This window comes from Tachyglossus aculeatus, chromosome 11, assembly GCF_015852505.1.
Source record: "Tachyglossus aculeatus isolate mTacAcu1 chromosome 11, mTacAcu1.pri, whole genome shotgun sequence".
Classification (NCBI taxonomy): domain Eukaryota; kingdom Metazoa; phylum Chordata; class Mammalia; order Monotremata; family Tachyglossidae; genus Tachyglossus; species Tachyglossus aculeatus.
The window spans coordinates 22,641,478-23,215,305 of NC_052076.1; the positions used below are offsets into that span (position 1 = coordinate 22,641,478).

Genomic DNA, 573,828 nt, shown 5'->3' on the forward strand with positions numbered 1-573,828 from the left:
AATGGAAGGGGAAGATAATCAGCCAGTTTTGTCACTTGCTAATGGTTCTTGTAAAGATTGATTTGGGAAGAGTAGGGCAAAAGAGGAGTTTGGACCTCTTATGCAAAATAGAATTTTTGAGTATCTGTGGATTTCACAGATAGTAGTCCCCCATCCCTGATAAGATAATGGCTTTAAGTGTAAATGTAGTCACACTTCTCTGTTTGGTGTTCAATTTATAAGAAAGTTATAGAAATATGAAGTTATTCAGGCATATCACTGGGCTTTTATAGATTGTTTGGGAATTTTCCTCGACATGTCTTTAAGATCTCATATTCTGAATGTGCTATGAGAGTTTCATATTACAGCTATAGGCTTTGATCAAATAATCAGCTTAATTATAAATAGCTCTCACTGGCTAAAGTTTATGGAATTAATATTGGAGAGCTCACATTGCGCTGGCTGCTTAGTAAAGCCCCCTAGGGTTCAACACATTTCAAAATGAGAGTCTTGCCCACAGAAATCAATGCATGTTTTTCAGACTACCCGGTTAGGTAGGCACAGCTTGAAATTTATCCCAAGACAAAAGACTTTGTGGTCGCATGTATAAATGATCAATCGAACAATCAATGGCATTTATTGAGCACTTCCTGTGTGCAGAGCCCTGTACGAAGCAATTGGGAAAGTACAATACAAAATAGTTGGGGATCCCTGCCCTCAAGGAGCTTACAGACCACTGGGAGAGGCAGACATTAAAGTACGTTACAGCTTGTTTCTTGAGCAGCCACAGTGTGTAAAGTGCTGTAATAAGCACTTGGATGTAGACAGCAGAGCAAGACCAAATGATCACTGTTTTCCAGGAATGTACAATGTATTGGGTTTATCAGACTGAAATTCTTTACAACAGGGCCAGACCAGGAAGGACAACAAGACTACACCAGGAAGTAGTAGTAATTATCAGGATGAAGCAGCTGAATCAATGATTGCATAGGTACATGAGTGCTGGGGATAGAAATGAAATGTGTACATGCAAAGGATGGAATTGGGGTCTTGTCTTCCCTTTGTCCTGTAACTTCCCCCTACCCCCCATCATATCTGACATACCACCACTCTTCCCATATTCAGAGCCCTCCTAAAATCACATCTCCTCCAAGAGGTCTTCCCTGACTAACCCCTCATTCCCCCATTCTGTTCTCCCTCTCTTCTGCATCACATCTATACTTAGGTCTGTACCCCTTAAGCTTTTGAATTCTCTCCCCTGTAGTGCCACCCCCCTCCAACTTTTATGTCATATCATTATTCTCTGCCTCTTCCCCTATCTGTAATTTATATCAATGTCTGTCTCCTCCACTAGATTTTGAGCTCTTGAGGTCAGGCATTTTGCATACAAACTCTGTTGTACTCTCCCCAGTATTTAGTACAGAGCTCTGCTCACGGTAAGCACTCAAAAATACCATTGATTGATACAACTGGAGTTTTACGTATTATGCAGGGAGGCTTTCCAGGAGAGGTTGGAATTTTGGATGGCTTTGGAGATGGGGCGAGGTGTAGTCTGGAAGAATTTCGTCTGGGAGGGAGTTTCAGGCCGAGGACAACAGCAGTGGGTAGCATGGACTGAATCAATTAGTCGATGCTATCCACTGAGCACTTACAGAATGCAGAACAGTGTACTAAGCATTTGGGAAAGTACAACATAACAGGAGTTGGAAGCCATGTTCCCAGCCCCCATCGAGACTGAACGGCGGAGAGGCTAGAGACAGGAACACAATGTGGAATCTGATACAAAAGTTTAATTGTGATAGACAAGATCCTGGTCCAAGGACATAATTGTGTGGGTAGAGAGGAAGGGGTGGAGCTGGAAACGTTGTGGAAGAAGAACCAGGAGAATTGAGCATTGAATGAATACGAAAGTTGAAAGACACTGACAAGAAGGTTGCCAGCTTTTAGGATAGGGAGGATGGTGGTACATTTTGACAGATATGATGAAGATTTGGTGGTAGAATGGGTTTAGGGTGGAGAAGATGAGAAGTTGAGCTTTATGTTTATTGCGTTTGTCATTCTGATAGGGTATACAAGTGGAGATGTCCTGGAGGTAAGAGGAAATGCAATATTGTAGATTCAGTGAGAAGTTGGAGATGGAGAGGTCGATTGGAGAGTGATCTGCCTACAGGTGGAAGTTAAATCTATGTGAGCAAATGAATTCCCCAAGATGGTGAGTGTTGCTCAAGATGAACAGAGGACCCAAAACAGAGCATGGCAGGACACCCACCGATAGGGCGTCAGATGTGGAAGTAGAGGCAGCAAATCAGCCTTAGAGCACAGAGGGGAAAGAAGAACGAGGAGGGTACTGCAGTGGTGAAACCCAGATGTGAAAATGAAGAGGAGAGACTGGTCCACACTGGTCAAGGAGGATTAGGACAGAAGATCCCCTTGGAGTCAACAAAAAGCAGCATTGCCTAGTGAATAGAGCATGGGCTTGGGAGTCAGAAGGACCTGGGTTCTAATCTCAGCTGTGCCACTCGTCTGCTGCGTGACCACTGGCAAGTCATTTTACTTCTTCGGGCCTCAGTTCCCCTCATCTGTAAAGTGGGGATTAAAACTGTGAGCCCCATGTGGGACAGGGACTGGTACCCACCTCAGAGCTCAGTACAGTGCCCGGCAAATAGTAAGATAGTAAGCACTTAATACCGTTTTAAAAAACAAACCACCAAAAAAACCCAGAAGGAGTTCATTGCTGACTTGGGAGAGCATGTGGTTTCAGTAGGGTGATTGGGCTGAAAACGTGATTGTAGTGGGTCAGGGAGAGAGTTGGCGGACAGGAAGTGAAAGTGGTTGTTTGGCCAACAGATAGGCTAGGCAATAGATGGAGAGGTCAGCAGGATCCAGAAAAGCCTTTTTTAGTAGAGGAATCTCTGTGGCACGATTCAAGGCAGAGAAGAAGCCATTCTAGAGTGAGTGGTGAGACAAGGGAGGAAGATGAGAGCAAGGATTTTTAAGAAGAGGAAGGAAATAGGGTCAGAGGCACAGGCTGGATTGAGAGAGCAAGTGGGAGACCTTGAGAAACATGGGGAAGGAGTAGAAAGCAGAAAGAGGAGTCATTGTGAGGAGGTGGTGGTGAGACTTGGGTAAGTTCAGGCCTGATGGTTTCTGTTTTCCTACAAGGTGGTTGAGCTCTGTAGAGGTTAGGAAGGGAGTGATGGAGGCATACTCCCTGTTTGGAAGCAGCATGGCTCAGTGGAAAGAGCCTGGGCTTGGGAGTCAGAGGTCATGGGTTCTAATCCTGGCCCTGTCACTTGTCTGCTGTGTGACCGTGGGCAAGTCACTCCGTGCCTTAGTTACCTCATCTATAAAATGGGGATTAAGACTGTGAGCCCCACATGGGACAACCTGATCACCTTGTATCCCCACAGCGCTTAGAACAGTGCTTTGCACATAGTAAGTGTTTAACAAATACCAACAACATTATTATTATTATTAGGGAGTTAAAAGAATGCAGTCATCGGTGTGGTTATGGACCTTCTCACGGGCGTGGACCTGTGAGGGAAGGATTGAAGAAATGGCAGGTAGAAGACTTTAAGCTTGTGTGGGCAGGGAATGGGACTGTTTATTGCTGTACTGTACTCTCCCAATTGCTTAGTGCAGTGCTCTGCACATAGTAAGTGCTTAGTAAATACGATTGGATGAATGAATGAATTCATGAATGAATGAATGAAGCAACTCAAGATGTGGCAGAGGAGATGACTTGAAATGGTAGGTTGGTCTGGTTCATCCAGGAGTGGAGGGAGCTGGCTGCCGGGGGTGATCCAGGGGATTCATTCATTCAATCGTATTTTTTGAGCGCTTATTGTGTGCAGAGTCCTGTACTAAGCGCTTGGGAAGTACAAGTCGGTAACATATAGAGATGGTCCCTACCCAACAACGGGCTCACAGTCTAGAAGGGGGAGACAGACAACAAAACAAAACATGGAGACAGGGATGGGGGTTGGAGGTATGAGAGTGATGGAGGGATAGGCGAAAAGGTAGATATTTCTAACTGAACTACATGATACAGCATAGCCTATTATTAATTAGTATTATTTAGAAATTAGAGTTCCCAACAACTGTGTAGAATAAATCAATTGCTGGTATTTATTGGGCACTTACCATGTTCAGAACATTGAACTAAGTGCTTGGGGGAGGGTACAGTACAGTCAGTTGGTAGACACAGTCCCTATCTGGGGCCTTCAGTCTAATGCAGGAGGGGAAAACTGGTGTTTTATCCCTGTTTTACAGATGAGGAAACTGAGGCCCCAAAAAATTATGTGACTTTCACGTGGTCACACAAGCAGGTATGTGGCAGAGCTGGGATTAGAACCTGATCTTCTGACTCCCAGTGCCAGCCTCTTTCCACTAAGCCCCTGAACAATATATTTTCTACATCTAAAATCAGTAAATCTAGACTGTGAGCCCATTGTTGGGTAGGGACTGTCTCTATATGTCTCTAAATGTTGCCGATTTATACTTCCCAAGCGCTTAGTACAGTGCTCTGCACACAGTAAGCGCTCAATAAATACAATTGAATGAATGAATAAATCTTAATATTTTGAAGTTCAAATTATAGGGTACAGTGGATTTTGAATTACCTACTTTTTTCGTTAGTTAAATGACACCTAGACATGTGGGGAACAATAATTGCCGTGAATTATATACTTTTATATAATCCAAAATTAGATTAATGATTTCATGAATTATATGTCAAATGCCGGTAATGAATTTTTAAATGAATACTATTCATTTTAAGTGTTTTACAAAGACTTCCTATGGATGCATCCAGCAATTTGTTTTGAAATTTTAAAAATCAATTATCTGGATTTCGGAATTCTGGATTCTTAATTCATATTTTGTTGGAAAGGCAAACCATGAGCCCATTTTCTCACGTCGCATTTTTATTTTTACAGTTTTGGAGGTGCACAGGCCCCAATACTGCCACCATGTTTCGAAATAGCCTCAAGATGTTGCTTACTGGTGGGAAATCGAATCGAAAAAACAGGTCCAGTGGTAAGTGATTGAACAGTGCTCATTCTACTTTTTTTTAAGAGTGTCGAATGAAATGATATTAACAATTCTAAGGTTTAATTTCAGTACTAAACTAATATTTTTTGTTGAGTCAGTTGAAGGGCGATACTTCTGAAAAGAAGAGATGACTGCTTACAGTATACCACTTTAATTTTGACTTGTAGTTGTTTTTCCATTAGGGATAAAATGATTACTATTAAGATCAAAAGCCCATTCTTAAATTGGAAAATGTAAAGTTAAGTGGAAAAATTAGATTAAAGAGGGGAAAAAACCTATGGTCAGGCCACATTAAATCTTGTTGCTCTGTTTTATCATGATATAGCAGGCGTCTTGATTTTAATTCCCAATTCCTATCTTATAGTACTGGGCCTGTCTCCTGTAATCTTTTAGAGAAGCAGTGTGGCTCAGTGGAAAGAGCACGGGCTTTGGAGTCAGAGGTCATGGGTTCAAATCATAGCTCCACCAATTGTCAGCTGTGTGACTTTGGGCAAGTCATTTAATTTCTCTGTGCCTCAGTTACCTCATCTGTAAAATGGGGATTAAGACTGTGAGACCCCCATGGGACAACCTGATCACCTTGTAACCTCCCCAGCGCTTAGCACAGTGCTTTGCACATAGTAAGTGCTTAATAAATGCCATCATTATTCTTATTATTAATCATTCAGTTGTATTTATTGAGCACTTACTGTTTGAAGCACACTGTACAAAGGCTTGGGAGAGTACAGTATAGCAATATAACTGACACATTCCCTGCCCACAGCGAGCTTAGAGTCTAGAGGGGAAGACAGAAATTAATATAAATAAAATGACAGATATAGTAATAATAATGATGGCATTTGTTAAGCACTTACTATGTGCAAAGCACTGTTCTAAGTGCTGGGGAGGATACAAGATATGAATATAAGTGCTGTAGGGCAGGGAATGGGGATGAATAAAAGGAGCAATTTAGGGTGATGTAGAAGTGAGTTGAAGAAAAGGAATAGACAGGGAAGGCCTCTTGGAGATGTGCCTTCATTAAAGCTTTGAATGGGGGGAGAATTATTGTCTATCTGATATAAAGAGGGAAGGCGGTCCAGGCCAGAGGCAGGATGTGGGTGAGAGGTTTGTGGTGAGATAGAGGTACATTGAGTAGGTTGGCATTAGAGGAGCGAAGCATGCAGGTTGGGTTGTTGTAGGAGAGCATCAGGGTGAGGTAGGAGGGGGCGAGGTGATTGTGTGCTTTCAAGCCTATGTTAAGGAGTTTCTGTTTGATGCAGAAGTGGATGGGCAAGCACTGGAGTTCCTTGAGTAATGGGGAAACATAGCCCGAACACTTCTGTAGAAAAATGATCTGGGCAGCAGAGTGGAGGTCAGCAAGGAGGCTGATACAGTAATCAAGATGGGTTAGGATAATAATAATAATGATGGCATTTGTTAATCGCTTACTATGTGCAGAGCAGTGTTCTAAGCGCAGGGGTGGATACAAGGTGATCAGTTTGTCCTACGGGGGGCTCACAGTCTTCATCCCCATTTGACAGATGAGGGAACTGAGGCACAGAGAAGTGAAGTGACTTGCCCAAAGTCACACAGCTGATGGTTGGCGAAGCAGGGATTTGAACCCGTGACCTGTGACTCCCAAGCCTGGGCTCTTTCTACTAAGCCACGCTGCTGCTTGGATTAACATGGTTATAGAAAAGGTGCAGGTCCTTTGTGTTTCTTAAGTCTAATTTTTCTCCTCTTTGCACTGCTGTTATATGCAGTGCTCTGCACGCAGTAAGCGCTCAATAAATATGATTGATTGATATATATATATATATATATATATATATATGTTTAGGGTATTTGTTAAGCCCTTACTATGTGCCAGGCACTGTACTAAGTGCTACGGTAGATACTAGCCAATCAGGTAGGCCCCCTGTCTCAAATGGGGCTCACAATCTTAATAGTTATTTAACAGATAATATACCTGAGGCCCAGAGAAGTGAAGTGATGCCTAAAGTCACACAGCAGACAAGTGGCGGAGCCAGCCATGTCCATTGGCTGTGCAAGACTGTAGACTATAAGCTTGTTGTCTGTTTACTGCTATATTGTATGTACTCCCCCAAGCGCATAGTACAGTGCTCTGCACACAGTAAGCCCTCATTAAATACAATTGATTGATTGATTTCTAACTCCCAGATCCATGCTTTATCCGCTAGGCCACACTGTTTCCCCAAGTTGTATATGTAGACATCTGAGGTGAATATTCTCTAAGTGTGCTTTGCTTAGGAGTGGTCAGTTGTGTTAGCTTTGTATTTGGGCAACAAGCAAGGAGTACTGCTGCTGCTGTTGCTGAAATGCTTCTTGCAGGGCTCCCTGAGAAGACAAGATCCCCAGAGAGCCCAGCAAGAAGAGAAACAGGAGTTGCTGCAGAAGGAGAGAAGAGAAACCGCTCTTGCTGGTGTTCCTGCAACTGTTGCTCCTTCCCCAGTGTCTCCCGACTAGATTATGAGCCCCTAGAGGACTTGTGTTTTCTCTTCTTGTGCTTAGTACAGTGCTCTGCACACAGTAAGCCCTCAATGGTGCGTTGCCATTGCACTTGGATTTGCATCCTTTATTCACCCCTCCCTCAGCCCCACAGCGTTTCTGTCTTATGCTGTCAAGGCATCTCTGACCCATAGCAACTCCATAGACACATCTCTCTCAGATCGCCCCACTCTCCATCTGCAGTCATTCTGGCAGTGTATCCACAGAGTTTTCTTGGTAAAAATACGAAAGCGGTTTACCGTTGCCTTCTTCCGAGCAGTAAATTTGAGTCTCCGCCTTTGATTTGCTCCCATGCCGCTGCTGCCCAGCACAGATGAGTTTTGATTTGTAGCAGATCGCCTTCCATTCAGTAGCCACTGCCCAAGCTAGGAATGGAATGAGTATGCCTCTCCTTGACTCTCCCTCCCGTAGCCTAGACTGGTAGAGTACGGAATCTCTCCAGGTGCCATCCTGAGAGGGGGGACAGCACTTCTGTACCTATCTGTAAATTCTTCATGTATATTATCGCCTGTCTCCCCTTCTAGTCTCTAAGCTCATGGTAGGCAGCAAATGAGTCTACCAACCCTGTTATATTGTGTTCTCCCAAGCACTTAATACAGTGCTCTGCACACAGTAAGCACTCAATCAATACAATTTATTAAGTACCATCGATTGATGTCTCCACTGGGAGCACTGAAAATATCAGCACAAATCAGCAGGTGCAGCAAAAGCAATTTCTCTTCTCACTGGCTACGTTTGATGCTGCTCCACTCCTCTAGTTCTTACTCAGACAAGAATTCCTTATGGGACGGGGGACTTGGGGTGAAACGTGGAGAGCCCAGGGTACTGTTTTTTATATATTAAAAAGAAAAGATGAAATTCCCTATTGTAAAGCATGGAGTGGATGGTATTTGACTTGTCTCTGAGGCTGGCATTGATTATATGATTCTGCTAGAAAACATAAAGCATCTTGTCTTCTTGCAAAATAATAGATTTTCATTCTGCACTCCCAAGCTGTTGAGATTTGTTATGAGCTTGCTTAATTACAAATCGGTTTGGGGAGCCATTGGGAGCTTTCTATGCCCCTTGCTCACGGAATTCTTCCCTTCTGGAAGAATTTGCTTGTTAGGGCAGGTTTTGGCAACCCCAAATGACTGCCAGGCTGAACTGAAGAGACTTCATGGGAGTTGGGCATCACACACACTGGGCTACTAGAGGGCATTTAGCTCTAGCCCTCCCTGTCTAGCTGTAATAATAATAATAATAATAATAATAATAATAATAATAATAATAATAATGGTATTTGTTAAGAGCTTACTATGTGCCAAGCACTGTTCTAAGCGCTGGGATAGATGCAAGGTAATCTTGTTGCCTCATGTGGGGCTCACAGTCTTAATCCCCATTTTACAGATCAGGTAATTGGGGCACAGTTAAGTGGCTTGCCCAAGGTCACACAGTAGACAAGTGGCAGAGCCAGGATTAGAATCCATGTCCTCTGACTCCCAAGCCTGTGCCCTTTCCACTAAGCCACACTGCTTCTCTGAGCTGCTGCTGAGGCCAGGGACTTCCATGAGCACCTGCCACCGCAAAGGAAGCTGTGTGTAAGGGAGTCATTGGGGCAGAGGCTTGGGTCAACTTTGTATAATCAGTCAGTCATATTTATTGAACGTTTACTGTGTGCAGAGCATTGTACTAAACACTTGGGAGGGTACAATATAACAGAGTTGGTAGACAGTTCCCTACCCACACAGAGCTTACAGTTGAGAGTCCTTTATTCATCCCCCCTCCCAACTCAGTGGGACTTATGCACATAGTAAGTGCTTAACAAATGCCATCATTATTATTATGTCCATATGTAATTTATTTATATTAATGTCTGTCTCTCCCTCTAGACTGTAAGCTTGTTGTGGGCAGGGAATATGTCTGTTTATTGTTTTATTCTCCCAAGCACTTAATTCAGTGCACACAGTAAGCACTCCATAAATACGAGTGGTTGACTGTCTGGCTGCCTGAGAGGGCAAGATGGACATTAATAATAAATACATTTCATGGGAGGAGGGCCACTACTACCCCCTCAGATTGGAACACCAGTGCTTGCTCAGAGTCAAAGCCAGGTCGGGCAGGGCAGCCACCACTGCTTCACCAGATACTCTTTGGTGCAAGCCTGAGGCTTAGGCCTTTTGAGTTCTTAGGAGAAACAGCATGGCATAGCAGGTAGAGCACAGGCTTGGGAGACAGAAGGTTATGGGTTCTAATCCCAGCTCTGCCACTTGTCACCTGTGTGACCTGGAACAAGTCACTTTGCTTCTCTGGGCCTCAGTACCCTCATCTTCCCCCTTCTAGACTGTGAGCTTGTTGTTGGGTAGGGACTGTCTCTATATGTTGCTAACTTGTACTTCCCAAGTGCTTAGTACAGTGCTCTGCACACAGTAAGCACTCAATAAATATGATTGAATGAGTGAATGAATCTCTAAAATGAGGATTGAGATTGTGAGCCCCATATGGGACAGGGACTGTGTCCAACCCAATTAGCTTGTATCTACCCTAATGCTTAGAACAGTGCCTGGCACATAGTAAGCACTTAACAAATGCCATAATTAAATTATTATTATTATTATAAAGTAGTGTTTATCAAAATGACTCTTCCTTCATCTATGAAGAAGCTTTCCCTCTGGGCTCTAATCCTGCCAACATTGTCTGGTGGTTGGTCTTTTTTTGCATTCATGCCCCACTGGAGTCAGAACTTGGAATATGTCTAGTTTAGTCTTCAAACTAGTGGGTTGTTGGTTTTTTTTTAGTTTAGTTTTGTTTTTTAGTTTTGTTTTTTTCGTTATAGCTTCTGCTAGGCACTCCATTATCACTAGCTGTGTGATTTTTAACTCATGATTCAGGTGCCACAATCATGTGTTAGAAATGTTCTGGAAATAATTGTACTGTACTGATACAGTGTACACCTCAACGGCTGCAGCACTTAAGTGGGAGTGTTGCTTGCCTTCTGGCACAAACAGGGATGGCAGGACAATGTTAGAAGAGAACATTGCACAATTTAAAATTATCCATTGATCGGCGCCTTAATGATAAACAACAGAAACTAGGATGACCATAAGGGAAGAGTACCTCTACTTGATAATGCAAAATTTCCAGAGAAATCAGGAAGCAGCATGGCTTGGGGGAAAAAACACATACCTGAGAGTCAGAGGACCTGGGTTCTAATCCCGGCTCTGCCACTTGTCTGCTCTGTGACCTTCAGCAAGTCACTTAACTTCTTTGTGCCTCAGTTTCCTTATCTATAAAATCACAGTAAGCATTCAATCAATATGATGGAATGAATGAATGAAGAAAGTGGGGATTAAGACTGGGAGCCCGATATGCGACATGGACTGTATCTAACCGGCTTATCTTGCAAATACCCCAGCTCTTTGTACTATGCCTGGCACAGAGTAAGTGCTTAATAAATACCATTAAAAAAGTGGATTAGACATTCTAGCAATCAGAGGGAGAAAACAAGCGTCTAGAACAATTTAAAGCCTCAGTTTTAAAGGAGGGGCTTTCAACAGATACAGTTTTTTAAATCAAATTTTCACAGTTCTGAATTTTTCTCTGTTTCATCTATTGGTGGTGGCTTATCCATGATCACACAGCAGACAAGTGGTGGAGCAGGATTAGAACCCAGGTCCTCTTGACTCCCAGGCTTATACTCTATCCCTAGGCCATGCTGCTTCTCAACTTGCTTGTGAATTCCTAAGATTCCTCCCCCTGTGCGCCCCCCACCCCCAACCTCAGTTTGAACTGCTCAAAATCCTGATGGAAATGCTCCTGGATTTTCTGCCGCTGGTCCTTACTCTGGCAGAGAGTGGGATTCAGAACCCCTGCTCCGCAGGTGACAACTTAACATGTTTACTCAGAAACCTGTGGGCACCAAGTACACAAACACGTGTGATGGAGATCCGTGTTTCTCGAATTATGTATTCCTCTCTGTTCTTTGAATTTTCAAATCTAATCCTTTAGTGGAAAAAATATATTTAATGTGGAAGTGTCACCCTACATTTTGAATAAATTATGGATGTAATTGAAACACTTTCTGAATTTTTTTTAATTTCTAAATTCTGCTTCCCCCACGGAAGATAGAATTTCTGAATTCAAAGTAGTTCGTGGCTTAGCTAGTCACCCCAAATTCAAATTGGATATATTAACTTGCCTTTTATTTGTATTCATCCTCTCATATCTTAAACTGTGAAAAAGAAAGGCATTTCACAAGTTAATATGCACCTGTTTTCCAACAGTGAAACTTATTCTGTTAAAATTTTGGCCTTAATTTTGAGGGTATCTGTGGTTTAATTAGTTTCAGTAAGTCAAATTAGAAATCATCTGAATGTATTTTGGAATTATGTTTTTCCATTTTTCCTTTTGAGGAGATAACTGCCTCAAAATATACAGTATTTAAATCAGTGGTATTTGAGTGCTTACTGTGTGCACTAAGCGCTTGGGAAGATCATATAATAGAGTTGGTAGACACGATCCCCAGTGTCACTGAATGTATGTATTTTGCTCTAATTTGACATTGTCCTGGACACTTGTACACATCTTCAGAAGAATCAATAAAGTTAACTTTGATTCTCATTGGAATTTACACCCTAATTGTTCCCAGGTTTAATTTATCCTGATCTCATCATTCCAGACAACAGACTGATATTTATTAGACATGTGATATCATTAAGGTCTATAGCATGGAATGCCTTAGCCAAAAAAACAGAAACTACTGCTGGTTTAGTAAACAGTGATTAATGAACTGGAACTAGGGTCTATCAGTGATCAAGATAAAATACCTTTAGGATATTTTATGGGAAGTACAGAAGTTCTGAGAGTGATTTCATTCAGGATTTTATCTCACTGTTGGGAAACAAGGATTTTTGTATGGTCTTTGTTAAGCGATTATGTGCAAGGCACTGTACTAAGTGCTGGGGTTGATACAAGCTAATCAAGTTGGACACAGTCCATGTCCCAGTCTTAATGCCCATTTTACAGATGAGGATATCCCATAGAAGCTTGCCAGTTCTGCCTTCTGGGTCAGGCTTACATCAGATAAAGTGGTCCAGTACTGATATGTTGAGGCTCTTTTGAGGTTAGGGCCATCCACTGGTAGCCCTCTTTTTGGTGGTCCTGGAAGAGTCTGTTGATGATGAGGATGGTATTTGTCAAGCACATACTATGTACCAGACACTGTTCTAAATGCTGGAGTAGTTACAAGATAATCAGGTTGGAAACAGTCCCTGTCCCATGTCGGGCTCACAGTCTTAATCCCCATTTTACAGATGAGGGAACTAAGGCACAGAGAAGTGCAGTGATTTGCCCAAGGTCACACAGCAGACAAATGGCAGAACTGGGATTAGAACCCAGCAGGGCTTAGTGGGAAGAGAAACAGCGTAGCTCAGTGGAAAAGATCACGGGCTTTGGAGTCAGAGGTCATGGGTTCAAATCCCGGCTCCGCCAATTGTCAGCTGTGTGACTTTGGTCAAGTCACTTAACTTTTCTGGGCCTCAGTTACCTCATCTGTAAAATGGGGATTAAGACTGTGAGCCCCCCGTTGGACAACCTGATCACCTTGTAACCTCCCCAGTGCTTAGAACAGTGCTTTGCACATAGTAAGCGCTTAATAAATGCCATTAAAAAAAAGAGCACTGGCTTGGGAGTCGGAGGACGTGGGCTCTAATTCCCACTCTGCCACCTGTCTGTTGTGTCACCCTGGGCAAGCCACTTATTGATTTGAACTGTCCCACTAGTTTATGTTTGATCAAGGTTATTTAATTTTCATATTCTGTACATTTTGGTCCCACAAGGGCAGAATGTCATCTTGGGTCTTTGAAATTAGGGCTGAGAATGAAAGACTTGGTGGTATATCAGGCTTAGAATTTGATTGTGGGTCATTGTTTTCATCAGCAATAGGTTCTCCCTTTGGGAGTGGCATAGTAATACTGGTAATATTAGTGGTATTTGTTTAGCATGTACTGTGTACCAAGTACTGGAGTAAATACAATGCAGTCGGATCAGATTCAGTTTTTGTCCCACAAAGTGATCACAGTGGATTGAGACCAGCTATTTAGTCCCCATTTTGCAGCTGAGGAAACTGAGGCACAGAGAAGCCAAGTGACTTCCCAAGGTCACACAGGAGGCAAGGGGCAGAATTGGGATTAGAAGCCATTTTCCTGACTCCCTGTTCTCTGTTCCTTCCATTAGGCCCTTAATTTAAGAACATCAGAAGCGTGGCCTAGTGGATAGTGCACGGGCCCGGGAGTCAGAAAGGCCTGGGTTTTAATGCTGACCCCACCACTTGTCTGCTCTGTGACCCTGAGCAAGTCACTTAACTTTTCTGTGCCTCACTTCCCTCACCTGCAGAACGGGGATTAAGACGGTGAACCCCATGTGGGAGATGGCCTGTGTCCAATCCAATTAGCTGGTATCTTCCCTTGTGCTTAGTAAAGTGGTTGACACATAGTAAGCACTTAACAAATACCATTTTAAAAAAAGAATAAAATGATGGTCCATCCATTTTGCTTCTTTGGCTTTTACCCTGATACCAAATAGTAATAATAATGATGGTATTTGTTAAGCACTTACTGTGTGCAAAGCACTGTTCTAAGCTCTGGGGAGGTTACAAGGTGATCAGGTTGTCCCATGGGGGCCTCACAGTTTTAATCCCCATTTTACAGATGAGGTAACTGAGGCACGGAGAAGGTAAGTGACTCGCCCAAAGTCACACAGCTGACAGTTGCCGGAGCCGGGATTTGAACCCATGATCTCTGACTCCAAAGCCCGTGCTCTTTCTACTGAGCCATGCTGCTTCTCCGTGTGGTAGCTGACATCCCACCTCCTGGTTAGAGATGTACCTTCCAACATCCTCACCTTTCCCTTAATTGTCAGTGAACTTATCTAAAGCCTTCTAACCTCCCTCAAAATAACCCACTTCCTGAATTTGCTCAATTCTCCCTGAACGTATTGATGTTTTCTTTCCGACTTTCACTCACAACACATTCCATAAACTTCAGTATCTTCCCTGTCGAGATGTTTCTATTTGTCTAAATCTACCTAAGTCTTGAAACAAACAGGTTTTCCTAAGTAGATCACAGACACACACATACCTATTGTTTTCTACTGGCCCCTGCATCAAAGACAGCTTTGGGAGGCTCTAGGATTTCAAGATAAAGCATCTCTCCTCCCCCAAAGTGGAGGGGCTGGCCAAAAACTATTCCTCTTCAAAACAAAGTTGGCTTGAGCTCTTCCTTCTAACTCACTGCCAAACCCATTTCACTTTCCAAACAAAAGACTCCATTACACAGTCCTGAGGTAAGTGTCTTAGAGAGCAAATGCTAAAAGAATGACTCTCTCCCTGCACCCTCCCCCCACCTCCCTCGGATTGGCATTTTTCCAGGAAGCATCAAACAAGGAGGGGATTTACAATTTAGCCATTTGAACAGGCTTGTCCCTAAAACATTAAGCACTGAGGAGAGACTACAGGACTTCAAAGGTGCCACCTTAGTAATCACCCTCTTCAAGAGGAAAGGAGAGGGGAAGGTATTGCAGAAATCACTGTGCTATCATTGCCTTCCACTGTCTATTTCCTGGATCCATTTTAGTTTAGCTGCTGAAGAGTCTAGTCGACCGTGCACTCTCCAAGTTGTATTATGCCTTTAGACCGAAGTGGGGACCTGCACACTTGACCTTTGCAGTGTGACTCAGTCAGTCAATATCTGTCTAGACTGTAAGCTCCTCCTGGGTAGGGAATGTGTCTACTAATTGTGCTGTATTGTACTCTCCTAAGCACTTAGTACTGAGCTCTGCACATAGTAAATGCTTAATTGGCCAATCAGTGGTATAAATTGAGTGCTTACTCTGTGCAGAGCACTGTACTAAGTGCTTGGGAGAGTACAACGGAATTAGCAGTCATGTCCCCTGCCCATAATGGACCTACAGTCTAGAGAGGGGGGAGACATGGCTATTCCATGGCAGTGTGGCTCATCATTTCAAAGTTGGGGATTTCCTGTTTGAGGTTTTCCCCATCACCAGTGGAGTCTAACAGGGCTGTGTAATAGCTCTAGTTTAAGACATCCTAGTGTGTTGTACTTGAAGAGTTAATAATAATAATAATAATAATAATGGCATTTGTTAAGCGCTTACTATGTGCAGAGCACTGTTCTAAGTGCTGAGAGGATACAAGGTGATCAGGTTGTCCCACGTGGGGCTCACAGTCGTAATCCCCATTTTACAGATGAAGGAACTGAGGCTCAGAGAAGTGAAGTGACTTGCCCAAGGTCACACGGTAGACAGGTGGCGGAGACAGGATTCGAACCCATGACCTCTGACCCCAAAGCCCGTTTTCTTTCCACTGAGCCACGGAAAGAACCTGGGAATTAGTTTTAGAATTTGCTTCCAGTCCATCCGAAAGGTTATGAAAGTCTTTGTAAGTCACTGAGGCCCTCAGCCCATCGCTAATGGAGCTCGGGAAAAATATCTTCCCGAAGGACAGGGGAATGATTTTGAACTACTTTGTCCAGGGCTGTGGGGTTAGTGAAATCCTGAAGATTTTGTTCCAGTAAGCACCATTCAGTATAATCCAGGTTTTTCAGTAGCAGCACAGAATGCTGTCACTAAATTTTGCTACCCAGACAGCACAATGGCCCAAAATGCATAGTTAGGCAAAAGAAAAAAACAAAAACAACCACCCCCCCAGACCCCAGGAAACCAAAAACATGGAACATCAAATCAAGAAGGTTGATATATCTTTCTGTGGTCATTGTGGGCAGGTCACTTGTCTTCCAACTCTATTGTAGTGTACTCTCCCAAGCACTTAGTGTGTGTGCTCTGCACACAGTAAGTGCTCAATAAATACCACTTGCTGATTGTGGTAAAAATCAACATATTAATAAGATTCATAACATTCAAGTCCTGTAAAAAGTTGGTAGCATTCTGTAATAGATAGTAGGACCAGGATTTAATACATCAAATGGCAGCAAAAGGATGGACATGCAAGAAGAAAGGACAGTAACAGGCTACCCAAGTAATTGCTCAATGGCGCTTTCAGTTGCAGGGTCCTCAGTGTTTCAACAAATGTTTTAATGGTGAGGAAGCACAGTTCCAAGCATCGCAGTTGAGGAACTGACCATTGAACAGTGAGAGCCGCAGACAGACCAGCACTAGGTAGAGTCAGAAGGGTCCCCTCTCTTTGAGCAGTTTTCAGGAAGATTGGGATTGTAAGGGAAGGCAGTGACAGGTGCTGCGAGTGGCAAAAGCAGCTATTTTATTGTTTATCTACCCCTCTAGAATATAAGCTTCTTTCAGACAGGAATTGTTTCTATCAACTCTATTGTACTGTCTTCTCCCAAGTGCTTAACATAGGGGAGAACACAAAGTTAGAGCTCAATAAATCCCAGTTAAAAAGTGGCTATTTTTCACACTCACAACATGGAATGGATGATGGTCTTACATTGATCTTTTCAGTGTTACCTGTAGCAAGGAAAAGAATTCGCTGATAGTATCATCTTACAAGAGCGCTCCACCTGTGACCATTCGGTCACATCCATTTGTTTTTGCACACATCCTTAGTCATTGGAGGATCTTTTTCCTCATTGTCAGCTCCGTTCTTCAGAAGATGATGTATGCATTATTAAACATATAGAAGAGAAACAGATTTAAGACACTCTTCTTAAAATTATTTTAATACATTAACATTATTTGATATCCTTTTTTAATCGCAGTCAGCATGTCACGTTTTGGGCTTATTTTTAGTTCAACATATGGAGGACTACATTGAATATAAAACGTTGGATCAAATCGACAAATTGACTTGTCTCACTAGTCTCTCCATAATTTCCCTCCTCCTCCCACCTACTCCAGTTTCTGAGAGATTCTTGAGATTTTAGGTAGGGAACTATCTTAACTCAGATCATACATAATTTGTAAGATAACTTTTGAGAGAAATGTAGTTTCATATGAGATGAAATAGATATTATATCTCACAAACTGGATTAAACCAGTCTGGATGGTTATGTAGAAGTTTTTCCCTGTCGTCTGGTGAAGTACGATTTAAACTTTGGCATTTGCAGATGCAAGTGGCTTAGATATATTTTAGTCCCAGTATGTTGCTGAAAAAAAAAAAACAAGGCAACATGGGTAGTGTTTCAAGATGTAAGATATTCTTGAGAAAGCACAGATCTTTGTATAATCGGAAGAGAAAGCGTTGACTCCCAAGAACATTAATGTGATGCACAGGAGTTCAGTCAAAGCACCGTAGCATCCAGCCATACCATCTTGAAGTAGCCTTATAGACTTGGCAAATTTCTCAGAACAGACAAATCAAATAAGTTAATCAATCAATCAGTGGGATTTATTGAGGTCTTACTGTGTGTAGAGCACTGAGCTAAGTACTTGGGAGAGGACAGTACAATAGAGTTGGTAGACACGATTCCTGCCCACAGGGAGCTTAGAGTCTAGAGGGGTAGGTAATAAAATGAATTACAGATGGGGAAATGGAAGAGTATAGGGGTAATGTATCTAAGTGTTTTGGGGCTGGGGGCGGGGTAATAATAATAATAATAGTGGCATTTGTTAAGCGCTTACTATGTGCAAAGCACATTCTAAGTGCTGGGGTAATTATCAAGTGCTTAAGAGGAGCAGATCCAAGAGCATAGGAGGGCTTTGAAGCTGGGAAGGGAGGTGGTCTTTCAGACATGTAACGGGGGAGTTCCAGGCCAGCCAAATCTGTTTAGTGTCTGACCTCTTAAACTCTTTGATTCTCATTCCACCCCCAGCCTACAACACTTTTGAGCATATCTTTGAACACTGCTGCTTCCCCTATTAGTGACTTATTTTTCATGTCCATCTCCCCTGCTAGACAGCTCCTTGAGGGCAGGGGTCATGTCTACCTACTTTGTTATACTGCACTCCCCAAAAAGCTTAGTACAGTACTCTGTATATAGTCAACGTTCAATTAGTATCATTTATCGAATGACAGAATCCTGAACTAGCAACAATATCAGATTCTTTGGTGAGGTCAGCACATACAGTGCAGAGTGGTGGTGTGTCTTGCACTCAGCCTTTTTCTGGTGTTTTTTATGGTATTAATCAATCAGTGGTATTTATTGAGTGTTTAATTTGTGCAGAGCACTGAACTAAGCACTTGTAGAGTGCAGTACAACAGAATAGTGGACATGTTTCCCAGTCCATACTAAGCTTACAAGCGCTTACTATGTGTCAGGCACTGGACTAAATGCTGGGGTAGATTCAAGATAATCAGGTTGGACACAGTCCATGCCTCACATGGGGATCACAGCCCTAATTAGATAAACAGTGTGGCTCAGTGGAAAGAGCACGGGCTTTGGAGTCAGAGGTCATGGGTCCAAATCCTGTCTCCGCCAGCTGTCAGCTGTGTGACTTTGGGCAAGTTACTTTACTTCTCTGTGCCTCAGTGACCTCATCTGTAAAATGGGAATTAAGACTGTGAGCCCCCCGTGGGACAACCTGATCACTTTGTAACCTCCCCAGTGCTTAGAACAGTGCTTTGCACACTTAATAAAGGCCATCATTATTTTTGTTATTATTAAGCCTCATTTTGCAGATGAGGTAACTAGGGCCCAGAGAAGTTAAGTGACTTGCCCAAGGTCACACAGCAGAAAGAAATGTGTATCAGAGGTCTTGTCCAGTGGTCCTAACCAAAACCTCCATCTGTCAAAGTGAGGTGGGGGGGAAAGGGTTGTTGAGAAGGTGGCAGATTTGCACAGCCCTTCCTGACATGCCCCCCCCCCCCCCCAATGGAGAGAAGAGATTGGAGATAAGAGATAGGGAAACAGCATGGCCAAGTGGGTAGAGCATGGGCCTGGAGTCAGAAGGACCTGCGTTCTAATCCTGGCTTCATTACTTGTCTGCTTTGTGACTTTGAGCAAGTCACGTAAATTCCCTGGGCCTCAGTTATCTTATCTGCCAAAGACTATAAGCTCCATTTGGGAAAGGGGCTTTGCCCAATCTGATTAGCTTGTACCTATTCTAGGGTTTAGAACAGTGCTTCACACATTGTAAGCGCTTTTTATTCTATTTTATTAATGATGAGTATATATCTATAATTCCATTTATTTATGTTGATGCTATTGATACCTGTTTACTTGTTGTGATGTCTGTCTCCCCCACCTTCTAGACTGAGAGCCCATTTTTGGCCAGGGATTGTCTCTGTTGCTGAATTGTACTTTCCAAGTGCTTAGTACAGTGCTGTGCACACAGTAAGTGGTCAATAAATACGAATGAATGAATGAATGAATGAATGAATGAATGAATGAATGAAAGAGAGAAGCCCGAGTGGGTGGCTCTCCTCTCCACTCCTCCCTGCCCAGGGTGGTGAGGGACAAACAGCCCTTCTTCAAGTGAAGGAAAAGGTGAACTGTCATGGCAGGTGCTCCATTCTCCTCCTTCCTAGTGAGCAGTGGTGCTAATCTGGAATGGGGAATGGGTGAGGGCACCGTGCTGGGAGGGGTGCATCTTCCTGGGTTTTATTCATTCATAAATTCAATCGTATTGAGCGCTTACTGTGTGCAGAGCACTGTACTAAGCACTGGGGAAGTACAAGCCAGCAACATATTGAGACGGTCCATACCCAACAACGGGCTCACAGTCTAGAAGGGGGAGACAGACAACAAAACAAAACATGTAGACAGGTGTCAGAATCGTTAGAACAAATAGAATTAAAGCTGTATGCACATCATTAACAAAATAAATAAAGTAGTAAATATATACAAGTAAAATAAAGAGTAATAAATCTGTCCAAATATATACAAATGCTGTGGGGAGGGGAAGGAGGTAGGGCGGGAGGATGAGGAGGAGGAGAGGAAAAAGGGGGCTCAGTCTGGGAAGGCCTCCTGGAGGAGGTGAGCTCTCAATAGGGCTTTAAAGGAAGGAAGAGAGCTAGCTTGGTAGTTGTCGATGGTGGGACAGGCGAGAACGAGGCACAGTGAGGAGGTTAGTGGCAGAGGAGTGGAGGGTGTGGGCTGGGCTGTAGAAGGAGAGAAGGGAGGTGTGATGGGTGAGGCGAGGTGATGGAGAGCCTTGAAGCTGAGAGTGAGGAGTTTTTGCTTGATTCGTAGGTTGACAGGCAGCCACTGGAGATTTTTGAGGAGGGGAGTAACATGCCCGGAGCGTTTCTGTACAAATATAATCTTAGCCTAGTTGGCTAGAAAAGACAGTGGTCATAATTTTGGTATTTAAGTGCTTACTATGGGCCAAGCATGGTGCTAAGCGCTGGGTTAGATACAGTATAATCAAATCAGACACAGTTCCCTAATTCACCCAGGGCTCACAGTCCAAGAAGGAGGGAGAACAGTTGTTTAACTCCCATTTTATAAAGGGGGAAATTGGGACACAGAGAAGTTAAGCAACTTGCCCAGGGTCACACAGCAGACAATGGAGCAGAACCCAGGTCCCCTGAATTCAGGGCCCTTGCTTTTTCCACTAAGCCGTGGCACCTCTCAGCATCGACAGGAAGGCATCATCAGGAAAGCAGTTGTTTAATATTCCTATTTGTCCTGGAGGTGCAGAACCCCCAAAGAGCACTTGTTTGTACGCTGACTAAATTTGATTATTTTTCCCTATTTCCCAAGTAAAGAGAATTAGGGAGACTCTGTTCATTCTCTGCTTTCATTTTGTTCTTTGGAATCCCTGCTCTTGATTGTTGCCTTAAAATCGTGGTTACTAAAATGTCTAATTTAAATTTATAATTGAAGTTTAAATGGATGGAAAAGGAGATGTGCAGCACTCTTGAAAATGGGCAAGGGAAAGGTAAATACAAGGAATTGTTTTAACATTTACCCCTAATCGTATTTAGATTTGTAGCTAGGCAACTGTTGGCTTTTAACAAGGAGAGAGCCTTTAAAATTATAATTTGGATTAGATCATTTTTCATTGTGCCATGCAGTGAAGTACACCGTCAGCGATGATTCATTTTTGTCTGCGAGGTATTGTTTAAAAGTATAATGCTTTCAGTGTGAGAATATATAGTACATTCCTAACCTACCTAGTCACCTGTGTGGTCTATTACTCAGAAGCTGCACCTTTTTTCTTCTCTCTGGCAATGACTCTGCCATCTAATATTGAAATCTGAAAGCCAAGAGCATTTTCAAAATTTCTGGTTTTAATAGGAAATCTTTGATACTGGGCAGTTAAATGCATCTGATTAGGTAATGTCACAGCACTTACGTACATATTTATGATTTATTTGCTTATATTAAAGTCTATCTCCCCCTTTAGACTCTTAGCTCCTTTGGGCAGGGAATGTATCTCCCAACTCTGTTACATTGTATTCTCTCAAGTGCTTTGTACAGTACTCTGTATACAGTAGGCGCTCAGTAAGTACGATTGATTGATTGATATCAGCGATCAAACTTATACCTTTCCCCTTGCCTGGAACTTTCTTCCACTTCAAGCCCAACAGAACCCAGCTCTCCCTATCTTCAGAGTCCTTTTGAAATGATATTTCCTCCAAGAGGTCTTCCCTGATTAATTTCTAAATGTAGACCGTAAATTGGTAGAAGACAGGGATTGTCTTACTAACTGTCTTATATTGTACTCTTCCAAGCACTTAGTACAGTCATCTGTACACAAGACGTGCTCAATAAATACCACTGATAGATATCTTCCCAACCGCTTCTTCAGAACTTCTGTGCCTAAGCCCTGGGGTATTCCCTATCATCTGTAGTGTGACCATACACATCATTGTGGGCAGGTAATGTGTCCACCAACTCCGCTGTATTGTACTCTCCCAAATGCTTAGCACAGTACTCTGCACCCAATAAAGCTCAATAAATACCATTAATGATGATATCTCGTACCCTATTGCATAAGTATTGATGCGTGCATATTTTTTCTTCCATCCTTCTGTTTGTTTATGCATTTAGGTGTCTCTTTCCACCCACTATACTGTAAGCAACTTGAGGCAGTGATCATGTGTACTACTCCTAGGAGTAGTGTTCTGGCAACAGTCATTGCTCAATAAATGCTGTTGATTGATTGAATGATTGATTAATCGTGTCATCTATTTCAACGTTCAATTTGCCTAATTTATTATTAATGATAATAATAATAGTATTTAAACCAAGCACTGTATTAAATCCTGCTTTAGATTCAAGATAATCAGGTCAGACAGTTTCTGTCCCACATAAGGGTTGCAGTGAAAGGGGAGGGCAGAATGGATATTGAATCCTAATTTTATTGATTAGGAAATTGAGTCACAGTGAAGTGACGTGCCCAAAGTCGCACAGGAGGCAGGTGGAGGAGCTGGGATTAGAACCCAGATCCCCCGATTGTCAGGCCCCGTGCTCTTTCCATTAGGCCACACTGTTTCCCACTGGAGAGTGTTCTCTGCCAATGAAATAAGGTTAAATCTAGCAAAAGCATCTTTGGACAAAAGCATCATTGAGGCCAGTAACCACTGTTAATACATCTGCTTTGTACTCCTCAAAAATCCAATGGCTCCTCTGATGGGAGCAGAGTGTTGATACCAATTACAAGAGAGTCCTTGAAACCGTGTAGTGTTCTCATTACCACACTCTTAGAATCATAAAATTGGAAAAAAATAGCTTAATTGAGAATCCTACCACCAAGAATAAGAGGCACGATGAGGTTAGCTGAGAGGAATGAAGAGTACGAGCTGGGGTTCAGCAGGAGAATAAATTGGGTAAGTAGGGGGAGGAGAGCTTTTTGAAGCGTGGAGGAAAGCCAGTGCTTGGGAATTTCTCCTTGATGCGGAGAGAAATGTGCCACCTTGAAGATTTTTGATACTTAGCTTACTGCCCTTTTGCCTAACAGCTATTTTCATGGAACCAATTAAGAACCCTGGGATATAGCAGTATATTCCCCAGCATTTTATTACAGTGATTTGTACAAACTAAGCGATCAATAAATTCCTTAATAATAATATATTCTTTCAGGGATTGAGCCCACTATGTTTTCTAGTTCCTTTCATTTTGAAAGTGGCAGTCCTTTCAGGGAGGGCTGTATTCAGTGAACTCTTGTTGAAAGAATAGCTCATGTGCTTCAGGATACACAACTTCCTGGATGCATGGATTCAGTCAGTCAGTGGTATTTATTTATTTTACCTGTACATATCTATTCTGTTTATTTTATTTTGTTAGTATGTTTGGTTTTATTCTCTGTCTCCCCCTTTTAGACTGTGAGCCCACTGTTGGGTAGGGACTGTCTCTGTATGTTGCCAACTTGTACTTCCCAAAGCGCTTAGTACAGTGCTCTGCACACAGTAAGCGCTCAATAAATACGATTGATTGAGCACTTACTTTGGGCTTATTTACTAACTGTATTAAGTGCTTGGGAGAGTACAATACAAAAGAATTAGCAAAAATGTTCCCCAATCATAACAAACTTACAGTCCAGAAGGGGAGACAGCCATTAACGTAAATATGTAATTTATAATACGCAATTTAAAAATACGTATTCTTAGATAATATTGTCATGCTGGTTCTTTGAAAATCTGCACTGGTTTCTTGAAATCATCCATGTACTAAGTGCTTAATAATAATTGAAAATAATAAAAGTATACATCCTCTAACATTTTTCCATTTAGAAACTAATCAAAATTAAATATAAATTCAATTTTCTTATTCATTTTGCTCTGATTTATCATTCATTTTTCATATGCTTCATTTTTCTCTTTTTTCTATCACTTCTTTTTTGACCATAGGAGTGGAGAATTGATTGCCAGATTTTTACCAGACTTGTTAAATCAAAGATTCAGATTTGAAAGAATAGAATAGTTCTCCAAAGGTAGTTAAGGAACACATCAGATGATCACTTTAGTCACCACTCCTGGACACCCCAGTGCTCATCTTCACAGCCTGTTGGTATTTGTACCCATCCTCAGCATCGTGTTCCCTGCCCACATTGAGCTTATAGTCTACAGGGGGAGACAGACATTAATTTATTAATAATTTATTAATGTCTTTCTCCCCCTCTGGACTGCAAACTTGTTGTGGGCAGGGAACTTGTCTACCAACTCTGTATCCAGGGGAAGGAGGTGGTCAGCAGTGTCGAAGGCAGCTGAGAGGTCAAGGAGGATTAGGGTGGAATAGAGGCCGTTGGATATGGCAAGAAGGAGATCAATGATCTCCTTTGAGAGGACAGTTTCTGAGGAGTGAAAAGGGTGGAAAGAAGCCAGATTGGAGGGGGTCGAGGTCAAGCAAAAACTCCTCACTCTCGGCTTCAGGGCTCTCCATCACCTCACCCCCTCCTACCCCCCGTCCCTTCTCTCCTTCTACAGCCCAGCCCACACCCTCCGCTCCTCTGCCGCTAATCTCCTCACTGTACCTCATTCTCGCCTGTCCCGTCATCGTCCCCCGGCCCACGTCCTCCCCCTGGCCTGGATTGCCCTCCTTCCACACATCTGCCAAGCTAGCTCTCTTCCTCCCTTCAAAGCCTTATTGAGAGCTCACCTCCTCCAGGAGGCCTTCCCAGACTGAGCCCCCTTTTTCCTCTCCTCCTCCCCATCCCCCCCGCCCTACCTCCTTCCCCTCCCCACAGCACTTGTATATATTTGTACAGATTTATCATTTATTTTACTTGTACATATTTACTGTTCTATTCATTTTGTTAGTGATGTGCATATAGCTTTAATTCCATTTGTTCTGACGATTTTGACACCTGTCTACATGTTTTGTTTTGTTGTCTGTCTCCCCCTTCTAGGCTGTGAGCCCGTTGTTAGGTATGGACCATCTCTATATGTGGCCAACTTGTACTTCCCAAGCTCTTAGTACGGTGCTTTGCACACAGTAAGCTCTCAACAAATACAATTGAATGAATGAATGCGTGAGGAGAGAATTGGAGGAGTGGAGGTGGAGGCAACAGGTGTAGTCAACTGACTCTAGGGGTTTGGAGAGGAATGGTAGGAAGGAGATGGGGTGGTAACTGGAAGGAGCCCTGGGTCAAGGGAGGTTTGCCAACTTGTACTTCCCAAGCGCTTAGTACAGTGCTCTGCACACAGTAAGCGCTCAATAAATATGATTGATTGATTGGTTTTTTTTTGAGAGAGGAGACATGAGCATGTTTGAAAGCAGTAGGGAAGAGGCCATTGGAGAGTGAACAGTTGCATATGTGGTCAGGGAGGCAAGGAGGGAGGGGGCAAGCATTTTCAATAAGGGGCAAAGGGATGGGGTTGGAGGTGCAGGTTGCGGGGGTGGAATTTGAGAAGAGGTGGGAGATCTCTTGAGATACTTCTGGGAAAGATGGCAGAGTTGAAGAACGGGCAAGAGGAGGGAATCACTGGAGAGGAGCAGGGGAGATTTTAGGGAGATCATTGTAACAGTAAGTTTTTTAAGGACACAGCTCACAACAGAATGACTGAATTAGGAACCATGAGGGTAACTGGCAAGCTAACCATGTTGTCTGAAAACTGAATATGAAATATACATAGCTACTCCTTTTTACTTCAAATATTTTCAGCCTTAGCTTTGTGAAAAAATACTATGGCATTCATCTACTGTTCATTTTTTCAGCTTTTGTCTGACTCATAGAACTGCATGACTCAGGTATGCAGAAGACTCAGAACTCCTTTGCAAAAGTTGCTTCTAGTGAAATATTTCATTTTTAAAGCTGGTTTTTCCTTTTATGCATCTGAAGGCTGCAAAAGTGCATTGGAATATATTGTTATTCCATGTGCAGTATCTTGGAAAAAAGAGCATCTGTTGTCGAGGGGTTTATCTCCTCAAATTATTTACCTATATATGGTGTCACGGTGGGCAGGAACATAGGGAATTTAGAATCAAAACTACTCTGAAACGCCTAGTAGTGGAGCAGTTGTGAAGAAGATGAAATGTAGGTGGGGACACAGTGTATAAGGAAGACTTTTTCCAACAAACGAGCAGTTTTGTGAAATTGTGTCTTTTGAAATGAATTCATGATGCATGGGGAAGAAAACAAAGTGATGTTTTGTAGAAGAAGTAGCTGCAGCTCTTTAAAACGACTCTCCTGAAATGAAGATTTTAAAGAAATAATACATGGTTTAAGAGCCTAGGGCAGAAATACAACTGAAGGTAGGAAGTGATAATAAGCAGACAATGGCTGAAGTTGTGGAAAACCTTGCTGCTCATCTAAGAAGGTCAGTGGTGCCAAATCTTCCCACATTTTAATTATTTCCAGATGAATAAAAACACTAGTTTACGTTTGTTGGCAGAATACTGCCACAGGAAATAAACACTACGAAAATGGCTGTGTCATTTTTAAAAGACCATGAATATTGCGTCAGAGCAGGGATAAGAGCAAACAGTTCTGGCCAGATGGCAATCTTTGGTTTGATAAGTTCAGCTACTCGATTAAGCGTGTTAGCATTTATTCATTATTATCTATCGTATTAAGTGCGTACTCTGTGTCAAGCATTGTTTTAAATGCTTGAGTAGATGCAAGTTAATCAGGTTGGACACAGTCCCTGTCCTAAGTAGGAGGGAGAACAATTTTTGAATCCGTATTTTACAATTGAGGAAACGGAGGCATAGAGCAGTGAAGTGATTTGGCCAAGGTCACATAAGAAGCAACTGGCTGAGCTGGGATTAGAACATAGTCCTCTAACTTCCAGGCTAGGCCACACTTCTTAACATGATTTCTGTTCCTATACGCAGAACTATGCCCAGAGTGAATCCTGAGTAGATAAATAAGTCTCTGAGTTTGGCGGAGGAGCTGCAGGCATGCAGAGATGTTGACAGGAGAGAAGATTCCATATCGAGAGGTCTTGAAGAGCACAGGGCTGGTAGCTGGGGGATCTGGATTTTGGTTGTTCTTCTGGCCTGTTATGCTCCTGGACAAATCATTAAACCCTCTCAGCCTCTATTTCTTTTGCCTGGAAATGGAAATAGCTCCCTTCCCATTCATCAAGGGATTCTTAAGCAGCAGTGTGGCCTAAAAGAAAAAGCAGTGATCTGGGAGTCAGGAGACCTAGATTCTAATCCCACTGGACCACTTGCCTGCTGCTGTATCCTTGGGCAAGACATTTAGCTTCTCTGTACCTTGGTTTTCTTATCTGTAAAATGGGGCTGTTGCCCGTTCTCCCTCCCCCCAGACTGTGAGCCCCACAGAGATAGTGTCCTTTCTGATTATCACATATCTACTCAAACGCTTAGTACTGTGCTTGGCACCTAGTAAGCATTTAACAAACACCACAATTATGATAGAATTCACAAGAAGGACCTATATTAAATCAAGGCAGGCAGTAGTCCCTCTCTGTTGCTGTTAGATGCATGCCTAAGGGAGCTAATTATTAACAAAATGAGCATAGGAAAACCATAAGGGGATGCGTTCAAATCTCTTCCACCAAATTCCCTGGAGCCCCCATAGAGTTGTGTGTTCAGTTCAGTGTTCATGAAAATGTATATAAGTAGTAGCCCCTGGAGATGGAAGTGAAGCTGCTTTATCAGCTGTGTGACTTTGGGCAAGTCACTTAACTTCTCTGTGCCACAGTTACCTCATCTGTGAAATGGGGATTAAGACTGTGAGCCCCACGTGGGACAACTGATTACCTTGTATCTACCCCAGAGCTTAGAACAGTGCTTGGCACATAGTAAGCGCTTGTTATTTAGTTCTTAACAGTTTCTGGGCATCAGCTCTCTGGTTGACTCTTCACCTGGTGTGGGTTGGAAGCTGGCAGCATTCAACACCTCCCTATAGGGGACTCAAGGATACAAATTAAATGACTGCATCTCCATTTTGCAAATGAGGCAACTGAGGCATGGCGTTCCTAAGCTCACCCAGCAGGGAAGTGGTGGAGCTGGAATTAGAACCCAGATCCGTTAGTTCCCAGGCCCACGCTCTTTCTACTAGGCCATGCTGCTTCTCTGTCGGTGCCGTACAAGAAGCTTTTGTTAATCTTTCTTTTTCATGACGGTACCAGGACCTGAAGTCCAATTCATCATTCTCACTCTCTGGAACTGTGTTTTGGGAAACTTTCCCGGTCCTCAGCCCTCGCCTCCACTGTCCCCTGGGTAACTTTGGGAATTTTTTTTTTTTACGGTACTTGTTAAGCACTCACTCTGGGTCTAACCTTGTTCTAAGTTAATTAGGTTGGACCCAGTCCTTGTCCCGCATGGGACTCCCAGTCTAAATAAGAGGGAGAACAGGGAATGAAGCAAATGTCAGTGCTCTGAAAATAGGGTAGTTCAGCCAGCTTCTAAGGTTTTAGCCACACAATGACTGTGGCCTGACAGCTTGTTGGAGTCAGATTGGGGTGGCTTGCGCCTGAACTTCGGTCAGGATCTTCCTGAGGGAGTGGCCCATCAGAACAGTTTCCCCTGCCCCTCTCCTGGACCCAGCAACAGAGGAGTCTGCTCAGGGTCAAATCATTTCCCGGGACCAACGGTTCAGTGGGCTGGGCCTGGTGGAACCCAGAATACCTGAGTAGCCCTGAAAACCCATTTTCTAACAGAAGGTGCCAAGTGGAACACATCGTTTTTCTCCTGGCCAGGAGACGTTTGTCTTCTGTTTCAGAATTTTGAGGAGGTAGACAAGAAAATCATCAACTGGATTCGCCTTGATAAGGAAGGGAGAAGTCATTATCATTCCTTTAGAAGATGAAGAAATACATTTTTGTCTATTAAAAAATGAAACTAGTACGAATCCTTAAAAAATCCCTAATGAGCATAGTCTTGTATCCCTATTAAAAAAAACTCCTTAATTTTACAGCATAAAAAGGAATTAGTAAATGTCCGAGAAAAGAACAAGGAGAAGGCCTGTTGGAGATGGATAACAAAGGTGTTGTGTTTGTAGGCTTTAATATGTGCATTTCGGGGACAGTGTTTAAAACCGTCTGTGAAAGGACATAAAGGAGGCTCAGGGAAAGGTTTCAGGCCTTGACTTTATTAGCTATTAGGACTGCTAGCTTTGTAACCACAGTTGGCAGCAGTGATGTATTGCTATTTTATTTCAGTGACTTAGTAGTGGACATCTTGTCTGATAGAAATCTAAATAGCTGGACGCACACCAAGTTCTACAGTAAAGAAAATGAGGTACTTCATAGTTTAGAGAGATCTATTAATCTCCTGTGAATGGAAGTCCTTTTAGAGCACTGACTGGCAGAAGGATGGTTTGAGTCTGTCTGCCTCAGCACCACTGGTCTTGCCTCCAGCAGGCATTACTGCTACCTCCACCGCCAATCAGTCAGTGGTATTTCTTGAGCTCTTTCTGTGTGCAGTCTATCAGTGGTATCCTGATACCGTTCCTTTTCCACAGTGAGCTTACAGTCTAGAGGGGGAGACCGGAGAGCAGCCGCGGGGCTGAAGGCAGCAAGGAAATGGGAGGGCAGGGTCAGCCACTGAAAAGAAAACAGCAGGCCACATTGTCGCATGGCCTAGTGGATAGAGCCTGGGCCTGGAAGTTAGAAGGACCTGAGATCTAGTCCCTGCTCTGCCACCTGTCTGCTGTGTGACCTTGGGCAAATCACTTAACTTCTCTGTGCCTCAGTTTCCTCATCTATAAAGTGGAGATTAAGATTTTGAGCCCAATGAGGCACAGGGACCGTGTTCAACCTGATTAGCTTGTATCTACCCCAGCACTTAGTAGAGTGCCTGGCACATAGTAAGTGCTCAACAGATACTATTAAAAAAATGGGATAAAGCTCCCTGGATTTTCCCACAGTAATATATCCTTGATAGTTCACCCCAACAAAGCTTCCTCGTGTTGTTGTGACTCCTGGGAATTTTGCTCTGTCTGTCACCCAGGGTTCCATTAAAGAGATTCCTTGGCTCAGTTTAGAAGCGATGCTCACATTAAAGAGACTGTGTTTAGAATGCTCCCTTTAAAAATGTGTTGATGTGGAGCAAGCCCTTTCAGATGGGCCCCTTCCATTGTACTTCACATCTTGCAAACCCTTTAGTTCTGTTAAATGCTACTTATGTTGCCAACAAAGTTCTTTAAAACAGCATTAATTGGTTTGAGTAAATTCAGTGGGAATGAGAAATAATTTACTGAGATGTCAAAATGCATTTCTTTTCTGTCAGCAAAGGTACAATTGAGATCTACTCAGGGGTGTACTGTATTTTGGGATGTTGGCCTCAATGTACAAATCACTCCTGTAAGTGTCTTAGTAAATTAAGATAAAACTCTTAAAGTGACCCAAAATGCTCTTTCCCTAATCTCAGCAACTTCAGATTGATATTTTTATGATTTATAGCTTTTAAAAACTGTGCAGTTACTGTCATTTTCAGGGTTAATTGTCTAGCTCGTGGCAAATTTTTGTATCTCACTAAGAATTCCTTCCTGTTCTTTACACCAGCTATGCCACGACAAGTATGGAAATTCCCATGCATGACCAAGCTCATCCTTATACAGGTTTCAGAGAAAACTGCCCTGAAGTTTTTGGGGTTTTCGAGCTAAATCCTATCTCCGGGTAACAAAAAAAAATGTTTCTAAAGTTTGGTTGTCCTTTTGAAGTTTCGGCACTATTGACTGACTGGTGTACTGGGGAAGAACATCAGAATTGTTAAAAGCAATCTAAAACCCAAATAACATGAACAAGATTTGTTCGATACAAATGCTCTGTGGCCTACTGAAAAAAACATGGGCCTGGGTTCTAATTCCAACTCTGTCGCTTATCTGCTGTGTGACCTTGGGCAAGTCACTTAACCTCTCTGTGCCTCAGTTCCCTTACCTGTAAAATTGGATTAAAAATCTCTCTTCTCTCTCTCCCCCTTAGACTGTGACCCCCATGTGGGAAAGGAACTGTGTCCAACCTGATTATCCTGTACCCGCCCCAGAGCTTAGTACATTGCTTACTAAGAGCTTAATGACTACTACAATTATCATTGTTATTGTAATAATAATAATAATGAGGAGGAGGAGGATAAATCACTATTTTCTGAAAAACATCGATTGCACTAGTACCATTTTGGAATACTCAAGAATTGAAAGAGAACAGTTATGGTACTTGTTAAGTGCCTACTATGTGCCAAGCACTGTTCTAAGCGCTGGGGTAGATACAAGTTAGGTTGGACAGAGTCCCTGTCCTGCATAGGGCTCACAGTCTTAATCCCCATTTTACAGATGAGGTAACTGAGGCCCAGAAAAGGGAAGTGACTTGCCCAAGGTCACACAGCAGACATGTGACAGAGCCAGGATAAGAACCCATGACCTTCTGATCCCAGGCCAATGCTCTATCCACTAAGCCATGCTGCTTTCAGAAGTCTCCCTCATAACTTGCAAATCAAGTTAGGGAACATGCACAATGGGAGAGGATATGTCAAGGTGGAAGAGTCCAGGACTACACAGGTCACCACAAAACCAAAACTGAATCTGCATCTTTAATTCACATCAATCCCATGACTCTGTTCAGACCACCACGATACTGCTGTAGAAAGAAGGCAGCACTAATCTCCTCACAGACACGTAGGGAACCCGAAAGAAATGGTCAGAGCATTTCAGTGTCCTGACCTCATCTATTGCTAATGAAGAAGAAGCTCACCATTCTGATAAAGAGGATGAGTTCTTTTAGTATGGCTCCTGTCCCAATTATTGGGGAAGCTGGCAAAGCAATCAGTTCAATCAGTCATCAATTAGTAGTATTTATCAAGGGCTTACTGTGTGTAGAGTACCATTCTAAGCACCTGAGAGAGTAGAATACAAGAGAGTAGGAAGATCCAACCCCTGCCCAAAAGTAACGTTACAGACTAGAGGAGGAGACAGACATTAAAGTAAATTGTAGATGGATATGTGCATAAGGGCTATGGAGATGGGGTACAAGTATCAAAGTGCTTTAGGGGCACAGACCCAAGTGCCTAGTTGAAGTAAAAGAGAGGGTGGATAGGGAAAATAAAGGGCTTAGTCTGAGAAGACCTCTTGGGGGAAAGGTAATTTTGAGAGGGCTTTGAAGGTGGGGAGCGCGGTAGATTGTCTGATATGAAGCGGGAGGGAGTTCCAGGCCTGAGGGAGAACATGAGCAAGGGGGTCAGTAGTTAGACGAGACAGAGGTACAGAGAGTAGGTTGGTGCGAGAGGAGTGGAGTGTGTGGATTGGGTTGTAGTAAGAGATCAGGAAGATTAAGTAATCATCATTATAATGATGACGGTATTAAGCGCTTACTATGTCTCAAGCACTGTTTTAAGGGCTGCAGTATTGTCTTATGCTGTCGAGTAGACTTTGACCCATAGGGACTCCATGGACATATATCTCCCCAAATGCCCCACCTCCATCTGCAGTCATTCTGGTAGTGGATCCTTAGAGTTTTCTTGGTAAAAAATATGGATGTGGTTTACCATCGCCTTCTTCCACGCAGTAAACTTGAGTCTCCTCCCTCGACTCTCTCCTGTGCCTCTGCTGCCCAGCACAGGTGAGTTTTGACTTGTAGCATATTGCCTTCCACTTGCTAGCCACTGCCCAAGCTAGGAATGGAATGCGTATACCTCTGTTGGACTCTCCCTCCCGTAGCTGAGACTGATAGAGTACTGGAAACTCTCCAGGTGCCATCCTGAGAGGGAAGGGCTACAGGAGATACAAGGTAAGCAGGTTGGACACCGTCCCTGTCCCATATGGGACTCACAATCTAAGTAGAAGGGAGAAGAGGTATTCAATCCCCATTTGCAAGATGAGGAAACTGAGGCCCAGAGAAGTTAAGTGACTCCCCAAGGTCATACAGCAGGCAAGTGGTGGAGCCGGGATTAGAACCCATTTCCTCCGACTCCCAAGCCTGTGCTTTTCCACTAGGCCATTCAGCTTCCCATGGCTTAGGAGATAAGAGGGAGAAACCCTACTGAGTGCCTTAAAAGCCGATGGTGAGGAGTTTCCGTTTGTTACAGAGATGGATGGGTAACCCCTGGAGGTTCTCGAGGAGTGGGGAAACGTGGGCTGAATGGTTCTTCAGAAAAGTGATCTGGGTTGGAGAGGGGAGCCACAAGAAGCAAGGAGGTCAGCAAGAAGAATGATGCAGTAGCCAAGCTGTAAATGATGCGTGCTTGGATCAACGTGGCAGCAGTGTGGCTGGAGAGGAAAGGGTGGATTTGAGGGATTTTGTGAAGAGAGAACTGACAGGATTTCGTGACATTGTGTGGGTTGAATGAGAGAGATGAGTCGAGGTTCTTCACAGTTTTCATAGACCACACAAAAAGCATTTGATACCCTCAGATCTGGGCTCTGGAAATTTCTTAGCAAATTGGACTGGCGTGAGTGGCTCTTGAAGGTTGGATGGTGGCGTGGCTAGTGGGCTCAGAACCAAGGGCGCCCTGCCCAATCCATTCTCCGTTGCCAAAGGAGTAATGCAGGGATGTGCGGTAACCCGATTGTGTTCACTTCCTCTGTGCCCTTGCCACAAGATGCGACGAGAGACCCGGATTCAGGTGCACCCCTCCGGGAGGGGAACTTTTCTACTTCAACAGACTTCAAGCATCATCTCAAGTCCTAGAGACAGTCAGTCCAAAATTGTCATTTGCGGATGACTACCTCAGAGGCACACAGCCAGGAAGACATGCAAATGATGGTTAACCGCTTCACCGAGTCAGCCAGACGTCATGGGGCTGACAGTGTCGGAAAGAACTCTGGGGATTCAATCAGCCTGCGTTAGGGCAGCCGTACGGATTGCCAGAAACTCATATTCGCAGCACCGAGCTAATCACCGTCACAGAATTGTCACCTAGGCAGCGCACTGACTAACGATGCAACAATAGTCAGGGAAGTAGAAAACTGAACCAAGAAGGCCAGTACATCCTTGGGGAGAGGGTCAAACAGAGCGGAGCGGAACGCTCCAGACCAAACTACCGACCTATGAGACTGAAATGCTGTCCCACCTTCCGTGGGGCTGTGAGACCCGGCCCCCACTCAGTTGCCACACCCTGCTCCTTGAACAATCCCTCCGGTGACATTTAATAGCAATAATGATAATCATAATGATAATAATGGTATTTGTTAAGCACTTACTATGTGCCAAGCACTGTTGTAATCGCTGAGGTAGATACAGGATAATCAGGTTGTCCCAGTGGAGCTCACACTTTTAATCTCCATTTTACAGATGAGGTAACTGAGGCCCAGAGAAGTTAAGTGACTTGCCCAAGGTCACACAGCAGACAAGTGGCAGAGCCAGGATTAGAACCCACGTCCTCTGACCCCCAAGCCCATGCTCTTTCCATTAAGCCATGCTGCTTCTCATTTATGGGCTGTTTTCAAGGGAGCAGTGTGGCTAGTGGACAGAGCATGGGCCTGGGATCCAGAGGATCTGGGTTCTAATTCTGGCTCCGCCACTGGCCGGCTGGGTGACCTTGGACAAGTCACTTCACTTCTTTGGGCCTCATTTTCCTCAGCTGCAAAATGGGGAATTCAGTGCCTGTTCTGCCTCCTACTTAGACTGCAAGTCTTGGGTAGGACAGGACTATGTCCGACCTGATTAACCTGTAACCGACTCCACTGCTCAGAACAGTGCTGGACATATAATAACAGGCACTTGGCAAATACAATAAAAAAACATATCAAGTGTCAGGGCCAGATCACAGATGCTGAATTTCTGGACCAAAGTCAGTCTCCTAGCATTGAAGTTACGCTGACTTCAACACAGCACTGCAGGATCAATCAATCAATCGTATTGAGTGCTTACTGTGTGCAGAGCACTGTACTAAGTGCTTGGGAAGTACAAGTTGGCATCATATAGAGACAGTCCCTACCCAACAGTGGGCTCACAGTCTAGAATAGGGAGACAGAGAACAAAACCAAACATATTAACAAAATAAAATAGAATAGATATGTACAAGTAAAATAAATAAATAGAGTAATAAATGTGTACAAACATATATACACATAAACATATATACGTATAGGATGGGATACATGAGGAGAACGAGTTGCTGCAGAATATCCAAACAGCTGCTGTATCCAGACATGTAATGGGGTGGGGGGGGCAGTCAGTCATATTTACTGAGCACTTACTGTGTGTAGAGCAACTGAAGCAGGGACAGAGGAAACATTTTAAGGACAAAGTTCAGAAAAGGTCCTCCCATAATACTACTTCCCAGCTGAAAACCACTCCCTGTTATCAGGGAATAAATGGCTCTTTTGATTCAAAGCTTCAGAAGGAGTGAAGCAGGGAGAAGCAGAACAGTCTAGTAGAAAGAGCCCAGACCTCGGAGTGAGAAGGACCTGGGTTCTAATCCCGGCCCTGCCACTTGTCTGCCGTGGGTGACTTTGGACAAGTCACTTCACTCCTCTGCCCCAGTTCCCCCATCTGCGGAATAGGGATTAAGACTGTGAGCCCCATGTGGGACAGCCCCTTCCTTCCTCTCCCCCTCGTCCCCCTCTCCATCCCCCCATCTTACCTCCTTCCCTTCCCCACAGCACCTGTATATATGTATATATGGTTGTACATATTTATTACTCTATTTATTTATTTATTTATTTTACTTGTACATTTCTATCCTATTTATTTTATTTTGTTGGTATGTTTGGTTCTGTTCTCTGTCTCCCCCTTTTAGACTGTGAGCCCACTGTTGGGTAGGGACTGTCTCTATGTGTTGCCAATTTGTACTTCCCAAGCGCTTAGTACAGTGCTCTGCACATAGTAAGCGCTCAATAAATACGATTGATTGATTGATTGATTGATTGATTGATTGACAGGGACTGTGTCCAACCTGTTTAGGTTGTATCTACCCCAGCACTTAATACAGCACCCGGCACATAGTAAGCTCTCGACAAATACTGTTAAAAAAAAAATGATGAGAGGAGGTGAAGGTCAAACACCAAAAACGGCTGCAAACATCAGCCATGACCACACACCAAGGATGAGCCCGGGGTCTGAACGTTTGTCTTTTTTTTCATCCTTAGTGGAGTCTTGTTGAAACGCAGCGGGCCGAGCACAAACAGTGATTTGCTGAGAACTCAGGTGTTGTTGGACTGGGAGGTGTAGTGGGTCTCAGAAGTCAGCTTCAGGGGTAGTGATGTGCAAAGTGCTGCTGTTATTTTGTGTTTTTGTGGTGGACATTTATCTTCCTCAAGGGTTTCATGGCCCTGACACTCTTCTTTAGAAGTCGATAATTGCCTGTTGCAGCAGCAAATTGAAACTTCTAATAAACTGTCCTCATCTCAGAATGGGTCTGCTAACCCTGTTGTACTGTACTCTCCCAAGCTCTTAGCACAGTGCTCTGCACATAGTAGACATCCAATAACGCTCAATAGAAAGATTAAATGAATGAATAAATGCCATTGATGGATTGATTATTCATTCATTCGTATTTATTGAGCGCTTACTGTGTGCAGAGCACTGTACTAAGCACTTGGGATATAGAGACGTTCCCTACCCAACAACGGGCTCACAGTCTAGAAGAGGGAGACAGACAACAAAACAAAACATTACCCCTGTTTACTTCAGCCCAGAAAACCTGCTCCCATCCTGCTCACAAATCTCTCTCCAGTGTAACACGTGCTGTTTTATGTTCGTGGTTTCCATAGGCCATTGGAAAGATGGAGGCCTGACCTTAATTCCAGGGCTCTCAGGAGGTTCGTGATTCAGGCCTTGGAGATGTGAGTCGTCGACATTGAGTGATATTGAGACTCATTGTCTTTGAATGAGGAGTGCGTTTAGAGGGGATTTGGAAGCCCATTCAGGGATTGGGGTTTGCAGATGGCAAGGAGTTGGGTTTGATGTAACTGCCAAGGTAGCTTCGGGTAATTCAGAAAGGTCAGTAGATCTTATTGAGCACTTACTGTGTGCAGAGCGCTGTACTAAGTGCTTGGGGGAGAGTACAGTAGGGTTGGTAGATCTGATCCCTGCCCACAAAGAGCTTAAAGTTTAGGGGGGGAGGATCAATAATAATACTAATAATAATGGCATTTATTAAGCGCTTACTGTGTGCAAAAAACTGTTCTAAGTGCTAGGGAGGATACAAGGTGTTCAGGTTGTCCGACAGGGGGCTCACAATCTTAGCCCCCATTTTACAGATGAGGGAACTGAGGCACAGAGAAGTTGAGTGACTTGCCCAAAGTCACACAGCTGACAGTTGGCGGAGCCGGTATTTGAACCCGTGACCTCTGACTCCAAAGCCCGTGCTCTTTCCACTGAGACACGCTGCTTCTCAAGATCAAGATATCCCCAGTCAAAATGGAGGCAGAGAGATGGGGGTATGTTGTTGGAGTTTTTTATTTGTCTTCAAAGGGAGCATTTGGAGAAATCCTGTACTCTTCATTAATTACACATCATTTTATTTCTTGGCTTTTTCTGTAATTTGGAATCCTTTCTGTTCCAGTAGCATCTTTGTTTTGGTGCTCATAATCTGAGCAGCAACATGGATTTCTTGTGTATGCTACTTCTTCTTTTTAAGTAAGCACTCTGTACTAAACGCTAGGGTATATACAAGCTAATCAGGTTGGACACAGTCCATTTCCCACATGGGGATCACAGTCTTAATCCCCAATTTACAGATGAGGTAATTGAGGCCCGGATAAGTGAAGTGACTTGTCCAGGGTCACACAGCAGACCAGTCGCGGAGCTGAGATTAGAAACCAGGTCCTTACGACTTTCCAAGCCAGGTGTCTAGCCAGTAGTCCACACTGCCTTGCCAGTGATTTTTTTCAGTGGTTTTGTGATTCTGCTGTGCACACAGCTGGGCATGCAGTCAATATTATTAATTGATTCCCAGGGGTTGCTTGGTGGTCTTTGAGCTTACATCCCTGGAAAATTTTAAGGCATGTACTTGTTGATAAAGATTGATCTTAATCAGTGGTAATTCTTGAGCATTTACTATGGGCAGAGTACTAAGCTGAAGTTTGCAAAAGTTGCCAGTTTGGTAGAATTCATTGATCCCAGGTAAGTTCAGCTAGAGGTTTCATGGCCTCTGAAAGGAAGTGGGTAGGCCCCCACAACAGCAGTAATTTCAGAGTTGTGTTTTGCACGTTTAGGATTCAGTGCCGGAACCTTTTGGAATGTGGTGTGTGATGGATATCTCACTTGATTGGGATGGGTGCAGTAAGTAAGCAAGAAGGCCTATTTTAAGACATTTGATTTTAATTACTGAAAATATGACTAATATATTTGAGATGGACGTGATTTGAAAAAACCCAAAACTTCATCAGAAACCTGAAAAAATGGCATTTAACCCTACAAATGCAAAGCTGTTTTAGCTTCATTAGGTTGTGCTAAGCAATCTTCACCAGTTACCCTCTGACAAATCATTTTGCCCCTAAATGCAGTTAAAACGTAGGAGATTTCATAGGTTGCTCAATGGTCACTGGCATAGAACGGATAAAACACTACATTTAGATTGGGATTTAATCAGAGTCTTTCATCTAATTGCCCTGGAATTGTGGTTTGGATGATTAAACGTGTAGATTTAGAAAAGGCAGAAATATGATGATTATGATTTGTTCAGGGTGGAATGTGAAACTAAAGGTCTGCGTTTGGTGACTAGGTTTCAAATCCCTGTAACTCAAAGCTAGGACTGGTAACCGGTTGAGGTGCCGTGAGATTGGGAATGGTTATATTCATTCATTCATTCAGTAGTATTTATTGAGCGCTTATTGTGTGCAGAGCACTGTACTAAGCGATTGGGAAGTACAAGTTGGCAACATATAGAGACGATCCCTGCCCAGCAACAGGCTCACAGTCTAGAAGGGGGAGACAGACAAAACAAAACATGTGGACAGGTGTCAGGTTGTCAGAATAAATAAAAATAAAGCTAGATGCACATTATTAACAAAAATAGAATAGTAAATATGTACAAGTAAAATAAATATAGTAGTAAATCTGTACAAACATATATACAGATGCTGTGGGGAGGGGAAGGAGGGAGGGTGGGGGAGATGGGGAGGAGGAGAGAAAAAAGGGGGCTCAGTCTGAGAAGGCCTCCTGGAGGAGGTGAGCTCTTAGTAGGGATCCCCAGGGCGACAAGCTGGAAATTCCTGTCAGTAATGGACCAAAGTCAGGGGTCTGTCAATCACTGTTTTTTCTTGAGTGTTTACTGTACTAAGTGCTTGGGAGAGTCCAGTAGAATAGAGTCGGGAGACATGTTCCCTGCCCTCGTGGAGTTTCTAGTCTAGAGGGGGAAAGAGACATTAATATAAATAAATACATTACGGATATGTACATGCGTACTGTGGGGCCGAGTGTGGGTTAATAAAGGGTGCAAATCCAAGTGCAGGTCCCCCCTTCCAGCTTTCCGGTTTCTTTAAATTTTCCTCACCTTGACAATTCAGGTAAAGTGGATTTAGCCGACTTCAACCTCAGCCATTACCTCCCAATAGCGGTAGCGACAAGATTGGTGTGGGGAGGAAAGACTGAGGCAGGATGGAAACGACTGTGTGGCCACACTCTAAAGTGCTGGAACAGGTGGCAGCCAGAGTATGCTGAAGGTGAGGGTTATTTTTATTGAACTGATTTTGCTGCAGTATAGCCCAAGAAGCTGTTGTGTGTTTATCCAGAACACAAGGAACATAGAAAATAAATCCAGTGAACATTTCCAGATAGTTTTTAGTTTGGTTGTTTAAAATGAAGACTCTGTTCTTGAAACGTGTCCCCTGGCTCAATGCTGTTGTGTCAGGCTCAGATGACTAGAATCTCCTTGGGTTGGGCCAAAGCAGGATAGGGTCAAGGCAACAAAAGCAGGGTGGTCATAGACTCCCCCCATCCCCTAAGACCCTAAGCAGTGCCCGATCGCATGCTGTCCCCCAGCATGGGTACAGCCCTCAGCATCATCTCCCCCCAGCCAGCTCCCACAGGCCACCCATTATTATTATTAATAATAATAACAACAATAATGGTAATGGAATTTGTTCATCATCATCATCATCATCAATCGTATTTATTGAGTGCTTACTATGTGCAGAGCACTGTACTAAGAGCTTGGGAAGTACAAATTGGCAACATATAGAGACAGTCCCTACCCAACAGTGGGCTCACAGTCTAAAAGGGGGACACAGAGAACAAAACCAAACATACTAACAAAATAAAATAAATAGAATAGATATGTACAAGTAGAATAAATAAATAGAGTAATAAATATGTACAAACATATATACATATATACAGGTGGTGTGGGGAAGGGAAGGAGGTAAGATGGGGGGGATGGAGAGGGGGACGAGGGGGAGAGGAAGGAAGGGGCTCAGTCTGGGAAGGCCTCCTGGAGGAGGTGAGCTCTCAGCAGGGCCTAGAAGGGAGGAAGAGAGCTAGCTTGGCGGATGGGCAGAAGGAGGGCATTCCAGGCCCGGGGGATGACGTGGGCCGGGGATCGATGGTGGAACAGGCGAGAACGAGATACGGTGAGAAGATTAGCGGCAGAGGAGCGGAGGGTGCGGGGTGGGCTGTAGAAGGAGAGAAGGGAGGTGAGGTAGGAGGGGGCGAGGTGATGGAGAGCCTTGAAGCCCAGGGTGAGGAGTTTCTGCCTGATGCGCAGATTGATTGGTAGCCACTGGAGATTTTTGAGGAGGGGAGTAATATGCCCAGAGCATTTCTGGACAAAGATAATCCGGGCAGCAGCATGAAGTATGGATTGAAGTGGGGAGAGACACGAGGATGGGAGATCAGAGAGAAGGCTGATGCAGTAGTCCAGATGGGATAGGATGAGAGCTTGAATGACCAGGGTAGCAGTATGGATGGAGAGGAAATGGCGGATCTTGGCAATGTTGCGGAGCTGAGACCGGCAGGTTTTGGTGACGGCTTGGATGTGAGGGGTGAAAGAGAGAGCGGAGTTGAGGATGACACCAAGGTTGTGGGCTTGTGAGACGGGAAGGATGGTAGTGCCGTCAACAGAGATGGGAAATTCAGGGAGAGGGCAAGGTTTGGGAGGGAAGACAAGGAGTTCAGTCTTCGACATGTTGAGCTTTAGGTGGCGGGGCAGACATCCAGATGGAGATGTGCTGAAGGCAGGAGGAGATGCGAGCCTGGAGAGAGGGGGAGAGAGCAGGGGCAGAGATGTAGATCTGGGTGTCATCAGCATAGAGATGATAGTTGAAGCCGTGGGAGCGAATGAGGTCACCAAGGGAGTGCGTGTAGATGGAGAACAGAAGGGGACCAAGCACTGAACCTTGGGGAACCCCCACAGTAAGAGGATGGGAGGGGGAGGAGGAGCCTGCAAAAGAGACTGAGAAAGAACGACCAGAGAGATGAGGAGAACCAGGAGAGGACGGAGTCTGTGAAGCCAAGGTCAGATAGCATGTTGAGGAGAAGGGGGTGGTCCACAGTGTCAAAGGCAGCTGAGAGGTCGAGGAGGATTAAGACAGAGTATGAGCCGTTGGATTTGGCAAGCAGGAGGTCACTGGTGACCTTTGAGAGGGCAGTTTCCGTGGAATGTAGGGGACGGAAGCCAGACTGGAGGGGGTCGAGGAGAGAGTTGTTGTTGAGGAATTCTAGGCAGCGTGTGTAGACAACTTGTTCAAGTAAGCATTTGTTAAGTGCTTACTACCTGTCAGGCACTGTTCTAAGCTCTGGGGTAGATACAGGCTGATCAGGTTGGACACAGTCCCTGTCCCACATGGGGCTCACAGTCTTCACACCCATTTTACAGGTGAGGTAACAGGCACAGAGAAGTGAAGTCACTTCCCCAACATCACACAGGAGAAAAGTGGCAGAACCAGGATTAAAACCCAGGTCCTTTTGACTCCCAGGCCCATGCTCTATCTACTAGGCCATGCTGCTGCTCCCAGTAGCTCAAGCTGGACCTCTTCCTCTCATCTGGGGCCCCAGGGCCCCAGTCCGTCATCTGACCCTCAAGCACGAGGGACCCAGTGTGCAACCCAGTGTGGGCCCTCAAAAGCCTAGTTACCCTATTCTCATTCATTCATTCATTCATTCATTCACTCATTCATTCATTCAATCGTATTTATTGAGTGCTTACTGTACTAAGCGCTTGGGAAGTACAAGTGGGCAACATATAGAGATGGTCCCTACCCAACAACGGGCTCACAGTCTAGAAGGGGGAGACAGACAACAAAACATGTAGACAGGTGTCAAAGTCGTCAGAACAAATAGAATTAAAGCTATATGCACATCATTAATAAAATAGAGTAGTAAATATGTACGAGTAAAATAATGTTGTTACATTGTACTCTCCCAAGAGCTTAGTACAGTGCTTTGCACACAGTAAGTGCTCAATAAATACCAATGAATGAATCAATGGACTGATCATTTTTGTAGAAAAATGATCTGTACAGTAGAGTGAAGTATGGACTGGAGTTGGGAGAGACAGTCAGGGAGGTCAGCAAGGAGGTAGATGCAGCAGATAAAGCAGGATAGAATAAGTGCGTAGATCAGCGTGTTAACAGTTTGGCTGAGAGAAAAGGGCGGATTTTAGCAACGTTGTGAAGTTTGAATTCACAGGATTTGGTGACAGATTGAATATGTGGGTGGAATGAGAGAGATGAGTCAAGAATGGTGCCGAGGTTACAGCCTCGTGAAATAGGAAGGAGAGTGATATTGTCTACGGTGATGGGAAGGACAGGGTTTCGGTAGGAAGGTATGGCATGTCTGCTGGTTTTTCCAGAGCTCTGAGCATATACTAAAAGACCGAAAGAAAGGGGTGGGCGGTTGGTCTTCTAGCATATGCCCCCAACTCCTGGTGGCCCCACAGTCCTCCTGGGCCGAGGCAGAACAGGGGTGCCAGTAAGCTCGTTGTGGACATGGAACAAGCGCTCAGTAATTACGATTGAGTGAATGAATGAACAGTGGACAACATGGCCTAATGGAAAGAGGCTGGGCCTGGGAGTCACTGGACCTGCGTTCTAATCCGAACTCTGCCAACTGCTTGCTGGGTGACCTTGGGCAAATCACTTCACTTCCTGTATGTTTCAGTTCCCAAGTCTGTTGTATTGTACTCTCCTATCGCTTAGTACTGTGCTCTGCAAACAGTAAGTTCTCAATAAATACCATTGATGGATACACGGAGAGGGCCCTTTTCATTCTGGAGACCTATGAATGGCCGAATGAATGATTTTACAGGAAAAATAATGGAATCAAGAAATTCAGAAAGTTTTTTTTTTTAACAGTACGTGTTAAGCACATACTATGTCTTAGACACCGTTCTAAGCATTTGGGTAGGTACAAGTTAATTTGGTAGGAAACAGTTCATGTACCACAGTCTAAGTAGGAGGGAGAACAAGTATTGAATCCCCATTTTACAGCTGAAGAAACTGAAACATAGAGGAAGTGAAGTGATTTGCCCAAGGTCACCCATCAAGCAGTTGGCAGAGCCCAGATTAGGACACAGTTCCCGTGACTCCCAGGCCCATCCTCTTTTCGTTAGGTCACCTTGTCCATTGTTCATATATTCATTCATTCAGTCAGTCGTATTTATTGAGTGCTTACTGTGTGCAGAGCACTGTGCTAAGCGCTTGGAAAATGCAATTTGGCAACAGAGACCATCCCTACCCAACAGCGGGCTCACCGTCTAGAACGGGGAGGCAGACAACAAAACCAAACAAGTAGACGGGCATCAATAGCATCAAAATAGATAAATAGAATTATAGATATATACACATCATTAATAAAATAAATAGAGTAATAAATATGTACAAATATACACAAGTGCTGTGGGGCAGGGAAGGGGGTAGAGCAGAAGGGGCAATTATGGACAATTGGGAGGGCACACAGGATGTCATAAAGGTGAAAATCTTGCAGGATGAATGCACGGTTATGGCTTGGGGAAGTGGAAGCTTGGGAAGAGAGAGAAGGTGTGCAGGGGGAGAGGGAGGGAGGATAAAGAGCAGATAGCGCCGGCCCTCCTGCAAACAAGAAGTAGCACTCACGGTTATTGCAGTCGTTTCAGAGGTTCACTTCCTCATAACTTTGCAATACCAGGTGAGATGAGAAATATTTAAGGATAGAGCACAAACCTGAGAGTCAGAAGGACCTGGGTTCTAATCCCAGTTCTGCCAGTTGTCTTTTGGATGACCTTGGGCAAGTCACTTCACTTCTCTGTGCCCCAGTTAACTCGTCTGTAAAATGGGGATTAAGCCTGTGAGCCTCATGTTGGATGTGGACTGTGTCAACCCTGGTTAGCTTGTATCATCTGCCCCAGTGCTTAGTACAGTGCCTGGAACATAGTAAGCACTTACCATAGGAAAAAAAAGTTTGCCCAGATCCAGGCCACCAGATCAACAGGTTGTCAGTTTTGGTTTTCCTTCTTATTTCCAGTGAGGAGCCTTTTCTAGAAAGGAGCTAATGAGATAACTTGGCAGCAGGTGGTCTCACTATGATCTGAAGACTAAAATATTCCTTAATTAGAGTATCATTGTTTTTTATTATTATTATTGTTGTAGAACCCTCATCCAGATACCCTAAGTTCTAAGGAAGCTTGAGATACAGGATATGCGAATGTAATAAATGTGCCCAGAGGATATACTTGTACTATGAAAAATAGAAAGTTACAAGTGAGGAGACTGTTTAAAAAACATGCTAGTAAATTGAGACAAGTGACAGGCAAACTTTGAATAGCATTACCACTTCTTAAAATGTTTTAAAAATTGTCAACATTATCATGTCATAAAATTCTGGATATCCCTTCAGAGTGAGGTCACTTTGGAAAAGAGCAGGCTAATTCTGGTTGGAAGAAGATGTTACTCAGAATACATCTAGAAGACTAATGCGTATCTTTTTGCTAGGATAGAACTGATCATAATTGTGTATTTGTTATGCACTTACTATGCACCAAGTACTGTACTCAGCGCGGGTATAAATTCAAGATAATTTAATCCCACAAGGGGATTAAAGTCTAAATAGGAGGGTGAACAGGTACTGACGTCCCATTTTACAGGTGAGGGAACTGATGAACAGAGAAGTGACTTGCCCGAGGTCACACAGCAGGTGCGTGTCAGAGCTGAGATTACTTTATAAAAAACAAAGCATTTTTTTACCATTTCAGGAGCAAACTATTTCCCAGGGCAGTAATGTCATTAATGCAACCTAGTGGAAAGAGCTTGGGCTTGTGAATCAGAGTGCCTGGGTTCTAATTTTGGCTGTGCCACTTTCTGGTTGCGTGACTTTGGGTGAGTCACTTCACTTCTCTGTTCCTCAGTTTCCTCATCGGCAAAATGGGGATTCAGTACCTGTTGTCCTATCTATACTTAGACTGCGAACCCTGTGCGGGACAATGGCTATGTCCGACTTAATTATCTTGAAACTTCCCCTGGGCTTAGTGTAGTGTTTGTCACGTAAGAAGTGCTTAACAAGTCCCCCAATTATTATTTTCAAGTTTGCATGCCATCTGTCCCTGTTGACTAGCATTTTTTGAAATCTCTCAGTAGCCTCATCCAGGCATGGTGGTGAATATGGTGAAGGGTGAGCCTGCATAGCCATTTGGCTACATTCAGTATCCGTCCCACTCCCAACCCCACGGCACTTACGTACATATCTTTAAATTATGCATTAATTAATTTCTGTTATTATTATTAATACAGTATAATATGACACAATATAACCCAATAGTATTATATAATAATAATGTTATATATGATATTATTACAATTATTAATTTCTGTCTTCTAGACCTTAAACTCGATATGGGCAGGGAATGCATCTGCTAAGCGCTGGGGGGAACACGAGATGAGGTTGTCCCAAGTGGGGCTCACAGTCTTAATCCCCATTTTACAGATGAGGGAATTGAGGCACAGAGAAGTGAAGTGACTTGCCCAAGGTCACAGCAGACATGTGGGGGAGGTGGGATTCGAACCCATGACCTCTGACTCCCATGCCCGTGCTCCTTCCACTGAGCCATGCTGCTTCTCTGAGCCCGGGCTTTGGAGTCAGAGGTCATGGGTTTGAATCCTGGCTCTGCCACATGTCTGCTGTGTGACCTTGGGCAAGTCACTTAACTTCTCTGAGCCTCAGTTACCTCATCTGTAAAATGGGGATTAAGACTGAACCCCACATGGGACAACCTGATCACTTTGTATCCCCCCCCCCAGTGCTTAGAACAGTGCTTTGCACATAGTAAGCGCTTAACAAATGCCAACATTATTATTATTATTATCTGCTAATTCTATTGTGTGTACTTGCCCAAGCACTTATTCCAGTGCACTGCACATAGTAGGTGCTCAGTATATTAGATTGACTGATGGATTTGGCATCTGCCCCTTCTACCTTTTGTCATGCCAGTTCATTAGGAGGAATCAGAGTTGCCTGTGGTGGAGTCTGGCCTCACAGTGGGTTAATGAAAAGTGAAAGTAGCAGCCCCAGGCCACCCCCACCACCCCCTGGGGCTGCTGAGGAAACATTAAATTGAAGTCTGCAGCTGGGGGATTTTACGTAGGCACCTGTGGGGTTCAGTGCCTTTTATAGACAGATTGCAGCAGCAGGAGGAGGCTGGCATTGACTCTGCTGACTCCAGGACCCTCCTTCACTGCTGCTCACTGCTGTTCTCCCTGCTCCTCCCCTGTCCAGAAGACAAACAAGATGGTGCAGCATGTCTGGGCATAGAAAAGAGCAGCCTTCAGCATGATCCAGAGGTGGGTTTGCAGCGATCTGGCAAGAAAAGGGGTGGTTTTGACAAGATTAAGGACTTGGCTGTGGTTCAGGATGGTATTTGTCCTTGGCTGTTTAGCACTTGTTTATGGGCATGTGAGAATGAATCTGAAGTGATGCTGTTTCTGCATGCCTTCGTTGCCTGTGTCTCACAGAAACTGCATGTGTGGTGATCAAGAAATACCTGCTCGGGCTTTGTTTTGGGACAGATATTTACGATGAAAAGAAGCGTGTGTTTATCTCCGTGAGGAGTTTTTCTGGGCACAGTGTGCAGATAGAGCCAGCCCTTACGGTTTTGTTTTTCCGACGTCCAGTTCGCCGCAGCTCCTGCCGATGTCTGTCTCCTCGTTCGGGTCCTTTATTAATACTAGAGAACAGTAGCCAGGAATTCTCTCCTGAGATGTGGGATAGAGGGAGAATGAACACTGGAGTCGATGCTTCATCTTTTATCGATGACTGTAGTGCAGTGCCAAGTTCATTGCATTTAGGAGGTTTTATCTGATTACCTTTTTCTTGAAAGTCATGTTTATGGGAGTCGGTATCTGCTTTGGGACTTGGTAATCTTTCTGATTATCCAAGTTTCCGACAAGAGGATTGGTCTCCCAACAGTGGTTTTAAGCAGAAGCTGGTATCCCATAGAAACAAATTGGTTTCCCAGTTGGAGACTTTTGTACCTTAATGATGCGGCTTGTGTGTCATCTGGCTGAGAAGAGCTCAGGCCTGGTGAAGTAGCACCACACCCATTCTGTTTAGCTTTTGATGCCTTGGGGTGTCCGTTCAGTTCAATCCTGGCAGAATCTTAAGCTTTAGGCTTGGGAAGGTGCCAACAGAGAGAGCAGAGGAGCTTAGTGTTCAGTAGCTCCAACTGAGAATGCTGATAAGCAGGGCTTCCAGGTGCTGAAAGAGTTAACAGCATGCAGTTCTGAGAAAGGAAGAAGGGCAACATTTAAGCACTGCAGTAGCAGCATTATCCTTCCTATAGGGAGAGAGGGTTAGAAGGTTTCCATTACAAACGATGGTAATTAGAAATTCAGGCCTACAGTGATTATCAGACAGCAGATCTCTGCCTTTGGAAGGGAATTCATTTGATCAAAAATCACCCAGGCACCAGTGTTCGTTTTACAATTTGGGGGTGGGAGCGGAGTGGGGGGTGCGGGTCTGTGCTTTTAGGATTGAATTACGGAACGGCATGTTCCAACAGTCCTGGGTGAGATCCCTCTTTTAAAATAAGATTTTTTAAGACTGGTTTTCAGCTTACCTAATATGAACAGGGAGCAATTTAAATATTTTACCTCACGCCTGGGGATGTATTTCCAAAATATGTACTCTGGGCCACACACGTGTCCCATTTTTAACTCCTGTAGGCAGAAAACCCCTCCCATTTCTGTCAGAGCATAGAAATCATGAAAAAGCCCCCTCATCGATCGTAGTACTAATCATCACGAGTGCATTTACACCCCTAAATTTTTCTTTATAAAGAGGGGAAGCGGCCTTCTTCCTTTTGCTTCATATACTCCTTAGATTTTACTGCAAAAGTCCAAGCGCTCTTATTCTATGACCGCCGAATGACAAATAGCGTTAGGAATGTCCACCTCACCATAGCCTGAAGTCTGCCATATCACATTTCTAGACTTCTTCGGGTGCCTAGAATGTTATATAACTCTGATAGAATGTTGCAGATGAAACAAAGGAATCCGATTGGCTTCTGGCAAGGCAGAGGGATGGAGGTCATTCTAACCCGGAGGCTTTACCAGAGGTGTGGAGGGAATGGTAGCAGCCCAGCAATGCCATCCAAATGCATCGTGGTAAAGGGAGAGAAAAGAAAGCCATTCCTCACCTCATTCCCAGACCCTTCCCGCAGATCTCGCTAGGCCCGCCATGAGGGTTTTGGTTGCTGTTCCGGATGTCTTTCGACTTTATCAGTACAAGGAAGATGTGTATGACGTTACCACGAGTTGACAGCCGATTCCCTATCTGTCCGTATTTAAGTCCCTGATAGAAGAGTTTCTTGGAGAATAAGCAAGTTTCAGTTTTTCAACTAAGGGTAGGTAACCTAATGAAAGACGTAATATCGGAATATTTCCCAAACCTGGGTACCCGAAGGGGTCGGATAAGTGGTCTGGGAGAACGAAACTGCCGACTAACTCCTTGGGATATACTGAAACGCAGTGTGTTCCTGTCACCGGACATTTCAGCAGCAGTTTCTGACAGCGCGCTGTAATTGGCATTCAAACAGCAGGATAGTGCAGTCGGAACAGGTGGGAAAATGATTTCCTGTCGGCCGGCTATTAGGCACACCCTAGAGAAAGGGTGATAGTGCATGTTAGCCTCTCTCTCCGTGTTTATTATTCATGACTAGCTGAGCTGCAGAAATACTGTTGTAATTACATTATCAGAGATATGACTTCTGCTTTCACTCCAAATATTTCAGGGCGTTGCTTTTTCGGGGGAGCAATATGGCAGTCCTCGAATGGGAACCTGACAGCCTTTTCATCCATGAGTCTCGGAGAGGCTATAGGATAACGTTGCCGGTTAAATAGCAGTAGGCATGGAAGGTGGGATCAAATTTGATTAAAAGGTAATATGCCAGTTGGGGGGAAGATGACAGATTAGAAGACCAGTGACTAACTGGCAGAAAGAGTCAGATAAAAATCAGCCATCTAGAGTCCGCCCTGCTTTGGGGCTGTTTTTAGGGAGTCGGGCCGGAGACAGCTGGCTGCTCGGTCTAGTTGCTGGAAACAAAATGGCTGGTGGAGATTAGGACTGCACATTTGCCGAGGAATCGCTGCCTGTAATTATGGTATTTTTTGCTAAAAGGGAGTTCAACAGAAATATAATGATCGATATAATGATGTGGGAATGGCTGTTGGACAGATGTTTTGGGTCAGGAAGAAAAGAAAAGCTGTCTTTTAATAAAGAAAATTGACAAAACAAAAGTCTGTTGCAGCCTAAAAGCAAAGTGGTTCATTCTCAATTATAGGCTAAAGAAGTTTTTAACTGAGCAATTAAGGGGGCTCTTTCTTATTCCTTTACACTGCCCCTCTTCTCTTATAGCTGTAAGGAACGGGTAATTTTTTTTTTGAAGAGATGTTAATTTTAAAGCCATTATCCCCCTGCTCTCTTTCTCTCATAGCCCATTACCAACAAATACAGGTAGGTATTTGAGAAACAACACATGAGTCCATCAATCAGTCAGTTGTATTTATGGAACCCCAAATCTACATCTCTGCCCCTGCTGTCTCTCCCTCCTTCCAGGCTCGCATCTCCTCCTGCCTTCAGGACATCTCCTTCTGGATGTCTGCCCATCACTTAAAACTCAACATGTCCAAGACTGAACTCCTTGTCTTCCCTCCCAAACCCTGCCCTCTCCCTGACTTTCCCATCACTGTTGATGGCACTACCATTCTTCCCGTCTCACAAGCCCGCAACCTTGGTGTCATCCTCGACTCCGCTCTCTCGTTCACCCCTCACATGCAAGCCGTCACCAAAACCTGCCAGTCTCAGCTCCGCAACATTGCCAAGATCCGCCCTTTCCTCACCATCCAAACCGCTACCCTGCTCGTTCAAGCTCTCATCCTGTCCCGTCTGGACTACTCTATCAGCCTCCTCTCCGGTCTCCCATCCTCCTGTCTCTCCCCACTTCAATCCATACTTCACGCCACTGCCCAGATTGTCTTTATCCAGAAACGCTCTGGGCATGTTACTCCCCTCCTCAAAAATCTCCAGTGGCTACCAATCAATCTGCACATCAGGCAGAAACTCCCCACCCTCGGCTTCAAGGCTCTCCATCACCTCGCCCCCTCCTACCTCACCTCCCTTCTCTCCTTCTACAGCCCAGCCCGTACCCTCCACTCCTCTGCTGCTAATCTCGTCACCGTGCCTCATTCTCGCCTGTCCACCGTCGACCCCCAGCCCACGTCATCCCCCTGGCCTGGAATGCCCTCCCTCCGCATATCCGCCAAGCTAGCTCTCTTCCTTCCTTCAAGGCCCTACTGAGAGCTCACCTCCTCCAGGAGACCTTCCCAGACTGAGCCCCCTCCTTCCTCTCTCCCTCCTACCTCTCTCCATCCCCCCCACCTTACCTCCTTCCCTCCCCCACAGCACCTGTTTATATGTATATATGTTTGTACGTATTCATTACTCTATTTATTTTACTTGTACATATTCTATTTATTTTATTTTGTTAATATGTTTTGTTTTGTTCTCTGTCTCCCCCTTCTAGACTGTGAGCCCGCGGTTGGGTAGGGACTCTCTATATGTTGCCAACTTGTATTTCCCAAGCGCTTAGTACAGTGCTCTGCACACAGTAAGCGCTCAATAAATATGATTGAAAGAATGAATGAATGAATGAACACTTACTCTGAGCGGAGCACTGTACTAAATGATTGGAAGAATAAAATAGATTAAGTAGACCCTCGATATTTCAATGAAAGTGAGACATTGCCATTCAATACAAATACGGTTGCCTAAGTCCCAGGGCAAATATTTGTGTATTCTTTGTGGTGCTTACACTGCTGACTCTTTCTGGGGAAATAGAAGCATTTCCCAGATTCACAATCACAAATCCACAGTCCTCGTTGTTCATTATTTTTACTTTTGAGGGGACCGCCCAAAGTGTTGGGATCCTGTCACCTGCCTTTTTATATATTCTATCACAGAAGCAATCAATCAGTCATATTGAGCGCTTACTGTGTGCAGAACATTATACTAAGTGCTTGGGAGAGTATATTATGACAGAGTTGGTAGATATGTGCCTTGCCCACAACATGCTTACTGTCTAGACGGGGAGATAGACATTAATATAAATATATAAACTACAGATATGTGCATAAGTGTTGTGGGGTTGAAGGAGGGGTGAGTAAAGGGAGCAAATCCAAAGGCCAGGACAATGCAGAAGGGAGTGGGAGAAGAGGAAATGAGAGCTTAGTTGGGGAAGGCCTCTTGAAGGAGATGTGCCTTCACTAAGGCTTCGAAGGTTAAGGAGAGTAATTGTCTTTCCGATAGGAGGAGGAAGGGCACGCCAGGCCAGGGACAGGATGTGGGCAGAGGTCGCTGGTGAGGTAGATGAGATTGAGGTGCAGTGAGTAGGTTGGCGTTAGAGGAACAATGTGTGGGCTGGGATGTAATAGGAGAGAAGCCATGTGAGGTAGGAGGGGGCAAAGTGATTGAGTTCTTTAAAGCTGATGGTAAGGAGATTCTGTTTGAACCCGAGGTGGATGGGCTACCACGGGAGGCTCTTGAGGAGTGGGGCCAAATAGACCGAACGTTTTTGTAGAAAAATGATGCAGGCAGCAGAGTGAAGTAAGGACTGGAATGGGGAGAGGAGGCAGGGAGGTCAACAAGGAGGCTGATATGGTAATCAAGGCAGGATAGGGTAAGTGCTTGGATTAACATGGTAGCAGCTTGGATGGAGAGGAAGGGGTGGATTTTAGCGAAGTCGTGAAGGTTGAACCAACAGGATTTAGTGACAAATTTCCTCACTAGCTTTCCATCATAGATCCAGTCCATGGCAAAACTACATCTCCTCACACAGCATTGTTCAAAACATTAGTTCCACTGAAAATAAACTAGCCCACAGACAAATCCTGCTCAAAACTAGTTTCCTCACATATTGTCACAATAACGTTAGTTCTCCCTCAGATTTGGTCAGCACATCGTATTAGTTCACAGCCTTCCTTGGCTTCTTGATCATCCATCAGTAAATGGCATTAATCAATCAATGGATCCACCAGCCATTCCACTTGGACTGTTAAGCCCTGATCAGATGAATGTCACCTTTTATGTTGTCACCTAATCAGATATGCCGAACATACAACCCCTAAGTTTATCTTCACTTGTCTCTTCTCAAGTGATAATCCCCAAGTATGTCTTTATTTAACTCTTAATGTCATCTATTTTTGAAAAATAAAGCATACCCTTGCCTAATCTATCAGTTCAGCACTTAGCATTCTGTATCTATTTAGTAAATGTTTAATTTTCTGAACATCTTTTCAGGCCTCAAGTTCTTCAATTTGAAGAATTCTTCAGTGTTCTAAGGAGATAATGAGCCCTTAGTTCTTGGATGAGATTTTGAATAGTAGTGCAACTCTTCCTTAGCTCAGTCAGGTTCTTGTGGTCTTTCCAAGAATTTAGAAAGGCTAAGAAGGTTTCAATGCATCTGTTAAAACAGAGAAGCAGTATTAAATCTGCACTTATTTAGAACTGAATAGACTTCTATTTAATATCAAAATTCTCTTAACACTGTTCATAAAAGTGGGCTTGAAACAGCATATTTTTTCACCTCCCAAGCAGACCCTCAGCTGCTGTTCAGGTAGATCTATCCCCTAATCCTACCATCTAGCTGATATCTTTGTACCCTTTCCTCAGGAGATTTTTTTCCCCAACTGTTCAGTATGGGATTAATAATGAAGATTTAAGACCTTATCTCGGTGGGATTCTACTTGATATATTTCCCCCGTTGACAGCAAGCCATTAAACTCTCCCTTTTAACGATATAAACCCCTAGCCAATTGGACACCCACCTATAGTAGTACAACCCAAACCATATTACTGGGCCTGGTTGAAAGATTGCCTTGAAGGACAGTGTCTTAAGTGTTTCTTGGACGCAGTAAGATTGGTATGTTAAGGTTTCTATTGCTTCCTTTTCTTTAAGGTCTGTTGGGCAGTCATGGAAGACCCAGAAGGAAATTAGATTAACAAAAAAAGGTGGTATTTGCCATGCAGTTAGTATGTGCCAGACATTGTACTAAAGGCTGCAGTGGATACAAGATGATTGGGTTAGATACAGTCCATGTCCCACAAAAGCGCTCACGCTCTTAATCCCCATTTTACAGATGAGGTAACCAAGGCACAGAAACCAAGGCTCCTCACCCTGGGCTTCAAGGCTCTCCATCACCTCGCCCCCTCCTACCTCACCTCCCTTCTCTCCCTCTACAGCCCAGCCCGCACCTTCCGCTCCTCCGCCGCTAATCTCCTCACCGTACCTCATTCTCGCCTGTCCCGCCATCGACCCCCGGCCCACGTCATCCCCCGGGCCTGGAATGCCCCCAATCCCTCTGCCCATCCGCCAAGCTAGCTCTCTTCCTCCCTTCAAGGCCCTGCTGAGAGCTCACCTCCTCCAGGAGGCCTTCCCAGACTGAACCCCTTCCTTCCTCTCCCCCCATCCCCCTCTCCATCCCCCCCATCTTACCTCCTTCCCTTCCCCACACCACCTGTATATATGTATATATGTTTGTACATATTTATTACTCTATTTATTTATTTATTTTACTTGTACATAGCTATTCTATTTATTTTATTTTGTTAGTATGTTTGGTTGTGTTCTCTGTCTCCCCCTTTTAGACTGTGGGCCCACTGTTGGGTAGGGATTGTCTCTATATGTTGCCAATTTGTACTTCCCAAGCGCTTAGTACAGTGCTCTGCACATAGTAAGCGCTCAATAAATACGATTGATGATGATGATGATGAGAAAAGTTAAGTGACTTTCCCAAGGTCACACAGCATACAAGTGGCTGAGTTGGAATTAGAACCCAAGTCCTCTGACTCCCAATTCTGTGCTCTTTAATAATAATGATGATGATGGTATTTGTTAAGTGCTTACTATGTGCCAAGCACCATTCTAAGCACTGGGGTAGATACAAGGTAATCAGGTTGTCATTCATCCATTCATTCAATCGTATTTATTGAGCGCTTAGTGTGCAGAGCACTGTACTAAGCGCTTGGGAAGTACAAGTTAGCAACATATAGAGACGGTCCCTACCCAACAGTGGGCTCACAGTCTAGAAGGGGGAGACAGAGAACAAAACAAAACATATTAACAAAATGAAATAAATAGAATAAACATGTACAAATAAGAGTAATAAATATGTACACACATATATACATAAATACAGGTGCTGTGGGGAGGGGAAGGAGGTTAGGTGGGGGGGATTGGGGAGGGGGAGGAGGGGGAAAGGAAGGAGGGGGCTCAGTCTGGGAAGGCCTCCTGGAGGAGGTGAGCTCTCAGTAGGGCCTTGAAGGGAGGAAGAGAGCTAGCTTGGCGGATGTGGGGAGGGAGGGCATTCCAGGCCAGGGGGATGACGGCGGGGCAGGCGAGAACGAGGCACGGTGAGGAGGTAAGCGGCAGAGGAGCGGAGGGTGCGGTCTGGGCTGTAGAAGGAGAGAAGGGAGGTGAGGTAGGAGGGGGCGAGGTGATGGACAGCCTTGAAGCCGAGGGGGAGGAGCTTTTGCCTGATGCATAGGTTGATTGGTAGCCACTGGAGATTTTTGAGGAGGGGACTAACATGCCCAGAGCGTTTCTGGACAAAGACAATCCGGGCAGCGGCGTGAAGTGTGGATTGAAGTGGGGAGAGACAGGAGGATGGGAGATTGGAGAGGAGTCTGATACAGTAATCCAGGTGGGATAGGATGAGAGCTTGAACGAGCAGGGTAGCGGTTTGGATGGAGAGGAAAGGGCAGATCTTGGCAATGTTGCGGAGGTGAGACCGGCAGGTTTTGGTGATGGCTTGGATGTGGGGGGTGAACGAGAGAGCGGAATCAAGGATGACACCAAGGTTGCGGGCTTGTGAGACGGGAAGGATGGTAGTGCCGTTAACAGTGATGGGGAAGTCAGGGAGAGGGCAGGGTTTGGGAGGGAAGACAAGGAGTTCAGTCTTGGACATGTTGAGTTTTAGGTGGCGGGTAGACATCCAGATGGAGATGTCCTGAAGGCAGGAGGAGATGCGAGCCTGGAAGGAGGGAGAGAGATCAGGGGCAGAGATGTAGATTTGTCCTACGAGGGGCTCACAGTCTTATTCCCCATTTTAGATGAGGTAACTAAGGCACAGAGAAGCGAAGTGATTTGCCAAAGGTCACACAGCAAACAAGTGGCAGAGCCGGGATTAGAACTCACGACCTCTGACTCCCAAGCCCGTGCTCTTTCCACTACGCCATGCTAGTTCACTAATCACAAACAAGATGATGAACTAGTTCATTGGTGAAATGTTTGCATAAAAATGTGCTTTATGGAATTGTGCTCGGGAAATATTAAAATTCTTAAGTAACATGAGGTAAGGAAATTACTTTCGATTATTAAACAAAAGCAAATTTGAACAGAAATCTTCTAGGACCCTCATCAAATCCGTATAAGGTGTCCACAGTGCCTGGATTAGGGGCTATAAATTTTTTTAAAAAATTAAACCTGCTCTCAGGGAGCCGGTTCTCTAAGGTAAAGATAATATATCTTAGAGAACTTAGCGATGGAATCATTATTAGAATTAACATTATTATTGTTAGAACAGTTAACAGTACTAAAACCCTGAAGAAAATCTACACACAGGAGAAGCAGCGTGGCTCTTTTGGCTCAGTGGAAAGAGCACGGGCTTTGGAGTCAGAGGTCATGGGTTCAAATGCTGACTCTGCCAATTGTCAGCTGTGTGACTTTGGGCAAGTCACCTCAGTTCTCTGTGCCTCAGTTACCTCATCTGTAAAATGGGGATTAAAACTGTGAGCCCCCTGTGGGGCAACCTGAACCTCCCCAGCACTTAGAACAGCGCTTTGCACATAGTAAGTGCTTAAAAAATACCATTATTATTATTATTACATTTCCATCAGCAATGACATAGTGCCTAAATGTGCAAAGCTCTGAACTAAATATTGAGAACACATAGACATGAATTCTGAGAAATATGATTGAATGAATACCTAGCTAGAATTTGTTTTAATGCCTGTCTCCCTCTGACCTGTAAGCTCCTTGGGAGCAAATATCTTGTCTACCAAATCTATTGTATTTTACTCTCCCAAGCACTTTTGTGCTCTCCACATAGCAAGTGCTCAATAAATATCAGTGATTGATTGATTGTGTCTCTCCACTTCAATCCATACTTCATGCTGCTGCCCGGATTATCTTTGTCCAGAAACGCTCTGGACATATTACTCCCCTCCTCAAAAACCTCCAATGGCTACCGATCAATCTGCGCATCAGGCAGAAACTCCTCACCCTGGGCTTCAAGGCTCTCCATCACCTCGCCCCCTCCTACCTCACCTCCCTTCTCTCCTTCTGCTGCCCAGCCCGCACCCTCCGCTCCTCCACCACTAATCTCCTCACTGTACCTCGCTCTCGCCTGTCCCGCCATCGACCCCCGGCCCACGTCATCCCCCGGGCCTGGAATGCCCTCTCTCTGCCCATCCGCCAAGCTAGCTCTCTTCCTCCCTTCAAGGCCCTGCTGAGAGCTCACCTCCTCCAGGAGGCCTTCCCAGACTGAGCCCCTTCTTTCCTCTCCCCCTCGTCCCCCTCTCCATCCCCCCGTCTTACCTCCTTCCCTTCCCCACAGCACCTGTATATATGTATATACGGTTGCACATATTTATTACTCTATTTATTTATTTATTTATTCATTTATTTTACTTGTACATTTCTATCCTACTTATTTTATTTTGTTGGTATGTTTGGTTCTGTTCTCTGTCTCCCCCTTTTAGACTGTGAGCCCACTGTTGGGTAGGGACTGTCTCTATGTGATGCCAATTTGTACTTCCCAAGCGCTTAGTACAGTGCTCTGCACATAGTAAGTGCTCAATAAATACGATTGATTGATTGATTGATTGATTATTATTGGTCAGTCAGTCAACTGAGTTTATTGAGCTCTTACTGTGTGCAGAGCGCTGTACTAAGTTCTTGGGACAGTACAGTATAGCAGACACATTCCCTGCCCACAACGAGCTTACAGTCTAGCAACTGTAAGATAGAGTCAAACACTGTTCCAAGCTCTGGGATAGATACAGGCTGATCAAGTCAGACACAGTGTCCATCCCGCATGGGGCTCCTGGTTTGAAGACTGATCGATCCAACCTTACCCGGTTGGGGGCTCACATTCTTAAAAAGTGGATGTTATTAACTATTATTATTGTGGTATTTGTCAAGCGCTTACTATGTGCCAAGCACTGTTCTAAGCCCTGGGGTAGTTACAAGGTAATCAGGTTGTCCCATGTGGGGTTCACTTCCTTAATCCCCATTTTCCAGGTAAAGTAACCGAGGCACCGAGAAGTTAAGTGGCTTGCCCAAGGTCACACAGCAGACAAGTGGTGGAGCTGGGATTAGAACTGACCTTCTGACTCTCAAGCCTGTGCTCTTTCCACTAAGCCACACTGCTTTTCCATGTGTGGACACTTAGAAGGATTAAAGAGGCAAGTTGAATGTATTCGGGAGCAGCACAGTAAAACAGTAACAGTTCAGTGCCTCAGTCCTTGGACCTTTTGCTGTGACGCACTGTGAAAACCACCTCAGCCACCCCCGGGCTTGCCCTCCGACCATAGGGTCATGCACTAGACTGGGGGGAGCCAGGTGAATGGGCTCCAGAGCCCCAGAGGAAGGGGAACCCCAGATCACTTTCTTAAAAGGAAGGAGAAAGCAGAGCAGTAGCATGCCTAGTGGTTAGCACAAAGGCCTGGGAGTCAGAGGACCTGGCTTCTAATCCCTCTCTCCACCACTTGTCTGCTGTGTGATATGGGCAAGTCACTTCACTTTTCTGGGCCTCAGTTCCCTCATCTGTAAAATGGGGATTAAGACTGTGTACCTCCTGTGAGATTATGGACTGGGTCCAACCTGATTAGCTCGTATCTACCCCAGCTTTTAGAACAGCGCCTGGCGCATAGTCAGTGCTTTCACAAGCGCCATGGGGAAAAAAGGGTTCTTGGTTCTGAACTCTCAGGACTGTAGTTTGTCCATTATTCACGCCAGGGGATTCCATCCTCATCAGTGTAACCAGAACACAGTTGTTTGGGGTGCATTTTCAGGCAGAGCCTAGTGCCGTTTGCACCTCTTTCCTCTAGACCCTCGCGGCTCCTGCCTGGTCTTTGCTCCCTGTCATCCACCCAATTCGTGATTACACCAGGCTGGCCTGGTCCGACGCTTCGGGCTGCTCTGGGTTTTCCAGAGTGCGCAGCATGTCGTGTCATATGAAGTTATTCTTCAGAGTTTCTTATGGTGATATAATTTCAACGATGAAGCGGTATGGCCTGGTCTGGGAGTCAGGAGGATCTGGTTCTAATTGCAACTCTGCCACGTCCTGCTGTGTAACCTTGGGTGCGACACTTCACTTCTCTGGGCCTCAGTTACTTCATCTGTAGAATGGGGATTAAGACAGTGAGCACCATGTGGGACAGGAACTGTGTCCAATCCGATTTGCTTGTATCCACCCCAGTGCTTAGTACAGTGCCTGGCACATAGTAAGCACTTAACAAATACCACAATTATCATTATTGTGGTTGTTTTCAATGGCTAAGGGTAAAGCAAGCCCAACGGATTTTCAAAATAATTTCTGGGCCCACTCAAGCGACAGGTTTTGTGGCCTTTATTACTGCTTTGGCTTTTCCGTAAGTGGTTGTGCTTATAAAGATGCTTATCAGTCTGAATTGGCAAAGTGTCTCTGCTCTCCTATGAAAATTGTTAATTGGAAGTGTTTCAGGAGCTAGAAATCTCACTTTTTAACTGGGGGTGGAAAGTTGAATAGTGTTTTGGTGGTATCTGTAGGATGCTCTAGTGAATTATTACAGTTCCTGGGTGGCTGTCCCAGTAGGTCTTTGGTGTTCCCAGTTCTTGGGAATTTTGTGATTTCCAGGAACTAGATGTTTGTCTTCATCTGGCTACACTAGGTACTTTGTAGTAATCCCATGAGGCCTTCTGTGACTGGTACGAAATGCCTCAGGATTTGGGGCCTGGTTACTTCCCCTGTGGAATAAATCCCTCTCATGCTGGAGAATTCTGCCTTGGTTACCCCAACCAACCAGGGATCCCCTGCTATATAGTCAGGCTGACCCGATGAGTTGGATCCAGCAAGGTTATTGCTGCCACTGTTTGCCCTCATAAGCACAACCTTGCACAGCATAGAGAGCTGCTTTTAAAGTGCACAAGGCAGCACATTTCGAAATTTGAAACAGGTCCTCGCTTCGGAGTAACAACCACTCGGTCACCTACACTTTCGTTTTTATTGTGAGGCATGTCGTTGACAGCCCAGAGATCTCATCTTTGTGTATTGCCCGTTTACTTGTTTTGATGTGTATGTAGCTATAATTTTATTTATATTGATGCCTGTTTACTTGTTTTGATGTCTGTCCCCCCCCCTTCTAGACTGTAAGCCCGGTGTGGGCAGGGATTGTCTCTATTGCTGAATTGTAATTTACAAGGGTTTAGTACAGTGCTTTGCACACAGTAAGCACTCAATAAATATGATTGAAGGAATGAATGAATGTAACGGAACATCTTGCTCATAAAAAGGCAATGTAATCGATCAGTCAATCAGTAGTATTTAGTGAGCGCTTACTGTTTACAGAGCACTGTACTAAGTGCTTGGGAGAGTATAATGTAACAGAGTAGGTGGTAAAGTTCCCTGTGTACAGTGGGTTTACATCCTAGAGGGGGAGACAGACATCAACAGAAATAAATTGGGTTGTGTAATAATAATGATGGTATTTGTTAAGCACTTAATGTGTTCCAAGCACTGTTCTAAGTGCTGGGGTAGATACAAGGTAATCAGGTTGTCCCACGTGGGGCTCACAGTGTTAATCCCCATTTTACAGATGAGGGAACTGGGGCCCAGAGAAGTGAAGTGACTTGCCCAAGGTCACACAGCAGAGAAGTGGCGGAGCTGGGATTAGAACCCAGTTCCTCTGACACCCAAGCCCTTGCTCTTGCCACTAAACCCCACTGTTCTCTTGTGTATGCTGCTTCTCTTATGCTTGTGAACTGAAGTGCTGTGGGGCTGAGGGAGGGTTGAATAAGGGGTGCCTAATGGGTATAGACACATTTGCCAATCTGAGCAAGAAGTGCTTCTGTATGTGGAGCTCAGATCTTTGGTGGCCTTCCTGTGGGGTCTTGGGTCCCAAGGAGAGCTCCAGCCTGAACAGAGACTCTTAAGAATATAAAAAATGTCAATACTGAGTTGGACCAATGGTTCGATCAATCAATGGTACATATTGAGTGCTTACCGTGTGCAGAACGCTGTACTAAGCACTTGGAATAGCATATTGTAGCCGAGTTGGTAGAGTTGTTTCCCTCTCTACAATGGGCTCACAGTCTAGACGGACCTGGCTACAGTTTGGTCTAGCCTACCCAGAATTCGGCATTTGCCAGGGGGTCTAGGATGTGGGTGGAACCCCGGGTCGGGTGCCCTCGGTGCCGTCCATCCTAGTGATGACCGATGGACAATGTGGAATCCCCCTCTTTCCCTTCGAGGAATCTTGGGTCTGCCTCAGATTAAACCCAGCGTTTGAACCAATTCGGATGAGCCCCATAAGTATAGGCCAGAGGGGAGTTCACAGCCTGTTTTGAGACTACATCCTAGACAAACAGTCTGCTGCTCTAACCATTCCACTTCTGACTTGCTGCATTTCAGGGCTGCCAGTTGGAATTTGGGCCTTCCGAACGTACAGTGATATATTGTGCCTGTGTAACAGGCCCATCAGACCAGGGGACTGTACCTCTGTTTGAGAAACAGGGCAGTTGGTCAGAGTCCAGTCCTTGTCCCACATGAGGCTCAGAGTCTTTACCCCTATTTTAAGAAGCAGCGTGGCTCAGTGGAAAGAGCATGGGCTTTGGAGTCAGAGGTCATGGGTTCAAATCCCGGCTCCGCCACATGTCTGCTGTGTGACTTTGGGCAAGTCACTTAACTTCTCTGTGCCTCAGTTACCTCATCTGTAAAATGGGGATTAAGACTCTGAGCCCCCCATGGGACAACCTGATCAGCTTGTAACCTCCCCAGTGCTTACAACAGTGCTTTGCACATAGTAAGTGCTTAATAAATGCCATTATTATTATTATTATTATTTTACAGATGAGGTTACTCTGTCCCAGGCAATGTTTTGAGCACTGGGGTAGATGCAGGGTAATCTGGTCAGACCCGGTTCCTATCCCACAAAGGGCTCGTTGTCAAAGGGGAGGGAGAACAAGATCTATTGAATCCCCATTTTACAGATGAGGAAACTGAGGCACAGACAAGTGGAGTGACAAGTCCAAGGTCACCCAGCAGGCAAGTGGCAGAGTTGGGATTAGAAGCCAGTGTCCTGTTGGGCAGCACTTGGTTTTTCCTACTAGGCCATGCTGCTTCACATGTGCTGGTGGAGATAGGAATAATAATAATGATAATAATAATAATAATAATGGCATGCCCCACCCACTTCCTGGTCCAGCCTCCCTCTGGCTCCACCCATTTCCAGTTCCCACTTCATTCATTCATTCATTCAGTCATATTTATTGAGCGCTTACTGTGTGCAGAGCACTGGACTAAGCGCTTTGGAAGTCCAAGTGGGCAACATATAGAGACAGTCCCTACCCAACAGCAGGCTCACAGTCTAGAAGGGAGAAACAGGACAACAAAACATGTGGACAGGTGCCAAGTCAGCTTGGCTCAGTGGAAAGAGCCCGGGCTTTGGAGTCAGAGGTCATGAGTTCAAATACTGACTGCACCAACCATCAGCTGGGTGACTTTGGGCAAGTCACTTCACTCTGCCAAATGTCAGTAGTGAGAACCTTTCTTATGGTATTTGTTAAGCACTTACTATGTGCCAGGTATTGCACTTAGTAATAATAATAATGGTATTAAGCACTTAATATGTGCCAGGCACTGTACTAAGTAATAATAATAATGGTCCTTTGTCCAGAAACGCTCTGGGCATGTTACTTCCCTCAGAAATCTCCAGTGGCTACCAATCAATCTGCGCATCAGACAGAAACTCCTCACGCTCGGCTTCAAGGCTCTCCATCACCTCGCCTCCTCCTACCTCACCTCCCTTCTCTCCTTCTACAGCCCAGACCGCACCCTCTGCTCCTCTGCCACTAATCTCCTCGTTCTCGCCCGTCCCGCCATCGACCCCCGGCCCACGTCATCCCCCGGGCCTGGAATGCCCTCCTTCTGCCCATCCGCCAAGCTAGCTCTCTTACTCCCTTCAAGGCCCTACTGAGAGCTCACCTCCTTCAGGAGGCCTTCCCAGACTGAGCCCCTTCCTTCCTCTCCCCCTCGTCCCCCCTCCATCCCCCTCGTCTTACCTCCTTCCCTTCCCCCACTGCACCTGTATATATGTATATATGTTTGTACATATTTATTACTCTATTTATTTTACTTGTACATATCTATTCTATTTATTTTATTTTGTTAGTATGTTTGGTTTTGTTCTCTGTCTCCCCCTTTTAGACTGTGAGCCCACTGTTTGGTAGGGACTGTCTCTATATGTTGCCAATTTGTACTTCCCAAGCGCTTAGTACAGTGCTGTGCACACAGTAAGCACTCAATAAATACTATTGATTGATTGACCTTGGGCAAGTCACTTCACAACAACAACAACAACAACAGTGTTGGCATTTGTTAAGCGCTTACTATGTGCAAAGCACTGTTCTAAGCGCTGGGGGCGGATACAAAGTGATCAGGTTGTCCCATGTGGGGTTCACAGTCTTAATCCCCATTTTACAGATGTGGTAACTAAAGCTCAGAGAAGTTAAGTGACTTGCCCAAGGTCACACAGCAGACATGTGGCAGAGTCGGGATTCGAACCCATGACCTCTGACTCCAAAACCCGTGCTCTTTCCACTGAGCCATGCTGCTTCACTTTTCTGGGCCTCAGTTCCCTCATCTGTCAAATGGGGATGAAGACTGTGAGCCCCCTAGGGGACAACCTGATCACCCTGTAACCTCCCCAGCACTTAGAACAGTGCTTTGCACATAGTAAGCACTTAACAAATGCCATTATTATTATCATTATTATTATTATTATTATTATTTATTAAGCACTTACTATGTGCAAAGCACTGTTTTTAGCACTGAAATGGCCCAGGAGGTGCTTAGGAAGGAGTAAGATGCACGCCCTCCTGACTTGCAGTGCCCTGGCTCTATGGGATCATGGAATTTATCTCCATATTGTTGGGTATCCAGACTGCTTGAAAGAATTTTTTGTTTGGTTTGGTTTGGGTTTTTTTCCTGAATGGTATTTGTTAAACATTTACTATGTGCCAGGCACTGTACTAAGCACTGGGGTAGATACATGGCAGTCAGTCAGTCAGTCGTATTAATAGAGCCCTTACTGTGTGCAGAGCTCTGTACTAAGCATTTGGGAGAGCACAATACAACAATAAGCAGACACATTCACTACCTAGAACACTTTTACAGTCTAGAAGCGGAGATAGACTATGTCTAATGTCTATGCCCCACATGGGGCTCACAGTCTTCATCCCCGTTTTACAGATGAGGGAACCGAGGCCCAGAGAAGTGAAGTGATTTGCCTAAGGTCACCGAGCGGACAAGTGGCGGAGCTGGGATTAGAACTCAGGTCCTTCCGACACTCAGGTCCAGGCTCTCTCCCTTAGGCCACACTGTTTCACAGGCCCTCTAAGGATGTCATCTCCTGCTAAGTGGTAACCATGTCAGACAAAGGTAACCAGCGTCCTCTTCCCAACAACTGCTCAAACTAAATTCACACCCTTAAAAGCAGTAACATAAAGGCAGCTGCTTTAGGGCTTAGTCTGTATCTTTTGCACATCTTGGTTTGTAGTCCTGGGTGAACAATGCATATGAATTCATAGTGATAATTGTTGTCTAGCAAGACTCAGGTTGACCAGCACATTTTCCTCCTCTTCAACTAGTTTGTTCATTATTAAAACGAGAAACAGTATAATAATAATAATGATGGTATTTATTAAGCGCTTACTATGTGTGAAGCACTGTTCTAAGCTCTGGGGAGGCTACAAGGTGATCAGGTTGTCCCACGGGGGGCTCACGGTTTTAATCCCCATTTTACAGATGAGGTAACTGAGGCACAGAGAAGTTAAGTGATTTGCCCAAAGTCACACAGCTGACAGTTGGCGGAGCCGGGATTTGAACCCATGACCTCTGACTCCAAAGCCCCTGCTCTTTCCACTGAGCCACGCTGCAGTATGGCCTAGTGGGTAGAGCATGGGCCTGGGAGTCAGAAGGACCTGGGTTCTAATCCCGGCTCTGCCACTTGTCTGCTGTGTGACCTTGGGCAAGTCACTACACTTCTCTGGGTCTCAGTTTCCTCATCTGTAAAATGGAGATTGACTGTGAGCCCCACGTGGGACATGGACTGTGTCCATCCTGGGTAGCTATTATCTACCATCATGCTTAGTACTGTGTGTTGCACATAGTAAGTGCTTGTTAACAACTAACACACAAAAAAATTGCTGTTTACCGCATCTCCACTACATTAAGAAACCTTTGGCATCCCCCCATCCTGGACAGAGGCCACTAGCTTCTCCTTGGAAATAATGGCGTTTATTCCATCGTACTCCTTAGCTTAAGAGTCTGCAGTACTGTTTGATGAATTGGGGCCAGATACAATGAGCTGAAAACCGAGCAATGACTCAGCTTGCAAACACCATTAATTTGTGTATGTGGTCCTACTGGATTGCTGCAAAACTGAGAAAATCAAAACTGCTTCTAAATTGGAATGTTTGTAGGTTGGAACCATTGCATGAGTTTTAGAGGATATTTGAAAATGCAAAGACAATCCTTTCTCCTTCAACTGTGAGCACTGTGTGGGACAGGGCCTGGGTCCGATCTGCATATGTTGTCTACCCCAACGATTAGTAAGAACCTTTCTTATGGTATTTGTTAAGCACTTACTATGTGCCAGGTATTGTACTTAGTAATAATAATAATGGTATTAAGCACTTAATATGTGCCAGGCACTGTACTAAGTAATAATAATAATGGTATTAAGCACTTACTATGTGTCAAGCACAGTTCTAAGCACTGGAGTAGATACAAGCTAATGTGGTTAGACACAGTCCATGCCCCACATAGACTCACAGTCTTAATCCCTATTTTACAGATGAGGTAATTGAGGCCCAGAGAAATGAAGTGACTTGCCCGAGGTCACACAGCAGACATGTGGCAGATCCAGAATGAGAACTCAGGTCCTTCTGACCCCCAGGCTTGGGCTCTAGGCACTAAGCCACACTGCTTTCATCCATGCTCTATCCATTAATAATAGTAATAATAATAATAATTGTGGTATTTATTAAGTGCTTACTATGTGTCAGGGGTGTTTACAAGCAAATCTAGGTGCTGGGGTGGTTACAAGCAAATCAGGTCACACGGCTTCTCACTGCCTAACAGATACCACAATTATCATTATTATTACAATCATAGAATGTATCTTTGTGAATCTAGATAGTCAAACCTCTGGGTTGCAGTGTTCTAATCTCCATATTTATGGACAAAATTGTACTAAGATTAAAACAGTCAAAAGAAAAGTGATCTATCTTGCCACAGAAATTGGTTCCAACTGGTAACATAATGATGAGCTCATCTATTTTGAAGAATGTGGTCTATTTTTTAATGTGCTGTTGAACATGCATCCATTAAAATGTTTTCATACTCACCTATATCTGAAATATCACAGCACCAATCATAGTAATTAAGGAGCATCTGGTATTTGATTTATTTTTGTTGTTTATGAAGAAAAGATTTTTGCTTTTGGCTGGTCCCAGCTCCCAGCACCATTTTGGGGCTGCTCTACGTAGTCATTCTCGGTACAAAGAGAAATGCTGGCGGGTAAATCTAATTCTGATTCTTTTTTCCATGTTCAAAAATGACACTCCTGATGGTGAGATTGTTTCCAGGCAGGCGGGTGCGGAGAAAGAGGCTCAGGCCTGGTCCCAATTCTACAGGCCACACTGTTTGCATCAAAGACTGTCTGTTGCCACACTGACAGCTTTGGCATTTTCAGCATCTGTTGCTGTTTTTTAAACTGCCTTGGCGTCCCAGTCCTCCGGGAACCTCTGCACATGGAAGACAACCCCAGTTTCGATTGTTGTCAGCCAGTCAGTCATATTTTTAGTGTGTTTATTGTGTACAAAGCACTGTGCTAAGTGCTTGGGAGAGTTCAGAATAACAGTATAACCCAATGAGTTTACAGTTTACAGGAGGAGACAGACAGATGATAATAATAATAATAATGATGGTATTTGTGAAGCGCTTACTATGTGCAAAGCACTGTTCTAAGCACAGGGGGGATACAAGGTGATCAGGTTGTCCCACGTGGGGCTCACAAGTCTCAATCCCCATTTTACAGATGAGGTAACTGAGGCACAGAGAAGTTGTGACTTGCTCAAAGTCACACAGCTGACAATTGGCAGAGCTGGGATTTGAAACCATAACCTGTGACTCCAAAGCCTGGGCTCTTTCCGCTGAGCCACGCTGCTTTTCTGATATTAATATCTGATATTGATATTAATATAAATAAATTACAGATACGGACATAAGTGTTGTGGGTATGGGAGGAGGGTTAATAAAAGGAGGAAATCAGGGTGACACAGAAGGGAGTTGAAGGAAAGGAAAAGAGGATGGTCCATCATCGGCTTTTGCCTCTCTGCTATTTGATGCCCTTGGCAATCAGTTCATTGGTGGTGTTTATTGAGCGCTATTGTGTGCCGAGGCCTTGACTGAATGCTTGGGAAAGTACTAGGCAACAGAATTGATAGATGTTTTCTGTGTCCGCAAGGAATTTGCCTCCTCCTGTAGTCTGTAAGATCCTTAAGCAGGGATTGTGTCCACAAACTCTGTTGTAGTCTCCCTAGCAATTTCATTCAGTCATTCAATCATATTTATTGAGCGCTTACTATGTGCAGAGCACTGTACTGAGTGTTTGGAAAGTACAGTTCGGCAATAAAAGGAGACAATCCCTGCCCTCACTAGCCTTAGTGTTTAGTACCGTGTTCCTCTGCACACAGTAAGCGCTCAATAAATGCCATGGATTAATTGAATAATTGATTAAGGAATTTACAGTCTAGAGGGGGAGACAACTATTCAAAGAAATTACAGATATGTACCTAGGCGTTGTGGAGCTGCACTGGGGTGACTGTCAAGTACTCAGAGGGGACAGATCTGAGTACCAGGGTGATGCAGAAGGAAGAGGGTGTAACGGAAATAAGGACTTAATCAGGGAAGGCCCCTGGGAGGAGATATGTTCTTAATAAGGCTTTGAAGGCAGGGAGCGTGATGGTTTGTTGGATATGAAGGGAAAGGGGAGTTTCAGGCCAGAGGCAGGACATGGGAGAGAGGTCATTGGTGAGATAGGTGAGATGGAGGGACAGTGTGTAGGTTGGCGAGAGAGGAGTGAAGTGTGCGGGCTGGGCCATAGTAGAAGAGCAGCACCCAAAACAGCCTCCCATCCACATACTACGTTTATGTCAAGCTTGATCTTGTTTTCATCATCAGTGGTATTTATTGAGTGCCTACCATATGCAGAGCACTATACTAAGTGCATGGGAGAGTACAGTTGTTTTAAGGCTGCTTTGGCTAATTGGGCGCTGTTGGATCACCACGTTGGAGACGTACCATGCGGCCAAATCCTTTGCTCCTTTACCCTGCCCTGGCCCCAGTCCCACTATACTGGTTTCCTATTTTTTTTAATGCTATTAAGTGCTTACTGTGTGCCAGGCACTGTTCTAAGCACTGGAGTAGATACAAGGTAATTAGATTGGACATAGTCCATGTCCCACATGGGGTTCACAGTTGTAGTCCTCATTTTACAAATGAGGTAACTGAGGCCCAGAGAATAATAATAATAATAATAATGGCATTTGTTAAGCACTTACTATGTGCAAAGCACTGTTCTAAGCTCTTGGGGGGGGGGATACAAGGTGATCAGGTTGTCCCATGTGGGGCTCACAGTCTTAATCCCCATTTTACAGATGAGGTAACTGAGGCTCAGAGAAGTTAAGTGACTTGCCCAAGGTCACACAGCAGACATGTGGCAGAGTTGGGATTCGAACCCATGACCTCTGACTCCCAAGCCCTTGCTGTCTCCACTGAGCCACACTGCTTCTTGCCCAAGGTCACATAGCTGGCAAGTGGTTAAACTGGGACTAGAACCCAGGTCCTTCTGACGCCCAGGCCTGTGCTCTATTCACTGGGCCATACTTTTCTCCTAGCAAGACATAGATAAATCTCCGTGTGGCCCTTTTTTCTTTGCCAAACGTTAAAGATGTTTTTTCTCTTCCCTTTGCATGTGACTTGGGTGGTGGCGATTGTATCTGCTTCCAGAGGCAATCAATCATACTCATTAAGTGCATACTGTGTGCAGAGCACTGTACTAAGTACTTGGAGAGGACAGTATAATGGAGTTGGTAGACAACTTCCCTGCTCATAGCCAGCTTGAGTCTAGTGAGGGAGACAGACATTAGCATAAAAAACTTATGGATAACAATTACTGGTATTTATTTATCAATCAATGGTACTTATTGAGCATTTACCATGGTACTAAGCTCTTGGGAGAGTACAGTATAACAGAGTTGGTAGACACATTCCCTACAACAAGCTTTCAGTTTACAGAGGAATCCTCAAGACCAGGAACCACATCTTTTGACAGATTGTACTTTCTGTTCCAAAATGTGTGGTTGGGGGCGGACTGCCTTCCCCACCTAGTTTAGCTGTAAGCGTGCTGATCCGATCTTGAGCAGGAGATGAGAGTCAATTCCAATCTGTCCTTCACCTTCCCATTGGCAGTTAATCTTATCATTTGGTGGGAGCATGCACAGAAGTCCATAATGGTTTAGTTTTGGGATCATACTGGATTTTCCAGGGCAGGAGTTGGAGACTAACAGCCGGACACTTGACCGACCCTGTCTGGAGACCTGAAAATGGTCCAACCTAATTAATGTGAACAGTGCATGGCACATAGTAAGCACTCAACAAGAACCATAATTATTAGTATTACCTACCCCAGCGCTTAGAACAGGGTTTGGCACATAGTAAGTGCTTAACAAACACCAACAAACAAACTGTAATTTTCTTTTGTGTCTGTCTCCCTAGCTAGATTGTTAGCAGCTTGAGGGTGGGGATCAGGGCTACTGGCTATTATGCTCACCCAGGCACATGGTATGGTGCTCTTTACACAGTAGATGCTCAGTAAATAGTACTGATTGATGGGATTGACTAGGCCTTTTAGGTTTGGACCAGAATTGGTCCTATTTGAATTCCCTGTCAGATCCATATCCATGGGGCATTTGGTTCGTTGGTTATTCACCCCATGAGCAGCCCCATAGCACTTATATACTTGTGGGCAGGGAATGTGTCCCCCAACTTGGTTGTGTCGTACTCTACCAGGTGCTTAGTACAGTACTGTGCAAAAAGTAAGCACTAAATAAATACAATGATTGCTATCCATAGGTTATTTATAGCAGCGTGTCTCAGAGGAAAGAGCATGGGCTTGGGAGTCAGAGGCCATGGGTTCTAATCCCGGCTCTGCCACTTGTCAGCTGTGTGACCAGGGCAAGTCACTTAACTTCTCTGTGCCTTAGTTCCTTCATCTGGAAAATGGGGATAAAGACTGTGAGTCCCATGTGGGACAGCCTGATTACCTTGTATCCCCCCAGCGCTTACAACAGTGCTTGGCACATAGTAAGCGCTTAACAAATACCATCATTATTATTTTTATTAATGTCTGTCTCCCCCTCTAGACTGCAAGCTGGCTATGAGCAAGAAAGTTGTCTACCAACTCCATTATATTGTCCTCTCCCAAGTACTTAGTACAGTGTTCTGCACACAGTAAGCACTTAATAAATATGATTGAATAATTGCCTCTGGAAGTGGAAATCAATATTCCTTGAGGAATCCCAGGCTCCTGAACACCCAGAGCAGGTCAAAGCCAAGCACTAATTTGTTTCAATTCAGTTTCCACTAGACCACTAGAAGTAGCATGGCATAGTGGATCGAGGCAGAGGCTCGGGTGTTAGAGGGAGGACCTAAATTCTAATGCTGACTCTGCCATTTGCCTGCTGTGTGACCTTGGTCAAGTCACCTCACTTCACTGCCCTTCAGTTTCCTCAGTTGTAGAATGGGGAGTCAGGGTAAAAGTGGGAGTCTCCCACTACAACCCAGCCCACACACTTTGTTCTTCTAATTCTAACCTTCTCACTGCACCTCAATCTTGTTTATCTCGTTGCCAACCTCTTGCCCACATCCTACCTCTGGCCTGGAATGCCCTCCCTCCTCATACCAGACAAATAATTGCTCTCCCCCCACTTCAAAGCCTTATTGAAGGCACATCTTCGCCAAGAAGCCTTCCCTGACTAAGCCCTCCTCTCCTCTATTCTCACTTCCTTCTGTGTTGCCCTGAATTGCTCCCTTCATTCATTCTCCCTCCCATCTTCACAGCATATATCTGTTATTATTCATTTACTTATATTAATATCTGTCTCCCTCTCTTGACTGTGAGATCATTGTGGATAGGGAATGCGTCTGTTTATTGTTATGTTGTAATAATAATGATGGTATTTATTCAGTGCTTACTATGTGCCAAGCACTATTCTAAGCACTGGGGTAGATACATGGTAATCAGGTTGTCCCATGTGGGGCTCACAATCTTAATTCCCATTTTACAGACGAGGTCACTGGGGCTCAGAGAAGTTAAGTGACTTGCCAAAAAGTCACACAGCTTACAGGTGGCAGAGCCGGGATTAAATCCCATGACCTCTGACTCCCAAGCCCGTGCTCTTTCCACTAAGCCACGCTGCTTCTCTAAGCCCTGTGTACTCTCCCAAGTGCTTAGTGCTTTGCACACAGTAATAAATATGATTTAATGAATAACTGAATGAGTGCCTGTTCCCCCTCCGATATAGGTTGCAAGCCCCATGTGATACAGGAACTATGTCCAATCTGATAATCTACCCCAACACTTAGTACGGTGTTTGGCAAATGCCACAGTCATTCGGTCTTCTGCCTGGGAATCCAGACTCCAGGGTCCATTGCTATCTGGAGAGAACCCCATAAGAGGCAGTCAGTCAATTGTGTTTATTGAGCGTTTACTGTATGTGGAGGTCTGTAGTAAGCACTTGGGAGAGTACAGTAGACAGTATAACAGACATATTCCCTGCCCACAACGAGCTTATAGTCTAGAAGGGGAGATAGACATTAATATAAATAAGTAAGAGGCAGGTCAGGCCCTCCTCAGAAGGGACAAGAAGAAAACAATTAGCTCATCCATCACTTGTACTTCCCTGGGCTGTGGATTCTTCTGCCTAAAGCCCTTTTATTTGTTTTGTGCTGATCATTCGATTAATCAATCAGTGGTATTTATTGAGCGGTTACTGTGTGCAGAACAGTGTAATAAGCGCTTGGGAGAGTACACTACAACAGACTTAGCAGTCATGTTCCCTGCCGAAAATGAGCTTACTGTCTAGAGGAGACAGCCATTAATATAAACAAAAAAGTAATCGATAATATATCATTTGAATGACGGAACCCAATTTGAGTGACACACTATTACTGCGATACAGTAGAGAGGTCCCAGGTGTGATGATTCAGGAGACAGCCAAGTTGCTTGGCTATTACAGGGTAAGTGTGTTTGGGCACTTACTGCCATTCTCTATCTTGGGGCCACCGGCATATAGGAGGTATGAAAGAAGGCTTAAAATAACCTATTTTGAGAAGGTAAAATTCAGTCCCAGGCTTCTGGGGTTGCTTAATATCAGTCAGTCAGTCAGTCAGTGGTATTTATTGAGCACTCATCATGTGCAGAGCATTGTACTAAGCGCTTGGGAGACTACAACATAGGGTTGTTGGACATATTCCCTGCCCAAAAGGAACTTGCAGGCTAGAGGGAAAGACAGATGTGAATGTAAATAAATGATGTATATGGTCATAAGTGCAGTGGGGCTGAGGGCGGGGTGAAGAAAGGGTGCAAATCCAAGTGCAAGAGTGATGCAGAAGGGAGTGAGAGAAGAGCAGTACCCACGGGTGTTGTTTTTGTGCTTTTTCGTTACTGAGTTTTCTACTTTGCATTTGTCTGCCGGCAAACTGGAAGTGTTGTTCCCTTTTAAAAATATAGGCAGTATTATTCAAACCGAATAATCATTCAGTAGTATTTATTGTGTGCTTCCCGTGTGCAGAGCACTGGACTTAGCATTCGGGAGAGTCCAGTATAACAGAGTTGGTAGAACGTTCCGTGCCCATGATGAGCTTACAGTCTAGACGGGCACCTCAGAGTCCCACTGCTGTTAGCGAGTATACCTGATGGTTATACTGTCATTAGTCATCAGCTGTGACACGCAGCTGCATCACGGGAACCAAAACCTTCTTTGTGCAGTCCAGCTTCTCCTGGCCCGCAGCTCTGTCTGTATGGTTCTCTGGAATGTTTTGGGTTCCTTAGGCTCAGGTTGGGGAGAGGCGTTTTCCTTTTTCTGTAGAGGGTATGAGTCGTTAGATTGGGCTAAGCCTGCACATTTCCAGCTGCTTGATATTGTTATATTTTTGAGAACTGCTCATCAGTTGGGAGGAGACAGATTTGGGGTAGATGCCTAAAAGATTGTGTCATCGTGCCTGCACTGAAGGTCGGTTAACTTCTGCGGCTGCCGCTGGAGGCGGGAAACTTTACCTCGGCTCCAAGAGAAGTCTGGAGATTAATGATAATAATAATTGTGGTCTTTGTTAAGCGTTTCTGTGGCTCAGTGGAAAGAGCCCGGGCTTTGGAGTCAGAGGTCATGGGTTCAAATCCCAGCTCCGCCAATTGTCAGCTGTGTGACTTTGGGCAAGTCACTTAACTTCTCTGAGCCTCAGTTACCTCATCCGTAAAATGGGGATTCAGTGTGTGAGCCCCCCGTGGAACAACCTGATCACCTTGTAACCTCCCCAGCGCTTAGAACAGTGCTTTGCACATAGTAAGCACTTAAATGCCATCATTATTATTATTATTACTATTATTACTATGTGTCAAGCACTGTATGAAGCACTGGGGAAGATACAAGATAATCAGGTCAGGCACAGTTCCCAAACCACCCTGGGCTCAGAGTTCATTCATTCCTTAGGTCATGTTTATTGAGCGCCTGCTGTGTGCAGAGCAGTATACTAAGTGCTTGGGAGAGTACAATACAACAGTGATCAGACACAATCCCTGCCCACAACTAGGCTACATTCTAGAGGTGGGGAGGAAGACATGAATACAAATCAATAAAATTACAGGTGCATACATAAATGCTGTGGGGCTGGCGGGGGAGGGGGAAGAGCAAAGGGAACAAGTCAGGGGGACGCAAGAGGGAGTGGGAGATGAGGAAAGGTGGGACTTAGTCTGGGAATACGTCTTGGGGGAGATGTGCCTTCGATAAGGCTCTGAAGAGAGGGAGAGTAATTGTCAGATTTGAGGAGGGAGGGCATTCCAGGCCGGAGACAGGACATGGTCTAGGGGGTCGGTGGCGAGATAGGCAAGGTGGAGGCACAGTGAGAAGGTTAGCACTACAGGGGCGAAGTGTGCGGGCTGGTTTTTAGAAGGAGAGAAGTGAGGTAGGAGGGAGCAAGTTGGTGGACTGCTTTGAAGCCATTGGTGAGGGGGTTTTGTTTGATGTGGAGGTGGATGGGCAACCATTGGAGTCTTTTGAAGAGCAGGGTGACATGTCCTGAACGTTTCTGTAGAAAAATGATCTGGGCAGCAGAGTGAAGAAGCAGCATGGCTCTGTGGAAAGAGCCTGTGCTTGGGAGTCAGAGGTGGGTTCTAATCCCTTGTCAGCTGCGTGACTTTGGGCAAGTCACTTAACTTCTCTGTGCCTCAGTTCCCTCATCTGTAAAATGGGGATTAAGACTGTGAGCCCCACGTGGGACAACCTTGATTACCTTGCATCCCCCTCAGTGCTTAGAACAGTGCTTGGCACATAGTAAGCACTTAACAAATACCAACATCATTCATTCTTTCAGTCATATTTATTGAGCGCTTACTGTGTGCAGAGCACTGTACTAAGCGCTTGGGAAGTACAAGTTGGCAACATATAGAGACGGTCCCTACCCAACAGCGGGCTCACAGTCTAGAAGGGGGAGACAGACAAAAAAACTCCAAAACATATTAACAATATAAAATAAATAGAATAGTAAATATGTACAAGTAAAATAGAGTAATAAATATGTACAAACATATATACAGGTGCTGTGGGGAGGGGAAGGAGCATTATTATTATGGTATCTAAGTGTTTACTATGTGCCAAGCACTGTTCTAAGCACTAGGGTGGATACAAGGTAATCAGGTTATCCCTTAATCCCCATTTTACAGATGAGGTAACTGAGGCACAGAGAAGTTAGGTGACTTGCTCAAAGTCACGCAGCTGACAAGTGGCAGAGGTGGGATGAGAACCCATGACCTCTGACTTTCCACTAAGCCACGCTGCTTCTTCAGGTGTAGACCGGAGTGGCGAGAGACAGGAGGCTGGGAGTCAGCAAGGAGGCCGATGTATTAATCCAGGTGGGATAGGATGAGTGATTGCATTAACATGGTAGAAGTTTGGATGGAGAGGAAAGGGCGGATTTTAACTATGTCATGAAGGAAGGACCGACAGGATTTAGTGATGGATTGAATATGTGGGTTGAATGGCAGAGGAGTCAAGGATAACACCCAGGTTGTGGGCTAGTAAAACAGGAAGGTTGGTGGGGCCATCTGCAGTGATGGGAAAATCAAGGGAAGGACAGGGTTTAGATGGGAAGATAAGGAGCTCTGTTTTGGACACGTGAGACTGGAGAAAGGAAGAGAGATCGGGACTGGAGATGTAGATTTGGGTATCATCTGCATGGAGGTGGTAATTGAAACCATGGGAAGGAATGAGTTCTCCAAGGGAGTGGGTGCAGATGGAGAATAGAAGGGGATCTAGAACTGAACTTTAAGGGGCCCCCACAGTTAGGGGATGGGAAGCAGAGGAGGAGCCCACGAAGGAGACTGAGAATGAATGGCTCGAGAGGCAAGAGGAGAACCAGGAGAGGATAGAGTCAGTGAAGCCAAGGTTGGATAACGTTTCCAGGAGAAGGAGGTGGTCAGCAGTGTCGTTGGCATCTGAGAGGTCGATGAGGATTAGGATGGAATAGAGGCCATTGGATTTGGCAAGAAAGAGATCATTGGTGACCTTTGAGAGGGCAGTTTCTGTGGAGTGAAGGGGACTGAAGCCAGATTGGAGGGGGTCCAGGAAAGAATTGGAGGAGAGGAATTTGAGACAGTGGGTGTAGACAACTCTCTCAAGGAGATCCTGGCACATCTTTTGATACTATTGATGCCTGTTTACTTATTTTGATGTCTGTCTTCCCCTTTCTAGACCTTGAGCCCGTTGTGTGCGGGTATTGTCTCTCTCTGTTGCTAAATTGTACTTTCCAAGTGCTTAGTACAGTGCTCTGCACACAGTAAGTGCTCAATAAATACGATTGAATGAATGAATGAATGTACCCTTATACCAATCCAAGTAAAAGGGAGAACAGGTATAGAATCCCCATTTTATAAATGAGGTATTGAGGCACAGAGAAGTGAAGTGCTGAGTGTCTAAGGTCCCTCAGGAGACGAGTGGCAGACCTGGGATTAGAACTCAGGTCTTCTGACTCCTAGACCTGGGTTCTTTCCATAATAATAATAATAATAATGATGATATTTGTTAAGCACTTACTGTGTGCCAAGCACTGTTCTAAGCGCTGGGGTAGATACAAGGTAATTAGGTTGTCCCACCTGGGGCTCACAGTCTTAATCCCCATTTTAGAGATGAGGTTACTGTGACGCAGACAAGTTAAGTGGCTTGCCCAAGGTCACACAGCAGACTAGTGGTGGAGTTGAGATTAGAACCCACATCCTCTGACTCCCAAGCCTGTGCTCTTTCCACTAAGCCACATTGCTTCTCCTGTGTAGTCATCTGGGCTATGGGATTGACGTGCTTCATTTTGAGAGGGTTGGCTGGGCCTTTTGTTTTCACCGAAGTAAAGTTATTTTCCTTAGACTCTTGGGGCACCTACAAAAATGTGTGGGCAAACCGCAAATGCAGCACCAGAAAAAATGACCTGTCTCTAGGCTCCTATTTTGCGTTTTGCCCCTCTTGCAGGACCACAGTACCAGCCCAGGCCAAAACCCCATTGCACCTGGAATCGTGGAAAACAACTGCCCATTGGACTTCGCAGGCTAGCACTTTTTCCCAGTACAATCTTCACTCCAGGCATTACAGAGTTGGCTACCTCTATGGTGGTTTTGATCATGTTACTCCCCTCTTGGAGGTTTTCAGTGACTCCTAATCACCTCTCCTATCTTGTTTCAAATTAAAGCACTAACAGTGGCTTCAGTAATAATAATAATAATAATAATAGCATTTATTAAGCGCTTACTATGTGCAAAGCATTGTTCTAAGCACTGGGGAGGTTACACAGTGATCAGATTGTCCCACGGGGGGCTCACAGTCTTAATCCCCATTTTACAGATGAGGTAACTGAGGCACAGAGAAGTTAAGTGAGTTGCCCAAAGTTACACAGCTGGCAATTGGTGGAGTCAGGATTTGAACCCATAATCTCTGACTCCAAAGCCCGTGCTCTTTCCACTGAGCCATGCTGCTTCTCAAGAGCTGCCATCAATAGATCTGCCATTACTTAGCAGCCAAGCAAGCCTGCTTATTTTCCTCTGCACCGGAACCGCACCCCCTCCACCCCCCAGGCCCCCTCCACCACCCACTTTCATTCCGTGGAAAGGGAATAATAATAATTATAATAATGATGGCATTTGTTAAGCGCTTACTATGTGCCAAGCACTGTTCTAAGCCCGGGGTGGGGGGGGGATACAGGGTAATCAGGTTGTCCCACATGGGGCTCATGGTCTTAATCCCCATTTTACAGATGCGGTGACTGAGACCCAAAGAAGAACAGTGCTTGGCACAAAGAACTTAACAAATACCATTACTATTACTGCCCCCTGGTGGGAGGGCGCGGGATCTCGGGCGCTGCACCGCATGGCTGAATCCACTCTATCTTTGTACAGATTTATTACTCTATTTATTTTACTTGTACATATTTACTATTCTATTTACTTTGCTAATGATGTGCATTTAGCTTTAATTCTGTTTGTTCTGATGACTTGACACCTGTCCACATGTTTTGTTTTGTTGTCTGTCTCCCCCTTCTAGACTGTGAGCCAGTTGTTGGGTAGGGACCGTCTCTATATGTTGCCAACTTGTACTTCCCAAGCGCTTAGTACAGTGCTGTGCATACAGTAAGTGCTCAATAAATACGATTGAATGAATGAACATATTTGCCAACTCTGTTGGCAGTGCTTAGTACAGTGCTGTGCACAAGTAAGCACTTGATAAATACCATGGATAGATAGATGGCATGCTCTCAGAAGGGTGCCGTCAGATACCCCAGGGAAATCCAAGTAGTGGCAGAACCAAGTATAAGTGGGTTTCTTTTGATTGGATTTTGCTGTTTTCCCCCACTGTAATGTAAGGTTCTCTTAAGGGCAGAGGCTGTGAGTAATTCCTTTGGAACTCCCTCTTGTAGTATTAAGACTACCCCTGTGCCCATGTGCGTACCTACCCGAATGCACGTATATGTGTGGTGTGCCCAGGATTGCTGTTGATTGGCTGTGTCTGGGGGAGCACCGGGGGAGGCTAGGGAGGAAAGACCACCACCTTTGGTCTTGCCTGACTGTGCCAGCAGCCACAGTACCGAGGTAAAGCCTATTGGTTTTCCCGTGGTTGGCTTTCTCATTTTGGTTGATTTTTTTCCCCTTTCAAAGCCAAGAGGCCCTGGTTATGCTTCCTCCCAGTCCCACTAGACTGTAAGGTTACTGTGGACAAGCACCATTTCTGCTATCTGTATTGTACTGTACTCTCCCAAGCACTTAGGAGTGCTGGGGGGCTGAAAGAGAGGTGAATAAAGGGTGCTAATTCAGGTGCTCATTGGGGATGTGGCCTCTTGGAGGAGATGTGCTTTTTTTTTAACTCTCCCAAGAGCTTAGTGAAGCGCTCAGTAAATACCATCGGTTGTGATGACAATGATCCCCATAGCACAACTTTCTTTGGTTCAACAGTAAATGTGTTGGTTGCTACTGGCCACCCTGATGAGGTCGCACAGTAGCTGGGAAATGAGTCTGTGCCAGCTCTTCCAGACTCTACTGTGACCTTTTTTTAAAAAATGATATTTGTTAAGCACTTACTGTGTGCCAGGCACTGTCCTAAGTACTGGAGTTGATGCAAGCTAATCAGGTTGGACACAGTCCCTGTCCCACATAGGACTCACAGTCTTAATCCCCATTTTACAGATGAGGTAACTGAGGTACAGAGAAGTGAAGTGACTTGCCCAAGGTCACCCAGCAGACAAGTGGCAGGGCCGGGATTAGGCCTGGGCTCTATCCACTAAGACATACTGCTTTCATCTCTGCCACTCCCCTTCTCTTAGCTGGGGAGTTGGGGTGATAGGAGGTGGGAGAATATGATGCCGTAGAGTCAGGTAGAGCTCCAGGGATCACATATGTCCTGAGCGTTTTCTTTCTTCAGACCATGCTAGATCAATTTCATCTCTTCCCATGAAGGAGGGGCAGGCCAAGTAGACAAGGAGCAAAAAATGGATGTGCTGTTTGTAGATTTGAGAAAGGCTTTGGATTTTATTCCCTAGGGTATTTGCATTCACAGGTGAGGCAAATCGGATCTCAGCCATCCATCCTACCCTTAGTTTTGGGTGCCCAACTAGCTTGAAGGCGGCACCGCCAGATGAGTCACCGAACCCTGGACGTCAGGCTGTGTGGGATTTGGGCCCGGAACCAGTTATTATGTTATCATTATTGATGTCCCAAATGAAGGATTCAAGAGCATGGTCATTAAATTTGCAATTGATTCCAAATTGGATGATCCCGCTAGCCCTCTGGAAGAATAGATTAGAATTCAAACTGGAGAAGGGGCCGTGCCCAAACAGGATGGAATTCAGGAGGGAGAAGGGGAAAAGAGGGAATTCAGGGATGAGCAAGAAACAATAAAAAACCAGGAAGGGGGAGGTTATGGCTTGGCGTTAGTCCTGCAGAAGAAACCCGAGAGTCATAATTGACCAGCGGCCGAATGAGTCAGCAGTGTAGCGTTGTGTGGCCCTGCAATATGTCAACCCCAGGGTGACGTCAAGAGGCCCTTTCGTTACACTCCACGCTCTCAGACCCTCATTAGAATACTGGGCCCAGCTTTAATTGCCCTACTTAAGAAAGGATATCGAGAAACTGGAGAGGGGCCGGTACAGAAAGTCCAGAGTGATTTAGAGGATTGGGAAAATGGGTCCGAAGTCAAGGTGACCAGAAGGCAGCAGTCTAAGGGCTGACTGGTGCTGGTGGTGTTTGTTAAGCACTTACTGTGTGCCAGGCACTATACTGAGCTCTGGGGTGGGTACACACAAATCGGGTTGGAGACAGTCCCTGTCCCACATGGGGCTCCCAGTCTTAATCCCCACTTTACAGATGAGGGAATGGGGTCCAGAGAAGTGAAATGACTTGCCCAAGATCACACAGCAGACAAGCAGTGGAGCCGGGGTTAGAACCCGAGTTCTTCTGACTGGTTTGGCCTACCTGGTTTTCGCTAAATGAAGGGGTGCATGCAGGATGGGTGCAGACCAGGTACCTTCCTGCTGAGGACCAAACAGAGATTTAGGGTTAGATTAAAGCAGCAGGTATTTCAGTTGGCTACCAGGAAGAATGCCCTGTTTTTCAGCATGATTAAACACTGGGTTGGATGAGTTTCCCAGAGAACGTGGCAAGTGCCATCCTGAGAGATCTTTAAGGGAGAGAGCCAACTGACACTTTCCCTGTCCACAAGGAACTTACACTCTTCAGTCTATACTTCACGCTACTGCCTGGATCGTTTTTGTGCAGAAACGCTCTGGGCATGTTACTCCCCTCCTCAAAAATCTCCAGTGGCTACCAGTCAACCTATGCATCAAGCAAAAACTCCTCACTCTCGGCTTCAAGGCCCTCCATCACCTTGCCCCCTCCTACCTCACCTCCCTTCTCTCCTACTACAGCCCAGCCCACACCCTCCGCTTCTCTGCCGCTAACCTCTTCACTGTACCTCGTTCTCGCCTGTCCCGCCGTCGACCCCTGGCCCATGTCCTCCCCCTGACCTGGAATGCCCTCCCTCCGCACATCCGCTTAGGTAGCTCTCTTCCTCCCTTCAAAGCCCTACTGAGAGCTCACCTCCTCCAGGAGGCCTTCCCAGACTGAGCCCTCTTTTCCTCTCCTCCTTCCCATCCCTCCCGCCCTACCTTCTTCACTTCCCCACAGCACCTGTATATATGTTTGTACAGATTATATTACTCTATTTTATTTGTACATATTTACTATTCTATTTATTTTGTTAATGATGTGCATCTAGCTTTACTTCTATGTATTCTGATGACTTGACACCTGTCCACATGTTTTGTTTTGTTGTTTGTCTCCCCCTTCTGGACTGTGAGCCTGTTGTTGGGTAAGGACTGTCTCTATATGTTGCCAACTTGTACTTCCCAAGTGCTTAGTACAGTGCTCTGCACACAGTAAGTGCTCAGTAAATACAATTGAATGAATGAATGAATAAAATTTCAGGGGACATCTAGGGCAGCCCTCTGTCCCCAGGCAGATGAAAGTCTGAGCCAGGCAAGATGTATTATGGGACTGTTTTCCAAAACAGGATTTCATGGCCTCCTATTCAGTATTGTTCACCTTGGAAGTTTCTGGAAGTAGCCATATGCAGGGGAGCACAGAATGGGGAGCGCAAACTAGCACAACCACCACCTGTGAAGCGGGATGCGCAAAGCAGGAGCAATGTAGGGGAGGGGAAAGGAAGCGGTGTGGCCTATGTGGGCCTAGGAGTCAAAGAGCTGGGTTTGAATGTTGCCATGTTGCCAACTTGTACTTCCCAAGCACTTAGTACAGTGCTCTGCACACAGTAAGCGCTCAATAAATACAATTGATTGATTGATTGATTGAATGTTGGTTCCGCCACCTGTCTGCTGGATCACCTTGGACATGCCCCGTACATTTCTCTGGGCCTCAGCTCCCTCATCTGTAAATTGAAGATTAAATGCCAGCTCTCCCTTCTGTTTAGATAATGATGTGGGATAGGGGCTAAGGCCAGCCTGGTATCTAGAAGCAGTGTGGCTTAGTGGAAAAGAGCATGGGCCTGGGAGTCCGAGGACATGGGTTCTAATCCTAGCTCCGCCACTTGTCTGCTGTGTGACCTTGGGCAAGCCACTTAACATCTCTGTGCCTTAGTTACCTCATCTGTAAAAGGGGAAATAAGACTGTGAGCCCCACGTGGGACAACCAGATTACCTTGTATCTACCCAAGCACTTAGAACCATGCTTTGCACATAATAAGCACTTAACAAATTCCATAATTATTCTTATTACTCAGTGCTTGGCTCAAAGGAAGCACTTAACAAAGACCATTATCATTGTTACTCTTATTAGAAGATTTCCCATATAGTTTTGTGGGGAATGAGGTCCAGGAATGCACCATAATTGGGATCAAGATTAAGTTTATATTGAGTAGTCTTTTTTAAAAAAAACCTAGACAGGATGATATACCCTCTAGACTGTAAGCTTGTCATGGGCAGGGAACATGTCTACCAACTGTTATACTGTACTTTCTAGTAAGCACTCAATAAATACCATTGATTGATTGACTGGTTGACCTTTTGCCCTGAATTCATTCATGTTGGGAATATAGTGCAGTAATGGTGTTTCATTTTGCAGCTGACACTTTAGCTAAGAAAAGTCACTTTGTACACAGGTAAGAGGTAGAACAGTTCAGACAGAGTGGGAGGGTGCATGGCCTACTGCAAAAACGACAGAAACAGGTAATCTGGAGACTGGGACTCCAGTTCCACTTGGCTGCTGCGGGACCTCAGGCAAGTCACTTAACTTCTCTGAGCCTCCGTTTCTTCATCTGTAAAATGGGTTTAAAATACCTGTTCCTCCTCTCTTTTAAACTGGTAGTCCTGAGTGAGGCAGAGAGTGTGTATCTATCCCAGCCCTTAGCAGAGTGGTTGGCACATGGTAAAATCTTAAATACATTCCATTACTATTACTAGTCCAGTAAGTGAGGAGCAGAAGTTGATAAGTGGGATTTTTTAATTCTAAAGGTAAATCACAAACAACTCATAGTCTAGTTCTTTTAATCTGATGTTTTACCTCTTCTATTCTGGGATTGTTTGATGTAGCACTTCATTTTAGCAAAGGAGAGAAAAGGTGGCTTTGGGCCACTGATTTCAAAATCCCCTAATGAAAGCATTTTCCTTTCAGGTGTAATATTTTTCCCTGGATGTGAGAAGAATGCATTAACTTGTATAAAGCCTCACCTACTTGTTGCTGCTGGATGGATAGGTGGTGAGAGCTTTGGGGGGTGAAAATAAAGTGTTTTTAATCTCAGCTTTCCCCAAGGCAATGAGTCACTTGCTGTTGGTCTCTTTCTTGCCTTTGGAGAAGTTATACAAACCTGCATAATTTGGTCTTACCTGATTTCTCATGGAATCCTCTGGGAGAGTTGTTGGATCCCTGATATGGCATCATCTTTTCATTTGCTGTCCCTTCATAAAACTTCGCCCAAACTGCTACCACACTAGTTGAAGCGCTTGTCCCGACTGCTGCATCTTCCTCCCAGCCTGCACCCTCTCCCCTCTCCAGTCCAAACTTCCCGCTGCTTCCCCAGTTGTCTTTCAAAAAAATGTTCTGCGCAAAAGTGCTCAGTAAATATGATGATGGATTTAGTGCCTTCTGGGCACTAAATCTTGAGGCTTACAGCCTCTAAACAGTCAGCTCGATATGAGCAGGGAATGTGTCTCATGTTATAGTGTTTTCTCCCAAGCACTTAGTACAGTGCTCTGCACACAGTAAGCACTCAATAAATATGATTTTGAATGAATGAATGTCTCCCCTCTCCTCGAGTGTTTCCAATGGCTGCCTGTCCATCTTCGCATCAAGCAGAAACTCATACCATCAGATGCAAGACCCTTCATCAGCTCTCTCCCAGTCAATCAGTCATATTTATTGAGCACCTACTGTGTGTAGAGCACTGTACTAAGTGCTTATCCTCACTCCTCTCATACTACAACCAAGTTCCTACGCTTTACTCCTCCGACACCAACCTATACACAGTTCCTTGCTTTCACCACCCCCCATTGATCCCTAGCTCACACCCTCTGTCCTGCCTGGATGGAGGTGTCTCCTTCTACATTTGAAAGAACAGAGCACAGACTGCGGAGTCAAAGGACCTGGGTTCTGATCCTGGCTCTGCCACTGGCCTGCTGTGCGACCCTGGGGGCCTAAGTTTCATTATTTGTAAAATGGGTATGAAATGTCTGTTCTCCATCCCCCTTCAATCCATCAATCGATCAATTGTATTTACTAAGCACTTGCTGTGTGCAAAGCACCACACTAAGTGCTTGTGAAAGTACAGTATAACAGAGTTGGTAGACATATTCTCTGCCCACAGCAAGTTTACAGTCTAGTGGGGTGAGACCCATGTGGAGTAGGGACTGTCTGACCTGAATAGCCTTTGTCTACCCCCACAGTTAGCACAATGCTTAATTTTACAGAAGCAACGTGGCTTAATGGAAAGAGCACGGGCTTGGGAGTCAGAGGTCATGGGTTCAAATTCCGGCTCTGCCACTTGTCAGCTGTGTGACTTTGTGCAAGTCACTTCACTTCTCTGTGCCTCAGTTATCTGGAAAATGGGGATGAAGACTGTGAGCCCCATGTGGGACAACCTGACTACCTTGTAGCCCCCCAGTGCTTAGAACAGTGCTTGGCACATAGTAAGTGCTTAACAAATGCCATCATTATGAAGCAGCGTGGCTCAGTGGAAAGAGCACAGGCTTTGGAGTCAGAGCTCATGGGTTCAAACCCCGGCTCCACCAATTGTCAGCTGTGTGACTTTGGACAAGTCACTTCACTTCTCTGTGCCTCAGTTACCTCATCTGGAAAATGGGGATTAAGGCTGTGAGCACCCCGTGGGACAACCTGATCACCTTGTAACCTCCCCAGCGCTGAGAACAGTGCTTTGCACATAGTAAGTGCTTAATAAATGCCATCATCATTATTATTATTATTAGCATAGCACTTAACAATTATTATTATTATTATGTCACATCTTCAAAGCCCTACTGAGAAGCAGCATGACCTAGTGGATGGAGCTTGGGCCTGGGAGTCAGAAGGACCTGGTTCAAATCCCGCTCTCGCCTCCACCACCAGTCTGCTCTGTGACTTTGGGCAAGTCACTTCACTTCTCTGTGCCTCAGTTACCTCAGCTATAAAATGGGATTGAGACTGCGAGTCCCAAGTGGGACATAGAAAGTATGCAAACTGACTACTTTATATCTACCTCAGAGCCTAATACAGTGCCTGGCACATAGTAAGCGCTTAACAAATACCATAAAAAAAGTGTCCTCCAGGTAACATTTGCGGACTAAGATCTCCCCCCTTCCCCTCCCCCTCCACACCCTCCCTCTTGTCTCACCCATTTTCTTAGTCCTATTCCTGTCATTGCTTAGATATTCTCCTCCCTCCAACTCAGTGTCCCTTACCCCTAATTTATTTTAATGTCTGTCTCCCTGTTAAACTAGGTTCCTTGAGAGCAGAGACTCTCTAAAATGTAGCATATCCTCCCAAGTGCTTAGTTCAGGGCTCTGCACAGAGTTACAGCTCAGGAAATACCATTGATTGACCTCTAGGGCATAAGGCAAAATTTTTCTAATCATCTCCCGGGCTTTAATTCCACTGAGATAAAACTGCAAATTGCTATCGTTCTTGAGGAAAGAGAGATGGCCTTAGGCTTTATGGCAAAGACTGTGAAGGATATAATTTCTAAAGGGTTCAGAGTATACATGTTCCTTAGAAAGTGATACAGCAATTAATTTTTTTCTGCTAATAGGAATGAATAAAATGGTCAGGTTTGAAATGAAGACTATTAGGGGTTGACTTTTCCTTTTTGGAATGATTTATGACTATGGGGTGTTCAGGTTTTGATGGAAATAATTTCCCCAACATCTGAAAAGTGCATCTGTTTTCTCCTGGTACGTTAGGGCCAAGTCTAGTTCAGCCTGACTATACTTTGAGTATGTTAAAGTCCTGACAGGATAATGGCCCAGATTTCGAAAGCCAGCTTTTAAGATTTAGAAGGTCAAGGTCACCTCTGCCTTTTTGGTTTCCATCCCCGTCATCTTAGAGGTTTTTCACCAACGTTGTCAAAGCAGCCTTGAAAAGCCGATCGGGGGCGGGGAGGAAACAGCTGCACAGCCTCGGCCCAGGTACACCTACCTTCTGCACCCCAGGATGAGGTAATGGGTCTTATGCAAATCTCCCGCCTTGCCTGACAACAGAACGGCTTCTGTTTTGTCCATAAATGTAGATGCAGGGATTAAGAGTGGGAGGTTTTATCGGTCCCGAACGGAATCGGCAGTTGGGCAGAGCGGCGGAATCGCATCGGCGCAGGGCTGCCTTTGGATCACAGGATGGATTGCATAAATATCCCAACCCTGTTCATTAAAGAGGATTGAGGGTTTATTGTTCTGTCCTGCACACTCTCAAAACTGGAGTTGAGTTTATCATTGGGTAGGCCCTTTAACTTTGCCCCTGTTCACCTGAAGTTTAATCTGAGAGTTTGGGATGAGCCTCGGGAAGGGTCATGAAAAGGGTAAGTTTTTGATCTGAGAACAATGAAGTACATTTCAGCCTATTCTCTTTTACCATTGGAAACATTGTTTCGATTATTTATTTTTATATGTAATAGTACTAACAGAATATTTAAATTATTATGCCAGAATTGTTCACTCATTTGTTAATTTAAGTAACTGGTTATTAGTAATCTTAATAGTAATAATAATAATAATATTAATAGTGATATTTGGTAATGCTTACTCTGTGTCAAGCACTGTACTAAGCCCCAGAGTGGACACAAATTGATTAATGACTTTCCCATAAACGCTTTCTCGCATGTATTTCTTTCCTTTGGCAAGACAAGTTTTTTTGGGGTTTGTTTTTTTTAACACTTTTGAGCAATTATGTAGGTTTGTTGTCTAGGTACTTTTGTCAGAGTAGTCTGAGATTCAGGATGATCAATCAGTCAATCAATCAATCGTATTTATTGAGCGCTTACTATGTGCAGAGCACTGTACTAAGCGCTTGGGAAGTACAAATTGGCAACACATAGAGACAGTCCCTACCCAACAGTGGGCTCACAGTCTAAAAGGGGGAGACAGAGAACAGAACCAAACATACCAACAAAATAAAATAAATAGGATAGAAATGTACAAGTAAAATAAATAAATAAATAAATAAATAGAGTAATAAATATGTACAACCATATATACATATATACAGGTGCTGTGGGGAAGGGAAGGAGGTAAGATGGGGGGATGGAGAGGGGGACGAGGGGGAGAGGAAGGAAGGGGCTCATTCTGGGAAGGCCTCCTGGAGGAGGTACCCTGATTGAGAGTTCTCTCCATTTCATTGGGGGGAATGCCTTTTTCTCCTATCTTCTGTTCTCCTTTGATCCAAGAAAATGGAGCATGTCTTTGACCCAGTCATTTTCATTTAAGTGAAATGAATTCATTCATTTAAATGCGCAGGCTACCACTCACCCTACGCATCAGGCAAAAACTCCTCACTCTTGGCTTCAAGGCTCTCCATCACCTAGCCTCCTCCTACCTCACCTCCCTTCTTTCCTTCTACAGCCCAGCCTGGACCCTCCGCTCCTCTGCTGCTAACCTCCTCACTGTGCCTCGTTCTCTCCTGTCCCACCGTCGACCCCTGGCCCACATCCTCCCCTGGCCTGGAATGCCCTCCCTCTGAACATCCACCAAGCTAGCTCTCTTCCTCCCTTCAAAGCCCTACTGAGAGCTCACCTCCTCAAGGAGGCCTTCCCAGACTGAGCCCCCTCCTTCCTCTCCCCCTCATCCCCCTCCCCATCCCCCCAACTTAGCTTCTTCCCCTCCCCACAGCACCTGTATATATGTATATATGTTTATACATATTTATTACTCTCTTTATTCATTCATTCATTCAATTGTATTTATTGAGCGCTTACTGTGTGCAGAGCACTGTACTAAGCGCTTGGGAAGTACAAGCTGGCAACACATAGGGACGGTCCCTACATACTTATTCTATTTATTTTATTTTGTTAATATGTTTTGTTTTGTTGTCTGTCTTCCCCTTCTAGACTGTGAGCCCGCTGTTGGGTAGGGACCGTCTCTATATGTTGCCAACTTGTACTTCCCAAGCGCTTAGTACAGTGCTCTGCACACAGTAAGCGCTCAATAATTACAATTGAATGAATGAATGAATGAATTTAAAATGATACCAAAGAATTTTGCCATGCATATGGGATGATTCTTTGTTCAGTACGTGCATGTACACTGTGAACCCCATGTGGGCCAGGGGTTGTGTCTGACCTGATTAACTTGTGCCTATACCAGCGCTTGGCACGTAGTAAGGACTTAACAAATACCATTATCATCATCATCTTCATCGTAACCCACTCCCAAGCAAAAGAAAATTAAAATGTAAATATCAAGTTTTGAATGTTCAAAAGTTTTCGTTGGTCAACTCTGAGTTTGAGCAATGCATTTCATCATTAAAGTAACACAACTTGGACCTTATCAGCTGTACTCCTATTTTAAAGCCAGCTGGTTTTTCTTGGCCTAAAACATCACCAAATGTGTTTTTGAGCAATGATAATTGATTGAGAAGTTGTAAGGATAGATGTGTGTTATAGGAATGCAACAGGTGCATTCAGTGTTATCTCTAACTTCACACTTAGAAATGTAAATGTTCCTTTTGGAAAAGAAGTACCACTTTCTTAAAGGACTAGTCAATCTGTCAATCATGCAACAGTATTTATTAAGCTTTTACGCCCTACAAAGCACTGTACTATGTGCTTGAAGTTAATATACATGATCCATGATATATGCAGATCATCAATATCACTACATATACATTTCCATATGAGCAAACATTTGTGTATTTAAAATACTAAAATTTAGGATAAATTATAAGTCACCATTACTCCAAACAAATCCTAATTCTTCGGAATTTAAAATTTCAGTAGAGCTCACCTATTCTGTTAAGTGTCGGGAGTTTCTCCTCATAGAGAATTTCAGATCTGAAATGCACCCAGTTCTTGTGTTCTTCCCCTTACTGTTCTCCATCTTACTTGGACTGTGCACCCATATGGGACCTGATGGTCTTGTATCTACCCCAACGCTTAGTACAGTGCATGTCATGTAGTAAGTGCTTAACAAATCTCACAGTTATTAATGCTTTCGGTGGATCTTTGGTCCCATCACCCCTACTCCCTCCCTCTGCTCTATCCTCTTCCCCTCCCCACAGCACTTCTGTATATCAGTACATATTTATTACTCTGTTTTATTAATGATGTGTATATATCTATAATTCTGTTTATTTTGAATGGTATTGACTCCTGTCTACTTGTTTTGTTTTATTGTCTGTCTCCCCCTTCTAGACTGTGAGCCTGTTGTTGGGTAGGGATTGTCTCTGCTGCTGAATTGTATTTTCCAAGCGTTTAGTACAGTGTTCTTCACACAGTAAGAACTCAATAAATATGAATGAATGAACGAATGAAAGGTCAGAAACTTTCACCACCCTTTGGCACAGCCCTTGCAAGGAGAGCCAGGACTCAAACCCAGGTCTCCTGTGGCGAACCCCTCGAAGGACAGGGTCCATGGCCGATTCTCCTGTCTATGTGCTTTCCCAGTGCTCAGTACAGTTCTGTGCACACAGTAAGCCCTTCATAAATAATAATAATGATTGTGGTATTTCTTAAGCATGTATTAAAGGCCAAGCCTTGTACTAGGGAAGAAGCGTGGCTTAGTGGAAAGAGCCTGGGCTTTGGAGTCAGAGGTCATGGGTTCAAATCTCAGCTCCGCCACTTGTCAGCTGTGTGACTTTGGGCAAGCCACTTAACTTCTCTGCACCTCAGTTACCTCATCTGTAAAATGGGGATTGACTGTGAGCCCCCTGTGGGACAACCTGATTACCTTGTATCCTCCCCAGCACTTAGAACAGTGCTTTGTATGTAGTAAGTGCTTAACAAATACCATCATTATTATTATCATTAGTACTAAGCAAGATAATCTGTATCCCATATGGGACTCACAGTTTGAGTAGAGGGAGAACAGGTATTGAATCCTCATTTTGCAGATGAGGGAACTGAGGCATAGAGAAGTGAAATGAGGGGCCCAAGGTCACACAGCAGGAAAGTGGCAGAGCTGCCATTAGAACCCAGGTCCTCCGATGCCCGGGCTCTTTCCACTAGGCCATTCTGGTGATCCCAATAGTATTACTGTTACCTCTTTGTGTATCCATGCATTACTGAATGATGAAATACCTAGGTAGCAGAATTAATTAACAATGGAAGGTCCCAGTTACTAGCCCTAATATTTTTAAACTAAAAATCATTTGATTTTTGGAATTGTGTCAAGAAAGATCAATCTATCAATGGTATTTATTAAGCACTTACTATAGGTTGAGCACTATACTAAGTGCTTTGGAAAGTACAGTACAGTAGAGTTGGAAAGCTCGGTCCCTGCCCACAAGGAACTTCTAATCTATGTGGGAAGACAGTCATTAAAATAGATTAAGGAAAAGGGCAGTAGAAAAGTATAAGTACTGTGGTGGTGGGGTATCAGAGAGCTTAAAGGGTATTCAGCCATGTAAATAGAAGCAGCATGGCTTAGTGGATAGAGCTCAAGCCTGGAAATCAAGCCTGGAAATCAGAAGAACCTGGGTTCTAATCCCAGCTCCGCCACCTGTCTGCTGTACGACCATGGACAAGTCACTTCTTTATGTCTGTTACCTCATATGTAGAATGAGGATTATGGTTGTGAGTCCCATGAGGCTCATACATAGACTGTGTCCAAACTCATTCACTCGTACCTACCCCACCTCTTAGTACAGTGCCTGGCACATAGTAAGCACTTAACAAATACCATTAAAAAAGAACAAACAAAATAGCCAACACAGAGGGAAGGGTGGATAGGTGAAATTAAAGGATAAGTATTCATGGGGTAAACACATGCTCTGAAAAAGGGAAACTTTTTGGACAGGCTGGAAATGCAGTGATGGGCAGAAGAGGGCAATGAATTCAAAAGAATTGCACTCACATACTAGTGCATAGGTTGAATGGCTCTGAATGATCAGATGAGGCCTTTGATGAAGAAATTAAGGGAGCACGATTTATAAGGTATCGCCATAGAGACACAGACTGCGTGAGAAAGAAGCATAAGAATCAGTCAGTCAAAGGGAAGTATTGAGGGCTTACTGTGTGCAGAGCACTGTATTAAGTGCTTGGGAGAGTATAGTATAACAGAGTTGATAGACAGATTCCCTGCCCACAACGAGCTCATAGTCCATTCATTTATATAGAGCGCTGTACTAAGCACTTGGGAAAGTACAATACAACAATAAACAGTGACATTCCCTGCCCACAATGTGCTTACAGTCTAGAGGGGGAAACAGACAATATAAATGTCATATATAACATATAATTTAGAGATGTATAAATAAGTGGTGCTGGGCAAATACCAAAAGTGAAGTAGGGGCTGATGTGAGATGTGTGGCCAGGGATCGTGCCTACCAATTTGGTTGTATTGGACTCTAGACTGTGAGCCCACTGTTGGGTAGGGACCGTCTCTATATGTTGCCAACTTGTACTTCCCAAGCGCTTAGTACAGTGCTCTGCACACAGTAAGCACTCAATAAATACGATTGATTGATTGACTCTCCCTAGCTCTTAGTACAGTGCTCTGCACACAGCAAGCCCTCATTGATTGATTGAGATTGGGCACTAGATTCTGTGTGATTAAGCTTCTTCCTGCTCAGTAGGGGAGCAAATAGGAGAAATACTTCTTACTGGGCAGCTGGTGAGTGCTGCCACATAGGTGACAAACCTGGAAGCAGCATGGCTCAGTGGAAAGAGCACGGGCTTTGAAGTCAGAAGTCATGGGTTCAAATCCCAGCTCCGCCAATTGTCAGCTGTGTGACTTTGGGCAAGTCACTAGCTTCTCTGTTCCTCAGTTACCTCATCTGTAAAATGGGAATTAAGACTTTGAGCCCCCCGTGGAACAACCTGATCACCTTGTAATCTCCTCAGCGCTTAGAACAGTGCTTTGCCCATAGTAAGCGCTTAATAACTGCCATCGTTATTATTATTATTAAAGGTCCTGTGAGTTCATCTTGGGCAGGGAACATGTCTACCAACTCTATAGTATTGTACTCTTCCAAGCTCCTAGTACAGTACACTGCACACAGTAAGTGCTCAATAAATACCATTGAGATGAGTTGAGTGAATTGAGTACTTTCATTATCCTTTTTCATTCGTTCATTCATTCAATCATATTTATTGAGCGCTTACTGTGTACAGAGCAGTGTACTAATCAATCAATCAATCGTATTTATTGAGCACTTACTGTGTGCAGAGCACTGTACTAAGTGCTTGGGAAGTACAAGTTGGCAACATATAGGGACAGTCCCTACCCAACAGTGGGCTCACAGTCTAAAAGGGGGGAGACAGAGAACAAAACCAAACATATTAACAAAATAAAATAAATAGAATAAATATGTACAAGTAAAATAAATAGAGTAATAAATGCATACAAACATATATACATATATACAGGTGCTGTGGGGAGGGGAAGGAGGTAAGGCTGGGGGATGGGGAGGGGGAGGAGGGGGAGAGGAAGGAGGGGACTCAGTCTGGGAAGGCCTCCTGGAGGAGGTGAGTTCTCAGGGCTTTGAAGGGAGGAAGAGAACTAACTTGGCGGATGTGTGGAGGGAGGGCATTCCAGGCCAGGGGAATGATGTGGGTCAGGGGTCGACAGCGGGACAGGTGAGAACGAGGCACAGTGAGGAGATTAGTGGCAGAGGAGTGGAGGGTGCGGCCTGGGCTGTAGAAGGAGAGAAGGGAAGTGCTGTAGGAGGGGCGAGGTGATGGAGAGCCTTGAAGCCGAGGGTGAGGAGTTTTTGCCTGATGCGTAGGTTGATTGGTAGCCACTGGAGATTTTTGAGGAGGGGAGAAACATGCCCAGAGCATTTCTGCACAAAGGTGATCTGGGCAGTGGTGTGAAGTATGGATTGAAGTGGGGAGAGACAGGAGGATGGGAGATCGGAGAGGAGGCTGATGCAGTAATCCAGTCGGGATAGGATGAGAGATTGAACGAGCAGGGTAGCAGTTTGGATGGAGAGGAAAGGACGGATCTTGGCGATGTTGCGGAGGTGAGACCGGCAGGTTTTGGTGACGGATTGGATGTGAGGGGTGAACGAGAGAGCGGAGTCGAGGATGACACTAAGGCTGCGGGCTTGTGAGATGGGAAGGATGGTAGTGCCGTCAACAGTGATGGGAAAATCAGGGAGAGGGCAGGGTTTGGGACGGAAGATGAGGAGTTCAGTCTTGGACATGTTGAGTTTTAGATGGCGGGCAGACATCCAGATGGAGATGTCCTGAAGGCAGGAGGAGATGCGAGCCTGGAGGGAGGGAGAGAGAGCAGGCGCAGAGATGTAGATTTGGGTGTCATCAGCGTAGAGATGATAGTTGAAGCCGTGGGAGCGAATGAGTTCACCAAGGGAGTGAGTGTAGAGTGTAGAGAGTTCATTGTCCTAGATGCCAAAGCTGGTCCGAGTCTAATTCTGGCCACCCTCCCACAAACCCGAGACCTCAGGCAGCATCTTAACTTCTTTGTGTTTCATGTTGGTGTTACCAGCCTACCTTCCCCAACTGCTGGCTATCAACCAATAAATGCTTGAGAGCATTCTCCTTTCCCCACTGTCTCCCCTCCCTCTTTGGCCCTCCTTCCCTCTTTCCTTCTTTAATCTTTTTTTTTCCTTATTGTATTTAAGTGCTCACTACGTGCCAGGCACTGTACATAAGCGCTGGGATAGATACGAGCTAATCAGGTTGGACACAGTCCGCATCCCACATTATGATGTTAATCCCCATTTTACAGGTGAGATGACTGAGGCCAAGTGACGTGACTTGTCCGAGGTCATACACTGCAGACAAGTGATGTAGCTAGGATTAGAACCCAGGTCCTCCTGACTCTCAGACCTTACCTCTAACCATTAGGCCGTGGTGCTTCCCTTCCTCCCATCCTCCCTACCTTCCTTCCCTCCCCAGCCCCTTCTTTGTTCTTCCATTACCCACTCTCCCTGTTACCTTCCATCTCTCCCTCTTGACCCTGATGAGGCTGCAGTTCAGCTGTAGAACAGGCTGTAAAAATTGGTGGAGGTCCAGGGAAAGGAGGGCATTTTGAGAGTGGGACAGTCAGTCCCCCCTCCACCACCCCCAGTTTTAAGTCCTCTCCACTTGCAGCTCCTCCTCACACGAGGCCTTGCCCTCAGTTGGCCCTCGGCAAATGTTTTGGCTGGTAGACTGACCGGATCAGGTCAGACCTGTATTTCTGGTCCGGCTGTCCCTAGCAGAATATTGCTACATTGGGTTTAAATGTCGATTTTACATTTGAATGAGGCCTATGGCAAAGAGGCTCATTTTAAATAAATCAAACAAATCCTGCAGTGCAGACCTTTAAAATCCTCGTCAGCTTCCGTGTTTGGGCATGCACCACGGTTCCTGCTTTTTGAGAAATGTGGTTTGAGACTTGAAAATTGTTCATTGGAGTCAGTTTTCAGTCATGTCTCAGAGCAGGTGAGCACATGCACAACCTTGAAGCATCGCCGTTCAATTCCCTCATTGTGATGGAGCAACTCAGTTTAAATTGGCTTTTTTCCTCCTTCGCCCTTGAGTAAGCTTGGGTCTTTTTTACCAGGAGGCAGAGAGTATGGTTTCCACCGTCCCTTTTGAGGGCAATGAGGTCAGGGCATAGCAGAAGAGTTTGTGTGTAAGGTTGTGGAGTTGAGAGCAAATCCTCCAAGTTCAGGAAGAACTACTTCAAAATGACCCTTCCTGTTTGTGTTTCACATTGTGGCTTAAGCCACAACTCCTAGACTGTAGACTGTAAGCTGCTCGTGGGAGGAGATCACATCTACCAATACTATTGTAGTGTGCTTTCCCAAGCATTTAATGCAGTGCTCTGCACACATTAAGCACTCAGTAAATTCCATTGATTGATACTACTAGTAATAGTAATGATTATGATATTATGCACTTACTATGTGTCAAGCACCACACTTATAATAATAATAATAATAATAATAAGCTGGGGTGGATACAAGCAAATGAGGTGGGGCACAGTCCCTGTCCCACATGAGGCTCACAGTCTGAATCCCCATTTACAGATGAGGTAACTGAGACCCAGAGAAGTTCATTCATTCATTCATTCAATCGTATTTATTGAGCGCTTACTGTGTGCAGAGCACTGTACTAAGCGCTTGGGAAGTACAAGTTGGCAACATATAGAGACGGTCCCTACCCAACAGCGGGCTCACAGTCTAGACGGGGGAGACAGACAACAAAACAAAACATATTAACAGAATAAAATAAATAGAATAGTAAATATGTATAAGTACAATAGAGTAGTAAATCTGTACAAACAGAGTTCTGCTTAAGTCAGCAGGGAGGAGGGAGGGGCTCCAACTTTATGTTTGCTTTCCTCCTCTCCCCGTCCTCACCCATCCCCTACTAGTAGGGCCCTCCCACTGACCAGAAAAAAGGCTTTAATACTAAACTGGAAACCTGCCACAAGGCCACATAGCAGACAACTGGCAGAGCCAGGATAAGAACCCATGACCTTCTAACTCTCGGGACCGTGCTCTGTCCACTACTCCATGCTGCTTCCCATCAGCACTGGGGTGCATACAAGTTAAGCAGATTAGACACAATCCCTTTCCCACATGGACCTCACAGTACTAGAGACCTAAAGCAAACATTGGGTCTGCATGAATTTTAGTCACTTCGGATAACACCAGAGGGGAGACACTTGGGGAAAGTCCCTCTTTAGCCTGAGAGTACTTGAAATTGGGGGAAATATGTGAAATGTGATTTCAGCAGCCTCTGGGAATCCAGCGAGGTAGTTCTGTTGCGGACCCCACCGCTGGTAGCCTCCATCCCTTCCCCAAACTGTCCTGGGACTCAGCAGGCTGGGACCCCGAGGAGGAGGAGGAGGCCCTTGAGGCCTTAGGGCTTCTGGAAAACAGGCAGACCTTCCAGGGAAGGGGGCAGGATGTACTCAATAGAGCCCATATTTACCATTTATTTTGTTAATGATGTGCATATAGCTTTAATTCTGTTTGTTCTGATGATTTTGACACCTGTCTCCCCCTTCTAGACTGTGAGCCCGTTGTTGGGTAGGGACCATTTCTGTATGTTACCGACTTGTACTTCCCAAGCACTTAGTACAGTACTCTGCACACAGTAAGCGCTCAATAAATACGATTGAATGATGAATAAATGAGTTTCCGTGGTTTTTGGGTTGGGGCTGGGGACGGCATCGCATCAGGGCTGTGCCCGAAGCGAAGACCGGGGAACCTGTCGTAGAGCAAATGGTAGAAACCGAACATTCATTCATTCATTCAAACGTATTTATTGAGTGCTTACTGTGTGCAGAGCACTGTACAAAGCGCTTGGGAAGTACAAGTTGGCAACATATAGGGATGGTCCCTACCCAACAATGGGCTCACAGTCTAGAAGGGGGAGACAGACAACAAAATAAAACATGTGGTCAGGTGTCAAGTCATCAGAATAAATAGAAGTAAAGCTAGATGCACATCATTGATAAAATAAGTAGAATAGTAAACACCATAGCTTCCTTACAGTGGATCTCCCTTGGGCCACGCTGGCAATCAGCCCAGTTCCCAAGGTAATCAGGAACCGTGCCCAAGGAGTGGGGCGAGAAAGCGAGCTCTTTTTGTCTGTGCACTTGGATCTGTGACCTCTGAACATTTGGTACTTGCCTCACCCTCAGCCCCACAGCCCTTACATACATGTCTCTAAATTTTATATTATAAGTTACTCATTTGTTCATATTAATGTCTGTCTCCCCCTCTAGATATTACTTACAAATTATTAATATTCATATTAATGTCTTAGCTCGTTTGGGGCAGGGAACGTGTCTGCTAATTCAGTTGTATTCTCCTAAGCACTTAGTACAGTGCTCTGCACGTAGAAAACACTGATACCATTGATTGATTGTTTGATCTACCCCAGTGCTTAGTACAGTGCCTGGCACATAGTAAGCACTTAACAAATACCTTTTTAAAAAAGAGAGAGACACAGCAAGAGATAAGTACAGTAGCCAGTGGCAACTCAGGTATCAGGAGGCTCAGAGGCTAGCCACCCCAAAGAAGCTATGGTGTTGTTTTGAGGAGCCGTGGGTTTCATCAGTGAAGGCCATCACTTCTCGGAAGGGTTTCCCGTTGCCTCACAGGAAATTGCCCCAAGAAGACGTATTGCTTGGGATTATTCTTTGGAAGCGTGTTCATCTCCCATGAAGCCAACCTGATCCTTGTTGGTTCTGTAGAGTTGACAGGAAACCCATGCCCGAGATTTGGAGAATTAAAGGCCGGTTATAAGGTGCCTGTTTGGCTCCCATGAGTGGGTTAGCTAATCAAGCTCTTTTGCTTAAAATGAGTAATATGGTCGGAAAGCAGCAGGGAAACATGTTCCCACTTGATGTTGAAAAGCAGGTACATGGCCTTGAGGGAGATGACCTCTGAGTGGTGCAGAAGATTGTTTATATTACAAGCCTGACATAAAGTGCAGATCTTTTGTTTTGTCTTTACCCACATTGATTAATGCTTTGAACTTTGGTTTGGGCCCCAACCCTGAATTAAGGTCTTGAACTGTTCAGTATGAGATTCAGCATGGAGGCTGGAAACATTTTTTTCTTAAGCTGCTAGGTTTAGTTCAGGCCGAAGACAGTTCTTTAAACCTGAAATGAGATGGAAGCCTTTGTTTGGGACTGCTTGCCTGGGTTTGAGGCTGCAAACCTCTAGTGTGAAGACTGGAAAGTTTTCAGAAAAGTAAATCGTGGATAAAGGCCAAGGATAAATCAAGATTCAACCCTAGGCGGGGTGAGGGACGGGAGTTATTTTGTTTAAGTTTGGGTTTGTTGATTAGTTTGGAGAGTCAGAAATCCACAGACACAGAGGACTGTAAGCGCGTCGTGGGCAGGGACTATACCTCTTCCTCGTGCGTACTCTCCCAAAGGCTCAGCACTTACTTGTTCTGCATGCAGTAGGCACTTATTAACTGTGATTGATCAATCAGAACCAGGAGGCCTGACTCAAGAAAGTATCCACCAGTTCTATCGTACCATACCCACGCTCACAGTAAACACGCAGTCAGTACCGTTGATTGAAGACTCTACCTTATTAGTCTAGTAATGGAACTGCTGGTGACCTGCTTGCCATTCTCACTTCGAGCTATGAATTGGACTAGTTGATTGGGCAGGTGTGCAAGCATTGCCCTGCCCTCCAACAGACAAAAGAGAACCCCAATCCCCTCACCTGCCACAAACATCAGCCCCCAGGGCCACTGCTGACCTGCAGTTAGCGGGGGAGCAGAGCAGAGCCGGTCCAACCAGTCCTGCTGATCCTGGGCAAAGCCCACTGGTGAGGTCATCCCATTTACCTATTAAACATGACAAGCAGTGTGGCCTAGGGGTTAGATCCCGATCTTGGGAGTCAGAAGGACCTGGGTTCTAATTCCGGCTCCACCATTTGTCTGCTATGTAAGACAAATGTGGGCAAGTCACATTAGCAGAAGCAGCGTGGCTAGCAGAAGCAGCATGGCTCAGTGGAAAGAGCACGGGCTTGGGAGTCATGGATTCTAATCCCGGCTCTGCCACATTTCTGCTGTGTGACCTTGGGCAAGTCACTTAACTTCTCTGAGCCTCAGTTACCTCATCTGTAAAATGGGGATGAAGACTGTGAGCCCCGCATGGGACAACCTGATCACCTTATATCCCCCAAGCACTTAGAACAGTTCTTCGCACATAGTAAGCGCTTACCCCCAGCGCTTAGAACAGTGCTTTGCACATAGTAAGCGCTTAAGAAATGCCATCATTAAGTCCTTTCTCTTGCCTGGGCCTCAGTTACCTCATCTATAATATGGGGATTAAGACTGTGAGCCCCACGTGGGACATGGACGGTGTCCAGCCTGATTAGCTTGTATCTACCCCAGAGCTTATAAAGTGCCTGGCACGTACTAAGCACTTAACAAATACTGTAAAGAAGCCCCACTACACAGGGTACCTAGAAAAGTGGACACCTAACTGAGAAGACTGCCAGCTTGAAGCCATGCTCACAGTAGCTCAATTCTGCTGGGTGGGACAGTGGAGAAGAATGAATGACAACAGGATCACAAAGCAGCTGGGAAACAAGGAGGTACAGAGGGGCATGCAAATTGGGAGGGCAGAATGAATGATAAATTGGGAGACCTCTTACTGATGTCCTTTAAAATAGAGGTTCCTTGTGGGCAGGGAATTTGTTGGGTGTGTAATTTCCCAAGCATTCGGTATAGGGTGTTGCACTCAGAAGGTACACATTAAGTGGCTGGTATTAAGAGCACAGAATTTAGAGTCTGTGGACACCCATCTTCTGATCCCAGCTCTGCCACTCACCTGCTTTGTGACCTTGGGCAACTCATTAAACTTCTCTGGACCTCAGTTTCCTCATCTGTAAAAACGGGTTACGCATTCTGTGGCCTCCCCAGCTCTTCGATCACGCTGACTCAGTCAGCAGTTAATCAATTCCATAATTATTACGACTCCAGATAAACTTTTGTGGGACCACATTGGTAAGGAGGTCAGTCTTCTCAAGCAGCGATTCACAAAGATCAGGATACCATGAGGGAGTCTCAGAAATAGAGAAGCATCCTGGGTGGAACAAGCAGCATGATTTAGTGGATAGAGCACGGGCCTGGGGGCAGAAAGTTATAGGTTCTAATCCCAGCTTGGACAACTGTCTGCTGTGTGACCTTGGGCAAGTCATTTAACTTCTCTGGGCCTCAGTTACCTCATTTGTAAAATGGGGATTTAGACTGTGAGCCCCACGTGGGACTGGAACTGTGTTCAACTCTGCTTGTGTCCATCTCAGTGCTTAGTACAGTGCATGGCATAAAGTAAACATTTAGCATAGAGCACATTTATTATTATTATTATTATTATTATTATTATTATTATTATTATTAGTGAAACAGGGTATTGTCCTTCGAAGAGTAAACAATGCAGTAGAGTGTGCCAGTCAGTGAGTCATGCATCAGGCTTTTCTGCCACACTCACCAGTGTGAGCAGTTTTCTACCATCAGTCAGTCTAACAGTCAAGCATATTTATTGAGCACTTATTGTGTGCAGAGTACTGTACTAAGTGCTTGGGAGAGTACAGCAGCATGGCTCAGTGAAAAGAGCCCAGGCTTGGGAGTCAGAGGTCATGGGTTCTAATTCCGGCTCCGCCACTTGTCAGCTGGGTGACTTCGGGCAAGTCACTTTACTTCTCTGTGCCTCAGTTACCTCATCTGTAAAATGGGGATTAAGACTGTGAGCCCCATGTGAGACAACCTGATAACCTTGTATCTATCCCAGTGCTTAGAACAGTGCTTCATACATAGCAGGTGCTTAACAAATACCATAATTATTATTATAACACTGTAATCATCAGTGGCACCCCTTTCAAAGAGATGCTATCTTTTGTTTTAGAGAAAATATAGTTCTTCTTGGGGACAGTACTAGGTGACTTCTAAAAGTCTGCACACAGTAAGTGCTCAATAAATACGATTGAATGAATGAAAGGGTCTTTCCAACCCCAAGTCTCTGAAGTAAATGAAGACATATGAGCCTTTAAAATTCATCCCATTATTTTTATTTTTGAGTCAGTAGTGTAATCGAACAATAAGGTCTAAGCATTTCCGGAAGCACGGTGCTTAAGGGGGGAAAATCCCCGTCATTTTTATGCTCTATATGTATTTATGTGTGCTTATACATATATACACATACATTTATACATATAGAGATATATACATACAGATGAGAAACAGCATGGCATAGTGGAAAGAGCACGGGCATGGGAGTCAGAGGTCATGGGTTCTAATTCTGGCTCCGCCTCTTGTCAGCTGTGTGACTTTGGGCAAGTCACTTAACTTCTCTGTGCCTCAGTTACCTTATCTGTAAAATGGGGATTAAGACTGTGAGCCCCACGTGGAACAACCTGATTACCATCTATCTCCCCCAGCACTGAGAACAGTGTTTGGCACATAGTAAGTCAATCAATCAATCAATCAATCATATTTATTGAGCGCTTACTGTGTGCAGAGCACTGTACTAAGCGCTTGGGAAGTACAAGTCAGCAACATATAGAGACAGTCCCTACCCAACAGCGGGCTCACAGTCTAGAACAATCAATCGTATTTATTGAGCGCTTACTGTGTGCAGAGCACTGTACTAAGCGCTTGGGAAGCACAAGTTGGCAACACATAGAGACAGTCCCTACCCAACAGTGGGCTCACAGTAAGTGCTTAACAAATGCTATTATTATTATTATATATGCACACATTTGATTTCAAGGTCTTCATTAACAGCTTTTGAGATCAATATATCATGGTGATTAAATTTATGAAGATAAAATTCTTTATACTGCCAGGTTATTCTAAACCTCATTTTCTTACTATGGTGTCCATCACAGGCTCATAAGAGCTTGTAAGTGGTAGCCAGAAATAAATACCAAAAGGATTTCCATCACTGTTCAGAACCTCAAAGTGTTTAATCCAGAGAGTGCTTACTCTGTGCAGAGCACTGTACTAAGTGCCTGGATGAGTATGTTGATGCGTTAGGTTTGAAGTAAGATATATGAATTCTTTTATTTCTGGTTTATTTATAAAGAGGAGGCATTTTTAGTCAGTCATCTATAGAAAAATCTTTTCCATGACTAAAAGCAAGTCTTTACCCTACATTTATAATTTATGTGGCTCTAACTGCTAAATATTAGAACAGTTTCAGTAATCTTCATCAACATTCCTTTGAGAAGGAAAATCTTGCCTTCAGAAAACACTTTGGAATAGAAGATGCCTAAATTCTGGCATAGGATAAACTGAGTCTAAAAATTCATTTTTCTCCAATTTCTCTAACCATTGGCCATTTGATTGGTAGACTATGTTATTAAGTGTATCAGGTGCTGAGTAGTCTTCTCAGTCGGGGGCGGGGGGGTGGGTGCGGGGAAGAATACAGTTCAAACCAAGTCCCATCCCAAGAGCAGGGCTGGATTCACACCAGAGCTCATCGGACTGCAGGGAGAGCCGTAGCTCTCCTCATCCTCCCTCTTTCCCTAGACCCCAAAGCCCTTGACCGTGAGGGAACTGCCCCGATCCAGAAGCTGCCCCTAGACTGGAAGCGTGTTGTGGGTGGGGAATGTGTCTGTTATGTCATACTGTGCTTTCCCAAGGGCTTAATGCAGTATTGTGCACACAGTAAGCACTCAATAAGGTTGAATGACTGACTGCCTAATAGCCTCTGTACAATAGCTAACAGCCCCATCAATTCACCCTTGCTGATTAAAGGGGAATTAGAAATCATGAATGGAGTCACCCAGGACAGGCTTATGGGACCAATTGAGCAATTGGGCTGGAGAGTGGGGCCCGAGCTTGGGAGAGGGGAAATGTCCTCACCAGGCTTTAGTTATTTAAGGCCGGGAGTGGCTCTAATGTCATCATGTGCCCTATGATGTAATGATGTCCCGCGTCAGTCAAGCAGTAGCATTTATTGAGCGCTCACTGTGTGCAGAGCATGGTACTAAGCACATGGGAGAGCACATGGTACAATAGAGTTAGTTGGTAGACACGATTCCTACCCTCATTGCAATCGAGTCAGAGAGCCAGGTTTTTTCAATAAATTCCAGATAGGGGAGGCAACGTATACAAACAGAGATTGAACACCAGATCAGAAAGCCCAAAGTGAGGTCTGGTAAACTGCAAAACAGACTGTGGCAGCCACAGGGCATCAAACTCCCTGTCAGAGAGCTGGGCTACTCTGAGCATGACTTGAAGGTGGCAGTCAGTCTTCTCAGTTGGATGTCCACTTTTCTAGGTACCTGTGAGAGCCGAACCTATAGAGGACACATCAGGGAAGGTGTCTGTTGTGTTGTTCTACCCTACTCTCCCAAGCGCTTAGTACAGTTCTCTGCACACGATAAGCGTTCAATAAATACGGTCGGTTTTAATGTCTGTCACCCCCCCACCCCCCAGACCGTAGACTTCTTCTGGGCAGGGAATGTCTCTACCAACTCTGTTGAATTGTGTACTCTCCCAAGTGCTTAGTACAGTGCTCTGCACACAGTAAACGCTCAGTAAATGCCACTGACTGGTTGATAGATTGATAGAGTGAGTGCGTGGCTTTCCTCGGACTGAATTCCCATGCTTCAGAAGTACATTTGGGCCCCGTGCCCAATGAGCCCAGCTATCGCCAATCTCACTTCTGAACATTCCGGGCACAGAGTTCCCTTTCCTTATATGTCTTTTCCGGCCAACTCATGGCTGTCTTGTGCGACTGGCTTTCTGGGAGAAGCAGGAACTCCTGGTCTTTCAGGAACAAGCGTTGTCAGTGTGTGCGCTCCTGCAGCTCTGAGTTGAGAGATTCCACTTCACTCAGAACTTGTCTCCGAGCTGTGCAGGTGCACGGCCCGGGGCCCCAATCTTTCCACCATGCAGCCTCTGCTAGCTCCCAGCTTGGCCACATCCTGGCACATCTTTTGATGCCATTGATGCCTGTTTACTTGTTTTGATGTCTGTCTTCCCCCTTCTAAACCTTGAGCCCGTTGTGTGCAGGGATTGTCTCTGTTGCTAAATTGTGCTTTCCAAATGCTTAGTACAGTGCTCTGCACACAGTAAGCGCCCAAAAACTACAATTGAATGAATGAATGAGTGAACATATTCAAGAGACCTTTATAAAAGCACATCTCCTCCTCCAACAGGCCTTCCCCAACTAAGCCCTCATTTTCTTTTCTCCTGCTCCCTTCTGCATCACCCTGTCACTTTGATTTGCACCGTTTGTTCACCCCACCCTTAGCCCCACAGCACTTATGTCCAGAGCCCTAATTTATTTATTTATATCAGTGTCTGTTTCCCCCTCTAGACTGTAAACTCATTGTGGGCAGGGAACGTACCTACCAACTCTCTTATATTGTACTCTCCCAAGCACTTAGTACAGTGCTTTGCACACAGTAACCGCTCAGTAAATATGACTGTTTGATTGACGAGGAACATTTGTGATTGTGGAACAATAGCCCATCTCTGCAAAGCACAAATTTCTGGCTTAAAAATAAATCTCAACAATAGTAATAATAATAACAACAATAATGATGATGGTGTTTGTTAAGCGCTTACTATGGGTTAAGTACTGTTCTAAGTGCTGGGGTAGTTACAAGTTAATCAGATTTAACACAGTCCCTGTGTCACATGGGGCTCACAGTCTTAATCCCCATTTTACAGGTGAGGTAACGTAGGCACAGAGAAGTAAAATGGCTTGTCCAAGATCACACAGCAGGCAAGTGGTAGAGCCAGAATTAGAACCCAGGCCTTTCCGACTCCCAGTCCTGGGCTCTATCCACTAGGCCATGCTGCTTCCCCATCTTCCCTTTAATTGCTGCATCTTAGCATTTTCCTTTTAAAAGATGCTAAATTTTTTGGTGTCAGTCTCTTTACAAAGAAGAAAAAAATGGATGTATGGTTGAGTGGCTCATTAGTTTTGTGTTTGTTCCCCCTGAGATATATACATGAATTTAAAAATTGAGGAGCAAAGTGGTTGGCAAAGTGTGTACTCCTGCATTAAAGATATTTGCTGAACCTAATGAGCCTAATGAGCTATCCCAATCAGGCTAATTTGAAAAGAACTATATTGAGACAATAAATGAGTCTCTGTAGGCTACTCCTGTGGTATCAGCGACAGAGCGTAAAACCCTGGAAAATCAGGCAAATTTCATTCTTAACCACTCTCCGCATGTCTCTTTACCTGGCAGTTGGGTTAGACTTTAATTTAACTCAAGATGCTTCCTTCAGAGTCAGGAAACCAGCTATTGCCACAAACTGCTTTTGCTTGTCTAGAATAGAAGTGGGTATTTGTTGAAGATAATTAAAGGTCAGGAGCTGAAATCACTTTTTGTCCTGGAAGATGGGGAGAGGTAGTCACCCTAACAGAATATTCTTTTCACTAAAAGGGGAAAGAACCACCTTTCTGGGTTGGAATGCTGAAGAACTCCCTGACAAGCCTCTATAATCAGTCAGTCAGTGGTATTTATTGAGTGCTTATGGTGTGCTGGGCACTGTACTAAGTGCTTGAGGGAGTTCAGTACAACAGAGTTGGTAGAGATGATCCCTGTTCACAAAGAGCTTCCAGTCTATAGGAGAACACCCCCGTTCAATAGGCAGTGATCACAGATGGGTACCAGGAAGTTTTCCACCTAGTGAACCTCACAGTTATGAAGATCTTACTTACCTGGAAGTGTCCCCCCATTAATCAATCAATTGTATTTATTATGTATTGTATTTAGAGAAGCAGCGTGGCTCAATGGAAAGAGCACGGGCTTTGAAGTCAGAGGTCACGGGTTCAAATCCCAGCTCCGCCACTTGTCAGCTGTGTGACTTCGGGCAGGTCACTTAACTTCTCTGTGCCTCAGTTACCTCGTCTGTAAAATGGGGATTAAGACCGTGAGCCCCACGTGGACAACCTGATCACCTTGTAACTTCCCCAGCACTTAGAGCAGTGCTTTGCACATAGTAAGTGCTTAATAAATGCCATTATTATTATTATTGAATGCTTACTGTGTGCAGAGCACTGTACTAAGCACTTGAGAGAGTACAGAGTTGATAGACATGTTCTAGAACTGGGAGCCCCCAGCCCCTCACACACACCCCACAGTGGAGTTGTGGATAGAGCACAGGTCTGGGAGTCAGAAGGTCCTGGGTTCAAATTTGGGCTCCCCCACTTGTCTACTGTGTGGCATTGGGCAAGTCACTTCACTTCTCTGGGCCTCGGTCACCTCTTCTGTAGAACGGGGACTAGGACTGTGAGCCCCATGTGGGACAAGGGACTGTGTCCAACCTGATTTGCTTGTATCCACCCCAGTGCTTAGTACAGTCCCTGGCACATAGTATGCGCTGAACAAATATCGCAGTTGCAGTTACCCTAGAAATATATCCCTGGTCTGCCCTTGATGATGCAAATACCTAGCATTTACACATTATACCTCTGCCCATTGTAAATTATCCTGGTCTCCTCTTCTATTGGTTGGGGTCTGATAAGTCCTTGTCATTCAAACCTTGTTGCTTCTGTGGGGTTTGGGAACCACAAACACCGTCTTGGCTCCATCACATATCAGCTGTGTGACTTTGGGCAAGTCACTTCACTTCTCTGTGCTTCAGTTCCCTCTTCTGCAAAATGGAGATTAAGACTGTGAGCCCCACGTGGGACAACCTGATCACCTTGTATCTCCCCCCCCCCCCCCAATGCTTAGAACAGTGCTTCACACATAGCGCTTAACAAATGCCATCATTATTATTATTATAGTTTTTCACACCCTGATCTCCATTTATGGAAATGGACATTCCTGGGCCTTCCTCCAGGGCCACTGTCCTGAGGGGAGTTTTCTCTCTCGGCCTCCCTGCCGGGTTTTCCAGAGATAATAATACTAATGTTGGTATTTGTTAAGCGTGTACTATGTGCCAAGCACTGTTCTAAGTGCTGGGGGCGATACAAGTTAATCAGGTTGCTCCATGTGGGGCTCACAGTCTTCATCCCCATTTTACAGATGAGGGAACTGAGGTACAGAGAAGTTAAGTGACTTGCCCAAGGTCAAACAGCTGACAAGCGGCAGAGGCGTGATGAGAACTCATGACCTCTGACTCCCAAGTCTGTCCTCTTTCCACTAAACCACACTGCTTCTCTAAGATAGCTGACTTAGCACCTTCCTGTTACCTCCCAGCTATTGACTGAGACCCTTCCAGGAGCCCCATAGGGGCTGGCTTTTAGAAGGTTTTTCCAGGTATTTACAGGGGATTTTTCAGGGTGTTTGTGTCCGGTTTCAATGGGGTCATCCACAGTCCACCTTTTCTTCTGGTGTGTCCAGGGACCACACACACATTCCACTCATATACCCAGCCTCCAAGTGGAGAGCCTGCAAATGCCTTTGCTAATAGGCCGTTCCTCATTTTGTTATCTTTCCCAGGATTGAATGGTCAGGGGTTATTTTCCAACCTACTCATTGGCTTGAAATCCTGATTTCTTTCCACTAAGGAAGTGAGATAGGAAATGAAATGTTTGTGTTCTTTATCTGTTGGGAGAAGCCAGAAAGAGAAAAGCCAGAGGTCACAGCTTCAGGACAGCAGGTTTCCTGGTGTATGAGTTCCTCTCCCTCCTTCACATTGCACTTAAAATAATAATGATAATTGTGGTATTTGTTAAGCGCTATGTGCCAGGCACTGTGCTAAATGCTCTGGATTTCAAGGACAAAAGGCAGTCAGTCTGCCTGTAAGCTCCTCTAGACTGTAAACTCATTGTGGGCAGGGAATGTGTCTGTTATATTATCTTGTAGTCTCCCAAGTGCTTAGTACAGTGCTCTGCACGTAGTAAGTGCTCAATAAATATGATTGACTGATTGACCGACAGTCCTCCCTACAGCCACTCTATGGTGTTTAGCCCAGTAGTGTTCATTTTTGTTTCAGTCTTTCAGACAGAGAAGGAGCATAGCCTAGTCGCTAGAGCATGGGCCTGGGGGAGAAGCACCTGGGTTCTAGTCCTAGCTCTGGCTCAGCCACTTGCCTGCTGTGTGCCCTTAGGCAAGTCACTTCACTTCTCTGGGCCTCAGTCACCTCATCTGGAAAATGGGGATTAAGATTGTGAGCCCCATGTGGTACATGGACTGTGTCCAACCTAATTAGCATGTATCTACCCCAGTGCTTAGTACCATGCCTGGCACAGAGTGAGCACTTAACAAATACCACTAAAAAACAAGAAAAAAGTCTTCGAATGTGGGACTTCAGTGGAACAATGGGATTTCAAAATAACTGGAAGGCCACAATAGATTTGTGTGCAAAAGCTACGAATCGATATTTTTATCTTGTCACCCTTTTTCTGTATTCTTTCACTGTTTTTCAAGATAACCCTCCTGCAACTTTTGCTTTCTGGGTTGTCTGTGAAAAGACCAGTGGTGAATTGCAGTCCTTTTCCCACTAATTAAGGGCAGATTCTGACTTGTAGAATGTCAAGTTGTGTAGACATTTCCTATTCTCCCCATTCTGTTCTACATGCCCCTTATTTCATCTTCACACTGGCTCACCTGGTCTTTTTAGAGAAGCTGCATGGAAAGCGCATGGGCCTGGGAATCAGAAGACCTGGGTTCTAATCCCGGCTCTGCCACATTTCTGCTGTGTGACTTTGACCAATCACTTCACTACTCAGTGCCTCGGCTACGTCATTAGTAAAATGATGATCAATCAATCAATCAGTGGTATTCACTGAGCACTTACTGTGTGCAGAGCATGGTACTAAGTGCTTGGGAGAGTACAGTGTAACAGAGTTGGTAGACATGTTCCCTGGCCACAACGAGTAGTGTAGCCTCATAGAGCACAGGCCTGGGAGTCAGAAAGACCTGGGTTCTAATCCCGGCTCCACCTCGTGTCTGCTGTGTTACCTTGGGCAAGTCATTTCACTTCCTCTGTGCCTCAGTTCCCTCATCTGTCAAATAGGGATTTAATACTGTGAGCCCCATATGGGTCACACACTGTGTCCAATTTGATTCACTCGAATCTACCCCAGGGCTTAGTACAGTGCCTGGAACATAGGAAGCGCTTAACAAATATCAAAGAAAAAATCCAGTCCATTTGAATGGAAAATTACTGTTGATACTGTTTCAAGTTTACCTCACTTGGGCCTGCCCAAGAACAGTGTGGCTCAGTGGAAAGAGCACGGGCTTGAGAGTCATAGGCCATGGGTTCTAATCCTGGCTCTGCCACATGTCTGCTGTATGACCTTGGGCAAGTCACTTCACTTCTCTGAGCCTCGTTACCTCATCTGTAAAATGGGGATTAAGACTGTGAGCCCCACGTGGGACAACCTGATCACCTTGTATTCCCCCCCTAGCGCTTAGAACAGTGCTTTGCACATAGAGCTTAACAAATGCCATTATTATTATTAATTTATTTATTCATTTATTATTAATAATAGTAAACCAAAAACATTCCTGCAAATCCAAGGCCAATACAGTAACTTTATTGGAAGGATAAAAGAGAGGGAAGGTTCAACAAGGAAAGAAAGGAATAGATTTTCATAGCAGAAGAAAAGAGAAGGAGCTATTTTTGTTGGGCAAGGGAATTCTGAAGAAAGCCCAGGACAAAGATGGTTAGGTGTTTAATGAAAGTTTGCAGCGGCTGCAGAATTCAAACAGATCAATCCATCAATGGTATTTATTGAGCACTTACTGTGTACAGAATACTGTACTGAGGACTTTGGAAAGGACAACTCAACAGTTATAGGTGAGATGGGACTTAAAAAGCCCCACAGTATGTTTGGAGTTGGGCCACAGTATTGTGGCAGAAGCAGCAGCCACTGCCATAACTTTCAGGGTCTATTCTGCATCGGTTCCCTTGGGCTTTTGTGATTCTGGCTCTGAGAGATTTTTAGAACATGATTCCAACTGACCAATTTTTTTTATCTGAAATTTCAATCACATTATTCAGGAACTAAAATTGACAGAATTGGGGAAGCATTGGGTTTTTTGTTATTGTTGTTGTTAAATTTGGCAGTGACGTTTAGAGATATAGAAAGTAGGAGAAGACCAAGGTGATCTACCCCTTGTCTGCTGGGTGGCCTTGGGCAAGTCACTTCTTTGTGGCTCAGTTCTCTCATCTGCATAATGGGGATTCACCATCATCAACAGTATTTATTGAGCGCTTACTATGTGCAGAGCATCACTTTAAGCTTTTGGGAGAGTACAATATAATACATGTTCCCAGCCCACAGCGAGCTTACAGTCTAAAGGGAAAGAATTAATTCATTCAGTTGCATCTATTAAGTGCTTACCGTGTGCAGATTACTAAGCGCTTGGGAAAGTGCTGTTCAACAATAAACAGTGACATTCCCTGCCCACAATGAGCTCTCAGTGTAGAGAATAATAATAGTACTTGTTAGCACTTACTATATGCCATGCGCTGTACTGAGTGCTGGGATAGATACTAATCAATAATTGTTTTCCTTTCTACTTTGATTGTGAGCCCCAAGAGGGATCTGATTATCTTGGGTACCTATCCCAGTGCTTATTACCCTGCTTGGCACATACTATGTGTGGAACAAGTACCACAGTTATTATTATTATTTATGTGGATCTCTTCCCTTTGTATTGGTTTAAATTCCACAGTGGAGAGGTTCCAGTCAAGTTGTGGGCTTGTGTGCTCTCCATTGATATTTCTGTAACCTGTGTAAAAGGTAGGATTCCTGCAACTGAATATCTGCATGTTGATTGTCCACACATATGTTTTAATTTCTAGGACATTTGTTAAAAGACCTCCTAAAAGTTAACTGACAGAGGTCCCCTAGAGGCGTTCATAAAAAAAAAGTTCATAAAAGTTGACTGAACTTAATTGTTTCCATTAAACCCCACACAAGTAGTTGTGAAACACTGTGGTCTAGTGGGTAGAGCACGGTCCTGGGAGTCCAAAGGACCAGGGCTCTGTTCCAGCTCTGCCACTTGTCTGCAGTGTGACTTTGGGCAAGTCATCTCTCTTCTCTGTGCCTCAGTTGCCTCATCTGTAAAATGGGGATTAAAGCTGTGATCCCCATGTGGGACATGGACTGTGTCCAACCTGATTAGCTGGGATTTACCCCAGTAACTAATACAGTGTCTGGCACATAGTAAGCACTTACAAAATACTATAAAAACATTAGAGACAAATATGGTCTGTAAGGAGTAGCCTTGGTAATTTCATTGAATGATCTCTGTACTTCCTTCCCCCAAATAAATTGAAACCTATACTCAAAATAATAATTATAAGTTAGAATGCTCATAATGTAGCAAATTAGACCCTTGAAAATTTAGTGACAGTAAACACTGCTTTCAGTTGATTGCTTCCCACACTGTCCCATTAACTTTTATGCAATTACCCCCAAATAAATATTACATTAATTTTGATGCCTAAATACTTGTACTATCCTTTTAGAATTTTTCCCTGACTCCTGTAATGTGCAATTAATGCTGCGCCAGTCTTATTTATTAACCACAATTTGCTTCCAAACAATCTCAGTGCACATAGAGCCCCAGGATACAATTGTGTTCCTTGGAAACATGGTTGTATCATGGGGACATTTGCATTCAATTACTTAGGATCCTTTCCAGGGCCAGCCCTGAAGTGATGCCCAAGCACCATAGGACGGCAAAATCCCACTGCGAATAATAATGATGGTACTTGTTAAGCACTTATTATGTGTCAAACACTGTTCTAAGCGCTGGGGTAGACACAAGCTAATCATGTTGGACACAATCCCTGTCCCACATGGTGGCTCACAGTCTCAATCCCCATTTTACAGATGAGGGACTGAGGCCCAGAGAAGTGAAGTAACTGGCCCATGGTCGCACAGCAGACAAGTGGCAGAGCCAGGATTAGAACCCAGGTCCTTCTGACTCTCAGGCCCAGGCTCTATCCATTAGGCCGTGCTGCTCCTCTCCCTGCCATGCCCTGTTTCCAGCAGCTTTTCTGCTGCCAAACTTGACTTTCCTCCCCTTTCCTCCCCCAACCATTTGGTTCCAGTACTTAACAACAGCAACAACAAAATACAATGACAGATGTGGTGTGGGGGGTGGGAGGGTAAAGGGATGCCCCTCTCCATCCCCCATTCCACCTGCCTTTCTGTTTGAAGCCCCCAACAAAGCCATGGGAACGGGAAAAGGGATGGAGAGGTGCAGAGCAGCAGTGAGGAGGCAGGGTCAGGTCCCTAGGGCTGTGCTGACCCCTTCTCCCCACAATCGCCCCCCAATTCTAGGGGAACAGGAGGGCAGGGGATGGAATGGCAGGAGGCCTTGACTTCTTGGCAATGACTGAATACAATGCCAGGGCAGGGCGTATGTATCAGGGAATAATTCAACAAGAGAGCACAGGACATATCCTCTGGTGTCATGTACCGGGGGGTGGTCAAACTCAAAGTACACTTGAGTTATGAAGATGTTTTTCTAATTAAGTTTGAGAAACCCATATCAACAGCTAAATTCTATTTACTTTTAAGGATGAGTCGATCAGTAAATGGGCTGAAATTGTTAAATAACAAAAAGAAATGGTCTGGTGGGTACTACGTGATTATTTGTCTCAGTGATGGTTCTGATTCTTCAGGAAAGTCCATGTTTTTTCATGCCTGTAAGCGGTGTGAAATCTAGCTGTGGTCACTGGACTCAAATGCCAATAATAATAATAATTATTATTATTATGTCATTAGGTAAGTCGAAAGTAGAACTTTGTGTTTTAAGTGAGGGCCCTGAAAGGAATCTATCTTTGACCACAGTCAAGTTGTCCTGATTGTACTATTTCTGTATTACTGGGAGCAATCCAGTAGTCCGAAAGAGTTTTCTCAAAATCTTTTATAGGAAACTTCAAAGATCTGACCTCCATGCTCCAAATTTTCTGATCTCTGTTCACAGAAAGTCCCTGGTGTTGGATTGCAGCCTGATTCATTAGAACCCTTCTCCAGAAAAGGCTTCCCCTTGACTGGAATGATTGTTTGCTCTTTTCATCTTGTTATCCAAAATTGAGCTGGGAGGCCAGGATGTTTCCGCTGTTGTGCTGATACTCTCTGTCCTTCCTTGTTGTGGGCTTAAATATCCAGTGGATTTTACTTCATCTAAGCTGCAGGGGAGCGTGACTGTGGACTGTCATATTAAAGCATTTATGATTTTTTTGGCTTCTTAGGTCCTTTTGTTAAGATACTACATTAATAGCTGCTGTTTGAAACAGACAGGATATTGTAATGATTGTTGGGTAAGATTGTCAACGGGCCTGTTTTTTTTTCTGACCCGATTGAGTGTATGAGGTCCTGAAAGTCCACTGCTAACATGAGTCAGAAACCAAACTGGAGCAGCCTGGCCCAGTGGAAAGAGCCCAGACCTGGGTTGTGGGCAGGGTAATGTGTCTACCAACTTGGTTATATTGAACTTACCTAAGCATTTAGTTCAATGCCCTGCACATGGTAAGCTCTCGATAAATACCATTGATTGATTGATTGAGTTGGGGACCTGGGTTGTAATGTTTCCCACTACTTGCAAGTCACTTCACTTCTCTCTGCCGTGGTTTCCTTATTGCTGCCCCTCCCCGTAATATTTGAGCTCCATGTGGGGCAGGGACTTTATTCGACCTGATTTTTTTCCATCTACCCTGGTGCTTAGTCAATAAAGTGCTTAGCACATAGTAAGTGCTAAACAAAATTATTATTATTATTATTGTTCTTTGCTGAAATTAAACTGGTGCTTTGTATGAATCAGGTAGAACTAGTTTTGAAGGATATATTGCTGTGAAGCTGTTTTGAAAACCCCACTATTTTGGGGGCTGCACTTAAAATTAAGAAAATGATATCTACAGTTAATTTGAGGTATCTAGGCCAATCGTAACTTAATAGACTGCATGAAAAATGATGGTTTAAATGAGGGCATTAATAACTCAGGTGAATATTTTTTGGTAACCAAAAATGTTTGATTACCTCAAGGGGCTACCAATGTCACACTTGAAAATTACTGCTCTAGGCCTCATGCTAAAGACTGTTCTATCATCATCGTCATCATTATCATCATCCATGGTATTCATTGAAGGCTTACTATGTGCGGAGCACTGTACCAAGGGCTTGGAAGAGCACAATCCGACAGAGTTAGTAGACACGACCCTTGCCCATGGTGAACTTACAGCCTACAGTTCTAGACATCGTTGGCCAGAATCATCTGGACAGTCACGAGGGACTGTCTCTATATGTTGCCAACTTGTACTTCCCAAGCGCTTAGTACAGTGCTCTGCACACAGTAAGCGCTCAATAAATACGATTGATGATGATGATGAGTGTAAGATCCACAGGACATAGAGAGTGAACAAGCCCGTCATTCAGTCTTCTGAGCTGACAAGCAGGGGCTGGAAACAAACCAAAGGCTCAATACAAGTTGAATTTAATGTGGGCGTTTTCTATTTTCTAAATCTGAATCTCACTTGCGAGACAAGTTTTTCAACAAACATGATGTCATTCTCATGTTTCAGAGATCCCTTTGTTTACCGGTTTTATCAAGTAATGGTGCATCTAATGCAGTCTGTCATTGCTGCGGAGACTCTCGTGCTGTCAGAGAAAGGTGAAATAAATCGACAGCCAGCCTCTGTTTTCACTTTAAATAATCGTACCCGTATGAACGTGCCCCTTTCCTTAGCTCACTGCCTGCTTCTTACGGAGCTTCGTCCACACACGGTGCCGTGGGTCTGGAGGGAGGCGGAGACACAATGTGACTGTAGAGACCTTGAATATGATTCCTGAAAGGGGCCTCTTTTTTGGAGTTGGACTCCAAATGATTTCTTATTGTGTCCAGGTTCATTACTGGATTATTTGTGGAGGATTGCTGGGTTCCTTGGGGGATTTTTCTGAGTTCTTCTGCTGTTGTTTTCAAGATTTCTTTTGTGAGTCTTTTTCCAAATGCCTTGATGGGACAAAGAGGAAAATCAGGGTCTGGTTGATGGATAAGGCAGGCTGACACATTTGTCTCCTTAATGAAGTCTAGGCTCTGTTTGGCACCCGCTTGTTAGAGGTTTAATTGCAGGTAACTGGAACCAACGAATGGAAGGAGCCTCTGGGGACCGGTGGCCTCTTGTCTTGACCTTCTAATCCTCTTCTTCTTACTCTTACTCTTCCTGCTCTTCCTTTTCTACCCATCCCCATGCCTTCCCCCCACCCCCACACCTCCCTCACCATTCCATCTCCCCCTCCCCCCACCACACACGCACACACACACACACACCATTAGACACAATTGAGGTTTCTGGAAATTTCGTTGGCCCAGTGATTTTACTTTTCATTGCTCCTATTGTTTCCCATTTGAAATAAAGGCCCAACCCCAGCCTTTTTTTGTGAAATAGTATTTTTAGGTGCTTACTTTGTGTCAGTCACTTTACTAAGCGCTGGGGTAGACGCAAGCTAATCAGATTGGACACAGTTCATGTCCCACATGGAGCTCACGGTCCTAATCCCCATTTTACGGGTGAGGTAGCTGAGGCACAGAGAAGTTAAAAGACTTGCCCAAGGTCACTCAGCAGACTAGTGGCAGAACTGGGAATAGAACTCAGGTCTTCTGATTCCCAGGCCTGTGCTCTTTCCACCAGGCCACTTTGCTTCCCCTGCTTCTCCCATGCTGCTTCTAAAGCAGCCTTCCTCCTTTAGAAAGTGTTATATAGTTGATAGTGACTCTTCTGCTTTGCTCTTTGGTTCTGTAGATGTTTTCTCTTTCATATTCTATCACTCCTTCTATGTGTCATGTTTGCTAACACCTTGAGTAGACAGGTACCCAGGCAGTTTCATGAACATGTACCCTGTGGTTGTCCAATTGACCATCACCTCACTCTCACTTTTTCTCTACCTCACACTGTCCTTTTTGGTCTGCCCCTCTTCTTCCATCCATAGATTCCCTGGTTCCTACCTCCGACTAGGTCATTCTCAAATGTAATCATTTTCTAAGTATCATTCATTCATTCATTCATTCAATCGTATTTATTAAGCACTTACTGTGTGCAGAGCACTGTACTAAGCGCTTGGGAAGTACAAGTTGGCAACATATAGAGACGGTCCCTACCCAACAGCGGGCTCACGGTCTAGAAGGGGGAGACAGACAACAAAACAAGACATATTTGCAAAATAAAATAAATAGAATAAATATGTACAAATAAAATAAATAAATAAGTAGAGTAATAAATACGTACAAACATATATGCATCAATCAATCAATCATATTTATTGAGCGCTTACTGTGTGCAGAGCACTGTACTAAGCGCTTGGGAAGTACAAGTTGGCAACATATAGAGACGGTCCCTACCCAACAGTGGGCTCAGGTGCTGTGGAGAGGGGAAGGAGGTAAGGCAGGGGGAATGGGGAGGGGAGTAGAAAGAGCCCGGGCTTGGGAGCCAGAGGTCATGGGTTCTAATCCCGGCTCTGCCACTTGTCTGCTGTGTGACTTTGGGCAAGTCACTTAACTTCTCTGTGCCTCAGTTCCCTCATCTGTAAAATGGGGATTAAGACTGTGAGCCCCTCATGGGACAACCTAATCACCTTGTATCCACCCCAGCGCTTAGAACAGTGCTTCGCACATAGTAAGCGCTTAACAAATGCCAATTATTATTATTATTATTATTATTATTCACCTAGGCTTTTAGAAGTTTCTTTGTGCACGTCTATTTTGGCTCTACCTGTAGACTGTTGTGTGAGATTTGGCAGCTGGTAATAGATGTAGAGGTTTCTTGTTTTTAGCATGAAGTTTCTCCTTGTGCAACCGCTTTGATTGGAATTTTGACCAGGTTTCACCAGAGAGCTTCACAATGACCCTCTGTACATTAGCACAGATCTCCTCAGAGAACTCTTCACTGAGATATTTTTAAATTCCTACACCTACGGACGCTGAGACGGTCAGATGTGCTCTCACACTTTCTCACACTCTCGGACTCACCTTGACCCAGGCAATCAATGCTATTTGTTGAGCACTTACTATGAGCGGAGCACTGTGCTAAGCATTTGAGAGAGTACAGTGCAACAGAGTTGGCAGTAGTGTTCCCTGCCCACAGTGAACTAACAGTCTAGAAGGGGAGGTAGACAAGTGAATAATTTCTAATGTATAATTTAGAGATACGTACTTAAGTGCTGTGGGGTTGGGGTTGTGGGGGTCTCTGGGGTTGTGCGCAAAGGTCACAGAGACACTCTCATGTGAACACCGAAATAGATATAAACTTGATGTGAATACCAAGACGCAAAAAGGCCTATGCCCACTCTTTCTCTCTCATGTGACACCAATAATACTTGTCCCCAGTAACCAATAATTACCGTACTCATCGCTTGTGAGGGAAAAATCAAGGTCGATTGAGGAATCCTGTGTGGAGTTAGCAAACAGAGCAGCAGGCGGCAGAGAGGGATAGGGAAAAGATATCAAAGTAGATAACCATGGGGGCAAAGACAGAGGCCATTTGACACAGAATGAAGAAGGCAAGGCAGAGAGAGGGGAAGGAGGAATAGAGAATTATTCATTCAATCACATTTACTGAGTTCTGTGTTCGGAGCACTCACTGTACTAAGCGCTTGGGAAGTACAGTTAGGCTACAAATAAAGACAGTCCCCACCCAACAATGGGCACACAGTCTAGAAGGGGGGAGACAGCCAACAAAACAAGTGGACAAGCATCAATAGCATCAATATAAATAGAATTATAGATATATACACATCATTAATAAAATAAATAGAATAATAAATATGTACATATTTACACAAGTGCCGTGGGGTGGGGAGGGAGAGTAGAGCAGAGGGAGGGAATAGGGGCAAAGGGGAGGGGAGGAGGAGCAGAGGAAAAGGGGGCTCAGTCTGGGAAGGCCTCCTGGAGGAGGTGAGCTTTCAGTAGGGCTTTGAAGGGGGGAAGTGTGTTAGTGTGGCAGATGTGAGGAGGGAGGGCATTCCAGGCCAGAGGTGGGACATGGTCAACAGCGGGATAGGTGAAAATGAGGCACAGTGGGGAGGTTAGCGGCAGAGGAGCGGAGTGTGCGGGCTGGGTTGTAGAAGGAGAGAAGGGAGGTGAGGTAAGAGGGGGGCAAGGGTTGGAGAGCTTTGAAGCCAATAGTGAGGAGTTTTTGCTTGATTTGAAGGTTGATAGGTAAGCACTGGAGATTTTTGAGGAGGGGAGTGACATGCCCAGAGTGTTTCTGTAGAAAGATAATCTGGGCAGCAGAGTGAAGTATAGACCAAAGTGGGGAGAGACAGGAGGTTGGGAGATCAGAAAGGATGCTGATGTAATAATCCAGTCTGGGTATGATGAGTGATTGTACTAACAAGGGAGAAAAAGGGAGAGAGAATTGAAGAGGAGGAAAGTAAGTTGGAAGGGGAAAATGGGTAGGTAGGGAAAAAGGAAAGACAGATTAAATTGGGGAAAGGGACAGAGCGTTGGGGATAGGAAGGGGGAAGCTTGTGGGATGGGATGGGGAGCTGTGGGCAGGAGAGAGATAGAAAGACAGGAAAGGGAACCAAAAGGGGAAAAGGTGTGTGGAGAGGGAATGATCAGTCTGAGGAAGAGGGCAGGCAGAGAGGGGGAATGAGAGAGAAAATGAGTGAGTGGGGAGGATGTGAGGGTGGCCGGGGGCTTATGCACGTGTGCGCATGCATACACACACGCACACGCACACATATGCACAAACCTCCCCATGCTGCTGCCACCTCCTCTTCCTCCTGTTGTGCAGCTAGTTGAGTGGAGCCTTCTCTAGTGAATCAATGGTGACTTGTGCCATCTGTTGAAATAAAAATCACAAAACATAGAAGGGGTTCAGAATTGAGCAAAATGGAATAAGGACCAGAATAAGGTCAGTCATGGAAACCAAATTCTATGGTGTGACCAGTTTCTTATACATCCGGGAAATCTATCACAATTGTGTAGTAATACTCAAGCGGATAAAGACTTCTCTCCCTCCTTCTCTCCCCACCCACCATCCCATTCCCTGTTCTCACTCCACCCTTGGGCTTTTACTCTGTTACTGCCTCCCACCATCAAATCCATCCCAGAAGAGGGCTCCGGGGCCTTTCGATTCCAATCCCAGCCCTACCATCAACTCCACTGGTCTAAGTTAGGGCAGGGAATCCCCTGAGAAGTAGGGCAGGGGTTGTTGAGGAATTAAGAGCCAATTGGTCAATCAAATAGTGGCACTTATTGAGCACTTACTGTGTGCAGAGCCCTGCACTAAGCACTTAGGAGAGCTCAGTACAGTAGAGTTGGTAGACCCAAACCCTGCCCACAAAGAGTTTACAGTCTAGAGGGCGAGACAGACATTAAAATGAATTAGAGTGGCAAAGTGTCAAGGGTTGTGGATGTAGGGTGGGGTGATAAGTGTTTCAGAGGTTCAGATTCAAGTGCATGAAGACAGTGCAGGGAGAGAGATCACAGCCCCCATGTTAGTGAACTTAATAAAATACTATTACCACTACTACTCCAGCATCTTCTTCCTCTTATGCACAGAGCCTTCTGTTCTGCCGTTTTCCCCTATCTCTAATGTATTATAATTCCAGTCTCCCCTTGGAGACGATTAGCTCCTAGTGGGCAGGGATCTTATCTGCCGGTCCTATTGTAGTGCATACAAGTCCAAGAGCTTAGTGCAGGGCTTGGGACACAATAAACACGCAGTAAATGATTGATTGATTAATGTTTAGCCCCACACTACTCGGCCAATTTTTTTTCCAGCCTGAGGAAAGTCAGAATAACTGGTTTGGTGGTTTGGGGACTCCTACCCCCATCTCTGCCCTGAGCTTGGACCTTTTCTTTTGGGCCCAAGCGTTGAGACTTCGAGGCTGAGCCTCTGCAGGTGTCGGCTGCCTGCCCCTCTAGACTATATGCTCATTATGGGTAGGGAATGTCACTGTTTATTGTTGTATTGTACTTTCCTAAGATCTCAATACAGTGCAGTAAGTGCTCAATAGATTCGACTGAATGAATGATGACCTAAAGGGTGAATGCAATCAGATTTGACTGTACCTGCTAAAATGACAACTTCACCCAACAGCATTCTTCCTAAATCGTTTTCTTCAGAGGAAAGATGTTGTAACAATAAAATGTTGAGTGAAAGTTAGGATTAATTGGACCTTAGAAAGGACAGCACAATTTAATGGTGTCCGCGTTACTGCCTGAAGTTTGTCGGAGTTGGACGAAGAGAAAACTCCTAGAGGATTCAAAACCCCTCAAAAGCAATTTTAGCAGACCAGAAATGAGTCCTGTAAGGCGATATACATGGTTCTTTTTCATGAGAAAGAGATTATTATGGAGCTCTTGGAATATCTGACACTTAAGAAAGATAATAGACAGTGAACATTTCCGTAATAGAGAAAAGAAAAGATTAGCAAACTTGAATCGGGATTTCAACCAAACCATATTCAGAGATGGTTGTTCCTGGACTAGATATATTTTTGTCCTAATAAGGAATTATAGATTAAGAGGTGAGCTATAGTTACCTAAAATTGCATTTCAAAAAGTTTCCAATTCACCTTCAATTCATTCTCAGTCTCTTTTTCAGGCTCCTCCTACCCCTCCCATCCCCTTACTGTGGGGGTTCCCCAAGGTTCAGTTCTTGGTCCCCTTCTGTTCTCGATCTACACTCACTCCCTTGGTGACCTCATTCGCTCCCACGGCTTCAACTATCATCTCTACGCTGATGACATGCAAATCTACATCTCTGCCCCTGCTCTCTCCCCCTCCCTCCAGGCTCACATCTCCTCCTGCCTTCAGGACATCTCCATCTGGATGTCTGCCCGCCACCTAAAACTCAACATGTCCAAGACTGAACTCCTTGTCTTCCCTCCCAAACCCTGCCCTTTCCCTGACTTTCCCTTCTCTGTTGAAGGCACTACCATCCTTCCCGTCTCACAAGCCCGCAACCTTGGTGTCATCCTCGACTCTGCTCTCTCATTCACCCCTCACATCCAAGCCATTACCAAAACCTGCCGGTCTCAGCTCTGCAACATTGCCGAGATCCGCCCTTTCTTCTCCATCCATACTGCTATCCTACTCGTTCAAGCTCTCATCCTATCCCGTCTGGACTACTGCATCAGCCTTCTCTCTGATCTCCCATCCTCGTATCTCTCCCCACTTCAATCCACACTTCATGCTGCTGCCCGGATTGTCTTTGTCCAGAAACGCTCTGGGCATGTTACTCCCCTCCTCAAAAATATCTAGTGGCTACCAATCAATCTGCACATCAGGCAGAAACTCCTCACCCTCGGCTTCAAGGCTCTCCATCACCTCGCCCACTCCTACCTCACCTCCCTTCTCTCCTTCTACAGCCCAGCCCGCACCCTCTACTCCTCTGCCGCTAAACTCCTCACCGTGCCTCATTCTCGCCTGTCCCGCCGTCGACCCCCTGCCCACGTCATCCCCCTGGCCTGGAATGCCCTCCCTCCGCACATCCGCCAAGCTAGCTCTCTTCCTCCCTTCAAGGCCCTACTGAGAGCTCACCTCCTCCAAGAGGCCTTCCCAGACTGAGCCCCCTCCTTCCTCTCCCCCTCACCTCCCCTTATCCCCCGTCTTACCTCCTTCCCTTCCCCACAGCACCTGTGTATATATATATATATGTTTGTATATATTTATTACTCTATTTATTTATTTATTTATTTTACTTGTACATATCTATTCTAATTATTTTATTTTGTTAATATGTTTTGTTTTGTTCTCTGTCTCCCCCTTCTAGACTGTGAGCCCACTGTTGGGTAGGGACTGTCTCTATATGTTGCCAACTTGTACTTCCCAAGCGCTTAGTACAGTGCTCTGCACACAGTAAGCGCTCAATAAATACGATTGATTGATTGATTGATTGATCAAATTATTGGAGGGAATGACAATAGAATAAAGTAAGTCTGGGAGGCTTAGAAATTCAGCAAGTCATTATGATTGATTTCCTTACCATAGTGGTGAAATAGCTGCTTGATTGATTATATCCTCTGATCAGATCAGCTCATCTCCAGTAGGTTGCTTGACACAGCTAAAGCACAATGATAGATTTGCTTAGTCATTCTTAACCTCCAAGATAGATATATTTTGTGCCTTATTGTTCTGTAAATTAGAACTCCGAAAAGTGGTACTTTTCTTCTGGCTTAGTTGTTTCCTGCAAAATCGTCAAACAGGGAATCTAATGTAGATGTTAGAATGTTTTTCTGTCTGCCTGTCTCTGTGGGAGCCAGTGCAAATGAAGTTCGGTTGGTAACCATATACTGCTTTTCTCTCCAATTCTTTCCAATTTTCTCTGGATCAGATAGGCTCCTTCCGGCAATTGTCATTCTGATTAGCCTGTATCTAGGGGCTGGCCTGAGAACTCTACTTCATTTGCAAGCTGAGGCCTCACAGATTCCAATGTAGGGCAACTCCTGGGGTATGATTTTTGTATGTGATTTCCTTTCTCGATGGCAAACGCTGAGGGTAAGGAGAAGAGGTAGAAACTAAAGCGAAGGTCACTGGGAAAAAGGACCCTACTGCCATGATTTTCATTCCTCCTGGGGCTCTAGCAGCCTAGAAGCTGGTTTTAATATATCCCTCAAGACCCGTCTGAAAGAAGGGACCCCTATGGTATCTTTCTAGAAAGAGGGTGCAGGAAAGGCCTTTCCTAATCTTGAAAGAGCAGGCTCTTGTCACTGTAGCCCCCTTTTCATCTAAAAAAAACAAAACCCCATGGAAAGTTTGGGGAAGTTTTGAAGAGTTTGTCATTGGTGTTGGATGCTGACCCGTTTCTGCCTGTTTTGACCATTCGAAGAGCAAGCTGCCCATTCCCCTTGAAGCTAGGGATCTTCATTATTGGGTTTTAGAGTTTTGACATCAAATGTTCCTTTCCAACATCTGGGTTTAGAAATTTTGAAATTATTGCACATTCTGGGCCTGAAACTGTGTCTGGGTGTAAAACAAAAGATCCAGAAACCCTTTATTCAATGGATGTTTTATTTTCTGCAAAAATAAAAAGAAAAATATGGGTTTTGTACACGATATACTCAGAACACAAATATCTTTAGCGTTTACAGCCAATCTACACAATATTAAAGCCCTGTATGCTGCCATTTTTCCACCAGCGTTTTATATTCAAAAGTATTTATCAAATGTCTGCTATGTGCAGAGCACTTATGTAATAATAATAATTATATTTCTGGTATTTGTTAAGTGCTTACTGTGGGTCAGGTCTTAAGCATGGGGTAGATACAAGATGATCAGGACCCTTGTGAGGCTCACAGTCTAAGTAAGGGGGAGACCAGGTATTGAATTCCCATTTTGCAGATGAGGGAACTGAGGCACAGAGAAGTGAAGTGACTCGCCCAAACGTCACGCAGCAGACAAATGGTGGAGTCAAAATTAGAACCCAGGTCCTCTGACTCCCAGGCCCTAGCCCTTTCCACTTGGCCACGCTGCTTTTCTGCACATATCCGTAATTTATTTATATATATTAATGTCTGTGTCCCCACTAGACTGTAAGCTCTTTGAGGGCATGGAATGTGTCTACCAAATCTGGTATAGTGTACTTTTCTAAGTGCTAAGTACAGTTCCCTTTACAGTTATTGAGTAAACACTCCATAAGTACCACTGATTTATTGCAGGGCACTGAACTTAGTGCTTGGGGAAGTACAGTAGAATTAGTAAACATGATTCCTGCCCTCAAAGAGCTTATAATCGAGTGGATCAGTCAGACACGAAAATGAATGATAGGAGAAAGCAAGGGAATATGAAGATCAGCACGTGATGGTACCCTTCGGGGTGGGTTAGAATATCCAATTGCTTGAGTGACAAGGAATTGACGAGTTGTCAGGGGTATAGAGCAGGCATGAGAGATTAATTCGGGAAGGCCTCCTGAAGGAGATATGATTTCAGAAGGTAATTGAAGATGGGGTGAGTAGTGAGTAGTCTGTCAGATAGAGTGTGTAGAGCACTGTACTGAGCACTTGGGAGTGTACAATATAACAGACATGATCCCTGCCCACAGTGGCAAAGGAAGAATGTGAACAAGGGGTCTGCGGAAGGAGAGATTGATCTAGAGATTATTTTCTTTTAAAATGTGGCACACTTTTCTGGGTTCTGTTTTTGTAACCTAGCTTTTGCAGAAAGGCCTTTAATGCCGCCATAAAAAAGGAGTTGCCTGCTAACCAGGGGCAAGTCCCTTTGAGTGGCATGCAGCCACTCGACCTGCAGGCCCACAGACCATAGGCTACTAATAATAATGGCATTTATTAAGCGCTTACTGTGGGCAAAGCACTGTTCTAAGCACTGAAGGAGGGGGATTAGCTGGACCTGGATCTCGGCTGCCCCGGATTCAGCCGGTCCTCCTTGAGGGGCAGCTGCTGAGACAGAGAGGACTTTAAAACGGAACCTGTTGGAATGTTTTTAAAAGTGCCCGAGTGCCAGCTTTATCATGTATTTTCCACAGGCTTTTTAAGACTGGGCCGATAACCCCTGCTCCCTCAGATGCACGGCTGCCTTTGATTTAACTTTATCACTGCTTTCAGCCTAAGCAGGCTTCACATTTCCAAACCCTTCAGTCAATCTGCCTGTTGACTGATGAATGACATTTAATGTGCCATGTGTCAGCAGACAGTGAGGTTTTATTTGTAACTTGCAGTTTGGTATTGTGGCATTTGTAGAGCCCCAAGCAGAGATAAGTATTTTTTTTTCCAATTTGCTGAGGTGAAGCTTACAGTTCCTGGAGCCTCTTCTTTCTGGGCAGCTATGGAATGGCTTCCCAGATCAGCATTTTCTAATCGGACAAAAGAACTTCTCAAGAAGCAGCATGGCCTAGAGGATAGAGCATGAGCCTGGGAATCAAAAGGACCTGGGTTCTAATTCTGGCTCTGCCTCTGGTCTGTTGTGTGACTTCAGGAAGTCACTTCACTTCTCTGGGCCTTACAGTCTAGAGATGAGCTTACAGTGTAGAACCATTGAGGGATTTTTGGGAAATGATGTCGTTTTTGGGCACATTACATGACTTTAGAAAGATTCCCAAGCTCTCCAGCAATAGAAGGTGGTTTATTGGCATGGGCGTTAGTAGGATGAATTGTGCACTTACTTTGCACAGAGTCCCAGATGTGACATTTTGAAATAAAAGCAAATGGAACGAAAACCAAGCCAATTGTTTCTTTCCTCTATCATTTTGAATGTGGGTGGAGAGTACAATGGAGCAGAGATGGCTGTCCTAACCTGTCTGTCTCTGTGCTGAGAGATAAGAGTTGTGGAAGAGCATGTTGAAAAAGAATTCAGTCCAAACATTTTTTGTGGTATTTGTTAAGTGCTTACTATGAGCTAAGCACCTTACTGAGCCCTTGGGTAGATACAAGCTAATTAGATTGGACACAGTTCTGGTACCACATAGGGCCACAGTCTTAATATCCATTTTTACAGATAAGGGAACCGAGGCATAGAAAAGTGAAATGACTTGCCTCAGGTCACACAGCAGACAAGTAACGGAGCCAGGATTAGAACCCAGGGCCACCTGACTCCCAGGCCCTTGCTCTCCCCACCAGCCAAACTGCTTCTCAACTCGCCTCTCTATTGTCGAATGTACAGCGAGGAAAGCGACCAGTGGCTTCCTCGTGAGCTAGTAGAAAACTATTCCCCATTTCCGCTGAAAGAATATGACCAAACTGTGTAGATGGACACTTGGAAAGAAAAGGCCTGGACTTTGGTCCAAGACTCGAAGGGTTGTTAGAGAGACCGTGCAAGGACACATCGAGGATGGTGTTTTGGATATTTCTCCAGCTGAAAAAACCTCATGATCCACAGCAGAGCTTAGAAACTTCAGAGGCAGTTTCCAGCCCCTGACTCTGCCTGAACATTTGCTCGGGTGGATCAACTTGGGCCTCCTGGCAGGAGGAGGCAGTAGTCACTTGGCATGATGACTGTGATCCTTGGAGCCTCCTGTTCAGTACGAACCTGGTCAGGACTGCCTGCCTAGGTGTCCGTCCTCGACGCTATCGGGCGGAGTGGGAGAAGCCTGCCTCTAGCCCGTCGTTCCACCCTAGGGATATACTTATGCCGTTTTGGTTTTTATACAGATGGAGGGAGCGAGGAACCACCAGACCGGAGACAGTCAAGTGTAGACTCTCGGCAGAGCCGCTCTGGGCAAGGTAAATGTCTGTGAATTTTGCTTCCTGCTGCTTACGCCGGGACCTCGCATCTGCCGTGAGCAGGAAATCCAACCGGCCCTGGTTTAACCATTGGAATCGTGACCAAAAAGTAACTTTAGGGGACTTGGGAGTCGCAGAAAACCAACAGGACTGAAAGTGGGGCATTTTGCCAATTGCAGTGAAGATGAGGGCAAGGGGACATGTCTACTACCAACTCTGTTGTACTCTCCCGAGTGCTTAGTACATTGCTCTGCATATAGTAAGCGCTCAGAAAATACCATTGGTGATGATGAAATCAATCCGGTTTACCACATCACATAGACATCCTGTAAAGTTCTCAAATGTGAGTGATGATGTTTGTTTCCCTGTAGGCTGCGAGTCTGGAGAAAGCCTTGTAATGTGACCAAGGTCCTTAAATTTTCCAGTTGACAGTTGTCCTCCAATATTAACAAGAAATTGGACTTTGGATCTTTAGAACAGTTTCTGAAGCTCCATGACATACATTAACGGGTGTTGTGGTTATTCCAATTTATGATCTTTCTTAATTAGCTTCAATAATCCTTCCAATTTTTTTTCCTCTTTTCTCTTCCCCGAATCTGTTGGCACAGATTTCTAATGGTTTATTGAAGGGACATTGACTCCAGAGCAATTGCTCTGTGGATTTGGTTGCTCTCCTATATTACCAGTAGACTTTCTGCCCGTAAAAGCATTTTGAATGATTGAAGTCTGCAGATCGATTGAAAGGGTTGGGATTTCAGGGCTAAAATTGTGAATGTTGGGGAGTGGCAGTATACAATGGGATTTGGTGTTTAGTAGGCCTTTTTGTATAGAAGGATATGAGAGCTATGCAGAAAGCCAAATCAATTAATAAGGGGAGTTTTTAAGCATCTTCCCTGTGTGGAGTTGCCGTCAATGGGCGTTGTTGAGCACTTATTGTGTACAGAGCACTGTACTAAGCACTTGGGAGAGTACACTTCAACAGCGTTGGCAGACGTGTTCCCTGCCACAAGAAGCTTACAGTCTGGGGTCGGTGGGTGGGTGGGGATGGGGGCCGGAATGACAGACATGATTACAAATAAATAATATATAATATATAGACATTTACATAAGTGCTGTGGTTTGGAGGGTGGGGTAAATATCAAATGCCCAGAGGTCAGAGATCCAAGTGCATAGATGAAGCAGAAGGGAGAGGGAGCCGGGGAAAAGAGGGATTAAGTGGGGAAAGCCTTTTTAGAGGAGACGTGATTTTAACATGGCTTTAAAGGTGAGGAGAGTGATGGTCTGATATATATGGAATGGGAGGCAGTTCCAGGCTAGAGGGAGGATGTGGGAAAGGGGTTGGCGGTGAGATAGATGAGATCAGGGCACAGTGAGTAAGCTGGCACTAGAGGAGCAGAGTGTGCGGGCTGAGCTGAAGTAGGAGAGAAGTGAGGTGAGGTAGGAGGGGGCGAGCTGATTGAATGATTCAGAGCTAAGGGTGAGGAGTGTGGAAGTGGATGGGCAACTGTTAAAGGTCCTTGAGGAGTGGTGAGGCATGGACTGAATGTTTTTGCAGAAAAATGATCTGGGCAGCACAGTGAAGTATAGACTGGACTTGAGAGAGAGAGAGGAAACAGGGAGATCAGTGAGGAGGCAGGCGTGGTGGTCACAGCAGGATAGGATAAATGCTTGGACCTACGTGGTAGTAGTGTAGATAGAGAGGAAAGGGTGGATTTTAGTGATTGAAGCTAGAACCGAAAGGATTTGGTGACTTGTTGAGTATGTGTGTGGAATGAGAGATGAGTCAAAGCCAGCGCCAAGGTTATGGGCTTGTGAGATATGGTGGATTGTGGTGCTGTCTACAGTGATGGGAAAGACAGGAGGACAGGGTTTGGGTGGGAAGATGAGGAGCTCTGTTTTGAACGTGTTAAATTTGAGCTGTCAGCGGGACATCCAGGTAGAATTGTCCTGAAGGAAGGAGGAAATGTGAGACTGCAGAGCTGGAGAGAGAACAGGGCTGGAGATGGAGATTTGGGAATCATCCGCCTAGAGATGATAGTTGAAACTGTGGGAGCAAGTGAGTTCTCCAACGGAGTGGGTGTAGATGGAGAATAGAAGAGAACCCATAACTGAACCTCCAGGGACCCTCACTCTCAGAGGGTGGGAGGCAGAGAAGGAGCCTGCAATAGAGAATGAGAAAGATGGGTTAGGGAGCTAGGAGGAGAACCAAGAAAGGAAAGTGTGGCAGTGAAGCCAAGGTTGAATAAAGATTCGAGAAAATGCCTTGATTGATGCCACCATCCAGATGGACTATAACAACTGTTTGGGCCAGCATAGATAGAATGAATAAGGCTCTGTTCATTAAATCTAACTTTTCTTTTCACAAAGTATCTCTATGTACTTTCTCTGCTGCTTCCCCCACCCCAAAAAGTGCAAACAAACTTACAACGTATGTATTTTATATCCTTCCGCCATACATCTTGTCACTGTGATCTTAGTGGAGCATATGCTCACTGATTTTTGTCTTTCTGGGTCTCTTGGGACCTGGAGAAGCAGCGTGGCTTAGTGGATAGAGCTTGGGCTTGAAAGTCAGAAGGACCTGGCTTCTGATCCCCTTTCTGCCACTTGTCTGCCGTGTGACCTTGGGCAAGTCACTTCACTTCTCTGTGCCCCAGTTACCTCATCTATAAAATGGGGATTGAGACTGCGAGCCCCACGTGGAACGGGGACTGCGTCCGACCCGATTTGCTTGTATCCCACCCCAGTGCTTAGTACAGTGCTTGGCACATAGTAAGCACTTAACAAATGCCACCATTCTCTAGGCCTCAGTTCCTTCATCTGTAAAACGGGGATTAAGAGTGTGAGCCCCATGCGGGACATGGACTGTGTCCAACCTGATTACCTTCTATCTACCCCAGCACTTAGAGCAGTTCTTGGCATGTAGTAAGCACTTAGCAAGTACTATTATTATTATTATTTTTCTCAGACCCGGCTTTGGTACCCAGAAAGGCTGAAGCCTTCCAGCCTGGGGGAGATGGACAGGTGCCACTCGAGCCTACTAATCTGAATATTTCTCCCTGAATCATATCGACTCAGAAAACAAAGCCATTCCTGGAACCTGGAAGGAAAATGAAAGGCACATTTGAACCTGTAACCTCTGACATTGTACAGGGTAAACACAGGATTGTTTGGGGGTAAACTGTAACCACCAGAAAGTTTCCTAGAGGCAACATTCATTCACTCATTCATTCAATCGTATTGAGCGCTTATTGTGTGCAGAGCACTGTACTAAGCACTTGGGAAGTACAAGTTGGCAACATAGTACAAGTTGGCAACATATAGAGACGGTCCCTACCCAACAGTGGGCTCACAGTCTAGAAGGGGGAGACAGAGATCAAAACAAAACATATTAACAAAATAAAATAAATAGAATAAATATGTACAAGTAAAATAAATAAATAGAGTAATAAATACATACAAATATATATACATATATACAGGTGCTGTGGGGGAGGGAAGGAGTAAGGCGGAGGGGGTGGAGAGGGGAAGGAGAGGGAGAGGAAGGAGAGGGCTCAGTGTGGGAAGGCCTCCTGGAGGAGGTGAGCTCTCAGTAGGGCCTTGAAGGGAGGAAGAGAGCTAGCTTGGCGGATTGGCGGATGTGTGGAGAGAGGGCATTCCGGGCCAGGGGGATGACGTGGGCTGGGGGTCGATGGCGGGACAGGCGAGAACGAGGCACGGTGAGGAGATTAGCAGCAGAGGAGCGAAGGGTGCGGGCTAGGCTGTAGAAGGAGAGAAGGGAGGTGAGGTAGGAGGGGGTGAGGTGATGGAGAGCCGTGAAGCCGAGAGTGAGGAGTTTCTGCCTGATGCGTAGTTTGATTAGTAACCACTGGAGATTTTTGAGGAGGGGAGTAACATGCCCAGAGTGTTTCTGGACAAAGACAATCCGGGCAGCGGCGTGAAGTATGGATTGAAGTGGGGAGAGACAGGAGGATGGGAGATCGGAGAGGAGGCTGATACAGTAATCCAGGCAGGATAGGATGAGAGCTTGAATGAGCAGGGTAGCGGTTTTGTTGGAGAGGAAAAGGCGCATTTTGGCAATGTTGAGGAGGTGAGACCGGCAGGTTTTAGTGACGGCTTGGATGTGAGGGGTGAACAAGAGAGCGGAGTCGACACCAAGGTTGCGGGCTTGTGAGACGGGAAGGATGGTAGTGCCATCAACAGTGATGGGAAAGTCAGGGCGAGGGCAGGGTTCGGGAGGGAAGACAAGGAGTTCAGTCTTGGACATTTTGAGTTTTAGGTGGCGGGCAGACATCCAGATGGAGATGCCCTGAAGGCAGGAGGAGATGCGAGCCTGGAGGGAGGGAGAGAGAGCAGGGGGGCAGAGATGTAGATTTGGGTGTCATCAACATAGAGATGATAGTTGAAGCCGTGGGAGCGAATGAGGTCACCAAGGGAGTGAGTGTAGATCGAGAACAGAAGGGGACCAAGAACTGAACCTTGAGGAACCCCTACAGTAAGGGGATGGGAGGGGTAGGAGGAACCTGCAGAAGAGACTGAGAATGAACGACCGGAGAGATAAGAGGAGAACCAGGAGAGGACGGAGTCTGTGAAACCAAGGTTGGAGGATTAGGATAGAGTATGAGGGTTTTTTTAGGATGGGTGAGACATGGGCATGTTTGAAGGCAGAGGGAAAGGAACCAGTGGAGAGTGAGCGGTTGAAGATGGAAGTTAAGGAGGGAAGAAGGGACGGAGCGAGAGATTTCACGAGGTGAGCGGGAATGGGGTCAGAAGAACAGGTGGCCGGAGTAGCACTTGAGAGGATGGAGGAGAGCTCCTCTGAGGATACTGCTGGGAAGGATGGGAGAGTAGCCGAGAGCGTTGAGAGCTTGGGGGTTGGAGAAGTGGGGGGAGTGACTTTGGGGAGGTCAGACCTGATGGATTTAATTTTGTTAATGAAGTAGGAGGCCAGATCGTTGGGGGTGAGGGAAGTAGGAGGGGGAGGAACCGGGGGCCTGAGAAGGGAGTTGAATGTACGGAAGAGCTGATGGGGATGATCCCTGGCTTAAATTGTCCTGTTAGGGAAGGCCTGTAAATTGCAAACCAAATGCATTTCCTAGTTCCTTCAAATAAGTGGAAAATGGGATAAATAATGGATGCTCCTTTTCATTTGGCTACTTTAATCAAGGAACAAGGTTTCCAAATCTCAACGGATACTGTGGTTTTCTGAAATGGATGAACAAAGCTGAACAAAATGTTGGCGTTCACTTATTCTGAGGGAGAGGCAGGGTGGAGTATGAACTACTATTTAGGGATTCTGGAACCCCACCTGAGATAAGCCATTTTACCCTTAGCGGATCAATCCCTAACTCAGGTGGCCAAATGGTTCTGTTAGGGGGAGAAAGTTCTGACTTCCAATGACGACACCAACCAATCAAGTTACTTACTTTGACATGGAGTTGGAGGTGACTCTACTGATGGTGAGTTCTCATGCTCATGTGCTACTGTGGCAAAAAAGCCTGACATGTGATTGAACCTTCCATGAAGGTACTTGTTTTGTTCATGTGGCTTTGCCCCTAGGAAGGACTCTGTATGCATTCACGCCGGCCTCTTGGCAGCCTGCCCTGCGTGAGCCCTTTGGCCAAGGACATCAAGCCCTCTCCCAGTCGCTGCCCAGTAGGCTGCCTTAAAATCATTTTGATACCAGTACTGAACAGTTTCCTATATACAGCATGTACACAAACACACATGTAGATATATACACAGAAAGGGGCATACACATATCAGGGAGTAAGGAGGGGGCAGTAAAGGGTGACACAATTAAAGTGCTTTTGAGCTCCTAAGAAATACAGTTTTGAAAGCCACCCTTATCTGGTGGTGCCCACGCATGGCCCCCTGGTTTTGTGTCTCCCCGAGAAGCAGCGTGGCCTGGTGGAATGACCAAGGTCCTGGGAGACAGAGTAAGTGCTAATCCTGGCTCTGCCACTTGTCTGCTGTGGAACAGTGCTCTGCACGTAGTAAGCGCTCAATAAATACGATTGATGATGAACTTGAACAAGACACTTCACTTCTCGGAGCTTGGGTTCCTTCATATGTAAAATGGAGATTAAGACTGGGAGTCCTATGTGGAACAGGGACTGTGTCCAACCTGATTACCTCATATCTACTCCAGCACTCTAAGTGCTGTTCTAAACACCGCCTGGTAGATAGTAAATGCTTAACGAATACCATTAAACAAAAATTACCACCTTGACTACTCTGGACTTGGAAACTAAGCTGTCATCGCCATTGTTTGAAAATGTGATTGCCGATTGGTTTCTGAAAATTTTTAGCTAGGCTACACCATTTTGGAATAACTTGCAGCTAAGTGGCATGGATATATTATACCATTCAACCGGTACTAGAAGAGTTAAGATATTTTAGATAAATTCATGTCTTAATTGCATGCACAAATGAAGCTATTGAATGCCAACAAAATGGAAGTTATGTTGGAACATTCCTTTCCTGAATTATATGGATTTGAGAAAAAAACTTGGATTTGGTGACTAAAACAACATAGCCCTGGAGAAACAGCATTGCCTTAGTGGAAAGAGCAAGGACCCAGGAGTCAGAGAACCTGGGTTGCAATCCCTGCTCCTCCATTTGTCTGCTGTGTGACCTTGGAAAAGTTACTTATCTGGACCTCAGTTACCTCGTCTGGAAAATGGAGATCAAGACTGTGAGCCCCAAATGGGACAGGGACTGCGTCCAACCTGATTAGCTTGTATCTACCCCAGCATTTGGAATAGTGCTTGATACATAGTAAGCGCTTAACATATACCATTATCATCAATACCATCATCATCATCTGACATTCCTGCTTAGCTCTGGCTCTGCATTCCAGCTCTGTGCCCTGGCTCCATTCCCCAACTGCTTTCCCTCTGTTTCTTGCTCCAACTCCATTCCCCGGCTCTGGTCTATCTAGTTATGAAGAGGACAGCTGGGGTTTTTTTTTGGCGCTGCTGCTGTTCTTCCTTTGTTTAATATTTTCAATTTTGGCTTCCATCCTAAATTTTGAAAAAATCAAATCAAATTTGGAAGTCCCTCCCCTCTGACTGTCCCTAAGCCACTCCAAGGGATCACACTTATGATGGTTCAGCAATGGGCAAGGGCACAGTAGTGTCTGCTGGAGGTGAGATCTTGGGTCTAGTCTGTCCCTGCCAGCTTGCTGCCTACCACTGGGCAAAGAGGGACAGGATCAGACAGAGGGTATGGATGACTAAACACAAACAATCATCAGAAATCAATCAATCAGTGGTATTATTGAACGTTTACTGTGTGCAGAGCACTGTACTAAACACTGGGGAGAGTACAATAGAACAGAGTTGGCTACAGCAAACACAACTCTTGCTCTTATCTTGCTTACAGTACAACATATCTTGCCCCTCCTTGCATTCACCCAGATGGCAGGGGGCCAGAATAGGTGCCCAGCTGTGTCTCCATTGGCAAAGTGTGCACGTGGGCAGGCAATTTTCCAAGGCCATCTCAAAGTCAATGGCATCATCTTTAAACTTAAGGACAAGTCTTTTCCATTGTTTTATCACTGTGATGGGCTGCAGAGCGTTGGCCAAATGAAGTTGCTGTTGCTTTAATTTAAACCCTTTTGCTAAGAATTTAGTCCTCTGGGCAATAACCCCTCATGAAACCTTTGTAGACTTAGAAACAATCATCACTACTTAGCCCTCTCTTCTTCATGTTAAAAAAGTCCAACTCTTTTCATGTTCTCCGGACCCTAGGCTGCCAGGGTCAAGAGAAGTGAGTGTCACTGGGGAAACCACCATCAGTGGTGCCAGTTCCTCCATGCGATGTTCTCGGACCGACCCAAGGCTCATCCATCGTTCCACCATTTGTCAGCCGTGTGACCTTAGGCAAGTCACTTCCCTTCTCTGGGCCTCAGTTCCCTCATCTGTAAAATTTGGATTGAGACTCTGAGCCCCACATGGGACAGGGACTGTGTCCAACCCAATTTGCTTATATCCACCCCAGTGCTTAGTACAGTGCCTGGCACATACTAAGCACTTAAGAAATACCATAATTATTAGTATTATTTTTATCTGGACTCGAAGCTCCTTGTGGGCAGGGAATGTGTTTACCAACTCTGAGGAATTGTACTTTTCTTAGAGCTAACTACAGTGATTTGTACACAGTAGGCGCTGAATAAACACCATTGATTGGATTGATCAGGAAGCAATGTGACTTAGCGGAAAGTGCATGGAACTGAGAATCAGAGGACCTGGATTCTAATTCCAGCTCTGCCATGTAACTGCTGTGAGATCTTGGTCAGGTCACTTAACTTCTCTGGGCCTCAGTCCCCTCATCTGCAAAATGGGAAGTCAATACCTGTTCTCTCTCCTCCTTATTCTGTGAGCCCCATGTGGGACCTGGTTATCTTGGCTCATTCCCAGCGCTTAGTACAGTGCTTGGCACATAGTAAGCATGTAACAAATGCAGTTACAATTGCAGTTGAATGATAGTCATCATAATAATAATTATGGTATTTGTTGAGCGCTTACTATGTGCCAGACACTGTATTAAGCACTGGGGCGGATACAAGCAAATTGGGTTGGACACAGTCCCTGCCCCATGTGGGGCTCACAGTCTCAATCCCCATTTTACAAATGAGGTAACTGAGGCACAGAGAAGTGAAGTGACTTGCCCAGTGTCACACAGCAGACAAGTGGAGGAGCTGAGATTAGAACCAGTAACCTTCTGACTCCCGGGCCCATGCTCTATCCACTGTGAGGTGCCATCATCCTCAGGATCTACTTTCAATTTCTGAAACCAATTTTGCCATTCCCTTTTGGGCCCTCTCCAGTTTCCCCACCTTCTATCTTAAAAGGTGCAGCCCAAACAGTGTGATATTCTAATGAGGGTTTGGCCAAAGCAGGGGGAGAACTATTTACCTTTTGGTAGGTCATAATTCCCTATTACAGTGCAGGACGGTGTAAGCTTTTCACAAAACAGGATCATGTTTATTTCTCCTACCCAGGTTGTAGTTGACCATTCTTTCTGCTATAGTGGTCCAATACTTGGCTAACCTTTCCCCGTTCAGGAGCTGTGATAGTATCTCGTTCCGAACTTTACAGCCTTGCCCTTGTCCCTGTAGTCTTTTGCGCTGCTAGTTGTAGAATAAGTTTTTGAAGTTTTTAAGGCCACTTGGAATGCTTATTCCTGACATTCTGTCAGTGTTGGGATCTCCCCGACTATCTGCACATTTGATGAGTATATTCTTCATTCCTTTCTTGGAGCAGTCATAAAGATGAAGGCTCATAAAGTCATAAAGACTCAGTCCAAGACTGAGCCCTATGGCTTATTGCTCTGCACCTCCCCCTGCCCCACCAAGGTCACTTTGAGCGCTCAGTAACTACCCTGTTACTGAGCTGGATTGCAGAAGGAGAGCAGCGAGGTAAGATAGGGGCTGAGCTGATTGTTTTAAAGCCCTCGGTAAGGAGATCCGGTTTGATACGGATGTGGATGGACAACCAGTAGAGGGTCTTGAGGAGTGTGGAAACATGGGATGAACATTTTTGTGGAAAAATGACCCAGGCAACAGAGTGCAGTATGGACTGGAGTGGGGAACGACAGAAGGCAGAGAGGTCTAATGCTGTTAATGCTAACCTTTTCACTGTACTGCTATCTCACTGCCGACCTCTCACCTGAACACCCCTCACCTCATGTCAGATAGAGAATTGCTGTCCCCCACTGCAAAACCTTTTTGAAGGCCCATCACCTCCAAGAAGTCTTCTCTGACCAAGCCCTCCTCTCCTCTTCTCCCACTCCCTTCTGCGCTGTTCTTACTTCCTCCTTCATTCATCCTCCCTCCCATCCCCGTAGAATGTGTGTATATATCTGTAATTTATTTGTTTATGTATTTATCTTTTTATATTCATGTCTTTCTCCCTCTCTAGACTGAGCTCGCTGTGGGCAGGAATGTGTCTGTTTGTTGTTATATTATACTCTCCCAAGTGCTTAATACAGCACTTTGCACACAGTAAGTGCTTATTAAATGTGATTGAATGAATAAATGAATGAATGAAGGTCAGCGAGGAGGCTGATGTAGTAGTTTAGGCAAGATAGGATAAGTGTTGGTATCAGCACTTGAGAATCACCCACCCCCTTGTATGTGTGCTGTTGCTAGTGGTCAGGGGTCTTTATTGAAGGTTGTTTTTAAGTCTGCCTGGTCTGTTGCCTTAAGAGCTGTTTTAATTGCCCATTCAGAAATCAGTCAATTGTATTTGAGTGCTTACTGTGTGCAGACCACTGTACCAAGTGCTTGGGAGAATGCAACTCTACAGTGTAACGGACACATTCCCTGCCCGCAACGAGATTCCAGTGTAAAGCACCAGTCAGTTTCCCCACCTTCTCCAGAAAGTTCCCAGAGGTTCAGCCTAGGGGCCCTGACCCTTTCTGGCTCCCAGTGTAGGAAAAAACTAAGGGACCAAGTTCCTGGGTTAAGAGATTGAAAAGTTCACGTACAATGGATTAGGGTTCCTTTTTTCTATCATTGTCCATAGATAAAAGATCCAATTTAAGTGAGACAGCCGTGCTCTTGAAACATAAAAAATTCATGTTGCTGTCTGAAAAATCATCAAAAATGCATTAGGTAAGTCTACAGCATTTTATTGTATGGCTTTGGAAACTCATTTGGGTCTTTGTATGTGGAATATTTGTTACTGCCGATTCTCCAGCATTTCACAGATTTTGACAACCTTATGTTGGGGGTTTAGGTTCAACAGTTTATAACTTTGCAGTTGTTTGTTCAGGCCAAAACATGTGGAATTTAAAGAGGAAACAGCCTTTTTTCCTGTGAAAGAGCTGTCCTCATTTGGGCTTTTAGGCAAGCTTCCGCATCAGCCTGACTCCCATGTTGTTGCCTGGCACGGATGGTAACCGTCAAAGAGGAACGAGGGCTGGGAAAGAGGGTTAAGGTCCCAGTCAGAGGCCATGTGCTCTAGGAACTTCCCCACTCCCTGTGCACATGTTCCAAGTTGCTCCATCCCAGTACTCCTGAGAGCACAATGGACAGACCCTTCATCATAGTAAGGAGGTCACCATATGTAGTGTTGGGGGAGCCTGGGCTAGTCACTTTGACAGGAGTGTGGTCATTCATCCACTTTTATATCAGGCAGTCAGGTTTTTGCTGGTTTGGCCAACGCCAGTATTAATACGTCTAGCAAAGACTCCACCGCTTGCCTGCTCTGTGACCTTGGATGAGTCACTTATCTTCTGTGTGCCTCAGGTTCCTCACCTGAAAAATGGGAATTCAGTACCTGGTCTCCCTCCTGTTTAGATTGTGAGCCCTGTGTGGGACGAGGACCGAATCTGACCTCATTAGCTTGTATCTCTGCTAGCACTTAGTACAGTGCTTGGCCTATAGCCGACATTTAACAAATATGACAATTATTATTGTTGTTGATGATGATGATGGTATTTATTAAGTGCTTACTATGTGCCAAGCACTGTTCTAAGCCCTAGGGGAGATACAAGGTAATCAGGTTGTCCCACGTGGGGCTCACAGTATTAATCCCTATTTTACAGATGAGGACACTGAGGCACAGAGAAGAGTGCAGGCCTCTTCTTCTCCCACTCCCCCAGACTCATCAGAAAAGGAGGAGGTGTCGGTTTCCTTCTCGCTCCCCAATATCGCTTTCGCACTATCCCTCCTCCCCCTTCCCTTTCCTTCCCTTCCTTTGAAGCCCACATTATTTGCCTCTACCACCCCCTCCAGATTCTTGTAGCCGTCATCTACCGCCCTCCCGGCCCCACTTCCAACTTCTTTAACGACTTTGACCCCTTCCTCACCTTCCTTCTCTCCTTCTCCATGCCCACTCTGATCCTCGGAGACTTCAATATCCACATGGATATCCCTAACAACTCCTCTGCCGCCCGCCTTCTATCTCTCCTTGACGCTGCCAACCTCTTCCTCCACCCCACCTCACCCACTCACCAACTTGGTCATACCCTTGACCTCATCATCTCCTATCGCTGCACTGTGTCCACCCTCACCAACTCTGAAATCCCTCTCTCTGATCATAATCTTCTCACCTGCCTCCTCACTCACACTCCTTTCCCCTGTAAATCCGTATTACTCCCTCACAGAGATCTCCACTCTCTGGACCCCACCCATCTTTCGGGGCGCCTCACACCCCACCTCGCCGCCCTCTCCTCTCTACCCAGTCTTGATGATCAGATTACTGCTCTCAACTCTACCCTTTCTACTCAGCTAGACTCACTCGCTCCCCTTTCCCTTCACCGCTCTCGTACCACTAACCCACAGCCCTGGATCACTGCCACTGTCCGCCTCCTTGGCTCTTATGCTCGAGCTGCCGAACGCTGCTGGCGAAAGTCTAAACACCATGCCAACCTCGTTCACTACAAGTTTATCCTTTCCTGCCTTAAATCAGCCCTCTCTTCTGCCAGACAAAACTATTTCTCCTTCCTTATTGACACCCATGCCCATCACCCCCGCCAGCTCTTCCGTACATTCAACTCCCTACTCAGGCCCCCGGTTCCTCCCCCTCCTCCTTCCCTCACCCCCAACGATATGGCCTCCTACTTCATTAACGAAATTAAATCCATCAGGTCCTACCTCCCCAAAGTCACTTCCCCCCCTTCTCCAACCCCCCGGCTCTCAACACTCTCTGCTACTCTCCCATCCTTCCCAGCGGTATCCTCAGAGGAGCTCTCCTCCCTCCTCTCAAGCGCTACTCCGGCCACCTGTGCTTCTGACCCCATTCCCTCTCATCTCGTGAAATCTCTCGCTCCATCCCTTCTCCCCTCCTTAACTTCCATCTTCAACCGCTCACTCTCCACTGGTTCCTTCCCCTCTGCCTTCAAATATGCCCATGTCTCTCCCATCCTAAAAAAACCCTCTCTTGACCCCACCTCGCCTTCTAGTTATCGCCCCATATCCCTCCTACCATTCCTTTCCAAATTCCTTGAACAAGTTGTCTACACGTGCTGCCTAGAATTCCTCAACAACAACTCTGTCCTTGACCCCCTCCAGTCAGGCTTCCGTCCCCTACATTCCACGGAAACTGCCGTCTCAAAGGTCACCAATGACCTCCTGCTTGCCAAATCCAACGGCTCATACTCTGTCCTAATCCTCCTCGACCTCTCAGCTGCCTTCGACACTGTAGACCACCCCCTACTCCTCAACACGCTATCTGACCTTGGCTTCACAGACTCTGTCCTCTCCTGGTTCTCCTCTTACCTCTCCGGTCGTTCATTCTCAGTCTCTTTTGCAGGCTCCTCCTCCCCATCCCATCCTCTTACTGTGGGAGTTCCCCAAGGTTCAGTGCTTGTTCCCCTTCTGTTCTCAATCTACACGCACTCCCTTGGTGACCTCATTCGCTCCCACGGCTTCAACTATCATCTCTACGCTGATGACACCCAGATCTCCATCTCTGCCCCTGCTCTCTCCCCCTCTCTCCAGGCTCGCATCTCCTCCTGCCTTCAGGACATCTCCATCTGGATGTCTGCCCGCCACATAAAGCTCAACATGTCGAAGACTGAACTCCTTGTTTTCCCTCCCAAACCTTGCCCTCTCCCTGACTTTCCCATCTCTGTTGACGGCACTACCATTCTTCCCGTCTCGCAATCCCGCAACCTTGGTGTCATCCTCGACTCCGCTCTCTCCTTCACCCCTCACATCCAAGCCATCACCAAAACCTGCCGGTCTCAGCTCCGCAACATTGCCAAGATCTGCCCTTTCCTCTCCATCCAAACTGCTACCCTGCTCATTCAAGCTCTCATCCTATCCCGTCTGGACTACTGCATCAGCCTTCTCTCTGATCTCCCATCCTCGTGTCTCTCTCCACTTCAATCCATACTTCATGCTGCTGCCCGGATTATCTTTGTCCAGAAACGCTCGGGGCATATTACTCCCCTCCTCAATAATCTCCAGTGGCTACCGATCAATCTGCGCATCAGGCAGAAATTCCTCACCCTGGGCTTCAAGGCTCTCCATCAGCTCGCCCCCTCCTACCTCACCTCCCTTCTCTCCTTCTACAGCCCAGCCCACACCCTCCGCTCCTCCGCCGCTAATCTCCTCACCGTACCTCGTTCTCGCCTGTCCCGCCATCGACCCCCAGCCCAGGTCATCCCCCGGGCCTGGAATGCCCTCCCTCTGCCCATCCGCCAAGCTAGCTCTCTTCCTCCCTTCAAGGCCCTACTGAGAGCTCACCTCCTCCAGGAGGCCTTCCCAGACTGAGCCCCTTCCTTCCTCTCCCCCTCGTCCCCCTCTCCATCCCCCCCATTTTACCTCCTTTCCTTCCCCACAGCACCTGTATATATGTATATATGTTTGTACATATTTATTACTCTATTTATTTATTTATTTATTTATTTTACTTGTACATATCTATTCTATTTATTTTATTTTGTTAGTATGTTTGGTTTTGTTCTCTGTGGCCCCCTTTTAGACTGTGAGCCCACTGTTGGGTAGGGACTGTCTCTATATGTTGCCAATTTGTACTTCCCAAGTGCTTAGTACAGTGCTCTGCACACAGTAAGCGCTCAATAAATACGATTGATGATGATGATGAAGTGACTTAATAAACCGTAATTTCTGAAAAATGCTACAGTTTTAATGTGCATCCTTATGATACCCTTCCGTACTGACATAAGCCAAGTTTCCTGGTCATGTTGTAATCTCCCAAATGCTAGTAGAGCATTGTGCACACAGTAAAGTGTGCAATACCACTGATTGCATTACATCTGTGGCTTGAGCCATGAGAAACATGAAAGCAGTTGTCTTCTTGTCCATTTCAAAACCCAAAGTGATGAATGTTACTAGAAATTGACAGAATAACAGATACTAGTCATTGCCATGGGCAAATATGCACAGATTTTTGATTTTTATGTTTTGATAGTTCCTGTTTAATTAATTGATTAATTAAAAGTAGATGAAGGGGTGTCTGGAATTCTAGCATGTCATGAGTGGCCATCCAACTTGATTGCTCACTGATCGTTCCATCCAATCAATCAGTCGATCAATCAGTTATATGGTTTGATATACAGAGCACTGTACTAAATACTTGGGGGAGAACAAAATAATAGAGTTGGTAGGCACAGTCCCTGTCCACAATGAGCTTACAGTCTAGAGGGGGAGAGAGACATTAATAGAAATAAATTACAGATGTGTACATAAATGCTGTCAGGCTGAGGGAGGGGTAAATAATGGGTGAAAATCCAAATGAATCCACCTAATGCTGGCACAGCATTGAAGGTATCAAAAACGAGATGACACGTATTTAGAATCCAACCTTTTTTGGTGCTTCCATTGGAAGATTGGTTGGCATCAGCGGACATGTTTTTCTTAGATAAGTTATATTTTTACATCTTGAATCTGAGCTGGAATACCGTAATCGTTTGAAATCTTATATGCAGTTAGTGCTCTATTCCTTTTCCTGTGCAGACTGTAGATACATTTTTCAAAAACTGGAAACCAGCCCTTTCATTTCAAGGCTCTCACCTTTTCTCAGAGTCCTGGCTTCATCTGTGACTTGATGTTTTGCCCTTGCATTTAGGTAGCCTTTTAATTTTGTTAGTACTCCTTAATTCTCTAGTAGGTAATGATTTCCCCAATTTGGGGACTAGGCAGTCCAGTGTTTATTTCGTGTCACTGTTATTTTGTGAGAAGCAGAGTGGCTTAGTGGAAAGACCCCAGGCTTGGGAGTCAGAGGACGTGGGTCCTAATCCCAGCTCCGCCACTTGTCTGCTGTGTGACTTTAGGCAAGCCGCTTCACTTCTGTACCTCGGTTACCTCATCTGTAAAATGGGCATTAAGACTGTGAGCCCCAAGTGGAACAACCTGATTACCTTGTATCTATCCCAGCACTTAGAATGGTGCTTGGCATATAGTAAGTGCTTAACAAATACCATAATTATTAATTACTACTATTAGAATGGAATTTGGATTAGGTGGCAGTTTGCTGTCAGAAGTAACCCAAACAACCCAACTCAGAGCTATGGTCTGAAAAAGGAAATAGCATATGCCGGTTGGCAGTGGGAAAGATGGTGGAGTCAGGGAGAGAGACTATGATCATATGATGGGAAGAAAGGATAGGAAATATTGGATGTGGCTTGAGAATTGGCAAAGGTTTGAGGACTTCAGGCCCAACACCCTGTCCTGTTGGCTGTAGGAAATACAGTTTGGGTTGGAGCAACTTTGTCATGGGAGGAATAAGGACCCTCTAATACCTTCATTTAAAAAGTAAAGCCCCAAAACCTTGACTGTAGTTCAAACTTGTGTGTGTGTGTGTGTGTGTGTGTGTGTGTGTGTGTGTGTTTATTTGCCCCAAATTTGATAGTTTTCCAAAGAGCTTGACAATTTGGGGAAGTGTCATATTTTCTGATAGAAGGAGAAGGCTTCTACTTCTCCTTGCTCCTTCCCAGCAATCAATCAATCACTAGTATTTATTGAGCACTTACTGTGTGCAAAGAACTGTACCAAGCACTTGGGAAAGTACAACAGAGTTGGTAGGCACGTTCCCTACCCACAAGGAGCTTACAGTCTAGAGGGGGAGACAGACAGTGATATAAATGAATAAATTACAGGTGTACACTTACGTGCAGTGGGGCTGAGGGAGCAGTAGCCAGTGACCCAGCTTTTGGGCTGCAGAGCCTTTAAAAGGGTCAAGAGGGGAGTCAGTGAGCCCATTGGTTCTGGGTTCCTTGTAGCTTGCTTGCTGTTCTCTCTCTCTTTCTCTCTCTCTCTCTCTCTATCTCCCCCCCCCCCCTCCTTCTTTCCCTTTTTCCCTCCTTCCCTCCCTCCCTTCCCCCATGGAATCTTTCCCTCTGCCAAAGGTTCAACCCAGCCACTACTTGTATTCCCACATTGGGTGCAGTCAGAGGCTGCTAAGGCTTGGAGGTTGAAAGTTTGCTTCTTTCCATTCTTGAGGGGAAGAATTCTACAGAATTTTTTTTTCTTAGTCGGGGTGTATGCCACATGACCATTAGAGATAGCTGCTTTTTATATTCGGAGGGCGTTTCTGGTGGTCAGATTCACCGGTGAATGCCCATGTGGCTGAAATTTGAGCTCTATACCCAATTTTGGTATGTCGCAGGGATTATCATCTTGCCTGGTCCCCCGTTACAGAACACTCACACCTCAGTGTTCACCGAGACCAATTCCATGCACTGGTTTCTCTGACCCTGCTTCACACTAGATCCAAACAAGCCTGCGTTGTCAGATGAACATTCCCAAATCCCCCGACAACTCTCTAGCTAAAACTCATAATGAAATCCCACGATGTGACAGAACTGAAGCCAGCTTCAGTGTTCGGTGCAGGAAGATAGGCCCGACTGGACATCTTTGGGTGGGCAGTAGTTCCATGGTCAGCTTCTGTGGAATTGGAGCAGCCCCAGTCCTAAGATGAATCAATGACTTCCACTGCAGTTTCTAATGAACTCTGATTAACTCTGTTTATTAAGCTGAAGAGGGAGAAGCTTGATAAGGAAATTCACGGAGATGGTAATGAGAAATGGTAACGAGTAAAAGTTGTAATTATTCTTTGCATTTTTGCCCAGTGTTTACATCCTAGTGCCTCTTTGGGCTCTGCTGTTTATGTTTGTATTTGAATGACTAATGGCTCCGTAAAGTCCCTCTATAGAATTTGCAGTTTGCCTGAGCTTTCTCTGGATCCAGTCCATCGAGTCATCTCAGAAATGGGTGTCCAGTGAATGGAGTGATGAGGCGGATTTGGGGGAGGAGGTTAACATTGCCAAGCAATGGCAAGGAGCATGGCGTAATGTTTAAGAGCATGGGCCTGGGAATCAGGAGGTCATGAGTTGTAATCCCGGCTCCGCCACTTGTCTGCTCTATGACCTTGGGCAAGTTACTTCACTTGTCTGGGCCTCAGTTACCTCGTCTGTAAAATGGGGATTGAGACTGTGAGCCCCATGTGGGACGGGGACTTGTATCCACCCCAGCGCTTAGTACAGTGCCCTGTACATAGTATGCGCTTAACAAATACCATTAGTATTACTGCCAAGGAAAGTGGGCAGTCATGCATAGAGATGGAATAACTGGGATCACAGGAGATTGTCCGCTTGCATGATGCTTTCATAATGGTGTCTCTGAATCTTTTCACCTGTGTTACTTTACCACAAGGAAATGACTTGAGTTCCTTGAGATGTAACTGAGCAACTATGTGACAGAGAAGAAATGATAGTAATTGTGGTATTTGTTCATCAATCAATCATATTAATTGAGTGCTTACTAGATGCAGAGTACTATACTAAGCATTAGGAGAATACAATTACAGTACAATTAGCAAACATGTTCCCTGCCCATAACGAGCTTACAGTCTAGAGGGGGAGACAGACATTAATATGAAGAAATAAGTAACTTATAAGCACTTTATGCCAAGCACTGTACTAAGCCATGGGGTAGGTACAAAATCATCAGGTCCCAAATGGGGCTCACAGTCTAAGTAGAGGGAGAACAGGTATTGAATCCCCATTGCTCAGATGAGGGAACTGAGGCACAGAGAAGTGAAGTGACTTGCCCAAGGTCACACAGCAGGCAAGTGGCAGAACCAGGATTAGAACTCAGGTCCTCTGACTCCCAGGCCTGGGAGGCCATGATGCTTCTCTAAGAAAAGAAGAAATAGGAAAATAGCTCTTGATCTTAGAAGTGAACGTGGACATGTAAACTGGATCGGGGAAATAGCGATGCCTTAAGGAACTTCATCAAATTTTGACCTTATTCCCCAAGCCTGTCCAGAGCAGAAGTGTTTAACTTCCCCTGGAGCTACTTTCAAGCCTAGGAACAAGACTTCAGGCAGAGTCAATTAGTAGTATATGTTGAGCGTTTACTCTGTGCAGAGCATTGTAGAAAACCTGTGGGAGAATGCCATAGAGTTAAGTGGACATGATCCCCGTCTTCAAGGTGCTTCCAATCTAGCCTCAGGGTGCCCTGGAGGCTCAGGGGTGGTTCTGGTTAGAGGAGTCCCAAAGCTGAGCTCTGCCTGTGAGTTTCAGGAGTTACATTTTCCATTATTAGAGGGTTGCCTGGTGTCACTCCAATCCAAGAAGATTTAAAGCAGAAATGTGCTCGGCCTGGAGGTTCACGTTTGCTTGCTTTCTTTCCCTTAGGTGGCACCTCCACGGAGAGCGACTGTACTTTTGAGCCCGACTATGCTATCCCACCACTCCCAGTGAGCGAAGGTATGCAGCACATTCGGATTATGGAGGGCATGTCCCGCTCTCTCCCATCTTCCCCCTTACTCACCCATCAGTCTATCAGTGTGCGGCTCCAGCCCGTGAGGAAATTAACTGGTAAGGACCTTCGATAAGTTCAGTGGATTTCTCACCCTTGACCCCAAGTCCCGCCGCGTGCCCATGGGTCTTCAGGGTTCCCCTTTCCAGCCGTCCCGAGCCCCGGGCCTCTCAAGCGCAATGTGTCAGGTCGGCACCGTCGGCAGATGACTCTAGGGGAGGACCGGGCCGGGCCTCAGATCGGAGGTGGATGCGTCTCCTTTCTCTCAGGATCCCTCTGTCGGCGGGAGACTCGCCGGTATTTCCGGAGACCTCTAGACTGGGTAGAACATCCTGTGAGGCTGATCTCATTTCCCCAAGCGCCCATGTTACGTTACTGGCTGGAGATGGTTCGATTGTCAGGCGACTATTTGTTTGGCTATGGGCTACTGGGAGCTCGGTAGTTCTACTGAGATGCATTCATTTGAAGTTGACCTAAAAGGGCGACAGGCGTGTTTCTGACAACTCCATTTTTAAACTGTCGGAGATCATTTGGTCCCCGTTGCAAGTTTTGCGCATTTGAAATGATTAGAGCATCGTCTCACAGGATGTACGGTGCGATCAGAGGGTGGCGCGGTCATTGGACATCCGGGGCAGTGGATAACACGTGCTTGGTTGAAAGGGGGAGACCCCGAATGGCCCTTTTAGTAGATATGAAAGAACACTTAGTGTTGTAAAGGAGTTGCACCCGTTTGAATTTAGTTCAGATCTATTAACGAGCCAACGACATTTCCACCAGTGATAGAGAAGCTGAGCTGGGAAAATGTGGCAGGTGAAATCAGGTTTCGCCGTCTAGGATCTCCACGAGAGGAAGGGCCATGTCTCTTCCATGTTGCACACAGGCTCGAGGGGTAAATGGCAGTCATCAGTTTTAAATGGAATCTCACCTCACTCAGCTTTTCCTGAGAGATGAGAAGACTTTTTCAGGTTCGCCTGCATGTGGGAGTTTGCTCACTCTTAGGCGTTTTCCCCTTTGCACACTTCCTTATCTTGAAGAGTTGAAGCATCTGACAACTACTAAGCTCTTAGTACAGTGCTCTGCACACAGTAAGCGATCAATAAGTACAGTTGATTATTGATTGATCGATTAACTGAGGTGTAGGACCTGAGTTGTAGGTCAGCATTGAGGTTTTGGAAATTCTCACTGGCTTACAGCCTCCTCTCCCTTCAGTCCCAACTGCGAATTGAGTTGGGCTTCGAGGTGCCTCACCTCATCTCGGAAACCGGGGGAAAGAAGACAGCCCTGGATCTCTCGCCTGGGGTGGAAATGGCCCGAGGTTGCTTCTCTTTGCCCTGCATCCCCAGATTCTGAGCCCAGTGTGGAGGGTGGGTCCTTAGGCAGTGTCTGGAGCCCATGTCTGAAATCCACCTCACGTGATTCTTATCAGAATCCTGGTTTAGAGAGAATGCAGTTTAAACTAGAAAACTGGCATCATTTTATCAGCTATTTACGAAGAAGCTCAGTGTCCTGCCTCGAGATCAGGGAATGCCGTGTGCAGTCAATCAGTGTGTCATTGAGCATATACTATGTGCAGAGCAGTGTACTGACTGCTTGGTGAACAGTACAGCAGCATTGTAGATGTGGTGGTCCCTGCCCAATGGGAGCTTACATTCTACAGGGGGAGAAAGACATTAAAATTGACTAGCGATAGGGGAAATAGTAGAGTTATGCTAATGTGCAAGCAAGATGTATCCAATCAATCAGTTGTATTAAGCACTTACTGTGTACAGAGCACTGTACTAAGCATTTGAAAGACTATAATACAACAGAATTGGTAATAATCCAGCGTGGCTCAGTGGAAAGAGCACAGGCTTTGGAGCCAAAGGTCATGGGTTCAAATCCCGGCTCCGCCAATTGTCAGCTCTGTGACTTTGGGCAAGTCACTTAACTTCTCTGAACCCCAGTTCCCTCATCTGTAAAATGGGGATTAAGACTGTGAGCCCCACGTGGGACAACCTGATCACCTTGTATCCCCCCTGCGCTTAGAGCAGTGCTTTGCACATAGTAAGAGCTTAACAAATACCATCATTGTTATTATTATTATTAGTGGTATTTTTTAAGCTCTTACTATGTGCCAAGCACTGTAGTAAGGGCTGGGGTTGACAAAAGCTATTCAGGTCCCACCTGGAGCTCACAGTCTTAAGTAGGAGGGTCAGGCATCGAATCCCCACTTTGCAGATGGGGGATCCGGGGGGAATCAGACATTAATATAAATAGGAATCTAGGAGGAAGGTGATGGAAAAGGGCAAAAAGTAGAAAAGAAGTGAGGAAGAGGCCCAGGGATGGATGCTGAAGGAAAGAGTCAAGAAACAGCGGTTCCATTAGAGAAGCAGCATGGCTCAGTGGAAAGAGCATGGGCTCGGGAGTCAGAGGTCATGGGTTCAAATGCCGGCTGCCACTTGTCAGCTGCATGACTTTGGGCAAGTCACAACTTCTCCGTGCCTCAGCTACCTCATCTGTAAAATGGGAATTAAGACTGTGAGCCCCACGTGGGACAACCTGATCACCTCGTTTCCTCCCCAGCTGTTGGAACAGTGCTTTTCACATAGTAAGCGCTTAACAAATGCCATTATTATTTTTATTATTATTATTAGGCACAGAAAGAAAAGATAGAGATGCAGTAAGCTCCCTCAGGGCAGAGTTCACGTCTGCCAACCTTGTTGTCCTTTCCCAAGTGTTTAGTACAGTGCTCTGCCCCTGTAGGGGCTTAACCAATATTATCGATTAATTAATCGATTGATTGATGTAACGAAGCTGGTTAAGGAATCGTTAGTTGTCAGTTTTTGGGTAGGGAGAGCGCTCTTTTGGATTCAGTTTTTAAGGTGAACTAACATTTATTTCTAATTAGTAGTTATTTTAGAAGTAGAGCATATTTTAAATCAGGCATTGAGATTTAAAACTCATTTATTTAACTTCAAGAAATGCTTGAAAAATATTTTTTATTTTTAGCATTTGTAATTTTCCAGTCACGCTATATTTAACACCAAAGCTGGAGGGGTGGGAAGGAATGACATTTCTAGATTCCTCTGCCAGTTTAGAAAGGAACCTTTGAAATATTCCACTTCCAAATTGAGATGAAAATCGTAATAGCATTCCTGTCTCTAGATAGCCTGCGGCGATCGATCCAAGCCAGGTTAGCCCCTCACATTCAGGAGAGGAATTTCCAGAAGGCTCCAGAACAGGAGCTGCTCACTCCAAAGGACTCCTTCCTCCTTAGGGCAGGGCCGGGGAGGAAGGGAGAGCTGTTTTACTTAAGATGTCATTCATTTGGCTGATGACATCTGTGGGAGCGCAGCCAATTCCAAACGAGAATAGGGGCAAGGAGGAAGAGAAGTCCAAGAGCCAAGAGAGGAGAGGAGAGGGCCGGTCCTTCGGTTCTGCTGGAGGGGAAGAACATTTGTAACTGGTATTCATCAGGGGAGCTGAGTTGTAGCAGTGTGAACAATCAATCAGTGGTATTATTGAGCACTTACTGTATGCAGAGCACTGTACTAAGGGCCTAGGAGAGTAAAAAGAATAATAATAATAATTGTGGTATTTGTGAAATTCTTACTTTGGGCCAGGCACTGTACTAAGCACTGGGGTAGGCACAAGGTAATTAATAGTAGTAATAATACTGATGATGGTATTTGTTAAGTGCTTAGTATGTGCAAAGCACTCTTCTAAGCGCTGGGGAGGTTACAAGGTGATCAGGTTGTCCCACGGGGGGCTCACAGTTTTAATCCCCATTTTACAGATGAGGTAACTGAGACACAGAGAAGTGAAGTGACTTGCCCAAAGTCACACAGCTGACAGTTGGCGGAGCCGGGATTTGAACCCATGACCTCTGGCTCCAAAGCCCGGGGTCTTTCCTCTGAGCCATGCTGCTTCTCTAATTGGTAATTGGTTTGTACATTGTCCCTGTCCCACATGGGACTCACAGTCTTCATCCTCATTTTACAGATGAAATAACGGAGGCACAGAGAAGTGAAGTGACTTGCTTGTCACCCAGGAGACAAGTGGAAGAACAGGATTAGAACCCAGGTTCTTCCGACTCACAGCCCGGGCCCTCTGTACTAGGCAGAGCTGTTTCCGTTAGGCCATTTTGCTTCTCTACAGAGTTGATATTTGCACAAGAGTAAATCAGTGTAACAGTAGTAAATAGTAATCAGTAGTATTTATTGAGCACTACTGTGAGCAGAGCACAGGCCTGAACACTTGGGGGAGTTCAGTAGAATTAGGAGATATAATCCCTGCCTTCCTGGAGCTCAAAATCCAGCAGGGAAGATAGACTGTAAAGTAAATTGCAGTTTGAAGGAACTAATAATAATAATAATGATATTTATTAAGCGCTTACTAAGTGCAAAGCACTGTTCTAAGCACTGTTCTAAGCACAGGGGAGGTGACAAGGTGATCAGGTTGTCCCCCGGTGGGCTCACAGTTTTAATCCCCATTTTCCAGATGAGGGAACTGAGGCACAGAGAAGTGAAGTGACTTGCCCAAAGTCACAGCTGACAGTTGGTGGAGCCGGGATTGGAACCCATGACCTCTGACTCCAAAGCCCGTGCTCTTTCCACTGAGCCACGCTGCTTCTCATCTTAAATTAATAGAATTTAAGACGTGTAGAACGTAAGCGCTCTGGGGAGGTGTGACTACTTAAATACTTCTCTGCACAGGTGAGGCCAGAGTGCTCATGTAAGAGTTGAAGAATGTATAATGAGGGGGATTAGAAATTAATGGGAGAAGGCCTCTTGGAAGAAGTACTGTGGCCTAGTGGAAAGAACACGGGCCTGCAGTTAAGAGGGGCCTTCATTCCCCCTCCACCCACCTTGTGACCAGTTTGTCCCACAGCCCCTCAGAGCAAAATAACTCAATGGCTACAGTTTTATTTGAAATCATTTTGCCACTGTTAACTCAGAAACGGTTATGGTTAACTTGAATTCGGTAAACACGATAAAATGTCTTTTTAGCCCTTGAGGATTTGAGGGTCCCTCTTCCTTCTCCCCAAGGGGCAGTTGCCCCAGGGTTGGGACCCTGGGTTAATAATAATTATAATCTTACTTGTTAAGCGTCGACTATTCTTTTATTCATTCATTCAATCGTATTTATTTAGCACTTACTGTGTGCAGAGCACTGTACTAAGCGCTTGGGAAGTACAAGTTGGCAACATATAGAGACGGTCCCTACCCAACAGTGGGCTCACAGTCTAGAAGACCACGTGCCAAGCACTGAGGTAGATACCAGCTAATCAGGTTGGACACAGTCCCTGTCCCACATGGGGCTCATACTTTTAAGTAGGAGAGAGTGGGATGTAAAATGGGGAAACTGAGGGCCAGAGAAGTAAAGTGGCTTGCCTAAGGTCACACAGCGGACATGTGGCAGAGGCGGGATTAGAACCCAAGCCCTCCGACTCCCAGGCCCGGGCTCTTTCCACTAGGCCACGACTGGTTTTGGGGAGGTTCAAAATAAGAAGCCTTGTAGCCTGCTTAGCTAGTGCTGCTAGTAGCAGCAGTGAGGCCAGTCGGCCACAGCACCTGTTTATATGTATATATGTTTGTACATATTTATTACTCTATTTATTTATTTATTTTACTTGTACTTATCTATTTTATTTATTTTATTTTGTTAATATGTTTGGTTTTGTTCTCTGTCTCCCACTTATAGACTGTGAGCCCACTGTTGGGTAGCGACTGTCTCTATATGTTGCCAACTTGTACTTCCCAAGAGCTTAGTACAGTGCTCTGCACACAGTAAGCGCTCAATAAATACGATTGATTGATTGATTAAGGCAGGTATGAGCAGCGAGGCGGCAATTGGAGGTCAGTCTCAGTGCCGGGCTCTGATTATGAGTGTGGACGACTTCCAGTCTTGGGCCACCGGCAGCTCCCAAACCCACCCACGTGATTTTATTTTGCTTTGATCCTGAGCTTGAATGCCACCAAACAATTTCAAGGCTACAGATGCATTTTGACTGCTGAATGAAAGATGATTTCATTATTCACTGCAGTATGCTGTGACCCTTTTTCTGTCATCCGTGTTGTATAATCTTCAATTAGAATAAATTCAGTCATGGCTTGTTTATTTAAACAACAAATAAGTAGTGTATTCATATGATTTAACTGTAAGCCTCTCATAGTCCATTTGGCTGCTGATTCACCTTCTCCTAGCATTTCTGTGTCTCTGAGCCATTCTCAGTCAATCAATCAATTATATTTATTGGGCACTGACTGGGTGCAAAATACTCCACTGTGTGCTTGGGAGAGTACAGTGCAACAGAGTTGGTAGACACGTTCCCTGCCCACAACGAGTTTACAATCTAGTTACAGTCAAGTTTCTGGCGGGGCGCTTATCTTTTAAAGGTACACCATCCTATCAACCTGAAGCAAGTGATAAACGTCTGCTGCTATGAAAGTCACTTAAAAAAAAATTCCTCTTCCAGCATCCTGCCAGTGTCCAAGAACATGGAGTCCCTGGATTAGGAATTCAATAGGCTGGGAGTGGGATGGGGCAGAAGTGGCAGCACTGGCATTTATTTTTGCTGCTCCTAAGACCATCATTTGGAAAGTGGACTTTTATGTTAATGTAATCAGTTGATGACGAGGGTAGACTCAGTAGTTATCATCTGGCTTGGAAAAACATTTCTAGATCAACTTGAATTTTCAGGCATTTAAATGAGATATAAAGGCATTTAAAGCAAGTCCATCCAAATGATAGACATTTTGTTACTCAAGCCATTTAACCCAAGATTGTAATTACTGTTTGAAACTCAAAGTCTCATGAGGAGTGCTATTGTTATTACAGATTTCCTGTATAGGAAACTGGCACTTTATAAATGTTAGAGTTTGTTAGCTCTATATGGATCATTTTTCCATAAAAATCGAAATAATTATCATTTGAACTATTGGCTTCTGCTGTTGAATTTTCATGGTGAAATGACATCTCTTTTCTTTAACTTGAGTCTCCAAACTCATCTCTTTGTTATCCTTTGATGAAATGCACGTTTTTGTATCTTTCCACGCATCACATGACCATGTATGGGGCATCTGGGAATAGTTTGGTTTCAAGGTGAAAACGCCTCAATCAATCAATCAGTGGTTTTTATTGAGCATTTACAGAGCACTGTCAAAAGCACTTCGGAGAGTACAGTAGAATTAGCAGATATGATCCCTTCCCATAACAAGCTTACAGTGTAAAAGAGGAGACAGACATTAATATGAATAATAATAATAATGATAGTATTTGTTAAGCACTTAGAACAGTCTGCTTAGAAAAGTGCGTTGCACGTAGTAAGCGCTTAGTAAATGCCATTATTATTATTATTATTATTATTACTTACTATGTGCCACTGTTCAATAATTATAATGATATTTGTTAAGCGCCTACTATGTGCCAAGCACTGTTCTAAGTACTGGGGTAGATACAAGGTAATCAGGTTGCCCCACATGGGGCTCACAGTCCTAATCCCCATTCTACAGGAGAGGGAACTGAGGCACAGAGAAGTTAACTTTCCAGGGTCACACAGCAGATAAGTGGCAGAGTTGGGATTAGAACCCATGACCTCTGACTCCCAAGCCTGTGCACTTTCCACTGAGCCACGCTGCTTCTCTGTAAGCAGGGTAGATTCAGGGTAATCGGGTTGTCCCACCTGAGGCTCACACTTTTGATGCCCATTTGATAGATGAGGTAACTGAGGTCCAGAGAAATGAAGTGAATTGCCCAAGGTCACACAGCAGACAAGTGGCAGAGCCAGGATTAGAATCCATGTCCTCTGACTCCCAAGCCCATGCTCTTTCCACTAAACCATGCAGTATCTAAGGTAATCAGGTTGCTTCACGTGGGGCTCATGGTCTTAGTCCCCATTTTACAGCTGAGGTAACTGAGGCATAGAGAATTTATGTGACTTGCCTAAAGTCACTCAGCTGATAAGTAGCGGAGCTGGGATTAGGACCCACGACCTCTGACTCCCAAGCCTGTGCTGTTACCACTAAGCCACGCTGCTTTCATAATATATGATTTAAAGATATGCACAATAAGGGCTGTGGGGTGAGGGGTGGGGCAAATATCAAATGTCCAAAGGTCAAATGTCAAGTGCACAGACCATTCAGAAGGGAGAACGAGTTGGGGAAAAGAGGGCTTAATGCGGGGGGGACTCTTGGAAGGAGATTCGACCTTAAGTTACTTTGAAGGGTAACTCATCATTACCCATCTTTCTAATTCTTTCATTCATTCATTCCTTCAATCGTATTTATTGAGTGCTTACTGTGTGCTGAGCACTGTACTAAGTGCTTGGGAAGTACAAGTTGGCAACATATAGAGACAGTCCCTACCCAACAGCGGGCTCACAGTCTAGAAGGGAGAGACAGACAACAAAACAAAACATTTTAACAAAATAAAATAAATAGAATAGTAAATATGTACAAATAAAATAGAGTAATAAATCTTTATATATAATATAATAAATATATTACATTATATTATTATATATAATAAATAGAGTAATAAATATGTATTAGATTTATCGGTAAATAAATCTAATATTGCGGTTTCATCTGATCTGCGGAAATTATTTCTCTCTCCCCCCACACACACCTCAGTCTGTCAATCCATAAATCAAACAATTGCCTTTCCCTCTCAGCTAAGCGATATACTTTCAAATACGGGCTTTGTGTGTCCTTATTCCCTCCCTATTCTTACTTGATCCCGCAGGCGAAGTTCTTAGCCACTCTACCTTATTAGCTCTTATTAGCTTCTGCATTGATAAAGGTGAAACCCCTTCCCAAAAACGTTGGTGAAAATAACTGGAAACAATTTTTGCAAATTCAGTATATATAACAGAAAATAGTGTGGTTTTCCAAAATCTGATTTGAAACTCCTCTGGAATATGTGACCCCAGCATAAGACCAAATAATTTTTCAGAGTGCTATGGTTCTGCCATCTGTCCCCCTGTAGGCCAGTTTTCCTCAAGTCTGTTAATCACTGAATGGTATTTTTTGAGTATTTACTGTATGCAGAACACTGTACTTAATGCTTGGGAGAGTACAGCGCAAATGAGTAGGTAGCCAAGAACCCTGCCAGTGAGGGGCTTAGAGTGCAATGGCTCTTCCTCTGCCTCTCACCCCACTCACTGTGGATGTTTCTTAAGGTTCAGGACTGGATCCCCTCCTCTTCTCCCTCTAAACCTAAGGTCATTGTGGGCAAGAAATGTGTCTGCCAATTCTGTTGTTCTGGATTCTCCCAAGTGCTTAGTACAGTGTTCTGCACACAGTAAGTGGTCAGTAAATACCATTGATTGATTCTCAGTCAGCACTTTATTCTCTTGGGGAGCTCAGCTACTGCCTTGCCTCAACTCCCACTTCTGTGGTGGTGACTCCCAAATCTACCTCGTTCACCCCTGACCTCTCTCCTGCTGTACAATCTGACATCTCCTCCTGTCTCCGGGACATCTCTGTGTGGATGCTGCACGGCCACCTCCAGCTCACCAGCTCCAAAACTGTTCTCACCTTTCCTCGCGAATCCTCTCCTTCACCTAACTCTCCCATCACTGTTAAAACTACCATCCTCCTCTCCTTCTGTGAAGCCAAAAACCTCAGTGTTACCCTCATCTCTTCCCTTTCTTTCAAGCCCTCTATCTAGTCTGTCGCCAAATCCTGTCAATCTTTTCTCCCAAAGGTTTCTGGGATCGGCGTCTTCCTTTCCATCCAGCCAGTCACCAACATAGTCCAGGCGCTTGGGATATTCTTTCTTGAAGGCTGCCACAGGCTTCCTTACTGATCTCCCTACCTTCGGTCTTTCCACTCTCCAGTACATATTTCACTGCGCTGCCTGGGTCACTTTCCTAAAGAATCAATCTTTATCCATCCCCCAGTTTCCCAAATACCTCCACAGACTGCCTGCCCCTCCCTGCCTTAAGCAGAAACTCCTGACCACTGGCTGATGGCAGTCCATCAGCTCTCTCTCTCCATCATACTTATCCACCCTCTTCTACTTCATTCCAGCGTGCATTTTTCATTCCTCTCAAGCGAATCTGCTCACCGTACCCTGTTCTCATCTCTCCCGCTACCCACCTCCTTTTTTTCTTTTTTTTTTTTGTGGTATTTATTATGTGCTTACTATGTACAGCCAGGCACTGTACTAAGCGCTGGGACAGATGCAAGCTAATCAGGTTGGACACAGTTCCGTGTACCACGTAGGGCTCACAGTCTTAATCCCTTTTTTACAGGTGAGGTACCTGAGGCCCAGAGAAGTTAAGTGACATACCCAACATCACACAGGAGACAAGTGGCCAAACCAGGATTAGAATCCATGTCCCAGGCCCATGCTCTATCCACTAGGTCACACTGCTGCTTCTCCTCTGTCCCCCATCACATCCGTCTGACCTGCTTGCCCCATCTTCAAAACCCTCCTGAAAGCCCAACTCCTCCAGCAGATTTCAAATCTTGTAACTGCCACTGTAGCACTTCTATACCACCAAGTACTTGTGAACGCACGACCTCCCCTAGCACTTATGTACATAACTTCCCCTAATACCTAAGCTCCAACTCATATCCCCTTTACCTTCTTCCATCTACCTGGAAATTTTTGTAGTATCCGCCTCCCTGGCTGTCACTTGAGTAAATACTGTCACTTGAGTAAATTATTTTAATGTCTATCTTCCCCTTCTAGACTGTAAGCTGGTTGTGAGCAGGGAACATGTCTACTAACTCTGTTTTATTGACCTGTTCCAAGCGCCTAGTACAGTGCTCTGAACAGTAAGTAGTTCTCAAGTGCTCCATAAACGACTGAATGAGTGAGTGATTGACAGGAATCTCCCTCATGCTGTGGGAATTCTCTCCTGCCATTTGGAAATAACATTTTCACTGGAGTCATCTACTGAGCTTCCATATAATGATAAAAGTGATATTGGTTAAGCGCTTACTACGTGCCAGGCACTCTTCTAAGTGCTGGGGTAGATACAACCAAATGGGGTTGGACCCAATCCGTGTCCCACATGGGGCTCACAGTCTTAATCCCCATTTTACAGATGACGAAACTGAGGTACGGAGGAGTGAAGTGACTTGCCTAAATTCACAGTGCAAACGAGTGGAGGAGTCAGGATTAAAACCCAGGTCCTTCAGACTCCCAGGCCCATGCTCTGTCCAGTAGGCCACATTGTTCCTGCTGTGTGGCCTTGGGCAAGTCACTTCACTTCTCTGTGCCTCAGTTGCCTCATCTGTAAAATGGGGATGAAGACTGTGAGCCCCATGCAGGACGGGGACTGTGTCCAACCTGATTTCCTTGTATCCACCCCAGCACTTAGTACAGTGCCTGGCACACAGTAAGTGCTTAACAAATACCACAATTATTATTATTATTATTATTATTACTATTATTTCATTCTTCTGCCCAGGGTGGGCAAGGATAGTAGTGGCAGCATATATCGAACATCTCAAGTCTAATGGGGCCTGAAAGCACAATTATCTGTAACCCTCACCACTGACTGGTTACGGGAGTAAGTGTGTGGGAGCAAATGGCCTTTCTTTCACACGAATTGATTGATTCTGTTGTATTGTTTTAATCCCCGGGCCCTCCCCGTTGGAGGAAAACCTGTCTCCTCCAGCCCTATCCTGGGGGCAGGTGAGAGAGAGTTGGGAGGGCACCGGTGTGTGTGGAAAGGGAGGAAACCTGCTTCCACAGCCCAGCTTTGAGCTCCGGTGCAGTGAAGTCCTGTGTAAAGATGACTTCGGCACTGCTGGTGAGGTAGATCGGGGTGCGTGAGCGTTGCGGGCTTTGGGGTGACGAACCTCTGCTCGGGTGCTCCCGGCCTCCTCTGCCTGGGACTCAAAAGGCCCTTAAAGCGACCCCAGGGGAGTCTTGGAATAGTGGCCCTGATCTGGGGCCAGGGGTGGGTGGAGAAAATCCACAAGCAGCTGCATATCCTGTGGCGGTGAGCCTAGTGTCTGAAGGTGGAGCTCTTAGCAATTTGCACAATTTTTCTTCTTAAACTGTGGGTAAATGCCCATTTGTTCTAGTTTTAGAGAGACCTTTGAAGTGTTAATATCACATTTGCAGATTGCCATATCAAGGAATCAGCCTCACTTCCCCGAGACTGCAAATCTCCTATTTTTATGCATACTTCGAACAATAAAAAAATGTCAAATGTAAGATGTCGACAAAGTAATCCAGTTCCTGGAGCATTTGTATTTACTAAGCCTTGTGGGCTGTGGGCCTGTTTCTTCTCTTTGAGCCCAGTCGTTTTCGCCAACTTGGGAAAACAGGACTTGTGTCTGGAAAAGGCAGTGAGGGGGTAACTGGTTTGGGGGTCATGGAAGCGATCGAGAAGAGATTCTGGGCAGCAGGCAAGAGCATAAGAGCCACAAAGATTGTTTATTTAAAAAATGATATAGCAAGTTGGTTGGCCAACAGTAATTATCGAGCTCCCACTGTGTCCAAGGCACTGTACTAAGCAGTTGGGAGAGTATGATAGGAGCAAAGGACATTTGTCCCTGTCCTCAAGGAACTTACAACAGAAGCAGCAAGCCCCATATGGGACGTGGACTGTCTCCAACCTGATTAGCTTGTATCTACCCCAGAGCTCAGAACAGTGCATGGCCCATAGTAAGCGCTTAACAAATACCATTAAAAGAAAAAGAAAAAAAGCAGTGGGGCCTTGTGGAAAGAGCAAAGGGGCTGAGAGTCAGATTCATTCATTCAGTCGTATTTATTGAGCGCTTACTGTGTGCAGAGCACTGTACTAAGTGCTTGGGAAGTACAAATTGACAGTATATAGAGACGGTCCCTACCCAGCAACAGGCTCACAGTCTAGAAGGGGGAGACAGACAACAAAACAAAAAGACAGGTGTCAATACCATCAGAAAAGATAAATAGAATTATAGCTATATACACATCAATGAGCTTACAGTCTAGAGGGGAAAATGGGGAGATGGACATTAATTCCAGATTTTCACAATCAATGTTGTGGGATTTTTTTAGTATTTGTTAAGTGTTACTCTGTTCCAGGCACTGTACTAAGTGCTGGGGTGGTTACAAGTTAATCGGTTTGAACACAGTACCTTTCCCACAAGGGGCTCACAATCTCAATCCCCATCTTAAAGATGAGGTAACTGAGGCATAGAAGTGAAGTGACTTGCTCAAGGTCACCCAGCAGACAAGTCCAAGATGGATGTTCTACTTTTTGAATTTGCATGCATGTCATTTCATTTGTAAGATGATCCATCTTTTCTCAGGCTCCTTTAGAGAAAAGTATGTTACGTACCGTGTGGCAAATTAACGTAAAGAAAGAAATCCCAAACAACATTGTTCGTGTCACCTCGTTTTCTTGCCCTTATCCCCAAACTGGCTAACTGGAAATGCTTTTATTAATCTTTTATTCTCCTAGAGTCTGTTAACTTTGACATTTATGTAGCTCCCGCAATGACTTATTTCACTCCAACCCCATTTGACTCATTTCACATTTGACTAGTTTCTCATGGGTTGTAATTGACAAAACCATTTATCAGCCTCCCCAGTATAAAAAAGATGAGCCTGGGAAAATCTAGCTATTTTCACTCAGGCAGAAGGAACCCATTAATGGAAACATTTCTTTAGGTCCGATTTTTTTTTCAGCCCCATAAATTACCAAGACCTAAAGAGGGAAGAAAGGAATGGCAAATGCAAAGCAGTTCTCCGATTAGTGATCTCTGTTTGAAAAATACAGTTTTCTCATTGGTGGGGATTCAACAGGAAGCAGTTGGTCGTCTGAATGATGTGGAGGCAGGGCTGGGACTAACTCTCTAACGATCAGGTGGTCTTAGCCCACCCAAGAGGTCAGGATAGCCCACAGGTATGTGGTGACACTGTTGTCTGTGTGCCCCGTTTCACTATTAAAACACCGCTGAAATCACCGGACTAGTAGAGTCCATAAAAATGGGAAGAGGCATGGCCTAGTGGAAGGAGCCCGGGCGTGGGTTCTAATCCTGGTTGCGCCACTTGTCTGCTGTGGGACCTTGGGCAAGTTACTTGACTTCTCCGGGCCTCGGTTACCTCATCTATAAAGTGGGGATTAAGACTCTGAGCCCCATGTGGGACATGGACTGTGTTCAACCTGATTAGCTTGGTTCAGCGCTTAGTACAGTTCCTGGCACATAGTAGCAGTTAACAAATACCCTTAAAAGAAAATAAAAAGAACTATTCCTATGGGTCCCAACTCTAGAGAATAAGTTTATAGCACAGGACTTGTTGTAGGAAGTGGGTTTGTCTATTATATTGTTGTGTTGTAATAATAATAATAATAACAATAATGATGATGGTATTTGTTAAGCACTTACTATGTGCCAGACACTGTTCTAAGCACTGGTACTCTCCCAAGTGCTTAGTAGTGCCCTGCATACAGAAAGCACTCAATAAATGCAAATGATTTATTGACTGAATGGGAATTATTTTTCTTTATCCCCAGTCCAGGATGGTGCCCAGGTTATTTCACTCAGTTGTTTCTTTGTGTTTGACCTAATGTCGTATTTATCCTGGTCTTGTAGAGTCTTCTAGATAGAAAATAAGCGGAAATTTATGAGCTCTTAGGAAATGTACAAGGAGAAGCGCATGATACATAAGATGAAAGGGGAAATGAATGCAAACTTTGGAGAAAAAAATGGTATCCCAAACCCTGGCTTCCAAGATGGGGGAATGTGAAGCAGTGGATAGAGCTCAGGCTTAGAAGTCAGAAGGATCTGTCTTCTAATCCTGGCTCTACCATGTGTCTGCTCTGTGATCTTGGGCAAGTCACTTCACTTCTCTGTACTTCAGTTACCTCATCTGTAAAACATGGATTACTACTGTGAACCCCATGTGGGACAGGGACTGTGTGTCCAACCGGATAAGCTCATTGTTGGTAGGGGATGTGTCTACCAACTCTGTTATATTGCACTTTCCCAAGTGTTCTGCTCACAGCAAATGCCCAATAAACATGATTGATGAGCTTGTATCTACCCTAGCATTTAGTACAGTGTCTGGCACATAGTGAGCGCTTAACAAATACCACAAAGAAAAAATAAACAAAAAAACCCATTGTGCCCTAGTGTGCCATGTAGAGAGAGAGAGAGAGAGAGAGAATCCTCAGTCTTCTTCTAAGCAACTATGCTGAGAGGGGGGATGGGGGACAAACGGAGGGGAGCACTGATGCGGCTACCCAACTTCACTAGGCCCTTCACGGCCTCGGGATGATTCACCTGGGCACCCGGAGGCTCTGATTTTGGGGTGAAACCAGGTTGGCTCAGCATCCCACCATAATGTGCCCAGCCATTCTGCCTGCCACCAGTTAAGACCTGTCTTCCCCCCCAGCCCCTTCTCCTTCTCCACCCTCTGCCCCGTCCCTGCATCACGTGAGAAGCAGCGTGGCTCAGTGGAAAGAACACGGGCTTGGGAGTCAGAGGTCGTGGGTTCAAATCCCGTCTCCGTTGCTTAGCTGTTTGACTTTGGGCGAGTCCCTTCACTTCTCTGGGCCTCAGTTACCTCATCTGTAAAATGGGGGTGAAGACTGTGAGCCCCCACATGGGACAACCTGATCACTTTGTATCCTCCCCAGCGCTTAGAACAATGCTTTGCACATAGTAAGTGCTTAACAAATACCAAAATTATTATTATTATCACATACCTTCTCCACAGGTCTTGGAAACTTCTCATATCGTATAATATACTGGGGTTTTTCATATATTTGTTTTATTTTGGTCAGTTTGGGTACAGATGAATGCACTTTACATTATTTCTTATGGGAAACTGTGGCTGATTTAGTGCTCTTTTGCCTAGCACATTATTTTCATTGAACCAATTAAGACACTCTAGAAGGGCATATTTTTCTTTCTTGGAAAAATGATGGTGGCCCTCTTGTGGTCAAAATCATATATTGCTACTCTTCCTGTCTTCCCCTTGTGCAAAGAGAAGAATGTCCCCCAAACTCATACTGGGCCCATTACACCCCAAACCAGGTCTGCTGCAGTGCCGAAGGAATGGGCCCATTTGGGAAAAAGGCACGTGAGACTGCGGTCTTAAGGGTTCTACATGTGCGTGTTACATGCGTGTACGCACAACGATAGATATGCAGTGGGTATGTTTCTCTTCCCTCTTCATACTTGGAGTGGGCTCTGACAGCTCTCAAGAATATCCAGCAAGGAGGCAACTATGACATCACATACATATCGTGCCTTTCACTCAGTATAACATGATGATGTTCTATGCTCCTGATTTGTGAAAGTCTGCTGAGCCCGTTGTTGGGTAGGGACCATCTCTATGTGTTGCCAACTTGTACTTCCCAAGCGCTTAGTACAGTGCTCTGCATACAGTAAGCGCTCAATAAATACGATTGAATGAATGAATGGACTTAAAGCATTTCTCCAGGTTTGGGGTGGGGGAGGAAATCCATGGCACCCCATCCCATCTTGTTTCACGGACATTGTGTTTCCCACCCATGTCTGAGTGAAGAAGAGAGTCGCTTCCAAGTTCCATCAATCAGTCAATCAATCATATTTGTTGAGCACTTACTGTGTGCAGAGTGCTGTAATAATAATAATAATAATAATAATAATAATGGTATTTAAGTGCTTCTATGTGCCAAGTACTGTTCTAAGCACTGGGATAGATACAAGGTTATCAGGTTGTCCCACGTAGGGCTCACAGTCTTTAATTCCCGTTTTGCAGATGAGGTAGCTGAGGCACAGAGAAGTGAAGTGACTTGCCCAAAGTCACACAACTGACAAGTAGCAGAGCAGGTATTAGAACTCACGACCTCTGACTCCCAAGCCCGTGTTCTTTTCACTAAGCCATGCTTCTTCTCTGTACTAAGCACTTGGGGGAATACAGTACAGCAGAGTTGGTAGACATGTTACCTGCCCATAATGAGCTTACAGTCTAGAGGCAGAGAAGGACGTTAATATAAATAAATAATTTATAATACACATTTTATAAATATTTACAAAAGTGCTGAGGAGCTGAAGGTGGAATAAATACCGATTGCCCACAGATCACAGATCCAAGTACAGAAGTGACACAGAAGGCAGAGGTAGCCAGAGAAAAGAAGGCTTACCTGGGAAGGCCTCTAGACTGTAAGCTCATCGTGGGCAGGGAATGTGTCTGTTATATTGTACCGTCCCAAGTGCTTAGTACAGTGCCCTGCACACTGTAGGTGTTCAGTAAAAGTGTTTGATTGACTGCCTCTTGGAGGAGATGTGACCTGAAGAACCAAAATGTAGAGCTCATCAGCATCAGGAGCCAAAGCAGGGTGAAACTAGGCTCTTATAAATTTTGTTTTTAAAAAAATGACCATAATGACTTCCAGTGCCATAGCCCCACTTGACAGGCCCGAAGAGCTGAAAATCAGACTGTCTTGAATAACACTGGTCCACTGGCCACCCTTGCAAGACTGGCATGCCATTTCTGGCAATGGGCTAATTTGGAGACACTGAGATGACAGGAAATTTGATCACTGGCTCTAGTAATGAGAAGAGAGTATAGATGGGAGTAGTGGTAGTAATAGTATTTCTGGATCTCTCAGCTTGATTACTGCTCCTCCCATTAATTTTAATGTCTAGTTCCCTGTCTGCAAGCTCCTTGAGGATAGGAATCGTGTCTGCTAATTGTAGTGTATTGTACTCTCCCAGGTGCATAGTACAGTGCTCTGCACACAATAAGCACTCAATATATGCCATTGCTGGATTAATTCTAAGTGTTCAACATATGTATTCAAATGACTCTGCAAATGGACTTCCTCCTAGGGTGACTCAAGTTACTTCTGAAGTGACCAGCTGAACAAGTCACTGTTGGAAACACCTGCTATTTGCCACTCTGGTGATATCATTAAATACTTCACTAGCTCCATGGGTAGCCCATTTTTTTTGTGTGGAATTTTTTTAATTATTTTACAGTGTGGAATTAATTGCATTTTTTAAACATTTTCTAACATCACTTGCTTACATTTGAAAGTGTGGTATAGAAAAAAGTATCCTGGTGTTTTATAATGATTCTAGGCCAAGACTTTTTATATTAGGTGTTGCTAATTTCCCTAACTGGTGCGTAATTTAAAAGTAGATAGTAATTTGGGGGCAGTTACACAGATGTGTGTGGTAGCTAACTGCTCCGGGATTGCAAATTATTTAATTACAGTTGGGTCCTTGCTAAATCCTGAAATGTTCTGGCCCATGCCAGAGCCCCAAAGTTTTCTAAGGGGACAGCTTTGAAGTCACCATGCTGATGTCTTTACCCAGAACTGTGTCATGGCAGCCACGCAGTTGTGTATTTTTTTGCCTGGTAATCACTGCCGGGGCAGATCCCAGTTATTGCTTGAATCATGTGAGCTCATGCAGGGAGTGTGATAAAAAAGAATGAGCCTATACCAGCCTGTGTTTTGCCAGAGTGCATGTCAGAGACAGCAGAGAATCTCTTTTTTATCCCGTTGAAATTCCACAACTGGCTTTGGAAAAGGCGGCTAACTGCCCGGCCGTGGAGGCTGCAGTAAATCGGGAGAGCAGGTACCATTGTTTTCCACCAAGCATTTTCTACCTTTTGTGCAGGCCGTACCCCTGCGGTCTCAAGCTTTTCCCTGAAGAACCATTTCCTGGTTCTTAGTTTGAGGGATATTATTGCTGTTTTACTAAAAGGTATAATGATTTGATTATCATAGTTTCCTGCCAAATTTAATATAGAATTTCCATCTGAGTAGAATTGACATTCTAGTAGATTAGGAGAGAATTTCAAATAGTAGCCTTTGAGCTCTTGATTATAACTTGGGATGCACAAATTTATATCATTACCATTTGAATTATGCGGCATAGCGTGCTGTATTAGTTGGCCTTATAGTCCCTTGTTAGAATGAATTTTAGAATATTTAGTAGCAGTAGTAGTGATAATGGTATTTATAAAGTTTTTACTGCGTTCAGTATGGTTCTAAATAAGTCCAATATCAGAGGGAATCAGGCAACACAAAATCTGCATGTTACAATTTCCATTTCATCTTTGATCTTTCCTTCTCAATTCCAGTAAGCTTACAGCTCTTCCCCTGGCCAATTTTGTCTGTGTAAACAATAGCAGACTTCCCCAATTGCACTTAATGTACTTATCCTCCACACTTATTAAATTGTACATTCAGTTGTTTATTTTTAGGTTTGATCATTCTGTCCTAAGTATTTTTATGTTTGTCCCCCAACTAGAGGGTAATGATGATGGTGGTATTTGTTAAGTGCTTACTATGTGCCAAACACTGTTCTAAGCACTGGGGTAGATACAAGGTAATCAGGTTGTCTCAGGTGGGGCTCACACATGTGGCTCAGTGGAAAGAGCATGGGCTTGGGAGTCAGAGGTCATGGGTTCTAATCCCCACGCTGCCACTTGTCAGCTGTGTGACTTTGGACAAGTCACTTAACTTCTCTGTGCCTTAGTTCCCTCATCTGTAAAATGGGGATTAAGACGGTGAGCCCCATGTGGAACAACCTTGATTACCTTGTATCCCCCCCACCAGCACTTAGAACAGTGCTTGGCACATAGTAAGCACTAACAAATACCAACATTATTATTATTATTATTATTATTAATCCCCATTTTACAGATGAGGCAACTGAGGCACAGAGAAGTTAAGAGACTTGCCCAAAGCCACACAGCTGACAAGTGGTGGAGCCAGGATTAGAACCCATGACCTCTGACTCCAATTCCCAGGATCTGTCCATTAAGCCACGCTCCTTCTCATAAATGATGGCATTTGTTACAGTGCTATGTGCGAAGCACTGTTCTAAGCGCTGGGGTGGATACAAGGTGATCAGGTTGTCCCACGTGGGGCTCACAGTCTTAACCCCCATTTTACAGATGAGGTAACTGAGGCACAGAGAAGTGAAGTGACTTGCCCAAAGTCACACAGCTGACAAGCGGCGGAGCCGGGATTAGAACCTGTGCCCTCTGACTCCCAGTAACTCAACCAGTAACTCAGTGGTATTGAGCGCCTACTGTTTGCACAGCACTCTACTAAGTGGTTGGGGCTTGGAACAGTGCTTTGCACGTAGTAAGTGCTTAATAAATGCCATTATTGTTATTATTATTATTACAATAGAATGGAGTGGATAGACACGTTCCGTGCTCACATGGTTCTCACAGTTTCGAGCTGGGGAGTATCTGCGGGTTTCAGCTGGGGTGCTGCATTTTCTGCAGTCGTTTCACTATGTCCTTAAATTGTTTCCGTTGGATTGCTCTTTAGCAGCCACTTGAGTGTCCTGATGTCCCCTGTTCTTTTCTTAAGCCTCGCCCAGAGTGGCTTCAGTGCTAGGGGACTGACTTTGTTGTAGGACTTACAATGTGGGCTCTTGCCCTGTCATTGATGTTGAGAGCAGCTGGGACTGAGATTATGGACCTGTCTCAAAATTATATATATTATCATTTATTGATTCATATTAATGTCCATCACCCCCTCTGGAATGTAAGCTTGCTGTGGGCTAGGAATGTGTTTGCCAGCTCTGGTGTATTGGACTCGCCCCAGTGCTTCATACAGTGCTGTGCACATAGAGCTCAGTAAATACCAGCAGTGTGGCTCAATGGAAAGAGCACGGGCTTTGGAGTCAGAGGTCAAGGGTTCAAATCCTGGCTCCGCCGCTTGTCAGCTGTGTGACTTTGGGCAAGTCACTTCACTTCTCTGTGCCTCAGTTACCTCATCTGTAAAATGGGGGTTAAGACTGTGAGCCCCACGTGGGACAACCTGATCACCTTGTATCCACCTCAGCGCTTAGAACAGTGCTTCGCACATAGCGCTTTAACAAATGCCATCATTTATGAGAAGCAGCGTGGCTTAATGGATGGATCCTGGGCCCACCGCTTGTCAGCTGTGTGACTTTAGGCAAATCAATTAACTTCTGAAGACTGTGAGCCCCACGTGGGACAACCTGATTACCTTGTAACCTCCCCAGCACTTAGAACAGTGCTTTGCACATAGTAAGCGCTTAATTAATGCCATTATTATTATTACTATTATTATTACCACTGATGATGAGGCAGGCCTATCCTTTCCTAATGGGGCTTCTGATTTGAGGTTCCCATTCCATCTTGGCCGCTGTCCTATTGCTGCAGAACTCCTTGCCGATGTCGTTGTCATACAGAACATTTAAAGGAGGTCTCGAAGGCTACTTTTCGATGCCCAAGCTGCCCAGTCAGTGTGAATTCGGAGTTTATTAAACATCAGTCTACCCAGCACTCTTCTTCACATTTGGCTGCTGTGGGCTGTATGTGCTTGAAATCCCCCTGCCACACTCCAATAAAGTTGAAGAGCTGTCAGTATCATTTATTAGAAATGTTGTTATTTAGAAATGCTATTAGCTAGGCAATTATGTTTCCCTCTCCATTTCCTGGAGGTGGAGAAACATGATGAACTTAAATGGATGAACGTCATTGCCGTGACTATCCCCCAACTTGTGGGGAAAAGGTTTTCCTTTCCTGGGGAGTAATTTGTCATGCCCCTTTATTGATGCAAATTCCTAAAGGAGGTTGCAGTAATGAAGGGTGGAAATGAAATGAACATCTGATGGTGTTCTCTTTTTTTTAATGGTATTTGTTAAGCGCTTACCATGTGTCAAGCACTGTACTAAGCCCTAGGGTACATACAAGGTAATCAGGTTGGAAACCGTCCTTGTCCCACATTCATTCATTCAGTCATATTTATTGAGCGCTTACTGTGTGCAGAGCACTGTACTAAGCACTTGGGAAGTACAAGTTGGCAATGTATAGAGATGGTCCCTATCCAACAACGGGCTCTTTTTAATCCCCATTTTGCAGATGAGGTAACTGAGGCCCAGAGAAGTGAAGTGACTTGCCCAAGGTCACACAGCAGACAAATGCCGGAGCTGGGATTAGAACCCAGGCCTTCCTAGCTGGTGTTGGAAAAAGGGCCTTTCATCCTGCCTTGAGCTCCCACCAATCACCGATTGCAAGTCCTGAAAGATTCAATCAATCAGTGGTATTTATTGAGCACTTAGTTTATGCAGAGCACAATATAACAGACTTGGTAGACACACTCTGTGCCCACAAGGAGCTTACAGTTCCAGAGGGGTGTTGTACCTTCCACACACCTCCTGGCAAAATTGGATTTCAACATGAGCAGCCGTTAAGAGGAATGGGGCAGTGTCCTGCCTCTAAGATGGGACGCCTCCCTCTTCATATGACAGACGATTACTCTCCCTACCTTCAAAGACTTATTAAAAGCACATCTCCAGGAGACCTACCCCAGCTAATCCCTCGTTTCCTCTTCTCCCACACCGTTTTGTGTCACCTTTACACTGGGATTTACACCCCATATTCACCCCTCCCCCAGCCCTGATGCACATATCTATCCGTAATTTATTTCTATTAACATCTGTCTCTCCCTCTAGATGGTAAGCTCATTGGCTTTTGGCTCATTGCGGGCAGAGAGCCTATGTGCCACTCTGTTATATCGTCCTCTCCCAAGCGCTAGTACAATGCTCTGCAAAAGTAAACGTTCAATAAATACAATAGACTGATTTATTGATTGGTCGATGGGGGAGAGGTAGCGACTTTCTGATGGGCCGATTTGGGCTTCAGAGGTAAATCAGCTCTACAGAGGGACTCACAGACTTTTTGGACTCTCATGCCAGAGGCCCAGGACTGGAATTTCAGAAACTCTGGCATAGTTCACACTTGGCCCTCCAACAGAGTGGGTGCCTGTGTATGTACGTACATCATTATTACTGGTTTTTGTGGTGCTATTACTTTACACAAAATGAAGATAGTTATTGCCCACAAGTCTATTACAATCTAGGGAAAATTTTTTTAAAAATCCAATTGAGCAAGGTCTAAAGTAATTCTGGCCTTCGCTTCCCTCCCCTCAGAACAGAAACAGCAGCATCTCCAACATTCTGCATAGTTGACTGGTCCTCCCTATCCCCCAGGCCTCTCAATCCCCAGTTCGCTGATGTGGGAGGGTGAGGCTTGGGTGCCATGATGGCAGGAAGGACTCTGCGTGGCCGGGGCAAGGGGGCCAGACCCAATCGGAGGCCAAGAGTTTCCAGAAAGGGGTAAAGCGGCGCCCTTTGAGTCATCCACCCTCCCACTGGCCGGAAAGGAAGATCTGGAGTGCGGCCAAAGTGGGTGAGATATGTATCCATCCACACACTTCAGCCGGTGCCCATCTTCTCACCTTGAGCGAAACAGGGGGGCCCCGGGGGTGTGTACACGGAATTAGTGAAAAGCAGGGGGAGGCAGAGAAGTATGGTGGGCTCACAGTCTTAATCCCCATTTTACAGATGAGATAAATGAGGGACAGAGAAGTTAACTGACTTGCCCAGTATCACACAGCAGACAAGTGGCAGACCTGGGATTAGAACCCAATCGATTTATTAATTGGGATGGAAACAGCAATCCAGAGTGGCAAGTAAATCATTTATAAGGGGCGCAAAGCACTCCTGTCAAGAAAGCAGTTAGTCAGAATGCTAAAAGACATCAAGTAAGACAAGAGTTGTACATTTTAAGCAGAGTTGTGTTATTCTAGCCTGAAAGTCACTGTTGGCTTTTCAAAACAAGTTGTCTTCAAGGTAAACCTTACAGCAGATGGGCTAAATTCAGATTTCAGGAGCATTTATTTGAATGTGGGACCATAGCTTTTTCTTTTTGTAGACAATTATCCAGTGGTCTTCAGACCTTTCCTTAAGATTAGGTAAAGTGGCATGCCAGGGGATTCACTCTGAGAAAGGATGGAAAACCTCACAGGGCAAATTCTTGATTCAGCCGGGCAAAACTGCCTTTTTTTCTTATTAAATACAACAAGTTCTCTATCATTCCATGCCACATGGCCTTTAATCTTCTGAGTATTCAAACGTAGATAGAGAGTCTCAAAATTGTATATACAGTGTTAACTCTACACACACACACACACACACACACACACATGTATTAGCTTTTTAAATATAAATAATGCCATTTCTTTTACTGGTGGACTCGACTTGAAAATAGTAAATTGTACCTGGTTTAAGAGGTGGTTGATGCCTCTCTCTCTCCCCTTCCGGTTTTCAAATGACCTGCCCCTTGAGGTCTGCTTTAAGACGATATTTCTATCTCCGTTAAGGGGGTCAGACGGGGCAGCCCCCTGGCTCCGACCTGGCCAGCCGTGCTGTCAGGAAGCAGCCTCAGAATATTAATGAACTTTTCAGGACAGCCAGATTTGCTAAGAAGTTTCCAGACCCCAGATCCACTTCTATTATCAAGTGGTTCCATAAGTTCTGTTAAAACTACAGAGACCTTGATGCTGTTCTCTGTCCTTTCCCCTGTTTGCATTTTGATGTGCCTCTCTCACTATATATAAAAAAATCCTCTGAAAGGAGGAGTGTGGAAAGTAATATCCAAGCCTGCAGGTGATACTAATTACATCTGGCTGTTAACCGCAGAGAGACCTCCTACAGCTGAGTGAGTGGGCCAATTAGAGACAAGTGAGCAGTATTGTATGTACTGGGTGACTTAGGGAGAAATTGGGCTAATTGTAAATATCTCCCATTGGATTTGAATCTATCAATCAGTCTTGAGGAAGAAAAGCATTCTTGAATGATTGTTGATTACTTTGAAGTTATTCATTCAATGTGTGGCTTAGGCAAAATGACCACCTCAGTGCTGGACTCTACACAATAAGCTCCTTGTGACCAGGGCACCTGCCTATCAACTCTGCTATAATGTACTCTCCCAAGTGCTTTTACAGTGCTTTGCACACAGTATGAGCTCAATAAATTTGATTGAATTCATTCAATCATATTTATTGAGCACTTACTGTGTGCAGAGCACTGTACTAAGCGCTTGGGAAGTACAAGTTGGCAACATATAGGGAAGAATGAATGTATGAATGAATGCACACAATAAATGCTCAATAAATACAGTTGACTGACTGATTGGACTCCATCAAGAAAATCAAAAGACTTGATTTTCCCATTATTCATTCACCCATTCAATCATATTAAGCGCTTACTGTGTGCAGAGCACTGTACTAAGCACTTGGGAAAGTACAATACAATAATAAACAGTGAAATTCCTTGCCCACAATGGGCTCACAGTCTTGGGGGGGGGAGAAAGACACCAATACAAATAAATACAATTACAGATATACACATAAGTGTTGTGGGAGCTGGGGCAGGGTTGGGGGGGGGTGGCGGTAGAGTAAAGGGAGCAAGTCAGAGTGACGCAGAAGGGAGTGGGATATGAGGAAAAATAGGGCTTAGACTGGGAAGGCCTCTTGGAGGAGATGTGCCTTCGGTAAGGCTTTGAAGAGGAGGAGAGTAGTTGTCGGATATGAGGAGGGAGGGCATTCCAGGCCAGAGCCAGGACACGGGCGAGGGGTGAGACAGGCGAGATCAAGGCACAGCACGAAGGTTAGCATTAGAGGATCATTCATCTGCAGCAGGATGGTCACACAGCAGGCAAGTGGCAGAGCTGGGATTAGAACCCAGGTCCTCTGACTCACAGGCCTGTGCTCTTTCCACTAGGCCGTGTTGCTTCCTATGGATAGACTATTCCTCAGATGGACCATAATCTTGCTCAGCACAAAAGTCCTTAGGTTCTTTAGTTTTTCTAGTACAGAAAGTTTACCGTAATCGTGCTTGCTGCTTAATTTTTGGAAGTGTTCTATGAGGTAATACTGTTGGGCAGTATATTGAACTCTTTGGAACAAAGGGACTATTTTGTATACATCCAAATCTTAAAGGCAAGATTGATAAATCACTGCCCTGTCTCCCACACCCCCAACTCCCAAGGCTACAAGATGAGTCAGCATCCCAGATGTTTAAACTATCAGAGCAAGGAGGGGACTGGAGTGTCTTTGTACACCCATAGTTTGGTTTCAGTTTCCCTGGGTGAAGAGATGCCTGAGTCAGAGGCAGAACCCCTTTGAGGCAGCCAATCAATCAATGGTATTTATTGAGCACTTACTGGGAGCAGAGCACTGTACTCAATGGGTGGGAGAGTACATACAACAGAGTTGGTAGCCACATTCCCTTCCCACAACGGGCCAGGAATAGCACTTTGGGTGCTAAGAAATGTGAGTTTCCTCAGCCTTCTCCACTGTCCTAGCCCTCCTGGGAACCCTTCTCCTCCAGCAGATCTTCCCTGCCCGATTCTCAGCACCCCAATACATGGCAGCCATTCACCGGCCTCCTGCCCTTACGTATGTACAGATCTAGTGATTGATGGCCAGGAAATGGGGCCTCAGTTTCCTCATCTGTTCCTATCCCTGTTGTCCCTCCTACTTTGGCTGGGAGCCCCATGTGAGGCAGGGAATGTGACAGACTTGATTATCTTGTATCTACCCCTGTGTTTAGTTCAGCGCTGAGCACATTGTAGGTGCTTAACAATTACCATCACTCTTATCATCTCCACTGGTGCTTTGCAAAGTGCTGGGCATGGAGTAACAGTAGAACAAATATTATTTTCATTGTTATTGTCCTACTTAGACTGTAAGCCCCCTGTGGGGCAGGGACTGTGTCCAACCTGATTAACTTGTCTCTACTCCAGCGCTTAGGGCAGTGCTTGACACATGGTAGCCATTTAACCAATACAATAATAATAATCTTCAGCACCTAGGTATATTCAGTATTGCTATGTCTATCTTCCCAGTTAGACGGTGTCCTCCTTGTGGGCAGGAAACATGTTTATTATGTCTGTTGTGTCTCCCAAGCGCTTAGTAAAGGGTCTGCACTCACTAATCGCCCCAGTAGTTAACATGATGACTACAAGGAACTTGTGATGCCTTTTCGAGAAATTCTTAGGCCAAAGTGTCTTTCCAGTTCCCCTGCAAATGCTATCTTGGCCTTGTATCTAACAGAGGAATCCAGGCTCAGCGGCGAAAATTAACTGTAGTTGCTCATTACTGAGTTTGGGTTTACTTATTTTTGGCCAAACCATTTCCCCGATCCTGTAGAAGTTGGGCAGGAATGACAGAGTCCTCTTAGCCAGTTCTCTGAATACATTTCCCCCGGCCCCAATCTACAACGCCTCCAGTTTTCAGGATTCGATTAGTTCTGAGCAGAGACTGCTTAATGTGTCAAACTCATAGGATGGCTCTGTCCTTTGGTAAGGAACCAGGGAATGTTTCAAGGGTGGCTAGAGTTGCAGACATCTCTAGGGTCGAGGAAGGCCCTGTCAGATTTTATACCGTTGTTCAGCTTGATGGACGGCCGTCCTGAACATTTTTGAGGCCTCCACAGTTTCTTTTGAACTACACTAATGTCTTTCTCAGAGTCACATAAACACCTCTGTGTGCAAGGCGAGTACAAACCTGAATCCAAAATGACTTTCCCTTTACCTTAACCCTTGGGTATTCACACCCCATCTCAGAACACTTCTAGACCTGTCTTTGAACTGTATTGCTTCCTCCGGCCTTTGATTTATTTTAGAGTCTGTCTCCCCCACCTGTTTGTAAGCTCCTCGAGGGCAGGGATTGTGTCTTTGAAAATTGACATGATTGATTGATGGATTATTAATGATTGGGCTCTTCCCGAATGCTTAAAACAGTGCTCTGTACAGAGTAAGCACTCGGGAAATTGAGTGAGACTGGGATCATACTGGGCCATTGAATTATTGAGGAGAGAAGCGAGTGCAAGGAAGGGAAGGAAAGGGATAGGGTACCTCACTCCCTCTCCCCACCCTCCTGTCTAGGTCATCTATGCAGTTGGCTATGTACCCCCTATCTGTAATTATGTTAATCTCTCTCTCTCTCTCTCTTTCTCTCTCTCTCTCTCTCTCTCTCAAATGTAAGCTTCTTGTGGGCAGGGATCATGTGTACCAATGCTATTGTATTGTAATCTCCCAAGTGCTTAAAGTAATGCTGTGTGCACACACTAAGTACTCAATGAATGCCTCCGATTGATGGATTAAGACAACCCCTTCAGATAAAAGAATTTAAAGAGCCAGGACAAGGAGGAGAAACTGGCAAGCACCAATCAAACAATGGTATTTATTGAATGTTAACCATGTGCAGAGCATTGTACTAAGCACTTGGGAGAGTTCAGTACAGTAGTTGGTAGTCATGTTCCCTGCCTACACGGATCTTCCACTCACTGCAGCCACAAACTAAACTAATACTAATAATAGTAATTATGATATTTGTTAAGCGCCTACGATGTGCCAAGCATTGTACTAAGCGATGGGGTAGATACAAGATCATCAGGTACCACATGTAGAAGGGAGAATAGGAATTGAATCTCCAGTTTACAGATGAGGGAGCTGAGGCCCAGAAAAGTGAAGTGACCTGGCCAAGGTCACCCAGCAGGTGGTAATAGTAATAATAGTAGTATTATTCTAGACTGTGAGCCCATTGTTGGGTAGGGACCGTCTCTACATGTTGCCGACTTGTACTTCCCAAGAGCTTAGTACAGTGCTCTGCGCACAGTAAGCGCTCAATAAATATGATTGAATGAATGAATGAATTTGCTAAGCGCTTACTATGTGCCAGGCACCGAACTAAACGCTGCAGTGGATATAAGCAAATCAGTTTGGACACAGTCCTTGTCCCACATGGGGCTCACAGCCTTAATCCCCATTTTACAGATGAGGTAACTGAGGTCCGGAGAAGCTAAGTGACTTGGCCAAGGTCACCCAGCAGACTAGTGGTGGAGCCGGGATTAGACTCTCGGCCTCTTGCCTGGGTCTGACCCAGAAGAGGCCACGTGTTCCACTGCCCATGGACACGGTCCTCCACCAGTGGACTGCCAACCCGAGGGGACCGTCTGCGAGGCCAGCAGCCCCAGCATACCACCGTCCATGCAAACTGCAGTGACTAGTCATCCTGCCAGTGAGCTCTGCTTTCTCTGTGCAGACCACTCTATTCATTGTCGTATTTATTGAGCGCTTACCATGTGAAGAACACTGTAGTAAGCACTCGGGAAAGTACTGTACAACAATAAACAGACACATTCCCTGCCCACAGTGAGCTTACAGTCTAGAGGGATAATAATTGTGGTATTTGTTAAGTGTTTCCTATGTGTCCGACATTATACTAAGTGCTGGGTGGATAAAAGCCAATCCGGTTGGACACAGTCTCTGTCCCACAGGGGGCTCATAGTCTCAATTCCCATTTTACAGATGAGGTTACTGAGAGTCACAGAGAAGCAAAGTGACTTGCCCAAGGCCACACAACAGAGAAGTGGTGGAGTAGGGATTAGAACCCATGAACTTCTGACTCTCAGGTCTGTACTCTGTCCAGTATGCCAATCTGGAAGAGCACGATCACTAATAATCAGTGACGTCAATGGTAATAGACACAGTCCCTGCCCTCGAGGAGCTTTCAGACTGGGTGGGGAAGTGGGCTGTAAAATAAATTCTGTCCCATCAGACTAGGAATAAGGATCACTTTCCCACAAGGAAAGTGGATCAGTATCATTGGTCTCGAGTGTTGAAGATGCTCGCCAGAGCTGATTTTGCCCACTGTGACTGTCCACCCAAAGAGCAAAGGTGGATGGGCTGAAATCAGCTGCAGTTTTAGGCTTAGTGTTACAGTGGGAAGAGGAAAAAAAATTGGATCTTTTTTCGCCAACTCATGTATGCTTCCCCCGGTGAAATTTCCACTTCAGCTAGAAGGGAATGTATCTTTAGAAAGGTAATGGGGATTTGGGCTGATTTTGGAAGCTTGAAGACCCCTTCCTAGTTTTATATTATTTTATAGTTCTCTAAGTCGAATTTGGAGTGTTGCCAGAGTGGTTCCGAGTCAGCTACCTGTTCTTTCTTTGCATTTTCTACTCTGCAGTTTTTATTGGAAATGATAACTTAGGGACGGGTCAGTATAATGGATTAATAAGCAGAATTTTATTTATAGCCGCCCTCCTTGAGAACATAATGGTCAGGAAACACCTAGAAATGTGAGACTGCTTTGTGGCTACAGTATTTCCGTGTATCACTGAAGGGCTTCGTTGGAAGAGACACATTCAGGTATTATCTGAGAAACAGCATGACCCAGTGGAAAGAGCCTGGGCCTCTAGCGTCTAATCCTGGCTCTGCTTGCTGTGTGACCTTGGGCAAGTCACTTCACTTCTCTTTGCCTCAGTTCCCCTGTTCTCCCTCCTGTTTAGGTTTTCAGCCTCATGTGGGACAGGGATTGTGCCACTTGCATCTACCATCTGCCTAGAACTGTGTTGGACACATAGTGCTTAACAAAACCACTTGAGGGGACGTTCACTTATAATCGTACGTCCGGCTGAAAAGGCCAGCGTGGGTCCCAAGGCTCCGGCCACAATGTGCACAGGTTGAGTACATGTATGCCCGTTGGCTGGTGTGAGAGTACCGATCCGGGGCCACCCCCGGGGGTGGGCCAGGGGACGGGGGCACCGGGACCCCCTTGTTGGGTGGGAACCGTCTCCATCTGTTGCCCATTTGTAATAATTATACCAGTAAGACTCTCTGATAAGCGCTTACTATGCTCCCGGCACTGTTCTAAGCGCTGGGGGCCGGGGGGAAAAGATACAACGTGCTCAGCTGGTCCCGGTCTTCACCCCCATTTTTGCACGTATTTATTACTCTATTTTACTTGTACATATTTATTCTATTTTGTTAATATGTCCTGTTTTGTTGTCTGTCCCCCCCTTCTAGACTGTGAGCCCGCTGTTGGGTAGGGACCGTCACTGTATGTTGCTGACTTGTACTTCCCAAGCGCTTAGTACAGTGCTCTGCACACAGTAAGCGCTCAATAAATACGATTGAATGAATGAATGATCAAGGTTTAGGCTGTGAGAATTCCCAATCGTCGGTTCGCGCCCCAAGGCTTTCTCCATCTGGAAGTTGCAGGGGCGGCGGGGCGGCCGTAGGAGTGACGGCTCAGTCGGCGGTCAGCCGATTGATAGTGCTGCGGTTCAGTGAGTCTGATCCTTGCCCTGCTGGGGAAAAGGCAGCTGGTCAGCTGTGGGTGCCTACCATGTTTCTGGGTCTTCTGGCTCCTGGAGCTTCAGCCTCACCCACGTTTCCTGCCTGGTACCTCTCCGGGCGGGGCAGGGGGTGGTGCCACTTTCGTTTCTCAACTGTGGAATTTGATGTGAACGCAGGATCGCCAGCACGGTGTTCCCTCAGTCCAGGGGTCCGGGTCCACGATCGATCCGTCGGTTCCATTAGAGGGAAGGAATCAGGAGAAGGGAAGCCGAACAGAGAAGCCCATAAGAACGGAGTTTGCCGCTTTAAGGCATGAGGCGCTGAGAGTTTTTTTGATATAAATTGTTCCCAGAATCCATGTCACAGCTCCTTATATGGTACTGCCTTCTTCCTCTTCGTTGCTATGACAACAGCAGCACTGCACCATTCATCAGCTCTGGACCTGGGCTGCATTGCTCGCCTTTCGTGTTACTCCTGAATGTTAAGGAGAGCATCCGTGAATCATTCACCCTGCTCTACTGCGCCATTCCAAACCTGTTTCCTCCCGGCGGCTCGCTCGAACCGGGAAGGGAGAAGCAAACTGCGACATAGAGAGAAACTGTGGAAAGAAGACTTGATTTTCCCCGAGGGCGGCGTATAGCCTTCATTTTCTGCAGTGTTCTGGAAAGAGGACCGTCTCCTGCCCAGCAGTCTGGTGGGGGCTGGGGGGTGGTTACGGGGGCCAGGGGGCGTCACTCGGTTACCTTTCCTGAAATCGTCAAATGATTAAAAGACCGCCTGCCACACTGGACGTGTAAAAGAAGCCAGGGATGTTGCCAGAGGGAGCCAGCCCCTGAGGGAGTATCCTTCGGGTCTTCGGGACCCGGCTGCGAGAGGTTTCACCTGTAACAAGCCCCCTGGGCTCTGGAGGGGAGAGAGAGAGAGGGGACGAGAGAGAGGGAAAGAGAGACCAATATCTGTGGGGCACTGCCGACTCATGAGGAGCTCTGATGGCAGCAGTACCTGAGAATGAGGAGCTCGTCCAGGGAGCGGGAGAATGATCCCACGCTGGCGTCTGCCGAGGAAGGAGAGCGGAAGCGTGTGAGTAAGCTGATGGGCGACCGTGCACTTTGCGGGGCTGCTAGCCTTCTGAGCCACGATCGCCCTCCCCGATGGCCCTCTGCGAGCTCCGGAGAGAAAGATCCGTGCAGACACCGAGAATTTGACACTTGCGGTTTCCAGGGCAGCCATTGAAAACGGGCACTCCGAATCAGATGCCTTCTGCTGAAATCATTTGTTTTGCTGGAAGTCGTCCTGTCTTAGATGCCCGGCTCCCCCTCTCTGGAAACATTTCTACCTCTTGAGATTTCCATCGTCAGGTAAGGTGGTGACTTCTTTAGAGACCAAGGACAGCCAGAGATAATGGACAACTTCATCGTTTTACTACCGTCTTTGATAGTCAGATTAGTATACCAAGTGGCAGCATCTTCACAATTGAAGAATTCCTTTTGATTGCCCTATTGAAATCTACAATTCTCTAGTAATTTTGGATGCAAAAGCTACCCCCCCCCCCCCCCGCCCCGTGTGTAGATTCAACAACTGGAGGGTTGGAAAATCAATAACCTAGCTTGTTTGTGGGCTGTTTTGTGGGGGTGGGGGAGGAGAAGTGGAGGGGAGCAATTGTTTTAAACTCTCACACCCTGCTTGGTGGTGGTATACTAGGGGCCTCGATGTCAATTGCATTTCTCAACTGCTGGGTAATGACTACCAGGGATGAGATTGCAGTTGCAGAAATGAGACAGATTTCTACAGAAGCACAACATTTGTTCCTGACTTGGATTTTGCCTTTCCTTTTCAGTTCTCAGGCCTTACCAAGCCCTCAGTATGAGCGATAAATCTGGGGTTTTTTTTATTGTTTTGTTTTTTTCCCAGACAAGATGATTTGAACTGTGGCCTTTTTAGTCTATCCCCACAAAATCACTTTTCATCTAGGCTTGGGCATTCTGTCTTCTCTCAATAGCTCATCTGTTTGAACTGAACTGTTGTTGTGAAATTCATGTTGATTCAGAGAATGCAGTCTGTAGGGAAGCTGCCCTGTTCCTTACATATTTATGTAGACATTTGATTTTGGAATTGTGCCATTGCTCACTCCGGATTCCTAGCGCCTCATCCATTTTTGGGACTTTCTCCTGGAGAACCAAAGCAGATGCTTTTGCCAGATGTAGGTATCTGCAGACACAGGGAAACAATTTTGGGAAATTCAAGCACACACACATGCATGACTGTATGGTCATTGTTTTTGTGGTTAAGGAATTGTTGCTATTTTGAAGCCCATTTTTAAAGAGATTATGTAAGTGAATTTTTCAGATTTGAAGCCTTCCGGCACAGGAAAATTCTCATTGGATATTAGTAACCTCAGTTTTCTTAAATTTTAAAAAAACCTTCCTGCTTCACCAACATGAACTTGCGTGTACACGCGCACTCAAACACACATACATACACACACACACACATCAAGAAAAGGTATGGGAAGCAGCCTAGTGGAAAGAGCACGGACCTGGACTCAGAAGACTTGGGTTCTAATCCAGACTTTACCACTTACCTGCTGTGTGACCTAGGGGAAGTCATTTCACTTCTCTGTGCCTCTGTTTCCTCTTCCGCAAATTGGGGATACAAAACCTGTTCTCCTTCCTACTTTGACTGTGAGCCCTATTTGGTACCAGATTATCTTCAATATTCCCCAATACTGGGAACCCAGTAAGCACTTACCAAATACCACAATTATTTTCATTACTGTTATTTTTGCATCTGTGCTTCTCCCAAATGATGAGTCCATTGGTTCACACAAGTGGATCAATCTAGCCTTTTGAATGTAGACATCATTTGTAATTCTTACTTGGAATTTTTCAGTTAAATTTCCACATACATCTTGACAACACTCTGCCCTTCTACATTATGGAGGCCCAGTTTTTACTGCTTTGCGCTTGAAAATTGTAGCCACAATCCCTGAGATCGAAGGGGGCCTACGACAGTGCCATTAAACCTCTGAGGTAATCTTTAGAGGAGGCAGTGGCAAGCTTTGATGTGTCCAAGCTATGGAAACCTGAGAGAAACAAAGAGAGTGTGAGCTCCCAGAGGGAGGCGGAGCTGCTGAGACCCCCTTCCTGAATCCATACTGCCCAAATTGGAGGGCTGCCACTCTGAGCCTCACGGTGCCAGGAGAATGCCAGGAGGGCAGGCTGATTAAAGCTTCAGGACTGGAAAGTCGGGGTACTGGTTGGGGGGAGTGGGTGAGGTGTGAAAAAGAGATCCACGGCCAGTTGAGAGGAATTTGGGAACCTCAGCCACATGTGACATTACTGGAACCCTGGGACTGTGGTCAGTGCCTCTGCCATAGCCAGAGGCTCGTGGGTCAGCCAGAATGGCTTCTGCTCTGGCGAAGAGTCCAGGGTAGCCAGTGGCCGCATTAGAGCTGTCCCAGTGTTTGGTAGCTTCCGTGAGTGAAGCAGACTATCAGAGAAAAATGCCTGCTCACCGTGAGTCTTGGGAGTAGGACAAGCTATATTATCTAACAAACAATATATCCCAAAACGATCCACTTGGAACGAATCGGGGTGTGTATTTTCATAACAGAGCAAGCTTATGGGTATCGGCATAGATGTTTTAAAGATCGTCAGGTTCATGTTTAAACTAATGACAACTATGGGCTCTGCAGGCAGTAAGGGCCAAAGCTGAGTTTCTCCTGAACTGAATTTGGTTTAAAGGTTAGCCTCACTCATTTTAAATAGGAGGGAATTGATCATATTCAGCATTTGGTATCATCCCATTTTTTTTAAGGTGAAATTAGATGTCCAGTGACAAATACAGTAAATTTATATGCCTGCTTTGAAATTAAGCACATGTTCAGGCCTTATAAGAAATGAGGCAGTTGATGTAAGTAAGGCCCTAAAGTAATGAAGTGTACTTTGCTTCTCCTTTCCTTTCCCTCTTAAGGTGATTTTCTGTGTCAGGGCACAGGGTGGAGGTTAGAGAAGTAGCATGGCCTGGTGGTCAGAGGACGTGGGTTCTAATGCCAGCTTTGCCACTTGTCTGCTGTGTGACCTTGGACAAGTCACTTAATTTCTCTGAGCCTCAGTTATCTGATCAGACAAATGAGGATGTGGTATCTATTCTCCCTCCTACTTAGACTATCAACTCCTTGTGAAACAGGGACTGTGTGCAACCTGATTATCTTGTATCTACCCTAGTGCTTAGTACAGTGCCTGGCACATAGTAAGCACTTAATCAGTCAATCAATGATCTTAATTGAGTTCTTACTGTTTGCGGAGCACTATACTAAAATGCTGGGGAAAGTACAATATAACAAAGTTGGTAGAAGCAATCCCTGCCTACAAAAGGGAGACTTGACAAATATCACTGATATTGTTATTATTATTACTATTATTACTTCTAGACTGTGAGCCCGCTTCTAGACTGTGAGCCCGCCTTCTAGACTGTGAGCCCGCTGTTGGGTAGGGACCGTCTCTATATATTGCCAACTTGTACTTCCCAAGCACTTAGTACAGTGCTCTGCACACAGTAAGCGCTCAGTAAATACAATTGAATGAATGAATGAATATTATCGTTTGATGCTAGTAAATTTTTATGTTCTTTAAACCATGGCATGGGGAAAGGCTAGGGAAAAGAGGGAGACCGTTAAAAGTGGCCAAGGCAAATGCAACTGCCCAGATCAGAGGGAATTTTCTCAGGCCTGATGAAATCTAGAAACTGAATGATTACTGTTGCATGTCAACCCTGGAATTATGGAGAAACTGCCCTTCATGCTGAGCATGTGCAGGACTAAGCTGTTATCCAAGGACTGACTTTCATCAGTTAAGTCAACTGTTGATTGACTAAACCCTCGTTTCCTCTTCTCCCCCTCCCTTCTGCGTCTCCCTTCCATTTGGATTTGCACCCATTATTCTCCCCTCCCCCTCAGCCCCACAGCACTTGTGTCCATATCTGTAATTTATTTATTTATATTAATGTCTGTCTCCCCCTCAAGATTGCAAGCTCTCCGTGAGCAGGAAATGTTTCTCCCAGCTCTGTTATGTTGTACTGTCACAACTGTTTTGGTACAGTGCTCTGCACACAGCAAGCGCTCCATAAATATGGTTGGTTGATGGTTCAGCTTTTGGCTAAGACTAGGTAATGAATTACTTAGGCTGTGAGAAAGCTTCACTGTCCATTAGCATGAGAACTTGAGTGTCAGGCAGTCGAATTTATTGAATGCTTACTGTGTGCAGAGCACTGTACTAAGCGCTTGGAGCAATACAATAGAACAATGAACAGACACAACCCCTGCCCACAGTGAACTTACAATCTAAAGGGAGAGACAGACATGAATATAAATAAATGACAGATACGTACATAAGCGCTGTGTGGCTGGAAAGGGGGGATGAAATAAAGGGAGCAAGTCAGGGTGACACAGAAGGGAGTGGGAAAAGAGGAAAGGGGGGCTTAGGTAAGGCTTCTTGGAAGAGATGTGCCTTCAAAAACGCTTTGAAGTGTCTGTGTGTGTCTGTGTGTGTGTGTCTGTGTACGTGTGTGCACATGATTGCCTGTGCCTGTTTAGTACCATGTCATGCGCACAGAAGGTGCTGACAAATACACATCGCCTGGCTGTCTGGCTGACTGACTTACTGCCTGGGGAGGGGCCAGGGCTGGACCCGGCAGCCAGGAATCAGGAATCAGTTTTAGGCTAAAGGATTGTGAGTGCCCAGACTGTCGGACTGACTTTGCTAGTGGCAGAATTGAGGCCTCCAGGCTGGGCTTGGCTTCCCCTAGGCTGTACCCCTTTAAGCCCATGATACTCACCCTTCCCACAGTCCCACAACACATATAGACATATGATCCTTCATTCATTAACATCTGTCTCTCTCTCTTTAGACTGTAAGCGCCAAGTGGGCAGGAGCATGTCTACCAACTCTTTTGTGCTCTACCGAACTTTTAGCACAGTGCCATGCATACAGTAAATGCTCCATAAATACCGTCAGCTGACTGATCGCTAGATTTGGCTCCAGGAATCTCAGGCCGGTCACTTGAGACTTGAGGAGGCCGAGAGGGACTTCCTCGGGCCCAGTCTAATCTGATCTCATTTGGTTCCAGAACTCCCAGAGTTCAAAATAGCACAGACAGACTGACCCAGCCTTGAGACTGTTAGTGCAGCAGAGGCCTCTAAATCTTAGGTAGGTAAATCTTACAAGGCAGGCACACACACGTTTCTTTGGACTGAGGCAAAACTAAGTGGCTGTTGTGAATTTTTCCTTTCATAATATTTTGGTGGGGGGTTTTTTCCAGTGATGTTTGACCTTCCCATAATTCTTTATTGATCATGGTTGTATAGGGAGAATTCACTCTGTCTCATATCTAATCTGCCCCTTAGAAGAGTTTATTAACTGAAACCGTGATTGAACGGGAAGGGCCTAAAATGGTAGCCTTGTTTCGTTGATAATGCTTCATAGGGGAAAGCAGCACTCTAGGGAAAACTGTCTTGTTTACACACATATATATATCTCCTTTGAGTATGGTGAGATTCTTTTTCTGAGCACAGGTCAAACTAAAATAAAATAAATAAATGATGGCATTTTGTTAAGCGCTTACTATGTGCAAAGCACTGTTCTACGCGCTGGGGGGATACAAGGTGATCAGGTTGTCCCATGTGGGGCTTACAGTCTTAATCCCCATTTTACAGATGAGGTAACTGAGACTCAGAGGAGTGAAGTGACTTACCCAGGTTCACACAGCAGACAAGTGGCCGAGCCGGGATTCGAACCCATGACCTCTTACTCCCAAGCCCAGGCTCTTTCCACTGAGCCACGCTAGTATGCAAGGGGCAATCTTTTCCATTCTGCACAATGTCAATATTGGCCTTTGCCATCTTTGGCATTGCTATTTTTCATGTTTGCTTTCTATTGCAATGTCACTGTGACCAATCACAATTGAACAAGTGAAGCGTTCATTCATTGTCGTATTTATTGAGCACTTCATGTGTGCAGAGCACTGTTCTAAGCTAACCAACTAACCAAGTTTGGGAGGTCAGAAAGAAAGCTGGTGCTGCAGTCCAGTCGGGATAGGATGAGAGATCATACCAACAAGGTAACAGTTTGGATGGAGAGGAAAGGGCAGATCTGGCAATGTTGTGAAGGTGAGACCGGCAGGTTTTGGTGATGGATTGGCTATGTGGGGTGAATGAGAGAGTGGAGTCAAGGATGACACCAAGGTTGTTGGCTTGTGAGCTGGGAAGGATGGTTGTGCCATCTACAGTGACGGGAAAGTCAGGAAGAGAACAGGGTTTGGGAGGGAAAATAAGGAGCCAGATCTGTCTTGGACATGTTGAGTTTTAGGTGGCAGGAGGACCTCCAAGCAGTGTGGCTTGTTGGAAAGAGCAGGGGCCTGGGAGACAGAGGACTTCGGTTCCAATCCCAGCTCTTGCACTTGCCTGCTGTGTTACCTTGGACAAATCATTTAACTTCTCTGTGCCTCAGTTACTTCATCTGTAAAGGGGGTATTAAGACTTTGAGCCCTTTGTGCCCAACCCAATTATCTTGCCCCAGCTCTTAATTCAGTGCTAGGCACATAGCACTTAACAAATACCACAATTATTATTGTTATTGTTGTTATTATTATTATTATGTGACCACTATCTCTAGGGGTGGCTTATCATCTTATAATGAATTTTCCAGGCATTTCTCCACAATGATGACTATTCTAGGTTTGAACATCTAGTTCTAACTAGGTATCCTGACACAGTAGGAACCAAATGATCCCACTTTGTTGAAGAGAAATCATCATCATTATTCTTATTATTCTTATTACAAAACATATGAAAAAAGGGAGGAAAAAAGCAGCAGCATGAAATTAAAATCAGGCCTCCGCGTCTCTGCTGATAAGGCCAGTGGACTGGGGCTCATGTTGAAACTGAATCCCCTGCCATGATCTGCCCCATTTTAGGGAATCTTTGGGTATATTTGGATTCCTTATAAGATTCATTTTTCAGAACTTATCGTCTCTTTCTAAATCAAAGTTTTATCCTCTTGGGATGCAGCATTAGTGTTCTTCTAAAATGGCTCCATCCTTTGAATTGAACGGTTTCTTCAGAACCTTATCCGCTCTGCCCTCCCGCCTCCATCTCGTGAACACTCGTGTCGTTGGCAGAGGGAATCTGGGCTTCTGTGTTGTCTCCTCCTCCATGATGGCCAATGCCAGCAGGGCCCAGACAGGCCACCCCGAGGGCTCCGGGGAAGGTTGCTCTCCCTCCGGGCAGCCAGTGGCGTTGCCACCATCTTACCAGGCTTCCCCACCCCAACCAGTGTCAGCCCTCCTGGGGACTCGGAACATTAGTTAAGGAGCCTCTGAGTGAGGTTAGAGAAAGGCTTCTTTTTCAGTGAGGGGAATCTGGCTTTTCTCTAAGGGAGTTAACAAGGAGGATGATGATGCAGAAGGTTTTTGAGCTGTTTTGAAGGAAGGTGCCATTCAGAGGATTGTCAGTTTGTGTGGGTGCCCACACATGCTCCTTGGGGGAACTGTTCACGAGCAAGCACCCACAATTCAGTCAGTCATATTCATTGATTAGTGTTCCCTCCCTCCCACCCCCACGCCATCCACCTGCCACCCCACCAATGCATCAGTGGCTTCAATAGGCTGGATTTTTACCGACACAGCAATGACTGTTACCTTCTGCCTTAAGGATTTCTGTGCACAAAAGCTCCTTTGGCAGGGCTGTGCCCCTCTCCACCAGGACAAGGGGCACACGGGAACTACCAGCTCGCTCCTCCTGCCCACACCGAATTCGAATTTGCTCACCCTCCCAACTGCTCTGTGTCATTCTCTTAGAGACTTTTGTGAGTTTTAGTTGGAAACGTGCAGATTCAACATTTATCTGGGTGCACTTTATCTCCTTCCTTAGACACAGTTTTGTGTTTCTAGTATTGCCTTCGACGCTTTGCTTTTTGTTTTCTCAAGTAGCCTGCTCTTAAGAAAACAACTAATCAAATGCCAAGAATGGCTGTAGTTGTTGAAAGACGAAATGTGACAAAGCCTAATGAATGCCTCTCAGTGAAATCCATTCCTGTTCTTTGTTCATGCCCCACGTTCCTTCTCTGGGTCCCCTGTTATTTGTGGACACCAGTGGCTGTCAGTCCCGGCAGAAGATTGGCAGGGCTCCTGTCCTCACTTCCATTCTACCTCACACCTGGCACTGAGTTGGTTGGAGCCTCTGATGATTCTGCGGCTGCCTTCTAAACTGCTGGTAGACGACCTCATTTGCGTTTTTTATTTTGGTGTTTTTTATATTATTTGTTAAGTGTTTACGATGAGCTGGGCACTGGACTAAGTTCTGGGGTAGATCCAAGCTAATAATAATGATGGTATTTGTTAAGCGCTTACTATGTGCCAAGGACCGTTTTAAGCGCTGGGAGTGATACAGGGTAATCAGGTTGTCCCATATGGGGCTCATAGTTTTAATCCCCTTTTTCCAGACGACATAACTGAGGCGCAGAGAAGTTAAGTGACTTGCCCAAAGTCACACAGCTGACAAGTGGCAGAGCTGGGCATAGAACCCGGATCCTTCTGACTCCAAGGCCCATACTCGATCCAGTGGACCAGGCAGCTTCTCAAACAGGATCGATGTGGGGACTATCGTTCTTTTGTGACAGTTGATTCGTCATCACCACTATTATCAGTGGTATTTATTGAGTGCTTGGTATGGGGCTCTGTACAATACAGCAGAATTGAGAGACACGTTTCCCGCCCACAGAGAGCTTACAGTCTGAAGGGGGAGGTAGACAGTAATTTAAATAAATAAGTTAGACTATGATTCCTGCCAACATCAGTAGCCATAGGCTTTGGGAGGTAGCACAATTTCTCCAAGAGCTCTTCCCCACCTAAGCCCTCCTTTCCTCTACTCCCACTCCCTTCTGTGTCACCCTTGCACTTGGATTCTCACCCTTTTATTCACTGCATCCTCAGCCCCACAGCACTTATGTCCAGATTTGTAAATCGTTCATTTATGTTAAGACCTATCTCCCCTTTTAGACTGTAAGTTCCTTGTAGGCAGGGATTGCGTCTACCAGTTCTGACAAGCAGCATGGCCTAGTGGTTAGAGTGTGAGCCTGGGAGTCAGAAGGACCTGGGTTCTAATCCCTCCTCCCCCTGTGCAGAGGTGGAATCTCTGTAGCTGCCAAGAGCATAGTACAGTGCTCTGTGCACAGTAAGCGCTCAATAAGTGTGATTGATCGGTTGATTGAGATGGCTGGACAGACAGCATGAGATCTCTGGAAGCCTCAAGTTGGGGCTGGAGCCTGACTCCATGCTGCATCCACAAGTAAGCTCACTGTGGGCAGGGAATGTGCCTGCTATATTGTACTCTCCCAAGCGCTTGGTACAGTGATCTGCACACAGTAAGTGCTCAGCAAATACGATTGACTGATTGACTTTCTGGCCGACTCCTGGAGGATACACTAGCCTTCGTGATACAGTTTTCTACTTCCTGATCTATTGCTGTGTTGTTGGTGAGAGTGCTGCCTAGGTAACAGAATTCTGGAACCATGCTTAGTTCCCTGTTGCCAGCAATGATTCTCAGTTGTGTGTATGGCTTTCACAATGCAAGCTCATCGATTACACCAATCTCCTCTAGACTGTTTGTAACACCTTCTTGATTCAACCAAATGGCTTACATAATTGGCATGTGTTTCTGGCTGGGTGCCACTCATACTCATATGCATTGGGCAGTTCTTGCACGGGTGTCCGTCTCTGGAGCTACGGGTTGATGCCTGAAGCCTGGGAGTTGGAGGAGTTCCACAGAGGAGCAGAAGTCTATTGTAATGTCTGCATTCCTGTCATTCATTCATTCAATCATATTTATTGAGCGCTTACTGTGTGCAGAGCACTGTACTAAGCACTTGGGAAGTGCAAGTTGGCAACATATAGAGACGGTCCCTACCCAACAATGGGCTGCCCCTTTTTGCATCTTGAGAAACAGCATGATATAGTGGATGGAACCCGGGCCTGGGAGTCAGATGGTCATGGGTTCTAATCCCGGCTCCACCACTTGTCTGCTGTGTGACCTTGGGCAAGTCACTTTGCTTTTCTGGGCCTCAGTTATCTGTAAAATGGGGATTGAGACTGAGAGCCCCACATGGGACAGGGACTGTGTCCAACTCGATTTGCTTGTATCCACCCTACCACTTAGTACAGTGCCTGGCACAAAGTAATCGCTTAACAAATACCATTATTATTGTTATTATTACTATCATCCAGCATAACTGCTTAGAATCCATTAACCAGGCCCAGACCCACTACATATCTTGCGTTCAGTCCATCAGTGGTGGGGAAAGGATGAGGGCAGGGCCCAGGCCCCCTTCCTGGCCCCAACCCCCTCTCTCACCCCGACCAGCCTGCTGTCGGAAAGTAGGCTGAGAAGCTCAGTGAAGTTTTCAGGACAGGCAACATGCACTGGTGTCAGATGCCTTCCTGTGGTCCATGAAAACAGAGCAGAGATCTCACTGGTGCTCCTTGTGCTTGCCCTACATCTGAAATGCTGCCAAGGTCATGTCCAGAATGGTGACCCTCTGATCCAGAGCCACGCTCTGATTCTGGGCAATGATCACCTTTGGGACTCGAGCCGGACGTTTTCTGGGTACGTTCTTGCCAGCGATGGAGAGGTCCAATGCCGATTGCCGCAATCTGGTCTTTCGCTTTTCCTGCTGGTTCTGCCAGGACACTGAATGAAAGCAGTGAAAATAATAAGAATAATAATTGTGGTATTCCCTCCTCCGCTCCAAACCCCACCTTTCTGGCTGTCCATCCCCATACCTACACCCATGCCCACAGTCAGCAGCAGTGTCCTCAGAAATGCAGGTGATCACTTTACCCCCCTGGTGTGGGCATGAGCACCGGCCCCTTGGGTAAGGCGCAAACAGCCCATTGAGTGAGTGAAGTGAGAGGACTGATGATGATGATAATAATGATAGTGGTATTGGTTAAGTGCTTACTATGTTCTAAGCACTGTACTGGGGTATATACAAGATAATCAGGTTTCACCTGAGGCTCACAGTCCAAGTAGGAGAGAGAACAGGTTCTGAATCCCCATTTTTCAGATAAGCTAACTGAAGTGACCTGTCCACAGTCACCCAGCAGATAGGTGGTGGAGCTAGGATTAGATTCCAGGCTCTCTGACTCCTGGGCCCACTATATATCTCACCTTCAGTCCATCAACGGTGGGGAAAGGATGAGGGCAGGCCTCAGGCCCCCTCCCCGGCCCCCACCCCAACACTGTTACTATCAATCAATCAATCAATCGTATTTATTGAGCGCTTACTGTGTGCAGAGCACTGTACTAAGCACTTGGGAGGTACAAGTTGGCAACACATAGAGACAGTCCCTACCCAACAGTGGGCTCACAGTCTAAAAGGGGGAGACAGAGAACAAAACCAAACATGCTAACAAAATAACTAACTAAGAGCTTGATCTATAAATACCTGATTTCCTGATGATTTCTAATCACGAACCCAGGTCCTTCTGATTCCCAGGCCCGGGCTCTCTCCATAAAGTCTGCTACCCACTGAGACACAGGGAGCCCAGTCTGGAGGAAGAAGAGGAGCTGGAGCAGGGCAGGAGTTGTTATTATTATTAATAATAATGATAGCATTTATTACTGTGGTTATTGTACTTCTTAAGTGATTACCATGTGCTAAGCACTGGGGTAAATCCAAGTTAATTAGGGCAGACACGGTCTTGTCCCACATGGGTCTCACAGGAGAGAGACAGGGAAGCAGACAAGATCTGCAAGGAAGTCAGACCCCAAGCCAAAAAGTGTCTTGTTCCTGGCACACTGAATTTACTGAAAGGTGTCAGGATGCAGTAAATAAGTAAGCCATTGGAGAACAGGAGAAAATAGTGAGAGAAATCCGAGGCCAGGTCCCTATAACTCTCCATAAAGAATATGGTAATATACTACCATGTAGCTACACAATGAGTATTTCCAGATCAAACCCTTAGTACAGTGCTCTACACACAGTAAGCACTCACTAAATACCTTTGTTTGAGTACCTAGCAGATGTTAACCTACCTTTTCCCTATAACCAGAGATAATAATAATAATAATAATAATAATAATAATAATGGTATTTGTTAAGCGCTCACTATGTGCCAAGCACTGTTCTAGGTGTGCTGGGGTAGATACAGGGTAATCAGGTTGTCCCATGTGGAGTTCACACTTTTAATTCATTTTACAGATGAGGTAACTGAGGCCCAGAGAAGTGAAGTGACTTGCCCAAGGTCACACAGCAGACAAGTGGCAGAGGCAGGATTAGAATCCATGCCCTCTGACTCCCAAGCTCGTGCTCTTTCCACTAAACCACACTGCTTGGAATGCCATTTTCTAGTGATCCTAGGAGGAAAGCCCAGGTTTCCACTAAGTACAGTCCTGGGAGTCAGAAGGTCTTGGGTTCTAATTCCGGCTCCTCCACAAATCTGCTGTATGACCTTGGGCAAGTCACTTCACTTCTCTGTGCCTCATTTACCTTATCTGTTAAATGGGGATTGAGACTGTGAACCCCACATGGGGCAGGGACTGTGTCCAACCCAATTTGCTTGATCCTACCTAGTGCTTAGTATAGTGCTTGGCAAATAGTGCTTAACAATTACCACAAGTACAGTTAACTTGATTAAGTGCTTCTAAGTTAGGATTCAAATTCTGGAGAGACTAATTGACTGGATCCTTTTTGGAAAAAATCATTGATTCATACAGATTAATAATTATTTTTCTGTCCTAGAGATACAGAGACTCTGAAGCTGCATGAATCATATGCATATTTCCTTTGATTTTTGACCTTAATGAGTCTAGCTTCCCCTGCATTTCCCAACTCTATTTTTAAAGCCTTTTCCCTTCCACAATGTTTTTTTTAATCCCAGATAAAGTACTGTGGTTCTTAGTACAGTCAATATGTCCTATTTAATATTACTAAAGAGAAATGGGTTGAATTTATTACTAGTGATGAAAAATTAATGGAAAAATACATATTTTTTTCCATTTGTGAACACAGAAGAGTAAATCAGATGACTTGGGAACTCAGCGGCTTCCTGCTTTGAAATGTCTGTGGAGAATATTGTGAGCTTGCCTCTCCCCTTCTGCATTTTTCAGTTCATTTGTTATTAATATATCCACCTGTATTCTCTTCACCTCCTCGCCTGTTCTTTTAGCTCTTGTATATGTGTCTGTCTTCATATTCCTTCTCAATTTTCCTATTAGATGGTATTTGAGGGCAGACGTTTTTTGTATGTTCTCTTAGCCAGTCAGTTAGTCATATTTAATGAGGGCTTACTGTGAGCCGGGCACTATACTAAGTGCTTGGGAGAGTACAATAGAACAGAGTTGGTAGACAGATTCCCTACCCAAAAGGAGCTTACCCTTGGGACAATGTTTGGCCCATAAATCACATAACAGTATTTATCCAAGGAGGATTAAGGCCTGGAGAGCACAGAAATTGACATATTCATTCCTTCAAACATACTCACTTTCTGAATTTTAAGTGCAAAGGTACGGTGGAGTGAAAGGAATATTCTAGTGATAACCGCTACCTTCCCAGGGCTGAATCTAGAGTCCTCGTAAATTCATCCTGGAGGTTGCTGAAGTCAAGCTAGGAAACAAGTATCAAATAAGTTGCCTCCCATAGACTGCAAGCTCCTCGTGGGCAAGAATAGCATCTATCAACTTTCTCAAGTGCTTAATACAGTGCTCTGCACACAAAATAAGTGCTGAATAAATGCCATCGATCAATTGCTTGATCTATTTAGCCTGGGGAAATTTCTCAGCAGAAGCCCCTGAAATCATGACAAAGTTTTGCCGAGGCATCATCCTTTCTCTGTAGAATTCATTCAATCATATTTCAGTCGTATTTAATAATAATAATAATAATAATAATAATAATAATAATAATGGCATTTGTTAAGTGCTTACTGTGTGGAAAGCACTGTTCTATGCTCTGGGCAGGATACAAGGTGATCAGGTTGTCTCATGGGGGGCTCACAGTCTTAATCCCCATTTTACAGATGAGGGAACTGAGGCACAGAGAAGTTAAGTGACTTGCCCAAAGTCACACAGCTGACAAGCGGCAGAGCCGGTATTTAGTGTGCGCTTACTGTGTTCCCATTCCGATCTCACTTCTGTGCCTGGGACTGTACAGAAGCGCAATAGCTTGGCCAGCAGAAATCTCCTCCATCATCTTCTCTGGTCCCCTGTAAGAATACAGGACTAATTCCTTTTTCTTCCAAAGGAGATGCTTTTGGAATGATGATTATTATTAGTAATAATGATAATAATAGATTAGTGAATTACTAGATTATTAAATTAGCAAAGTCATTGCTTATTTTGGTCTTGGATCAACCTATCAAGTTCTAGGTCAATACAGCAGTTGATCTTTGTGGATCACTTTCCCTTTCATCTTCCAACTCTGAGTCATTTTTTTTTGTCATGTGCTTACCAGTCTCCTAGTACAGTGCACCGCATCAAATGGGGGCTCAATCAATCAATCAATCAATCAATCATATTTATTGAGCGCTTACTGTGTGCTGAGCACTGTACTAAGCGCTTGGGAAGTACAAGCTGGCAACATATAGAAACAGTCCCTACCCAACAGTGGGCTCACAGTCTAGAAGGGGGAGACAGAGAACAAAACCAAACATACTAACAAAATAAAATAGAATAGATAGGTACAAGTAAAATGAATAAATAAATAGAGTAATAAATATGAACAAACATATATACATATATACAGGTGCTGTGGGGAAGGGAAGGAGGTAAGATGTGGGGGATGGAGAGGGGGACGAGGGGGAGAGGAAGGAAGGGGCTCAGTCTGGGAAGGCCTCCTGGAGGAGATGAGCTCTCTGTAGGGCCTTGAAGGGAGGAAGAGAGCTAGCTTGGTGGATGGGCAGAGGGAGGGCATTCCAGGGCCCGGGGGAGGACGTGGGCTGGGGGTCGATGGCGGACAGGAAGGCTGAGTAGGTGCGAATGAGGTTGTCGTTATTGTAACTTGGTGATAACAAGGGCCTTTTTCCCAGGGTGGGGGAGGAGAGTCAGTCAGGACCTGACCAGGAAGGGGGGTTGGGGGGCACTATAAGGAAGGTCGCTTAAGTGGGGGGGTGGAAGCAGGGTAATGATAATAATGGTATTTGTTAAGCGCTTACTTATGTGCGAAGCACTGTTCTAAGAGCTGGGGGGGGGGGCGAGATACAAGGTGACCAGGTTGTGCCATGTGGGGCTCACAGGCTTAATCCCCATTTTACAGATGAGTTAACTGAGGCACAGAGAAGTGAAGTGCCTTTCTCAAAGTCACACAGCTGAACAATTGGTGGAGCCAGGATTTGAACCCATGACCTCTGACTCCAAAGCCCAGGCTCCTTCCACTGAGCCACGCTGCTTCTCTAAGCGTAGTCCACACTCTCCAGCAGGAGGTGTTGGGGAGGGAAGGGGGTAGCAGTCCCCTGGAAAATAAAAGATGGGAGATGGGAGGCGGGGCGGAACGTGAGAGGGAAGTAGCGGAACAAGGAGTTGCAGTGGGGATCTCCTTGTATATTTAGGATATCTGCCCATTTAGCCTATCCATTTTGGAGGTGAGTCTTTGCTTCTACTTCTGCATTTGGAATGGATCACTGAGGCCCAGAGACTGGACCACCCCGGCAATAAATGCTACTGCTATGACTACTACTAATATTACCACTAATAATAATAATGATGGCTTTTATTGAGTGCTTACTATGTGCAAAGCACTGTTCTGAGCACTGGGGAGGTTACAAGGTGATCAAGTTGTCCCACGGGGGGTTTACAGTCTTAATTCCCATTTTACAGATGAGGTAACTGAGGCACAGAGAAGTTAAGTGACTTGCCCAAAGTCACACTGCTGACAATTGGCAGAACCGGGATTTGAACCCATGACCTCTGACTCCAAAGCCCATGTTGTTTCCACTAAGCCATGCTGCTCAGTAGTACCACTACTACTACTCCACCCCACTCAAACTTTGAACCTTTTTGTATTTTTTTCGCTTTTTGTTTTAATGTTTCATCACTCCTGATATGTCTGTCTCCAATCCCTTCTCCCCACTATACTCTTAAATTCTGTGCTCCCAAGGAACGGAAACCATGCCTAATTCCCACCTGCGTATTCTCTCCCAGCACTTAGTATAGTGCTTTTTACAAAGTAAGCATTTAATAAATATTATCACTACTACGCTAGAAGGAATTTGAGGCCTTAGGCCTGGATTTGATTTTAAATAAGACAGACATTCCCACAGATAGAGCCAGGGGAATTTCCAGATTCCCAGCACAGTGTTTTTTCCACTAAGATCCTGTTACCTCATTGAAGAAAGCTGATTTTGCCTATCTGCAGACCTCATCTGCCTCCTTAGTGCTGGCCTTTCTCTTTGAAGTTTAGATATATGATGTTTTAAGGCATGAAAAATTGAATTTTAGGAGAAATTGATCATGGCCCCCAAAATGACTGAATGGATTTTCTTTTGCTACCTCATATCCACCTTGTAGTTCCCTCTCTGGATAGAGAGTTTCCATGGCAGTATGTGGTTTAATAATGTTATAAGCCCATGAAATATTGACCACGATTGAAAAAATCTTAACCCTAATTATGCTACATCAGAAAAGTGCAAGCGCTTTCTTGAAAGAGTAAATAAAATCCCAAGTGGGTAAATATTAAATGAAGAATAATTCTTACTGAAGAATCCATTTCAGAAGCAAAGTGAGTCAGGAGCTTTGAAAAGCCATTAAGATTTCCAACTAAGAAGCCAGGAGATTGAGTCACACTCTAGAACAGCTTTTTGAATTTAAATGCTTATTCTTGCTGCACAGGATGGGAATAGGGTTTATGCAAGAAGTGGCACAGCAGTCTGTATCTGCATCACACTTAAAAGTCAGATTTAATATCTTAGCCTTTGTTCAGAGAAGTTTTACCAGCCTCTTCGTGCTTATCCCTGTCATTCCCACCCCTTCCGACTGTTACTGCTATCACGAGGCTAAAATGATGCAAAACCAAATTATTTCTCTTTAGTGATAGGAAAGGCAAGCAGAACCTCTTAAATTTCTTTTCTGATTCTGATTGCTTTTTATTTCTGCACTTAGCTAACATTTATCTTCGAGCAACACAAGCATTTTATTATTTGACTTAATTACATACATAATTTTACCCATGAAATCTGTCACTCTCCATCTTTTCTTAGGCATTCTACCTGATCTGTGTAGCTGGTCCCTGCTCTGACTAGCCCTGGTGAAATGTGTTTCTTTCTCTCTGTCAATCAATCAATCATTCGATCAGTGGGATTTATTGAGTACTTACTATGTGCTATCCTAAGCGCTTGGGAGAGTACAACAGAATGGATTTCTCAAAAGAGGCTTCATGGCTAAGATTTGAAGAAGAAGAGAACTGAAAATAAACATCTGGAGCATAAATAGCCACCCTGGTTAATGTTGGATGGAAACAGTATGAGTTTGGTTAGGTTTATTGGGGTGGGTGTGCAGTTGATTTAAATCCAATCCGTCTGAAGGACATGTTAGTCAATATGGCTCAGCTTGGAATCCAGCTCTTACACTAAAGAAAAAGAATAATAACTGTGGAATGTGCTAAATGCTTACTGTATGCCAAGCACTGTACTAAGCGCTGGGGCACATACAAGATCTTTGGGTCCCACATGGGGCTCACAGTCCAAGTAGGAGGGAGACCAGATATTGAATCCCTATTTTGCAGATTTGGGAATCGAGGCCCAGAGAAGTTAAGCGACTCACCCAAGGTCACACAGCAGGTAAGTGGCAGAGCCAGGATTAGAACCCAGGTTCTCTGACTCACAGGTTCATGCTCTTTCCTCTAGAAAACACTGCTTACACCGTGGCTCGTTCACCGGGTAGTCTGGCAGCTGTTCTCCACTGTGTGATGCTCCCACATCTTCCTTCTCCCTTCCCTTTTTTCCCCATTTCCCCTACTCCCATCCCCGCACACCTGGGACCATTCCCAGGCTGACTTCGGGAAGTGATCCCTAAGCTGATCTGACTCCCAGTCAAATGAACAAATTGGCCAAACCTCTTTATGGGCTCTGGGAGAAGGTAAATGATTTTTGGACTTGAGGGCTGGCCATTTACTTTTCTCAGTTTGACTCTCTCATCGCTCAGCATGTCTCCCTGGACGTCTTTGGCAGGTGTCAGGCCTGACCCCTCTAAGTGTTGGGAAATCTCATTTTCTCATGATGATCCACCAATATTTATCTACCTGTGGACAGGCATTGTGCGAGATAAAGAGCTGTTGGGCTTGTGTCTCCCCAGCACCTGAACAAAGAGGGAACAGGAAACCTGGGAAAGATTGAAATCGAAAAGCAGGGATGAATTGGGTGTGGCCCAGTTTTGTCAAACCGCTGGTGATTCGTTTCTGGACTTGCCTGGATCAATAGCACTGCGGCACGGGAGACACATGGGTGTTGGAAAGCAATCCAACGTGATCGGGTCGGTGCCAGCACCCAAATAGGATTCTGTCCGGGAAGCTGAAGGGGTGGTGTACCTGTTCTGCCGAGGGCCCTAGGAACCCTCGGAGCTCCCCCAGCCGCTCCTGAACAAAGTCGTAGCCAGCCTCTCTTGCATTATGCCTTAACATCTTTCTTCCCGTAGTCTACCATCTTACGTTTTCTCTTTAAACAGTCAAGGGAAGGCAGTGTTTTATTGGAGAATAAGGGTGAAGGTCAAGTGGAGATCACAAATTAAAGTAAGTTAAGCATATGGATGTAAAGCTGTGTCACAGAGCTCTTGGCAAAACGTACATCACCCGTTGAGCTCCTAGAGGAGGTTGCTCTATCTAGTAAAGGAAGGACAGTGAAGGACAGCAGCAGCGAAGGGCAGAGAAGCAGCGGGGCTCAGTGGAAAGAGCACGGGCTTTGGAGTCAGAGGTCATGGGTTTGAATCCCGGCTCCACCACATGTCTGCCGTGTGACTTTGGGCAAGTCACTTAACTTCTCTAAGCCTCAGTGACCTCATCTGTAAAATGGGGATTAAGACCGTGAGCCCCACGTGGGACAGCCTGGTCACCTTGTATCACCCCAGCGCTTAGAACAGTGCTTTGCTCTTCATAGTAAGTGCTTAACAAATGCCATCATTATTATGGGATGAGCAGCATGGCCTAGTGGAGAGAGCAAGGGCCTGCGATTCAGAAGGACCTGGGTTCTAATCCCGGGTCCACCACTAGCCTGCTGTGTGACCTTGGGTAAGGTAACTGGTGCCTCAGTTACCTCACCTGTAAAATGGGGATTAAGACTGTGAACTCTGTATGGGACAGGGATTGCGTCCAACCCAATTTTTTTTAATGGCATTTATTAAGCGCTTACTATGTGCAAAGCACTGTTTTAAGTTCTGGGGAGGTTACAAGGTGATCAGGTTGTCCCACGGGGGGCTTACAGTCTTAATCCCCATTTTTTTTTTTACAGATGAGGTAACTGAGGCACAGAGAAGTTAAGTGACTTGCCCAAAGTCACACAGCTGACAATTGGCAGAGCCGGAATTTGAACCCATGACCTCTGACTCCAAAATCTGTGCTCTTTCCACTGAGCCACGCTGCTTCTCCTAATACAAGTATCCACTTGTATCCACTCAGTACAGTGCCTGGCACAGAGTAAGCACTTCACAAATACTACAATTATTATCATTATTACCGAGTGGGGTGTCCAGCCCACACACCCTCAGAGTGCAGGACACTGGTTGAGAAATGAAGGGGTCTATAGACCTCTGCTTATTTCCAGGCCCCCCCCTTCCCCATCCCCCCATATCGAGGCCAGGTCTTGAAACAACAAGGCACCAGGCCAGCAGTTTGCTTTCAGTGGATGGAAAGAACTGCCCGGGCCTGGCTGAGCCCAGGCTTCCCTTTGGGTGGAGCACACAGGCTCCCCTTATCTATAGCGGACTCTACCTGTCAGGAATTAATTTAAGGGTCTGTCTACCCCAGCTAGACTGTAAGCTCTTTGAGAGCAGAGATGATGAATAGTAATTCTGTACTCTCCGAGTGCCTGGTGCAGAACTGTGCACCCTGATCCCGTTGTTGGGTAGGGACCGTCTCAAAATGTTGCCAACTTGTACTTCCCAAGCGCTTAGTACAGTGCTCTGCACACAGTAAGTGCTCAATAAATACGATTGAATGAATTAATGAATTTATTAATTTGTATTGATGTCGGTCTTCTGCCCTCTAGACTGTGAGCTTATTGTGGGCAGGGAATGTGTCTGTTTATTGTTGCATTGTACTCTTCCAAGCACTTAGTACAGTGCTCTGCACACTGTAAATACTCAATAAATAAGATTGAATGAATCAATGAGTTTGAGTGCTTACTGAGGGCAGAGCACTTTACTGAGCTCTTGGGAGAGGACAGTAGAGTTGAGTAGGTATGGATGATTATATTATGGACTGAGCCCCCACTTTTCCTCTTCTCCTCCTCCCCTCCCTATCACCCCTACTCCCTCCCTCTGCTCTACCCCCTTCCCCGCCCCACAGCACTTGTGTTTATTTGTACATATTTATTATTCCATTTATTTTATTAATGATGTGTATATATCTATAATTCTATTTATCTATTTTGATGCTATTGATGCCTGTCTGTTGTTTTGTTTTGTTGTCTGTCTCCCCCTTCTAGACTGTGAGTCTAGAAGTTGGGTAGGGATTGTTTCTATTTGTCGCCAAATTGTACTTTTCAAGTGCTCAGTACAGTTCTCTGCACACAATAAGCGCTCAGTAAATATGATTGAATGAATGAATGAATGAATGAATGAATGAGTGAATGACGATTCCTGCCAACGAGGAGCGTGGCCTAGTGGAAAGAGCCCAGGCCTGAGAGTCAGAGGACCTAGGTTCTAACCCAGCTTTGCTTTTGGCTTGCTGTGTGACCTTGGGTAAGTCACTTCACTTCTCTGGGGCCTCAGTTTCCTCAACTGTAAAATGGGGAGTCAGTACTTTTTCTCCCTCCTAATTAGACTGTGAGCCCAATGTGGGTGGGACAGGGACTGGTTCCAACCTGATTAACATGTACCTACCCCAGCACTTAGACTAGTGCTTGACACATAATAAGCGCTGAACAAATACCATAAAAAAGGAACTTAACAGTCTACAAGAGGAGACGTTCAAATAAATTGGAGATAGGCGGTCAATTAATGTTTTCAATGGACCGATTAAAGGAAGTGCTGATTGGTAGAGAAGTGACTTGGCTTCTCACACTGAGTACTTCCAGGGTGGCAGACCTGGACAGAGCTGAGCCAAAAGCTTGAGAGGGGGGCGGTGCTTTGATAACCTTAGAGAAGCAGCGTGGCTCAGTGGTAAGAGCCCGGGCTTTGGTGTCAGAGGTCATGGGTTCAAATCCCGGGTCTGCCAGTTGTCAGCTGTGTGACTTTGGGCAAGTCATTTAACTTCTCTGATCCTCAGTTACCTCATCTGTAAAATGGGGATTAAGACTGTGAGCCCCCCGTGGGACAACCTGATTCAACCTGATCACCTTGTTACCTCCCCAGCACTTAGAACAGTGCTTTGCACATAATAAGTGCTTAATAAATGCCATCACTATTATTATTATTATTATTATAACAAACAAAAAGAGTCTTTCTCCCCTCCCTCTAGCCTGACTGGTTTAATCAGTCAGTCAGTCAATCAGTGGTATTCACTAAATAGTTTCTATGGGCAGAGCACTCTATTAAGCACTTTGGAGAGTACAGTGCAACAGAATTAGCAGGCATATTCCCTGCCTTAAAAGAGATTTACCGTTAACCAATCTTCAAAGATGCGTAACATCGTTCAGGCAGTCTTTTCATTTGCCTCCTTTCTAGGGTATTAGTCACAGTGAAAGCATGTTATTTCATGGAAAGATGTCTCTAACTAGCTGTCAAATTGTCCCAGACTAGGGATGGGCAAATTATAGTCTTCGAGGTAGAGCTGAGAAGCAGCATGGCCTAGTGGATGGAGCATGGGGCTGGGAGTCAGAAGGAACTGGTTTCTAATCCCAGCTGTACCATTTGTCTGCTGTGTGACCTGTGTTGTGTGTCACTTGCTCTGTGTCTCTTCCCTCATCTGTCAGAGGGATTAAGACCGTGAGCTAGTTGTAGGACAGGGTGTGCTTTTTTTAAAAAAGTATGTGTTAAGCACTTACCATATGCCAGGCATTGTACTAAGCACAGGGGTACAAGATCATCAGGTTGGACACAGTCCATGGCCCACAGAGGGCTCACACCTTTAATCCCCATTTTACAGATGAGGTAGTTGAGGCCCAGAGAAGTTAAGTGACTTGCCCAAGGTCACACAGCAGACATGTGGCAGGGGTGGGTTTAGAATCCAGGCACTCTGACTCCCAGGCTCGTGGTCTTTCCACAAGGCCATGCTGTGACCAACCTGATTTGCTTGAATCTACTCCAGCGCTTAGTACAGTGCCCAGTACATAATAAGCACTTAACAAATACAAAAATTACTATTATTATTATTATCATTATTAATATCTGGCCCACCAGTTGTTTCCCTTCCATTTTCACTGTGCCCAGCAGCTCTGGCAGATAATAATAATAATGATGGTATTTGTTAAGCACTTACTATGTGCCAAGCACTGTTCTAAGCACTGGGAAGATGTAACAAGAAGGGACTACCTTATGGACTGGGCAGTGGGCTTGCCTGGGGCCCCATCCAGCTCTTAGGAGAGGCACTTTGAAGCCAACTTGGCCACAGTGGTTTGTTCATTTGTGGGTTACTTGGGTAGAAGCAGTTGTAGCCTAGTTGAAAGAGCACTGGTCTGGGCGCCAGGAGACCTGGGCTGTAATCCTGGATCTTCCACTTGACTCCTCTGTCACCTTGGGCACAACACTTCACATTTCTGTGCCTCATTGTCTTCATCTGTAAAATGGGGATTGAGACTGTGAGCCCCATGTGAGACAGGGACAGTGTCCAACCCAATTTGCTTGTATGTACCCCAGCGCTTAGCACAATACCTGGCATATAGCAAGCGCTTAACAAATGTCGTCATCATCATAGATTTTTTTAAGTATTATCATTATTTTGCTTCAGATGAAAAGGCAATACAAAATCAGTAGTTGGTGAAAAATTGTATTAATAACGGCCTCTCCTTCCTCCTAAAAAAATTTTGGTGATAGGGTGTATATTTAAAGCGTGATTATTTCTCCTTATTAAGGCTTTGGTTTTGTTTTATTCAAAGTTTTGATTGCAAAAATATTTTCACAGGGATTCTGTCACAGAAATCCTGTCTGAGAGAAGTTTCATGTCAGTGAGAGCCAAAACACTGCACAATACCCAAGATCCACTGGGTTAATAGATCGTTTCTTAGAATAGTTTTCCTTAACTTTCCTTCTTCCACATTCTGTTTCCATGTTGACTACCCTCTTGCTTTGCTAGTTGACTCCATTTCTGTTTTGTCTGTTTTCAAGGCTTCTTTTCCCCGTAAATTCCTTTGCCCTATGTAACAATGATGGTATTTGTTAAGCACTTACTATGTGCCAAGCACTGTTCTAAACACTGGGGGAGATACAAGGTAATCAAGTTGTCCCATGTAGGGCTCACAGTCTTAACCCCCATTTTACAGATGAGGTCACTGAGGCACAGAGAACTGAAGTGACTTGCCCAAGGTCACACAGCTGACAAGTGGCGGAGCTGGGATTAGAGCCCATGACCTTTGACTCCCAACCCTGGGCTCTTTCCACTGAGCCATTCTGCTTCACTAATGAGTTAGTGAAGTGGGATTCCCTCAATACCACTCAGGTGGTGAGGGCACTCTCACTGACTCACCTGTGTCAACCTTTTTTTTTTTTATTTTATGGCATTTGTTAAGCACTTACTATGTGCCAGGCACTGTACTAAGTGAGGGGTAAAGTTAATCAGGTTGGACACAGTCCATGTCCCACATGGGGCTTACGGTCTTAATCCCCATTTTACAGATGAGGGAATTAAGGTGATGTGAAGTAACTTGCCTGAGGTCAAGACAAATGGCGGGGCCAGGATTGGAACCCAGGTCTTGATTCCCAGGCCTATGCTCTATCCACTAGGCCATGCTGCTTCTTTTTTTCTGGAGTGTCCTGCCTCTGGCTTGGCCCTCTTTCCTAGAGCTCACAGCCTCCTCCAACACTGTAAGAAAGAGCAACCAAAGCAAGGCTTCTATTAAGTGTGTGTTAAATCAAATTATTGAATTTGTTAAATGTGGCTATCTGAAAACATCATTGTTGTAATGAACAGATAGCTCCAGTGTATAGGTGTATTTGAGCTGAAGAAGTTTTATGTACACTTCCTTGATCTGGGCTTTTGCAAACTTCATTTTGCTTCCAGAGTATTTTTAGTAGCCTCTTCTTAAGCCCACTCTGTAGAGATTAAATAGAATCCATCACGCCTTTTGGTACAAATAATTTCCCACCCACAGCCACAAGTAAATAAATAGTCTGGAAAGCATTATTGAATATGATCACAAGTGTTAATGATATGACGTCAAAAAAACTTAGGAGTGTGTGTTTCAAATAGATTGAGTAAAATAGAACATATGTTTATCTGGAGTAAACCGTTATCTAGTTTTTCCTATCCTTTAAGAGGTCGTTTCATATGTTTTATTTGAAAAATCAAATTGCAGTAATCACTCTTTGTTTTCCAAGTTTATTTTGCTCCAGTACCTCAGATATCATATTTTCCCACCCCAAAGGGTTTATTAGACTCAAATATAAATATACATAGTGTTAACTTTTTCAGGTTTGGACATAAAGTGAAATTCCATTGTGAGGGTCCAAATTGAGCCCTCTTTTCCTCTCTTCCTCTCCTCATTTTTAGCATTTTACCTACATATCAACCAGTATTGAAGGATGTGGCCTGCCTTTAAGACCACGCCTGCAAATGGATAGAGCAGCAGCATGGCTTAGTGGAAAGAGCCCGGGCTTGGGAGTCAGAGGTCATGGGTTTTAATCCCGGCTCTGGCACTTGTCAGCTGTGTGACTTTGGGCAAGTCACTTCTCTGTGCTTCAGTTACCTCATCTGTCAAATGGGGATTAAGACTGTGAGCCCCACGTGGAGCAACCTGATTACCTTATAATATTAATAATAATGGTGGCATGTATTAAGCGCTTACTATGTGCAAAGCACTGTTCTAAGTGCCGGGGAGGTTACGAGGTGATCAGGTTGTCTCACGTGGGGCTCACAGTCTTAATCCCCATTTTACAGATGAGGGAACTGAGGCGCAGAGAAGTTAAGTGGCTTGCCCAAAGTCACACAGCTGACAAGTGGTGGAGCCGGGATTTGAACCCATGACCTCTGACTCCAAAGCCCGTGCTCTTTCCACTGAGCCACGCTACTTCTAGATTTAGACTGTGAACCCCACGTAGGACAGGGACTGTGTCCAACCCGATTATCTTGTATCTACCCCAGCACTTAGAACAGTACCTGGACATAGAAAGTGCTTAACAAATACCATAATTATCATTATTATAATTATTATTAATCCAGGCTCCACCACTTGCCTGCTGTGTGACTTCACTTCTCTGGGCCTCAGTTAACTCAGGTAGCACACTTAGGATTCAATACCGGTTCCCCCTTCTACATAGACTGAAAGCCCTGTGTCAGACCTGATTAACTTGTTTCTACCCCAGGGCTTAGAATGATGCTTGATGTATAGTAAGCACTTAACAAATACTGTAATTATCATCATTATCATTGTTGTTATTATTGTCATCATTTTACTAGTAGTAGTAATAATAATCTCTGCCCAGATGAGCCCCATGTAGGGCATGGGCTTTATCCAACCTGATTAACTTGTATCTACCTTAGCACATAGTACAGTACCTTGCACACAGTACATGCTCAACAAATACCATATATATAGTCTCACAGGGTTGTTTAAGGTAGACTACTATGAAATAACCTTTAGTGTCTCAAGGTATGAGCATTATACAGTATCAGTAAATCACCCATGTGTTTTCTTACCTAAGATTTATCCTTTTTGTCCTATTGCCATGCCATAGAAACTTTGGTCTACAAATTTCATATGAAATCTTGAAAAATTGGACAAATTGCCCTTTCCGATTGCTTCTCCAGTTGATTAGTTCTGTCTTCCTCATTGTACTGACTTAGTTCGCTGTAATGGGTTTGTAGAATTTTGAGACATTTGCATTCATCCTTGTCAGCCAGATGAATGTTGCCGATAAAATCTGCTAAATGAATAGACCATAGAACCCAAACCGAATCATGAGTCCAGTTCCATTTACTGCCACTGCTTCATCTGGGAGTCCAGATTTGAAGATCCAGCCTTCGTCTCAGGATCAGTTTATGAGCGACAAAATCTCGTAGATGGGGAAGTGGGAAAAGCAGCCCCATTAAATTCTAATTAAATGAGCTTGATAATCAATCAATCGTATTTATTGAGTGCTTACTGTGTGCAGAGCACTGTACTAAGCGCTTGGGAAGTACAAGTTGGCAACATATAAATGTGGACCTTGTAGTTTTTTAAAGGCCTAATTTTCAGATTGTTTCTGTCAGTTCATAATTTGCCCCTTGGGGTTTACTAGTAAGTATAAGGCATGGTTTAATGTGGAAGGCCCGAAAACAATCTTGCTGGCAATACAGAAGTGCCCTTGTTGATCCCACTCATGAAAATGACACATCATTTCTTTGAAGGGTCTCCCTTTCATCATGTAATTTTCTGTAAGTTTCGAAGGAGATTATTATTTCTGATATTCATATGAGAGGGACCCATTCTTTCCCTTTCACTCGTCCCACATTCCTAAACTACAGGTGCCTCTGTAGTACTCTTCGGCAACTATAGGGCACTCGGATGCATTTTAAACTTTTCCCAAGAATTTGCTGTCTTAGCACACCCTCTACATACCCACAATGCCCAAGTGCTTCAAGAAGGAAAAAGATCAGATGTTTTCTTATCCCTTTGCCCACACCCTCCCTCTGGCCTGGAACTTCCTCCCCCTGCATATCTGACAGACCCCCACGCTCCCCACCCTCAAAACCCTCCTAAGATCACATCTCCTCTAAGGCGCCTACATGTCATGTACTCCTCCCTTCAGCATCACCTGTGCACCTGGAGCTCTCCCATTTAAGCACTTGATATTCACCCCACCCTCAGCCCCATAGCACTCATGTACATACCTGCAATTTATGTAAATGCCCATCTCCCCTTCTAGCCTGTAAGCTCCCTGTGGGCAGGGAATGTACCTACCAACTCTGTTGAATTTTACACTGGCAAAATCTTTGTACAGTGTCTGCACGTGGTAAAAAAACTCAAAAAGTACCATTCGTGGATTGATTCTTTCTCTTCACAACTTGTCAAACAGCGGGGGCCAGCAGATATAGACCATCACTTGAGTTGCATTTCCACTCCCTTGTCATTCTTATCCATCATTTGAAGCTCATCCAATTTAGGAATAATTTGACCTAGTCTGTTTCTGATCTGTGAAACTCTAGTGAACACTGTATCTTCTGTTCGAAATGTGCTCGAACAGAAACATCCTTTTCTATTTCTAGATTCTTCTGTAAGTTCTATTGAGTTCTTCACAAGTCTTAAGTATTTTGAGAATGTTCATGTTCTGATTTAATTATAGTAGTCAGTAGATCATCTACATCTTTACTGATTTTATAAACACACCACATTAATTGAATCATTTTTAAAGATGCAATCTAAAAACAGTTAAAACCCATTTGGGAAATGAGAGGCTTATTTTGAGACAAATCTTCTCTCCAGTTTTCCTAGAGATTATGATCTAGGTAATGAAATACATTACTTGCAATTTGCTTGGCTCCTATTTATTAGACTACAAAGCCAACAAAGGCAATCTCACTCAGCTTCTGGTTAATTCTGTTACGACTGGCTCCTTGTGGGCAGGAAACCTATTTCGCAACTCGGTTGTTTTGTACTCTCCCAAGTGCTCAGTGCAGTGCTCGGCACACAGTAAGCGCTCAGTACACACCACTGATTGATCGACTGCCATCGTTTGATAGCTGAACCGACCATCCAACCACTGTCTTACCTACTTTATCCTTCTTCCTCCCAGCTTCTTGTACTTCTCTGTCCACAGACTTTTCTCTTTCGTCACTCATCAACTCATGCATTTTTCGGATGCCCTCAAAACTAGTTGCCCACTTATTCTTATTTTTCTTCCCTTAACTTTTTCTTTATCTTGTACCACCCCAGTACTTGGCTCAGTGGAAAGAACTTGGGCTTTGGAGTCGGAGGTCATGGGTTCAAATGCCGGCTCCACCACTTGTCAGCTGTGTGGCTTTGGACAAGTCACTTAACTTCTCTGTGCCTCAGTTACCTCATCTGTAAAATGGGGATTAAGACTGTGAGCCCCACATGGGACAACCTCCCCAGCGCTTAGAACAGTGTGTTGCACATAGTAAGTGCTTAATAAATGTCATTATTATTATTGTTATTATTACTTACTAGAGAACTGTGGCTTAACAAATTCCACAGTGGTTATGACATCATTCTTCTGTCCTTCCGTGCATCTTGTCCTCATTATTAGACCATTGGCTCATTGTGGGCAGGGAATGCATCTCCCACCACTGTTGTACTCTCCCAAGTGCTTAGTGCTCTGCACAAGGTAAGCAATCAATAAAAACCATTGATTGATCATTTAGTCTTGTCCTTTGTTTCTTCTCTTATCCCTTTGGTTCTCCGTTAGGTCAATGTGTGCTCTGTGGATGGGTCACTAGAGCCTGGCTTGGGAAAGGGCAGGACCAAATCTGCTAGACTGTAAATTCCTTGAGGGGACAGGATCATGCCTGTGAACACTCTTGTACTCTCGCCAGCGCTTAGAACAGGGCTCTTCCTGCAGCAAGTACTCAGTACATACTATCTACTGATGGATGGATCGATGACGTACCCTTCCCTACACACTGTCCTCTGGAATGCCCATGTTACCTGGGACAGGGAGAAGGAAAGGGGGAATTGAGCCACAAAGAGGAGATAAAGGGAGAAGGAAAGGGGGAATTGAGCCACAAAGGGGAGATAAAGAAGGGAGAACTAAGGTTCTTCACACCCCATTTTAATGTGAGTAAATTGAGTCACTGAGGGACTGGGGCCATTACCTTAGACTGTGTTCCTTTGAGAGGTTGGAGCAGAGCTGGCAGAATTTTGGGGTTTTGGAGGGGCAGGGGTTTATGGAATTTAGTAAGCACTAACTATGTGCCAGGCACTGTACTAAGTGCTGGGGTAGAAACACGGTAGTCGGTTTGGACACAGTCCCTGTCCCACATAGGGCTCAGACTCTTAATCCCCATTTTACAGATGAGTCAGTCTGCCGGACTTAATCCCCATTTACAGATGAGGTAACTGAGGCACAGAGAAGTGAAATGAGTGCCCAAGGTCACACAGCAGACAAGTGGTGGAATCAGGATTAGCACCCATGTCCTTCTGACTCCCAGTTCTGGGCTTTGTCCACTAGGCCACCCTGCTTCTCTAAGGTTTCTTGATGTCATGCACAGACAAATGTCTCTAGGAAAATCTCCTTTGCAAATCGAGCTCTTTGGATGTTCTCTTTCAGTTGTACATGCATAGAACCAAAGCTCCTGCTAAAGAATTCTTAATTTGGGACTGTCCCATGGACCCCTTTGAGCTCCTGAAAAGAATAAGCAATTTTTGAAGGGTTAAAATGCATTGTTAATGAAGATGCACGTAATTGAAAATTACCTTTCCGTACTACATTCCAATAGGACACATGTCTTCCTCTCTGGATCAAAATTGTGAGACATCACGCCAGCAATGATTTGCTTGAGGGAGCTCCAGGTTCTCTTTGACATCCGTCTCCTCAGAAATGTAGACTCCTGGTCTCTCCCCTCCAGAGTTGGACATTCAGAGATGAAACAATCAAGGAATGTCTGGGGAAAGAAACCTCCCTTCCTCTATCCTGGAAGGCTCAAATATGTTGCCAGCTTGTACTTCCCAAGTGCTTAGTACAGTGCTCTGCGCACAGTAAGCGCTCAATAAATACGATTGAATGAATAAATGAAAAGGCTCAAACCTAGAAATGAGTATTTTGGTTGTCAGGAGTAGAGTAGCTCAAAGAAGAGTGGTAGATTAGCAGACTGGTTCTTCTCTGGTTTGGGGGGATTTTAGTTCCCATCTCCAGAGGGGAAAATGAAAACGTAAAGTTCAACAGGAGCTTTCTCTCCCTTGTTACTGAAAATGAGACACATATCATTTTATTTTGAAACCTCGGTCTGACCAACTCAGGGTATATCAATTTGGATCCTTAATTGTGGTTTCTGAAACTGGGATTCGGATACTTTTGCCTTTGGTTTCTGTTTTGTATCCTGTGTCTTGTGATGACTGTATTAACGATGCAAGTGAGAGCATGGCATAGTGAGCAGCATGGGAATATTGTTCATTGTTTGGATTTCTTGATTTCTTTAGAGCCTTTTCAAGCGTGTCAGAGCTAAGAACATGGAACAGAAGTGATGCTTTGTCCAGTAATGGGATCCTATATTGAACAGAAAGTGGCTGTATATCACTTAATAAATACCACAATTATTATTACTTAAACCGATACTCCAAAGTAGAAGTGGCCTGGCTGTCTCCCCCTCTAGACTGTAAGCTCGTTGTGGGCAGGGAACATGTATGCTAATTCTCTGGTATTGTGCTCTCCCAAGCACTTAGTACAGTGCTCTGCATAGAGTAGGCACTCAATAAGTATGATTGATAGAGCATGGGCTTGGGAGTCAGAAAGATCTGAGTTCTAATCCTGGCTTCACTGTTTATCTGCTTTGTGACCTTGGATAAGTCACTTAAGTTCTCGGTGGCTCAGTTTCATCATCTGGAAAATGGGGATTCAATCCCTGTTCTCCCTCCTATTTAGACTGTGAGCCCGTATGAGACAGGGTCTGTGTACAATTTGATTATCTTGCGCCTATTACAGCACTTAGTACGGTGCTTGGCACATAGTAAGTGCTTAACATACACCACTATTGTGGTGTTGCTATTATCATTTTAGTAATAATAATGATAATGTGTATTCCATTTTGAGCTTTCTATCAGAGTATCCATGGGTAGGTCCCTGTATAGATGGAGAAGCACAGTCCTGGGAGTCAGAAGACCTGGGTTCTAATTCTAGCTCCGCCACTTGCTTGCTTTGTGACTTGTCTCTAAGCCCTTAATCTTGGTGTTATCCCCACCTCATCTCTCTCATTCAACCCACGTGTTCAAATCCTGTTGGTTCAACCTTCACAACATAGCTAAAATCCACCCTTTCCTCTCCATCCAAATTGCTACAGTGTTAATCCAAGCACTTATCCTGTCCCACCTTGATTACTGAATCAGCCTTCTCTCTGATCTCTCTGCCTCCTCTCCCTCCCCACTCCAATCCATACTTCAGTCTGCTTCCCGGATCATTTTTCTATAAAACTGTTAAGTCCACGTCTCCCCACTCCTCAAGAACCTGCAGCAGTTGTCCATCCACCTCCATATCAAACAGAAACTCCTTACCATCGACTTTAAAGCACTAAATCACTTAGCCCCTTCCTACCTTACTGTGCTGCTCTCCTGCTATAACCCATCCCACACACTTCACTCCTCTACTGCCAACCTACTCATAGCACCCCGATCTCACCTAACTTGCCGCCAACTTCTCCCACGTCCTTCCTCTGGCCTGGAACGCCCTCCCTCTTCATATATGTCAGACAGTTAATCTCCCCACCTTCAAAGCCATTACTGAAGGCCCATCTCCAAGACGCCTTCCCCAACTAGGACCTCACTTCTTCTCCCACTCCCTTCTGTTTCACCCTTGCACTTGGATTTGTACCCTTTATTCACCCCTCCCTCAACCCCACAGCACTTATGTTACTTCACTTCTCTGTGCCTCAGTTATCTCATCTGTAAAATGGGGATTAAGACTGTGAGCCCTACATGGGACAGGGACCATGTCTAACTCGATTTGCTTGTATCCACCGTGGTGCTTAGTACAGTGCCTGGCACATAGTAAGCACAGAGAAAATACCTTCGTCGTTCTTATTGTGTCCATGTCTGTAACTCATCCATGTATATTAATGTCTGTCTCCCCTTCAAAACTGTAAACTCATTGTGGTCACGGAACGTGCCTACCAACTCTGTTGTGTTGTACTCTTCCAAGCACTTAATACGGTGCTGTGCACACAGTAAGTGCTCAGTAATTATGATTGCCTGGTGGTTATCATTATTATCTGTTTACCTCGGGACCAAAGACTAGTTTCTTATTTGAAACTTGGGGTAGAGCAGTGTGTTTGCAGTCGGGGCCAGGATTACAGATGGGAGATTTCCAGAAGAAGGTACTTTCCAGGTGCAAGGCAAGGAGAAGAAAGAGATAGAGGGACCAAGTAGAGGTGGAGAGGGAGGGAGACATGGACACGGGGTGATTTTCACAAAGTGGAACGGAGGGAAAAGCTGGAACTTCCTCCCCTGCCCCTGTAAGCCGGAGGAGGAGGCAGGAAGAGATCCTTGACAGCTTCCTCTAATCCGAGCCAAGCCCCAGAAATCTCCATGCTGTGTGCGCTTCCAGCTGTGGCAATGGAGCCTTCCTCTCTTGGCTCCTACCCACCCCTTGTTGAAGTGTGAGAGTGCTGGCAAGGACTGAAATGCCACTGGGAAGGGGCACTGCCTCTGGGGAGGAGCAGACTGCAAGTTCTGTTGTCTGCCCTCATTTCCCCTGCTCTCTCTCCTTTCTGCATCACCCTGGCACTTGGATCTGTACCCTTTGAGCACTTGCTATTCACCCCACCCTCTACCCCACTGCACTTATGTCCATATCGGGAGTTCATTCTCGTGTCTGTCTCCCCCATCTAGACTGTAAGCTCCTCGTGGTCAGGGAACGCGTCTGCCAACTCTGTTGTATTCTCCCAAGTCATTATTAATATAATCAGTCAATCAATCAGTGCTATATATTTAGCACTTACTGTGTGCAGAGCACTGTACTGAGCATATATATATGGTACCATATATAATACGGTATATACCATATAATAATAATGTTATTTGTTAAGCGCTTACTATGTGCAAAGCACTGTTCTAAGTGCTGGATAATGATGGCATTTAGTAAGCACTTACTATGTGCAAGGCACAGTTCTAAGCCCTGGGGAGGTTACAGGGTGATCAGGTTGTCCCACGAGGGGCTCACAGTCTTAATCCCCATTTTACAGATCAGGTAACTGAGGCACAGAGAAGTGAAGTGACTTGCCCAAAGTCACACAGCTGACAATTGGCAGAGCCAGGATTAGAACCCATGACCTCTGACTCCAAAGCCTGTGCTCTTTCCACTGAGCCATGCTGCCTCTCTATGCACACATAGATCTATGTGGTATAGATGAAGTACAGTGCTCTGCACCTACGAAACACTCAATGGATACCATTGACCGATGGATGGATGGATGGATTGATTGATTCTGAGGGCTGAAACTTCCCTGTGGGATGCAGGTACCATGTTGGCTGAGTTTTACTGCCCCTTGCTCCCTGCCTTGGGGCCACTAATAATAATAATAATAATAATAATAATAATAATAGCATTTATTAAGCACTTACTATGTACAAAGCACTGTTCTAAGTGCTGGGGAAGTTACAAGGTGATCAGGTTGTCCCACGGGGGGCTCACAGTCTTCATCCCCATTTTACAGATGAGGGAACTGAGGCCCAGGGAAGTGAAGTGACTTGCCCAAAGTCACACAACTGACAATTGGCAGAGCCGGGGTTTGAACCCATGACCTCTGACTCCAAAGCCCATGCTCTTTTCCACTGAGCCACGCTGCTTCTCATGATGGGAACCAAGATGGGCGGCATGACGGCATTGTAGGAATACAGCCCCTGTGCCAGAGATATGGGCTGGCTGCCCTCTGCTGCTCCCAATAATAATAATAACAGTATTTGTTACACACTTACTGTGTGTCAAGCACTGTTCTAATTGCTAGGGTAGTTACAAGCTAATCAGGTTGGACACAGTCCCTGTTCCACATGGGGTTCACAGTCTTAATCCCCATTTTATAGATGAGGTAACTGAGGCCCAGAGAAGTGAAATGACTTGCTCAAGGTCACCCAGCAGACAAATGGCAGATTAGAACCCTGGCCTGGGCTCTATCCACTAGGTCATGCTGCTTCCTCATCCTGCCCCTCTCAGTTTACCAAGTTTGATCACTGTCTGTGAGTATTTTGGTCTGTCTCTCCTGAAACTTCAGAGGGGAGCCCCCGTCGCAGTGGGGGGATTTTCCTGATGAGCACCTGTGGGAACAGGCACTAGCGGCCTTCTATAGCAGAGTGTGGTCCACAGCTAAAAACTCCATTTGCCTTTTGTTTCTTGGTTCCCTCCAGGCCCCTCACCAGATACATTCAACACTCGGTTCTGAGAGTTGCTCTGGGCCCCGGGAGCTGTGTCATGTGGTTTAATGACCGCTGCCTCCTCTGAGAGGGACCGATGTGGGTTGGTGAGATGCTCAGATCTGGGTTGGCTTGACCAGTTCATGTGCAAGTGTTGAGATTGGGGCTTTGGTTCAGGAATCTGACTGTCCAGCATTCCTTCCCTGACTATAATCAATCAGTCAGTCAGTCCTGCAAAAAGGTCTGCTTTTTACACTGGGGTCTCTTTACCCTGGCAATACGTATCCTCCCCGAAGCCATTATAAGTGCCTCTATAGCTTCAGTTACACACTGAGAACTGGAAGAGCGATCTGGCCTCCCACAAACTCTGAAAAAATGTCTCCTGAAACAGCTGAAGTAGTGTTTTGCTATTACCAATCGGTGGTATTTACTGAGCACCTCCTGTGTGCGGAGCCATGTACTAAAGCACTTGGGAGTGTACAATACCTCCTCGCAATACCAAAACTTTTTTGTTTCTGCTGTGTGCGGGAGAGGTATCCCGAATAAAGATCTTCCGGTTAACCACCAATAAATCGCTTTGGCTAGGTCCACATCTACATTACCTCCTGGGCCACTGCTGATCCACAGTAAATAAGTAAAATAATAATAATAATATTAATAGTGGCATTTATTAAGAACTTACTATATGCAAAGCACTTTTCAACCAAAATAATGTGGCGTAGTGTGGAAACATTCGCTGCGAGAAGATCCAGCCTGAGTGGTCTGAGAAGACTCAGCCGTTCTCTGCTTCTTTGCTGTCCTCCCGTCAACAGCTGCTGCAGCATAATCACCTTTGGATGGCTGCGTTGGCGAAATGTACAAGTTCAGTGGGATCGTCTGAGCTGTTCAGTAAATTATCCTGAAGGAAGCTTTGAGGAAAGAGAGTGCATTTATGGGCCGAGCATGTATCTGAAGGATGAGTGTATCAGGTGTCAGTGAAAGAGTCGCGATCCAAGAAGGCACTTAAAAAATCCAGGGCTCCCAACCAGAAGGTTTTCACCTAATCAGGCTTATCACAGTGATAGCCAAGTGAGCCTGAGCAGGCCTGGGCTGGCCGGCCCAGCCTGTCTCAGCCGGACAGGCCCGCATGGGCGGGGACAGGGCCATCTGGGCCAGTGGAGATAGAGCAGGGCCAGATTTGCCGGCAGTTCGGAAGCATTCCTATCGTCCTACTGTAATCTCATTTCAGGTGTCCCTGAAATTCCCTTGACATCCCAGCAAAAAGTAAATTAGCCCGGTGAATAATCTCCCGAGAATCGTCTTTTATTGATTTTATTGATTTCAGAGTTTTGGTATCAGAAGGAGAATTGCAGCCCGTCAGCTTCATTATTTCGTATCCACCGTTGGCTCAGTGCCATCCTCGGGGGCGAAGGAGGTACAGAAGAAGCAGCACCCAGCCATGAAGACATTTACTTTCCAAAGGAAGAAGCGACACAAACAGGAATACCATACCTAATCACATAATTGCCTCCACAGCTCTCTCCCCACTGGCCTGTGATTTTTGAGAAGGAAATTAATTTATTTTATTTTTTTACACCACGCATGGGTCATCAAAAGCAGTGATAGCGGTATGCCTGGGAAAGAGGAGGTTGGTCAGCACAGTAACTCCAAAGAGATGGGTCTGTGCAGGGAAAGGAGTTTCACCTTTAAAACAGCGGGCTTCTGGGATAAGATCCATCAGTCAATCAGTGGTATGTAGTGGGCATTTCTGGGGTGCAGAGCACTATATTAAGTGCTTGAGAGAGTACAGTACAACAGAGTTGATGAACCTGATCGCTGTTCACAGGGAGTTTTCAGTCTACAGGGAAAAAAGGAAAGGGCCAAAATGTTTGCTTTGTGGGAGTGGGGAGAGTTGTTCTTTAAAACAGCTCAGGGATAGGAAGGCTGCCGGTTGTGTGTACAGCACTTGACAGGGCACGATAGAAATGAGGCCTGATCTGGAGTGCCCTCTTATCTTTCTTTTCCTCCTCCCTTTTTTCTCCTCCTCATTTGTCCCCAGTTCCCCTTATTGCTAGATTTTATTCTGCCCCACTTAGCACCCCCTCTGTTTTTGAGATGCGAAAGTGATGCCAAAAAAGCATCACTTTTTTGGGAGAAGCATCGGCAAAGCAGCATGGCCTAGTGGATAGAGCACAGGCCTGGGTTCTAATCCTGGCTCCACCACATTTCTTCTTTGTGACCGTGGGTGAGTCACTTCACTTCTCCGTGTTTCGGTTACCTCATGTGTACAATGGGGATTAAGACTGTGAGCCCAGTGTCAGACATGGATTGGGCCCAATCTGATTTAGCTTGTATCTACCCCAGCGCTTAGTACAGTGCCTGGTTTGTAGTAAGTGCTTAACAAATACCATTAAAACAGTGGGGCATTTATGCGAGTAAATACGGTATGGACACTAAGGAAGGCAGCAGAAACATAAAACTGACTGCAGTGGTCCAGAGAGAAGGCAGGGAGGGTGAAGGTTAAGGATGATTTAGGAGGGGCAGGCGCCAGATGGAGCTCGGTTTGTGCTTACCGTGGTTTTGAGTCAGAAATTCAACCCGATGTTTTGTCCTAAACCCTGAGAGTAAACAAATTTAGGTCTTGCCGGATCTCCTGCAGAAAGGAATTTCAGAGACCTGGCCCTCCCTAGAAGATAGAACTTAGAAACCGTTAGCAGATGGATCCTGACTGACTGCAGCTGCTTTGCGACAGCTTAGCAAAGAGTGGCCGTCCTTGGGCTGGGTTTTCCACCTCCAACCCCTTTCTTTCATTCATTCATTCAATTGTATTTATTGAGCGCTTACTGTGTGCAGAGCTCTGTACTAAACACTTAGAGAGTACAAGTTTTCAATAAAGAGAGACAATCCCTACCCACAACAGGGGGCTTCCCATCCTCATTTTTGAATAATAATAATAATAGTGATAATATTTGTTAAGTGCTTACTATGTGCAAAGTACTGTTCTAAGCACTGGGGAGGATACAAGGTGATCAGGTTGTCCCACGTGGGGATTACAGTCTTAATCCCCATTTTACAGATGAGATAACTGAGGCACAGAGAAGTTAAGTGACTTGCCCAAAGTCACACTGCTGACAAGTGGTGGAGTCGGGATTAGAACCCACAACCTCTGACTCTCAAGGCCGTGCTCTTTCCAGTAAGCCATGCTGCTTCTCTGAATCACCATCGAGGGGCTTGTGCAGTAGGTGACAGGACATTCCAGCCTGATTTCAAGCACCAAACGGCCCGAGCTGGAATGAACACCAGAAAAACGGATTCCGAATTGCCAGGAGAATTTCACTCTTACCTGATCCCAAACCGGTCTCTTGTTTTGCACCCACGTTTTTCCCCCTGAAGAATGAGGGCATCCTGCCTCCTGTAAGTGGGATGGTGGGGAGTGCACAGCAGTGGAGCTCAAGCCCCATTAGCTCACCTCATTGAAAGTGATGCAGACTGCCTGCTTGCCTTCCTAAAAGGATCAGATGAGCATCAGCCCTCTGAGCCATCTTGTGCCTTTTCTCCCAAAGAATTCTCCACATGGGCCTGGGCAGCACAGGCATTGACTGGGGAACATCGTTGCTCTCCATAGAGGAAGAGAATGCTCATTTTCGGTTGGATTCAGTCTGGCGTCAAGCAGTTGATATCCAGCTATTTGGCAAATGGTGTAAAGAGGAGAGGGTGACGAGGAGGGTGGTAGCCATGTCAACTCGTGAGGGAAGCAGCGTGGCCTAGTGGAAAGAGCATGGGCCCGGGAGACAGAGGATCTGGGTTCTAATCCCATCTCCACCACTTGTCTGCATGGTAACCTTGGGCAAGTCACTTTCATCCATTCATTCATTCAGTCGTATTTATTGAGTGCTTACTGTGTGCAGAGCACTGTACTAAGCGCTTGGGAAGTACAAGTTGGCAACATATAGAGACGGTCCCTACCCAACAGCGGGCTCACAGTCTAGAAGGGGGAGACAGACAACAAAGCAAAACATATTAACAAAATAAAATAAATAGAATAGTAAATATGTACAAGTAAAATAGAGTAATAAATATGTACAAACATATATACAGGTGCTGTGGGGAGGGGAAGGAGGTAAGGCAGTGGGGGGGATGGGGAGGGAGAGGAGGGGGAGAGGAAGGATGGGGCTCAGTCTGGGAAGGCCTTCTAGAGGAGGTGAGCTCTCAGTAGGGCTTTGAAGGGAGGAAGAGAGCTAGCTTGGTGGATGTGCGGAGGGAGGGCATTCCAGGCCAGGGGGAGGACGTGGGCCGGGGGTCGACGGTGGGACAGGCAAGAACGAGGCCCAGTGAGGAGGTTAGTGGCAGTGGAGCGGAGGGTGCAGGCTGGGCTGTAGAAGGAAAGAAGGGAGGTGAGGTAGGAGGGGGCGAGGTGATGGAGAGACTTGATGCCGAGAGTGAGGAGTTTTTGCCTGATGCGCTTACTATGTGCCAAGCACTGTTCTAATCACTGTGGGGGGCAGGGGGGGCGTACAAGGCAGGTTGTCCCACGTGGGGCTCCCACTTTTAATCACCATTTTACAGATGAGGGAACTGAGGCACAGAGAAACGAAGTGACCTGCCCAAAGTCACAAAGCTGACAAATGGCGGAGCCGGGACCAGAGCCCACGACCTCTGACTCCCAAGCCCGGGCTCTTCTCACTGAGCCATGCAGATTTCTCATTCTTGGGGCATCCTACATCTTATTCCTTGGGGCTCTGTCACTTCTCTACGCTTCAGTCCCCTTATCTGTAAAATGGGGATTCAGGCTGGGAGCCCCATGTGGGACAACCTGATTGCCTTGTATCTATCCCAACGCTTAGAACAGTGCTTGGCACATAGTAAGCGCTTAACAAATGCTGTCATCATCATCATTATTATTATTATTAGGGACATGGACTGTGTTCAATCTGATGATCCTGGATCTATCCCAGTGCTTAGTTCAGTGCCTGGCACTTAGCACTTAACAAATGCTACTAAAAAAGAAATACTGTGCACACACATGGCATTCTGACAAACGTTTGGAGAGTAAACACTGTTGGTGAGGAGATTGTCTCAGTTTATCATTGGACACCCCCCCACACACCCCTCACCCACCTCAGTTTCCATTTGTGCTTCTGCAGGTGCAGCCTGTGTGGAGGAAACAGATCCCCTGGTGTTCTGATGCTCCCAGCATCTGTGCCTGTCCTATCACTGGCCGTAATTAATGTCTGTAATCCATTTTTAAAGGGATGTTTGTGTTCACGTTATTTGGTACTTGAGAGCCTAGTGTGGAGGTGACAGCAGAAAAGCAAAGAATGGAAATCTTTTAATTATGTACCATATGGAATGGAAAGAGGTGGAGAGGGGAGAAGAAATGCATAATAGCGTTTGGGGATGAAGAAGTGGGAGGAGAAAAAAAATATGTATGACAGTAGCCCTGACTTAGTACACAAAAGGGAAGGAGAAGCAGAGGTGGGATTTTAAAACCATATATTAAACCAACTAAGCCGGTGAAGCAGTCACAGTTTTTTGCATTCCTCTGTCTCCCCCTCTGTGTTTCCTGCTTGTCGGTCTGGGCTTTTGTGTTCCTCTCTGTTGGATATGTGTGTCCTCCGAGGCCACACCCCAGGATCTGAAATGATTTTGTGGGTAAGGGTGGGTTCTCCTGTGTCCCCAGTCTGAGGGAGTGCTTGAAATAGCATCCTTCTTTCCAGGGGTCTGGAGCCGCCGAGAAGAGAGCCCCCTCATGCCCTCATGGTGGTTGTCCACCCTGGGCACACTCCCTTCTATGTGGCCTGGCTAATTAGTGTGTTCCACGAGACTGGCATAGGCTGTAGAATAATAATAATAATAGTGGTATTTTTAAATCACCTGTTAGGTGCCAAGCCCTTTACTAAGTGCAGGGGTAGATACAAGATCATCAGGTCCCACACGGGGCTCACAGTCTAAATAGGAGGGAGAACAGGGATTGTGTCCCCATTGTAGATGAGGCAACTGAGGCCTCACACCAGATAAGTGGCAGAGCCAGGATTTGAAACCAGGTCCTCTGATTCCCAGGCCTGTGCTCTTTCCAATAGGCCATGCTGCTTGTCCAACAGATGCTGTGGAGAAAGGGGCAGAATTGTAAAACACACAGACACAAACGCGCACGCATTCACACACACACACACACACACACACACACACACACACACTGTTCTGCCACAGCATATGCTTTCACTCCATATTTTGGCTAAAAGCTAATGGCAGAATTAGGGCACCTTTTCCTACAACGCATGTCCGTCTGGACATCGCACAGTGTGGTGTCAGAAGTAACAGTTGTGTGCATGTGGGTGACATCAGGCACAGGATGAATCTTACCACATGAGTTTTCCCACATCCGTCCGGTCCATCCCCAACCCCGGCCCCACTTTAGGCAAACGGGTTGTATGTGTGAGGTTAACCAAATGCCATCCTCCGCATTGTGATGACTCAACACCAGTGTCTTCTATTCTAGGGCTCTGTCCACCCAGGGCCAAGCTAATGCTTGTTGGGAAAAAGTACATTTCAGTACCTGAATGCCCGGTTTATATCATTGTTTTCAGGCAACGATGAGGAGATTTCAAAACTATCTTTCTGCAGAGGCTGAAAGCTGGGCAGGCTTGTTTGGACTGGACATTTGCGTGGTCTGCCCTGCAAACTGCCATTGGTACCCAGAAACCAGACATCTCTGCCCTCTTTAGATTGTGAACCCCTAGAGGGTCAGGGACCGTGCCTAATTCTCACCTGAGTAGTTTTCCCCAACATTTAGTGCAGTGCTCTGCACACAGGTGCTTATTAATAATAATGGGATTTAAGTGCTTACTATGTGCCAGGCACTGTACTATGCGCTGAATAAATACCATTACTGTTCTACCTTCGGCCCCAGCCTGCCTGAACTCCAAGGCCACCAGGGTGGTAGAGGGCTGGAAAGACAGGTCAAGGTCGGTTCTGAAACAGTGCTGTGACTCCAAAGGTGATTTTCTGTTCCACACGGAATTCTCCTTGCAAATGTTAGCTTAAGGACAAGGAGATTGGGTCAAAAGTGGTTATTTACAGAAAAAATTATCTTATAAAATGTCACATTTACATGAATGTGGCAAAGGAAAGGAGCTCTTTATCATTTCTCCTTAGTTCTGTTTCCTCCCCCTTTTATCTGTTGTTGATAATTACTATCCTCTCAGATTCCCTAAAGCTAACTTTCCAGCACATTTCATCTCCTCCTCCTTTTGCCTTTCTCTCTGTTGTTGTCATCCGTTTTCTATGACACCACTGCTCCAATGATGCCTGTTTCTGAGTGCACATTTGGCTAAAAAGACCATTGAACAACCAAAAACACCTTCCATACTGAGTGCCTGAAATACAGGTCTTTGGATTTCAACTCTGGTTGCAGGTGGCTGGCTATGTTTCAGTCTGGGCCTCTTGAACTCCTCAGAGCACTTGCTCAAAAAGTGTTGCCCCAGATACAATTGCTACATGGCAGCCTGGCCTGATGTCATGGTTTCCCGAGCGCTTACGTGGTCCCCCAGACTTCCACGTGCTGGTTCAGTCCCCCACAAATCCGTTTTCTGCCAGCCCCCCGTTAAGCGCTTAATATGTGCCAGGCACTGTACTTAAGCTTGGGGTAGATACAAGCCAATCAGGTTGGACACAGTCCGTGTCCCACATGGGACTCACAGTCTTAATCCCCATTTTATGGCTGAGGTAGCTAAGGCCCAGAGAAGTGAAATGACTGGCCCAAAGTCACACAGAATCAATCAATCAATCAATCATATTTATTGAGCGCTTATTGTGTGCAGAGCACTGTACTAAGCGCTTGGGAAGTACAAGTTGGCAACATATAGAGACAGTCCCTACCCAACAGTGGGCTCACAGTCTATAAGGGGGAGACAGAGAACAAAACCAAACATATTAACAAAATAAAAGAAATAGAATAGATATGTACAAGTAAAATAAATAGACTAATAAATATATACAAACATATATACATATATACAGGATACACAAATCACTGGTTGTACATAGGGTTTCCTGGAGGTAAGTTGCTGTATAACTTCAATTTTCTTCAGATGTATTGTCAGACCATAGCACTATAGACTGTTAGCTTGTTGTAGGCAGGAAACTCTATTATATTGTACTTCCCAAGTGCTTTGTACAGTGCTCTTCACACAGTAAGTGCTCAATAAATATGATGAATTGATTTCATCTGCTGTTGGCAAACATATGAATGGTCTCTGCTACCTTGACCACCCTCCAGTTGACCCGAGCAGCCTGGAAAGTCTGTGGTGGCCACTCCATTCCCAGTCCTCCTCATAGTTTCCAGACTGAACAGTCAGATGTGGCTCAAAGTCACGTACCTCCAAATGGTGCCCTTCCCCTCACGTGCTTCTCCAGAGCTTATTTCTCTTTTCTGCCCCCTACACCCAAGAAAGATCAATTCTGTACCATTAAAAGTTCTGCAGTTGTCATTTTGACTGCCTTAACTTCCTCTTTTCTCATCCTCTCTTTCTTTTATTTTACCCTGAGCTCCTGTGTATATATATATAGTTATATTGTACTTTCCCAAGTGCTTAGTACAGGACTTTGCACATGGTAAGTGCTCAGTAAATATAATTGATTATAAATTCTGGAAACAGTGATTTCCTCTTTTTTGCCATTGAAAATAGAGTCCTTTGGAACAGGCTTCTCAGAGAAATTATGGGATCTCTGGACCCTTCAAGAAGCAGCGTGGCTCAGTGGAAAAGAGCACGGGGTTTGGAGTCAGACATCATGGGCTCAAACCCCGGCTCCGCCAATTGTCAGCTGTGTGACTTTGGGCGAGTCACTTAACTTCTCTGTGCCTCAGTTACCTCATCTGTAAAATGGGGATTAGGACTGTGAGCCCCACATGGGACAACCTGATCACCTTGTAACCTCCCCAGCACTTAGAACGGTGCTTTGCATATAGTAAGTGCTTAATAAATGCCATCATTATTATTCAAGCCCACAGTTTGATTCTCTTTGCCCCGCTGTTATCAATGGTGGGAGCACTTACTGTATGCAGAGCACTGTACTAAGCACGTGGGAAAGTGCAGTACAACAAAACGGGTAGGTATGTCCCCTGCCCACAAGGAGGTTGCAGTATATGGGGGCAGACATGATGAGAGGCAGGGTGGCTCAGTGGAAAGAGCCCGGACTTGGGAGTCAGAGGTTGTGGGTTCTAATTCCGGCTCCGTCACTTGTCTGCTGTGTGACTTTGGGCAAGTCACTTAATTTCTCTGTGCCTCAGTTCCCTCATCTGTAAAATGGGGATTAAGACTGTGAGCGCCACATGGGACAACCTGATCACCTTGTATCATCATCATCAATCGTATTTATTGAGCGCTTACTATGTGCAGAGCACTGTACTAAGCGCTTGGGAAGTACAAATTGGCAACATATAGAGACAGTCCCTACCCAACAGTGGGCTCACAGTTGTATCTCCCCCCAGCGCTTAGAACAGTGCTTTGCATATAGTAAGCACTTAACAAATACCATCATTATTATTAATATAAATGAATAATTTATAATTTATAGATATGTACATAAGGGCTGTGGTGTAAAAGGTGGGGCAAATATCAAATGCCCAAAGGTCAGGCAAATATCAAATGCCCAAAGGTCACAGATCCGTAGGTGACGCCAAAGGGAATGTGTTTAGACTCGGTTTAGTTCAGCAGTACTGTGTTTAGCAAAAGTAAATACCTACAAAAAATAACACTGTTGCACATGAGGAAACTTATGTTTCTTAACATTTTTAAGTTATAAATTTCATTAGAAATAATAGGAAGTGTTCTTCCTACTCTATAGGTCTTAACAATTTTAGTGGTGACTATTGTGAACACCAGATCTTTTCTATGTAAAGTAGTAGCAGTGATAGTGATTTATTAAAGCCCCATTACTCAGCACTGGGGGAGGTTGCAGGGTGGAATTTCAGCACCCCCCCACCCCAGTCCTCCAAGGGCTCACAGTCTCAAGACTAAAAATGGGGAGGGATTGGGCCCTAACACAGTAAGGAAGATGAAAACAGTAGAAACCCGAAAATAACCTGAACGACCAAGTTCCCCAGCCCACCAGGTCGGGGGGCAACAGGCCCAGATGACGAGGGCCTCGTGGCACCGCTCGGGTCATCTGGAGACCTCTCACAACCCAGGGCTTACCAGCGTCCTAAGGGGCCGCCTGGGTTCCCTCACAGCCCGCGGGGTTCTCACGACGCGAAGCAGGACCCCCACGCAGCCTGGGTTGGTGGCTAGCAGGGAGGCCCGGTGGCCTTGCCCAGCAGCCCGGCGGTGTGGGAGGTCAAAGGACACATGGCCGCAGCTTGAATCCAACCTTCCACCACTTCGACATAATGGATAGAGCATGGGCCTGGGAATCAGAAGGTTATGGGTTCTAATCCTGGCTCCGCCACTTATCTGCTGTGTGATCTTGGGCAAGTAATTTCACTTCTCTGGGCCTTAGTGACCTCATCTGTAAAATGGGGATTGAGACCGTGAGCCCCATGTGGGACAGGGACTGTGTCCAACCCGATTTCCTTGTATCCATCCCACCCCAGCGCCTAGTACAGTGCCTGGCACATTCATTCATTCATTCAGTTGTATTTATTGAGTGCTTACTGTGTGCAGAGCACTGTACTAAGCACTTGGGAAGTACAAGTCGGCAACATATAGAGATGGTCCCTACCCAACAACGGGCTCACAGTCTAGAACGGGGAGACAGACAGCAAAACAAAACATGTAGACAGGTACATGTAGACATAGTAAGCGCTTAACAAGTACCACAATTCTTTCTATCATTATTATTCCCGAAACTTCCCAAGTGCCTCGCCGGCCGACCAGTTGCCCATTGCGTCATTGACTTCCATAAGCCAGATGAATTAGGCAGGTGAATTCCCCAGGCCCCTCAGCTCTCTGATTCTATCAGCGATTTTATGCTGGGCTCCTTGCCTTTCCTTTTGCCAATTCCTAGCATGTGTTAACTCCTTTAGGGCTCTCTGCTTATGCCTATCATCACAGTTATTCAACATGTGCTTCCATTGGCAATGACTGAGCTAGGAAGAGTACCTGAAAAGGAATAAATTTGGCCCACAAAGAAAGGCTAAAGCTGAAGAGAAAGACAACAACCCATTAGAGAAGAGTCAACAAGGAAGGTAGTTAACAATGCCAAACTTTGGGATAAGTCCAAATTCAAAAGTTCCTCTCCAGCTCACTCCCTTCCTCTTCCTTGTGCTTCTTCCTGTTCCTTCACTTGACCTGCTCCTAGGTGCTCCTTTCCTCTCTTTCACTAAGCAGCGGGAAGCAGCGTGGCCAAGTGGAAAGAGCCCGGAGAGTAAAGTATAACAGAGTTGGTAAACACATTCGCTGCCCACAACGAGCCTACAGTCTAGAGGGAGACTCTTTTGAAAACAAAGTACATTTTTCAAGGATGTGTAGCAATGATTTATTAATTAAAATCTTCATTTTGTTTAGGGTTGCGCTGAAGATGATTTAGTGAAATTGCTTCAGTAGGTGACTATTAAAAATGCACTTGTTCCATTGGCCTCATATTCAGGCACCCAAAATGTCTGAGTTGTTAACCACCAATGACTACATTTTTAAAAGAAGTAATCTTTCAGACCAGTCGACGATTAAAATATTGAAAATAACTGTTACTTTTCTTTCCCGTGATGGTACTCTTTCTAATCCCCGAAATACCCAATTTCAGCTGCAAAAGATGTGGGTTCATTGATTCATAAGTAACATTCCCCAACTGGCCCAGCCACGCTCTCACAACCCTGCCCTGTGTCGTTCAAACGGGCTCATTGCCCAAAGGGGAATTCAGGTCACATCTTAGGCCTTCCCAGACTGAGCCCACTCCTTCCTTTCCCCCTCCCCACCCCCCCCACCTTACCTCCTTCCCCTCCCCACAGCACCTGTATATATGTATATATGTTTCTATGTATTTATTACTCTATTTATTTATTTAACTTGTACATATTTATTCTGTTTATTTTATTTTGTTACTATGTTTTGTTTTGTTGTCTGTCTCCCCCTTCTAGACTGTGAGCCCACTTTTGGGTAGGGACCGCCTCTGTATGTTGCCAACTTGCAACATTGCTGTGTTGCTCTGCACACAGTAAGCGCTCAATAAATACGATTAAATGAATGAATTTCTGAGGCAGCAGAATGCTAAGTCGTATGGTTATGTCTGCCTAGGGTGGTGCCTTAGTCAAAAATCATTTTTTGCTTTAACTTTATTGTATCCCTGGGGATTTTAGGCCAAAAGTCATCTGATCTGGTGGAAAGAGCACAGGCCTGGGAGTCAGAGGCCCTGGGTTCCGATCCCAGCTCTGCCACTTGCCTACTGTATGACTTCACTTCTCAGTGCCTCAGTTCCCTCATCTGTAAAATGGGGATTAAGGCTGCGAGCCCCATGTGGAATAGGGTCTGTGTTTGACCTGATTATTTGGTATCGACCCCAGTGTTTAGAAAGGTGCTTGGAACATGGTGCTTAACAGATACCGCAGTGATCATTTTAGGGCTAAGGAGTAAGCAATTTATTAATGCTTGTATCCCCCCACAGCGCTTAGAACAGTGCCTTGCACATAGTAAGCGCTTAACAAATGCCATCATTATTATTATTATTATTAAGCAGAATGGAGTCCACCCGACAGCTAATGATAGATACTGATTTGGCTTCAGTTTAAGATATTGAGGGTGAATTAATATTTTGGGGGCGGGGGTATGTAAAGAAACCTTTTAGATTGTAGCCACTCTCTAAGAGCAGCATGATAGCTCAATTCTACATATTTTGTAGCTCAGGAATCTGCAATACGAAGAGGATTCGTTTGAAAGAGGGAGAGAAAAACTGTGTAAAAAAGTGGTCTATCAGACCACTCAGAATTTCTCCTGCAGTGCTTTTACACTTAAATGTAAGACTTCCCAGTTCGTAGTGGCTTTTTAACAAGACCCATCTCCTCTACGAAGAATGCAGATAATTTTTTTTTCTGGCACAAAAAATAGGGTAACCTGATCTGAGCCTGACAGAGTGTGTCGTTCAGTTAAGTGCTTCCATCTGTTGCCTGCTGTTCCCCTTACTCACGACCCCTCTATGTTTCTCTCTCCCTTTTTCCTCTGTGTTTTTCTCTCTGCTTCTCTTCCCGTTTTTATTTTTCCCCTTTCCTTTTCCCTCGCTCTCTGTCTCTCTGCTTCTGTCTCGCTCTGTCCCTCTCTCTGTCCCTCTCTCCCTCTCTCTCGGTGTCCTTTCCTCTTCCTCTCTGTCTCTGCCTCTCTTTCCTCTCAGCCCCTCTGAGGAAGGCAAAGTTTGTTGAGAGCCCACGAGTCCCCGATTCTGAGCTGGGCTCGCCACCACTCCCTTCAGCACAGAAACTGGACGTTGATGCATACTACCCTGGTAAGCACGCATGCCAAGTGTCTGCTTTGAAAGAGGGAGGATGGGAGCCAGGCCCGTCCAGAAGGGTGAGCCAGCCTTCTTATGTCCACCTCAATCTAGAAAAACTTCCCCACCAGTGCTGGGGTCCTCAGAAGGGAACAGTTTCTAATTGGCTTCTCGCGGACTTCTTTGCTGCATCCAGAATCACGGACCCGACACCAGAAACATAAGACTAGCCACCAAACTTTTCTCTCCAGGCACGATTCCTTGGGGCCTTAAAGTTGATTTGGAATAGGCAAACCACTTTTGTTATGGAATCACTTGAAAGTGGGCTTTTGCTGACTGGTAGCACAAAGTTACCGAGTGGAACTGAGAATTTTCCTTTTTTTCTGGTGTAGAAATTTTCCTAATTAGTGTGTGAATTGTACTAAAAACTGAAGTGTCAGAAAAGCGAACTCTTAAAAAAAATCCAACTATCCAATGATACTTGATTCAGGACTGAAGTTTGGCATCTTCGTGATTTCAGCTTGTTTGCGTGTGGCCAATTTTGTCATTGTATTATACAACTCTGCATCCCCCAAATGGACTCCTAGGTGACTTGGGAGCTCTTCTAAGTCTTTCTGGCCCTGGGCTCGGCCTTAGATTCTTAGATGCCGAGAGTCTTTTGACTGGGGCCGGCTTCCCTCGCGAGCCTGCCTGCAGGCAGCCAAGAGCGGTCCATGGGGCTGAGTCAGTCAGAGGTGTTCTCACTCTCAGGTTGGGATGCAGATGGGCATTTTCATCTGCACTTTGCAAGCTCTTTGTTTCCTCTTAACATTCCCTCCTGTGAGCATTCCAATTATTGAACAAACTCCAGAACACGTTACCGCCACTTAGGATTGAACGAGACCCAGTGCGTGTGTGGCCAGTGGGCTCAGCGGCTCACTCGGGGGAGCAAAATATTGGATTGGACCTTGGAGGCAGAAAGCTAAGGAGGGGAGGAAAGTGTGGGTCAGAGCCAAAGAACAGAAGAATTTGACTTGTTTTAATTCAGAGTTTTCACCAATATGGTATTTTAGTGCCCAGACCCTGAACCTGCCTTTTTCCTCTAGCTGCGGAACCAGTTGCTGGCAATAATTCTTTCAGAATTGATCATAGGCATTAAGAACAGACTTTCTGTTTGTTGCAGATGGTTGGAGAGGCTGCAGTGTTGACAGCGGACCTCCTTCTTTGATGGTAGAATACTGTGTCCAGCATATCCCTTAGCCTGGCCTGTTGGTTGGCCTCATATATCAGTGGTTCCCACTGATGGTGTGGTTTGGCGATCATTTGTTGAGAAGCAGCATGGCTCAGTGGAAAGAGCACGGGCCTGGAAATCAGAGGGACTTGTGTTCTAATCCTGGCTCCGCCACTTATCTGCTCTGTGGCAAGTCACTTCACTTATCCAGGCCTCAGTTACCTTGTCTGTTAAATGGGGATTAAGACTGTGAGCAGCTATGTGGGACAGGTACTGGGTCCCAACCCAGTTAGCTTGTATCTAGATTGCAAGCTCTCTGTTGGGTAGGGAACGTGTCTACCAACTCTGTTGTATTGCATTCTCCCAAGTGCTTAGTACAATGCTGTGCGCACAGTAAGCCCTCAATAAATACCATTGATGATGATCTACCCGAGCCCTTAGTACAGTGCCTGGCACATACTTAACACTTACAAATGCCACAGGTGGTGGCGGTGGTGGTGGTGGTGGTGGTGGTGGTAGTAGTAGTATTGACTGGAGTAGTCTGTCAGGCCTCCCTGTTTGATTTGGAATCGACTTTCTGATCATGTTCCCCATATGTGCTACAACTGCAGAAATGTTTGCATGTTGAAGTGTCGGTTCTCCAGTGATGCCAGGGGCTGGGGTGAGGTGTTACAGGAAACCTGCATTGTAGTATTCCCACCTTGATGCATGCCACACGCAAAACCTTTTCTTCCAGTCCACCTCACTCCGTTCCCAGAAAGATGGGAGTTGGGGGCCCAAACTGCCCCAAACCCACAATAACATTCTGTCCAAAATGCTTCGGAATGTCAGGAGTGACTCGTTCACTGAGAGACATGGAGTAGTTGGCGAGGTCGCTCCGCACAGCCCGCCCAGGTTTCAGGCCAGGGGAAGCATTCCCACAGCCTGCTCCAGGTCCCCATTGACCCACTGAGCAAGAAGGTCAGAAGGCATTTTGGTCAGTGAACACCTTGAAAGTTTTGCAAAGACTCTCAGCCCCTTAGCAGTCAGTTGGTCAGCTTCCCACTGGGTGGAAGAGTCCAGTTGCCAGTCAGGCTCCGCAAGAAACAAAATCTCCTCGCCATCGGCTTTAAGGCCCTCATTGGGCTCTCTTGCCACCTCCCTATCTCTCCCACTCCACGCCAGTTCACCCACTTGGCTCCTCTAACGCCAACCTACTTACTGTGCCTTGATCTCACCATCCACCCCCTTCTCATCCCCTCTCCCCTGCCTGGAACTCTTTCCCCCTTCACATCTGGCAGACCACCTCTCTTCCCATCTTCAAAGCCCTACTGAAGTCATATTTCATATAGGAAGCCTTCCCTGACTCACTTCTTATCTCCCCACAGCTCTCCCTTTTTTTTGGTATTCATTAAGTGCGAGCTGTGTGCCAGGCACTGTACTAAGTGCTGGGGTAGATAGAGATTAGTCAGGTTGGACACAGTCTGTGTCCCACATGGGACTCATGGTCATAATCCCCATTTTACAGATAAGGTAGCTAAGGCCCAGAGAAGTGAAATGATTTGCCCAAGGTCACACTGCAGACAAGAAGTGGAGCCAGGATCGGAACCCAGGTCCTTCTGACTCCCAGTCCTGTGCCATACACCTTCTTACCCTGCTTCTTCTCTCTTCTGTGTCACCTCTGCAGTATGGTCTATGCCCCCAAGCGCTTTGATACTCACCCCACCCCAACAGTACTTACATATATAAACTCATACTCTGTTGCTTCCCCTACCTGTATTTTATTTTACTAGTCTGTCTTCCCCATTAGATTGTAAGTTTCTCAAGGGCAGAGATCTTGCCACCAACTCTTTTATACTCACCCAAGCATGTAGCAGAGTGCTCTGCACCCAGAAAGCGTTCGATAAATGCCATTGGCTGATTCTTCGCTCCCTTTTCCCACTTGGGCATTTTTGTTGTTGTTGTTAGCCTCATATCAGACAGAGCAACAGTGAGCCTAAATAATGATAATAATGATGGTATTCGTTAATTGCTTACTATGTGCCAAGCACTGTTCTAAGCACTGGCACTGTACTAAGCACTGAAGCCCCTTTACTGGCAGACTTCACTTTTAGCATCCATAATGCTGCGTGAGAGAAAGCCACATGGGACTACAGAGGTTGAATCCTTGTGAAGACCTGCTCCGGGCAATTATTTATGTTTATGTTACCGGCAACAAAGAATTCCTGGTATAATTAGAACAAAGCAAAACTGCTTGGTAACTGGGTAAGAAAGATTTGAGGGATAAAGTACCCAAAGAAGGATTTTAAAAAATATATATTGTAACCATAATATTCTTCCTTCCACGTTGCCTCCCCATCCATGAACTAGCAACAACAGTGTCTGGGGGTTTTACTCATTTTTGGTGGAGGTGGGATGGAAGTTCTCCATTTAGACCCAGATTTCTAGTGGGATATCCTTGGTGATACAGGCCCCAGAACGGTGGCTTTTCTCATTACCAAAACAATATATCTACTGACGTGGCAGTCCAAAGCTCCCAGAAGGTCCCTCTCTCATTGGCATACTTTATTGTATGCCCAGTCAACGAGGATAGAAGGCATTCGGATAGCAGGTAAAGCAGAGGCGGGGAGACTTTATCCCCGGACTGGTATTGACTAGCCAACTCTTTTTGCCCAGTGGTGACATTGATTCACCAATTGAAGCTTTGCCCAGCAGCCTCAAACCTGGCTCCTCAGAAGATCGGGAACTTGAATCTGGCAGAGCAGTAATGGCTTCCTGGTCAGCGACGTGGGAGGGTGTGTCGATTTGTCACCATTCCTTTCATCCGCATTCGCACGCGTGGTCCAGAAACCGTGTTTAGGCAGTGCACTCGGATTGCAGGACTTGTGCATTGAAACAAATGAAAGATGGCTAACTCAGGGAAAGGGCTTGTTTCTGGTCTTGTTAGTGTTGGGCTTAGTAGTTACTGAGCCTCCACGTGGAGTAGTGCTCTGGGCTAGGTGCTAGGAATGGCACAAAATGAAGAAGTGATGTATTTTCAGCCCATGAGGAGGTAATGCTCTAATGGGGACAGGGACAAACAAACATAAAAAATATTTACAGCTAAAGCAGTCAAAATAAAGCATGGGCCTGGGAGTTGGAAGGACCTGGGTGCTAATGCTGGCTCTGCCACTTGTCTGCTGGGTGACTTTGGACAAGTCACTTCACTTCCTCTGTGCCTGCCTCAGTTACCTCCTCTGTAAAATGGGGATTAAGACTGTGAGCCCCATGTGTGACATGGATTGTGTCCAACCCGATTAGCTTGACTGTACCCCAGTGCTTAGTATGATGCCTAGCACAAAGCAAGTGCTTAACAAATACCATTGAATAAATACATGGACAGATGTTTAAACTGTAAATGGGCAGTGCTGGGGATGGGTGAAATAGCTTGACAGTGTATATAGTTATTAATTCCCCCATCCTCTCTAGACTGTTAGCTCCCTGTGGGTAGAGAATGCATCTACCAACTCTGTTGTATTGTACTCTCCCAAGTGCTTAGGACAGTGTTCTGCCCACAGTAAGCACTCAATAAATACCACTGCTGGATTGATTGAACTGGGTGGGGCTACTCACGGTCCAGTAGAGGGCCTGAATATATTCAGGCTAAAGTATCTCACAGCTCAATGCCATATGACATTAATAAGACAAAGTAAAATGTAGCAGCTCTCACTGAGTTTATATATGGACTTTTATACGATCAGGGGCTCTGAACATTGTTTTATGATATAATCCATTGCTTTAAAGCTTATCTTAGAAAATGTATGTCTGCAATCAGAAATGAACAAATTGTTTCCCCATTAATTGAAATAAATTTGAGCGTGTCGTGTTTATTCAAAATCTGTCACATTGAAAAATGTTTGGTTTAGTAGAGCTGCAGACTTTGTAAAAGCATAACCAATCAATGTAAGGCCTCCAGAAAAGTTTCGGGGAAATTGAGTTTGTGTATTAAGCATTTTAGAGAAAGTTAGAAGGAATGTATTGGCAGAAACAACATCTCACAAGAAGAAACTCTAAAAAAAATGAAGGGTTTAAACAGGGGAAGATTATGGATGTGCCCAGAGATAAATATTAACTTAATATGTAGTCTCGATAGTGCAAATTTGAGGGAGAATGGGATCTGATTTCAAACTTTCAAGAAGAGGAAGGAGTGTGGCCTCGTGGATAGAGCACGGGCCTTGGAGTCAAAGGCTCTGGGTTCTAACCTCAGCTTTGCCACTACTCTGCTATGTGACCTCAGGCAAGTCACTTCACTTCACTGTGCCTCGGTTACCTCATCTGTAAAATGGGGATTAAGACTCTGAGCCCCACATGTGACACAGTCTGTGTTAAAACTGATAAGCTTTTATCTACCCCAGCACTTAAGTACATTGCCTGGCCCATATTAAGCACTTAAGAAATACTATTAAAAAAAAAAAAAGAATGAAGACCAGTTCCTGGGCCTCTCCCCCTCCGCTTGGTGACTTCCCAGAACCGCAACTCCAATTTTCCCACCCTTGGGGGTTTAGAAGTGAAACACCAATGGACATGGAATAAGATCTGACTCCACTCGTCAGAAGAATGTGTAGGTCATACGTGGAGCACTAATAATAATAATAATAATGGCATTTATTAAGCGCTTACTATGTGCAAAGCACTGTTCTAAGCGCTGGGGAGGTTACAAGGTGATCAGGTTTTCCCACGGGGGGCTCACAGATTTAATCCCCATTTTACAGATGAGGTAACTGAGGCACAGAGAAGTTAAGTGACTTGCCCAAAGTCACACAGCTGACAACTGGTGGAGCCGGGATTTGAACCCCTGACCTCTGAATCCAAAGCCCGTGCTCTTTCCACTAAGCCACACTGCACTGTGACCAGAAGGTCAGATGTGACTCTGTGGAGCACAGATGGCAGGCTGCGTAGACAGTTTTCATGAGATGTGAACATGTGCGAGGTTAAGGGCAAGCCGGCTCTCTAATGGGTGAGATCTTTACGCACATTAAATATTTTCAAAGGAATTTGAGAGGCTGATTTTTGCCCCTGACCCTTTCAGAACTTGAACAGCAAAGCCAGTGTTCTCAGGACGGCGGCAGAATTTAAGGGGTCAGAGAGAACAAAATTAGAATGTGCCTGAAGGTCAAGAATGTAAAATGTAAAATGTAGAAGCAGCGTGGCTCAGTGGAAAAGAGCCCGGGCTTTGGAATCAGAGGTCAGAGGTCATGGGTTCAAATCCTGGCTCTGCCACTTGTCAGCTGTGTGACTTTGGGCAAGTCACTTCACTTCTCTGGGCCTCAGTTCCCTCATCTGTAAAATGGGGATGAAGACTGTGAGCCCCATGTGGGACAACCTGATCACCTTGTAAACTCCCCAGCGCTTAGAACAGTGCTTTGCACATAGTAAGCGCTTAATAAATGCCATTAAAAAAAAAAAAGAATGGAAAAGACTGAATGTTGGACCTATCCCTCATCATTCAAAATCACTTCATCTCCTGAGGATGGTTGTAATATTGGGCTGGCACATCCTTCCAGCACTGCGAGACTGTCAGAACCGAAATCAGAATCACTGTCTCAGAGGGGTGTTTTTGTTTTGCTTCTTAATGGTATTTGTTAAGCTTTTACTATGTGCCAGACACTGTTCTATATGCTGGGGTCGATACAAGGTAATCAGATTGGACACAGTCCCTACCCTTCGTGGGCCTCACAGTCTTAATCCCCATTTTACAGATGAGGTATCTGAGGCACAGCGAAGTAAATCGATTTGTCCAAGGTCACCCTGCAACCAAGTGGTGGAGTCTGGGTTAGAACCCAGGTCCTTCTGACTCCCAAGCCCTAGCTCTTTCCACTAGGCCATACTGATGATGATTATTATTGTTAGTTTTATTGTTATTAGACTGTAAACTCATTATGGGCAGGGATGGTGTCTGCTTATTCTGTTGTATTGTACCCTCCCAAGCACTTAGTACGGTGCTCTGCATATAGTACGTGCTCAGTAAATACCATTGATTGATTATTATCATTATTGTTATAACTCAGGATTTTAACTGTCCACTCAGGACCAATATTTTTTGAAGTGAAACAGTAAGTTCCACTTTGCCCCCGACCCCCACAGCAGTCCTGGCGTCATCCATTGATTGTCATTCAATTATGTTTATTGAGCGCTTATTGTATGCAGAACACTGTACTAAGCGCTTGACCCACCTCCCTCATTCCAATGTCATCATTTTGGGCTCAGAATAGTCACCAAAGTCCAGGCAGGTTGCAGCAGAGATGGAAGTGGGGAACCCTGAGTTCACAGCCCCCTCAGACAGCAGCTGTTGGGGGGGAGCATTGGTGGGGGGTGAGGAGAGAGGGAAGGTGGGCAAAACAGGAGGTGAACACCGGGTCCAGGACAAAAATATCACAACCTACTAGTTTTCAGCCCTTTCCTGAGGACTCTAGGAAGATTAGTTTTCAGCATACAGGGTTCAGGCTGCCTCGGTCTTCAGTCTAAGATCCATTCTCCCTGTTTTCTCAGTTGATCAATGGTATTTATTAAGCACTTACTGTGTGTAGAGCACTGGACTAGGCGCTTGTTGGAGTATAAAATAAAAGATTTGGTAGACATGTTTCCTGCCCACAAGGAGCTTGCAGTCTAGAGGAAACCCTCAGAAAACTGAGGTCCCAAGGTCTTCGTGCACTTTCTGGAACAGTAAATAAAGCCCAGTCCTCTCCTGCAGCTACCCCAGGCAAAGCCCAATCAGTCAGTCTGACCACAGCAATTGCTATTCTTTTCCCATGAGCTGCAGCTTCAAAATTCTGTTCATTTCGCATTCACTCCCTCATCCTGCTTGCCATGCACCCGGGAGAACCAAAGGCCTCACGCCTGAGAAGAAAAGGTTGAAGGTGTAGTTTTACTGGCTGTAGTTTTCCACTCTCTTCTGCATCACCCTGATTCGCTCCCTTTATTCACTTCTCCCTCAGCCCCACAACACATACTCAGATCCATAAAGTCTGTATTTATATTAATATTTGTCTCCCCCTCTAAACTGTAACCTTATTATGGGCAGGGAATGTGTCTATCAACTCCGTTATATTGTTGTATTGTACTTTCCCAAGCACTTAATAATAATAATAATAGTAATTGTGGTATTTGTTAAGGCACTGTACTAAGCTCTGTGGTGGATGCAAGCAAATAGGGTTGGAAGCAGTCCCTGACCCACATTGGGCTCACAGTCTTAATCCCCATTTTACAGATGAGGTACCTGAGGCCCAGAGAAGGGAAATGACTTGCCCAAGGCCACACAACAGACAAGTGGCAGGGCCAGGATTAGAACCTATGACCTTCTAACTCCCAGGCCTGTGCTCTATCCACACTACACCACGCCTGCACAGAAGGGGCTCAGTAATTATGATTGATGGATTGATTGACTGACCTCTTCGTCCACAAGGCGCGGAGCCGATCAGTTGAAACCGGAACAGGGGAAGCTCAGTCTGGAAGCCAGATAGCTGCAACTCCCACTTCCCAGGGCCTCTAGGTTTGGTCCTCAGTGCTTGGCTTAGCCTTGCGGCCTCTCAGACCGGGGCAGCCGCAGAGAGGTTGGATGGGCTTAGTCCCGTGCTCCGCACACAGTAAGCGCTCATTAAGTGGCATTGATTGAGTCAAAGGTGTGCAGCTTCCAGCAAACGCAGATGAGCCCTTCCCGGGAGGGCAGCTGGATCTGCCAGGTGGCGCCGGCACAATGACCCGGATTGTTGGACTCCGGGCCAGCTGTTCATCCGGGTACCCTCCCGCAGGCCAGGCAGCCACTGAGGAAACGTGGAAGGGGCCTTGGCAGTCGAGAAGATTTTCACATTTGGGATGACCGCAAGTTACGTGATCAACAGAGAGTGAAAAATGGTTTATTGGAGAGTCATGGTTCGTGAAAGCTTTCATTCATTCAATTGTATTTACTGAGTGCTTACCTTGTGCAGAGCACTAATAATAATAATAATAATGATAGCATTTATTAAGTGCTTACTATGTGCATAGCACTGTTCTAAGCGCTGGGGAGGTTAACAAGTTGATCAGGTTGTCCCACGGGGGGCTCACAGCCTTCATCCCCATTTTACAGATGAGGTAACCGAGGCCCAGAGAAGTGAAGTGACTTGCCCAAAGTCACACAGCTGATAAGTGGTGGAGCTGGGATTTGAACCCATGACCTGTGACTCCAAAGCCCGGGCTCTTTCCACTGAGCCACGCTGCTTCTCCACTGTATTAAGCTTTCCATCAGTGGGTCTTCATTTTGAATATAGGCATCATTGTACGACTGGCGTACATTAGTTGTACATCCCTGATTATTTTATTTATACCAGGAGCCCCATGTGGGACTGGGACTGTGTCCAACCTGATTACCTTGAATCTACCCCTGTGCTTAGTCCAGTGCATGGTACATAGTAAGTGTTTAATGAACACCACAGTATCACAATTGTTATTCTTATTTTCCTCGTTAATATTATCATTATCTAGAGGATTGTCCAGGGCATTCGGCTTTTAGTCCTCCTTCTATTTCAGAATGTAATAGATTTCCTGATTCCTTTAAAAGTTGTGAATTGGTTTAGTGCAAAGTTATGAAAAATACAATTGATCATACTAGTGTAATATAATTAGTTTTCACTTCAGCCAATCCCATTGCAAAAATCTGCATTTTGAATTTAAATCTTAGTCGTATCTCTGTTGTATCTTCTGGGTTTTATGAGGGGAGTTGCCTTGGCGTGATGATTTATGATCAATTCCTTGGTGCAGTTTCTCAGTCCTAAAATCTCAGACCGGGCTTCCTCCATCATTCCTGATCCTCCTCCTCCTCATCATCATCATCATCTCAACTCTGGTTGAAATGGTTGCTAGTCCAACAGTGACCAACTTCCATTTCCGCATCAGACTTTGGACCTCGTCTCCATTGTCTACCCTCAGTTTCTCACCTTGCATTAGGGACTTTTTAAGGGCAGTAGAGAATGTTTGTCAGGCATTGTGGGCCCATTAAGATCCAGCACTCATGCCAACAGGTCAAAAAGCATGGCTGGTGCATGGCTCGTGCCGAGGACGTGGCCCTCTTGACGTCGGAGATCTACCGCATTGGCATTTTTGTTTCCAGGTGGTGCTCATTCTCCATTAAATTCATCCCTGATCTAACTAAAGTTTGTTGAAGTCAGGCAGGCATTACCATCTCTTCCATTTCTTCCTTTATTAATATCCTGTACATCAGTACTCTTTCTTGTTTTCGTTAAAGTTCATTCCAATCCTTGCATTCTGCTTTCAGCAGTGTGACCTGCCTAAATTATTGTTGAAATATTTTCTAGCTTCACATTCCAATTCTCCTTTTTGTCGTTACTGTTTTTACTGTACTGGTTACGTTAGTGCCTGATCCATAAATGATATGAGCGGAAGAGGAGCAGCAGCATGGTGTAGTGGAAAGAGCACAAGCCTAGGAGTCAGAGAATCTGACATAACATGACTGTTATGTGACCTTGACCAAGTCACTCAATTTCTCTGTGCCTCAATTGCTTCATCTGTAAAATGGGGATCTCATACCTGTTTCCCCTCCTACTTAGATTGTGAGTGCTTTGTGGGACAGAATCTGTGTCTGACCTGATTATCTTGTATCTTCCCCAGCACTTACAACAGTGCTTGACACATGGTAGGTGCTTTGAAAATACCATTACCATCATCATCATCATCATTGTGATTATCATCCTGTTACACCTAGAAGGGTTCAGATAATTCTCCATTCCATGTAAGCCACTCCGTGAACATTAACTTTCAGACTTCAATATTTGGTGCCTTTGTTTTTTCCAGTGGCTGTCCTCTGTGTGTTTTGGGTACTTTTTCACAAGCAGCCGTGAGATCTCAGGAGACAGGAAGTACGCCTTCCCTTCCCTTTGCTGTGAAAAGCTCACATTTTCAGCCCAGTTCTGCCTACAGTTGAAGTGGAAGATGGGCTTCGGGGAGTCTGTTGCTGTCGGGCGGCCTCCCCAGACCCATCCGTATGGGGGTGAGGATATGCCCCCCCCCAGCTCAGCACCATGAATGGTGCTTCAAAGCATCCTTGTTGTGGGGCCCGTGCCAAGGTGGGGTGCCACCTCGAAGAATCCGGATGGGGTGCAGCTGTCTCATTCCCTTCAAGTCAGCACCCATTCCTCTGAGAAAGAAGTGGAAAGGACCTGGGAGCCAGAAAATCTAGGTGGAGTGTGGCAGGAGAACCCAGATGTATCTATGAATTTTGCTGACCTTTCCTGCTACCACTTGCCTGCTGGATGACCTTGGGCAAGTCACTTCACTTGTCTGAGCCTCAGTGTCCTCATCTGTACAGTGGGGATTCCACACCTCTTCTCCCTCCTACTTAGACTGCGAACCCCATAGGGAACAGGGACTGTATTGACCTGATTGTCTTTCATCTACTCCAGTGTTCAGTTCAGTGCTTGGCACATAGTATCCACTTAACAAAGACCATAGTTATTATTAGCACTTAATACAGTGTTCTGCTCATAGTAAGCACTCAATAATTATGATTGATTGATTGATTGATTATTAGAAAGGCTCCAGATTGGGAGGGAAAGGGGCAAGCGGCAGCAGCCTCCACCAGTGGCTGAGGAGAGAGGTGGGGGGAGAGGTCGGACAGAGGGTCGGGCTCATCTTCCTGCTCAAGTTCCTGGAGATGGGACGCTCCCCCCTCGGGGATGCCCCCGGAAGGACAGAGCCCGGGACCGGTACAGCTGACCCTGCTGCCAGGGGCTGTCCACCTGCCGGTCTCTCTCCAGGTCTGTCTCCAGTTGCTTCTCGAGGTTTCTTGTCTGTGCCTCCTGGGTATATTCTAAGTCTGACCCACCAGAAGCATGAATAAGGCATGAAGCCTCTTCCAAATGTTGCAAGAAAATATGTCAAAATGACAGAGACCGAGAGGGGGCAAATAGATGAAGTAGGAAAAAGAAGATGGGCCAGAGTGTGAAAAATAGGACAGACGTCACCAGAGGGGCCCAGGAGCCGGCGAGTGGAGGGGGGCTCGTTGGCTGTCACCCCGCCGCCCGGGTGCCGCTGTCTGACCTCATCTCCACAGGGTGCTCATCAACCTTTTGGCTTTTGGGGTCCTGGGAGGAGGTCAGGCTGGTGGGTAGTCTGGGTGGGAGGGAGGAGCTGGGCCCTAGGAGGCCCCTCCGCAGGCTACCCCAGTGAAGCTGTGGCCCAGACAGGTACTCATTAGGGAAACCCTCGGAGTTGGCGCTTAAAATAGAAACTCAACAGAGTGGTGGGTGTCCAAACCCCTCTGGAGACAGGCTTTCTCTCTTGTCCTCCCTCTCCCTACTTCCCCCAACAAGGTGTCTCCAAGGGTGATGACAGGTCCTTGTGTGCAGGGAACAATGTCTACCAACTCTTTTATATTGGACTCTCTCAGGCACTTTAGTATTGTGTGCTGCACACAGTAAGTCCTCAATAAATGCCATTAATGGATTAACTGATGCCATCATTTCTGGCCCAGAAGTGACAAGTAGGGAGGCTTGGGTCTCTGGCCAAGGTTCTCAAGCATTCTTCTTCCTCAGATAATAATAATAATAATAATAATAATGTTGGCATTTGTTAAGCGCTTACTATGTGCAAAGCACTGTTCTAAACGCTTGGGAGGATACAAAGTGATCAGGTTGTCCCATGTGGGGCTCACAGTCTTAATCCCCATTTTACAGATGAGGTAACTGAGGCTCAGAGAAGTTAAGTGACTTGCCCAAGGTCCAGATCAGTGTGGCTCAGTGGAAAGAGCCCGGGCTTTGGAGTCAGAGGTCATGGGTTCAAACCCCGGCTCTGCCAATTGTCAGCTGTGTGACTTTGAGCAAGTCACTTAACTTCTCTGTGCCTCAGTGCCCTCATCTGTAAAATGAGGATTAAGACTGTGAGCTCCCCGTGGAACAACCTGATCACCTTGTAACCTCCTCAACGCTTAGAACAGTGCTTTGCACATAGAAAGCACTTAATAAATGCCATTATTATTATTATTATTATTAGATCAATCAGTCATATTCATTGCACTTTTAAGCATTCAGTCACCTTGCCCCCTCCTACCTCACCTCACTACTCTCCTTCTACAACCCAGCCCCCACACTTTGCTCCTCTTTTAGACTGTGAGCCCACTGTTGAGTAGGGACTGTCTATATGTTGCCAACTTGTACTTCCCAAGCACTTAGTACAGTGCTCTGCACACAGTAAGCACTCAATAAATACGATTGATGATGATGATAATACCAACCTACTCACTGTACCTCGATCTCGTCTTTCTGGCTGCTGACCACTTGCCCAATTTCAGCCTCTGGCCTAGAACACCCTCCCTCTTCCTATCTGACAGACAATGACTATCCCTGCCTTCAGAGCCTTAATGAAGGCTCATCCCCTCCAAGAGGCCTTCCCTGACTAAGCCCTCTTTTCCTTTTCTTTCACTAACGTCTGCCTTTCTGCATCACCCTTACTTGCTCCCTTCATTCATCCTCCTTCCCAGCCCCACAGCACTTATGTACTGGTCCACAGTTTATTTGTGGGCAGAGAATGGGTCTGTTATATTATTGCATTGTAGAAAAGCATTGTGGCTCAGTGGAAAGAGCACAGGCTTTGGAGTCAGAGGTTATGGGTTCAAACCCCGGTTCCGCCAATTGTCAGCTGTGTGACTTTGGGTGAGTCACTTAACTTCTCTGGGCCTCAGTTCCCTCATCTGTAAAATGGGAATTAAGACTGAGCCCCCCGAGGGACAACCTTATCACCTTGTAACCTCCCCAGCGTTTAGAACAGTGCTTTGCACATAGTAAGCGCTTAATAAATGCCATCATTATTATTATTATTAGTTTCCCAAGCACTTAGCAAAGTAATGAGGGCTTACAGCGGAAGCTCCTTGTAGACAGGGGACAGACACCCAATCCAGGCACTTCCCAGGCACCCAATCCAGTGCACCACATCCAGTGGGAGCTCAATCAATACCACTAATACTTCTCTTTCCTCCTCACCAGCCCCTGGAAAGGACACCCTTCAGACAAGAAGAGGCTCTTGAGCTCTTCAGGAAGCACAGATGTCATATGGTAGCAGGGCCATTTGGCCTCAACTGGAGGAAAGTCCTGTAGAGGTAGAAGCGAGGGCAGCAGTGAGATTGAGAGAGGAAAGCATTGAAGTGCTGGCCTGAAATACAACGGAAAAGCAGAGACAAAGCATCGCCCGACTGTATTTATTTAGAAATTACCCAGAAGCACTGTAGACGGTGATTTATATGGATGGGTGCTTTCAGAAAACCGTCTTCTTCCTTTGATCACTGCTGTCCAATGTGGCTCCCTGATTTATTTCCTTGTCATTAAATGAAAAGGGTCAGCCATGTCGCAGCATCAACTTTTAGTCTGATGAAGTGTCTCCTCAGATTCCTTGGGTCACAATTCCCAAATGCATAAGCTAGTGAGGGTATCCTCTGTTTCCTTTGGGCGATAATGTAATTAGTTGTCCCTCTGGATATCTGTTCCATTGACTGTGAAAGAGCATATTTGACCAGCATGGTTTTATTGTTGCCTGAGCAGCTCCCATCTACTAATTCTGCTTTTTTTTTATTCAATTGTATTTATTGAGCGTTTACTGTGTGCAGAGCACTGTACTAAGCGCTTTTTTGTCAGTGGTACTTATTAAGTGCTTACTATGTGCCAAACACTGTACTAAGTCTAAGGTAGATGCAAAGTATTCAAGTTGGTCACAGTCCCTGCCCCACATGGAGCGCACAGTTTAAATCCCCATTTTAGTGATGAGGGAACTGAGGCCCAGAGAAGTGAAGTGACTAACCCAAGGTAATAAAGCAGACAAGTGACAAAGCTGGGATTAGAACCTAGGTCCTTCTTAGTCCCAGGCCCGAGCTCTATCCATCAGGCCATGCCTCGCTCACAGTTTGTTAGGTCGCTGGACGCTGAAGGAGAATGTGGATGGCTTGGGTTTTCTTTTTGTGTGTGCATTCCTAACAAAATAACTAGTGTTCCACTTTTATGTGACCTTCACTGTTTGTACAAAACCGACACCCAGCTTTTCTTGCGCACAGACTTGGGAATGTGGTTATTTGTGACCACCACTCCTCACCCCACCTACTGCCTCCCTTCACGATCTTTAGCTGTACCACAGAAACTTAGTCTGCACATTTTCAAACTGTTCCTTATTACGTGATTCTACCGTCGTCTTGTTGGTCTACAGGGAATTCGAAACGATTTCAGAGGTAGAGTGTACACCTGACCCCTGAAGCTTTGTGTCGGAAAACCGTCCTGGGTACAGAAACAGATATTTGGAGGCAAAGGTGAAACTGATCGCACCTGATGAAGAGAAAGATTCTTCACAACAATTCCGTTGTATCGGACTCTCCCGAGTGCTTAGTATAGCGCCCTGCATGTAGTGAGCATTCAGATACCATTGATTGATTGATGATAATCAGTTCCTTTATTTTGAAAATTCCGTAAAGCAAAGAGGTCCATTGGTCCTGGCAACCCGCTGTGGAAAAATATCTCCAAAGATCTCACATAACAACCAGGTCCCTCAACTTGTTTCTTCAGATTGACGGTCATTGGTAAAATGCTGGGTAAAGGCTAAGTAGCAATAATATTTATTAAGTGATTACCATGTACAAAGCACTGTACTAAGCTCTGGGAAAGAATATACAGGTGGAAAGCAGTGTGACCTGTTGGGAAGAGTGTGGGCCTGGGAATCAGAGTACTTGGGTTTTAATCCCTCTTTGTCACTGGTCTGCGTGTGATTTCGGGGAAGTCACTTCCCTTTTGTGTGCCTCAGTTACCTCATCTGTAAAATGGGGATTAAGATAGTGAGCTCTTTGTGGGACAGGGACTGGGTCCAACCTGATTTCCTGTACCTTCCCCAGCCCTTTGTATAATGCCTGGCACATAGTAAGCACTTAACAAATACCATTAAAAAAATAATAGACACAGTTCCTGTCTCTCAGGGGGCTCACAATCTAAAATAGCAGAAGTAACATCTTTTCATTTTGAGGGCCGGAGTGAAAAGGAGGCAGGGATTTTAGGTGGTTCCAGTGGAGGGGAGGGGAGCTAGACTGGGGACTCAAAACAGCCCCAGGAATAACAGTGAAAAAAGACCATATGCCCAGATTCAATCAGTCAGTCAATCCATCAATGGTATTTTTGAGCGCTTACTATGTGTAGAGCACTGTATAAAGCACTTGGGAGAGGACAGGCCAACAGAATTAGCAGACACATTCCCCACCCATAATGAGTTTACAGTCTAGAGGGGAAAGGAGGGTGAATTTTGGAGTGAAGACAGCCCGATAGTCTAGAGCCCAGCAAGTCTCTATTCAGGCTGCAGGGCAGCCTCCCCTAGGGACCCTGAGGGCAGCCTCTCTGGTCTGTCAGCCTGTCCCCTGTCCCCTTCCCTCTGCTCCATGTCCAGGGCAGTCCCCAGAGTCCAGCTTCTGGCAGCCTGAGTGATGTTCATGCGGATGGCGGCCAACGACCACCTTCAAGGAGCGGTTCTTAAACCTCTAACAGACGCTCGCATATCCACAGGCTTGTCATCGAACCGGGATTGGAACCCAGGTCCCCTGGTTTCCAGTTCTGTGCTTTTTCCCCTAGGCCACACTGCTGCTCTCAGCATTTTATTATTGTGTTTTAGCAAAAGTTATTGTAAGTCATCCTACTTTGTTACTGATGATGATGATGATGGCATTTGTTAAGCGCTTACTATGTGCGAAGTGCTGGGAGGGGAATGCAAAGTGATCAGGTTGTCCCACGTGGGGCTTACAGTCTTAATCCACATTTTACAGATGAGGTAACTGAGGCACAGAGAAGTTAAGTGACTTGCCCAAAGTCACACAGCTGACAAGTGGCAGAGTCGGCATTAGAACCCATGACCTCTGGCTCCCAAGCCTGTGCTCTTTCCACTGATCCATGCTGCTTCTCCGTATCGGGGCAGGTTGCAATTTATATGTTATAGGTTAAGAGATTCTAATTCATTCTCCCAAGTGCTCAATAAATACCATTGATTTAATCGATTTATCCAAATGCTTGTAATCCCTGATCTAAAGGTTATATTATATCTGTGTGTATGTGTGTGTGTGTCTCCTTCCATGCTCTTGTGTGTATACATAGTTCAAGAGGCAATCCAAGGCATTTGATTGTCAATTTTCAACCCAAGACAAATAATTCTGGGGTGTCTTACAAGTTTTGAGAACAGTAATATCAGAGAAAAAGCAATTGAATTGAGAACATTTTACCACCAATTAACTTTGAAGCCAGCCTGAATTGGAGATGCGAGAAACAGAAGTAAAACATATTTGGCATGAAAAAGCTTTTCTTTTTTAATAGCTGAAGTATTATTCATTGAGAGTAAATGGCAGCCTTAAAAAATAAGCTTAGAATTTTCCAGAATTTCCAAAAATAATGAAGTCAATTCATACTTGAAGTAGTCTGGAACACCTGTCATATGGAATCAGATTTGACAGCGTCAGGAGGGCGGTGGTCAAAGTAGACAGGGAGAATCCTGAAGGATTGCCAAAGATAGGAGACATTTTCATTATGACATATAAGAAGTAATAGAACTATTGAATCAGGCATATGTATTGAGCGCCTCCCAGGTGCAGAGCACTGTACTAAGCACTTAGGAGAGGACAGTAGAGTTAGTATACACGATCTCTGTTCTCAAATAGCATGGCCTAGTGGATGGAATACGGGCCTGGAGTCAGAAGGACCTGGGTTCTAATCCCAGCCCTGCCGTTTATCTGCTATGTCACCTTGGGCAAGTCACTTAGCTTCTCTGTGCCTCAGTTCCCTCATCTGCAAATGTGGGGATTATTAAATAATAATAATAATGGCATTTGTTAAGCACTTACTATGTGCAAAGCACTGTTCTAAGCTCTGGGGGGATACAAGGTGATCAGGTTGTCCCACTTGAGGTTCACAGTCTTAATCCCCATTTTACAGATGAGGGAACTCAGGCTCAGAGAAGTTAAGTGACTTGCCCAAGGTCACACAGCAGACATGTGACGGAGCCAGGATTAGAACCCATGACCTCTGACTCCCAAACCTGTGCTCTTTCCACTGAGCCACGCTACTTCTCTATAATTAATAATTAATAATTCTAATAATTAATAATGATTAATAATAATAATAATAATAATAATAATGGTATTTGTTAAGTACTTACTATTTGGGTAAGTACCCCACCCTCGTTACCCTCCCTGCACAGCCTCACGAACAGCCCTCACCACGGTAGTTATTTTACTTTTACTTTTACATTTATTATGTGTCAAGCACTGTACTAAGTGCTGGGATTGATGCAAGTTAATCAGGTTGGACACAGTCCGTGTTCCATAGGGGGCTCACAGTCAAAGTAGGAGGTGAAACAGGTATGGAATACCCGTTTGACAGTTGAGGAAACCGAGGTGCAGAGAAGTCAACTGACATGCCCAAGGTCACACAGCAAGCAAGAGGCAGAGCTAGGATGAGAACCCTAGTCTTTCGACTTCCAGGTCTGTACTTTTTCCACAGGGCCATGCTGCTTTCCTAATTCATGAGCAGCAACATGGCCTAGTGGATAGAATACGGGCCTGGGAGTCAGAAGGACCTGGGTTCTAATCCTAGTTCTGCCGCTTGTCTGCTATGTCACCATGGGCAAGTCACTTAACTTCTCTGTGCCTCAGTTCCCTCATCTGCAAATATGGGGATTATTATTAATAATAATAATGACAATAATGGTATTTGTTAAGTGCTTACTATGTGCCAGGCCCTGTTCTAAGCGATTAGGACTGTGAGCCCTCTGCGAGACAGGGACTGCATCCAACCCAATTATCTTGTATCTGCCCTAGTGCTTAGAAAAGGGCCTGGCACATAGAAAGTGCTTAACAAATACCATATTTTTTTATCATTATTCATTACTCAAGAAGTTCCTAGTCTAGCAGTCTTTTCTGATAGAAATTTTCTATTCATTCATTCATTCAATCATATTTATTAAGTGCTTACTGTGTGCAGAGCAGTGTACTAAACACTTGGGAGAATACAACAACAATAAACAGACACATTCCCTGCTCACTATGAACCCACAGTCTAGATGGGGGGAGACAGACATCAATACAAATAGACAAACCCTTGCATAGGAAGTCAAATTGGCAGCAGTGCCCTCACGCATAAATTCAGCCCCTCGACACCACCAAATAGACATTGACAAAAAGAAGTGGCATCTTTGGCATCCCTAAAGAGCTCTGGGGTTTGAATTCTCAGTCACTCCGTTGTTACTCACCTAAATGGATCGAAAGATGCAAGAAGCCAGATGGAGCTTGCATGACTGTGAGAGGGAGTCGTGGCAATACACTGGGAAGGTTTCTATGGAAACCATTTACGTTTTTGCAGTTTTAAGATAATGGTTCTTTCTAAGAGCTTGGTCCAAATTCCTCGATTCTAGGCTGTTGTTATTTTTAATGTTATCTACATGTCTTATGTAGCTGCTTTATGTGTTTGCATCTGTTGTGTTGGACCACTTCACGGACTTCCAACACTGGGGACAATCTGACTGTTGGGACTGAGATGGAGAGTGGTGGATCAACGGCCCTGTGGTTCTTTGTGTCAGGACATTGGTTGCCCTGAGTTCTGAACAATTCACAGACGGGGTTATCGAACGTCCAGGCTTATACAGGAGGCTGGGGTCTGGTCCGGGCGTTTGGAGATAACGTGATGTATTGCCTGAGGAGAGAATCTCTCTCCGCACCTTTCAGGTCCCGAGCTGTCAGGACGAGATTTGGAATGGAGTCTTCATTGTACCATTCTTCCCGATTCACTAGGTGGCCTTTTGAAACTCATTGGGTTCTAACCGGGGCATTTTTTTCCAAACTACGCACCACTTTCCACAGCCATGGGCTCAGCCATATTGCTCATCATTTTAAGAAAGGGTTTTGGTTGAATGGTGATTTCAGCCAGGGAATTGGGTGGTTTAACCTAATGATTCCTTTTTTCCATAGAACTGATTTCCGGGGTAGGGACTGTGTTTTTGGTGGGCGTGGGGGAAACATCTTCTCTGCTTGTACATTCTTCTCAGGTTCAGCCTGGGCTCGTCATGCAGAGCCGCCAGGCTGGTCAGTGGAATGGAAGACGAGGCTTGGGCTAATGGGGGCTCATCTTCCAACCCCCATGATGAACTTTTTGCCGAGGGCGCCGGGGGTGGGCCTGGGTTCCCACAAGCTCCAGCCAGGGTGGGGACTACGGCTGTGCCCAAATTAAAAATGTAGGTGTAGAAGATCTCTGAGCCCAGGAGAACTACGGGGGTGCCAGGTTTCCTGCGGGCATGACCCCCTACCCAGGAAGTAAGTGTCACTTTGGGGAGCAGCTTTGGCAGCACCAAACCCCCAAATTTCCACCATTTGCAGAGCTCTCCTGGCTTGTCGAGGGGGATTATGTCATCTGCCCTGAGGAGCGAGCATCTGATAACAGGGCATAGTTTGTGGACACAGTTTGGGGAGAGAGCTTTTTGTGTTTTTGTTTTTAATGGTATTTTTTAAGCACTTAATATGTGCCAGGCACTGTAATAAGCACTGGAGTAGATCTAATATAATAGTAATAATAATAATGATGGCATTTATTAAGCACTTACTGTGTGCAAAGCACTGTTCTAAATGCTGGGGTAAATACAAGGTAATCAAGTTGTCCCACGTGGGGCTCACACACTTAATCCCCATTTCACAGATGAGGTAACTGAGGCCCAGAGAAGTTAAGTGACTTGCCCAAAGTCACACAGCTGACAAGTGGCGGAGCTGGGATTTGAACCCATGCCCTCTGACTCCAAAGCCCGGGCTCTTTCCACTGAGCCATGCTGCTTCTGGTTGGACACAGTCCCTGTCCCACATGGGGCTCAGAGTCTTAATCCCCGTTTTACAGATGAGGTACAGATGAGGTACAGATGAAATAAGCCTTGTGGGCTTATATGTGAGGCCCAGAGGGTGAAGTGATTTGCTCAAGGCCACACAGCAGACAGGTGGCGGAGCTGGGATTAGAACCCAGGTCCTTTTGACTCCCAGGCCCCAGCTCTGCCCTCCAGGCCACGCTGCTTCTCTTACACTTCATCGTGGCCGTGCCCCTTTTGGCCCCCTGACGCCACGCTGAAGACGTGCAAAGATGAATGATGGGTTTTTAACCCCGGCTCCTGCCTCCCTTCCCCCTTCCCCTTCTATAAGCAAGGCATGTGCCTCTGAAAGCATAGATTCCCCACCCCCACCCCAAGATCAGATGGATCAGATGGAAGCTGGCCCCACCCACTTGCCTTGTGATTGCTAATGCTGAGTGTTTTTGCTCATTCATCAGTATCCATGTCAGAGGCAGTGTGGTGTCAGGTGGGCGAGGAATCTCGAGAACCTGGTCCAGTGCCCGGATTTCAAATGGCTTGTTTGGTGGTCCAGGGCAAGCCTTGTGGGCCTCATTTTATGGAATTTTCTTCCATCTTGAGGGGTTCTGGGAAATAACGACTTCAAGGTGTAACGTCTCAGTCACCAGATGAAATGTATCTCTTTTCTGATTCTCTGATTTGTCCTTTTCATATGTTGATTCATTCCCACTTAATAATAATGGTGGCGTTTGTTAAGCACTTATTATGTGTCAAGCACTGTTATAAGCACTGAGGGGAATACAAGGTAATCAGGTCACACATAGGGCTCAGTCTTAATCCCCATTTTACAGATGAGGTAACTAAGGCCCAAAGAAGTTAAGTGACTTGCCCAGAGTCACTTTAGGTTAGCTTCTCCATCAGACCCAACTGGGAGGTCTTCCCTGACTAAGCCCTCATTTCCCCTGTCCGCCCTCCCCTCACTGTTGACAATGCACTTGGCCGTGTATCTTTTAATTACTCTAATACTCATCCGAACCCCTCAGCACTAATATAAATAATCTTATACGCCACAATTTCCTCTGTCTGTAATTTATTTTAATGTCTGTCTCCCTCACCAGACCATAAGCTCCTTGTGGGTAGGAATTGTTTCTACCAACTCTGTTGTACTGTACTTTCCCAAGAGCTTGGTATGGTGCTCTGCATTCAGTAAGTGCTCAGGAAGCATCATTGTACATTTGGAGGCACCTTTCCCGATCCAGCCCCATCATGGAGGCGGGATGGGTTGGAAATGGTTAGGTTCTGGTTGGGTTGGAGTCCTCTCCAGCCTGGACAGTCCTGGTGTGGGTGGGAGTAGGGGCTGGGGAGTATTAGGGTTAGGGTCAGTCTGGGCTGGAGCAGCCATAGGGCAAGGGGGAGGGGGCTGGGGATGGAGTCCTCTCCTACCTGGGCAGTCCTGGGTCAGAGACCCCCTAGCTCCTGACTGCTCTGGATTTCATCATCTTTCATCCAAGACACCACTGACTTTTTAATCTCTTTTTGACCTAAGGCTAAATGCCTTGAGTTTCTAGCTGTCCTTTTAATTGATTACTTGAGAGTTTAAAAAAATACGTTTAGGGAGTCAAACTGAGCCAAACTCAATTCTGTGTGGATTTTCAAACTCGTATCTCTGAACAAGCTTCAGTTCCTGTAGTTTGGATAATTGGCTCGCTCTGCTGTATGTGGAATGAAATCTCTGTCACTGGTCAGCTCCTTTACAGCCAAGTGATTTTATCACATTATTTTACTGTATTTCTAGAAGGACACCAGATTGAGACCCAGCAAATGCTAATCCTCTTGTATTGTACTCTCCTAAGCACTGAGTATAGTGCTGTGCACATAGAAAGCACTCATTAAATACCATCAATTGAGTGATTGATTGAGCACTAACTGTGTGCAGAACACTCTTCTAAACACTTGGGAGAGCAGTAGAATTAGTAGACACGATCCCTGCCCACAAAAAGCGTGCAGTCTAGAGGAGAACAACATTAAAATAAATTGCAGGTAGAGGAACAGATTCTAAATTTGTCCTCAAGACAATCACAACTTTTCAGGTGTCTGAGGTTACTGTGGAATAATCAATCAGTTGATTGGCTGTATTTATCTGGACCTTACCGAGTGCTCTGCACTGTACTAAATGCTTGGGAGAGTACAGTAGAATAATCAGACACATAATAATGATGGCATTTGTTAAGCGCTTACTATATGCCAAGCACTGTTCTAAGCGCTGGGGGAGATATAAGGTAATCAGATTGTCCCATGTGGGTCTCACAGTCTTAATCCCCATTTTACAGATGGGGGAACTGAGGCACAGAGAAATTAAGTGATTTACCCTAAATCACACAGCTGGCAAGTGACAGAGCTGGGATTAGAACCCATGACCTCGGACTCCCAAGTCCGTGCTCTTTCCACAGAGCAATGCTGCTTCTCTACCCCGCCCTCATGGAGTTGACAATCTAGTAGGTTAGCAAACACTAAAGTAAATTAAAGGTAGTGGAAAGCAACAGAGTATAAGATTGTGTACGTAAGTGCTGTGGGGTTGGGATATAATATAAAGCTCTAAGGGGTTATAATAATGATATTTTTAAGCTCTTACTATATGCCAAGCACTGTACTAAGTGCTGGGGTAGATTAAAGGATAATCAGGTCGGACATAAAGGACTCATTTATTCACTCATTCAGTCATATTTATTGAGCGCTTACTGTGCGCAGACCACCATACTAAGCCCTTGGGGGAGAACAATACAACAATAAACAGACATATTCCCTGCTCACAAGGAGCATAATAGGTAACCGAGTAACCGAGTAGGGAGGGAAAATGGGATGGGGAGAGGAGAAATTAATCAAGGAAGTCTTCCTGGAGGAGATGTTTTAAACAGATTGGCAGCAATCTGAATCTGGTAAATTCGAACCAGCCACATCCCACCAGGAACAAACTGGGTGTAGACAGCAGAGGCAGCAGGGGGAAATGGTTTCTAATTGAACACCAGCTCCAAGAATTCAAAAGACATTCCTTGTACCTTGAAAGCCCCTGCAAAGAATGGAGCAGCCAGGTATTAAAAGAAGTAGGATGGATCATGCCCAAGAGAGCATTTGGCTGTGTGTGTACATAAAACACACACACACACACACCCCGCACACACCACACACACACCCCCCACCACTCTATCCTTGTTGTCCTCCTACCCCCACCACGTCCGATGGAGCCTCAAGAGCCAAATACAAAAGGAAAGGTAGAAATGATCCTTGCCCACAAGGAATTTACAATCCATTCATTCATTCAGTTGTATTTATTGAGTGCTTACAGTGTGCAGAGCACTGTACTAAGTGCTTGGGAAGTACAGCTCGGCAACAGAGACAGTCCCTACCCAACAAAGAGGGGGTGGGGCCAGAGGTCAGGTAAGTTCTTGCTAAAAGGTACGGAAATGAAGTGCAGAGATGACACAGAGAGGAGAGAGGGTGGGGGAATTAAGGACAGAGTCAGAGAAGGCCTCTTGAGGTCGTGGGTTCTAATCCCAGCTCCGCCACTTATCAGCTGTGTGACTTTGGGCAAGTCACTTAACTTGTCAGTGCCTCAGTTACCTCATCTGAAAAATGGGGATTAAGACTGTGAGCCCCACGTGGGATAACCTGATTACTTTGTATCCACCCCAGCGCTTAGAACAGTGCTTGGCACATAGTAAGTGCTTATCAAATACTGTCATTATTATTGTTATTACTAGATGTGATTCTAGGAGGGTTTTGAAGGTGGGGAGAGAGGTAAACAAAGAAGGGGAGTTGCAGTCCAGAGGATGCCATCAGCAGCAAGAGAGATAATAATAATATTGATGATGACATTTATTAAGCGCTTACTATGTGCAAAGCACTGTTATAAGCACTGGGGAAGTTACAAAGTGATCCGGTTGTCCCACGGGGGGGCTCACAGTCTTAATCCCCATTTTACAGATAAGGGAACTGAGGCCCAGAGAAGTTAAGTGATTTGCCCAAAGCCCCACAGCTGACAATTGGCAGAGTCGGGATTTGAACCCATGATCTCTGACTCCAAAGCCCGCGCTCTTTCCACTGAGCCAAGCTGCTTCTCATAAGAGATGAGGGCTTTGAGCAAATGCACAAACAAGGCTATGGGGGAGAAAACGAAACACTGTCAATCATTAAGTGAGGTTGGCGACCTTAAACTCCTGTGGGCAGCTCCTGTGGGCAGGGATTGTGTCTAAGTAATCTGCTGTATTGTACTCTCCCATGTGCTTAGTACTGTACTCTGCACTTAGTAGGTGCTCAATAAATGCCATTGATTGATTGGTTGATTATTTGGATGGAAAAGGACAGGTGGGCTAGCAGGTCCTTCTAGGCTGGCCTCCCGGCCCCCTCCCCACTAGACAAATACCTAACAAGCATGACCCAACTCATTCTTTAAAATCAGATTAAAGCTGTGTCACCTTTGGTTCAGCCTCGCATATTCCAAAATCTGGCATCAAAATACAAGCGAGGAAGCTGGAGGCTAAGATCACATCCCTGGCTGGGATCATACAAATGCATCCCCCTCATCCTACCTTCTACCTACGTGAGCATGCTCTCTCGCTCTCTCTCTCTCCCCCTCCCTCCCTCCCACTCTCCCTCCCTCTCTCCTCCTAGGCAGGGCAGCCTGGCAGGCCTGCAGTGCCTTTCAGCTATTGGCATTTCTCCCTGACATTACCAGGACACGGATTCTGTATTTAACGGGCTGCAATATTCTTCCTCCTCAGTTTTCTGAAACCCTCAGCAAAAATCAAGTTGCCAATCCCCTTTCTTTAACATTGCTTAAAGAAACAGCAAGGTAGTGGAGTGTTTAACATTTTAATTTGTAATGCTTAATAAAACCTTGAATTATCCAAAGACCTCATCATCTTCTAGAGGCGTCACGTCTCGGTTTGCGGGCGGAGGTGGGTGGCATTTCTGTTTCAAAAGGGAGAAACCAAGACACATTGAGGTCGGGATTGGTCCACATTTGCCTGATAAATTGGGATGGGGCAGGAATGAGCCCCCAAGTCTCCAGCTACTTAGTTCAAAAATGGTATGATTTTCCTCTTGGGCCAACCCTTAGCCCTCCCCTGGCTGGGGAACGTTCCCAGAAAATTGCCCATAGGGATGGAGCCGCCCAGATGCCAACCACTGGTGAGCCAAGGGCAACCGAGGCTTGGGAACTAGTTGAGGGGCTGTGCTGAGGCATGGGTGGGGAGGGGGGCGGGGGAGCATGGCCACGCAAGGGACACTTGGTCAGCACCGATGGAGTCAGAGACCGAGTGGACATGACAAATTTTGGGGTCCTAGCCTTGGGGCCCGGAGTGGCCAAAAAGACCCGTGGGACTTCCCTCACAGTGTGCCCGGAAGCATTGTCCTTTGCCATGGGCCACCCCAGGAATGTTTGTAAAACTGACTCTTTTTTTTTTCTTTTCTTACGGTATTCACTATGTGCCAGGGACACTACTAAGCACTGGGGTAGATACAGGCTAATCAGATTTGGCACACTCCCTTTTTCACGTGGGGCTCTCAGTCTTACTCCCCATTTTACTGATGTGGTAACTATTTATTTATTTTGTTTTGTTAGTATGTTTGGTTTTGTTCTCTGTCTCCCCCTTTTAGACTGTGAGCCCAATGTTGGGTAGGGACTGTCTCTATATGTTGCCAATTTGTACTTCCCAAGCGCTTAGTACAGTGCTCTGCACATAGTAAGCGCTCAATAAATACGATTGATGATGATGATGAGGCCCAGAGAAGTGAAGTGACTGGCTCAAGGTGACACAGCAGACAAATAGCATATCTGGGATTAGAATCCCAGGTCGTTCTGACTCCGAGACCCAAGCTGTGTCCACTAGGCCATGCTACTTCTCTTGCTCTCCCCACCCACCTGCCATCTGCCCACCCTCTACTTCAGCTCAAGGGAAGGTAGCTCTTCTTCTGATGGCCACACTCCTGGCTGGTCTGCTTGCTGCATCTGTCTCCCAGGGCATCCCCGCTGCCTGGCTGCAGTGGTCTCCCAGGGATCCCTGTTGCTCTAGAGCATCCGTTGTGAGGCTGCTTCTCTCTGTAAAGCAGTCTGATCAGTTCTTGCCTGAAGCCTCAGTCCGTCTGCCATTCTCCATGGTAGACTCCATTATCATGATGGAGTCCTCCAAGCTTTCACCGGGTCCTCTTTGCATTGGGCACTTCCTTTCACCCCCTCAGCTGCTGCTTTCATCTATTCCCTAGCTGCCGCTGGGGCTAGGTGGCTGAACCATTGTTTCGGGGCAGGTAGACTGAACGTGTGCCTGTGTGGTCTTGAGAGGCGGACTTGTGGGTGACACTAATGGAGTTTATTTATGAAACCTAATGCCTTGTGGTCACCAAACGCCATCAGCCCCCTAAAGCTTACACTCACCTTCAGCCTCCTCCGATCACTCAATCCATCAATTGTATTTATTGAGTGCTTATTGTGGGTAGAGCAATGAACTGAGCATTTGAGAGGGTTGGTAGTCACATTCCCTGCCCCAAAACAAACTTACAGTCTAGAAGGGGAGACAGACATTAATATAAATAAATCAATCAATTATGGATATTTACAGAAGTGCTGTGGGGCAGAGGTAGGGGTGAATAAAGGGTGCAAATCCAAGTGCCAAAGCAATCCTTTGCTCTTCCCCCATCCCAACCCCAAAGCACTTATGTACATATCTGGAATTTTATTTACTTGTATTGGTGTCTGTCTTCCCCACTCTAGACTGTGAGCTTGTTGTTGGCAGGGATTGCCACTGTTTATTCTTGTACTTTCCCAAGCGCTCAGGACAGTGCTCTGCATACAGTAAGCACTCAGTAAATACTTTTGAATGAATGTGAGAAAAGGAAGTGATGGCACAGTCAGGGAAGGCCCTTGGAGAAAATGTGCTTTTAATAAGGTTTTGAAGGGGGAGAGAGATGGTGTTTAGGATATGAAGAGGGAGAGCATTCCAGGCAAGAGGCAGGACATGAGTGAGAGGTTCTAATTCTTAATCTCTCTAAGTATTGTTTAACAGGGCACTACCTAGGTAGCAGAATTCAGTGACTGTTCTGAACTCTGTTGCTGATAAAGCTCTGTGATTGTAGCTCATTGTAAGCAGGGACTGTGTCTGTTATATTGTTATATTGCGTTCTCCAAAGTGCTTAGTACAGTGCTCTGCACACAGTAGATGTTCAATAAATTTGATTGAATGTATGTTGCCTCTATAATGACATGTCGTCCACTGGGTGATTGGAGGAAAAGAAGAGTCTGACGGGTGTCTGCTCTTTGAGGACTCCAAGTGACTGATCGCTCAGTCCATCCCTTTGAGCACCTAATAATAATAATATTGGCATTTGTTAAGTGCTTACTATGTGCCAAGCACTGTTCTAAGCACTGGGGGGATACAAGGTAATCAAGGTTGTCCCACGTGGGGCTCACAATCTTAATACTCATTTTACAGATGAGGGAACTGAGGCCCAAAAAGTTAAGTGACTTGCCCAAAGTCACACAGCTGACAAGTAGCAGAGCTAGGATTAGAACCCAGGACCTCTGACTCCCAAGCCCGCACTCTTTCCACTGAGCCATGCTGCTTCCCCTACTTGTGAGCACCCTGCTCATTTGGTGCCTTTGGGAAAGTAGGGTCACGGGAGCAGCTCATTGGGCAGATGAAAGGAGCTGCCAAATATTTGTAGGCACATCAGAGCCTTCATTTCATAGGAGGAGCAGCGTGGCCCGGTGGACAGAGTATGGGGCTTCCAGTCAGGAGACGTGGGTTCCAGTTCCAGTTCTGCCATTTGCTGGTGTGTGACTACGGGCAAGTCCATTAACCTCTTGGTTCCTCATTTTCCTCAGCTGTAAAATGGGGATAAAATACCCAGGCTCATCCTGTTCCTCAGACAGTGAGCAGTGTGAGGCAGGAACTATGTCCAATCTGATTATTTTGATTCAATCAATCAATCGGTGGTATTTATCAAGTGGTTACTGTGTGCAGAGCACTCTTTTAAACTTTTAGTTCAATGGGAAGCAAAGTGGTCTAGCGGGAAGAGCCCGGGCCCTGGAGTCAGAGGACCTGGCATCTAATCTCGGCTCTGCCATGTCCCTGCTGGGTGACCTTGGGCAAGTGATTTCACTTCTCTGGGCCTGCCTCAGTTTCCTCATCAGTAAAATGAGGATTCAATACCTGGTCTTCCTCATACATAGATTATGAGCCCAATGAGGGATAAGAACTAGCACTTACTACAGTGCGTGGCACTTAGTAAACACTTAACAAATACCACCGTGATTACAGTAGAGTAGGTGAGACCATCTCTGCCCTCAAGGAGTTTATAGTTTAGCAGAGGAGACATATCAAAATAAATTGTAGGTACCGAAGTATGTCTCAGTGCTCATCACGGTGTTTGGCACAGAGTAAGTGCTTAATAAATATCCTTTTTTATTGACGTTGATGTTCTTATTCCTAGGTTGTTGTCCTTGAGATGCTTTGCCCCCTGGCATTTGGGATTGCAGTTCAGTTTATCTGTTCCCGCCAGCCAGAAATCCCTTTGTTGATAGATGGCTGAGGTGCAGGCCAATGTTATTTTTGTATCGTATTTCTTCGGCTCGTTACAGAACAGTATATAACTGCATTTTAAATGCGAGTTTGTGAGACTGACATTTATATTCCTGACATGAGAAATTTTAAAGAGAAGGGCGTGGGAGAGATTCTGCGGAACAATTGTTGAAATTTTTAAAAATATGTTTGGGGTGGATTACGTGAAGCAGGCTTAATATAGCGTGATGCATTTGTGGCAAGCTAAAATAGTTCTACTGCTCAGCTCTTTGGGGACTTTAAAGGGAATGTTCTTTATCTGGTGGTTAGCGTCTTATTAAATCATTCAGCATCAGAAGCCAACCGATATGACATCCGGCCTGTATCTTCTTTAGTACCGCAAAGGTCGGCTCAGGCAGGAATAAAACATATGCCTAATACTTTAATTTAAGGTTTGATCCTTTTTATCGCATACAAGTCCCATCGTTGCTGGGGGGACGTTGGCGTGATAGGGAAATGAGTCTCCTTCGAAGTAGGAATTAGACTCTTTAAGGGCACTGGGCGTTTGTGCGGGTCATTTATCTCTGAAGGATCCTGAAGTTTTATATATATGTATAAAACTTCATATATATCTGATATCTGTTAACTGCTTACTGTGTGCCAGGCACTGTAATAATTATGGTATTAGTTAAGGGCTCACTGTGTGCCCGACGCTGAACTAAGCACTGAGATGGGTACAAGCGAATCTAGTTGGAACACAGTTCATGTCCCGTATGGAGCTCCCAGTCTCAGTCCCCATTTTACAGATGAGATAACTGAGGCACAGAGAAGTAAAGTGACTTGCCCAAGATCGCGAAGCCGGGGTTAGAACTCAGGCCCCTTGACCCACTAGGCCACACTGCCTCCCAGTGATAAGCTCAGGTCTGGATTTCCTGGTTACCTTGGGAAGCTTTGGGGAGAGCCTCTTCACCCCTGAATGAGTTTGGTCTGGCCCTGCTGCAAGATGATCCCGGCAGGGAACCTCCAAGTTTAGGGTTCCTGTCCCTCCAGCCCCAAGCAGAGAAACCCTCTGATTCTGCACCCCCATAAAGTCTGGTGTGCCTCCAAGAGCTTGTGGTTGCCTGAAGGGGAATGATGGGGCAGTGTTCCCCAGCCTCCTCTGCCCAATCTGCCTACAAGGGACACGTTCCCCAGTTTCCTCCTCCAGATCTGCCCACGGGGGACAGTGCTCTCTGGCCACCTCAAAGCTCCATCACAGCACAACAGCAGCCACGGCAGAGGAGGGAGGGAAGGACTGTGTCCCACCCTCCCACTTCCTTTTGTCACCATCACTACTTGGGTCATAACAGTGGCAGCCAAGAAAGAGTTTTTCCAAAGACGATGATGATAATATTAATATCATTTGTGTTAATATTTGTAAAGTGCTTACTGTGTACTCTGAACTAACTGCCAGGGTAGAAATATATCCAGATTGGATGATGATGGTGATGATGGTATTTGTTAAGTGCTTACTATGTGCCAAGCACTGTTCTAAGCACTGGGGTAGATACAGGGTAATCAGGTTGTCCCATGTGGGACTCACAATCTTAATCCCCATTTGACAGATGAGGGAACTGAGGTACACAGAAGTTAAGTGGTTTGCCCAAGGTCACACAGCAGACAAGTGGCAGAGCCAGGATTAGAACCCATGTCCTCTGACTCCCAAGCCTGGGCTGTTTTCACTGAGCCACGCTGCTTCTCTGAGGATACAGTCCCTATCCCCTCATGGGGCTCACAGTTTAACGGGGGTTGGGCGGGGAGAACAGGTATTGTATCCCCATTTTACATGTGAGGAAACTGAGGCACGGAGAAGTTAAGCAACTTGCCAAAGATCTCACAGCTTGCAAGTAGCAGAGCAAGAATTGGAAGCCGGATTTCTTGATTCCCAGGCCTGTGATTTTTCCACTAGGCTACACTGCTTCTCTTCCCAGCTGTTCCCATCCCGCTGCCATGTTCCTGAGTGTTAGTGTGGTCATTTCTGCCATGATGTCAAACTGCTGTATGGATTTCCTGGTGAAAAGCAGCATGAGAAGCTTTAGTGGATAGAACACGGGCCTGAGAATCAGAAGGACCTGGGTTCTAATGCTGACTCTGCCGCTTGTCTATGGTGTGACCTTGGGAAGTCACTTCATTTCTCTCTAACTCAGTTCCGTCATCTGTAAAATGGGGATGAAGACTGTGAGGGCCATGTGGGACAGGGACCGTATCCAACCTGATGATCTGTAGCTATCCCAGTAACTGGTGTATGGTAAGCACTTAACAAAAAAACATGAAAAAGAAAAAAAAAAAAAGCATGTCCTCGGAGGTTGAGGTCAGCTACCAGGAAGTGACAACAGAGGACAATGATGTCCCTTAACTTGAGCATCCCCTGCTGCAGCCACTGTTTTTGGCTTAGTGACCAGATTTCTGGCCACCCAGCCAGCTCCCCTGGCCACAGTCATCGTTTCCCCAGCCAGAGCAGGCCCTGAATAGGGCAGAAGGGGTTTGGTCAGACTTTGGTGAGCCTCCCAGTGATGGGTGAGGTGAAGGGCCCAGCTACAACAGCAGCAGCAAAAGCAGCTGCAGCAGGGTGGGTCCTATGCCATTTCTCTGAGCAGCTGCTGGCCGGCCCGAAGCCTGGAGTCCCACCAGAAACTTGTCCAACTCCCAGCGGGCTTAGAAGCCCAGGCCATGGGGCAACGCTGCCGCACTCCGGCCCCGCCCCAGGACCGCTCCCCGACTGTAGCTCATCAGTCTTCGATGAGCCTGGGGGGCTGTCACCAGCCAGGAGGGGGCCCATTCTGGATTGGGCCTAGCCCATTGCAGAGAAGCCCTCTAAGGAAGTCCTAGGAATTCCTGAAGCTCTTCCCAGCTCCAAAGGGATCCAGACGGAACCAGAACGCCCTTGGTCGCGGAGGGGTGATTGATTGTGGGGTGGGGTCACCGTAGGGAGACACCAGCTGGGCTTGGGGCCTGAGACCCAGATCCCACACAAGGGAAGTGGTCCTGGCTTCTGCTGCTCACAGGGCACCACTTACACTCCCGCTCTGACTGCCTCACTTCTGCTAGGGCACCGGGGAGCAGCGGGTGAGGAGATGGGCCGGTGGGAGACAGCCAGCGACCCTCTCCAGACCCTGATGGTGTTAACCTGGAAGCAGCCGATCCATCCCCTTTTAGACTGTGAGCCCACTGTTGGGTAGGGACTGTCTCTATATGTTGCCAATTTGTACTTCCCAAGCACTTAGTACAGTGCTCTGCACATAGTAAGCGCTCAATAAATACGATTGATGATGATGATGATGATGATCCCCCAGCAGGGATGGGCCTAGAAGGGGGCGGGGCCAGGGTCTGCTCAGTGAAGGGAGCCTGGAGAAGTGCAGAGGGGCAGTCAGTGCTGCCAAGGCATTGTCACGTTGAGCGCAGGGGCTGGGGGGCGGGAGGAGGCAGGCAGGAGGGCGGGGGTGGGTGGGGGTGGGGGGAGTTGTGTGGGATTGAATGTCTCTGACTCAGACATCAGTCGGGCACCCGCCGGCCACCAGACTTCAGAAGCCACAAGTCAACGGTTTTCTCTTGGACACAATCGCTGAGTAGACCATTTGGTGAATAAATATGCAGCTGATTTAGTAATCTTTCAACTGTCACATTTCTGTTGTTTACAACCCACCTAGTTTTGGCCAGGTGTGTTTGAAAGTGTTAATGATTTTTATGTTCAGTGTATGTTAAAATACCTGACTCTTTTCAATTTCTCTTTAGAATCAGGTATAGGTAAGAAATCAACTGGAGATATATATTACACACACACATACATATGTGTACATGTGTATGTGTATGTGTGTATATGTGTATGTATATGTATATTATATATATTCTCACCATTGTGTATTATATATAATGATGAAGTCATACAAGTTTATGTGTATACTGAAACCATTATTCCTAGGAGAAATTGTAGATATATAGAATAAAGGACTGTCACCACTATATCTAGGAGAAATGCATGTCTTCAGTTTCTTTTTCTTTAATGGTATTTATTAAGCGCTTACTATGTGCCAGCGCTTACTAACAGCTGGGGCAGATACAAGCTAATCAGGTTGGACAGAGTCCACGTCTCACATGGGGTTCCCAGATTTCATCCCCATTTTATGGATGAGGTAACTGAAACACAGAGAAGTGAAGTGATCTGATCAAAGTCACACAGTAGATAAGTGGCAGAGCTGGGATTAGAACCCTGATTTTTTTTACTCCCAGGCCCGTGCTTTAGCCATTAGACCACGCTCTTTTGCATCAGTTTCTCCCAGGTAATACAGTGAGAGTAACCCATGATTCTACTTTCAGAGAGGAAGCATTGTTGCTTTATTTGATTTCCCTTAGCAGAACATTTCAGGCCTTAAAATAGCTGAAACTAGGCAGCTCATAATTAGCAAGTAAAGGGAAAATCAACAGCTTTGTGGGATTGGTCGGTGAGAGTCCTAAAATGATGGTGGGATTGGAAGAGTGAGTGTCGCTCTTCAGAAGCTGTTTCTGTAGAGTGCACCATCTTAGGGCTGCATCCTGTGGTATATTGCATTTTCGACATTTCTTGGCACCACTGTAACAATTGCTGTAGCTCTGCGCACTCTCTCTAAGTGGGAGGTATTTTAACTGCAAGATGAACTATCTTTGAATAGCGAGTTGGAGTGATTCTCAGGAAGAACAGCGATGAAAAAATAAAATCCCCTCACATTCTGGAATATTCTATCATTTTCCCCTACTGTATTTCATCAAATAGTATTTAGTAAGCTCCTTGACACTTTGCTGGGTGTCAAATGCACAACAACTGCATACACTGCTCAATCCAATCTGCCCAAGGACACATTCCCAAAAATCAGTAAGAATAAAAATATGACAACGAGCAATTTCGTATTTTAGATTTGGGTTACAAGGAATGGTGACCTGACAAGTAGAACAGTATGAAGTCAAATCCAGTTTTTTTATGCCTCCAGAAGCCAGGAGAGTCAACTCTGGTTTGGGGTTTCCTGATGGTTTCTGCGCCAATCAATCAATCACTGGTATTTATTGAGTGCTTATTGCGTGCAGACTAATGTACTGAGTGTTTAGGAGAGTACGATAGAATGGAGTTTGTAGGCATTCATTCCTTCACTCAGTCGTATTTATTGAGTGCTTACTGTGTGCCTACAAGGAGCTTTCAGTCTAAAGAACTGGGCAGCTGAATAGGCCAAGATCAACCCAGATAAAAATGATCCTGAAACAGATGTTGATGTCTCCTCTCCTGCAGACCTCTCCTTGACTCCCTCCAATCTGGCTTCTACTCCCTCCCTCCACTGAAACTGCCCTCTTCAAGGTCACCAGTAGCCTCTTTCTTGCCATATCCAACTACTCCATCCTCATCTTCCTCGACCTCTCAGCCATTTTTGACTCTGTGGACCTCCCCGTTCTCCTGGAAATAATAATAATAATGGCATTTATTAAGCACTTACTATGTGCATAGCACTGTTCTAAGTGCTAGGGAGGTTACAAGGTGATCAGGTTGTCCCATGTGGGGCTCACAGTCTTAATCCCCATTTTACAGATGATGTAACTGAGGCACAGAGAAGTTAAGTGATTTGCCCAAAGTCACACAGCTGGCAGCTGGCGGAGCCGGGATTTGAACCCATGACCTCTGACTCCAAAGCCCGGGCTCTTTCAACTGAGCCACGCTGCTTCTCTAATGTTATGAGATGTTATATAACCTTGACTTCTCAAGTCTCCTTTTCAGATTCCTCCTCTGCTTCCCACGCTCTAACTCTGGGAGTCCCTCAAAGGCTCATTTCTGGGTCCCGTTCTTTTCTCCATCTACACCCACTCCCTTGGAGAACTCATTGGATCCCATGGGTTCAACTACCATCACTACAAGGGGGATTCCCAAGTCTAACTCTCCAGCCCTGGTCTGTAGAGCACGGACTTTGGAGTCACAGGTCATGGGTTCAAACCCCTGCTCCGCCAATTGTCAGCAGTGTGACTTTAGGCAAGTGACTTCACTTCTCTGTGCCTCAGTTCCCTCATCTGTAAAATGGGGATTAAGATTGCGAGCCCCCCGTGGGACAACCTGATCACCTTGTAACCCCCCAGCGCTCAGAACAGTGCTTTGCACATAGTAAGTGCTTAACAAATGCCATCATTATTATCATTATTATTATTATTCTCTGCAATTTCATATTCCCTACCTTCAGAACATCCCTACTTGGATGTCCCGCTGATACTTTGAATTTAACATATCCAAAACAGAACTCCTTATCTTCCCACCCAAACCATATCCTCCCACTGACTTTCCCATCACTGTAGACTACACTACCATCCTCCCTGTCTCATAAGCCTGTAACCTTGGCATTATCCTCAACCCAACACTCATATTCAGTCTAAATCTTGTCTATCCAACCTTCCCAACATCACTAAAATCCATCCTTTCCTTTTAATCCAAACTGCTACTACACTGATCCAAACATTGATCCAGCCAATACTGATCCAGAGCAGAGCTCTGTACTAAGCAGTTGGGAGAGTACAAGGGAGTTATAAGACATCATCCCTGCTGGCAAGGAGCTCACACTCCAGAGAGGGGGACAGACATTAAGATAAGTTGTAAATAGAGAAGTAATAGTGCATATAAAATCAGTCAGTGAATCGGTGGTATTTATTGAGCTCTTACCCTGTGCAAAGCACTGAATGAAGCACTTGGGAAAGTACAGTACAGTGAAATTGGTAGATATGATCCCGCTAGACTGTACGCTTGTGGAAGGAAAAGTGTTTACCAGTTCTGTTATATAGTACCCTCGCAAGTGTGTGGTACAGTGCTCTCCACATAATGAGTGCCCAAATAAATATAATTGTTTGTTTGATTGATCCCTGCCCTCAAGGAGTTTTCAGTCTAGAGGGGTAGACAGATATTAAAATAAAATAATAGAGGGGGAAATGGCAGAGTGTAATGATACATACGTAAGTGCTGTGGGTCTTGGGGTGGGATGAAGATCAAGTGTTTGTGTGAGTGTATAGGTGATGCAGAGGGGAAAATGGACGGGGAAATGAGGGCTTAGTCACAGAAGGCCTCTTAAAGGAGATGTGATTTTTAGGAGGGTTTTGAAGATAGAGTAGGGGACTGTTGGATATGAAGGGGAAGGGAGTTCCAAGCCAGAGGGAGGATGTGGGCGAGCAGTCTTCAGAGAGCTGATTGAGTGTCTTAAAGCTAATGGTAAGGAGTTTCTGTTTGATGTGGAGGGTGATGGGCAACCCCTGGAGGTTTTTGAGCAGTGGGGAGACATGGACTGAACGGGTTTTCAGAAAAACGATCCAGGCAACAGAGGGAAGTATGGACTGAAGAGGGAGTCAGGAGTCAGGTAGGTCAGTGAGGAGGCTGAGGCAGTAATAATAATTGTGGTATTTGTTAAGTGCTTACTATGTTCCAAACACTATATTAAGTGCTGGGGTAGGTACGAGCAAATCGGGTTCAACGCAGTTTCTGTCCCACATGGGGCTCACGGTCATATTCCCCATTTCACAGATGAGGGAACTGAGGCCCAGAAAAATGAAATGACAGACTAGTGGCAGAGCCGGATTAGAACCCATGTCCTTATGACCTTCAGGCCGGTGCTCCATCTGCTCGGCCTCAAGTCAAGGTGGGGTATGATAAATGCTTGGATCACTGAGGTAGTAGTTTGGACGAAGAAGGGCAGATTCTAGAGTCATAGGGAGTGCGGAAAGCAGGAGATGTAAGAGCCTAGGTCCAACTGAAGGGCTAAACTGGGGTGGGGGAGATGGGGAAATTTGAAATTGATCGAGGTGGGCTTTCTGGAGGAGGTGTCATCTCAGATTTCGGGCCGGCTGTGGTGTGTTGGATATGAAAGAGGGTCAGAGGATGGGTGCAAGAGGTCGATGGCAGAGAGATGAGAGTGAGGCACAATGTGTAGATTAGGCTGAGAGGAATGAAGATTGTCAGCTGAGGTGTAGAGGGAAAAGAGAATGTATCAAGTAGAGGAAAGACAGCTGATGGAGCGATTTAAAGCCAGTGGTCAGACGTTTCTGCTTAATGCGGGGAGGGATGGGCCACAGTTGGAGGTTTCTGAGGAGTGGGGAGACCTGTGAAAAATGGCCATTGTAGGAAAATGACGTGGTAAAGAAGTGAGGCAAGCAAGGACTGGAGAGAGGAGAGACCGGAGGCAGGGTGATCAGTGGGGAGACTGATGCAGTAGTCCAGCCAGAATATGGCAAACGCCTGGACCAGTGCGGTGGTTGTTTGGTTGGAGAGGAAGACATTCTGGAGACGTGGAACATCCCTCCTCCCTCCACCCAGAGAACAAAATCCTCCATCCACCTACAGCCACTGGAAGGGCTTGGTTGCCATTTACCAATTGCTGGAATCACAGTCACAGTTTCTGACGTCAACCCAACCCATTCGGTTGAATTATGGCCCATGATCTCTGGGGAGCCTCTGTCCTCCTCCCTAGAATGAGCACATGCAGCACTCCGACGTGTCATGACCTAGAATGGGCTCATAATTGGATTTGTTTGTGAAGGGTAGACCAGCTTTTACAGCATTTCGTTGAGTATTTGAGGGTATTAGAGAACAGAGCCACAGCGGAGGTTAAATCTACAGATCAACAGTAGCAAATGGCTCGAGTCCCTGGCTTTCAGACCGATGTCGCCACCTGCTCCTCCATGACTTTTCCTGTGCCTGTTTCCCCATTCGTTTCCACCCCTTTTTTGTGCAGTTCGCCCTGAGATATTACCTGAACTTTTCAGGCTGGCTGCCCTTAGAGGTCAGAGTTTAAACGGGAGTCAATGTAAGATATTTTGGGATTTGCTCTTTAGTAAAATGGGTTTGATTCCGCCTCCAGCTTTCATCCCTGGAGTTTAGCGATGATTGAGGAGCTTGTGTCAGAGAGGCTCTGGGGCCATCTGGAGTTCTGTGACTTGGTGAAAGCTTTCATTGTAGAGCAGAGTAAGGCCTGCAAACAATGGAGACAGTTCTCTGATTCGCTGTCCTAATTTGGTCATGGTTTGAGTGATCTTTCTACCCCCTTGTTTCCCCATTTCTGTAAAAAAAAAAAAATGATGGCATTTGTTATGCGCTTACTATGTGCAAAGCACTGGTCTAAGCGCTGGGGGGATACAAGTTGATCAGGTTGTCCCGCGTGGGGCTCACTGTCATCCTCCCCATTTTACAGATGTAAAATTTTACATTTTACAGGTAACTGAGGCTCTGTGAAGTTAAGTGACTTGCCCACCATCACACAGCAGACATGTGATGGAGCTGGGATTCGAACCCGTGACCTCTGACTCCCAAGCCCGTGCTCTTTCCACTGAGCCATGGGACCTGTTCTCCTCTGCCTCTGCATCTTCCTCCTGCTCCTCTTCTGCCTCTTCCTCCTCCTCCTCCTCTTCTTCCTATTTCTCCTCCTCCTCCTCCTCCTCCATCCTGCTTGTCCTTCTGGTTTGCACATCAGTCCTTCTCCTGACTTCTGTGCCCTGAGTAGCATTCAGGGGGTGAAGTAATAATGATGGCATTTGTTAAGTGCTTACTATGTGCAAAGCACTGTTCTAAGCGCTGGGGAGGATACAAGGTGATCAAGTTGTCCCACGTCGGGCTCACAATCTTAATCCCCATTTTACAGACGAGGTAACTGGGGCACAGAGAAGCTAAGTGATTTGCCCAAGGTCACACAGATGACAATTGGTGGAGCCGGGATTTGAACCCGTGACCTCTGACTCCCAAGCCCGTGCTCTTTCCACTAAGCCATGCTGCTTCTCCTAAGAAGTGGCTGACCCTGCCCGGCAGGAGGGTCACTAAGGAAGCCGTTTCAGTGAGTGATGCTTATAAATCGGTACTAGAAGCACTAGGGCAGGGAACCAGTCTACCAACTCTTATATTTTACTCTCCCAAGCAAGTAGAATGGTGCTCAGCACACAGTAGTGCTTAGTAAATGCCATTGATCAACTTGGAGCTCTGTTCCGTTCTAGAGAATGTCCAGGCCTGGCGTGGAAATCCCTTCTATCTTGAGCAGGCCCATTCCCCTCCCAGGAGCCTTTGTGTCCGAGGTCTTTCTTTTCAGGGCTTGGCCTCTCTTGGCCGCCACTCCTGCTCCCTGACTTCAGTAACAGGGTAGCACCCGCAATCAGGAGGACCTGGAAGAGAAAGCAGAGGCTCTCGAGAGGGCAAGGAAGGGTAGGGGGCTCCCTTAGGAAACACTCTCAGTTCGGGCAGACCTCTGTCCAACGCCAAGACCCACAGCCAAGGGTTGTGGTCTGTGCCCGGCCTGATACCCACTTTGTCTCTTGTGTCTCCACGTCCACTTCCCACGAGGGCCATTGGTAGTCAATCTACTCAAACTTCAGCCCCGATTGGTGGCACAAGGAGGCCCTTGACACACACTCCCACCGCCCCTTGCAGCCCTCTTGGGCTAGTGGAGAGGGCCACGGGTCCCCAGCCCGGAGAGGCAGTGGGTGACCCCCACTTGAATCTCTAGCTCCGGGGCCATTGCTAAATTCTAGTTCCACTCTGCCCATTTTTCATCCCTTATTCTACCCTTCTCCCTCCTCACTATTCTTTCCTTTCTTTTCTCTCCTCCATTCCCTTTCTGTTCCCTGTCCATTCTGGGCCCTGCCCCCACCCCTCTTTGCACCTTGTGTCTACCCCAGCACTTAGAAGAGTGCATGACATGTAGAGAGTGCTTCACAAATACCATGATGACACTAGCTTGTCCAACGACTCTTCACAGGGATCTTTCCCCAATGCGGAATGGCTGCCACTGTGGGGAAGTGCCAAAAGCCTGAGAATCACCAGAATCCAGGGCCAGCACATCTGCTTCACTGCCCTTTCTCTTCCTTTTGAGAGTTTGGTTAACGTACTTGATGTCTATCCAGTCATTCATTCATTCACTCAATCGTATTTATTGAGCGCTTACTGTGTGCAAAGCACTGTACTAAGTGCCGTGCGGGTTTCTTTATCGGACAGCTCCAGTGGTACAGCAGCCACCCATTTCCACTCGGGTCAGTTCCCCTGCCATGTCTGTTTTTGTCTGCATTTGGGGTAGCCTGCCGCTGAGAAATTAGGAAGCTGTATTTGCACTGTGCGCGCCGGTCTGTTTCTGGCATGGTGGCACTCTGTTGGAAGAAACTCTTTGCGCATGCGTGTGACACATTGGTCAAGGGGTGCGTACTTTGACGGCCCAGGTTTTCGTGAGCCTAACCCCTGCATTCTAGGCAAATGGGGTGTGTCTGCTTGAGGACTGTGATTACTGCATTTCTGCCATTAGTCAAGACTGAACTTCCTGGGGCAGGCTGGCAGGAAAATCGTCAAGCGAGCCAAGATTTCTTATCCAGAAGGTGGAAAAGGCAGCTTTCATTCATTCATTCAATCGTGTTTATTGAGTGTTTACTTTGTGCAGAGCACTGTACTAAGTGCTTGTTTGATTTCCTTAGGTTAAAGCCAAATCCCCAAAAGGAAACCTGAATGATAAGGCTAGATTCCAGTTGGGCTTTGCCTCTAGACTGTAAGCTTGTGGTGAGCAGGGAAAGTGCTTGTTATGTTGTTATATTGTACTCTCCCAAGTGCTTAGCACAGTGCTCTGCACAAAGAAAGCACTCAATAAATATGATTGACTGACCGACTACAGCACCCCTGACACTGAATATTGGCTTGATTTCAGATGCAGACAAAGCCCTCCTTTGGCTTAAAATTAATAATAATAATTACGGTATTTATTGAGTGCTTTCTGTGTGCTGGGCACTGTACAAAGCACTGGGGTGGGTACAAGCAGATCAGGTTGGAAACAGTCTCTGTCCCACATGGGGCTCAGTCACAATCATCATTTTACAGTTGAGGTAACTGAGGCCCAGAGAAATGAAGTGACTTGCCCAGGGTCACACACCAGACAAGTGGTGGAGCCGGGATTAGAACCCATGACCTTCTGACTCCCAGGACCGTGCTCTGTCCGGAAATCAAATGGGCTGGTGATGGAAATAAGAATCAAACTGGACCACAGCTCCTTTAAGTTCCACCTCTGCTCACATTGAGGCGTAACCTGATTTTTTGTTTTTTTGAGCCCTGGGCGTGGTGTAATGTGCTCATTGCTGTATTCTGGGCCTCGATAGGTCAGTTTCAAGTCCCAGCAGCAGCGGTGCTAAATTTGTGCTGGAAAAAAATACTTGCACCTCTCCCACTCTCCACCCACCCCCAAGGAAATGTCACCCAGATGGGGAAAGGGCTGGAGGCAGTTGAGGGGCAGAACCCTTTTGTCCGAGTGTTCCCTGCTCTCCTTTGGTGGGAGTGAAGCTGAGTTGGGCAGAGTTGAAATGAGCACCTTGGAATTAGTTATTTATCTATTTACTTAGATTAAGAGTAGCAGCGTGGCTCAGTGGAAAGAGCACGGGTTTGGGAGTCAGAGGTCATGGGTTCAAATCCCACTCCGCCAATTGTCAGCTGTGTGATTTTGGGCAAGTCACTTAACTTCTGTGTGCCTTAGTTATCTGGAAAATGGGGATTAAGACAGTTTGCTCCATGTGGGACAACCCGATCACCTTGTAACCTCCCCAGTGCTTAGAACAGTGCTTTGCACATAGTAAGCGCTTAACAAATGCCATCATTATTATTATTATATTATTATTATGGCCATCTCCCCCACTAGACTGTAAGCTCATTGTGGGCAGGGAACACATCTACCACCCTATTGGACTGTACAGCGACATGGGGCCAGGGGCCAGGGTCATGAGCACTAATGGCGGCCATTCTGGGCTGCTGGGAAATGAGGGTGTTTTTCGTTTAAGTTGATCCCAGACCAATCCCGAGATCGAAAGTGGATTAAGAAAGATCTGATCGTACACCCTGCCCCCCTGGGAAAATAAATTTCCTGGCGGAAGCTGTAAGGCTAAGGGGGATAAAAGGGAGAACCGTCCATGATGGAAATGACCGAAGGTGGGAACTGCGGCCCTGTCATTGTGAGGGCTTGATTGGATCTCTTGCTTTTGTCTCCCTCTCTCTCTGTCCCTCTGTCTCTCCAGGGGATGTGGAACAGGAGCTCGGCCCCCCGCCATCCGTAGATGAGGCGGCAAACACACTCATGACTCGCCTGGGCTTCCTCCTCGGAGAGAAAGTCGCGGACGTCCAGCCGGGGCCCCAGTACAGCATGGAGGTGCAGGATGAGGCTCAGGTAAAGAACCGGCCCTGCCAGCGGAACCCCTACCCTGAATCCCCGCCCCTCCGCACTGTCCATCAGTTCATCTGTCCATCCTGCCCCAGTGGTGGTCATCCTTCCTCTTCGGCAAAGGGTTGTTGTGGGTCATCTGATGAAACGACATGCCCTAGCAGGAACAGCATGGGCTACTTATCTGTTGGGCGACCTTGGGCAAATCAGTTTCCTTCTCTGAAATACCTCTTCTCTCTCCCTTTTAGACTGTGAGCCCCCTTGTAGGACAGGGCCTATGTCCAATCCATCTATATGCTATCTAATCAGCACTTAGTAATACGGTACTTGTTAAGTGCTTACTATGTGCCAAGCCCTGTTCTAATACAAGTTAATCAGGTTGAACACAGTCCCTTTCCCACATGGGGCTCCCATCTTAATCCTCATTTTACAGATGAGGTAACTGAAGCCCAGAGAAGTTAGGTGATTTCCCCAAGGTCACACGGCAGATACGCAGTGGTGCCAGGATTAGAACCCAGGTCCTTCTGACTCCCAGACCAATGCTCTATCCACTAAATCTCTCCACTTATTACAGTGCTTGGTACAAAGGAAGCACTTATCAAATCAATCAATCAATCAATCGTATTTATTGAGCGCTTACTATGTGCAGAGCACTGTACTAAGCGCTTGGGAAGTACAAATTGGCAACACATAGAGACAGTCCCTACCCAACAGTGGGCTCACAGTCTAAAAGGGGGAGACAGAGAACAGAACCAAACATACCAACAAAATAAAATAAATAGGATAGAAATGTACAAGTAAAATAAATAAATAAATAGAGTAATAAATATGTACAACCATATATACATATATACAGGTGCTGTGGGGAAGGGAAGGAGGTAAGATGGGGGGATGGAGAGGGGGACGAGGGGGAGAAATGCCACAGTTATCATTGTTATTGTTATTCATTTTATACTTGACCTTGAATGCAGCCGAGCGCCACTCTTTGATTTTCATCGACAAGCGAACTGGGTCGAGTTGCACCAGAAGCCGCCTAGACTAGTGGTATTCATTCATTCAGTCGTATTTATTGAGCGCTTACTGTGTGCAGAGTACTGTACTAAGCGCTTGGGAAGTACAAGTTGGCAACATATAGAGATGGTCCCTACCCAACAATGGGCTCACAGTTTAGAACTCATACTCTAGTGGTATGAGTTCGGGACTCGGAATCAGGAGTCTTGGGTTCCAGCCTCAACCCTGCCACCACCCTGCTGAGTGGCCTCAGGACAGTCACTGAGCCTCTCTGTGCCTCCGTTTCCCCACATCAAAGATGGTGATAGTAATGCTTGCCTTTCCTTGTCACCCGGGGGGTTGTGAGGATGAGTGATAACGAGTGGTAAAAAATGATTTTGGAAAAACCAAGTAGTATTCTCATGTTGCTGATGATGACAGTTTCCTTGAAATTGTAACTTTAACACTGCTCGTTATTTTGACCAAGACCATTCCCTTGAGGGACACCTGCCCCATTTTGAGATGGCAGAGAGATGTGAAAAATACATTTTACCTAAGATAGTTTCAGCACACATGAAAATTGCTTCTTTTCGAAGATGCCCAAAAGCAATAGGCGATAAAGGAAACGGTGTGATTTTTTTATCACCGCTTCTTCTCAAGTCACGCTTCCCTCCTAATGTTGGAGAGAGTGCCAACAACTCTCATATACACCCTAAACCCTCCCACTTTCATCCGTTCCCATCCAAGATTTTGTCCTGGACTTGCTGACCTCTGCCATGGGCAGCAACTCACCTTCCCTTCGTTTTTTTCCAACTGGCTCACGGAAGCAGCAGACAGCCGGTACATCAGTCCGGTAAAGGCAATATTGGTTGAGTCATCACGCGGTGGAATGGAATGTCAGTCACACGATTGAATGAATGAACATAGGCCTTTTCAGCCACACCTGCATGTGTGGCTAGATTTTTCCCAATCAGTAAAAGCAGATATAGTACTAATATTATTTACGGATCATCAACTATGTCTAGAGCACTGTACAAACATGGGGAGAGGATACACAGTTGGGAACTAGATACTGTCCATGTCCTTCTGGAGACTCTCATCAGTCCATCAGTGGTAGATCATGGTCCTAGGAGTCAGAGGACCTGGGTCTTAATCCCGGCTCCGCCACGTGTCTGCTGAGTGACCTTGGGCAAGTCACTTAACTTTTCTGTTCCTCATTTACCTCCTCTGTAAAATGGGAATTAAATCCTACTTCCAGGTCACAGGTCAGGCTGGCTGGAACACTGCCAATCAATCGTCGTGTTTATTGACCATTTATCATGTACAGTGCACAGTACTGGGAAGCAGTGTGGCTCAGTGGAAAGAGCGTGGGCTTGGGAGTCAGAGGTCATGGGTTTGAATCCCAGCTCCACCACTTGTCAGCTGTGTGACCTTGGGCAAGCCACTTAACTTCTCTGAGCCGCAGTTCCCTCATCTGTAAAATGGGGTTGAAGACTGTGAGCCCCACGTGGGACAACCTGATCACCTTGTGTCCTCCCCAGCGCTTAGAACAGTGCTTCGCACATAGTAAGCGCTTAATAAACACCATCATTATTTATTATTACAATGCAATACAGTTGGTAGACCTCAAAAAGCTTGCAGACTAGTGAGTGAGACAGAAATTAAAGTAAATTACAGAGAGGGGAAGGGGCAGGGTTCAAGATTCTATCTAAGGCGCTTTTCAGGACTGTGGAGTGGCAAAGAGGAAAGGTGGCTATATGTTTGTAAGAACAAGCAAAAACCTGCCTGAAAGAACAAATGTAATTCCTTGGACAGGAAGGTGGTAGAGTGGCAGGGTTTTTCAATTTGATTATTTCTGTGGAGTGGGGAAAGCCCCAGCACGGCAAAGTGAAGCCCGACTTTGTCTCTGACTCTTCTCTGTACAAGAAAGAGAGTTCTTAGACTATCTGTGCCTGGACAGCACAGAACCAAGAAATCACTGGGTGAGCCTTGTTGGAATAAAAATACTAATAATCATGGTATTTGCTAAGCACTTAGAGTGCACCGGACACTTTACTAAGCACTGGGGTAGACACAAGATCAGGCACAGTCCCTGTCCCATAACGGGGTTCACAATCTAAATAGGAAAGAGAACAGGTATTGAATCCCCATTTGCCAAATAAGGAAACTGAGGCACAGAAAAGTGAAGTGATTTGCCTGAGGTCGCATAGCAGAGAAGTGGCGGAGCTGGGGTTAGAAGCCAGGTCCTCTGACGCTCAGGCGCTCTCCAACATGTGGAGTCTCCATGTGGTTCCGGCTCATGATTGTGCTCCCAGAGTAGCTCAGGGAGAAGTCCTTGGTCTAGTCATTGGCATGCACAGGCCCAGGGTGACCCACTCGGATTATGCAAGAAGCAGAACCAGAGGGTTTTAGCCCTATCCACTTCCTCTCTCTCTTTCTCTCTGAGGTTTCTAGTAAATCAGAATCTTGCTTGGGATATTTCTGGACTCTTTCCACATTAGGGGACGGCTGTCGCGTCTCCTTCGCTCGCAGGGCTCTTTTGCATCCCAAGGCCCGGAGATTTCCCACTGGAGTGTGAGCCCTTGTCGTGCTGGTAGGGCTCTCCCATCTCAACCTAAGCTGTTGGGCTCCCTGCGCCCTCCCGGGGCCAGCTGGAAGCCACCGGGGCGGGATGCCCGGCACCTGCCCTCAGTCGAGCTGTGCCGAGGTTCACGGGGGCATCACTGTTGTGGGATTGGTGAGGACCTGGATGAGTGGAATGAACTCAGGACAGACATTCAGAAGATCCAGGTTCTAATCCCAACTCTGCCACTTTCCCACTAGGTGACTTTAGGCAATTCACTTCATCACCTTTTTGTGCCTCAGTATCCTCTTCTGTTAAGTGAAGGATATAATACCTTCTTCTCCCTTCCTCTTAGGCTATTTGCCTGTGTGGGGGCCAAGAACTGTATATAATCTGGTTATCTTGTGTCTACATGATTAGTAGGAATAATAGTACTACTACTATGAGCAGGGAATATATCTGTTTATTGCTATATTGTACTCTCCCAAGCACTTGGCACAGTGCTGTGCACACAATAAGAGTTCAATAAATATGATTGACTGACTGACTAGTATTGGCGTGAACCTAATTGGGTCACCGCAGTAGGGGTGAGTAGGGCCTACTTTCCAATTTCCATATTGGTGAATCCTTTGGGGGTCCAGATTGGGACAGTGGTGGGTTTGTAGGTTCTCCTTTCGCAGGGTCAGGTGAAGAAAAGCTCATCTCTTCCCCTGGTTGGTGTGTGATATTCTGCTGGGAGATTGCTCCGGGGACTCTCAAGAGTGTAATAGAACAATGCCACCTTGGGTTTTTTATAGCATTGGTTATTTTCCAAATGACACAGGGATCTCAGTCGTTTGACCTGTCCTCGCCGCACTCCTCCAGGAAGTGACTCACCAGCTCTCCTGCTGCTGCGGCTCCCAGGCCGCAGCCTGTGGTGACTAGAGGAAGCAGAGGAAGTTTGCTTTTCTTTACGGGCAGCCAGTCTCTGGCACACTTTTTTCCCAGCACTTTTCTTTTCATGGCATTTGTTCAGTGCTTAGTGTGTGCAGGCACTGTACTAAGCACTGGGGTAGATACTAGATCATCAGGTTGGACACGGTCCCTGTTCCACATGGGCACATAGTCTTAATCTCCATTTTTCAAATGAGGTAACTGAGGCACAGAGAAGTGAAGTGACTTGCCCAAGGTCACACAGGCAGGATCAGAACCCACATCCTTCTGTCTCCCAGATCCGTACTCTATCCACCAGGCCACACTGCTTCTCTGTTTTCCCCTTCTTCAGTGAGGAGCAAAGCCCTGTCTTCCAGAAAGCCAGGACCACCCATCCCCCCAGGAGGATAGAGCACCCATCTCCCTCCCCCTACCATTTTGCACCCCAGGAAGCCCCAGCTCTCCTTGCCAGCTCTCAGACTGCAGCCATTTCCGTTTCCTTGATGTCCAAAATTGGGGCAGGGAGTGGCTGCCCCACCCTCCTGGGGGGCCCTGCCCACTACAAGAGCTGTTTGCATTCCTTTGGGACAAGAGAGGTTGGTTTTGGGGGAGGTTGGAGAGTGGAGAGGGAGAATCGTAGTCCTATAAGCTCAGCGTGGGCGGGGATTGTGTGTACCAACTCTGTTGTACTCTCCCAAGCACTTAGTAAAGTGCTCTGCACACAAAACCACTCACTGCCATTGATTGATTGATTGCTTGGCTTGTGAAAGGGGTTTGGGCCCAGCAGTGAATGCTGCTGACAGGGTGTCCGTTCCCTACGACAGCCTATGCCCACTACCCTGCCAACCAGCTCACAGTCTGAGCAGTTGTGCCATCTGGGCAAAGAAGGGCAGTTGCCTCAGCACAACTCAGCACCATATAGTAGTTTAATGTATATATACGTATATAATACTTATACCATATAATAGTAATGACACTGATATTTATCTAGTGCTTACCCAGTGCTAGACCCTAGGGTCTGTACAAAATAATCAGACCAGATACCGTCCTTGTCCCCCCGGGGCTTACGGTGTAAAGTTGACTTGTGGGACTGTCCATGCCGCATGGCTCCTGGCCGGCTCTGAGCCTGCTACAGATGCAGTCGGCAACTGTTCCTCACCCCAGGGCAAGTCCCCTGTGGCAAGCTGGAGCCAGTGAAGTGCTGCAGTGGGTAGATGGGTTATGCAGACCCTGAGCAGGCCTCCACTGGACCAGAAGCTAAGAAGGAAGGAAAAAGTCATAAGCCGTCTGAGACATGAATGGTTGGAAATGGCAGAGAAATCCTGTACTTCATAGGATTTCCTGTGTGTATTTAACACCTCACTGTGGACATTCAACCGAAAGTGAGGTCACCTGTTTGCCTGCCCTCGCTACTCTCTTCCCTGCCTCTGCCCTGATAGGGAAACGCAAATGCCCTTCTTCTTTCTGGGAGGTGGTCCTGCTTCGGGCGCCATCGTACTGCGAGGAGAAAGGCGCGTGTTTCACCCTGACAGACATCAGGCCTGGCTCGGGTTTCTCTCAGGTTCTGTGCTCGTGATGATTTCCCTGCATCTCCTGCCCAATGCCCAACCCAGAACCCCGTGGGCCTGGAACTAAAAGCAGCAACAGACGGCCACTCTCGGAGAAGCTTGGCACCGCTCACGGCTGCGGGATCCGTCCCCTTCGGCTCACTTCCCCTCTCCCCGGGGCGAGCGGTGACCACATGCGTGCATGCAGGCGCTGGCGGAGGGCCTCGGCGGCCATCTCCCCGCGTGCTATTGGGGGGTCCCAAAGTGGCTGACGGGGTCCCGGTTCCCCTGTTTTTTCAGACGTCAGCAGTGAGCCAGCGGATCAGCCCCTGCTCCACCCTGACCAGCAGCACCGCTTCCCCGCCGGCCAGCAGCCCCTGCTCCACCCTGCCGCCGGCCGGGACCAATGCGGCCGCCAAGGACTGCAGCTTCGGAGCCGTCACCAGCCCCACCTCCACCCTCGAGAGCAGAGACAGCGGCATCATCGGTGAGTAGCAACATTTCTGAGCCGTCCCCGGGACTGTTCCCCTCCGGAAAAGTAACAGGCCCGGCTTGAGTGCGAAAAATGCTTTTAAAATTCCAAGTGGGCCGGCTTTGATAAAGGGCGTTGTCTAGGAATGCCTTCCTCCTTTCCCTTTCCTCTCTTCCTGACTTCATCCCTCCGGCTGCGATTTCATAGCAGGAAATGGGTAGGCTCGTTGTGGGCAGGGAATGTATCTGTTACATTGTACTCTCCCAAGTGCTTCGTACAGTGCTCTGCACATAGTAAGCACTCGATTAATATGATTGGCTGACTGACCCACAGAATGGACAGTTAAAAGTAAAAAAGTCTCTGGAAGAATTTACTAAGCGCTGGGGCAGTTTCAAGATAATTGGATTGGACACAGTTCCCTGTCCCACATGGGGCTCACAGTCTTAATCCCTATTTTACAGATGAGGAAACTGAGGCACAGAGAATTTAAATGACTTGCCCAAGGTCACACAGCAGACAAGTGGCAGGGGCAGGATTAGAACCCAGGTCCTTTAACTTCTCAGTCCGTGCTCTTTCCTCTAGGTCACTCTGCTTCTTGCAGATTTGACTGTAGACTATAAACTGGGGGTTCAACACCTGTTCTTTGTCTCCCTCAGATTGTGATCCCCATGTGGGACAGCAACTGTGACTGACTCAATGATCCTGTATGTTCTCCAGCCCTTAGAACAGTCCACCCAGTAAGGACTTAACAGACACCACAATAATAATGGCTATTAATGATGATGAATATTATTGCTCCTCTGTTCTCTTCTTCCAGTTCACCTTAAGATCGCATTCTTTGCTTCTCCCAGGCAAGCTTTCTAACTGTCCCTTGTTCCCAATTCTCCCATCTTGGGTCCAGTGCTCTGCCCCATCTTCCTGCCTGGAATATCTCCTCCTGTCAGTTTTGCCAAGCCACTCTCCCTCCCTTTCTTCAAAGCCCATTTGAAAGCCACCCCCTCCAGGGAGAATGTTCAGATTAATCCATCTACATCCCAGCCACGCCATCCCACCAGCTAGTTGAAGTGATCCTCCTCTAGACTGTACGCTCACTGTGGGCATGGAACGTGTCTACCAACTCTGTTGAATCGTACTCTCTCAAGCGATTAGTACAGTGCTCTACATACCATCGGTCGGTTGATTGATCTCCTAAGTCATTGGCACTGATTTGTGTATTCACTTGTGTTTATTTTTATCCACGTTCCCAGTGTTTGAGACTAGAGTGTATTCATCTGTGTTTGTCTCTCCCATTGTAAATTCCTCGGGGGCAGGGACCACATTTTCTAATTCTTTTGTTTGCTTGCCTGGAGCCTAGGACAGTGCTGTCAGTGTTGTTCACAGTGCCCTTCTAGTGTTGGGGAAGAAGTGGTCAGTCAGTCGTATATATTGCGCGCTCACCGTGTGCAGAGCACTGTACTAAGCGGTTGGGAGAGGACAGTATAACAATACAACAGACACATTCCTTTGCTCACAATGAGCTTCCATGCCTGCCCCACAATAAGTGGTGAGGGGCCAGGGAAGAAAGAGAGCTCAGAGACCCCTCAGTCTGACCAGATTCCACATCCATTAGGTTGCAAATGATTGAATAGAAGTCCTGATGAGTTACTAATTGGACTGCTTTCCCAGGCGCTTAGTACAGTGCTCTGCACAGTTAGTGCTCATTGAATGCCATTGTTTGATTGGTATTTGTTCATGGCTCCCTAAGTGATGAGCACTGTACTCAGGGCTGGGGTGGAGCCAAGGCAGTTTAGACACATTTCCTGCCCCACAGTCTAAGGGGCAGAGAAAGAACATCCTGAATCCCCATTTTACTGATGAGAAAACTGAGGCACAGAAAAGCCAAATGACTTGCCCAAAGGGACCCAGCAGGCAAATGGCAAAGCCAGGATTACGACCCTTGTCCTCTGACTCCCCAGCTCGGGATCTTTCCACTAGGCTGCACGGGTGCTCTGAGTAAACCAGGCTGAATCTTTGGAGGAAAAGCTTTTTCCATCATTGACATTCCTGCTATGCTCATGAAGTGCCCTGCTTTCTGGCCACTGCTGGCTGGACTGGAAGTCTGTCCCAAGTCCTCAGGGGAGCAAGGAGGGAGGAAGGGAGCAAGCAGGGCGGAGGTTAAACCCACATTCATTCATTCATTCATTCAGTCGTATTTATTGAGCGCTTACTGTGTGCAGAGCACTGTACTAAGCGCTTGGGAAGTACAAGTTGGCAACATATAGAGACGGTCCCTACCCAACAGCGGGCTCACAGTCTAGAAGCAGCGAAGAGAAGCAGCGTGGCTCAGTGGAAAGAGCCCGGGCTTTGGAGTCAGAGGTCATGAGTTCAAACCTTGGCTCCACCACTTGTCAGCTGTGTGACTTTGGGCAAGTCACTTCACTTCTCTGTGCCTCAGTTACCTCATCTGTAAAATGGGGATTAAGACTGTGAGCCCCCCGTGGGTCAACCTAATCACCTTGTAACCTCATCAGTGCTTAGAACAGTGCTTTGCTATTATTATTATTATTATTATCATTATTATTATTGGAAGGGGGAGACAGACAACAAAACAAAACATATTAACAAAATAAAATAAATAAAATAAATATGTACAAGTAAAATAAATAAATAAATAGAGTAATAAATATGTATAAACATATATACATATATACAGGTGCTGCAGGGAGGGAAACCAAATGGTTTCATCATGTAGCAGGTCAAGAGTGAAATGCCAAATGCCCTAAGTGCTCTGCACATAATAAACACTCAATAACATAACATTAATGGATTTATTTATAATTAAATTTGTTAAGTGCTTACTGGGTGCCAGGCACTGTACTAAGCGCTGGGGTACATACAAGATAATCTGGTTAGATCTAGTCCCTGCCCCACTTACGGCTCTCAGTCTTCATCTCCATTTTACAGATGAGGTCACTGGGGCCCAGAGAAGTGAAGTGACTTGCCCAAGGTCACACAGCAGACAAATGGCAGAACCTGGATTAGAGCCCAGGTCTTCTGCCTCCCAGCCCCGTGCCCTCTCCATTTTCCATTAGGCCACCCTGCTTCTCTCGTGGATCAATTGTCTGGGGCTCTGCAGTGCAAACCTAGTTTCAGAATTTAGCGATCTGCCCACAGGCTCCACCAGAGAAGCCCCCACTCTGCCAAGTCAGTAAGTCATATGTCTACATCTTGGCACCAAGGAGACAGCGAGGAGTTTGGCTCCAAATTTTCACAGTAGTGACCTTGTTTGTCAGTGTGCTTAAAACAACGATGCATTGTGTTGTCACTCTTGGTTTGTCACATCTGCCTTCCAAGTGATGAATTCCATTCTTTCTTAGTGGTTCCTGTCCTTGGTCTGCAGCTAATTGTCAGACCCAGCATTACGGATATAAGACTAAATCTCAAAAAGCCAGAGTTATTTTCACTAAGGGGGCATCTGTTACCCTTTATTCCATTTTAGACTGCAGACTCTAACCTTTAGACTATATACTCTAGACTGTAAGCTTGTTATGGGCAGGGACTGTGTCTGTTATATTGTAGTATTGTACTCTCCTGAGTATTTAGTAATAATAATAATTGGGGTTTTTGTTAAGCATTTACTATGTGCCAGGCACCATACTAAGCACTGTGGTGTATAGAAGCAAATCGGATTGGACATAGTCTCTGTCCCACATGGGGCTCACAGTCTTCATCCCCATTTTCCAGATGAGGTAACTGAGGCCCAGAGAAGTGAAGTGATTTGCCCAAGGTCACACAGTAGACAAGTGGTGGACCTGGGAATCCCAGACCCGGGCTCTATCCACTAGGCCTTGCTGCTTAGTACAGTGCTTTGCACACAATAAGTGCTCAACAAATACGATTGAATGATTGATTTTTGTCCTCCTGGGAACTGAGGTGAGGAGCCGGGTTGGGTGGAGTCAAGCATTTTCCGCTCGATGTAGCTATCCTGTTTTCTCAGTGGATAAAATGACAACCTCAGCCAGTGCCTGGAGAAGCAGACTGCATCAGCAGCCCTGACCCATTGACAGTAGAGTCTCTGCCCATCAGCAGGCCCCATTTCCCCTCCCTGCCTGCCTGTTTAGCACACTTCTTCAGCATACAGCAGTACAGTGTTTCTCAGTTAAGAAAAAAAATCCCATTTTTTTAAGGGATTGATATTCAGCCACAAATTTCTCCTCTCAGGATTTATTAATTGAGGATTTGGCTCGATATTCAGAAAACCAGCCACCAAATGGCAGCAATCCAACTTCTCTTTCCCCGGACATGGTTTGGAATTCTTTCAAGTGGGCCAACCCAGCCCAATGCTAGGAAGGAAGAAATTTGCAGCATGGCTAGTGGAAAGAGTATGGGATTTGGGAGTCAGAGGACCCGAGTTCTAAACCCAGCTCTACCAGTTACTTGCTGTGTGACATTGGGCAAGTCACTGCAATCAACCCATGCTATTTATTGAGCACTTACTGCGTGCAGATCATTATGAGCTTACATTCTAGAGTCACTTATCTGGCCCTCGGTGTCCCCCTCTATAAAATGGGGATTCAGTGCTTGTTCTCCCTCCTATCTAGACTGTGAGCCCCATGTGGAACAGGGATTGTGTCTGATCAGATTAGTTTGCCTCTACCCCAGGGCTTAGAACACATAGAAAGCACTTAACTGATCAATTATTTTTTTATGGTATTTGTTAAGTGCTTCCTTTGTGCCTGTGCTGTACCAAGTGCTGGAGTAGATACAAGCTAATATAGGTTAGACCCAGTCCCTGTCTCACATGGGGCTCACAGTCCCAATCCCCATTTTACAGATGAGATAACAGAGACACAGAGGAGTTGTGACTTGCTACAGGTCACAGCAGACAAGTGGCGGAACCTGGATTAGAACTCGGATCAGGCACCCCCTTCCCACACACCCCCCAGTGCCAAGATGCCCTGATGCATCCCCCAGCCTGTATAGGCTCCTGGAGCCGCAGGACGTCTCCAACACCCATCCCACCACAGGTAGGGATTGACCTTGGCATCTCATGTTACCCCTGTGCCTTTGTATTTTGGGGGTGCCCCCTGCTCCCTACCCCCCTGCCAGGCCACATGGCTCCAAGATGGCAAATCGGGCCACAAGGTGGAGGTCAGCAGACCTTGAGGAGCGATCACCAGGTACCATTGGAGACCGAGGGATGCCAACTTCTTGCTCAGCCACCAACGCGAAGCCAAGGAATTGGGCTGACAACACAGAGACTGCTGGGGGTTTGCTCCCGTGGGAGCATTTTTAGGAGGGCCAAGGGGCGCTGACCTTGTCAGCTAGGGGCGGGCTTATACAAATGATTGGGTGTGTTAAACCCCACACCTGTAAGCAGCCCGCTGTCAGTACCTGGACCGATGGTATACGGATACCGAGACCTTCAGACTGGAAATGGGATTTAAGGTGCCTGACAGGGACTGAGCTTTCGTCTCCGTGTTCCCTATGCTCCATCTTTCTGGAAGTGGTAGCAAAAGCCTTGTCCAATCAATCAATCAATGGTAGTTATTGAGCACTTACTGTGGGCAGAGCACTGCGGTAAGCGCTTGGGAGAGGACAATCCAACAGAGTTGGTAGACTCATGCCCCGCTGACGGTCTAGGGTCCGCACACCTGTCCCCAGACTAGTCTTCCTCCTGGCCCCCAAAGCACAGCCCTTTGGTCCTGATGTTTCCATTCATTCAACTGTATTTATTGAGCGCTTACTGTGTTTAGAGCACTGTACTAAGCGCTTGGGAAATACAAATTGGCAACATATAGAGACGGTCCGTACCCAACAACGGGTTCACAGTCTAGAAGGGGGAAACAGACAACAAAACAAGTAGACAGAGTAAATAGAGTAAATAGAATTATAGCTATATACACATCATTAATAAAATAGAGTAACACATATGTACAAATATACACAAGTGCTGTGGGGTGGGGAAGGAAGGAGGAGGAGAGGAAAGGGGGGGCTAAGTCTGGGAAGGCCTTCTGGAGGAGGTGAGCTCTCAGAATGGCTTTGAAGGGAGGAAGAGAGCTAGTTTGGCGAATGTGTGGAGAGAGGGCATTCCAGGCCAGGGGTAGGACATGGGCCAGGGGTAGATGGCAGGACAGGTGAGAATGAGGCACAGTGAGGAGTCTAGCGTTAGAGGAGTGGAGTGTGCAGGCTGGGCAGTAGAAGGAGAGAAGGGAGGTGAGGTGTGAAGCCTCACTCTCGGCTCCAAGGCTCTCCATCACCTCGCCCCCTCCTACCTCACTTCCCTTAAATCCTTGTTCAGCCCAGCCCGCACCCTCTGCTCCTCTGCCGCTAACCTCCTCACTGTGCCTCGTTCTCGCCTGTCCCGCTGTCGACACCCAGCCCATGTCCTCCCCCTGGCCTGGAATGCCCTCCCTCCGCACATCCACCAAGCTAGCTCTCTTCCTCCCTTCAAAGCCCTACTGAGAGCTCACCTCCTCCAGGAGGCCTTCCCAGACTGAGCCCCCTCCTTCCTTTCCCCCTCCTCCCCCTCCCCCTCCCCCCACCTTACCTCCTTCCCCTCCCCACAGCACCTGTATATATGTATATATGTTTGTACATATTTATTACTCTATTTATTTTACTTGTACATATTTATTCTATTTATGTTATTTTGTTAATATGTTTTGTTGTCTGTCTCCCCCTTCTAGACTGTGAGCCTGCTGTTGGGTAGGGACCGTCTCTATATGTTGCCAACTTGTACTTCCCAAGCACTTAGTACAGTGCTCTGCACACAGTAAGCGCTCAGTAAATACGACTGAATGAATGAATGAAAGTATGAGGGGGCGAGGTGATGGAGAGCTTTGAAGCCGAGAGTGAGGAGTTTTTGCTTCATTTGAAGGTTGATAGGCAACCACTGGAAATTTTTGAGGAGGGGAGTGACATGCCCAGAGCGTTTCTGTAGAAAGATAATCCAGGCAGCAGAGTGAAATATAGACTTAAGCAGGGAGATACAGGAGGGTGGGAGATAAGAAAGGAGGCTGATGCAGTAATCCAGTCGGGACAGGATGAGAGATTGAGCCAGCAAGGTAGCGGTTTGGATGGAGAGGAAAGGGCGGATCTTGGTGATGTTGTGGAGGTGAGACCCGCAGGTTTTGGTGACGGATTGGTTGTGTGGGGTGAATGAGAGAGTGGAGTCGAGGATGACCCCAAGGTTGCGGGCTTGTGAGCCAGGAAGGGTGGCAGTGCCGTCCACAGTGATGGGAAAGTCAGGGAGAGGACAGAGGACATCCAGAGGGCCTGGGATGAGGTTTTCCTGCTCACATCTTCCTGCTTCAGCAGCAACCATTCCTTCCGTGACTTTCTTTTGCCCCCCATCCTGGCCAGCCGGGCTGTCGCCTCCTAGCTCCACCTGTGTTTGCCACCATTTTCGAGAGTTCCAATTGCAAGTGAGTAACCCTGGACTTCTACTCCTTTACCAGTTATAGTCCTCTAGACTGTAAGTTCGTTGTGGGAAGGGAGCATGTCTGACAACTCTGTTGTAGGGTAACCTCCCAAGTCCTTAGAACAGTACAGTGGAAAGAGCATGGGCTTGGGAGTCAGAGGTTGAGGGTTCAAATTCCAATTACGCCAATTTCAGGTATGTGACTTTGGGGAAATCACTCAACTTCTCTGTACCTCAGTTACCTCATCTGTAAAATGGGGATTGAGACTGTGAGCCCCACGTGGGACAACCTGATCACCTTGTGTCCTCCCCAGTGCTTAGAACAGTGCTTTGCACATAGTAAGCGCTTAACAAATGCCATCATCATTATTATTATTATTACAGTGCTTTGCACCCAGTAAGTACTCAATGAATACCATTGATTGATTGATTGTGTATTTATATTAATGTCTGTCTTCCCCTCTAGACTATAAGCTTGTTGAGGGCAGGTAATGTGTCCACCAACTGTCATATTGTACTCTCCCAACTTAGTACAGTGCTCTGCACACAGTAAATGCTCAATAAGTACCACTGATTGATTCCATTTGGGAGAAATAGGCCAAGACCCCACCCAGCTACTATCTACTCTTCCCCTGGGCACGATATCTTCTAAGGCCTCCCATCCTGTCATGCAGAGCCTGGCTGGACTCCCCAGTTTTTGTCAATCATCCTGTCAATGATATTTATTGAGTGCATACTGTATGCAGAACACTGTCCTCAGTACTTGGGAAAGTAGTTAAGAAGCAGCGTGGCTCAGTGGAAAAGAGCCCGGGCTTGGGAGTCAGAGGTTCTGGGTTCTAATTCCGGCTCCACCACTTGTTAGCTGTATGACTTTGGGCAAGTTACTTAACTTCTCTGGGCCTCAGCTACCTCAATTGTAAAATGGGGATTAATATTGTGAGCCTAATGTGAGACAACCTGATTACCTTGTATGCCCCCAGTGCTTAGAACAGTGCTTTGCACATAGTAAGTGCTTAACAAATGCCATCATTATTATTATTATTATTATCATCATCATCAATCGTATTTATTGAGCGCTTACTATGTGCAGAGCACTGTACTAAGCGCTTGGGAAGTACAAATTGGCAACATATAGAGACAGTCCCTACCCAACAGTGGGCTCACAGTCTAAAATTATTATTATTATTACAATCGAATTGATAGCTGTGATCCCTGCCCACAAGAAGCTTACCGTCTTCGGGGGCAGTTCCCTTTCTTCTGACTGATTTCTTTCCCAGCCTGCATCTCAAGAATTAGCTTCTATTTAGCTCATTGTTGAGGGAGCTGGCTATGCTGGCGGCAGGGCTTGTTGACAAGAGGCTCAGAAGAAACACCAGCAAAGTCACTCCTGCCGGTTCACTCTCACCTTCCCAGAGGAAATTGTTATAACAGGAGGAAGTGTAGACACGGAACTGCATGAAACACCTATGAGGCAGCTTGCCTCATAGGAAGAGATCCAGTGGTGTTCTGCATAGCTTGGCCTAAGTTCCCTTTCAACTTCACTGTGTACAGGGAGAAACTGAGTTCCCTGGGCAGATTCATTTATTCAGTTGTGTTTATTGAGTGCTTACTGTGTGCAGAACACTATGCTAAGCGCTTCGGAAAGTACCACACAACAGTAATCAATGGAATTCCCTGCCCACCATGAACTTACAGTCTAGAAGGGGGGAAACAGAAATCAATACAAATAAATAAAATTACAGATTCGTACATAAATGTTGTGGGGCTAGGAGTGGGGAAGAGCAAGGGGTTATGCAGCTAAGGCGAGCAAGGGCCTGGCCACCAATGAGCTGGAGAAACTGGGATAAAATAGGGAAGCAGCAGGGCCTACTGGAAAGAGCCCAGGCCTGAGAGTCCAAGGACCTGAGTCTTCATCCTGGCTTAGTCACTTGCCAGTCATGTGACCTTGGGCAAGTCACTTCACTGGGCCTCAGTTTTCTCAGTTGTAAAATGGGGATTGAATACCTTTCCCTCTCCTACTTGGACTGCGACCCCTATGTTGGATGGGAAATATGTCTGATCTGCATTATACAGTATATTCCTCAGTGTTTAATACAAATACCACAATTAATAGTAGCAGTAGAGGAACGTTCAGGACATGTCACCCCGCTCCCCTAAAAACTCCAGTGGTTACCATGCACCTCCGCGTCAAACAGAAACTCTTCACTGTTGGCTCTAAAGCACTCCATAGCGGATGAACCCACAGCCCAGAGGAAGAGAGTCTGGGTTGTTTAGACTCATGAGTGAAATCCTCTTTTGTGTGTGTTTTTATTATGGTATTTGCTTTGCGCTTACTTTGTACCAGGCACTGTACTAAGTGCTGGGGTAGATACAAGCTAATCAGGTTAGACACAGTCCCTGTCTCACAGGGTGCTCATAGTCTTAATCCCCATTTTACAGATGAGATAACTTGAGGCACTGAGGTGAAATGACCTGCCCAAGGTCACACAGCAGTCAAGTGGCAGAGCCGGGATCAAAACCCAGGTCCTCTGGCTCCCAGGCCCGGGCTTCATGTACTAGGCCACGTTTCTTCTTTTCCTTGACAAGTTTTCAGCTTCTTAAGGGAGACTGAAAAGGATAGTTGGGCTGAGGTCTTGATTTTACCTGCTGTTCTCAAATTCCTTTGACTGAGTCCTTGATTCAACCTTTGGCTTCCAACCTAATAACGTCTTTCCCTCCGGCTATCCATGTTTGCTTAGGAATGCAATATCAGATTTTAAATGCTCTGCCAATTTGGTGTATTTGTCATTTAAAAGGAATTACCCTATGTGAAATACTGTGTACTTTACACTCCAAATAAAACTTACTCAAAGAAAATACACCCAACAACTGTATGGGGAGAATGGTCCACATCACGCCAACTACATTGCACATTTCCACAGGATGTTTTGATCACATGAAAATCCTCTTCAGGGGAATTTCCCCTTTATTAGAGCTTCCTGAAAACAGATTTGTTTGAAACTCCTTCTTGTGGCATGACGAGCCTTTTGAGGCCAGAGACTTTCATATGGAAGTGTGGATAGTGGCAGGGGGGCTTCTAACTGGCCTGGTGAGTTGGCACTTCACAACAGCTGATGGCTCGGGTTTCAATATTTATGTTTTCTCCTTCTACTCAAACGACCCAGTTTCTAGCCTCCTACCCCATGTTCCAACAAGAAGGGAGATTTTTTTTTGACAGAAGTGCTCATCCCTTAACTCCAGCCTCTTGATGCATTCCTGAAAAGTACTAACCATGACTGGAAATATAAGGCCTTTTTTTTAAACACTTAGGGTTCGGTATTTGGTTTTCACTGGGCATAAGTCACGGTTCTGGGTTGATGTCAACGTACAATTTTAAAGAAGTTAAGATCTCATTTTGATGAGATGTAAAATGGTGCTGTGCAGTTATTAGATGAAGGAAGAGTCCTAACTACCCAGAGTTCATATAGCCCCTGAAGCAGCCCCTGGCTTGCTAATTAAACTTCAGAGAAAAGTATATTTTTCATTTCCGAGCCTTTTGGGGGGAGGGGGGTGGTAATGGAATGGTATGTACGTGCTTGCTATGTACCAGGCACTGTACTAAGATGATCAGGTTGGACACAGTCCCTGTCCCACTTAGGGCTCACAGTCTTGATCCCCTTTTGGGTGCAGAGCTTTATGCACAGTAAGCGCTCAATAAATACCATTGATTGTTTGATTGCCCCCCCCCCCCCCCCGCCCCGACCCCAAAAGACACCTGTGATTCATTGTAATGTGCCTTTCCCCTGCTAGACTGTAAGCTCCTTGTCGACAGGGATTGGGACTACCAACTCTGTTGGATTGTGCTCTCCCAAGCATTTAGTGCAGTGCTCTGCCCGCGGTAAGCACTCAATTAATACAATTGATTGATTGATTTAGGTAAATTCCTTGAAAAGAAAAGCAGGATTTGGCCGGCTGAAATTCCTCTAACTTTGCCCAGTTTGAGCGGAGCCCAGGAATGGCCGTGGTGATAGGTGACATGTTTGTCTGCACTTTTCCTCTCAGACACAGCAGGGGTCAAGTGACAAAAGAAATGGAGGAGGAGGAAGGGAGGAGGGAGCACAATGCCCATCTCACACTGGTCTCACAGTCCGTTTTATCCCCATTTTGCTGATGAGGAACCTGAGGCTCAGAGGGCTTAAATGACTTGCCCAAGGTCACCCAGGAGATCAGTGGCTAAACTGGGGTTCAAAACCCAGTCTCCTGACTCCCAGTTTGATCAATCAGTCGATCAGTGGTATTTATTGAGCACTTACTGTGTGCAGAGCCCTGTACTAAGCTCTTGGGAGAGTACAATATTAACAATATGTGTTGTTCTTTCCATTAGGCTGTGGTAGACTTCTAGACTGTGAGCCCAATGTTGGGTAGGGACCTTCTCTATATGTTGCCAACTTGTACTTCCCAAGCGCTTAGTACAGTGCTCTGCACACAGTAAGAGCTCAATAAATACAATTGAATGAATGAATGAATAGTATCTAACAATAATAATAGTGGTATTTGCTAAGTGCTTACTGTGTACCATCATCAATCATATTTATTGAGCGCATACTATGTGCAGAGCACTGTACTAAGCGCTTGGGAAGTACAAATTGGCAACATACCAGGCACTGCACTAAGCACTGGGGGATACAAGGAAATCGGATTGGACACAGGCCCTCTTCCACATGGGGCTCTCGGTCTTAATCCCCATTTTACAGGTGAGGTAACTGTGGCCCAGAGAAGTTAAGTGATCTGCCCAAGGTCACACAGCAGATAAGTGGCAGAGCCAGGATTAGAACCCATGTCCTTCTGGCTCCTAGGTCCAGGCTCTATCCACTAGGCTGAGCTGCTTCTTCAAAGAAAGCAGGTGGAGCTGTAAGCATCGCCGGAATTCGAACCCAGGATCTCCTGTTTACTAGACAGGCGCTTTAACCAACTAAGTCACAGCACCGCCTGCACAATTGTGGTATTTGTTAAGCACTTACTTATGTGCTAGGCACTGTACTAAGCACTGGGTTGGATAAAAGCAAATCAAGTTGGAATCTCTGTCTCCGTCTCCAGGCTCTGGAAGCATGGTGCCTTCCATGTGGAGTGGTGGGGGCTGGAGCTAGATGAGGCCCAGTCTCTTTATAAGCAGGCGTCTGGAGGAGCTCAAGGACATTTCGGGATACGTTTGGGATAAGATATGGGTGTTCAGAAAATAAGAACAGTTCAATCTTATCTTGCTTAGAGGGCAGCGTTCCTGAGACCTGCGTAGCTGAGGTCATTTTCTTCAGCTCAACTTTCAAATTGAGCCTCCAGGAAGCAAATGGCTTGATAGTTAATATGTCTAATTTTGAAAGATGGTGAGTCTCCAGCACGCATTAATGACCGGGAGCACTGAAACGGATTGCTCTCCGAGTTATTAGAGAAAGAAAGGAAGAGGCTGTCTGTCAGACGGCTAATCAAAGTACAGGGAGAAAGTCACTTGGGTCACAGAATCGCTGTCAAATTAAATGGGAACAATTTCTCTTGATGAAGGGTTCCTCTCCTTTAATATTTCATTTTAAAAATACCCATTGAGAAGAAAGAAAATTTCCCAGAGTTCATAGTTTGGCATATGTGACAGCCTCAGGGCTGACTAGCCCTAACAATTTAAGAAGTCGTGTTAGTTGGGGAGCTTCTCTTTGGCCATTTCAGAAGCATCCATTCAGTTCCATGGAGGCCGAAAAGAAAAGATCCTGGTGAGAATTAAGTTGGGTCCCTGGCCCCGAGAATAAGAATGGGGAGTGATTTGGCCACAGACACGGTAGGAAAGATGAAAACAACAGAAACCCCAAAACACTATGGAAGACAAAGTTCAGAGTCCAACAGGTGAGATAATGAGGGGGAATGATGAGAGCCTCAGGTTGCCCCATCTTAGGTCCCCCAAGTTTCCGTCACAAACTAAGCTTGTCCAATAATAATAATAATAATGATGGTATTTGTTAAAGCGCTATGTGCAAAGCACTGCTCTAAGCACTGGGGGGATAGAAGGTGATCAGGTTGTCCCATGTGGGGCCCACAGTCTTAATCCCAATTTTACAGATGAGGTAACTGAGGCACAGAGAAGTTAAGTGACTTGCCCAAAGTCACACAGCTGACAATTGGTGGAGCCGGGATTTGAACCCATGACCTCTGACTCCAAAGCCTGGGCTCTTTCCACTGAGCCACACTGCTTCTCAGACATTTGACATTTCCAACATTTGAGAATGAGTGTGGCCCCCTGCTGCTGCAGCTTAAGTCCCCCCAGGGCTCTTCTCCTAGGGAAGGCAGTAGGGGGTATCGGAGGTTTCGCTTGGCGGCTCAGGGAAGAGAGGCCGAGATGCACGCTGCTAGAGCTTTAATCCCCGCATGCCCAAGGCACCGGTGGCTGGAGTGGTAGTAATAGTAATAGTAGTAGTAGTCGTATTATGTAAATGCTTATTATGTACAAAGCACCAGACAGTATGCTGGGAAAGAAGGCTCTGCCACTTGCCTGCTGTGTTATCTTGGGCATGTCACTTCACTTCTCTGGGCCTTGGTTCCCTCTTCTGTCAAATGAGCCTTCAATGCCTGTTCTCCCTCCAGCTTAGACTATGAGCCCCATGTGGGACATGTGCTATGTCCAACCAGATTAGCTTGTATCTACCCCAGCCCTTAGTACAGTGCCCAGCACATAGCAAGTGCTCAACAAATACCATATGAAAAAAAATAAATAAGCAGCGCAAGCCCAACAGTCCAACGGGGTTTGGGTGAATTTCTGGCTAAGTCCACAGTGGTTCTTAGTGGGGAGAGGTAGGGCAAATCAAATTGCCAATCATTCATTCATTCATTCATTCAATCGTATTTATTGAGCGCTTACTGTGTGCACAGCACTGTACTAAGCGCTTGGGAAGTACAAGTTGGCAACATATAGAGACAACATAAATAGATCAATCAATTGTATTTCCTGAGCCCTTCTAAACTTAAGAGTAGATGTGAAGTTCCTCATGCTTCTGGGGTACCCCTTGTAGGCAGAGAGGGAGAATTGGTCTCACCTTTAGTGACCCTGCTGACGTTTTATCCTTTGCCAGTTGGCTTGTCCTCCGCTTGCCCGGGAACCCTTTTCCCCTGTGGCAGGGAGGTGGCAAATTGCCGTTCACATGGCCATTCCCCCCATTGACTGGTGAGGAGGTGGACTTGTGCCATCCTCAGGTGGAGGCCAATCACTCTTTCAAAGACATGGCTAGTGGCCCCGAAGGCTTTCTGATTGATTCAGAAATCAGGTCAAGCTTCTCACAGCAGAGTAACATGCTGAATCACTGTCCTGTCTGTTTGTAGAACTCTAGCTGGGCCTCTCCCTGCCCTGTTTTGGAGTGCTCACATTAGAGACTGCACAAGGAGAGCTTCGGCTATAGGCAGAGTGGCAGTGTTTTCTTTATAGCTGCTGGGAGAGCACCTCTTCTGTCCTGACTTAACAGAATGGCCCTAAGAATTGACTGTGGATTGTATACGGTTTTCTTTTTCTCTGGGATTGAAGGAGAAGCAACATGGCCTAGGGAAAGAAACAAGGGCCTGGCCTTCGTTCATTCATTCATTCAGTCGTATTTATTGAGCGCTTCCTGTGTGCAGAGCACTGTACTAAGCACTTGGAAAGTACAATTCGGCAATTTATAAAGTCCCTAACCAACAATGGGCTCACAAGCTAGAGGACCTGGGTTCTAATCCCAGCTCCACCATGTGCCTGCGTGAGACCTTGGGCAAGTCAGTTGACCTCATTCATTCAATCATATTTATTGAGCACTTACTGTGTACAGAGCATTTTACTAAGTGCTTGGCAGGCACTACTAAGCACTTGACCCGGTTTCCTCAATCTGTAAAATGGGGGTTAAGTACCTATGCTTCCTCTCCCTTGGACTGTGAGCACTGTCTGGGACAGGGACTGTGTCTGACCTGATCATCTTTCTACCCCAGTGCTTAGTACAGTGCTTGTCACGTAATAAGAGAGTTTATAAATCCCATTATTTTTTTAAAATAACTATTATGACTCTAACCTGTAACTCTCAGTGAATCAATCAATAGTATTTACTGGGCAAGTACTTTGAACAGAGCACTGTGCTAGGTACCTGGGAGGGTACAATAGAGTGAGTAGACAGGATCCCTGCCCTCAAGGAGCTTGCCATCCCACCACAGTAACCGAGGAAAGCAACCATAGCAACTTCCACCTTCCCTCCCACCCCAAAGAGTCCTTAATCCTGAAATAATAATATTAAGAATAATAATATATAATAACATTAATAACATGCCCTGTGCATGCCAGGCAGGGGAGAAAAGCTGCCTCCACGGGCCCTCGTTGTCCCTCATGCCAACCAGCCTGCCAGGTTGCCTCCCCTCCAACCAGCACAGGCTCTCCTCGGCACCATCAAGGAGACTACTGCCCATCCTGCCTTCCACCTTCCCGACAGGAAAGGGGAAAGCACCCAGGGAATGAGGTGTCCACAAAGCTCCAAGAAGACTGCCAGCTGCAGTGGCGGTCTTTGTGGCCATGGCACTTCTGGCCCTGAGCCTTGAGGACCGTGAAATTCTGCCCCTCTAGCCACAGCACCCTACCAAATTTGTTTTCATTTTCTCTATTTGTCTGTGTTGTGTTTCTTTTGTTTCATCCCTGATGGGTCTGTCTCCAGTCCCTTCTCGCACTTGATACTCTTAGATTGTGAGTACCCCAGTCCAAGGGACAAGGATCATGTTTAATTCCCACCTGGGTATTCTCTTCTGGTGCTTAGTACAGTGCTCTGCACAAAATAAGCACTTAAAAAATACTATTCTACTGTAGTCTAGTAGGGGAGACAGTCATTCAAATAAATTACAGGTAGGATGGCGGAAAGGGTCAGTCTAGGAAACCCTGTCTATAGTAGTGCAGTTAAATGATTTCCGTACTGCTGTTCCTGAAAATCATGGGTATTGCTTCTCCTCCTCTTCCTTCCTTCCTTTCTTCCTTCAGTCAGCCTAAAATCTCCCCTGCTCCTCTCCAGGCCTTACTGTGTACAGAGCATGGTACTAAGCGCTTGGGAGAGTACAGTACAACAGAATTAACAGACATGTTCCCTGCCCATAACAAGCTTACAGTGTAAAGGGGGAGATGGACATTAATATAAACAAGTAATTTATAATATATAATTTACAGCTATGTACATAAGTCACATGAGGTTGGGATTGGGGTGAATATCAAATGTGCTTTGCACATAGTAAGCGCTTAACAAATGCCATCATCATCATCATCATCATCATCAAATGTCCAGAAATCACATGGATTAAAGTTCATAGACGGCGCAGAAGGGAGTGAATGAGCCAGGGAAAAGAGGGCTTAAATGGGGTAGGCCTCCTGGAGGAGACGTGCCCTTAGTAATGCTTTGAAGATGGAGAGAGCGGTGGTCTGGCATATATGGAAAGGAAGGGAGTTCCAGGCTAAAGGGAGGATATGGGAAAGGGGTCCGCAGTAGATAGACGAGATCGGGGTACGGTGAGCAAGCTGGCTCTGGAGGAGCGGAGTGTGCCAGCTGGGCTGTAGTAGGAGAGCCATGGGTAAGGTAGAATAGGGAAAGATGATTTAGGGCTTTAAAGCCAATAGGGAGGAGTCGTTGTTTGATGCAGAGGTGGATGGGCAGTCATTGAAGGTTCTTGAGTGGGGAGTCACAAGCTGAATGGTTTTGTTGATAAATTATTTGTGCAGCAGAATGAAGCATGGATTGGATGGGGAGAGACAGGAAGTCAGAGAGAGACAGATGCAGTAGTCAAGGCGGGATGGGATAAGTGCTTGGATCAGTATCGTAGCAGTTTGGATGGAGAGGAAAGGGCAGATTTAGCGGTGTTATGAAGGCAGAACAAACAAGATTTGGTGACATGGACTGTTTGGGTGGAATGAGAGAGATGGGTCGACAACGCCAAGGTTACGGGCTTGTGAGGTAAGTAGAATAGTGGTGTTATCTACATTGATGGGAAAGACGAGGAGGGCAGAGTTTGCGTGGGAAGGTAAGGGGTTCACTTGTGGACATGTTTAATTTGAGGTGTCATTGGGACATCCAAGTAGATATTTCTTGAAGGCAAGAGGAAATAGAAGGTTGTAGGGAAGGCAAGAGGTCAGGGCTGGGGATGTAGATTGGGAATCATCTACAAAGAGATGGTAATGGAAGCCATGGGAGTGAATGAATTCTCCAAGGGAGTGGGTGTAGAGGGAGAATAGAAGGGGACCTAGAACTGACCCTTGAGGGACCCCTAAAGTCAGAGGGTGGGAGGCAGAGGAGGAGCCAGCAAGAGACACTGAGAAGGAGAGGTCAGAGAGATAGGAGGAGAACCAAAGGACAGTATCAGTGAATCCAAGGTTGGATAAAGTTTCAAGGAGAAGGGGCGAGTGGGTCTTAATCTCTCTAGGAGATCGTAATCTCTTGGGCTACCCTTTTAAAATAACCCAGAAGCCAGATAATAGTAATAATAATAGTGGTATTTGTTAAGCACTTACTATGTGCAAAGCACTATTCTAAGCTCTGGGGGGGATACAAGGTGATCAGGTTGTCCCACTTGGGGCTCAGATACACATCTTAGAACAGTGCTTTGCACATAATAAGCGCTTAATAAATGCCATAATTATTATTATTATCTGAGGGCGTAACATTTGCACAAGACTGACGTGGATGAATTGTGCATTTTCAATAAGTGTTCATTGCCTACAAACACACTCCTGTGGTTTTATGCAAACTGATTTTGGCAAGAGTGCAGCAGTTTATGGAACTGTACGCCATTCAGGTTTCGAAAGCACTCTCCCTTTCCCAGAAAAAATCAGAGACACCACACAACCCCGCATATGGCACTTTTCCCTTTCGCCGCCTCTCTGATGAGTCTGCAGCATCGTCGTCTGTTTGAATACATTCGGTCCTCCATAGAATTTTTGGCACTTGCTTTTGCTCCAGGCACATTTTATGAGTTCAACTCTACTGAAACCCAATTGTTCAACTTGCCGTCTGCTAGGAGAGGGTTCTGCGTTTTGAGCTTCGGGCTTGGAGCTCTTGGTGAAAAGTTAGGTGAGGCGACGTTTGCCTTTTCCTCCCATATCATGACAGTGCAGTTTTGCCGCTGGAGAGGCCTGCGCCGGACCAGTGGGAGCCTTCAGTTCGTATTTCTCATTTATGTCGTGTCGCTCTTTTGGTTCCAGCTACTCTGACCAGCTATTCCGAAAACGTGGAGCGCACGAAGTACGGAGGAGAGAGCAGTAAAGACTTAGGATCTGCAGGAAACCTGAAACCTTGGCAGTCTCAGAAATCCAGCATGGACTCGTGCTTGTACCGCGTGGACGAAAACATGACCGCCTCCACCTACAGTCTGAACAAGATCCCGGAGCGGAACCTGGACACGGTCCTGTCGCAGTCTGTTCAGTCCATCCCGCTGTACCTGATGCCCCGCCCAAATTCGGTAGCAGGTAAGGTCGCCCTGTTCCTCCCACCTAGCCGGTTGCAGAGGAAGCAGACTTCCTTCTCACATGGCACCCTCCACCACTTGCTTCCATTTTCTGAGTGTTGGGTGGGGTGGGTGTGCACAGCTGTGTGAGGAAAAAGGGAGGGGAGGTGTGCATATGTGTGGGGATGTACACACGTGTGTGAGAAGCAGCATTGCCTGGTGGAGGGAGCACCAGCCTGGGCGTCAGAAGGACTTGGGGTCTAATCCTAGCTCTGCCACGTCCCTGCTGCATGACCTTGGGCAAGTCACCTAACTTCTCTGTGCCTCAGTTTCCTCAACTGTAAAATGGGGATTCAATACCTGTTTTCCCTCCTACTTAAGACTGAGCCCCCCCACCCCATGCAGGAAAGAGATTGTGTCCAACCTAATTATCTTGTACCTACCCCTGTGCTTAGAGCAGTGTTTGATGCATAGTAAGCACTTAAAAAGTACCATAAAGCAAATAGTGTGTGTCTTCGTTCATGTGTGAATAAATGTTTTCATACCTGCCAGCAGTTCCTTCTTCCACAGACAGATCTCATCATCATCAATGGCATTTATAGAGTGCTATGTGCAGAGCACTGCACTAAGCGCCTGGGAGAGCACAGTACCACAGAGTTCGCATCTTCACATCTGTCCCAAGTACTGGAGAAACAAAAAAAAGAGAGCACAGGGCCCGGGGGCAGGGCATATTCTCGGGCTGAGCCTACATTCGTGCCCTTTCCAATCCCCAGCTCTGCCCCTTCTCTGAGGGAAGATTTCAGAAACAATTACACTGAAGCTCAACTCTTTTTTTTTTAATGATATTTGTTAAGCTCTCACTATCTGCCAGGCACTGTACTAAGCTCAGGGGTAAATACAAGTTAATCAGGTTGGACACAGTCCCTGTCCCACAGGAGGGTCATGGTCTTAGTTCCCATTTTACAGATGAGAGAACTGAGGCCCAGAGAATTGAAGTGACTCACCCAAGTTCACACAGCAGACGAATGGCAGAGCCAGGACTAGAACCCAGGTCTTCTGACTTCCAGTCCCGTGCTCTTTCCACTAGGCCAGGTTACTTCTCACTGGGCCACGCTGCTTCTCTAGCCTACAGATACACAGCCTTCAAGTGGCAGAGCTTGGACTAGCAGCCAGGTCTGTTGACTCCCAATTCCATGGTCAGGCGTGTCAGGATCATGGAATTCTAGTGTGCAAGAAACAGGAGATCCTGCCCTTTTTCAACAGAGAAGCCATGTGGCTTAGTAGATAGAGCATAGGCCGGGGAAGCAGAAGGACTTGAGTTCTAATCTCAGTTCTGCCCTTTTTTAATGTTATTTGCTAAGCACTTACTGTGTGTCAAACACTGTTATAAGCACTGGGGTAGACACAAGTGAATAAAGTTGGACACTGTCCCTGTCCCTCATGGGGCTCACAGTCTATGTAGGGGGGAGAACAGGAGAACTGAGGCATTTAGAAGCGAAGTGACTTGCCCAAAGTTACACAGGAAAAATTCATCTGAGCCGGGATTAGAAACCAGGTCACTCTACCCCTCAAACCAAACTCCCTTCAAACCAGCCTCAAGGGACCTTGTAGCATGTGAACTCCTGGGGCCCTCAGCCTTCTGTCAGTTCATGAATCACTAACAACCCCCCATACCACCCCTCCCCACGGCCAAGAGCCAGATTCTCTCACTAACCCCCAGATTGGCTCTCTAAAAAGAAGCCAGATAGCAAATGCCGTGGCACACCACACTGTAGGACACATGCTGAAGTGGCAGGAAGGGGTTTCCCAAACCGAGGCTGGCGGAGCTATTTCAGGAGGGACCCAGTGAACTAACTCCATGCAGAACGGGGAACTCTGCACCTCCTCTTCTGTTCCCCATGTCAGAACTCAAAAGGCTCTTGAACTTATGGAATGCGAAAGCAAGGTTTACTGCCATTTTAATATCACTCGAGCTAAGTAGGCATTGGGGAAAACAGACGAAAACCTGAAAAAAACTGCAGCAGCAGTAGCCACATGTTTCTTAACGGTCCTAACAAATCCCGCTTCGTTAGCCAGATAACAGAGAGGGAGCTGGCTGCTGCCACGTTTTCTCCCCGGTGGAGCAGATGGAGTGCAGAGCCGGAGGATGGGGTGAAGGTCCACATGTAAACCCCAGGTGGCCCCGGGGTCTTCCCGAAGGTGACTGTACCCACCGATGTGTTGCCTCACATTAGCCCCAGAGAGGCCTGGGCTGGTCCTGGTCCTTCTCGGACTGGCCTGGAGCGTGCCAGTAAGAGAGGAGAGGGACTGGGAGCAGCCTAAGTGCTATTCCCCCATCAATCGGTGGTATGTATTGAGCACTTATCTTGCACAGAGTGCTGTATTAAGCGCCTGGGAGAGAGTACAGTACAACAGAATTAGCAGAAACGTTCCCTGCCCATAACAACCTTACAGTCTAGAGGGTGAGACAGACATTAATAAGAATAAATAATTTATAATATATATTTTAAAGATGTGTACATAGGTGTACATATGTACAGAGAAGCAGCATGGCGTAGTGGAGAGAACACGGGCCTCGAAATCAGAAGGTCATGGGTTCTCATCCCGGCTCCTCCACTTCTCTGCTGTGTGGCCTTGGGCAAGTCACTTCACTTATCTGTGTCTCAGTTACCTCTTCTGTAAAATGGACAGGGACTGCACCCAACGCAATTTGCTCGTATCCACTCCAGCACTTACTAGAGTGCCTGGCACATAGTACGCGCTTAACAAATACTATAATTAAGAGCTATGGGGCGAGGGAGCGGGGTGAATATCAAATGTCCAAAGGTGACAGGTCGAAGTGCAGTCCTCCAAATCCTCCATCTGGCAGGTATTGAGGTTCTCGGCCTGAAGTAGAATTGAGGGAATCCAAAGCACCCCACTGTCCTACGGAGACCAAGCCTCTGGGATGCAGATAAAGCAAAGTGTCATTTCTTCTCATACGTTGGGACACGGACTGGTTTTCCTGCCGGGAAACCTTGCTCTGTTAGAAAAGAGTGAGAATATTTTCCCTCCACCGTTTCCTTAAATCCCTAATCCATTCCAACCAGGAGACTCCACTGAACTTGATGGCTAGACTGCCCATCTCCCAGATTATATTTAGAAATCGTTTGCTGCACATGTGATGAGAAACTATTTCAGCTCTGGGGCAAGTACAGTTGTGGGAACAGTTATGGCATTGATTTCACATGAGCTCACGAAGAGCACATGTGGCTCCCAATTGTTAGTGACTCATGGCACGCAGAATAAAAAGTTGATCAGCAGTTGTATGGTGGGGGCAGACCCAGCTGGAGTGAGTGTTGCTACTTGGCTGGACTGCAACATGAGAAGGAAGGGAGAACCGTAGAGAAGCATAGAGAATAGATAAGCAGCGTGGCTCAGTGGAAAGAGCCTGGGCTTTGGAGTCATTGGTCACGGGTTCAAATCCCAGCTCCACCAATTGACTTTGGGCAAGTCACTTCACTTCTCTGTGCCTCTGTTACCTCACCTGTAAAATAGGGATTAAGAAGACTGTGAGCCCCCCATAGGACAACCTGATCATCACCTTGTAACCACCCCAGTGCTTAGAGCAGTGCTTTGTACATAGTAAGCACTTAACAAATGCCATTATTATTATTATTATTATTATTATTATTAAGGGAGAATTAACTCCACCAACGGGCTGACAAGAGAAAACACGTCCACCAACTCTGTTCTATTGTCCTCACCCAAGTGCTTAGTACAGTGCTCAGTAAATACAAATGATTGATAGATTGATTGAGGAATAAGACCTTCCCCAAGCTGTTTCTCATTGCTCATGCTGGTCACTTCTCTGTTGCACAGTCAGCATCCAATATCAAACAATCAGTTGTATTTATTGAGCTCTTACTATGTATTGTAGCATTGTACTATGCGCTTGGGGAAAGTACAGTAGAACAGAGTTGATAGACACGCTCCCTGGCAACAGCGAGTTTACAGTCTAGAGGAGGAGACAGACAGTAATATAAATGAATAAATTACAGATATGGACATAAGTGCTGTGGGCATGAGGGAGAGGTGAGTAAAGGGAGCAGATCCAAGTGCAGGGCGATGCAGAAGGGAGTGGGAGAAGATCCTCCACTTCATCCTCATCCCATTGGGATTCCTACTGGGGTTCTCACTGGAGCCAGGGGGTGGGCACTTTTGTGCTCCAGGGCCCCGAGGCAAGCAGGGTTCTCTAAGGCAGTCAGCCCTGGGCCTCACAGCATGGCCTAATGGATAGAGCGCGAGTCTGGAAGTCAGAAGGACCTGGGTTCTAATCCTGCCTCTGCCACTTGAGTGCTGTGTGACCTTGAGCAAATTACTTCATTTCTCTGGGCCTCAGTTGCCTCATCTGTAAAATGGGGATTAAGATAGTGTGATCCCCATGTGGGACAGGGACTGTGTCCAACCCGATTACCTTGTATCTATCCAAGCGCTTAGTACAGTGCCTGGCACATAGTAAGGATGTAACAAAAACCATTTAAAATCACATTTCCTTCCAGAGACCTTCCCCGACTAGGCCCTCATTTCCTCCGGCGTGATTTGCTCTTTTATTCACCCATCCCTCAGCCCCATGGCATTTATGTACATCTTGTCTTATGCCATCGGGTCATTTCTGACCCATAGCGACACCACGGACTCATCTCTCCCAGAACGCCCTGCTTTCCACCTGCAGTCGTTCTGGTAGTGTATTCAATAGAATTTTCTCGGTAAAAATGCAGAAATGGTTTACCATTGCCTCCTTCCATGCAGAGTCTCTGTCCTTGACTCTCTCCCATGCTGCTGCTGCCCAGCATGGGTGTGTTTTGACTTGTAGCAAATTGTCTTCCATTTGCTAGCCACTGGCCAAGCTAGGAATGGAATTGGTAGGCCTCTGCTTGACTCTCCCTCTCATAGCCAAAACTGGTGGAGTACTGGAAACTCTCCAAATGCGACCCTGAGAGGGGATTTATGTACATATCCATAATTTATTTATTTATTTATATTAATATTTGTCTATTTATATTAATATCTGTCTCCCATCTTGACTATAAGCTCGGTGTGGGTGGAGAACATGTCTACCAACTCTGGTCTAATGTACCCTCCCAAATGCTCAATACAATGTTCTGCATAGAGTAAGCACTCAGTAAATGCAATTGATTGATTTGGATGCAAGGAAGGGGCGGATTCTGAAAATGTCGAGGAGGGAAAGCCCAACAGGATTTAGTGTTGCCTGAATGTGGGCAGAGAAAGAGAGGGAGGAGTAGAAGATAATGCCACAGTTGTGGGCTGGAGTGGTGGGGAAAGATGGTGGTATTTTCAACTGTGATGAGCTATCCGAAGAAGTGGGTGGATACTGAGAAGAGGGGCGCAGTTGGAACAGAGTCTTGAGGGACACCCATAATTTGGGAGTGGGAGGCAGAGGACAAGCTGGTAAAAGAGACTGAGAAGAAGCGTCCAAAGATGGAAAAGAAGAACAAGGAGAGGACTGTTATAGAACTCTGTTACATTGTATTCTCCCATGTACTTCATACAGTGCTCTTCACATGATAAACACTCAATAAATACAGTTGATCGATTGAATTGATTGTCAGAGAAACCAGGATCAAAGCTTCCAAGAGAATGATAGGGTGGTCCACAGTCCCGGAGGCAGCCGAGAGGTTAAGGAGGATTAGGCTGGAATAGAGTCTGTTGGATTTGGTAAGAAGAAGGTCATCGGTGACTTTGGGGAGGGCGGTCTCAGTGGAGTGAAGGGAGAGTAATCAGGATTCTAGAAGATCAAGGAGAGAGTTGGAGGAGAGGAACTGGAAGCCACAGATGTTCGAGAGGTTTGGACAGGAATGGAGGATGTTGGGGCCATAGCTGGATGGAGCAGTGGAATCCAAAGAAGATTTTTTTTTTTAAGATGGGGAGACGTGGTCATGTTTGAAGGCAGAGGTGAAGTAGCCATCAAAGAGTGAGTGATTGAAGGTGGTGGTCAGAGAAGGAGAAAGAGTGGTTGCAGAATTTTTAGAAGATGAGAAGGAATGTCGCTGGGCTAGATTTGGCAAGCATGCCATCTGGTTCGGGGTCATTTTCTCTCTAGAGGAATTATCCAGCTGTGGGGCTTGATTCTGGCATTGGACCTTTTTGTCTAACATAATACGCCTGAGAGATTGAAGAATGAAATTTCCCCAGAATAAATCTCCCAGAATTGTGTCCTCTGTGCAACAAGCTAAGATTGAAATTGATTTCCACTTTCTCGTAGGCGATTCTGAATCCTGCAGGTTTGTTGGCGAGGAGTCATTTGATTCCGTTGTTTTATTGACTGTACACAAATCACCATTTCCTTGTTATTACAAAAGTTGGTAACCACTATAAGTGAACTGATATGCCATCAATTTTTCCTTCCTGCAGATCAATCCACTCAGAATAGGCTTATTGATGATAATTACTATTATTATTATTGTGGTAATTGTTAAGCACTTACAGTGTGCCAAATTGTGTAGTAAGCATTGGTGTGGAAGCAAGGTAATTAGGTCAGACACAGTCCCTGTCCCACATGGGACTCACAGTCTAAGTATGAAGGAGAATAGGTATTTCAAAACCATATTAAGGTCACACCTCCTCCAAGAGGCCTTCCCCAAGTAAGTCCACTTTCCCCTGACTCCCTCTCACTTCTGCATCATCTTGTCACTTGTATCTGTACTCTTTGTATACGGGGAATTCACTCTACTCTCAGCCCCACAGCACTTATGCACCTATCCAAAAATTATTTCTTTATAGTATTATTATTATTACATATTTAATATTATTGAGAAGCAGCATGGCCTAGTGGGAAGAGCCCAAGCCTGGGTGTCAGAGGGCCTGGGTTCTAATTTCTACTTTGCCACTTGTTTGCTGTGTGACCTTGGGCAAGTCACTTAACTTCTCTGTGCTTCAGTTACTTCATCTGTAAAATGGGGGTTTAGACTGTGAGCCCATTGGTCTGTGTCCAACCTGATTAGCTTTCATCTACCCCAGTGTTTAGTACAGTGCCTGGCATGTAATAATAATAATAATGGTATTTATTAAGCACTTACTATGTGCCAAGCACTGTTATTATTATTATCATGGCATTTGTTAAGCATTTACTACATGCCAATCCTTGTTCTGAGTGCCGGAGTAGATACAAGAGGTTGTCCTACCTGGGGTTCACAACCTTAAAACCCCAGATGAGGTAGCTCAGGCACAGAAAAGTGAAGTGACTTGTCCAAAGTCACACAGCTGACAAGTGGCGGAGCTGGGATTAGAACCCACAACCTCTGACTCCCAAGCCCCTGCTCTTTACACTAAGCCAGGCTGCTTCTCAAGCGCTTAACAAATACCATTTAAAAAATGTCTTTCTCCCCCCTCTAGACTGTAAGCTCACTGTGGCCATGGAACATTCATTCATTCAGTCATATTTATTAAACATGTCTGCTAACGCTGCTATCTTGTACTCTCCCAAGTGCTTACGCAGTCAGCACTCCATAAATACCATTGATTGATTGATTTAATCCCCATTTTACAGATAAGAAAACTGAAGCCCAGGGAGGTTAAGTGACTTGGCTGGGGTCACACAACAAGCAGGCAGTGGAGCTGGATTAGAACCCAGGCCCTCGGACTCCCACATCGTCCTTTACACAATGTTTCACTTCCTGCCCCCTTTTATGTACCACAGGCTCATCATGGGTTGCTCTAAATTGAAGACAGAATCTATCAGTCATTTAGAAAGCCAGAAAAAGAGCTTTGGTGGACAGTTGCCAGTGGGAGAAGTCCTGTCCTGGGCTTTATCGGAAACCAGAGCCCTAAAAATTGATCACCGGGTTAGAACCAACTGCAGTGCATTATTCAGGGCATTGTTAGATTTTTTTTTTGTTAGATATAGGCATGGCACTTGATAATAATTACAATTGTGGTATTTATTAAGCTCCTACCAGGTACCAAGCACAGGGCTTAAGCACCAGCATGGGTAGAAGATAAGCACATCAATCATGTAGTAATACTAGTAGCCTGTACTGAGTGCCCACTTGGTGAGACGCACTGTGCTAGGCACTTGATCATGACCAGTACAGCTGCTGTTCTGTCAAATCACTGTGAAGCCTTGGTAAGAGCTTTGGGGAATGAGCCAACTATCCATCTCCTCAGAAAAGTGAATAACTGATCCTGCTGAGGTCATTTTGATTTTGACTGTGTTGTCTACCCCGAGCTTGGTTTTGGTTTTTGTGTTTCTCTTTGTCTCCTCCTCCTTATTTTTTTCTCTCGGATGTGTGTGACCAAGAACCATTTTCATCAGACTTTGCGTCATTATTTGAAAAATTATCTTCATAACCAAGCAGGGATTAGTGGCAGTGTTTGATTACAACTCTGCTTTCAGCCAAGAAATCCTTATTAAAGGGGCTTTTATCTGGAGTGGTCCATTCTAGTTAAAAGAATAAAGGCAGACAAGTGTGGTAATTCAACATTGTGGCTAAATGGTGATTGAATGAAGGAAGAGAAAGCAGACTGAACAGGAAGAGGCCTGATGTCCTCTGTGGCAACTGTTGGACAGTGACAACGGAGCCCATTGAAGCAGGTCGGAAATGGCGCTTCTGGAACAGCTCAAACTCCTGCTTCTGGGAAAATGGTCTTTTTAATGTTGTTTATTAAGGCGGCACTTACACAGCACCATCCTGAATGGCTGTCCCAGAGCTGGCCTTCGAGTTTTGTATCTCAGGATTGCGGATTTGCTGCCCTCTTTGGAAAGCAACTTTGGCTCAGTTCTTCCACTCCCGTTCCTCTTGAAATTCCACGAAGAAAAGATACATTAGAAGCATTTGGCAAACAATGCTCCATTTTCTGGGGGCCTTTTGATGTCTTTGGATGGTGGACTTCCTGAGTTTGGATGTCAGAATGCAGCCCAGTATGTACTGACAGGTAGCCTGGGAAAGAGAATTCTAAATCCTATTTCCCTGCAGGGGTTCCAGCCCCTGCTCTCAGAGGGTCCTGATCCCTCTGTTGGAAACAAAGGGGAGAGAGGGACTGAAAGTAGGTTTTTGAGTTTTTTTCGATCAGTTTGGGTCAGGAGCTAATGGCTTTGTAGGCCATCTAAGGCTATTAACTCCATTCCTCCATGGGGAGGTTGTGTAATGCAGCAGTATCTAAAATGGTTAACAGTCTGGCTTGCCAGCCAATCAATCAGTGATATTTCTTGAGTGCTTACTAGGTGCAGAGCACTGTACTAAGCACTTCGGAGAGTACAATACAGCAGAGGTGGTAGACACACTCCCTAATCATAAGAGCTTAATGGTCTAGAGAAGAGAGACAGACATTAAAATAAATTACAGAGGGGGGACAGGGTTCATGTCTATTAACTCTATCGTACTCACCCAGACGGTCAGTATAGTGCTCTGCGCACAGTAGGTGCTCAAAGAAAACAACTATGAATTGAGTATATCCAACTGAGAGCTTAGCGTTGGCTTACCTCCTTCCCAGAGTCCTCTCCTGCATTACAGGATACTCAGACTCTGGGAACTGGCCCATCAGGTCAGTAGCAGCAGCAGCAGCAAGATGGGCGAGCAGAAATGGATGAGTGAAAGGTTCTTTGTCAGTCTCCCTGTGGCAGGCTCAGAGGTGGCAGTGGTGGGAGGGGGGGGCGTGCCCCCTCAAATGAATTACCGCAGCTCAAACCTCAAACACTCTGAGAGTTAATTAGGTGTGGGACCAAGGGCTACCTCTGGGGCCTTGAAGGCTGAAACAGAAACCTCACCAGAACAATTGAGGATTGAGTAATCTCCATCCCTGGTGTAGAGGTGATGCGAGTCTCACCCTGGAACTGTGGCTTGGGTGCAATAAGGGGAATTTTTTTCTTGTGGAGATTTTCTTCTGCAGTCTCTTTTATGTATGCCTGTTTGGGCACGTTTTTCTATTTCTAGTTCCACTTTTCTTCAGCTACTGAAACGTAATATTCCAATTTATGAGTTCTACCATCATTTATGGAGAATTTAATTGGCATGTATTTTGACTGCACCAATAAATCCAGCGTTACATAATTGCTACCAATTGCATCTTTGGCATCATCATTACCACCCGTATTTATTGAGCACCTGAATTAAGTAGCTTTGTATTAAGCTCTTGGGAAATATAGAGAAGGGCCATACCCTTCAGTGTTTCTCTGGCCGGCAGGGTGGGTGTGACTAGAAGGGACCTTTTTACAATGTATGCCGTGACACTTCTATGAATAGTTGTTGTTGGGGGTGGGGGGGGCAGCTCAATGGCTCATTCAAACTGGTTAATTGGCCTTCCAGCCCAAATAATGGCCCACCTCCACTCTAGAGCCTTCAGGGCTGTTGCAGGGCTCAAATCCAGTTTGTCCAGGAGAACCACCACCCCATCCTGCCCCCAGGGCAAATGAGGTAATTCCAGGGTTGGCTCCGAGGGTGGTCAGGACTACCTCAAAGGGATCCTTGATGGGGTCCCCCCTCCTCTTCCCAACCCCGACAGATGTGGGACAGTTCCCAGCCTCCAGGAATCCTGGAGGAATCCTCGGGACCTCTGCCCACCTTGTTCCGGAGATCCGCCTGAGGAAGCTGTGCCCAAAATGGGTGCCCATGCCTACCAAAGTCTGAAGCTGAGGCTCTGAGGACCCCACACTCACCCCCGGGTTCAGGCCAGAAGCTTAGCGATGGCTTTCGTCTCCAGGCTCCCATTGGGCCCTCTGGGACCCAGTCTTTTGGCCTTTACTGGGATTGATAGGTGGCCACGATGCAAGGCTCTTCCGTTAACGTCCATGGGCGGCTCTTTAATCCCCATGCACCCTGTACGGCAGCTAGCACGTGCATCTGATCCCAATTCGAGGGCCCTCCTTTTCCCTCTTCCAACTCTCCAAGTCATCAGTTTCCACTGTCCTGTGTTTCCCCTATGGGACATAAGCTGCAAGACATTTTTCACAAAAAGAAGGAAGGATGGCTTTCTCCCAGGGATATGTAGTTGAGACAAGGTTCCACCAATACTGGTTGTGCCTCTAGTTCTCCATCTGGGGTCTGTGAACCGGATGATGCTATGGCAGATCAGAGTGATCCAATTTCCCTCCAGATGATTTAAAGTGAGTCTAAGTGGTCCTGCCCATAGGTTCCTTTAAGGCAAATAAAACACTGCATCTGTAAAAAGTCCTTGAGGAGGCCCTGGTTTCTTACTTTGAGAAGCAGCATGGCCTAGTAGAAAGAGCACAGGCCTGCAAGTCAGAGGACCTGGGTTTTTTTTTAATAGCATTTATTAAGCGCTTACTATGTGCAAAGCACTGTTCTAAGCGCTGGGGAGGTTACAAGGCGATCAGGTTGTCCCACGGGGGCTCACAGTCTTAATCCCCATTTTACAGATGAGGGAACTGAGGCACAGAGAAGTCAAGTGACTTGCCCAAAGTCACACAGCTGGCAATTGGCAGAGCCGGGATTTGAACCCGTGACCTCTGACTCCAAAGCCCGGGCTGTTTCCACTGAGCCATGCTGCTTCACTAATCCTGGCTCCTCCACTTGTCTGCATTGTGATCTTGGGCAAGTCACTTCACTTCTCTGTGCTTCAGTTCCCTCATCTGTAAAATGGGGATTAAGACTGTGAGCCCCATGTGGAACAGGGACTGTGTCCGACCTGATTATCTTGAAACTACCCCAACACTTAATACATTGTCTGTCACATCGTAAAGGCTTAACAAATACCATAAAAAAAGACAACTAGATTATTCTCTGTTCTGCCAGGGAGTGAAACACCATTATACATTTTGGCTGTCTTAAAGCATCTTACTGACCACTTAGTAGGCCATACTAGATTGTGCGGCGCAGTCACAGTTGATTTGTCAGGTACTGCAAGCCTACAAAAGATGCCTTGCTTTTCTTCCTAGCTTGACTTCCAGGCTGTTCAGACATGGAGAAGCCTTCCTCGGAGGGTACCTAATCATAATAATAATGATGATGATAATGATAATAAATGGCATTTGTTAAGTACTTACAGTGTGCCAAGCAGTGTACTAAGCACTGGAATAGTTACAAGATAACCAGGTCCCACATGGCAGTCTGAAGAGGAGGGAGAACAGAGATTGAATCCCCATTTTACAGTTAAGGAAACTAAGGCACCAAGAAGTAAAGTCGCTTGCCCAGTGTCACCCAACAAGTCCTATATCTCAGTTTGGGCACTCATTACTAAATTGGAAAACATGATTTTTTTTTTCCTTCAAACTGAAAAGATAGAACAGGCTCTGATTGTAGTATTTTCCTTTGTCAGCCACCAGCTCTGCCCACTTAGAGGACCTGGCTTACCTGGATGAGCAGAGACACACTCCTTTGCGCACTTCTCTCCGAATGCCAAGGCAGAGCATGGGCAGTGCCCGCACCCAGCAGGACCTGCGAGGTAAGAACGGTTTGGGAGCGTCCCGAGCCTTCCCAGGGTCGGTAGACGTGGGTGGCAGAAGGAATGACACTTCAACCAGAGGTCAAGTTTATGGCCTAGCGGGAAGACACCACATGTTTCATTCACTTCCCAGTCATCATTCCGCTCTGCGGAATCCAGGAAGTAATGGGTATCACCCCTGAAAGACTGTAAGCTCCTTGAGGGCAGGGATCGTGTCTACTGATCCTGTTGCAGTTTTCCAAGCATGCAGTACAGAGCTCCGCATGCAGTAGGTGCTCAAAAAATACTGTCAGTGGATAAACCGACTGATTTGAATGTCTCCTAAAAATGTACACCAACAACTGGTAGAACTCCTTTTCCTCCTGCTTCCAATTTCCCGGTTTCAGCCACATTGGCATCCTGCGGCCGGCTGGCCAGCCGGCCCCTATCCAAACCAGCCCACCAGGGCTTCAGGTCTGACAAAATCCATCCCCTCAAAGCCATAGGCAAGGGGCACTAGGAGCTTCTCGGGGAGGGGAGGTCATCTTGCCCTGGAGCATCTAGGGTGACCAGGAGGGAAGGCTGACAAAACTGCTGAGAGAGTCAGGTGCATTTTGTGACAAGTCTCCATCTGAACCCCATCGACACCACCAACACTCTGGAGCTCTTTCATCTTGCTCGAGCCAGATGCCACATTAGCACCTCACTGCCAACGTAATAATTATAATGGCATTTGTTAAGCGCTTACTTTGTGCAACACACTGTTCTAAGCGCTGGGGCGGATACAAGTTAATCAGGTTGTCCCACTTGGGGCTCACAGTCTTAATCCCAGTTTTCCAGATGAGGTAACTGAGGCACAGAGAAGTTAAGTGACTTGCCCAAGATCACACAGCAGACAAGCGGCGGAGCCAAGATTTGAACCTATGACCTCTGACTCCCAAGCCCGTGTTCTTTCCACTGAGTCATGCTGCTTCTCTAACTTCCTGAGGACCTGCCAACCCGAGTTTGGGTTTCTTCTTTTTCAGCCAGCGGGTTACAACACAGTGTTCTGCCATTGTAGCAGAGTTGGGTGGCCACTGTCTGGTCTTTTCAACCAGTAACAGTTTTGCGATGGGGGGAGGTCTTCCCTGGGGCTGAGTTAGGGGTGAATTTATGGGTGACAAATTTTTCCAGGAATTATCACAGTACATACTGAGATATTTTCATGGCGGGGCTCTTTGAGGTATGGGCCAGTTCCTGAAGAGTATCACTAACGGGACCTTTCCAAAGTCTCAACCTGACTTGTGACCACAATGTGACACTGCAAACACAAACTTTCTTGAGTGTCAGATTCAGGAGGGCCAGGAACAACAAGAGACCTCCATGTGATTCTTCTAGACTTCACAAAAATGTGTTTTCTCCCGTTGGTTGTCCTAGACTTTGGTCACAACTACAGTTTGGCTCCAGGGGAGTTTTATTAAGATGGATGTTGCCTATGTCAGCATTGAAATGATTCTATCTGACCTTTTCCCCATCGCCAGTGGAGTTATAGAATAGAGTCAGTGATATTTTCATCTCTCATTCCGTTGGCTTAGGGAAGCAGCAAAGGTTCTGACAGCTGTTGTTAGAATGCACCTCCGGTTCTGTGGGAAACTTTTCCAACTCAGTAGGCTCTGAGCAACATTGAACGGCCTTGAATCAGTCACAGAGGGGCTGCTGTCGGCTGAATTACATGCCAGGGATGCAAACCCCCAAGAAGGCATTCATGTGATTAGGAACTGCTTTGCAGAACTAGCAAGAAGCCTGAAAAAGGCAAAGGTAGAAGACTAGCCTACACGAAACGCACTCCTAAGAAGTCCATCAACCACGTAGAGTTTAGTGCTAGCACTGAATTCCGCTACCTAGACAGCACACGAGCCAACCCTTTACTAGTAGAAAAAGGAAGTCGAAAATTGAATCGGAAGAAAAGACTTTAAAACTGCAGGAGCACCAAAGCGTCCTAATAGTAATATTTAATAATAATGGTATTGGTTAAGTGCTTACTATGTGCCAAGCACTATTCTAAGCACTAGAGTAGATACAAGATAATCAGGTTTCAGGCCAAACTGTAGGCCTAACTCTAGTGACCAACCTCTCTAGAACAGTAAGATCTGGACCCATGACAGACATCACTTCCACCTTTTGAAACATTTTCAGTAGTGTGAAGCAGTGGGCCACTATTAACGTGGATTGGCAAGGCAGGATCACAGCAAGATCCCGGAACACCCCTGCATCAGAGTAAAGTTCACTGTAATTCAGCTTTCTTGAAAAGAATATATGACAGCAGAATGCCCAAGCAAGTGCTGACTTAGAAGTAGAAGTTGGAACAAGGAGAGACAAAGCCTCATTTCAAACATGTAGCGAAGCCCAGCCTTGGTATTCTGGCGAAGACGAGGACCACTTAGCATTTGACCGTCATCCTGTCGAATACATTTCATATGTTTCTGCAATCTGGGCTGGACATAGTGCATCTTTGGTTGGAGATTTTTCTTCTCCTGGTCAGGGACCATGATGTCTCCCTCCTCTTCAGTGGCTTTAAGTGCCAGTATGAGGCTTACGCTACTCAGCCCACGGTTTGGGGGCAAGTATATCCGTCAGGCAGAGAGATGCCCCGTTTTCGTTGCCAAGCTCCTCACAGGCATATTCCTTTCCCACTAGTTTCCCGGTGAGCTGTCTAGAAGGTCGGCAGGGCACCAAGGTGCTGCATCACTCCATAGGAGGCTGACTTCTTGCCAACCATCTGTTGGCATTCCAAAATTGCCATATTTTGGCCCATGCCTTCCAAGCCCCTGCCTCGATTAAAAGAATCTCGAATCTCCTTCAAAAAGTAATTCAGTGTCATCTTGGATTTCTGTTTGCAATGGAATTCTTTTGGGTCGTGATCCAGCTATGAAAAGGCATTCAAGGCAAACTTGGACCGACAGAATTTCCATCTGCTTCAACTAAACCGCCTGCCAAACCCTCATCATTTGTGCTGATTGCATCCAAAACATTAAACTTTATTGGAGAAACAGAATCAGATTGTTTTCCCGGCGTAACTTTTAAAAAACATATTGCACCGTGTCTTTTCACTTTCAAGTCACATAGAAATTACAGTCCTAAATCAGCTTTATGACCTTCTCTGGTTGGGGTTGATGTAATATCTTCCTTTTTTTTTTTAAAGGACTAAAGCAATTTGATTTTTTTTCTATTTCTGAGAGCCAGTTTGTCCTCTGCTCTAAGCATTTCCCAACTGTTCCTTGAAATAAGAAGTGAATTGTGTTTGTGTGAGATCACCTGAGCCCAGCTTGTTTGTCTGTTGGTTTTGTTTTGTGTAATTAGGAAAATAATTGAATTTTGCTTTTCCTGAGGTCTGCTCCAATCCCGTGGGGCTCACAGTCTAAGTAGGAGGGAATAGGATTTAATCCCCCCATTTTACAGTTGAGGAAACAGAGGCCCAGATAAGTGAAGTGACTTGTCCAAGCCACACAGCTTGTAAGTGGCGGAGCCAGGATTAGAACCCATGACCTCTGGCTCCCAAGCCCATACTCTTTCCACTAAGCCACGCTGCTTCTCCAGTACTTCGACCTCACAGTTCTGAGAACACGGACTGCGCTGAATTAGCTCTTGTAGTAAACGGGGACATATTTCACTCCACAAGGTTCCCAGGCTGGGCCTTCAGAGTTTCCTTGAGTGAATTTGACTCTTGGGAGCTTGGCCCTCACCAAACCTTCCTACAGACACTCTGCTGGTCTGTAGTATCCACTGGCCTAGTGGAAAGAGCATGGGCTTGGGAGTCAGAGGTTGTGGGTTCTAATCCTGGCTCTGCCACTTATCAACTGTGTGACTTTGGGCAAGTCACTTAACTTTTCTGTGCCTCAGTTACCTCATCTGTAAAATGGGGATTAAGACTGTGAGCCCCACATGGGACAACCTCATTACCTTGAATCTACCCCAGCAGCTAGAACAGTGCTTGGCACATAGTAAGCACTTAAATACCATTATTATTATTATTATTATTACCATGTGACCCTGATTATTTTCTTAGGGTGGGTTCCTCTGAGACCTCAGTTTGATCATTTAAATTGCAAGGAATTTATAGCAGGAAAAAAAGAAACCCTCTCGGGCCCCCGGAGGGCTCGCTTTCCCAGCTAGCTGGCCGACGGGAAAAAGATTCAGAACATGGCTAAGTTTGGCCACCCAAGAGTACCCTGGTAGAGTTTGAGGAAACTGGGGATCCATGAGAACTAAGCTGTCAAGGGAAGGGAATCAACCAATCAATCAATCATATTTAATGAGCACTTAGTGTGTGCAGAGCACTGGACTAAGCACTTGGGAGAGTACAGTATAACAGAGTTGGAAGACATGTTCCCTGCCCACAACGAGCTTGCGGCCTGGAGGGGGAAACAGACAGTAATACAAATAAATATATTGCGGATATGGATGTAAGTGCTCTGGGGCTGAGGGAGGGGTGAAGAAAAGGAGCAAGTCCAAGTAGAAGAGTGACACAGAAGAGAGTGGAGGAAGAAAATAATCAATCCGTCATGGAACTGTTGTTCTCTCTGACAGTCTACAGGGGATATAGTGTGACCCTTTCTGTTTCTTCATCTATAACCATGCTTCCTGTGAAGGTCCTAAGAACAGAAAACTGACTCATCATAGGGAGGTAGTGTGTCCTAGGAGAAGGAATATAGGGGCTGGAAGTTGGAAGAGCCGGATTCTCATTCCATTTATGCCATTGGCTGGGTCACCCCAAGCAAACCACTTAACTCATTCATTCAGTCATATTTATTTAGTACTTACTGTGTGCAAAGCACTGTCCTAAACGCTTGGGAGAGTACAGTACAGTATAGCAATAAACAATCACACTCCCTGCCCACATTGAGCGTGCAGCCTAACCTCTCTATGCCTCAAATTCTTTTCTATGTATAAAGTATTTGTTAAATGCTCTTACTCTGTGTCCAAGTGCTGGGGTAGATACAGGTTTATCAGGTTGGACACAGTCCCAGCACCATATGGGGCTCACCGCCTAGGTAGGAGGGAAAACGGGTATTGAATCTCCATTTTACAGCTGAGGAAACTGAGGTACAGAGAAGTTAAGTGACTTTCCCGAGGTCATACAGCAGACTTGGGGAGGAGCCGAGATTAGAACCCAGGTCTTCCAACTCCCAGGTCTGCTGACTCAAGTCGTATCGCTTTGCCCCTTTGCTGTCATCAGTTTGTATACAAATAACACATGCCTGAAATAACCATTAAATTTATTCCCTGATTACACTCTCTGTACACTCGCTGTATCTTTAGCTCAGCAAAGACATTTACTTTGGCAATTTTAGCAAAAAACCCAGGTTATTGGTAGAAATCAAGGACCATTTTAAAAGTACACCATACTTCATAATGCAACTATGCCCCTCTAGACTGTAGGCTCCCTGTAGGCAGGGAACTTATCTACCAACTCCATTATATTGTACTCTCCCAAAAGCTTAGTACAGTACATAGAAGAGCAGCGTGGCTCAGTGGAAAGAGTCCGGTCTTGGGAGTCAGAGGTCATGGGTTCGAATGCCGGCTCTGCAACCTCTCAGCTCTGTGACCTTGGGCAAGTCACTTAACTTCTCTGTGCCTCAATTCCCTCATCTGTAAAGTGGGGATTAACGCTATGAGCCCCATGTGGGACGACCTGATTACCTTATACCGCCCCCCCCCCAGCGCTTAGAACAGTGCTTGGCATATAGTAAGTGCTTAACAAATGCCATCTTTATTATTGGAGAAGCAGCATGGCTTAGTGGAAAGAGTACAGGCTTGGGAGTCAGAGGTCATGGGTTTGAATCCCGGCTCCGCAACTTCTCAGCTGTGTGACCTTGGGCAAGTCACTTAACTTCTCTGTGCCTCAGTTCTTTCACCTGTAAAATGGGGATTAAGACTCTGAGCCCCACGTGGGACAACGTGATTACCTTGCATCTCCTTCAGCGCTTAGAACAGTGCTTGGCACATAGTAAGTGCTTAACAAATACCATCATTATTATTTCAGTGCTCTGCACTCACCACTTATTAATTGATCATGCCATTTTCCTTGACAGTGAGCTGTATCATAGGGTACTTTTTCCTTCAGACATACTTTTTCTTCTTACATACAGACACTAAACTACTGCTTAATCTTTATTAAAGCAATTCAAAGTATGACATCACCATTTTAAATAATTGAGTTGTAATGCGATTATGGGCCTCTGGAGTAGGCTGCAGAAGTACAGGCTCATCTTGTAGACCGTGGAAATGTTTTCTCAATCTTAGTGAAGAATTTGTCCGATTTGTGGTGTACAGACACCTTCTCTTTTTGTTCTTAAAGCACCATGTAGCAATCTACCTGCTTCTGAACATCTCTACCCTCCTCTCTCTATCAGGGTCTTCTTTTTCAATCATGTTTATAAATTCATTTCCCTTCTAGTAAATTGCTGGAAGATTTTTTCATCCCAAGATTTTAGCTGATGGTGGAAAGGCCTCAGCTTCTTAATCTGTTTTGGCATTTTGTAGTGATGTGGTGGAATGTCGAAGTTTGACGAGGTCTTTGTTGGATCATTGATCTGAATGAGATCCAATTTACTCTGACATCTGCATTCTCCTTTCCTAGATTAAGTTGCCTCCCCAGTTCAATTATTTCTTTGGTTATCTGTACAAAGGTTACTTCAACGCCTTGGAAATCCTTCACTAACAGGCCAGAGAATTCTTCCAAGATCCACTCATTGTAGATGGCTTAATCCCAGCCCAAGTAGGGAGAGGATAGGGATGGATTTACCAACCTGGAGCTCTTGGCTGGAATGCTGGGGCAGATGGGGCAAAAATATGTGTTAAAATATCAGACAAAAGAGGTCATAACCCCAAGGCAGAAGTATGGGGTGAGAAGCAGCGTGGCTTAGTGGAAAGAGCCCGAGCTTGGGAGTCAGAGGTCATGGGTTCTAATCCCACCTCTGACACTTGTCAGCTGTGTGACATTGACCAAATCACTTCACTTCTCTAGGCCTCAGTTACCTCATCTGTAAAACGGGGATTAAGACTGTGAGTCCCACATGGCACAACCTAATTACCTTGTATCCGCCCCAGCACTTAGAACAGTGCTTGGCATCATCGTCATCATCAATCATATTTATTGAGCACTTACTGTGTGCAGAGCACTATACTAAGCGCTTGGGAAGTACAAGTTGGCAACATATAGAGACATTCCCTACCCACCAGTGGGCTCACAGTCTAAAAGGACTGTAAGCTCCTAACAAATACCATCATTATTCATTAATTTGTTCATTCAATCGTATTTATTGAGCACTTACTGTGTGCAGAGAACTGTACTAAGCGCTTGGGAAGTACAACTTTGCAACATATAGAGACAGTCACTACCCAACAGCGGGCTCACAGTCTAGAAGGGGGTGGGGTGGTTGTAACATGGTATTGTTGTAATCTGAGGGTATGCCTGGAGAAAGTCGGATCAAAGGAATTTAAGACAACACATTTAGACTTTGATAAAAGCAGTCTGGTTTGTTGCATCCTGGGCATGGCAACTCTTAAAGAAATTGAGACTTTCTTCAGGGAAATCTTTCAACCAGTGACCTTTCCTTCTGCCCATCCCCCGAGGGGAATAGGCAAACCACAGACAGACAGGCAGGCAGGATGGAGCATTAACCCAGTCTCATGGAGAACATGTTTCTAGCCCAGAAAAATAGTCTCATCATCAACCCCTCTACAGCTTCCTTTGGAATAGCAGCCGTCAGCAGCCCTCAGCAGAAGATCCACAAGTGAGCTGAGTGAAATCAGCAGAAACCACTACCCGGGATCAGGGAGGGAGGCTTTAGGGAAGACTCAGATTTAGGGAGGACTTTGGGATACATAGGTCAGGAGGACATTATTAGGCTTCCTTTCCAACTCAGGTTTCCCCTCCTCCCCTTTGTAGTTTGGTGCTGTTCTGGGCATAATTGTAACAACAACAATGTTTTTTGATTATATATCCACAACTTCTGCTGGTTTTCTACCCAAAGCATTCAGGAGGACCTCATCATCAGTGACCCAAATCCCCAGGTCATCTCCACAAACTAGTTTCTGTCTGACAAAGTGGAGGAGCCAGTTTGGCAGTCCTTCAAATGTCTCCCTTCTTTATCATATCCTTGAGAGACCTCTAAACTGCAAGTTTCCTGAAGGCAGGGAACATGGCTACTAACTCTATTATATTGTACTTTCCCAAGCACTTAGTTCAGTGCTCTGCACACAGCACCCACTCAATAAATACCATTGATTGGTTGATTGATACCTAAACTTTTAGGTGGCAGAGAACATTTAAGCCTTTCCCATTCTTTTGTTCTTTTCCCAATCCAGGAGGGCATCAGGGTTGTTCCTAGAGTCAAGACAGCTTGGTAGCAGGGAAGGAGCCAAAAGGCTGAGCATCCCCTGGCAGAAACTTCAATCATGCCTGGCCATGAACCAACCTGGAGGCCCCAAGAGGAAGTAGTCCCCAATGATCCTGCCCTGACTGTACAAGCTCAGCCACCTTGCTGTCATAAACCACCATGAAAAGGACAAGATGCCAAACATCTTTTCTTTAGCTAGCTAATGAGTCAGATCACATTAGGTCCATTAGCAAAATAGGCGGAATCCTGGAACCTTTTGAAACCTGGCAGATAACAAGTTTAGATTGTCAGTGGGTTGGACAGGAGTCAGACTTCCTCTTTAGTTTACACAGTGCTTGCAAAATATGATATCTTTTGCCTGCCTGTGTTGGTTCATTGACTAAGCTTCACTCGTTGGTTACTGCAGGCCTGGCCCCTATCCTGTCAACAGTACCAGGCCTTTCTGGGTCGGGAAATTGGCAAATTACAGAAAGTACATAGAAAAGAAAGTGTTGGAGAGGGGCAAGGGACAGAATTGTTTATTTATAATGGGATTTTACAGTATAGGAATGGGTGGACTATTAGAACCCAACCCTATTGTAGGGAGGGTTATGATCCCAAGAGGCAGAATCCAGAACAGCACCATCCAGAGAAAACAATTTTGTCATTGGACTGTGAACCCCATGTGAGACAGGGTCTGTGTTCAATCAGCTTATATTGTATCTATCCTAATGCTTAGTACAGCGCATGGCACATCATGACCACTTAAAAATACCACAATTATTATTCGTATTATCATCATCATGATTTTATGGCTTGTTGTGGGATGCCTTGGTACTAAAATCACACTCCTTCAAAAGGTCTTCCCCAAACCCTCATCTTCCCTACTCCCTCTCCCTTCTGCATCACATATGCCTGTGAATCTGTACCCTTTAAGCACTGTGTATACACCCATAATTTATTTTATTAATAGTAATAATGTTGGTATTTGTTAAGTGCTTACTATATGCCAAGCACTGTTCTAAGTGCTGGGGAGATACAAGGTCATCAAGGTTGTCCGACGTGGGGCTCACAGTCTTAATCCCCATTTTACAGATGAGGGAACTGAGGCGCAGAGAAGTTAAGTGACTTGCCCAAAGTCACACAGCTGACAAGTGGCAGTGCTGGGATTAGAACCCATGACCTCTGACTCCCAAGCCCATGCTCTTTCCACTGAGCCACTCTGCTTCTCTGTCTCTCTTCCCCCGTAGAGTGTTACCTACTTGTGGGCAGGGAATTTATCTGCCAACTCAGTTGAATTGTGCTCACCTAAGGACTTAGTATAGTGCTGTACACAGTAAGTGCTCAGTAAATGCCATTGATTGATGGATTGGGTTTCTCAGTCACCCACAAATTTCTATCAGAAGTAAACTTACTTTGAAATAGCCATGGAATTCGAGGGCAAATAGCACAAACCTCTGGGTATCTAGTAGTCTCAGACAATCTAATAGCAATAATTGTGGTATTTGTTAAGTGCTTACTCTGTGTCGAGCTGTACTAAGCCCTGGGGTAGATACAAGATAATCAGATCCCACATGGGGCTCACAGTCTAAGCAGAAGAGAGAACAGGTATTGAATCACCATGTTTTTGCAAATGAGGGAAGTGAGACAAAGAAAAATGAAGTGACTTGCCCAGGGTCACACAGCAGCAAGGGTGGAGCCAGGATTACAACCCAGGTCCTCTAACTCCCAGGGCCATGCTCTTTCCACTAGGCCACTTTGCTTCTCTGGGCAAAGTAATGCTATTGAGTTCCTTCACCCAAAGTTCACTGGCCAAAATTTTGTTCACAGATGAACCTGCATGAAAGAAAACAAAGGATTTACCAAATCAAGTATATAGAAAAATATCATTTTAACAGACTGAATTAAGTTTATTTTTTCCGCACCCCCTAAGCCCTTTTGATACTCACCCAATCCCCTACCCCCACAGCACTTCTGTATATGTTATTATACTCAGTTCCTCCTCCCACGTGTGATTTATTTTCATCTCTGTCTCCCTGACTAGATTACAAGGTTTTCATGAGCAGGGATCGTATCTAGGAACTTGGCTCTACTCTCTCAAGTACTTAATACAGTGCTCTGCACACAATAAGTGCTCAATAAATAGCATTTATTGATTGAGTGATTGGAAACTGAATTCAGTCAGTAGAATTTGTTGAGCATTTACCCTGGGCAGAGCACTGTACTAAGCACTTAGGAGAGTGCGGTAGAATTAGTAGGCATGATTCCTGCCCTAAAGGAGCTTACAATATAGCAGGTGGAGGTAAGCCTCTAAAGTGATTGAGGAAGCAACAGTTCAAAAAAAATGTACATAAGTGCTCTTGGTTAGGAGAGGGATCTTCCCAAGTGTTTAGGAAGTGTTGAACAGTGGGCTCTAGACTGTGAGCCCACTGTTGGGTAGGGATTGTCTCTATATGTTGCCAACTTGTACTTCCCAAGCGCTTAGTACAGTGCTCTGCACACTGTAAGCGCTCAATAAATACGATTGATTGATTGATTGTTGAAGTGGCAGGGGGGGAGGAAAAGGGTGGAGAGATGTAAGATTAATCAGGAAGGGCTTCCTGGATCATCTCAGAAGGGCCTTGAAAATCGGGAGAGCGGTAGACTGCCAGATGTAAAGGGAGAGAAGGATGTCAAGGTGGCCATGCCCTTGGGCTCAGGTGAGTGGAGACCCTGGCATCCAGTATGAAGTAGCAGCCTCGGGAGAAACAGGTGGTTGCTTACCCAAGAGACGAGATTTCAGTCCGATGGAATTAAACTGGATTGAACAAAAGTCAATTAAAATTGTAATCTGCTTTCTTATTCCACCCAAGAAGAGGGAAGAGCTACAGAGGTAACTCTCAAGTGGCATTGTTGGGCAAATTATCTTTAATAATGTAACAATGAAGAGTTAACTCAATGGCCACAGGGAATAAGGATTGGGGGAGAGATTATTAAAGTGACGTATTTGTTAGTCTCTTCTCCTGTTTCCTGTTCCATTGTTTCCTCCTCCAGTGAGAGGATGTTAGAACCCCCTTCATGATTCTCTTGCTTCTTGAGGTGGGGTGTGGTGGGGCGGGGGGGGGGGGATTTAAAGCGACAACAATAAGAAAAATCAAGCAAAAACTCCTCACTCTCGGCTTCAAGGCTCTCCATCACCTCCCCACCTCCTACCTCACCTCCCTTCTCTCATTCTACAGCTCAGCCCACACCCTCCGCTCCTCTGCCACTGCTAACCTCCTCACTGGGCCTCGTTCTTGCCTGTGCCACTGTCAACCCCTGGCCTGCATCCCTCCTCTGGCCTGGAATGCCCTTCCTACGCACATCTGCCAAACTAGCTCTCTTCCTCCCTTCAAAGCCCTACTGAGAGCTCACCTCCTCCAGGAGGCCTTCCCAGACTGAGCCCCCCCTTTTTCCTCCCCTCCTCCTTCTCCCCTCCCCATCGTCCCCCTTACCCCCTCCCCTGCCCCCTTTCCCTCCCCACAGCACTTATATATATTACTACATATTTATTACTCTATTTTATTTGTACATACTTAACTATATTTATTTTATTAATGATGTGTATATAGCTATAATTCTATTTATTCTGATAGTATTGAGATCTGTCTACTTTTGTTTAGTTTTGTTGTCTGTCTCCCCCTTCTAGATTGTGAGCCCATTGTTGGGTAGGTACCGTCTCTATATGTTGCCAATTTGTACTTCCCAAGCGCTTAATACAGTGCTCCGCACACAGTAAGCGCTCAGTAAATACGATTGAATGAATGAATGAGAAGCCCCGTCCCCTGAATGTGAGCCAGGAATTTTTCCCACAGGAAAATCAGTGTTGGGGAAGTAGTTGAGTTCAGCAGCAGCAGAGAGGAGTTTAAGTCAATGCCAGGACCCTGCCGAGGCTGAAGACAGAAAAGTTCCTGGTTCTAGGCAAATCAGGAGCCTCTTAGAGATAGAACAGAGTCCCTACCTGCTGTGTGTGTATGTATGTGTGTGTGCTTGTGCACACGCCTTTCCGGGCTTTGGAGTCAGAGGTCATGGGTTCAAATGCCGGCTCCGCCATTTGTCAGCTGTGTGACTTCGGGCAAGTCACTTAACTTCTTTGCGCCTCAGTTACCTCATCTGTAAAATGAGGATTAAGACTGTGAGCCCCCCGTGGGACAACCTGATGTACTTGTAACCTCCCCAGCACTTAGAACAGTGCTTTGCACATAGTAAGCGCTTAATAAATGCTATCATTATTATTATTATTATTATTGTTATTATTATTATTATTATTCTCCCTCTCTCCCCTTCCTGAAAACGCAAAGTTCGGTGTAAGGTTTCTGAAGTCCACCAGCTCCGGCTTGGTCCTGAAGAGGGTCAGAAATCTAGTAAGTCTGGGTAAGATTAGCATTATTTGCTGCCCAGATTGATAAATAAAAGGGTAAAGAGGCCTGTGTCCATCCTGCAAACAATGGCTCTTTTGAGTGGCTTTTGTCGGCTGTTTCCAAACTGTTAAGGCTACTGTAGTCCTTTATCCTTTTCAGGGGGAAGGCAGTGATGGGGAAAACTGCAGATTGTCAAGACCCCTGCTGTATGGAAAAGTTCCTTCCAGCAGAGGACAAAAAAATCCAAATGCTAAGAGAGTTTAGAAAAGGTTGCTGATTTTGACCTGATAGCCTCGGCTCAAGCCATCATACAGTTCTGTGAGATCACAGACTCTTGTCATTTGACTAGAAGGGAAGAGTTCTCCAGGGTAGGTGGACCCATGGCCTCAATTCTGATTCTAGACTGGAAGTGCCTTCTAATAATATTAGTAATAATAATTGTGGTATTTGTTAAGCACTTACTATGTGTCAGGCACTGTCCTAAGCGGTAGGGTGGATACAATTAAATTGGGTTGGACACTGTTCTTGCCCCATTTGGGACTCACAGTCTAAATTCCCATTTTACAGATGAGGGAACTGAGGCACAGAGAAGTCAAGTGACTTGCCCAAAGTTACACAGCAGACAAGTGGTGGGGGCAAAATTAGAACCCAGGATCTTCTGATTTCAAGGCCTGTGCTATATCCATTAGGCCATGCTGCTTCTCCCTTCCGGGCAGTTATCACATTTACCAAGTCTTCTATAGTGTTGTTTCCCAAGTGCTTAGCACAGTGCTCTGCACACAGTAAATGCTCAGTCAGTACCATCGATTGTTTGTTGATTGCCCCAGCCCAACACCACAAGGACGCTCATTCTTAGGATGTTCTATTGCTCTCTGGGGCGAAGATGCTGCAACTGGTGCCACCTGAGTGGCATGAGTTGGCACGAGCACCAGATCAATGGGTCTCTGATGTGCAAGGGCTCACAACTCCAAAGCAGCAGGAGGGAGAAGCAGAATGGCTTTAGTGGGTAGAACATGCGCCTTGAAGTCAGAAGGATCTGGGTTCTAATTCTGGCTCTGCCACTTATCTGCTGGGTGACCTTCGGGAAGTTACTTCACTTTTCTGTGCCTCAGGTAGTTAGATTGAGACTGTGACTGTGTCTAACCTGATTAGGTTGTACCTCTTCCAACGCTTAGTACAGTGCCTGGCATATAGTGACCACATGGCATAGTGGATAGTGCACCGGCCTGGGAGTCAGAAGGTCATGGGTTCTAATCCTGGCTCTGCCACTTGTCTGCTGGGTGACCTTCGGCAAGTTACTTCACTTCTCTGTGCCTCAGGTAGTTAGATTGAGACTGTGAGCCTCCCGTGAGACAGAGACTATATCCAACCCAATTTGTTTTTATCCATCCCAGGGCTCAGAACAGTTCCTGGCACATAGTAAGCACTTACCAAATACCGTTATTATAATTATTATTATTATTATTAGCAAATCTCTTTTAAAAAAAGAAAGGGAGAGCCTCTGTGGGCGGAGGTGAGTGGCACCGCTGGCTCATTAGCACCTGTAGTAGTTTCTTATGGGTGCTGAATGGGACTCCTGCTGGAAACACCAAGTGGGGCCTCCGGGGCTTGCAGAGTAACCCAGCAACTTGGCTGAAGCCAAATGGAACATACTTCGACAGAGGAGAGGGTTCAGTCGTGGAAGTGACCTTCTATCCCCACAGTGGCTCCCCAGGACTGGGGTGCCAGCCACACATAATGATAATAATTATGGTGTTTGTTAAGTGCTTAGTAGGTACCAAGCACTGTAAGCCCTGGGTAGATACAGGATCATTGGGTTAGACATAGTCCCTGCCTCACATGGGATTCACAGTCTAAGAAAAAGGGAGTAGGATTTAGTCCCCATTTTACAGATGAGGGAACTGAGGTGCCGAGAAGTTAAGTGACTTGCCCATAGTCCTACAGCACACAGGTGGCAGAGCCAGGATTAGAACCCAGGTCCTCTGACTCCTAGGCCTGGTCTCTCTCCACTAGGCCACACTGCTTCCCATTCTTAGGAACTCAGAGCCACCGGTAGCAATTTTGAACTCATCCTATTCCTTGGCCTTAAACCATCTCTCCTTTTCCTCCTCCCACTTTTCGGGACTTTATTTAAGTGTCCACCTCCCCCACTAGACTTTAAGCTCCTTGAGGAAGCTTATAGTTGTACTCTCCCAAGCACTTAGTACGAAGTGTTCTGTGCACAGTAGGTGCTCAGTAAATACTACTGAGTGAGTTAGTGACTAGCCAGCTGGAAAATGTAAGCAAAACCTTTTCCTCTCAAGTCAGAGGTAACCGCGCTTCCTCAAATACCCCAGGAAAGTTCTTGGGGTGCCAGACCCTGAGCTCTGACCTACCACATGGGAGATGCTAAGACTGTAGACTGTGAGCCCACTGTTGGGTAGGGACCGTCTCTATGTGTTGCTGACTTGTACTTCCCAAGCGCTTAGTGCAGTGCTCTGCACACAGTAAGCACTCAATAAATGTGATTGATTGATTGATTGACTCTAAGCTCGCTGTGGGCAGGGAACGTGTCTGCCAACTCTGGTGTATTGTACTTTCCCAAGTGCTTTGAGAAGCAGCAGGGCCTAGTGGATAGAGATGGGCCTCGGCGTCAGGACAACTGGGTTCTAATTCTAGCTCCGCCACTCATCTGGGTCACCTTAGGCAAGTCACTTCACTTCTCTGAGCCTCTGTTGCCTCATCTGTAACATGGGGATTAAGACCATGGGCCCCATGTGCGCCGTGGACTGTGACCAACCTGATTAGTTTGTCTCTACCCCAGTGCTTTGGGTAGCACCTGGCTCAGAGTAAGGGCTTAAAAAATACCATTAAGGAAAAAAGTGCTTAGTACAGTGCTCTGCACACAGTAAGCACTCACTAAATGCCATTGTTTGATTAACTGAACTCTGCTCTCTTCAGACATCTGGGATCCCTTCAGTGGAAGGAGCCAGCTATAACACTGCAGGCTTGGGCCCAGCCTGGGAAGGGGTCATAAAACAGAGACTAGAAATGAAAGAAGTTTGGTCAGTATTAAAGAAGGGAGCCTTCAGCTAGCCAAGAGAAGATACAGGCCCACAGTGAACAGTTAGAGTAGAAAGGAGAACGGAATCTAGTAGTTAACATTTAAGGGCTTTTTTCTGTGAGGTTTTATGGGAATCAAATTAGGCTTTCTCTTTCCCCTTGTGGAACATAGCGTGCGGAACCACGGTCACTGTCAGGGTATATAAGAAGAAGGCCCAAATTGTCTTTTGCTCTGAGGAATAACTTTGCTTTCAGATTGGGGGTTACAGTAATTGGGGAAGTATGTGGGGAAAAACAACGCAGCTTTTATTTGCACCAGAGCCTGGCTGGGCTCCACAAATCCTTTGTTCTTCCAGCTCTGTGACTTGCTTCTTTAAAAATATTTGTGCCGTTTCCATGAATAAATGTTTCTTCCCGATTCTGAGCTGCCTTGTTCCTGCAGCTGTTTGCATTTGTATTTCAGCAGGCAGGTTGGTTAGCCCTAATGCCCGAAAATGCGCTTAACCCTCTGAAGGGAGGAAGCTTTTCTTAGTAAATGTGGCTACAGTGGTAGAAGCTTTTTGGTTTTATGAATGGCTTCAGAGTTGTTTTGCAACCATTCCGTTTCCAAGGGCAATTCGCTGCAGCAATAGCTGGTCTTCATTTCGTTGGTCTGTGGACACACCCTCCCCAGGAGCTGCTGTGTCTGGATTTCCCCCCCATTGGACTAGATCAGGTCCTTGCTTCTGGGGCTTTGCTTCTCTTAAAGGAACAAATTCTCAAAGACACTGCCTTCCAAGAGCCCAGGCCCAGAGCGAAACAGCCTCCCAGCTGTTGTCTGGGGTGACAGCTTCTTAGAATAATGGGAAGCTGTTCTCTCCAAAGACCTGCCGCTCAAGTGTCCTGTCCCTGTTCCCTTCTAGTTTGGGAAAACCACCAGGTGGGTTTGTGGTGGGGGGGGGGGGGGGTGCCCAAGGATGGACCCCCTAAGAGGGTAGATCACCCCAGAAGACCCTAGGCCTAGGCCTAAGTTCCTTTCGTCCTCAGCTACCTCCGGGGCTTGGTCCCTTGATTAGAATTTGGGGCGGTTGAAAGTCTAACCAAGGCTGGCAGGTCAGCCCCTCAGATCCTGGAGCCTGCAGGCTCTGGGTGACCCTTGCCCGTAAGAGCCATCACCCCAGTGTGGCACTGGAGCTCCCGACTGGGGGTGGCAGCTGTGGTACTGTTTGTCGTTGGGTGCCCACTTGACACCTGCTCCGTTCATGCCTTGTAGGCCTGCAGTGAATTTTTAGAACCTTTTTAAAAGACCTGACAGAATGTCAAAACCTGTTCAGTAGAAGAATCAAATACAACAGAGGTTTTGAGGCCGTACAAGAATAGGTCAGCCGAATCCCCAAACTGAGACTTGACCTTGGGGAAAGTACTTGTTCCACAATCTAATAGTTTATTCCTTAGGTTAATGAAAGCCTCTTGGTGTGACGTATAGGGAGTGAATAGACAGAGGTGTTGTGAGTGGTGATGATTCAGTAGGGTGATGATCAGAGTTCAGCTTTGGAAAGAAGCCAGAGGTGCCATCTTGTTCTTTTCAAAGGAAAAAAATTGTCTGTTGAACTGGCTAAGGAGGTTTTGATTTTGGCACATAGTAAGCACTTAACAAGTACCATAACTATTATTGTTAGTAGGAATAGTATTTCAGATGAGGTAACTGAGGTCCAGAGAAGTGAAGTGACTTGCCCAAGGTCACACAGCAGACAAGTGGCAGAGCCCAGATTAGATCCCAGGTCCTCTGACTTCTGGGGCCGGACTATTTCCACTAGGCCATGCTGCTTCTCAGTAGACCACACTGCTTCTCTCAACTTCCTTAGCAACTACTCATCACAAGTCAACACTTAAGCATCAAGTGCATTGTATACAGTAAGCACGTAATAAATACCCTATTTATCACCATCCTCATCCTTACCCTAGCTACCATCTTCGTCCATTAATGTATTTCAAAGCATCCATTGGGTTTGTGGCCCCACATGTCACAGAACTGAGAAGATGTAATAATAATAATAATTGCAGTATTTGTTAAGTGGATACCCCGCTGCATCCTAAAGCCCTCCAGATTTCACATTCCTCTGCTGCCGTTTTGGGAGCATCCTACTCAATGCTCCCTAAGTCCCTGGACCCCCTCTTGCTGCCACCACACCACGACTGAAGCCCAGGGGCCTCCTGGAAGGCAGAGAGGTGATCAGAAACTAGCCTGCCAATCCCTTGGGGCTGATTGCAGCCGGATGGCCCTCAAGAACCAGGCTAGTCTACATCTCTTTCATGTTTTTAGATCAATCATTTTAATTACTCGCCAGAATTTGTATTCAGAACCTGTGTTATTCATGTTCACTCGCAGGACTAAAAGCTCCCAGGCAGTTGGAAGCGTCCTTGAAATTGATGTCTGCTTGGTGCTGCTTTTTCCAAACAGGCAGTCTGCTAAGGAATCTACAGTCGACTATATAAGGGATTATCATAAAAATTGTGAGGTTCACTTTGCCCGTTTTGCCTTTTAAATAAAAGGTAGAGCAGGTGATAGAATGAAGGACTACAGTCCCGATTTCAACATCGACCTGTATAGGAAGCTTTATCTTCTCTCAAAATCAATCAATAGTGTTCATTGAAGGCTCACTACATGTAGAGAGCTGTTCTAAGCGTTTGGGAGAGTACAGTACAAGAGAATAAGCAGACACGTTCCCTGCCCATACAATAAGCTTAAGTTTCATTCTGCCTCACACCTCCCCAGAGCCCCAGGAGTGGAGCCTGTTCGCTCTAGGGCTTCCTGCGTTGGCATAGCAGCCTCCTGGAAGAAGAGAAAAGGTCTTTCCGGAAGCCTTGATGAACTGCTCTAACGCCAGCCAAGTTTGCAGGCCAGCTGATGTGAGAGGGCTTGAAAACAGCACCTCCAGCAGTGAAGGTAGACCAGTATGGGAGAAAACGGCCTTTCTGGCCATCATCAATCATATTTATTGAGCGCTTACTATGTGCAGAGCACTGTACTAAGCGCTTGGGAAGTACAAATTGGCCAGTGGGGAACCGTTAGCCCTGGCCACTCAGTGCACACCCAAAGGCTTGTGTGGATTGGAAACAGATGCAGGAGCCCAGGCCTTCTCTTGGCCCCGATAACCAATGATATTTAATGAGCACTTACTGCACGTAATAAAAATAATGATTATGGTATTTGTTAAGCACTTACTATGTGCCAACCACTGTTCTAAGAGCTGGGGTAAATACAGTGTAATCAGGTTGTTCCAGTGGGGCTCACACTTTTAATCCCCATTTTACAGATGAGGTAACTGAGGCACAGAAAAGTTAAATGAGTTGCCCAAGGTCACCCAACAGACAAGTGGCGGAGGCAGGATTAGATCCCATGTCTTCTGACTCCCAAGCCCTTGCTCTTTTCTACTAAGCCATGCTAGAGCTTTGTAGTGTACTAAGTGCTTGGGGCAGGACAATACAAGAGTTTTTAGATGTGATCCCTGCTTACAAAGAACTTTCAGTATCTTAAGGTCTACAGCAGTTATTAGACATTCCCCTGGGTCACGCGGATTCAGCTGGATTCAGTAATGCTCACTAAAAAATCCACTTACCTTGGCCAGTGTAGAAAAGCTAGGCTCTCTATTCAGAAAACTGCTCATCTGAAGCTTGTTGTAGTTTCCATCAATCAATAATGTGTTGGGTGCCTATTTGGGTGCAGAGTCCTGTTCTAGGTGATTGGGAGAGTACAGTAGATTTTGAATCAAGAAATAGTGTTTATTGGGTGAGTTGTTTGGCATGAAATGAACCTTCAAGGAACTTACAGTTTAGTAAGACAGTCTTAAACAACTAATAGTATTTACTGAATGCTTACTGTGGGCAGAACACTGAATTAAGCACTTGGGTGAGGACAGTAGAATTAATAGACACAATCCCTATCCTCAGAGAGCTTACAATCTAGAAAGGGAGGCAGTAAAATAAATGGCCTGTCTTCTCTAAGCCTACAGGAGCTGGAATGTTGGTACATATAAATTCTTAGAGAATGGAAAGTGGAAACTGTAGCAAGCTGTACCTCAAAGATTTCTTAGTTTCCCTTTCATTTGGACTGACAGCTAGGATCTCAGGACCTGATTTCAGGTCCTGATCGCTGAATCTGAGGATGCAGAGTGTATGTTGTCAATGAAAAACTTAGATTTTACCCTGCTAGACTATCGTTTCTTAGTGTAATATTGTTTTTGAGCGATATTTCTGTTTAATAAGCATCATATTTACTATAGAATAGAATTGCCAAAGACCACCTTCCTGGTTCCATAACAATTTATAAACTTGGCTGGTGGGAAAGAATATTGATGTAGGGGCACTGAATCAAAAGAAAATTAACCAGTAAAATTAATTTGGGAGTCAGTAAATTTGCTTCTCTGCAAGGCTAAAAATCTCTTTGGGATGATTATCTACCCAAACTATCCATTTAGAGTTGACAGACATGTACAAGTTAACACTAAACAAGCAGCCCGTTGGTTGGAATTTGTGAGAGCCTAGAGGTAAAATGTCTGTGTCTATCTCTTCTGGTTTTCTTTGTGGTTGATCAAACACTTTTCTTTTATTGTCGTCTTTTCATTATTTTATTCATGATTGTCGGCCACAAATCTGAAAACAAAAAAGATCCCGTTCATGTCATCTAGATGGTGTTTTTCAATTACTCAATCTCATTTATTGATTAACTGTAGAGAAGCAGCATGGTGTAGTGGATCTTCTGGGAGTCAGAAGATCACGGGTTCTGATCCCAGCTCTGCCATTTGTCTGTTGTGTGGCTTTGGGCAAGTCATTTCACTTCTCTGTGCCTCAGTTACCTCATCTGTAATATGGGGATTGAGACTGTAAACCCCTGTCCCACAGGGGACTGTGTCCAACCTGATTTGCTTGTATCCACCTCAGCACATAATATAGTGCCTGGCACATAGTAAATGCTTAATAAATACCATAATAATAATTATTATTATTATTTATTGAGTGTTTACTGTGTGCAGAGCACTGTACTAAACACTGGAGAGAATACTATGAAACAGAATTGGTAGACATGTTCCCTGCCCACAAGGATCTTTCAGTCTAAAGAAGCATCGTGGCTCAGTGGAAAGAGCACGGGCTTAGGAGTCAGAGGTCATGGGTTCAAATCCCAGCTCCGTCAATTGTCAGCTGTGTGACTTTGGGCAAGTCACTTAACTTCTCTGTGCCTCAGTTACCTCATCTGTAAAACGTGGATTAAGAAGACTTTGAGCCCCCCGTGGGACAACCTGATCATCACCTTGTAACCACCCCAGCGCTTAGAACAGTGCTTTGCATTAATAAATGCCATTATTATTATTATTATTATCATTATTATTAAAGATGTTTGTTCGGAAGAGGGATCAGAGGGACCTTCGGAGCAATTCCCAACTCCATCATTTCCTAGGCTGCATCAGGGAGAATTCTCACACTTTTGCCGTTTGTCAAAAGACTAAAAATGTCATTTGGAAACTTCCCAAGCAAACCCATTACACGAGCATAAAAGTGAACGAGGGTACCCCCAGAGGCCCACCTTGTTTCCTGCCCCATGGGATGCTCCCTGTTTGCCCTAAGTGATCTTGTCCGGTGATTCTCCCTTGCAGTTCGATTCGCCCCATACCGGCCTCCAGACATCTCCCTGAAGCCTCTGCTCTTTGAAGTGCCCAGCATCACCACCGAGTCCGTGTTCGTGGGCCGCGACTGGGTGTTCCACGAGATAGATGCCCAGCTGCAGAGCGCCAATGCCAGCGTGAACCAAGGGGTGGTGATCGTCGGCAACATCGGCTTCGGCAAAACTGCTATCATCTCCAGGCTGGTGGCCCTCAGCTGCCACGGCACACGGATGAGACAGATCGCTTCTGACAGTCCTCACGCCTCCCCAAAACGTATGTACCTCTGGCCCACAGTGGCTACTTTCACCACATCGGCACCTCCCCCGAGTCTGGTACCTTTTCTTTTGATTCCATGCAGTGTAGTGCCTATACCAATTCCAGTTGTCTAGAATGACTGCAGGTGACTTCACTTGTGTCTCTCTTAGTCTGAGGTGCTGCTGCTGCTGGTTATATGGACTGGACACACGAATGTGGTTGAAAAGGCCCAAGCATTTATGATGGTACCAGGAGTTCTTGGCTTTAAATCCTGGCCAAAAGAGCACTCGCAGTCACTTTTGGAGTGCACTGTCGACCTCCTCTGATCCCTAAAACCCTCCATTTATTCCGTGGAGACCTTTATCTGCTCAGCGCACCCTGAGGCCCTGCATCCCTATTGCTAACACCACCTTTTGACTACACCAGCTGTCTACCCAGAGTTGAAGGGATCGTTGGGCACTCGCCTATCATGCCCCACTCTGGGGCTGGCTACAAGAAGCTTGCATATTTAACCCTTCCTCCCACTCCCACATCTCCTCAGATCCATATGCCTCTCCTGGAATTTCTCTCCTAACCCCTACCTCAGGCAGATGCCAAGAGCTGACATGTCAACAATGTTTAATGGTTTCTTAATTCAGCAACAATTCAAACAATTACAAATAATAAATAACTGTGGTATTTTTTAAGTCCTTATTCCGTGCCAAGCACTGTACTAAATTCTGGGATTGATTCATGATAATAGGGTTGGAAACAGTTCCTGTCCCACATAAGGCTCACGATCCTAATCCCCATTTTTAAAATGAGGTAACTAAGGCACAGAGAAGTGAAGTGACTTGTCCAAGGTCACATAACAGGCAAGTGGTGGATCAGGGATTAGAACCCAGGTCCTCTAAGTATCAGGCCCATGCTTTTTCCACTACGCCACGGTGCTTCTCCAAGTCCGGTTCAAACCTCTTTTCCCTATATCTAATACTGCTCTCCACCCGCCCCGACCTCAGGACCCTCTGTACTTCCCTGCAGGTGTCCCAGGCTATCCTTCCTGTAGTCCATCTCCCTCTTCTCTTGGGGCATCCCAGGTTCCAGACTCACCCACCCTGAGTCCTTTAGAAGCAGGGTCTCTTAATGTGTCCTTTCTCCCCACCCAGGGGCAGGAGCCTCATTCCTCTAGAACCCTAACTGTGGAACCCAAACCTCCAGGGTATACTAACCCTAATCTGGAAGCTCTCCAATCCCTGTCTGTGCCTTTTTTCCCATCCAGAGTCCAAAGCATGAGCCCTCCCTGTGTTCTGCTCTCCTGGCCACATGGCTCACTGCCTCCTCAGGAGGCTTCCTTCCCCCACAACCCAGCCCCCCTATTTCCTCCCCAATCCCTTTCTCTGCTCAGCTAGGTGTTTACACTTCCCTCGGGGCAGGGCACCACACCCGCCCCCGCAGAGTGACTCTCCTGGCTTCCTCTTCCCCCTGCTGAGGGAGGGGGCAGGCCGGACGGGCCATCATGGTGCTTTCTCTGCCAGCTGCAAAAATGGGCATTTTGTCATCTGGAAAATAACTGCCACAGCACTTGCCTGCTGCAGCCTCGATGCATAGCCTCAGAATGAACACGACAGTGCTGCTTGGCCCACTCCTCTGCTGATGTCCCTGCTCACCAGACCCATCTGCCTGCGTCTGCTGCCTCCCAGCTACTGACGTCAGAGTAGCTGCGCCTCAGCTTACGTGGTGGGGTGCCCTGGGGGGATTTCTCCTGCTTCTCTCTTCTGAGCAGCTGCCATCCTTTAGCTCGAATCTGTGCTCCTCACAGCCCGGCCTGCCGAACTGGACCGGAGCAGGCGGGAGGTTGGGGACAGACACAGGGTGTTGAGCCTCTAAGCATGGCTGGCTAGTGGCCCCACCTATCTCTCTGCCCTAAATTCCCAGAATGGAAAACTGGTTCCTATTCTTTACATGTGGGAAAAGAAAATTCTGGAGAGGCATGAGGGGCAAGAGTAGAAATCAAAATTTTTCTTTTGGTTTAGGTTCAGAATCTGAAAACAGGTTCACAACGCCTCAAGTTCTCTGTCTTTGAGGGCTGTAGATGGGGAAAGCAGGTGGTGCCCTGCTACGACTTGCACTCACTCTGTCTCTCTCAAATTTGTTTTCTCAAGGTCAGCGAGAAATAAAATAACCATTTTAGCCACCATGGGCATCGATCAATCGATCGATCATATTTATTGAGCACTTACTATGTGCAGAGCACTGTACTGAGTGCTTGGGAGAGTGCAATACATCAGATTTAGCAGTCACGTTCCCTGCCCGTAACAAGCTTCCAATCAATCAATCAATCGTATTTATTGAGCGGTTACTGTGTGCAGAGCACTGTACTAAGCGCTTGAGAAGTACAAGTTGGCAACAAGTTCTAGTCTAAAGGGGATGCATGCACTCCCTTCCAAGAGGAAGAGAGCCCAATAGCTGCTTAATAGAGACAATGGCTCAGTAAGTGAAGAACTCCAGGGGTGAACTGAGCTACTCCCTGGGCTCTCAAGTGGACAGGGTGGGAGCGTCCAGAAGGCCCATTTGTTGTTAGGGAGAGGCCCGAGGGGCCACTTTGCAGAACCAAGACGCATTGAGTCAGGTGCTGCTGGAGGCGGTGCATTTCCTAGGGCCTCGGCACCCACAATGCCACCTTCCTTATCGGCAGACCCAAGAGGTTAGCCGGACCACTGTGTCTGCAGGAACATAGAGCTCCTCAGCCACTCTGATGTGTCCAAGCTCTCAGGCCACAGATAACCAAATAGGAGGGCCCTGGAGGGGAGACCCAGCCCCGAACAAGAGGAGATTTCTTCTCCCCGGAAGAACGTCCAAGAGCCCCTCCCTCGGGTCCCCATGTCAGCGAGAGCCCTGATGGAAATAGCAGGGAGCAGCCATACGAGACTCCTGATCCAAAGATTCTGGCTTTCCTGTGGGAACCGGCCTGGCCCGTGTCACCAGCCAAACAGGCTGGCCGGGGCTGAGTTCCACGGTCCCTGACGTCTGCCTTCCCACCAGGGCTTGAAGAGAGTCCCTCTGAGCTGGAAGCGAGAGGAGCTGGGGAATGTCATCCCTCCCCGCACTCAGGCCATCACAACCCCCAGCCGATTTTGGACCAACTTCCCGACTCTCCACATGGTTCTGGAGAGGTGGCCCGATGGAGGCAGATGGGCTGGGAGAACTCGTCAAGCTGACCTGGCTTCAGCAGTTGCCTGCTGTTGGGGGGTTAATGAAGTAATTGCTATTTTTGACATCTTAACAACTACACTCTGACACCTGCCAGCTGACTGTCTTTGTAATGCCATTGAGCCCCTTCAGAGTGGGCAAGAAGGTGTCAGTGATGAGACAGAAACCCCCTCTTTTTCTGTGTGGTATTTGTTATGCACTTACTATGCGCCACAGACTGTACTTCGTGCTGGGATAGTTACTAGATAATCCGGTTGGACACAGACCAATGGCGCATTCAAATGTCATCTCTGAAATAGCTTATTCAAATGTTCTCCCCAAAACCCAGCGGGCGTTAATGCTGGTCTTGGCCAATGCACGAAGCCAGGACTGTTCCAGCGGGGGAGACATGGGAGGGGGGCACCGCTCCTGCTGCTCCTGCTACAGCCGCTTCTGGCGGTTCCACCCAACGAGAGAGGGAGGGAGAGAGGGAGTTCTCCAACCTGGGGAAGGTGGGCAGCAGCAGAAACCCCAGCCAGAGTCAGAAAAGTCTGTAGGGGAGAGACGGGCCTAATACAGGCCAACAGTTGGCCCCGCCTAGGGCCGGACAAGGCTCTGGGCCACTGCTGTCCCCACAGACCACTGTGGCCTAGGGCTGAGCTTTCTGCTGCTGCTCCTGCTGCTCATTTTCTCCAGCCCCTTGGCAGCACCGTCTAGCAGGAAAACCAGCCCGGCTGAAGGGAATAATCCTTCAGGGTCGGGGGCAGGCCACTTCTACCTCAGCTCCGGCCTCTTCCACAGGGATCAGGGCTGGTGAGGAGAAAGCAAGGCACTGAAATACTGCATCGCTCCTTCTCCCGAGGCAACCACAGCCTGGCTGTGCCTGCTTCTCTGTAAACGCCCCCTCCCTGTCATCTCTCTGGGGCGGCAGAACAGGCAGAGAGAGGAGAGGAGAGGGAAGCTGCCGGTGCAGGCTCCAGGCTGTCATCTTTCTTTCCCGCCTACACCTCTCCCCCAGCTCCCGCCCTCCCCGCCCGCCTCGCTTCGTCCTCTCTCCAGCCCCCACGCACACCGAACAAAAAGCATTCTGGAGAACATATCGTGAAGTACCCGAGACGCAAATGGTGACGACACACAGAATCCGCCTGTTAAGGGGTGTGTGTCAGCAGTGGAGATGTATACATAGGCCCAGGATGCAGTCTTTCCCCACTGACCTCTAGGTAGAAGCCCCAGTCAGGTGCTTGGTAGGTTTTGCATTTTCCAGCCTCTGCCATGGTAGCAAATGGAGGGGGGAGGGTTAAAGCTACTGTTACTAGAAATGATGCTGGCAGAGCCTGCTGCCCTGTCATCTCTGCGGCACGATGTTTCTGCCCCTGTCCCCTCTTGCTGGATTCCCAGAAGGCCCCACTCTTCCTAGCCTGACCTCAGAGGGATTGAAATACCCAGGCAAGAGCAGGGATGGTGCCCCAAAAGAGAACAGCCAACCCAGGTGGCCGAAGCTCAAATAAGGGTTGGAAGTGATTGGGCCAGTCTCCCCGCCAGCCACCAACCTCTCTCCCCGCGGCCGTCTACCAAAAAATTACCACGGGTTCTTCACCTGCAAACCGTAGTCAGAAGACTGGGGATCTGGACTCGTTTTAAGAACCCTTGATGGAGGCAGAATCGATCAGTCTCCACTTTGACGGAACAGTTGCCGTTGTACAGTAACTTCCAATTATTTTTTGATCCAGATGTAGATTCCAGCCGGGACCCCTCACTTACCCAGCCGCCTTCGGCCCATTCGTCCGTCACCAGTGGGAGCTGCCCCGGAACCCCGGAAATGCGACGGCGCCAAGAGGAGGCCATGCGGAGACTTGCCTCACAGGTATCGGGGGGCTTTCCCAGAATCCTTTGCAGTTGGGGTCTGCCTTATCCAGAATCTCTGGGGCCAGGGAACAAATACAGTGTGGCACTGAGGAACAGGAAAATCTCCCAGAAATAGGATGTCTGTAATAATAATTAATAATTAATAATGTGGTATTTGTTAAGCGCTTACTGTGTGGTAGGAGATGTATTAAGCACTTGGGGTGAATACAAGCAGATCAGGTTGGACACAGTCCCAGTTCCACATGGGGCCCACAGTCTCGATCCCCATTTTACAGATGAGTGAATGAGGTAACTGAGGCACAGAGAAGCGAAGCGACTTGCCCAAGGTCACATAGCAGATAAGTGGCAGAGCTGGGATTAGAACTCCTGACCTTCCTACTCCCAGGCCCATGCTCTATCAATCAATCAATCAATCAATCGTATTTATTGAGCGCTTACTATGCGCAGAGCACTGTACTAAGCGCTTGGGAAGTACAAATTGGCATCACATAGAGACAGTCCCTACCCAACAGTGGGCTCACAGTCACTATGCCATGCTGCCATGCTGCTTCTCACTAAGCTAACACTAATAATAACATTAGCAACAGTAATAATAAATTATGAGATTTATTAAGGACTTACTGTGTCCTAACCCCTTGGGGTCGACTCAAGGTAGTCAGACTGGATACAGTCATGCTTTTCTCCATTTTACAAATGAGGAAACTGGGACACAGAAAGGTTAAGTGGCTTGCTTAGAGCCCCCCAGCAAACCAGTAGCAGAGCTGAGTTCAGAACCTAGTCTCCTGACGGCTAATCGTTTCCACCAGCCCCATACAGCACTGCTGCATGTTAATTAGCAGCCAGGGGCGATTCTGTGAGTCATTCGTAATTCTTGGAGGTTGCAGAGTTGTTAAAGGAAGGAGTTCATTCCTCTCCTTTGTCGCATTCACTGCTCTGTGGATTCCGGTTCCAGTGGTCAACGTTCAGGGTGGGGAGAGCATCGAGCAGACGGCTGGGGGCGGCGCAAAGTCGTTGAGTAGGAGATGAAGTGGGAGAGAGTGAGTTTTGGCACCAGCTGTCTGCTGTTCATTTTTGTTCGAGCCTAACTGCTAATTCAGAAAGCCTCCAATTAAAACAAGCGAATCCAGTGTGCAGTAAACAGAGGGCCCTGTGTCGATTCCAGCGCGAGGCCGGGGCCGAGGAAGCACTGCCAGAGCACGTCTGCCAATGGCGTAGCCGTGCCCGAAGAGGCTGCATCAGGCAGAGGCCTCTTGTCTTCCAAAACCAGGCCAGCCAGGCGTGGTCACCCCTTAGCCCTGACTACTATGGGACAGTTCAAACAGGGTCATTTATGGCTTTCATGTTGGAGCAAAGCCCAGCTGCTCAGCAGTGAGCCAGGGGTGCCCTTCTCAGAACCTGGAAGAATGGTGGGGACAGGGAGGAACTGCTCTTGGGGGGTTTCTGGGGTTGCCTCATGCACTGGCTTCCAGCCCAAGCTCTTCAGTAGGGGCTCCGCTTCTGCTTCTTTTAACAACACCCCTGCCTCCTCCCAAAATTGCTCTCCTCCCTTTCCTTATATCTCCTCCCCACAACAACCTAGCTGCAAGCCAGTCAGCTGCACAGAGGGGTAAGCCTGTTAGAATGTAAGCTCCTTGGAGGGAGGGAATAGGTCCCTTCTCTGGTTTGTGCTTCCCAAGTGCTTAGAACAACGCACACAGTGCCCACAGTGGACACTTAGCAAATCCCATTAGTGCCGGGACAACCGCAGTGAGAGTCTGGGAACAGAGCCCCCTGGGATTCCTTGCTGCACCATTGCGGGGTTGCATATCCAAGCCAGCACTAGCTTCCCTGCTCTGGCTCAGCAGCCAAGCTGTGGGCAGGACAGGACAGGGGCCGGAGCCCTTGCGAGTCAGCTGCTCTTCTGGCTAGACAGGCCGGACTTCGTCAGGGTTCAGAGCACATTTGAAAGGCATCCTCACCTGCCATACCAAGTTCTTAGTCTCCCCTGGTGTTTGCCAATTGCTCATCACAGGCCTCCAGCTACTTGATGTTGTTCTTCTACCTGGAGAGCACTGGCAGGCTTTAGTCGCAGCCCGTGTGGTCTCGCTTACTGGGTAATGACATTTTTGCCTCCAACTAGCTTGCCTCTGACAGATGCAAGGGCAATTCCAATTGAGTGGTCCTTCTGGATGGGCAACTGAAAGGAACCCAAGAATCAGTAATTAATGCCTCATTCCATGCCCTAGAAGCGCCAACACCTCCCCTAGGACACCCTGTGTCTCTCAAGAGGCTGGGGATTGAGCAACCTAATGACAAATCATCCCATTTCAAACACCTAAACATGAAGAATTGCCCAGATCAGAAAATCCGCCTCAAAAATTGAAGTTCAGCCAGTTATGAAATCAGTCACTGAGTAAGCACATCTGTCCTCCTTCTCCTTTTCCTTATCCTCCTCCTCCAAATCCAGCCGGATTTGGGGTTAGAGACAAGTCCAGGGCTAGGGTTTGGGCTGGGATTTGAGTGAGGCAGAGGATTTGGGAATTGGTTTCAGTGCTTCTTGGCATACAGGTAATTTGAATTCCACAACTGGATGTTTCAATTCTTGATTGCCCAATGTTTGAACTTCGACAGTTTGTTTCACTATCAGTCGAGGTCTAGAAATATACGGCAGCCTTGCTGAGTTTGGAATCCACTGTGGCCTCGTGGTCCAGCTCCAATTGGCAAAGGAGAACGGGAGAGTAGAGGAGAGGAGTGACCAAGAACTTGTTTCAACTCATATTGGACTGTCCTGACAGAGAACAAAAATTACAACTTAAAACTTGTTGCTCCACTTAGAGGGAGAAAAGGAATGAAGATTCTCTTTCTTCTTTTTTTTTTAATGGTATCTGTTAAATGCTTACTAGGTGCCAGGCACTGTAGTATATGTTGGGGTATATACAAGGTAATTCATTCAGTCGTATTTATTGAGTGCTTACTGTGGGCAGAGCACTGTAGTAAGTGCTTGGGAGAGTACAATACAAGAATAAACAGGCAGTAATCAGGCTGGACATAGTCCATGTCCCACATGGGGCTCACAGTCTTAATAATAATAATAATAATAATAATGACATTTGTTAAGCGCTTACTATGTGCAAAGCACTGTTCTAACCGCCGGGGGGGGATACAGTGTGATCAAGTTGTCCCATGTGGGGCTCACAGTCTTAGTCCCCATTTTTACAGATGAGGTAACTGAGGCTTAGAGAAGTTAAGTGACTGGCCCAAGGTCACACAGCAGACTTGTGGTGGAGCCGGGATTCGAACACATGACCTCTGACTCCAAAGCCCGGGCTCTTTCCACTGAGCCACGCTGAGGCACAGAGAAATTAGTGACTTGCCCTAGGTCATATGGAAGACAAATGGTGGAGCCAGCTTTAGAACCCAGGTCCATCTGACTATCCACTAGGCTACCCTGCTGCTTCTGCCAAAGTATTGCTCCTTCTTGCACCAGAAGACAGCAGCCCTCTTTGGGGGAGGAGATGGGAATGATTTTGCTGCTCTAGAAAGCTCCACTTTTTTGACAGAGAAAATAAGCCAAGAGTCAATCACCTCCTTGGCTTGTGGACTGGGGAGCTCATCCTTCAGAAATACACTGATTAAAGAAGAAAGCTAATTCAAAGGAAAGCCCTCAAAACCCAGAGTCAACCCACTGACTATGAATAACTGGAAGAAAAAGATCTCCCGCGGGCGTTGCCAAGATTCCAGCCCAGCCCCAGCTGGACCCCGGGGTCGAGAGTGACTTGAGTGTATCGGTGCTACTGATATGAAGCTGCCTCCCATAGAGCTAGAATTCAAAAAGGCAACAGGGAGAGTTACATTGGATTTGTGTTTTAAGGATTATTTTTATAAGGGTATTTGTTAAGCGCATGCTATATGCCAGGAACTGACTGTACTAAGCATTGGGATAGATACAGACTAATCAGATTGGACGCAGTCCACATCCCACGTGGGGCTCACAGCCTTAATCCCCATTTTACCTATGAGGTAACTGAGGCAGAGAGAAATGAAGTGACTTGCCCCAGGTCACATAGCAGACAAGTGGCAGAGCCAGAATTAGAACCCAGGCCCTCTGACTCTCAGGCCCACCAGGCTATGTAAGCTGCTTCTCAAACCTTTTGTTGAAAAGGTTTGCCTATTAGGGAGAACAAAGCTCAAAACTAGTTAAGAATCAACTCATGAGAAATGTCATTTGTGCACTCAGATGACCATCCCATTCAGATCTCTGAATATCTGCGATCCTGGGCACCTTGAGGTGGTGAAGCCCAGGGATCCTGGGGTGGACAGTGAGGCCGGAATGGTGAGATGGAGCCAACCTTCCTTGTATAGCCCTCAGCCCAGCCTCTGTCCTGCTGTGACCCTGATAACAATAGTGATGACTGGGGTATGTGTTACACCATGTGCCTAGAACAGTGCTAAGCACTGTGGTAGATAGAAGATAATCAAATCGGTCACAATCCCTGCAACTCACAATCAAAATAGGAGTTATAAAATCCCCATTTTACAGACTAGGAAACTGTTGCAAAGAGTGAATGTCTTCATTCATTCATTCAATCATAATTATTGAGCGCTTACTGTGTACAGAGCACTGTACTAAGCACTTGGGACGTACAAATTGGCAACATATAGAGACGGTCCCTATCCAACAATGGGCTCACAGTTGAGAAGGGTACACAGCATACACAGTATTAGAATCCAGAGTTCCTTCAGGTTGATGCTGTTCAACGGGGGTATTTATTGAGCACCTGTTGGGTACAGAGCACTGTACCAGATTGTCAGGAGAGTTCATTAAACCATTTGGGCTACAGATTAATTCTTCCAAGCCACTAACATTTGTCCAGTATGTACTGTGCTTCCCTGCCCAGTTTGTATTAAGAGCTGCGCTTTCCTACATTTAGGTCTTTGCTTAATTTCCATTTTTGAAACACACATTTCCAGTCATGTACATAATAGGAATGCACTGGTGTAGTGACCACGGTTAAAAACCACAGAGCAGGCAGGTGGTGGAGTTGGGACTAGAACCCGGGGCCAGCCTTACAGATCAGGCAGGCTGGCAGGGTTTTCTTTTTTTGTTGGTTTGGGTTTGATTTTTTTTATGGTATTTTGGTAATCACTTATTATGTGTCAAAGACTGTTCTGAGTGCTGAGTAAATGCAAGTTAATTAGTTTGGACACAGACCCTGTCCCTCGCAGGGCTCATCGTCTAAGAGGGAGAACAGGTATTGAATCTCCATTTTACAATTGAAGAGACTGAGGCACAGAGAAGTGACGCGACTTGCCTAAGGTCACACAGCAGACAAGTGGCAGAGCCAGGTTTAGAACCCAGGTCCTCTGAGTCCCAGGCCCCTGCTCGTATTCACTAGGCCAGACTGATTCTCTTGGCAGTGGAGGGAGGAAGCAGGACAGAGCCGACAGCGGCCCCAGGTAGTGGCCACCAATCGGAGGGACTTTCAGGCTATCCTGGAGGCCTACCTGATCACAGTGGACCAGTGACCAGTCTGCACCGGCTCAACATGACTCTCTTAACTCTTGCCGTGCTGATGCCCAACAAAAAATCACAACACAGAGCTATTCCTGCTTCGGTGACGTGAAGAGACTCATGGTTGAGATTTCAGTAACTGAAAAATCCCATCATCAAGTCTGGCTATCGAAACTTTGGAAACGTGGAGCCCAGATGGAGAAATAGAATAATGAGTGAGTGAGTAGATAATTTTCAGTTCAATTACTGAGGCAAATCTCATCCCAATCTAATAATATCCAAATTGAAAGTAATAAATTGTTCAAAATGACAATTACCAAATTGCAATATTTATTCTCACCCATCAGCTCTGGAATTGATGCAGTCGTAGACTTAAATTGGGTGGCTGGATGGATCATCTCCAAGACGGAACTTGGGAGTCGCCGTTTGTACTCGTGGTTTTGGCTTTTAAAATGTCTGGATCGTAAATGTAGGCATCAAGTCGAGTGAGGTTTAGGAAGTGTGGGTGGTTTGACTAGTCCAAAGTGCAACTCTTTTGACCAAGTAGGGTGGACATCCCATCCTGGATAGCCACTGTAGAATTCTTGCCTAACCCACTGCTTTTCACCCTAAGTCTGGCCCTGGGATTTCAAATCAACTACTCCCCCTAGACTTGGATTATTCATAAAATAAAGGGAATGCCTTACATCATAAGCAAGAAATTCTGAAAAAGATTTCCGAAGCATTTTCAACACCTGCCTGAGGCACCAGGTACTTACGTGGGAGAATTTAGGGTGAGAGGATCTGAGACAATGGACCAGTAGGAGAAGGTATTTTCTGAGCCTCCACTGAGTGCAGTGCAGTGCACTTAGGAAAGCACAAGAATTCATCAATCAGTATCAATCAGTGAGATTTATTGAGCACTTCCCATGTGCAGACTATTGTACTAAGCTCTTGGGAGATTGTAATAAATTTTTTAATAGTATTTGTTAAGCACTTACTATGTGCCAGATACTATACTAAACACTGGGGCAGATGAGAGCTAATTATGTTGGACGCAGCCCGTGTCCCACATTGGGCTCACTGTCTTCATCCCCATTTTACTGATGAGGTAACTGAGGCCCAGAGAAGGAAAGTGATTTGCCCAAGGTGACTCAGCTAACACATGGTGGAGCCGGGATTAGAACTCAGGGCTTTCTGACTTCCGGGTCTGTGCTCTATACAGTAGGCCATGCTGCATTTCATTGATTAGTAAACAAGTTCCCTTCCCATAAGGAAGTCACAGTTTAGAGAATAAATTATAGTTATGTATATAAATACTGTAGGGCTGAGGCTGCGTATTAAGTGCTTAACGGGTACAGAGCCAAGTGCCTAGAACACACGGAAGCGGGAGGGAGTAGGGGAAAAGAGGGCTTAATCAGGAAAGGCCTCTTGGAGGAGATGTGGTTTTAATAAAGCTTTGAAGTTGGGGAGAGTGGGAAGGGAGTTCCAGGCCAGAGGAAGGATATAGGAGAAGGTTCAGCGGTGAGAGAGATGATATCAAGGTACAGTGAGTACTAATTGAGTGCTCATTTTATTCATTGCATTTCCAGTATTTATTTTTAGTATTTGTTGGGAACTTGCTCAATGCAGAGATCTGTGTTACGCACTTGGGAGAGTAGAGTAGAGAATGTAGACACAGTCCTGACACTCCAGGAGTTTACAGTCTAGTGGGAGAGGGAGACACTAGAATAAATTACAGCTTGTTGTTGCCATTGTCTTATGCTGTCGAGTTGTGTCCGACCCATAACGACGCCATAGACACATCTCTCCCAGAACACCCCACTTCCATCTGCAGTCGTTCTGGTAGTGTATCCATAGAGTTTTCTTGGTAAAAAATATGGAAGTGGTTTACCCACCGCCTCCTTGCGTGCAGTAAATGAGTCTTTGCCCTCCACTCAGTCCCATGCCACTGCTGCCCATCACAGGGGAGTTTTGACTTGTAGCATATTGCCTTCCACTCACTAGTCACTGCCCAACTAGGAATGGAGTGGGTATGCCTCTGCTTGACTCTCCCTCCTGTAGTCGTGACTGGTAGTGTACTGGAAACTCTCCAGGTGCGACCCTGAGAGGGGGGAAATTAGAGGTAGGAGGATGCAATAGAGGATAAAGATAGGGACATAAATGCAATGAGCAGAGTCAATGCCCAAGTCCTTATAATAATAATAATAATAATAATGGCATTTATTAAGCACTTACTATGTGCAAACCACTGTTCTAAGCACTGGGGGGAATACAAGGTGATCAGGTTGTCCCACGTGGGGCTCACAGTCTTCATCCCCATTTTACAGATGAGGGAACTGAGGCACAGAGAAGTTAAGTGACTCACCCAAAGTCACACAGCTGACAAGTGGCAGAGCCGGGATTTGAACCCATGACCTCTGACTCCAAACCCCGGGCTCTTTTCCACTGAGCCAAGCTGCTTATGTGAAGCAACTTGGCCTAGTGGAAAGAGCATAGGCTTGGAAGTCAGAGGACTGGGTTCTAAGCCCAGCTCTGCCAACTGCTTGCTGTGTGACCCTGGGAAAGTCACTTAACTTCTCTGTGCCTCAACATTTAAATGGGGATTCAATGCCTGTTCTCCTTCCTACTTAGACCGCGAGCCCCATGCGGGACAGAGACTGTGCCCAACATAATTAACTTTTATCTACCCCAGCGTTTAGAATGGTGTTTGACCCATAGTAAGCCCTTAACAATTTTGAGCTCCCTGAGGGACAGAGACGATAAATCCCACCTGTGGGTTCTCTCCCAGCACGTAATACATATAGTGCTCTGCTTACAGGAAGCACCTGATTAATACTACTACTACTAAATGCCATTAAAAAGAAGTGGGAGAGTTGATGTGATCGTTGCCGAAATGCAAGAATATCCATGCCCCTTTCTCCCTGCCCCTGGATAATCAGGCTAACAGTGCGGAATACTGTGGCCTTAGCAAGGGTCAGATCAGGGCTGGGCCGACTCTGCCAAAAAATGCCTTGGCACAGCCCAATCCCAACAGTTGAGTCCTGGAATTCCAAGCTGCATCATGTGGAGTTACTTGAGGGAAAATACGCGTGAAACAAGTTTGGATTCATTCTCAGGTTTGGCCTGATGGCTTTTTAAATGAAAGCATTTGCTGTTAAATGTGAAGGTTTCTTTGTGGTCTCCAGGGAATTCCTGACCTGTGCTTATTAACGTTCTTTAAGGAACAGCTTCAGCCTCCTCAGAGCATGGAAAGAATATGTCCTTTCGATTCCGTCTGGCACCAACTTGGAACTTTCCACTGTTTGCAGTGCAATCCGTGGAAATGGCCTTCTTGTGTTGGGAGAAAAGGGGCTTACTGAAGCCTTTGTCCTTGAGGAGCTTACAGTCTAATGGGGAAGGCCAACAAACATATAGGGAAGGCACTGAATAGGAATAATAAAGAGGGTAAGAATAGATGATGAAACAAATAAAAGATACAGCCTTAGGGTTGCTGAGTTGGCAGAGTGAGTGAAATGCTCTGAAAGGTACGTGGAGCGGCTGGGCCGAGGGGATTGGGGACAGAGGGTTGTTAATCAGAGATGACTTTCTAGGGGTGGTGACTTCGTAGGATGGCTTCGAGGGGGCCCACGTATGTGCTCCAGAGGTTCTGTGGGAGAAGATGGTCCAGGTCTGGGCTGAGGGAAGGGAAGGATGGACTTGACTGAGCAATGGGTTTGAAAGCAAGAGAGAAAAGCTGGGCTGTAGTGGGACAAAAGAGCAGAGAGACTAGGCAGGAGCCAGCCAAAGCTGGCAATTTTTGAAATGGGGGAGTGGTATTGGGATTTAGAAGGTGGCCAGAAAACCCATATTTTTGGCTCAGTTGTCATGCTTGCTGATCAGGGGGAGGGGTCAGCCTAAAGATTTGAGAATCAAACTGTCATGTGGGTGGCCCTCACCTTTTCCTGAGTTTGCAGCCTCTGTCGGGGTTGGGGGGGGGGGGGGTGGAACCCAGCACCCTCTTTTTGCGGGTACACGTCCTGTCCATTCAGCCTCTTCCCAGGTCACAGCCTAAGTCTAAGCAAGGAGCATCCCTGTCCCCTTGAAGCTGGTTGGGGCATCTGTCTCTGGCCTGAGGCTTCTGGGTTAATAAAAAGTCAAATAATCCCATGTTCCTGCCCCGGGGCTTTAAGATGGAACCTCAAGCCCATCAGATAGCTGGAGTCACCATCCACACATGGGAGTGACTGATACCAGTGACTGACTAGATGATTGATTGATTGACAGTTGGCCTGCCAGTGCCCCAGTGGCCCCAAATAAGAAAAATAATTGTAGTGTTTGTTAAGTGCTTACTGTGTGCCCAGCACTGAACTTAGCTCTGGGGTAGATTCAGTATAATCAAATTAAACACAGTCCCAGTCCCAAATGGAGCTCTCGATCTAAGTAAGAGGAAGAACAGAATCCCCGTTTTACAGGTGAGGAAACTGAGGCAAGTTAAGTCACATAAGGGTCACATAAGTTATTCTGATGACTTGACACCTGTCCATATGTTTTGTTTTGTTGTCTGTCTCCCCCTTCTAGACTGTGAGCTCATTGTTGGGTAGGGACCGTCTCTATATGGTGCCAACTTGTACTTCCCAAGCGCTTAGTACAGTGCTCTGCACACAGTAAGTGCTCAATTAATACGATTGAATGAATGAATGAATAAGGGTCAAAGGTTGGAGCAGAGATTTGAACTCAGGGTCTTTTCACTGGGTCGCACTGCTCTGCCCCACCGGGGTATCTGACGGTCCTGTGTATGCTCGATGCTTCCCCCTTCCCCAGGTGGTCGCCTACCACTACTGCCAGGCGGACAATGCCTACACCTGCCTGGTGCCGGAGTTCGTCCACAATGTTGCCGCGCTGCTGTGCCGCTCCCCGCAGCTCGTCGCCTACCGGGAGCAGCTGCTGCGGGAGCCCCACCTGCAGAGCACGCTCAGCCTGCGCTCCTGTGTGCAGGACCCCACCACCTCCTTCCGCCGAGGGGTCCTCGAGCCCCTGGAGAACCTCCACAAAGGTACGGGGGAGGCAGAGTTCTGGCTCTCCCATCGCTCGCATCCTTCCCTGACACCTCCATCTCCCACTCTGGTCCCCCCGGCCTCCATCTCCTGCTTCAATTCCCCGCCTCCATCTCTTGCTTCTGGTCCTACAGCCCCCTGTCCCACCTCCATCTCCTGCTTGGGTCTCCCCAACCTCTGTCTCCCACTTCAGTTTCCCCCCACCTCCGTAATAGTTAATAATAATTACAGTATTTATTAAGCGCTTACACTGTGTCAATCACTATTCTAAGCCCTGGGATAGATACAAGGTAAGCAGGATGGACGCAGTCCCCATTCCACATGGGGCTCTAAATCTTAATCCCCATTTTACAGATGTGGAAACTGAGGCACAGAGAAGTTTAAGTGGCTTGTCCAAGGTCACCCAGCAGATAAGTGGCAGACCCGGGTTGAGAATCCAGGTCCTCTAACTCCCAGGCCCATGGTCTTTCCACTAAGCCACCCTACTTCTCCGTCTCCTGCTTCAGGTCCCACAGCCTCCTGTCCCACATCCTTCATCCGCTTTGGTCCACCCCCCTCCTCCATCTCCCATTTCGGTCCTCCCCACCTCTGTCTCCTGCTTCGGGACCCCTCCCCCACCTTCTACCCTATCACCCCACAAAACAGAATGTTTGATGTGGTCCCAGAGTGACTCCTCTGAGACTCCAGAAAATACCGCCACACCCAGCCTTCTCCTCTGATGCCAATTTGGCCTGGGCTCAAGGGCAAAGTGAGCAGCCCTGTTGACCCCAGAGGGTTTGGACCATTGTCCCTGTAGGGGCCTTTAGGAAATATGTGACCTTCCCAGTGCCATGGCTGTGGCCCAATTCCAGAGCTCGGTTTGTGGTTGACCAGTTGTTTAGGGCGATGAGATGAAGCGTAGAGCCTGGTGGCCAGAAATATAACCGGCACGTCACAAGATATGTCCCCTCTCCCGGCCGGTCAGCTCATCTCCCGGGCTGAGACCCACACACAGAGACAGAGCGGATTCTGCTTGTCTTCGACAGGCCAGCCGGCCGGAGTTACACTGGAGGCAGGAAGCTCTTGCCAGAGCTGGGCTTGGACCCCAACTGGCTGATTTAAAAATGGTCATCTCTAAGGAAATGGTGTTTCAAGATGGAATGTTAAGTTATAGATTAGACGTCTCCTGAGCCTGGATGTGGTCTGGGGGTGGGGGGGGGGGGGAGGGGTGTGTGTGTGTGTGTGTGTGTGTGTGTGTGTGTGTGTGTGTGTGTGTGTGTGTGTGTGTGTGTGTGTGAGAAACAGCAAGGGCCTGGACTCCCTGCCTGTCAGGCTGTGACCCAGAAATCTAATTGATGCCAGCCAGTGCCAATCACCTCTGAGAAATAAAGGATGCAGTATATTTTCTAATCATTTTGGAATGAGAAAGTACTACATGAATGACAGTAATTTCCTTCAGAGGAAAGCACTGAAGTAATGACAGTCTAAGCAGATAGGACACAGTCCCTGACCCACACGGGGCTCACAGTCTGAGGGAGGGAGAACAGGTATTTCATCCCCACTTTGGAGATGAGGAAACCAAGACACTCAGAGAACTTGTGGCTTGCCCAAACAGGCCTGTGTTCTTCCAGTTGACCATACCGTATATCTTAGTTTCTTGTGGGCTGAAATCTCACCAGTCAACCGGGAACAAAGATTTGTTTGGTGAAAATTTTGCAATAATTATTTGAAATGTAAGAGTCCCAAAGAGTCAGCGCCCTCACTGTTCACCACAGAAGGCCTATCTATTTTTGGTGGGTGGGTGGTGCTAGAGTCTGGTAAGCCCTCCCATCCCCACCCGCCAACGCCCCTCTTTCCTGGGCCCTCCCTAGATCTTGCATGGTCCTGCCTCTACTGCTTTTAGGTACACGTGTCCTTCCCTGACCCTCCTGGGCTCTGTTTGGGCCCAGCGTTGGCCAAGACAGAAGTACATAGGGCAACAGTCCCAGGCCCCCTCCCCCAAAAGCCTCAAAGCCCACCGAATGGCCAGCAGGGACCCCAGGGTTGATTCTGCCAACACAGCTTCCTCTTTCACCTAGTGAGCAAACAGCCACAGTGAGATTTTTAGTGACACCCCAAAGTCATTTGCCGGTGATCCCTACAAAACTCAGGAATCTCCAGAGGAATGGCAGGAATTACAAATAATAGATAAATCTAATTAAGGCACCAATTACATTTGTGAGAGTGCCGGTTTGAATACAGTCCGTCATTTAATTTACTCACAAGATGAATAAGAAATCATCTCTTGGGAGACCCTAAATATGAGAATTTGATTTTATTGGGAAGTGAATGATTTAATTCGTCCTTAGTGATTACTAAAATCAACCATCCCCTGGAGAAAGAGGGAAGCATAATTTAGAGCAAAGTTTCCAATGACCAAACCGAAAATCTATTTGAAATGGTTCTCTGTTACAGTGTTCATGTTTCCTCTCTGAACAGGCCCTAACTCTGTCAGTGCTCAAACTGCTGTTCTGCTGACTCTATTGTCTTCTCCCAGGTGCTTAATACAATGCTGTGCCCACAATAAAAGTTCAGTAAATACCATTGATTGATTGATTGACTGATTGATAGCCATTAGGTAAGACTAGTCAACATTTAAAAATCTTGAGGTTCCAAATTAGGCCTGAGGCCATCTTCTAAACTACCCCTGAAAGTTTAGAAATGTTGCTCCTTTCCTCAATATAAATGGGTACATTAATGTATAAGGATTTGGGCTTGTCTACCTGGGGAGAAGAGAACAGCTCTCTAGCTTTTTGCATTTCTGAAAGAGAAATTACGTTTGATTAATCCACTGACAATTATAACCTTTCAAATTCACAGGTTAATTCTCATGACTGAGAATTTGCTAGGCAGGAAATACTGAGGTTCTGAGCCTGGGTGTTCAGGAAATGGGAATATTTGAACTTCTTCCACTCTTGTAAATTAAGAGGAGTGGTTCAGCAATTTGTTGAAAATGAGGTTGAATTAAGCTTAATAAAATAATAATAATAATTGTATTTGATAAGTGCTTTGTGCAAAACACTGAGGCAGATACAACATAAACTTGTCAGAAACAGTTCTTGTCCCACTTGAGGATCACAGTCTGAAGAGGAAGAACAGGTATTCCACCCCCATTTTACAGATGAGGACACTGAGGCACAGGTAAATTAAGTGGCTTGCCTGAGGTCACAAAATAGGCCATTCCGTATACTAGTAATTGAATGCTTTCCATTTGGTTTGGTGAGAGGGAGAGAGAGAGAGAGAGTGTGTGTGTGTGTGTGTGTGTGTGAGAGAGAGAGAGAGAGAGAGAATGAGAATGTGAGAGAGAGAATGAGAGGAAATGAGAATCCTATCCTATCCTGATATTGTTCTTCTTGGGCAAGAAGCATCCGGCCAGCATTATGCCTGTCCGGCCTCCAGTTCCTCAAGCTGAGCGGTTTTGTTTGTTTCTTCCCATCTCAGAAAGGAAAATCCCAGATGAGGATTTCATCATCCTAATTGATGGACTGAATGAAGCCGAGTTTCACAAGCCAGATTATGGGGACACGATAGTGTCCTTTTTGAGTAAGATGATTGGGAAATTCCCGTCTTGGCTCAAGCTGATCGTGACGGTCAGGACAAGTTTACAGGTTGGTGCAACTCCACAGCGGGATGGACTGGCAGGCGAGTGGGTGGGCGGACAGGCTGGGCTCCTTCACCTTCCCGCCCCATTCCCTTGGCCAGGTGCGTGGAGACCCCTCCCAAAACACTGCCTCCTCCTGAGGGTTCTCCACACTTAGCATATGCCTGAGCTCTGATGTTCATCTTTGGAAGGTAGGGGGCTGAGTTCATGATTCCCCGAGACTTCCTAATAACAATAATAATAATTATGATGGTATTTATTATGCACTGTGTCAAGCACTGTTCTAAGCACTGGGAGAGATAAGCTAATCAGATTGGACACAGTTGCGGTCCCAACGTAATAATAATAATAATGGTATTTATTAAGCGCTTACTATGTGCGAAGCACTGTTCTGAGAGCTGGGGGGAATACAAGGTGATCAGGTTGTCCTACGTGGGGCTCACAGTCTTAATCCCCGTTTTACAGATGAGGTAACTGAGGCACAGAGAAGTTAAGTGGCTTGCCCAAGGTCATACATCGGACAGGTGGCAGAGCCGGGATTTGAACCCATGATGTTTGACTCCCAAGCCCGTGCTCTTTCCACTGAGCCACGCTGCTTCTCTACATGAGGCTCACATTCTCATGTAAAAATCTCCATTTTACAGGTGTGGTGACTGAGGTCCAGAGAAGTGAGATGACTTGCCCATGGTCACAAAGCAGACAAAGTGGAGAAGCCGGGATTAGAACCCAGGTCCTTCTGATTCTCAGGCCCGTGCTCTAGCCACAAGGCCACACTGTTTCCTGTCTGGCCCACCTTCCCCTCTGGCCTGGGGCAGCTCCACTAGCTGACCTGTTGGCAACTGAAAAGACTCTCATTCAGGCCAGGCTGTTAATAAAAGTAGTAGTAATCATTGGAATATTTGTTAAGCACTTTCTGTGGGCTGAGTCCTGGGTAAATACAGGATAATCAGATTAAACACTTGTGCATTCTTTTCCATTGCTTAGTCCAGTGCTCTGCACACAGTAAGTGCTTAATAAATACTATGATCACTACTGCATAGTCCCTATCCATCATGGGGCTCACCATCTAAGCAGGAGGAGGAGTGGGCATTTAACCCCCATTTTACATATGAGGAAACAGGTGCAGAGACGTTAAGCAACTTGCCTAAGTTCACACAGCGGGCAAGCTGCGGAGCCAGGATTAGAACCCAGTCTCCTGACTCTCTGTCCTGTGCTCTTGCCACTTGAAGAAGCCCTGTGTGAGTCCCTGAGTTTTTAGTGGCTTTCCTGGCTTATGTCTGGAGTTCCCCAGCTTATGTCATCTTGCAAGGGACACAGGCCAGCTCGGTTTTCAGTCCAGACCTCCAGGCCTGCCCTAGTTTCCGCCCTGTCCCTGGCTTCATTAACAGACTCTCCGGCCAGCAGAAGCTGGAGTGGGCATGTCGTGCCTCCCCTCCCAAACAAAACACACATAAACATAAACACACACACACTCTCTCTCTCTCTCTCTCTCTCTCTCTCTCTCTCTCTCTCTCTCTCTCTCTCTCTCTCTCTCTCTCTCTCTCTCTCTCTCTCCAGCCCCCCCTCCCCCCCCCCCCAATCTATTTGACCTGTTAAAGACTGAAGGAGGCGCTGGGTCCCTGGAGGTCCAGCTGGCCCTCAGCAGCATTAAGAAATTTCCACTCCCTGGCCTTCTGCCTCACCCACCCACCCTCCGGCCTCTGGGCTTGTGGAAATAAAAAACACAAAAGATCAGGGGCGGAAGTTGGGGATGAGGGGGTCTCCCAGGGAAGAGCTATATAAGCACAAAGTACTTTACTTAGTTTTAAGCATTAAGTGCTTAGTACAGTGCTCTGCACACAGTAAGCGCTCAATAAATGCAGTTGAATGAATCAATACAACCTGGCTCCTTGCCCACCTACAGTTAAGAAAGTCCCTTCCGCTGTCCAGGGCTCTGGCAAGGCAAACCCCAAGACCTGACCGGGCTGGACCCCGTCAAGGACAGGGCGGCTCCATGGTTGGCTACTGCTGGGTGGTCACCAAAGAACCCCCGGGCCTTCCTGGGAAAAGCCAGGATGCGCTTTCTCTCTCCGATTCAACCAGAGGACTGCCCCAATAGCCAAGTCACAATATTGGCCACCTGTTCTCTAAGCCGAGCCCCAAGCAACATTTGTAGCTTCTTTAATGGAGATCTACAGGCACCCGAGAAGCCATGGGTTTCACCAGCCTCTCCTTCACCTGCATGGAGTTTGAAAACACTGGCCTGGTCGTCGGGCAATTAAGTCAGGCTGCAGTTTTGGCCAGGATATTGTTCCACAATTCTCCTAGCCTGGGGTAGAAAGAGCCCATTAGAGGTGGCTTTATCTCCTATCTCCCCCTGGCCTCCACCATCCTCCAGACCTCCACTAGCCGGTTCTTTCTGGGTCTCAGGCATGAGTTGGGGGCAACTCCAAGACCGAGGCAGGAAACAGGTCCGTGGCGGGGACCTCTTGGCATCTGCGGGGGGCAGCCGGAACTGAGGGGAAGTTTCTGAAGTTCTTTTTGTAATAAGCTGTCTCTCTGTTGTAGGAGATTACCAAGTTGCTGCCTTTCCATAGGATCTTCCTGGACCGACTGGAAGAGAACGAAGCCATCGACCAGGACCTCCAGGCTTACATCCTTCACCGGATACACAGCAGCTCAGAGATCCAGAACAACATCTCCCTCAACGGCAAAATGGACAACACCACCTTTGGCAAACTCAGTTCTCATCTCAAGACCCTCAGCCAAGGGTCCTACCTGTACCTGAAACTGACCTTTGACCTCATAGAGAAGGGTTACCTGGTCCTGAAGAGTTCTAGCTACAAAGTGGTCCCCGTGTCCCTCTCGGAAGTGTACCTCTTACAGTGCAATATGAAGTTCCCCACCCAGTCTTCCTTCGACCGGGTGATGCCGCTCCTTAACGTGGCGGTGGCCTCGCTGCACCCCCTGACAGACGAGCACATCTTCCAGGCCATCAACGCGGGCAGCCTCACAGGCACCCTGGAATGGGAGGACTTCCAGCAGAGGATGGAGAACCTTTCCATGTTCCTCATCAAGCGCAGGGACATGACGCGCATGTTCGTGCACCCGTCTTTCCGGGAGTGGCTCGTCTGGAGGGAGGAAGGGGAAAAGACCAAGTTTCTGTGTGACCCCAGGTAAGCGGCCGAAGGACGAGGAACCGGCCCCGGCCCCGCTGCTCCCGCTCCTCATCTTGGCCTCGCTGGGCGGCTCTGGTCCGGCCGAACACGACCCGTAACCAAGCCATCGGGTGGCAATCCTGCCCTCCTGCCCCGGGCATCCGCGGCCTGCCTGCTCAGCATAATGCCAGGGCAACCAAATTGAGCACAGCCTTGGGAAAAAAGTGCAGACACAGAGTCAGGAGGTCTGGGTTCTAATCCCGGCTTTGCTGCTCACCATCACAGCGCTTAGTATAGTGTCTGGCACATAATAAGCGCTTAACAAATACTAGTATTATTATTATTATTACCAGCTTGTGACTTGGGGCAAGTCGTTTCACTTCTCTGAGCCTCACTTTCCTCTTTTATAAAATGGGGATTAAATACCTATCCTCTGCTCACCTGATAGGGACAGGGACTGTGTCCAACCTGAATATCTTGTCTTCTAGATTGTAAGAGCATTGTGGGCAGGGAATGTGTCTACCAACTCCCAAGCATATAGTTCAGTGCTGTGCAAACAGTAGGCACTCAATAAATGCCATCAATTACCTACACTAGCACTTAGTAACATGCTTGGAACCTAGTAAGCACTTAGCAAATACCACAATTGCCATTATTGTTGCTATAATAATAATAATAATAATGGCATTTATTAAGCACTAACCACGTGCAAAGCACTGTTCTAAGCGATGGGAAGGTTACAAGGTGATCAGATTGTTCCACAGGGGGCTCACAGTCAATCCCCATTTTACAGATGAGGGAACTGAGGCACAGAGAAGTTAAGTGGCTTGCCCAAAGTCACACAGTTGACAATTGGCAGAGCCAGGATTTGAACCCATGACCACTGACTCCAAAGCCCGGGCTCTTTCCACTGAGCCACACTTCTTCTTTATTATTATTATTATCATTATTATTATTATTATTATCATTAAGCAGAAATTGCTGTTACTTCCCTGGGACTTATTACCCATCCCAGCAGGGAGACATCAAAGAAAGCTGGTCTGTTTCCTCTAGAAGCGACTTCAGGAAAGAAATGGGCTCCCTGGGGGTGGGTATGTGTTCATTCAATCAGTCAATCAATCAATCAATAGTATTTATTGAGTGCTATGTACAGAACACCATACTAAGTGTTTGGGAGAGTACAGTGCAGCAGAGTTGGTAGACATGTTCCCTGCCCACAAGGAGCTTTCAGTCTAGATTGGGGGGGAGCAATGTTAAAATATATTGCAGATATGTACATAGGTGCTATGGGTCTGAGGATGGAGTGAATATCAAGTGCTTAAAGGGGACAAATCCCAAGTATCTAATGCAGAAGGGAGGGGGAGTAGGAGATATGAAGGCTTATTCAGGAAAGGCCACTTGGAGATGTGATTTTAATGAAACTTTGAAGATGGAGGGAGTGGTGGTCTATCGTCTAAGAAAGGGGAGGGAGTTCCAGGCCAGAGGGAGGGTGAGGGCAAGAGGGTCAGTGGTGAGGTCGATGATATTGAGGTACGATGAGTAGGGAGGTGTTAGAGGAGCAAAGTGTGTGGCCTGGGTTGTAGAAGGAATTCAGCAAGGTAAGGCAGGATCGGGAGAGACGATTGAGTGCTTTATAGATGGTGATAAGGAGTTTCCGTTTGATGCGGAGATGGATGGGCAACCACTGAACGTTCTTGTGGAGTGGAGAGTTGTGGACTGAATGTTCATCTAGAAAAATGATCTAGGCAACAGTGCAGTATGGTCTGGGAGGGGAGAGATAGGAGGCAGGGAGGTCATTGAGGAGGCTATTGCAGTACTTGAGGCAGGATATAAGTATTTGAATCAATGAAGTAGCAGTTTTAATGGAGGGAAAAGGACAGATTTTAGTGATGATGGGCAGGTAGAACCAACAGGATGTGGTGACAATGAATCTAAAGGTTGAATGAGAGAGATGAGTCAAGGATAATGCCAAGATTACATGGTAATAACATTGTGTTGTCTCCAGTGATGGGAAAGATGGGAGGACAGGGGTTGGGTGGGAAGAATAGAAGGTGTTTTTGGATATGTTAATTTTGAAGAATCAGTGGGATATCCAGAACTGAGCCCCGAGGGACTCCCACAGTTAGAAGGTAAGAGGCTTTGATATCAGGAGGAGGAAGCCATAAACTATCTTCGTTTGCCCTGGTGCATGTCCTAGGACTTTCAGGGTTAAAAAAGAAGGAAGTAGAAGATCCTGTGTTTGCATCCGCAGCCTGTGGCTACGGGCTGCCATGCCAGTGACCGAGTCCTGAGAGGGTCTGGCCCAGACCTCCCTGCAAGTGGTGCCAGAGAGCGTTACAAAGACCACTCCGAGCTGGCTGAATCCGTTCCTTTCCGTGTCTCTCCCCTTCCAGGAGTGGCCACACGTTACTTGCCTTCTGGTTTTCCCGCCAAGAGGGCAAGCTCAACCGACAGCAGACCATTGAGCTTGGACACCACATCCTCAAAGCGCACATCTTTAAGGTAAGGAAGTTAAGGGAGGACACGGACCCTAGGGCCTGATTGACAGACCCTCCCCCCACCCCCATTGCCTCTGGGGGGACACTCCAAGACCCTCCTCCCCCCATTGCCTCTGGGGGGACACTCCACCCTCAGGCCTCTCAGCCTGGACCCCCTGCACTTCCCTCCACCACCTCAAACCTGTCGCCGACACCCACCTGCTCTAGCCAAGGGAGTGAAACATTCCTCTCCACCCAATTAAGACAGGGTGGTCATTCCTGCTCACATTTGATCCCTTTTTGCTGATTTTCAGTGCACAAAATGGAGACCATTTCACTCTCTTCCAGTTTCAAATATCCATAAGATTCTAAAACTCTTCTGAGGTCCCCAGAAAAGGAAAGAATCAGCCATCGGCCAGCCTGGCCTGTGGTCTTGGAGCCGCCCTGGTTTCAGGAGATGTCCCCGGTGCCCGTTGTAGGGGTTCTGCCAACCTCACTGTCCGGGCAGCAGGGTGAGCAGGACCAAGAGGTTGCCTAGGATTTAGAAGCAGCAGGTGTCGCTCCGGCAATAGGGAGCATGGGTTCTCCTCAGACAACCACTTTGGATTTTGTCGGCTGGAAGACAGTCTCCCAGGGTTGCTGGTTTCACTTTTCTCTTTGTGGGCGAACAAGGGGTCATTTGAATGCAGGAGTCATCCACCTGCCAGGCGCTAAGCTCCTGGGTCCAGGGGACAGATGTGCTGTAGGAAGCCAGAGCCAACATCCCCTCCCCACCTGCAACAGCAGTAGCGGTATCCATTTTGTCAACTCTCTCTGACAGGAAAGGCCTACCCCTCCTCTGCAAGTGTGACGAGTGCCCCCCTCCCCCCCCACCAGGGATGGTAAATCCCCCCCAGAAACTACAGTGTTCCAACCGGATCCAGCAGTGACCAAAGGGGGCTTCTCCACAATGGTCTGGCAACAAGCCAGGGCTCTGGCCTCCCTCCAGGGTTGATTAGGGCCTGGAAGGGTAACAGAGAGGGTCAGGCCTTATTCAGAGTGGTCGGAACCAGGGGATCCTTGTTTTGAGAAAGGAACAACATGATAAAACTTAGGTGAAGAGCCAAAAAATGATTTAACAGCACTCCCAAACCCCTGAGAGCAGAAGACACCTGAAAACCAGCCTAGGTGAGAGGCAATTTATTGACGTTCATTCAGTCGTTCATTCATTCAGTTGTATTTATTAAGTACTTACTGTGGGCAAAGCACTGTACTAAGCACTTGGAAGAGTACACTATAACAATAAACAGACACATTTCTTGCCCACGACAAGCTTACAGTCCAGAGGGGGAGACAGACATTAATATGAACAAATAAATAATAAATAAATAACAGATACAGACTAGTAGAAATGATTTTCCTTCCTTTTCTCCCTCCCTTCTGCGGCTGTTTCTCCCAGCCTCCCTTCCTCTTGCCCTCGTCCTGGGACTGAAGAGTGGCAAAAAATTACCAAAACTGCAGGCAGTTCATCTTTCATTTTTCTCACTGGAGAATTAGGAAAGAGACACCCATTTCTAGAATGTTAAGAAGAACCAACTTGATATTGCTGTTGGGTAGTAAAGTGGTTTAAGGTCTGGTGTTTTCTGCCTCCTGATACCCCCCGGGCCCAAACGTGGCTGGTTTCGTTCCTAGTCAACCTGTCTGGGAGTGGACAGGGACCAGGACAGAGAGATGGGGAGAGAGGAACTGGGCCTGGAGATTCCTGGAACTTGGTCCCAGTGGCTGGACTACCTAGGGGAAGCTCCTGGGGGCCTGCTGAGTTACCACAGTGCAGCAGGCCCATGGAAACATGCAAATTACTGCTATCATCAGACCAGTTTAATCTTCTATGGACGAGGACTGAATTGTGGCAGGGAATTAAGATCTAACTCCTCAGCTCTGACCATGAAAAAGAGGAAAAAACAGATTGTAGATCCCAGACAGGCAGAGAGTGCCCTCTGCTGCCTGACAGTTTTCTCTCTCTGCCTCTGACCTGAAAGGGGACATTTCCAGAGCTCCCAGAAGCTTGGAAAGATAAATCAGTCATATTTATTGAGTGCTTACTGTGTGAAGAGCACTGTACAAAGCGCTTGAGAGAGTACAATCAATCAATCAATCAATCAATCGTATTTATTGAGCGCTTACTATGTGCAGAGCACTGTACTAAGCGCTTGGGAAGTACAAATTGGCAACACATAGAGACAGTCCCTACCCAACAGTGGGCTCACAGTCTAAAAGGGGGAGACAGAGAACAGAACCAAACATACCAACAAAATAAAATAAATAGGATAGAAATGTACAAGTAAAATAAATAAATAAATAAATAAATAAATAAATAGAGTAATAAATATGTACAACCATATATACATATAGTACATATAGTACAGTACAACAGTTGGTAAGACACATTCCCTGCCCACAAGGAAGTCTAAAGTCCTGCTCATAAGCCCAATGAAAATGGCTTTCAAGACTGAACAGATAGCTAAGTTTCTTTTCTGTTGAACCTTCTATCTCGGGCTCCTCTGGTCTGCCTACAACTTGTAAAACTTGGGAGAAAAAGAGGTGGCTGGAAGTAGTAGTAGACTGTAGACTGCAAGCTTGTCGTGGACTGGGAATGTATCTACCAACTCTGTTGTACTCATTCAGTCATATTTATTGAATACTTACTGTGTGCAGAGCACTGTATTAAGCACTTGGGAAGCACAATTCAGCAACAGAAGCAATCCCTGCCCACAGTGGGGTCACAGTCTAGAAGAATTGTATTGTGTTGTATTGTACTCTCCCAAGCACTTAGTACAGTGCTCTGCACACAGTAAGGACTCAATAAATACCATTGATAGTAATAGTAATGATGATGTGTTTTAAGTGCTTACTATGTGCCAAGCACTGTTCTAAGCACCGGGGGGATACACACTAATCAGATTGTTCCACGTGGGGCCCACAGTCTTAATCCCCATTTTACAGATGAGGTAACGGAGGCACAGAGAAGTGAAGTGACTTGCCCAAAGTCACACAGCTGACAAGCAGCAGAGCCGGGATTAGAACGCATGACCTCTGACTCCCAAGCCCATGCTCTTTCCACTGAGCCACGCTGCTTCTAGTGATAGTAGTAGTTGTAGTGTTTACCAAGGGCTTACCAGATACAAAGCTCTGTACTAAGAGCTGGGAAAGGAATTCATGGATGAGGTTAGATGAAGTCCATGGCCCCTAAAGAGCTTACCCCCAAAGGAGGGAGTGAGAGGTTGTCAGCAAAAAGGTAACAAAAATTCAGAAGATAAAGACAATGAGACAGAAAGAAACAGCAAGATTCCAGGTTCCTCACAGCTCAAACCAAAGAAGTCATAGTTGTGGTTACTATAGTCCCCAATCAATCAATCAATCAATCGTATTTATTGAGCGCTTACTGTATGCAGAGCACTGTACTAAGCGCTTGGGAGGTCCAAGCTGGCAACATATAGAGACAGGCCCTACCCAACAGTGGGCTCACAGTCTAAAAGGGGGAGAAATCAAGTATCAAGGAATCAAGTGCTTCCAGGGCTGAAGCAAGGGTGGATGGGAGTCCCCAGCTCCTTCCTGGACTGAAGGAGGGGTGGCTGGGAGCCCCCTGGCTCTTCCCAGACTGGGGCAGGAGTGGATGGGAGCCCCCCATAAGTCTGGTGTAAAGGGACTGGTGGATGGCTCGTGCTACTTTGATTTTTTCTATCGCAAGGGACATCATTAGTGAAAGATGATGTGGGCAGGGGTGAGGACACTAAGGTAGCAGAAAGATAACATGTTCAATTCATTTGACTGGCTAAAACCCCCAGAAGTGGCATGACTGGAGTAGTCATTAGTAGGTGAGTCATTAGTGCCTACCAAGCTCGGACAAATAAAGGCTTGACTAGAAATGAGCCCCAAGTCAGTAAGTCATATTTATTGAGCACTTACTGTGTGCAGAGCATTGTACCAAGTGCTTGGGAGAGTACAATAGAACAATATATGACACATTCATTACCCCCAGGGAGTGTACAATCTAGAAGCGGAGCCAGATATTAATAAAAATAAATAAATTACAGATACGTACATAAGTGCTGTGGGGCTGGGAGGGAGAATGAATAAAGGGAACAAGTCAGGGTGACGCAGAAGGGAGTGGGAGAAGAGAAAAGGAGGGTTTAGTCAGGGAAAGCCTCTTGGAGGAGATATGCCCTCAATAAGGCTTTGAAGCCGGGGAGAGTTATTGTCTGACTTTCTGATAGCACTTGTGTATACTTGGTCTTAGATGCCCAGAAGTTTTAATGAAGGAAAACAAATGCAAGATGATTCTTGCACCCAAGTCTGGATGAGACCTCGAGAGGTCATCTGGGACAGTCCCCCGCCTCCAAGGGTAGACAGTACCTAAATAAACCAGAACAGACAGGTGTCAGCTCTCTTCAAAAACAATCTCAAGGGATGAATTTCACCCCCGGCTTCCATCTATCGCTCTATGGGCCAGGCAATGTTTGGTCACTACCATGGGGCCCCGTGGGGCCAGATTTCCAGGACCCAACCCTGCCTGACCCTGCCCAGCTCAAGTCTGAGCTAAATCCAGCTAGGTCAGCTTTTATCCGGTCCAGCCTAGCCCCCAGTCCTGGGAGCCGTCAGCCAGGCCCAGCTCCTGCTTGCCTTAAGGTGTGGGGGTGGGCAGGGGGGCTGTGATCACTAACCCCACTGAACAAAGAGCAGGGGTGTGCGTCACCGAGTGCGTGTCCCGACATCTGTTGGCTAAACCTACCTTTCTCACGCAGGGTCTGAGCAAAAAAGTCGGGGTGTCATCCTCCATCCTCCAAGGTCTCTGGATCTCCTACAGCACCGAAGGGCTTTCCATGGCACTTGCATCGTTACGGAATCTCTACACCCCCAACATAAAGGTAACCCAAGGAACTTAGCCCTTCCCTCCCCATACATCCTGCCCTGGTAACCTCCCAGGACACCTCGGTCTGAACTCTGTTCCTCTCACCCCCGGGCATCAGTTCAGTAGCCCTAGCCTTTGGGCAGCCGTCTCTTAAGCATCTAGCCATTGCTTGATAGTCTGTGTGATGAAGGCTTCAAGGCTGTGCGATGAGACCCCAACTTTTCACATGCTGTTGCTGCTGGGATAGATAGAAGTTAATCACATTGGACACAGTCCTTGCCCAACATGGGGCTCACAGTCTAAGTGAGAGAGAAGAGAGGTATTGAGTCCCCATTTTACACATGAGAAAACTGAGAGTGAAGTGACTTACCCAGAGTAACACAGCAAGCAAGTGGCAAAACCGTGATTAGAAGCCAGCTCCTTTGATTCCCAGGCCCGTGCTGTTTCTACTAGGCCATGCTGCTTCTTTTTCCACTTGCCTGCAGAGGAGCAGCGTGGCTCAGTGGAAAGAGCCCGGGCTTTGGAGTCAGAGGTCATGGGTTCAAATCCCAGCTCCGCCACTTGTCAGCTGTGTGACTTTGGGCAAGTCACTTAACTGCTCTGGGCCTCAGTTACCTCATCTGTAAAATGGGCACTAAGACTGTGAGCCCCCCGTAGGACAACCTGATCGCCTTGTAACCTCCCCAGCGCTTAGAACAGTGCTTTGCACATAGTAAGCACTTAATAAATGCCATTATCACTATTATTATTATTTGGACAAGTCACTTCTCTGTGCCTCAGTTACCTCATCTGTAAAATGGGGATTAAGACTGTGAGCCTCCCCGTGGGATAACCTGATCACCTTGTATCCTCCCCAGTGCTTAGAACAGTGCTTTGCACATAGTAAGTGCTTAATAAATGCCCTTATTGTTATTATTATGTGTCCTGTACCCTGTTAGCCTCGAAGTCCCGGACTAGGCATTCCCCTTCCTGGTTGTCCCCTCAGTGACAAGGATGAGACTGGATACCATGGGTAGTCAGCTGTCTGGCAGTAAGAGAAGCAGCATAGCCTGGTGAATAGAGCACAGACCTGGGAGTTAGAGGAGCTGGGTGTTAATCACGGCTCTGCCGCACATCTGAAGTGTGACCTTAGGCAAGTCAGTTCACTTCCTATACCTCAGTTACTTCTTCTGTAAAATGGGGATTAAGACTGTGAGCCCAATGTGGAAAAGAGATTGCATCCAACATGATTTGCTTATAGTCCCCTCTCAGCACTTAGTACAGTGCCTGGCACACAGTAAGTACTTAACCAATACCACAGTTATCATTATTATTATTGCTGGGTCTCTCAGTAAAGCAGCAAAAAAGCATGCCCTGCTGGAAAGAACATGGGCCTGGAAATCAGAGGATTTGAGTTTTAATCCTGGCTCTACCCCTTGCCTGCTGTATGACCTTGGTAAAGTCACTTAATTTCCTTGTGCCTCAGTTTCCTCATCTTCATCCTCATCCCGCCCCATGTGGGACAGAGCCTGTTTCCTACCTTAGTTCTCTTATATTTACCCTAGCACTCAGTAAAGTGCTTGCTAAGCAGGTAACAAGCATCACAATGATTAGTATTGTTGTTGTTACTGCTATTATCACCTTTTATTTATGGTGTCTGTTAAGCACTTACTATATGTCAGACACTGTTCTAAGCGCTGGGGTAGATGCAAGTTAGTTAGGTTGGACACAGTCCCTGCCCCACTGAGGCTCACAGTCTAAGTAAGCCCCGTGTAGCATGTCTGCCTTCTGCAGTTTGAAGTTGGCCTTCCTCAGGTAGGATGGCTTTGTGTTTAGCAAATGTAATCTGAGGTTCTGTTTTGGCTGCAAGTGAAGAAGGAAGAATCTAGGCCTTGCTCTCTTCAGCCACAACCAAGTTAAAAAAGGGTGATGGGAGGGAAGGGTTTTGTTCTGTTTTCTTTTTTTTAATGGTATTTGTTAAGCACTTCCTGTGTTTCAAACACTGTTCTAAGCACTGGGGTAGGTACAGGTTAAGTCAGACACAGTCCCAGTCCTGCATGAGGCTCACAGTCTAAGTAGGAAGGAGAACAGGTATTGAATCCCCATTTACAGTTGAGGAAACTGAGGCACATAGAAGAAAAATGACTGCCCAAGGTCACACATAAGGTACATGCTGGGCTTGGCCCGATGTGACAAGACCTGGGGCCCAGATCCCCGGAAAGCCGCCAGAGCCCCCGGGGGCATGTGACTGGCTGCTGGCTCACAGTTCCTTGTGCTCTTTGGCTTGTAGGTCAGCCGACTGCTGATCTTAGGAGGGGCCAACATTAATTACCGGACAGAAGTTCTAAACAATGCCCCGATCCTGTGTGTTCAGTCGCACCTGGGTTATACAGAGATGGTCGCTCTGCTGCTGGAGTTTGGAGCCAATGTGGACGCCACTTCGGAGAGCGGCCTGACTCCACTTGGGTATGCCGCCGCGGCCGGCTACCTGAGCATCGTCGTGCTGCTGTGCAAGAAGCGGGCCAAGGTAACAGGGCGGGGGCTGGCCTGGGGCCCGACTCCTTCATCCTCCCCTTGGAAGGGCAGAGAATCATGTAGCCAGACGGCCGTCAGGGAAGACATATGCTCTGTCCCTGGATGCTACCTTCTCTGGCTGCTGTGGCAATGGCCTGGAGTAAAGCTGTCGAAGTCCAGCCACATCCTGGACCCATTGCTCTTAGATCCCTGTCCGGCCCCCAGCCTGCAGGTCCCATGAGGACGGAGCCAGTCCTCTCAGGGACAGCCAGGCCTGAGCCTGGAATGGAAGGAGCGGGAGCATTGAGCGTATTTGGGGATTTCCAGGCCCCCGGGCTCAGGCCAAACTAGGACAGGTGACCATTTGGTGGCCGCCTCCCAGTGCATCTGGTTGGAGACGGGGTCCTGGAGACCTAGCTCGGACGCCCTGAGGGATCTTGGCCCTGTTTTCAGGCTGCGAAGGGATGAGTTCGAATGAGAAGTCAATCCAGTGGGTAGGGCTGGGGTTGGATTCCTCATCTCTGAGCCTCCAGCCTTCACGTCACTTACTTTCACGTGCTTTGGGTCGCTTCCAGGCTGAGACAGACCTAGAAAGCATGGTGGAGACCCCTGAGGAGAACTGCTCTGCTCAGGCCACTTTGACAAGCTAAATTTGCTGAAATTCACTCCCAGGCTGCCCCAGTCAATTAATCTCAGCTGTAGGGGTCCTTAATCACATTTGGGTGGGAGTCCGCCCTCCCTGCCCACCCCTGGCCTCCCTGCTCCCCAGTTCTCGCAGTCCTCCCCTTTCTCACTGGCCCTGATCAAAAAGTGGCTACCTGCCCTCCCAGTTGAATGCTCGACTCGGGTTATAAGGCACTTTCCTTGTTTTGAAGAACCTGGAAATGGGAGCTGTGGAATATTCTTTCTCTGGGGGTTTCAGGGACTCTTTTTAACATGGTGCAGACAAAGTCAGAGTTTATCAAATTTGAGTCTGGAAGAAACAGCAGTTGGTGAGGTAGGGAACCAAGGAAGAAGGCCCTCTGGGGACATGAGGCAGCTGGGCCACTTAGTGCTTTCCTTCTGATCCAGAAATGAGCCCGGTCTGGGAGGGGCTGATCTTTCCTCACAGTGGTCCGGGAGCCTAGCCTGTTCCTCGGGAACCCCGGCCCGAGTTCAGTCCTGGATCGGAGCTAGTGGGCCGGGGGCCTAAAACATTCCATGGGATCCTCATGCTGGGTTTGATTCCAGATAGGAGCTTGACCGATGAGGGGACTGAGTCCCAAGCCGGGTGGTCACTCAGAGAAGTTACCTTTCTCTCCCCGTCCGGCTGGGTTCGCTGCCTCGTGCCTCCTCTCACTCCACCTGCCACCTTCTTCCTCACCTTTTAGGTGGATCATTTAGACAAGAATGGGCAGTGTGCCCTGGTCCATGCGGCGCTCAGAGGCCACCTGGAGGTAGTCAAATTCTTGATCCAGTGTGACTGGACCATGTCCGGGCAGCAACAGGGCGTTTTTAAGAAGAGCCAGGCCATCCAGCAGGCTCTCATCGCTGCAGCCAGCATGGGCTACACAGAGGTAAGTGCTCAGACGCTGGGCTTTCTGTTCTCGTGAGTTCAGGGAGCTTGGAGGGGAGATGGTTGGTGGCAGATTCTGCCACCGTCTGACAGGGACTCGAGGATAAGATGGAGGTTAACTCTCCCTCCCAGGGGCTAGTTCGGGGTGGGGGCGTAGGGGGAGAAGGAGATCAACAGAAGCACTCAGTTCACTGCTCTAGAAACCATTGCCCAGCCCGAAGGCCATGACAGAGCAGAGGTGGCTCAAACCAGGTGGGGGTCCTGGAAGTCCCATCTGGACAGTTCACCTCCACAAGGTAATGAGGGCTTCTGGAGATGGGAAACTTCCCATCCTGGAACAGGAAGCAAAGTCAAGAGCTAGGAGCAGAAGTAAAAGCTGTTTTTAAAGTCACTTGAAACCAGTCAGCAAATAGGATATTGGGTGCCAGATACTATCTGCATTGGCTGGTTTAATAATAGACGTGGCCCTGCCATCCTCTCAACCAATCAGTCAATCAGTGGTATTTATTGAGCACTTACTGGGTACAGAGCACTGTGCTAAGTGCTTGAGAGAATACGGTATAACAAAGTTGATAGACATGTTCCTTGCCAACAAGGAGCTCGCAGTCTAGAGGCGAGACTGTGAGCCCACTGTTGGGTAGGGACCATCTCTATATGTTGCCAACTTGTACTTCCCAAGCGCTTAGTACAGTGCTCTGCACACAGTAAGCGCTCAATAAATATGATTGATTGATTGATTGATTAAAATAAATTACAGATATGGACCTACGTTCTGTGGGACTGAGGGAGGATGGGTAAAGAAAGGGTATAAACACAATGCAAGGACAACACAGGAGGGAGAGGGAGTACGAGAAATGAGGGTAGAGTCAGGGAGGAGGAGATCCCTCTGGCCTCTTGTGGAAGCCCTGGATGCCTAGGGCCCATGACAGGGTGGTCAGACTCGGGAGTGAGGCTGTGGGCCTGGGGCACTCCTGGTCCCTGTTCTCAATCAAGCAGTGAATCAGAGGTATTGAGCACCTGCTGTGTAGAGCACTGTACTGAGCATCTGAAAGAGTAATAATAATAATTATGGTATTCTTAAGCATTTACTATGAGCCAGGCACTGTACTAAGCACTGGTGTGGATACTAGCAAATGGAGTTGGACACAGCCCCTGTCCCAAGTGGGGCTTCTAGTCTCAATCCCCATTTTACAGATGAGGTAACTGAGACACAGAGAAGTGAAGTGGCTTGTCCAGGGTCACACAGCAGGCAAGTAGTGGAGTGGGATTAGAACCCATGACCTTCTCACTCCCAGGCCTGTACTTGATCCATTACACCATGCTGTAATAATAATAATAATAATAATGGCATTTGTTAAGCACTTACTATGTGCAAAGCACTGTTCTAAGCGCTGGGGGGGATACAAGGTGATCAGGTTGTCCCACATGGGGCTCACAGGCTTCATCCCCATTTTACAGATGAGGTAAATGAGGCTCTGAGAAGTTAAGTGACTTGCCCAAGGTCACACAGCTAAAAGACTAGGTATAGAGGTATGGTTGTTCTCCCGTCACCACAAATTTAACATGTCCAAAACAGAGCTCCTTATCTCCCACCCAAACCCTGTCCTTCCCCGGCTTTCCCATCCCTGTAGACGGCCCCACCATCCTTCCTGTCTCACAATCCCATAACCTTGGCATTATCCTTGACTCTTCCCTGTCATTCAATCACATATTCAATCCATCACTAAATCCTGTCAGTTCCACCTTCACAACATTACTAAAATCCGCACTTTCCTCTCCATCCAAACTGCTACCACATTAATACAATTACTCGTCCTATCCCACCTGGATTACTGCATCAGCCTCCTTGCCGACCTCCCAGCCACCTGTCTCTCCCCACTCCAGTCCTTCACTTTGCTGCTTGGATCATTTTTCTACAAAAACGTTTAGGATATGGCACCCTGCTCCTCAATAAACTCCAGTGGTTGCCCATCCACCTCCACAATAAACAAAAATTCCTCCATACTGGCTTTAAAGCACTCCACCACTTTGCCCCCTCCAACCTCACCTCGCTCCTCTCCCTCTACAAACAGCCTGCACACTTTGCTCTTCTAGTGCTAACCTTCTCACTCTGTCTCGATCTTGCCTGTCTCGCCTCCAACCCCTAGCCCATTTCCTGCCTCTGTCCTGGAGTGCACTGTCTCCTCAAATCCGACAGACAGTGACTCTCCCCGCCTTCAAAGCCTTATTGAAGGCACATCTCCTCCAAGCAGCCTTCCCAGACTAAGCCCCCTTTTCCTCATCTCCCACTCCCTTCTGCATCGACCTAACTTGCTCCCTTTGCTCTTCCCCCCTCCCAGCCCCACAGCATTTAGTACATATCTGTCATTTTATTTATTTGTATTGATGTTTGTCTCCCCCCTTCTAGATAGTAAACTCGTTGTAGCCAGGGAATATGACTGTTAATTGTTGTATTTTACTCTCCCGAGTGCTTAGTACAGTGCTCTGCACACAGTAAGTGCTCAGTAAATACAGCTGAATGAATGAATGATCCCTGTGCACAAGGAGTTTACGGTCTGTGGGGGAGACAGTCACATAAATTATCGGTGGCTGTATTACATATCTGTTGTGGGGCTGGGGGAAGGGTGAGCCCTGGAGAAGGTTCTAGAGGTAAAACTCATTTCTCTGGTGTGAGTCCACTGGGTAGACTGGTAGGCCCCTGCCTCAGTGGGGGCACCTACACTCCCCAGCTGATGGAGAACAGCAGCCCATCTTCTCCCTCACCACGGCAAGCCAGCCAGCACAACCTCTCTATTCAATCATATTTATTGAGTGCATCCTGTGCGCAGAGCACTGTAATCATAATAATAATGATGGCGTTTGTTAAGCTCCTACTATGTGCGAAGCACTGTTCTAAGCTCTCGGGGGGATACAAGGTGATCAGGTTGTCCCACGTGGGGCTCACAGTCTTAATCCGCATTTTACAGATGAGGTACCTGAGGCTCAGAGAAGTTAAGTGACTTGCCCAAGGTCACACAGCAGACATGTGGCGGAGCTAGGATTAGAACCCAAGACCTCTGACTCCCAAGCCTGGGCCCTTTCCACTGAGCCATGCTGATTTTCTACTAAGCGCTTGGGAGAGTACGATATAATAATAAGCAGACACATTCCCTGCCCACCCTGGAGGGCAGGCATCAAGTCTACCAACTCTCTTGTACTCTCCCAAGCAATTGGTTCAGGGCTCTGCACACATTAAGTGCTTAATATTGATGGATTGACTGTTGGCCCCAGAAACAGCCAGGCAGGACCTTGCAAACTGTAAGTGCTTAGTACAGTGCACTGCACACAGTAAGCACTCAATAAATACAATTGAATGAATGGAGAGGATTGCAAAGAGACACCCCTTATGGGGATCCCTGTATGGGGATCTGGGGGCCTAAGTGTGCCCTGAATTGGTGGTAATGAAGTTCCCAGACCAGCCCAAGCTGGCAGAGCAACCAACCATGCTCAGGATGACTAATGGTGATCTGATGGATCTCCTTCCTAGGCTGGGGCAGCCTAGGTGCTTGTTGAGTCCCCTGTCGCCTGCTTGCCCAAGTCTGTTTTCAACAAGGTGGACCTCCCCGCTCAGCACTGACGCCTGTTGCCCTTGGGGCCGTGGGTGTGGTGGGGGCTGCAGTGGGCTCAGTTTCTTGGGAGGGGCTGGGGGAGTGGGGAGAGGTGTGATTTTGTGATTTCCCATTCCCGGGAATCAGCCGCACTCCGTGCATCACCCCTGAAGACATCGGTTCCTGCCCTGGGCACAAAGGAGGGAGGGAACATTGGCTCTGGGCTTCCAGAGGCCCCAGGACAGGTGGCCCCAGCTTTCTGGGGCACTGGCTCAATGGAAAGAGCACAGGCTTTGGAGTCCGAGGTCCTAGGTTCCAATCCCGGCTCCGCCAATTGTCAGCTGGGTGACTTTGGGCAAGTCACTTAACTTCTCTGTGCCTCACTTAACTCATCTGTAAAATGGAGATTAAGACTGTGAGCCCCCTGTTGGACAACCTGATCACCTTGTAACTGCCCCAGCACTTAGAACAGTGCTTTGCACCGAGCAAGCGCTTAATAAATGCCATTATTATTATTAATATTATGAACTGTCCTGGCTCTCCCTTGCAGATTGTCTCCTACCTGCTCGATCTGCCCGAAAAAGACGAAGAGGAAGTGGAGCGAGCCCAGATCAACAGCTTTGACAGCCTCTGGGGAGAGACAGGTAATTTCTGGGGCATTCTGGCTGCCCCAATGTGCTCACAACCCTTGTCTGTGGCCCTGAAATCTCTGTCTCTTGCCTCATTCTGAGTGGCCCGGGTCGTGTTGCCGTTAGGTACTCCGACTTCCTGGAAAGGGTCAGGTTGTGGGGCTGGTCCTCGGACCATCGGTAACCCTCCTGCCTTCCTGGCCTCCCCCCTCTCTTACCCACAAAGGCTTTATCTTTAGTGGCTCATTGCATTCTCCCCAGTTTTCTTCAATGGTATTTGTTAAGCGCTTCCTAAGTGCCAGGCACTGTTTAAGCGCTGGGGTCGGTACAAGCTAATCACCTCTCTGGGCCTCAGTTGCCTCATCTGTAAAATGGGGATGAAGACTGTGAGCCCCATGTGGGACAGCTTGATTACCTTGTATCTACCCCCGTGCTTAGAACAGTGCTTGGCACATAGTAAGTGCTTAACGGTTATCATTAACAACAACCACAACTCCTTTCTCAAGCTGCCCTCGAAGACGTGGCCTCCCCACCAGCTTTTCCTGCTGATTATTGGCCCACATCTCCTACCTCTGGCCTCGAATGCCCTCCCTCCACACATCCGCCAAACTAGCTCTCTTCCTCCCTTCAAAACCCTACTGAGAGCTCACCTCCTCCAGGAGGCCTTCCCAGACTGAGCTCCCCCCCTTTTTCCTCTCCTCCTCCTCCTCCTCTCCCCATCACCCGCCTCCCTCCCTCTGCCCTTCCCCCTTCCCCTCCCCAAAGCACTTATGTATATTTGTACATATTTATTACTCTATTTATTTTATTATTTATTAATGGCTGTAATTCTGTTTATTCTGTTGGTATTGACACCTGTCCACTTGTTTTGTTTTGTTGTCTGTCTCCCCCTTCTAGACTGTAAGCCTGTTGTTGGGTAGGGACCGTCTCTATATGTTGCCAATTTGTAATTCCCAAGCGCTTAGTACAGTGCTCTGCACACAGTAAGCGCTCAACAAATGCGATTGAATGAATGAATGAATGAATAATCAGATTGGGCCCAGTTTGTGTCCCACATAGAGCTCAAAATCTTAATCCCCATTTTTATAGATGAGGGAACTGAGGTGCGGAGGAATGGAGTGACTTGCCCAAGGTCATGGAGCGGACAAGTGGTGTCTCCCCCTTCTAGACTGTGAGCCCACTGTTGGGTAGGGACTGTCTCTAGATGTTGCCAACTTGTACTTCCCAAGTGCTTAGTACAGTGCTCTGCACATAGTAAGCGCTCAATAAATATGATTGATGATGATGATGATGATGTGGCAGAATTGCAGTGAGCTCAGAGAGTTCTCACATCATCAATCGTATTTATTGAGCGCTTACTATGTGCAGAGCACTCACACAGGTTGCTTCCTTTGTCCAAGCCCGAGGGTCTAATACATCGGGCAATTCTCACTCCATTCAGTCGGGAGCCCCAAGAATGACCATTTGGTAATCCGTGAGAGAGGTGGGTAGCAGCAGTCACCCAAAGCACGCACCTGTATGGGGTGGTTTGGGACAAGGAAGACAAGGTGGGAAATGTAGGCAGAGCAGATCCTCGCTGATGGGTAAGTCGTAGGTGTCCCTCTGAAGGCCTGGCTGAGTAGGCAGAGCCTCTCTGGGATTGGCGGGAGCCTGTTAAAACCGAGCCCCTTGAAACTGAGAAGGAGGAAGAGGAGGAGGAGAAGAGGCCAGAACAATGCTACATTCTAAAGTCCTAGGACACCTCTCCAGCCCAGTCTTTTTGCCGGGGGTTCCTGCTGGGCTGTGGGTTCCCAGAATCCCTTGAATCTCTTCCCCCTCTCCATTCCCGGTGAATTCCCAGGAAAACTCTCCTAGGCGGACCCGCTGTGCTGGTTTCAGAGGAGTAACCAGCACTGAAAATGTGGGGGTGGGGCCCCTCCCCGGGTGGAGCCCCTCCCCACCTCTGGAAACTACTGGTCTTCAGGCTGTGATTTCTCTCTCTCTTTCCTTTCGTTCTCTTTCTTTCTTTCTTTCTTTCTTCCTTTCTTTCTTTCTTTCTTTCTTTCTTTCTTTCCTTCTTTCTTTCTTTCTTTCTTCTTCTTTCTTTCTTTCCTTCTCTTTCTTTCTTTCTTTCTTTTTCTTTGTTTCTTTTTCTTTGTCTGTCTCTCTCTCTCTCTCTCTCTCTCTCTCTCTTCCTCCCTCCCTTCCTCCCTCCCTTCCTCCCTCCCTTCCTCCCTCCCTTCCTTTTCTTCCTTCTCTTTCTTTCTTTCTTTCTTTCTTTCTTTCTTTCTTTTTCTTTCTTCCTTCCTTTCTTTCTTTCTTCCTTCCTTTCTTTCTTTCTTTCTTTCTTTCTTTCTTTCTTTCTTTCTTTCTTCCTTTCTTCCTTTCTTTCCTTCTTTCCTTCTTTCCTTCTTTCTTTCTTTCCTTCCTTCTTTCTTTCTTTCTTTCTTTCTTTCTTTCTTTCTTTCTTTCTTTCTTTTTCTTTCTTTCTTTCTTTCTTTTTCTTTCTTTCTTTCTCTCTCTCTCTCTCTCTCTGTCTCTCTCTTTCTTCCTTCCTCCCTCCCTTCCTCCCTCCCTTTCTCGCTCCCTTCCTCTCTCTTCCTTCCTTTTCTTCCTTCCTTTTCTTCCTTCCTTTTCTTCCTTCCCTTTCTTTCTTTCTTTCTTTCTTTCTTTCTCTCTTCCTCTCTTCCTCTTTCTCCCTCCCTCCCTCCCTCCCTCCCTTCCTTCCTTCCTTCCTTCCTCCCTTCCTTCCTCTCTCTCTCTCTCTCTCTCTCTCTCTCTCTCTCTCTCTCTCTCTCTCTCTCTCTCCTCTCTCTCTCTCTCTCTATCTTTCTCTCTTTCTCTCTCTCTCTCTTTCTTTGTTTCTCTCTCTCTTCCCACCCCCACCCGCTCTGTCTCTCCCCCCTCAGCCCTGACAGCAGCAGCCGGAAGGGGCAAGCTGGAGGTGTGCCGCCTGCTTCTGGAGCAAGGAGCCGCGGTGGCCCAGCCGAACCGGCGAGGGGCAGTCCCACTGTTCAGCACCGTGCGGCAAGGCCACTGGCAGGTAACTAGCGGATCCACTGCCGACATTGGGCCGGAGGGCAGGATTTCCACATAGACAAGTGATTTTTCCTCTGGCACTGGGGAACCATTGAGGGTCCTTCTGGACAGAGGCTCACCCGGATCTCGGGGGAGGAGGTCTGGGCAAGGAGGCTGGAGCGAGCGGGCCACCTCCTCCCACCCCCGTCACCACCTTCCCCAGCACTGACTATTTGCCAACCGCAAGACCAGCTGGGAGCCAGGAGGGAGAGAGAGTGGCCTGGAGAAGGGGAGACTGGAGGGGGTCCCCAGGGTATGTCTGATGGTGACCAGTCATCTGTTGAAAGGGGCCACGGCTCAGATGCAGAACATTTGTCTCCTTCTCTTTGACGCCCAGATCGTCGACCTCCTCCTCACCCACGGGGCTGATGTCAACATGGCCGACAAGCAAGGCCGCACCCCGCTAATGATGGCAGCTTCTGAGGGACATTCAGGGACGGTGGACTTTTTATTGGCGCAAGGTAAGTGGCCCTTTGCTGAGGCCGGGCTCCAGCTAAGACCTGGGCTGCCTGGGATTATGGCGGCATTGGAAGTGCACCTTGCCAAGGTTTCCGCCAACTCTTTAGCAGGCAGCGGGCTGTCAGGAAATGCCACTGGAAGGCTGCAGGCATTGCAGCCCCATAGGCCAGCCCCAGGCAGGCTGAGAGGTGATGCCCCCGGCCTTGCCTTCTTCCCACTCCCGAATGGCCTTGTTTATTCAAGCTTAGCCTCCACCCATCCATTCCCTCATGGCTGAGATGGCTGGGGGGTAGTCCCAAGTAAGCCCCTGCAGCTGAGACGGGGCTCAGAAACCAGGGGTTCCACATGCCCGCGTCCCAGCCCCCGAGTTGGAGTGGGAGGCTTTCGGTTGCCCGTGACCTCGAGGCAGCTGCAAGCTGGCAATAGCTGCTGGCCAATGGGAACGTTGTTCAGAAGCAAGTTCAGCTCTTCTCCCTGGAGGAAGCCATCTCGTCTGTACACACAATCAGCAAACTCCTCTGACCAGGGCATTGCCAAGTGGTTTCTCCTCCAGTTTGACTCCATAAATTCTTGCACCTTGACTCTAAAACTGGTCTGTGGGGGCCACTGGAGAGCCAGCGGGTCATGTCTGGCCTTGTGCTGTTTCAGTAGTAAATTCCGCACCTTTGGGCCCTCCCCAACATGTACCCCCCACCCAGGACTCTAGCCAGAGACTGTAGAAGCTGCCTGTTGCAGGAAGCTATTCAACCAAGCCCATCTTCCATTAGAGACAGTTACCTGGGGGCTCGGGAAATAGCACAGTCCTCTTCCTAGTGTCAGAGCCAGAAGATCTAAGTGGCCCCTTCCACTGGTCTGGGAAAATGAGGTAGGCAAGAAGTGACCGGTCCTGAGGATCCTGAGCCCGGCAGGGGCCGAGAGCAGCCAGCACATGGATCTGGCTGGACCTGCCCTCCTGCCTGCCCATCTCGTCTGTTGAGCCGACAGTTACCCTGGATCCTGATTGTGTCTCCCAGGAGCGTCCATTGCGCTGATGGACAAGGAAGGGCTGACGGCCTTGAGCTGGGCGTGCCTCAAGGGCCACCTGTCAGCGGTATGCTCCCTTGTGGAGAATGGAGCAGCCACGGACCACGCCGACAAGAACGGCCGTACCCCACTGGACCTGGCGGCATTCTACGGGGACGCCGCAGTGGTGAGTTCCCCAACCCAAGGTCTGGGGAGGGTGGGGTGGGCAGCAGGCGGCGGGCAGGAGCGGGGGCAGCGGCAAAGCAGAAGAAGGGTTGCGGGGCCACACAGGGGCTGGAGAAGCCCAGTGGGCCATCTCCGCACAGCCCTTAGCATGGCAACAGCCCCCTTTTAAAGCAGCGGGGCTGGAATATGGGAGCCGGGGGGGCCGCCTCTCTAAGGAAGAGCCGAACGAGGTTTCTGGTTGGCTGGGCCCATCCGGTAGGTTTGTTCCTGGGAGTTAGAAAGTCATGGGTTCTAATCCCAGCCCTTCCACTTGTCTGCTGTGTGGCCTTGGGCAAGGCACTTTCACTTCTCTGTGCCTGTTACCTCATATGTAAAATGGGGATTAAGACTGTGGGCCTTATGCAGGACAGGGACTGTGTCCAACCCAATTTACTTGTATCCGCCCCAGCGCTTAGTACGGTGCCTGGCACAGAGTAAGCACTTAACAAATACCGTAACTATTAATAATTGTTATTATTAGTATTATTATCTCCTGGAGGGCAGGACTGGTCAGACAAGCAGGAACATGGGACAGGGTGAGGGTCCTCCCAGCCAGGCCCCACCGCCAAAGCGCAGGTGCCCAGAGGGAGTGAACATGCGCACTTCTGTCCTCGTAGGTCCAGTTTCTGGTGGATCACGGGGCCATGATTGAGCACGTCGACTACAGTGGGATGCGTCCGCTGGACAGGGCAGTGGGCTGCCGCAACACTTCCGTCGTCGTCACCCTTCTGAAGAAAGGAGCCAAGATAGGTAGGGGAGGGGTTGGCAGTGCCACGCCCTGAGACTCAGCGGACAGGACGGGCGCAGTGGTCCAGGTTTCCAGAACACAGAGTCCCCTGAGGGGGCCCAGGGCAGGGCAGGCTTCCCGCTCCCATCCCCATTCCCGTCCCCAACGTCCCACACTAGGAAGCGCCATGTCCTGCGGCCTGGCCCCCAACAACCGTGTACAGCAGCCTGACCAGATCTCCTACGGATGCCAGCACCACCGTGCAGACGAACGCACCCCGTAACCCCGCGGGCCTCCTGCCCTGCCAGCAGCCGCCGCCGCCGCCGCCGCCCCTTGCTCTGTCCCTGCTTTCAGATTCCAGCGTCCCGGCACTGCCGCCCACAGCTGCTCCCGTGTTGCGTTTTCCTGTAGAAAGGGGGTTGAGCTGGTGCTTTGGCTTTCTCACTGCCTGCTCTCACTGCTGCTTTTTCCTGTCTTTTTTGTTCTTTTTCACCTTCATCCATTTTTTTCCCTCGCCTACAACTTTGTGTTTTCTCCTCTCTTCGAAGGTTGTCAGACGTTACCAAGTCGCCCACGAGGTACATTTCACAGCTGTGGGCGTCAGGCGGGGTCTGGTGCCTTGGTTAGCTTTGCCTTCCCTTGTCTGGTTTAGCCCGCATGAGCACCCCCTGCACCACCTAACCTTTGCGTTCCCTTCACCTTAAAAGAAGATTTGTTTTACGGCTGTGGTGGAGAATAACCTGGACAACTAACCCTGACAAACCTGGTGGTAAAAGCCCGCTGGCATCCCGGGAGTGGGTCGATTGAAGGCAAGGGCCTAGGCTCAGGATGATGAGGTTGGCTCTCTTCCCGTTGGGCTTCTGCCCCGTCGCGGTCAGGCCCAAAATGTTGTTTCCCCCGCCACCCCACCCCGGACCGGCCGTGGCTTGCGGGTTACCCTTGGATTGGGAATTCGGTTCTCCGGCCATTTCCCAGATTGCCACCGAGCCCACGGTTTTGAGCCGACAGTCCCCTTTCCCCGGGCTCGGAAATCCAGACTCCCACGGTGCCAGGATTTTGGGTGTGTTTTCTGTTTTTGTTTTAATTTCGATCGGATTTCCTTATAAAAAGAAAACCCCAAACCACGCAGGTGTTGCCAACCCAGAGCGTACAGGCTGCCGTGCCACTGTCTTGTGGCCCCAGCTCCTGCAGTCCGACAATTCTTAGTTTAAGGTGAATGCGAATTAAACAGGGCTTGTCAAAGGCAGCAGTAATGGAGACCCTACCAAGGTGAAAAAGGAGGACTCTCTCTCCTCAGCGGGCACGCCAAGTTGTTTTCAGCAGAAATCTCCCCAGGATATTTTTTTTCACCCAGCTTCCTCCCACCCTTGCATTGTATGAGTTTTTTTACCCATCATGCACCCTGTACACCACAGGTCCAGCCACGTGGGCGATGGCCACCTCCAAGCCTGACATCATGATCATCCTGTTGAGCAAGCTGATGGAGGAGGGGGACATGTTCTATAAGGTGAGTCAGGAAGCCAAAATTCCTCCCAGTGATTATTGCTGCAACCCTTTGGTTTTCACTACTGGACCAGGCTTCTCCTCCTCCCACGGCTCCCAAGAGGCAGAGGCCCGGTCCAGGTTGGGAGCAGCAAAGAGCTGAGCCAAAGAGGGATCGGGGCTGGGATTGGAATTGGAGAGTCTGGGCCCACAGGCCAGAGATAAGAGCGATTGCAAGTTCCCGAGAATTTGGGTGAATTCTAAGTTAAGGTCCGAACCAGTCTCCGGCCTCCCCACGTAGCCAGCCCAGTCCAACCTGAATAGATCTGGGGTGGGTGTGTCCTTCTCTCTACCCGCCTACAGCACAACCAGATGTGTCTCCCGACCGCAACGGCCCTATCGGGTAAGGCCCCAGCCAGGTACTGGGCTAAATTCTCCACACAGGCTCCAGCCTAAACCAAAGCCCCACCCCTGCCCTGCTCCCAGAAACCCCCTTAGCAGGCAGTTCCACCAGGTTCACGGAACCAGGGAGGCCATCAAGTCACCTCCAGGGTAGAATCCTCTTCCGGGTGGACCTCTCGACCTAACAAACGCCCAATCTAAGGGAATCCTGACCGGCTGAGCCAAGCGTCGAAAGGATCCATGTGGGAAATGGCCAAGTGGCCCTTGGCTGAGGAGTTTGTGCTGGAGTCCCTGGGTGGAGCCCCCCGCGGAGGCCCCCAGACAGCTGGTGGTCCAGAGACCTATCACCCTGGGAGAGCCTCTGTGTGGAACCATGAAGCTGCTGTTTTTCTGCGCTTGAGTGAAGTGGTGTCGCAGGCATGGGCAGTCTCTGGCCCCAGCAGCCAGGAGCACAGGTGGCTGTTTTTCCAGGGCTCTCCTCCCCCCGCCCCCAATCTGGGGCTGGGGGAGACCCGGTCCTGGCTAAAGCGAGCCAAGGTAAATTGGGAATGAACAGCTGTTGGTGATGCAAAGGACGGGGGGAGGGGCACAAGCCCGTGCTGCCCCTCAGCGAGCGAATGGGGATCTGTTGCCATTTTGCTTCCTTCAGAAGGGAAAAGTGAAGGAAGCTGCCCAGCGCTACCAGTACGCCCTGAAGAAATTCCCCCGGGAGGGCTTCGGCGAGGATCTTAAGACCTTCCGGGAGCTAAAGGTGTCCCTTCTCCTCAACCTCTCCCGATGTCGCAGGAAAATGAATGTAAGTCCCTCCCACTGACCTTGGCCCTTCCTGGTGGACAGTGAGCATCCACCACCTCTGCCACCCTCCCACCTGCCACCCACTCTCTGATCAGCCTTTCTCCCCGCAAAGAGCACTGACATTTGCAGTTGGGAAGAAATCAAGTAGAAATTCCAGGCGATGAAAGATTTATTGCTGTTCTTGGTAGCTTTCTGAATTTTTCATGAGTTGCATTGGGAGGGGAGGCCGGGCACATCCTCTTTGCGTTGAAACTTCTGGCCTTTGGAGGGGCTTGAAAGAGCGTAGTGATCGCTCAACTCTCCTTGGAAACCAGGTTGCGAGAGAGATTTTCCTTCTCCCTGACTGAGACCTCATGGGACATTTCCAAGCCTCTGAATCCTGGCCTGCAGGGGGTTCCTTTCCCAGAATCAGTCTTGGCAAGTCTTTCTTCTCCACCACACACACACAACTATCACCACCACCACGCCCCTCTCCCCCCAGCTTCTTGCCGGGTAGACCTTCCCTCGTGAAGGCTGGGTCCTGGGGGCTCCTGGCATGGAGGTGTCCTCAGGACCGGCAGCCTATATCAGGCCTCAGGACCAGGCTAAAGTGTGGCATTTAGCTGGGGGGTCAGGACAGGTGGCCGGGGGACCGACCCCCAGGCCAGGTCTCTGAGAAACCAGGGAGATAGACAAAAATGTCCCAAGCCAAACAGTAATGCTGGTTAGCAAACAACACAATAACAAGAGAACATGGTTTGTGAGTCAAGCAGCATCCGGGAGCAGCCCGCTCCCCAAGAACGGTCCCTTGAGCAGGCAGCCGCTGCTATCACCCCTGTCTTCAACCCAGAAACCGGGCAAACATCCCCCCCACCTGAGCCCAGACTCCAAAACCCTCCCTCAGGAGGGCTGCAGCCCCCACAGGCAAAGTTTTGTCCCGAAGCTTCTCCTGGAGGCCCTGGGACATGGCCGGAGAGTCTCTCGGAAGTGACAGGGAAGGAGGCGATGGTAGAGCAGCTATGTCAAGCAGAGAAATCCCACCCCCTGGGGCAGTGACACTTGGATTTCCTTTGGAAGGCCAGAGGGTTGTGATCAACCCTGGCTGGGCTGATGGGCCTCTCCAGCAACACCCTGTGCTCGCCAGGAGCCTTCCCTTCCTCTGCCAGCTAAGCCCTTGGCAGCTTCCTGCCAGAAATCAGAAAGGCCAAGATCCAGCCCGGGAAGCTACCTCTCTGACACCCAGGTTTTGTGACCTGCACGTTCTGTTGGGTTTTCCTGCCTCATATAGGCCTGATGACTTGTCAGTGTTGGGAACCAATTGGTCACCCAACCCATCAATCAGTCATCCAACCAACTACTCAATGGCATTTATCAAGCGCCCACCTTACTGCGTATAGAACACTGGACTAAGTGCTTGAGAGAGCTCAGTAGAGTCCTTAGATGTTCTCCATGCCTTCAGGGAGCATTTAATCTAGCCAGGGAGGGATACAGTAAAATAAATTCCAGTTCAAAGGAAGGAGTAGAATATACAGGTATGATCAAAAGTGCCTCAGTGGTTGACGGATTGAGGACCCAAGTGCTTGGCTGAAACAGAAAGTCTGAAGTGGCAGTTGGAGGGGACATAGAATAGGGGCTCCGAAGACAAGGAGAGCTGTAGTCTGCAGGATATGGCATTGAGAACTCAAAGTGGAAGGTTGGGTGGGTTGGGGGGAGGCTTCCCTCATTGAAAAAGTAACCAGTTCCTCCCTCCTTTGGCCCTGCCCCCAGACTTCCCTGCCTCCATCATCAGAGCAACTACAGCCTTTCCAAAGTGTTGGGGGTTTTTTCCAGTGGTATTTGTTAAGTGCTTACTGTGTGACAGGCACTCTGTTAAGCACTAGGGCAGATACGAGCTAATCAGGTTGGTCACAGTCCCTGTCCCACATCGGGATCACAGTCTTATTCTCCATTTTACAGATGAGGGAACTGAGGACAGAGAGAAGTTAAGTGACTTGCCCAAGGTCACGCAGCAGACAAGTGGTGTGGCTTAGTGGAAAGAGCACAGGCTTGGAAGTCCAGGGTTATGGGTTCTAATCCTGGCTCTGCCACTTGTCAGCTGTGTGACTTGGGGTAAGTCACTTAACTTCTCTGTGCCTCAGTTACCTCATCTGTAAAATGGGGATTAAGACTGTGAGCCCCATGTGGGACAACCTGATCACCTTATATCCCCCCCCCCCAGCACTTAGAACAGTGCTTCACAAATAGTAAGCGCTTAACAAATACCATTATTATTATTATTATTATTATCATCATCAAGTGGCAGACTCAGGGTTGGAACCCCAGTCCTTCTAATTTCCAGGCCCAGGTTCCACCCACTAAGCCACACTGCTTTTCTGAGGGAGAAGTGGTTCCCCAGGAATCAGAGTTTTTGGGTGACTCTGCCTTGGACTTGATTGGCATGTTGGATGCCAGAGTCCCCATCTTGAAACTGTGGGCTCAGAGACCCCCTGAGTGCTGGTCATATTAGAGGATAGGAGGGAAGTGGAGCAGAGAGATACCCAGAAAGGAACAGTTGGCTGGAGAAGCTGGGAAGTCAGCTTCTGAGCTTCCAGAAAGATCCCCAGGATCCAGCTGGATATCTGCTGTTGCATCTCCCAAGCCCTAAATTCAGTGCTTCGAGCACAGTGAGCGTTTGATAAATATGATGGGTGGGGTAGTGCGTGGATGGATGGATGGACGGATGGATGGGCAGGCGGATGGACAGACAGATGGATAGCTGGATGGGTGGATGGATGTCAGTGCCCTGAAGACTTCCACGTGCAGGGCAGTAGTCAAATCCAGTGGGAGCATCTGGCAGGGAAGTAGCCCCCAATGGAAAGGCTCCCTCCCTCCCTGATTCTACTCCTGTGCCTGTCAGGAGAAGGCCCACACCTCCAGGCTGAGGGCCAGAGTGCTCGATTACAAACGACACCATGAGCGGCTCCTCCGCTGCTCTGCTGGTTGTTCTTTAGTAAGCTTTCAGGGCAGGAGGGAGTGGAGGATCCTGAGCCGCAGGAGCCTTTGTGGAACCTTGTTTTTCTTTTGTTTTGTTTTCGGTGGTATTTGTTAAGCAGTTACTATGTGCCAGGCACTCTACTAAGCCCTGGGGTAGATACAAGCTAATCGGGTTGGACACAGTCCATGTCCCATATGGAGCTGTCAGTCTTAATCCCCGTTTTCCAGATGAGGGAACTGAGGCCCAGAGAAGTGAAGTGACTTTCCCAATGCCACACAGCAGACAAGTGGCGGAGCCAGGATTAGAACCCATGGCCTATGACTCCCACAGCACAGCCCAGTTTCTGCAGGGTGGCATGAAGGGCCAGTGCCCTTTCCTGAGTTTTCAGCCAACCCTAAGGCAAGAGAGGCAAGAAAAGGGGAGAGTACATGTGTGCATGCATGCCTGTGTGTGTAATTGGGGGTGGGGGAGAGGTGTGTGGGAAGGTGGATGCCAGCGTTGTTTCAGGGAAGTTCCCTGATGGACAGGCAAATAGATGCAGAGTGACGGCCTGCAGGCTCTCTCCTCTGCAGGCGGTCCCACCCGAATCCTGCAGAGGAACCCCCACATTTCTAGGACTCCAGAGAGAAGCAGAGCAGGGGAGGAAGGCCAGAAGAGGAGCTTTCCGCTCCTCTGCTGGAGCAGGGAGAGCAGCTGGCCAGCTAACTAGTGTGAAGGGCAGAATGCCCACTCCTGACCCGGGGCAGCCCCGGTGAGGTCGTGCCTGCCAACCAGCCTTCCAGGCCATCTCGGGCAGCCTTCCCCCTCCCCCCCCATGACCCCAGGTTTCCACCCGTAAATGTAAGGAAATGTACGTATAATTTTGTTTTATTCCCCAATTGTCTATTTTTATATCTCTTCAATGACTTCTCTGCGCACCTATTGTAATAACAGGATTTTGGAATGGCGGAGGAATTTGCTACTAAAGCCCTGGAGCTGAAACCGAAATCTTATGAAGCTTACTATGCAAGAGCGAGGGCAAAACGCAGCAGCAGGTGAGGAGAGAGAGAAACAAAGAGAGACCGAGTGAGAGAGACTGAGAGAGAGAGGGTCTCATCTCTGAAAGTTCTGGCGCTGCACCCAGCCGCTCCCCGGACCCTGCCTCCTTCTCCTCCGAGGACTGCGGGAGGGTGTCCGACCGAAGCTGAGCGGGTTAGCCGGGTCTTCCCTAAAGGAGAGCCACTCTCTCGTTGGGTCCAGTCAGCCCCGGTCCTCACTCTGCCCTTCCCACCCTTCCCTGGCCCAGCGGCGGGGGCAACCAGATGGGACCTGGGGGCAAGTTGCCCCCAAAGCCTCCTGTTTTCACCCCGTACCAGATTCCTACCTGGCCGAGCAGAGAGTTTATCCCCGTGGCTCCAGCCAGAAAGACTGGGAGGGGCGAGGGCGACCGAGCCGGCTTCCTGAGAGCTGCCTGGGCTCGAGGACCCCTTGGGGAGTTTGGCTGGATCCTCAGCCATCATCCCCACGCCCCCTGAGTCAGCCTTCCTCTCAGGGGCTGGCAGTGCTCTCTGCTCCCCACGGGTGGAAGCTGGAAAGCCGGTTTGCTTCCCTGGGGGGTGGGGAGTGGCCACTTCCAGGCCGGCACCAGCCTCACTTCCAGTGGCCTGAGCAGAGGCGGCGGGAACATGGCTCTTTTTGTTGGTTTCCTTGTTTGTGCACCAGCATTCAATCGTATTTATTGAGCGCTTACTGTGTGCAGAGCACTGGACTAAGCGCTTGGGAAGTACAAGTTGGCAACATATAGAGACGGTCCCTACCCAACAATGGGCTCACAGGCTAGAAGGGGGCAGCATCTCCCCGGGAGGCAGAGAATGCGGCTTCAGGGTCACAGCCGAGCCCGCTCTGGGCTCCCGGAGGGTGAGGGCGGGTGGCAGTGCCTGGGGGCAGAGAAGCTGAGGCAGATTGCGCTATTGGGGGTTGGCTGGGATTGGGGTGGGGGGATGCTGAAAATTCTGAGAATCTAAGTGAGGTTTTCTGCTTGATTAGTACATTTTTAAATAGTGTAAATTTTGTTCATAAACTACCAACAGTGATGACCCCTACCCCCTGTGACTGACAGCCCCTGTCCCTGTGACCATTAGGTCCTACCCCTGTGACTGACAGCCCTTGTGCCCTGTGACTGGCAGCTAGCGCCCCTGTAACGGCCAGCCCCCGTCCCCCTATAAGCGATGACAGACCCAGCCTCACAACACCTGGTGTGTGTGTGTGTGTTGGCAGCCGAGAGCCCCCTCACGAGGAGCACCTTGGGTTGGCATGTGTGGGCGTTCGCCCAGCCCGTAGAGTGGCCAGGTGTTAGGTCCAGGCCGACAGGCCCCCGGGACTCACTCTGAGAATTCCCTGCCCAGAACAGCTCCGAGCTGGGGGTCAGGCCAGACCCAAGGCCTCAGCAGCCCGACGTAGAAGCCTGGCATAGGAGCCCGGCGTGGCAGCCCGGCATGGCCCGCGCAGGCCTCTGCTCCAGGAGCAGCCCCCGAAGGCTCCGAAACTGAACCCGTTGGAATGGGAAACCAATCCCTCCCTGTGTTTGTCACTTTGTCAAGCAGGCAGTTTTCAGCAGCGTTGGAGGACCTGAACGAGGCCATCAAGCTGTGCCCAAACAACCGTGAGATTCAGCGGTTGCTAATGAGAGTGGAGGAGGAATGTAGGCAGATGCAGCAGCAGCAACAACAGCAGCAGCAGTTGCCAGTGGAAACCGAGCCCGAACCCCAGCCTGAAGATCTCTACTCCGTCCAAGACCTCTTCGAAGAGGAGTATCTGGACCAGGATGTGGAAAACGTCTCCGTCGGCCTGCAGACCGAGGCACGGCCCAGCCAGGGGCTGCCCATCCTCCAGAGCCCCCCATCTTCTCCAGCTCACCGGGATTCGGCCTATCTCTCAGGCTCCCCCCTCGGGTCCCACCAGGCGTTCGACTTCCGTTCCAATAGCTCGGTCAGCTCTCCCACCCGGCAGGGCTACCAGCCCACCTCCCCCGCGCTCTCCCCGACCCACCAGAACTCGCACTACCGGCCGAGTCCTCCCCACACCTCGCCGGCCCATCAGAGCGGGTCCTACCGCTTCAGCCCGCCGCCGGCGGGCGGCCAGGGGAAGGACTACCCGAGCCCGCCCCCCCTCGCCTCTCCGGCGGGGCCCCCAATACCGGGCCAGCCCCCCGGCGGAAAGCATGAGCGTCTACAGGCCGCAGTCCGGCTCCCCCGGGCGGTACCAGCAAGAGGCCAACGCCAGCCAGCTGGTCGGTCGGCCCAAGTCTCCGCTGTCCAAGATGGCCCAGAGGCCCTACCAGATGCCCCCGCTTCCGGTCGCCGTGCCCCAGCCGGGGCTCCGGCTGCAGCCCGCCAAGGCCCAGATCGTCCGAAGCAACCAGCCGAGCTCGGCCGTGCACTCGAGCGCCGTCCTGCCCAGCGGGGCCTACGGCCAGAGGGCCCACTCTATGGCCGGCAAGTATCCAGGGGCCGCCCCGGGGGAGCCGGTGGGGAGCCAGAGCCGGCTGGTCTACCAGGGCTCCATGGGGGGGATCATCGGGGACGGGCGGCCCACACAGCACGTGCAGGCCAGCCTGAGCGCCGGGGCCATCTGCCAGCATGGCGGGCTGGCCAAGGAAGACCTGCCCCCACGGCCCTCCTCAGCCTACCGCGGGGGCATGCGGTACAGCCAGACCCCGCAGATCGGCCGCAGCCAGTCGGCGTCCTACTACCCGGTGTGTCACTCCAAGCTGGAGCTGGAGCGCGCCACCGACATGGCCCACCTGATCAGGAGACCCGTGGCGGTGGCGGCCGTGGCGGCGGCCGCGGCGGTGGCCAACCCCGGTGACGCCAAGCCCCACCCACCGACCCCCCGGCCGCTCTTGCACTCACAGAGCGTGGGCCTCCGCTTTTCGCCATCCAGCAACAGCCTCTCCTCCTCCTCCGGCTCCGGGCTGGCCCCCACCTTCCGCCCGTCCTCCTCCTCCTCTTCGTCCTCTTCCTCCGGCCAGCAGATGGACATCCCGCTCAAGCCCACGTACGACAGGGCCTGTGACGAGCTCTCTCCGGTCTCTCCGACCCAGGGGGGCTACCCCAGCGAGCCCACCCGGTCCCGGGCCACGCCGTTCATGGGCATCATAGACAAAACAGCCCGGACTCAGCAGTACCCCCACCTCCACCAGCAGACCCGCACCTGGGCCGTGTCTTCGGTGGATTCGGTCATCAGCCCGACCTCCCCAGGCGGCCTGCCCCAGCCCGAGTCCTTCAGCCCCCCATCTTCAATCGGCAACATCGCCTTCTACAACAAAACCAACAACGCCCAGAACGGCCACCTGCTCGAGGACGACTACTACGGCCCCCACGGGCTGCTGGCCAACGGGTCCCGTGGGGACCTCCTGGAGCGGGTCGGCCAGGCGGCCTCGGCCTACCCCGACGTCAAGGTGGCCAGGACACTGCCCGTGGCCCAGGCCTACCCGGACAACCTGTACCGGCAGCTCTCCAGAGACTCGCGGCCTGGCCAGACGTCCCCCATCAAACCAAAGAGACCGTTTGTGGAGTCTAATGTGTGAGAGACCTTTGTTGCGGTGAGACCGTCTGTTTGCAGCACACATTTCCGGGCTTGATTTCCACTTCTGGGGGAGTTCTCACGGACTGTCTGTGTGATGTTCGGAGACGGCCGGGCCCCTGCTGGAAAATCCTTTGCATGCAGCTGACTGGGAAGCCGGTCTCAGATGGCCGCCAGCGTCGCTGAGTCCCCTTCCCGGAATTCCCCCCGCTGAGGGCTCGCAGGCGCGCGCTCTCTCTCTCTCCCTCCGTCTCTCTACCTTTATCTCTCTCTTCCTCTGTCTCTTCCTCCCTTCTCCAACCCTCTCCCTCTCTCTCCTTCCCTCTCACCCTCTTCCCCTGTCTCTCCAGCTGCCACCTAGGTTTTCATACAGTAGAATTTAGCCCAGTTAGCAGACGTCCCAGTGAGAGGAGGATGGACTGGCTTGTTCCCGGAGATGATTATAACGCACGCTCAGATCACTCCTGTTCTCGTTGGGTGTATACATCTTTCTCCTATTTTTATTTTTCTTTTCTACGAGACATTCTCGTTCATTTCCTCTTGGAGTTCTCCAGAGTGTTGCTCCTCGATTCGCAGTCATATCCGGTGTCTCCCCCGCTGCACCCACCCACCGCCCTGGTGGTTCTGAAAAAGCCACCCCTCCCGTCCCCCACCCCTCCCCCAGAAGCCGGGTCTGGAGAGCTAGAATTGCTTACGGGATGGAGGAAGGGGATGCTGTTAAATGAGGGGAGGAAGCCCAAGATGGAGGGACTTTTCTGGGAGTCGTTCTGGAAACATTTGGGTGGTAGTCCCTTTGACTGGTTCAGCCAGGTCGGGGACTGGACACAGCTGTGGGGCAAGTTCTGACCCCAGGACGGCCAGGCCACCCTGGAGAGTCAGGCCCCCCCAGCAGCCCATGAAGTCTGGGTGGGTCAGCACGGGGCCGGGACAGGGCAGGTAGCCGGGAGGGGCCACCGGCCTTGGGGAGCAGCGTGTTGAGAAGCCATTTCCGTGCCCTCCGTGACCTGGGCAGTCCCCTCGGCCCCTGGGAGGTGGACCCCCTTAAGACCTCTGGCACTGACCGAGCTCTGATTTGTCGCTGGGGAGAGGGGGTTCGGTCCGGGAACAGGATGAGAACCGGTGGAGACTCTACCTGGGTGGCAGCCTATCTTTCAATGGCCACTGGAATAGGAGAGGGCTTGACACGGCCTCCCAGGAGCCTCTGACGTCTCGGGGAGCGGACCGCTCCCACAGTAAGGCTGGCAGGCTGGGGGCCCGGGCATCTCGTTGCTCCCTGGAGGGGAGCAGGAAAGGGCGGGAAAAGGAGTGAGTTTCCTGGAAGCTGTGAGATTCGTTCCTGTCATCTCCGAGCGGGTTCTACTGGGTGCCAGACCTGTTAATCCCGCAGGAGCATTTTGACTCCTCTTTTGCTGAGAGTTTCAAAGCTGGTGATTCGTTTTTGGCCCTGGATTTCAGGAGTGCTTTTACATTTGTGGGAATTTTTGCTGTGGGATTTCATTTCTGCTTTTTAGTCAGACCCACTGTTAGGAAGACAAGGCCTCTTCTAGTTCTGGTCTAGGGACAGGGCCAGGGGCAGAGGCAAGGGCAGGACCACTCTGTTGGATCATTTTCCACTTCTCAAAGATGTTGTCTCCTGACTTACTGATGCTGTTCTGTTTCTCAGTGCCTCCGGGCCCCTGCTGGGCAGCAACGCTGAGGTGTGTTGGAACTAAAGCCAAGTTGGGTTGTCCTGTTAACTTCTGGAGCTAAACAACAGGAAAGGGGGCCTTTGCTGCCAGGAGAAAATTGGCTTTTGTTTCTAAAGGGCTGCTGGAACCTGGTTGTATGAGGGGGAGACTTACTGACCGAGGAGCCAGCCGTGTCCACATTTCCCTTGGGGAAGAGATACAGGGCGGCTGCCCGGGGCTTGGGGAGCTTTTGGCTTCTGCCTTTGCCACTGTTTGGAAGAAACCCATCCCCAAGGATGGTGCCATCTGCGGCCTGGAAACTAACTGCCATTTTGGCCTGTGCCCCAAGTTCCCTGCCCTTTGCCTCAGAAACTTGTAGGGGACTGACCCATTTCACCCACCGCCAGGCCAAAAGGGGCATCGAGCTTCCAGGGCAGTTTTTTTCTCTTTAGTTTGAGGGTCACGGAGCTGATGCAATCTGAAAATCTTAGTGCAAAGCTATAAGCCCACAAGGGATTCAGGCTCCTTATCCCTGTCCTGCCGGGGAGGGTCACCCTGTGTGGAGCCTCTTTCCACCTCATCCCTGCTGAGGGGCTAGGATTCTATCAGTAGTATTTATTGAGTGTCTACTCTATGCAGAGCACTGTTCTAAGCGCCTAGGAGTGTACTAAGCAGCATGGCTTTGTGGCTAGAGTACGGGCCTAGGAGTCAGAAGGACCTGCATTCTAATCCCGGCTCTGCCACTTGTCTGCTGTGGAACCTTGGGCAAGTCCCTTCACTTTTCTGTGCCTCAGTTATCTCGTCTGTAAAATAGGGATTAAGACCGTGAGCCCCATGTGAGACAGGGACTTCATCCAACCTGATTAGATTGTATCTACCCCAGTGCTTAGAATAGTGCTTGACACATAGTAAGCACTTAAGTACCATCATCATTACTATAGAGTTAGCAGAAAGACCCCTGCCTTTCAGTCCATTGGGAGCCTCTGGCCCCTCTCTCTAAGGAGCTCTAAGGTTTCTTGGGGGTTCGATCCATCTCTGAGAAGAGCCAGCTGCCCCACGAGGACTGGGGAAGTGGATGTCTGTTTCCCCCCTGGGCACCAGCTCAGGCAGATTGGACTGGTCTTTGGCTTGCAGTCACCCCCACCACCAGGGCCATACTTCTTCCAGCTTTCTGGAACAAGTTGGGGGTTGGATCCTAGAAAGGAGCCCACGTGAGCCCCCTTTTTCTCCAGAAAAGATGGAAGGGGGAACACCACAGGGTGCTGGTCCTTAAAAAGGCATGGTCCCTTGGACTCGCCCCAGGGACGGAGGAGTGGGTGAAGCTTCCTGCTTCGGAGCCCACTTTGCTACGTCACTGCCATGCTGTCCCAGTACTGTATTGTAGAGACGCCCCCCACCATACACACACACACGCGCACACACACGCATTGCATGCACATCCCCACAGCCTGGCAGTACCACCCACCCTGGTCTGGGGTCGGCACAGGGGTTTTCCAAGCACGATATCAACCACCACCGGGGAAGCCCCGCGCCCCCAGACTCCCCGCCGGCTCGCCTGCTAGCCCCAGAAATGGCTCCGGCCGAGGCCAAGGCAGAGGCCCCGCTAGGGCGGACAGGAGGGTCTCTAATCGCGTGTCTACGTCCACAGGGATCTTGCACTAACGGTCTCCCTCGCTCACGTTCTGTCTGTAAATGGGTGCACTTTACTGTGTGAATTTGTTACTATGATAAATACTGGATATTTAAGCGTGAGTAGTGTCTTCATTAGAAAATAGCGGAACCGCTCCTGTCTTTTAGTGTATTTTTCAAGAAAAATAGGAAAAAGAAAAAGAGAAAAGAGATCAAGCAATGGATCGGAACATTTATAGCACAAGAAATAACTTGTATATAAGAAGCATCAAAAGATGAAGTCGATTTTTAAATACGAGACTATTTGCGGTGATTTTAAAGTGCTTTTCCAGCAATTTTCTTAGGGACTCCTGAGACGTGGCTACTTTATTTACTGGATCAGTAAGGCACACGATTAGCAATTGAAAAAAAAAACCACCGAATATTTATTTACAAAGTAAAAAAAACCTGTGTATCATGAGAATTTGGCATGGACAAAATGGAGGCCATTTTGTATTTGCTGTTGTATGTGTCTGGGTGGCAGAGTGCATTATTCCAATTCAAGTTGGTCTGGCGTCAGCCCCCTGCCCCCGCGACTCCCACCACTCCCCTCCCTCCTTTTAGGTGTGTCTTTCTTACACTGGTGGCTCAGGAAAACTCCTCTCCACGACCGTGTACGGGCCCCGGGGGGGGGTTGTCTCTTCCCACCCCCCCCCCCCCGCCTCAACCAAGGGGCTATTGGAAACCTTCTGGGTTTTTGTTTTTCTTTCTTTCCTTTTGAATCATGAAACCAAGAGCTAGAAAAAAAAACAACCGTTCACCCCTTTAAAAAAAAAAGACTGTACGGTAGTTTGCGGACGGCCCCCCTCTTAAATATTCCTATTTTTGTATTCCAGAGAGGCATTCAACAGAGCAGGTATTCCGAATCTAATTGAATATCCCCCCAAGTCTTTTTTCCTTAGGCTCTATATATCCCATGGGATATGTGATTTTTTTTCCATGTGAACCACTAGGTGTCGCTGTGGCTCTGCACCAGAGCCGCGTCTGGCCGCGCGCGGGATGTCCGCTAGGGGGCGCCTGGCAGCGCGCGGGACGCCCGCTAGGGGGCGCCGGGCAGCGCGCGGGACGCCCGCTAGGGGGCGCCGGGGCCGGGCCCAGCCCGAAAGACTGGCAGGACGAGAGGGCAAGGCAGGGCAGGGTAAACTGAGGCCGGGAGTCGGGTGGGCCCTCACAGAAGCCCCTTCTCTGCCCGTCCGCTCCGTCCCCTTCGTCCCCCAGATTCCTGGCTGCAGGGGCCCTGGAGTGTGGGGGTCCCCCAGCCCACCCCTCCCAAACCCGGCCTCCTCTTCTGAGCCCCTGGAGCCATCGCAATTGCAGGGTTCGGAGTTCCTTCATTTTTCGACGGCGAAAATGCCTTGGAGAAAGGCTGGACACTCAGCCAGGGCCCTGGGGGGCCCCAAGGGTCCGAGCTCCCCACCCTCCAAGGAGCCGACTAGCCACCCCCCCAACCTTACTGGCCCGCCTGCGAACCCTACAGAGACTGGGAAGGGTCGCAGCTCCTTTCCCTCCCCATGGGGGTTGGGAGGGGGCGTCCAGACAGTCCATCCACCAACCCCGATGACATTGAAATAAGGGCTGAGGGTCCGGCGGTCCCTCCGGAGACTCGTTCACCACGCAGCGCCTGGAGCTCGGTCGGGGTGGCTCCCGAGGACCCCCGGTTGGGGCCCCGAGCACAATGGGGAGGTGAAGCCTCTGGGCCCGGGCTCCCAGAACAACCGCTCAGTTTTCACCAACTCCTTTTGTACCACAAACCACTAAGGGCTGAAGTGTCGGTAACGTTCGTTTGGGTGTCCCGTCCCTCCCTGGCGGCCCTGGGCCTAGGCCTGCATCCTGGATCCTGGATCTGACCCTCTCCAGTCAATACCAAACGTTAGCGGGATCGGACACCCAAAATGAAGCGTTACTGGCATGTTTCCTCACTCTCATCACCCCTCCTTTCTTCCCGCCGGCCCTCCGGCGCTGCCCCTTGCCCCCGACCCCCGACCCCCACCGCCGATCCTCAGCCCGGAGCTCCAGCCACGCGGTCGGCAGACCTCCGGGGCAGCCGGGCGGCCCGTGGTCGGCCCGGGGAGCGAGACCGGGGGACCGGGGTGGCGGTCACCCTGCCTCCCGCTCCCTCCCTCGAGAGCCCATGGGCTAGGCCCTCATGTTGGCACACCCCCCCTCGCAGGGCTGGGCCGGGACCCTCTGCTCCCCGCTTCTCTCCCCTCGGCCGACCCCAGCCGAACCGGGGCGTCTCGGGGTTGGGCCTTCGTTTCCGGGCCAGCGCAGCGCTTTGCGTCTCTGTTCTGTCTCCTCCAAATCCAAGTTGATTTTAATTAGTACAAACATGTACAGTCTTACACTTGAAAAGTGATTTGTACTAATGGATTTTGATTCTTCTTCCTCTTTGCTGTCCTTTCAAGACACTTGCTGGAAAGAGCTTTAATATGCCCACAGTTTCCCCTTAGCTTTTCTATAACTCGGATGTAAAGGACTTTCTCTGTACAGTATATTATCCCATGCATGTTCTCTTCTCTAGACTGATACCGATCTATGGAACATCACGCAGTTGTGAACTCGTGCAGCGGGGACAGCCCCCACCCCCACCCCACCGTGCCCGCCAGAGGCACCGGCCCCTTCCCCCCAGCCCCAACCCCACGTACAAGGAAAGACGCCGTTTTCCTTTGCTGTACTTGCTTGCTTGAGCAGAGTATTCTTGTCTGTACATGTGAGCTGTGAGATAGATGTGAAAAGTTCAAACGAATGCATTTCCCTGCCCCATGTATACAGACTGTCATCTGTACAATGAACCGTATGTATGAAAGCAAATGAACTTATTTATAAATGGTTAACACTTGGAAAAATAGTCTGGCCCGGTGCTTTTCCTCAAATCAAGTTTCCTGTCCAGAGAAGCCGCCTGGAGCCGAACGCTGAACCTGAGCCGTGAGAGCTGTGTCGTACCGGGGCCGGGGCAGCCCTCTCCCTCCCCGCCGCCCCCCGCATCCTCCTGCTGCTCCCTGCCCATGGCTTCGCAAGGCTGCTGGCCCAGGGAGTCGTGCCAGCAAAGGTGGCTGCCCTCCACTCTAGGGCAACTTTGGGGGCCCCAGGGGAACCACGCTTAGACCAGAGGCGGCCCCACCGGGCTAGCAGACCAGAGTGGGGGCTTGGGGTCCCTTTAGGGGATTCGAATTGGAGCAGAAGCCAGCCTCAAAATGGGGCCACCGGCTTCCTAACTGTATCAACCTGAGAATCGCCGGCTCAGATCCTGGCACCGGTCGCCTTCCCCCTTCAGGCTCAATGTCGAGCCTGGGGGTGGGGGACGGAGCCCGAACCAGGGTCTGTGCTACAGCGGCACCCCTGCCCGCCCGCCTGCCTGCTCCCCTGCCCAGGACGGTGATGGGTTTTACCTCGATGGGTGGCTTTTAAGCCCAAGGAAGGGGCGTCATCTCCCTCCCCGAGATGGGAGGATGTGTTTGGATTAGCCCAGTTTCACACACAGTAGAGAGCCTTCCTGAGTCTGATAAGCATCAGTCCAGAAAGAAAACTGGAGGCTCTGGGCCCCCTGCAGGTCCGCCTGCCTTTCCTGATGCCCCGCTGGCTCTTTGTATGCTGAGGGGCGGATGAAAGGCCTAACTTCTGGCAAGCAGGCAAGCAGGCAGCCATCAAGTTGGGCCAAACACTCCTGGCGCTGGCAGTCACTCCCACTTCCCTAGACGGAGCTAGGCCTGCCTGCGGGCACACACAGCCGACAACGCACGGCCGACTCTGGGAAAGAACGAAGCCTAGTCCCAAGACAGGCTGGAGAGGGTGGGGAGCCCGTGGAAGACGGGGTCAGGGTGTAATGAGCTCAAACGAGTGAGGGGGTGCATCACTGGAGAGCGGGAGGGTGGCCTGCTCCACCCTGACTGGTCTGGGAGCTTCAGGCTCCTAGTTCCTTCCTGAGAATTCTGCGGCTTAGGAGGGAATGGAAAGAGACGGACGGACGGACAGACCATAGCAAGGACAGGTAGCTGCTCTGGGCCTGGCTCAGCCAAGTCAGGAGCACTCTCTGAGAGGCAGGATGGTGGTCCCATACCCTAAAGTACCACGTGCCAGAGGCTTTGGGAAGGGTGGGGGCAAACAATCCTGCCGTAGAAAGTGTGGGGCCACTGAATCTGCAGGAGAGAAGCAGCATGGCTTAGTGGATAGACCACGGGCCTGAGAGTCAGAAGGACTTGGGTTCTGATCCTGCTTCCGCCGCTTGCCTGCTGTGTGACCTGAGGCAAGTCATGCCACTTCTCTGGGCCTCAATTACCGCTTCTGTAAAATGGGGTTGAAGACTTTGAGCCTCATGTAGAACAGGGACTGTACCGAACCTAACTTGTATCTACCCCAGTGCTTAGAACAGTGCTTGGCACAGAGTAACTGCTTAACAAGTACCATTGTTATTATTGTTGTTATTATTATTATGACTAATAATAACTATGCTGACCAAGGCCCAGGCGGGGAGGCTGAGGCCGGAGAGGCCAGAACGAGACCTGTGGCGATCAAGTGAGATGTAGCATGGGAAATGAGGCTTCATACGAGCAGTGGAGGAGGATTCCAAACCAAGACAGTGGCGAGTGGAAGACGATGAGACCCACAGCCAGATAGCCCACTATCCGAAGGCAGGACCCCGGCCGCCTCTCTGAGGATCATTTTGCCCCCCGGGTGGGGCCCAGCTGCCACCCCTACTCAGATGAGTAAACCAATAGCAGCAGCTTGGTCTCGCCACCTGGGCCCCGAGGGGGATGATGCTGAGGTTTCAGATGCAACTTCGTGTCCCCGAGGGCTTGATGGGGAGCAAAGATCCCAGAGGCCGCTGACCCCTCTTCCCCTGTCACCCTGATTGAGCTCTTGGGTGGAGGATGGGCTCTGAGTGCCACTCTGCAGCTGGGCCTACGATCCACTGGACAGAACCGGGAAAAGAAGTGAGAGGGCACCTGGCTTCCAGGTGGTGAGGGATAGGGGCCGGGAGCAGGAAAGAAAAGAGACTTGTCAAATGGGGAAGGAGTGGTCAATCTGACCTCGTTGATCAATCCAGGCCCTCCCCAGCCCACCCCTCATTCCCAAGGAGAATGGGCCCTAGTAGAAGGTGAAAACAAGCAAGGCTTTCCTGCAGCACCTGCTGCTTCACCTGCTGTGCTGAGGCAATGTGAGTATTTAAGCACTTACTATGTGCCAAGCACTGTGCTAAGTGCTGGCATAGACACAGTCCCTATCCCACATGGGAGCTCACCGTGTAGGAGGAAAGGAAGACAGGTATTCCATCCCCATTTTACAGATGAGAAAACAGAGGATCAGAGAAGTGACCTGCCCAAGGTCACACAGCAGACAGATGAAGAACCAGGATTGGAACTCAGGTCTTCTGAAAGCCACAGCTGGGCTCTTTCCACTAGGCCACACTGCTTCTCAAGGTGGAGAAGCTGTTGACTGGGCAGCTGTAGAGTTCCAGGCAAAGTGGAAGGGGAGGGGGACGTCCCAGAGGGACCATTCATTCATTCATTCAATCGCATTTATTGAGCGCTTACTGTGTGCAGAGCACTGTACGAAGCGCTTGGAAAGTACAATTCAGCAACAGAGCCAGGAGGCACCAAAGCAATGCTGAGGGCCCTGCTACCAAAAGGGAAATCTGTGCCCCAAAGTCAATAGCATACAGTGCACTGCACACAGTAAGCGCTCAATAAATACAATTGAATGAATGAACGAATTGGAGCCATCTTAGATATCTGCAGCAACCTCTAGGCATCTGCTTTTTTGGGGGTGAAGGATGGGGGGAGGGACTGTACTGGGCTCAGGAAATAAGGTGGGCCCTATCCACAGGGAGTTTTTGAGGGAGTGGTGGGAGGATTCTGATTAGTCTAAAGCCAGCCCCCCCATCAAGGCAGCTAGCCACTTCCACCTGCCACCTCTGAGAGATGTCTCTCCCTGCTTCTCGGTTTACGATGAACGTTGTTCTGTTCTTTCAGGCTGGGGCCTGGTGCTTGGCTGAGCCCTTCCCTGTGGCGGGGGACCAGCGAGGGGTGGGGGCGCAGGCCGCAGTGAACCAGAGAGAGATAAGAGGTGAGCTGCACACATTTATTCAATCAGTCCCATCGGCCACACGCGCACACACAGACGCCACCGTGGACATCGCTGCGGGAGAGGAGCCAGGGCGGATGGGGGGAGGAGGGGCACCGGGGGAGTCTGTGGTTGGACTGAGGGGAAACGGGCCCTGATAAGGCAGGGCGCTGGCCACTGGCCACACGAGCCCCTATTGGCAGACAGACCCCTGCCCTTACTCCTGCCAGCAGAAAAATCACTTTTGGGAACTAACACCATTTCCAAGAATTAGGCAATGACTCTTTCCAGTCTGGCTCAGATTCCTCTGTGTGTGGCTTTTACTTTGCCAAGGGGCTGGCAGGGTCTAGGTTCCTCCTCAGCTGTTGTCAGGCAGGCTCCTAAGGGCGAAAGGCCCTGCCCTCACGGGGCTTCCATTCTGCACAGCTGGAACACTGGCTCTGAGAAACACAGGCCACATCTGCCTGGGGACAGTCTAGGCCACCCAGCTGCCTCCCCCCAACCCCCACCTCCGTGAACAGGTTGACAGTTGGCTGAGGCCTGAGCCTTGGGAGGGATGAGCTTGGGGCGCGGGGCCAAATGACAGGAGGCAGGACCACCACATGGGCCTGCAGGGCTGCGGGAGAGACAGCAGCATGGGGAGGGGGAGACTGAGGCACCATTCACATATTATTACTGGCCTGAAGCCGAGAACACGGAAACCCTTCCAGAACCAACCAAACCCCATTGAGGCAAGGGACCGGGGACATGGCCCCCATGCCCTCGGCTAATGGAACGAGGGAGGGTTCTCAGCGGCGGAGGTCACGGTAGGAGAAGGAACACAGGAGGACCTGAAGGAGGAAGGGCGAGGCCAGCACAGGGACCGGTCCAAGGAGGAGGAGGGGTCTCCTTAGAAAAGAAAGCAGTAGGTGCAGTTTTTCACTACAGGGGTGAGGAGGGCACATGTGCGCACATACTGACACCCCCATCTTCTACCCCAAGGGTGCCCGCCCATGGCCCAGCATTAACCGCTCAGAAACGAAGGAGTTCCGGGGTGAGCAACACAGCCCACAGGGAGCATCAGGTCGGAGCTGGGCCCCGTCCAGCCCCGCTCTGGAAACAGGGAGGCGGTGAGTGCCGCGGGCCCCGGGCCGGACTGACAGCCAGTCCCATTGCTGGCCCCGCCCCTGGGCCACGGGCCAAGCACTGAGGCAGACCAACGGACCACCAGTCTAAGCCCCGGCCCCACCACTGGCTCTCTGCACCGCTGTGGAGAAGGGAGCCAGCAGCAGAGGTGCCACTTCCTGCCTTCACCCCGGAGCAGAGTCGGGTAGGGGTGGATGGGCAAGGCGGGGGCACTGGCTTTTAACATCCCATTCGTGCTCCCGGCTGCCCTGGGGAGGTGGGAGGGGGCAGGTGGCAGAGGGACGATGAGGCGGGGGGGACAGACACCACAGCACACACAGCTGGCCGAGGGTAGGAAGGGGCACTCATCCCCACTCCGAGGCCATCACTGTCCGGCCCCGGGGCTATCCCCTTCGGTCAGTGTTTTGAAGTCCATGGAGAGGGCCTGCTCCTCGGGCCGGGCAGGCCGCCGCCAGCCAGGCCGGGTAAGGATGTAGGTGACCACCACGCTGAAGGAGATGAGGAGCAGGCCCAGGACGTTGGCCAGGATGCCCTCGGCTTGGAAGAGGCTGTACTTGGTCCTGGTGGTGGGCACGGGAGAGGGAAGGTGGCTGTCACCCGGCCCCACCCTCTCCTGCCAGGGCCCCGCAACCCTCTGGGACAGTCCCCGGCCCACCCCTCGCCCTCCAGCCCAGGACAGCCGTGGTCTGCAGTCCCCCGGGTTGGTCCCTCTCCCACCCTTCCCAGGGAGTGCCTGTTCCACCCTACACCCCTCACCCTCCTGCCCCAGCTGGGCCGGGGAGAGGCACCAGAGGGGTGAGGCCGGGGCAGCCGAGACCCTCACCCTAGTCCAAACAGCAGGGCCTCCTTGATGCCCATCAGGGCCGTGCCCACAGACAGCAGGAAGAGGGCAGCCCCGAAGAAGATGTGCTGCGGCCGGTACAGGTTGCGGAGGGAGAAAGACGCTCCGGGGAACAGGAAGAAGCTGAAGCCAGCCAGCCACTGCAAAGAGAGGTGAGAGGGACCATGCGGGGCAGCTGCAGGGCCGGGGGAGGGCCACCCTCCCTAAGCTGGAGGGGGCAGGGCATCAGTCAGCAGGAGCGCCGGAGTGATGATCCTTGGGATTCCCTGTTCCCCGAAACAGTTGACGGTTGGCTGAGGCCTGACCCTCAGGAGGGAGGAGATCAGGGCAAGGAGTACAGGGGCATGACGACCGCTCTCCTGCAGGGCCAGGACCCGACTAGGTAGCGGAGGTGGGAACTGCGTGGCTGAATCAAGCGCTTAGTACAGTGCTCTGCACACGGTAAGTGCTCAATAAATACGAATGAATGAATGAATGAATGAATGAATCTGGACCAGCCCCTAGAGACCTTGCCCTCACATCTTGAGTCTCCCCTCCACCGCAGGCCAGCAGCTCACAGGGGCCCCCTCCCACCAGGCACCGGCTGGTGGCCAGCAGGAGCAAAGGGATGTGTTTGTACAGATTTATTACTCTATTTATTTTACTTGTACATATTTACTATTCTATTTATTTTGTTAATGACGAGCATTTTGCTTTAATTCTGTTTGTTCTCATGACTTGACCTGTCCACATGTTTTGTTTTGTTGTCTGTCTCCCCCTTCTAGACTGTGAGCCCGTTGTTGGGTAGGGACGGTCTCTACATGTTGTCAACTTCTACTTCCCAAGTGCTTAGTACAGTGCCCTGCACACGGTAAGCACTCAATAAATACGATTGAATGAATGAATGAATGAATGAATGAGGGGGAAGGAATTGCTGGGTGGGGCGGGGGGGGGGGGGCGGGAAAGTCTATGCCTCCAGCCTGGAGGGGGGTTGTACACACCTGAATAAAGTAGAGGCTGAAGACGAGGAGTCCACACCAGCTGTGTAAACTGTACAGGTCGGCATAGCCCTTCTTCCTGTGATAGTCAAACACCGCCACCAGCCCTGCAGCCCAGGACGGGGTCGGGGCATGAGGGCACAGGCCTGCCTGTCTCTCCGACCACTGTCTGTCCGTCTGTTCCCCACCCTCCCCACCTCAACCCCTAGGACTTCCCGGTCGGAGCAGCACGGAGGTTTGAGGCCCAAATGGTAGGTGACTTTGAGAAGACAAGTCAGGGTTCGGGACTCCAGGGTTCTAGTTCAGACCCAGCTCTGTGTCTTAAGGTCTGTGCCTCAGTTTCCCCGATTGGGCCTCTGCCGCAGGGGGAGCTATATCCGTGGGCAGGGCAAATCTGCCCAGGTCTGAGCGGTTGCGATGAGGTGGGGGTGAGTGCTGTTGAGGGGCAGGGAGAGACTCACCGATTAGGGCAAAAATGAAGGCGGTGACATGCAGCAGTCCATGCAGGACTTTGGTCGTGCGCTTGGACTCGGTTCTGAAGACCCGGTAGACCAGCAGCGCTGGGGAGGCAGGGCAGGAGAAAGAGTCTGAGCCCCAGAGCCCTGCCAGCTGACCGGAGGCAGGAAGGCAGGACCCGCTGGAAGACCTCCATGCTCACGCTTTACCGCCACTCCCCAGGGGACGCTGGGAGGGGACGGGCTGCCACCCATTCTGGCCGGCCCACAATTCAGTTGGGTCCAAATCTCTTTGGATCTCTGTCGCCTGGCTGCCAGGCCGAGGCTGGGAGCATCTGCTCATCTCATTTCCTAGCCGTGCCACAGATCCAGGCAGATAAACTGCCAGCTGCCCTAGTCACCAGGGGGACGGTGACGACCGCTAACGCACAGCACCCGACAGCACTGCAGGGTGGGGGCGGGGAGGACAGCGGCTCACTGGATGCTGCTCCGGCCACCACCGCCCCCTCCTCTGGCCTTGCTCCTCCCTTTGGGACTTCTCGGTCCTCTCTGCCTCCCCCAGCCCAGAGGGGCGGGGGACAGTGCTTAGTACAGTGCTCTGCACATAGTAAGCGCTCAATAAATACGATTGATGACAGCCAAGCAGACTGCACTGTTTCCTCGGTTGTAGGGCCCAGGACCCGGCCCTGTGGTCCCCTCCGGCCAGACCCTGCCAGTGTGAGCTGATCGGCCCTGCCGGTCGCCAATGGTGCTGAGACCAGGGCGCTGTGTCCAGCCCTCCGCTGACCTGTCCAACCCAAGGGCTGGGGTCATGGGCGGGACGGGGGGGACATGTGGGACATCCTGTCCCCGCACAACACTTGACTTCCTCCTCCCCGCCAACAACTGGGGTGCTGAAACAGCAGCAGCCCCACATGCCTTGGCTGTCTGTGGGCCCTCGGCCAAGGGCATCCCCTGCCCCAGGGGGTGGGCTAGTAACCGACACCTGTCCACATGTTTTGTTTTGTTGTCTGTCTCCCCATTCTAGACTGTGAGCCCACTGTTGGGTAGGGACCGTCTCTATATATCGCCAACTTGTACTTCCCAAGCGCTTAGTACAGTGCTCTGCACACAGTAAGTGCTCAATAAATATGACTGAATGAATGAATGAACCAGACAGCCCCCGGCCCCCACCTCCGCTCACCCACTGGAGCGGAGGTCCGGAACTGCCCAACAGCCCTGTCCAGGGACAATCAGGGATATTTTTCGAGCACTTGCTGTGTGCGGAGCATTTTACTAAGCGCTTGGGAGAAGTCAACACAATAATAGAACAGACACATTCCCTGACCACAACAAGCTTACAGTCTAGAGGGGGAGACAGACATTTATAAAAATAAACAAAATTACGGATATAGATGTAAGTGCTGTGGGGGCATGGGATGGGTCTGGGGCGGGAGGTAGGTCCAGCGTGGATGGTGACCCGCGTGTGCCCACCCACCGGCCCGGACTCACCGTCTCCCTGTAGGAAGACCATGCCGATGACCATGCAGAGTGGGTGAACGTTGAACTGGAGGGCGCTCTCCCAGGCGATGCCCCCACGGTAGAGCCCCAGCCAGGCTCCCGTGGCCGCCACGCTGGCCAGGCCCAGGAGTTGTGATAGGGCCACGTAGTATGGCAGCCCCGTGGGGGTGGGAGCCCTGCCGCCATCGCCAACCTCCATGCTGGGGACCACTCTGCAACAACACAGGAGTCGGGACAGCTCCACAATCCCTCCATCCCCCCAGCCAATCAATTTACTGAGTGCAGACCACTGCACTAAGTGCCTGGGAGAGGACACTACAAAAGAGTTGGTAGCCAGGTCCCCTGCCCACACGAGCTTCCAGTCTAGGGGGAGGCTACCCCTCCCCCGGGCACTAGAAACTGTCTCGCTTCCCCATCCGCTGCTCCATCATGTCAGTTGCTCTGAGAGTCTCTGCACCCAACCGGGGAAGCCTGCCCCCGCTCCCCACCCCCCGGTCCGCCAACCACACCAATAGAGCATCCGCTGCCTGCTGAACAGCATACCGAGCGCTTGGGAGAGTTCCATAGCATTAGTAGACACAATCCCTGTCCTCAAGGACCTTCCAGTCTAGCGGGTGGACAGGGGAAATAACAGGACACTGAAATAATTTGCTCCTAGAAATTCCCCAGTCCGGGTGGGAAGAAGCCCCCTAGTGCTCCTCTGAAGCCTCTGGAACCCTCCAGTGGGGCTGGGACGAAACTTTGATCTCCTCTAGCCGGGACTTCCATGCCCCACTGACAGATGAAGGCTGGAGATGATACCGTTAGGTGGGAGTGTCAGCAATGGCCTCTTGGTTTGGGGGAGGCGGGCCACCAATCCGCTCTCCTGCTCCAATCAACGTTCCCAAACAGGCCGGGGAGGGCAGTGTCAAGGGAGGGCAAAGGAGAAGGATGAGGGGGAGCCCACAGAAGCAGGCTTGGGGTAGCACCTCGCTTCTAAATCCAGACATCAAAAATTGGTATATTTTGAGGACTTACTATGTGCAGAGCACTACACCAAGCACTTGGGAGAGTACAACACAAGTTGGTAGACACCTCATCTGCCCACCTCTTCCAACAGGCCTTCCCCAGCTAAGCCCTCAACTCCCTTGCTCCCTCACCCTTCTGCACTGCTCTTGCACTTGGATCTGTTCCCTTTAAACACTTGATATTCACCCCACCTTCGGTCCCCAGCACTTGTATCCATATCCACAATTCATTTTAATGTCTGCCTCCCCTCTAGACCGTAGGCTTCTGGTGGGTAGGGAATGTGTCTACCAACTTGTGTGTACTCTCCCAATTATATGTTGCCAACTTGTACTTCCCAAGCGCTTAGTACAGTGCTCTGCACACAGTAAGTGCTCAATAAATACGATTGATTTATAACTCCGTTGCCTTGTACTCTCCCGAACACTTAGTACAGGTGCTCTTCACATAGTAAGTGCTCAATAAACACCGATTTTTTAAAATGTGCCAGGCAGTGTTCTAAGTGCTGGGGAAGATACAAAGTAAGCAGGTTGGACACAGTCCATGTCCCACATAGGGCTCACAGTCTTCATCCCCATTTTACAGATGAGGTAAATGAGGCATAAAGGAGTGAACTGACTTGCCCAAGGTCACACACCAGACAAGTGGCAGACCTGGGATTAGAACCCAGGTCCTTCTGACGCCCAGGCCCATGCTAGAGCCACTAGGCCATGCTGCTTCTCACTGATTTCTTCCACAACACAGGAAAGTAGATAGAGTGAGGTTCTTTTCACAGAGACCAGGAATAGATTTTGGAAATAGATTCCTCGGAAACCCAAAACGTATCTCTTTGGTTCTGGGCTGGGATTGAGGCAACTGCACAGGTGAGGTGGAGGGGATGTGGCCAGGGTACAGATGACATTACTTCATTCTTAAAATTAAGGCCTCTGGCTTGACTCCTCCTCCGAGTTGCATTTCTTAAAAGCACATCCATCAGTGGTGTTTATTGAATGTTTACTGTGTGCAGAGCCCCGTACTGAGCGCTTGGCAGAGTCCAATCTGACAGAGTTAGTAGACACGGTCCCTGACCACAAATCCATCATCAACAGTATCTACTGAGGACCTACTGGGTACAGGATGCCCAGCCACCATTCTGAAAAGGCCCCATCCCTGTCCTCGAGGGTCTTACAGCCTAGCGGGGAAGATCAGGCCAAACCTGATGGAGACACAAGAGTAGAGAATGGGTGTGGACCTCAACAACAAGGGGATTAATCAATCAATCCCAATCAAGAGTGTAGGCCTGGGAGGACACTGGGGAGCTGGGACGAAGGTACATCTGGGCAAGAGGAGGTGCCAGAGCTAGGTCTGGGTCATTCTTCAATGGGGCATTCACTGCCACCTGGGCTTCCCCTTGACCATATCTCCACCCTCTCCCCTTCCTAAAAGCAGCATGGAGAGAGCCCAGGCCTAAAGAATAGGAGGACCTGTGTTTGAATCCCAGCTCTACTGTGTGACCTTGGGTAAGTCATTTCCCTTCTCTGGGCCTCAGTTTCCTCATCTGTCAAATGGGGATTCCATCCCTGGTCTCCCTCTTAATTAGACGGTGAGCCCTATATGGGACAGGGACTGTTTACAACCTGATGATCATGTATCTACCACAGTGCTTAACAATTATTGCTATTATTATTTATGAAATTAATATTAATGAAATTAATATTATTATTATTAAAGTGAGTGACAAGCTCAAGCTACCTAGAAGCAGCCTGGCCCCTCAGGGGGACCTGCCAAGAATGGGGCTGAGGCTAGGGCACCTAGGTTGGCATTCCCAACTGAGAAGCTGGGTAGCTTGGTGGGTAAAGCACCAGCCTGGGATTCAAAAGGACCTGGATTCTAATCCCAGCTCTGCCACTTGTAGTCCGACAAGTCACTTCACTTCTCTGGGCCTCAATTACCTCATCTGTAAAATGGGAATGAAGACTGTGAGCCTCATGGGGGACATAGTCTATGTCCAACCTGATTAGCTTGATCTCCCCTGGTGCCTAGCCTCAATTACCTCATCTGTAAAATAGGAATGAAGACTGTGAGCCCCATGGGGGACATGGTCTATGTCCCACCTGATTAGCTTGATCTCCCCTGGTGCCTGGCCTCAATTACCTCATCTGTAAAATAGGAATGAAGACTGTGAGCCCCATGGGGGACGTGGTCTATGTCCCACCTGATTAGCTTGATCTCCCCTGGTGCCTGGCACATAGTAAACCCTTAACAAATGCCATAAAAAAAAAACCTTGCATCTGTTGAAGGCTCCCCCTGCCCCCTTGTCCCACCCCTCTGCAGAAGCCCAGCACCCTGTAGCCTGGGGTGGGGAGGGGAGGGCCTTCCAAGAGGCCTTCCCAGACTGATCCCCCTTTTTCCTCTCCTCCTCCCCATCTGCCCCACACCTCCTTCCCCTCCCCACAGCACCTGTATATATGTTTGTACAGATTTATTACTCTATTTATTTTACTTGTACATATTTACTATTCTATTTATTTTGTTGTTGATGTGCACTTAGCTTTAATTCTAGAGAATTAAATTAGAGAATTTAATTAGAGAAGCAGCGTGGCTCAGTGGAAAGAGAGCGGGCTTTGGAGTCAGAGGTCTTGGGTTCATAACCCAACTCCGCCACTTGTCAGTTGTGTGACTTTGGGCAAGTCACTTCACTTCTCTGTGCCTCAGGTCCCTCATCTGGAAAATGGGGATTAAGACTGTGAGCCCCCCGTGGGACAACCTGATCACCTTGTATCCTCCCCAGCGCTTAGAATAGTGCTCTGCACAAAGTAAGCGCTTAACAAATGCCATCATCATTATTATTATTATTATTCTATTTGTTCTGACGACTTGACACCTGTCCACATGTTTTGTTTTGTTGTCTGTTTCCCCCTTCTAGACTGTGAGCCCGTTGTTGGGTAGGGACCGTCTCTACATGTTGCCAGCTTGTACTTTCCAAGCGCTTGGTACAGTGCTCTGCACATAGTAAGTGCTCAATAAATACGACTGAATGAATGAGTGAATGAGGGGGCTAGTACCCCAAGGGCCCCGGTGGTCTCTGATCCCCTTCCTGGGGTTGGGGGCTGCGGGGACCTTGGCCCCTTCTCCAGTGACAAATGGGGGCTCAGCTACAGCCAGCCCCCCAGGACACCCCATTAATGCCATCGAGCCTGGAGAGCGGGTGCCTTCGGGGCCCGGAGCCCCCCGGTCCTGGGGAGGGGGCGGCAGGCAGGTGCAGAAGGGGCTCCGGTTGGGGTGGACACCCCTTGGTGGGCGGGGGGTCCCGCGCCCACCCCCTCCCCACACTGCTCCTCCCCCGGGAGAGCAGCGTGGCTCAGTGGCAAGAGTCTGGACTTTGGAGTCAGAGGTCACGGGTTCAAACCCCGGCTCCGCCAATTGTCAGCTGTGTGACTTTGGGCAAGTCACTTAACTTCTCTGGGCCTCAGTTACCTCATCTGTAAAATGGGGATTAAGACTGTGAGCCCCCCGTGGGACAACCTGATCCACCTTTATTTTTTTCCCTCCCCATTCTCCCCGCCTTACCTCCTTCCCCTCCCCACAGCACCTGAGTATATGTTTGTGCGTACTTACTACTCTATTTTACTTGTACATATTTACTATTCTATTTATTTTATTTTGTTAATATTCAATCGTATTTATTGAGCGCTTACTGGGTGCAGAGCACTGTACTAAGCGCTTGGGAAGTACAAGTTGGCAACATATCGAGACGGTCCCTACCCAACTGTTTTGTTTTGTTGTCTGTCTCCCCCTTCTAGCCTGTGAGCCCGCTGTTGGGTAGGGACCGTCTCTACATGTTGCCGACTTGGACTTCCCAAGCGCTTAGCAGAAGCGCTGGCTCAGTGGAAAGAGCCTCGGGCTTGGGAGTCAGGGGTCATGGGTTCAAATCCCGGCTCCGCCAACTGTCAGCTGTGTGACTTTGGGCAAGTCAACTTAACTTCTCTGGGCCTCAGTTACCTCATCTGGAAGATGGGGATTAAAACTGTAAGCCCCCCGTGGGGCAACTCGATTACCTTGACACCTCCCCGGTGCTTAGAACAGTGCCTTGCACATAGTAATGGCTTAAATACCATTAGTAGTAGTAGTAGTACAGTGCTCTGCACACAGTGAGCGCTCAAGAAATACGAATGAATGAATGAGAGGGGTCGGGGGTGCGGCCTGCTGCCCGTCACAGGGGGAGGAGGATGCCCCAGGTCCACCCACCCTTCAGCTGGCCCTCGGGGCCCCCGGCCTACCTGCTGCCGGGGTGGGGGGCGGGTTCCCAGGACCCCCGACCCACCTGGGCCCGGGGACAGCCCGACAAGCTCCGCTACGGACAGACGGATGGATGGACGGGCCCGGGAGGCGCTCAGCCGGCTCCACCGGTCCTTCCACCCCCGGGCCCGCCCCTTTATACCGCGCCAACGCCCCGGCCTCCGCCGCTGCCATGGCAACGGGACCCCGGGAGCCGCCCACCGGGCAGGGGCAGCCGGAGGGAGGGAGGGAGGATGGGGCGGGGAGGGAGAGGAGGAGGAGGGGCCGAGGGAGGGAGAGAAAGGAGAGGGAGGGGAAGAAGGAGAAAAGGGAGGGGGAAAGGGGAGAGGAGGAGAGAGGAGGAGGAGGAGGAGGGGGAGGAGGAGGGAGGAGAAGAAAGAAAGGGGAGAGGAGAGAGGGGAAGAGAAAGGGGAGGAGGAAAGGGCAGATTATTTTTCCCCCCTCCTTCCTCTCCCCCTCCCCACTCCCCCGCCTTACCTCCTTCCCCTCCCCGCAGCACCTGTATATATGTTTGTACGTATTTACTACTCTATTTATTTTACTTGTACATATTTATTCTATTTCTTTTATTTTGGTAATATGTTTTGTTTTGTTGTCTGTCTCCCCCTTCAAGACTGTGAGCCCGTTTTTGGGTAGGGACCGTCTCTGTGTGTTGCCAGCTTGGACTTCCCAAGCGCTTTGTCCAGTGCTCTGCACACAGTAAGCGCTCAATGAATACGACCGTGAGCCCACTGTTGGGTAGGGACTGTCTCTATATGTTGCCAACTTGTACTTCCCAAGCGCTTAGTCCAGTGCTCTGCACACAGTAAGCGCTCAATAAAGACGATTGATTGATTGAATGAATGAATGAATGAATAAAGGAGGAGGGAGGGGAAGAAAAGGGGAGGGGAAAAGGGGAGAGGAGGGGGAGGAGGAGAAAGAAGAAAGAAAGGGGAGGGGGAAAGGGGATGGAGGAGGAGGAGAGGGGAAAAAAGAAAGGGGAGGAGGAAAGGGGGAGGGGGGAGAGAGGAGGAGGGAGGGGAAGAAAGAGAAAGGCGAGGAGGAAAGGGGAGAGGAGAGGGAGAAGGAGAAAGAAGAAGGGGGAGAGGAAGAAGGAGGAGAGGAAGGAGGAGGAGGGTGGGAATTGACCGACCCCGCCCCCCGAGGGGCAGCCCCCCTCCAGTCTCCACCAAGAAGCTAAGCACCCCCTCGGAGAGGGTCACCCGCCCGCCGGGCTCCCATCCCACCTGCTCTTCTGGGGGAAGGGGACAGGGAGGACCTCAGCGCCATGCTTGGGAGAAGAACAACGGTGTTTGTTAAATGCTCACCGACTCTGTGCCCAGCACTGTGATTAAACAAAGTGATAGATTCAGCATAATCAAGTGGGAATCATTCATTCATTCAATCGTATTTATTGAGCGGTTACTGTGTGCGGAGCACTGTACTAAGTGCTTGGGAAGTACAAGTCGGGAACAGATAGAGACGGTCCCTACCCAACAACGGGCTCACAGTCTAGAAGGGGGAGACGGACAGCAAAACAAAACATGAAGACAGGTGTCAAAACCGTCAGAACAAATAGAATTATAGCTATGTGCACAGTATTAGCAAAATATAATAATAAATATGTGCAAGGAAAATAAATTGAGTAATAAATCTGTACAAATATATACAAGTACTGTGGGAAGGGGAAGGAGGTAGGGCGGAGGGTTGGGGAGGAGGAGAGGAAAAAGGGTGCTTAGTCTGGGAAGGCCTCCTGGAGGAGGTAAGCTCTCAGTAGGGCTTTGAAGGGAGGAAGAGAGCTAGCTTGGCGGATGTGTGGAGGGAAGGCATTCCGGGCCAGGGGAAGGACATGGGCCCGGGGTCGACGGCGGCACAGGCGAGAACGAGGCACAGTGAGGAGGGTAGCGGCAGAGGAGCGGAGGATGTGGGCTGGGCTGGAGAAGGAGAGAAGGGAGATGAGGTAGGAGGGGGCGAGGGGATGGGGAGCCTTGAAGCCGAGAGTGAGGAGTTTTTGTTTGATTCGTAGGTTGACAGGCAGCCACTGGAGATTTTTGAGAAGGGGAGTAACATGCCCAGAGCGTTTCTGCATAAAGATAATACGGGCAGCAGAGTGAAGTATAGACTGAAATGGGGAGAGACAGGAGGATGGGAAATCAGAGGGGAGGCTAATGCAGTCCCTACCCCTCAGGGGGCTCACCAACACCTTCTAAGAGGGAGGGAAAGCCAATCCCTTGAGCTCATTTCACAGGTGAAGGAGCCTCCTTGCCCCAGGACACCGGGCCCCGGAGTGGCAAAGTCAAGATTCGAACCTGAGTCTCCTGATTCCCAGGTCCAAACTCTTGCTGGGATTGGCCCTGCTGCTTCGTCCTTGTTGGATCAAGTGGGTTGGGTCCAGAGCCCGAGGGAGAACCCGAAGGTCATTTGGTCCAGCCCCCTGCCTCCAGGCAGGTGGATGACAACTACACTATCCAGGGCAGGTGGAATAAAAATCTACAGTGATGGAAACCCCCAACCTCCATATGGTGTCTATCCAGGGTTTTATCATCTTTATGGTCAAGAAGCAGAGCTGTCAGCTAGTTGTCGGCAGTTAACATGTCTACCATCTCTGTTATAGTGTCCTCTCCCAAGCGCTTAGTGCAGTGCTTTGCACTCAGTAAGCACTCAATAAATACCATTGATTGATTGATTGATTGAATAGGAGTGCCCAAATGGGTCCTCCCAACTTTTCCTCTTGTGTAGTTCTCCAGAGACATGGAGAGGGAATAGTTCATTCATTCATTCATTCAATCGTATTTATTGAGTGCTTACTGTGTGCAGAGCACTGTACTAAGTGCTTGGGAAGAACAATTCAGCAATAGAGACAATCCCTGCCCACAATGGCTTTACAGTCTAGAAGGGCAGAGACAGACATCAAAACAAGCAAACAGGCATCAGTAGCATCAGTATAAATAGAATTATAGATATCTATACGTCAAAACAACCAATCATATTTATTGAGTGCTTACTGTGTGCAGAGCACTGTACTAAGCGCTTGGGAAGTACAAGTTGGCAACATTTAGAGACAGTCCCTACCCAACAGGCATTTATATAAATAAATAGAATTATTGATATGTACATAGATACACAAGTGCTGTGGGGCAGGGAGTGGGGTAAAGCAAAGGGAGAGAGTTGGGGTGATGGGGAGGGGAGGGGGAGCGGAGGAAAGGGGGCCAACCATTGGCAACAGTGGCAATCAAGTTGGGCAGCCTGAAGTAGCCTATGTATGGTGGACCTTTGTATTCAAAGACACACACTGATGGTGAAATTCACCATTGAGTGCAGATGTGGCTGAAAAAGGCCAATGCAGGACCAGTCCCAACAACACTGTGCCCATAAAGAGGCTTTCCCTTGGTTTGTTATTTTTATATGATACTTGTTAAGCTTACTATGTGTCAAACTCTGTTCTAGGCAGTGGGGTAGATACAAGTGCATTTGGTCAGACACAATTCGTGTCCCACATGGGGCTCACAGTCTTAATCCCCATTTTACAGATGAGGGAACTGAGGCACGGAGAACTGAGGTGACATCGTGTTGCTGTGTTCGATGTCTTCAGCCCCTGGTTCATTTTCTTGCTTGCCTCTTTGTCTCTCTTCTTGGCCGCCACACTTCATGCTGGTCTGCCCTCAGCAATTGACTCCCAGTTTGCTGCTGGCATAATAATTATAATAATAGTATTTGTTAAGCCCTATGTGCCAAGCCCTGTTCTAAGCACTGAGGTAGATACAAGGTAATCAGAATGCAACATCGTCAGAGGCTTTGTTTCACTGTGTACTCCAATAGTTTCCTCTCTTCCTGGCCTTCTGTTTTCCAATTGCAGCTTTCCAACGGGGCTATTTGGATGTCCTGCTGTCACTCATTCTCTTTAGGTGTCCCACCCAGTTCAGCTGTGTTGATGTTAGCCCAGCATTACCCCCGCCCCACCCATACACCCATACACAAACACACACACACACACACACACACACACACACACACACACACACAGAGCCAACCTTGATGGGTAAACCTATGGATAATGGGCAAACACAGCAGCAGAAGGCAGAGAGGCATTAAGAGCAGAGAGCAAACAAACTAAAACAAACCAGTTAAGGCAACAGAGGAGAGCAAAAAAAACCCATCAGACTAGTGCTGTTTCTGTCTGATGATAGGAGAACTAAGCCAACAGGGATTGAGCCCTCCTCATCACTTTGGTCACTCCCTCTTCAGCCCCGCTTCACCCCCACCTCCACCCCCTTTTCATGGGCAATAGAGGTATTTATTGAGTACACACTGGGGAGAGAACACTCTCTACTAAGTGCCATGCCGCCTCACTATAGGTTTCAAAGCTCTCCATCACCTCGCCCCCTCCTACTTCACCTCCCTTCTCTCTTTCTCCATTCCAGCCCTCACCCTCCACTCCTCTGCCAAGGCTAACCTTCTCACTTTGCCTCGTTCTCGCCTGTCCCGCCGTCGATCCCAGGCCCACGTCCTACCTCTGGCCCGGAATGCCCTCCCTCCTCACATCCACCAAACTAGCGCTCTTCCTCCCTTCAAAGCCCTACTGAGAGCTCACCTCCTCCAGAAGCCTTCCCAGACTGAGCCCCCCTTTTCCTCTCCTCCTCTTCCCCTCCCCATCACCCTCCTCCCTCCCTCTGCCCTACCCCCTTCCCTTCCCCACAGCACTTGTGTACAGATTTTTATTTTATTAATGATGTGTATATAGTTATAATTCTATTTATTCAGACGGTATTGGCACCTATCTACTTGTTTTGTTTTGTTGTCTGTCTCCCCCTTCTAGACTGTGAGCCCATTGTTGGGTAGGGACCGTCTCTGTTGCCGATTTGTACTCCCCAAGCGCTTAGTAAAGTGCTCTGCACACAGTAAGTGCTCAATAAATACGATTGAATGAATGAATGAGGAAATAAAAAAGATAACACAATCCCTAGCATGCAGGATTTTGTATAAAGGGGAACAGAGAACCAAACACTACCAGGACAAAATGCACACAACTTGAAAACATCAGGAAACTGGTAAATGTGTATTTCTTTCGTGTTTAAAGATTTCATTTCCGACAATGAACTGCCACTCCTGACAGTGAATTTTACTTGCGGACATGGGTGTGGCTGAAATTGCTGATGTCTGACTGACGGTCCCTCCCATAATGTGCGCTTGCAGAGTTTGTCCTCTCTCCAGACACAGCTACTTGACGTTGGAATGACCGCAAGTGCCTGTCCAAAGATACTGATCTCTCAGCCCTTCTCAAAGATGGTAGCCACCAATTTCTCTCAAATATAGCCTTGTCACTGTTCTCGAAGATGACGGCACCATGGCTTCTTTCAAAGATGACCACGCCAGTGCCCTTCTCAAAGATGGCAGCCGGATGAAAGTGATCCATTAGTGGAGCAAATGTTGGGGTCTCAGTGGGCAGTCATCGAGGGCAACCATAGGGCCGTGCGGTCCCAAGGATGGCAGAAATGCTATGCGTGACATCATTAGAACAGCATAACATAATGGTGCCTTGGGGAACGGGGCAGGGGGGCATTTTGGTCCTAGGTAAGGCTAGCTTGAAAACTGCCAATCAGTGATATTTATTGAGCACTTACCATGTGTAGAGGACTGAACAGAGTTGGTGGACACATTCTCTGCTCACAAGGAGCTTACAGTCTAGAAAGGGAGACAGGCATTAATAGAAATGTCTGCGGACTGCCGCGTTTGCTTTTGGCTGTTCTGATCTGCTTTCAGTCTGCTCAAGGAGTGTCACCCCTCAACTCCTGCTTCCTACCTGGCTTGTCCATCTTCCAGTAGTTTGCTGTTCTGTCACATCATCTGAGTTCGCCTTCGCTGTGTCTCTAAAATTTTTCTTCTGCCCTCGTTCTGGGTTTTGGGGGTGTGTTTTTTCTTCTTGGTATTTGTTATGTGCCTACTATGTGCGAGGCACTGTACTAAGCACTGGTGTGGATACAAGATAATCAGTATGGACCCCATCCCTGTCGCTCATGGGACTCACAGTCTAAGTAGGAGGAAAGAAGATTTAATCCCCATTTTACAGATGAGGTAACTGAGGCACAGAGAAGTGAAGTGATTTGCCCAAGGCCACACAACAGACAAGTGACAGGATTAGAACCCAGAGTGTCTGACTTCCAGGCCTGGGTTCTTTCCATTAAGCCAAGCTGCTTACAGTCTCCTTCTTTCAGTTAACCCTAGAGCAGCTGCTTAGGTAACTAATAATAATAATAATATTGATTGTTCAGCATTTTACTATGTGCCAGCCACCGTACCAATTGCTGGGGGTGATACAATATAATCACATCAGACACAGTCCCTGTAGATAAGCAAGGAACACATAATCCAATTGTGTCCTACTGCAGAGCATTTTACTAAGCACTTGGAAGACTACAATGCAATCTAGCAGGGGAGGCAGATGCTAAAATGCTGTTCAGAAAAGAGAAAAAGGAGGTGAGTAAATGAAAAAAGTGCTGAAGAGCTGGAGTGAAAGTCAAACCCTGGGGAGGGGACAAGGATCTCAGTCTGGGTTTGGGAGCAAGCGGTGTTTGTTTGTTTTTTTTTTAGAATGGTGGTACATATTGCCCTGTATACACCATTTATTCCTCGGCTCCACCCTACCATTCTCTTGCTATTACCAGTCGCATCCTTATTTTCCTTTCTGCTCCTACTATTTATAAATCATGTGTAATGGTTTGTTTCCCCTATTAGATTGAAAGCTACTTGAGGGCATGGAAGCGGCGTGGCCTAGTGGAAAGAGCTGGGGCCTGAGCGTCAGAGGACCTGGGTACTACTCCAGCTCTGTCACTTTGCTGTACGACCTTGGGCAAATCACTTCACTTTTCCATGCCTTGGTTACCTCATCTGTAAAATGGGGATTCAATCCTCCTCCCTCCAGTTTAGGCTGTGAGCTCTATGAGGGACAGGGACTGTGTCCAACCCAATTATCTCGTATCTACTCCAGGGTTTAGCACAGTGCTTGACATACTAAGCACTTAAGTAATACCATAATAAAAAATGGAATGTAGTTATTAATAGCATGCACTTCACCCAGTAAGCACTTGATAAATATCATTTTTAATAGTATTTATTAAGGGCTTACTATATGCCGGGCACTGTTCTGAGCGGTGGGGTAGATACAAGTTAATCAGAATGGATACAGTCCATGTTTCAGGGCCCACAATCTTAATCCCCATTTCACAGATGAGGTAACTGAGGCAAAGAGAAGTTAGTGACTTGCCCACAGTCACCCAGCAAACAAATGGCAGACCCTGGATTTGAACCCAAGTCCCCTAGCTCCCAGGTCCCTGCTCTTTCCACTAATAATAATAATAATGGCATTTGGTTTTTTATGGCATTTGTTAAGTGCTTACTATGTGCAAAGCACTATTCTAAGCACTGGGGAGGTTACAAGGTGATCAGGTTGTCCCACAGGGGGCTCACAGTCTTAATCCCCATTTTACAGATGAGGGAACTGAGGCACAGAGAAGTGAAGTGCTTACTATCTGCAAAGCAATGTTCTAAGCGCTGGGGGGGATACAAGGTGATCAGGTTGTCCCACGTCTTCATCCCCATTTTACAGATGAGGTGACTGAGGCTCAGAGAAGTTAAGTGATTTGCCCAAGGTCACACAGCAGACATGTCGTGGAGCCAGAATTAGAACCCATGACCTCTGACTTCCAAGCCTGGGCTCTTTCCACTAAGCCATGCTGCTTCTCGATTGATTAATTAATTGAAAGAGGGGAGGGGTGTGGATTGAAAAAGAGGGGGAGTGTATGCTGCAAGAAGCAGCGTAGCTTAGTGGCAAGAGTCCGGGCTTGGGAGTCAGAGGTCGTGGGTTCTAATCCCGGCTCTGCCACTTGTCAGATGGGTGACTTTGAGCAAGTCACTTCACTTCTCTGTGCCTCAATTACCTCATTTGTAAAATGGGGATTAAGACTGAGTGTCCCTCATGGGAAAATCTGATTACCTTGTATTTATCCCAGCTCTTAGAACAGTGCTTGGCACATAGTAAGCGCTTAACAAATACCATTATTATTATTATTGTTATTATTCCAGGCAAGGGGAATGTGATGTATGGGAGGGTGCAGGGGGTGTGATGCGGTGGCAGAATCTGTTCCTCTGTCATTAGCCTGTTTCTCCATCCCCTCCCTTCTCTGTTCCACTTGTCTGCTGGATGAGTGGGAGCAAGTCACACCTTCTCTTTGCCTCAGTTACCTCATCTGTGATCCCTGGCTCATGGACTGTATCCATTCTGATTAACTTGTACCTACCCTACTGCTCAGAACAGTGCCTGGCATATAGTATGCACTTAGCCGACTGCCAGCTCACACCTTCTCCCTGCCCGGAGCTCCCTCCCTGTTCACATCTGGCAAACCACGACTCTGGTCCTCTTCACGGTGTTATCGACAAGTAGGATGCAAAATAGGTTAACTCGGTGTAAATCGGCCGCCGGGTTCTTGTACCCAGGGTGGTGACGCAGATAGGCAAAATGACTCGGAGACATGAGTTCAGATAGAGCAGCAAAGAAGGAAAGTGGCTACCTGCCCGTTCACCTCCCGGGAGAGGTACGAGTGACAACCAGCCCCGATCCCAGCCGCTTCTTCCTCTTTTATTGGGTTTCAAATCCGAGCTACACAAAGGATTCCTGAGAGTAGTGCCGTACGTGAGGCCTGGGCATTCCTAGATCCCAAGTTAAAGTACAATCGTTTGTTTGGCATGGTTTGGTTAGTGTTAAAATCCCTGTTTACAAGATGTTATCAGGAGATAATGGTCAAAACAGGATGGGGACATTCCAGACAGAGAGCGGCCACTTTGGTTAATGTTACTTTACAAACACTGGAGTGCTTTCGGTCTGCACAAAATAAAGGGTTACTGTTGGTATGCACAAGATGGAGTCAGTCATGCCAAGTTTGCTGGTAGACAACAACGGTCCTCCTGAGTTGACATCTCCCCCCACAAGGAAGCCCCCCCACCCAATCTCTTACCTTCCCAGATGAGAGTCCAAGCGCTTAGAACAGTTTTGGCGCCCAGTAAGCGCTTAACAAATACCATCATTATTATTCTCCCAACTGCCACTTTGGCACTTGTGAATTCACCCTAACTGTACCACTCCCCCGCTGTACTGGTAAGCCTCTTGAGGACAGGGTGCCAACTAACTCTACCGTAGTCTCCCAAGCGCTCAGTACAGTGTTCTGCCCCCAGCAGGCGCTAAATAAATACCTCTGAGTGATTCTCACCTTAAGCCTTGCCTCATTCCCTGGAGGAAACTTTCCTACCGACGGGGTTGACGGAATGAATGTAGCCCAGCCCACGCGCCTCTCAAACTCCCGACACCTGCCCGAGGACTTGGGAGCGGGGGCGACGCCCAGGCTGGCCGCCTTCCCCGGCCGTAGCCGCTAGGTGGCAGCCTCGGGCCAAAGAAGAGTGCTCCGGGGAGCGTACTGAACGCCCCCCCAGGTGTCCAGGCGACCTTGCCATCCTAGGGCACGGCGGGGGGAGGCCAGTTGGTCCTGCCCGGACCCCCTCTCCCCAGGCACCGCTCCCCCCTTCCCCACAGGATAAGGCTCCGATCGGAGGCCCAGGCTCTGGGATTGATTTCCTTCCTTCCTTCCTTCCTTCCATAACCTGGGAACAAAGGGGCCGTCTGGCTCCAACTCCTCCCCGCACAGACTGGGGTGGCCCAAGTGGCGTGGGGACCTGGGCTCTGCTCCCCATCCTCCCCATCCTCCCCATCCATAACCCCCAGGCCGGTCCAGCCCCCCAGGGGTGAAGGGGGCGGTGAAAGTATGCGGAGATCATCATCATCATAATTAATAATTCGTTCAGCACTTACTATGTGCCAGGCACTGTACTGAGCGCTGGGGTGGACACAGTAATCATCATCATGGTACTGTTAAGTGCTTACTATGTGCCAAGCACTGTTCTATTCTATTACATATCTATTCTATTTATTACATATCTATTCTATTTATCTACATATCTATTCTATTTATTTACATACCTATTCTATTTATTTTATTTTGTTAGTATGTTTGGTTTTGTTCTCTGTATCCCCCTTTTAGACTGTGAGCCCACTGTTGGGTAGGGACTGTCTCTATATGTTGCCAATTTGTACTTCCCAAGCGCTTAGTACAGTGCTCTGCACATAGTAAGCGCTCAATAAATACGATTGATGATGATGATGATGATGTTCTAAGCGCTGGGGTAGATACAAGGTAACTTACTATGTGCCTAGCACTGTACTGGGCGCTGGGGTGGAGATAATAATAATCATGGTATCTGCTAATAATGATGGAATTTATTAAGTGCTTACTATGTGCAAAGAACTGTTCTAAGTGCTGGGGAGGTTACAAGGTGATCAGGTTGTCCCATAGGGGGCTCACAGTCTTCATCCCCATTTTACAGATGAGGGAACTGAGGCACGGAGAAGTTAAGTGATTTAAGTGGTGTCACACAGCTGAAAATTGGTGGAGCCGGGATTTGAACCCGTGACCTCTGACTCCAAAGCCCATGCTCTTTCCACGGAGCCAAGCTGCTTCTGTTAAGTGCTTACTATGTGCCAAGCACTGTTCTAAGTGCTGGGGTGGATACAAGGTAACTTACTATGTGCCAGGCACTGTACTGAGCGCTGGGGTGGAGACAATAATAACAGTCATGGTAACTGTTAAGTGCTTACTACGTGCCAAGCACTGTTCTAACCACTGGGGTAGATACAAGGTAACTTACTGTATGCCAAGCACTGTACTGTGCTCAGGGGTGGAGATAATAATAATAATAATCATGGTATTTGTTAAGGGCTTACTATGTGCCAAACACTGTTCTAAGTGCTAGGGTAGATAATAATAATAACAACAATAATGATGGCATTTGTTAAGCGCTTACTATGTGCAAAGTACTGTTCTAAGCGCTGGGGGATACAAGGTAACCAGGTTGTCCCACGTGGGGCTCACAGTCTTAATCCCCATTTCACAGAGCAGGTCACTGAGGCACAGAGAAGTTAAGTGACTTGCCCAAAGTCACACAGCTGACAAGTGGTGGAGGTGGGATTAGAACCCATGACCTCTGTCTCCCAAGCCCAAGCTCTTTCCATCATGCCACAAGCAGATTGGGGTGGACACAGTCCCTGTCTCACCTAGGGCTCACAGATTCAACCCTCATTTTAAAGATGAGGGAACTGAGGCTCAGAGAAGCAGGGAGACTGGCCCAAGATCACACAAGAGACAAGTGGCAGAGGGGGGTTAGAAGCCATAACCTTCTGACTCTCGGGCCGCGCTCTATCTGCTATGCCATGGAGAGAGGATAGGAGGAAGGAAGGGGAGGAAGAGAGAAAAGGGGAGGAAGAAAGAAAAGGGGAGGAAGAGAGAAAAGGGGAGACAGGGCAAGGGAAGACTGCATGATAGGGAACAGGATGGGAGAGAGAAGAGCCAAGGGAAGGGAGACAGGATACACGAGCTAGCTGCCAAACCATCAATCCAGCAATAATATTTGGTGAACAACTGCACTGTTTGCAGAGCACCATAATGAGCATTTGGGTGAGTATAATAGCATGCATAGACCTGATCTCTGCCCCCAAGTACCTAGCCGGGGAGACGGACACTAAAATTAATTAGTGATGGGAACAGGGAATAGAATTTAAAGATATGTACAGAAGTCCTATTGGGGCTGTGAACCCACTGTTGGGTAGGGACCATCTCTATATGTTCTCAACTTGTACTTCCCAAGCACTTAGTACAGTGCTCTGCACACAGTAAGCGCTCAATAAATACAATTGAATGAATGAATGATTGTGAGTACTTAGATACGAGGTGGTCCCGACGGGGGGAGGGTGTGAGCAATCAGTTGATTAATCAGCATGCAGAGCACTGACAAAGCACTTGGGAGAGCACGACAGAATTGGTAGACACATTCCCTGCCCACAAGGAGCTAACAGTGGAGAAGGCGGAGACAGACATTAAACAAAATTACAAATATGGACATAAGTGCTGTGGGGCTGATGGTGGAGTGAATATCAGGTGCAAGGGGGAAAAGGGCAAGAGCAGGAGGTTGGCCACAGGTAAAATGAGAATGAGGTACAGTGAGTAGGTTGGCTTGAGAGGAACAGAGAGTGTGAACAGGGGTGCAGTGGAAGAAGAGAATGGGTAAGTAGGAGGGAGAGAATTGACTGAGTGCCTTGTCTCTTAATTCTGTTGCATTGCACTCTCCCAAGCGCTTAGTAGAATGCTCTACACACAGGAAGAGCTCATTAGAGATGTTTGATTGATTGATTAAGGCCGATGCTGAGGAGGTTCTGCTTAATGTGGACAGAAATGGGTAACCTTTGAAGGTTTTTAAGGAATGGGGAGATGTGAGCAGCGGAAAAAAGATCTGGGCATCAGAGTGAAGTTTATGGACCAGAGAGGGGAGAGACTGGAGCCCAGAGGATCAGTAGAGGCTGGTACAAGGGTCAAGTCAGGGTAACAAGTACCTAGACCCATGTGGGGACTGTTTGGATGAAGAGGAAAGGGCGGATTCAGGAAATGTTGTGAAGGTTGAACTGGCAAGTTTTGATGTCAGATTGAATACGTGGGTTGAGTGAGGGAGGGGAGTGGTGGATAACGCCAAGGTTATGGGCTTGTGAGACAGGGAGGATGGGGGGGGGGTGTTGTCTACAATGATGGGAAATCTGTGGTGGGGGGGACAGAGTGGGAAGATAAGGGGTTGTTTTGGACTGTAGAAAGGTGAAAGTTAAGTAATGGGAGCAGATTAGCTCCCCTAGTGAATGAGTATGCATTGGGAAGATGCATAGAGAAGCAGCGTGGCTCAGAGGTCATGGATTCAAATCCCGGCTCTGCCAATTGCCAGCTGTGTGACTTTGGGCAAGTCACTTAACTTCTCTGTGTCTCAGTTACCGCATCTGCAAAATGAGGACTAGGATTAGGATTAGGACTGTGAGCCCCCAGTGTGACAAACTGATCACCGTGTAACTTCCCCAGCACTTAGAACAGTGCATTGCACATAGTAGGCGCTTAATAAATTCCATTATTATTATTATTAAGATAGGCCAGACTAGGGATTTGAAGGAAACCCGTAGTTTGGAAGTCTGAGGCAGAGGAAGAGCCAGCAAAAGAGACTGAGAAAAATCAGGCAAGAAAGGTAAGAGGAGAACGAGAAGAGGACAGTGTCAGATTGATTTAGGATAGTGTGCTTTAGATTTAACAAGAGGGAGGTCATTGCTGACCTCATGGGCCCATAGCCTTGGCATTATCCTCCACTCATCTCTCTCATTCAAGCCACATATACAATCTGTTCACCAAATCCCGTCCTCTCAACCTTCGCAATATCGCTAAAATCCACTCTTTCCTCTCCATCCAAACTGCTATTGTGCTAATCCAAGCAATTGTCATACTACTGCATCAGCCTCCTCTTTGATCTCATTGCCTCCTGCCTCTCCCCACTCCAGTCCATACTTCACTCAGCTGCCCAGATTAATTTCCTAAAAAAAAACTCAGTTCACATCTCCCCACTCCTCAAAAACTTCCAATTGTTGATCATCCACCTCCACATCAAACAGAAACTCCTTACCCTTTGCACTAAAGCACTCGAGCAGCTCACCCCCACCTACCTTATCTCTCTGATTTTTTCTCCTACAACCCAGCCTGCATGCTTCACTCCTCCAACGCAAACCTAGTCAGTGGACCTCAGTCTCATCTATCTCACCCTTGCCCACACCCTCCCTCTGACCTGGAACTCTCTCCCCATTCACATCCAGCACTCTTCCCACCTTCAAAGACTCAGTCAAAATCACATCTTCAAAAAGCCTTCCCCGACTAAGGCCTCATTTCCCCTATTCCCTCTTCCTTTTGTATCTCCTATGCCCTTAGATCTGTACTCTTTATGAACCTGATATTCACCCCACTCTCAGCCCCACAACACTTAGGTACATGTACATAAGTAATAATATTAATAATAATGGCATTTATTAAGTGATTACTATGTGCAAAGCACTGTTCTAAGTGCTGGGGAGGTTGAAATGAGATCAGGTTGTCCCATGGGGGCTCACAGTCTTAATCCCCATTTTACAGATGAGGTAACTGAGACACAGAGAAGTTAAGTGACTTGTCCAAAGTCACACAGCTGACAATTGGCAGAGCCTGGATTCGAACCAACGACCCCTGACTCCAAAGCCCGTGCTCTTTCCACTGAGCCACGCTGCTTCTCTAGTACATGACTCTATTTAAATGTCAGTCTTCCCCTCTAGACTGTAAACTCCTTGTGGGCAGGGAATGTGTTGACCAATTCTGTTGTACTGTACTCTCCCAAGTGCTTAGTACAGTGCTCTGCACACAGTAAGCACTCAACAAATACGACTGATTGATTGATTGATTGATTGACTGAAGAGGGTGGTGTCATTGAAGGGGAGGAAACAGAGTCCAAATTATAGACAGTAAAGGAGGGAGCTGGAGGAGAGGAAGTGGAGGCAAAGATTGGGAACAATCCATTGAAGGAGTTTGGACAGGAGTGGTAGGAGGGAGCTAGCACAATGCTCTGCACAAAGTAAGTAGGCATGGTGCAGTGTAGTGGATAGAGCATGGGCCTGGAGTCAGAAGGTCACGGGTTCTAATCCTGGTTCCACCACTTGCCAGCTGTGTGACCTTGGGCTAGTCGCTTCACTTCTCTGGGTTTCAGTTACCTCATCTGTAAAATGGGGATTGAGACTTGTGAGCCCACGTGGGACGGGACTGCGCCCAAGCCGATTTGCTTGCATTCCCCCCAGCGCTTAGTACAGTGCCTGGCACATGGTAAACACTTGGCAAATACCACAGTTATTATTAGTATTATTATTGGGCCATGCTGCTGTAGTAATCGTGTCAAAGCCAGTGGAAGGGGCAAGGAGGATTAGGGGTAGTGGAGTCCATTGGATTTGGCGGGGAGGAGGTCAGAGAAGCAGAATGGCTCAGTGGAAAAGAGCATGGGCTTTGGAGTCAGAGGTCATGGGTTCAAATCCTGGCTCCACCAATTGTCAGCTGTGTGACGTTGGGCAAGTCACTTAACTTCTCAGTGCCTCAGTTACCTCATCTGTAAAATGAGGTTAAGACTGTGAGACCCCCACGGGACAACCTGATCACCTTGTAACCTCCCCAGTGCTTAGAACAGTGCTTTGCACATAGTAAGCGCTTAATAAATGCCATTATTATTATTATTGTTGACCTGAGAGAGATCAATCTCATTCGAGTGTTATCTGTCTCCCCGCTTCTAGACTGTGAGCCCATTGTTGGGAAGGGACTGACCCTGTTGCCAAATTGTACTTTCCAAGCACTAAGTATGGTCCTCTGCCACAGTAAGTGCTCAATAAATACGATTGAATGAATGAATGAATGAGTGCAGATTGCAGAGGGTCAAAAAGGAGCTAGAGGAGGGCAAGTGGAGAGAGCAGATGTACAACACAGTTCAGGGAGTTCAAAGAGCAGGAATGGGAGCAGGGAGGTATGCCTGCTCGTTCCTTCTCACCCTGCCCGCCATTCAGCCCACCCCTCCCTCCTCCTCACCCCACTCTCCCCCCAGTCCATGACCGCAATCCCTCTGCACGGGACTTGAAAGTCTTGTCACCCCTGTCCTCTTTTATAAGCATTGTGGTATTTACTAAGCACTTACTCTGTGCCAAGCACTGGGGTAGATACAAGATAATTAGAACAGGCATAGTCCTTGACCCCCATGGGTTTCACTCTCTAAGGGGGAGGGAGAACAGGTACCAAATTCCCATTTTACAGATGACTCTGAGTCCCAGAGATGTTAGGTGACTTTCCCAAGGCCACAGAGCAGGCAAGATTCCAGGTCCCATGCCTTCCAGTCCTATGCTTTTCCCACCGGACCATGCTGTTTTTCTGGCCAAGTGGGCCCCTTTGAGCCCTCCCCTTGCCAGAGGCCCTCCAACATTGTCAGGATGGGATCATCATCATCATCAATCGTATTTATTGAGCGCTTACTGTGTGCACAGCACTGTACTAAGCGCTTGGGAACTACAAGTTGGCAACATATAGAGACAGTCCCTACCCAACAGTGGGCTCACAGTCTAAAAGGGGCAGGATGGGATGCTGCCCTCTTCCCCCCAACCCACAGGGCAGACCCCCAACACTGCCTCCCTGGTGGTCCAGAGAATGGGAAGGGGCTGGAAGAGAGGCAGCTTGGCCTAGCAGATAATGCATTGGCCTGGAAGCAAAAGGACCTGTGTGGCTCAGTGGAAAGAGCCTGGGCTTGGGAGTCAGAGGTCATGGGTTCTAATGCCGGCTCTGCCACTTGTCAGCTGTGTGACTTTGGGCAAGTCACTAACTTCTCTGTGCCTCAGTTACCTTATCTGTAAAATGGGGATTAAGACTATGAGCCCCACGTGGGACAATTTGATCACCTTGTATCCCCCCCCCAGCACTTAGAACAGTGCTTTGCACATAGTAAGCACTTAACAAATGCCATTATTATTATTATTATTTATTATTATCCTGTCTTCACCACTTGCCTGCCGTATGACCTTGGACAAGTCACTTAACCTCTCTGTGCCTCAGTTTCCTCAACTGCAAAATGGGGATTTAATACCTGTTCTCCCTTCTACTTAGGCTGGGAGCCCTATGGGGGCAGAGACTCTCTCTGACACCATTAGCTTGGCTCTACCCCAGTGCATAGATAGTGCTTGACATATAATAAGCGCTTAACAAATACCATTTTTTTTTTAAAAAAAAAGGGTCATGAGAAGAGGTGCAGGACATGTTTTCAGTGGAATGCCGAGCTCAGTCTGGGCTGGTCCAGTTGGCGTAGGGGTGGGGGTGGCATATAGTCAGGTTCAGGGTTCGAGGTGCCAAGAGAGAAGCAGTGTGATCTGGTAGATAGCGCTAACTCTGGTCCTGCTACTTGTCTGCTGTGTGACCTTGAACAAGTCACTGTGCCTCAGTGACCTCAACTGTAAAATGGGGATTAAGACTGTGAGCCTCATGTGGGTCAGGGACTGCGTCCAACCCAATTTGCTTGTATCCACCCCAGCGCTAAGTACGGTGCCTGACACATAGTAAGCGCTTAATAAATACTGCAATTCTTATTATCACTATTCATTATTATTATTATATCCGTGGGAAGGAGGGACTGGGGTGGGAGGGGTGAGGAAAGAAAAAAGTGTTCCTGGCTTACCTGGGCACCAGGTGGCAGCCCCAGGGAGATTTTCATGGGCCTTACCCACAAAAGAGGCAGCTCACACACCCTCCCACTCCCCACTTGCTCTCTCCTTGAGCACCACTGGCCTCATTTTGGAGCAGCACAGGCCAAAGGGCAGTGCCCCGGAAAGCACAACATGGAAGGCACTGTTAGCTGAGTTTGCTGTTTCCTCTTTCCAGCCACACCTAGGCCCACGGAGTGAAATGCAAAGGACAATGAGATATAGACTCTGCAGGGGCCGAGACCCGCAAATCCAAAGTGGAAAAGAACCCAGGACTGGGAGTCTAGAGATGAGGGTCCTAATCCCAGTGTAGCTGCTTGCCCACTGGGTGACTTTGGGAAAGCCAGTTAACCTCTCAGGATCTCAGTTTCCTCGAATGTAAAATGAAGATTGAATACCTGACCTCCTTCTTAACCTGTGAGCCCCATTTGAGACAGAAATTGTATGTGATGTGATTGTGTCGTATCTACGCCACTACTTGGCACAGTATTTGCTACCTAGTAAGGGCTTAACCAATACCACAATTATTATTGTTGGTAACCCTATGGTTGCTTTTTATTATCATTATTTGAGCCATTGAGGAGCTGAACTGCTGAACCATTGAGGCTGGTTATTTGGGTAGTTATCGTCTAGCAATAATAATAATTGCAGCATTTGTTAAGTGCTTACTGTGTGCCAGGCACTGTACTAAGCACTAAGGTCAAAATGAGCATGTGGGTCCCTGTTCTACAAGGGGCTCCCAGTCTCAATCCCCATTTTACAGATGAGGTAACTGAGGCCCAGAGAAGTGGAGTAATAATAATAATAATAATGGCATTTATTAAGCACTTACTATGTGCAAAGCACTGTTCTAAGAGCTAGGGAGGTTACAAGGTGATCAGGTTGTCCCATGGGGGGCTCACAGTCTTAATCCCCATTTTACAGATGAGGGAACTGAGGCACAGAGAAGTTAAGTGACTTGCCCAAAGTCACACAGCTGACGATTCGCGGAGCTGGGATTTGAACCCATAACCTCTGACTCTCAGGCCCATGTTCTATCCATTACGCCATGCTGCCTCGCTGACAGAGTATGTAGAGACAATCCCTGCCCTCAAGGAGCTTTAAATGTCCATGGATAGGAGCTTTCTAGCTTTCTGCGTTTCAATCTGCTGAGGGGCTCTCTCTCCCTTTGCTTGGCTGAGGAAAGCAGAGCCCGGGGAGATGGGGATTTGGGTGGGCCATGTGGGTTACCCAGAGGAGCAGGGCAGGGGCAGGAACTAGGGGAGAGGAAATGCCCCCCGCAATAGCCCTGCCCCATTTCCCACCACTCAATAAAAATGAGGGTATTTGTTAGCACTTACTATGTGTCAGGCACTATTCTAAACGCTGGGGTAGGTACAAGTAATCAGGTTGAACACAGTCCCTGTCCCACATGGGCTTGTAGTCTTCAACCCCATTTTCCGGAGGAGGTAACTGAGAAGTTAAGAGACTTGCACAAGGTCACACAGCAGAGAAGTGGTGGAGTCAGGATTAGAACCCACATCCTCTGACTCCCAAGCTTGTGCTCTTTTTTTTTTTAATGGCATTTATTAAGCGCTTACTATGTGCACAGCACTGTTCTAAGCGCTGGGGGGGAATACATGATGATCAGGTTGTCCCACGTGGGGCTCACAGTCTTCACCCCCATTTTACAGGTGAGGGAACTGAGGCCCAGAGAAATGAAGTGACTTGACCAAAGTCACACAGCGGACAAGTGGCGGAGCTGGGATTCGAACCCATGACCTCTGACTCCAAAGCCCGGACTCTTTTCACTGAGCCACGCTGCTTCTCTTGCCATTAGGCCATGCTACTTCCCATGTACTTTCCAAGCACTTAGTTCAGTAAGCGCTCAATAAATACGATTGAATGAATGAATGAATGAACTCTGACTCTGACCTCTTCTCCTAGCAGGTTCCGTGGACTGGGATGCTTCTGGTGGTGGTGGAGGTGGATCTGGGTTTCCGAGGAGGAGGAAGCAGGGGAAGAGCAGCTTAGGACTGGAGGAGTGAAGCTGTGGGGTGGTGGGGAAAAAGCGCTGGACCCCAAGGCTAGACAGGGCTGAGCCTCGGCCTCTGCAGGGAACGTCCTGTTCCAGGCCTTCTCCAGGCCTGTTCCAGGAAAGTCCAGACAACCAGGCCTTCTGGGGGAGGACCCGCCCTCCTTTTGGTCTTGTGAGACTATCGCCTGGGGTCAAGCGATAGCCATCTGCATCCGACCAATCCATAAACAGTCCAATAAACTCCCCCTACCTGGGCTCCTGGACTTTGTACAAAAGGGAGGCCAACAGAGAATAAATCATTTCAGCTCCTGATAATATTTCCCAGGCCTCTCCACCTCCCTCGGGAGCACCTGCCCAGCAGGTAGAAGGGGGAAGGGACCAGATTCCCAGCAGGAATATGGAGGGAGAGAAGACTCATTATGTGCAGGGAATGTGCCAACCAACTCTGTTGTATTGTTCTCTCCCAAGCCCTTAGTACAGTGCTCTGTCCAAAGTAAAAGCTCAATAAATACCTTTGATGACTGATGATGAAGAGAATGGAAGCAGGCGAGAGGCCTCAGCGGTGGGGATGAGGTCGGGAGGGGGAGTTCCACAGGCAAGGAGCTGGAGTTCGGCTAACTCTCCCAAGCACTTAATACAGGGCTCTGCACATAGTAAGCGTGCAATAAATACCACTGATTGATTGACTGATTGATTGGAGCTCCCCTCCCCAGCCCAAGGTGGGGCGAGGAGGAAGGGAAAGATCGAGACCATCCCAGATGAGACATCAGAGGCCCAGAGTGGTTACCTAAGTCATCCCAGCCACACCACAAGATCACGTGTGGCAGCAATGGAGAGAGTTTTGGATTTTAATTGTGATATCTATTAATAATTGTGGTATTTGATAAGTGCTTACTATGTGCCATGAACTATACTGAGCACTGGAGTAGGTAGTAGAGAAGCAGTGAAGCTTAGTGAATAGAGCAAAGGCATGGGAGTCAGAAGGGCCTGGGTTCTAATCCCAGCTTCACCATGTCTGCTGTGTGACTTTGGGCAAGTCACTTCACTTCTCTGTGCCTCAGTTACCTCATCTATAAAATGGGGATTAAGAGGGTGAGCCCTTATGGGACAGGGACTGTGTCCAACCTGATTAACTTGTATCTACCCAGTGCTTAGAGCAGTGCTTGGCACTTAGTAAGTGCTTAACAAGTACCATAGTTATTATTATTATTATTTTTGTAAGATAACCAGGTCAGATACTGTTCCTGGCAATCTAAGGGAGAAGGAGAACAGGCCTAGTGGAAAAATCACGGGCCTGAGAGTCAGAAGATCTGGGTTCTCATCCTGGCTCTGACACTTACCTGTTGAGCAACCTTGGGCAAATCACTTCACTTCCCTGTGCCTCAGTTCCCTCATTTGCAAAATGGGGATTCAATCCCTGTGTCTGTGAGTCAGGAGGACCTGGGTTCTAATCCCAGCTCTGCCACATGTCTGCTGGGTGAACTTGGGCATGTCACTTCACTTCTTTGTGCCTCAGTTCCCTCATCTGTAAAATGAGGATTAAACTGTGAGCCCCATCTGGGGCAGGGACCGTCCAACCTGATTAACTTGAATCTACCCCAGCACTTAGAACAGTGTTTAACATACAGTAAGTGCTCAACAAATACCACCACTATTATTACTTAGACTGTGAGCACCACATGGGATATGAGAAGCAGTGTGGCTTAGTGGAAAGAGTCCGGGCTTGGGAGTCAGAGAACGTGGGTTGTTATCCCAGCTCTGCCACTTGTCTGCTGTGTGACCTTGGGCAAGTCACTTAACTTCTCTTTGCCTCAGTTCTCTCATCTGTAAAATGGGGATTAGGACTGTGAGCCCCATGTGGGATGACCTGATTATCGTGTATCCACCCCAGCACTTAGAACAGTGCTTGGCATATAATAAGTGTTTAACAAATACCATAATAATAATAATAATAATAATAATAATAATACCCCAGTGCTTTGAACAGTACTTGGCACATAGTAGGTTGTTATTGTTATTACTATTTTACAGATGATAAAACTGAGACCCAAAGAAGTTAAGTGACTTGCCCAAGGTCACGCAGCACTGGCCTTGCCCACACTAGAACACAAGAGTTGCCTCTCTGTTGCCAAAGAGTTACTTAATTCACCCCAGCCTCCTAGCAAGTCTAGAGCCAGGGAGGATGGAGACCCCCTCGTACTAAATCCTGGGGTCTTGACTTCCCGGTGACTAGGTGCCCCAGCAATCAATCAGTCAATCAATCATATTTATTTAGTACTTACAGCATGCAAAGCACTGTACTAGGCAATTGGGAGAGTACAATATGACAGAATTGGTTGATATGTTCTGCCCACAATAAGCTTTCAGTCTACAGCAGGAGACAGACATTAATATAAACAACTAAATTACGGCTATGGACCTAAGTGCTGTAGGGCTGAGGAAGAGGTGAATAAAGGGAGCAAATCCAAGTGCAAGGGTGACACAGAAGGGAGTAGGAGAAGAGGAAATGTTATTGAGCAGAAGGGGCAGGTGCCATCTAGGCTCCTCGAGGAGCATACGGTGTTGTGGGGAGGGGACGTGGCTGTGGAACAGTCCCAAGTGATGATCCATCAGTATTTGGAAAGCACATAAATCTTTGAAAGAAACACAAAGAAGTACAGAGCTTAGTACACTACAGTGCTTTGTACACAGTAAGTGCTCGATAAATACAATTGACTGAGACAGACAGAAACATACTGACTTGCTAAGCAGAGGTCAGGCAGTTCTAACATACAGATTCGGGGCCGGGGGAGCGGAACTGGAAATTCATCTAGGAAGGCCTGGAGAAAGGGGGTTTTTAGACTCATGCTGAAGGATTAATTCAATTCAATCATATTTATTGAGCGCTTTCTGTGGGCAGAGCACTGTACTAAGCACTTGGGAGAGTACAATAACAATAACAAGTCGACACATTCCCTGCTCTTCACAGTCTAAAGGGAAGGACATAGTGATATGGCAATATCTGGTGGAAAGAGCACAGATCTGAACTGTGAGCCCACTGTTGGGTAGGGACTGTCTCTATATGTTGCCAACTTGTACTTCCCAAGCGCTTAGTACAGTGCTCTGCACACAGTAAGCGCTCAATAAATACGATTGATTGATTGATTGATTGATTGGAGGTTCTAATTCTAATCCCGACTCCATCACTTGCCTGCTTTGGGACAAATCACTTCACCTCTCTTGACCTCAGTTTCCTCTTCTGTAAAATGGGTAGAAGTTTCCTGCTCTCCCAGGTTGTGAACCCTGTACGGTACAGGAACTTTCCAATATGATTGTCTTATCTCTATCCCAGTGCTTAGCAAAGTTGTTGGCACATAGTAAGCATTTAATAAATGCCATCATCATTATATATTGCACTCTCCCAAACACTCAGTTCAGTGCTTTGCACAAAGTAAGCACTCAATAAATACCATTGATTGATTTTTTTTAATTATTATTATTACTATTTTTCTCATCATCATTATTATTGTATGTGTACATTGTTCTCTCTCTCTCTGCCCCACTCCAGTTCTATATGTGCTATAATTAACAGTAATTGTGGTATTTGTTAAGTACTGGGGTAGATATAAGCAGATTGGACAGTCACTGTCCCCATTTTAGGCTCCCACAGTTTAGGTTGAGAGAACAGGTGTTTTATCCCCATTTTTAGAGTTGAGGAAACTGAGGCCCATAGGAGTGAAGTGATGTGGCCCAAACCACCCAGTAGGCAAGTGGTAGAGCCAGAATTAGAACCCAGGTCCTCTGACATCTTGGATCTGTGTTCTGTCCACCACGGTGAGTGACCCTTTAAAAGCTTTTCTTCTTGAGAAAAGGAAATAAAATGAAACGCTCCAGATCAGCATCTTTGCATCCATCAGTCAATCAGTAGTATTTATTGCGCGCCAACCAGGCATTTATTGAGCACCAACCAGGCATTTATTGAGCGCCAACCAGGAGCAGAGCACCTGGGAGGGTCCAATAGCCAGCAGGCACAATCCCCGCCCTCAAGGAGTTTATGATTCAGAGGGGTAGATGGGCATTCAAATAAACTACAGAGAGGAGGGCAAGATTGAGTCAAAAGGTGTTTGGAAGCATAACAGGGGATGTGACATCTCAAGTGCTTGGGTGGTGCCCAGGGGCTGAGGAAGCAGTTGGGAGAAACAAGGTGTGAAATGAGAGATTTTATCCACTCCACCCAGGGAAACTAAGCTCAAAACAGCATCCAGGTTGGCTCTGTGAACAGAGGAGAGCCGGGGAGCTGGTAGGGAGTTGGTTTACCCCAAGCCTCCAAGCTTTGTTGTAGCGCTAAGATGGTGATGCAGAACAAGGCATTTTGACATGGGGATGGGGGGAGAAAGTGGAAGAGAGGGCTGAAAAACTTTGAGCTGTACTGCTCTACACGATTGGATTTGGGAGAAAGGTAAGCTCTACATCTCCCCCATGTTGTCCTGCTCAATAAATACCACTGATGGATCGCTAGCCCTGCCTGAGCAGAGGGGAGCCTGATGCCTGTTCCCTCCCACCTACCAGCAGAAACGTACAGGGGTTTGCGGCCATTGCCATTAACGGTAGCTGCCTTTCCTGAATTACCCCGGCATTCCTGCCCAGCCACTGCCCTTCCTATTGTTTTTATCATGGTGGTGACGAAGCACTCCTGACCTCTGTGCCAAGCCCCGTGCAAAGTCCTGCAGCGGGGGAAACCCAGTGCCATCAGATCAGACCTCATCCTTGTCTCCTAGGAGGCTCAGAGACCGTGGGAGGGACCGCAGGGATCTTGGCCCCATTTTACAGATGAGGAAACTGAGGCTGTGAGAGAGCTGGGACTTGAACCCCAGTCTCCTGGCTCACAGTCTCTTTCCATTGGGCCACACTGCCTCCCCAGTTCCCCTAGATGGCAAGCCCCATGACGGCCAGGGTGGTCCCTGAATCAATGTCTTTGTATTTTTCTCCAGTGCTTAGTACAGTGCTCTGCATGCCTTAAGCACTTAATAGATGTCATTGTTTCTACATGCCCTCTTACATATGCTCACATTATTATTATTATTAGTAGTAGTAGTAGTATTACCTCCTAGATTGGGCTGTAGGACAGGAGTGCAGTCTTGGCCCAGATTTACACTCCAGCACAGATGCCACAAAGCAGGATGAAATGGGGCTCTGCAGAGATACCCCTCAGCTCCCAGTTTTTTGTTCTGTTTTGTTTCGATGATATTTGTTAAGTGCTTACATGTGCCAGGCACTATGCTAAGCACTGGGGCAGATTCAAGCTAATCAGGTTGGACACAGTTCCACGTCCCATGTGAGGCTCACAGTCTAAAATCTCTATTTTACTGATGTGGGAACTGAGGCCTAGTGAAGCGATTTGCCCAAGGTCACACAGCAGACAAGTGGCAGAGTTGGAATTAGAACCCCGGTCCTTCTGAGTCCAGGCCCAGGCTCCAACCACTTAGCCATGCTGCTTCCAAGTTCCCCACCCCCACCATTCCCCTGCCCTGTGCCTCTTGCCCCAGCTGATTCTCTACTTTACCTGCCAAGTCAGCACTTGACCAAAGCTCAGCCCTGAAACATTCATTAATAATAACAATGGTATTTACTAAGCACTTCCTAAAAGTGCCACGCACTGGGGTAGATAGAGGTAATCAGCCTGGACATAGTCCCTATCTCCCATGGAATTCGGCCTCGTGGAGTTCTCAATCTAAGAGGCGGGGAGAACAAGTATCTTCCCATTTTGCAGAAGAGGAGACTGAGGCCCAGAGAGACATTAGCAAATTACCACTTAACAAATACCACGATCATTATTACCATTATCGGTCCAAAGGATCAAAGAGGCCAAGAGACCCAGAGACAGTGGGTCCCGAAGGCTGGAAGAGGCAGAGACACAGGGAGAGCCGGAGACCGAGGCAGAGAGAGAGTCAGAGAGCCACAGACACAAGGAGAGATACAGAAGGGAGTCCCAGAGATCAATCAATCAATCAATCAATCGTATTTATTGAGCGCTTACTGTGTGCAGAGCACTGTACTAAGCGCTTGGGAAGTACAAGTTGGCAACATAGAGACAGTCCCTACCCAACAGTGGGCTCACAGTCTAAAAGGGGGAGACAGAGAACAAAACCAAACATACTAACAAAATAAAATAAATAGAATAGATATGTACAAGTAAAATAAATAAATAAATAGAGTAATAAATATGTACAAACATATATACATATATACAGGTGCTGTGGGGAAGGGAAGGAGGTAAAATGAGGGGGATGGAGAGGGGGACGAGGGGGAGAGGAAGGAAGGGGCTCAGTCTGGGAAGGCCTCCTGGAGGAGGTGAGCTCTCAGTAGGGCCTTGATGGTGAGATCTAGAAAGGGCGTTCATTCAATTCATTCAATCATATTTATTGAACGCTTACTGTACACAGAGCACTGTACTAAGTGCTTGGAAAGCACAATTCAGCAACAAATAGAGACAATCCCTACCCAACTTTGGGCTCACAGTCTAGAAGTGAGAGACGGACAATGAAATGAAACAAGTAGAATGGCATCAATAGCGTGTCTCAAGAGAGGCGCAAGGGAGTCTCAAGAGAGAGAAGGCTGGTGCAGAGCAGGGATGTTCTGCACACAGTAAGCGCTCAGTAAATACAATTGAATGATTAGAACCCAGGTCTCCTGGCTTCCAGTCCCAGGCTCTTTTCCCTAGGCCATGCTGGCATCGATCAATCAATTAAATCAATCGTATTTACCGTGTGCAGAACATTGTACCAAGAGCATGGGAGACCACAATATAACAGAGTTGGTGGACACTTTCCCTGCCCACTAAGAGATTATAATCTAGAGAGAAGCAGCATGGCTTAGTGGAAAGAGCACGAGTTTGGGAGTCAGAGGTCGTGGGTTCTAATTCCGGCTCTGCCTCTTGCCTGCTGTGACCTTGGGCAAGTCACTTAACTTCTATGTGCCTCAGTTCCCTCATCTGTAAAATAGGGATTAAGACTGTGAGCTCCACATGGGACAACTTGATTGCCTTGTATCTACCCCAGTGCTTAGAACAGTGCTTGGCTCGTAGTAAGCGCTAAACAAATACCATCGTTGTTATTATTATTATTACTAGAGGCCCTGTTTCTCACCCAGCCCCCTGTCAGAGCTTCCCCCCAGCCCGGTCACTCCAGGGGCTTCACCCAGCTGCCCCCAGGGTCCGGCCCTCTCTCCCACTAAGGCTCAGCAGTGCCTGGAGAGAAACCAGGTCTGTTTTCCCATTGTGGTTCAAGTCCTCCCCCGATAGGGTTGGACTGCACCTTGGTCTCTGACCCGATCCTGCCACCACACCACTGGAGCAGTCAGCGCTTTCTTCTCCCTGAGAGCAGGGGAGAGGAGGAGGAGGAGGAGGAGGCGGGGAGGAAGGGGAGGAGGGAAGGCTTGAGGAAAGCCCCTTCTCCATGGGGAGTGGGGGGGAGGGGAGGCAGGGAGAGGAGATGGAAGGATTTGGGGAACAGCAGGAGCAATAGGGGCTTGGGGTTGGTCAAAGGAATCAGGGATGGGGAAGGAGATTGGGGGAGAGGCTGGATTCATAGAAATACCAAGTCTTGAGAAGCAGCATGGCACAGTGGAAAGAGCACGGGCTTTGGAGTTAGAGGTCATGGGTTCAAATCCCAGCTCCGCCAATTGTCAGCTGTATGACTTTGGGCAAGTCACTTAACTTCTCTGTGCCTCAATTGCCTCATCTGTAAAATGGGGATTAAGACTGTGAGTCCCCCGTGGGACAACCTGATCACCTTGTAACCTCCCCACTGCTTAGAACAGTGCTTTGTGCATAATAAGCACTTAATAAATGCCATCATTATTGTTATTATTATTAAGTCTGGGAGTTGCCATCAGATATCCAGATGCCCACTCTGGTCCACTTTCTCTCTGGGCACTGGTGGCATCTCTCTTGGGACTCTCCCTTTCTAGATCTCTTTGACTCTGGGACTCCTTTCTGTGTCTCTCCTTGTGTCTGTGGCTCTCTGACTCTCTCCCTGCCTCGGTCTCCCGGCTCTCCCTGTGTCCCTGCCCCTTCCAGCCTTCGGGGACCACTGTCTCTGGGTCTCTGGGCCTCTTTGATACTTTGGACCTATGATAGTAAAAATGATGTGGTATTTGTTAAGTGCTCACTATGTCCCAAGCACTAGGGTAGATGCTAGATATTCAGGCCAGACACAGTCCCTGCCTGCCCCAGATGGGGCCCGCAGTCTAAGCAGGAGGGAGAATAGGTATTCATTCATTCATTCATTCAATCGTATTTATTGAGAGCTTACTGGGTGCAGAGCACTGTACTAAGCACATGGGAAGTACAAGTTGGCAATGCATAGAGACGGTCCCTACCCAACGGGCTCACAGTCTAGAAGGGGGGTACAGACAACAAAACAAAGCATGTGGTCAGGTGTCAAGTCATCAGAATAAATAGAAGTAAAGCTAGATGCACATCATTGGCAAAATAAATAGAATAGTAAATATGTACAAGTAAAATAAATAGAGTAATAAATCTGTACAAACATATATACAGGTGCTGTGGGGAGGGGAAGGAGGTAGGGCAGGGGGGATGGGGAGGGGGAGAGGAAAAAGGGGGCTCAGTCTGGGGTATCAGATCCCCATTCTACCGATGAGGAAACTGAGGCCCAGAGAAGTTAAATGGCTTGTTCAAGGTCACACAGTGGGTAGGTGGCAGCGCTGGGATTAGAACCCAGATCCTCTAACCCCGGGGCCTGTGTGATCTAGGAGGCTCCCTCTCTGTTACTCCAGGCCTCTTTGCCTCTGGGTGTATGTTCTCAGTCTCTGAAGAACTGTCTCATGTCTGGCCCCCTGGGTCCAGCCTGCCTGGTTTTCTGCATCTCCCTCTCTTCCTCTTGGTATTTCAGCCTCTGGCTCCGCCTGCCACTGTCCCCCCACCGCCACGACATACAAACACCGTCTCCGTCTCTTCCTAACCCTTGAGCAGTCTGAGCCCCAGGAAGGCAAACCGTAATCTCCGGTACTTTCAAGGCAGCCATGTGCCAGGGTTTCCCTGCCCCGCTCCCCGCCCTCCTCGGGACGATGAGTCAGAGAGTCCCGTGCCAAGCACCAGCCCCTCTCAGAGGCTGCTTGACCCAGCTGGGACCGGACCCCAAAAGCAGGGGCGGGGCAAGGGACCCCCACCTCGAGACCCGCACACCGCTCGCTGCCTAGGGCCCAGAGCCAGGCCGCCCACACTATCCCGGGCAATGCCCGCGAGGAATGAGGGCTGGACAACAAGCCAGGCAAGCGAGGCAGCGGTGCCAACCCCAAGCTGGGGAACAGAGGCTGGATCCCCTTTCCGTAGACCCCCTGTCCCAGCTCCAGCCCACCCTAGTTCTGCCTCAGAGCTGCCCTGCCCTTGAGGTCCACTGGGTCATGGCACTGAGCCAAGGAAGCAGCGTAGCTCAGTGGAAAGAGCCTGGGCTTTGGAGTCAGAAGTCATGGGTTCAAATCCCAGCTCCGCCAATTGTCAGCTGTGTGACTTTGGGCAGGTCACTTCACTTCTCTGTGCCTCAGTTCCCTCATCTGCAAAATGGGGATTAAGACTGTGAGCCCCATGTGGGAACAACCTGATCACCTTGTATCCCCCCAGCGCTTAGAACAGTGCTTTGCACATAGTAAGCACTTAACAAATGCCATTATTATTATTCTTAGCCAAGTCCAGTGAACCACCATTCAGCCTCCCTCACTTGGACCCACGGCAGGGCTGGGGCGCCGGGAGGGGACACCACCCCGGCCTGATCCTCCAACCATTCTTGATTGGTGGATTGATCGGCTGTCCTTAAACCCCCAGAGCCCATCCTTCGAAGGTGTTTATCCAGCACTTACTGTGCACAGAGCATTGTGCTATGACCTTGGGAGAGTCCACTCGAGTGGGTAGAGAAAATCCCTGCCCTTAGCAAACTCCTCTGGACCCCGGTGCCAACTGGATATGCCCAGTTGCAACTGGGAGGGGTCAGGTGTTCCCCCTCACCCCCCAATCCTCACCTGCCCACCTTACATTTCTTGTGGTGGCACATCCGCTAGACTTTCTGCCGTCCGTCCGTCTCCTCGGGCTCTCCTGCCAAAGAGCTCTTGGCGACCCTACTCTCCAGCCTGGAATTCCCTCCCCCTTCCTCTTGGTCAAATCACCTTTCCCCTCCGAGCCTTTCTCTGCCAAAGATCCACCTTCTCCACGGGGCCTCCCTCCTCCCAGCGCCCTCCCAATGTCTCACTCTGAGCACTACTTTACCTGCGGCCCCTGCCCAGTGCTTGATTATTTCAGACAGTCGGTCAATCATGTTTACTGAGCACTTATCACAGGCAGAGTGCTGTTCTAAGCACTTGGGAGAGTACAACATCAGACACAGTTCCCGGTTTCCATAAATGATGACCCTGTACTTCTGTTTACTGCAAATCTTGCGTTCGATGCCTCTGACTCTTGTGTCCTTGTGTGTTGTGTATTTTGTGGTGAGATTTCTCCTGCCCACCCACCTACATCATTTTATTTTGTTAATATGTTTTGTTTTGCTGCCTGTTTCCCCCTTCTAGACTGTGAGCCCGCTGTTGGGTAGGGACCGTCTCTATATGTTGCCAAGTTGTACTTCCCAAGCGCTTAGTACAGTGCTCTGCGCACAGTAAGCGCTCAATAAATATGATTGAATGAATGAACAAACTCTGGATGGCGGGCAGGGGCCACGGCCGTTTACCTCCTGAGTAATTTCCCACAATGTCCAGTTTAGCCCTCTGCAGACAGTGGGTGCTCAGTAAATGAATGGTGGGCTTTAAGGTGGGCCGGGGAGGGGGGGGAGAGGTTGAGGCTCCCAAATCGACCCCTAGAAGTGGCAGACCGGGAAATGGGGGAGGAGGGCAGGGTCTGGGTGGGGAGGAGGGACAGCTGTGGACATAGGGGAGGCAAGTCCGACTCTGTTATAGGAAACTCTGAGAAGGGTCAGATAGGGTGAATCTGGGGAGGCCTCCTGGAAGAGATGAGTTTTGAGGAAACATTTAATAGGAGGAGGAGGAGGATGGGAGTAAGAGGAGGAGGATGGGAGGAGGAGACGGTTCCGATCAGAGGCCGGGAGAGGGACATTCCAGGCCTGGGAGAAGGCGACAGCGATGTTTTAGAGAAAGAAGAGTTTGGAAGGAGGAAAGGGAGCGGGTTTGGCCAAACAGAGGCAGAGGATGGGAGATGGAGGGGAGGAGCAGAGAGGGGCTCCTGCCTTGAGAGAGAAGCGTTGCCCTGAAGTTGCCAACGGCCCCTGGAGGGTTTGGGCTGCGAGAGCTCGTGGGGCAGAGCCGGCAGGGGAGAAGGGGGGAGCATGAATAGAGGGGGAGGGAACTATGTCCAAAACTCAGGAGAGAAAACCAGCTCACTACTCCCCTCCTCCTCCTTCTCCTCTTCCTCCCCTTCTTTCTAGACTGTAAGCGCTTATGGGCAGGGAACTTTCATTCATTCGTACTGATTGTGCACTTACTGTGTGCAGACCACTGTACTAAGCACTTGCGAGAGTACAGTAGAACAATAAACACACCGTGAGCCCGCTGTTGGGTAGGGACCGTCTCTATATGTTGCCAACTTGTGCTTCCCAAGCGCTTAGTACAGTGCTCTGCACACAGTAAGCGCTCAATAAATACGATTGAATGAAAAACAGATTCCCTGTCCGTAAGGAGCTTACAGTCCAGAGTGGGAGACAGACATTAACAGAAATGACCGTGTCTGCTAAATCTGTTGTAGTGTACTCTCCCAAGTGCTTAGTACGGTCCTCTTGCATCTATCCCAGGTGCTTAGTACGGTCCTCTTGCATCTAATAAGGCCCTGCTGAGAGCTCAAGGCCCTGCTGAGAGCTCACCTCCTCCAGGAGGCCTTCCCAGACTGAGCCCCTTCCTTCCTCTCCCCCTCGTCCCCCTCTCCATCCCCCCATCTTACCTCCTTCCTTCCCCACAGCACCTGTATATATGTATATATGTTTGTACATATTTATTACTCTATTTATTTATTTATTTATTTATTTTACTTGTACATATCTATCCTATTTATTTTATTTTGTTAGTATGTTTGGTTTTGTTCTCTGTCTCCCCCTTTTAGACTGTGAGCCCACTGTTGGGTAGGGACCGTCTCTATACGTTGCCAATTTGTACTTCCCAAGCGCTTAGTACAGTGCTCTGCACATAGTAAGCGCTCAATAAATACGATTGATGATGATGATGATAATAAGACCTTAACAAATACAATCGATTGATTGATTTCCCCCTCCTCCTCCTTCCCCTTCTTCTTCTCCTTCCTCCCACCCTCCTCGCCCCGCTCTCCTCCTCCCTCTGTCAGTCTGACACATTGTCTCGCTGGCACGTGTTTTTTTCCCGAACGCACACACAAACACACGGACGCACACACACACACACACAAACACACAGACACACACACAGACACACACAGACACACACACACACACACCCTGACACAGAGTCACATGCAGCCCCACCCTCCTCCCCATCCTCTACATCTCCCACACTCAGGTCCCCCCTCACTGGCACAAAATGTCACCCTCCCTGACACAACAACGCCAGTACTCGGTGTCTCTCCCTGACAGACAGTCCCACGCGTGTCACACGTGGGTAGAGCCCGGATTTGGGAGTCAGAGGACGTGGGTTCTAATCCCGCCTCCGCCACTCATCTGCTGTACGACCGCTTCACTTCTCCGTGCCTCAGTTCCCTCATCTGTAAAACGGGGATGAAGGCTGTGAGCCCCACATGGGACCAACTGATGACCTCGTACCTTCCCCAGCGCTTAGAACAGTGCTTGGCACATAGTAAGCGCTTAACACATATCATTATTATTATTCATTCAGTCATTCATTCATTCAATCGTATTTACTGAGCACTTGCTGTGTGCAGAGCACTGTACTAAGCGCTTGGGAAGTACAAATCGGCAACAGACAGAGACTGTCCCTACCCAACAACGGGCTCACAGTCGCTTGTCTGCTGTGTGACTTTGGGCAAGTCACTTCACTTCTCCGTTCCTCAGTGACCTCATCTGTAAAATGGGGATGAAGACTGTGAGCCCCACTTGGGGCAACCTGATCCCCTTGTATCCTCCCCATCTGTAAAATGGGGATGAAGACTGTGAGCCCCACGTGGGACAACCTGATTGATTTGTAATAGTAACAATAATAATGATGGCATTTATTAAGCGCTTACTATGTGCAAAGCACTCTTCTAAGCGCCAGATCATCTTCAGCGCTTAGAACAGTGCTCAGCACATAGTAAGCGCTTAACAAATGCCATCATTATAATTATTAACAAATGCCATCATTATAATTATTAACAAATGCCATCATTATTCTTGTAGAAGGGTTATTATGATAAGGGTTGTTATTGTTATTATTATTACGCAGACTGGCACAAAGACCAGCGAGCTCAAGAGTGGCTCAGTGGGAAGAGCCCAGGCTTTGGAGTCAGAGGTCGTGGGTTCAAATCCCGACTCCGCCACTCATCAGCTGTGTGACTTTGGGCAAGTTGCTTAGCTTCTCTGGGCCTCAGTGCCCTCATCTGTAAAATGGGGATGAAGACTGTGAGCCCCACGTGGGACAACCTGCTTGATTTGTAATAGTAACGATAATAATAATGATGGCATTTGTTAAGCTCTTACTGTGTGCAAAGCACTGTTCTAAGCATTTATTAAGCGCTTACTATGTGCAAAGCACCGTTCTAAGCGCTGGATCATCTTCAGCGCTTAGAACAGTGCTCGGCACATAGTAAGCGCTTAACAAACGCCATCATTATTATTATTATTAACAAATGCCATCATTATTCTTGTAGAAGGGTTATTATGATAAGGGCTATTATTGTTATTATTATTACGCAGGCTGGCACAAAGGCCAGCGAGCTCATGAGTGGCTCCGTGGCAAGAACCCGGGCTTTGGAGTCAGAGGTCGTGGGTTCCAATCCCGGCTCCGCCCCTCGTCAGCTGGGTGACTCTGGGCAAGTCGCTTAGCTTCTCTGGGCCTCAGTGCCCTCATCTGTAAAATGGGGATGAAGACTGTGAGCCCCACGTGGGACAACCTGATTGATTTGTAATGGTAACGATAATAATAATGATGACATTTATTAAGCGCTTACTATGTGCAAAGCACCGTTCTAAGCGCCGGATCATCTTCAGCGCTTAGAACAGTGCTCGGCACATAGTAAGCGCTTAACAAACGCCATCATTATTATTATTAACAAATGCCATCATTATTATTACTAACAAATGCCATCATTATTCCTGTAGAAGGGTTATTATGATAAGGGTTATTATTATTATGCAGACTGGCACAAAGGCCAGCGAGCTCATGAGCTTTTAGACTGTGAGCCCACTGTTGGGTAAGGGACTGTCTCTATGTGTTGCCAATTTGTACTTCCCAAGCGCTTAGTACAGTGCTCTGCACATAGTAAGCGCTCAATAAATACGATTGATGATGATGATGATGATGATGAGTGGCTCAGTGGAAAGAGCACGGGCTTTGGAGTCAGAGGTCGTGGGTTCCAATCCCGGCTCCGCCCCTCGTCAGCTGGGTGACTCTGGGCAAGTCGCTTAGCTTCTCTGGGCCTCAGTGCCCTCATCTGTAAAATGGGGATGAAGACTGCGAGCCCCACGTGGGGCAACCTGATCAATCAATCGTATTGATGGAGCGCTTACTGTGTGCAGAGCAAGGGACTACGCGTTTGGGAAGTCCAAGTTGGCAACCTCTAGAGACGGTCCCTACCCAACAGTGGGCTCACGGTCTAAAAGGGGGAGACAGAGAACAAAACCAAACATACTAACGCACTACCCCAGCGCTTAGAACGGTGCTTGGCACATAGTAAGCGCTTAGCAAATACCGACATGATTATTATTTTTATTATAAGGCCGGCGCTCCCCACCGCCCTCCCGCGCGGTGGGGCGGGGGTCGGAGGGCACTGCCCTGCCCTACAGGCGGTGCCCCCCGGGGTCCGTCCGGGGGTCCGTCCGGGGGTCCGTCCGCGGGTCCGTCCGCGGGTGCGGGGGCACTTTGGAGGCGGGGAGGAAGCGGGGCGGGGCGGGGGCAGGGACGAGGGCAGGGACGGGGGGCAGAGCCGGGGGCAGGGCCGGGGGCAGGGCTTTATAAACCACGGGGCGGGCGGGGCCCACCCCAGCACCCTGCTTCTCCGCGGCCCCCGCAGCATCCCGCCCGTTGCCCCGCAACCCGCATCCGTCCTCCTCCCTCCCGCCCGGTGCCCCGCGGCCTCCATCCCTCCCTCCATCCCTCCATCCCTCCATCCCTCCCTCCCTCCTCCCGCCCGGTGCCACCATGGGCGCTGTCCCGGTCCTGTGGGCGGTGGCGTGGGCGCTGCTGTGCCCGCAGGCGGCGGCGGGGTCGACGTCGCGGGTGCGGTTGTGTCGTCGGGCCCCGGGCCCGGAGGACCCCCGGACCCCCGGCAACTTCTCGGCCGACGAGGCCGGCGCCGCCCTCTTCGCCGCCCGCTACAACGAGTCGGCCGAGGGGGTCCTCTACCGCCAGACGGCCGCCAGCTGGCTCTTCAGCACCAACATCACCCGACACAACGCGCAGCTGCAGGTGGGCACCGAGGGGGGGGCACCGAGGGGGGGGGCACCGAGGGGGGCACCGACCGCACCGGGGGCTCCGCGAGGGGGCGCTGCGGGCCGGGGGACCAAGGGGGTGCGGGGTCGGGGGCCGCCGCGGGGGGGCGCTGTGGGGGAGGCACGGGCTGCCGTGTCGGGGGGCTCCGCGGGGGGGGGCGCTGCGCGGAAAGGAGTGTGGTATCGGGGGGTTCCGCAGGGGGGCGCTGCGGGGGAAGCACGAGCTGCGATGTCGGGGGGGCTCCGCGGGGGGCGCTGCGCGGGGAGGAGTGCGGTGTTGGGGGGCTCCGCGGGGGGGCGCTGCGCGGAAAGGAGTGTGGTATCGGGGGATCCGCAGGGGGGCGCTGCGGGGGAAGCACGGGCTGCGATGTCGGGGGGGCTCCGCCGGGGGCGCTGCGCGGGGGGGTGCGGTGTCGGGGGGGCTCCGCGGGGGGGGGCGCTGCGCGGAAAGGAGTGTGGTATTGGGGGGTTCCGCAGGGGGGCGCTGCGGGGGAAGTACGGGCTGCGATGTCGGGGGGGGCTCCGCGAGGGGCGCTGCGCGGGGAGGGGTTGCGGTGTTGGGTGGCTCCGCGGGGGGGCGCTGCGCGGAAAGGAGTGTGGTATCGGGGGGTTCCGCAGGGGGGCGCTGCGGGGGAGGCACGGGCTGCGATGTCGGGGGTGCTCCGCGGGGGGCGCTGCGCGGAAAGGAGTGCGGTATCCGGGGGCTCCGCAGGCGGCGCTGCACGGGGACGGGGGTGTGGTGTCGGGGGGCTCCGCACGGGGCGCTGTAGGGGAGGCACGGGCTGCCGTGTCGGGGGGCTCTGCGGGGGGCGCCGCGGGGTTGGGAACCAAGGGGGTGCCGTGTCGGGGGGCTCCGCAGGGGAGCGCTGCGGGGTAGGCACGTGCTGCTATGTCGGGGGGCTCCTCAGGGGGGCGCTGCGGTGGGGGGGAGGGGTGCGGAGTTGAGGGCTCCGCAGGGGGGCGCTGCGGTGGGGGGCTGCAGTGTTGGGGGGCTCCGCGGGGGGGCGCTGCGCGGATAGGAGTGTGGTGTCGGGGGGTTCCGCAGGGGGGCGCTGCAGGGGAGGCACGGGCTGCGATGCCGGGGGGGCTCCGCGGGGGATGCTGCGCGGGGAGGGGGGGTGCGGTGTCGGGGGGCTCCGCGGGGGGCGCTGCAGGGGAGGCACGAGCTGCTGTGTCGGGGGGCTCCGCGGGGGGCGCTGCGCGGAAAGGGGTGCCGTGTCTGGGGAGCTCCGCAGGCGGCGCTACGCGGGGGCGGGGGTGCGGTGTCGGGGGGCTCCGCACGGGGCGCTGTAGGGGAGGCACGAGTTGCGACGTCGGGGGGCTCTGCGGGGGGCGCCGCGGGGTTGGGAACGAAGGGGGTGCCGTGTCGGGGGGCTCCGCAGGGGGGCGCTGCGGGGTAGGCACGTGCTGCGATGTCGGAGGGCTCCTCAGGGGGGCGCTGCGGTGGGGGGAGGGGTGCGGTGTTGGGGGGCTCCGCAGGGGGACGCTGCAGGGGAGGCACGAGCTGCGATGTCGGTGGGCTCCGCGAGGGGCGCTGCGCGGAGAGGGAGGTGCGGTGTTGGGGGGCTCCTCGGAGGGGCGCTGCGCGGATAGGAGTGTGGTGTCGGGGTGTTCCGCAGGGGGGCGCTGCGGGGGAGGCACGGGCTGCGATGTCGCGTTGGGGGCTCCGCGGGGGGCGCCGCGCGGAAAGGGGTGCGGTGTCAGGGGCGTCGCGAGGGGGCACTGGGGGGAGGTGCCGTGTCGGGGGCGCCGCCAGGGGGCGCTGCGCGGGAAGGGGGAGCGGTGTCGGGGGGCTCCGCAGGGGGGCGCTGCGCGGAAAGGGGTGCGGTGTCGGGGGGCTCCGCAGGGCGGCGCTGCGCGGAAAGGGGTGCGGTGTCGGGGGGCTCCGCAAAGGGGCGCTGCGGGAGAAGCACGTGCTGCAATGTCGGGGGGCTCATTCATTCATTCATTCAATCGTATTTATTGAGCGCTTACTGTGTGCACAGCGCTGTACTAAGCGCTTGGGAAGTACAAGTTGGCAACATGTAGAGACGGTCCCTACCCAACAACGGGCTCACAGTCTAGACGGGGGAGACAGACAACGAAACAGAACATATTAACAAAATAAAATCAATAGACTAGTAAATATGTACAAGTAAAATAGAGTAATAACTATGTACAAACATATATACAGGTGCTGTGGGGAGGGGAAGGAGGTAAGGCGGGGAGATGGGGGGGGGAGGGGGAGAGGAAGGAGGGGGCTGAGTGTGGGAAGGCCTCCTGGAGGAGGTGAGCTCTGTAGGGCTTTGAAGGGAAGAAGAGAGCTAGTTTGGCGGATGGGCAGAGGAATTGGGGGCATTCCAGGCCCGGGGGAGGATGTGGGCCAGGGGTCGATGGCGGGACGGGTGAGAACGAGGCACGGTGAGGCTCCACGGGGGGATGCCCCCCTCCCCACAGCACCTGTATATATGTATATATGTTTGTACGTATTTATTACTCTATTTATTTATATATATGTTGCCAACTTGTACTTCCCAAGCGCTTAGTATAGTGCTCTGCCCACAGTAAGCGCTCAATAAATACGATTGATTGATTGAAAGGGAAGCAGCGTGGCTTGGGGGAAAGAGCCCGCGCTTTGGAGTCAGAGGTTCAAATCCCGGCTCCGCTGACTGTCAGCTGTGTGACTTTGGGCAAGTCCCTTAACTGCCCTGTGCCTCAGTTACCTCAACTGTAAAATGGGGAGTGAGACTGTGAGCCCCCTGTGGGCCAACCTGATCGCCTTGCAACCTCCCCAAGCCCCCTGTGGATCAACCTGATCACCTTGCAACCTCCCCAATCAATCAATCGTATTTATTGAGCGCTTACTGTGTGCAGAGCACTGTACTAAGCGCTTGGGAAGTCCAGGTTGGCAACATATAGAGACAGTCCCTACCCAACAGTGGGCTCACAGTCTAAAAGGGGGAGACAGAGAACAAAACCAAACGTACTAACAAAATAAAATAAATAGAATAGATATGGACAAGTAAGATAAATAGAGTAATAAATATGTACAAACATATATGCATATATACAGCTAAGGCTCCCCAAGCCCCCTGTGGGTCAACCTGATCACCTTGTAACCTCCCCAGGGCGCTTGGCACATAGTAAGCGCTTAATAAATGCCGTCATTAAAGGGGTGCGGCGTCTGGGGCGCCACGAGGGGGCGCTGTGGGGGAAAGGGGGGTGCGGTATCGGCGCCGCCGCGAGGGGGCGCTGCGCAGACAGGAGTACGGAGTCGGGGGCGCCGCGAGGGGGCGCTGTGGGGGAAGGGGGGGTGCAGTATCGGCGCCGCCGCGAGGGGGCGATGCGCAGACAGGAGTGCGGCGACGGGGGTGCCGCGAGGGGGCGCTGTGGGGGAGAGGGTGCGGTATCGGCGCCCCCGTCTAAAAGGGGGAGACAGAAAAAAAAAACCAAACATACTAACAAAATAAAATAAATAGAATAAATATGTACAAGTAAAATAATTAAATAAATAGAGTAATAAATATGTACAGACGTATATACATATATACAGGTGCTGTGGGGAAGGGAAGGGGGTAAGATGGGGGGATGGAGAGGGGGACGAGGGGGAGAGGAAGGAAGGGGCTCAGTGTGGGAAGGCCTCCTGGAGGAGGTGAGCTCTCAGTAGGGCCTTGAAGGGAGGAAGAGAGCTAGGTTGGCGGATGGGCAGAGGGATTGGGGGCATTCCAGGCCCGGGGGATGACGTGGGCCGGGGGTCGATGGCGGGACAGGAGAAACAGTGCTTGGCACAGAGTAAGCGCTTATCAAAGCAGCGAGGCTCAATGGCAACAGCCCACGCTTGGGAGTCAGAGGTCGTGGGTTCTTTGGGCAAGTCACTTCACTTCTCTGTGCCTCAGTTACCTCATCTGTCAAATGGGGATGAAGCTTGTGGTGTCCCACGTGGGACAACCTGATCACCTTGTAACCTCCCCAGCGCTTAGGAGGGTGCTTTGCACAGAGTAAGCGCTTAATAAATGCCATCATCATTATTATTGTCATTATCACCTTGTAACCTCCCCAGCGCTTAGAGCAGTGCTTGGCACATAGTAAGCGCTTAACACATGTCATCATTATTATTCATTCATTCAATCATATTTATGGAGCGCTGGCTGTGTGCAGAGCACTTGGGAAGTACAAATCGGCAACATACAGAGACGGCCCCTACCCAACAACGGGCTCACAGTCGCTTGTCTGCTGTGTGACTTTGGGCAAATCACTTCACTTATCTGTGCCTCAGTGACCTCCTCTGTAAAATGGGGATGAAGCCTGTGAGCCCCATGTGGGACAACCTGATTACCTTGTAACCTCCCCAGTGCTTAGAACAGTGCTTGGCACATAGTAAGCACTTAATAAATGCCGTCATCATTATTAGTTTTATCACCTTGTAACTTCCCCAGCGCTTAGAGCAGTGCTTGACACCTAGTAAACGCTTAATAAATGCTATTATCATTATTATTGTTATTATTATTCTCTGTGCCTCAGTTACCTTATCTGTAAAATGGGGATGGAGGCTGGGAGCCCCATGTGGGACAACCTGATCACCTTGTACCCCCAGTGCTTAGAACAGCGCTCGGCACATAGTAAGCGCTTAACAGATGCCATCATCATTATTATTATTGTTATTTTTATCAAACGTCATCGTTATTGTTGTCTTTCTAGTTTCCCTGAGTGCCGGGGAAGGGGATGGGTCAGCCAGCGAGGGTCTGGGGGTCCCGGCCGCTGTTCCCTGCCTGGCACTGCAATCAATCAATCAATTGTATTTATTGAGCGCTTACTGTGTGCAGAGCACTGGACTAAGCACTTGGGAAGTACAAGTTGGCAACATATAGAGACAGTCCCTACCCAACAGTGGGCTCACAGTCTAAAAACTGCCGCCATCCACCAGCTGGGTACCGCCTCCCCGGCGGCAGCCGGAAACCCCTGACCCCGGTGACCCGCGGCCCTTGGCTCGCAGGAGGAGGCCGGTCTGGCCAGCCAGGAGTTCGCGGAGGCCTGGGGCAAAAAAGCCAAGGAGCTGTATGAATCCATCTGGTCTAACTTCTCCGACCCCGAGCTGCGCAGGGTCATCGGCTCCGTGCAGACCCTGGGTCCGGCCAACCTGCCCCTGGACAAGCGGATGGAGGTGGGGGACGCGGGGCCCTGGGGTTGGGGGGGGGAATGAGGGGACGGGGCCTGGATGGGGGGATGGTGGGAGGGGGGCCTGGATGGGGCGAGGAGGACCTGGACGAGGGTCCGGCCGGGCCGGGCCTCAGATCGCCGGTCCTGCAGGAGCAGAGGATGGCGGGAATCTCCCCCCAGGCCCTCCCGCCTCCCCCTCTCCATCTGCCCCTCAGTGGTCCAGAGCTGGGGGGCGGGAGGGGGGGCGTCCCGGGTGCGACAGTTCTCCCTCATCCCTCCCACCCTCCTCCTCCCCAGTACAACTCCCTGCTGAGCGTCATGGGGAAAATCTACTCCACGGCCAAAGTCTGCCCCCAGAACTCCGGGAAGTGCTGGGCCCTGGAACCAGGTAGCTGCCTTTCTACTCACCTGCCCCAGGCCTTGTCCCTGGCCCTGGCCCTGCCCCTCCGCCCCCACCCATGCCGTGTCTGAAGGCGGTGGTCCCCCGGCCCCTGACTCCCAGGACCGTGCCCGTCTGCCTGCCGGCCTGAGCCAAGAGAGCAGTGGAGGCAAGGGCGACCAGCTCCACCATACGCAGCACCCGCCCGCAGCCTCTCTGGGCCCAGGGTCTCTGGTTTGATTCCCCCCCCAGGCTGCCCTCTTCCCTGCCGATGCCCTCCCTCCCCAGTCTGTCCATCTCTGCCCCCTGGACCTCCTCCCAGGGCCCCTCGTCTCCCCCTCCAGTGCCCTGCCTCTTCCAAATGGTCCCCGGGAGCCCCTCCTCCAGGAAGCCCCCCAGGATTTCCCGTGGGCGCCATCCCGTTGGTTTTGCAGACCTCGCCCTCCCCGTCCCTTTAATCTCCAACATCAAATTGCGCAAGAAATGATGAAAACATCCTGTTTAATTTCCCGATCTGTTTATGTTTACGTAGCAGTGTGGCTTTCTGTCTGTCCTCTAATCCCACTGTCCTACTCACCTGGCTCAGATGTTCCTAGAGAGCCGGACTGGGTCTGGGACGGACCTTGAGCGGGGCCCGGTCAAGGCTTCCGGGTCAGGGTGACGGTGACAGAGGAGTGTCCGGAGGCCCCCTCAGAGGCCGGGAGGGACCTTGGGCTGCCCCCCGGGGCCTCCCGCCTGACCCCACCCTCTGTCTCAGAGCTCACCAGCATCATGGCATCGTCACGCAGTTACAAGAAGCTTCTGTTCGCCTGGGAGGGCTGGCACAATGTCGTGGGCATCCCGCTCCGGCGCAAATACCCGGAGTACGTCCGGCTCAGCAACGAGGCCTACAAGCCAGACGGTGAGCAGCTCTGGCCCTCCTCGCCCTGCTCCACCACTCCAGCCTCTCCTTCCGGGCCCCCCGACCTTCCCCAAGGCCCCTTCTCCCAGACCCACCTCACCCCAGACTCCCCTTCTCTGGGGACCCCTCACCCCTGCCCCCTCCCATAGTATTCCTTTCCAGGCTCCCAGATCCCCTTCTCCAGGGACCCACACCCCAATTCCTTCCCACTAAGCCTCCCCGCCCCGACCAGTTCCCTCTCCCGAACCCCCTCACCTCCCCCGATCCAGGACCTGCCCATGAGATCCCTCCCCAGCTCCCCACCCCACTTCCTCCACCATGAGAGCCCTCCCATAGCCTGACTGCCCAGTGCTCTGGTCCCTGCACTGGCTCTCTGCTCTGTGGGCTCAGTGGCACTCCCTGCATAGCATGCCCCCTCCCCTGAAGGTCTAGAGCACTGGGAGAGGGGGACGGGACCCCCGGGCCCTATCCTCCGCCCCTAGCTTGGGCCGCCTGGCACTCCTGAGCCATCAGGGAGGGACATTGGCACTTTTCTTTGACCTGGCCCTGCTTAATTAATTCCGTCAATCACAATCACTGTGTCCAGAGCACTGCACTAAGCGCTTGGGAGCATACAGTGCAATAAGGTTGGTAGCCCCATTCCCTGACCCTGACATAGTTTGCAGCCAGAGGAAGGAGGAAGGGTCCAATTAGGTGTTAGCGCTCCTCTTCACCAGCCCCTCCAAGTTCCCTTTCCCCCGGCCCCCTGCTGCTCCCCGTCCCCCAGCCCCTCTCCCCGGTTGGTACCCCCCCCCGCCGCCCCGGACACCTGGATGAAGCCCCTGGAATCCCCCGTCAGGATTCCCGGACACGGGTGCGTTCTGGCGTTCCTGGTATGACTCCAGCCATTTCACGGAGGACCTGGAGCGACTGTACCAGGAGCTGCAGCCTCTCTACCTGAACCTACACGCCTACGTGCGCCGACAACTGCACCGCCGCTACGGCGACAAGTTCGTCAACCTGCGCGGGCCCATCCCCGCCCACCTGCTCGGTGAGGGCCCTGACCCGGCCCCCGCTGCCTGGCTGATAATAATAATAATTAACAATAATGTTTGTGGCATTTAAGCACTTACTATGCTCCAGGCGCTGTACTCAACGCCTGAGTGAAGACAAGCCAATCAGGTTGGACACAGTCCCTGTCCCACATGGGGCTCACCGTCTTAATTGCCCCTGGTTGAGATGAGGGAACTAAGGCACAAGAAAGCAAAGTGACTCACCCAAGGTCACACAGCAGACCAGTGGCAGAGCTGGGATTAGAACCCAGGTCCTTCGGACGCCCAGGCCATACTGCTACCCACGTCCTCCCTACCACGGGAACACTGGCCCAAGCAGCCTCTGTGGGCCTGGGAGGGGGATGTGGCGGGAGGGTTGGGGATCCCGGGGGGGGCCCGACACAACTAAGAGTATCCAGCAAGTGCCCAAGGCTGGGCCCCAAGATGCCCTGGGCTAAGGGCCGTGCCCGCCCTCCCTGCGCAGGGAACATGTGGGCCCAAACCTGGACCAACGTGTACGACTTGGTGGTGCCGTATCCTGACAAGCCCAACTTGGACGTCACCAGCACCATGTTAAAGCAGGTGAGTCAGTCGATCGCATTTACTGAGCGCTTACTATGTGCAGAGCACTGTACTAAGCACCTGGGCTCCCGGCACAGCCGCTGGGCAGTCTGTCCGCCCGACTCGCCATCTGTCCAGCCCCCCTGCTCCAGCGCCAACCCTTCCCAGCAGCACCTCCCCCGAACCAGCCTGGTCCCCACTCCATTTCCCCACCACCCCCGCTCCAGGGGTCCCACTACCTCTGGCTCCCTCTTGCCCCAGGCCATCCCTAATTGTCCCCATGTCAATCAATCATAGGAATTTAGGAAGCGTTTATTATATTCATTCATTCAATTGTGTTTATTGAGCGCTTACTGTGTACAGAGCACTGGACTAAGCGCTTGGGAAGTCCAAGTTGGCAACATTCATTCATTCACTTCAGTCATATTTATTGAACGCTTACTGTGTGCAGAGCACTGTACTAAGCACTTGGGAAGTACAAGTTGGCAACATATAGAGATGGTCCCTACCCAACAGCGGGCTCACAGTCTAGAAGGGGGAGACAGACAACAAGACAGAACATATTAACAAAATAAAATAAATAGAATAAATATGTACAAATAAAATAAATAGAGTAATAAATACGTACAAACGTATATACATGTATACAGGTGCTGTGGGTAGGGGAAGGAGGTAAGGCTGGGGGGAGGGGGAAGGGGAGGATGGGGAGAGGAAGGAGGGGGCTCAGTCTGGGAAGGCCTCCTGGAGGAGGTGAGCTCTCAGTAGGGCTTTGAAGGGAGGAAGAGAGCTAGCTTGGCGGATGTGCGGAGGGATTGGGGGCATTCCGGGCCAGGGGGATGATGTGGGCCGGGGGTCGACAGCGGGACAGGTGAGAACGAGGCATAGTGAGGAGATTAGCGGCAGAGGAGCGGAGGGTGCGGGCTGGGCTGGAGAAGGAGAGAAGGGAGGTGAGGTAGGAGAGGGCGAGGTGATGGAGATGGTCATATAGACGGTCATAGAGATGGGCTCTACCCAACAACGGGCTCACAGTCTAGAAGGGGGGCATACTGCAATCAATCAATCAACGGTATTTACTGAGCACTTACTATATGCAGCCCACCCTACGAAGCATATGGGAGAGTACAGTATAATAGAATTAACAGACACACTCCCTGCCCGTACTGAGCTTACAGTGTACTAAAGCGACTGGAGGAATACAACGCAACAGAGTTGGTAGATACAATCCCTGCCCTCAGGGAGCTTGAAGATCCCTGGCCTCCCAGCTCCCCCCTCCGCCCCCCCTCAAAGCGTGACCCTGACCCGCTGCCCACCTCACGTCCCCCTGCCTCAGGGCTGGAATGTCACACACATGTTCCGGGTGGCAGAGGAGTTTTTCACGTCTCTGGGACTGCTGCCCGTGCCCCAAGAGTTCTGGGACAAGTCGATGCTGGAGAAGCCGAAGGACGGAAGGGAGGTGGTGTGTCACGCCTCCGCCTGGGACTTCTACAACAGGAAGGACTTCAGGTGCCCGCTGTTTTCCCGTCATCTCCCCCTGCCCCTGAACACCCTGGGCCCTGACCTCTCCCTCCCTGCTTTCCTCCCTTCTCCCAGCCCCGACCCCCGACTTCTCCGGGGCTGATCCCATGGCCCTCCCTCCCTCCCTCTCTCTCTCCCTCGCCACCGGTGATGGCGGGCAGGATCAAGCAGTGCACGGTGGTGACCATGGACCAGCTGGCCGTGGTGCACCACGAGATGGGCCACGTGCAGTACTTCCTCCAGTACAAGGAGCTGCCCGTGTCCCTGCGCCGGGGAGCCAACCCCGGCTTCCACGAGGCCATCGGGGACGTGCTCGCCCTCTCCGTCTTGACCCCCGGTCACTTGCAGAAGCTCGGCCTGTTGGATAATGTCACGGAAGACCTAGGTGTGAGGAGGGACCCTCCCCAGACTCCTTCCCTCCCACCCCCCCGCCTCCAGCCACCTCCATCCTGGGCCATGCCCTTGGCCTCAAATGCCCCCCCCACCCCCGCCGGCCTTCGTGCTTTGCACATAGTAAGCACTTGATAAATGCCATTTATTATTTATTATTATTATCCACCAGCCCGGACCTTAATCTGCCTTCCCTCCCACTGGCCTCCCTGCTAATGTCCCCTTCCCTGTATCTCCAGCCCCCTGAGACCAGAGAGGGACAGGGACTCCCCCAGGGACAACCAGCCCAGCATGAACATGGGCCCAGGACCGAATCTCCAGTAGACGTAGGGCCCTTTCCCCCTCCCCTGCCATGCCCGCCCCCATCCCTAGGACTCCCCTGATCCCTCTCCCACAGAGAGCAACATTAACTTCCTGTTGAAAATGGCACTGGACAAGATTGCCTTCCTACCCTTCGGCTACCTCATCGACCAGTGGCGCTGGGACGTCTTCAGTGGCCGCACGCCCCCTTCCCGCTACAACTCTGATTGGTGGTATCTGCGGTGAGTTCTGGGGTCAGGGGCTGAGGGGTTGGGGGCTAAGGGGCTGGACCCCTCATATGTGTTTTTCTGATTGTCCCCTTTCCATCTTCTCCCCTCCCCATCTCCTTCAGGGTCTCCCCCTCATTGGGACCCTTATATCCCCCCACTGTTCTACCTCCCTGCATTCTCCCCCTTTGTCCTCCCTGTGCAGTGATTCCTCCATTCCCGAGCACTCTGCTCCCCTACTCTGGAATATGTGCTCCCCTGTCCCATGTCTTCTGGTCCCCTTCCCCTGGCCCTGGGGCTGCCCCCCAACCCCATCTTGCTAGCTCATTGTACTTTCTCTCCCAGAACCAAGTACCAGGGCATCTGCCCTCCCGTCGCCCGCAGTGAAACTCACTTTGATCCTGGTGCCAAGTACCACGTCCCGGGCACTACCCCGTATATCAGGTACAAATGCCACTCAACCACCGCCCTGCCCCCACGAGCCCCCAACCCCTACACACACCCCAGAGAAAGAGAAGGGGTCAGAGTCTCCCCTCTCAGCTCCCCACCATGCCCCTCCTCTTCCCCGCCCCCATCCTGCCCCTTCCTTATCTCCCCTTCATTCATTAAATCGTTCAATCGTATTTATTTATTTTTTAATGGCATTTATTAAGCGCTTACTATGTGCAAAGCACTGTTCTAAGCATTGGGGAGGTTACAAGGTGATCAGGTTGTCCCACGGGGGGGCTCACAGTCTTCATCTCCATTTTACAGGTGAGGTAAATGAGGCTCAGAGAAGTTAAATGACTTGCCCAAAGTCACACAGCCGACAATTGGCGGAGCCGGGATTTGAACCCATGACCTCTGACTCCAAAGCCCGGGCTCTTTCCAGTGAGCTATGCTGCTTCATTTATTGAGTGCTTACTGTGTGCAGAGCACTGTACTAAGTGCTTGGGAAGTACAAATCGGCAACATACAGAGACGGTCCCTGCTCAACAACAGGTTCCCCTTCCTCTTCTCCAGCCTCCAACTGTTGGGGGAGAGGGAGAGGGAGATAGAGTGAAAGAGGGAGTTCTCCACACCCTCAGAACTGAGACCTCCTGTGGGGTAGCCTGCAATGTCGAGACACCCCCGCCTCATTCATTCATTCATTCATTCATCATTCAATCGTATTTATTGAGCACTTACTGTGTGCAGAGCACCGTACTAAACACTTGGGAAGTACAAGTCGGCAACATATAGAGACATTCCCTACCCAACAACGGGCTCACTGTCTAGAAGGGGGAGACAGACAACAAAACAAAACATGGAGACAGGTGTCAAAATTGTCAGAACAAATAGAATTAAAGCTAGATGCACACCATTAACAAAATAAATAGAATAGTAAATATGTACAAGTAAAATAAATGAGTAATAAATCTGTACAAATATATACAAGTGCTGTGGGGAGGGGAAGGAGGTAGGGCGGGGGGGATGGGGAGGAGGAGAGGAAAAAGGGGGCTCAGTCTGGGAAGGCCTCCTGGAGGAGGTGAGCTCTCAGTAGGGCTTTGAAGGGAGGAAGAGAGCTAGTTTTGGTGGATGGATGGATGGAGGGCATTCCGGGACAGGGGAAGGACGTGTGCCGGGGGACAATGGCGGGACAGGTGAGAACGAGGCACAGTGAGGAGGTTAATGGTAGCAGAGGAGCGGAGGGTGCAGGCTGGGCTGGAGAAGGAGAGAAGGGAGCTGAGGGAGGAGGGGGCTGTAACCCCAGCTCTGCCACACGTCTGCTGTGTGACCTTGGGTAAGTCACTTCACGTCTCTGCCTCAGTTGCCTTCTCTGTAAAATGGGGATTAAGACTGTGAGCCCCTTGTGGGACAGGAACTGTGTCCAACTTGATTAATTTGTATCCACCCCAGTGCTAAGAACAGTGCTTGGCACATAATAATAATAATAGTATTTGTTAAGTGCTTACTGTGTGTCAAGCACTTTTCTGAGCACTGGGGAGGTTACAAGGTGATCAGGTTGTCCCACGGGGGGGCTCAAAGCCTTAATCCCCATTGTAACTGAGGCCCAGAGAAGTGAAGTGACTTGCCCAAAGTCACCCAGCTTACAAGTAGCGGAGTTGGGATTGGAACCCATGACCTCTGACTCCCAAGCCCTTGCTCTTTCCACTAAGCCACGAGTGCTTTACACATACCACAATTAATATTATTATTGTTACTGTGTGCAGAGCACTGTATTAAGCACTTGGGAAAGTACAATACAACAATAAACAGGGACATTCCCCGCCCACAAGGAGCTCATAGTCCAAGCCCAACCGTCTCACCCTCCGTGACCCTCAGTCCGGGCCATGCCCTTACCGCCCTAAATGGCCCCCCACCCCGGCGCCTCCCCCTCCTCTCCCTCTTCCCAGGTACTTCGTGAGCTTCATCCTGCAGTTCCAGATCCACAAGGCCCTGTGCGCCGCCGTGGACTTCCAGGGACCGCTGCACCAGTGTGACATCTATCACTCCGTCAAGGCCGGGGAGAAGCTCAAGTCAGGCACCGGGGGTGGGAAGGGCAGGGACAGGGGGTCGGGCATGGGACAGGGCATGCCGGAGGGGACTGGGGAGCTGGAGGAGAGGACAGACTAAGAATAATAATTATTATAGTGATGGCATTTATTAAGTGCTTACTATGTGCCAGGCACTATACTAAGCAGTCGTGGGGATACAAGCAAATCAAGTTGGACACAGTCCCTGTCCTATGTGAGGCTCACAGTATCAATCCTCATTTTACAGGTGAGGTAACTGAGGCCCACAGAATAATAATGATAATAATAACGGTATTTGTTAAGCACTTACTATGTGCCAAGCACTGTTCTAAGCACCGGGGTAGTTACAAAGTAATCAGGTTGTCCCCCGTGAGACTTAGTCTTAATCCCCATTTTACAGATGAGGTGACTGAGGCACAGAGAAGTGAAGTGATTTGCCCAGGGTTATACAGCAGACAAGGGGCGGAGCTGGAATTAGAACCCGTGACCTTCGTACTCCCAGGCCCGTGCTCTATCCACTTTGCCATGCTGCTTCTCTAATGGGGTGAGGGGAGGGGGAACATCATCATCATCATCATCATCATCATCAACGATATTTCTGAAGTACTGCTATGTGTGGAGCACCAAGAGCTTGGAAAAGAACGATACAAGAGTTTGTAGATCCGTTCCCTGCCCACAAGGAGTTTGAGGGCTAGGGGGTGAGGGATGTGGAGAGTGAGAATTAAATGGGAGTCCTTGGAGAGGGAATTGAGACCAGGATGGGAGTGGGCGAGGGGACCCAGGAGAGGGGAGAAGATGGGAGAGGGGGGCTGTGGTGGGTGTGAGGGAGAGCCAATGCTGGGCCCTCTCTCTCCTTGTGCCATGCAGGGCCGTGCTGCAGGCAGGGGCCTCAAAGCCATGGCAGGAGGTGCTGATGGACCTGACGGGCACTAACCAGCTGGACGCCGAGCCCCTGCTCCAGTATTTCAGCAATTTGACCACCTGGCTGGAGGGGCAGAACAATGCCAGCCAAGAGGTCTTGGGCTGGCCCGACTTTGAATGGCGTCCGCCTCTGCCCGACGGCTACCCCGGGGACATTGGTAATTCCTGGGGGCATGGACCCCCGCACACCTCCACCCGCACCCCCAACCCATCTCTGGGGACCCTCAGAGGTGATTTGGAGGGGGGCACTTTGCCCCTCCCTGACGGGGAGAGGACCCCTCTCCTCATCTGGGACCCCCCTTCCCTCCTCTCTTCCCAGATCCCCTTCCCTCAGATCCTCTTTCCCCTCCCTCAAAACCCCTTCCCCTTCCCTCGGGGTTCCCAACCACCACCAAGGGTTTTTCCCAGGTTTATCGTGAGGGTGGCTGGGGGGAGGAGGGCAGAAGCAGACCTCTTTGTCAGGGGGAAGCTTGTGAGACGGGGCTGGGGAGGGGGCAATCAGGTGCAAAGAACTCAGTAGTTAAAAAGAGCAGGTCTGGGATCTCCTCAGCTCCCCTGGGAAGCCCTGATCCTCTTCCCCCTCCCTCAGAACCCCTTCCCCTTCCCTCGGGATTCCCAACCACCACCAAGGGTTTTTCCCAGGTTTATCGTGAGGGTGGCCGGGGGGAGGTGGGCAGAAGCAGGGCAGAAGCAGACCTGTTTGTCAGGGGGAAGCTTGTGAGACTGGGCTGGGGAGGGGGCAATCAGGTGCAAAGAACTCAGGAGTTAAAAAGAGCAGATCTGGGGTCTCCTCAGCTCCCCTGGGAAGCCCTAAGCTTGTTGTGAGCGGGGAATGAGCCTGTTATATCGTTATATTGTACTCTCCCAAGCACTTAGTATAGTGCTCTGTACACAGTAAGTGCTCAATAAATGCTATTGACTGACTGACCTTACCAGAGGCCTGGGAGGTGTGAGGCTGGGGTCCAGCCCACGCAGCCAGGGGAAGACCATAGCTCTGGTCCCCCAGCTGGCAGCCCCCTATTGAGTCGACACCCGTGTCCCGGGATGGGGAGGAGGCCTCTATCCCACCAGCTCCCTGTCCCCCAAGAATTTCCCCCAGAGATAGCCCCTGCAGGCCTCTTAAATGCCCTTTGAGATCGCAGCTGCCCCATGCGCAAAGCACTGTTCTAAGCGCTCGGGAATTTACTTGGTGAACAGGTTGTCCCATGGGGGGCTCACAGTCTTCATCCCCATTTTACAGATGAGGTCACTGAGGCACAGAGAAGTGAAGTAACTTGCCCAAAGTCACGCAACTGACAAGTGGTGGAGCTGGCGTTTGAACCCATGACCTCTGACTCCAAAGCCCGGGCTTTTTCCACTGAGCCACGCCGCTTCCACAATTCCCTTCCCAGGGGGAATTATGCTATTTGTTAAGCGCTTACTATGTGTCAGGCACTGTTCTAAGCGCTGGGGGAGATACAAGGTCATCAGGTTGTGCCATGTGGGACTCACAGTCCTAATCCCCATTTTACAGATGAGGGAACTGAGGCACAGAGAACCCAAAGTCACCCAGGTGACAAGTGGCGGAGCCGGGATTAGAACCCGCGACCTCTGACTCCCAAGCCCGGGCTCTTTCCACTAAGCCACACTGCTTCTCAATTATAATAATAGTTGTGGTATTTATTAAGCGCTTGCTATATATCAGGCGCCGTACTAAGCGCTGGGGTGGATACAGGCACATCGGATGGGATCCAGTCCCTGTTCCCACATGGGGCTCAGCCTTAATCCTCAGCCTTTATTTATTTATTTTACTTGTTCTATTCTATTTATTTTATTTTGTTAGTATGTTTGGTTTTGTTCTCTGTCTCCCCCTTTTAGACTGTGAGCCCAACGTTGGGTAGGGACTGTCCCTATATGTTGCCAATTTGTACTTCCCAAGCGCTTAGTACAGTGCTCTGCACATAGTAAGCGCTCAATAAATACGATTGATGATGATGCGGTTGAAGCTTTGAGTCTCTCCCCCAGCTGGGGATGGGGGCAGGACTCTGAGCCGCCCCCTTGCAGTCGGCCCTCTTGTCGGGTAGCCCTCTGAGCGGGCACGCAGGCTCGGCGGGCACCAGGCAGGGCTCAGGGCTCAGGTGGAGGTGGGCGAGGGAGGGTTGAGGCTGGGTGGGCGTGTGGGGTGGGAGGGGGCCTGGTGACCACCTCCACCCCTGCACTCCTGCCACCCCCAGACAAGGTGACGGACGAGGTGGAGGCGCAGAAGTTCCTGGAGGAATTCGACCAGACGGCCCAGCTCGCCTGGTACGAGGACACGGAGGCCTCCTGGGCGTACAATACCAACATCACGGAGCACAATCGCCAGATCATGGTGAGCCCAGGACCCACCACCTCCCAGGCCCCTTCTCCACAGACCCCACCCCTTCTCAGACCCCTCTTCCATTCATTCATTCATTCAATCGTATTTATTGAGCGCTGACTGTGTGCACAGCACTGGACTAAGCGCTTGGGAAGTCCAAGTGGGCAAAATATAGAGACGGTCCCTACCCAACAACGGGCTCACGGTCTAGAAGGGGGAGACCGACAACAAAACAAAGCACGTAGACAGGTGTCAAAGTCGTCAGAACAAATAGAATTAAAGCGATATGCATGTCATTAACAAAATAAATAGAGTAGTAACTATGTAGAAGTAAAATAAACAGAGTAATAAATCTGTACAAATATATATATAAGTGCTGTGGGGAGGGGAAGGAGGTGTGGGGGTGGTGGGGAGGAGGAGAGGAAAAAGGGGACTCAGTCTGGGAAAGCCTCTTGGAGCAGGTGAGCTCTCAGTAGGGCTTTGAAGGGAGGAAGAGAGCTAGCTTGGTGGGTGTCGCATTGACCCCAAGCGCTTAGTACAGTGCTCTCTGCACTCAGTAAGTACTCAATAAATACAATTGATTGATCGAACGGCCCTCCCTCTGTCCCACTGATCCTGCCCCCTCTCTCACTGGCCCAGTCCCCTCTTTCACGGGCCCCTACCCCTGGTCCTGTAGATCTCTGCCTTCTCTGTTACTGGTTACAAGTAAATACACTTGATTGATTGAAGGGGTCTGAATGGACTAAAGAAACAAGGCATCAAGTGCTCACTACAGTGCTGAACACATGTTAAGTGCTCGGTAAATACAGTTGATTGATGGAAGGGGTCTAATTTCTGCTCTCAAGGACTTTAGGGAAACGGCTTTTCTACAGGAATGAGTTTGGGCCTGGGAGTCCTGGGACCTGGGTTCTACTCCTGGCCCCGCCATTTGCCTCCCATGTGACTTTGGGCAAGTCGCTTCATTTCTGTGTGCCTCAGTTTCCTCAGCTGCAGAATGGGGTTCTAATACCTGTTCTGTCCATCACTTAGACTCTGAACCCCATATGGGACAGGGGTCTTTCAGGTTTGTCCGTATTAAGCTTAAAGAGTCATCTGGTTGGAAAGATCCCAAAGGCAGGAGAAAATACTATAAAATGGTTTCAGTAAATCTCTGCAGAGAAATATAGGTCATTGGTCTGTCTTTGAAGTTGCAGTCCTCCCCCTCCCGCCAGTTTAATTTGGTGTGCATCTGTCTTTTCAGTTATTCTAGACTTGGAGAGTGAAACTAATATATATAATACTGTAATAATACAATTCCCCTCCCCATCCCCCCTGCCCTCCCTCCTTCCCCTCCCCACAGCACCTGTATATACGTTTTTACAGATTTAATACTCTATTTTACTTGTACATATTTACTATTCTATTTATTTTATTTTGTTAATATGTTTTGTTTTGTTTTCTGTCTTCCCCTTCTAGACTGTGAGCCCGTTGTTGGGTAGGGACTGTCTCTATATGTTGCCGACTTGTACCACCCAAGCACTTAGTGCAGTGCTCTGCACACAGTAAGCGCTCAATAAATACGATTGAATGAATGAATGAATTAATGGTTCCTCCCTTTCTCCCACTGACCATGCCTTCCCCCTGAACTGGCCCCTCCCTTTCACCCCTCCATGGACCGGTCGCCAATCAATCAATCAATCAATCAATTGTATTTATTGAGCGCTTACTGTGTGCAGAACACTGTACTAAGTGCTTGGGATGTACAAGTTGGCAACATAATGCCAGCGGGTGTGATGCCCTGACCGTCCTTCTCTGTGGTCGGTGGTCTCGCATGGTCCCCTCCTGCCCCGCTCCACAGCTGGACAAAAGCCTGGAGGTCTCCCGGCACACCATAGAGTACGGCAAAAGAGCCCGCCAGTTCGACGACACGGATTTCAAGAATTCCTCAGTCAGGCGCACCCTGAAGAAACTACGGGATTTGGGCCGGGCGGCTCTGCCCCAAAATGAGCTCAAGGAGGTAACAGGCCAAGGGGGAGAGGAAGGTCCGGGTGGAGGTTGGGGTGGGGGGAGGCTGGGGTTTGGCCGGGCGGCTCCGGTGGTCTTAGGGTGGAGGGACTTACAGAAGAGGCCAGTCCAGAGACGGCAGATTTTATTTTCATGGTATTTGTTAAGCGCTTACTATCTATCAGGCACTGTACCAAGGGCTGGGGTGGATACAAGCTAATCAAGTTGGCCGTAGTCCCTGTCCCACATGGGGTCCCCAGTCCTTACCTTAGAGAAGCAGCGTGGCTCAGTGGAAAGAGCCCGGGCTTTGGAGTCAGAGGTCATGGGTTCAAATCCCGGCTCTGCCAGTTGTCAGCTATGCGATTCGGGGCAAGTCACTTCACTTCTCTGTGCCTCAGCTACCTCATCTGTAAAATGGGGGTGAAGACTGTGAGCCCCACGTGGGACAACCTGATCACCTTGTAGCCCCCCGGCGCTTAGAACATCATCATCATCAATCGTATTTATTGAGCGCTTACTATGTGCAGAGCACTGTACTAAGCGCTTGGGAAGTACAAATTGGCAACATATAGAGACAGTCCCTACCCAACAGTGGGCTCACAGTCTAAAAGTGTAAAGAACAGTGCTTTGCACATAGTAAGCGCTTAACAAATATTATTATTATTATTATTACTGGAAAGAACACAGGCCTGAGAGTCAGAGGACCTGTGTTCCGATCCCAGCTCCGCCACTTGTCTGCTGTGTGTGACCTTGGGCAGGTCACTTCACTTCTCTGTGCCTCAGTTTCCTCATCTGTAAAATGGGGATTAAATCCTACTCTTTCCTACCTTGGCTGTGAGCCCCATGCAGAACAGGGACTGTGTCCAAACCGATAACCTCGTATCTACCCCGATGTTTAGAACAGTGCTTGGCACATAGTAAGCACTTAACAAATACAAATTGTTATTATCCCAATTTTATTCATATTAATGTCCGTCTCCCCCTGTAGACCGTAAACTCGTTGTGGGCAGGGAACGTGGCTGCTGATTCTGTTGCACTCTCCCAAGTACTTAGCCTGCTGCTCTGCACATAGTGAGCGCTCAATAAATGCAATCGATGGATTGATTGTTCTGCACTGAAGGTGTCCAGCAGATACTGCTGATGGATTGAAGCCTGTTTTCACTGGGCTGCCCTCTGCCAGAATGCCATTACCTGATTAGTTGGAGGTCTTGGAGGAAGCAATGGGTTCTTACCTGGCTTAGAGGGCTGGAGTGGTTGGGGGTTGGAGGGGCTGGGAGGTTCAGAGGTGGACCCCTCCGGCCCCAATTAAAAATTCCACACATCCCCACAGAGAAGCAGAGAAGCAGCGTGGCTCAGTGGAAAAAGCACGGGCTTGGGATTCAGAGGTCATGGATTCAAATCCCCGCACCGCCAATTGTCAGCTATGTGACTTTGGGCCAGCCACTTAACTTCTCTGTGCCTCAGTTACCTCATCTGTAAAATGGGGATCAAGACTGGGAGCCCCCCGTGGGACAACCTGATCACCTTGTATCCTCCTCAGCGCTTAGAACAGTGCTTTGCACATAGTCAGCGCTTAACAAATGCCATCATTATTATTATTATTCCCCCCCCACCTCCAGTACAATGAGCTCCTGTCAGACATGGAGACGACCTACAGCGTGGCCAAGGTGTGTCGGAAGGAGAACGGCCCATGTGTGCCCCTGGAGCCCGGTGAGTGGCAGGGCCCGGGGGGAGCAGGGGCAGCCCGGTCTGGGGGCAGAAGTGGAGGGGTGAGACTGGTAGAGGCCTCAGAAGATCCCTAGAGCCCAGGGCAACCAGCCATAAACCATTCCTAGCCCCAAGCTCAGTCGTCTTTTGGTCAGACTCAGAGGAAACGAACCTGACCTCCAGAGAGGCAGGAGTGGGGGCAGAGAGGGGCAGAAATTCATTCAATCGTATTTATTGAGCGCTTACTGTGTGCAGAGCACTGTACTAGGAGCTCGGAAAGTATAATTCGGCAACAGATAGCGACAGTCCCTACCCAATGACGGGCTCATAGTCAGTGAGTGCAGGCTCTCCCAAGTGCAGAGTAGCCTGAGAAGCAGTGTGGCCTGGTGGAAAGAACACGGGACTGCGATTCAGAGGATCTGGGTTCTAATTGCCGATCATCATCATCATCATCATCAATTGTATTTATTGAGTGCTTACTGTGTGCAGAGCACTGTACTAAGTGCTTGGGAAGTACAAGGTGGCAACATATGGAGACAGTCCCTACCCAACAGTGGGCTCACAGTCTAAAAGGGGGAGACAGAGAACAAAACCAAACATACTAACAAAATAAAATAAATAGAATAGATATGTACAAGTAAAATGGATAAATAAATAGAGTAATACATATGTACAAACATATATACAGGTGCTGTGGGGAAGGGAAGGAGGTAAGATGGGGGGATGGAGAGGGGGACGAGGAGGAGAGGAAGGAAGGGGCTCAGTCTGGGAAGGCCTCCTGGAGGAGGTGAGCTCTCAGTAGGGCCTTGAAGGGAGGAAGAGAGCTAGCTTGGTGGATGGGCAGAGGGAGGGCATTCCAGGCCCGGGGGATGACGTGGGCCGATCCTGCCACTTGCCCTCTGGGCGACTTTGTACAAGTTCCTTAACCTCTCTGGGCTTCAATTTCCTCTTCTGTAAAGTGGGGATAAAATCCCCACTCTCCCTCCTTCTTAGCCAGTGAGCCCTGTGTGCTACAGAGACTGTGTTCACTCTGATGATCCACCTTCCACAGTGCTTGGCACATAGTAATCAATCAATACCATTATTATTAGGGGACTGTATCTCATTTGCAATGGCCAAGTCCTTGCAATGCTCAAGTAAGCGGCATTACCCTTCTGCATAATAATAATAAAAATACTTTGTTTTTGTCTCCCACTTTGATTTCCACTTTCACATCAATCCCCATTTTAGAGATGAGAAGAGTGAGGTGCAGAAAAGTTAAGGGGTTTGGCCACAGTCACACAGTAGACCAGGGGTTGAAGCAGGGGTAGCCCCCCGGGGAAGAAAACTGGAATGCACCCAATCAATCAGTTGTACTGATTGAACACTTACTGTGGGTTGAACACAACTGAACGGAGCATTGAACTGGTAGATGCCAATCCCTGCTCTCCAGGACTGGGGAATCATTTGCAGAAATTTCCACCGCTTAGTATAGTGCTCTACACCCAGCAGGCGCTCAATAAATACCATTGATAGGACAAAGAGGGAAAGGGGATGGAGATGGGAGTTAGTGCTTAAGTAATAGGGTGTGGTGCCTGGGAAAGGCAGAAGGCCATGGGTCAATATGAACCGATCCTTCCCAACCCAGGGTTAAGAGGCTGTGAGCCCACTGTTGGGTAGGGATTGTCTCTATATGTTGCCAATTTGTACTTCCCAAGCGCTTAGTACAGTGCTCTGCACATAGTAAGCGCTCAATAAATACGATTGATGATGATGAAGAGGCTGTGGAAAGGGGGTCAGAGGGTCAGTGGGGAGGAAATTTCTAGTCACTCAAGAATGCGACCTGGGGGCTTGGGCGTGGGTGGGTATCATCAATCGTATTTATTGAGCGCTTACTGTGTGCAGAGAACTGTACTAAACGCTTGGGAAGTACAAGTTGGTAACATATAGAGACAGTCCCTACCCAGCAGTGGGCTCACAGTCTATAGTCCCGATGCATGTATACAGCCTCTGAGAATGAGGGTACGTGTGTGTGTGTGTAAATTTATGTGTGCATTTCATCTTTGAGCATGTACATATGTGTTTGTTCAGTCTTTGCGTGTGATTGTGTGTTCAGTTTCTGAACATGTACGTTGGTGTGTAGTCTGCATGCATGGTCTCTGAATGTGTTCGATAGTGTGTGTTCAGTCTCTGAGCATGTATGTTTGTGTGTGGGGGGGGGGTACAATTTGTGCTTGTGTGTGTATGCTCAGTCTGGGTGTGTGCATTTATGGGTGTGCGTTCAGTCTATGAGCATATATTTTGGTGTGTAGGTGTGTTTCAATCTCTGAGCCTGTCTGTTTGTATGTGTGGGTGTTCAGTCTCTGAGCATATGTTTGTATGTGTTTAGGTTTGTCAATCATATTTACTGAGCGCTTACTGCACTAAGCGCCATGTGGGTCCGTCTGGGAGTGGGTTAAAGCCAGACCGAGGAGGAACAGAGGGCTGGGCTGGAGAGGGGCTGGGGGCCAGGTAGGGGCTGGAGGCTGGGGATACGGGAGGAATTGGGAACCGGGTTGAGTAGGGGCGGGGGTTGTGTCCCCGATGGCTCAACCCTGTGAAACACGCCCAGACCTGACGGAGCTGATGGCCACGTCGCAGAATTACGAGGAGCTACTCTGGGCCTGGCAGGGCTGGCGAGAGGCGGCCGGGAAGCCCATCCGCCAGAAGTTCGAGCGCTACGTCGAGCTCAGCAACAAGGCCGCCCGCCTCAACGGTGAGTCTTCCGTGACTTCCCCCGGCTTCTGGGCCCCGGCCGCCCCGAGGGGCTCAGACCCCGAGAGCGTGTTTGGGGCGTCCCGGGTCTGATGGTTCAGCCGTCAATCAGCTCTGACGTTGTCCAGCCCCGTCGGCCCCAGCTGCTCTGAGCTCCAGCTTTTTCCCTCCGCATTTGATGGGGCCAAAGATGTAAAATGGTGGGAAGCTTCTCCGGAGGCCTCCTGATTCCTTCTCTCCTCCGACCCCCCTTCAGGGGCAGGTGGGGCTCTGGAGGAGGGCCGATGGTCAGGTTCATGTCCAGAGTCCTGGCCATGTCGACCGTTGGATTGGATGGCCCTTGTCCATTTCCTAATTGGTTTAAGCAATGGTTGTTGGAGCCCTTCCCCAGAGATGGGCATTGCTTAGTGGATAGAGCCCAGGTCTTCTAGACTGTGAACCCGCTGTTGGGTAGGGACCGTCTCTATATGTTGCCGACTTGTGCTTCCCAAGCGCTTAGTACAGTGCTCTGCCCACAGTAAGCGCTCAATAAATATGATTGAATGAATGAAAAGTCTGGGAGTCAGAAGGAACTGGATTCTTATCCCAGCTCCTCCATTACTCTGCTGTGTGACCTGGGGCAAGGCACATGACTTCTCTGTGCCTCAGTTTCCTCATCTGTAAAATAGGGATTAAGACTATGAGCCCCATGTGGGACAGAGACTGGGTCCAACCCAATTACCTTGTATGTACCCCAGCACTTAGTGCCTGGCACATGGTAAATGCCTAACAAATACTACAATTATTATTATTATTATTGAGGGCTACCCTCTCCATGCCCCCAGCACAACCCGGCTGCCTGCCCCTGCCCCCCTCCACCCATCCCGTCTTGCTCCCCAAATTTGTCCTCTAATCCCCAAGCCCACCCCTATGGCTCTGAGAACTGGGAACTAACATTGGGCAGGGGAAGCCAATGCTGGGGAAGAAGCGGGGGTTCACCTCTCCCCTGGGGAGAGGAGGCGGGGGAAAGGGGAGAGGAAGGAGGGGAACAGAAGGGGTCTAAGCATCCCCATCGCCCACCCCCCACCAGGCCACGCGGACAATGGGGTGTCATGGCGCGCTATGTACGAGACCCCGACGTTTGAGCAGGACCTGGAGCGACTGTACCAGGAGCTGCAGCCTCTCTACCTGAACCTGCACGCCTACGTGCGCCGACAACTGCACCGCCGTTACGGCGACAAGTTCATCAACCTGCACGGGCCCATCCCTGCCCACCTGCTCGGTGAGGGCCCCACCCGAAGGAGACGGCGGGGGCAGGGCTGGGGGGGGTCGGGCCGGGCCAGGAAGAGGGAAGGAGGGCGCCGAAGGGGTAGGCCGAAGGTGGTAGCATCACTGAGATGTCGCCGAGTTCAGCCAAGCTTGAGGACCTCGGCCTCAAAGCATTGCGGGTACCCGTTTCAGAAAGGGGAAAACCAGCAGGGCTGTTGGTCCAAGATCTCCCTGCTGTCCACAGGCCTCTGGTCCGCCCTCCCTCCTACTCCTTCCCCATCTTCCGCTCGCCCCATCTTCTGAGACACTCAAGGTCATGCTAAACAACCAGAACCAGCCCATTGCCTCATCCCCAGCCTTGCCCCTGCCCTAATCCCAATTCTGTTCCTCAGTTGCCCTCCCCTGCCCCTCATCCACCCCCCGCCCCTCAATCTTCCCCCACTTCTCTGCTCCTCAGTTCCTCCCTCTCTGATCCTCAGTCCATCTGTTCCTCGGTCTCTCTTTGTCCCTCGGTCTCCCCTCTCCTACCCTCAGCCTTCCCTTATGCTGAACCTTGGTCTCCTTTCTCTATGCCTCAGTCTCCCCTCTTTCTGTTTCTCATTATCTCTCTCTATCCTTCAGACTTCCTCTCTCTGTCTCTCAGTCTCCTCTCTGTCCATTCTTCTCCTCAGTCATCCCTCTAATATTTCCCTGGGAGGAAGAAGAGTGGCCTAAATAGAAAGAGCCTGATACTGAGAGTCAGAAAACCTGGGTTCTAATCCTGCCTCTTCCACTTGCCTTTGGTGGGCAAGGCACTTAACATCTCCATGCCTCAGTTTCTTCATCTACAAAATGGGAATTCCATACCTGTTCTCCCTCCCTCTTAGATTAGATTGTAAACTCCATGTGGGACAGAGATTGTCAGACCTAATTATCCTGTTTCCAGAGACGCAGCATGGCTTAGTGGATAGAGCCAGGGCCTGGGAATCAGAAGGATCTGGATTCTAATTCCAGTTCCACCACAGGTGTGCTCTGTGACCTTGGGCAAGTCACTTAATTTCTCTGGGCCTCGGTTACCTCATCTGTAAAATGAGGATTGAGAGTGTGAGCCCCACTGTGAGCCCGTTGTTGGGTAGGGACCGTCTCTATATGTTGCCAACTTGTACTTCCCAAGCGCTTAGTACAGTGCTCTGCACACAGTAAGCGCTCAGTAAATACGATTGAATGAATGTGGGACCAGAACTGGGTCCAAAGTGATTAACTTGTATCTATCCTAGTGCTTACAACAGTGCTTGACACATAGTAAGTGCTTAACAAATACCATTGTTATTATTACTTCAGCACTTAGAACAGTGCTTGGCACCTAGAAAGCACTTAACCAATACCACAGTTATTATTGTTATGATTACTAGGAAGGGGAAGGGGGCCTGGGATCTGGGAGTGCAGAATGCTCCCCTTCTAGACTGTGAGCCCATTGTTGGGTAGGGACCATCTCTATATGTTGCCAACTTGTACTCCCCAAGCACTTAGTCCAGTGCTCTAAACACCGTAAGCGCTCAATAAATACGATTGAATGAATGAATGAATGAAAGGGGCTGCTCCCCTCCTCGACTCCTACTTTTTCCCTCCCTCCTCTCTCGTTCCCCTCCTCCATGCCCACCCCCGGCTTCCCTGCCCTCTCCCTTCCAGGGAACATGTGGGCTCAGACCTGGTCCAACATCTATAACCTGGTGGTCCCATTCCCATCGGCCAGTCAGGTGGATGCCACCCCAGCCATGAAGAAACAGGTCAGTGCCCGGCCTGGCCCTGTGGGTGGGAGGGGAGAGGATGGGTGGAGGAGGGCCAGAAAGCCCAGTGGTCCACAGGTCCCCGTTCTGCCCACAGGAGTGGACTCCCAAGAGGATGTTTGAGGAGTCGGACAATTTCTTCAAATCCCTGGGGCTGCTGCCCATGCCCCAAGAGTTCTGGGAGAAGTCGATGCTGGAGAAGCCGAGCGACGGGAGGGAGGTGGTTTGTCACGCCTCCGCCTGGGACTTCTACAACGGCAAGGACTTCAGGTAATTGCAGAGTCAGGAAGCAGCATGGCCTAGAGCCTAGACCACTGGCCTGGGAGTCAGAAGGACCCGGGTTCTAATCCCGGCTCTGCCATTTATCTGCTGTGTGACCCTGGGCGAGTCACTTCATTTCCCTGGGCCTCATTTTCTTCAGCTGCAAAATGGGGATCAAGACTGTGAGCCCCAAGGGGGACAGGGACTGCGTCCAACCTAACTAGTTTATATCTACCCCAGCGCTTAGAATAGTGCTTGACACACAGTAAGTGCTTAACAAATGCCATTATTATCTTTATTATTAGTCAGGGTTGGGGGGCAGAGAGGGACTCCCAGGAGCCCCGAGGGGAGAGTCTCATCTGCCAGCCCAGCCTCACCACCTCTGTGATGGAGCATCAAATATCACTGCATCCCCACCAAGACCATGCAATGACCTAGGGGATCTTAAGTCTTTGGATCCCTTCTCTCCCTCTTTCTGTCTTTCCCTCTCTCCTTTTTCCCTGTCTTCCTCCTTCCCTCTCCCTCACTCTGTCTCTCCCCCACCCCGGCCTCTCCCCTCTCTGCCTGGTGGGACTGGGTAAGGCGGGAGGGGCAGAGACTAGCCTGCCCACTCAGAAAAGATGAATCTGAGACTGTAAGTTCCCTCCAGACCGTAAGCTCATTGTGGGCAGGGAATGCATCTCTTATATTGCTATATTGTCCTCTCCCAAGTGCTTAGGACAGTGCTTTGCGCACTCAATGATTATGATTGACTGACTAAAGGGCTTTCAACCTGGCAGGAAGCAGGAGGGCACGGTAAACAACAGTGGAGACCCTTGTGCCCAGGATCACTGTGGGTCTCACTGGGGCTCCTGCCCCTACCACTGCCCCCGCAACCCTCACCTCTCCGCGCCGACCCCAATTCCCGGCATCCACCAAGGCTGGGCAGGCCTGCAGTTTCCTGACAGCTTGGGCCGCTGTTTGCCCCAGATGGAGAGGCTGGAGGAGGGCCAGGCGGTCCGGTGGTTTGGTTCGGATCACAGAGGTTCAGCTCCCTGTGGCTCCAGGCTGGCCCTGGGAGGCTGAACCCTGTGAGGGCGGGCCATGCCCGGGGTGAGAAGGTTGGGACGGGGTCCCCTCAGCCAGGCTCAAACCCCCTCCCAAATCCCACGGGGTTGACCCAAGCCTGCTACTCCTGCCACGCGCCCCCCGACCCCGCCCCGCCCAGGATCAAACAGTGCACGACGGTGAACATGGAGGACCTGATCACCGCCCACCACGAGATGGGCCACGTGCAGTACTATCTGCAGTACAAAGAGCAGCCCGTGGTCTTCCGCGAGGGGGCCAATCCCGGCTTCCACGAGGCCATCGGGGACGTGTTGGCCCTGTCCGTCTCCACGCCCCGCCACCTGCATAGCATCGGCCTGCTGGACAACGAGGGCGAGGGCCACGGTGAGCCAGCCCCGGACGGGATGACGCGGAGCGCTGGGAAAGTGGGGAGGGGCCCGGGGGAGCAGGAGGGGTCGGAGAAGTCGGCGGGAGGAGAGAGAAGGGACGAAGGCGGGGGAAGGAGATGTGGCAGAAGGAGGTCGTGGGAACGGTGACTTCCCAGTCGGGGCCAAGCAAGCCGCTGACCCACAGAGAGCGAGATCAACTACCTGATGAGCATGGCCCTGGATAAGATCGCCTTCCTGCCCTTCGGCTACCTCATGGACCAGTGGCGTTGGAAGGTGTTTGACGGACGCATCTCCAAAGAGAATTACAACCAGGAGTGGTGGAACCTCAGGTCCGTCCGTGGCCTCCTGGGGCGACTGACAGGAGTCGGCTCTGCCCTCCGTAGACAGGGCAGAGACGGGACAGAGGGCAGAGGCGAACGCCGGTGGTGGGGGGCAGCCCGTGTCCCCAGTCAGCTGGGCTCAGGGAAGCCGGGCTCCTCGGTGGCTGTGCCAGGGCTCAAGGGGCTCGGGCCTGGGCCCTGGGGCAGGCGCTGGTGGGGTCGGGCTGACCCTGGCACCCCTTGGTTTTTCTGGGGGCAGCACCCCAGGGCCGTATCGGGATTCGGCGCTCACTGTGGAGGAAGAGGAGCCCAAACCCACTGATGCAAGCCCACCCTGCTCTCCAACACAGTGAGACAGTACCAACCTTCCCTCCTCTTGGTCTCGCCCCTTCCAGGCTCAAGTACCAGGGCTTGTGCCCGCCAGTGATTAGGTCCCAGACCGACTTCGATCCGGGGGCCAAGTTTCACATCCCTGCCAATGTGCCCTATATCAGGTAGGAACCTGGGCCAGGCAGGGGCTTCAGGGGAGTGGGCAACATTGGGGGGGCCCTGGGATGTGACCTGGCCATGACCTAGATGGCATTGACTGTGCCATTGACTTTTAGACTGTGAGCCCACTGTTGGGTAGGGACTGTCCCTATATGTTGCCAACTTGTACTTCCCAAGCGCTTAGTACAGTGCTCTGCACACAGTAAGCGCTCAATAAATACGATTGATGATGATGATGATTGTTGTCTGGGCCCCGTTCTAATGCTGTCTTCTAGGCCAGAGATTCAGCAAGGCCTGGTCCACCCTGGGCCTTGAATTTCTCCGCGTTCTCTCCCACTGCATTGAGGGGTTTTGGTGGGGCAGGGATCTGCGCTCCCTCCTACTTAGTCTGTGAACCCCATTGAGACAGGGACAGTCTCAAATGATTAGTGTCCCATCTGATTATCCTGAATCTACCCCAGCGCTTAGAATAGTGCTTGACACATAGTGAGCACTTAACAAATACCATAAAAAAGAAGGATCACAGCTCTGTGAAGTTAGCATGGCCTTGGTGACCATATTGTATACACAACACCATATGCACACATACAAACACACACGTAATAATAATAATAATTATAATGGCATTTGTTAAGCTCTTACTATGTGCCAAGCACTGTTCTAAGTGCTGGGGGAGATACAAGGTAACCAGGTTGTCCCACATGGGGCTCACATTCTTAATCTCCATTTTCCAGATGAGGTAACTGAGGCACAGAGAATCAATCAATCAATCGTATTTATTGAGCGCTTACTGTGTGCAGAGCACTGTACTAAGTGCTTGGGAAGTACAAGTTGGCAACACATAGAGACGGTCCCTACCCAACAGTGGGCTCACAGTCTAGAAGGGGGAGACAGAGAACAAAACCAAACATATTAACAAAATAAAATAAATAGAATAGATATGTACAAGTAAAATAAATAAATAGAGTAATAAATACGTACAAACATATATGCATATATACAGGTGCTGTGGGGAAGGGGAAGGAGGTAAGGTGGGGGGGTGGAGAGGGGGAGGAGGGGGAGAGAAAGGAGGGGGCTCAGTCTGGGAAGGCCTCCTGGAGGAGGTGAGCTCTCAGTAGGGCCTTGAAGGGAGAAAGAGAGCTAGCTTGGCGGATGTGGGGAGGGAGGGAATTCCAGGCCAGGGGGAGGACATGGGCCGGGGGTTGACGGCGGGACGGGCAAGAACGAGGCACGGTGAGAAGGTTGGCAGAGGAGCGGAGGGTGCGGGCTGGGCTGGAGAAGGAGAGAAGGGAGGTGAGGTAGGAGGGGGCGAGGTGATGGACAGCCTTGAAGCCCAGGGTGAGGAGCTTCTGCCTGATGCGTAGGTTGATTGGTAGCCACTGGAGATTTTTGAGGAGGGGAGTAACATGCCCAGAGCGTTTCTGGACAAAGACAATCCGGGCAGCGGCGTGAAGTATGGAAGTTAAGTGAAGTTAAGTGACGTTAAGAGAAGTTAAGTGACTTGCCCAAAGTCACACAGCTGACAAGTGCCAGAGCCGGGATTAGAACCCATGACCTCTGACTCCCGTGCCCGGGCTCTTTTCACTGAGCCACACTGCTTCTCATGCACACACACTCCCAGAGCACTGGATATGTTACTGACATATTTCCCTAAGCTGAGTCCACCGAGGGTACTAATAGTAACTGCGGTGTTTGTTAAGTGCCTACTACGTGCCAAGCACCGTACAAAACACTGGGGAAGATGAAGTACACGCAGATGAGACATAGTCCCTGTCCCACTTGGGGCTCGCCATCTAAGTAGGAGAGGGTCAGGTATTTACTTCCCATTTTACAGATGAGGAAACTGAGGCCCAGAGAAGGTAAATGATTTGCCCAAGGCCACATAGTAGGCAAATGGCAGAGCCGTGACTAGAACCCAAATCCTCTGACCCCCAGACCTGTGTTTCTTTCCATCAGGTCACACTGTTATTGGGAAGATCGTGCGTCCATGATCACCCAACTGACCTGGGAGGTCAGCTGGGTGGACTGGATGCTGGGTTGGATTCATTCAATCGTATTTATTGAGCGCTTACTGTGTGCAGAGCACTGTACTAGGGACCACTAGGAATAGGGACCACTAGGTCGGCCCGGCCGTATCCCCATCCCCCCCGCCCCCCGGCCCCTCCTGCTCTCTCTGTCCAGGTACTTTGTCAGCTTTGTGATCCAGTTCCAGTTCCACGAGGCCCTGTGCCGGGCTGCCAATCACACTGGGCCCCTGCACAAGTGTGATATCTACAAGTCCCAGGAAGCGGGGAAGCTCCTGAGGTGAGTCCTCCTCTCCTCACCCCTTCTCCTGCTTCCTCCTCCCCCGGGGAGCTCGGTTTAGGGGATGAAGATGCCCCAACCACTGCAAGGTTGCTCCCCGAACCCACCAACCATTCAGACCCCAGCATTTCCTGACACCAGATACGTGCAGAGCACTGTAAAGACCACTTGGGAGAGTCCAGTAGTTAATAATAATAATAATAATGATGGCATTTATTAAGCACTTGCTATGTGCAAAGCACTGTTCTAAGCGCATGGGAGGTTACAAAGTGATCAGGTTGTCCCAAGGGGCTCACAGTCTTAATCCCCATTTTACAGATGAGGTAACTGAGGCCCAGAGAAGTTAAGTGACTTGCCCAAAGTCCCACAGCTGACAAGTGGCGGAGCCGGGATTTGAACCCCTGACCTCCGACTCCAAAGCCCGTGCTCTTTCCACTGAGCCACGTTGCTTCTCCAATGACATGATCCCTGCCCTCAAGGAGCTTTCAGTGTCATGTGGGGAGACAGATACTAAAATTCCAGCTAGAGATTTCTGTCTGGAGACTGTTTCTCTGACTCCCATCAACTCGCCGCATTAATCAGTCTATCAGTGGTATTTATTGAGCGCTTGTTGTGTGCCGGGCACCGTACCACGTGCTTGGGAGAATACAATGCAGTAGAGTTGACAGACACATTCCCATCTCTCAAGAAGCCGGCATTCCCCTTCTACATGTCCCCTTGGGGCTGATTCCGGGTGTCCTCATGGCTTGTGGCTGGAGGTGGGCGGGGGATGAGGGGTGGGATTTTTTTTCCACTACCTTCATTAACCAAAGGAAATAACTAGGCCTGGGAGTGGAGGGGAAAGAACTGACTCCGTCAAACAATCGATCATCATATTTATTGAGCGCTTTCTGTGTGCAGAGCACCGTACTAAATACTTGGGAGAGTACAGTCTAACCAAGTTGGTAGACACATTCCCTGCCTACAACAAGCTTACAGTCTAGAAGAGGAGACAGATATAATTAAATAAATTATGTCTATGTACATAAGGGCTGTGGGGCTGAGGGAAGAGTGAATAAAGGGGGAAAAATCCAAGTGCAAGGGTGATGTAAAAAGAAGTGGAAGAAGAAGAAGAAATGAGGGCTGAAATTGGAAGTCAAGAGATGCTAAGATAACCCGGCCCGGGAGGGCAGGGCCAGGGTTCAGGGAAGAGTTTTATTTTATTTTATTTTGTTAGTATGTTTGGTTTTGTTCTCCATCTCCACCTTTTAGACTGTGAGCCCAATGTTGGGTAGGGACTGTCTCTATATGTTGCCAATTTGTACTTCCCAAGCGCTTAGTACAGTGCTCTGCACACAGTAAGCACTCAATTAATACGACTGATTGATTGATTGATTGATTGAGTTGGTGTACCCTGAGGGTAAGGTCATATGTTTCCGGAGAGCACTTCAAGCAAGCGATATATTCTGCCATTTTCCGTAGGGGAGAGGGAGAGCAGTTGTAGCTCATGTATTCTGTCACACACAATGTCACCAATCCCCAGGAACTCCACCCTGCTGTCTCAACCCCAATTACTTGGCGTGATAGGATTTGCCCGATCAGCTAGGTGGAGGTAGTCCGGGGATTGGGGTTACAGGGTCAGAACCATCATCATCAATCGTATTTATTGAGCGCTTACTATGTGCAGAGCACTGTACTAAGTGCTTGGGAAGTACAAATTGGCAACATACAGAGACAGTACCTACCCAACAGTGGGCTCACAGTCTAAAAGGGGGAGACAGAGAACAAAACCAAACATACTAACAAAATAAAATAAATAGAATAGATATGTACAAATAAAATAAATAAATAGAGTAATAAATACGTACATACATGTATACATATATACAGAACCAGCTTCCGGTAGTAAGTCAAGTCAGCCGTGGTCTCAGGGCAGTGTAAAACGGAGGCAGTCTCCTGACCTTTTTTAAAAAAGGCGGCCACTTGACTTCTCTCAAAGATGGCTACACCACTGTGCTCTTCAGAGATCATCATCATCATCATCAATCGTATTTATTGAGCGCTTACTATGTGCAGAGCACTGTACTAAGCGCTTGGGAAGTACAAATTGGCAACATATAGAGACAGTCCCTACCCAACAGTGGGCTCACAGTCTAAAAGGGGGAGACAGAGAACAAAACCAAACATACTAACAAAATAAAATAAATAGAATAGATATGTACAAGTAAAATAAATAAATAAATAAATAGAGTAATCATCATCATCAATCGTATTTATTGAGCGCTTACTATGTGCAGAGCACTGTACTAAGCGCTTGGGAAGTACAAATTGGCAACATATAGGGACAGTCCCTACCCCACAGTGGGCTCACAGTCTAAAAGGGGGAGACGGAGAACAAAACCAAACATACTAACAAAATAAAATAAATAGAATAGATATGTACAAATAAAATAAATAAATAGAGTAATAAATATGTACATACATATATACATATATACAGAACCAGCTTCCGGTAGTAAGTCAAGTCAGCCGTGGTCTCAGGGCAGTGTAAAACGGAGGCAGTCTCCTGACCTTTTTTAAAAAAGGCGGCCACTTGACTTCTCTTAAAGATGGCTACACCACTGTGCTCTTCAGAGATAGCCGCCACGTGGCATCTCTCGAAGATGGCCACATCACTGGCCTTCTCAGAGGTGGCCACCACCTGGCATCTTTCAAAGATGGCTCCACCGCTGCCCTTCTCAGTGGCAGAGGGACGGAAGAGATCCATTAATAAGGGGGAGTAAATTGGGGTCTCAGCCAAGCTGCTAGAGGGAGGCGCTTGGCGGAGGAGTGACTATGGGGGTGGCCATAGATGCCCATTTCAGAAGAGGAAGATGGAGGCCCTTTCTTTTGCCCACCACTGGCTATAGGAAGAAGAGGAGAAGGGGATCGCCTTAGCAGTGATTCCTGTCTGGGCATAGGCAGGTTCCTCTCACCCCAAGACTCCGAGAGGAGAAATCAGGGGTCCACCTTATGTCCAGCTCACCCCCGCCCCACCACTGGGCCGCTGAATCCCTGAAGCCATCCCTGTCCAAGGCCGGGGGCCGCGGGCTCAGGGATAGAGAGGCCCCGCTCCTTCAGTCGCACGCTCCCCTTCTTCCCATCACCCCAGGGACGCCATGAAGCTTGGGTCCAGCCGACCGTGGCCAGAGGCCATGCAGATACTGACGGGGCAGCCCAACATGTCGGCCACCGCCCTCATGTCTTACTTCAAGCCGCTGCTGGACTGGCTCGTCACCGAGAACACTCGCCAGAACGAGGTCTTGGGCTGGCCACAGTTCACCTGGACACCTGATGTCCCCAAAGCCCCAGGTACCGTAAGTCCACCCGGGGCCCTGAGAAGCACCAGGCCTCCGTCCCCAAGACCGCCACCCTCAGCAGCTGAAGCCAGGCTTCCCCGCAAATCCCTGTCCGCTCCAGACCTTTCCCTCCCGGGGCCCTCCCCACCATTCATTCGATCGTATTTATTGAGCGCTTAGTGTGTGCAGAGCACTGTACTGAGCGTTTGGGAGAATAAATACAACAATAAACAGACAAATTCCCTGCCCACAACAAGCTTACAGTCTAGAGCCGGGGAGACAGACATCAATACAAATAAATAAATGATGCATTGGTACATAAGTGCTGTGGGGCTGGGAGAGGGGAAGAACAAAGGGAGCAAGTCAAGGTGACGCAGAAGGGAGTGGGAGAAGAGGAAGAGGGGCTTAATCTGGGAAGGCCTCTTCATCAATCGTATTTATTGAGCGCTTACTGTGTGCAGAGCACTGTACTAAGCGCTTGGGAAGTAAGCTAAGTAAGCTTGGAGGAGATGTGCTCTTAATAAAGCTTTGAAGGGCTGGGGAGAGTAATTGTCTGTTGGATTTTAGGAAGGAGGGGGTTCCAGGCCAGAGGCAGGGTGTGGGCTAGGGGTCAGCGGGTGAGATGGGTGAGATTGAAGTGTAGGAGCCCTGCAGGCAGGCCAGGCCCTGGGGCTCCTCCCAGCTTCTTTCCTGGCCCTGGCAGGGTTTAGGGGAGGCCCCAGAAGCCCAGCAGTCTTCCCCTTCCCTTCCCCTTTCCTGTCAAGGGGGAGCCTGCGGTGGGGAGAAGAGGGCCTTGCCTCTCTGCCCACAAACCCTCCGCTGTCCTCTGCTTCTCACCTAGATGCCCCGACTAACAGCAAGGTCGACTTCCTGGGGATGTCCCTGGAGCCCGGGCAGGCCGTAGCTGGCCAGTGGATAATGTTCACTCTCAGTCTCCTCTCGCTCGTGGGGGTCGTGGGGCTGACTGCCCACCTCTTCTTACGGAAGCCTGCCGAGATTCACCAGTTTGGCTCCGAAGTGGAACTGAGGCACTCCTGAGGCGGGGACCCTGGGGGCGGGGGGGGAGGGGCTTGGGACTGGGGTGGGAGGGTGGGATCTACCTCTCCAAGCCATGGCCAGGGAGAGGGAATGAGGGAGGGAGAGGGAGGCTGAGAGGCAGAAGCAGTGCCAAGGGAGGCTGTTTGGGTGGTGAGGTGGAGACGGGACCCATCTGCTCCATCCGCTCCTTCGGCCTCAGTTGTCTCTCCTCCAATCAGGTTGATCCTTTCTGACTATGCAAGGGACAGAGCTGTGAGGGATGGTCCCGCTCTATAGAGGAGATGGTCTGAGCCCTCGGACGACCGGATGGTGAGGAGGGGGGCAGGAGCTGGAGGTCCCGGGTCAGTGGGGAAGCGTCCAGGGCTAGGGGGCTTCCGGCCAGAGCTCCAGGGCCGGGGCCCCTTGCACAGTGGAGATAATAATGATGGTATTTGTTAAGCGCTTAATACGTGCAAAGCACTGTTCTAAGCACTGGGCACTGTTCTAAGTGCTGGAAAATGTCCAGTCCTGTCCCGTCTGTGGTGATGAGCTGAGGAGAGCCTTCCCACCAAACCCTCTCAGGACACCCACCCCCCTTGCCCTGCCAACGTCCCGGGCACACCACACAGCTGAGAAACAGCCTCCCCTCCTTTCCTTCTCCTCTGCTTCTCCCCTCTCCCCGTTCCCCACCCAGCCAGTCCTCAGGGCCTGCCCTTTTCATTCATTCAATCGTATTTATTGAGCGCTTACTGTGTGCAGAGCACTGTACTAAGTGCTTTTGCACCCAGAGCCTTGGGTAGGCCAGGGGTTGGGTTGAGGGAGATCTCGGGTCCGAGCTGCGGCCGGGGGTTAGGTCGGGGGAAGGCTGTGGAGAGCAGGCCAGCAAGGTGGAGGGTCACCGTCGCTGGTTAAAACAGTCTGATCAATCCATCAATCGGTAGTATTTATGGAGTACCCGCTATGTGCAGAACACTGTACCGAGCATTTGGGAGAATTCCAGAGAGTCGGTAGACGGGATCCCTGCCCTCGAAGAGCTTCTGATCTAGTTGGAGGGACGAACTCGGATCTGTTTGTCCAATCAATCAATCAATCGTATTTATCGAGCACTTACTGTGTGCAGAGCACTGTACTAAGCGCTTGGGAAGTACAAGTTGGCAACATATAGAGACAGTCCCTACCCAACAGTGGGCCCACAGTCTAGAAAGTGGGCTCACTTGTCCAGTCAGGAGGAGGAAGGAAGGGCAGAGATAGGGAAGGGCTACGGCCCCAGGATGTAAAGTGCTTAAATGAGCATCGTCGATAGAGCGTTGAATGGACCCATCCCTCACCACAGACAGGAATGGGTCCCCACTGGACAGGGACCCAGACCTACACCTCCTCCTTCTGGGATGGCTGGTGGCACTGAACAGGGAAGGGAGAGGGAAGAGCCGCTCTCTCGGTGAATGAGAGAGCAGGAATCCCAGGGACCTGGGGGCCCCCGAGCTCCTCAAGCCCCGGCTTGCTGCATTATAAATCAGAGCCTAGCGATCGGCCTAGGCTCACGTTTGCCAAATCCACACATGAGTCCTGAACTTTGGCTGCCCGAAGTGCCCCTGCCACTGAATTTCCCAGCAAACGGCAGAGCTCTGCTGGGACAGTGGGACCTAAGGCCCAAAGCTCAAAACCCACATCAGGCAGGGCCTTCTGGGCCAGATCAACGAAATCATGCCATTCATTCATTCAGTCATTCAATCGTATTTATTGAGCGCTTACTGTGTGCAGAGCACTGTACTAAGCACTTGGGAAGTACAAGTTGGCGATATATAGAGACGGTCCCTACCCAAAAGCGGGCTCACAGTCTAGAAGGGGGAGACAGACAACAAAACAAAACATATTAACAAAATAAAATAAGTAGAATAGTAAATATGTACAAGTAAAGTAGAGTAATAAATATGTACAAACATATATACAGGTGCTGGGGGGAGGGGGAGAGGAAGGAGGGGGCTCAGTCTGAGAAGGCCTCCGGGAGGAGGTGAGCTCTCAGTAGGGCTTTGAAGGGAGGAAGAGAGCGAGCTTGGCGGATGTGCGGAGGGAGGGCATTCCGGGCCAGGGGGAGGACGGGGGCCGGGGGTCGACGGCGGGACAGGCGAGAACGAGGCACAGTGAGGAGGTTAGCAGCAGAGGAGCGAAGGGTGCAAGCTGGGCTGTAGAAGAAAAGAAGGGAGGTGAGGTAGGAGGGGCCGAGTACATATTTATTCTATTTATTTTGTTAATATGTCTTGTTCTCTGTCTCCCCCTCCTAGAGTGTGAGCCCACTGTTGGGTAGGGACCGTCTCAATATGTTGCCAACTTGTACTTCCCAAGCGCTTAGTACAGTGCTCTGCACACAGTAAGCACTCAATAAATACGACTGAATGAATGAATGGAGAGCCTTGAAGCCGAGAGTGAGGAGTTTTTGCCTGATGCGTAGGTTGATTGGTAGCCACTGGAGATTTTTGAGGAGGGGAGTAACATGCCATGTCTGGTCCACCCTGGCTTTGGGGAGATGAAAGCCTAGTTCTACTTCACCCCACCTTCCTGCCCACCCTGCCCTACCCTCCGCCCAGCCGCTACACCCTTGCTCCTGCTTGCCTGACCAAGCCTCCCCTCTCCTCTGACCCCCCAACCCCTCCTGCCTCTGCAATGGTTGTCCCGAGGCTCCCAGGCAGAGAGGCGAGGAGGGCCTCGCTAGTGACCTGATGTTGGTGCTAATGATCCTGAATCTGCAGGGTTGGGGGGGTGTCTTTCTGGATCCCAGCATCAACCAGTTCTGGACCCAGGGGCAGCTCTGTCCTGGATTCAAGGTGGATCTCTTCTGGGAATAGATTCGCTCTAGATTCTTTGCTGTATTTTTCAATAAAGATTTGTTTTTTCTTTTTAACCTAAAAGAGCACTTGCTTCCTTTATTATGGTATTTGTTAAGCACTTACTATGTTCCAGTCTGGGGTAGATACAAGATTATCTACAAGATATATATACAAGATACAAGATACAATACATCTTATATACAATCAATCAATCAATCAATCAATCATATTTATTGAGCGCTTACTATGTGCAGAGCACTGTACTAAGCGCTTGGGAAGTACAAATTGGCATCCCATAGAGACAGTCCCTACCCAACAGTGGGCTCACAGTCTAAAAGGGGGAGACAGAGAACAGAACCAAACATACCAACAAAATAAAATAAGTAGGATAGAAATGTACAAGTAAAATAAATAAATAAATAAATAAACAGAGTAATAAATATGTACAACCATATATACATATATACAGGTGCTGTGGGGAAGGGAAGGAGGTAAGACGGGGATGGAGAGGGGGATACAAGATACAAGACACGTCCCTGTCCCGCACAGGGCTCAGTCCTGATCCCCATTTTACAGATCAATCAATTAATCAATCAATCGTATTTATTGAGCGCTTACCGTGTGCAGAGCACTGTACTAGGCGCTTGGGAAGTCCAAGTTGGCAACATATAGAGGCAGTCCCTACCCAACAGTGGGCTCACAGTCTACAGATGAGGTAATTGAGGCATAAAGAAATGAAGTGACCTACCCAAGGTCACACAACAGACAAGCGATGGAACTGGGAACTGGGAAGGCCAAGGGAGATCTAGAGGGGTCTCGGGGGCTGGAACGGGAGGTGGCAACACAGCTATGGTGCTTCTAGGAGTTTGGGGTATCTCCCTTCCCAACATACCCACCTTAGCCCGCTGCTCTCTTCTCTCCCCCCTGTTTTTCTCCCGGTTGTTTCTCTTTCTGGTTTCTCTCCAAGTAATATGGTAGCCAGCATATAAAGCTGCCACCCTCCCCACCCCTGTGCCAGGACCACTGCTTTAGGAGCTGTGTGTACTCTGTGGGCTGAGTGTGCCCTGCCAGATTGTGGGGGCTCTGTTTGGGGGCTGTGTGTGCTCTGAGGCCTTTGTGTACTCTGGGAGCTGTGTGTGCTCTGGAAGCGGTGTGTACTCTGGAGCTTGTGTGTACTCCAGGGCCTGTGTGGGCTCTGAGGCCTTTGTGTACTCTGGGAGCTGTGTGTACGCTGGAGCTTGTGTGGCTTCAGGGAAGCAGCGTGGCTCAGTGGAAAGATCCCGGGCTTTGGAGTCAGAGGTCATGGGTTCAAATCCCGGCTCTGCCAATTGTCAGCTGTGTGACTTTGGGCAAGTCACTTAACTTCGCTGGGCCCCAGTTACCTCATCTGTAACATGGGGATTAAGACTGTGAGCCCCCCGTGGGGCAACCTGATCACCTTGTAACCTCCCCAGTGCTTAGAACAGTGCTTTGCATATAGTAAGCACTTAATAAATGCCATCATTATTATTATTATTACTCTAGGGCCTGTGTGTCTTCTGAGAGCTTGTGTGTGCTCTGGGAGCAGTGTGTACTGTATTTATTTCACGTAGTGAGAAGCAGCATGACATAGTGGATAGAGTAAGGGCCTGGAAATCAGAAGGTCATGAGTTCTAATCCCAGCTCCTCCACTTGTCTGCTGTGTGACCTTGGGCAAGTCACTTCACTTCTCTGGGCCTCAGTTACCTCATGAAAAATGGGGATTGAGGCTGTGAACCCCACGTGGGACGGGGATGGTGTCCAACCTGATTTGCTTGTAACCACTTCAGCACTTAGAACAGTTCCTGACACATAGTAAGCCCTTAACAAATAACGTAAGAATTATGATGATTATTATGATTATTACTAACAATAATAATATATGCTTTCTAGGTGTCAAGCACTATACCAAGTACAAGGTCATTACAGGGACCATGTCTAGTTAATAATAATAATAATAGCATTTATTAAGCGCTTACTATGTGCAAAGCACTGTTCTAAGCGCTGGGAAGGGTATAAGGTGATCAGGTTGTCCCACAGGGGGCTCACAGTCTTAATCCCCATTTTACAGATGAGGGAACTGAGGCCCAGAGAAGTTAAGTGACTTGCCCAAAGTCACACAGCTGATAGTTGGTGGAGCCAGAATTTGAACCCATGACCTCTGACTCCAAAGCCCAGGCTCTTTCCACTGAGCCACGCTGCTTCTCAGTTCTCACCTGATCAATCAAATATCTGTTCTCTTTCCACTTTATAATCTGAGCCCCAGGTGGGACTTGGATTGTGTCCCACGCGATTTACTGGCATCTACAGCAATACTTAGTACAATGCTTGGCATATAGTAAGAGTTTAACAAATACCACAGTTATTACCGTAATTATAGACCAAAGTCGCTCACGGCCTAAAGCGGGAGGGAGAACAGGTATTTACTCCCCTTTGGAAAAATGAAAAAAACCGTGGTCCCGGGAGATAAAATGACTAGTGAAAAGTCACCCAGTGGGCAGCGGCAGAGCTGGAATTAGAACCCGCATCTTCCGACTCCCAAGTCCTTGCTCTGTCCACTGGGTCACATTACCCACCCCCATCCCCACCCCCAGGTAGTGCTCTGCCCATAAGGACAATGCTGCAACTTGTCCACAGCTATAGCATAATGAGTTTAATTTGGCTTAATTATTATTAACAATAATAATAATCACAATTATTATTAACAATAATAATATCCTTCCTTTCTCCAGAGCTTTTTCTCAACAGTGACCACATCTTTTCCTCACAACCTCCCTGTGAAGTGGGAAGCAGTAGAGTAGTCGCAATAGTAATAATAATAATAATGATAATAGCCATATTTGTTAAACACGATGTGCCAAGCACTTTGCTAAGTTCTGGGGAAATTACAAGATAATCAAATAGGATGCAGTCCTTGCCCCACAAGGGGCACACAGTCTTAAGTGGGAGTGAGAGCAGGTATTTAATCCCCATTTTATCGATAAGGTAACTGAGGCCCAGAGAAGTGAAGTGACTCGCCGAAGGCCCCGCAACCAGCATCATCATCATCATCAATCGTATTTATTGAGCGCTTACTATGTGCAGAGCACTGTACTAAGTGCTTGGGAAGTACAAATTGGCAACACATAGAGACAGTCCCTACCCAGCAAGCAGTAGAGTCAGGATTAGGAATCAGGTCTTCTGATTCTTAGGCCCAGGCTCTTCCCACTAGACCGCACTGCCTCCCTTAGTATTTATTAAGTGCCTACTATGAGTAGAGCACTGTACTAAACGCTGGGAAAGAATACCCAAGTGGGAATTAGACCTGGTCCCTGTCCCTCTAGTGCTCACAATCTAAGAATACAAGAGGGGAGAGGGAACTAGAGACAGACGTATCAGGAATGAGGAAATATTAAGACTCTGCACAGATACAGGAATAGCATATCAGCAGCCGCTAGAATAATGACGAAAGTATTGTCAATTGCACACAGCTATCGGCCACAGAATTGGCCCACTTCAAATACACAAAGGATAAGACATATCTATTCTATTTATTTTATTTTGTTAGTATGTTTGGTTTTGTTCTCTGTCTCCCCCTTTTAGACTGTGAGCCCACTGTTGGGTAGGAATTGTCTCTATATGTTGCCAACTTGGACTTCCCAAGCGCTTAGTACAGTGCTCTGCACGTGGCAAGCGGTCAATATATACGATTGATTGATTGATTGATTGATTAAGACTGTGAGCCCCACATGGGACAACCTGATCACCTTGTAACCTCCCCAGCGCTTAGAACAGTGCTTTGCACATAGTAAGCGCTTAATAAATGCTATTATTATTATTATTATTATTATTGTGTGGTGGGGAGTTGGGCTCAGGCCTGGAGCTCCTGGGAGATGACTTTGTGGTCACGCATTGAAGACACTCATCCTCACGGGGGAGAGACAATTATTGTGATCCCTGATTTTCAGGTAAGAGAACTGAGAGGTTGGCTATGTATCTTAGCAGGCCAGTGATGGAGCTGGGACCAGAATCCTCACTAGATTGTAAATCGATCCAACTTGTTGAGCGCTTATTGTGTGCAGAGCACTACTAAACGCTTGGGAGAGTGAAATATAACAGAAGTTGGTAGATTCGTCCCCGGTCCACAAGGAGCTTACTATCTAGAGTCCTTCAAGGCCCTACTGAGAGCTCACCTCCTCCAGGAGGCCTTCCCAGACTGAGCCCCTTCCTTCCTCTCCCCCTCGTCCCCCTCTCCATCCCCCCCATCTTACCTCCTTCCCTTCCCCACGGCACCTGTATATATGTATATATGTTTGTACGTATTTATTACTCTATTTATTTATTTTACTTGTACATATCTATTCTATTTATTTTATTTTGTTAGTATGTTTGGTTTTGTTCTCTGTCTCCCCCTTTTAGACTGTGAGCCCACTGTTGGGTAGGGACTGTCTCTATATGTTGCCAACTTGCACTTCCCAAGCGCTTAGTACAGTACTCTGTACACAGTAAGCGCTCAGTAAATACGATTGATTGATTGATTGATTGATAGAGGAGAAGCTTATAGTCTAGAGGACTGTAAACTGTTTGTGGGGAGGAGTTGTGTCCTTTTTTATGGTATTTGTTAAGCACTTACTGTAAGCCAGGAGCTGGGGTAGATACAGCTAATCGGGTTGGACACAGTTTATGTCCCACATGGGGCTCACAGGCAGCATGGCTCAGTGGAAAGAGCACGGGCTTGGGAGTCAGAGGTTGTGGGTTCTAATCCAGGCTCCGCCGCCTATCAGCTGTGTGACTGTGGGCAAGTCACTTAACTTCTCTGCGCCTCAGTTACCTCAACTGGAAAATGGGGATTAAGACTGTGAGCCCCACCTGGGACAACCTGATTACCTTGTATCTCCCCCAGCGCTTAGAACAGTGCTTGGCACATAGTTAGTGCTTAACAAATACCTAAATTATTATTATTATTATTATTATTATTATTTTTATTATTAGTATTAGTATTAGTATTAAGAAGCAATGTGGCTCAGTGGGCAAGAGCACGGACTTGGGAGTCATTGGTCATGGGTTCTAATCCCGGCTCTGCCACTTTTCAGCTGTGTGACTTTGGGCACGTCACTTAACTTCTCCATGCCTCAGTTGCCTCATCTGTAAAATGGGGATTAAGACTGTGAGCCCCATGTGGGACAACCTGATTACCATGTATCCCCCCACTCCCAGCACTTAGAACAGTGCTTGGCACATAATAAGTGCTTAATAGATGCCATCATTATTATTGTTAATCCCCATTTTACAGATGAGGTAATTGAGGTACAGAAAAATGAAGTGACTTGCAGACAAATGGCAAAGCCTGGATTAGAACCCAGATCCTTCTGAATCCCAGGCCCATGCTCTATCATCATCATCATCATCAATCGTATTTATTGAGCACTTACTATGTGCAGAGCACTGTACTAAGCACTTGGGAAGTACAAATTGGCAACATATAGAGACAGTCCTACCCAACAGTGGGCTCACAGTCTAAAAGGGGGAGACAGAGAACAAAACCAAACATACTAACAAAATAAAATAAATAGAATAGATATGTACAGGTTAAATAAATAAATAAACAAGTAGAGTAATAAATATGTACAAACATATATACATATATACAGGTGCTGTGGGGAAGGGAAGGAGGTAAGATGTGGGGGATGGAGAGGGGGACGAGGGGGAGAGGAAGGAAGGGGCTCAGACTGCTCCATCCATTAGGCCACACTGCTTTTCCTCATAAGTGCTTGGGAAAGGGTTCTGTGCTACACAGTGCTCAATAAATATTAATGATTGATTGTCTCCAATTTTCCTAACTCCCAGAATTCAATCAGTAGTATTGACTGAACACCTCCCGTGTGCAGACGACCGTATTAACTGCTTGGGAGATCCCTGCCCTCAAGGATCTTACGGTCTAATAGCTTCAGTTGATTAGCCTGAAACACGACTCATGGTGTCCACGCTGTGTCCAGCCTTGAACAAATCCCTTGGGGGCCACGTCAACAAATAGACGTAGTCCTCAGCATCGGGCTCCCAATAGAATAAAGGAGATGAGACTGACACACAGTCAACCCCATTCTCAAAATATAAACACATTCATTGAAAAATGAGTTCGGGCTCCTAGATTGGGCCGGTTATTTTAGTGTCTGTCTCCCCCTTTAGACTGTAAGCATCTCGTGGGCAGGGGTAACGTCTACCAACTCTACTTTCCCAAGTGGTTACCACAGTGTTCTGCACACAGTAAATGATCAATAAATACGATTGCTTGATAGGTAGACTGTGGACTCTAGACTGTAAGCTCATTGTGGGCAGGGAATGTGTCTGCTATAATGTACTCTCCCAAGCGCTTAGTACAGTGCTCTGAACACGGTAAGCGCTCCATAAATATGATTGACTGACTGGTAATTAAGGAAAGCTTCCTGGAGGAGGAGGAGGATCCAGCTGAGAGGGTTTGAGTCCACGTTCCATGGGCTCAGAATGTCCAAGAGGATGGGTGGATGGGATGGCGTGATCAAGACGTTCCTGGGACTGAACTGGGCTCTGGAGTAATAATAATTGTGGCATTTGTTAAATGCTTACTAAGCACTGAGCAATCAATCAATCAATCATATTTATTGAGCGCTTACTGTGTGCAGAGCGCTGGACTAAGCGCTTGGAAAGTACCATTATTAATCTATTTATTTATTTTCCTTGTACATATTTATTCTATTTATTTTATTTTGTTAATGTTTTGTTTTGTTGTCCGTCACCCCCTTCTAGACTGTGAGCCCGCTGTTGGGTAGGGACCGTCTCTAGATGTTGCCAACTTGTACTTCCCAAGCGCTTAGTACAGTGCTCTGCACACAGTAAGCGCTCAATAAATATGATTGAATGAATGAATGAATATAGAGACAGTCCCTACCGAACAGTAGGCTCACAGTCTAGAAGAACTGTACTAGACACAAGATGATCAGGTCAGACACTGTCCCAATCCCTCAAAGGGTTCCCAGCCTAAGTGATGATGATGATGGCATTTGATAAGCACTCACTATGTGCAAAGCACTGTTCTAAGCGCCGTGGGGGGATACAAGGTGATCAGGTTGTCCCACGTGGGGCTCACAGTCTTAATCCTCCTTTTACAGATGAGGTCACTGAGGCTCAGAGAAGTGAAGTGACTTGCCCAAGGTCACACAGCAGACATGTGGAGGAGTCGGGATTCGAACCCATGACCTCTGACTCCAAAGCCCCTGCTCTTTTCACCGAGCCACGCTGCTTCTCTAGAGAAGTGGGAGAGAGGACAGGTGATCAGCAGGGCAGGTTGATGGTTCTCTCCGTCAGAGCCTGGCTGGGTTCGGTTCCGTGCCCTTGGTCTGTGCCCGCTGGGCACCTTGGCACTGTCCACCCCAGTCAGAAATCTTTAGCCTCCCACGATGCTCGAGGCTGTCAGGACAAGAGCCGACCATGAGAACAGTCAGTACAGCCAGCCCTTCCCTCTGCCAAGACCAGCCTGGCCTGACGCTCTTTTGAACAGTTATCTAATTTCAGTAATCGGATTTTTTTGGCTAGCTAGAAGAGGGGAGAGGAATTAAATTTGGATGCCCGCCTGCCCCAGCCCACGTCCCCTCCCATTTCTCCTCACAGATGACAGCCCAGGCTCTGGGGGGCTCGGGAGCTCGACCCTCTGCATCTTGAGGGGGGAAATCTGTCAGAGGCCCAGGGCTGGTGCCAAGCTCCTCCCTAGAAATGATGCCCGGGCAACCCACACAAGAGCCTGGTCCTAGATCTATGGGAGGTGCCCAGAAAGACCTCTTAATGCCTGTCCATGCCAAGAGGGAGTGTCTGGGGGCTTACTGTGTGTGGAGCACTGTACTAAGTGCTTGGAAAGTACAATTCAGCAATAAAGAGAGACAATCCCTGCCCACACTGGGCTTACAGATGAGGTAACTGAGGCACAGAGAAGTGAAGTGACTTGCCCAACAAACAACACTGCTTGGCACATAGTAAGTGCTTAACAAATACCATTCTTCTTCTTCTTCTTCTTCTTCTTATTATTATTATTATGTGGGGGAGCAGGAATTAGAATCCATGACCTTCTGACTCTCCGGCTCACCAATTTGTACTTCCCAAGCGCTTAGTACAGTGCTCTGCACATAGTAAGCGCTCAATAAATACGATTGATGGTGATGATGATGGGGGCAATGTCCAGGGGTTAGGATGAACACACAAATCCTGGAGGGCAACTCCACCCTCTGAGCGACATTTGGGTTGCCCTGGGAGACTAAGCTGGGCCTTCTCCCTTCTGCATCACCTTGACTTGCTCCCTTTATTCATCCCCTCTCCCAGCCCCATAACACTCATGTACATATCTGACATTTTATATATATATATTTATATTTATATTTATATTTATATTTATATTTATATTTATATTTATATATATATATATATATAAATGTCTGTCTCCCTCCCCCGGCGTCGAGACCTTAAGCTTGTTGTGGGAACATGTCTACCAACTCTGTGATATTGTACTCTCCCAAGTACTGAGCACAGTGCTCTGATCCCAGAAAGTGCTCAATAAATATATTGATTGATTGATTGATTATCCTGGACTGACGGGTCCCTCTGGGGAGACTGGCCTCAACTCAGTGTATTTGGCATAGGCAGGACCTCTGAGAGCGGATCAGACCACTGAGGGGGGGAGAAATAATAATAATAATAATAATATTTGTTAAGCGCTTACTATGTGCAAAGCACTGTTCTATGTGCCGGGGAGGTTACAAGGTGATCAGGTTGTCCCACAGGGGGCTCACAGTTTTAATCCCCATTTTACAGATGAGGTAACTGAGGCACAGAGAAGTGAAGTGACTTGTCCAAAGTCACACAGCTGACAGTTGGCGGAGCCGGGATTTGAACCCATGACCTCTGACTCCAAAGCCCGGGCTCTTTCCACTGAGCCATGCTGCTTCCCAAGAGAAATGTCCCTGTGGGGGTCACCTTCTAGATCTAGGTTTCTTTATGACTGTTCTTATTCTTATGGCACCTGTCTTAATTACCCCTGACCTCCTAGGAGATCCTTGACCTAGATTGTAGTCTCCCTCTGTGTCCCACAACTGTGGAGCTTCCAGGGCCCCATGCTCCTTAGCCCACCCAAGCAGCCCCAGGAATTGGGTGGGAGTGAGGAATGGGGTGACCCGACGCCTCATTTCACCTTTGGAAAACTCGGATTTTCTCTGACAGGGTTGGGTCACTCCAAGACTTTCTGGCGTCCTCTGGGGTCCTGAGAATCATCCTCATCATTAACGATATTTACTAAGCAGCTTCTGATTCCTAAACCTGATATTATTATGAGAAGCAGCATGCCTTAGTGGAATTAGCGTGGGCTTGGGAGTCGGAGGTCATAGGTTCTAATCCTGCTTCTGCCACTTTGCTGTGTGACTTTGGGCAAGTCACTTAACTTCTCTGTGCCTCAGTTCCCTCATCTGTAAAATGGGGATTAAGACTGTGAGCCCCATGTGGGACAGCCCGATTACCTTGTATTTACCCTAGTGCTTAGAACAGTGCTTGGCACATAGTAAGTGCATAACAAATGCCATAAATACTATTATTATTATTACCAAGCAATGTACTAAGTGCTTGGGAGAGTTTAACAGTAGCAAGATACACGTTCCCTCTATGCTCCAGCTGCTGCCCCGATCTTCCCATGCCCAGAGGTTTAGCTGCTCTCTGACTTGGGGAGCTTTTGACCCTTCTGCGAGGGGCAGATTGGGGAGGGGTTTGGAGACAGTGCGTTTGAGATAATAATAGTAATAATAGTTAAGTGATTACTACGTACCAGGCACTGGTCTAAGCGCTGGCGAAGATATCATCATCATCATCATCAATCGTATTTATTGAGCACTTACTATGTGCAGAGCACTGTACTAAGCGCTTGGGAAGTACAAATTGGCAACATATAGAGACAGTCCCTACCCAACAGTGGGCTCACAGTCTAAAAGGGGGAGACAGAGAGCAAAACCAAACATACTAACAAAATAAAATAAATAGAATAGATATGTACAAGTAAAATAAATAGAGTAATAAATATGTACAAACATATATACATATATACAGGTGCTGTGGGGAAGGGAAGGAGGTAAGATGGGGGGGATGGACAGGGGGACGAGGGGGAGAGGAAGGAAGGGGCTCAGTCTGGGAAGGCCTCCTGGAGAAGGTGAGCTCTCAGCAGGGCCTTATGAGATATTCAGATCACACACAGTCCCTGACCCACCCAGGGCTCACAGTCTCAGCAGGAAAGAGAACAAGTATTGAAATCTCATTAACAGATGAGGTATCTGAGACACAGAGAAGTGACGTCACTTCCACAAGGTCACACAGCAGAGCGGTGGCAGAGCAGGTATTAGAACTTTATATTTAGCATAGTAAGAGCATAATAAATGCCATTATTATTATTATTATTATTATCTATCCCTTCCCCAGCACCCCCTAACCCCCCAGTCTCCAGCCCCTTCTCCGCCCTGCCCCCCAGCCTCTTAGGCCCCTGGCTCAAGCTCTCTGTCTTTGCAGCCAAATCTAGCGGGCCCAAATGGCCTCCCTGACGGCTGCTCTGGCCCAGTTCCAGGGCCTGGATTAATATTTGACTTTAAACAAAGCTCCTCTCCCTACTATCCACCCGGCTGGGCACACAAACCCCTCCGCAGCAGTGGGCCTGTTGCCAAAGGGGGATGAAAACTGAGCAAATAGGGTCTCCTCCTCCTGGCTCCATAGAGCCTCCACTGGGGCCAGAATCAATCAATCAATCAATCGTATTTATTGAGCGCTTACTGTGTGCAGAACACTGTACTAAGTGCTTGGGAAGTCCAAGCTGGCAACATATAGAGACAGTCCCTACCCAACAGTGGGCTCACAGTCTAAAATGGGGAGACAGAGAACAAAACCAAACATACTAACAAAATAAAATAAATAGAATAGATATGTACAAGTAAAATAAATAAATAAATAACTAGAGTAATAAATATGTACAAATATATATATATACATATAAACAGGTGCTGTGGGGAAGGGAAGGAGGTAAGATGGAGGAGATGGAGAGGGGGATGAGGGGGAGAGGAAGGATGGGGAGAGAAGGTTAGGAGGTGGGGGTGGGGACGGCCTGGAGGATCTGGTGCTGCCCCAAACGAGGCACCCATCTTTGTCAACGAACCTCTCATTCATTCATTCGATCGTATTTATTGAGCGCTTACTGTGTGCACAGCACTGTACTAAGTGCTTCGGAAGTACAAATTGGCAACATATAGAGACGGTCCCTACCCAACAACGGGCTCACAGTCTAGAAGTGGGAGACAGACAACAAAACAAAACATGACAGATGTCAATGCCATTGGAATAAATAGAATTATAGCTATAAGCACAGCATTAATAAAATAAACAGAGCAATAAATATGTATATATAATAATGATGGCATTTGTTAAGCGCTTACTATGTGCCAAGCACTGTTCTAAGCGCTGGGGTAGATATGTAGTAGTCGGGCTGTCCCACGTGGGGCTCACAGTCTTCATCCCCATTTGACAGATGACGTTACTGAGGCCCAGAGAAGTGACGTCACCCAGCAGAGCGGGATTAGAACCCATGACCTCTGACTCCCAAGCCCGGGCTCTTTCCACAAATATACCAAAGTGCTGTGGGGAGGGGAAGGGGATAGGGCAGAGAGAGGGAGGGAGGGAGGGGGCCAATGGGGAGGGGAGGAGGAGCAGAGGAAAATAATAATAACAATAATAATAATAATAATAATGGCATTTATTAAGCACTTACTATGTGCAAAGCACTGTTCTAAGCGCTGGGGAGGTTACAAGGCCATCAGGTTGTCCCACAGGGGGCTCACAGTCTTAATCCCCATTTTACAGATGAGGTCACTGAGGCACAGAGAAGTTAGGTGACTTGCCCAAAGTCACACAGCTGACAGTTAGCAGAGCTGGGATTTGAACCCATGACCTCTGACTCCAAAGCCCGGGCTCTTTCCACCGAGCCAAGGGGCTCAGTGTGGGAAGGCCTCCTGGAGGAGGTGAGCTATCAGTAGGGCTTGGAAGGGAGGAAGAGAGCTAGTTTGGTCTTGGCCCCGCCCCCTGTGACCCTGACCACGCCCTCCCGTCCTGACCACGCCCCCTTTGGCCCTGGCCCCGCCCCTGCGATCCTGGTCACGCCCCCTCTGGTCCCAGTCACGCCCCCTGTGATCCTAGCCACGCTCCTCTTGTCCTGGCCACGCCCCTTATGGTCCTGGCAACGCCCCTCTGGTCCTGGCCACGCCCCCTGTGGCCCTGGCCACGCCCCTCCTGTCCTGACCACGACCCCTACGGTTCTGGCCACGCCCCCGGTGATCCTGGCCACGCCCCTTGTGCTCCTGGCCACGCCCCCGGTGATCCTGGCCGCACGCCTCTAGTCCTGGCCACGCCCCTCTGGTCCTGGCCACGCCCCTCTAGTCCTGGCCACGCCCTCAGGTCGTGACCACGCTCCTATCGTCATGGCCACGCCCCATCCGGTCCTGGCCGCGCCTCCGTTGGTCCTGGCCATGCCCCCTCTGGTCCCGGCCACGCCCCCTGTGGTCCTGGGCACGCCCCCTCTGGTGCCGGCCCCTCCCCTCTGGTCCTGGCACGCCCCCTCTGGTCCTGGCCACGCCTCCTTTGCTCCTGACCACGCCCCCTCCGGTGCCGGCCCCTCTCTTGTGGACCTGGCCACGCCCCCTCTGGTCCGGGCCCCGGCCCCTCCCCTGTGGTCCTAACGACGCGGCCACGCCCCCTATGGTCCTGGCCCCGCCCCTCTGGTCCTAACCAGACCCGTCGGGTCCTGGCCACGTCCCCTCTGCTCCTGGCCACGCCCCCTCTGCTCGTGGTCCTGGCCCCTCCCCGGTAGTCCGAACGACGCTATTCTGGTCCTGGCCACGCCCCCTTTTGTTCTGGCCCCGCCCCTCTGGTCCCGGCCCCGCCCCTCTGGTCCCAGCCCCTCCCCTGTGGTCCTAGTCGCACCCCTCTGGTCCTGACCACGCCCCTCCGGTCCTGGCCACGCCCCTCCGGTCCTGGCCACGCCCCTCCGGTCCTGACCACGCCCCTCTGGTCCTGGTCCCTCCCTTGTGCTCCAAACGACGCTCCTCTGGTCCTGGCCACGCCCCTCTGGTCCCGGCCACGCCACTCCGATCCTGGCCACGCCCCCTTTGTTGTGGCCACGCCCTTCTGGTCCCGGTCCCGCCCCTCTGGCACTAATCACGCCCCCCTGTGGTCCTGGCCACGCCCCTGTGGTCCTGGCCACGCCCCTGTGGTCCTGGCCACGCCTCTGGTCCTGGTCCCTCCCTTGTGGTCCTAACGACGCTCCTCTGGTCCTGGCCACGCCCCTCTGGTCCCGGCCACGCCCCCTGTGGTCCTGGCCCCGCCTCTCTGGTCCTAGCCAGGCCCATCTGGTCCTGGCCACGCCCCTTTTCCTTGGCCACGCCCCTCTGTCCCGGCCCCGCCCATGTGGTCCTAGCCACGCCCCTATGGTCCTGGCCATGCCCCTTTTGGCCTGGACAAATCTATTTTACTTGTACATATCTATCCTATTTATTTTATTTTGTTAGTATGTTTGGTTTTGTTCTCTGTCTCCCACTTTTAGACTGCGAGCCCACTGGTGGGTAGGGACTGTCTCTATATGTTGCCAATTTGTACTTCCCAAGCGCTTAGTACAGTGCTCTGCACATAGTAAGCGCTCAATAAATACGATTGATGATGATGATGACGACACGCCCCTTGGTCCTGACCACGCCCCCTCTGGTCCCGGTCCCTCCCCTGTGGCCCTAACGACGCTCCTCTGGTCCTGGCCACGCCCCTCTGGTCCCGGCCACGCCCCCTGTTGTCCTGGCCACGCCTCTCTGGTCCTAGCCCGGCCCGTCTGGTCCTGACCACGCCCCCTTTTGTTCTGGCCACGCCCCCTCTGGTCCCGGCCACGCCCCTGTGTTCCTAGCCACGCCCCTGTGGTCCTGACCACGCCCTCTGGTCCTGGCCACGCCCCTGTTGTCCTGGCCACGCCTCTCTGGTCCTAACCACGCCCCCTATGGTCCTGGCTCCTCCCCTCTGGTCCTGGCCCCGCCCCCTGTGGTCCTGACCACGCCCCCTCTGGTCCCGGCCCCTCCCCTGTGGCCCTAACGACGCTCCTCTGGTCCTGGCCACGCCCCTTTTTGTTCTGGTCCCGCCCCCTCTGGTCCCGGCCCCGCCCCTGTGGTCCTGACCACGCCCCTCTGGTCTTAACCACGCCCCCTCTGGTCCTGGTCCCTCCCCTGTGGTCCTAACGACGCTCCTCTGGTCCTGGCCACGCCCCTCTTTTCCCGGCCACGCCCCCTGTTGTCCTGGCCACGCCTCTCTGGTCCTAGCCCGGCCCATCTGGTCCTGGCCACGCCCCCCTTGTTCTGGCCACTCCCCTCTGGTCCCGGCCCCGCCCCTGTGGCACTAACCACGCCCCTCTGGTCCTGGCCGCGCCCCCTGTGGTCCTGGCCGCGCCCCCTCTGGTCCTGGCCACGCCCCCTCTGGTCCTGGTCCCTCCCCTGTGGTCCTAACGACGCTCCTCTGGTCCTGGCCACGCCCCTCCGGTCCCGGCCACGCCCCCTGTGGTCCTGGCCACGCCTCTCTGGTCCTATCCAGGCCCATCTGATCCTGGGCCACGCCCCCTTCCGTTCTAGCCCCGCCCCTCTGGTCCCGGCCCCGCCCCTGTGGTCCTAGCCACGCCCCTCTGGTCCTGACCATGCCCCTCTGGTCCTGGCCACGCCCCTGTTGTCCTGGCCACGCCCCTCTGGTCCTAACCACGCCCCCTCTGGTCCTGGCCCTCCCCTCTGGTCCTGGCCACGCCCCCTGTGGTCCTGACCACGCCCCCTCTGGTCCCGGCCCCTCCCCTGTGGTCCTAACGACGCTCCTCTGGTCCTGGCCACGCCCCCCTGGTCCTGACCACGCCCCCTTTTGTTCTGGCCCCGCCCCCTCTGGTCCCGCCCCCGCTCCTCTGGTCCTGGCCACGCCCCTGTTGTCCTGGCCACGCCCCCTTCGGTCCTGACCACGCCCCCTCTGGTCCCCGGCCCCTCCCCTGTGGTCCTGGCGACGCTCCTCTGGTCCTGGCCACGCCCCTCCGGTCCCGGCCACGCCCCCTGTGTTCCTGGCCACGCCTCTCCGGTCCTAGCCAGGCCCATCTGGTCCCGGCCACGCCCCTTGTGGTCCTAGCCAGGCCCATCTGGTCCTGGCCACGCCCTCCGGCCCTGGCCACGCCCCTGTGTTCCTGGCCACGCCTCTCTGGTCCTAGCCAGGCCCATCTGGTCCTGGCCACGCCCCTCCGGTCCTGGCCACGCCCCCTTCTGTTCTGGCCACGCCCCCTCTGGTCCCGTCCCCTCCCCTGTGGTCCTAGCCACTGTCCTCTGGTCCCGGCCGTGCCCCCCCCGTGGTCCTGCCCACGCCCCCCCCCCGGTGGTCCTGCCCACGCCCCCCGTGGTCCGGCCCCCGGCCCCGTCCGGTCCCGGCGTCCCGGCTCCCCCCGTGGGGGCCCCTCTTGCAGCAGGGCGGCGGGGCAGGGCTCCCGGGCCCCGGGGGGGACGGCAGGATGCCGGTCCGCAGGGGCCACGTCGCGCCCCAGAACACCTATCTGGACACCATCATCCGGAAATTCGAGGGGCAGAGTGAGTGTCCGGCGCGGGGAGGGAGGGGCCGGCCGGGAGACAGCCCTCCTGAGACCTCACCTCCTCCAGGAGGCCTTCCCACACTCAGCCCCCTCCTTCCCTCCCCATCCCCCCCCGCCTTACCTCCTTCCCCTCCCCACGGCACCTGTATAGATGTTTATACGGATTCATCACTCTATTTTATTTGTACATATTTATTCTATTGATTTTATTGTGTTAGTATGTTTTGTTTTGTTGTCCGTCCCCCCCTTCTAGACTGTGAGCCCGCTGTTGGGGAGGGACCGTCTCTAGAGGTTGCCAACTTGGACTTCCCAAGCGCTCAGTACAGTGCTCTGCACGCAGTTAAGACGATTGAATAAATGAATGAATAATCAATAGGAGGGGAAAGGCCGGTGGGGTGGGGGAGGGCGGTGGGACAGTGTCCCGCCGGGGTTAGGATGAGGGTGAGGATGGTGGGAGTGTCCGGCCGGGAATAGTGACCCTTCTGGGAGGAGGAGGAAGAAGGAAGGAAGGAAGGAAAAGAAGAAGAAGAAGAAGAAGAAAGAGGGGTCCGGGAGTGCCTGCTTGTCAGGGCCGGGGCGGGGGGGAATGTCCAGCCGGGAGAAAGGAGTGTCCAGTCGGGGAGAAGGGAGAGAGCCAGTGGACTCCAGGAGCTGGGCAGGTGGGGATGGGGGGTAAGAGGGGTCCAGCCGGAGGTGGGTGTGGGGGGAGTGTCCAGCAGGGAAGGGGGGGGAATGAGAATCCGGACAGGAAGGGAAAGACCCAATTCCCAGGAAAAACGAGGAGAGGGGAGAGAGGGGAGTTGAACAGGGAGAGGGGAAGGGGAGAGGGGCCTAAAGAATGAGTGGGAGGGAGGGCGGAGACCTTAGTGCTCAGCGCTTAGGACATTCAGTCATTCAATTCAATCATTCAATCGTATTTATTGAGCGCTTACTGTGTACAGAGCACTGGACTAATCATCATCATCATCATCATCATCAATCGTGATTATTGAGCGTTTACTGTGTACAGAGCACCGTACTAATCATCATCATCATCAATCGTATTTATTGAGCGCTTGCTGTGTACAGAGCACTGGACTAATCATCATCATCATCATCATCATCATCAATCGTATTTATTGAGCACTTACTGTGTACAGAGCACTGGACTAATCATCATCATCATCTTCAATCGTATTTATTGAGCGCTTACTGTGTACAGAGCACTGGACTAATCATCATCATCATCATCATCAATCGTATTTATTGAGCGCTTACTGTGTGCAGAGTACTGGACTAATCATCATCATCATCAATCGTGTTTATTGAGCGCTTACTGTGTACAGAGCACCGTACTAATCATCATCATCATCAATCGTATTTATTGAGTGCTTACTGTGTACAGAGCACTGGACTAATCATCATCATCATCAATCGTATTTATTGAGCGCTTACTGTGTACAGAGCACTGGACTAATCATCATCATCATCAATCGTATTTATTGAGCGCTTACTGTGTACAGAGCACTGGACTAATCATCATCATCATCAATCGTATTTATTGAGCGCTTACTGTGTACAGAGCACTGGACTAATCGCTTGGGAAGTCCAAGTTGGCAACATATAGAGAACGGTCCCTACCAGACAACAGGCTCGCAGTCTAGAAAGGGGAGACAGACACCAAAACAAAACATGTGGGCAGGTGTCAAGTCGTCAGAACAAATAGAATTAAAGCTAAATGCACATCATTAACAAAATAGAGTAGAAAATATGTACAAGTAAAATAAATAGAGTGATAAATCTGTACAAACAATAGAACAGTGCTTGGCACATAGTAAGCCCTTAACAAATACCATTATTATTATTATTATTATTATTACCTCTGCCCTTTCTACATTTCTGAGAGGACCAGGGAGCTGCCCGTTCCCTCCCTGCCTGCCCACCGCCCCCCGATTCCTATCCCACTGTCGGGATCGCGGGGATCCCAAGCTCCCGGCTCACTTCTCCTTACCAACCCCCAGCCCGGAGTTCCTTCTAAACACCCCCAGACCCTACACACACTTGCTCTCTCACGCACTCATACGCACAATACACACACACGCAAACATTTCCACACTCTCCCTACACACATGCCCTTCCACACCCGTGCAAACTCCCATACACAAACATTTCCGCACTCCCTTAATAATAATAATAAAATAATAATAATAATAATGGCATTTATTAAGCACTTACTATGTGCAAAGCACTGTTCTAAGCGCTGGGGAGGTTACAAGGAGATCAGGCTGTCCCACAGGGGGCTCACGGTCTTCATTCCCATTTTACAGATGAGGTAACTGAGGCCCAGAGAAGTGAAGTGACTTGCCCAAAGTCACACAGCTGACAATTGGCGGAGCCGGGATATTGACAGGGCCTACCCCCCAACCGCTCCACACCCCCTCCAGACTTCATCCCCTACCCCACCTCCCCAGTCCCTCAGCCTCTGACCCCTCTGATCCATCCCCCCCGCCTTACCTCCTTCCCCTCCCCACAGCACCTGTATATATGTATATATGTTTATACATATTTATTACTCTATTGATTTATTTTACTTGTACGTATTTATTCTATTTATTTTATTTTGTTAATATGTTGTGTTTTGTTGTCTGTCTCCCCCTTCTAGTCTGTGAGCCCGCTGTTGGGTAGGGACCGTCTCTATACGTTGCCAACTTGTTCTTCCCAAGCGCTTAGTACAGTGCTCTGCACACAGTAAGTGCTCAATAAATACGATTGAATGAATGAATGAATGAATCAATCAATCCATCCTGCCTCGGCCCAGCTGACCATCCACCCCCCTCACCCCATCCCCAGCTCTGATCTCTTAGGGGATTAGGGGAAGCAGCGTGGCTCAGTGGAAAGAGCCCGGGCTTGGGAGTCAGAGGTCATGGGTTCAAATCCCGGCTCCGCCACTTGTCAGCTGTGTGACCTTGGGCAAGCCACTTAACTTCTCTGGGCCTCAGTTACCTCATCTGTAAAATGGGGATTAAGACTGGGAGCCCCAAATGGGACAACCTGATCACCTTGTATCCCCCCAGCGCTTAGGATAGTGCTTTGTTTCCCCTTTTAGACTGTGAGCCCCCTTTTAGACTGTGAGCCCACTGTTGGATAGGGACTGTCTCTATATGTTGCCAACTTGGACTTGTTGTGTAGGGAGAGCAAACGGGTGGAAAGGGAGCTTAGTCGGGGAAAAGCCTCTTGGAGAAGATGTGACCTTAAAAATGCTTTGAAAGTGGGGAGAGTGGTGGTCTGGCATCCCCTCCCCACAGCACCCGTATATATGTTTGTACAGATTTATTCCTGTATTTATTTTACTTGTACATATTTACTATTCTATTTATTTTGTTAATGATGTGCATTTAGCTTTAATTCTATTTGTTCTGACGACTTGACACCTGTCTACCCGTTTTGTTTTGTTGTCTGTCTCCCCCTTCTAGACTGTGAGCCCGTTGTTGGGTAGGGCCCGTCTCTATATGTTGCCAACTTGGACTTCCCAAGCGCTTAGTACAGTGCTCCGCACACAGTAAGCGCCCAATAAATACGATTGATTGATCTCAGGTCGCAAGTTTCTGATCGCCAACGCCCAGATGGAGAACTGCGCCATCATCTACTGCAACGACGGCTTCTGCGAGCTCTTCGGTTACTCGCGGGTGGAGGTGATGCAGAGGCCGTGCCCCTGCGACTTCCTCACGGGGCCGGACACCGCCCACAGTGCCATCTCCCGCCTTGCCCAAGCCCTGCTGGGTGCTGAGGAGTGCAGGCTGGAGATCCTTTACTACCGCAAGGATGGTAAGGCTGGCACCGAGTTGGTGTCCTGGGCATGGGCTGGTGTCTGGGGATCGGCCCGGCTCGGGGGATGATGGCCTTGGGACACAAGGCCCAGAAATAGATGACTTTTTTTAACGGTATTTGCTAAGCGTTTACTATGTGCCAGACACTCTTCAAAGCGCTGGGGTAGATCATCATCATCATCAATCGTATTTATTGAGCACTTACTATGTGCAGAGCACTGGACTAAGCGCTTGGGAAGTACAAGTTGGCAACATATAGAGACAGTCCCTACCCAACAGTGGGCTCACAGTCTAAAAGGAGGAGACAGAGAACAAAACCAAACATACTAACCAAATAAAATAAATAGAATAGATATGTACAAATAAAATAAATAAATAGAGTAATAAATATGTACAAACATATATACGTATATACAGGGTAGATATGAGGTCATCCGGTTGGACGCAGTCCCGGTCCCACATGGGGCTCGCAGTTTTAATCCCCATTTTCCAGATGAAGGAACTGAGCCCCAGAGAATAATTATAATAATAATGATGGCATTTGTTAGGCACTTGCTATGTGCCGAGCACTGTTCTAAGTGCTGCGGCGGGGGGGGGTGGTGCAAGGTGATCAGGTTGTCCCACGTGGGGCTCACAGTCTTAATTCCCATTTTCCAGGGAACTGAGGGCCAGAGAAGTGAAGTGACTTGCCCAAGGTCCCGCAACAGGCAAGTGGTGGAGCCAGAAATAGAATCCATCATCATCATCAATCATATTTATTGAGCGCTTACTGTGTGCAGAGCACTGTACTAAGTGCTTGGGAAGTACAAGTTGGCAACATATAGAGACAGTCCCTACCCAACAGTGGGCTCACAGTCTAAAAGGGGGAGACAGAGAACAAAACCAAACATACTAACAAAATAAAATAAATAGAATAGATATATACAAATAAAATAAATAAATAAATAAATAGAGTAATAAATATGTACAAACATGTATACATATATACAGGGTAGATATGAGGTCATCCGGTTGGACGCAGTCCCTGTCCCACATGGGACTTGCAGTTTTAATCCCCATTTTCCAGATGAAGGAACTGAGCCCCAAAGAATAATTATAATAATAATGATGGCATTTGTTAGGCACTTGCTATGTGCCAAGCACTGTTCTAAGCGCTGCGGGGGGGGTGGGGGTGCAAGGTGATCAGGTTGTCCCACGTGGGGCTCACAGTCTTAATTCCCATTTTCCAGGGAACTGAGGGCCAGAGAAGTGAAGTGACTTGCCCAAGGTCCCGCAACAGGCAAGTGGTGGAGCCAGAAATAGAGTCCAGGTCCTTTAGAGAAGCAGCGTGGCTTATTGGAGAGAGTCAGAGGTCATGGGTTCTAATCCTGCTGCCATTTATCAGCCGTGTGACTTTAGACAAGTCACTTCAGTTCTCTGTGCCTCAGTTACCTCATCTGTCAATTGAGGATTAAGACTGTGAGCCCCATGAGGGACAACCTGATTACCTTGTATCTACCCCAGTGCTTAGAACAGTGCTCAGCACATAGTAAGCACTTAACAAATACCATTACTATTATTATTATTTTGACTCCTAAGGCCTGTGCTTTAACCATTAGGCCATGCTACTCCACCATCTCTGGGTTGTGGCGTGGGCAGTAGCTAGCAGGAACGGCCAGACTCTGTGCCTCCGTGTGGTAATGTTTTGGCAGTCCCTTGGTAGTGACATGGTGGTTCCTTGGTAGTGGCTTGGCAGTGCCTTAGCAGTGCCGTGGAAATGTCCTGATGGTGCCATGGTACTGCTTTAGTAGTTCCATGGTAGTGTCTTAATAGTGCCTTGGTAATGCCATGGTGGTTCCTTGGTAATGCCTTGGTAGTGCCTTCATCTATGCACTTGGATCTGTGACCTTTGGCCATTTGATATTTACCCCACCCTTGTCTCCGCAGCACTTATCTGTAAATTATATACTATAAATGATTTATCTCCATTAATGTCTGTTTCCCCCTCTACACGGTATAAGCTCACTGTGGGCAGGGAACGGGTTGACCAACACTGTTGAATTGTACTCTCCCAAGGGTAAACCCAGTCACAGTCTAGAACCTTGGTAGTGTGCTGGTAGTCTTTTGGTAGTGCCCTTGATAGTGCAACGGGAGTGCTATGTTGGTGCCTTTGTAGTGCTTTGGTCGTGCCTCGATGGTGCCTGGGCAGTGGCAAGACAGTGCCATTCGGGCAGGCCCGGCCTGGGGCTGCATTAGACGCTGGGCTGGGGCCGAGAAGGGTTGGGTTTCTGCCCAAGAGCAGAGGCAATTCCTCGGCTGCCAGCCTGCTGGGCACAGCTTCCGGGAAAGAGGCTTCGGTGTGATGATCGTGTTTGTCATCCCTAGGGGGTAGGACAAGTCACGTATCACTGAGTCCCCCCATCCTCCCGCCCCCTCCTTTGGAAAAGTGCAAGATCAATCCATGGATTCCCACCCACACCCTACCCTCCCTCTGTCTTTTCTATCACTGTAGACAACACCGCTCTCCTCCCTATCTCAAAAGCCTGTTACCTTGACATCATCCTCGACTCATCTCTTGCATTCAACCCATATATTCAGCCTGTCACCAAATAGGGTCAGTTCTGCCTTCACGACATCGCTAAAATCCACCCTTTCCTTTCCAACCAAACTGCTGATCCACTCATTTATCAAATCCTGCCTTGACTTCCGGATCAGCCTCCTCGCTGACCTTCCTGCCTCCTGTCTCTCCCCACTCCAGTCCATACTTCGCTGTGGGGATCATTTTTTCTAAAAAAAAAATACAGTCCCACTCCTCAAAAACCTCCAGTCGTTGCCCATTCCCCTCCACATCGAACAAAAACGCCTTACCATCCACTTTAAAGCCCTCAATCACCTTGCCCCCTCCAACCTCACCTCGCTGGTTTTCTACTACAACCGTCGTCTCATTTTGCTCCTCTAACACCAACCTACTCACTGTACCTCGATCTCGTCTATCTCACCACCGACCCCTTGCTCTCATCCTACCTCTGGTCTGGAACTCCCTCTTCCATATAATATTGATGGCATTTGTTAAGCGCTCACTATGTGCAAAGCACTGTTCCTAGTGCTGGGGAGGATGCAAGGTGATCAGGTTGTCCCCACGTAGGGCTCACAGTCTTAATCACCATTTTACAGATGAGGTAACTGAGGCACAGAGAAGTTAAGAGACTTGCCCAAAGTCACACAGCTGACAAGTGATGGAGCTGGGATTTGAACCCATGACCTCTGACTCCGAAGCCCGGGCTCTTTCCACTGAGCCACGCTGCTTCCCATATCTGACTGACCACCAGTCTGCCTACCTTCAAAGCCTTATTAAAATTACATCTCCAAGTGGTCTTCCCTAATTAAGCCCTCTTTTCCCCTAATCCCTCTCTTTTCTGTGTTGCCTATGCATTTAGATCCTTACCCTTTATCCTTAGATCTCCAGCACGTAGAACAGTGCTTTGCACATAGTAAGCCCTTAATAAACGCTATTATTATTATTATTACTATAGCCCAGCCCACACACTCCGCTCCTTGAGGTTCAGTTTATTGATTGTGCCCTAATCTCATCTGTCTCACTGCTGACCGCTTTTCCACTCCCTCCATTCATTCATTCATTCATTCATTCATTCATTCATTCAATTGTATTTATTGAGCACTTACTGTGTGCAGAGCACTGTACTAAGCGCTTGGGAAGTCCAAGTTGGCAACATATAGAGACAGTCCCTACCCAACAACGGGCTCACAGTCTAGAAGGGAGACAGACAACAAAACAAAACAGGTAGACAAGTGTCAAGTCGTCAGAACAAATAGAACTAAAGCTAAATGCACATCATTAATGAAATAAATAGAATAGTAAATATGTACAAGTAAAATAAATACATTAATAAATCTGTACAAACATATATATGGATGCTGTGAGGAGGGGATGCCAGACCACCACTCTCCCCACTTTCAAAGCATTTTTAAGGTCACATGTTCTCCAAGAGGCTTTTCCCCGACTAAGCTCTGTTTCCACCCGTTTGCTCTCCCTTTTGAGTCATCTATGCATTTAAATCTGTGACCTTTGGACATTTGACATTTGCCGCATTCCCAACCCCACAGCAACTACGGGCATATCTTTAAATGATATTATTTACTTATTCATATTAATGCCTGTTTTCCCCCTAGACTGCAAGCCTGTCATGGGCACGGAACGCGGCTGCTAAATCTGTTAAATTGTACTCGAGACTGTGAGCCCACTGTTGGGTAGGGACTGTCCCTATATGTTGCCAACTTGTACTTCCCAAGTGCTTAGTACAGTGCTCTGCACACAGTAAGTGCTCAATAAATACGATTGATTGATTGATTACTCTTCCAAGCGCTTAGTATAGTGCTCTGCACATAGGAAGCCCTCAATAAATACCTATTGATTGATTGATTACCAACTATTTGGATTTTATTCTTCCATCATCATCATCATCATCATCATCAATCGTATTTATTGAGCGCTTACTGTGTGCAGAGCACTATACTAAGCGCTTGGGAAGTACAAGTTGGCAACACATAGAGACAGTCCCTACCCAACAGTGGGCTCACAGTCTAAAAGGGGGAGACAGAGAACAAAACCAAACATACTAACAAAATAAAATAAATAGAATAGATATGTACAAGTAAAATAAATAAATAAATAGAGTAATAAATAGGTACAAACATATATACATCTATACAGGTGCTGTGGGGAAAGGAAGGAGGTAAGATGGGGGGATGGAGAGGGGGATGAGGGGGAGAGGAAGGAAGGGGCTCAGTCTGGGAAGGCCTCCTGGAGGAGGTGAGCTCCCACAGTAAGCACTCAGTAAATACCCTTGATCGATTGACCGATTGATTGATTCAATAGTCAGTAGATACGATCCCCTCAGGGAGCTTGCAGTCCAGCAGGGGAGACGGATGGTGAAATAATTTACAGATGGGAGGAAGAAGACAAGTGGATATGTAGACGAGTTAGTGCTTTGGGGGCAGGGTGTATGCATGAGTATGTACAGAATCAATCAATCAATTGTATTTTTTGAGCCCTTACGGTGTGCAGAGCACTATGTTAAGCGCTTGAGAGAGAGCAATAAGCAACATAACACAAGCGCTACAGGGGGGTGTGTGTTCACACGAGCGTAGTTGGTACTTGCAAAGTTGGTGCAGCTACTGGTTTTGTCTCCCCCTTTTAGACTGTGAGCCCACTGATGGGTAGGGACTGTCTCTATATGTTCCAATTTGTACTTCCCAAGCGCTTAGTACAGTGCTCTGCACACAGTAAGTGCTCAATAAATATGATTGATGTGCCCGGGGTCCCAGGCCGGGGATGGGTCTTGGGTGTCTCTCTGGACCTGGGGATGATCCGGCCACCTTTCTCCCCCCTGGCCACCCCCTGCAGTGGCCACCTCTGTCTCCCTCCTCCCTGCAGAGTCCCTTTTGCCCGTGGCAGCTGTCCGGTCGGTCGTGTGGGAGGAAATTAACTTTCCCCTGATCTCCTTCTGCTCCCAAGGGGATTATCATAAGATTGCTGCCCTCCCAGTCCTCCGCCCGGCCGCGGGAAGGGGGAGAAGGGAGGCAGGAGAGGATGGGGTTGGGGGGAGGATGGAACAGAGCTCGATGGCCCAGTTTGGCCCAGTTTCCCCAGTTCCACTTAAGGCAGAACTCAGAGGCAGGGCTCAGGCCTGACCCGAGTGAGGTCAACCAGGTCTGCAGGCAGCAGGGATGGAGAGGACAGGATCCTCTCGCTGACTTGGGGTGACTTCGACCTGGTTCCTCAGCTGCTGAGGTTGGGGACAGGGGTTCATTCATTCAATCGTATTTATTGAGCACTTACAGTGCACTGTACTAAGCACTTGGGAAGTACAAGTTGGCAACATATAGAGATGGTCCCTACCCAACAACGGGCTCACAGTCTAGAAGGGGGAGACAGACAACAAAACAAAACATGTGGACAGGTGTCAAGTCGTCAGAACAAAAGGTTGGGGGGCCCTGGAAGACTGATGGGGTCACTGCTCTTGCGGTCGGTCGGGGCAGAGGGGAGCTTCCCGTCCCCCGGAGAAGCTTGGCCGCTGGGAAGCGTGACGGCCTCCGGGCCTGTGGGATTGCAAAGCAGTGTGCAAGTGTTACTTTATGATCGGATGTGTGACTGTGTTTGTCTGTACGGAATTGGGGCGAGGAGTTCTGTGACTGTGCGTAACTGAGTGCAACCGGGAGTGTCGTTGTGGGTTTGCGTAATGGGGGGGGTGTGCGTGATGTCGGTGTGCAGTGGTGGGTATGTAATGGCGTGTGTGCAATCGCATGCATTGTTGTGTCCCCGGTTGGGTGTGTACGTGGAGTGAGAGAGTTGGAGGTGTGTACACTGTGGGGTGGGGATGAGGGGCAGAGGGAGAGAGTCTGATAGATACAGGGAGGTTTCTGGAAGCTACAGTTCCATGTACACCCCTAAATTCCTTCTCTCCCTCCCCTGACAATACAACCCCCACCTCCCCATCCCAGGGGCCTGCCGCACGTCCACAGCGTGGGAAATACCCAGAGAGGGTGTGTGTACGCGTGAAAAAGAGGGAGAGAGAGCAAGTTTTTTATAAAAATAATAATAATAATGGAATTTGTTAAGCGCTTACTATGTGCAGAACACTGTTCTAAGCACTGGGGGGGATACAAGGTGATCAAGTTGTCCCACGTGGGGCTCACAGTCTTAATCCCCATTTTATAGATGAGGTAAATGAGGCTTGGAGAAGTTAAGTGACTTGCCCAGGGAGAAGCAGCGTGGCTCAGTGGAAAGAGCCCGGGCTTTGGAGTCGGAGGTCATGGGTTCGAATCCCGGCTCCGCCACATGTCTGCTGTGTGACCCTGGGCAAGTCACTTCACTTCTCTGAGCCTCAGTTCCCTCGTCTGTAAAATGGGGTCTGACTGTGAGCCCCATGTGGGACAACCTGATCACCTTGTATCCCCCCAGCGCTTAGAACAGTGCTTTGCACATAGTAAGCGCTTAACAAATGCCATTATTATTATTATTATTATTATTATTATGTGGTGGAGTGGGATTCGAATCCATGACCTCTGACTCCAAAGCCCGGGCTCTTTCCACTGAGCCACGCTGCTTATGCATGTTCGTGTGTACGTGCACATGTGGGTGAGTGTCTGTGTGCGAACAAGTGTGTGACCCTGGGCCCGCGCTGATAGTAGGGAGGGTGAGAAATTCATTCATTCAATCATATTTATGGAGCGCTTACTGTGTGCAGAGCACTGTACTGAGCACTTGGGAGAGTTCAATACAGCAATAAACAGACACGTTCCCAGCCCACAACAAGCTTGCAGTCTAGAGGGGGGAAGGCGGACATTAATACAAAGAAATAAATTGCAGATAGGGACATGAGAGAAGCAGCGTGGCTCAGTGGAAAGAGCCTGGGCTTTGGAGTCAGAGGTCATGGGTTCAAATCCCGGCTCCGCCAGTTGTCAGCTGTGTGACTTTGGGCAAGTCACTTCACTTCTCTGTGCCTCAGTTACCTCATCTGTAAAAAGCACTGTGTGAGTAGTCCGTGTTGCTTATGTGTGGCTGCAGGGGGGCCCTGGCCGGGGCTGGGCTGGGCAGAGCGCTTGGCCCAGGGACCCCACCAGAGCTGGCTCGGGGCAATGGGACAGGCGGAGGGGAGAGGCCCACGTCATCCCCCGGGCCTGGAATGCCCCCAATCCCTCTGCCCATCCGCCAAGCTAGCTCTCTTCCTCCCTTCAAGGCCCTACTGAGAGCTCACCTCCTCCAGGAGGCCTTCCCAGACTGAGCCCCTTCCTTCCTCTCCCCTTCGCCCCCCTCTCCATCCCCCCATCTTACCTCCTTCCCTTCCCCACAGCACCTGTATATATGTTTGTACATATTTATTACTCTATTTATTTTACTTGTACATATCTATTCTATTTATTTTATTTTGTTAGTATGTTTGATTTTGTTCTCCGTCTCCCCCTTTTAGACTGTGAGCCCGCTGTTGGGTAGGGACCGTCTCTAGATGTTGCCAACTTGTACTTCCCAAGCGCTTAGTACGGTGCTCTGCACGTAGTAAGCGCTCAATAAATACGATGGATGATGATGATGATGAGAGGCTAGCGGGGGGAGAGAGACCGGCGGGCCTGGCAGGGGTTAACACCGGCAGGTTATTTTTAAAAGCCGAGAATCCAACGCTTCCCCCTCTGTGCGGTGCCACTGACGTGCGTGCGGGAGGTGGCAGTCGGAGGGCCAGAAACAAGGGGGGCTATTAGGGGGCACCGGGTGGGTTGGGGGGCTGGCAGAAAGAGCCACGGGCGAGACCGGAGAGGGGCAGGAGTCCTGTGACCTCAGGGGTTCGGGAAGAACCAGGCCACGCGGGCTGACCTCAGAACAGCCCCTTCATCATCATCATCATCATCAATCGTATTTATTGAGCGCTTACTATGTGCAGAGCACTGTACTAAGCGCTTTGGAAATACAAATTGGCAACATATAGAGACAGTCCCTACCCAACAGTGGGCTCACAGTCTAAAAGCCCCTTGATCCTGACCCGACCCCTCTCTCTCCCCTTTCCTCCCTCCCTCATTCAGTCGTTCGTATTTATTGAGATTTACCGTGTGCAGACCACTGTGCTAAGCGCTTGGGAGAGGGAGAGTATAATATAACAATAAGCAGACACATGCCCTGCCAACAACAAGCTCACGGTCTAGAGGGGGAGACGGACGTTAATATAAATAAATAAATTATAATGATAATAATAACGATGGCATTTATTAAGCGCTTACTATGTGCAGAGCACTGTTCCAAGCGCTGGGGAGATTACAAGGTGGTCAGGTTGTCCCACGCGGGTTCACAGTCTTCATCCCCATTTTGCAGATGAGGAAACTGAGGCCTAGAGAAGTGAAGTGTACTAAGCACTTAGTACAGTGCTCTGCACATAGTAAGTGCTCAATAAATACGATTGATGATGATGAAGTGACTTGCCCAAAGTCACACAGCTGACAGTTGGCAGAGCCGGGATATTACAGATACTGTAATAATAACAACTGTGGTCCAACTTGTACTTCCCAAGCGCTTAGTACAGTGCTCTGCACACCATAAGCGCTCAATAAATATGATTAATTGATTGATTGATTGGTATTTGGTAAGCACTTACTATGTGCCAGGCACTGTACTAAAGACTGGGGTGGATATAAGCAAATCAGATGGACACCTATGGGACTCCCAGTCTCATTCCCCATTCTCCAGATGAGGGAACTGAGGCTCAGAGAAGCGAAATCACTTGCCCAAGTTCACACAGCAGACAAGTGGCAGAGGCAGAATTAGAACCCATAACCTTCTGACGTTGAGGCCCGTACTCTATCCACTAGGCCAGGCATATGGACATAAGTGGTGTGGGGCTGGGAGAGGGGATGAATAAAAGGAGCAAATCAGGGCGACACAGAAGGGAGTTGGAGAAGAGGAAAGGAGGGCTTACGTTAGAAAACGTTTCTCGGAGGAGATGTCCTTCTATAATAATAATAATAAATAATGATGGCATTTATTAAGCCCTGACTATGTGCAAGGCTCTAGGGAGATTACAAGGTGATCAGGTTGTCCCACGTGGGGCTCACAGTCTTAATCCCCATTTTACAGATGAGGTAACTGAGTCTCAGAGAAGTGAAGTGACTTGTCCAAAGTCACACAGCTGACAATTTGGGGAGTTGGGATTTGAACCCATGACCTCTGACTCCTAAACCCGGGCTTTTTCCACCAAGCCACGCTGCTTCTCACTGAGCCACGCTATAAGGCTTTGAAAGAGGAGAGAGTCATTAGGGGAAGCAGCGTGGCTCAGTGGAAAGAGCAACGGGCTTTGGAGTCAGAGGTCATGGGTTCAAATCCTGGCCCATTGTCAGCTGTGTGACTTTGGGCAAGTCGCTTAACTTCTCTGGGCCTCAGTTATCCCATCTGTAAAATGGGGATGAAGACTGTGAGCCCCCCGTGGGACAACCTGATCAACTTCTAACCTTCCCAGCGCTTAGAACAGTGCTTTGCACATAGTAAGCGCTTAATAAATGCTATCGTTATTATTATTATTATTATTATTATTATCTCTCAGCCTTGGGGTCCCCAAAGCCACAGGCTCCCCCCACGGTCCCTCCAGACCCACTCAAAGGCGCTTGGGTCAAGGGACACCCCACTCATCATCAAGCGTATTTATTGAGCGCTTACTATGTGCAGAGCACTCCTGTCACCTTGGCTGCTCTGGCCTCCTGCTCCAGCCCCAGGGGGCCAAGGAAGAACCTCGGATGCTGTGGCTCCATTGCAGAGAAGTGTGGACCCTCAGATCCATTGCAGAAAGTCGGGGTGGTCTCGTTTCCTCCCCTCACCCATCTAACCAGCCGTGTGACTTTGGGCAAGTCACTTAACTTCTCTATGCCTCAGTTCCCTCATCTGTAAAATGGGGATTAAGACTGGGAGCCCCACGTGGGACAACCTGATCACCTTGTAATCTCCCCAGCGCTTAGAACAGTGCTTTGCATCATCATCAATCGTATTTATTGAGCGCTTACTATGTGCAGAGCACTGTACTAAGCGCTTGGGAAGTCCAAATTGGCAACATCTAGAGACAGTCCCTACCCAACAGTGGGCTCACAGTCTAAAAGGGGGAGACAGAGAACAAAACCAAACATAGTAAGCTCCTAATACATAGTCATCATTATTATTAAGAGAAGTGGCGTGGCTCAGTGGAAAGAGCATGAGCTTTGGAGTCAGAGGTCATGGGTTCAAATCCCGACTCCGCCACTTGTCAGCTGTGTGACTTTGGGCAAGTCACTTCACTTCTCTGGGCCTCAGTTACCTCATCTGTAAAATGGGGATTAAGACTGGGAGCCCCCTGTGGGACAACCTGGTCACCTTGTAACCTCCCCAGCGCTTAGAACAGTGCTTTGCACATAGTAAGCACTTAATAAATGTCATTATTATTATTATATAGTATGTTAAGTGTTTCCTATGTGTCTAATAATAATAATAATGATGGCATTTGTTAAGCGCTTACTATGTGCAAAGCACTGTTCTAAGCGCTGGGGGGACACAATGGGATCAAGTTGTCCCACGTGGGGCTCACAGTCTTAATCCTCATTTTACAGATGAGGTAACTGAGGCTCAGAGAAGTTAAGTGACTTGCCCAAGGTCACACAGGAGACATGTGGCGGAGCTATACTGTTCCAAGTGCCGGGGTAGGTACAGTTAATTTCAGACACGATTTCACATGGGGCTCATAGTCTAAATAGGAGGGAGAGGGTTCATTCAAAAGTATTTATTGAGCACTTACTGTGTGTAGGTAACAAGTATCCCCATTTTATAGCTGAGTAAACTGAGGCACAGAGAAGTGAAGTGACTTGCCCAAAGACACACAACAAGTAATTGGCAGATCAAGGACTAGAACCAAGGGCCTTCAGACTCCCATGTCCAAGCACCAGCTGGGTGACCTTGGGTGAGTCACTTCACTTCTCTGTGCCTCAGTTTCCTCAGCTGTAAAATGGGGATTCAGTATTGATCTCCCTCCTACTTAGACTGTGAGCCTCATGTGGGACAGGGACTGTGTCTAATTTGATTAACTTATATCTACCCCAGCGCTTAGAGCAGTGCTTCACAAAAGCCATCAAAAAATAGCATTCGCTGAGCACTTATACTCTGTACTAAGCACTTGGGAGAGTACAAATAGAAGACATGGTCCCTGCCCATAAGGAGTTTACAAATCATTTAGTAAAATCGTTTACTAAAAAGGAGGAAGAAATGTGAGCCCCATGTGGGACCTGCCCTAGTGCTTAGAACAGGACTTGGCATATAGTAAGTGCTTCGCAAATACCACAATTATTAAGTGCTCCAAGAGCAGAATGGATAAAATGATCTATACAGAAGGGCAACAGGAAGGATTGAGCATGAAAAAGGGTTGAGATGATAGTAGGGAGGGTGAGAAATTCATTCATTCAATCATATTTATGGAGTGCTTACTGTGTGCAGAGCACTGTACTGAGCACTTGGGAGAGTCCAATACAGCAATAAACAGACACATTCCCAGCCCACAACAAGCTTGCAGTCTAGAGGGGGGAAGGCAGACATTAATACAAAGAAATAAATTGCAGATAGGGACATGAGAGAAGCAGTGTGGCTCAGTGGAAAGAGCCTGGGCTTTGGAGTCAGAGGTCATGGGTTCAAATCCCGGCTCCTCCAGTTGTCAGCTGTGTGACTTTGGGCAAGTCACTTCACTTCTCTGTGCCTCAGTTACCTCATCTGTAAAAAATGGGGATTAAAACTGTGAGCCCCCATGGGACAACCTGATCACCTTTTAACCTCTCCAGCGCTTAGAACAGTGCTTTGTACATAGTAAGTGCTTAATAAATGCTATTATTACTATTACTATTACTATTACATAAGTGTTGTGGGGCTGGGAGGGGGGTGAACAAAGGGAGCAAGTCAGGGTGGCGCAGAAGGGAGTGGGAGAAGAGGAAAGGGGGGTGCTTAGTCAGGGAAGGCTTCCTGGAGGAGATGTGCCTTCAGTAAGGCTTTGAAGTGGGGGAGAGTAATCGTCCGTCGGATTTGAGGAGGGAAAGCATTCCAGGCCAGAGGCAGGACTTGGGCTAGGGTTTGGCGGCCATATCGAGGCACAGTGAGAAGGTTGGCATTAGAGAATAATAATAATAATAATAATAATAATAATAGCATTTATTAAGCGCTTACTACATGCAAATCACTGTTCTAAGCGCTGGGGAGGTTACAAGGTGATCAGGTTGTCCCATGGGGGGCTCACAGTCTTCATCCCCATTTTACAGACGAGGGAACTGAGGCATGGTGAAGTGACTTGCCCAAAGTCACACAGCTGTCAATTGGCGGAGCGGGATTTGAACCCATGACCTCTGACTCCAAAGCCCGGGCTCTTTCCACTGAGCCACACTGCTTCTCTAAGAGAAGCAAAGTGCGCGGGCTGGGTTGTATTAGGAGAGTAGCGAGTTGAGGTGGGGGGGGGGGTGGCAGGGTGATTGAGTGTTTTGAAGCCAATGGTGAGGGGTTTTTATTTGACGCGGAGGTCGATAGGCAACCCCTGGAGTTTCTGGAGGAGTGAGGAAACATTCCCTGAACGTTTTTGTAGAAAAATGATTCGTGAAGCAGAGGGAAGTATGGGCTGGAGTGGGGAGAGATAAGAAGCCGGGAGGTCAGCAAGGAGGCTGATACAGTAGTCCAGATGGGAAAGGGTGAGTGACCGTATAAACGTGCTAGCCGGGGAGCCCTCCTGGAGGAGGAGAGATTTCAGGTTTCAGCCTCTCACCCTCCTCCTTCCCCTTCCCGCCTCCAGGATAATGTCCCCCTTGCTGGGGAGAAAGTTGCCCAGGCACTGGGCAGAACTGACACCTGTTGGGAAGAAGCCAGGGAGGGAAAGAAGAAGGGGAGGGTCTTGGAGAGATTGAAAACCCAAGGAGAGAGGATTGGGCTGACACCAGGGTCTCTCTCATTCATTCATTCATTCATTCATTCATTCATTCATTCAATCGTATTTATTGAGTGACTACGTGCTTGGGAAGTCCAAGTTGGCAACATGTAGAGACGGTCCCTACCCAACGACGGGCTCACAATCTAGAAGGGGGAGACAGACAACGAAACAAAACATATGAACAGGTGTCAAGTCATCAGAATAAATAGAAGTAAAGCTAGATGCACATCATTAATAATAATAATAATAATAATAACGGCATTTATTAAGCGCTTACTATGTGCAAAGCACTGTTCTAAGCGCTGGGAAGGTTACAAGATGATCAGGCTGTTAAGCGCTTACTATGTGCAAAGCACTGTTCTAAGCGCTGGGAAGGTTACAAGATGATCAGGCTGTCCCACGGGGGGCTCACAGGCTTAATCCCCATTTTACAGATGAGGTAACTGAGGCGCAGAGAAGTTAAGTGACTTGCCCAAAGTCACACAGCTGACAAGTAGTGGAGCCGGGGTTTGAACCCACGACCTCTGACTCCAAAGCCCGGGCTCTTTCCACTGAGCCACGCTGCTTATCTGATTAACAAAATCAATAGAATAGTAAATATGTACAAGTAAAATAAATAGAGTAATAAATCTGTACAGACATATATACAGGTGCTGTGGGGAGGGGAAGGAGGTAGGGTGGGGGGATGGGGAGGGGGAGAGGGATCAATCAATCAATCAATGGTGTTTATGGAACACTTACTGAGTGCAGAGCAGTGTATTAAGCACTTGGGAAAACATGACGTAGTGGAAAGAGCACAGCCCCGGGAGTCAGAAGGTCATGGATTCTAATCCTGGCTCTGCCACATCTGCTAAGTGGCCTTGGGCAAATCACTTCACTTCTCTGTGCCTCAGTTACCTCGTCTGTAAAGTGGGGATCGAGACTGGGAGCCCCATGTGGGACGGGGACTGTGTGCAACCCGACTGGCTTGTATCCACCGCAGCACTTAGTACGGTGTCTGGCACATAGTAAGCGCTTAACAAATACCAGAATTATTATTATGACAATACATCGGAGTTGGTAGACACGATTCCTGCCCACAAGGAGCTTACAGTCTAGAAGAAGAAACACATGAAAATAAATTACAGATAGGGGAAATGACAGAGTTTAAGGATATATACATAAGTGCAGTGGGGTTGAGGATGGAGTGATTGGACAGGTCTACACAGAAGGGAGAGGGAGTAGGGGAAATTAGGGTTTAGCGGAGAAGGTCTTTGGAGACCGCTTAGTGCTTAGTACAGTACTCTGCACACAGTAAGTGCTCAATAAATATGATTGAATGAATGAATGAATGGAGGCGAGGTGGTGTGGGACAGTCTAACAAGGACGCTGTGACCGTATCCTTGCTCTGCCCTCTGTCCACCTCCCACTGACGCAAACCCCGGAGATTTAGCTGCTGGGTGCATTAATCCCCATGGCATCCTGTTTGGGGACCCAGGCTGACTGTGGCCCCAGGCTGAACGGTAGCCCGGATTAATAAATGCTGCAGGGGACGCAGGCCACAGAGGACTGACTGAGGCCCTGGGCCGAACGCCTCACCGTTGGCTTTCACGCACTCAATCACCTCTCCTCCTCCTACCTCACCTCACTATTCTCCTACTCCAACCCAGTTCTCCCACTTGGCTCCTCTAATGCCGACCTTCTCACTGTACCTCCATCTCGTCTAGCTCACTGCCATCCTCTCGCCCACATCCTACCTCTGGCCTGGAATGCCCTCCCTCCTCAAATCCGACAGACGAGGACTCTCTCCCCCTTTAAAGTCTAATCGAAGGCACATCTCCTCCAAGAGGCCTTCCCTAAATCCTCCTTTCCTTTTCTCCCTCTCCCTTCTGTGTCACTCTGACTTGTTCCCTTCATTAATTACTCTATTTATTTTACTTGTACATATTTACTATTCTATTTATTTTGTTAATGATGCGCATCTAGCTTTATTTCTATTTATGGTGATGACTTGACAGGTGTCCACATGTTTTGTTTTGTTGTCTGTCTCCCCCTTCTAGACTGTACATATTTATTCTATTTATTTTATTTTGTTAATATGTTTTGTTTTGTTGTCTAGACTTCTTCCAGACTGTGAGCCCATCGTTGGGTAGGGACCGTCTCTATATGTTGCCAACTTGTACTTCCCAATGGCTTAGTAAGGTGCTCTGCACACAGTAAGCGCTCATTGAAAACGATTGAATGAATTAATTAATTAGTTAATCCACCACTCCCAGCCCCACAGCACTTCTGTACGGACCCATAATCTATTTATTTATATTATTGTCTGTCTCCCCCACTAGACTGGGAGCTTCCTGTGGGCAGGGAATGTGTCTGTTTATTGTTATATTGTACTCTCCCAAGCGCTTAGTGCATTGCTCTGCTGAGGAAGCGCTCAAAAAATGTGGTTGAATGGATGAGTGAATGCAGAAGGGCAGGCATAAATTCCAGGAATGATTAATGGCCACTGAGGGGGTAGGAGACGGGGAAAGACTCCCCTTCTTCCCCTGATGGCTTCTTACTCCAGCCGATGATGCCCACTGCCCATCTCTGGGCTTGGAACTCTGGACTTTTTTTTTTTGGCATTTATTAAGTGCTTACTATGTGCAAAGCACTGTTCTAAGCGCTGGGGCGGTTACAAGGTGATCAGGTTGTCCCACGTGGGGCTCACAGTCTTAATCCCCATTTTACAGATGAGGTAACTGAGGCACAGAGAAGTTAAGTGACGTGCCCAAAGTCACACAGCTGACAATTGGTGGAGCCGGGATTCGAACCCATGACCTCCGACTCCAAAGCCCGGGCTCTTTCCACTGAGCCACGCTGCTTCTCTTGGAACTGCCAGGAGCAATTTCCATCCAAACTCCCCAGAGGGAGAGAGGGGGAGAGACAGCAGGAGAGAGACAAAGAGAGAGAGAGAGATGGACAGAGACTGAGAGATGGAATCAGAGAGAGAAAGCGAGACAGAGAAAAAGACAGAGATGGAGAGAGATGAGAGAGATTGGGAGTTGGAGCACTCAGAGAGTAAAGCAAGAGGGGAAGGGGAAGGCTCTTCCTAGAAGAGCCATAGGGGCCTGGGCAATCAATCAATCAATCAATCAATCGTATTTATTGAGCGCTTACTATGTGCAGAGCACTGTACTAAGCGCTTGGGAAGTACAAATTGGCATCACATAGAGACAGTCCCTACCCAACAGTGGGCTCACAGTCTAAAAGGGGGAGACAGAGAACAGAACCAAACATACCAACATACCAACATACCAACAAAATAAGTAGGATAGAAATGTACAAGTAAAATAAATAAATAAATAGAGTAATAAATATGTACAACCATATATCCATATATACAGGTGCTGTGGGGAAGGGAAGGAAGTAAGATGGGGGGATGGAGAGGGGGACGAGGGGGAGAGGAAAGAAGGGGCTCAGTCTGGGCAGGGATGGGAGAGGGATTTGGCTCCACCACAAGTCTGCTGTGTGACCTTGGGCAAGTCACTTAACTTCTCTGAGCCTCAGTTACCTCATCTGTAAAATGGGGATTAAGACTGTGAGCCCCACGTGGGACAACCTGATCACTTTGTATCCCCCAAGCGCTTAGAACAGTGCTTTGCACATAGTAAGCGCTTAACAAATGCCAACACTATTATTATTATTATTTGGTGGGCAGGGCAGTCGGTCATGGAGGAAGGGGCGAGGAAGGGGCAGGGACAGAGTGGCGGATCTAACTTAGTGGTCGAGACCCCCGTCTGCTGAACCCTAAGGCCTCACTGACCCCCAGAAAAGTCTTTTTAGCTTCTTCGCTCTGAGCCCAGAACTGCCAGGGGCTTTGTACATGGCTGATTCCCCCTTGGGCCCAGCTTCGTGGACATGCAGGTGTGTGTGTTTGTGTCTACGTATGTGGGTGTGTGCATATTTTTCCATGTAGCGGTGCATGAGATTCTGGGTTGGGGGGTTTCATTCATTCATTCATTCATTCAGTCGTATTTATTGAGCGCTTACTGTGTGCAGAGCACTGGACTAAGCACTTGGGAAGTCCAAGTTGGCAGCATAGAGAGACGGTCCCTACCCAACAGCGGGCTCACAGTCTAGAAGGGGGAGACAGACAATCAATCAATCAATCAATCGTATTTATTGAGTGCTTACTGTGTGCAGAGCACTGTACTAAGCACTTGGGAAGTCCAAGTTGGCAACATAGAGAGACAGTCCCTACCCAACAGCAGGCTCACAGTCTAGAAGGGGGAGACAGACAATCAATCAATCAATCAATCAATCAATCGTATTTATTGAGCACTTACTGTGTGCAGAGCACTGTACTAAGCGCTTGGGAAGTACAAGTTGGCAACACATAGAGACGGTCCCTACCCAGCAGTGGGCTCACAGTCTAGAAGAAGTCTAGACAACAAAACAAAACATATTAACAAAATAAAATAAATAGAATAAATATGTACAAGTAAAATAGAGTAATAAATATGTACAAACATATATATATATATATTATACACAGGTGTATTATATATATATATATACAGGTGCTGTGGGGAGGTGAAGGAGGTAAGGCAGGGGGATGGGGATGGGGAGGAGGGGTGTTTGTGTGATTCTCTGACTGTGACGGTTGTGTGATTTTTTTTGTGTGGTATATTTTAAGTGCTTACTTTGTGCCAGGCACTGAACTAAGCACTGGGGTAGATAGAAGCTAATCGGGTCAGACACAGTCCCTAACCCACATAGGGCTCACAATCTTAATCCCCATTTTACGGATGAGGTAACTGGGGCACAGAAAATATAAGTGATTTACCCAAGGTCACACAGCAGACCAGGGGCAGAGCCAGGATTAGAAACCAGGTCCTTCTTACTTCCAGGCCCCCATGCTGTATCCACAGGGCCACGCTGCTTCTCTATTGTGCTTGTGTAATACTCTGTGTGATCGTTGTGTGGTCGTGCGATTCTGTGCGATGACTGGGCGGCTATGTGGCTATTTGATGGTTGTGTGGAATTCTGACAGCTTGTTCGTGATTCCGATCGTGGGAATTAGATGGGCTAGTTAGCCCTATATGTGTGTTTGTGTCTCGTGAGTAGCTAGTTCTGTGTGACTGCTCTTCTGGGCAAGTATATGAGTGATTATGTTTCAGAATCAAGATCATTTTCATCAGAATTGAGTGCCCACTTTATGCAGAGCACTGTGCCTGTCACTTGGGGAATACATAAAAGAAAGAAAGTCTAGTCCCTGCCACTGTATGTGTGACTCTAGGGCTATATTCTCTCCGTGTGACAATATATGTGAGGAGATGTGTGATTGTGGGGTAGTTATTGTGGGTGTGAGAGGTGTGGCTATGGGCTTATGCCTGGTTGTTGGGGCACCCAGTGTGTTATGTGTGTGCTTGTAGGTTCTGTGACTGGGGAAGTATAGGTTTGTGGGGCTGTGTATAGTGTGACGTGTGGCTCTCTGAGAATGAGCGACTGTTTTGTGTGACTGTGTGGCTCTGTATGTGTAGGACCATGTGGCTCTCTGTGAGTGTGGGATTGTGTGTTTGTGTGGCCGGGAGCTCTCTGTGAGCGTGTGATTGTATGGTTCTGTGGGATGCGAGGGTGGGGTTGTGTTCTCTGTGAATGAGGGGCTGTGTGCTTGCGTAATTGTATGGCTCTTTGTGGGGGACTGTATGGCTCTCTGTGAGGGTGTGACTGTGTGTTTGTGTGGCTGTATGGCTCTGTGTGGCTGGGTGACTGTGTTGGGGTGAGTGGGTTACGTAGCTCTGAGTGTGTGTCTGTGATGGCGAGGGAGGTAATGAGGGCAATGCTGGCTTTTTGTGATTGTGAGTGGTTCTCTGTGAACGTTTGAATGTGCGGTTGTGTGTGTGTGTGCCAGAGGTCACTCTGGGCTTAGCACACACCCTGAATTCAGCTGCAGTGCCATCTGCTCCTGATTAGTAAAGGCCGAGCCCCCCGGGAGGCCGCCTCCAGAGAAAAGCCCGGGAGTGTTGGAAGGGGCAGGGAGCCGGGGGCCGGGCATTGACTCGGAGGCCAAGGAGGCCAGAGAGCCAGCCACTGCTAGCCCTCATCGCTTCCCGCGGTGGCCCACCAGGCTGGCTTCTATACTTTTGGGGAGCCCCGCTCCACACAGGTGGGGAGAAAGCCCAGCAAGGCCCTCCTTGGTATGGAGATTTATTTATTATTATTTATTGATTATTATTTATTATTTATTTATTTAATTTATTTGTACATATCTATTCTATTTTACTTTGTTAGTATGTTTGGTTTTGTTCTCTGTCTCCCCCTTTTAGACTGTGAGCCCACTGGTGGGTAGGGACTGTCTCTATATGTTGCCAATTTGTACTTCCCAAGCGCTTAGTACAGTGCTGTGCACATAGTAAGCGCTCAATAAATACGATTGATGATGATGATGATGATGATCCCCGGCCCACGTCATCCCCCGGGCCTGGAATGCCCCCAATCCCTCTGCCCATCCGCCAAGCTCGCTCTCTTCCTCCCTTCAAGGCCCTGCTGAGAGCTCACCTCCTCCAGGAGGCCTTCCCAGACTGAGCCCCTTCCTTCCTCTGCCCCTCGTCCCCCTCTCCATCCCCCCCATCTTACCTCCTTCCCTTCCCCACAGCACCTGTATATATGTATATATGGTTGTACATATTTATTACTCTATTTATTTATTTTACTTGTACATATCTATCCCATTTATTTTATTTTGTCGGTATGTTTGGTTTTGTTCTCTGTCTCCCCCTTTTAGACTGTGAGCCCACTGTTGGGTAGGGACTGTCTCTATGTGTTGCCAATTTGTACTTCCCAAGCGCTTAGTACAGTGCTCTGCACATAGTAAGCGCTCAGTAAATACGATTGATGATGATGATGATGATGAGAAGGTGCAATGGATGAGGAGGACCAGAAGCTGGCTAGGAGGGCCACTAACCAGAGAGCCACCACTGTTTTTGGTTGCCGTGGGGATTCTTTGCCAAGAGACCAATCAACCGATCAACAGTATTTACTGAACCCCAATGGTGGAACAAGCACTGTACTGAACACTTTGGAGGGCACAGAAGAGTCAGTAAACACAGTCCCTGCCCTTGGGGAGTTTCCGATTTAGAGTGGGAGATCAATCAATCAATCAATCAGTCATATTTATTGAGTGCTTACTGTGTGCAGAGCACTGTACTAAGCGCTTGGGAAGTACAAGTTGGCAACATATAGACAGTCCCTACCCAACATCATCAATAGTATTTATTGAGCGCTTACTGTGTGCAGAGCACTGTACTAAGCCCAACAGTGGGCTCACAGTCTAGATGGACACTGAAATCATGATAATAATAGTAATAATAATAATAATAATGGCATTTATTAAGCACTCACTATGTGCAAAGCACTTTTCTAAGCGCTGGGCAGGGGGATACAAGGTCATCAGGTTGTCCCACGTGGGGCTCACAGTCTTCATCCCCATTCTACGGATGAGGTAACTGAGGCCCAGAGAAGTGAAGTGACTTGCCCAAAGTCACACAGCTGACAGTTGGCGGAGCCGGGATTTGAACCCATGACCTCTGACCCCAAAGCCTGGGCTATTTCCACTGAGCCATGCTGCTTCTCTAGTATGATAGATGGGTGGATTTGGTGTTTAGGGATAATTCCCAAATCTGAGGGTGAGCCAGGAAAGCCAGGCTGGAGCTGGGGAGAGGCTGGGTTTGAGGGACAGATGTGCTTGGGCTCTGAAATAATTGTGGTATTTGTTAATTACTTACTATGTGTCGATCACTGTACGAACAGCTGGGGATGATATAAAATAATCAGGTCAGACACAGTCCCTGACCCACCCAGGGCTCACAATCTAAGTATGAAGGAGAATCAATCAGTCAATCAATCAATCAGTCGTATTTATTGAGTGCTTACTGTGTGCAGAGCACTGTACTAAGTGCTTGGGAAGTACAAGTTGGTAACATATAGGCAGTCCCTACCCAACAGTGGGCTCACAGTCTAGATGGACACTGAAATCATGATAATAATAGTAATAATAATAATAATAATAATCTCCTCACCGTATCTCGTTCTCGCCTGTCCCGCCATCGACCCCCGGCCCACGTCATCCCCCGGGCCCGGAATGCCCCCAATCCCTCTGCCCATCCGCCCAGCTAGCTCTCTTCCTCCCTTCAAGGCCCTGCTGAAAGCTCACCTCCTCCAGGAGGCCTTCCCACACTGAGCCCCTTCCTTCCTCTCCCCCTCGTCCCCCTCTCCATCCCCCCCCATCTTACCTCCTTCCCTTCCCCACAGCACCTGTATATATGTTTGTACATATTTATTACTCTATTTATTTATTTATTTTACTTGTACCTATCTATTCTATTTATTTTATTTTGTTAGTATGTTTGGTTTTGTTCTCTGTCTCCCCCTTTTAGACTGTGAGCCCACTGTTGGGTAGGGACTGTCTCTATATGTTGCCAACTTGTACTTCCCAAGCGCTTAGTACAGTGCTCTGCACATAGTAAGCGCTCAATAAATACGATTGATGATGATGAAGGAGAACAAGACTTGAATCTCCATTTTACAGATGAGGGAACTGAGGCCCAGAGAAGTGAAGTGACTTGCCCAAGGTCACACAGCAGACACATGGAGGAACCAGGATTAGAACCCAGATAATCCGACTCCCAGGACTGTGCTCTTTCCCTCTAGATTGTAAACTCATTTTGGACAGGGAATACGTCTGTTTATGGTTATAGTGTACTCTCCCAAGTGCTTAGTACAGTGCTCTGCACACAGAAGCGCTCAATAAATTTGACGGACTGACTGATTGACTTTCCACTAGGCCATGCCTCGCTTCTAAGGTTTCTAGGTGTGGAGGGCCCCTCTCCATCCCCCCATCTTACCTCCTTCCCTTCCCCACAGCACCTGTATATATGTATATATGGTTGTACATATTTATTACTCTATTTATTTATTTATTTATTTATTTTACTTGTACATATCTATCCTATTTATTTTATTTTGTTGGTATGTTTGGTTCTGTTCTCTGTCTCCCCCTTTTAGACTGTGAGCCCACTGTTGGGTAGGGACTGTCTCTATGTGTTGCCAATTTGTACTTCCCAAGCGCTTAGTACAGTGCTCTGCACATAGTAGGCGCTCAATAAATACGATTGATTGATTGATTGATTGAGGGCGTCTCCCAGCTGATGGAGGAGAGTCCTGGCCTGATCCCTGGTTGCGCTCAGGGTGGACACAGGGCAGACAGAATGGTTCATGGTTGACAGACCATTCATTCATTCCATCGTATCTATTGAGCGCTCACTGTGTGCAGAGCACTGCACTAAGCGCTTGGGAAATACAGTTCAACAACAAATAGAGACAATCACTGCCCACAGTGGTCTCACAGTCTAGAAGGGTGGAGACAGACATTCATTCAATCGTATTTAATCGTCATCATCATCATCAATCGTATTTATTGAGCGCTTACTGTGTGCAGAGCACTGGACTAAGCGCTTGGGAAGTACAAATTGGCAACATATAGAGACAGTCCCTACCCAACAGTGGGCTCGTAATCGTAGGCGGAGGCTACCGCTCCAGAGTCTTGGCTCGGAGGCTGTTTGTGCTAACTGATGCTCTTGAGCATCAGGAGAAGCATCGTGGCTCAGTGGAAGGAGCCCAGGCTTTGGAGTCAGAGGTCATGGGTTCCAATCCCAGCTCCGCCAACCGTCAGCTGTGTGACTTTGAGGAAGTCACTTCACTTCTCTGGGCCTCAGTTGCCTCATCTGTAAAATGGGGATTAAGACTGTGAGCCCCACATGGAACAACCGGATCACCTTGTAACCTCCCCAGCGCTCAGAACAATGCTTTGCACGTAGTAAGCGCTTAACAAATACCATTATTATTATTATTTATTGAGCGCTTACTGTGTGCAGAGCACTGTACTAAGCGCTTGGGAAGTACAAGTCAGCAACATATAGAGACGACTGTACCTCGTTCTCGCCTGTCCCGCCATCGACCCCCGGCCCACGTCATCCCCCGGGCCTGGAATGCCCCCAATCCCTCTGCCCATCCGCCAAGCTAGCTCTCTTCCTCCCTTCAAGGCCCTGCTGAGAGCTCACCTCCTCCAGGAGGCCTTCCCAGACTGAGCCCCTTCTTTCCTCTCCCCCTCGTCCCCCTCTCCATCCCCCCGTCTTACCTCCTTCCCTTCCCCACAGCACCTGTATATATGTATATATGGTTGTACATATTTATTACTCTATTTATTTATTTATTTATTTATTTTACTTGTACATTTCTATCCTATTTATTTTATTTTGTTGGTATGTTTGGTTCTGTTCTCTGTCTCCCCCTTTTAGACTGTGAGCCCACTGTTGGGTAGGGACTGTCTCTATGTGTTGCCAATTTGTACTTCCCAAGCGCTTAGTACAGTGCTCTGCACATAGTAAGCGCTCAATAAATACTATTGATTGATTGATTGATTGATAGAGACGGACAGACATGGGCCTTCCTCGGGCCAAACTCCCCTGATGAGAGAGTTCTCAGAGTCCGGTGAACATGCAGCTGCTTAAGTATCTGTTCTCCTTTTCCCTCTGGGAAGTCCCATCCAGCCTCGATGGCTTGGCAAGGAAAAGCGGGTCCCAGTCCAACCCCTACTACTACCACCATGCACCTACCTGCTGGACGTCCCCCCGGGGGCAGCTTATTCTGAGCTGTAGAGGTTCGTCATTCACCGAGGGTCCCAGGCCGACCCTGGAGGACCCCTTCTCCGGCTGGAGGGGGGGAGCTCAGCTGCACCCCAAAGTCATCTCTGGCCAGGGGACCTGGCTTCTGCGATCACTCTGGGGCACAAGGTCAGAAGAGAAGCAGCGTGGCTCAGTGGAAAGAACACGGGCTTTGGAGTCAGAGGTCATGGGTTCGAAACCCGGCTCCGCCCATTGTCAGCTGGGTGACTCTGGGCAAGTCACTTCACTTCTCTGGGCCTCGGTTCCCTCATCTGTAAAATGGGGATGAAGACCGTGAACCCCCCGTGGGACAACCCGATCACCTTGTAACCTCCCCAGATTTCTGTTTCTAGAATAGAAATCTATTCTATTTATTTTATTTTGTTAGAACAGTGCTTTGCACCTAGTAAGCGCTTAATAAATGCCATCGTTATTAAGGGGCTGAGGATGCAAGGGGGTGCCAGTTGGAGGTCAGAGTTGAGGTTCGGGAGTCCTGGAGGTGGGAGAGGCCCCAGTTCAGCCTCCTCTTCTGACTCGGACTGCTTGGGGGTCTCTCTGAGCCCCCTCACACCCCCCTGACTGGGTGCCCTGCCAGTCCTCCTCTGCCCTCTGGAACTCCACAAGCCCCCGGCTGATTTATTTCTGCTACCGAAGCTCTTGTCCTGGTCTTCCTCCTCCTCCTCCTCCAGGGACCAGGATGCCTCCCCCTCCGATTGTCCACTTCCCACCGGGCCACTTCTGCCCGATGACCCTGGCACAGGACTTCACCAATTAACAACTGGTAATCAGCAGCGGGAGTCACTCATTGAAGGCCGGAAACCAATAAATCCAGTTGCCATGGCTACCGGGCACTCGTTATTGATTAGGCACTCGCTCTGGGGCTGCTGGATGGGCAGAGGGGGCAGGGCTAGGAACCAAGATCCAGGGTGGTTATTATTATTATTATGGTATTTGTTAAGTGCTTAATATGTGCCTGTATATATGTATATATGTTTGTACATAAGGGCTGGGAACCAAGATCCAGGGTGGTTATTATTATTATTATGGTATTTGTTAAGTGCTTAATATGTGCCTGTATATATGTATATATGTTTGTACATATTTATTACTCTATTTATTTATTTATCTTACTTGTACATATCTATTCCATTTATTTTATTTTGTTAGTATGTTTGGTTTTGTTCTCTGTCTCCCCCTGTGAGCCCGCTGTTGGGTAGGGACTGTCTCTATATGTTGCCAGCTTGTACTTCCCAAGCGCTTAGTACAGTGCTCTGCACACAGTAAGCGCTCAATAAATACGATTGATTGATTGATTGATTGAGAGGAAAAAGCAGATAAGGTTGGACGTAGTCCCTGTCCCATGTGAGGCTCACAATCTTAATCCCCATTTTACAGATGAGGTAACTGAGGCCCAGAGAAGTGAAGTGACTTACCCAAGGTCACACAGCAGACAAGTGGCAGAGCAGGGAATAGAACCCGTGACCTTCTGACTCCCGGGCCGGGGCTACCACAGTAAAAGAAAAGACCGGTTAGGGCCCTGGGACATCCAGCCCTGGTGACCCCCAGGTTGTCCTCTATCTTTCTTTCAATTGTATTTATTGAGTGCTTACTGTGTGCAGAGCACTGTACTAAGCGCTTGGAAAGTTCAAATCGGCAACATACAGGGATGGTCCCTACCTAGCAACGGGCTCAGCCCCGCTGCTTCTCTAAAAAGCAAGGGACTGGGAATCAGAAGGACCTGGGTTCCAATCCTGCCTCCGACACTTGTCTGTTCTGTTACCTCGGGCACTTAACTTCTCTGTGCCTCAGTTCCCTCATCCGCAAAATGGGGCTTAAGACTGTGAGCGCCATGTGGAACAGGGACTGAGTCCACCTTGATTCACCTGTACTGTCCCAGCGCTTAAAACAGTGCTTCATCATCATCATCAATCGTATTTATTGAGCGCTTACTATGTGCAGAGCACTGTACTAAGCGCTTGGGAAGTACAAATTGGCAACATATAGAGACGGGCCCTACCCAACAGTGGGCTCACAGTCTAAAAGGGGGAGACAGAGAACAAAACCAAACATACTAACAAAATAAAATAAATAGGGTAGATATGTACAAGTAAAATAAATAAATAAATAGAGTAATAAATATGTACAACCATATATCCATATATGCAGGTGCTGTGGGGAAGGGAAGGAGGTAAGATGGGGGGGATGGAGAGGGGGACGAGGGGGAGAGGAAGGAAGGGGCTCAGTCTGGGAAGGCCTCCTGGAGGAGGTGAGCTCTCAGCAGTGCTTAGCAGTAAGCGCTCGACAGACATCGTTATTATTGCCAACTCTTATTTTGCATTCTCCCAGGCACTTAGTACAGTGCCCTGCACACAGTAAGCGCTCGATATGGTTGAATGAATAAATGAATAAGCCACACTCTCCCAAGTGCTTAGCACAGCGCTCCGGACACAGCAAGCGCTCAACAAATACAAATGAATGAATAAGCCAAGCGTAGCGTCCTCTCCCGAGCTTAGTACAGTGCTCTGCAGACATGCTCCCGTTCTCCCTGTTGGCCCCTCTGCTCCTTTCTGGGCCTCTTGCCATCTAGTAGTGCAGTGAATCCATTACCTGTGCCCACCTGTCCCCAGCCCCAGAGTTGTCCCATAAGCGCTTATTACAGTGCTCTGCACACAGTAAGCGCTCAATAAATACGATTGATTGATTGATTGATCCCCTGGTCCTCAGCCAGGGGCTCTTCACCCCCTTCAGGGTCCCCAGATCGCTGCTCTCTCCTCCAGAAAACCCCCAAGGTAACCCAGCCCTGCCCCTCCCCGCTTGACATTCTCAATTTTCAGAGAAGCAGCATGGCCTGGTGGACAGAGAACGGGCCTGAGAGTCAGAGGACCTGAGTTCGAATCTCAGCTCCACCACTTGTCCGCTGGGTGACTCTGGACAAGTCACTTCATTCCTCTGTGCCTCCGTTATCTCATCTGTAAAATGGGGATTAAGACTGGGAGCCCCTTGTGGGACAGGGATGGTTTCCAATCTGAGCAACTTGAATCTCCCTGAGCACTTAGTACAGACCTGATAATAATAATAATAATAATAGTACTTGTTAAGCACTGTTCTTACTCCCTTCTGCATCACCCTGACTTGCTCCCTTTATTCATCCCTCCTCCCAGTCCCAAAGTACTTATAATAATATTAACGATGGCATTTTTTAAGCACTTACTATGTGCAAAGCACTGTTCTAAGCGCTGGGGAGGTTACAAGGTGATCAGGTTGTCCCACGGGGGGCTCACAGTCTTAATCCCCATTTTACAGATGAGGTAACTGAGACACAGAGGAGCGAAGTGACTTGCCCAAAGTCACACAGCTGACAATTGGCGGAGCTGGGATTTGAACCCATGACCTCTGACTCCAAAGCCCGGGCTCTTTCCACTGAGCCATCCTGCTTCTATAGCTATATCTTATGTCTATATCTCTCATTTATTTATTTCCGTTAATGTCTGTCTCCCCCTTTAAACTGTAAGTTCGTTGTGGGCAGGGAATTTGTCCATTCATTGTTATACAGCACTCTCTCAAGCGCTTAGTACAGTGCTCAGAACACAGTAAGGGCTCAATAAATATGATTGAATGAATGACTAAATACAAGTTAATCAGATTGGACACAGTCCACATCCCACATGGAGCTCACAGTTTAAGTAGAGGTAGGGAAGCAGCGTGGCTCTGTGGAAAGAGCATGGGCTTGGGAGTCAGAGGTCATGGGTTCTAATCCCAGCTTCGACACTTGTCAGCTGTGTGACTTTGGGCAAGTCGCTTCACTTCTCTGGGCCTCAGTTCCCTCATCTGGAAAATGGGGATGGAGACTGTGAGCTCCACGTGGGACAACCTGATCACCTTGTATCTACCCCAGTGCTTAGAACAGTGCTTGGCATATAGTAAGCGCTTAACAAATACCAACATTATTATTATCCCATTTGACAGATTAGGTAACTGAAGCGCTGAGTCTAGTGTCTTGCCCAAGGTCACACAACAGGTACGTGATGGAACTAGAATTAGAACCCAGGACCCCTGGTTCCCAGGCCCACGCTCTTTCCACTAGGCCAGGCTGCTTCCCCTGTGTACTACGGTATAGTAAGCCCTTAACAAATACCATTAGAGAAGCAGCGTGGCTCAGTGGAAAGAGCACGGGCTTTGGAGTCAGAGGTCACGGGTTTGAATCCCGGCCCTGCCGATTGCCAGCTGTGTGACTTTGGGCAAGTCACTTCATTTCTCTGGACCTCAGTTCCCTCATCTGTACAATGGGGATGAAGACTGTGAGGCCCCTATGGGACAACCTGATCATCTTGTAACCTCCCCAGAGCTTAGAACAGTGCTTTGCACGTAGGAAGCGCTTAGTAAATGCCATTATTATTATTATTATCATTTTTTTTAAAAAAAGCCCTGACCCGCCCCCCAACCCCTTTCTCTCTCCACACTCTGACCCCAGGGAAATAAGCAGGATTCTCTCTCTCTCTCTCTCTCTCTGTCTGTCTCTGTCTCTCTCACGCACACACACACACACACACACACACACATACACACACACACATATGTAACAAGGACTGGGCAGGAAGACTGAGTCCACTCCCCAAGTTCCCCACCTCCGCCTGCTCTGTGACACCCACAAACCCCTTCCCACCTCCTCCCATTTGCCCCAAGATGAGCCAAGAGGGGAAATCTCTAAGGGCTCAGACTTCACCTTGGCAAAGCAATGCCTCCTCATTCATTCATTCATTCATTCATTCATTCATTCATTCATTCATTCATTCATTCATTCAATCGTATTTATTGAGCACTTACCGTGTGCAGAGCACTGTACTAAGTGCTTGGGAAGTCCAAGTTGGCAACATCTAGAGACGGTCCCTACCCAACAGTGGGCTCACAGTCTAGAAGGGGGAGACAGAGAACAAAACAAAACATAGTAACAAAATAAAATAAATAGAATAAATATGTACAGATAAAATAAATAAATAAAAGGAGTAATAAATGCATGCAACCATATAGACATATATTCACTCATTCAGTCATATTTATTGAGCACTTACTGTGTGAAGAGCACTGTACTAAGCCCTACTGGGGCACAAGAATGCCTGGTCACCACTGCCCCCATCATCATCATCATCAATTGTATTTATTGAGCGCTTACTACGTGCAGAGCACTGTACTAAGCGCTTGGCAACATATAGAGACAGTCCCTACCCAACAGTGGGCTCATAGTCTAGGGGGAGACAGAGAACAAAACCAAACATATTAACAGAGTAAAATAAATAGAATAAATATGTACAAATAAAATAAATAAATAAAAGGAGTAATAAATACATGCAACCATATAGACATATAGTCACTCATTCAGTCATATTTATTGAGCACTTACTGTGTGAAGAGCACTGTACTAAGCCCTACTGGGGCACAAGAATGCCTGGTCACCACTGCCCCCATCATCATCCTCATCAATCGTATTTATTGAGCGCTTACTACGTGCAGAGCACTGTACTAAGCGCTTGGCAACATATAGAGACAGTCCCTACCCAACAGTGGGCTCACAGTCTAAAAGGGGGCGACGGAGAACAAAACAAAACATATTAACAAAATAAAATAAATAGAATAGCTATGTACAAGTAAAATAAATAAATAAATAAATAAATAGAGTAATAAATATGTACAAACATATATGCGTATATACAGGTGCGGTGGGGAAGGGAAGGAGGTAAGATGGGGGGGATGGAGAGGGGGACGAGGGGGCCCCCAGAGCCAGAAGGGCAGAGAGGATGATGATGATGATGTTGATGGTATTTGTTAAGCTCTTACTATGTGCCAGGTACTGTTCTAAGTGCTGGGGTAGGTATAAGATGTAGAGGAGCAGCGTGGCGCAGTGGAAAGAGCACGGGCTTTGGAGTCAGAGGTCATGGGTTCGAATCCCGACTCCCCCACCTGTCTGCTGTGTGACCTTGGGCAAGTCACTTCACTTCTCTGTGCCTGAGTTCCCTCATCTGTAAAATGGGGATTAAGACTGTGAGCCCCACATGGGACAACCTCATCTCCTTGTGTTCCCCCCAGCGCTTAGAACAGTGCTTTGCACATAGTAAGCGCTTAACAAATACCAACATTATTATAAGATAATCAGGTTGGACACGGTCCATGTCCCACATGGAGCATTAATCCCGGTTTTCCAGGTGAGGTAACTGAGGGCCAAAGAGAAGTGAAGTGACTTGCCCAAGGTTATACAGCCAACAAATAGAGGAGCTGGGATTAGAACACAGATCCTTCTGAGTCCCAGGACTGGGTTCTAGGGCACTCCCGGGAGCTGGCATGAAAACTCGCCTTCCTGGGCATTGCCAGCCCTCCACCCTGCCTCATAGCCCAGCCCTCTAACAATAATAATAATAATAATAATAATAATAATAATAATAATAATAATGGCATTTATTAAGCGCTTACTATGTGCAAAGCACTGTTCTAAGCACTGGGGAGGTTACAAGGCCATCAGGTTGTCCCACAGGGGCCTCACAGTCTTAATCCCCATTTTCCAGATGAGGGAACTGAGGCCCAGAGAACTGAAGTGACTTGCCCAAAGTCACACAGCTGACAATGGGCGGAGCCGGGATTTGAACCCATGACCTCTGACTCCAAAGCCCGGGCTCTTTCCACTGAGCCACGCTGCTTCTCGCCGCTCTAGATTGTAAACTCGTTACAGGTAGGGAATGAGTCTGTTTATTATTGTGTTGTAGTCTCCCAAGCATTTAGTGCAGTGCTCTGCGCACAGTAAGCGCTCAATAAATACGACTGACTGGCTGTTTCGAATACGCTGGAGCGTCTGGGAATAAAACAAGCCAAGCGGGGGGTTGCTTCCCTCCAGACCTGATCACTAACCTGCTGCTGGTCCTTCGAGGAGCGGGCCCAGTGGGGAGGGTGGCTAGGGAAGAGCCGGGAAGGGAAGATAGGATCCAAGGGGAGGATGCAGTCAGTACTCCCCTGGGATTGTATAATCCCACTTTTCTCAGTCTGATGCCCATCTGCTCTGCCTTAATTACAGCAGCCACTAACGCCCAGATTAAGTCCCGATCCGCCGAAGCCGTGCGCGGCCTTGGGGCCCGATGCCCCGTTATCCCCCTAATGACCGGCTCAACTGCCCTTCCCGCTGATGCCCGGACAAGCGAGCCAAAGTGGCAGCCCCACCCTCTTGCCACCCTCAAGGCTGGATCACCTCAATCCACAGGCTGGACACATCTCCGGGGGCCAAGCCGCTGAGATCGTTTTCCAAGGAGCACAGTTTCTGGGACTAGTGATGGCCAGTGAGATATTCATTCATCCATCACACTAGTAGAGAAGCAGTGTGGCTCAGTGGAAAGAGCACGGGCTTTGGAGTCAGAGGTCAATCAATCAATCAGTCAATCAATCGTATTTATTGATCGTTTACTGTGTGCAGAGCACTGGACTAAGTGCTTGGGAAGTCCAAGTTGGCAACATATAGAGACGGGCCCTACCCAACAGTGGGCTCACAGTCTAGAAGGGGGAGACAGAACAAAACATATTAACAAAATAAAATAAATAGAATAAATATGTACAAATAAAGTGAGAGAGGCTATAGTGAGAGAGGGAGAGTTGTGGTGCTGTCTACAGTGATGGGGAAGACGGGGGAGGACAGGGTATGGATAGGAAGATGGGGTCAGTGTTAGACCTCATAGAGATCTAGAGAGAGAGGGAGAGAGAGAGAGAGAGAGATACATATGTAGAGGAGCAGCATGGCATAGTGGAAAGAGGATGGGCTTGGGAGTCAGAGGTCATGGGTTCTAATCCCGGCTCCACCACTGACCAGCTGTGTGACTTTGGGCAAGTCACTTGACTTCTCTGTGCCTCAGTTCCCTCATCTGTAAAATAGGGATTAAGACTATGAGCCCCACGTGGAACAACCTGATGACCTTGTGTCTACTCCAGCACTTAGAACAGTGCTTGGCACATAATAAGCGTTTAACAAATGCCATCATTATTACTACCATTATTATTATTATTATTATTATTATTATTAGACATGTTTAACTTGAGCTGACAGTGGGGCAGCCATGTAGGGATGTCCTGAAGGCAGGAGGAAGTGAGAGATTGCAGAGGAGAGAGGTCAGGTAAATTTCCTCAAGAACTCCAGTGGTTTCCCACCCACCTCCACATCAAACAAAACTTCCTCACCATTGGCTTTAAAGCACTCAATCATCCTGCCCCCTCCTACCTCACCTTGTTACCCTCTTAATACAACCCAGCCCACAAACTTTATTCCTCTACTGCTAACCTTCTCACTTTGCCTCAGTCTCTATCTTGCCACCAATCCCTCATCCACATCTTGCCTGTGGCCTGGGACGCCCTCCATCCTCAAATCTGACAGACAATTACTTCCCCCTCCTTCAAAGCCCTATTGAGGGTACAACTCCTTCAAGAGGTTTTCCCTAAGACCACTTGCCTCTTCTTCCACTCCCTTCTGTGTCACCCTGACTTGCTCCCTTTATTCACCTCCCATTCCAGCCCCAGAACACTAATGAACATAGCTATAATTTATTTATATTAATGTCTGTCTCCCCCTTTAGACTGTAAATTCATTGTGGGCAGGGAATGTGTCTCTTTAATGATATATTGTACTCTCCTAAGTGCTTGGTACAGTGTTCTGCCCACAGTAAGTGCTCAATAAATGTGATTGAATGAATGAATGAATTTGGAAATCATCTGCATAGCGATAGAAGTTGAAACCGTGGGAGTGAATGAGTTCTCCAAAGGAGTGGGTGCAGATTGGATAATAGAAGGGGACCAAACACTGAACCGTAAGGGACTCCCACTGTCAGAGGATGGGACGCAGAGGAGGAGCTCACAAAGAAAACTGAGAAGGAGCAGTCAGTGGGATAGGTGGAGAGCTAGGATGGGATATTGTTGGTGAAGCCAGGGTTGGATAATGTTTCCAGGAGGAGGAGGTGGTCTCAGTGCCAGAGGCCACTGAGAGGTAGAGGAGGATTAAGATGAAGTAGAAGCCGTGGGATTTGGCAAGACAGAGATCACCGGTGACCTTTGAGAGGGGAGTTTCCGTTAAGTGAAGGGGTTGTAAGCCGGATTGGAGGAGGTCAAGGAGAAAATTAGAGAAGAGGAAGTGGAGGCTGCGTGTGTAAACAGCTCTCTCAAGAAGTTTGGAGAGGACTGATGGGAAAGATATGGACAATAACTGGAGGGAGCCGTGGGGGTCAAGGGAGAGTTTTTTTTTAAGATAGGGGAAACCAGAGCATGTTTGAAAGGAGTGGGGAAGAAGCCACTAGAAAGTAGACGGTTGAAGATGGCAGTGAAGGAGAGAAGAAGGGAGGGGACAAGTGTCTGATAAAGTGTGAAGGGATGGAGTTGGAGTTGCATGGAGGGGGTGGGTTTTGAGAGGCAGTGGTCTACTCTTGAGATACTGCTGGGAAAGATGGAGGAGTAGAAGAGGGTGCAGAAGGAGGGACTGGAGAGGAATGGGAGAATTTAGGGAGCTCATGCCTGCTGTGTGACTCTGGGCAAGTCACTTCACTTCTCTATGCCTCAGTTACCTCATCTGTAAAGTGGGGATTAAGACCGTGAAGCCCCATGTGGGACAGGGGCTGTGTCCAACCTGATTGGATTGTATCCACCCCAACGCTCAGTACAGTGCTTGGCACATAGTAAGCGCTTAACAAATACCACAATTATTAAATACCATTAAAACTAAGAAAAAAACCGTGCCGGGTGCCCGCAGCCTCCTGTTTCCGCTGCCTGGTGGACGTGGTGCCCGTGAAGAACGAGGACGGAGCCGTCATCATGTTCATCCTCAACTTCGAGGATCTGGCCCAGCTCCTCGCCAAGCCTAGCAACCGCACTCTGTCCCGGAGCCTGTTGATGCCAAGCTTCCTGAGATCCGGTGGGAAGCCTGGGGCCCTGGAAAGTTGGGGGAGGGCTCTACCCCCATGCTGGGAAACCCAGTTGGGAAGGGATCCATCGCCCTGAGACCACTGCACGCATGCTTCCTCTAGTCTCAGACCCCCTTGCCCCCTCTCCATCCCCAACCCCACCCAACTGCCTCCCCTCAGGGAGGACGGAAGCCCCCCCGTGACGGGGCCTATCCTTTCACAAGGCTCCCAGGGCAAGGTGGGCGGACAGGCCTTGGGGCCGGACGCCCACTCGGTCAAATACCGCACCATCAGCCAGATCCCCCAGTTCACGCTCAACTTCGTCGAGTTCAACCTGGAGAAGCACCGCTCGGGCTCCACCGCGGAGATCGAGATCATCGCCCCTCACAAAGTCGTGGAGCGCACGCAGAACGTCACGGAGAAGGTCACCCAGGTACCCGGAGAGGGCGGAGGGAAGGAGTGGGGGACGGACCCCGGAGAGGGAGGAGGGCTGCAGGACCCTACTCAAGGAGGAAAGGCCGGGCCCTGCGGGGCTTCCTCCAGCCTTCACCTTCCCAGGCAAGGCAGCTCGCTAGACCAGAAGTCCCTTGAGGACAGGATCACGTCCACTAACTCTGTTGGACTCTCCCAAGTGCTTAGTACAATGCTCAGGACAAAGTAAGCATCCCGTAAATATCCCCGATTGATTAGTTACGAATTCCTTGATGACAGGGATCCCTTTTACTAACTTCTATTGGACTCTCCAGAGTTCTTAGTGCAGTGCTCTACATATAACTTGTACTTCCCAAGCGCTTAGTACAGTGCTCTGCACTGTATATATGTATATATGTTTGTACATATTTATTACTCTATTTATTTATTTATTTAATTTATTTTATTTGTACATATCTATTCTATTTATTTTATTTTGTTAGTATGTTTGGTTTTGTTCTCTGCCTCCCCCTTTTAGACTGTGAGCCCACTGTTGGGTAGGGACTGTCTCTATATGTTGCCAATTTGTACTTCCCAAGCGCTTAGTACAGTGCTCTGCACATAGTAAGCGCTCAATAAATACGATTGATGATGATGATGAAGTAAGCACTCAATACGATTGATTGATTGATTGGTGAGACATTAACTGACCGATTGATTGCGAGTTCCTTAAAAGCAGGGAGCACGTCTACTAACTTCTAGTGGACTCTCCGGAGTGCTTAGTACAGTTCTCTGCACGTAATAGACGTTCCCCGATGGATTGATTGACTGCAAGTTCCTCAAAGGCAGGAAATGGCTGCTGGATATTAGGGGAGGTTATAGAGTGTTGGTTCTAATACTGGCTCCTGGCTCTGACGCTTGTTTCATCTTGAGCAAGTCACTTAACTTTTCTGTGCCTCAGTTTCCTCAACTGTAAATAAGGATCCAATTCCTTCTCCGACCTACTTAGACTGTGAGCTCTTATGGGCTAAAGGCTGCATCCAGCGCAATTATCTTGACTCTACCCCAGCGCTCGGCACAAAGTAAGCCCTTAAGAGACATGCCAGTTATTATTATCGGTGTGTACTCTGATGGGGCTCTGATTGGGTTTGGACTGAGCTGGGCATCATCATCATCATCAATCGTATTTATTGAGCGCTTACTGTGTGCAGAGCACTGTACTAAGCGCTTGGGAAGGACAAGTTGGCAACCTATAGAGACAGTCCCTACCCAACGGTGGGCAGAGGCTGGGAAACAGAGAGAGCTGTCGGGGAGCTGCGGGGGAGCTGCTCCTATCTGGGACTGAGGCTGGGCCCAGCTGGGATCTCAGTGGAAAAGCCATTCAATCAATCAATCAATCAATCAATCGTATTTATTGAGCGCTTACTATGTGCAGAGCACTGTACTAAGCGCTTGGGAAGTCCAAATTGGCAACACATAGAGACAGTCCCTACCCAACAGTGGGCTCCCAGTCTAAAAGGGGGAGACAGAGAACAGAACCAAACATACCAACAAAATAAAATAAATAGGATAGAAATGTACAAGTAAAATAAATAAATAAATAAATAAATAAATAGAGTAATAAATCCCCGGCTTGGGATCCAATCTCCTCTCCTCCTTGCTTGGATCCCTGCTCAAAGAGACTCCCTGCAGACCTTGGGGGGCCCGGCCAGCCTAGCAGAGTGGGGGCTGCCCTCGGGGGCCACGGGGCCCAGTGGGCACAGCTCCTCGCTCACGCGGGCATCACGTATGCCGACGGCCAGCAGGTTGCTAGGCAGCGGGGCTGCCTCTCCATGGGTCCAGCAGCCGGTCGATGGTGGGTCGTTAGCTGGGGCGGAGGGGATGGGCTGGATCTGGACAAGTCGTTTCTCCAGGCGGCAGCAGCGGCTTTTCCTCCACCGCCTCTGGCTCTCGGCCTTTGGCCAGCCAGGCAGCAGCACCAGGTCTGGAAAAGGTCAATTTTAGCTCCCAGACTGGTGCTACTCTGGCCTGAGACCCCCGTGTCCTCCCCGCTTCATGCCCTGTCCCCACTCCCCTTCATCCAGCTGAATGGGGCATAAATACGATTGATGATGATGATGATTGAATGGGGCAGGGATCTGCTTGTAGAAACCCCCCACCTCCACCCCTTAGTTGTAGCCCAGAAGAGCTTGGGGGCTGCTTCTGCTCAGAAAAGGAGATTTAAGTGAGCAGAAAAGAGCAGTTCTGAAGTGAGAGGAACATACAGGAGATCTATTCTATTTATTTTATTTTGTTATTTTGTTTTATTTTGTTATTTTGTTAGTTGTTTGTTAGTATGTTTGGTTTTGTTCTCTGTCTCCCCCTTTTAGACTGTGAGCCCACTGGTGGGTAGGGACTGTCTCTATATGTTGCCAATTTGTACTTCCCAAGCGCTTAGTACAGTGCTCTGCACACAGTAGGCGCTCAATAAATACGATTGATGATGATGATGATGATGATGAAAGAGCACAGGCTTTGGAGTCCGAGGTCATGGGTTCTAATCCCAGCTCCGCCAGTTGTCAGCTGTGTGACTTTGGGCAAGTCACTTAACTTCTCTGTACCTCAGTTCCCTCATCTGTAAAATGGGGATTAAGACTGTGAGCCCCACATGTGACAACCTGATCACCTTGTATCCCCCTAGAGCTTAGAACAGTGCTTTGCACATAGTAAGCACTTAACAAATACTATCATCATCATCATCATCATCAACGATAGGAATCGCTTGAGGAGAGATGCCCCAGCCTCATTCTTTCCCTCTGCCCCTGGGGCTCAGATTCAATCAATCAATCAATCAATCAATGGTATTTATTGACCACTTACTATGTACAGAATACTGTAATAATAATAATAATAACGGCATTTGTTAAGCGCTTACTATGTGCCAAGCACTGTTCTAAGCGCTGGGGTAGATACAAAGGAATCAGGTTGTCCCACATGGGGCTCATAGTCTTAATCTCCATTTTACAGATGAGGGAACTGAGGCCCAGAGAAGTTAAGTGACTGGCCCAAGGTCACACAGCAGACAAGTGGCGGAGCCGGGATTTGAACCCATGACCTCTGACTCCAAAGCCTGTGCTCTTTCCACTGAGCCACGCTGCTGTACTAAGTGCTTGGAAGAGTACAGTCCATTAGCAGACACATTTCCTGCCCATGATGAGCTTACAATCTTGACAGGGGGCAGGGGGAGACAGACAAGCAGCATGACAACATGGATAAAGCATGAGCTTGGGAGTCAGAAGGTCATGGGTTCTAATCCCAGTTCTACCACTTGTCTGCTGTGTGACCTTAGGCAAGTCACTTCACTTCTCTGGGCCTCAGTTGCCTCATCTGTAAAATGGGGATTAAGAGTGTGAGCCCCACATGGGACGGGGATTTTGTCCAACCCAATTTGCTTGTATCCACCCCAGCGCTTAGTACAGTGCCTGGCACATAGTAAGTGCTTAAGAAATAGAATAATAATCATCATCATTATTATTATATTTATGTGAATAAATAATTTATAATCTACAGTACACAGGTACTGTGGAGTTGGGAGTGGGGTGAATATCAAATGTCCAATCCCAATAATAACAATGTTATGTATTAAGTGCTTACTATGCACCAAGCACTGTGCTAAGCACTGGGGGAGCTGCAAGTTCATCAGCTCTACTCCAGTCCCTGTCCCAGACAGGGCTCACAGTCTAAGAGGGAGAGTGAACAGAGAGCTGATCCCCATTTCACAGATGAGGACACTGAGGTCCAGGGAGGTGCAATGACTTGTCCAAGGTCACACAGCAGGCCAGTGGCAGGGCCGGAATTAGAACCCGGGTCCCCTGACTCCCGGACCTGGACCGTTTCCACTGAGGCACCCTGTCCCGGGTCCTAGGGGCAGCTAAGAGCATCTTTCTGCTCTGAGGGGCAGAGATGCCAGTCAGGGTTTCATGGCTAAAGAGCTGAGGTCACAAACAGAATAATAATAATAATAATAATAATAATAATAATAATAATGTTGGCATTTATTAAGCGCTTACTATGTGCCTAGCACTGTTCTAAGCGCTGGGGTAGATACAAGGTAATTAGGTTGTCCCACGTGGGGCTCCCAGTCTTCATCCCCATTTTACAGAGGAAGGAACTGAGGCCCAGAGAAGTAAAGCGACTTGCCCAAAGTCGCACAGCTGACAAGTGGCGGAGTCGGCATTTGAACCCATGACCTCTGACTCCAAAGCCCGGGCTCTTTCCACTGAGCCACACTGCTTCCCCAAACAGAAGTGAAGCAGTGTTGCCTAGTAGATAGAGCCCGGGCCTCGGAGTCAGAAGGACCTGAGTTCTAATCTCTGGCCCCCCACGTGACTGTTGTGTGGCCTTGGACAAGTCACTTCACTTCTCTGGGCCTCTGCTATCTCATCTGTAAAATGGGGATTAAGACTGTGAGCCCCATGTGGGCCACACATGTGGGCTTTGTCCAACCTGATTAGTTTGTATCTACCCCAGTGCTTACTACAGTGCCTGGCACATAGTAAATGCTTCACAGATACCATAAAAAAAATAAGAAACATTTTGAACATAGTATCTTACCTGGAGGTCGAGGGCAGGGAGTGAGTGGCCTCATCCCTGACTGACTGCAAACCATCCAATTATTACTCCATTTATTTTACTTGTACATATTTACTATCCTATTTATTTTGTAAATGATATGCATCTAGCTTCACATCTATTTATTCTGATGACTTGACACCCGTCCCCATGTTTTGTTTTGTTGTCCGTCTCCCCCTTCTAGACTGTGAGCCCGTTGTTGGGTAGGGACCGTCTCTATATGTTGCCAACTTGTACTTCCCAAGCGCTTAGTCCAGTGCCCTGCACACAGTAAGCGCTCAATAAATACGATTGATGATGATGTGAGCCCGTTGTTGGGTAGGGACCGTCTCTGTATGTTGCCAACTTGTACTTCCCGAGCGCTTAGTCCAGTGCCCTGCACACAGTAAGCGCTCAATAAATACGATTGATGATGATGTGAGCCCGTTGTTGGGTAGGGACCGTCTCTATATGTTGCCAACTTGTACTTCCCAAGCGCTTAGTCCAGTGTCCTGCACACAGTAAGCGCTCAATAAATACGATTGATGATGATGTGAGCCCATTGTTGGGTAGGGACCGTCTCTATATGTTGCCAACTTGTACTTCCCAAGCTGTTAGTCCAGTGCTCTGCACACAGTAAGCACTCAATAAATACGATTGAATGAATGAATGAATGAATGAATGAATGAATGAATCCAAGCCCGGAGCAATCAATCAATCAATCAATCAATCAATCGTATTTATTGAGCGCTTACTCTGTGCAGAGCACTGTACTAAGCGCTTGGGAAGTACAAATTGGCAACACATAGAGACAGTCCCTACCCAACAGTGGGCTCACAGTCTAAAAGGGGGGAGACAGAGAACAGAACCAAACATACCAACAAAATAAAATAAATAGGCTAGGAATGTACAAGTAAAATAAATAAATAAATAAATAAATAAATAGAGTAATAAATATGTACAACCATATATACATATATACAGGTGCGGAGCAGCCCGCACGGCTCTGTCCGGGAACAGGAATCTCCCTTCTTTCCCTCTCCAAAGGCAACGTCTTTCCCTTCCCCTGGGTTCCTGTGCTCTTTGTCCTCCCCATCTCTCATCGTCCCACCCTTCCCTTCCCTCTGCTGCTCCCTTCCACCTCTCCTACCCCCTCCTTCCCTCTCCTGCCCCTTCCCTCCTCCCTTCTCCTGCCCCCTCCTTCCATCCCTCCGTCCCTGGGTCCCCCTCTCCCCCGATGCCCGCTCTGTCCAACTCCGCTGACCTTCCACAACCCAGAGAATGAGCCTGAAACCCAAGCTGAAGCATATGTAAGCCCAATTGAGCACTGCTGGACGCCCTGCCCTCCTTTCCCAGTTGCCCCCTTCCTCTCCCACCCCACGGGGCCATGGGGTGGAGGCCTGGACTGCTCTACGGGCACTGGCTTCCCGCACGATTTCTGCTTCTCCCTGGGCTCCTCTCTGACCCAATTTCTACCTCCACCTCCTTGACGCTCCTAGCTTCCCGTTCCTTGCCCCTGGGCCCCCACCCTGGAAGCAGTAGGAATGGGGGGAAGGGTTTATTGTGAGTGAATAAACCCTTGTTTATTGTGAGTGAATATAATAATAATAATAATAATAATAATAATGGCATTTATTAAGCGCTTACTATGTGCAAAGCACTGTTCTAAGCGCTGGGAGGATACAAGGTGATGAGGTTGTCCCACGTGGGGCTCACAGTCTTCATCCCCCTTTTACAGATGAGGGAACTGAGGCGCAGAGAAGTTAAGTGACTTACCCAAAGTCACACAGCTGACAAGTGGTGGAGCCGGGATTTGAACCCATGACCTCTGACTCCAAAGCCCGGGCTCTTTCCCACTAAGCCACGCTGCTTCTCTAATTTTAATATTAGAATTTTAATTTTCATTTCTTTTGGCATTCCGTAAGTTTCAACCAGCATCGCTGCTCTAGAATCAGGAAAAGCATGAAGCATTTTTAGAAATGGAAGTGCTTTGATTCGAAAACAGATTTATCACGGGTGAATAGTTATTTGGGCAGAATAGGACACTTTGTATGGAAAATCAGTGTGAAGGTACCATCCCTTGGTTATACATTTTTGCTGTTTGGCCCTTTATTGGGATAAATCTGTCAATTGGCCTTGGGGACTGGCATCTGTGGAGGAAGATTTGACTGCCCTATTTCATTTGTGTAACTTGTAGGGTCTTCACCACCCTCAGAGTATGATCCTGATGATTGAATGGTTGAACCTTAGACTGTGAGCCCACTGTTGGGTAGGGACTGTCTCTATATGTTGCCAACTTGTACTTCCCAAGCGCTTATTACAGTGCTCTGCACACAGTAAGCGCTCAATAAATATGATTGATTGATTATTGCCCACTGTGTTTTTCCCACCAAACCCAGATTGGGGTTGAGGCTCCTTGCCCCGGACCCAGGGAGGGGGGCAGAGGTGGCGGAATGGGTGGGATTGGCATACCAGCTGCCCATTTGGGAGGCTCTGCTCTGAGAACCCCAGGTTGAAGGGAGGTCAAGGTCAGAGGGGGTGCAAGTAGAAGGCCCAGGCCCATCCCCACTGCCCAGGTCAGATCCCTCCCTCTCTTTCCTCTGCCCTGCCCTCCATTCATTCATTCAATCGTATTTATTGAGCGCTTACTGTGTGCAGACCACTGTACTAACTGCTTGGGAAGTACAGGTTGGCAACATATAGAGATGGTCCCCACCCAACAATGGGCTCACAGTCTAGAAGGGGGAGACAGGCAACAAAACAAAACATGTGGACATCAGAATAAGTAGAAGTAAAACTAGATGCGCATCATTAACAAAATAAATAGAATCAATCAATCAATCAGTCGTATTTATTGAGCGCTTACTGTGTGCAGAGAACTGTACTAAGCGCTTGGGAAGTACAAGTTGGCAACATCTAGAGACAGTCCCTACCCAACAGTGGGCTCACAGTCTAAAAGGGGGAGACAGAGAACAATACCAAGCATACTAACAAAATAAAATAAATAGAATAGATAAGTACAAGTAAAATAAATAAATAAATAGGGTAATAAATCTCTACAAACATATATACATATATACAGGTGCTGTGGGGAAGGGAAGGAGGTAAGATGGGGGGATGGAGGGGGGACGAGAATAGTAAATATGTACAAGATAATGGCATTTCTTAAGCACTTACTATCTGCAAAGCACTGTTCTAAGTGCTGGGGAGGTTCCAAGGTGATCAGGTTGTCCCACGGGGGGCTCACAGGCTTAATCCCCATTTTACAGATGAGTGAACTGAGGCACAGAGAAGCGAAGGGACTTGCCCAAAGTCACGCAGCTGACAAGCGGGGGAGCCGGGATTCGAACCCATGACCTCTGACTCCAAAGCCCATGCTCTTTCCACTGAGCCACGCTGCTCTGTGGCCTGGGTGGTGCCGCCCTCCCTGCCGGGCTCTACCCCCTCTGCTCTCTCTTGCTCCCTGCCAACCCCTGCCAAACAGCAAACTGCCCAGAAATGCTGGTTTCACCCCACACAGCCTCCCTGAAGGGGTGACGTTTTTGAGTGGGAAAGCAGAGGAGATCTGGGATAGTACAGTGCTCTGCACATAGTAAGCGCTCAATAAATACGATTGATTGATAGGGGTCCGCGCCCCTGGGCTGTGGCCCTGGCCCAGTCCTGCTGAGGGTCTTTTAGGTTAGGGAGGGTGGGGAAGAGGGCAAAGGGGGGCAGCTGGAGGCTCGAGGGGCTCTGCAGGAGGGGGCACCTCTCTCTAACCACACACACACACACACACACGTACACACACCTCACACATCACACCCCTTGTTTTCCTCCTTCCTGGGGCTCCCTGTTCTTAGCCCCTCTTGGGGTGTCTAGTCCCTTGGCCTGGACAGCAGGGTCTGAGGAGCTTTTAGACTGTGAGCCCACTGTTGGGTAGGGACCGTCTCTATATGTTGCCAATTTGGACTTCCCAAGCGCTTAGTACAGTGCTCTGCACATAGTAAGCGCTCAATAAATACGATTGAGGATGAAAGTGAGAGTGAGAGCGAAAGGGAGAATGAGAGAGCAATTAGATGGGGAGTGACCGAGTGATGGAGTGAGTGTGATTTTTCAGTGCTCGGGGACATCCCGAGCCCCACTGTGAGCCCCACGTGGGTCAACCTGATCATCTTGTATCCCCCCAGCACTTAGAACAGTGCTTTGCACATAGTAAGTGCTTAACAAGTACCATTATTATTATTATTATTATTATCTCTCTTCCTCTTCCCCTGACCTGAGCCCCATCGATTGGCTGTTAGTTCCTCTCCGCTGGGCTCACGGGGAGCTGCTCAGGCCTGGCCCGTGAGAGAGAAAAAGAAGGAGAGAGAAAGAGAGAGAATGCACACATGAGTGTGAGCCTAGCTGTGCCTAAATTCAATAGTATTTATTGAGCGCTGACTGTGTGCAAAGCACTGTACTAAGTGTTTAGAAGAGTACGATATAACGATAAACAGACACATTCGCTGCCCACAACGAGCTCACAGTCCAGAGCAGGAGACAGACATTAATATGCGTACATACATAAATAAATAGCTGATAATAATGGCATTTATTAAGCACTTACTATGTGCCAAGCACTGTTCTAAGCCCTGGGGAGGTTACAAGGTGACCAGGTTGTCCCACAGGGGGCTCACAGTCTTAATCCCCATTTTACAGATGAGGTAACTGAGTCCCAGAGAAGTGAAGCGACTTGCCCAAAGTCACACAGCTGACAATTGACGGAGTTGGGATTTGAACCCATGACCTCTGACTCCAAAGCCCGGCCTCTTTTCCTCTGAGCCTCGCTGCTTCTCTAATAACAATAACAATAATAATAACAATAGTAATAATGGTTCCTGTTAGGCGCTTACTATGTGCTAAGCACTGTTCTAAGTGCTGGGGTAGATACAAGTTAAGCACAGTGGGCACAGTCCCTATCCCAGATGGGGCTCACACTCTTAATCCCCATTTTCCAGATGAGTTAACTGATGCCCAGAGAAGCAAAGTGACTTGCCCAAGGTCACACAGCAGACATGTGGCAGAGGGGGGATTAGAACCCATGTCCTTCTGATTCCCACGCCCATGCTCTGTTCATTAAGCCACACTGCTTCTATACATACATACCAACTGTCAGCTGTGTGACTTTGGGCAAGTCACTTAACTTCTCCGGGCCTCAGTTCCCTCATCTGTAAAATGGGGATTAAGACGGTGAGCCCCACGTGGGACAACCTGATCACCTAGTAACCTCCCCAGCACTTAGAATAGTGCCTTGCAGATAGTAAGCGCTTAGTAAATGCCATTATTATTATTATTAAGTGCTGTGAGGCTGAGACAGGGGATGAATGAAGGTGTCGCAGAAGGGAGTGTGAGAGGAGGAGAGGAGGGCTTAGTCAGCAGAGATGGGAAAGCTTCTTGGAGGAGATCTCTCCCCTTTCAGACTGTAAGCTCAGCTTGCTGTGTGCCGAGCACTGTACTAAGCACCAGATGGGGGTCACTGAGGCACAGAGAAGTGGAGTGACTTGCCCAAAGTCACACAGCTGATAAGCGGCCCCTCCCCATCCCCCCCGCCTTACCTCCTTCCCCTCCCCACAGCACCTATGTATATGTATATATGTTTGTACAGATTTATTACTCTATTTATTTATTTATTTTATTATTTTATGTTTAATTTTTATTACTTATTTATTTTATTTATTATTTTATTTATTTGTACATATTTATTCTACTTATTTTATTTTGTTAGTATGTTTTGTTTTGTTCTCTGTCTCCCCCTTCTAGACTGTGAGCCCACTGTCGGGTATGTTGCCAACTTGTCCAGATGAGGGAACTGAGGCACAGAGAAGTTAAGTGGCTTGCCCAAAGTCACACAGCTGACAAGTGGCAGAGCCGGGATTAGAACCCATGACCTCTGACTCCCAAGCCCACGCTTCTTCCACTGGGCCACGCTGCTTCGCGCCGCTCTCTGAAGGGAGGAAGAGAGCTAGTTTGGCAGATGTGTGGAGGGAGGGCATTCCAGGCCAGAGGAAGGACGTGGGCCGGGGGTCGATGGCGGGACGGGCGAGAACGAGGTACGGTGAGGTGGTTAGCAGCGGCAGAGGAGCGGAGGGTGCGGGTGGGCTGGAGAAGGACTGAAGGGAGGTGAGGTAGGAGGGGGCGAGGGGATGGACAGCCTTGAAGCCCAGGGTGAGGAGTTTTTGCTTGATTTGAAGGTTGACATGCAGCCATTGGAGATTTTTGAGGAGGGGAGTGACATGCCCAGAGCGTTTCTGTACAAAGATAATCCGGGCAGCAGAGTGAAGTATAGACTGAAGTGCGGAGAGACAGGAGGATGGGAGATCAGAGAGGAGGCTGCAGTAATCCAGTCGGGACAGTACGAGAGATTGAACCAGCAAAGTAGCGGTTTCAATGGAGAGGAAAGGGCGGATCTTGGCGATTTTGTGGAGGTGAGACCGGCAGGTTTTGGTGACGGATTGGATGTGTGGGGTGAACGAGAGAGCGAAGTCGAGGATGACACCAAGTTTGCGGGCTTGTGAGACGGGAAGGATGGTAGTGCCGTCCACAGAGATGGGAAAGTCAGGGAGAGGACAGGGTTTGGGAGGGAAGACAAGGAGTTCGGTCTTGGACATGTTGAGTTTTAGATGGCGGGCAGACATCCAGATGGAGATGTCCTGAAGGCAGGAGGAGATACGAGCCTGGAGGGAGGGAGAGAGAACAGGGGTGGAGATGTAGATTTGGGTGTCATCAGCGTAGAGATGATAGTTGAAGCCGTGGGAGCGAATGAGTTCACCAAGGGAGTGAATATAGATGGAGACCAGAAGGGGACCAAGAACTGACCCTTGAGGAACCCCTACAGTAAGGGGATGGGAGGGGGAGGAGGAGCCCGCGAAGGAGACTGAGGATGAACGGCCAGTGAGATAAGTGGAGAACCAGGAGAGGAGGGACAAGGAAGGTCTCCCCTAAGTGTTTGTAGCTAGAAACGTTACACCTCTGAGGTGAGGGACCAGAATCTGTTGGTCAGAAGACCCGGAAGGGTCAGTCACAAGGGCACGGAGGCAGCACAGATATTTAGCAGTCTGGAGGGCAGAGACGGGGCAGCTGGACCAGATAAATTTTTCAGGTAGGAGGAAACTGGAGCCAATGAGTTGGAAGGACAGAGAGAAGAGCCGTGGAGAGGGAGGGAGTCAGAGGTTTGGCAGAGACTTATTCATTCAAAGGGCAGAGACCTGTCATCCAGAGAAATGGAAATAGGCCTAAAACTCAACCCCTCCCTTCCTAATCCCTTTTCACTCTCCAACCGACCTTCTCTCTCCAGTCCCTAACCCCTGCCTCAGTAACCTAGTCTCCCAACTGTCTTTCATAAACTGTCTCCTCACTCTCCCCCATAAATCCCTCTCCCCTCTCTCCCTCACAAACCATCTCCCCACTCTCCTGCACAAACCTGTCTCCCTACTCTTCCTCACAACTCTTCTACCCTCTCTCCCTCACAAATCCCTCTCCCCTTCACGAACCATCTCCCCAATCTCCCACACAAATCTGTCTCCCTACTGTTCCTCACAACTCTTCTACCCTCTCTCTCCCCCTCTCACAAGCCCTTCTCCCCCTCCCTCACGAACCACCTCCCTACTCTCTCTCATCCCACCCATCTCCCTACTGCCCCTCACAACCCTTGTCCCCTCCCTCTCTGTCATAAACTGTCTCCCCACTCTCCCTCACAAACCATCTCCCCATGCTCCTTCACAAACTTTTCTCTCTTCTCTCTCCCTCATAAACCTAATTCCATCATTCGCCCTGTCTCCCCACTCTCCCTCACAAACTCTTCTCCCCTCTCTATCCATTGCAGTGACTCCTCAATCTCCCTCACAAACCAATTCCCCATTCTCCATCGCCAACCAGCTCCCCATTCTCCCTCCGAAGTCTTCTCTGTCTCCTTCACAAACTCTTCTTCCTTCTACCCTTATAAACCCCTCTCCCCTCCCCTACCCATCTCCTCTTCACCACCCCATTTTCATAATCTCCCTCTCATACTCTGCCTCTTTAAACTCTCCCCACCCCAGGCCCCATTCCCTCCCACCCTTTTCCCTCCCCCAAGCTCCCACCCCAGACTGCTCCCGCCCTCTCCACCCGAGTGCTCTGCACACAGTAAGCGCTCAATAAATACGATTGATCGATTCCACCCGGCGCTCAGGTCCTGTCTCTGGGGGCCGACGTCCTGCCCGAGTACAAGCTGCAGGCCCCCCGCATCCACCGCTGGACCATCCTGCACTACAGCCCCTTCAAGGCCGTGTGGGATTGGCTCATCCTCCTGCTGGTCATCTACACGGCCGTCTTCACGCCCTACTCGGCCGCCTTCCTGCTGAACGACCAGGAGGAGTCACGGCGCAGGGACTGTAGCTACGCCTGCAACCCTCTGACGGTGGTGGACCTGATCGTGGACATCATGTTCATCGTGGACATCGTCATCAACTTCCGCACCACCTACGTCAACACCAACGACGAGGTGGTCAGCCACCCGGCCAAGATCGCCGTGCATTACTTCAAAGGCTGGTTCCTCATCGACTTGGTGGCCGCCATTCCCTTTGACCTGCTCATCTTCCGCACGGGCTCGGACGAGGTGAACCCTGGGCCCTCGGGACAACAGGGGATCCCGACCCCAAAGTCATCCTCCATCATCATCATCATCATATTTGTTAAGTGCTTGTTATTAAGTGCTTAATAACTAAAGAAGCAGCGTGGCTCAGTGGAAAGAACCCAGGCTTTGGAGTCAGAGGTCATGGGTTCAAATCCCGGCTCTGCCGCTTGTCAGCTGTGTGACTTTGGGCAAGTCACTTCACTTTTCTGGGCTTCTGTTACCTCATCTGTAAAATGGGGATTAAGACCCTGAGCCCCCCCCGTGGGACAACCTGATCACGTTGTAACCTCTTTGCACATAGTAAGCGCTTACTAAATGCTATCATTATTATTATTATTATTATTATTATTATTATTATTATAAGTGGCAGAGCTGGGATTAGAATCCGCGACCTCTGACTCCCAAGCCCGTGCTTTTGGTGCTTGCTACGTGACAGGCACTGTTCCGAGCACTGGGGTAATAATAATAATAGCATTTATTAAGCGCTTCCTATGTGCAAAGCACTGTTCTAAGCGCTGGGGAGGTTACAAGGTAATCAGGTTGTCCCACGTGGGGCTCACAGTCCTCATCCCCATTTTACAGATGAGGTAACTGAGGCACAGAGAAGTTAAGTGACTTTAAGTAGATACAAGATATTCGGATTGGACACAGTTAACCGACTTGTCCCACAGCAGGCGAGTGGCAGGGCCGGGACTGGAACTCAAGACCCCTGACCCCCAGGCCTGGGCCTGTGGGAAGACCCCGGGGTAGGTCCCAGCGGGCTGTGGCCAAGGCCGGAATGTCTCCCAGAGTCACCCTGTTCCCACATGGGGCTCAGCCTTAATCCTCAGCCTTTATTTATTTATTTTACCTGTCCATATCTATTCTATTTATTTTATTTTGTTAGTATGTTTGGTTTTGTTCTCTGTCTCCCCCTTTTAGACTGTGAGCCCACTGTTGGGTAGGGACTGTCCTATATGTTGCCAATTTGTACTTCCCAAGCGCTTAGTACAGTGCTCTGCACATAGTAAGCGCTCAATAAATACGATTGATGATGATGATGATGATGGTGATTTCTAAATGCCACATGTAATAATAATAATAATAATGGCATTTATTAAGCGCTTACTATGTGCAAAGCACTGTTCTAAGCGCTGGGGAGGTTACAAGGGGATCAGGTTGTCCCACGGGGGGCTCCCAGTCTTCATCCCCATTTTACAGATGAGGTAACTGAGGCCCAGAGAAGTGAAGTGACTTGCCCAAGGTCACACAGCAGACATGTGGCGGAGCCGGGATTCGAACCCCTGACCTCCGACTCCAAAGGCCCCGGGCTCTTTCCACTGAGCCACGCTGCTTCTCTATAGCTTAGGTCTCCCCCTCGGCTAATTCATGGAGGGCATCATCCTCCCTCCCATCCTTCCGTGGCCCATAGCAAGCCAGAAGAGCAGGCTGCTGGAGGGAAGGGAGAACGGAGAAACAGCGAGGCTTAATCATCATCATCATCATCAATCGTATTTATTGAGCGCTTACTAGTGCAGAGCACTGTACTAAGCGCTTGGGAAGTACAAATTGGCAACATCTAGAGACAGTCCCTACCCAACAGTGGGCTCACAGTCTAAAAGGGGGAGACAGAGAACAAAACCAAACATACTAACAAAATAAAATAAATAGGATAGATATGTACAAGATAAATAAATAAATAAATAAATAAATAAATAGAGTAATAAATATGTACAAACATATATACATATATCCAGGTGCTGTGGGGAAGGGAAGGAGGTAAGATGGGGGGGATGGAGAGGGGGACGAGGGGGAGAGGAAGGAAGGGGCTCAGTCTGGGAAGGCCTCCTGGAGGAGGTGAGCTCTCAGCAGGGCCTTGAAGGGAGGAAGAGAGCGAGCTTGGCGGATGGGCAGAGGGATTGGGGGCATTCCAGGCCCGGGGGATGACGTGGGCCGGGGGTCGATGGCGGGATGGGCGAGAACGAGGTACGGTGAGGAGATTAGCGGCGGAGGAGCGGAGGGTGCGGGCTGCGATGGACAAGGAGAGAAGGAAGGTGAGGTAGGAGGGGGCGAGGGGATGGATGGACAGCCTGGAAGCCCAGGGTGAGGAGTTTCTGCCTGATGTGCAGATTGATTGGGAGCCACTGGAGATTTTGGATAGAGCACTGGCTTGGACGTCAGAGGGACCTGGGTTCTAATCCCAGCTCCGCCACATGTCTGTTGTGTGACCCTCGGCAAGTCACTTCACTTCAGCGTGGCTTAGTAGAAAGAGCCCGGGCTTGGGAGTCAGAGGTCGTGGGTTCTAACCCCGGCTCCGCCAATTGTCAGCTGTGTGACTTTGGGCAAGTCACTTCACTTCTCTAGGCCTCAGTGACCTCATCTGGAAAATGGGGATTAAGGCTGTGAGCCCCAAGTGGGACAACCTGATGACCTGGTATCTACCCCAGCGCTTAGAACAGTTCTTGGCACATAGTAAGCGCTTAACATATGCCAACATTATTATTATTACTTTTTGGGTCTCAGTTACTTCATCTGTAAAATGTGGATTAAGATGGTGAGCCTCACGTGGGACAGGGACTGTGTCCAACCCCGATTAGCTTGTATCTACCCCAGCGCTTAGAAAAGTGCTTGGTACGTTCAAATCATCATCATCATCATCATCAATCGTATTTATTGAGCGCTTACTATGTGCAGAGCACTGTACTAAGCACTTGGGTAGTACAAATTGGCAACATATAGAGACAGTCCCTACCCAACAGTGGGCTTACAGTCTAAAATCCCAACCCCGCCACCTGTCAGCTGTGTGACTTTGGGCAAGTCACTTAACAACAACAATGTTGGCATTTGTTAAGCGCTTACTATGTGCAAAGCACTGTTCTAAGCACTGGGGGGGGATACAAAGTGATCAGGTTGCCCCATGTGGGGTTCACGGTCAATCCCCATTTTACAGATGAGGTAACTGAGGCTCAGAGAAGTGAAGTGACTTGCCCAAGGTCACACAGCAGACATGTGGCATAGTCGGGATTCGAACCCATGACCTCTGACTCCAAAGCCCGTGCTCTTTCCACTGAGCCACGCTGCTTCTCGCTTAACTTCTCTGGGCCTCAGTTACCTCACCTGTAAAATGGGGATTAAAACTGCGAGCCCTCCGTGGGACAACCTGATCACCTTGTAACCTCCCTAGTGCTTAGAACAGTGCTTTGCACATAGTAAGCGCTTAACAAATACCATCATGTTTTTAAAAAAGTACCATTATTACTATTAATGACACCAGGCCTCCCCTCTGCTCTTCCCGTTTCCGAGCAATGGGGCCGGCAATCCACCGGCTAGCCCGGATCCTGTCCCGGAGCCGGCATTCCCCCAGACAGAGGGGTCGGGCTGCCATGCGCCTTGAACCGGGACGGTGGGGGCAGCCGGGCTCTCAGCATAGTCCCCTACCCTAGGGAAGAGGCGCGGCTAGAGAAGCAGCGTGACTCAATAGAAAGAGCACTGGCGTGGGAGTCAGAGGTCATGGGTTCAAATCCCGGCATCGCCAATTGTCAGCTGTGTGACCTTGGGCAAGTCACTTAACTTCTCTGGGCCTCAGTGACCTCATCTGTAAAATGGGGATTAAGGCTGTGAGCCCCACGCGGGACAACCTGATCATCATCAATCGTATTTATTGAGCGCTTACTGTGTGCAGAGCACTGTACTAAGCACTTGGGAAGTCCAAGTTGGCAACATATAGAGGCAGTCCCTACCCAACAGTGGGCTCACAGTCTAAAAGGGGGAGACGGAGAACAAAACCAGACATACTAACAAAGTAAAATAAATAGAATAGATATGTACAAGTAAAATAAATAGAGTAATAAATATGTACAAATCAATCAATCATATTTATTGAGCGCTTACTATGTGCAAAGCACTGTACTAAACGCTTGGGAAGTCCAAATTGGCAACATATAGAGACAGTCCCTACCCAACAGTGGGCTCACAGTCTAAAAGGGGGAGACGGAGAACAAAACCAGACATACTAACAAAATAAAATAAATAGAATAGATATGTACAAGTAAAATAAATAGAGTAATAAATATGTACAAACATATATACAGGATATACCTGATCACCTTGTATCCTCCCCAGCACTTAGAACGGTGCTTGGCACATAGTAAGCGCTTAACAAATTCATTCATTCATTCATTCAATCGTATTTATTGAGCTCTTACCGTGTGCAGAGCACTGTACTAATTGGTAATTACAAGTTGGCAACATATTGGGATGGTCCCGCAACATATAGAGACGGTCCCTATCCAGCTGCGGGCTCACAGTCTAGAAGGGAGGAAATTCCATCATTATTATTGTTATTATTATTACCCCTCAGACCACCACCCTGATCGGGCTACTGAAGACCGCGCGGCTACTGCGGTTGGTGAGGGTGGCCCGAAAGCTGGACCGCTACTCCGAGTACGGGGCGGCCGTGCTCTTCCTGCTCATGTGCACGTTCGCGCTCATCGCCCACTGGCTGGCCTGCATCTGGTACGCCATCGGCAACGTGGAGCGGCCCTACATGGAGCACAAGATCGGCTGGTTGGACAACCTGGGGGACCAGATCGGCAAACGCTACAACGACAGCGACCTCAACTCCGGCCCCTCCATCGAGGACAAGTACGTCACCGCCCTCTACTTCACTTTCAGCAGCCTGACCAGCGTCGGCTTCGGCAACGTGTCGCCCAACACCAACTCCGAGAAGATCTTCTCCATCTGCGTCATGCTCATCGGCTGTGAGTCAGGCCCGGGGGCCCGGCACCCGCTCCGGTCCGGGCCCCGCACTGGGGTTTTGCGCGCTGAGCTGTGGGGACGGGATGGTAATGGACCGGTCCGGCCGTGGGGACAGAATGATAATGGACCGGTCCGGCCATCGAGGCAGATTGTTAGTGGACCAGTCCGACTTGAGGGGCAGGGCACGGTGGTCTGGTCCAACGATGGACGTTGGGCATTCGTGGACCGGTCTGGCCATGGGAGCGGGGTGTTGGTAGATGGATCCAGCCATGAGGAGAGAGTGCTAGTGGACTGGACTGGTCATGAGATCTGGGCACTAATGGACTGGTACAGCCATGGGAGCAGGGTATTAGAAAAACATCATGGCTCAGTGGAAAGAGCCCGCGCTTGGGAGTCAGAGGTCATGGTTTCTAATCCCAGCTCTGCCACTTATCGGCTGTGTGGCTTTGGGCAAATCACTTAAGTTCTCTGGGCCTCAGTTACCTCATCTGTAAAATGGGGATTAAGATGGTGAGCCCCACGTGGGACAACCTGATCTCCTTGTATCCTCCCAGCACTTAGAACAGTGCTTTGCACATAGTAAGCGCTTAATACCATCATTATTAGGGCCATGGCCCGACCATGGGAGCAGGGTATTAGGGAAGTAGACCAGCCACAACATCTGGGCTTCAGTAGATCAGTCCGGCCACAGGAATAGGGCTATAATGGACCAGCCTAGCCACAGTGACAGGACACTAGTGGATCGGACTGGCCACTTAGGGTGGTAATTGACCGGTCTGGCTGGGGAGGGCAAGGTTTTATTGGACCAGCCCGGCCATGGGGGTAGGGCGGTAATGGAGCGGTCCAGCTACAGGGATGGGGCATTAGTGGGCCGGTCCAGCCATGGGAGCAGGATGTTAGTGGACCAGACTGGCCACGTAGGGTTTTAGTGGACCAGTCCAGCCACAGGGATGGGGCATTAGTGTATGGTCCGGCCCTGGGGGAAGGGTGTTAGTTGGATGGTGGGGACGCGGGCAGGAAGAAGAGTGGTTCTGAGCAAACCCAGGGCCCAAGGGGGATGTGGAAAGGCCCAGAGGGCAGGGAGGGCTCCGGCCTGGAATGGAGCCAGTGAGCCCCAGGGACAGAGGGGGTCCAGGCCTCCAATTAATTAATGAATTCAGTTGTATTTACTGAGGGCTTTCTGTGTGCAACGCACTGTACTAAGCACTTGGGAGAGTCCAATGTAGCAATAAATAGACGCATTCCCTGCCCTCAACAAGCTTACGGTTAAGGGACCAAGAGCCTCTGCCTCTCTCCGCCAGCCCTGATGTACGCCAGCATCTTTGGCAACGTGTCGGCCATCATCCAGCGGCTCTACTCAGGCACGGCCCGCTACCACGCCCAGATGCTCAGGGTCAAAGAGTTCATCCGCTTCCACCAGATCGCCAACCCCCTGCGGCAGCGGCTGGAGGACTATTTCCAACACGCCTGGTCTTACACCAACGGCATTGACATGAACGCGGTGAGTGGAGAGGGGAGAGGGGACGGGCCTGGGGGTTCCAGACCCCAGATCCAGTGAGCCAGCTTGGGCCAGAGAGGAGCCGGCAAGGCTCGCTTCCTGGGCCCCCTTGGAAGGGAAGGAGCCCTGATTCATTCATTAATTCAATCGTATTTATTGAGCGCTTACTGTGTGCAGAGCACTGGACTAAGCGCTTGGGAAGTACATGTTGGCAACATATAGAGACAGTCCCGACCCAACAACGGACTCACGGTCTAGAAGGGGGAGACAGACGACAGAGGCCTTCCCAGACTGAGCCCCTTCCTTCCTCTCCCCCTCGTCCCCCTCTCCATCCCCCCCACCTTACCTCCTTCCCTTCCCCACAGCACCTGTATATATGTATATATGTCTGTACAGATTTATTACTCTATTTATTTATTTATTTTACTTGTACATATCTATTCTATTTATTTTATTTTGTTAGTATGTTTGGTTTTGTTCTCTGTCTCCCCCTTTTAGACTGTCAGCCCACTGTTGGGTAGGGACTGTCTCTATCTGTTGCCAATTTGTACTTCCCAAGCGCTTAATACAGTGCTCTGCACATAGTAAGCGCTCAATAAATACGATTGATGATGATGATGATGACAAAACAAAACATGTGGACAGGTGTCAAGTCGTCAGAACCAATAGAATTAAAGCTAAATGCACATCATTAACAAAATCAATAGAATAGCAAATATGTACAAGGAAAATAGAGTAATAAATCTGTACAAACATATATACAAGTGCTGTGGGGAGGGGAAGGAGGTAGGGCGGGGGGATGGGGAGGAGGAGAGGAAAAAGGGGGCTTAGTCTGGGAAGGCCTCCCGGAGGAGGTGAGCTCTCAGTAGGGCTTTGAAGGGAGGAAGAGAGCTAGCTTGGTGGATGTGGGGAGGGAGGGCATTCAGTAGTTGCAGTAGTAGCAGCAGTAGTTGTTGTAGTATTTATTGAACATCCACTGGATGTAGTGCACTGGACTACACCCCATCTTACCTCCTTCCCTTCCCCACAGCACCTGTATATATGTATATATGTTTGTACAGATTTATTTCTCTATTTATTTATTTATTTATTTTACTTGTACATATCTATTCTATTTATTTTATTTTGTTAGTATGTTGGGTTTTGTTCTCTGTCTCCCCCTTTTAGACTGTGAGCCCACTGTTGGGTAGGGACTGTCTCTATATGTTGCCAATTTGTACTTCCCAAGCGCTTAGTCCAGTGCTCTGCACATAGTAAGCGCTCAATAAATACGATTGATGATGATGATGACTAGGCATTTGGTAAGTAGAGGATACAGAAGGGACACATTCCCCGCCCATGAGGAGCTTACACTCTATCTAACAGGGGAGACATGGGCTTAGTTTAAAGAGCGTGGGCTTGGGATTCAGAGGTCATGGATTCTAATCCCGGCTCGGCCACTTATCAGCTGTGTGACTTTGAGCAAGTCACTTAACTTCTCTGTGCCTCAGTTACCTCATCTGTAAAATGGGGATGAAGACTGTGAGCCCCTTGTGGGACGACCTGATTACCTTGTATCTACCCCAGCGCCTAGAACAGTGCTGGGCACATAGTAAGTGCTTAGCAAATATCATCATCATCATCCTCAAAGTATTGACAAATTGAGTAGTTAAGAGTCACAATTGAATAAACTATTGAATCAACACATTTGAAAATTGATGAAGATGTGTAAAATTAGTTCAAGAGAGTGGGACAGTAAATCCAGAAAAGGGTGGTGCGGAAAGGCTAGGATGACAGTCTTTTAGACTGTGAGCCCACTGTTGGGTAGGGACTGTCTCTATATGTTGCCAGTTTGTACTTCCCAAGCGCTTAGTACAGTGCTCTGCACATAGTAAGCGCTCAATAAATACGATTGATGATGATGACAGACTTTCAGGCTTCTAATTAAAATGGATCGAGGCCTAAAATGGGCTCCACCCCCAAGGGGTTGGGGGGCCAGTAAGGGCCCAAACCGGGCCAGTAGGCCAGCAACAGGGGTCACAAGGAGATTCGGCCAACTCGGAGAGGAGCTGGGAGCCCGCGGGTTTGGACTGGGTCTCATCCATTCCAGATCGTGCCTGTCAGTCTTGCTTTTTTCTAGCAATAATAATAATAATTAATAATAATTACGGTATTTGTCAAGCACTTAATATGAGCCAGGCACTGTGCCAGGTTCTGGGGTGGATACAGCAAATCAGGTTGGACACAGTCCCTGTCATCATCATCAATCGTATTTATTGAGCGCTTACTATGTGCAGAGCCCTGTCCCACATGGGGCTCGCAGTCTCAATCCCCGTATTACAGATGCCGTAACTGAAGGACAGAGAAGTGATTTGTCCAAGGCCAAAGAGCAGACTAGAACTCGTGTTTTATTCTGTGAATAAAACTGACTAGATCATACTTAAGGAGGGAGTTGTAGGTTCTGGAGCGGCTCCGCCGCTTGTCAGCTGTGTGACGTTGGGCGAGTCACTTAAACTTCCCTGTGCCTCAGTTACCTCCTCTGAAAAATGGGGGATGAAGACTGTAAGCCCTACGTGGGACAACCTGATTACCTTGTATCTACCCCAGCGCTTAGAACGGTGCTTGATACATAGTAAGTGCTTAACAAATACCGACGTTATCATTATTATTATTCTGGAGAATATCTGGGAACTGGGGGATGAGTCTGACAATTGAAGAGTAAAATTCCCTGGCAGCAGCTCGGGCTGAGATAAAGGCAGAAAAGATAAATTTATTTGGCCTGAGGTTGGCTCTAACAATAACGAATAGTTATACTCATTTGTTGAGCACTCACTATACCAAGCAAGGAGCAGCTTGGCTCAGTGGAAAGAGCCCGGGCTTTGGAGTCAGAGGCCATGGGTTCAAACCCCGGCTCCGCCAATTGTCAGCTGTGTGATTTTGGGCAAGTCACTTAACTTCTCTGTGCCTCAGTTACCTCATCTGTAAAATGGGGATTAAGACTGTGAGCCCCCTGTGGGACAACCTGATCATCATCATCATCATCAATCGTATTTATTGAGCGCTTACTATGTGCAGAGCACTGTACTAAGCGCTTGGGAAGTACAAATTGGCAACATCTAGAGACAGTCCCTACCCAACAGTGGGCTCACAGTCTAAAAGGGGAAGACAGAGAACAAAACCAAACATACTAACAAAATAAAATAAATAGAATAGATATGTACAAGTAAAATAAATAAATAAATAAATACAGTAATAAATATGTACAAACATATATACAGGTGCTGTGGGGAAGGGAAGGAGGTAAGAAGGGGGGTATGGAGAGGGGGACGAGGGGGAGAGGAAGGAAGGGGCTCAGTCTGGGAAGGCCTCCTACATGTCTGTTGTGTGACTTTGGACAAATCACTTCACTTCTCTGGACCTCAGTTCCCTCATCTGTAAAATGGGGACTAAGAGTGTGAGCCCCATGTGGGACAGGAACTGTGTCCAACCAGATTAACTTGTATCTACCCCAGCGCTTAGAACAGTGCTTGGCACATAGTAAGTGCTTAACCAGTAACCATGATTATCATTATTATTATGGGTAGATTGTTTCCAATGGTCAGTTGAGAAAGTGAGCCTTTTTGCACGGTGCTGAACTGTCAATGCTACGTGCTGGGCCCTTGAAAGTTTGTGATGATGGCCAGGGTGAAGGGCCAACAAGAGAACCAAGGAGCAGTGAGGAAGGCAGAAGAAATGCTTAGGGTCCTAAAGCTCACTACGGAGAATTAGTCTAGGTATATATTTTAATAATGGTATATGTTAAGCACTTACTTAACAATGCCAGGCATTGTTCTATGTGAGCGGTAACTGAGGCAGAAAACAAGGAAGGATAAGAAGGTTTGTAACCTCCCCAGCGCTTAGAACAGTGCTCTGCACATAGTAAGCGCTTAATAAATTCCATCGTTAATAAATTCCATCATTAAGCGTTGGGGTAGACACAAGATAATCGGGCCAGATAGAGTCCCTGCCTCACCCGGGGTTCACAGTCTAAGTAGGAGAGAGAGTGGGTATCATATCCCCATTTTATCTATGAGGAAACTGGCGCACAGAGCAATTAAATGACTGGACCAAGGTCACCCAACAGGCAAGTGGCAGAGCCAGGATTAGAAGCCAGGGCCTCTGACCCCCAGGCCATGCCCCTTTAATAATAATAATAATAATGATAGCACTTATTAAGCACTTACTATGTGCAAAGCACTGTTCTAAGCCCTGGGAAGGTGATCAGGTTGTCCCATGGGAGCTCACATTCTTCATCCCCATTTTCCAGATGAGGTCACTGAGGCCCAGAGAAGTGACGTGACTTGCCCAAAGTCACACAGCTGGCAATTGGCGGAGACGGATTAGAACCCACGACCTCTGACTCCAAAGCCCGGGCTCTTGCCACTGAGCCACGCTGCTTTCCACAAGGTCACGCTGTTTTTGTTGTTTTCTAAGCCCTCACTAGGGAACAAAGCCCTGGGCTAAGCGCTGGGGTAGATACGAGTTAAGAGGGTCGGAAAAAGTCCGCCTCCCGTACAGGGCTCCCAAGCTAATCGATGGGGAGCGAAGGAATCCCCATGTTCTTTTAGACTGTGAGCCCACTGTTGGGTAGGGACTGTCTCTATATGTTGCCAATTTGTACTTCCCAAGCGCTTAGTACAGTGCTCTGCACATAGTAAGTGCTCAATAAATACGATTGGTTGATGATGATGATGTTATAGAAGAGTCTCAGAGGGGTTAAGCCACAGAGATGGGGCCGGAACCCTGGTTCCCTGGCTCCCAGCTCCATGCTTGACACCTGTCCACATGTTTGGTTTTGTTGTCTGTCTCCCCCTTCTAGACTGTGAGCCCGTTGTGAGCCCATCTCTATGTGTCGCCAACTTGTACTTCCCAAGCGCTTAGTACAGTGCTCTGCATTCATTCATTCAATCATATTTATTGAGCGCTTACTGTGTGCAGAGCCCTGTACTAAGCGCTTGGGAAGTACAAGTTGGCAACAGATAGAGACGGTCCCGACCCAACAGCGGGCTCACAGTCTAGAAGGGGGAGACAGACAACACAACAAAACATATTAACAAAGCAAAATAAATAGAATAGTAAATATGTACAAGTAAAATAAATAGAGTAATAAATCTGTACAAACCTATGTACAGATTCCTTCCTCTCCCCCTCGTCCCCCTCTCCATCCCCCACTTCTTACCTCCTTCCCTTCCCCACAGCACCTGTATATATGTTTGTACATATTTATTACTCTATTTATTTATTTATTTATTTTACTTGTACCTATCTATTCTATTTATTTTATTTTGTTAGTATGTTTGGCTTTGTTCTCTGTCTTCCCCTTTTAGACTGTGAGCCCACTGTTGGGTAGGGACTGTCTCTATATGTTGCCAACTTGTACTTCCCAAGCGCTTAGTCCAGTGCTCTGCACATAGTAAGCGCTCAATAAATACGATTGATGATGGTGATGATATGTACAGGTGCTGTGGGGAGGGGAAGGAGGTAGGGCCCAGGGGCGTGGAGAGGAAGGAGGGGGCTCAGTCTGAGAAGGCCTCCTGGAGGAGGTGAGCTCTGCACACAGCAAGCGCTCGGTAAATACGATTGAATGAATGAATGAATGGTAATTTCACCACACTATTCGCTGGCCTCCACCTCCACATGTTCTCCTGAAGCTGCTGACCCTGCGGTGCTGTGCCCCAGCTTCAGACGGGTCCCAAGGCAGCGGGTCACCGTGTTGCCTGCCGTGCGGTCAGGAGTTGGTTGGAGGGTGGGGGGGTGGCTGGGAGTGGCTCCCCACTGTCTCCCCAATCCAGCCTCAAAGTCTCCCCAGTGACTTCTCCCCAGTCCTCCTCATCACCTCCCCTAATCAATCAATCAATCGTATTTATTGAGCGCTTACTATGTGCAGAGCACTGTACTAAGCCCTAATCCCTCCATAATCTCCCCAATCCCTCCCCAGCCCTTCCCCAATCCCTCAAGTAAGAGGATAGAATGAACCCTGGGCTGGGCTGCGTCGGCCTTCCCACCCGCTCAGCCTCCATCCCTGCTCGGCCTCTGCCCTCAAGCGCTTAGTACAGTGCTCTGCACCCAGTAAGCGCTCAATAAATACGACTGATGATAAATACGATTGAGGATGATGCCCCCTCTCAACTTCCACCCCCGCTCAGCCTCTATCCCCACTGAGCCTCCACCCCCGGCTCAGCCTCCGCTGCCGGTCCCGTGCAGGTGCTGAAGGGGTTCCCGGAGTGCCTGCAGGCCGACATCTGCCTCCACCTGAACCGCACTCTGCTGCAGCACTGCAAGGCCTTCCACGGGGCCAGCAAGGGCTGCCTGCGGGCTCTGGCCATGAAGTTCAAGACCACCCACGCACCCCCGGGAGACACCCTGGTGCACTACGGAGACGTCCTCACCACCCTCTACTTCATCGCCCGTGGCTCCATCGAGATCCTGCGCGAGGACATCGTGGTGGCCATCCTAGGTGGGCCAGACCACCGGGGCCGAGACGGGGCCGCCGTCGGGGTCGGCCAGACCTCAGCCTCGTGGGGACTTGTCCGGGCCGCAGAGAGCCGGTTCTGGAGCAGGGGAGCCTCCCTGGATATGAGGGTGGGACCCTGGCCCTCCTCAAGCGATGCCCGGGTGGCACGGCTAGCTTAAAGTGTGTGGAAAATGGCAGGTTTGGACTGGGCCTCGTCCATTCCAGATCGTGCCTGTCGGTCTCTTTTTCTTTTTCCGTGAATAAAACTGGCCCGATCATACTTCGGGAGGGAGGACGGGAGCGGCAGAGGGCTTTAAGCAAGGTGCAGCCCTGGAGAATTTCGGAAACGCGAGCCTAAATTAATTCAATCATATTTCACTCAGTCATAGTTATGGAGCGCTGACTGTGTGCAGAGCACTGTACCAAGTGCTTGGAAGAGTTAGAGAAGCGGCGTGGCTCAGTGGAAAGAGCCCGGGCTTTGGAGTCAGAGGTCATGGGTTCGAATCCTGGCTCCACCACAAGTCTGCTGTGTGACCTTGGGCAAGTCACTTAACTTCTCTGAGCCTCAGTTCCCTCATCTGTAAAAACGGGGATTAAGCCTGTGAGCCCCACGTGGGACAACTTGATCACACTGTATCCCCCCCAGCGCTTAGAACAGTGCTTTGCACACAGTAAGCGCTTAACAAATGCCATCATTATTATTATTACAACAACAGAGATATTCATCATCATCATCATCATCAATCGTATTTATTGAGCGCTGACTATGTGCAGAGCACTGTACTAAGCGCTTGGGAAGTACAAATTGGCAACATATAGAGACAGTCCCTACCCAACAGTGGGCTCACAGTCTAAAAGGGGGAGACAGAGAACAAAACCAAACATACTAACAAAATAAAATAGGATAGATATGTAGAAATAAATAGAGTAATAAATATGTTCAAACATATATACATATATACAGGTGCTGTGGGGAAGGGAGGGAGGTAAGATGGGGGGATGGAGAGGGGGATGAGGGGGAGAGGAAGGAAGGGGCTCAGTCTGGGAAGGCCTCCTGGAGGAGGTGAGCTCTCAGCAGGGCCTTGAAGGGCCTGCCCACAACGAGCTTACAGTCTAGAGACGAGCTTACAATCCTCCTTCGCCAGGTGAATCGGGCTGAGACTGACCCTGCCTATGTCCCTGGGAGGAGTGGGGACAGGGTGGATTTGGGGGTGCAGTCTCAGAGACTGGGGGAGCCTCTCTCCGTGGGCCAAGCTGGGAGTCCCTTCTCCTAGCTCCGTCCCCAGACCGGCCTCGCATGGAGAGGGAGGACCTGTCCAGCCCCCAAGAAAGACCCCCTCCCTCTCTTCCTCTCTCCCTCACTTCCTCCTTCCCTCCCTTCCCTCACGTCCCCCTCCGGCCGGCAGGAAAGAACGACATCTTCGGCGAGGCCGTCAGCCCGTACGCCCGGCCGGGCAAGTCCAACGCCGACGTGCGGGCCCTCACCTACTGTGACCTGCACAGGATCCAACGCGATGACCTCCTTGAGGTTCTGGACACGTACCCAGCCTTCTCCGACAGCTTCTGGAGCAACCTGGAGCTCACTTTTGACCTGCGGGACGTGAGTCACGGTTTGCCGGGGGCCGGGCCAGGAACCGGAGGATCCCCCAGCCACTCTCCCCGCAACCCCGTCCCCCACCACGGCCCTGCCCGCAAGACTTTTGAATCACTGAGTCACCCTCAGAGGATAACTAGGCCCTTAGACTTTAAGCAGCTTGGCCTAACAGGTAGATCAAGGGCTTGGGAGTCAGAAGGACTTGGGTTCTAATCCCAGCTCTGCCACTTGGCTGCTGTGTGGCCTTGGGCAAGTCATTCCACTTCTCTGTGCCTCAGTGACCTCAGCTGTAAAATGGGGATTAAGACGGCGAGCCCCCGGTGGGACAACCCTGTTTGCTTGTATCCACCCCAGGGCCTGGAACATAGTAAGTGCTTAAAAAGTGCTACAGTTAAATATTGAATTAATTGTGTCGGCAAGGAATGTGCCTGTTATAGTGTTGTATTGTACTCTCCCAAGCGTTTAGGTCAGTGCTCTGCACATAGCAGGCGCTCAATAAATACAATTAACCGACCGAGGCCCTTAGGGGCCGGGGGCAGTGGGGGACACCATCAGTCTTATCCCCATTTTGCAGATGAGGCGATTGAGACCCGGAGAAGTGAAAGGACTTGCCCAAGTCACGCAAGCAGGCAAGAGGTGGAGCCGGAATTAGAATGTGGATCCTCTGACTGCCGGTCCTGCACTCTTTCCCCGAGGCCACACGGCCTCCCAGAAGAGAGGCGGGGGAGGAGGGAGGAGATAGGGAGAAGTGTTCGTGGCAGAGGTTGGGGGAATGTCTCAGGTGCCTGGGCCCAGCTCCACCTCCAGAATTGTCCTCCGCAGGTAGACAGCCTCTCCCAGTCCCCGCTGCCACCCCCGCGGTCGCCACCACACACCCTGGACTACGAGGACCTGTATGGCCAAGCTCGCCGCCGCCGCCACCGCTCCCTCCACAAACTCGGCAAGGCCGGTGAGCAAGGCCGGCCTTCCCCAGGCCCGGACGCTGCCCCTCTCTGTGTCCCTGTCCACTCCTCTGATCCCTTCCCATGGAGTAAGGGTGATCTCTGCCAGGTCTAGACACCCGCTCCGTGCCCCCGTCCACTCCTCTGACCCCTTCCAGTGAGGAAGGCCGGCCTCTGCCAGGCCTGGATGCTGCCCTTGTCCACTCCCTTTACCCCTTCCTGGTGAGCAAGGCTGATCTCTGCCAGGATGGGCACTGCCCCTTTCTGTGCCCCCGTCCACTCCCCCGACCCCTTCCCGGTGAACAAGGCCAGCCTCTGGACGCTGTCCCTCTCCATGCCCCTGTCCACTCCCCCAACCCCTTCCCGGGGAATAAGGCTGATCTCTGCCTGATCTAGACAGCCACTCCATGCCCCTGTCCAACCTCTTCCGGGTGATCAAGGCCTATCTCTGCCAGACCTGGACGCTGCCCCCTCCCCACCCTCCCAACAGAGACGCAGCATGGTTCACTGGAAAGAGCCCGTGCTTTGGAGTCAGAGGCCATGGGTTCAAATCCCGGCTCCGCCAATTGTCAGCTGTGTGACTTTGGGCAAGCCACTTCACTTCTCTGTGCCTCAGTTCCCTCGTCTGTAAATTGGGGATTGAGACTGTGAGCCCCACGTGGGACAACCTGATCACCTTGTATCCCCCCAGCGCTTAGAACAGTGCTTTGCACATAGTAAGCACTTAAATACCATTATTATTTGTTAACCACAACCACAACGCCCCATGGCCCAGGCTCCCAGCCTCTGCCTTGGTCTTCCCAACACCCCCGTTGATGGGGAGCCACCCCACCACCCCTCCGCCCGCCCAGCTCCCAGCCTCTCCCTTCATGTGCTCCCTTGTCCCCAGAGGTGGACGGTGCAGCGGCGGTGGCGGAGAGCTCAGACACTGACCACGACCCCCCGTATTCGGCCCTGAGCCGGCCCCCCGGGGAGGTGGGCAGCATCTCCACCATCAGCTCCCGGAGTGGAAGGATGCCACCCCGCTCCCAGGACGACATCTCTCCGGCCGGCCTCAGCCTCAGCAGTCCCAGCAGCGAGGCCCCGGCGCGGGCCAGGGGCAGCGGGCAGGTGTACCCAGGTAACCCAAGCCCCCCGAGCCCTCCCCACCCCTCACCCCTGTCCCCAGCCAGCCCCATTCCCCTAACCCTGCTCCTACCTCGGCCTCACCCAGGCCGTGCAGGGACCATCCACTTCACCGTCCTGGTCGAGGATGTGACTGTGGTTCTCCAGGGATGCCGAGCCCCGGCTCAAGCGCCGTTTCAGCCCCCGGTCCGGGCCTCAATCCTCCCTCTTGTCCCTCAGCTCTGTCCCCCGGTCCTGGCTTTGCCCTCGACTCCCGGCTCAGGCTCCGGCCCCTGGCCAGGTCCCCGAGGGCCGAGCGATCCGTCCCCGGGGCCCCCTGACCACCAGCTCCCTGCATAGCTATTCTATTTATTTTATTTTGCTAGTATGTTTGGTTTTGTTCTCCGTCTCCCCCTTTTAGACTGTGAGCCCACCGTTGGGTAGGGACCGTCTCTATATGTTGCCAATTTGGACTTCCCAAGCGCTTCGTACGGTGCTCTGCACATAGTAAGCGCTCAATAAATACGATTGATGACGACTGATGATGAGGTTGGAGCAGCTTGGGGCTAGGAAACCACAGTTTTCGTCCTCCTGCTGGGGGCCATCTCTATCGTTCAGTCAATCCATCGGTCGTGTTTAATGAGCATCGACTCTGTGCAGACCGCTGTATCAGAATGCTTAGGGGAACGTCCTCTACCGAGCTTGCTTGCCGCCTCAGGGTGTAGAAGAAGGGGGAGCATGAAGATAGAGGAGAGGCGAGGCGGGGATCCGACGGGGAGCGGGCCGGAAGAGCCGGCCTCGGCCTCAGCCCGTGGGCCTGGTGTCTCTTTGCAGGTGGGCCGAGCGTGTCTGGGCTATGGGGTGAGCGCCACCCTGCCCCCTGCTCCCAGCCCCTGCGGCTCGGGGCCCTGGATGCCCACAGGGGCCCAGTCTACCGGCCTGGGGACCTGGGCTCCAGGTTGGAGATGCTCCAGACCCAGCTGACCAGGTGAGTGGGCATCACCTTTGCCGCTGCAAAGCCTCCCCCTTCTGATCGCACAGGACCGGGGCTGGCCGTGGTTGCTTCTTGCCTTATTGGATCGTTATCATTATCATTATTATGGTATTTCATCATCATCAATCATATTTATTGAGCGCTTACTATGTGCAGAGCACTGTACTGAGCGCTTGGGAAGTGCAAATTGGCAACATATAGAGACAGTCCCTACCCAACAGCGGGCTCACGGTCTAAAAGGGGGAGACGGAGGACAAAACCAAACATACTAACAAAATAAAATAAATAGGATAGATATGGACAAGTAAAATAAATAAATAAATAGAGTAATAAATAAATAGAGTAATAGTATTTGTTAAGCGCTTACCGTGTGCCAAGAACTGGTCTAAGAGCTGGGGTAGACACAAGGTCATCAGGTTGCACACAGTCCCTGTCCCACATTCATTCATTCATTCAATCTTACTTATTAATAATAATAATATATGTATATATACATTATATATATATTATATATGTATATAGGTTTGTACATATTTATTACTCTATTTTACTTGTACATATCTATTCTATTTATTTTATTTTGTTGGTATGTTTGGTTTGGTTCTCTGTCTCCCCCTTTTAGACTGTGAGCCCACTGTTGGGTAGGGACTGTCTCTATATGTTGCCAACCTGTACTTCCCAAACGCTTAGTACAGTGCTCTGCACACAGTAAGCGCTCAATAAATATGATTGATGATGATGATAATAATAATAATGGCATTTGTTAAGCGCTTACTGTGTGCAAAGCACCATTCTGAGCGCTGAGGGGGATGCAAGGTGATCGGGTTGTCCCACGTGGGGCTCACAGTCTTAATCCCCATTTTACAGATGAGGGAACTGAGGCTCAGAGAAGTTAAGTGACTTGCCCAAGATCACACAGCAGACATGTGGTGAAGCTGGGGTTAGAACCCATGACCTGTATATATGTATATATGTTTGAACATATTTATTACTCTATTTATTTATTTATTTATTTATTTTACTTGTACATATCTATCCTATTTATTTTATTTTGTTAGTATGTTTGGTTTTATTCTCTGTCTCCCCCTTTTAGACTGTGAGCCCACTGTTGGGTAGGGACTGTCTCTATATGTTGCCAACTTGTACTTCCCAAGCGCTTAGTACAGTGCTCTGCACATAGTAAGCGCTCAATAAATACGATTGATTGATTGATTGATGACCTCTGACTCCCGAGCCTGGGCTCTTTCCACTGAGCCACGCTGCTTCTCTAAGCGTGGGCGCTTACTGTGTGCATAGCACTGCACTAAGCGCTTGGAAAGTACAATTCGGGAACAGCTAGAGACAATCCCTACCCAACAACCCAACCCAACCCTACCCAACAATGGGCTCACAGTCTAAAAGGGGGCTCACACTCTTAATCCCCATTTTCCAGATGAGGTAACTGAGGCACAGAGAAGTGAAGCGACTTGCCCAAGCTCACACAGCAGACAAGTGTGAGCACATAGCTATTCTATTTATTTTATTTTGTTAGTATGTTTGGTTTTGTTCTCTGTCTCCCCCTTTTAGACTGTGAGCCCACTGTTGGGTAGGGACTGTCTCTATATGTTGCCAATTTGTACTTCCCAAGTGCTTAGTACAGTGCTCTGCACATAGTAAGCGCTCAATAAATACGATTGATGATGATGATGATGAAGTGGCCATATGTTGTTGCCACAAGTGCCATAAGTGCAAAATATGTTGTCAACTTGTACTTCCCAAGCGCTTAGTACAGTGCTCTGCACACAGTAAGCGCTCAATAAATACGATTGAATGAATGAATGAAATGGCGGAGCCAGAATTAGAACCCCAGCCCAGGCCCTTGCCACTAGGCCAAGTTGGTTGATTGTCCTCTCCCAAGCGCTTAAAACAGTGCTCTGCACACAGTAAGCGCTCAATAAATACGACTGAATGAATGGGACGGATGCTGATAACCGCTTCTGTGGTCATTGGATTCTCTACATGTTTCTCATTACTCTGGTCCTCACACCGCATCTCGAGGTTGGATTGAGGATTTAATAATAATAATAATAATAATTGTGGTATTTGTTAAGCGCTTACTATGTGCTAGGCACTGTACAAAGCACCGGGGTGGATACGAGCAAATTGGGTTGGACACAGTCCCTGTCCCACATAATAATGATGGCATTTATTAAGTGCTTACTACGTGCAAATCACTGCTCTAAGTGCTGGGGTGGTTACAAAGTGATCAGGCTTTTAGACTGTGAGCCCACTGTTGGGTAGGGACTGTATATGTTGCCAATTTGTACTTCCCAAGCGCTTAGTACAGTGCTCTGCACATAGTAAGCGCTCAATAAATATGATTGATGATGATGATGATGATGATCAGGCTGTCCCTCCTGGGGCTCACGGTCTTAATCCCCATTTTCCAGATGAGGTAGCTGAGGCACAGAGAAGTTAATTGACTTGCCCAAAGTCACCCAGCTGACAATTGGCAGGGCCGGGATTTGAACCCATGACCTCTGACTCCAAAGCCCAAGCTCTTTCCACTGAGCCACGCTGCTTCGCTTAAGCAGCAGTGCTGCTGCTCCCTGTGAGCAGCCATGTGGGGCTCCCCATCTCAATCCCCATTTTACAGATGGGGGAACTGAGGCGCAGAGATGGCAAGTGACTTCCCCAAGGTCACACAGCACTCCCCGTCTCAATCCCCATTTTACAGATGAGGGAACTGAGGTGCAGAGGTGCCAAGTGACTTCCCCAAGGTCACACAGCAGACAAGTGGCAGAGCCAGGACTGGAACCCATGACCTTCCCACTCCCAGGCCTGTGCTCTAGCCACTCCTTCTAGCGTCCTGAGGCTAGGCCAGGAACAGAGAACAATAATAATAATAATAATGATGGGATTTATTAAGCGCTTACTATGTGCAAAGCACTGTTCTAAGCGCTGGGGGGGTTACAAGGTGATCAGGTTGTCCCACGGGGGGGCTCACAGTCAACCCCCATTTAACAGATGAGGGAACTGAGGCCCAGAGAAGTTAAGTGACTTTCCCAAGGTCACACAGCTGACAATTGGCAGAGCCGGGATTTGAACCCACGACCACTGACTCCAAAGCCCGGGCTCTTTCCACTGAGCCACGCTGGGCTGGCCAGTGGAGCCAAAGCAACCAGTCAATCAACAGTCCTAACAATCACTCTTATTCTATATATTTTATTTTGTTAGTATGTTTGGTTTTGTTCTCTGTCTCCCCCTTTTAGACCGTGAGCCCACTATTGGGTAGGGACCGTCTCTAGATGTTGCCAACTTGGACTTCCCAAGCGCTTAGTACAGTGCTCTGCACACAGTAAGCGCTCAATAAATGATCGATGATGATCATTAGTGGCATTTATTGAGGGTGTACTGTGTGCAGAGCACTGTACTAAGCGCTTGGGAGAGTCCAATGCAGCAGAGTTGGTAGACACAATCCCTGCCTCTATATGTGGCCAACTTGGACTTCCCAAGCGCTTAGTACAGTGCTCTGCACACAGTAAGCGCTCAATAAATACGATTGATGATGCTCATTAGTGGCATTTATTGAGGGCGTACTGTGTGCAGAGCACTGTGTACTAAGCGCTTGGGAGAGTCCAATGCAGCAGAGTTGGCAGACACAATCCCTGCCTCTATATGTTGCCAACTTGGACTTCCCAAGCACTTAGTACAGTGCTCTGCACACAGTAAGCGCTCAATAAATACGATCGATGATGATCATTGGTGGCATTTATTGAGGGTGTACTGTGTACTAAGTGCTTGGGAGAGTCCAATGCAGCAGAGTTGGTAGACACAATCCCTGCCTCTATATGTTGCCAATTTGGACTTCCCAAGCGCTTAGTACGGTGCTCTGCACACAGTAAGCGCTCAATAAATACGATCGATGATGATCATTGGTGGCATTTATTGAGGGTGTACTGTGTACTAAGCGCTTGGGAGAGTCCAATGCAGCAGAGTTGGTAGACACAATCCCTGCCTCTATATGTTGCCAACTTGGACTTCCCAAACGCTTAGTACGGTGCTCTGCACACAGTAAGCGCTCAATAAATATGATCGATGATGATCATTAGTGGCATTTATTGAGGGCGTACTGTTTACTAAGCGCTTGGGAGAGTCCAGTGCAGCAGAGTTGGTAGACACAATCCCTGCCTCTATATGTTGCCAACCTGGACTTCCCAAGCGCTTAGTCCGGTGCTCTGCGCACAGTAAGCGCTCAATAAATACGATTGATGATGATCATTAGTGGCATTTATTGAGGGCGTACTGTTTACTAAGCGCTCGGGAGAGTCCAATGCAGCGGAGTTGGTAGGCACAATCCCCGCCCCGCAGTGTGGAGGAGGGGGCAGACGTGGCGATAAATGGATAATTTCTAATAATGATCTGTCCGGCAGGCTGGAGTCTCGGATGTCGGCGGACCTGGGCGCCATCCTGCAGCTTGTCCGACGGCGGCCGTCCCAAGTGGCCCCAGCCTCCAGCCCCACCTCTCCCGTCTCCGACTCTCTGGCCACGTTCCCCACCGGCCCCCCGGGCCCGGAGGCCCCCGGGCTGCCCGCAGTTGAACATGAAGGGGACTCCAGGCATCCTGAGCAGGTGTGGGACCAGGGCCCCTCCTAATAATATTATTATTAACAATAAATAATAATAATAATTTATTTATTTATTTATTTGACTTGTACATATCTATTCTATTTATTTTATTTTGTTAGTATGTTTGGTTTTGTTCTCCGTCTCCCCCTTTTAGACTGTGAGCCCACTGTTGGGTTGCCCTCCCTCTGCCCATCCGCCAAACTAGCTCTCTTCCTCCCTTCAAGGCCCTGCTGAGAGCTCACCGCCTCCAGGAGGCCTTCCCAGACTGAGCCCCTTCCTTCCTCTCCCCCTCGTCCCCCTCTCCATCCCCCCATCTTACCTCCTTCCCTTCCCCACAGCACCTGGATATATGGATATATGTTTGTACAGATTTATTACTCTATTTATTATTTATTTATTTATTTTACTTGTACATATCTATTCTATTTATTTTATTTTGTTACTATGTTTGGTTTTATTCTCTGTCTCCCCCTTTTAGACTGTGAGCCCACTGTTGGGTTGCCCTCCCTCTGCCCATCTGCCAAGCTAGCTCTCTTCTTCCCTTCAAGGCCCTACTGAGAGCTCACCTCCTCCAGGAGGCCTTCCCAGACGGAGCCCCTTCCCTCCTCTCCCCCTCGTCCCCTTCTCCATCCCCCCCATCTTACCTCCTTCCCTTCCCCACAGCACCTGGATATATGTATATATGTTTGTACATATTTATTACTCTTTTTATTTATTTATTTATTTGACTTGTACATATCTATTCTATTTATTTTATTTTGTTAGTATGTTTGGTTTTGTTCTCTGTCTCCCCCTTTTAGACTGTGAGCCCACTGTTGGGCAGGGACTGTCTCTAGATATTGCCAATTTGTACTTCCCAAGCGCTTAGTACAGTGCTCTGCACATAGTAAGCGCTCAATAAATACGATTGACGATGACGACGATTTAGGGAGGAGAAAATAATACCCCTTGTAACCGATGGGTTAGTAATGGGCAGGTGGCTAGGCCAGAGCTCTTGGAAAAATAATAATAATAATAATAATGGCATTTATTAAGCGCTTACTATGTGCAAAGCACTGTTCTAAGCGCTGGGGAGGATACAAGGTGCTCAGGTTGTCCCACGGGGGGCTCACAGTCTTAATCCCCATTTTACAGATGAGGGAACTCAGGCCCAGAGAAGTGAAGTGACTTGTCCGAAGTCACACAGCTGACAACTGGCCGAGTCGGGATTTGAACCCGTGACCTCTGACTCCAAAGCCCGGGCTCTTCCCACTGAGCCACGCTGCTTCTCCTAATCTCAGCGAGACTGGAAGGAGCAAGGCGCAGGGGCGATTAAGAAAGAGAAGTGGGACGAGACGGATCAGGCTACCCTCTGGCCATCCTTTGGCCAGCACTCCACCTCCCCGGCTGAAGAGATTTAGCTCAATCCATCGACCGAAAACTCGTTGTGGGCAGGGAAAGTGTCTAGGAGTCAGAAGGACCTGGGTTCCGATCCCAGCTCCGTCACTTGTCTGCTAAGTGACCTGGGGCAAGTCATTTCTTGTACTTCCCAAGCGCTTAGTACAGTGCTCTGCACACAGTAAGCGCTCAATAAATAATAATAATAATAATGGCATTTTTATTAAGCGCTTACTATGTGCAAAGCACTGTTCTAAGCGCTGGGGAGGTTACAAGGTGATCAGGTTGTCCCGTGTGGGGCTCACCGTTTTAATCCCCATTTTCCAGATGAGGTAACGGAGGCCCAGAGAAGTGAAGTGACTTGCCCAAAGTCACACAGCGGACAAGTGGCGGAGCTAGGATTTGAACCCATGACCTCTGACTCCAAAGCCCGGGATCTTCCCACTGAGCCACGCTGCTTCTCTAGATACGATTGATTGATTGATTGATTTCACTTCTCTGTGCCTCGGTTACCTCATCTGTCAATGAGGTACAATTTGTACCAATTTGTTGCCAATTTGTACTTCCCAAGCGCTTAGTACAGTGCTCTGCACATAGTAAGCGCTCAATAAATACGATTGATGATGATGATGATGATGATGTAAAATGGGGATGGAGACTGGGAACCCCACGGGGGACAGGGACTGGGTCCAACCCGATTTGCTTGTATCCGCCCCCGTGCTCATAGTAAGCGCTTAACAAATTATACGGAAATAAAAATAAGCGCTGTGAGAGCGGGGGTGAGTCCCAAAGTGCTTTCGGGAATCAAAGGTTCTGTTGCTTCTGCTTTTCCCCCTCAGACCCCGAGCTACGGAGACCGGGAAAAGCCCAGCCAGAAGTGCGGGGACTCCGTGTCCGGCGGGATCCACTTCCCGGCGGCATCTGATGAAACGCTGACCCTCTCTGAGCGAGAGCAAGCCTGCCCGCTCCTGGCCCGTCTGGCCTCCCTTCCCAGGCCGCAGAACCGTCAGGATCCCACCTGGATCTCCCGCTTCCCCTCCGTCCCGGACCACCTGGGGACCCCGTCCGAGCGGCCGGACTCTCAGAGATCCCGCTCGGAACCAGTTTTCCCGGGAAGTTAGACCCACATCAGGCCCGGGGCCAAGCGGCCGTGTGGGACCAAGGGGCAGCGAGAGGCGGGAGAAGGGGGTTTCTGGCCTGATGGAAGGGTTTCCCTTCCCACCTGGAGGAGGAAGGAAAGTTTCTGGAGACACCCACCCTCCGCCGATATCTGGAGACCACTTCCGTAGAGTAGACTTCACCAACCAACTAGTAATAATAATTATGGTACTTGTTAAGCACTGACTATGTGCCAAGCACTATACTAAGCCCTCTGGTAGATACAAGATCATCAGGTTGGACACGGTCCCTGTCCCGCATGGAGCTCACAGCCCAACAGGTATCAATTCCCCATTTTACCGGTGGGGTAACAGAGACGCGACAGGCCCACGGTCACCCGGCAGACAAATTCATTCGTTCATTCAATCGTATTTATTGAGCGCTTACGGTGTGCAGAGCACTGTACTGAGCGCTTGGGAAGTACAAGTTGGCAGCATATAGAGAAGGTCCCTACCCAACAGTGGGCTTACAATCTAGGAATCATCAATCGTATTTATTGAGCGCTTACAGTGTGCAGAGCACTGTACTGAGCGCTTGGGAAGTACAAGTTGGCAACATGTAGAGACGGTCCCTACCCAACAGTGGGCTCACAATCTAGGAATCATCAATCGTATTTATTGAGCGCTTACAGTGTGCAGAGCACTGTACGAAGCGCTTGGGAAGTACAAGTTGGCAAATGTAGAGACGGTCCCTACCCAACAGTGGGCTCACAATCTAGGAATCATCAATCGTATTTATTGAGCGCTTACGGTGTGCAGAGCACTGTACGAAGCGCTTGGGAAGTACAAGTTGGCAACATGTAGAGACGGTCCCTACCCAACAGTGGGCTCACAATCTAGGAATCATCAATCGTATTTATTGAGCGCTTACGGTGTGCAGAGCACTGTACGAAGCGCTTGGGAAGTACAAGTTGGCAACATGTAGAGACGGTCCCTACCCAACAGTGGGCTCACAGTCTAAAAGGAATGGTGGAACTGGGATTAGAACCCAGGTCCTCTGACTCCTGGGCTAGGGCTCTTCCCATTAGACCACGCTTTCCTCCCTAGTGTGACCTCCAAGCAGCTCTTTATCATGATGATGATGATGATGATGGTATTTGTTAAGCACTTCATGTGCCACGCACTAGGGTAGAAACAAGCAAATCAAGTTGGACACAATCCCTGTCCCTCATCATCATCATCAATCGTATTTATTGAGCGCTTACTATGTGCAGAGCACTGTACTAAGCGCTTGGGAAGTACAAATTGGCAACGTATAGAGACAGTCCCTACCCAACAGTGGGCTCACAGTCTATAAGGGGGAGACAGAGAACGAAGCCAAACATACTAACAAAATAAAATCGAGCTCACAGTCTCAATCCCCATCTTACAGATGAGGTGAGTGAGGCGCAGAGAAGTGAAAGCATCTGCCCAAGGTCATACAGCAGACAGGTGACTAGAACCCAGGTCCTTCTGATTCCCAGGCTCCTGCTGTAGCCACGAGGCCATGCTACTTCCCAAGGCCTTGAGACCTAGGTTCGCCCGTCATTCCTGGCGGGAAACTCCGTCACTCCTTTGGGAGTCAAAGCCCGGGCGCAGGGGAAGCTTCCTGCAGGGTGGGGGGAGAGGGGCCCCGACCCCATATGAGGGGGGCTTGCCAACGCCCCTGGGGTGAGAAGTCTCGTGCGCTCCAAGGAATAAGGCTCGCCTAAAGCACGGAGACGTGACCCCTAAGAGACCACCCCTTCATTTCCCTCATCCCCCTTCTGAGACAGGAAGGAGGAAAGCCGGACGCATCCTATGGTGGCAAGGAGAATCTGCCCTGGCCCAGGCCAGGGGAGGAATTTGCCATCTATAAATCCACTGATTTATTTACCGAGCACTTCCTGGGTTGCGAATTACTGTGCTGAGCGCTTGAAGGAGTTTATTAAGCGCTTACTATGTGCAGGGCACTGTTCTAAGCACTGGGGAGGTAACAAGGAGATCAGGTTGTCCCATGGGGGGCTCACAGTCTCAATCCCCATTTTCCAGATGAGGGAACTGAGGCCCAGAGAAGTGACTCGCCCAAAGTCACCCAGCTGACAATTGGCAGAGCTGGGATTCAAACCCATGACCCCTGACTTTGTACATTTCCATCCTATTTATTTTATTTTGTTGGTATGTTTGGTTCTGTTCTCTGTCTCCCCCTCTTAGACTGTGAGCCCACTGTTGGGTAGGGACTGTCTCTATGTGTTGCCAATTTGTACTTCCCAAGCGCTTAGTACAGTGCTCTGCACATAGTAAGCGCTCAATAAATACGATTGATTGATTGATTGATTGATTGACTCCAAAGCCTGTGCTCTTTCCACTGAGCCACGCTGCTTCTCTAAGCCACTTAGAGAAGGCTCTATTTATTTTATTTTGTTAGTATGTTTGGTTTTGTTCTCTGTCTCCCCCTTTTAGACTGTGAGCCCACTGTTGGGTAGGGACTGTATATGTTGCCACCTTGGACTTCCCAAGCGCTTAGTCCAGTGCTCTGCACACAGTAAGCGCTCAATAAATACGACTGATGATGATGATGATGGTGTAATACAGGAGCGCAGTACACCTGCAGTCAACAGTGACCCTCAGAAATGCCGGTGTTGTAGTAAGCCAAGGGTCTCCCTGCAGGTCGAGAAGCTCCCGGCCCAACCCGGTTAGCTCCTTCCGCCATCCCTCGCTCCCGGCCCCAGATGGACAGTCTTTTAGACTGTGAGCCCACTGTTGGGTAGGGACTGTCTCTATATGTTGCCAATTTGTACTTCCCGAGTGCTTAGCACAGTGCTCTGCACGTCGTAAGCGCTCAATAAATACGATTGATGGTGATGACTGCTGACCTAAGGGTCTCCTCAGCCCCCCGACTGACCCACACGGAGGCACATTGTTCTGGGGAGTTGGAGTGTAACCTTGACAAATAAATCTGGTTTTGCGCCAAAGTTCACGCGGGGCTCTTTGTGGAAAACATGGCTGGGGGAGAAGGACCCTTCCACCCTAATCGGGGGGAAGAAATGTGCGATAAAATGACAGGAAAACTCGCGATTCTGAGAGATCAGCTGGACATTGCCTATCATGGAACGCCAGTGAAAGGAACCACCTTCTTGGCTGAGAAAACGAGCCCCCTCCAGCAGTTCATCAGTAGGATTTCATGAACACTTAGATTTATTGAGCACTTACTAGGTGCAGATCATCATCAATCGTATTTATTGAGCGCTTACTGTGTGCAGAGCCCTGTACTAAGCATTTGGGAGAGTACTACACTGTGAGCCCACTGTCGGGTAGGGACCGTCTCTATATGTTGCCAATTTGCACTTCCCAAGCGCTTAGTCCGGTGCTCTGCACACAGTAAGCGCTCAATAAATACGATTGAATGAATGAATGACGTACAAAGAGCTTATAGTAGAAGTCTCTATATAGCTCATAGAGAAGCAGCGTGGCTCAGTGGGAAAGAGCCTGGGCTTTGGAGTCAGAGATCATCATCATCATCAATCGTATTTATTGAGCGCTTACTGTGTGCAGAGCACTGGACTAAGCGCTTGGGAAGTACAAATTGGCAACATATAGAGACGGTCCCTACCCAACAGTGGGCTCACAGTCTAAAAGGGGGTTTCAAATCCCGGCTCTGCCAATTGTCAGCTGTGTGACTTTGGGCAAGTCACGTCACTTCTCTGGGCCTCAGTTACCTCATCTGGAAAATGGGGATTAATAATAATGACGGCATTTGTTAAGCGCTTACTATGTGCAAAGCACTGCTCTAAGCGCTGGAATAATGATGGCATTTGTTAAGGGCTTACTATGTGCAAAGCACTGTTCTAAGCGCTGAGGGGGGTGCGAGGTGATCAGGTTGTCCCACGGGGGGTTCACAGTCTTAATCCCCATTTTACAGATGAAGTTGTACTTCCCAAGCGCTTAGTCCAGTGCTCTGCACACAGTAAGCGCTCAATAAATACGATTGATGATGATGATGCTAAGTCTGTGAGCCCCCCGTGGGACAACCTGATCACCTTGTAACCTCCCCAGCGCTTAGAACAGTGCTTTGCACCTAGTAATAATAATAATAATAATAATAATTGGCATTTATTAAGCGCTTACTATGTGCAAAGCACTGTTCTAAGCGCTGGGGAGGATACAGGCTGATCAGGTTGTCCCACGTGGGGCTCACAGTCTTCAGCCCCATTTTACAGATGAGGTAACTGAGGACCAGAGAAGTTAAGTGACTTGCCCAAGATCACTCAGCAGACATGTGGCAGAGTCGGGATTCGAACCCATGACCTCTGACTCCAAAGCCCGTGCTCTTTCCACTGAGCCACGCTGCTTCTCTTATTAAGTAAGCGCTTAATACCATCATTATTATTATTATAGTACAGTGCTCTGCACATGGTAAGCGCTCAATAAATATGATTGAGCGAATGAATATACCAGACGTATTCCCTGCCCGCAAAGAGCTTATAGTCTAGAGGGGGAGAGGGATATTTAGAGAAATAAATAAAATTACAGATATGGGCATAAGTGCTGTGGGGCTGGGATGGAGACGAGATGGAGGTGCGGTGAGAAGGCTGGCATTATTCATTCATTCATTCATTCAATCGTATTTATTGAGCGCTTCCTGTGTGCAGTAGAGTAGCCAAGTGCGTGGGCTGGGTTTTATTAGGAGGGTAGCAAGGTGAGATAGGAGGAGACAAGGTGATTGAGTGCCCGAAAGCCGATGGCATGGAGTTTCTGTCCCTTCTGCGTCCCTCTGATCTGCTACCTTTCTTCACTCCCCCTTCCAGCCCCACAGCACTTCATCATCATCATCAATCGTATTTATTGAGCGCTTACTGTGTGCAGAGCACTGTACTAAGCGCTTGGGAGGTACGAATTGGCAACATATACAGTCCCTACCCAACAGTGGGCTCACAGTCTAAAAGGGGGAGACAACGTATATGTATATACTTATGTATATAGCTGGCATTGATTTATTTCTATTCATGTCCGTCTCCCCCTCTAGACCGTAAGCTCACTGTGGGCAGGAAATCTGTCTGTTATTGTTATACTGTACTCTCCCACGTGCTTTGCACAATGTTCTGCACACAGTAAGTGCTCAATAAACACGACTGAATGAACACTACTAGACGTTATCCCTGCCCTGAAGGAGCTTCCAGTCTACGGAGCACTGTGGGAACTGAGGCACAGAGAACCCAAAGTCACCCAGCTGACAAGTGGCGGAGCCGGGATTAGAACCCGCGACCTCTGACTCCCAAGCCCGGGCTCTTTCCACTAAGCCGTGCTGCTTCTCTCTCTTCTACCCCTCTCCATCCCCCCATCTTACCTCCTTCCCTTCCCCACAGCACCTGTATATATGTATATATGGTTGTACATATTTATTACTCTATTTATTTATTTATTTTACCTGTACATTTCTATCCTATTTATTTAATTTTGTTGGTATGTTTGCTTCTGTTCTCTGTCTCCCCCTTTTAGACTGTGAGCCCACTGTTGGGTAGGGACTGTCTCTATGTGTTGCCAATTTGTACTTCCCAAGCGCTTAGTACAGTGCTCTGCACATAGTAAGTGCTCAATAAATACGATTGATTGATTGATTGATTCTCAATTATAATAATAGTTGTGGCATTTGTTAAGCGCTCACTATATGTCAGGTGCCGTACTAAGCGCTGGGGTGGATACAAGCACATCGGATGGGATCCAGTCCCTGTTCCCACATGGGGCTCAGCTTTAATCCTCAGCCTTTATTTATTTATTTTACTTGTCCATATCTATTCTATTTATTTTATTTTGTTAGTATGTTTGGTTTTGTTCTCTGTCTCCCCCATTTAGACTGTGAGCCCAACGTTGGGTAGGGACTGTCCCTAGATGTTGCCAATTTGTATTTCCCAAGCGCTTAGTACAGTGCTCTGCACACAGTAAGCGCTCAATAAATACGATTGATGATGATGATGATGTATCACTGGAGCGCTGGAGAATTTAACAGTTAATAGACCAGATATCCGCCCTCAAGGAGCTAGAAGAGGAGACCGACTCGGAGTGGGATGAACTTGTAAAAGTTTAGGGGATGAGAGTCAAGCGAGACTGTAAGCCCACTGTTGGGTAGGGACTGTCTCTATATGTTGCCAACTTGGACTTCCCAAGCGCTTAGTACAGTGCTCTGCACACGGTAAGCGCTCAATAAATACGATTGATGAGTAGTTGATGTAGGGAGGAGGGGATTTAGAGTGGAGGGATGTCAGCTCGTTGTGGGCAGGGAATGTGTCCGTTTATGGTTGTATTGTGCTCTTCCAAGCACTTGGTACAGTGCTCTGCATACAGTAAGCGCTCAGTAAATACAATTAAATGAATGAGTGAATGAAATACGACTGAATGAACGGGGGGGTTCGTCAAGGAAGTTCTCCCAGAAATGTGATCTCAGAAGAGCTTTGAAGGTAGAGCTTTGGATAGAGCCGGGGCTGGAAGTCAGAAGGACCTGGGTTCTAATCCCAGCTCCGCCACTTGTCTGCTGCTGGGTGACAATAATAATAATAATAGTAATAATAATGGCATTTATTAAGCGCTTACTATGTGCAAAGCACTGTTCTAAGCGCTGGGGAGGTTACAAGGTGATCAGGTTGTCCCACGGGGGGCTCACAGTCCCCATTTTACAGATGAGGGAACTGAGGCCCAGAGAATAATAATAATAATAATAATAATAATAATGGCATTTATTAAGCGCTTACTGTATGCAAAGCACTGTTCTAAGCGCTGGGGAGGTTACAAGGTGATCAGGTTGTCCCTCGGTGGGGGGCTCACAGTCTTTATCCCCATTTCACAGATGAGGGAACTGAGGCACAGAGAAGTGTAACCTTCATTTTACAAATGAGGTAAGTGCAGTACAGAGAAGTGAAATAATAATAATAATAATAATAGTAATGGCATTTATTAAGTGCTTACTACGTGCAAATCACTGTTCTAAGCGCTGGGGAGGTTACAAGGTGATCAGGTTGTCCCTTGGGGATCTCACAGTCTTCATCCCCATTTCACAGATGAGGTAACAGGCACAGAGAAGAGTAACCTTCATTTTACCTACAGAGAAGTGAAATCATAATAATAATAATAATAATGATGGCATTTATTAAGCACTTACTATGTGCAAAGCACCGTTCTAAGCACTGGGGAAGTTACAAGGTGATCAGGTTGTCCCTCGGGGGGCTCACAGTCTTCATCCCCATTTCACAGATGAGGGAACTGAGGCCCAGAGAAGTGTAACCTTCATTTTACAGATGAGATAAGTGCGGTACAGAGAAGTGAAACATAATGATGGCATTTATTAAGCACTTACTATGTGCAAAGCACTGTTCTAAGCGCTGGGGAAGTTACAAGGTGATCAGGTTGTCCCTCGGAGGGCTCACAGTCTTTATCCCCATTTCACAGATGAGGGAACTGAGGCACAGAGAAGTGTAACCTTCATTTTACAAATGAGGTAAGTGCAGTACAGAGAAGTGAAATAATAATAATAATGATGGCATTTATTAAGCGCTTACTATGTGCAAAGCACTGTTCTAAGCGCTGGGGAAGTTACAAGGTGATCGGGTTGTCCCTCGGGGGTCTCACAGTCTTCATCCCCATTTCACAGATGAGGTAACTGAGGCACAGAGACGTGTAACCTTCATTTTACCGACTGAAAATGCTGAGTGAAGTGACTTGCCCAAAGTCACACAGCTGACAAGTGGCGGAGCCAGGATTTGAACCCATGACCTCTGACTCCAAAGCCCGTTCTTTCTCCACGGAGCCACGCCGCTTCTCTAGGCAAGTCACTTCACTTCTCCGGGCCTGAGTTCTCTCATCTGTAAAATGGGGATTAAGACTTGGAGCCCCACGCGGCACAGGGACTGTGTCCAAAGACTTGTACTTCCCAAGCGCTTAGTCCAGTGCTCTGCACACAGTAAGCGCTCAATAAATACGATCTAATGAATGAATTAGCCTCGATCTACTCCCCATGCTTTGTACAATACTTGGCACATAGTAAGAGCATAAAATAATAATAATTTCTTTTGTGTTTACTATGTGCAGGGCACTATAATAAGCCCTGGGCTTAACAAATGTCATTTTTTAAAAAGTAGGCAAGCAGTTCTCTGACAAGCTGATGCTTGTCAGCTGTGTGACTTTGGGCAAGTCACTTAACTTCTCTGTGCCTCAGTTCCCTCATCTGTAAAATGGGGACTGATACTGTGAGCCCCACCTGGGACAACCTGATTACCTTGTACCTCCCCAAGCGCTTAGTCCAGTGCTCTGCACACAGTAAGCGCTCAATAAATACGATCTAATGAATGAAGTAGCCTGGATCTACTCCCCATGCTTTGCACAGTACTTGGCACAGAGTAAGAGCATAAAATAATAATCATGTTTTTTTGTGTTTACTATGTGCCGGGCACTTGTAATAAGCCCTGGGCTTAACAGATGTCATTTTTAAAAAAGTAGGCAAGCAGTTCTCTGACAAGCTGACGCTTGTCAGCTGTGTGACTTGGGGCAAGTCACTTAACTTCTCTGTGCCTCATTCATTCAATCGTATTTATTGAGCGCTTACTGTGTGCAGAGCACTGTACTAAGCGCTTAGTAAGTACAAGTTGGCAACATATAGAGACAGTCCCTACCCAACAGTGGGCTCAGTCTAGAAGGGGGAGACAGAGAACAAAACCAAACATATTAACAAAATAAAATAAATAGAATAGATATGTACAAGTAAAATAAACAAATGAATAGAGTAATAAATATGTAAAAACATATATACATATATACAGGTGTTGTGGGGAAGGGAAGGAGGTAAGACGGGGGAATGGAGAAGGGGACGAGGGGGAGAGGAAGGAGGGGACTCAGTCTGGGAAGGCCTCCTGGAGGAGGTGAGCTCTCCGTAGGGTCTTGAAGGGAGGAAGCATGGCTTAGTGGAAAGAGCCCGGGCTTGGGAGTCAGAGGTCACGGGTTCTAATCCCGGCTCCGCCACTTGTCAGCTGGGTGACTTTGGGTTCTCTGTGCCTCAGTTCCCTCATCTGTAAAATGGGGACTGAGACTGTGAGCCCCACCTGGGACAACCTGATTACCTTGTATCTCCCCCAGTGCTTAGAACAGTGCTTGGCACCTAGTAAGCCCTTAACAAATACCTTTTTTTTTCTCTGCCATCTGGGAATGGAAAAGAAGATGCCCTGGGCAACCCCAGCCCGTGGTGCCAGGAGCCCTGTGCCCTCCTCACCCCATCGGGATTCGAACCCATGGCTCCTAGAGCCACCCGCTTCCAAACACCCCCATTCCGACCCTCTCCCTTAATAATAATAATGGTGATGATGGCATTTGTTCATTCATTCGTTCATTAATAATGGCTTAATAAATGCCATTATTATTATTATTATTATTCATTCAATCGTATTTATTTGTAAATATCTATTCTATTTATTTTATTTTGTTAGTATGTTTGATTTCGTTCTCTGTCTCCCCCTTTTAGACTGTGAGCCCACTGTTGGGTAGGGACTGTCTCTATACGTTGCCAATTTGTACTTCCCAAGCGCTTAGTACAGTGCTCTGCACATAGTAAGCGCTCAATAAATACGATTGATGATGATGATGATTGAGCGCTTACTGTGTGCAGAGCACTGGACTAAGCGCTTGGGAAGTACAAGTTGGCAACGTATAGAGACGGTCCCTACCCAACCAACGGGCTCATAGTCTAGTTAAGCGCTTACTATTCATTTAATCGTATTTATTGAGCGCTTACTGTGTGCAGAGCACTGTACTAAGCGCTTGGGAAGTGCAAGTTGGCAACATATAAAGACGGTCCCTACCCAACAACGGGCGTGCGAAGCACTATTCTAAGCGCTGGGGGGGATGCAAAGTGAGCAGGTTGTCCCAAGTGGGGCTCACAGTCTTCATTCCCATTTTACAGAGAAGTGAAGTGACTTGCCAGCATTGAATGAATAATAATAATAATAATGGCATTTATTAAGCCACTATTAATGAATGAATGAACAGTAAGCACTCAATAAACGTGATTGAAAGAATAATACTAATAATACTAATGACATTTATTAAGCCACTGTTAATGAATGAACAGTAAGTGCTCAATAAACACGATTGAATGAATAATAATAATAGTCATAATGGCATTTATTAAGCCACTATTAATGAATGAAAGAACAGTAA

The 573,828-nt window shown here is 48.1% G+C and overlaps 4 protein-coding genes and 3 non-coding genes across 7 annotated transcripts; 3 read left to right on the forward strand and 4 right to left on the reverse strand.

The window, feature by feature from the left end:
- Positions 1-4,949: 4,949 nt before the first annotated feature.
- On the forward strand, positions 4,950-380,053 carry TANC2 (tetratricopeptide repeat, ankyrin repeat and coiled-coil containing 2). Its single transcript, XM_038753578.1, is given in 26 exon segments — positions 4,950-5,016; positions 125,401-125,472; positions 144,589-144,660; positions 266,936-267,084; positions 273,391-273,577; positions 292,165-292,428; positions 304,680-304,805; positions 326,196-326,477; positions 331,358-331,491; positions 341,767-341,998; positions 345,459-345,625; positions 348,166-348,773; positions 351,149-351,257; positions 356,014-356,136; positions 358,390-358,626; positions 359,984-360,169; positions 364,306-364,399; positions 367,273-367,406; positions 367,779-367,902; positions 368,914-369,089; positions 369,745-369,877; positions 371,270-371,361; positions 372,388-372,534; positions 376,420-376,520; positions 378,069-378,627; positions 378,629-380,053. Coding segments are annotated over 26 exon segments (6,000 nt in total).
- LOC119935373 lies at positions 32,871-33,008 on the reverse strand. Its single transcript, XR_005453258.1, has one exon. It is a non-coding gene; the product is annotated as a small nucleolar RNA SNORA7 (small nucleolar RNA).
- LOC119935263 lies at positions 297,254-297,391 on the reverse strand. Its single transcript, XR_005453150.1, has one exon. It is a non-coding gene; the product is annotated as a small nucleolar RNA SNORA7 (small nucleolar RNA).
- On the reverse strand, positions 338,941-339,077 carry LOC119935435. Its single transcript, XR_005453318.1, has one exon. It is a non-coding gene; the product is annotated as a small nucleolar RNA SNORA7 (small nucleolar RNA).
- Positions 380,054-389,454: 9,401 nt separating the features above from the next.
- LOC119934269 (cytochrome b561) lies at positions 389,455-399,696 on the reverse strand. The gene is made up of 6 exons (XM_038753712.1): positions 399,607-399,696; positions 394,334-394,554; positions 392,849-392,947; positions 392,391-392,494; positions 391,393-391,550; positions 389,455-391,129 (listed from the first exon to the last, which is right to left on the reverse strand). The coding sequence occupies exons 2-6, from the start codon at positions 394,539-394,541 to the stop codon at positions 390,934-390,936; spliced, it is 765 nt and encodes a 254-aa protein (XP_038609640.1). The 5' UTR covers positions 394,542-394,554; positions 399,607-399,696; the 3' UTR covers positions 389,455-390,933.
- Positions 399,697-439,482: 39,786 nt separating this feature from the next.
- ACE (angiotensin I converting enzyme) lies at positions 439,483-469,230 on the forward strand. Its single transcript, XM_038753509.1, has 23 exons — positions 439,483-439,566; positions 440,699-440,842; positions 441,681-441,872; positions 442,358-442,455; positions 443,765-443,937; positions 444,111-444,334; positions 444,737-444,881; positions 445,212-445,310; positions 447,242-447,364; positions 448,229-448,440; positions 450,496-450,632; positions 452,458-452,616; positions 454,223-454,313; positions 456,901-457,044; positions 458,113-458,304; positions 459,960-460,057; positions 460,155-460,327; positions 461,526-461,749; positions 461,939-462,083; positions 462,470-462,568; positions 464,745-464,867; positions 467,998-468,197; positions 469,026-469,230. Exons 2-23 carry the CDS (start codon positions 440,713-440,715, stop codon positions 469,220-469,222), a joined length of 3,378 nt encoding a protein of 1,125 aa, XP_038609437.1. The 5' UTR covers positions 439,483-439,566; positions 440,699-440,712; the 3' UTR covers positions 469,223-469,230.
- An 18,394-nt stretch (positions 469,231-487,624) lies between these two features.
- On the forward strand, positions 487,625-563,637 carry KCNH6 (potassium voltage-gated channel subfamily H member 6). The gene is made up of 14 exons (XM_038754448.1): positions 487,625-487,700; positions 491,276-491,506; positions 525,408-525,569; positions 525,783-525,991; positions 538,748-539,173; positions 543,531-543,930; positions 545,230-545,429; positions 551,649-551,901; positions 553,305-553,498; positions 554,315-554,441; positions 555,323-555,553; positions 556,372-556,525; positions 560,944-561,142; positions 563,356-563,637. The coding sequence occupies exons 1-14, from the start codon at positions 487,625-487,627 to the stop codon at positions 563,635-563,637; spliced, it is 3,144 nt and encodes a 1,047-aa protein (XP_038610376.1).
- Positions 563,638-573,828: the final 10,191 nt, after the last annotated feature.

Coding starts and splice junctions, on each gene's coding strand:
- LOC119934269 (XM_038753712.1), bottom strand. CDS start 394,541: ATGGAGGTTGGCGATGGCGGCAGGGCTCCCACCCCCACGGGGCTGCCA. Junction 392,495..392,848: donor CTTCATTTTTGCCCTAATCG/GTGAGTCTCTCC, acceptor CCTGGGCTGCAG/GGCTGGTGGCGGTGTTTGAC. Junction 391,551..392,390: donor TCAGCCTCTACTTTATTCAG/GTGTGTACAACC, acceptor CTCTCTTTGCAG/TGGCTGGCTGGCTTCAGCTT.
- KCNH6 (XM_038754448.1), top strand. CDS start 487,625: ATGCCGGTCCGCAGGGGCCACGTCGCGCCCCAGAACACCTATCTGGAC. Junction 487,701..491,275: donor CCGGAAATTCGAGGGGCAGA/GTGAGTGTCCGG, acceptor GATTGATCTCAG/GTCGCAAGTTTCTGATCGCC. Junction 551,902..553,304: donor CATCGTGGTGGCCATCCTAG/GTGGGCCAGACC, acceptor TCCGGCCGGCAG/GAAAGAACGACATCTTCGGC.
- ACE (XM_038753509.1), top strand. CDS start 440,713: ATGGCATCGTCACGCAGTTACAAGAAGCTTCTGTTCGCCTGGGAGGGC. Junction 462,569..464,744: donor GCCAATGTGCCCTATATCAG/GTAGGAACCTGG, acceptor CTCTCTGTCCAG/GTACTTTGTCAGCTTTGTGA. Junction 468,198..469,025: donor TGATGTCCCCAAAGCCCCAG/GTACCGTAAGTC, acceptor CTTCTCACCTAG/ATGCCCCGACTAACAGCAAG.